Source organism: Amblyomma mixtum, chromosome 10, assembly GCF_055824585.1.
Source record: "Amblyomma mixtum isolate Tamu chromosome 10, ASM5582458v1, whole genome shotgun sequence".
NCBI lineage: Eukaryota > Metazoa > Arthropoda > Arachnida > Ixodida > Ixodidae > Amblyomma > Amblyomma mixtum.
Genome location: NC_143021.1, coordinates 176,218,017 through 176,696,778, shown reverse-complemented (window position 1 = coordinate 176,696,778; position 478,762 = coordinate 176,218,017). Strand labels below are relative to the sequence as shown.

General features: G+C 47.5%; 14 protein-coding genes, 1 long non-coding RNA gene, 1 other non-coding gene and 1 pseudogene across 25 annotated transcripts; 6 read left to right on the top strand and 11 right to left on the bottom strand.

The window, feature by feature from the left end:
* Window positions 1-1,809: 1,809 nt before the first annotated feature.
* Window positions 1,810-36,817, bottom strand: LOC149327835 (phosphatidylinositol-3,5-bisphosphate 3-phosphatase MTMR14-like). 2 transcript variants are annotated; one of them, XM_089562801.1, is made up of 20 exons: window positions 36,578-36,817; window positions 34,328-34,393; window positions 33,541-33,641; window positions 31,413-31,533; window positions 26,810-26,885; window positions 25,451-25,537; window positions 23,074-23,197; window positions 22,739-22,855; window positions 20,434-20,507; window positions 20,253-20,323; window positions 19,782-19,859; window positions 17,961-18,024; window positions 16,865-17,027; window positions 14,938-14,974; window positions 13,952-14,016; window positions 13,802-13,860; window positions 11,736-11,871; window positions 9,300-9,479; window positions 7,397-7,504; window positions 1,810-4,632 (listed from the first exon to the last, which is right to left on the bottom strand). In XM_089562801.1, exons 1-20 carry the CDS (start codon window positions 36,806-36,808, stop codon window positions 4,434-4,436), a joined length of 2,157 nt encoding a protein of 718 aa, XP_089418927.1. In that variant the 5' UTR covers window positions 36,809-36,817; the 3' UTR covers window positions 1,810-4,433. The 2 variants fall into 2 exon arrangements, with proteins under 2 accessions (XP_089418927.1, XP_089418928.1); XM_089562802.1 differs by lacking the exon at window positions 7,397-7,504.
* A 1,112-nt stretch (window positions 36,818-37,929) lies between these two features.
* On the top strand, window positions 37,930-63,620 carry LOC149327834 (uncharacterized). Its single transcript, XM_089563024.1, has 13 exons — window positions 37,930-38,286; window positions 38,416-38,535; window positions 38,740-38,817; window positions 38,908-38,989; window positions 39,782-39,874; window positions 39,974-40,004; window positions 42,160-42,217; window positions 42,859-43,178; window positions 44,936-45,114; window positions 47,072-47,157; window positions 59,024-59,688; window positions 60,848-60,900; window positions 63,508-63,620. Exons 2-13 carry the CDS (start codon window positions 38,416-38,418, stop codon window positions 63,555-63,557), a joined length of 1,815 nt encoding a protein of 604 aa, XP_089419150.1. The 5' UTR covers window positions 37,930-38,286; the 3' UTR covers window positions 63,558-63,620.
* Window positions 63,621-68,780: 5,160 nt separating this feature from the next.
* Abcd1 (ATP binding cassette subfamily D) lies at window positions 68,781-186,257 on the bottom strand. Its single transcript, XM_089564094.1, has 10 exons — window positions 184,901-186,257; window positions 123,101-123,290; window positions 76,662-76,780; window positions 75,993-76,164; window positions 75,531-75,625; window positions 75,239-75,384; window positions 74,056-74,201; window positions 73,275-73,359; window positions 72,945-73,070; window positions 68,781-71,533 (listed from the first exon to the last, which is right to left on the bottom strand). The coding sequence occupies exons 1-10, from the start codon at window positions 185,939-185,941 to the stop codon at window positions 71,281-71,283; spliced, it is 2,373 nt and encodes a 790-aa protein (XP_089420220.1). The 5' UTR covers window positions 185,942-186,257; the 3' UTR covers window positions 68,781-71,280.
* On the top strand, window positions 169,670-173,731 carry LOC149327833 (uncharacterized). Its single transcript, XR_016286362.1, has 4 exons — window positions 169,670-170,224; window positions 170,447-170,536; window positions 171,627-171,738; window positions 173,622-173,731. It is a non-coding gene; the product is annotated as an uncharacterized LOC149327833 (long non-coding RNA).
* LOC149327831 (uncharacterized) lies at window positions 183,595-194,156 on the top strand. 2 transcript variants are annotated; one of them, XM_089564093.1, is made up of 11 exons: window positions 183,595-184,316; window positions 186,487-186,618; window positions 186,683-186,812; window positions 186,926-186,977; window positions 187,089-187,145; window positions 187,239-187,394; window positions 188,044-188,131; window positions 188,625-188,751; window positions 190,371-191,407; window positions 191,500-191,539; window positions 192,604-194,156. In XM_089564093.1, exons 2-11 carry the CDS (start codon window positions 186,556-186,558, stop codon window positions 193,473-193,475), a joined length of 2,622 nt encoding a protein of 873 aa, XP_089420219.1. In that variant the 5' UTR covers window positions 183,595-184,316; window positions 186,487-186,555; the 3' UTR covers window positions 193,476-194,156. The 2 variants fall into 2 exon arrangements, with proteins under 2 accessions (XP_089420219.1, XP_089420218.1); XM_089564092.1 differs by having other exon boundaries at window positions 183,595-186,618.
* Window positions 193,903-225,761, bottom strand: LOC149327830 (proton myo-inositol cotransporter-like). Its single transcript, XM_089564095.1, has 9 exons — window positions 225,147-225,761; window positions 217,987-218,146; window positions 214,585-214,796; window positions 212,674-212,782; window positions 211,744-211,907; window positions 209,298-209,409; window positions 207,061-207,296; window positions 203,461-203,613; window positions 193,903-201,577 (listed from the first exon to the last, which is right to left on the bottom strand). Exons 1-9 carry the CDS (start codon window positions 225,553-225,555, stop codon window positions 201,345-201,347), a joined length of 1,788 nt encoding a protein of 595 aa, XP_089420221.1. The 5' UTR covers window positions 225,556-225,761; the 3' UTR covers window positions 193,903-201,344.
* A 3,586-nt stretch (window positions 225,762-229,347) lies between these two features.
* Window positions 229,348-245,997, bottom strand: LOC149327829 (uncharacterized). Its single transcript, XM_089562926.1, has 6 exons — window positions 245,591-245,997; window positions 243,464-243,723; window positions 240,911-240,973; window positions 234,046-234,201; window positions 230,941-230,998; window positions 229,348-230,852 (listed from the first exon to the last, which is right to left on the bottom strand). Exons 1-6 carry the CDS (start codon window positions 245,701-245,703, stop codon window positions 229,649-229,651), a joined length of 1,854 nt encoding a protein of 617 aa, XP_089419052.1. The 5' UTR covers window positions 245,704-245,997; the 3' UTR covers window positions 229,348-229,648.
* Window positions 245,998-247,819: 1,822 nt separating this feature from the next.
* LOC149327828 (E3 ubiquitin-protein ligase RNF123-like) lies at window positions 247,820-298,426 on the top strand. 3 transcript variants are annotated; one of them, XM_089563269.1, is made up of 32 exons: window positions 247,820-248,285; window positions 248,370-248,454; window positions 248,720-248,774; window positions 249,065-249,144; window positions 249,230-249,318; window positions 251,190-251,244; window positions 252,208-252,293; window positions 252,398-252,484; window positions 253,235-253,302; window positions 255,280-255,523; window positions 257,531-257,644; window positions 258,426-258,542; window positions 259,390-259,556; window positions 261,159-261,261; window positions 262,655-262,730; window positions 265,268-265,329; window positions 265,699-265,770; window positions 266,325-266,448; window positions 267,260-267,415; window positions 268,195-268,340; window positions 269,738-269,920; window positions 271,690-271,867; window positions 272,442-272,516; window positions 273,846-273,933; window positions 275,119-275,206; window positions 279,271-279,364; window positions 280,079-280,218; window positions 281,904-282,092; window positions 283,078-283,238; window positions 285,187-285,347; window positions 286,906-287,071; window positions 290,746-298,426. In XM_089563269.1, exons 2-32 carry the CDS (start codon window positions 248,400-248,402, stop codon window positions 290,843-290,845), a joined length of 3,579 nt encoding a protein of 1,192 aa, XP_089419395.1. In that variant the 5' UTR covers window positions 247,820-248,285; window positions 248,370-248,399; the 3' UTR covers window positions 290,846-298,426. The 3 variants fall into 3 exon arrangements, with proteins under 3 accessions (XP_089419395.1, XP_089419396.1, XP_089419394.1); XM_089563270.1 differs by having other exon boundaries at window positions 247,820-248,316; XM_089563268.1 differs by having other exon boundaries at window positions 247,820-248,454.
* Window positions 298,427-300,267: 1,841 nt separating this feature from the next.
* On the bottom strand, window positions 300,268-310,454 carry NP15.6 (NADH dehydrogenase [ubiquinone] 1 beta subcomplex subunit NP15.6). Its single transcript, XM_089565148.1, has 3 exons — window positions 310,266-310,454; window positions 304,865-304,998; window positions 300,268-300,485 (listed from the first exon to the last, which is right to left on the bottom strand). Exons 1-3 carry the CDS (start codon window positions 310,446-310,448, stop codon window positions 300,335-300,337), a joined length of 468 nt encoding a protein of 155 aa, XP_089421274.1. The 5' UTR covers window positions 310,449-310,454; the 3' UTR covers window positions 300,268-300,334.
* On the bottom strand, window positions 308,036-310,257 carry LOC149327827 (uncharacterized; annotated as a pseudogene).
* A 168-nt stretch (window positions 310,455-310,622) lies between the features above and the next one.
* On the top strand, window positions 310,623-322,851 carry LOC149327824 (uncharacterized). Of its 2 annotated transcripts, none has more exons than XM_089565063.1 (5): window positions 310,623-310,751; window positions 312,572-312,815; window positions 317,320-317,345; window positions 318,572-318,695; window positions 322,289-322,851. In XM_089565063.1, the coding sequence occupies exons 2-5, from the start codon at window positions 312,633-312,635 to the stop codon at window positions 322,337-322,339; spliced, it is 384 nt and encodes a 127-aa protein (XP_089421189.1). In that variant the 5' UTR covers window positions 310,623-310,751; window positions 312,572-312,632; the 3' UTR covers window positions 322,340-322,851. The 2 variants fall into 2 exon arrangements, with proteins under 2 accessions (XP_089421189.1, XP_089421191.1); XM_089565065.1 differs by having other exon boundaries at window positions 312,547-312,815.
* Window positions 321,401-321,474, top strand: TRNAT-GGU (transfer RNA threonine (anticodon GGU)). The gene has a single exon. It is a non-coding gene; the product is annotated as a tRNA-Thr (tRNA).
* A 1,998-nt stretch (window positions 322,852-324,849) lies between the features above and the next one.
* D1 (D1 chromosomal protein) lies at window positions 324,850-327,726 on the bottom strand. Its single transcript, XM_089562762.1, has 5 exons — window positions 327,475-327,726; window positions 326,829-326,925; window positions 325,905-325,979; window positions 325,157-325,300; window positions 324,850-325,069 (listed from the first exon to the last, which is right to left on the bottom strand). Exons 2-4 carry the CDS (start codon window positions 326,913-326,915, stop codon window positions 325,187-325,189), a joined length of 276 nt encoding a protein of 91 aa, XP_089418888.1. The 5' UTR covers window positions 326,916-326,925; window positions 327,475-327,726; the 3' UTR covers window positions 324,850-325,069; window positions 325,157-325,186.
* Window positions 327,727-328,580: 854 nt separating this feature from the next.
* LOC149327822 (activating signal cointegrator 1 complex subunit 1) lies at window positions 328,581-362,404 on the bottom strand. 5 transcript variants are annotated; one of them, XM_089562760.1, is made up of 9 exons: window positions 362,271-362,404; window positions 357,760-357,837; window positions 356,379-356,508; window positions 354,833-354,930; window positions 351,069-351,244; window positions 348,384-348,517; window positions 346,488-346,625; window positions 342,220-342,439; window positions 328,581-328,894 (listed from the first exon to the last, which is right to left on the bottom strand). In XM_089562760.1, exons 1-9 carry the CDS (start codon window positions 362,272-362,274, stop codon window positions 328,763-328,765), a joined length of 1,110 nt encoding a protein of 369 aa, XP_089418886.1. In that variant the 5' UTR covers window positions 362,275-362,404; the 3' UTR covers window positions 328,581-328,762. The 5 variants fall into 5 exon arrangements, with proteins under 5 accessions (XP_089418886.1, XP_089418885.1, XP_089418883.1 ...); XM_089562759.1 differs by lacking the exon at window positions 362,271-362,404 and adding an exon at window positions 358,696-358,732; XM_089562757.1 differs by lacking the exon at window positions 362,271-362,404 and adding an exon at window positions 358,111-358,683.
* A 14,625-nt stretch (window positions 362,405-377,029) lies between these two features.
* Window positions 377,030-383,438, bottom strand: LOC149327821 (uncharacterized). The gene is made up of 2 exons (XM_089562756.1): window positions 383,174-383,438; window positions 377,030-379,207 (listed from the first exon to the last, which is right to left on the bottom strand). The coding sequence occupies exon 2, from the start codon at window positions 379,191-379,193 to the stop codon at window positions 377,196-377,198; it is 1,998 nt and encodes a 665-aa protein (XP_089418882.1). The 5' UTR covers window positions 379,194-379,207; window positions 383,174-383,438; the 3' UTR covers window positions 377,030-377,195.
* Window positions 383,439-387,477: 4,039 nt separating this feature from the next.
* LOC149327820 (uncharacterized) lies at window positions 387,478-402,070 on the bottom strand. Its single transcript, XM_089564025.1, has 6 exons — window positions 401,746-402,070; window positions 398,213-398,389; window positions 393,276-393,423; window positions 391,707-391,840; window positions 390,063-390,183; window positions 387,478-388,276 (listed from the first exon to the last, which is right to left on the bottom strand). Exons 1-6 carry the CDS (start codon window positions 401,810-401,812, stop codon window positions 388,045-388,047), a joined length of 879 nt encoding a protein of 292 aa, XP_089420151.1. The 5' UTR covers window positions 401,813-402,070; the 3' UTR covers window positions 387,478-388,044.
* A 713-nt stretch (window positions 402,071-402,783) lies between these two features.
* LOC149327819 (uncharacterized) lies at window positions 402,784-422,483 on the bottom strand. The gene is made up of 5 exons (XM_089564026.1): window positions 422,257-422,483; window positions 419,806-419,950; window positions 414,824-414,954; window positions 407,476-407,587; window positions 402,784-404,656 (listed from the first exon to the last, which is right to left on the bottom strand). Exons 1-5 carry the CDS (start codon window positions 422,318-422,320, stop codon window positions 404,347-404,349), a joined length of 762 nt encoding a protein of 253 aa, XP_089420152.1. The 5' UTR covers window positions 422,321-422,483; the 3' UTR covers window positions 402,784-404,346.
* Window positions 422,484-478,762: the final 56,279 nt, after the last annotated feature.

Here is a 478,762-nt window from a genome sequence, read left to right as displayed (position 1 = left end):
GAGTAACGGGTATAACCGAGTTGGTTATATTAACTCTACCGATTAGGGTGCGCTATTTTCGAAATTTTCGATGTACAGATCAACGTTTTTAGATCTCTTGTACAGATAACGCTACCAACTGCCGTTTTCACGTATCTGGGGAAATGGGAGTTAACTACATTCAAGGATTAAAATCTATACAGGCTGCAGGTAGATGCTGAGTGTTTTAAATTTTAGGCTTCTCTTCACAGCATCAAATGAGTGCGGAGAACATGGAGGAACATGGAGTTCTTTCCTTCCTCCATGGCGGAGAAGCTCGGTGTGACGTCACGGAAGGCAAGCTTTCAAATTTCCGCTGCCGCCAACGACATACTTACCGTGCCTGGTTGAATACCAAACAGCGCTCAGAGGACTCTGCCTTCGGTGGCGTCGGTTTTTTTTTTTTTTTTATCCTTGAAAGAAAGCGTTTATGCATTGGAAATGTACTGGTACCTTCGATGACGTCACGATGCGCACCCCCACTTGGAGCTGTGCACTGCGGAGGAGCTTGATGGCCGTCTCGATTTCAATCAGCGATTACGTGACCATTTCAAGTGGTAGCTCGAAAGAACTTGATATGCTTTGCCTGCAAGTTTCACACATGCGACTACTTTAAGCTCGTCGATTTCTAGAACCTATACAGTTTCCTCTAAAGGGTCCCTGAAAAGTGTGTTTGAGGTTGGTTATATAATACGCTTGCATTATGTACGTATATAGGCCACAGAGCGTTCATGCCGCCTACAAGACCTGAAAAGCAAGTCGATCATTTACAGTATATATATATATATTTTTAAATTCGCACTTCTACTTCTCGGGGCGACCAGCAGTGCCGGGCTTCCGCATGAATCCGAGCGCAACGCGTCATGCAACGCTCGTTACTTCAGCAGCGGAGAGTTAGTTCGCCGTGCCCAACCCTTTGTCGTCACGCGGCTACCACAGCTGCCATGGCCGCGGCCGGAAGCTCCACCACCCGGGAACTGTAACCCGGGGAACTCCCGCGCACGTCAGCAGCCGGCGGAGGGGCCGAGTGAATGGGGTCGGTGGGGAAGCGCCGACATTTCGGCGTGCAAAGGCGACTAGAGGAGAGGAAAAGGCGCGAAAACCCAGGAATTCATATTTTAACTACTGATAACTCGGCTTCCACAAAACGCATTAAAAAAATTCTTGCTGGAGGATATTAGTGAAGCAACGTCCTTTAATATCCTCGGCACAACGCAACATTGAGAGCCCCTTCAAGTGCGCTATCGAAATGTACATACCTCAACGACTACCCAGCCAACTAGTGTTGAAAACGTCATGCGATGTACTGTACATCGAATGTGTGAGTTCATCCCAAAACATAAGGTGTTTCGGCCTGCAAATCTCCCATACACTTCATCTTGGATGTAGTCAGGTCAAAATGGACGAAATACATGAACCCTGCGCAATACGGTGGCTTGTGTTGCGTGGAGATGCTACATCACCATCGAAGCACCGTAACTTCGTACCGAAACTCTAGCTTCACCTAAGGTGCCTTGACCCAGCATTCCTTTGGTAGGGCGAGCGCACATTCTTACGAGCGCAGATGATGGGGCCACGGTTGTGATTTCGCAAGCACATGGGAGGTTTGTTTTCCTAAATTTTATTGCTGCGTCTTGCTTACATCTGGCGATTTTACTGTGGATCTCATTCGGTACTCGGCAGAATTCCCGATGGAGTCGGCAACCTGTTGAATTTTGTTAACAAGAGTTTGTTTGCCTGTAAAACCTGCCCAGAAACAACAAGGCAGGCAGGCAAGCAGGCACACTGGTGTCTTTTCTTTAGGAAAATGAGCTAGAGCTCAGGCACCTTTATTATACAAACATTCGTATATGTTAAAAAAAAAACAAAAACGGCTGACATGGATCTCTCCATTTTGCAAGAATGACAAGTCGGCCGACAAACATGCTGGTAAGAAAGTCATTTGCACGCGTGGTTATACAACGGAAACTGAATATTCACAGATGGAGTTTTTGGTCAATGCATGGTGTCCTGAAAGATGCTTGCCAACGAAACAAAAAATCATCTCCGAAGCACGGTTAAATGAGATGCCCACAGTACAGGTCAAGATGGGCTAGGCACATACGACACCCTTTGAGCACATACTAGTTGACCAAACCTGGTTGGCACTGGAGCACAGCGCAAGGGCTCGACACATTCTTCAAGTGACCGGCATGACAAACAGCACAGCTGGCAATCAACTCTGGTAGTACTAGACAGATGACTGTGTGGTCAGACTATCCACAACACCAAAATGGCAGTGTGCAGAAGTGTGCAATGCAAGTAATGAAATGATGGTTACAGAAGCACTAGAAAACTGCACCATGATGGCAGCATGAGAAACACGCACACGGTACAAATAATGTTGGCCACAACGATCTGGCACTGTGTGTATGCAAGAGGCCCTCCGTGGACAGGCCTTTAAATGTATCTCAAGGCAGCATGGTGACAAGTGATGTGTATCGCCAACAAGCCAGACACGAACAGGACACCTCTAATGATGCAAACAGCGAAATAAGGAACTCTTGATGATGGATTTGTGGCACAATTCATTTTCACATACAATGAGTTGTCAAAACACTTCACAAAAACAAACCAACCCCTCTTCGACAATTGAGTTCTTATTTTGCTGTTTGCAGTTAAACAGCCCTGTTCTTTTACCTGTCCATACGCTTCACTTGTTAAAACATGATTCCAGGAAGGCTCCAAGAAAGGAAAGTTTAAGAATGCTTGTGAATGTTCTCTTCCACAATTGCTTGCAACTTTGCCCTTTAACATGAAATCACTGCACGAGGAGGGCAGGTGGAACATGGTCGAAAAGTTGACCCGGTAGAATACAAGCAACTAAAGCTTTCCCCATCAGGAAATCCACGGAGTGCGCTCAAGGCTAAACCGCTCAGAAGTCACTACACAAGATCTTTTGGCACTCATCAACAGTCTCTGTAACAAACAAGAACAAGCAGCAACTGCATCTGCTTATGCTTACTGCGCAAAATAGCCTGGACCATCATGCTGAGGATGCGACACCGGTCAATGCTCATCGATGCACCAAAGAGCCTCGCTAATCGACTCGTCCCATCTTCCGCTCATCTGATGGCCACACACAGTAGCAGCCAAAAAAAAAGGCAGTCCAACTATTGAGTGCCATAAAAGCTACAAACATGATTTGTACATACATACAATATTCAGAAATCCTCCGGCACAATATACACAGCTGCATGCATAAATTTGTTCAGACTTCAAAACTGTCGACCCCACATGGCCAGTCCATGCTGGCAGCATATCACAAGCAGTGGAAAAGTAGGACCCCATTTGAGGTAATGCGTAATGTTCTGGCAGACAACCGAACCACACACCACAACCGGTGTCAGTAAGCATGCAACAAACTAGGGACACCTCAAGCATGCAAAACAAGGCTAGAAATGTGGACGCAGGAATTTCGAGGCTACACATACCAAAAGAAAATGTGAACTTTCAAAGCCATGTGGATTCCCAAGGGAGTGTGAATCACACCTTTCCCTAGTTAGCCAAACAGAATAAAAAGGTGAAGGAATGTCAATCCCTAATGTTCACCCAGAGCATTTCTTTGGCATCCAAGCCCAAATGTACAAAAGCTCTCTTGGATCTTGAACACAAACGTCCCTTTTGACAATGCAAATAGCCAGCACAAAACAGGGCCTAGCCAAAGAACACCAAGTTCCACTAAGAAGCAACACTGAAAGAACAAAAAAAAAAGGTGCCGAACGGACCTAGATGCACATGCAAGCGCAGTTTCTTGGAGCAGCATTTCTGTTCTATTAACAAGCTATACCAAACTAACTAACCACATACCAACAATCCTCTGCACTTCTAAATCTCAGTTTTCAACCACATCTCTGGGCCACTTTTTCTACCGAGGTGGTCTGTGCATTCACCGACTTAGCCCGCTTTCATTCAGCTTGCCAGGTGTTCCACAATTTGCTAGAAAGCCCCACCCACGTATTGCATTTCCACGTTTGTTACATCGTGTGTTACACCATGTGTTACACCATGTGTTACACCATGTATTACACTATGTTCCATGCTGCGTTCCACACCAAGCTCTGCTCCGCACTCCACAGCACACCTTCATTCGAAGGCTTTTCACTGGTTTTCATCCGAAAAAACGCTCACCTCACAATGAGGCCGGGTTGCAACAAGAGAGGCAGCTGTTTTCGCGAACCATGACGAAACGTTGCAGTTGTGGCATGCGCACTCCTCACTCGCGGCACTTTTGGCTCATTGTGCCTTCCTCAAGAGTCTACAAGTCCAAACTTCCACAAGAGTCTAAAGTCCAAACTAAGTTCCGCATTCTGTGCTCTGAAGCACATCTTCGTACAACACTAGGCACCGGTTAGCTGGTGCCCCGCAAGGTGACCCTAGGAGTAGAAGCTCTGTAGGACTCGGCTGATTCCGTCCACTCGGGGCGTGGCGAGCCTGTCTGCCACGATGCTCAGGTAGATGTTGCTCACTATGCGGCGCACCTCCTGCAATCGGTCGCGGCGACGCTGCAGGAACTTGCTGCGCGGCAGTGTCCGGTCCGGAAGGTCCACTGGAGTGTCCAAATGGCGACTGTTCCTGGAAGGAAGGAAAGGAGACACGCGGGAGAGTTTCTAGCACGCCGTCTCTTCTGATGAGCTCGCACAGATATTCCAGATCAGGCGTGCAACCACAGTTTGGTCACTTGCCAGCGTGCCAGACAGTAAGGGCAAGCAAGCCAGCATTGAAGGATTAAATTTCAAATGCTAATTGCCACCTGAAACTCAAAGTTTGTTCGCCTCTGATCCTAACATTTGAGTCAAGCTAAAGTTTACATGCTCATTAACTGTACTGCCGGATGCAGTACAGTAGTAAATCAGTACTTCGCATAGTTCAGGCCCCAGGTCAGTACAAGTGTGTCAGCCGCTATTAATGTACACAAGTGAGATAAGGTGTAACAATCTTTGTGCTGGACCTCCAGAATGCATTCAGCTAGCCAATGCTCGTACCTACTTGGGGCTAAAAGACAGGCTGTAAAGTTTCGCAGCACATCTATCTGAACAATGTTTTTCCAAGCCCTACCATAAAAAAGGCCACACATTTGTAATGCGGGAAGTCAAAAAGCGCTATTGTAATGGCCGGGAAAGGACAAGTGTAGCACATTGGTCCATGAAAAAGATGTTAAGTTCAGTTTTTCCTCAAACTCCGCAGCCAGACACAGCTGACAAAATAAACCGCGAAGCTGCGACGATCAACTGTTTCCATGTCATGCTTCTCAGCATCAATGTTTCGAAAAATTCGACAAAGCCTGTCCACTGAGACTGCCTTGGATAAAACATCCCTGTTGGCCCAGACAGGTCACGGCCAGCTCAGGGAGACTTGCAAGCAAACACTTCCAATGCCTCCTCTAGACGCAAGGCTTTTAAAACATACAAATGCAGTGGAAATGTAGAAATACTTTCGGATAGACTCCACGAGAAGTGTTACGCGAGAGGCACCCACAATGCATTAGGAAATATACTACAAACATGCTTGCTACATGGCGGAGGCAAGAGCTAGAAAATGATACAGAGGAGGACACAGAAAAGCCTTCGTAGTGCAATGACCGACACATCTGCATCGTCACAAGGCGACAGCAAAAAGGAATAAAGGATGGTCAAGTATACAGGTGCAGCAGGAGCATACAAGCAATGCGGCAAGCATGAAACTGAAGCACGAGTTGGAAAACAGCAAAGAGCAACTATGTCAATTCTTCAAACCCATCAACAAGGTGCCACCACTGACTAAATACAGTAAAACTGCGTTGATGCATGCTTCAAAAACACAGGAAAAAGAAACGCATTACCCAGGAAAACGTGCGATTCCGACTGCTTAATTTTAAATAAAGTAACTGTTGAAATAAGGTGCAGTTCTGAACTGACATTTTCACTTCACAAAATTGTCGATTAGGCTTTCTTGGTGCAAGACATGAGCAGCTCCTTTTTCTAGTGCTTCCAGAATTCAGCTCACTTCACAACAAATTCGATCTGCTGATGGCTATGGAGAGAGTAGCTAGGCGCTCTTCCACGATGAATTTTTTTTTTTTTAAAGCCTTTGCCTCCTTGAATTAGTGCACTGCAGGTAAGCCACCCTGGCAGACGACTATCACAGCGTTCTTGCTTTACATGCTGCGTTCCCCAGAGCTGGATTGCTAGTGTGTAAGCCACTGTAACCTCTTGGGCAACTGTGCCCAATCAGCTCATGCTGATTAATGCACTACGCCACAAAGCTTAGCTCAACCAATTTTTTTTTTTGTTGTTGAATGCTGCTCTCCTCTGTCCCTATGCGTTGCACAGAAACCACGACGGGAGACTTGACGCTGCATTTCACCCTTCCGTTCGGCCCACTAGAATGTTCGCACATGAGCGTTCGGGCGCTAAATGTATTATATGACCAGAATTTGTCGAAATTCCGAACGTAGCAGTTGGAATATCCGGAAATGTAATAATTGGAACAAAAGTAGCGCAACTCACTGGGACATTTTTACTGCCTGCGATTTTGGGCATGCAAACTGGGAAATCGTATCACTTGCGAACATATCAACAAAGTTTTTCTGTACTTCTTCTAGTTACGCGCGCAAGACATTTCAATAAAGCCGCTGAAAGTCTTAGCCTGGTTGAATTTGTTCTCTTTCATTTCAGCAATTTTGGGACGGTTTCTGAAATGTGATGATAACTGTAGACTGTGTATTCTGCATTGTGAACTTTTTTTTTTTTTTTCACATACACTGCAAGTTGCTCTTAAAGCCTGCGTATTTCATATCCCCACCGCTGCAACAGCCCCTCACAGGGCCGCAGTATGTACAAATAAATTAACCGCTCCTGGAGCCGGAACGGACAGACAGTAGGAGGAGAGCCGGAACAACCGAAATGCACGTAAGCATTCGTTCTAAAGCATGCGGCGAGTACAGTCGGCCCGCAGGAGTAGCCCACAGGGTGCAAGTGGGGAAGCACGCAAGCATCGGAGGACAGCCAACTACAGAGGGTAACGAAAAAAAAAAACAAATAGGCAAGAACGATCCAAACCAGCTACTCCGAAGTACGACAGCAACGAGCGGAACAACATCCCAAAGGATGGAAGGTGCAAGCGAGTGCGATGAGGCAAGAGCAAAGCTTTCGAAAGAAAGAACTGCATGGTGCAAACAAAACAAGGCAAGAACCGAAAGGCAACAAGTAGTTACAGTTGAGAGAGTAATTAAAATAATAATAGTAATCAAAGGAATGGTAGGGAGGGACCGCAGGTAGGTGCAAGGCAAAGAGAACGGCGGGCGGAGAGAGACAGCCAGCCGGAAGGAACGAGAGGAGGAGGAGTTGCGCTTTCTCACAGGCTGCTCCGGCTGCTTGAGGAATTCCGGTTCAGTTCCCAAGCTGTGGGAGAGTCCCGGGCAGAGGCTGAGCTGCGCACAGACCCCGTTCCGTTGATGATCTGCCAACTGGCGACCAGGCAGGGGAAGGGAGGGAGCGGACAAAAAGCAAACTGCTTCAGTCACAGTTCAGGTGGGCAGCGACGAAGGCCTAATACTTAAAAGGCCACCCGAATCCGAAGTGTTCCCAGCAGGTTAACAGTGACTCTGCTGGCCAAGGCAAGTGTGCAAAGTGGTGCCACCATGACCATTTACAACCAAGAGTCAAGCTGGCTGAGGTCCAAGCACTCCAAGCACTGGATGCGAAAGCGACGCTTCCACATCAATTCACAGGATGAGAGCTTTACTAATTTAGTTAGTTTAGTTTAGTTTATGGGGTTTAATGTCCCAAAGCGACTCAGGCTATGAGGGACGCCGTAGTGGAGGGCTCCGGAAATTTCGACCACCTGGGGATCTTTAACGTGCACTGACATCGCACAGTACACAGGCCTCTAGAATTTCGCCTCCATCAAAATTCGGCCACTGTGGCCGGGATAGAACCTGCTTCTTTTGGTAGAACAGTTTGGAAGTGTGTATCGACAACTTTCTATCATGAGTTTTTTCCTAAGAATCTTCGGTTGGTGCAATTCCTCAGTCATAAACTTGCAGCTTTTCATTTTAGTTCTCGGCACTCATGAAAGAAAAGAACCTGGAGGCAGTTCACTTTTAAATGTACTCAGCAACTACCTCAACACACTAAACAAGTGTTTCTTGTTATTACATTTTACCACTCCTCAACAAAAGTTCGCAATAAACAGCATTTCTGAAACACGGAAACCAGACGACCTATGCATAAATTTTGTTTAGCCTAATACTCTGCCTTCCTCAATGGGTATGAAACTCACACCTTGGGGCACCCTTGTGTATTTCGTCCCACACAGAAGTGTGCACATCATAACTGAAATTTAAACTGACATCCGTAAAAGTGCACAGCACGGCCCCATTGGCTACAGCTCTAGGCCAACATATTAAGAACCCCTACCCAGGCTCAGTAAAGTCGTTACCCACAAAACAACAAAAACAGCGCAAGCTTGACGTGACAAACCTGAGATAATGCAAACCGACATTAAGAAAGTTGGCAAGCCTTGCAAGTTGTACTCTGGGATACCGCCACTTCAGGAATGGTGACCTTTCGCCGTTCAAGAGCACGAGGATAAAATTTACGCAGCTCATAACTGGGGCCCAGAGCGATGACTTCTACGACATCCCTCTCAGTACACAAATTCCCACGCAGCAGCGCAGCTGAATGCGGAGAAGCGAATTTGTGGGCCAAGGACAATTCCTGCCAACATCTGTGTCATGTCACGCATTCACTCAGGACACTGACGTAAATCAAAACACCCCCACCATCCTCGGCGTGCCACCACAAGTGGAATGAGGCGACTGCGTCAGATGTGGTGCACCATGATTGAATGTGACAAGGGTGTCACAAAAGTGACTGCTCGTGACATGCAACTCCAGCACCGCTGCTTTCTTGGTGCTACATTGTTAGGTATAGTTTGGTTTATTGGGGTTTAATGTCCCAAAGCAATTAAGGCTGTGAGGGACACCGTAGTGAAGGGCTCCGGAAATTTCGACCACCTGGGGTTCTTTAGCGTGCACTGGCATCGCACAGTACACGGGCCTCTAGAATTTCGCCTCCATTGAAATTCGGCCGCCGCGGCCGGGATCAAACCTGCGTCTTTCGAGTCAGCAGCAGAGCGCCATAACCACTGAGCCACCGCGGCGGGGCAGTGCTACATTGTCCCAACCGTATCTCGCCACTCAATTTCTGTCGCATTTGCCCCTCGCTACACAGGCAGAGGAGTCACATTCAACGGCCAACCTTCCAGCGCTGACGGACGACGAGCTCTCCGACCGGTGACGCAGTGATGCTGGCACCGCCATGGGGCTGCTGGGCGGCATGGAGCCCTGCCCGTTGGTTATTGTGCTGGCCGCACTCTCGCTGCTGTTGGTCATCGTGGGCGGCGTGAGGGCCCCATTTCTGCAGGGAAACACGTAATTCCTGCGCAGAGCAAAAGACGGGCAAGTGGCAGCAAAACCAAAGAGACAGGGCTGTGTCACACAGCTTCCAGCCTTGAACACACTGGTTCCCGAGGGAGACAGCTGTGAACGTTAATTCATCATACAGTATTTACTCGCGTAATAGGTGCACTTTTTTCCCAGAAAATCCGTATCAAAGTTCGGGGTGCGCCTATTACGCGGGGTAAAATTTTCTGAAATTTTTCGACTTGCAAAATTGAACATACTGCATAAACACAATCGTGTACGGGCCGCACCCCGTTTTCCCGAAGAACATATTAAAAAAAAAAAGATCCGAGTAAGGGCCGCACCAAAACTTTCCACGACCCATGTGGGAATAGCCTTCGAAATGCACGAGCCGTGGTCTCTGCGATCAGCTCCGGCTGCGCGCAACGGGCTCGCTGAGGCCACACACGCGCACAGGAGCTTCCAGACGCTGCCAACGGAGGGCGCCCGAGGCCAAGCTCATCATCATCATCGTTTTCCTCCGCCGCTAGCTTTCGCTATCCATATCGCCATCAGCATCACCAGCTCAAGTTTTTTTGTGGCTGTCAAGTGCCGGGATCTGCAGTAGCGCGTTAGTTCGTCGTGGATGTGGCTTTGCCGCCGAGCGTTGCTGTTTTAGCTCGACAGGCAAGCACCTTAATAGCTACACGGCCGGGAGTTTGCTCTCGAACACGGCAAGCGTGCGGCAGGTCGGAAATTCGACGTGGCCGAGAAGTGCGGCAGTTGCCACTGCGCCGTGCCTAAATTTTCATACGCGACTCCAAGCGCCGAGGTTTTCGCGGGCCTAAGTAGGGAACATTTGGAGATGAAGCTTTCCAAACAGACGTTCAAAGTGAGCATCCCTGAAAACTATGTGCAGCTGTTCTACGCGATGTCGTTGTACGTGCTGTGGGTCCGCAGCAGCTGCGACGGCAGCAGCACTAGTGAGGACTAGTAGTCAGTTCAGCAAAAACTTTGTTAAAATAAAGATTGGGGGGTGGGGGGCGAGGCGTCGGCTTGCAATTGTGTAAATACAGTATTGATCACAGTGCCAAGTTCGGGGTGCGCCTATTATGCGAGTAAATACGGTATTATTTAGGCCTAGCAGCAACACCAGAGCCAACAGACCTTGTCCATTGAAACACGGCTTGCTAAGATGACAGTCACAATGGCCCAAGTCTCAACTACCAATGGCAGCAGGGCAAAACAATGATTTGGGAAGAGAACCATCACAAAATTTAGCCCCTGATGCCACCCCAAAGTTGCATTCACTGCGATCCCTTAAGCATTTTGATGTTGCATCCGCAGCACCGTCAGATCAAGTGCCTCTACTTGTTTCTAGGTGCTACTATGCGTCCACAAAGCTGTGGCGCCTTTATACATTTGAAAGACTTTCCAATGCTTAAGTGCCCTCAGTTCCTAGCTTACTTGAAAGGCACAGCAAGAATGTGAAAAATAACACTTCGTTAAAAATATTACATGGAAGAAGCCAGCAAGACAATCGGCTATTACAGCAAAATCAAGCCACAGTGAAAGTTCGGAACACTGCGATTGCCTAGCAGTAAAATGTCCACCTCGTGTAAGTGGGAGCTGCTGGTTTCGAACTCCAATACTAAAAGAGGTCAACCAGTTGCCTAATGGCTTCTAACATTCCCCGGTCTGGTGCTCAGCTTTTCCAGGGGTTGAACACTTGGCAAAAGGGCCATTTGACCTCTGACCCAAATAGAGCTAGAAACCTGTATTTCAAGTGATGCACATCAGTATGACTATGTTCCCACTTTTTGCCCCAAACAAAACAACGCCGGTCTTGTCAAAAACAAAGCCCAGGAACTTTGTATCAATGTTGCAACATTCATTTGTGCTGCGTCCAATTAAACATTGATTAAATATGCATACTTTTCTCGCAGCGAGATTACTGACTCAATTTTGTGGAAAAAAAAATAACGCTACCCAAGGTATGGAAATCGGAACGCACGAACCAGTATAGAGTTCACAAGAACAGCATTAGCTATCTCACGACCGTCAAGGGCACTGCAAAGCCAAACACATGTAACAGGTGGAGGCAGGCTAGTTGGTGGTTGACAATGGAGTGCGTATTGCAACCGCGCAAAACGATGATGGACAAAGAGAGAGACATCTGCATTTTGTCCTGTTCTGTCCTCTTTTCGTCCCTCATCGTTTTGCACGGTTGCAATAACACTCCAAAGCAAAACACCCCAGCCACTGAGCAACCAAAGAGCGGGTCTCGACTTGCCCGTTGCTAAGCACGCTCTCGTCCCCGGAGTCTGGTGGTACTGGGAAGTACATGGGTGGTGCATCCTGGCTCCAGCCACTCGTCGAGCTGCTGCAGCTGCTGTTGAGGCTCGTGTTGCTGCCACGCATCTCCTCCTCTGCACAACAACAACAAAACATTTTCCAGCAACTGCATTTTCCAACCATCCTGTTTTTGGGCAGTTACGTTCACCTCTGTAATATGCAGCATCTGCCTCGGAGTATCACCACCATGCAGCAAAGTGATTGCAAGCACGCTTCGTTGCAAAACTTTAGGGGATGCCGGCACACAAAAATAAAGTTTCAGCACCGCCGTGCAAGCCAGCCACCTGAAATGCCTAGTGTTCGCCTCATAGTTAAGCTGAGGACAGCGCAGTGAGCTATGAAAAGGAAAATGATGGTGGTAATGTTAGAAGATAGGAAGAAAGTCAGTTGGGTCGGGGAACAAACATGAGTTAGTGATACCCTAGCTGAACTCAAGAAGAAGAAATGGGCATGGGCAGGGCATCTTCAATAAATTTGCACCAAGACCACTGCACTACACTAGGACCCAAAGTAATGAAGCCATATTAATGAAGCCAGGTTCATGATTAAAAGGTGAGTGTGCTCCATCCACTGTTATCTTTACACACGGCGAATGGGTCACAGCGCAGAATCACAATGATACTTTTCCCGAGCACACATGCCCTGTAAAGTTTTGCTGCAAGAGGAAAGCTATGATAGAGATGTTGTTTGCTCTGTTGATGAAGCCAAAGTAGAGGCATTTGTGGCACATCAAAAGGCTGCTGTTTGCCTCTAGATCAAACAAAACCTAATGTGCGGTAGACTCATAAGTTTTCCGAGCCATCTGTGAGCTTGACAATTAGGTAATGTAAAGTTAGCATTAAAAGAGAAGAAGTGTCTACTTTGAGAGTTCTTTTACCATGTCCCCTAATGCAGCACCAGCCACTGGCTGAACACTGAAAGTTGTAACCTTGAAAATGCTTGTCCCAGAGTAATGGCTCCAGTAAAAGCCACATTGCAAGGAATGCTGATTGCCCAAGGTCAAATGGCATCAAAAGCAAGCCTAAAGCATCCTTTATCGAGCAAGCCAACATCCAAAAAGGCATCTCCATTCCTGTCCACAAGAAGAAACACTGGCCGACAGTCCCAAGGTGCAACCAAATGGCTGCTCAAATCCAATGCGCTGCCCTTTTCCACAACCCGTCAACAGAGAATTTGATTTTCCTTTTCCCTCTCTCCCTTCTTTTTCCAGGTAAAAGAGCTGGAAGCAGCCAAAACAATCCAATTTCACAGTGAATAGTATGTCCAAAGGAAGCGCCCAATCTAATCAACATTTCTCATAAAAATAGCCCATTGCATTTGTAAGGTATGCTATGGGCTATGCAGGACGCCGCAGTGAAGGGCTCTGAAATACTAGAGATCTTTAGCATGCACTGACGTTGCACAGCACACAGGCACCATTTTGCATTTCGCGTGCATTGCAACACAGCTGCCCCGGCTGGGATTGATCCCGCGTCCTCTGGCTCAGTAGCCAAGCACCACAACCACTGAACCACAGCAGCAGGTAACAAGCCTTTAGTGGTGAAAAATGAAGACATTACCTTCTCTCAACACACAGTATGCCATAAACAGAGAGAGGCACCACGGTGGATGAGTGGTCATGGTGCTCGGCTGCTGACTCGAAAGACACGGGTTCAATCCCAGCCGCGGCGGTCGCATTTCAATGGAGGCGAAATTCTAGAGGCCCATGTACTATTTGATGTCAGTGCATAAAGAACCCCAGGCGGTCGGTTTGGTTTGGTTTATTGGGGTTTAACGTCCCAAAGCGACTAAGGCTATGAGGGACGCTGTAGTGAAGGGCTCCGGAAATTTCGACCACCTGGGGTTCTTTAATGAAATTATCTGGAGTCCTTCACTACCGCATCTCTCGTAACCTGAGTCGCTCTGGGACAGTAAGCCCCTATAAACCTAAACCAAGCCACAAACAAAAAATGAGCACATGAGCATTAAGGGCCATGACTGCTTTAACTGGTTGTGAGTGCTCACCCAACAGGATGCCTTCCAGGTTGCTGTCCGATGTGTTCCTCCTCTCCCTTTGCATTTTCCTGCGGAATTCACACAGGCAGGATGAGCATGGGTGCAGAGTCACACATGAACAGGGGGCAGGACAGCCTTGGCACCCTGCTGGGCACTTACAGTGAGAGCACGGAGAACTCTTCCGTGTCGAGGTGCTTGAGCATGTTGAAGCAGAAATAGAAGATCTGAAAGGAAGCGGGGAATACGATGAGCACAAAAAGGGCGCATGCATGGACTGACGCGTCAGGACCAAAGAAGTGCACATTCAAGTTCAATTTTTTGCATCATTTGCCTCTTTTGCTTGTTTTTCCCCCTCCCCTCTCTAATGGACCATGACCCTGAGGGTAAAATGAACAAATAAATACTAAATCCACTTTTCAATCACTGCTGGAGTGACGTACAGGTAAGACAATAATAGCAGCTTGAATCATGCATCATTTCACTTGCACTCTATATGTAGTTATTTTTTTCTGCTTTTGAGACCAAACAAATATGCCCACAAGGGAGTAAAAAAGGGAGTACGCTGTCCTCCTACGCAAGGGAGTGCGCCAGATGACAGCTTACACCCTTTTTACTCCTTTCTGTTCAGAGCGTAGGTACAGGGTCCGTCAAAAGTTCCCAGGCCACATGTTCCGCTTTTCATCGGTATATCCTGGCACTTAAGATTCCGATAGAGCTATCGAGGTTCTCAGATGGTAGAACGATCCTTCTTCTATTCTCTACAGATATTTTGAGCTTCGAGGGCATCTCAACAGCCCGACTATGCTGCTCAAAAGCAAACCCTGTGGCCTTGGAACTTTTGACGGACCCTGTACATGCTCCTCTTCACATCGTCTTGGGCCAAGCAAGCACCAGTGAAGCATTTGCTAAGAAATCTATGCAGCAGACTGTTGGCCTTTTTCTGCTAAACAACCCACTCTCGCGCTACGAAGCAAGCTGCAGACTTATCCTCCAAAGCAACTTTGCATTCGTGGAAACACGTGCGCAAGGCGTCCTTGCCCCGAAATCCCAAAGTCGAACAGCATCATGCGAGTGACTTTCTCTGATCAGCAGCGGTTATATAAATGCCACAGAAGTGACCGGAATGAGTGTTCAGCAATACTCACCTCTTCTCCTTTGCTTAACCGGTCCCGCAAGTCATGGCTGCAGCACATGAAAAAGGAGGCGGAGGAGTAGGCACATGAAAGCGACCGCACATAATGAATTATGCACTGTACGTAGGAATAATAAACTAGTTTCTGTCTGGCTGTCGCTACATCTATTTCCCACCCCACCCCCAGACTGTGATCAACTATACTGAATGCTGCACTAAACTTTCATAAAATTCACAAGGAAAACATTGAACAGACAAGGAATGGGAAATGAGGGGCTTGTTATGACATACATACGAAGAAAGCCAACAGCCACCGAAACCATGGAGCGCAGAGGAATGTTTCTATTTCCTTTTTTTAACTGTGGTGTGATCAATAGCAAATTAAGAGTACAGCTACGACTATATTATCTTTCAGAGATTAAATAGTTACGCTACTAATTTACCAATGATCAATACCACAAATTAAAAACAAACATTCCCGTATGCTACATGGTTTCAGTGCCTGTTGGCATCCTTCGTATGCATGACAAAAATATGATACATGCAAAACCCTACCGAAAAAAGAAACTTAATCACAAGGTTCTGCCCAATGGTCTGTTGTCAGTAAACATTTTCAAAGTGCAACAAGTGATAACAGATCGTGTTAGCGTATGTAGAATCAAAGTGTCTGCCTTTGTTTTAAATACTGATGTAATCACAAAGATAAAGATCTCGTGCCAGGCAATCTGTTTTCCATTTGCTCACTGCATGCCTACTGTGTTATCACGTTTCATTTGGTGCAAATTATGCTGATGATATGTCACACTATTCTTTTGCTGCAATGCCTGCAGCAGTTGTTATGTTAAAGTAGCCACAGGTTTATCTCAAATATGCACTGCTGCCTTACAGACAATGGCCTCATCTAAGTCGCACCATTCAATCAGCTATAACCTTTTTGTGCCTGTCAGATATGCAGCCATAAAATATCTTTCTTTCCTTCACGAGCACAACCTGATAGTGAAACGTTTTGTTTCGCCATTTTTCTTCAAGGTTCCATCTGCATTCCGCACTGTACATGAATGCAAGAGGGGTGAAGCATCCGAAAACATCCGAGGAATAAATCCTGGCTGCCCTCCGTCAGCAGACTGAGTGAGCTTAGAAGTTTCTTCTGTACTAAGGCCAACGCAATGCGAACAGACAAGAGCAGACATTGTGCCAACAAATTCTAATCAACATTTTTACGAAGTGGAATTGCCAATAGATGGCTTTGTACCTCGTTCGACAGTTTAATTTTTAACTTCTCAACAAGATTAACGGCAAAGTCACTGAGCCACTGCAACTGGCATAAAGGCTATGTATGACAAAACAGTAGAGGGCTAGGAATCTGTTTCAGCCATCTGAAGTTCTCTAATGAACTCGCATAGCAGAATGCCACTATGTGACTATGCCCCTACCTGACCAAGCGGCATTCCGTCAAACCCGGGATTACCCACAAACTTCAGTTCATGGATGCTACACATAGCACACGCGCATCTAGAAACCACAGACAGGTACTGAACCGATGACGCTGTGCTCAGCAATAGAATTGTATTAGTACTGCGGCATTGTGGCAGGCGAATAGCGCAAGTTTCTTCATGATGAAAAATTCCAGTCCCACTGTGGTCCAATGCTCTTTGAAAAAGCAATTGCGAGATCTTTAGCATGGTTCCTGCTAGAAAAAAGTTGGTGTGTGTTTGAGAATCAGTCATTTCACTTCACTTCACTTCATTACCTTAAGTAAAGTGAAGATGAGACGATGAGAGACTGATCGAAAGACTGAGTGGTTTATAATGTCCGAGTAAGCAAGCGGCTAGAGCACGAGCGGACTGCGCTTTAAAGGCTCAGTAAGGGTTCAGCCAGATGACACTGCAGACACACTGCCTAATCAATAGAGTCAAAAGCAAGGGGGGGGCACCACCCACCAGAAGAGGAACCAGTCGTAGGCGACCGTGAGGTAGGCCATCTCGAGGGGCGACAGGTTCGGGTGGATCTTGTTGTCGGCCCACAACGACAGCCTCAGCAGCGATATGAACAGCGGCGTGCGATCCCAGCCAGAGATGCAGTGCACCAGCAGGCCGGACGTGCCTGCGCCCAGAAGAAAAAAAGAAGGGGGGGGGGGGGGGGGGGGGGGGGGCATGCAACTGGTCCGAAACAACACAACTTACACATCTAGGGTACAGGCAGCTTGAAGCTCTTGCATCGCGGCTAGGCGAGAAAAACCAATTCGAGCAAGCATGCCGAAGTCATGACAAACACAAGTGTTGCAGCAAGCTTACGTTTCAGCAAACTGAGTGGCTGTCGAGCAAAACTGCCCGCTTTAAAGACACCCATTCAGAGAGCTACCCACCCACGATACACACCAACTCCACGACATCAAATATAACTCCCAACTATGCATCATCATCATCATCAGCCTCACTTCACCCACTGCAGGGCAAAGGCCTCTCCCATGACTCTCCAATTAACCCTGTCCTTTGCCAGTTGCAGCCACCATATCCAAGCAAGCTTCTTAATCGTATCTGCCCACTTAACTTTCTGCCGCCCCCTGCTACGCTTGCAGTCTCTTGGAATCTTGCCTTTGCATTACATGCCCTGCCCATTTCTTCCTCTTGATTTCGAGCAGGATGTCATTAATCCGTATTTGTTCCCTCACCCACTCCGCCGCTTCCGCTCTCTTAACCTATCATTTTTCTTTCCACAGCTCGCTGCGTTGTCCTTAACTTAAGCTGAACCCTATTCGTTAGCCTCCACGTTTCTGCCCCATAGGTGAGTACCGGTAAGATGCAGCTGCTGTATACTTATCTCTTGAGGATATATTGGTAAACTGCCATTCATGATCTGAGAGAACCTGCCATATGTGCTCCACCCCATTCTTATCCTAGTTATTTCTACACATGGTCTTGCATAAAGAGCAACAAGTAATAACATGTTTAGCCTTGAAACTGTAGCACAATGAATTACTGCAACAAATAATGCGTAACACTGTCAGTATGTTTAAAATGTTAAAGGAAAGCTCACCATCAAAAATGTACTTCAGCAAAAGCTTCAAGTAATTTCTAGTTAGCACCACCACGTCCCATGTCTGAAAAATAGACAGGGGGGGGGGGGGGAGGAGAAAGGAATGACAAGACTGACAGATGAAAACACCATCATATAACAAAATGACATCCTCATAATACATGACAAGACACATGTCATCCTCATACATTACACTGATACAACGGAACTTTCAAAGGAAATTCACTTAGTAAAACACGTTGCGGGGCTAGTTGGTTATGCATTTTCTTTCGTTAAAATTTAAGCAGCGCTAACTTTTAGGACGAATACACAGAGGACATGACAGGAAGGGCGCTGACGACTTCACTAAAACACATATGGAGATATATGCCTCCATATGGAGATATGGAGGCAAGTGCGTTTGCTGCAAGACTGGCTAGACCTGGTGTGTTTTAGTGAAGTCGTCAGCGCCCGTCCTGTCATGTCCTCTGTGTATTCGTCCTAAAAGTTAGCGCTGCTTAAATTTCGAAGGGAAACCTGCATGCAAAAAGACATCCACATGCCGTACATTTGGCAGCCGTGTTTTTGCGTCATTTTTATTCAATTTAGTTCCTTCGATGCCCAGTGGGCAATTTTATACTGACAAAAAATAAAGAAATCCCTGTTGTGCATTTTTGCAAGTGCCTGGCAACTGAATGCCAAGTATTTCCAGCAGCCGACACTTGTCACAATAAAACAAATCAAGCAAGAAAAATGCTACGTCCCTAGGAGACTGCAAATTCCCTCAAGACAAGATTCATTCCATTTTGACAGGAGAATCAGCAATGTTTGACAGTTGCTTGAGCCTTCCCCATCTCATGAAGAATGTGCCATTAAGGGCAAACCAAAGTGCATAAACATAAACATATTTTTATACGCTTTCTTTGCCGCACGAAAGCAGGCAGTGGGGTTTGTTCTTCAGTCACATAGTGGGGTACTTATGGCATTCCTAGAGCTCAAAGCATTTTCAAGGCAGGGTTAACCCTTGTCCCTACCTTTCGAGACCTTTTTCTCTTTAGGAGTGCCATAAGAGCTGTACTGTATGGCAGATAAGCAAACCCCGCTGCCTGATTATCTTTGACAAAGGCAGCACAATCAAGCAGTGGAATTCACTACCAGGCACAATTTCTTTATTATCAAAAAAAAAAAAAAAACCTTTCAAAAGCCACTGCAAGGGACTCGCCACCCTTTTAAAGAATCAACCATATGTTACTACCACAAGTGTGTTGTTCACAACTTTTGTGTTTCGCACTTACACTTAACCGATTGCAAACTTGTCATATCGGCACATTTTGCTCAGTAGTCGTTTCTCACTTCTACAGCTGTTCAGTTGCAGTATGTGCGGGTAAATTAAAAAAAAATCAGGAAAAAAACTAAAAAGAAAAACTAACACCACAGTAAGCAATGCTCCCAAACAAAAATGTGGGAATCACAGGCCTTGTAGATGGGGCCAACACGAGAGAGCATTCATGGTCCACATAGTGAAAGCAGTCTAGAAATAAGCCGCTTTGAAAGAAACTTCAGAAACTTCTTGTTGTTTGCACTCAAACAAAACATATAAGCCCCAATTCCCTTGGCATGTCTGGTTTCATTGCTCTACTGTGATCAAAAGTGTTACGTCCCCAGGGGCATAGACATCCAAAAATATTCCTAATCCAGCCACACCTTCCACAAATAGTTAAGTTGGTTTTCCTGAACAAACAGTGTGATGCAAGAGAAACTGAAGCTAGCTAACATAATAATAATAACATAACAATAATAATAGCATGACAATAATAAAAGAAAAAGGAAAATGAAACTTGCCTTGTACAATGGCCACTCAATGTTGAGTTGAGAAGTGATGGCTTCATCGGGAATGTTCAGAGGAGCATTCACAAAGTGCTGCAAAACACAAGAATTGCTTTCAAAGAGCACAGCCCTTGAACGCCAGGAAGACTTGTGTCCAAGAGCTAAAGCTAGTAAATTTCACCTCCTGAACTCTTCCTTAAAATCTCTAGTCACAACAGAGCCTATTGGCAGCAGGCAGAAGTGCTCCCCTGCCAAAACTCACAACCAGGCTTCACACACAGAACGCTGAAGTCAACACCGATACTAACTTTGGTGAAGTCGCTCGCTTGGTCCAACTAAAATAAAAACTAGCACCTTAACAAAGACCGGTGCAACAGTTCCTAGTTAGTGAAAACCAGCTGAGGATAGACTAAAAGATGCCTGTGACTGTAAGCACTACATAATACCACTTAACCTCGCAAAAAGTGAAACCGACATTTCAAGTACCTGATCCCAGTCATAGATAAGGCCTTCCCCACAGTAGTCATTGTCTCGGTAGTGCTTGAAGAACTCACAACCTGTAAAAAGGCAGCCAAAATCAGCATTAGCAATTTGCCATTGCACATTCTCATGACTAGAAAATAAATCAAACCAATGGATAACTGGAGGTAAACACCGAGCACCACACCTGGGTAAGGAAGGTTGTAGATGGTGAACCCGTTGTACCTGTTCTCCTTGTCAACTTTTTCTGAAGAGGTTACCCTGTAGGCAACGCAAAGGGGAATGAATGCCAAAAGCAAATTAAATCACAGTCACAAATCTTGCAGTTGAATGGTTGCCTTCACAAAGCTATATCTTTGCTCTGCAAGGATTTTAATTCTGTTCACCTCTTTCGAACAAAAAAAGGACTGTGCTCAAAAAATACAGTAGGGTAGATTCTTGTAAAGACTAATTTTCAGCTAAGATGAACAACATGAGTCCATTTGGTTGGTTTCCCGTAGGATCCAAAGTAAAAAAAAAAATCCACTTCAGACTAACTGCTTCGTGTGTTCTTTGATTCAGAAAAACTTTTGCGGCGACCACAAACAATGGCAACTCTGAGCGACAGCACTCAGGAGGAATCTGCGCAGCACAGTCAAAGAAAAAAATAAGAATAAAACTCTTCCACGCAAGAAATCACACCTCCACAAGACAGTATCCGTGCAACTTCCCACAAAAGAGCAGGGAAGCCGTCTTACTAAGACCTGCTATCTTGTGGGGATGCTCTCTTGTCGCACGAAAAAAGCAGGGCACGTTGTGCCTGCCAGCACGCAGCCTGTGTGATCTGACATGGCCACATCCTGGCATCATGCACGCATTACGAGTCACTCGCCTCCGGAGGAGGAAAAGGCATGTAGATGCGGAGTGTCGCAGAGTGCATGCCACTAGCAAGTTTGAGACTTTGAACAGTTTGGAGACAAATTTTAAACTGACACAGCAATGCAACACGCATTAGAGCAGCACAGAGATAGACAGATACCAGCACCGCATGTCGTACATCGTCTGTGACAGACAGAGAGGTGTGCGATACCTGCTGGTAGAGTTGACAACAGCTATAGTGCAGAAGGAACGAGATATAAAAGAAGCACAGCTACTCAGCAGGGCCCTTTCTATGCACTCAGAGCTGAGGGAAAGTATTCGCCGTGGCATTTCAGTGGGTTTGGCATTCAGCTCCTGGTCCAAAGATTGCGGGATCAGGTTCCGTAGTGGAACTGGTTCCACTACGGCAATCTTCCTAACCCAAGTGTCGCTTTGAGACATTAAGCCCCACGATTCTTTCATTTTTTTCGAAGCAAAAGCAAAAATCAAAAGAAAAATCCCAGCAGCTGCTGCAGAAGACAGCGAAAAAAAAAAAAAAAGAGCTGGTGAAAAGAAAACTAGACCAACACGATTTTCAAGTAGGATAATGTAAGCTCATTTCATGTCCTCACTCTTCAGCCGAATTCACACCAAGTACAATAAATGCTCTTTTTGCACCGATCTTATCGCTGCAGGACCATCTTATTCATTGTTTTCGTGTAACAACGTGCATGTATTTGGACATACTCAGCATGCTCACATGCCTTTTATGTAAAGACGAACTTGTGATAAAGCAACCACGGCCCGCATGATGAGAGGAAAAGAGTGAATTACCGCTTGCACTTCCATGTACCACTACCATCGACTTGCTTGCCTACCTTCATACATTTTAATTTGCATGACATGCACTCAAAGCCATGCGTTTGCTCATTAGCTGTTATTTCCCCACATAGTCTGTTCACAATAAAAAAAGTCCTTGTATTTATGCCTGAGCATATTTCAGGCTTTTTAAGCTACTGCTTTAAGGCACTGAGGCATGTCTACTCAAAACTACTAAGATGAAAAAGAGCACTTCGGGTGTCTCCAAATGGATGTAATTTTGGATAGTGCAGTATATAATACTTTCTGAAAAAGTGTTGCCATCATCAATTTTGGGGGAAAGGGTTTATAATGCAGGAAAAAAAGCCCGCCTGCCCATCATCAACAAAAGGGCACGGTCGCCAAGTTTCGCCTCTGGGTCACCCACGTTCATGTCGCCAGCGTTTAGCATCAATCTTTTTCAAAAGATGTTTGCTGTATATTACGGCGCGATACAACAATCTTGTGATAGCTCGACGGCGCCATGCGGCGGGATAAAGCAAACATGCTAATGCTGGCCCTGAAGGCCAGGTGTGTGTTTATTACACGAGGTTAAAAAAAAAATAAGTAAATCGTAAACAAAAGTTGGCGGATGGGTTCATTACGAGAGTAAATACAGTGATAAGAGTCAGCCTGATGCAGGACAAATCGTGCAAAATGGCCAGGCTTTAAAAAAAAGAAAGCATAGAAAAGCAGCGGCTACAGTTTAAGGGCCTTTTCCAACCCAGTGGTTGCCGGCCATACGCTCTGCACGAGAAGTGCACAATAAGTGCTTCACACAGAGCCCCATCACTCACTTGAGGAAGAACTTGACCTTCTTGTTTTCGACCATGAAGTCGCAGATGTGGTCGACCGACAGTAACCTCAGAAGCCGGATGTCTTCCATTCGCAACGTGCTGAACAGCGGCCAGTGACTGATCAGCACAGGGGAAAAAAAAATACAGAAATTAAAAGAGGTCTCCAGGTCAATGGACACCAGAGAAAGACAACTGACGCTTAACACAAACTCTGTAGTACTAGCTCTGAACAGAAGGTCATTCGGGTCCTCACCAAGGTGCCGTTTTTTAACCAGACACAACGCACATAAGAATTTAAAGAAAGAGAACATTGTGTAGGCCTCTCTTTCACTCACCCCGCAGTGGCTGGGGGAGCATTGTCCTTTGCCAGATCGATGAAGTTTTCCTCTTCTACCAGGCTGTCAGCTGCTACAGCGACACTGGCGTTGGACTCCGTGTCGCTGTAATCCGAGGGCAGCCCTGCAGAAAGTCAGAGCGTAGAACGAAACAGTTGGCGTCACAACCACTTCTCTAATTAATTACGTAAACAAAGCATGATTCGCATGTGCAGATAATACAGCCTGCACAGCTGCGTCTGTTTGCACATAAATGTCCCCGCAGTACAGCTCACTGGCCCAATATTGGAGAAGCCAATCATTTTCGATATTGGACCAGTAATTCCTGCTGCTTGGGAGACATGATCACATTTACACAGAACAGTCGCTCTCAATTGTAGTCACTTAAAACCGCTATAAAAAAAAAATATCGGCGCCACTGAACACATCTCCTCTATGTCTCTTATTCAGTAAGGGAAATACAACGCATAAGGGCACATCTATGTTCCTCCCTTGTGGAATGTAGCCACGTGGGAAGTTTTCTCCCGAGTGCATCCCATTAATTTCCCGATCACTAGCCATTCATGTTCCTACTTAGTTGCACCCTTGATTCTTAACCCAGTCTGCTCCGAGAACATTTCTTCATCATTGGTATCTGATAGTGATGTTTACAAAAGAAGGAACTGCCACTCAGGTTGCCATCACATCTTCCCATTTCACAGCCCCACAACAAAGATCACATTTTGAAGTGACACTTCACAGCATTTCTCAATGGCATTTCTCAGTAACGCAACAGTTTCTAGCCCATAAAAATCAACTGAAATGTGAAAAAGACCATGAGTAACAGCTAACTGCCAAGGATGGGAGTGGCAAGCCAATCATTCTTAGAAATTAATTAAAAGCATTCACCAGCAATGTTATTCCCACACACTCCTACTACCCACTCCCTTCCCCTGAATCAATGTCGGAGCCAGCCACCGCAGTGGCTCAGGGGTTATGGCACTCAGCTGCTGAACCGAAAGATGCGGGTTCGATCCCAGCCACAGCGGTCGAATTTCGATGGAGGCAAAATTCTAGAGGCCCGTGTGCTGTGCGATGTCAGTGCACGTTAAATAACCCCAGGTGGTTGAAATTTCCAGAGCCCTTCACTACGGCGTCCCTTATAGCTTGAGTGGCTTTGGAACATTAAATCCCCTAAACCAAACCAAACGTACGAGGCAGTATCAACTATACAGGCAGCAAAAGCTCCCAAAAAAAAGTGAACGCATCTCTACATCCTCTCAAAAACCGCACTTCCTTGCCCAAATCTAAACGACAAACTTTTCTCATGAGTGAACGAGCTACTTGTGCGCTTTGCAAACACAGTGCATGAGTAGCCAACCCCTGCGCATTGCACAAAAGCTCTCACAGGTATCTCCAGACAGCGTAACTCGGGCTCCTTCACTATCTGCTCAGATAAGACAAACTAAAAACTTGCTTTCAGTCACGTGCAATATCTGTACACAAAGGAACGGAAGCACTCATTTCAAAGTTCAACCTCGTCGTATGCGCGGACAAACAGCCACTATGTGGTAGGAAAGTACACATGGAGGTCTCAAAGGAAGGCTGAGGACAAGTCAATCTTATTTTTACTCTCAGAAAAAATCAACAGCCTAGCTCTCTACAGCCATGTTGAGATTTGTTTGACCGCAAAAGACGCATTTTCTTCTGGGAAAATTGGAATTAGACGAAGCATATTTTCACCACCAAACGATTCAAACTGACATCTGTGACAGAAAGGACTTCTAATCACTAACTAGAACTGAATGGAGGTGTGGCACAGCCTCAGAGATCTACAACAACAACAAAAAGCATTCACGCCATCGTGAAAATAGCAACTGCTGGCAAAGCCCACATTTCACTTCTTGGCTTTACCTAACTCACAGAACCTCCATGTCTTCAGTGAGTGTAGTTCATTTGTCATCATATAACGCGGTAATCGTTTAAAGGGGTTTAATGTCAATTGGAAAGACATGGGAGAGGCCTTTGCCCTGCAGAGGGTGTAGTCAGGCGGATGATGATGATGATGAATGTCCCAAAGCGACTCAGGCTATGAGGGACGCCGTAGTGGAGGGCTCCGGAAATTTCGACCACCTGGGGTTCTTTAACGTGCACTGACATCGCACAGTACACGGGCCTCTAGAATTTTACCTCCATCAAGATTCGACCGCCGCGGCCGGGATCGAACCCGCGTCTTTCGGGTTAGCAGCTGAGAGTTATAACCACCAAGCCACCGTGGCAGCTATAACGTGGTAATCAATCGATAAAGGCAAACTTCAATTAGTCCACCGTGTCCCTTCCGTGCAGAGAGCATCGACACGGCGGCCTTTGACCCATAGGTTAGGTCGGGGCAGCTTACCTAAAGAGTGCGGCTGGAGAGACTCAGTGTTGACAGCCCTCGTGTTTCCATTGTCCACATTCCTCCTGTTCTCCGTCGACCGCTTATCTGGAAGAACGCACGTCAACGTTGCACCCAGACAACGCTCGAGACAGCTACCAACATGCGCGAGCGAGATTAGGACAATGGGGGCAAAGCTGCTAATGTTTTGCTTTCAGTCTTTCGTTGTGACTGCTGCAAACAGCCTTTTTCGCAAATTCAGTGCGCACTGTTGGAGATAACACTGGTCTCTATGCGCTTGATTATGCACAGCACAGGGCACGACAGTACAGCGAAAAGGAAACAACAAACAAGGTACAGCAATTCACGATTGCCTATCATTTGAAAAAGAGAAAAAAAAATAGATCTTGGGAGCCTGCCTGTGGCATAATCACGTGAATCTCGTCAAGTTCAGATTCCTACGCCAAAGTCACAAGACATATTCTGACAGCACTAGGTGCAAAAAGAACTTCAAAAACGACAGCTGGTGCAATCGCACAGCTACTCTCGTGACAAGTGATGCCAGTGGGAGCGCGCTTCTTCTATGTGACACTGCGGAAAGTCGGCTTGTCCTTTCTGCTAGTTCCACTTAACTACAAAAAGCTTGACCACGATTCACTACACACGCATGATGTAGCTGTCTCGGGTCACACTTTCAATAGTTTAGCAATCTGGCATGGCGAAAGCAGGACCACATTCGCCACTGTAGCAGCTACAATGACACTTACTCAAAATGCTAAAACTAACTAGTGAAAGCCTTTCGGGCAAGGACGGCATAAGGAAAGTCATGGCTAGACCGGCCAATCCTGTACCAAAAAATTACTGCGAGGACACTTTGGCAACTAAAGTGTTGAGAGGCGAAAGCCGCGGACACTATGCCGTGACGACTTCCGGTGGATGTGACGCCACACCATTCCCGTGGCGATATCGATGCCCAAATTACACATCTTTCGAGGATCTTAAGTGTTAACTACGCTTAATTACACATTTTCCCATCTAATCTGACACAAATCCGATGTTTTTCCGACCATCCTGTGACAATTGTCACTATGCCGTGACGACTTCCGGTGGATGTGACGTCACACCGTTCCCGTGGTTACATCGACGTCCGCGCTATTTCGACGCAATTTTGACATTTTTGCCTATAATTAACTAATTAATCTGCAGTCATCAAACTTGGCTTCTAGGTTCATTTTTCCTCCTCTACCTGAAGAAACCATTGGTTCTCTACTACCTTTTTTTTAGTTCCAGAGTTAAACGCGTGTGACACGCTTTGTTAACGGACGACAGTATGAGCCATTAAAGGCTCTCGCCTTAAAAAGACAATGCTGCAGCACGCACCAGAGAAAAGAAAGTCGAAACCAGAGCGGCTGTAGATCTCAGCTCCACCAGCGAGCGTCGCTGACCTGCAGATGTGCTGAAAACCGAAAAAAAATAATTAAAACTGCTGAAATGTACCGGTAAGAACATTTACAGATTCCAAATAGACTTTCATGGAAATGGCCTCGAAGATTAACAATATTCAATGTCTGCTGCATAAAACAGCAGTACATGGACACTGCAACAATACTTGTCAGGAAAGCTTTTATATCTCATCAGAGAAGCTACTGTGCCATGCTGAAGCTATGCTACACAAAAGCAGTCAATGACCTGGCTATAATGCTAGCATTTACGCAAGAAGAGTGTCACAATTACGAAGAAAGGCAAGGTGAAGAACTACGATATGGGAGGAAAAAAAAATCCTTTGCAACCATGTACGCAAATATGGGCACCCATAAAATTACTGCACTTCAACAAGTGACCAGTTTTCCCATGGCACCGAATACGAGAGAAAAACCAAGAAATATTTTCCCTTGGATCAGAGGTAAGTGGATGGTACGCCATACATGGAACAATAACTCGGGCCAAAGAGACAAGCTTTAAACTACTGAACAGGCTTTATAACATTAGCTGATCATTCAGTCATGTGTCAGAACTTTAGCAGGTTAACGAAACAAAGAAATGAAGGAAATCACCGTGAACGTCACAAGTGCTTGTATCTCAAGCTACATAATAAGTAGCATGCCATTATCACCACGCTAGAAGGGGTATGCTGGCTAAGAATGGTGGCCTGTGTTTCTACTGACGCCAACACCAAGTCAAACCAGAGTAACTAGGGGTGGGTGAATGTTTGAAATTTCCAATACGAACTGAATATGTTAGTTATCCGGTTCATATTCGATTCAAGAAATTGACATTTGAGAATTTCCAAACATTAGAAAAACTCAAAGTATTTGACAGTGTTTGAATACCGCATCAACTTCACAAATCTGACTGTGGCAAAATTGCAATATATGGGTAAATTATCCAAAGATAGAGTTAAAATACCAGGAACACAGTAAAAAGGCGTACTGTTCACTTTCTTCTCCGTCACTTATCAAACAAACCGAACACTTTCAGATGCTGCTACAGTCGGATACAAATCAAGAACGAAGCAACAGATGCCACTCAAAGGTACCCCTCTGTCCATAGGAATCGACAGATTCTTTCCCCTGGACCGATCCCTCTGGACCTGCTAGTGTGAAACTACAGGGGGTGACAGATGAAAGAGTAAAAACCATAGCTTAATCGAATTAATCGGCTCATTCGAACTGTCACTGACACTGCAAACGATCGCGCAAATATTCCGCCTATTGTACGCTACACATCTGACGTGCACATGACAGCAGGCAGGACAACGATAGAAGGGTCCTTGATGTGAGGCCAAAAAATAGCCTGGCCCTGTAGTTTCGCTTCCTGAGTTTTGCCGCCAATCCATGGCGACGGCGCCAACCGGCCGCGCATTCATCAACCATCTGAACCGAGCTGTGTGCCGCTTTCAGACACTGACTGGTGCATCACTGGTTAATTCCTTCACTTTTTGGAAGCAGTATCACTGTTCCAAAACCAATGCATCCCTGCAGTGTTCTCACAGCTCGCAGAAACTGCACGCTCATGATGGACTTTTCAATGTTGTGTGATAAAGCCTCTTCACAAGGCCTCACGGCATTTTCATCACTTTTTTTTCTTTTTCGGGCACACTTATAGGTTCCCCTCTGAATAATTCTGACAATTCTCATGGTCCCTTGAAGTCTGAATTAATGAGGTTTTACTAGGCATCATATTACCATAAGAAGTTTCCAGCCAAGTACCAATTCATGGTTTTCATTTTACTACCCATTTTGTGTAACCACAATGCAGATTGTATACAGATAAGGTGCTAATCAAGCAGCATACACTTTGCGCACGTCACGCTTCTCTTGTATGGTGCTGAGAGGGTAAAGTTCTATTTATTTCAGTTGCAAAGACCATACACAGTTTTGAAGAAAATAAAGACAATAACACTTGAATATTTATCTTTTCTTAACATTTTTATTATACTGAGCAGATATTGGAAGGCATTTTTTCTTCATTTTCGCACTCGATCTCTAGTCGAAAATTTCAATATTGGCACACCCCTACTTATAACACAATGCCACTGATTACATCATGATTTGTGTACAGACAAAATTTTCTTCAAAAACAAAAATTCTATCTGCGTATGAAGAGTAGCACATTCTAGTCACACTCAACTCCACTTCATAAAAAGAAAACAAAATAGACACTGTACCAAATTTTTTTCAATATCTCTTCAGTGTAGTGGAACAGCATTCTCACACAAGCTGCTGACACCAAAGGTCATAATTATAGTTACAGATTAGCTGAGCAATAGGTAGAGATATGATCAGCTACCATTGTATACAATTAGCAGTTATCTGTGTTAATGTGCTGCTGCTGCTGTTTTTCTTTCGTTGCATTTCTCTTTTAATGTTCCCTTTTAACGAGATATGATTAGATTCCTGATCAGCCTCTCTAGAAAAACCACATGATGGTGCGACACACACCACCCAGAGGCAACCGGCTACACTAACAAGCGGGATGAAAATGCACGCGGTTGCTTTCAGAGGTGCAAGTCAAAAGGAATTTCAGAGCCTCCACCCATATCTCATCACCAGAATACCTCAATATGCAGGCAATAAAAGCCACTAGAGATAACCGTATCGCTGCCGGGTGATAAGATGTTCAGCACATGACAGTACGGAAGGAGACTTGCGCACGCTCGCAGAAATGGTCCGATAGCAACTTGCACTCCTCGTACTCTTCTTCACTGAGCACTTGCGCACAATGTGTTCTCATCAGACACAACTTGAAGGTACAGATTGAGACTAGAAGAAAATGGTTTCTAAAGATCTTAAGCTGCACCAGCTTCATTCTTAACACAGTTATTTCTGCACTGTTGCCACAGTGACGCTTAATTATGGCCCCAGGTGGGATTGAACGTGCTTTCTCATGCACTGTCAAAGAAAAACTGTCTGCGTCTCTGTTCAGTTCTTTGAATGCGAAGAAAAGTTGAGGACAAGTGCAGGCTCCGTTGCAGCAGTTCACAAAACAGTGAAGCTGTGAAGGACTCCCTGATCTTCCCCCCCACTTCGGCAATTAGAAAAAGAGAGATGGCTGTATTGCACTGCACCTGTGTCATCACTATACTTCACTTACAATTATGTCTAACGTTCTGGGGCCTTGGACACAACCTTCCAGACAACGGAAAGCGGTGAATGCGTTCCTGAATTTCCTAAGGGACTCGGGGTTGCATTCCCGCCTATAATCTAAGTTTTCAGTGCGCGCCCTCTGTCCCTGTGACATGGTGGTCGCTGGTCACTTAGAAGACTCATTTCCTTGCCGCTCTTTTTCCTTTTTTCCCCTTTGTTCCCCTCCCCAAGTGTAGGGTAGCCAACTGGGCATCGCCTGGTTAACCTCCCTGCCTTTCCGTCCTTTTCTCTCTCTCCTGCACTGTTCTGCACAACCTAGCTATCAAGCTTTCTACGCCACCACTAAATCCCATTTTTACCCTAAATACGACGATACCAGGGGCAGACAAGACTGAGTTCTGCTGCTAAGTATGCCTCAGTTATTTAAGGGGGGGACAAAAATGACCGAAAATTTTGTTTTCAGAAAGTGACATTTGTGGAATCTCCAGCTACTATTTTCCAACTGTACCAATTTTTTTCCTTCAAGAAATCAGCATTTTGACCACAATATTAAACTCAGATCATCATGTGAGCTGAATGTATGCAGGAGCAGACAATTTAATGGGATGAAAATTTTGGACATCTGGCTGTCCTTAGTATGTCGACATCTCAACATCTAGGACAGATAGAGATGTCATTGTTTGCTAAGGGAAGCTGAAGGCACAATGTGAGCAATAATCAAAGCAGATTTGTTCAATCGCACTTCAAAAATTTATAATTTCGCAAAGTTTATCGATGCATTATATTCACGCCTTGAATATTGATATTTCAAGTGCTGTAAAATTACCAATAAGGGTAAAATGGAAAAACAGTTTTGATTATTGCACTCTTTACTCACCATACTATGTAGCCATGGATTAAAACTGGTTTTTTATTGAGTTCTTTTTGCACCGAGGTACTAATTAATGACTGATTAAAATTAATTACCTTGGGAACCGACTAATTTATGAGAAAGGTAATTTTATTGTTGAAATCAGTATTAAAAACTGAGCAAGGTGGTACAGTTTCATTAGGATTGGACTAAAAATAAAGAAAACAGGTCTAAGACCAGTTAAACAGCTGCCCTCAAAACTGGCAGAGGATGGTGCCACTAGGATTTCCGTGCTTTAAGAAAAGTACAGTAAAACACTTGGTGCGGAAAGTTGATGCATAGCTTCTAGAATTCAAGCGCAACAAAGACAGCCCCCGTCGTAGCGCACGTCCCGTCGTTCTCCTATTCTGTGAGCTGCCTTTGGTGAGCTTGAATTCTAGAAGAAAAGCACAACTGGGCCAGAAAACTTGTTCTTAAACCTCATCCCCAGCTACAGTTTCCTGCAAGACAACGCCTTGTTCCCAAAGAGACCGGCATCACGTCGTACCTTTCCTTCATATAGGATGACCGGAACAGGAAACCGCGTGCGACACCTTGCAATCCGAGCTTTCTGGATCTGCTCTCGCAGGTCTTGCACGTCGGGCAGGTACCCTGGCCCACCACCAGGCCTGCACAGTGCACAACACTGGTAAGACACCATTTATGCCCTGTGAAAATGTTAGCAAGAGGTCTGGGCTGTGCTTTGACAGCATGGCTATGGGTTCAACAGGTGCAGCACAGGTACTGTGCATGTGCAAGCACGCTAGTTTACAACTGGTTTCAGATGCAAGTGCCGACTATGATGCAGGTGCAGTGTGTTGTTAGCAAGAGCAGTTAAGGAGGGACCCTGGTCTTAAAAAAAAAAAAAATTCTTATTAATGAAGTCACAGTTATAAAATTTTCAGGCCACATGTATTTTTGTGCACTGATTCTAGATATATGTCGTTTAATTTCATGTAAAACAATTCCTTGAGCACTTGTGCAATTTTTATGCAAGTATTTTGGGAAAAGTTTTGCAGAAAATTTGCTGCAGGAAACTCGCTGAAATGCATGCCATTGGGTTCTCTTGACACCAAGGAATGCAATAAGGGTAAAATTATCATTCTGGCTATCATAGAACTTGAGTTATAGAGTTTCGAAGTTGTCGCTTCAGAAATGAGAAGAAAAGTGTGTATTCCTGTTTCTGAAGTGGCAGCTTCAGTACCCTATAACTCAAGTTCTATGATAGCCACGATGATAATTTTACCCTTATTGCATTCCTTAGTGTCAAGAGAACGCAATAGCATGCATTTCAGCAAGTTTCCTGCAGCAAATTTTCTGCAAAACTTTTCCCAAAATACTTTCATAAAAATTTCACAAGTACTCAAGGAATTGTTTTACACGAAATTAAATGACATATCTAAAATCAGCACACAAAAATACATGTGGCCTGAAAATTTCATAACTATGACTAAACTAATAAAATTTTCTTTTCAAGACCAGGGTCCCCCCTTAAAGGGTGGCCAGTTTGTCCAAACTAGTGTTTGGCGAACCCACTGCTAGCTACAATGAACAGAAGCCTGAACTCATTAGAATCTGTGTCACGTTGCTCAAGAGCCACTACACACTTGAGCTTCAACAGATTACATGCCCAGACATAGATGCAATAGCTACATGTTGTAGACAACTGATCCAAACCAAATCACGAGACAAAAACAGAATGGCACAAAAAAATCTACAAGTATAGGGTAACTGCAGTAGTCACCGCTCGTGGAGAAAATGTCACTTCAGCATTTCATGCAGTCATGACATGTTCAACCAATTTACTGAAATAAGCATTTCATTTACAAAAATGCGAGCCTGCAGCACATTAGCCACCCCAATAACTAGCCTATGCATTCAGCATTGTCCATGTCACTGCTATGGAAAGCATGGAGGCCTACCGCGAGTTTGTGCAACCGTTTTAAAGCCGAATGAATAATACACCCAAAAGCTCTTTGCAGTGAGTCCAACAGTGCACAGGTACAACACAAAAACAAAAGCCAAATACATACAGCATTACACAAGGTAAACAACGAAGTGCACAAAGCACTGTGTGCAGACAGGGCACATTTGACTGCATCTTTCATATTCAACCACTGCATTTTTTTTTTTTTTGTGCAGCTGTTAGCCAAGAGCAGGCAATGAATAGCCTGAAACCCTAACACTTGCTGCTCAGCTCAAAGTGTAAGCAAAAACTGGCATCCCTTGCTGAATTCTTACAGCGCAAATCTTCACAGTGACCAGTGCAGTTAAACCAAAAGTTTGAGATATGCAAAGCATAAAGCGCGATGACAACACCCTCTCACTAAAGAAGCGAGCTTGCCTGGTTCAGAAAGGGCATCCTATGATTGCAAAAACATCTTGAAAGCTGCAAGTAGTCTGTGTACCAGACAAAATTCAAGCCTATTTGGGCCAGTTAAACCCAATAGAAACCAGTTACATCCTGGGACACGAACAAGTTGACTCCTGCAATAACTGCACGGGAGAAACAGCTGGCTCAGGCCGACTGGGTTAATGACCCCATCAAGCAGCAAAGAATGCCAAACTGAAAAATAATAAGCGCGCATTGTTGTGAAGAGGTACTGTGCACCTACAGCAATGAGGAACTGACTTGCCTTGGAGAGGAATCACTGTTTTGGCCACTGATGGGATGCTCCAAGAGGAATATCTTGTTGGGATATGTGCTGCTCATAGAACCCTGCTCATTCTCAATGACCTGCGCAGGAAAAAACGCATCGCATGTTCAGAGAGTCACCCAAACACACATGCAATCATCCAATATACGTGCAACATTGGAACATCACCAAAAACCAGGCACATCTTTCAATCTTCACTTTTCAACGTGAAAAGTGAAGTCTACCTGACAAAGTGCTTCGAGGCAAGAATGCGGTAAGAGCTTTACACTGCACACAACTACATCAAGATGCCTATTCTAAGAATGATGACACCTCTACCCTTAACAACCATATCAAAATCCGATACTTGACATGAGGTCAATGTACCACTTTGTGTGCGCTACACACAGTAGAAGAAAACTTTCGTCAAAAGAATGTAGCACGACAGCGAATGACAAAGGCGTGCTCAAAAGAAGCACACTTCTCTTCAGCGTACCTTAGTCATTTGCTGTCATTAGCGCACTTCTTTTCAGCAATTCTGCACAAAAGAAGTGTGTTTCTCAGGTCATCAGTAATTGCGCTGGTGACCTAAGAAACATGCGGAGAAGGTTTTGTGTCGCAATGCTCAAAGTCACAGGTTTTAAGACAAGCAAAAACAAGCTTGGCACTGCTTTAAAGTAAGCAAAAAAAGAGACTATGTCCATTCTTTTCGAGTCCACAGGAAACAACACTGAAAACTCTTTGTATGACACTTTTTTTCTCACGAGAGAAACAAATCCTTGCTCACTTTGACCACGTAGTCCTTGGCGAAGAGGGCTTCGCACTTCTGCTGGATGTCAGCATTCCTTCGGGCCTTCAAGGGTGAAGAACAATGACTTCAGTCAAGACAAGAACGACGCAGCTACATCTGACAGGTCAAAGGCACGTAGCCCACTTTGTAACACATGCGTAGAATGACAGGGATGTTCAATCTCCACACAAGCACGGAGACTATTTGCGATCCCATTACTATCATTTGGGAACTTTGACATCAGAAATGCAAGGACTCCTTACCAAACTAAGTGAGTACTTCTCACTTGGAAGCAGTAAATGGGAGACTATAGAGACACTACTCGAAATCAATAAAATGTTAATAAAACACAACCAAAAGCCCCATACAATTAAACCTAGGAAGGTGCTCAACAGCATTAATCTATATAACTTCAACAAAGTATAGACAAATATGAAACCCTTGATGAAGGTATGATGAAGGCTCGCAGTAAACAATGTCTATTTCACCTCTCGAAATAATGCACCAAATTCTTTCAGTCAATTCACCAAGCGGAGTGTTAATAAAGAAATACAACAGAGACATGTTTTCACAATAAAAATTATGCTTCACAACATTGAAACAGGAAAACATGCGCTCCCGTGCAAGGGTTCCACTGACACACACATAATGATACCAGCAATACCACACCAATGGTGCATATGGAACGCTTTCCATTACTAGGAATGATGTATGAGCACCGGTTCAGTGGGAAGAATGCACCTAACAATCAGTTTCATCCTGTTCCAGCGATAAGAACTTAGATATTCGTTATCTGTCAGCACCTCAGCAACTCTACACAGAAACCCTTACAGGGTTCACAATGTTGCATTCAAAGGTTCATTATGTCACAGTAAATCGGCACCTCTGCACCAAACTAGCATCAACGTTCATTGCATTCATCTGTCATAACATAGTAATAGATATTTAATGCTTGAATCAAAAGATGTGCGACGAAAGCATTCAATAAAAAAAAAAAAACATTGCTCGCATAATAAAGCACCCATTTAATTCATTGCAGATTTTTCACAACAAAGTCCCATGCTACTTTTGTATGCAAGAGCGTAAAAATAGGCAATGCAGTAGTGCGCGGGACCGCACATACTGCCTGCAAACCCGTGAAATATGGCCTAAAGTCGGCATTCATTCAAATGCACTGAAACAACAGGATTGAAAAAAGTCTTTCTTTCTTGCGCTCGGGCAGATCAAGCGGGCTTTGAACTCCTCCGGCGCATATGAAAAAGGAACAGAAGAGTAAAGAAAAAAAAAAAACCAACAGATGGAAGGAAACAGGGGGGAGTGGCAGTCAAATGCTAAACAATAAGCCCAAACGCTTTCGCATGTGAACTCGTTTTGGTCTAAATTAAAACTCCCCTCCGCCGCTTGCCACTCCGATAACCTACATACGACAATGGACTTCGCGAGCATTCCGCGCGCTACTTCGGCAGGCAAGTGAAAAAGATTAAAAACAAGAAAAAGAAACGCACCAGGAAATGGGTGGACCAACTTGAGCGGGTTTACAGGGCTTTGGGCAGCAAGTATTCACTAAGTGGCGCTTAAGTATGAACTCGAAGGAAATGCACGATCACGGCAGCGAGATTTCGCGACTCCAAGCTGTTTTCGCCGTGACACGTGCAGCAAGATTTACAAGCACCCCGACATACCGACCGCTGATGATGCGTGTGCAACACGTTACATTGCGCAAACGCTTTCACTTTGCTTCTGCTTAGCTCGGGAAAATTGCAAACCGCTCCCTCCCCTCACACCTCCCCCACAACTTTGTTTTTTTTTCTTTTTTCTGAATACGTGTCATCGTACGCACGCCGCCAGCGGCCAAATGAGTTTGGCAGCCAACGTTTTGCAACTCACGGTGTGCCGACACCGACATCTCTGAATAGTTGTCGAAAACAACGGCTGACACGTGTTAGGATCAAACTGCGGCGCATGACTTGAGGTGTGCTGTCGACGCCTGATGACTTATCAAGCCGGACGAACTTAATTACACGGCCAAGACGGTCCTCTCTGGGAGACCACTGTGCAGAGCGAAACGACAGGCCGGACTTGAATCAGGACATCGAAAATACGCCCGATCGCTGTCAAGTGTTGGCACTGCCAATAGCAACGGCTTCCGCGGTGACTCGATGCGCTTGCAGGTCGCTCACCACCGCGCGAGAGCTCTGACCGAGCTCCAGAGCGGCAATATTTTGATAACGTGTCGCATTACTTTACCTGCTCGCCGTTGCTCGTCGTGGAGCTGAAGACGGTTTTCGTGCAAAACTCCAACAGGCTCTGGAGGTCGGACGTCGTGACAGCGTCCATTTGTGACGCCTGGCGCGGAGAACCCATTGTCCTTATGGTTGAACCGCCGGCGCGTTTGGAAAACATGCGGTTACGCTGGCACCACCGATACATACCACGCAACCAGCAGACGCCATGTTGACAATTTGTGACAAGGGTCATGTGACGCCATGGACGCCGCAGCAGCGGTGGCGCTGCCCACGCTTCTTGCAACTCATGGAGGAAGGAAAGAACTAAGGAGAGGCCCTGACGTCACTTTTTGTGAAGCCGCCCCGAAACCGGAAGTTGGCTCGGCTCTCCTCACTATCTTCTTTCTCCACCGAGCTACGGGGCGGGGATCGCGCGCGGCTCGCAAGCGCTTCGTAAAAGAAAGGTATAAAAAAAAACCGCGCTGCTCGCCGCTACACTCCTACACATCCCTCCCCGCAAACACGCACCTAGACACAGACCGGCGCACAGGTGCGGTGAACCTTTTCCGACGCCAGGCGAAGAAAGACGACATTGCGCGCCGCTTATAGCTCAGCTCGCCATCCTCCTCGGGCTACCGTACACCCGCCGTGTGGCCTTCGAAACGCAGCTCAGCATCGCCGAGAGCGGCTTCATGTTTCTGTGCTGTTTGGTGAGGTGCGAAAGTTCGTTGATCAAAACAATCAACGCTTCTTCGCGTGTCGAAGCGCGGTTCCGGAGTGCCACCTTTTCGCGAGATTCATTTCAATGCATCGATCGCTCCGCGTAACGACACCAAGTTTGACGAACAAAATATCAAATGAGCGGTTATTTGCTGCATTTAAAAGCAACCTTAGATGCGTGCGTAACGTCACGACGCCAGGCATGTAGACTTTAACACGCAAGGCCAAACACACCGTGCCGAAAGCCCGTCCACCGCCACCGAGGAACACTCGGGCCCCTAGCAACAACGACGCTAACGACGCCGTACGCCGTTGCTAGTGGCCCGAGTTTTCTTAGCAACAACGACAACGTTGCTAGTGGCCCGACTTTTTAAGCCTAAATTTTGACGTCACTTCCGCCACATTCTTGTCAATGCATTGGGAATACGAAGGGCCTCTCCTGAGTTTTCCTTCCTCCATGTTGCAACTTTACATATTTTGTTGGTTCAAAGGTGGCTGGTAGTGCGGAACTGCTAAGATCAGGTCATCTTAGTGTGCTTTACAATTTATTGTTTTATAAAACTTGTTATTATACATTATTAAGATTAAAAAGTCTTGAATACTAAATTAAGTTACGTGAAATTTGAACCCTATATATACTTCGGTGGCCAGGTCAGGCCAGGTGGCAGCAGCGACTTCCGAGAAATCAAAACTAATTCAACGTGCCGAGTACTCGAAGCCTGATTTCGTGATAGTGTTGTTTTGTGATTTATTTTGCGCTCGGGACTGCGCTGTCAGCGCATGAAATACTGTGTAATTACTGGCGTTCTTACTTTGGAGCCAACAAGTCCCACTGCGCCTAGCAAGTTTCTTTTCGTTGTAGAGATTGGCGGAGGGCTCCGTCGTCTGCGTGTTGATGTGCATCGTTACCCTACCACAAAGCCTGGCAGAGCTCCGTCCCGCGCTTTCCGTATCGCTACTGTGCGGACACGTTCATGAAAGTTTTGCAACGTCGTTTGGGCCGTAAGCACGGTGAGTTTATTGCACGACACTGAGAGTTCGTTTGATTGCCGTCTGTTTTCTTGTTTTCTCTTGCTCTTGTTTCCGAGACGCCGTAACCGCTTTGGTAAAGTTCCGTAATCTGTGCGTCATTATTTTCAGATGCGGTGGGTGAAGGTCGACACGTCTGTAAACGGCATTTTCAGCCGCGAAGTATGTCCTGAAGACAGCGAGTATCTGCAGGCACACATGGACACATTCAAATGCATGTGGCATGAACAGGTGGGCTTCTGTCTGGCGCATGTCTGCTTTGTGCATGTGGACTGCCGGATGTCTTTTGTCAAGACTTGTGACGGCAGTAGCGTGCCGCCTGATTCGAAACTTTCCTGTTATTGTGCACATATGTGGAGTTCTTGTAAAAGTGATGCACTTCGCAGCGTCTTTTATCTATGCTTCTAATTTTCTTTTCTTTTTTTTTGCTGTTAGACTCGCAACTACTGGGTACGGATGATCATAAGCTTAAGAGAATACGTCAGAAAACACATTTTCACGTATGAATCCCTGGTAAGTACCTAACCGTCGTTCTCATTCTCCCTGTTGCGTTAGTTGCAGCGCGCGCAAACATGATTTACGTCTTGTTTTATTCCGTTGTAGGAAAGACTTGGCGCTCCTGTACCCATCTTCGAAATGATAATAGAGTACGCTTACATAAACATCCTCAACAATTTTGCGGAAGGTAAGACAATCTTTCGTGTTATTGTATTCCGTTTTAGCGCAAATGTTTGTGTACCCAAGGCGAACGCTCGCTTGGTACTCGTCGAACACTGCTTTAGTTTGCGCTGCTTGCTGTAGCATTTTGTGATGTGAAGCATTTATTTTGAGTGTAGATACTGTTGGCATGCATGCAAACTAATTTGGCCAGAACCAGCAAGCATTGTTGCTGTCTGTACCCGTTATGTGGCTGCCATCGTAGGGCTTGGGAAAGCATTCCTTGCCTTCTAAAGTTTCATAGTGGCCTGCAGTCTGGTTACAAAGCCATTACTGGCATGTCATAAGTTACGTTTTATTAATGGGCAAACACATTCTGTAGGTTCTCTCTTCTCTCTCTAGTGTAATGTGGATGTGCATTCATAGGGCATGACTTGTCATTTTTGAGTGCAAATTGCAAGTAATTCCCAGATATCTCGTTTCAACCTGATTTTGGTACAGTCTTAATTGTTGTTAGTGGGAACATGGGAGCGCCTGGTCTTGTACTGTCTGGGCATTCTAACAGGGTCCCTAGGAACCAGCGTGTAATGCGAACGAGTGCAGTGGAGTGCATGTCAGGCATGCACTGTCCATATTCTGGCTTTTCATGCCTTTGTAGAATGCGTTGATTGTATTCAGGACCACATGTATGTCTTCCCACCGACATGATTAAGATCATCTTGTACGTGCACAGCTGCTGCAATTACTCCATGACTGCAGTCAGAGACTGCCTCGTTGCCTTGCCTGTTTCTAAGTCTTTTGTTGTTGTGTTCTTTTGCAGATAGTTTTGGAAAAGCCAGAGAATTCTTACGCGCCATCATAAGCGTTTGTGCGAACAAAGATATGATGTGTCAGATTGGAGCAAGGCCTTTATGTGAGTCTGCTGTGCAGCTTTCTGCATGTAGTTTCGTTGCTGGGTGGACACAAACACTCTGAACTAAACTGTGCCATGCTCTTCTTTTCCTTTGTGTAGCAAATGACCCATTCTACAATAAGTTCACAAGGTATGCGCTCTATTTTTCTTTTTTTTTTCTTATTCTGCACGCACATCTTTAATTTTGTCCTTTTGAAATAAAGGCTAGATTGCCGTTCCTTGCAGATTTGCAGTTTGGCATTTGATTTAAAGCTTTTTTATTGGTCGTCACATGCTGCTTGATGGGGAAAGGGGTTGGGGGATGAAAATTTGTCTTATGAGCTTGGTATATGAAAATTACGGAATTTGTGCAGTTGTTTCAGTACTAAACATCCTTTATTTTCGACTTGAATACCATTGATATAGCTAGTGCATTGACTTTCACTGGGAGGAGTAGGCTTTCATCCTCGGTCCTGGTGAGCAAATATCTTCAGATGACAATGTATATGACTGGTGCAGCCAGCAATGTGATGGCAATGCACCAAAGAAATTGGTACATTGCGTTAAGTGGTGCGCCCGTTGCGGTGGCTCAGTGGTTATGGCGCTTGGCTGCTGACCCAAAAGACGTTGGTTCGATCCCAGCCGCGGCTGTCGAATTTCGATGGTGGCGAAATTCTAGAGGCCCGCGTACTGTGCAATGTCAGTGCCCGTTAAAGAACCCCGGGTGGACGAAATTTCCGAAGCCCTTCACTACGGCATCCCTCATAGCCTGAGTTGCTTTGGGGCGTTAAACCCCATAAACCAAAACTATTTCCAGTTGAAGTGTGCCTGGGACAGCTTTTTGGTCACCGCTTCTTGCTACAGCTCCCACACAACTGCAGCTATGTTGTAGCTCTAACAAATGTACGACCGTTAGAAAAGTGGCATTCCTCCAAGATAGCAAGTTATTATGTCCAGCTTGTAGAATCAAAAAAGAGTGCAAGAATTCAGCAACAAGCGCTTCACGCATTGATGACTGGTCCGGGGCTGCTTCGGGGATCGGTCCTTGCAGGCATTTGAGAGTCTGGTCATGTTATCAGTACACCGCTTCCACAGTGCTTTTGTGTGGAACTAATCGAGTTATACCCCTGCCACATGGATAAGTTTAGTGACACTTTCACGAAGTGCACTTCTCCAGAACGAGTGACACTTTCGGGGCGTTGCTGCTACACGGAAAAATAAAGTGTCATTCGGAATTGATGGTGGTGACGATGGCTTTTCAAGTAAGGCACAAAAAATATTACTTCTCGCGCTTCAAAGCTTTAATGTACAGTTAATGTACAGTAGATTCCAAACTGCAAGCAATTTTTTATGATTATCAAGGAGCTTTGTGCAATATTGGCGATTACAAAAAAGGCTTCGCAAGACGAGACAAGCCAGGAGCAGTACTTCACTTTTTGAAGCATCATGGCGACCTACGACGATAACGTTTCTGCGCAGCTGACGCCTGCTCTCTTCTTGTATCAGCCGCTGCGCAGAACTCCATGTTGCACACACTCACTGCACTGACAAAGAACCTCGTTGAATTGCAAACACTGCACTGTTGCACCGTCACACCGAAACGGTTGCAGATGGTTGCTACGGTCGCCATGCTAGCCGCCATAGCCATACCGCTGCGGCTGCCTAAAAAATTATTGCAGCTGAAAACAAGAATGTCGGATTATGTGCAGTATATATATTTAATGGCAACGCAAATAAGTTTACACGAACAAGAGGGCAAAAAAAAATTAGCTGCGTTCAATAAAACGCCACTTTTATTGCCGACGTTGTATTCCAATTTCGAAACGCTGCTACCGAGGCTGTACACTTCGCCCCTCGGGAAAAGTGAAGTGAGTTCCCCAAACTCACTTCTTGCCGAGTGCGTTCAGCAGCGAGTGCCATTAAAGTTCATCGTGTGACACGATGCGAATGACACTACAGGCGAGTGTCACTCGTTGAAAATGACACTAAACTTGCTCGTCTGACAGGGGTATTACTTCTTTCCAGGGGATGAAAATTACTTGAACGTGTGATGTGCATTTTATAATCACATTTTGATAGTGGTGCTTTTTAAGTGCCGATTAAGGGGCATCTGCCATTTTGTTTTTGAGTTGTATCCGGCTCTATCGGAGTAAATAAATGGAAATACTATTTTTGGGTGTGGCATGGCAAAAAGAAAGTTGTAGGTGCAGTTGCAATGCTGCGAAGTGTATTTATGCAGCGGTTTGCTTACATTGCTAGCTGGCTATTTTTTTATACCAAAATTGATGGCTGTTTATCTTTTGCAGAGATTTTTATAGAACCGTGTTTGGCCAGCCTTCGTCCACGATCAAGTTACAGCTACAGGTGCTTTATGAAAGGCCATCTATTTTGATCCGGATTAGCATGCGATTTGCTCCGGGAGCGGCATGCAATTTTAAATTCACAACAAATTGCTCAACACACAAGACAGACACAAAAGACGAGGTTGACCTTTTGTGTTTGTGCAATTTGTTGTCAGTTTAAAACCATGAACCAACTTGCCTACTGAGAAGTACTTCTAAGTAATGGCATAGAAAAGTTGGTGTTTGTGCTCTCATTTTTGGAATATGTGAATCTCTTTGAGAGAGTGTAGCAGCGTATGGATCACAAGTGGTTATCTCGCTTGTATAGGCTTGTTTCGAGCTTTCTTTTGTTGCATTGTCAGTCAGTACAAAGTTTTCAAGTGCTGGTTCCTCGCTAGGTGTCAGTCATAAATGCGTTTTTCTTAACTGTTGCGTCCCTACACTTCGTTGTGGATTCCTGTCCTTTAATTATTCCTATCTTATCTAGCCTTCTCTAGTATAGTATTCATCCAAGTACTTTTTTCTTCTCCTGTGGTGCACTGTGGATCCCTAGGATTTATCCCTATTGTTTCGCTTCACGTTAAGGGTGGTGGGTGCTCTGGCAAATGTGTGACCGTGAGAAAGCATGTTTTTCTAACAATCTTTTTCTCTCCCCCCACACAGACCTACATAGCCATGCCACTGTATGCCCGCTTTGCTGCAGGCGTCGTGGCCCTCATAAAACAGTGGGTGCAGGCCACGGACTGCTCACTGAAGGACTTCTTCCAAAAATTCCACGCGCACCCCTACTGGACCTACCCCGACGACTATTGCCCACAGAAAGTTCTTTTCAAATACATTCAAGACAAATTTTATGGATGGGAGAGCCCCGACTGCCAGGAAGTGGAAGACGTCATGACACGGGCCCCCGACCGTGAAACATCTTTTGCGGAGGTCGTTGAATTACTGCCGGCAGACTTCGCCGACTACGGCGATGTTGAACTGTAAGTTGCACCGTGCGCGTTTCGCGTTGTGGCTGTGCAGATTCGGGGTTGCCTTACCGTGCCTTACCAGATCTTTGAGTAGAAAATTGATCATTGATGTTGGTTAAAAGGGGACACTGGTCTTAGACCTATTTTCCTTATTTTTAGTCCAATCATAATGAAACTGTACCACTTCGGTCAGTTTTTTACTGATTTCAGCAATGAAATTACTTTTCTTGTAAATTGGTTGGTTCCAAAGATAATTAATTTTAATTAGGCATTCATTAGTACCTCGGTGCAAAAAAAACTGCCCAATAAAAAATCATTTTTAATCCATGGCTGCATACTATGATGAGTAAAGAGTGCAATAATCAAAGCCATTTTTTACTTTTACCCTCATTAGTAATTTTACACCACTTGGAATATCAATGTTCAAGGTGTGAATGCAACGCATCGATAAACTTTGTGAAAATATAAATTTTTGAAGTGCTCATTGAACAAATCTGCTTCGATTATTGCACACATTGTGCCTTCAGTTTCCCTTAGCAAACAGTACATCTCTATCTGTCCTAGATGTTGAGATAATGGCATACTAAGGACAGCCAGATGTCCAAAATTTTCATCCCATTAAATTGTCAGCTCCTGCATAAATTCAGGCCACACAATGATCTGAATTTAATATTATGGTCAAAATGTTGATTTCTTGAAGGAAAAAATTAGTGCAGTTGGAAAATAATAGCTGTAGATTCCACAAATTTCATTTCTTGAAAATTGTTCTTTTGGTCATTTTTTGGTCTCAAAGGCCATTGTCCCTCCTTCGGGAAAGTCTGTCGTGCAGCATACATTTCAGCATTTTTCAAGCGCATTGTGTGCAGCTGTTGAAAACAAGGTGCTTTTCCAGTCTGTTATGCAAGCTGAACTAAGGAGTGAGGCCTTATTCTCTCTGTGCTCGGCCTTACCCCAGATATAACTGAGCTTGGTGGCCGATGTACTCTGCTTTAAACGAGTGATGGCTTTGACTTGCTTTCTTGTTGGTAGTTTGCTAGAATGACTCATGCTTTTTGGTTGCATTTACTCCGGGTATTCTTATGCAGGAAGAAAAGATGAGGCAAACGGCTATCGAAACGTGCGTCCATTTGTTTTAGCCATCAAATCGATATCGCAAAACTAATGCTGGGAGTAATGCTCGCGTACAGACATACCTTCTCCTTGTGATTGTTGCAGCACGTGGGTAGATTAAGTACTGAGCACTTGAGGTGCGAGTCTTCTTGCCGGTAATTTGTAAGACTGCCTTGTGATGTCAAGGATAAGAAGGAAATTGCAGCTGTGATTGTTAGGAATAGCTACAATGGCATAGTTGTTTGAGAAGAAAGTGAAATGATGCGACGCAGGAATGCTCAAAGGTGTGGTGGTACAGTTAAGCCTCGATGTAACGAACTTGTGTAACGAAATCCCCGATGTAGTCAAGTATTCCATTTTTCATAACTTTGAAGTACTTCAGTTTTCATACTTGCATAATGAATGCACGTTCTTGCCAAGAGGTGTCAATTTCGGAAGTGAATTTGTTGGGCGGAGTAAAGTTTGCGCTAATCAAGTATAAATGGTTCCCAAATTTTAACAACTAATGTACGGGGTGCGTTTATTGCGCGATTGTGTTCATTATGCGACTAAGGTATTCGGTATTCAAATTATGGCCAACACTTGCCAAGCCAGCAAAACTGATGAATCCTGCCTCCCTTTTTTTCTGCTTTTTTTTTTCCTTTTTGGTCTCCACACAGGAGTGACTGTAGTAGTGACGCCAGTGGGGATAGCTTTTGTCCGTACGGCATCAAGCAGTGGAGCGACATCATGTTTGGAGTGAGTGATCAGCTCATATTTGACGCACCCTTCCACGTCCAAGAACTGTGTTCCACCTGCATGACAGCGGCTTCAACTGACTACTCAAGTGAAGAGGAATGTGAGAAACAGTTGGTTTTCTTCCTTTCTTGGCGGCTAGGAGTGCGTACGTAGCCTGACTTGCAGCAGCATGTAGGTCATAGTATAAGAAAGACCGTGCAGACTTGACTGCAACTATCGTCAGGTTGTAGCATGCTAGAATACGTGGTTCTTGTCTTGCCATACCGTCGCGATGGCTCAGTGGTTATGGTGCTCGGCTGCTGACCCAAAAGGCACGGGTTCGATCCCGGCCGCGGCGGTGGAATTTCTTTGGAGGCGAAATTCTAGATGCCCGTGTACTGTGCGATGTCAGTGCACGTTAAAGAACCCCAGGTGGTTGAAATTTCCGGAGCCCTCCACTACGGCGTGTCCCTCATAGCCTGAGTTGCTTTGGGACGTTAAACCCCATAAACTAAACCAAACCATCTTGTCTTGCCATGTCGTGCGAGCTGTCATGAATCACCTTCGCTCTGCTACAATGGCATGCTGAGGCTAGGGCACTGGCAACTTAAGTGTGACTGCTTGTGGGGATCATGTCAAAAGGTGGTTTGCTCCTGGGAAAGCGGACATTCGGTCACAGAGGTGTTGAAAGCGGCTGTGCTACCTGCGTGGTGTACCATTTATGCGGCACTGCTGTCATGCAGGGCTGGCATTTGGTCCACCACCATCGGGTGCTGGCAGTGTCATGCAGGGAAGCCATCCTGACGGACATTTGCTCCTTTATCTTTCATAATTCCTGAAACTATCGTCGCAGTCTTCAAGGTGGTGCCAGACGCTCAGAAGAAGTGTTGCCCTACTTTCCCTAGTTTATGTCCCTTGGGTTACCATGTCTCGACTAACTTGCGCTGCCCTTGGACACGTTGGCAAAATTTTGTATTTTGCCCCGCCGCGGTGGCTCAGTGGTTACGGCGCTCGGCTGCTGACCCGAAAGACGCGGGTTCGATCCCGGCCGCGGCGGTTGAATTTCTTTGGAGGAGAAATTCTAGAGGCCCGTGTGCTGTGCGATGTCAGTGCACGTTAAAGAACCCCAGGTGGTTGAAATTTCTGGAGCCCTCCACTGCGGCGTCTCTCATAGCCTTAGTCGCTTTGGGACGTTAAACCCCATAAACCAAACCAAACCAAACCATTATCTGCTGGCTTGTATTGTGCGTTTCATAAATGATTTTCGAGTGCAGCTCTAAAGTGCCCCGGGCCGAGTGTCCTCGGCGTTGTAATTGGCAGAGCGAATGAGGAGCACAGCGGCGGATGAATGTTCAGCAATAGGGAAGAAAGGGGGTACGGCGGGAGCGTTAGTGCCGTGCTCCATCTGCGACAGCCGGTGTGAAACATGCCGCCTGAGCAGAGACTAAGCGCCACCATTGTTGGGCACCGTGTTTTTGCGGCCGCAGTCGCCTGTGGTCCAAATACCTCAACCGCTGCACTCAGATTTCGTGTTAGCAAATATCATAATCGTCGGCTAATTTTTAAAATGCAGCGGGACCTGCCACTCATCAGGGCTGCAGAAGTGGCTTTCCAGTTTTACAAATACTCCCAGGGTCCATTTACATGAGCCGTAACAAGGTACCCATGTGGGCTAGTTGGTGTGCATCAGACATAACTTCAACATCGAAAGAACGAGATACAGACATGGAAATTTGGTAACCGGAAGACCTAACATATAGAAAGTTGCCCACAGAAGAAGAAATGAACTGTAACAAGTTAACTGGTGACCTAGGTTGGCCGTTTCTCGATTAAACGTCAGTTGTTAGTCCAGCGTTGTCCTGTGTTCCTCTTCTCCTCGTGTCTCGTTCTTTCGCTGGTGGAGTTATGTCTTACATAAGCCCCTTGGGCGATTTCACCCCAAGCTTGTTTGTAAGCAAGGTACCTTTCTCATAAAATTTTGAGTACAGTGCGGAGAGTTTGTTCCTCGGCCAAGAATGTTGAAGTGCTCTTGCAAGAGCGTTGGCATCATTGACGAATTGAGTTGTCCTTCTTTGCAGCGGATGATTCAGACCTGCTCAAACCCGAGGGGGTGGAAGTCATCGACGGTATAAAGTACGACTACAAATTTTGGCGTCACCCCAAGGTGAGCGGTGGTCATCTGGTTGTTAGAACGGCAAAGTAAAAAAAAATTACTCCTTGCTTCTAGGGTTTAAAAAAATTGCAGCCGGTTTAGCTTACTTGGCCAAATGTGAAGTATTTGTGTTAGCGGATCGAATTTCATTTCGCTTTTGGTTCAAGGCTAGGGTTTCAAGGTTGGACTTCAGGCAGAATTCAGCGAAATCAGTGATTGGGGACCTTAGTGGTAGCCACACTATTGTATAAACTCACGTAAGAGCCGCACTTGTTTTTTCCAGATTCGAGGGCCAATTTTCAGGGTGCGCCCATACACGCGATGTGCGAAAAATGAGCAAGCGGCATTTATTCTATGTTTTAGTCGTCACTCACAAAGTCTTCCATCTCTGAGCTGGTGCTGTGCTCTGGTGCGTACCCATCCCACAGGAAGTCTTGCAGCATGTCCGCTGTCAACACGTAGCCATTGTTCCGCACTTCCATCACATAGCAGAGCAGCTCTTCTTTTTTCCAGTTCGGGAAACTTTCTTGGCTTGGCTCGGAAAGCGCACTTTTTGGTTGCACCATGACCGGATGCACTTCTCGGCCGCATCAAATTTCCTGCCCTCCGCACGTTTGCCGTGTTCGAGAGATAACTCCCAGCCGTGTAGCTATTAACCCTTTGAAGGTTTTTGCCGTATATGTACGACGGCAGTTTTCTGTCCCGCAAGGTCTTTACTGTACGGGTACGGTTTCGATCTTCCGTTTGAAATTTTGCGCCAAAAGAACAATGCGTCCTCACTGGGGGGTGCTGCCACCTCTTAGGACTTACAAGAAGTGTTTGAATTTTGTGCTGCCTTCTTACGGAGATAAGCAGAACTTATGTCTAGCTTTAGCGCGGCGGCACAGACTGCGGCAACACCCCTTTTGTAGTTTTGGTTTCGCCACGTGATCGCAACGGAGTCGCGCGAAATTTGAGTTTTCTTTTTGTCAGCACTATCTTGCAGAGGCGGCGGAAGTTGATTTCTATCTTTATTGGTGCTGCTCTTAGCTTGTTTATCACCGTCGCTCGTGAAATTCTATTGAACATTTTCCAGTTGTGAGTGTGATGCTGTCACCAAAGTACTGTTCCTAATTTTTTTTTACTATTCTCGATTATATACATTTTGTAGATTCAAGATCCGTAATAAAGTAATTTGACCACCTGGGAAAGTTTTCTTCAAAATAATTCGACCCTCAAAGGGTTAAGGTGCTTGCCCATTGTGCTAAAACTGCAATGCTCAGCGGCAGCACACAGAAGCCACAACTACGGTGAACTAACTCGCTGTCACAACTCCCGTTCCTTTGACAGCCACACAAGGCTGGAGCGGGTGATATTGATGACGACATGGATAGCGGGAGCTCGTGGCGGAGGTTAGTCGAGGAAAATGTTGACGATAATGAGCTGCGACCTCGGGTGATATTCGTGGGCGGCACCTGGAAGCTCCTGTGCGCGTGCGTGGCCTCCGCGATCAAACGCACTGGTGCTCGCAGCCAGAGTTGATCACAGAGGCCATGGCGCGTGCATTTAGAAGGCTATTCCCGCGTGGGTCATGGAAAGTTCGGGTGCGGCCCTTACGCAGTTCTTCTTATATTTTCTTCGGGAAAACCGGGTGTGGCCCTTACATGGGTTTATTCGGTATAAAATTTTGGTACCGCTTAACTCTTTCCTGTCCGCGGGGAAAATGGTGGTTTTCAGGTTGTGAGGACTACCATATTATAACTTCTCCGACGCCCCTTCGAGTGCACGAATGCGCGCCAGCCCCGCGCGCACCTTGGACTTGCTTTCTCTCGCTACGCGTCGACGGCATGCCGCGCCCCGCGCGCACCTTGGACTTGCTCTCTCTCGCTACGCGTCGACGGCATGACGCGCGCCAGCGCCTCACATTTAGTTCAGTCGAGAGTGGTACGCGCATATCGCGCATATCCCGAGGGAGGCCGCTGGCTTGCCAGCGCAGTTAGGCAGTCGGTTGAGTGCCACCGGGCTCGCCGGATGCCCATGGCCGTTCTCAAATAAACAGTTATACTTTTGCACCTGTGTCTTCGTCTGCCCGGACACCCATCCGCCTCACATTTGGCGCAGTCGATCTTGGACCATGCTGGGAACGTCGACAGCTGCCCGCCTGGTGAAGTAATCCGCCGAACTGTTTGCCCAGCTCGCTTCTCCGATGGTGCTGTACTTGTTCCCGCCATTTTGTCACTCTCCCGCCAAATGAAGCCATTCGCCCGCTTCGCCCGAACCAGCTCGCCTCTTTGCCTGTTTGCCTTGCTACGCCGACCTGTGTGATGCCTGCCTGCTTGATGAAGCACCTCGCCCGCCCTGCCTGAACTTTTTGTCCTGCTCGCCTTGCGTTTCTACGCCTGCCTGTGTGTTCGTGTTTCTTTACGTGCGCTGCCCCGTCGACTGCCATGCCCCTCGTAAACTGGAGCGAAGTTACTCCGGAGGACCTCGCCGGCTTTACAGCGGATTATCTCCGCGAAGAGCTCACTCGCCGAAACCTTGATGCTACCGGGTCGAAGGAAGAAATAATAAATCGCCTGCTCGCCGATATTGCCAAAAACCGCCCAACGACGCCACCTGGCCATTCCCCAGACTGTGTAGCATCCACCCAGCGCCCTCACCATGCACTGCCTTCGCCGAGTCTCGATACCACAGCGCTTCTTGCGGGCCTAGTGCAACAGCTCCTCCACGTGTCTCAACGCCCCGTAGCCCCAGTCCAGGTTACAACTCTGCCAGACCTATCCGCATCGCTTCCGACATTCAGCGCTGACGGCAGCATCTCAGCGGCCCACTGGATCGAAGAGCTCGAGCGAACTCGAGACCTGGCTTCGTGGGAGCCTTCGACTCTTCTCGCCGTCGCCCTTGGGAAACTGCGCGGAGCCGCGGCTGACTGGAAAGCCGTCATCGGCCGTCAGTGCCCAACATGGATAAGCTTCAGGCAAGCCTTTCTCGATCAGTTCAGCGACAAGCTCACCTTGTTGCAGTGGCAACAGTCAGTTACCTGTCGCGTTCAAGCCCACGGAGAGAGTCTCCTAAAATACTCGGTGGGTAAATTTAAGCTCATTTCTGGGTGCCCAGTCGACCTCAGCGACCCTCAGCGCATAGAGTACGCCCTTCAGGGAATTGCCGACGCGAATCTTGCCACCACCATTGCAGCCCAACGCCCAACAACAGTCGGCGCGTACATGGGTATTGTCACGCAACTGGACCAAACAATAAGTCATTCATCAATTCGACTCATGCGACCAGAGAGTTCGAGTGCCAAGTTCTCAGTGCCCAGAGTGCAAGCCCCACTACGGAGCCCAGATCGTACAAATCCCCAGATAGCTGCAACCAGAACAGATCGACCACAACGCATTTCAGCTCTTGCACCAGACCAGCGAGATGCTTGGTACAATACAATCTCCTCTAAGCACGGCGCCCCTGCCTACCGCCCTGGAGACGACCTTAGTAAGGCTATCTGTTTCAACTGTCGCCAACCAGGACACCTGTCTGCCAAGTGCACTGCGCCCAGAGCTCCACGCCAACAACGCCAACAACCTCCGGGCAACGCCAAACCCCGTACTACTGCCATGTCTTGCCTCGAGGGATCACTGGTTCAGTGTGCTGTGATAGAAGCTCATGTCGCAGGTGTCGGAAAAGTTGATGCGTTCCCCGACAGCGGCTCCAAGTTGACAATACTGTCCCAGGACCTTGTCACATCGTCTGCATTGTCGCCTTGGACGAAGCCACCCATCTCCGTCGTCGGTGGTGGTACGGTGACACCAGCAGGGATAATATCGACATGCATCTCCATTGGACCTATCTCCGCGGTGATAGATGTGACGGTACTCCCACGTAACCCGCTACCTCTGATCCTCGGTGAGGACTGGTTTGAAGCTGCCCATGCCGAACTCGTAGTGAAGCCACCCAAGCCAACAGAAGTCCACCAGCCGAGCACAAACACCATCCTGCTCTGTAATGAAAAAGTGTTCCCGAGAATGTCGAACGCTGTATTGCCACGCACAATGACCCAGTCCCCGTTTGCTCCAACTCACTTCGCCATTGGAGGCTTACAGCTCGAGCCCCTTACAGATGTGAACCAGCCACCGTGGCTTTCACTGGCATGCCACGAAATTGCACCTCAGGATAACGGTGTCGATGAAAAGACAGCCGACCCACCCAACTGTGCAGGCAGCTCATCATTGGAAGAAACGAGTCTTATCCTGCGTGAAGCACAGATAGGCAAACAGCTAGACAAAGAACAATCAGCCGTTGTCCGAGATGTTCTTCAGCAACATATAAAGCTTTTTGCCTCTGATGACAATGATTTGGGCCTCTATGAGGGGGCTGAGCACTCCATCGATCTTGCCCCTCGAGCCGTGCCATATAGCCGACAACCGTACCGTTATGCTGCTGATATAGAGCATTCATTGAGAAGCAAACTGACGAGCTCTTAAAAAAGAGGCATTATTGTGCCATCCACAAGCCCATGGGCCTTTCCGGCAGTTGTTGTTTCAAGAGGTACCAAAAAGCGGCTCTGTGTAAACTACATCCCTCTCAATAAGCAGACTGTCAGCATTGCCCAGCCCCTGCCCCGTTCCGAAGACATTATGGACGATATCGCTGGCTGCTCCCTCTTCGGAAGTGTAGACCTGAAATTCGCCGCGTACTGGCAAATTCGAGTACGAGAGGAAGATCAGCCTAAGACGTCATTCATAACTCATCATGGCACCTTTCAGTGGACTAGGATGCCATTTGGTCTTAAGAACGCCCCTGCAACTTTTCAGAAAGCCATGCAAAACATCTTTCGACAGCTGAGGCCGCGACATCCAAAGTGTGGTGTTCGAGTATATCTCGATGATGTCCTTCTCTTTGGCACCAACTTCGCCGAGTTCGTGGACCTGCTACAGGAGGTCCTTACACTACTGCTGAGAAGTGGCTTCAAAGTGACACTTGCCAAATGCCAGTTTGCAGTACCGTCGTTGACATTCTTGGGTTACGTTCTCTCCCAAGAGGGCAAACAGCCAAACCCTGCGAAAGTGGAAGCGATTCTGAACATGCCCAGGCCAATATATGCGAAGTCTGTCCTATCCTGGCTACAGACGGCAAATTTTTACAGACGGTTCATACCTAACTTTGCCAAAATTTCAGCACCCCTGCAGGCAATCGTCAGAACAGGAGTTTTCACTTGGACTGTAGCTTGCGACTCTGCATTCCAATCGCTTCGCCAAGCACTAACAACAGCCCCCGTACTTGCTCACTTTGACCCCGCCGCGCCAACTACCGTGACAACGGATGCCTCCGCTTTGGCACTCGGAGCTGTGCTGTCTCAACGCCAAGGTGCTAACGAAGTTGTCATCGAATATGCCAGCAGAGCTTTGTCAGCGCCAGAAAAGAACTTACACAGCAATGTTTGGGAGTGTCTGGCTGTTCACTGGGCGATTTGTTTGAAGTTTCGCCCCTACCTTCTCAACAGGAAGTTTTGCCTTCTGACGGATAACTGGACCGTGGCCTGCCTTACTAACAACATTAAGCCGTCACGTCGATTTACTAATATGCTCATGGACCTTGTCGAGTTTGACTTCACTGTTCAACACAAGCCGGGAAAACAGAATGTGGTTGCGGACATGCTTTCACGCCTTGCCTGTGCCACCATTGAGCCCATGACAACATTGCGTCAACTCCAGCGGGAAGATCAAGAATGCTCATCCATACGCCACAAGCTGGTGAATGACGGCGACGGGAGCGCAGACTTCCTCATCGTGGACGATATTCTGTATCGCAACACACATTCGGACTTGAACACAATTGTTGTGCCCGCCAAGCTGCGCCAATCTGTTCTTGAACTGACTCATGATAATGGCGGCCACATGGATTCAAAGCGTACACTTAGGAAAGTGCAAGACCGCTATTGGTGGCCACGAATGACCAGCACTGTGACTGAGTACGTTCAAGGCTGTCAGATTTGCCAGTCTCACAATCGTCCTGTCTCAAGAAATGTAGGAAAAATGTGTTTTATGCCCACAGCGGAAGTGCCATTTGCTGCTATTGCATTGGACCACATCACCATGCCTCCTAATGACAGCAACCATAAGTACATCCTCAACGTAATAGACTTTGCCACTCACTTCATTGTACCCGCTGCAGTGGTCACAACAAGCACCAAAGAAGTAATCCACCATCTGTACTCGGTGTTCTACCGTTATGGTGTCCCCAATGACTGTTTGTCAGATCACGGCCGCGCTTTCGACTCCCATGAGTTTAAACGTTTTCTGAGACTACATGGCATTGAACAACACTTTTCTGTCCCGTACCGTGCGTCCAGCAACGGTCTCGTAGAGCGCAGTAACGCAACTCTCGTCTCCATGCTCAAGAAGACATGCAGCGCTGAACCATTCAGTTGGGAAAGAAAGCTTAATGCGGTAGCCTTTGCCGTCAACACTGCCACAAACGCGAGCTTGGGATTTTCGCCCTTTGAACTTCTACATGGGTATGTTCCCAAACTGCCAACAGAGAAATTCCGCCGCGAAGCGACAACCAACTTTGAGACAAGGCTGATAGACCTCATCGAACATCGCTCAGAGGCACATGCAAATTCAATTCAAGCTCAACAAGAACGAAAAAAACGCTACGACCAAACACATCGCGATACCAACTTTCAAGTCGGTCAGTACGTGTGGCTTCAGCGCCAAGAGCCCATTACAGATGGCACATCCAAGCTTGCCGCCAAGTTCAAGGGTCTTTACAGAATAGTCGACCAAAAGACGCCTGTCACCTTCGTAGTTCGTCGCGCCACTGCCCATCCTGCCAGTACTTCATCAAGGGACGAAAAAACTGTTCATATGAGCCAGATCAAACGATTCCGGCCACCGTATATCGATCAAGTCTTGCTAGACCCACATCCAACGCCACTTCCATCATCAACCGAAAGTGCTGTGCACAGTGAAAATGGTGACATACCTGAACTCCCTCCCGAAACATCTGACTGTGTTTCTCAGAACACTGAGAACATTGCTCAGGCAGAGCAGCTCGCCCGTGTTTCCAGTCGCCCCCGGCGACATATTCGTCCGCCGAGGTGGCTGGAAGACTATGAGAAGTAAAGTAAGAAGATGGGAAATTTTTTAAAGAGGGGTGGGATGTGAGGACTACCATATTATAACTTCTCCGACGCCCCTTCGAGTGCACGAGTGCGCGCCAGCCCCGCGCGCACCTTGGACTTGCTCTCTCTCGCTACGCGTCGACGGCATGCCGCGCGCCAGCGCCTCACATTTAGTTCAGTCGAGAGTGGTACGCGCATATCGCGCATATCCCGAGGGAGGCCGCTGGCTTGCCAGCGCAGTTAGGCAGTCGGTTGAGTGCCACCGGGCTCGCCGGATGCCCATGGCCGTTCTCAAATAAACAGTTATACTTTTGCACCTGTGTCTTCGTCTGCCCGGACACCCATCCGCCTCACAAGGTCATATCATTAATATTTTTTTTTCTTTAACAAAACTTGCTTGGTACAGGAGTGTATGGTACCGAATTGTAGAGGAGGAAATTCTCTTCGCATTGTTATTAGTCACAGTCAACATGTTTATTGAGTAAGAGATGAAAAAAAAATTATCAGAAAGAAAATTGTAGTTACAAAGAAAAAAATAACAAAAACATCAAAGTTTCGTCACAAAAATAAAACAAAAAAATTTCAAAATATACATTTTTTACAACAGGGATCGGTGCAACATTGCAGCAAATTTTAGTTTGCTGCGAACAGTATTAGCTAGGCTAGGAAAGGAAACAGTAGTCCTAGTGACTATCGTGCCACCGCGCGAAACAGTTCCTTGTTGCCGTGAAGCAGAGGTTGGCCGCACATGTCTCACAGAAAACATTTGTTTTTTGTTCCACCTTTTTTTCTTCGTAGCACAATTTGCAGTTCCGGTACTTTGCATTTTCTGCGGCTTGTGCTGCAGCCCCTGAGGTGAATCACGAGGCGGAAACAGAGGGCGAACATTGGGGTCCTCAGGATGTGGCTCATCAAATCCGAGGAGTTGCTCGATCAATTCAAGTCTGAACGCGAACTGATCAAATCTTGATGTCCTCGACAATTCTGGCGCTTCGGGATGCTCCTGGCGATGCGCGTCAAAAAGTATGAAGCTGTTGATGACCGCACCGCAGAGCGCTGTGCGACACTCCGGCGCGCAACGGCGAGGTCGACCCCTGGCTGTCTTCGAGCCGAAAACACGACTCTCTGCGCTGCCGGCGGCAAGTAATCCCGCCCGAAAGACGTTGACACCCTGCAGATAAGAGTTATGACCTTCAGAACACTCTGATCATTTTCAATAAGCGCGCAGCAAAAGCGGAACATTTCGGGGGAGAAAGCGAAACTTACCGAGGCATGGCTGTTGATGTTCCGGGGTGGTCTGACGCAGTTTCGCTGTCGGTGCTGAAGTCTGAAGAGCCGAAGTCGTCTTCTGAATCCTCGCTGCTGCTGTTCTTGTCCAAAAACGAACTCTCAGGAGCATCAATTTCTGTGGAAACGCGCGGTTTCGGCGCAGCAGCAGCGCGCGACGTCGCCGCCATAGTGGAAACAAGGAGCGCCGGTCAGCTGACTCCGGAGGGGCTTCAAAAATCACCGCTTGGCGGAAAAAGTCCAACCAAAAGCGAAACTGAAAGAAGAGTTCCTTTATTTCACACTGGAAGGCGCTAGTTGTCCAGGAACGCTTCAAAAAGTGGGAAAATACGAACTTGAAACCATCGATAGCGGGCTATCGATGGGAATAGGCGCGGACAGGAAAGAGTTAACTCTCCTCAAGAGGGCACTGTGATAGCGGTGTATTCTGGATCCATTGTGCACGGATAGAAGTTGGTAAAGATGACAACGTGCAATGCAGAGCACAAGGGAGTAACAGTTAAGGGGGGATGTGGCGATCAGATCGCAAAAATCGCGAAAAAAGTCGATTTTTGAAAAGTACACTTTTTGGCATCTCCAACACTGTTTCTATGTTGTACCGAAATATTTCCCCCAAAAATAAACTTTAAGCACTCCAGATAAATATATTTGTCGGCATCTACACATAGATAGTGTGTGCTAGCTTAGAACTTTCAGGCCTGTTTTCTCGAAAGTTTGTTTTGAACTTCATACCTTGCTCGTGGAAAGCGTACAACAATGGGTGCATGAATTTTTACCCCATTTGTTTTGTTGTGATCACTGGAATGTGGTCTGCGTCAAGACAGTCTCAGATTTACCATTTAGGCTCGCATGTTTTTATTACATGGTAATTGGAGCATGACACATTCTAAATACAAAAGAAGGGGCATAATGTGTCCTTTAAAAAAAGAGCAGAGAAACTTAAAAATAAAATAAAGAGAGTCTTCATTTACACCACACTTTTTAGTAAATATTAAAAGCATTTACAGACCTGTAGCCTGTTTTTTTATCATGCTAGGCTTTCCACAAGTGAGCAACATGGGGACAACATGTAAACAATGATTAAAGGGAACCTACTGAAGCTGTCATTGTGAAACTTTATATCTGATTGTTTGATGCTGTTTCAAGCCAGTCGGCTAAATTTCATCACTCTAAGTTGAAAAACAGAAAAGTTGCCTTCGATCCCCTCATCCCCCCTTAAACACGAGGCACGATTGGTTGCAGTGATAGCACAGTGCTCTCGTGCAGTGTCCAAAAGCTAATCTGTTCGCACCGTTGCTGGTTCGAAACCCAGTCACGGCAGTATTTATTTTATTTCTGCAGGTCTAGCTGGCTTCAAACAAACGGACAGCAGGTTTTTTTTAGATTGGAACTGTTAGTGCTAGCTCACTGAGAAAGGAAAAGTAAGTCTGTAAGACCCAGGCCTAGTGGAAATTGGTTGTGGCTCTAACGAGAGTGTGCTGGGTGTGTTTCTTAGAATCGCTGCAGAATGAATGTGTGACATTAGTCACTGGTCTGTAGTGTTATGTAGCCTTCTCCAACCCTTGCTGGTGAAAACTTGCGATGGTTTGAAGCTCGGGTGTGAAATCCTTAATGCTGGCATTTTTTGTTTCACAAGAAAATAGTACCACACATAGCACTCACCGGAAAAGAGCGGGTTCGTTGCACAAGTAAATCCGGAACACAGTGATCCTAGAGTGGATTGTTGGCAGCAAGGGTCTCGGCAAGAACGTAGCCGCACAGGAGTGCTTGGAAAGTGCCACGACGGGGTCTTGGCACTTCTTTAAGAAATAATGTTTATTTAAAAGCACTCAAAATCAATCATTCTTCGCAGTAGCAAAAGAATTGCCACGTCTCTTTGGAAAATGCAGCTTTCTCCGAAATAGAGTTGAGCGCTCATTGACTAACATTGCTGTATATATAAAGAAAGATAGGGGCCAGTTAGCATGCTAACTGGCACCTCAGTTCACCAGCATCCTATGCGACTACCTCGGCGAAACTGGTCTCCACCCCTTCTTTTAACTTTCTGTCTCCTATATTCCACTCCCCCTTTCTCAGCTCACGCCTCATGGCACACTTCTCGAATAAAAAAAAAAGAAACTGGCACCTCATACTGTTTTTCGGATTAACAGCCGAGCTATCTTTCTCAGTTCTTAGTTTTCACTTCCCAACTGACAGCAAAAGGTCATTGGCAGCTTCAAACAGCCGCACTCGTTTGCATGGTGGTTGTTGGTGTTTCAGTCATTTCTCCAAATTAGAGTTGGTGCACTCATTGACTAACATTGCTATATATAGCAGGTAGCGTGCTAACTGGCACCTCGTACTGTTTACGGAGCAACAGCCGAGCTATCTTTTTCAATTCTTAGTTTTCACTTCCCAGCTGACAGCAAAAGGTCATTGGCAGCTTCAAACAGCCGCACTCGTTTGTCATGCTGGTTGTTGGTGTTTGTCATTTCTCCGAATTAGAGTTGGTGCACTCATTGACTAACATTGCTATATATAGCAGGTAGCGTGCTAACTGGCACCTTGTACTGTTTGCGGAGTAACAGCCGAGCTATCTTTCTCAGTTCTTAGTTTTCAGTTCGCAGCTGACAGCAAAAGGTCATTGGCAGCTTCAAACAGCCGCACTCGTTTGCATGGTGGTTGTTGGTGTTTCAGTCATTTCTCCAAATTAGAGTTGGTGCACTCATTGACTAACATTGCTATATATAGCATGTAGCGTGCTAACTGGCACCTCGTACTGTTTACGGAGCAACAGCCGAGCTATCTTTTTCAATTCTTAGTTTTCACTTCCCAGCTGACAGCAAAAGGTCATTGGCAGCTTCAAACAGCCGCACTCGTTTGCATGGTGGTTGTTGGTGTTTCAGTCATTTCTCCAAATTAGAGTTGGTGCACTCATTGACTAACATTGCTATATATAGCATGTAGCGTGCTAACTGGCACCTCGTACTGTTTACGGAGCAACAGCCGAGCTATCTTTTTCAATTCTTAGTTTTCACTTCCCAGCTGACAGCAAAAGGTCATTGGCAGCTTCAAACAGCCGCACTCGTTTGCATGGTGGTTGTTGGTGTTTCAGTCATTTCTCCAAATTAGAGTTGGTTCACTCATTGACTAACATTGCTATATATAAGAAGCAAATATATAGTAGCAGGTAGCATGCTAACTGGCACCTCGTACTGTTTGCGGAGTAACAGCCGAGCTATCTTTCTCAGTTCTTAGTTTTCAGTTCGCAGCTGACAGCAAACGAGCGCAGCTTTAAACAGCTGCGCTCGTTTGCATGGTGGTTGTTGGTGTTTCAGTCATACTTTGCCCTTGGATGCTGTCATGGCTGGACAGATAATGCAGCTTTGAGTTTGCTGAATAGTTTGTGTTGTATGGCCACTTTCTCTCACTTTCCCACTGTGTTGCAGTAGGTCTTCTAAGTTGATGTCAGTGCACCTAGTTGAGAGTCTTTTCGGTGTTTCCGAATTACAGGTGATAGCCTTGCTGGAAACAGCCGAGAAAAGGTACCGGGACAGGTTGTTGGAAAAGCTGACGGGCGGCGTGCTCGAGGAGGACAACTGCGGCAACAGCAAAGCGGCTCCTCCTCCCCCCCAGCGGAAAGGGAAAAAGTCTCGCAAGAAGCGCCGCGACACATTGTCCATCCCCATCAACCTGACAAAGGCGGCGGCGTCATCACAGCAGCCCGCCTTCATGAAGAACGGCGCCGTGCCACCGTCGCAGTCGCGGCCCGAGATGATTAATTTAGGGGATAACGACGACGCGAGATGCGCCCAGCTCAGTGCCGTTTTTGAACGACTCAAGACGAAAATAGAAAGCAAAGAAACGCCACCCACTGTTTCCTCCCAGCAAGCAGGAAATGCTTCGAATGCGCCACAGCCTCAGGAGGCAGCAAAAAAGCCCCAAAAGGTTTCGAAGTCGCAAGAGGCAGCGAAGACATCGGACAAGCAGCATTCGAAGCAGGCTGAAGACAACCGATTAGCCTCTGGTGATGCTGCGGTGTCGAAGGCGGTCGGCCCGTCAAAGAAAGGTGACAAGAAACCGTTGGTCAATGGCGATGCAGCTGTGTCGAAGGCAGTGGTGCGCAAGTGTGCCACCTGCGGCAAGAGTGAGGGTGTTAAGCTGAAGAAATGCTCACTGTGAGTACCTGCTTCCTTATTGGCTGATATTTTTTTTTGTGTGCGTACTGCTACATATTGAGCTATGACCAGAAATCTATAGGCTTACCTGAACCAACCTTCTGGGCATACCTTTATGAGGATTAAGGGGGGACGAGGGTCTTAAAACTGACCTTTCTATTTGTGGCTAGAATGTCATGAAAATTTGCACACAGATGCGTTTTTCTCTTCTGATTCCAAGTATGTATAATCATAATTGAGCTGGCGGTCTTAGATCAAAAGTTTTCTTAAATTCTGGAGGGTAATTAGGTAATTTCTTACGCACCTTCAATGAACTTTTTCATTGCATTTTGTTGCTTTTAATTACATGAATTGATAGCCAGCAAATTCCCTTACGCGATGACATTCTTACTTTTTTGGTTTAGGCCCCATATAAATAGCAATTTACAATTAGCTTAACGAGTTGCAGTGTAAAATACTGCGACCTCTTACTCTCAACATAGTATGTCAGGATGACATGCCTTTAGAGAAAAACGAATTTTACCGTGTATGGGAACTCTCTGGCTATCAGTTCATGTAAATAAAAGCAACAAAATGCAATGAGAAAGTTCATTAAAGCTGCGTAAGAAATGACCTAATTACACTCTAGACCAGCTCAATTATGATTACATATTTGGAATCAGAAGACAAAAACGCACCCGTGTGCAAAATTTCACGAGTTTCTAGCCATAAATAAAAGTTAGTTTTAAGACCCTCGTCCGCCCTTAAGGGAGATGCTTTCTTCGGTCCGATTTGCTTGGACGTGTTCAACTTTCATAGTTTAACAAAAATCATTTATAAAGTAAAATCTGTTAATTTGACCCATTGGCTAGAGAGCCTTCTTTGTGGGGCATTCACCGCTTTGTTCTTGCATTGTGTCCCACTAGAATAGTCGCATGCCACTGTCATGTATCTTATCTTCCGAAAAGGGGCTTCTTGTTACATGCCTTTATTCTTATGTAAAGAGCCTGTATGGTGTATTACGTACAGGAGATAGGAGAGTTTTTTCCACCTGTGCGCTGTTAGAGGCATGTGCCAACATAAGTGTTCATTGTCATTGCTGCAGTGCACTCCATATTATGGCTGTGACTGTATGTTCACGTCGGCAAGTATTATATGTTCATTCTCTGCCTGCCAACAGGTGTGTCCAGAAGAAGATGGAACCAGCATATTACTGCTCAAGAGAGTGCCAAAGTGAGTATCACTTCTTGGCTGCGAAGTGGCTGCAAATACTTATGAAAGATGTTTACACGCAAAGAAAAGAAAAAGTTTGTGACGTTACACAGCCTGTAGCTGATGTGCACTGATGAGTAGATACTGTACCTTCAGTTTTTGCATTTTTGCATTCCCTCCCTACTGTGAATGTTTTCCTTGCCATTGTACTTTAGTTGTTTTTTTTTATTAGCCGCGGTTCCTCAGTGGTTATGGCACTCGCCGACCCAAAAGACAGGGGTTCGATCCTGGCCGTGCGGCCGAATTTTGATGGAGGCAAAATTCTAGAGGCTCGTGTACTGTGTGATATGAGTGCATGTTAAAGAACCCCAGGTGGTCGAAATTTCCAGAGGCCTTCACTATGGCTTCTTTCATAGCCTGAGTCGCTTTGGGACGCTAAAGCCCCATAAACTATTAGTTATATGATGAGTACCGTATGTGCTATGTGGCACATACTTTGTGGTGTCTGTTGCTGGGCTTTGGAAAAAGAAGCATTAGAACTGCGTCAACGGCAGCAGTTTTTCTTTATACCACTGTTGCACAGTGAGAACGGCCTTTTGTGCGTAGTTTTCGATTACTGGTAGATACTCTTTGCTTACTGTCCTTGCTTGCAGGGCATCGGCAGAAAATTGCTGCATTTTGACGATTCTCTTTTTAGCTAACAAGAACTTGTGTGATAGAAAATCACTGATCACCACATTGAATGGCCCATCAAGCTGTCTGCAGTGTGCAAATAAAATCTCATACATTAGTTTTGTAAGACTGGGGCTACCTTCAGTGGCTTGGGCTATCTCTGAGCATTTCTGTTCTCTGCTCTAATTTTATGCGATGCAGTACAGCTGCTGATGGCTGTAGCACCAGTTTTAACTCCTGGTGCTGTCAAGAAATTGGGAAAACATCTGCAGCCAGTAGTAAAGCTTTGGTTTAGGTTTTCGACTGGGAAAACATTGGTATACATCGTAAGGGTTTGTATAGCATCCTGAACAGCAAGATTGGCATTCCAAGGTGGGCAGCCTATTTTCAGAGCAGTTAGGTTGTCTGAAGTGAATCACGTTGAGTCCTCTTGTGTAGTGCATGGCATATAGCATGAAAATATGCCACCTGGGGTTCTTTAATGTGCACTGACATCGCACCGTGCATCGACCTTTAGAATTTCACTTCCATCTAAATTCGGCCGCCGTGGCCATTTCTGGAGCTCTTCACTACAACGTCCCTCACAACCCGAGTCGCTTTGGGACGTGAAAACCCCGTATAGCCCGTAACCCAAACCCACAATATGCCATTTTGCTCAGACTAGTATGTAGTAATATTTTGTTTTTTCTGTACATCTATTTATCTGCTTGTGAGGTTGGCATCTCTAGAATTGGATGTATTTGACCCCCCTAGTGAATTTTGCTAAGCTGTGCTAGTGTTAAGCCAACAGACACACATACGCAGATGAGACAGCTGCAACAAGAAGTGTAGTTGCAGAGCGCCACTACCTTAGCGGAAGCTATGCATATGAATGTGCGTATGCACTGACTGCTGCAAAAGCAGCGTTGGAACAGTTAAAGGTGCACTGATAGCGCCACTACCTTGGCGGAAGCTACGCATATGAATGTGCGTATGCACTGACTGCTGCAAAAGCAGCGTTGGAACAGTTAAAGGTGCACTGAAGAGGATTCTGAACATGTCTTTTTGCCGCGGGAACTCGATCCACACGTTCCTAGCATTCTTAGAAACAGTGACTTATTGCCCTGTGCGGCCGATTTCCCTAATTAAATCGAATTAACGTCCGGATCCCGCCTTTTTTTAATTCTCCCTCGTACGGTGAGGGGAGTCGACCAACGCGTGGAGTGCCTTTCAGCCAACTCCGTGGAGGCTTTGCTTTCGCTTTATTTTGTTTTTTAGGTTTCCATGAATAAATAGTTTCATTCGCAGATAATATAGCCGCAAAATAAGCCCGAAGAAATAAAAATACGTACGGACTATTTGCTACTACAGATTACTCAGCCGATGGCAGAGCGGCAAGCCGCCACGGGACTGGGTGAAAGGCGCTCCAAGCGTTGGTCGACTCCGCCCACCGTACGTGGGAGAATTAAAAAAAATAAAGGCGGGAGGCAGACGTTAATTCGATTTAATTGGGGAAATCGGCCACACAGGGCAGTAAATCGCAGTTTCTAAGAAAGCTCTGAACGTGTAGATCGAGTTCCCGCGGCAAAAAGACAAGTTCAGATTCCTCTTCAGTGCACCTTTAACGAACAGATCTGCAGAAAAAAAGAAAAGCAAACGCGCCGTGCATACTGGCCCTTGTAGAGCAAGCGCAACCTGCGGCGCGCCGCCCGACGCCGCCCGTTGCATTGCTCAACCTTCAACCACAGTGCCGCAGTGGCAGGAATCTCAGAGGGCTGCCTGATCCCTAGAGGCGCAGCATGGAGATTATAAACTAAATATATTTAAAAGTGTTAGTAATATGTCTTGTGTTCGTATCTATGCAGGACAGACGGTTGCTTTTTTGTGTTGCCTACATATCTCATGTAGGAAAGGTGTTTCGTGCATTACTCTTTACGCCTTTGTGCAATTTTTTTTCATTTTTTTTTCCTTTTGCAGTGGAAGACTGGGATAGCCACCAGGCTGTTCATATGGATGACATTGATTGACCTCATGGACAGTATTAATGCATTAACATCAAAGGCTGTTAATAAATCAAAGTATTTCTTTTAGGCACAATTTCATTTTGATGACTGCAGGAGGCATTATTCGCCACTTCTTCCTGTCTGTAGTCTCTATTTGCTGTGTGCTTGCAGCATGCTGTCATTTTTAAACTCCCTGCGTATGTACCGTCACTTTTACCAATCCAGTACTGGTCGTCTTTTGTCGCAGGGTTTTTCATAAAATTTTCCTTAAAATATTAGGAAGGTTAAACAGAGATGCTGATGTCGCGATTACTACTGCTAAGATTTGTTAGGCATCAGTGCTTATTAGATAAGTTGATTATGGTCTGTCACCGTGAACAGGGCTTGCTCTAAGCATGCCAAATTGTGCACCCCGGGGACAACAAATGTGCTCAAGTGTGTACGAGAGCTCTGAACAGCTGAAGCAGTGGTTGTCAGTGGAAGGAAGCGTATTACTTAGCTCAGTAAAACCATGCCATGCTATGGAAATGATGCCAAGCAACAGCTCATGAGCAGAATTGAAAACTGCACAAGTCGGTGGCTAGCGAATGCTTTGTCTGTTGCACTGTGAACTAGCACAATGGCCCTGAGCAGTTGTGTACCATTCTCACACAAAACAAGGTTGGCGTGCTTGGCTGTTGGTTAATTGCTACAGGGCATTTCTTCACACAAGGCTGTAGTGGCAGTCAATGACAGTGGAGATTAATCAAGAAATGCTAGCTTCTGCTGGACATGGATTAAGGAGGACATGCTGACAAGGCCTCCTAGAGCGTTCATTACTGGAAGATTGTAGAGGCATGCGGAAGTAGATACTGCAATTGGATAGCATTTAAAGGGACACTGAGGAGAAATTGAAGTTGGCTTGTATCGACAGAATACCAGCTCCTGATTACAAAAACGCCACTCATACTGACAACAAAGCTCTTGTAACGTAGAAAAGAGCAAGAACCAAAATACAGGTATCGCCGCCACAGGCCAAACTCGCAAGTACAAGCGTCATGACGTCATATAACAAAACAGTGTTGCTAGAACCAATGGTTCTAGCAATGCTAGGACACGAGAAGCACAAATCACTGAGGCGCAGCCAAAGCATGCGCAAATCTCCTTGACGTCGCCAGATGGCGCCACGTGCCGGGCAGCTACGCGCTCGCCTGAAGCATCGGGACCAATCAGCGCCTGCTCGCCGGCGTTAGGCGGGCTCCCGGTATTCCGCTAGCGGTATCAAGGTACACGGTATGCTAAAGGTGTCTATTTGCGAGAACTTCGTTGACGACTTCGAGAACGAGATCCATCGTAACGCTCGCAAAACGCCGGTGCAAACGTAAGCGAAGCGACTGCAGCGACGGCCGCAATAGCCGATAGATGCCTTCAACGTGCGGCCGGCGGTAGCTTTCTTTTCGGCTGCTGCTAGGCCGCACTGCTGGCCGCCAGAAATCACGGAGTCTGCATCACGTCATGTCACGTCATGCTTCACGTCACTTAGTCCTCTGTCGTCATAGCCGAATCCTAAGTTTGAATCACAGCGGCGGGAAAAACCTTTTCAACTTCGAATCCAAATTTCTTAGAAATAAATGCATTTTTCGCTGCCGGCCAAGTGGCAACAAAGCCATGACATGCCGAACTATCGGATTTTGCTATAAAAAATATATTAATAGTGCTCTCCTCAGTGTCCCTTTAAGGTTATAGTTCGATACAATTCAACTCTGCAGTGAAGTATCTTCCACGTTCAGGACTGCCACAAACAATTCCTCTGCAATAAATAGTCTATTACAGCTTTTCTTGCTATCTGAACAATATAATTGCTGAACGAAATCAGCTCAAGAATTTTGATACTGTTGGCGTGGATAAGCAGAGAATACAGGGCTGCACGGACCATGGCCCCTTGTTACCAAATGTTCCTTGTTAAAGGGGCCCAGAAACACAATCTTAATTGACTGTTTTGCCTGTTGATCGCATACAGTGAGTTACAATGGTGCTATTAGCGTCGGTAATACCACGTATGTTCCGTTTTTTATTATTTTAATGTGCTCCCAAAAACAAATTCATGGCTCTGATGGTGTCCCCACACAGTGGCGGGTTTTTAGCAGCGGATATGACATCACCTGGCACGAGCTTGATGATCGGAGAAACAGTAAATATACTGCAACTTGTGTGAATAAATAGACACACATTTTCTCACCTGTCGGTGTTTTATATTAGATTAACAAAAACAACTTGTTCGTCTTAGATAAAAGCCCTGCAAGGTAAGTAAAATAAAAATACACCACCAGGGGTGCTCAGGCATGGAAGCGACGCTGCCAGTCTCAGCAAGAACAAGTTGCAGAGAGCAGGCAACCATGGAGTGCAAACTTCCGCGACGTGCTCTGGCAGGCTGTTTTGATTGGTTGCGCCAGGTGCCGTCATTGGGAGAGCGAAATAGGAGTGGGAAGCCCCGCCAAAATCGAGTTGAGGGCAGCGTTTTGTTTGCTTGTATTTTGAAATTTCTTCATTGAATAACTTCCGTTCCTGTGCATCGATTCCTGTAATTATTTTTAAGTCAGCATCTGTGTGACAAAGAATCCATCTGAAGTTTAGCCGGTATCCCCCCAAGCAGTGTTTCGCAGCCCCTTTAACTTTCATCTACCATAGCAACAACATTTTTCACAAGATGTGGTGCTCCTGGCGTAGCAAATCAAAATTTGTCTCCTGTACCGAAAATGGCAAATATATGTGGTCGCCGCTGTGCCTGCTACAGGAGCGGATGGCTTCCACGAGGCACGAACTGTGCACGCACAGTGGCAGGTGTGTGCTTCCACCTGTTGCCAACACGAACTGCATATGTGAACTACAAGCTGGCGATTTTCCAACCAGTACACCTCTGGAGAGGGCAGAGGAGGAGACACACATGTTCAGAGTGGCCAGGTAACAAAAAAAAAAAGATAGAGGCAGTGATAGAAATATCTAGCGTTAACACACCTAACATGGGTCACAGGCTCGAATCCCTGCTGTGAGCTAGACTAACTTAACTGGTAAATTTGTCCTACACGAAATCGTATGCCACTACCCCGAACACTGCTACAATGGTTGAGCCTCAATGTTCATATGAAGATTCGTAATGATGTGGAATTGGGGGTACAAAGGTCGCCAGTTTGAATCCCTACCGCGAGCTAGGCTCTAACTAGTGAGTTTATGCTGCACAAAATGCTGAATCATATGACACCATCCAGAACATTCTATGGCAAATGGTTGGCCCACAAATTTTACACAAATGTCGGGGCTAAGGGGACCAACTTTGATGCCTGCCAGACAGGGATATATATATATATATATATATATATATATATATATATATATATATATATATATATATATATATATATATATATATATATATATATATATACGCACACACACACACACACTGGATCAAGATAGTGTAGTTTCGAGTTGTGGTGCTCGGGCATTACGCTGCTGCCTGTTATTTTATTCAATTATGTAACCGCCTCGTTACCATGGTAACCACTGGGTTAGGATTTGTGTTATAACACATAATGTTGAGACTCGAAATGCAAGAAGTAGAGCTTAACACTCTAAAAAATGTTGGGGCGACACTTAAGCTCCGCCGTTAAGGGAGTGACGTGACAGCGATTCCTCTTGCCCACGCAGACACGTACACTGTTTTATCTTTCACAAACATTACTGAAATACCACATGTCGTGCATATTAAGGCCTGCTTTCACCAAGCCGTACGAATATGCCCGCATTGTGTAGCTGTAGTGTGTCAGACTCGTAGCCCAAGGGTCAGTAGTTCAATTCCTGTGTAGGCTACATAGGTGTGATTATTAGGAATACAGCGATGGGTGTGCTACACAGCAGTTTGAGAGGTCAACCTTGCTACATGAGTCATCTGCTCCGTGTTTATGTGAGGGTGTAATACCAGGGACAAGAACATAAGTAGAAACTGGAAGGTCAGTTGTTCCCTACCTTCCTAAACTACTGTTTGAGCTTAAGTTTTACTCACAGGCATTCAGTGTTGAACTTAGCACAGCTACTTGCCGCTTCATTCAAACCGGAATGGTACGTCATACTGATAACGGAACATAGCATAGACTATCACAGCCTAACAAAAAGAGTATCATCTGCGATAGAAACGCAAAACACCCCACTGCATTCACTGCATCTATTAAGACAAAAGCCTTTCATGCCTCATACTGTCGTGACCAAGACGTGTTAGCAAATTTGTCCGTGTTTCAAATGCATGCCTTATGTGGGCATATGCCAATCAATAGCCAATCGATACTTAATCGGGTGCAATCGAAAGACATCGGAACATGATATAAAGTAGTTTGATAATTATATCATTGTACTGAATGACTAGTGACTAACTGGTAATTAGTAGTAAAGAAGTGACATGTGGGACTGTGCCTGTACCTTAACTAACACTAATTAATCAAAGTGCTAGTTAAGGTCACATTAACTATCACTAACCATACATTAACTAGTATAACGAAATGTGCAAGTCACGCTTAACTATCAATAACCATCATTACTGGTTAGACGTTTCATATACATTGTGTCGAACATTCTAGAGAATTCCATCACTTGACAGGTGAGTGACAGGACATGATGGATGGCATTAGAACAATGATAAAGACCAATTAGCCTAATTAACCTTTCTAGTCAGACCAGAGAAATAAATAAAACCGAGTAGGAAATCGAACCAGGGTCACTGAGTGCGAGACCAGCATGCTAACCTCCGCAGAGCTCCTGTAGCTAATAGGGAGTCTTCATTCACTCCCATCTTCCTCCCTTCCCTTAAGGCAAGGTTCAGCTGTGCACGAGGATTTCCTTTCCTCAAAAACCAATTTACCATTGAGCAAGGCATAGAACGGGCGATGGCGTTCTGTGGACTCCCTGGCAGCGTTGCAAGATGCTGTGCATTCCACTCTTAGAGGCGAAGCTTAACATATTAACCGCACATCAGTGACACAAACAGCAACTCTGAGCTGAAGGCTTTCGCCTCCCCGCACTTTAGGTCAACAAAGTGCCTCCCTGGATTTTTTTTAATCTTGATTACCCTGAATAGTTACTTAAAAAGGTAATACAGACCCTGTTACCGACGTATCACATCTGCTCGATCAATGGATGCCAGCTAGCAGGCACAGGTGATTGCATTGGTCACGTGACAATGCACCAGTCAGAACATCCGTGGCATGTAAATTCCAGCTCTCTCCGGTAATTGAAGGAAGTTTTATTTTCAAATGCGCATCACATTATGCCGGTGTAAACGTGAAAAATGTCACACTTACAGAAATCGCAAATGTCGACCGATACTTGGGGTGCTTGTAACAATGGTCACTCTCTCGGGGCTCCAATGCAGCCGTAATTACCGTTTGATCAGTTTAATCAGCCCCATAGTTATATTTAGTATGACGTAGTAGTTGGAGTAATGGCGTATAGCGATGCGTAATTGAGCACGGGCACCTTTACTGTGTGACATTTAAAGGATCGGTGGGAAACCATAGAAAGGGTTGCGTTGTCTATATCCATCTTTTCACACTTGTTATGTACACTTTGAATAAAATGTGCCAAAGCTGTTAAACTTGACTACAGGAGGTAGTGGGGAAACTGATAACAATATCCTGCTCGATTCACAGTAGCACTTAAACAATCGATAATGTATTTCAATAAAGCTACACAGAAAAGAAAGCTTCACTGGGGAAGTCATACACATAAGATAAATAACTAGGATGAGTAAATTCTCTCTGCACACTCAGTTTCATGCAGGATGCTTTCTATGCTTATTCCAGAGAAGCATCCCAGTAAATCTCCAAGCAAACCAAAGTACCATCTCTTTGTTAAACCACTGGACATGGATCTAGTTCTTGCAAAAACAAGTCATGTTGGTTTAACATGCCGTTTCCAGGGAAATAATTGGGGCCACGTAACTTTTGATGCTGATGCTAAATTTTGCTCCAAACTGAATTTTCTCGAATCTGGCATTACAAAAATAACGCAACCACCACAGCCAGAGTTTACTATTTTGCTGCATTGTTTCAATGCAAACATCTTGCCGGCTTGTTAAGTGCATCTAGGTTACGAAGGCTCGTTAACCAAATCACACAAATGGCTTTGCCAGAAACTCGAACTCTGGTCCACGTAAACTAAGCACGAGCAAGTACCAACTTGAGCTTGGCAGACTCAATGTTGCCAGACAAGGATAAACTCCAAACATACGTTTAGTGCCATAAGTACAGCAAACATAAGAATATATTAGAAAACTAAGTACGCATCAGTAAAAATGATGAACCATACTCCACGCAGCACTAATGTGGCAAATAATAGCTGCATGGCCAAGTATATTAAAACAGGCCTGTTTTTTGTCAAATAACTCCAACAGAGTTGCACTGTAGGAAGAACGGTGAATAATCAAACTTACAGCATTTCGTATCTGCCACAATAGGACTGAGTAAAGTCTAAAGCTCCTTTTATTATTCGAGTACCAGCATACAATCAATACCCCCTGTCAAAACAAAGATTACAAGCATGTTATCTGCATATAAATCCAACATCACAATCCTATACACATCTCTTGCATGGTTTGCTTTGGTTTGATGGAGGCTCTGCCTAACTAGCAACGGTTTGCACCAGCAAAACTGCACCCTTGCTCGCATGGCAGAACCAACTTCCTCGCTTTGTAATCGTTACACACTCGCACAGGCACACAAACGGGCTTTTACCCAACATGGCCTACGCACAAAGTGTCAAAACACCGGAACGTCTACTCACATATCTCAGCTACACTAAGCCACAAAGCACCGCGGCTTAAAAGGCCCATCTGTGCTGCATAACTATTTAGTTCACACAGTGTGTAGACTTGCCCAGCTTTCTGCAAAAGCACACAATCCTTTGTATGTAGCAACATCGCACCGGAAGGCAACATTCATAAAGTTGTAGCGCTGTTCAGACCAGTCCTCCATGCGAGAAACAAAATCTTCCAAAGGCGGGTCAGTATCGCCACAACTTGACCATTCATGTCGTCTTTGATATAGCTCAAAGCCTCTGATGCCACTCGGGAAAGTTTTGCAAGTCATCGCTCCATGACACATGACAATGCTTAACAGCAGTGACGCTTCTGCACCAGTTCTGCTCTCAAAGACTGTGATATCCAACATTTCCTCAATTCAGTTGCAATGTTTTCCTCCTCAGATTGCCGATACTTCATGTGTGATCACTATGAACACCCGAAGTAGAAGACATCTTGCTTTCCTGAGTGCACTAACCATGCTGGCACATCGTGCCAACCACATGATTGAGGTGTTCTTGACTGTTCATAGCAACTTCCTTCTATCAATTCTACAGGGCTGACTGCCATTTATTTTTTTAGCAATCAACAGTTGCAGATGACTTGATTCAGTGTTACTTGGCTATCAGGAATCAGAAATCTTACAACTCCTTGCTTTTTGATGGCTGCAGTGATATCCCAAGCTGGTATTCTTGCACGTTGGCAGCAAACAAAACGTCCTCTTCATTTGAACAGTCGACGAAGTTAAGAACTCTCTGAAGCAGAGGAGTGTGTTCCAGCCACACCAACCTAGCGTGTCAGTGTCTTGGCGGCCAGCTTCTTCTGTGAGGTTCTTGTAGTGCCAGAACCCTTCCTTGAGATGTCCGGAAGCCAACCTGCGGGCGCATTGTGTGAGACGCCCCGGCTGCGAGCCAGCCCGTGGTGCTAGTCGGAGAGGTTCTCGGTGGCAAACTCGGACGGCGGCCGCTTGGCAGCGGAAGTGTTTTCCAGGATCAGCGACTCCTCGCCAAGCACAGAACAGAGTTCGCGGAGACGGGTCTCCATCTGTGGGACGCCCGCCAGTTGGGCCTCCAGGTTCTCTTTCTCCTCGCGCAGCGAGAGGCGGGTCGATGTGTCCAGCACCTCGAGCCGCCAACCGCCCTCACCGTCAAACTGGAGCAAGTGCGTGTGGAACTTCCTGCAAGGCAGCGAAAATCGAAAAGACTGTGCTCAGTGAACCTGAAGTTTGGTGACCTCTCTTGAGTGCAATATACTTGACTAATATGGCCACATAAAATATGACAAAAAGGAGAGGAGACACAGCATAAGTACTACTCGCAACTGGAAGTATAGTGTCCAAGCATGTGGTACAAGTACTATGATGGACACTCTTGAATTAGCTCACTTAATTCGAATTGGTGCTTTGGTCGTGTGGATATGATGTATTAAAAAACATACCTTAATTCAAATTTCAAATAAAACAAATTTTCAATCAATTTCAAGTTCAAATTGCCAAAATTTGACCAAACTGCTACTAAAAACAACAAAAAGTGAATTCACATGTCCAACCCGAATATATTGAACCCAAAGGGGATTGTGAAATACTTCTGTACATCCATAATTCGATACATAAAAGATGGAAATAGATAAGCTTATCTCTAGTCTAGATGCAAAAGTACAGTGCATCAACACTAGCGATGCGCTTCTTCCAGCGACGTGCAGCCCACCAGCGTGGTGGTAGAGCACCGCTCCTCAGGCATTGCTAGGCCTAACCTGCTTCGCATCGAAGCCACAGGGTACGGTGCTTTGGAACTAGCCACTGCCTATCATAGGATATCTAATCCTGTGTCCAGTACGCTATAATTCAAATAATCACTTTTTAACACAAAGGAACAGTTAGTTTCCGCAATACCTTTGGCAGCAAAGCATGCCACGCAAGAACCGCCGCTAGGCTTTGTTAGTTAGGTTGGCTTCACCACTTGACAGCAATGTGGCACGGAAAATGAAACCTCATCACGCAGATTCACAGCACTGGCAGCAGGTTCAAAAATCGGCACAGCCGAGCCGTCTCAAAAAATGGTCAAAGAGTGTCATTAAGACAAGCAGCACTTGCAGGGGTGTCGCGTGGTTCAACATATCAAAAGTCCAGCATGACTGGAGTTTGATATACTGCATGACTTTCCTATACTTTTACACATAATTTTCACGGGGGTAATCTGTGTGTTCAATACAGCCAATAATTCGAAACATCCGGGTTTGATATATCCATGGTCGACTATTACGAGCAAGATTCAAGTAGAGAGAATGGGAAAGGTGGTGCTTCTAGGGACAGAACGACATTGTTTTTTCACACTGCAGTACTGGTACACTTTCGCCACAAAAAACTAAAAGAAGGCACCCCTGGAAGCAAAAAATTTTTCAAGGCCACCTACAATTTGGCATCAATAAGAATATGGCGCGCTCCACACACACACACACAAAAACGGCTCTTTCAAGTTTTGAAAATTATGCCCAGGTGACATGAAACCATGACGAACATGACATGACTGATGTCTTTCATTGCAGTTAAAAAAGTATGCGAAAAAAATCCGCGTGAAATAGGAACCCACCACAGTGACGGCCTGTGAGTGATGGTGAGCAGCGAGATGCCGTAGTCCTTGGCAGCTTGGTAAATCTGGCTCTCCACATCAATGGAGACGGCACTGGTACACTCGTCGAGCAGGGCAAATTGAGGCCTGCACAGAGCGGAACCCACATGAGTACCTTTGGGCCCCGCTGCAAGGCGCTTATCACTTTTACGTCACAACAAAGAATCAAGTCTGCAAGAAGGGCGAAGTGACACTAGCACTATACTAATCCTAGTAAATACAATGAGAGATCAAATCCACTGCCCTTCCTTTGACTGTTAACAAGGCCCACTGTGATGTGAGTACACACACCTGTGGTAGAACAGGCGAGCCATGCCCATTCGCTGCTTCTCGCCTCCAGACAGGATGTCCTTCCAGTCTCCCACTGCATCCCAGCCTGCAAGATGACAGAAGTGCAGTAAACATATGGAGATAAACGGTGTAGATATTGTGAGCAAACCTAACATAGAATCCAGATGAGCATACTATCAACATATAGCTATTCCAAAATCACCATAGCCACATTCATTCATTCCTCACTTCTTCGGGATCCATTACTAGCTAGGCTGCACTTCTGGTTAATGGTGCTTGGCTGCTGACCCAAAAGACGTGGGTTTGATCCCGGCCGCGGCGGCTAGAATTTCTTAAGAGGAGAAATTCTAGAGGCCCGTGTACTGTGCGACGTCAGTGCAAGAACCCCAGGTGGTCGAAATTTCCGGAGCCCTCCACTACGGCGTCTCTCATAGCCTTAGTCGCTTTGGGACGTTAAACCCCCATAAACCAAACCAAACCAAACTTCTGGTCAAGCCCATGCACGGTCAATGCAGCAAAAGAGATCACATGACACAAGAGCAGCAGTGGTGTGTTAAAACTCACAGAACTTTGGCAAATGGCTCAAGTCAAACTAAAGGAGCTAAAGGCTGCTTTTAAGCACAGTGTAGATAAAATCAGACAAAACAGATACACAAAACAAAAAGGAATGCTGCACAGTAGTTCAAAACCAAAGTAATCACTGCAGCTCTGAACGAGAAAAGTATGCTTGATTCATGGAGCAAAGAAGCGTGTCACTTCTGAGCCAGGCAGATGTTCTCACCTCCCTCCCTCACAATGATGTGCTGCAGGTGCACAATCTTGAGGATGCCCTCGAGGTCAGTGTCGTTGAAGCCACGATTCCGCATGTCCTCCAACGTGTCAGGGTAGATGACCTGGTCCCGCAGAGTTCCCAGGGCCATGTAGGGCCTGTGTACAATATCAGAACACGCGTTACACACATCGTTTAGTGGGACGTTCAGCATAGATGATTTGTACTCTCGACTACAAGTCCTGGACCCCCACATCTCGGCAACACAGCACACATCCTTCCTCAGACAGCAGCGCACTTAGAGGCAAGACCCAAAAGGACGAGCACTACACGTAATTGTGCTGTGCTCGGTGTCACCAATGTCTCTGTCCAGCTCTCTGCAACTGCTACACTTTGCAACAACTGTGCCATGAACTGGATGGATGAGACAACTGCAACTGCCACTAGATACATGAAGCACCATGTGTTACATGTCTAAGCTGTTCAGCAAATTACAGTTGAAACACAGCCACAAATAAACTGCAAGAGAGACCCTGCTTAACCCTTATTCTGCCACTCCCGAGATAACTCGGGCTACCACATATGCACACCCCCTGCCTCTCCAGAGATAACTCGTTTTGGCTTTTTAACTCGGCCGCTCCCGTTAATACTCGTGTAAAAAAAACTATGCAATTATGCAGCGCCATCTATGGAGAGACTCTGTAAACTCATAGATCTCGTAGGGTAAATTTTAAACAACAGATGGCGCGCATGTTTCCACATCCGAGTCGCTTCGTTTTGGTCTGCGCACAGCAGCCATGAGGCTATGTGCCACACTCGTCCGCGCTTTGACGGACGAAGAAATTCAAAATTGCTTGTGAATTCGGAGTCCAATGATAATGAGAACGAGGAGGGAGCCCACTTAAGTGCCTTGTCGGGTGATGACAGCGATGAAGTCCCCCTGCCACCGAAAAATCCGCGTAAGAAGAGGAAATCCGACAGGCCAGATTGGTGCTGGAAAATTGATTCATTACAACTAATATCTATAAGATTATCCTGAATAAACATGTCTATATGTCCTGCAGAGAATTTTAGTGCGTTACTAGCAAAAAATTTCCAGGAAACTAACATGCAAAAAAAAACCGGCAGGGTGTGTGCAGCTCTGAGTAAAAAAACCTGGCAGTGAAAGGGTTAAAACCACACAGATAAAACTTGCCTCTGTGGGATGTAGAACAGGTGCTTGTTGGGTGGCCTCTGCAGTTGTCCACTGTACAGTGGCCAGAGGCCACTGAGGATCCGGAAGAGGGAGCTCTTGCCGCAGCCATTGGGGCCCGTAATTAGGAGGTGCATGTCCTGCGTCATCTGCAACGCGGTACACGGACAGGCCCTACAAATCAGTCAGCTGCCATACAATGCCACATTTCATAGAACAGTATGCGATGGATTCATCTCGGGAAGACACACTTCCTAGGCAAACAAGTGCCAAAAAAAAAAGAGAACAGCCTTACCGTGAAGGTGAGGCTGGGGACGACGATGTCACAGTTTGGTGTGACAATGGGCACACTCTCCAGGACAATGATGCCATTCCTCTCAATCACATTGCCTGCATGTATTGAGCAAGTGTCATTCGCACTGCGTGCAGACCTCGCAGTAGAACACTGTGTTAGCAGATTCTCCTCACACAATTCCACAAAAAAAAAAAGAAATCTATCACAGCACCGCTTGTCAGCAACATTTGCACATGGATGCCCTCTTGAGTTGGCACAGAGCGTGAGAATTTTCGTTCCTTACACGCTGCTGATTTCTGGCTACAATTCACTATCACTTCAGTACAAACAGCAGGCTCTTTCCTGGTCACTGACTGGGCTTTCCCTGAGTATACCGTGTACAATCCGCTTACTTGTTGCATGAGAAGAAATGCGAGAAGCGAAACTGAAACCGAGGCAAGCTTTGCCAAACGTTCCGCTCACCCTTGATTTCAGGCATGCCATCCTTGAAAGTGAGGGTCTTCATGCCAAAAGACCTCTTGGAGCAGCCGTCGTCCGAGACAGCCAAGGTGCGTTTGTACCGGCATTCACTCACATCCTCAAAAACGTTCAGCATCTTGGCGACGCGTCCCGTGTATCCTGCCAACTCAGTGATCTGAAGAAACGAGAGTAACAGTACAATTAAAACATGAAAAAACTAAGGAGTGAAATCTATACAGTAAAGATACTGTACTGAGCACAGTGCCACATGAGTCCATGCACTTCTATCTGAACATAAGCGACGAAATTTGAATTATGCAGGCATAATAAAACTATAAAAGCAGAGGGTTTACATAGCTGGAAGGTCTTGAGAGGGCTGTTTATGACTGGTACAGACCTTATTCACGCTCATATTTGGGGGGGCGGCAAGAAGCTTGCTCATGAGTCATGGCAACCCTGTACTTGCGACAGTCGGAAGTACCGCAGTCTTCAGCACTAGTTCAAGGTGGCATGCTACCTACCTAACCTCTCTCATCTATCAGCCTATCTCGACATTTCCTTCCAAGTATAGCAATTAATGCAAGTTTTCATTTTTCTTCATAGGTCCTGAATGCCCAACCGTAGTGGCGGGCTGGTTTCGGAACTACAATGCGTATTCAGTTGCGCCCTCACCTCCTTGTAAGAGGACATAAGCCTCTCGGTGGCGTCCCCACCAGCGATGAGGATGTTCTTGGCTGTCGTGATGAACTGCGTCCGCGTGCTCACACCGTCATCATTCTGGAAAGTCTCCTCTGCAAAGACAAATCAAAGCATATGCACCGCCTCAGTTCCACCGTTGCTCTGTACTGGTTTCCAAAGCAACATCACATCTTCATATTTAAGATGTTAACAATGGGTGTAATTCCCCCCCTCCCCTCCCCCCCCTTTTATCCCTGCAATAAAAATCTTGCTAAATTTTCCACAATGTATTAAGGAGAGACAGAAAGTAAACAACATTATTTTACGTCTAACTTAGACCTATATGGTATAGGTATTCTTCCGTAAGCAGGACCATGCATAGATGGTTAACTGGAGAGGGCCATTTATGCCAACTACACCAGCCAGTGGTGATTAGGGCTAGCGCGTCTTGAGGTCATGCACACTAACACAAACGCAATCCTCATAGACTATCAAATACAGTTTTGCATTCTGCAGCAAGCTGTACACTCCAGATGTACACTGGAAACTGGGAGAAGGTCCTAGAGCAAAAAACCTCAGCTTGGCTCATTATCACTATGGAAGCGATATGCTCAGATAAGGTTAAAAAAATGGTAGGGTTTTAACGTACATAGTTAAAACGAGGAGATGTGCGAAAGCATGTGTTTAGCCTGATTGGCTCATTGTTTTGCTTTGCTGGGTTGAACATCTGGTGACGATATTAGACTCAGGTAAAGCTCTGATCGAGGTTTAGATGATCTGATCTGTTTGCACCGCAGATGGAAGTCGATGAAGATGACGATGTGCAATGCACAGTGTAAGAGTGTGTAGCAATTTAACACGAGGCGTGAATGGCTGTGGCGATAGCATGGTGGTGCTCTCGTGCAGTGGCCAGCAAAGGTGATCTGTTCGCGCAGCTGCGGGTTCGAATTCCAGTCCTGCCAATATTTATTTATTCAAGGTCAAGGCTTCAGCGATGAATCAGCTTTGGTCGTAAAGTAGAGCTTTTGCTCTAAAACACACACAGCAATGAGCTACGAAAGAAGCCAGGAGGTAAGACAAAAAAAAAAAAAAGCTGCCACAAAGTGAGCACGGGACTGGCGATGCAGTTCTTCAACAACGGTGGCTGAAAAGTTTTCCTTGTTTTATCAGCTGCCGGGCTCCACTGGTTGAACAAGTCGTCCCTGTCACACAGTGACTCGCTCGAGGTGCAACCAGGAGGCATGGCTCGCATGTTTCGTCAGAAGGACACAAGGAAAAATACAAGGAAGAACCCAACAGCTTAAAGAGCAAACTGAGCGCCGCAGCCTGCTACTAGAAACCAGCGGCGCGGGCTGGGCACTTATTTTTCTTTCTTTTTCTTGCCCATTCTAACATATTTCTGCTACTAGAGAGATTTAGCATACCGAAGACGTATCAGCGGAAACGATTTATGTACACCTATAGTAGGATACAACTTAAAAAAACAGCAGTTGCTAACACTGGGCCGCGGTCCGCGGCATCCTGTATTACTCCGCTGGCCAATCGCAACTGTAAACGAAACCAGCTTTTTAATGCTCGACTGTATCAAACAATCCATGTATCAAAATTGTAAAGCTCATAATTTTTTTCTTGTGATAGGCTTCTTGTTTACGTAACAAGAAGCGTTTGAGCAGCGGACTACTTTTTCGTCGTGGAGGAGTTCTGTGCGCGAAGGCTGAATGTGGGCGGAGCTTCACTGCAGCGGCCAAACGCTTGCCACTGCGCATGCGCAGCTCCAGTGCGTGAAACCGGTAAACTTGTCCGGTATGTTTATGCTAGATCTCTTTGCTTTCTAAAACAATGCCAAACCCACGTGACACAGAGCAAAAAGGGGGGTCGCTATTGCAGCTGAGAACACCCATTCAAAACTGCATGCAAAGCAGCGATTTCTTTTATTTATTTTTGCTTTTCCACGCGCCCACCAACAGCTTGACAGCCTACATGGTGTGACTCGCGGGAGAAGAAACCCAGCACACAACATAAATCACGAGGGCATACATCAAAAAGAAAAAACGCAAACATTTCACATAGCATCGACTACACAAGAATGTGAATCATACGGTAGGCGGCGAAAAAACAGCGATAAATAATGTCTGGCACCCCCTGTGTCGTGTATAAAATCGCCTCCTCCCATTGATAACTGCATCTAATAACTATGCCTTGCGGTGGGAAATATACCTCCGATGCCAAGAGTAAGCATTCCGTATATTTAGTGATCAAAATCTAATCTAAAACTTGGGCACCATACCCTGTCCTTAAAAGGGAGTGCGCTACACTTTAAACACAAAGGAGCAAAAAGGGAGCTGGCAACGAAAACAGCAGTTGCTAACACTGGGCTGCGGTCCTCGGCGTCTTGTATTACTCCGCTGGCCAATCGCAACAGTAAACGAAATCAGCTTTTTAATGTTTGACTATATCAAACAATCCATGTATCAAAAATATAGAGCTCCTAATTTTTTTCTGGTGATAAGCTTCTTGTTTAGGTAACAAGAAACGTTTAAGCAGCGGACTACTTTTTCGCCGTGGAAGAATTCCGTGCGCCGAGGCTGAATGTGGGTGGAGCTTCACTGCAGACTTAAGTTGTATCCGACTATAGTGCACTCTTTTATAAAAGGGAGTGCGCTAGATGACAAGTTACTCCCTTTACTCCCATATAGCCGTATTCGTGATTAGATTATAGATGACAGTTTACTCCCATATACGCTTATTCACGCACAGAGTGCATAGAATCCTGACCGGCCATCTCTTAAACGGCAACGACGGGGAAAGTCATGGCCGGCGACGAAACACGCCGGAATCACCGAGAAGAGGAGATATGCAACAACGCTTATCGAGGTATCAATCGGGCAGCAGCCGCCAAGCCGATGCCCGGCAAGCTGCCACGTAATCTCCGATCGCTCTGCGCTGAAAAAGCAAAGGAAAAGCCCTCACCGCGCGTAGTGCTGACCTTCCAGAGAAAGAGAACTGCTTTTGCTTATCGTACGATCTGAGGCGACGAACGGTGCGCTAATCAAACGAAGGAGCTGTGACTCATTCACTGCAAAGCCGCGATCACTTTCGACAGTCGATTCGATGGAGATAAACGGTCACGCGGTGTTGCGGACAACTATAAACGCTAATGTATGCAGATATGGCCGCGCAAATGTCACGGCTAAGTGAAAGTACGTACGCGTAACACGCCTTTATCTGTACAACGTATTCCACCGTATACAGGGTGTTTCATGTTACTTAAACCAAGGCTTTTCTTTTTCATAAGTACACGGTACACCGTAGATGAGTGGAACGAACGGCATACTGTTCACCACTGTGCAGCGCAACTCCCACTATTCCTTAAATTCCGCGTTCAGTTAATTAGCGAATATTAATCACGCAATATCTGTAAAAAATACTTAAGGCCCAAGAGATTTCCGTTAAGTTTTAGAGGGGATTAAAGGAACCGAAAACTAATTAAAACGTGTCACAAAGTTATGGTGAATATGAAAAAATCTTGTTTCATATTGTCAGAATCGAGCACTGTAAACATGAAGAAACAAGAATTTGTAACGTTAAATTGGCGCCGAATATCGCAAAAAAGCAATCTGATGCGACGTCTTGCGGTGAAACCTTGCGTTTATTAAGGCCTCTAGTTTCCCGCGATTCCGTGACACCGCGAAAAAACGCCGATTTAAGCATTTTTCTCGGAATTGTGTTAGCAGCCACATTCTCTTCCTTGATGCTTGATGCTGTTGTTCTTGGACATCGTTTGGAGCGAAACAATGATCCAAAAATGAATAATTGCCTTATTTGCACGATCGTATTGCAAGGTGGAGTCGAAGAACTCATATACCTTTAAAAGAATTATTATTACGATTGCGATGTAATCTCAGGCAAACCATAGCCAATGCCCAACCCCTTCCTCCTAAAGAAAACAAAACAAAAACACAGAGGCACGCTAAAATGCAAAATCAGCGGACATGTTGACGTTATTCAAGAGGCAACACTTCAGATGTTCGTGCCGCAATCGAATGCTCGGTGCTTCGAAATCGGTGCTTCGAGCTGTCCAGTCCTGCGCCTGTTCGCGCTGTTTGATTTCCCTACTCCACTCAACTCTTTCAGTTCGTTCATTTTTTTTTTTTTTTTCAAAAAACTAGTAGACATATCCTTTGCACTTGCATGCCGCGCGCTTTGCCCCAAGGTAAACGGAAAGCTGGCTTCTCCTGGCAACTTCTAAGCCTGATGGCGAAGGTCACGTCAGCTGCCTTGACAAAAACAAAATCCCACTACACTCATACGTTGCTTTCGAACAGACCGGGAGGCGAATTCTAAACGTCATTCGCGCAGAAAGTTCGGCGAATTAGCCATTATAACGCGCGCGGCGACCATGCCGAAGTATAGCGGCCGACGCCGCTGTTAGGATCTGCCTGAAAATGCGCGCCAACAAATTCCCCCGGGGCATGGAATATGAGCGTGCCGCCGTCTCCAATAAGTGCCGCAGGCAAGCCACTAAGAGCCATAGAGACGGAGATATTATTCAGCTGTAGCACAAACAAAACAAGGGGAGGAGAAGAAAGCGGCGAAGTCGCGCAGTTCAAGGTACTCCGCTTTTCTTTCTTTCTTTTGTACGCCATTGTGCAAGCCGCCAAAGTGACCGTGGCAAGATCAGCGCGCACGCTTGGTTCGTTCAAAACAAGGTCGAGAGCGTTATACAAAACGGCAGCGCAAAAACAGTCACCTGAGTTCTCTTTCACACACACACACACACACACACACACACACACACACACACACACACACATATGCGCAATTGAGAAACGCTTCATTTAGATAAGCATTTATAGCGACTCGACGTTTCGGACAGGCTCTGTCCGAAGCGTCGACTCGCAATAAATGTTTACCTAAATGAAGCGTTTCTCAATCGCGCATTTTACCTCTAGCAACCAAGTACGTTCATCGTTTTGTGCTATATAATATATATTTCTCGCGCTTTCTTTAAATGCACAAAAAAAAAGGCATATACGGCAGGTGTCGCTGCTGCACCGCGGCGGAGCGGTGCAACAGACGGTAAACTCTATATACCTTTCCAACCTGGGCGCTGCCATAATGTTTCCGGCGGCGGAACCGGTTTCTAGCAGTCCAGAGAGGAGGCGTTTCGCCGCTTCCACCGTGCTAGCGGGAGGTACCCACTGCAGTCCAGGGAACAATATGGCAGCGCCCAGGGAGCCCTTTTTGGAAAGGTCTATACAGAAAGGAGTAAAAAGGGGGTATTCTATCGCACTCCCTTTCATGAAAGGGAGTGCACAGTAGAGGACGGACAGATTACTCCCTTTTTACTCCTCCAGCTCCGTTTACGTTGCTCTAATTGATCTTGCCCTCGACGAACAAGTGATGACGCCAACATTTCTTTTTGCGCTCGGGTGGTTGACAGTGTCAGGCTCTGCTGGCCGCATACGTCAAAGCACTCGTCTATGCAAAACAGGACAAGTAGGTGACGTTGCCAGACTATATATTTGTCTTGTTTTCTCAGCCTCCTCCCCCATCCCTCCGCTTCCCCTTAAATCCGATCTTCGTCTGACACCCGCGAGTGAAGGTTTTCAAACTGCTCACTTATCATGTGCCAATGCAGTCTGCCCTTCTTGAGCTGGCCGGGGGACGCAACTGTCATTCATCGGACACAGTCGGAGAATCAGTCTGCGGAGGCGCTAAACTGTCCGTGTAAATCAGTATACGAGAGCAAAACGACTCCTGCACACGTTTTCCTCGACAAACAGTTGCTTACCATATTTTACTGTATCTTGTACAGTACTGACTTTTCTAAAAAAAAAAAAAGCTACGTATATCAGAACCGCTTTACATCGCCCAGATAAACGTCGTCACATCTCCTGCCTTCTGACCTGCGCGAACCTTTCCAGCATTGCTAACTAAACGCATACCACGCACATCTTCAGCGCGGTGCTGATACGCAGTTGTGTCCGCTGTCTATTTCGGGTGTCATTTTAAACACTGCAAATAAATGAGATCATGAGATCCGGACACTCAGTTCGCGCGGTAGCCTACGTCGTGACACCAAGATTCCAGCGCAAAATAACACCCGCCATTCAACTCGCATCCAACAGCGCCACGACAGCAAGCCCCCCCCCCCCCCCCCCCCCCCCCCTTCCCTCACCGCATTGCGGTGTCAATTCGCCAGACTGCCGCTTTCTTCCGTCTACGATTGAAGTTCTCCTCTCCATGGTTTAGGATTCGCTCGAAAGCCCCTCCGTGCGCAATACGAACCGAAGCGACGCCGGCGCGCTCCCACGAAGGCTCCTAGCTCCTTTATCTATAACAGAGACAGGAGGGGGGGGGGGGGGGGGCGCCCTCACGGAAGCAAGTGCGAAGACGCCTCCACAAACGCGCACCGCGTTTCCCGCTCAGTGACAGCTATACACAGACAGGGTCGCGAAACACACACACACACACACGGGCCGCCGTCTTTCGGTGGTCGGCTCAAAGTCAACGCTACAGTCGCGCTGCTTCAGCAAGTTCGCAGCGGCAGGGAAAAGCGGATATGCGTCGAGGAAGAGAAGCACCGTCCTCTACGCAAACACAGCGGACTATCTTAAGAGAGAGAGAGGCTGAGAGAGAGAGACACAGAGCACGAAAACACGGGCGGTGAAACACGTGCGGAAGGGCGGTCAGCCACGCGCGAGACAGCAAAGAAGCAAGAAAGACGAAGATAGGAGGAACAACAGGATGAGGAGGAGGAGAAGGTATGCGGAGAGTGGCATCACCGCCGCCACTACTACCGCGGCATAGCGGGACCCAAAGGGGAGGGGGGGAGGGCGACTGCTGAACGGAGGAAGAAGCAGGGTCAGTCAACCGCCGCGTTCCGGCCCGGCGGGGGCCGTACACGTGCGGAGTACGGGCAGCCGCAAAAGTCGGCCAGACGGGGCCGACGCGGGGGATACCCCCTCCCACCGCGGCCGAAACAGCAACAAGCGATAGCAGCCTGAATGGAGAGACAGCAGCACGAGTCGTGGCTCTGAATTAAGACGAGCGGGGCGAAGTCAGTGGCGCCATCTGTCGGAACCGATTTGAATAAAAAGCACGTGGTGTGGTAGGGTATGGCGAATCAACCATATGATCGCATGTTCAGAGGGTACGCAAAATACATTCAAACCAGACATGGCCAACGAGAGGGTTCGTGCCGCCAAGTGCAGCTCAAAGCAAGCACATAACACGCCCCCCACCCCATAAACCCCATCCTACCAGAACAGTATAGTCTACACCGGCGCAGGTTCAGGCCCTTGCAATATGAAAGGGAACAACCAGTTTGCATAAAAATATGATTTTCTCGGTTACCTCTCAACTAAAGTTGAAAATGACTTTTCGGTATTGTATCATCATCATCATCAGCCTGACTACAGCCACTGCAGGGCAAAGGTCTCTCCCATGTCTCTCCAATTAACCCTGCACTTTGCCAGTTGCGGCCACTGTGTCCCCGCAAACTTCTTTATCTCATCCGCCCACCTAACTTTCTGCGGTCCCCTGCTACGTTTGCCTTCTCTTGGAATCCACTCCGTTACTCTTAAGGACCAGCGGTTATCTTGCCTTCGCATTACATGTCTTGCCCAAGAACACGTCTCCCTCTTGATTTCGACTAGGATGTCATTAACCCGCGTTTGTTCCCTCACCCACTCCGCCCTCTTCCGATCTCTTAACGCTACACCTATCATTTCACTTTCCATAGCTCGCTGCGTTGTCCTTAACTTAAGCTGAACCCTTTTCGTTAGCCTCCACGTTTCTGCCACATTATACAATACCGAAAAGCGTATACATTATATGCCGAGAGGAAAGCTAGTTAGCAAACAGGAAACAGTGTGCTTATCACAAATAATTATGGAGTAAACATTATTTCAATGCTCAAACTGTGTGCACTTTCAGAAAGACCAGAGGGATCAGAACCCACACGCAGGATTCGCACTGACCCCCGATATCACCATTATACTGATGTCCTCTCCCACACCCCTTCATTTGCCACGAGCAGGCCGCCCTATACCACATAAAAGTGCTCTATGCGAAACTACTGTTTTTGCTGACGGTTCTGCCATACTGTAAGCCATCGTATACAGTTGAACAGTACGGCTGCGCATGCGCGCTCTCTGCTAACTATAGTGCAAGTCCCATTTGACAAAAGCGTTCGCTATAGGAGCGTTTGTCAACAGCTTCCAGCTGCTCCTGCATGCCTCTAGTCTGTAGCGCTAATAGCTCTGCAGTTTGGGACTTATTATTTTGCAAGTTTCTTAATGGCAGCCCAAAACTCCCGGATGCCCCTGCCTCTCGAGTGAATGGCGGGAAGAAGCGGCGTTTATGCAGTTTCGCAGGTTTGAAAACCTCAGACGAGGCCAGCACAAGCAGCAGGTGATTTGAGGCGCGAGGAGCTAAGATTACAATCACAAATGAAGAGCTACAAACAGGAATTGCTTTCTACCGGGGCAACAGAAAGTCGGAGGGGGCGAGAGCGGACGACATCGGGCCAATTTTGGCGCAGAAATTTCGTTGACAATTGTGCCTGCGCTGCAGCGGCTACTCGTACTCGCAAACGCCGTGGAGATAACGCGTTCGTCAAGCCGACTGCGCCAATAACACTTCCAGGCCCCGCGAGAGCGAAGGGCCAAGCCTTGAGACGGCCTTCACTTCGCGCACAAACGGCTGCGGATTTTTCCCTCGCCGTATAACTTCGCCCTTCGCGCCGTTTAACATCCTCCCTCCTCCATCTTTTTCACCGACAAAGCTCGTAACCTCCTGGATGAAACTTCGCTCTCGAGCCCGCACTCTGCCGACAGAGCTAACACGGCCGCTCCAACTAACGTCTTGTCACATAGTTCAAGACTGCAGGACTACGCAAGGCTTCCAAGGCAAGACTTTCAACAGGCACAGAACGCGCTTCTTAACATTTGAAAGCCACACACCCGAGTGGCCGCCTATGGACGCCTTGGTTTTCTTTTTTTCAGTGTGTGTGCGTGGTCCCGGGTATTCACGACACACACCCGTGACCATCGCCATATCCTGTGGGCTCGACTTACTACCCCCCCCCCCCCCTCCCCATATGTAGGGCAGCGAGCCCGGAGTTTTGCCCGCTTAACAAATTGCTTTTCCTTCCCTTCGTCTCCCTCTCTGCATACATCTAGGCTACGAAGGTATACCAACACCTACCCGCCGCGGTGGCTCAGTGGTTACGGCGCTCGGATGCTGGCCCGATACACGCGGGTTCGATCCCGGCCGCGGCGGCTGAATTTCTTTGGAGGAGAAATTCTAGAGGAGCGAGTGCTGTGCGATGTCAGTGCACGTTAAAGGACCCCGTGTGGTCGAAATTTCCGGAGCCCTTCACTACGGCGTCCCTCATAGCCTCAGTTGCTTTGGGACGTTAAACCCCAATAAACCAAACTATACCAACACCTCATCTGTACAGGAGGTCTCCTGTACCGCGAAGTACAGCCTTTGTCAAAAGTTTGGAGCCCAGGGGGTTTTCTTTTGAGCCATACTGTATCGTTATTTATGGATCTCTAGCGCTCCAAATTTCCTAGACATGAGAAGATTCCTGGTACTGCCTCCTGCAATAGGTAGGACTTCCATGAATGCTCCTGGAGTCCCAATATAAAGCTTGGAAGTGAACCCCTTGGGCTCTAAACTTTTGACAAAGACTGTACCTTCTGCAGAAGGTACTGCAGAAGGTACTATGCAGTACCTTCTGCCCCTATAGGAGGCACACAAACTGGTCTCGCACTGCCGCCAATCAGCGAAGGACAAATGACTCGAAACAGGCGGCACTCGCAACGCTCGGCTGCTCGACCAAGACGCGCAGTCATACGCACCGCTCACGCGTCAGCGAGTGTACACGCACTCGAGTGCGGAATGACGGACGGAGCGATGTCCAAGGGCTGCCGGCCCGGACGGGGAAACGACGAGATCGACGCATGCAACCGACACATGGCTCACGAGACACACGTGGCTTCACGTGACTCAGGCTACACCGCGTGCCTCTACAGCTGCGCGCTGTTAAGGACGCAGAAGAGGAGAGAGATAGAGAGAGAGAGAGTAAGCGGACGCACACGCAAACCGCTGGATGCCTGCCACGTACTGCTGCAGAAATGCGCTCCCATCGACTGCCCATAGAAGCCCATGTATGAAGACCGTCCTGTCGTCCAGATATATTTAGTAAGAAAAAAAAACAACCAAAAACTGCCGGGCAAAGACCGTGGGACAAAGACTCAGCGAGACAATATAATGCCTGCACTATCGAATAGCTTTTTTTTTTCTGCGTGCATTACCTCTACCGAGTTCACACAGGCATGCCTTTAATTAATGGCTGTGTGGACGTATTTCCGTTTCTGTCCGCTGAATTGTGTGCGTCAGCTTTTATGTGCGCCGAAACGTGTCCGCACTTGAACCGAATCAAAACTAACTCAACAAGACGTCCGTTACTATAATGCACCGTGCGGCGGGGACGTCGAAGCAGTAATTAAGCAACTTTGTTCAGGACACAAATTAAGCGTCCACCAGGTCGAAGCAGTCGCAGACGTTACGCCAATGGAGGCGTACGCCGGCCGCAGATCCAGTCCAGAGAAGCCAACGACGCACTGCGACATTGTGACGATGATGTTCAATTTTGATGATGATGATGAATTTTTATGGCGCAAGGACACCTGTGGCCAAAGAGCGCCATGGCACAAGGTTTTTTTTTTTTTTACACAAGATGGGGTCAAATACCTATTTCACAAGCATTTATAACCCTATGAAGAAGCCGAGCACCCGACCAGGGGAAAATTTGTACCCACTGTATCACCGGTGGGTACCCGGCGTCACTGGGGATCGAACCCCATACCTCACGCATGCGACGTGCACATGCTCAAACGACTAGGCCACCGCTGCGGTGGCTCAGGCTTTGACATTCTGCAGCCGAGCACGCATACGCATGGGTTCCACCCCGGCTGCGGACGGCACTTTGGGGCAAGTAAAAAAAAAAGAAAAACGAAGGTGGTTTAAATCCATCTGGAACCCTCGGTGCCTCCCGTAGCTAAGCAGCGCACCTTTGGCTCGAACAAAAAGGCGCACTAAACATCGACCATGATCTGTTCGGTTCGTCCCATAGCGAAACATCGGTCATGAGAACACAAATGACAAATCGATTAGCATTTCTGCACCCCCGCGGATGGACGAAACGAGACCGACAAATCTGTATCGCGCACCACGTCACACCCTGCATATACGTAAAAGCACGCCATTCCAAGGCCCTCCTCAGCCAGTCAAGCCTCCCGACCGAAATTACGACCAATTACGACACAGGGACATTCTCGGGAGTGCCAGCTTTCCACGGGACATCGATGATCATGTCCATGGCCAGCAGGACAACACGGGAGTTCGGCAGCAGCAACACAGTACGACGCCCCCAACGCCAAAGCAAACTCACCCTGGTGGAAGTCCCGTACACGACGATAACCGCTGTAAAAAATGGAGGGGACGCTTAAGCTCCGCCCTAAGGGCATGACGCGATAACGTAATGGGTTAATTCCCATATACGCAGGAGGTCATTCTCTACTCTACATTCATAGATCCCTGGGAGTCCTCATAACCCTCCTCGCGCAGTGGTGCAGCGGTTAAGCGGTGCGCCACTGCCCTGCGATGGCAGGCGCTGCCAGCGGTGGGCCTTGTGCGACCCAGTTTGCTCTTCCCGAGCGACCAATCATTAATTTAACTGCCAAATGCCACAATGGGAAATTTGCTCACTATCCAATGGGGCAGCTGCAGGTTGCGATGACGCTGTGATTCTTCGCTCACAACGGTGACGCCGACAACGCCGACACCGGACTTTCTGAAGAACGTGGCCTATAAAGCTATCGCGTCAAAACGAAATAGACAGGCAGCGCGGGGGAGGCGGAAGATGAGAAAGGGGGAAAGAGAGGAAAAGGCCTTCTGTCTGGGATATGCGTGCACGGCAACTCGTGCAAAACACGGCCCGTGTAAACAACGGCGCACAGCCTTTTACTTCACTGCGGCAGCGGGGACTGGTATACCTGGACGCGCTCCGCATATTTATCGCACACAGCGCGTTCCAAGAAGGCTGCAGCGAAGGGCGGTCGTGCGCGGCGTGGGAGACACGTCGTAACGCGTGCGGCGCGAAGTCTTTACACATATCCACGATGCGAGGCGACGAAATGTAAACAACACAGCCACCAGCGAGATAACGCGGACAGCGCTCTCGGCTATTTCCAGAGGGGTCGAAGATCGGCGCTTAGAAAGCAAGCTGATGGGGAGGCAAACAGACTAATACCCCTGTCAAGCAAGTTAAGCGCACTTACCGGGAGTGCGCTTCGGCATCTCGAGTGACACTTTAAAGAGGCTACGCGGTGCTAAACGGGAATCGGGAAAGCGAAGTGCGCTCTAGTAAATGAGCGGAATTTCTGAAGAGGTCGATAGAAAAGAAAGAGAACTCATAAGAACTGATTGCTTAACGTGATAGCGCAAATAAAACGGGGTTCAACAGTTTTAACGATGAAAAAAAAAATAGAAATAGAAGAAAAGCCAAGACCAGCCAAGACTATCCAGAATTGTGACAACAAACAAGATGGCGGCGGGCAGCGATGTTGCATCTGATCTCTTTCCCTTTGTTTTGTTGCTTCGCTTGTAGTTATACCCAACGAACGAATTTTTTGCTAAAAACAGTGTTATAGCATGTAAAATAAACTGTAAGTAGTTTTTATGCGCTACACGTATTGTGCCTTTGATGTTGATGGTGGCGAGGCTACGCCATCCCTCAAAGTGTGTTCTGTGAACGCACTCCGACATGAGTGCGCACTTTGGCGAGTGCACTTATGTTACGCCGTTTAGCTGTGCTAGAGTGCACTTTAAGCGAGTGACGCTCTTCGTAAGTGCACATTATTTTGCATGCTGAAACAGCATGCGTCGCCTAAAAGCCTGCTGGACTCTGGTAAACGACCAGCACATTTTTTTTCTTCTTTTTTTCCCGACCACGTAAGCCCCCAAAAGTTATCTCCCAATATAAATAGGCGGTAACTAGCCCACACTGTTCCCACTTCGAGTTATTGATCAATTCGCTCTCGCCCTACCATAAGCTTACCGTCCCGGTTAGCTTAGTTTGTAGAGCGACTGCTCCGGTGAAGCGGTGGTCCCGAGTTCGAACTCCGGACAGGGAGGAATTTTTCTTTAACTACGAAGTTTCCCTGGAAGCTGTATAGCTTTCCTATGTAGCCGTATGGCTGCGCTTGGGTAGATGCTAGCGAGTAATTTGCTCCCCTATTACAAATCTACTCCACCTTGAGGGATTCCCCTAAACATTTGAGCAAGAACCTATAAAATTATCCTCGCAATAAAAAAGTAAAAACTACTCCACCTTGTGGGATTCCCCTAAGCATTTGAACAAGAACCCACAATATTATTCTCGCAATAAAAAAGTAAAAACTATGAGGGACGCTTAAGTTACCTTTAGAATGGAATGCGATAGTATTAGGTTTCACATATGTTGCAGCTTCTGTTGCAACTTGTGTCCATCAACCGCCGCATTCGCATTGCTAGCTGCAGTAGCAAGTGTCCGCTTTACGAAATCAGAAAAAATTTCTCTCTCTCTCTCTCACACACACACACACACACACACACACACACACACACGCACGCACGCACGCGCACACACGCACACGCGCACGCACACACACGCACGCGCACGCACGCACGCACGCACACACACACACACACACACACACACACACACACTCTCTCTCTCAAATAAAAAACGTGACGTGACACGTAACAGCCTCTCCGAAATTCTTTCCTTCCTCCATGGATGGGAGCCATCCTTCAGTTCACCGTCGTAGTACTACGAAATAGAAGAAGATGCGGCCAATGCGGGCCGAATGCCCATGTCCTCTAACACGTGGTCAGAATATTTCTCCCGTGTACATTAATGAAACATCCTGCAGTTTCAATTGCACTGCAGCTACACACGACAAGCATTTAGAACGCCTTTCGCCAGGTGCCGAAGAGAAGAGCCAGTGCCCCCCCCCCCCCCCCTTTTTTCCCCCTTGAAGATGATGCAACCAAGTGCTCACTACCTTCACACCTACAAAACCCTAAGGCGAAATGTGTACCTACGCGCACCAGAATAAACAAACGCTGGGGGAGAGGCGCGTTCGGCCACGCGCACCAACCGATCCGTCTCCGCCAGGGCCGCGCCAAGGCCTTTAAATGCAGCAGCGATCTGTGTAATCAGGCGGGTGAATCACGTCTCTCGCTTCACTGCAAACCCCCCGGGGTACAACAACAGCGCAAAGAGCTGGGTCCACTCCCTCCGGCCACGGCAACAGGCGTCTCCGACAGCTAAAGGAATCCATTCACTCGATCCAATGCTACGCAAGTCCTTGAGACTGTGAGTGCATACAAGCACGGCTGTTCGTATAGTATACATTCGTCAACTGGGAGGTTAAAAATAAATAAAAATCAATAAACGCCGCCATGCTCGCACAGAGGCTTGTAGTACACCTGGAGGAGGCCAGTGACCGGCTGCATGCACACATACAAACATGCTCCACCGAAGGACGCGCCTCAGTGATTCGTTGCGATCGACCTTCGGCAAGGACAAGGGAAAAAAAACTCGGCACCCGGTGACTATAGCATAGGAGGCTTCCAGCGTCGAACACCCACCCCATCAATGATTCATGTTATGCACACCATCGCCACTGCGGCGGGGGATGACCGGGGCCAACAAGTCGCCGGGCTGGCTGTTGCAATACCATCGCAAGCGGACAAAGGGCGAACGGTGCAACAGTAATGAGCAAAGATATCAGATTGGTTTAGTTTTATTCGGGTTTAACGTCCCAAAGCGACTCAGGCTAAGAGGGACGCCGTAGTGGAGGGCTCCGGAAATTTCGACCACCTGGGGTTCTTTAACGTGCACTGACATCGCACAGTACATGCATGACCTCTAGAATTTCGCCTCCATCGAAATTCGGCGGCCGCGGCCGGGATCGAACCCGTGTCCTTCGGGTCCTTTTTCCTTTCTTCTCCTGTGTGTGTGTGTGTGCGTATGGTTTGGCGCCTTTGAATTTAATTATGAATAACTACCAACTAGCCCAACAACAAGTTCTTCCTTCGGGTCAGCAGCCGAATGCCATAACCACTGAGCCACCACGGCGGCGCAAAGATATCGGAGGCATTATAACTAAAAAACTAAAATAACCGAACGGAACATAAAGGATATTTGCCAGCAGCAGCGGAAACTGCTGCTTTCTTCGTGGGACGCCCGATCTGCATGCCGGAGAAAATTAAGCGGCTAGCGATTGGCGACAGGTAGGTCGAAGTAAACACAGATGGGAAAGCCTGAGACGCAAGTAAACACAGATGGGAAAGCCTGAGACGCGGAGGGACCGCGCCTTAATATCGCTGTGAAGCCGCATATCGTCCGCTGCGGACAACTTACAGTCGAACCCCGTTATAACGAAACGGTTTATAACCAATAATGGATATAACGAAGGATTGGCGGTGCCCCTCGGAAGCTCGGTCAACACCGGCTATAACGAAGCTACGCCTATAACGAAGTAAACGCCGGGCTCCTTCAACTTCGTTATAACGAGGTTCAACTGAAGAGCCCCCTTATTATTTTCATAGTGATGGTTCAACAGCGCTTTGGTCTGTGTGTGTTTGCGCTGTTGAACCATCACTATGAATCTACACCAACTAGCCCAATCTGCAGCCCTTATTATTTCCCAACCCTTAACGGGTGAGCAGATGAGTGCAGGTGCGTTTGGAGCGATCCCGTCAAGTTGCTCTTATTTTTTTCATTCCTCACGATCTCTTGGAAACCGTCCTTCGTGCCTGGACCTAGCGGGTTTGACAGACCTGCAGGCGCGTATTTCGATCGCCAGCGCATCATCGCCGCCACACGCAAACGCACCATTGGCAGAGCTCCATGCGCGTGGCCTTGATGCACGCATAACGCATACGAGTGGTGTATACCGGGTGTCCCAGCTAACTTGAACCAAGGGTTTAAAAATGAAATATTGGGGTCAGGAGAGTGAAACTACCTGCATATTGGTGACAGGCATTTGGCGCACCACAGGAAATTTTTTGTATTGCAATTACTTAACTAGTAATTAAAATAATTTTTTTTAAATTTTTAATATTGACTTTAGACACTAAGTGTGATTCGCAAAGTTGGAGAGCACTTTCAGAAACCCCCATTCCATTATTCGCCATAAAGAAAACCTTACGTGTACCTCTTTTTTCGAGCTCGAAAGAAAGCCCGCGAAATACAAAAAAAACCACGTGACGAGCGCATTCGCGCGCCGCGATCGTGCTGCTCTCAACCGTGCTTTCAGTGAACGAAATCAGCTCCGGTATTCATTCGGCGGCCCCGTTTCAGAGGCAGGCCGATATCTTGGTGGTGGTTTCTTCGGCCGTGTCAGCCAGTTCGCGCGTGACGGTGTAAATTGCAGCGAGTGCGCTGCGCTTTGCAGTCGCGATAAAGACTGCCAAGCTCGAAGTTTTCAAATGAGAGGAGTTTTATTTGCCAGTTGCAAAGAAAATAAAAGTGGCGGTTTATGGCTTGGCTGTGCGGCGATGACAGCCGTGGCATGCGGTTGTCCTGACTCCATTTCATTTCGGTTTCTTACCAATTATAAAAAGTGCTCGAATAGGTCACCTTGTGCGACGATACAGCTATGGCATCTTGTAACCAAATCAGCCGTTGCATTTCGTATGACAGCCTCAGGCATGTTTAAACAGACTTCCGTTATTTTGTCTTTAAGGTCTTGCGGTGTGGAAGTTGGTGTGCTGTACACCTTGTCCTTGATATGACCCCACAAAAAGTAGTCCAGAGGTGTCATATCAGGAGACCTGGCTGGCCAGTTCACGGGACCTAGTCGTCCTATCCATTTCTGCGGGAACGCTGCGTCGAGCCAGGTCCGAGCCTTGGCGCTGCTGTGCGCGGGGGCGCCATCGTGTTGAAACCACACATTTGTGGCCCTGGCGAGCGGTAGATCCGAAAGGAAGTCGTCAACGGGTCCTCTGAGGATATCATTGGTGTAGCGATCTGCTGTCAGCGTCTGGTCGAAAAACACAGGCCCGATCAAACTACCGTCGAAAAGTCCACACCAAACACTAAATGACCACTGGTACTGGTGCTGCGTCTGTAAAACCCAGTAGGGATTTGAATCGCTCCAGTAATGAGCATTGTGCAGGTTCACCTGTGAATTGCGCGAAAAACTAGCTTCGTCACTCCATATCACTTTGTTCAAAAAATCCGGGTCGTCCTGCATCTTTATCAGAATCCAATTAGCAAAATCGGTCCTGTTTTGGAAGTCCCGTGGCAACAGATTTTGATGAAGCTGTACGTGGTACGGATGCAGGCGGTGTTTGCGCAGTATTCGCCAAACTGATGACCTGGAGACTCCGGTATCCTCGCTCACGCTGCGCACGCTTGCTTGGGGTTCCAGAGCGAACAGCGATAAAATATGCGTCTCGAAGTCCTCGTCAAAAACAGGTGCTCTGTGTCGTGTGGACGTAAAACTGCCCATCCGTCGCAGCGTCTCGAAGGCACGCAGGATCGTTACTGAACTTGGCCGCCTGCCTGGGTGCCATTGTTGCATAAGGTCTGCAGCGCGCCTTCTGTTCCCATGACATGCACCTAGAGCCAGAACCATGTCTGCTTTCTCTTCATTTGTAAACGGCATGTCTGCAGTGCTAGTAATCACTACACCAAAGATTCAGTCTCGCATGAGAGTGGCATAAGAAGAGCACACGACAAACTGTGCTTCACCGCTGCTTCCAGCTTTCAAAATCCTCATTAGGAAACTGCAACACACAGCCGCCAACACCTCGCGGCGAAACATTATTCCCTGTATTTCTCTTTTGCTTCTGAGTGACAAAGCAGACTCGCCATCTCAGTATCTTATCAGATTGGGACTAAGTCGTCGTCGCCGGGTGCCAACTAGCTGACGCGGACGAAAAACCCCCGCCAAGATATCGGCCTGCCGCTGCAACGGGGCCGTCGAATAAAGGCCGGAGCTGATTTCGTTCACTGAAAGCACGGTTGAGAGCAGCACGATCGCGACGCGCAAATGTGCTCGTCACGTGATTTTTTTTGTATTTCGCGGGCTTTCTTTCGAGCTCGGAAAAAGAGGTACACGTAAGGTTTTCTTTATGGCGAATAATGGAATGCGGGTTTCTGAAAGTGCTCTCCAACTTTGCGAATCACATTTAGTGTCTAAAGTCAATATTAAAAAATTTAAAAAAATTATCTTAATTACTAGTTAAGTAATTGCGATACAAAAAATTTCCCGTGGTGCGCCAAATGCCTATCACCAATATGCAGGTAGTTTCACTCTCCTGACTCCAATATTTCATTTTTAAACCCTTGGTTCAAGTTAGCTGGGACACCCGGTATACACTGCTTAGCCGAGACACGGCCGTAACTGCGAGGCGAACAAGAACGAAGTTAATCAAATGCGCAAAACACGGCTTGCGCGATCCACCCATTATGTCCGACGGTAATGGGTGCGCAATGTTGTTGGGGCTACCGATTGCCAGAGGCGAGCTCCGCGGTGGATACCAGGACGCAGGCAGATGCGGTTATAAAAGCATCGATCAACGTATACAGAGGGATACATCTGCCGTTGTTGCCACTCTGTACCTAACGACGGGCAACCTATAGAGTATCCATAACCTAATGGCGGGCCCGGGAGTTATTAGGTTAGGTTAGGGGGTCCCGTACAAGTATTCGCACGAAGCCTGCATGCAGCCGCTGAAGAGAGAGTTTGGGAAAATGTGTGCGTTAGAGCGCAACCCAAGACGGCAGTAATGGAACAGAAGTGATCAGATCACTTGCCACATCGCTTTTTTCTGGGAACGCAGAGAGCTCGTGCAGAAAAGGGAGGAAGATGGGAGTGAACGAAGACACCGTATTCACTAGACGCGCATATATCTTCATTCAAAACCATCGAGCTGGCATGGCGGAGTGGTTAGCGTGCTCGTATCGCGCTCCGGAGACCCGGGTTCGATTCGCCAAATCGACCAATTTCCGACTCGGCTTTATTTATTTATCTGGCCTGACTATAAAGGTTAATTAGGCTAATTGGTTAATTAATCAGTTAACTAAACTCAGTCCAACTTGAAGCATCACTGTACGATCCCTTTAATTGGTGGCATGGTTACTAGCCGAAGTACAATTGGCCCCGTTTGAAATTCGCGCACTGTGACGTCACGACCATTTCGACCTAATGAAAAGCGTGACATTTCTGTCGACAACTCCTGCTTACAACGATGAGGCATTAAAGGCTTCCGCCTTAATAAACGATGCAAGTGCTAAAAGAACCAGCAGCTCGAACGCCCATCCCTTCATTCAAAGGGAATGCACCTATAAGTCGGATACAACTTATGTCTGCAGTGAAGCTCCGCCCACATTCAGCCACCGCGCACAGAATTCCTTCACGACGAAAAAGTAGTCCGCTGCTTAAACGTTTCTTGTCACCTAAACAAGAAACTTAGCGCAAGAAAAAAATTATGAGCTGCCGAAATTTGATGATTTTGATACGTGGATTTTTTAATATAGTTAAACATGAAAAAAAGAACGATTTCATTTACTGTTGCGATTGACCAGCGGAGTATAGTACAGGATGCCGCGCACCGCGGCCCAGTGTTACAAACTGCTGCATTTTTTTTAAAGTTGTATCCTATACTATAGTCACACGGCCAACACAAGACGGACCAGACGGCCTTCTGCTCGCGCCGCGAACAGCGGCGGGGGTTGTGTCACGTCAGCAGAACAGCCGAGCAGACGACGCTGCAACTGGCAAACCATCTGTGCGCCTGCGCGCACTGTCGTCTGCTTCGCCACTGCGGTCCTGCACGGGACGGTGAACGACCGTCTGCTCGACGCTGCCGCGACAGTATACCGAAAAACCGGAGAGATGTACACATCCGACAGTATCTGCGAGAAGATCGCGCTGTACGGAGAACGAACGACAGCTTATCTAACCCGCACAGCAGCGAAGCACCACCGGCAATGGAAACCGTATATGCAATCAGCGCAGGTATCTCGGTGGGTAATGCAACGCACAAAAGGGAATGCCTGGGAGGACAGACGAGAGTGCCGACAGGAAGGCACTATGCAGTCTCGACAAGAAAGCAAGCTCAGTATACAGATAACTCTCTCACTCTCGGCGGGTTTGTCAGAAGCGATAGAGGAAAGGAATGACAGCGTCGGCACAAAAGAAGCTAACGACGGCGCGCGTGGAGTTCGACCGTGACCGCGGAGGGAGCGACGCACTCTCGTGTATGATGACTCAAAACTTGAGGAGGAGGAGGACTGCATGCGCTGGTTGCAACGCAAAGGCGGGGACGATGCAGATCACGACCAACGCACGGCGCGGCTCCATTTGCGCGAAGGAATCCTCGGAAGATCGGAGCCAGCAAGAGAAACAATAGCTCCCTTTTCACTCCTTTATGTTTAGAGTGTTCGTTTATATCGGTGGCTCTTTCGTCTGTTTTTTAGGGTGTGCACCAGAAGACAACTTTACTCTTTTTTATTCCTTTCTGTCTAGAGTGCAGAGGCAGAGCGCGGATCCTCGACAGGCAGCGGTCTGAGCATCCGCCTCGTACGCTGGAGGTGCTGGGTTCGATCCCCAACTCCGCCAGGTACACCGAGCTTTTTCCCCGGACCTGTGCTCGACTTTCTCCGGGTCGTTGACCCCAACTCGTTCAGACCATACAACGCGATAGCCATGCCACCGCTTGCCCACGCTGTCCTTGCGCATTCACGATCTAATCACCATCTTCATCGAAACCGCTACGAGCCACTGCCAAGGGGGTCGATGCCTCCGGCCTCTGCTTATACCAGTTATTGGCCGTGCATGCCAACGCGGAAAGCGCCACTGCACAGCTCCGTGCAGGAAGTGAAGGCGGCTATATGCGTCCCGGGCCGGACGGTCGCGACAACTTCGTCGATAGCACGACCAAATAAAAAAAATACAAAAAATACCGGCGAGAAATTTTTCTTCGCAATGGCATACATCAGCTGAACACCGGACGACAGTGGGCGCCACTTCTGTCATCCACGACAGAAGTGGCTGGACGCAGAGTGAGGGACAACGAGGAAACGACAGGTCCTCAGAACGAACGAGGCAGAGGTGGAACAGTGACGGCTTGCAGTGGGTCAAGAGTGAGGTCAAGTATACGCGCGACAAAGTCAGAGGCGAGAACACTCCCTCGTCCCGTCAACCGAAGACAACGACGCCCCCAAACGTCCATCAGACAACGCCATCTGTACGACGAAGTGCCACTCTCGTCTGCAGATGCGGACGACGTTCTGGCAATAGCAACGCCGCGCGTGCCACGCCTGCGCCGGACAGTGAAGGAGCGCAGGCAGATTGGAAAGACGCGCCCTGATAATTGAAGCTGTATAGGAAGACACCTCGCACTCAATCTGTGGCGCCGAGCTGACTTGGAGAGCAGAGGTGTCAGCCACACCTTTCAGGAATATTAAGTACAAAAAAGGAAGAAAGAGAGAGCGAAGGCGGGTATAAGTTAGAGCAAGAACAGAAAGTATACCAATACTGGTTTATTTCAGAAAGGAAAGGTGGTTTTATATCGACATCAAGACCATCACGCCGTCAAACCATGCGCTATAGCAAAGCGTATCAGCCAGATATGCGAGCTCTTTTGCCAGCAATGAAACAGAGGGGGTACTAACAAAATCATCTTTCAAAAGTGCACGATATCCATTCTGTGATATCCATTACGGCGTGATGGTCTTGATGTCGATATAAAACCACCTTTCCTTTCTGAAATAAACCAGTGTTGGAAGTTAGCGCCGTGTGTTGTCTGTCTTTCTGTGTCCTTGGTTCTTTGCGCTACGTTTTTACCTTTCAAATATGAACTAACAAGCCCAAGCATACAACCTTCTATACCAATACGTTTAGTTGACTTAGTGGTGGTTTCTGTTGTCCGCCTTCTCCTTGGCGCTGCTTTTAATGCCTGAAACACCAATTTGTGCCTGCACTCTTCAAAGGTATAGTAATAAAAATAATAGAAATAAAAAGATAGTAAGCAGTTACTAACTCCTACTGCCTATTACTCGCGTGCCAGAACGGAGCGTGCCAGAACGGTGCGTCGGCATTACACCGGCGTCTGGGTCGATCGCGTAGACTGCAGCTAAATTACGATTGGCCGGCGGCTGGGGAGACGGTCCACTCGTACGCACGTCTCCCGAGATTCGGGCCTTGATTGGCTAAAGCCTATAGGGCTGCTTTAGAGCTCCCACAGCGCTGCGCGGTCCACAAGGAGGCCAAGTGGTTCACTGATGCAGAAATGGCCGTCATGCGGGCAAAAGAGCGCAGAAAAAAAAAAAAATCCCCGCATCGCCCGCCATCTTGCGTTCCGTATACACACGCCGTCTTCAATTCCGCCTCCGGTGAAATAGAAATGCATTCTTCCGAAAAGCGGCGACAAAACCTCGCATGCCAAACTAATCTAACCAGTCACAACAGCCACTTTTTCACCCGTCGCCTGCGCGCAGTGCATGTATACATATACGGGCTATGAACGGCAGAAGCTGCGACCATCGGAGACCCCCGGACCGAAAGGAGCTCGCGCCACTGTAGACGTGACAACAACCAGACCGAGACCTTGTGAGGAGACGAGAAACCGTAATAGGGTGCATTCTTTTTATTACTTATTTACTTCAGAGACTCGAAGAGACCACCGTTACATGAGCGACTCCTGGCCCTTGCCGCGATACCCACGGCCGCATATATGCTGGTCACGTACTGCAGCCCCTGCTGTCGTCTGCTCAGCCGTGCAGACGACGACAGCGGGGGGTCAGTCGTCTGCGCCGAAAGAGGACAGACGCGCCGTCCCTAGAAGGCGCTACTTCATGTCCTCAGTATAACGTTGCGGCGATGCTGAAGCTATTAGGGTAGGGTTATAGCAAGCGTTTCGTGCAAAGAATGCTAGAAAGATATACTACCGCGCTGCGGTTGGCAAGCACCGCCATTATGGTGATTCATCCATCGTGGGGATCGTGGGATCCAAGTACCGTAATTCCGGGCATATACTTTGCGCCCTGTGTATAAGTCTGCTCTGCTCAACTCTCGAGTCGCGCATACCGTGCTGTATTGGGCGATATTGAGAAAGAAACAGTGCACAGTCTGCGCATAACACAGTTCGCAAAGCACGAAAGTTTAACATTCAAACGCCTATAGGCCGCGGGCTGCACACCGTGTTTACGGAACACGGCTACTAACGGACTTGGCTCAGAACGTCTTGGTCATTTCTTATAACTTAGGATCTTAATTCTGCCAGAAAGGCCTATACTTTTACAGAAAATTTAACTTACACAGGTCAACCTGAGAGGTGACATACTTCCTCTGGAAAAAAAAAAGAGGGGGGGGGGAGGGGAGGGCAGCTCCCATGGTTACTGGTAATGTTAAAACACTGCCCAAGCACAGCGACATATGCGCAGGCTGACAATTCACTTCCACAAACATGTGAAGCAGATAAACTGCGCGGAAAGGTTAATTATACTTAGGTGTAAAAGAAGACTAACTGCGCTAGCATTTCGCAATGCGACGGCAGGTCGACATACACTAATCCGTTGTGTTTTGAGATGGCAACCAAATCGACTAGAAACAAAATTTCGAGACATAAGGAGGTTCCCAAACTGACTGTCAAGCATCCAGTTGATGATGATGATGGTGTACTTCCGCGATGCAAGGGCAGCTTCGCGCCGACTTGACTCCCAGCATAAGGGCGGAATTCACCTGACTGCCACGCGACTCAATGTCCACCTCCCATACGTGTCCCACATAAAGCCCGACTCAGCGCCCGACTCAGCGCCCGACTCAACGCCCAGCTCGTCTGCCGAGCTGTTGCGTCCAACTCTCATGTCGATAAGCCCTGCCTCTATGCCCGAAGTAAGACATGATGTTGAGCTAGTCGGTTCATGGTTACAGCAAAACAGAACTGCGCGAAGACGACGGAACAAAAGAAGGCACGAATACGGCACGAAGGCAAAGGCACATTGCGCTTTGTGTGCGTGTATTCGTGCCTTCTTTTGTCCAGTCGTCTTCGCGCAGTTCTGTTTTGCTCTATGTCCGACTGCACACGTCCGACACCTTACGGCCGACTCCATATGTCCAACTCCATATATATAAAACTCCATACAATTTACGACTCCGCATGTACGACTTCATACGTCCGACTCTGTCCGGCTTACTACATCACAAATTCAGCCGACTTCGCGGCCAGCAACACGTACGCTACTACTGTGCGCCGCGACATTGTCTGCGACTCTACGCCCGACTTACGCCCGACTTACGCCCCGTACTACACAGTTACGACCTCGCCGCCTTCCCAGCGCTACGGGGCAAAGCAAACAATGGCAGCAGTAACAAGGGGACATCAAGCGCCACGCCTTGCACGTCCCAGCAGGCGACGCCGCACCGTCGCTGCACGCGTCTGCTCCGATGTCCCCAGATGCAGGTTCCGCAAGACATAGGCTGGCCGCGCATGCTTTTCCCGAGAGCAAACCCCAGCAGCGCAGTTAATCCGCACAATATTGGAAATGCATTGACAAAGGCCGGTACTATATATACAAAGGACCAGGGTGAAACCATCAATTTCCAATATTGGGCCGATTCGGCCCAATATTGGTTATGTATTCGCAAAGGTTAGTCCTACAAAGAGCCATATTCAAAATTCCGAAAGTGCGCTTTCCCACATAACTATGTTGCCCCAAACAAGATGGCCGACTTTGCTACAAAGGAACTACGTGGGCTACAGGACAGGCGCTAAAGGTGTGGATAGAATGTAAGAAACGTATTTTGGAAGAATCAAACAAACAAAAAAAACAGACTTTCTTGCTTTGTTTCAGCAGGAAACACATGGTCAGCCATCTTGTTTGGGACAACATTGTTATGCGGGAAAGCGCACTTGCGGAATTTTGAATATATCGGGCCGATATTTCCAATATTGCTGCTTGGGTAAGTTTATCGGCATAAAGAAAAAAAAAGCCAGACAGAGCAGGACCCGAGGCCACAGGAACACAATTAGGGACACGGGGCGCCGACGCGCCCGAGGGGCGTTCAAGTATATACCCCGCACTGCGCAGTCCGCACGTCCGTCGCGTGTTGCTCGCGTGCTGCGTGGAAATGCACCGCGCGGATAAAAAAAAAAAAAAAAACGTCTGGAGCCTAAAGGCACGATGGCGCGTGCCCGCCTCGAGGCATCCCTGGAAAAAAATAATACCCGCCATCGAACGTGCAGCAAAGCGCAGTTAATTATCAGGCCTCTTTTAAAGGTAGGGGTACAGTAAGCAAAAAAAAAAAAAAAAAGACCCTCTGTTGTGAAAGACCGCTTGGCAGAGGCCGTGCATCGCAATTTTCAAGACAGTGTACGCATGTAAACAAGCAAGCATTCTGAAAAGCCTCGAAGGAATGCCGCGGCTGGCGATTTCAGAATTCCACGTACCGCGCGCATAGCTTCACGCGTGTGAACCTGCTGGGCAACACTGACTTGATGGCACGCGGGAGAGCTCGAGAGATACCATCACAATCCGAATCCGAAACGAGCGATGCACTCAAGACGCGCGACCGCGCGAACAGTTGCGGCGGAGGACAGGGTTAATTGGAGAGACATGGGAGAGGCCTTTGCCCTGCAGTGGGCGTAGTCAGGCTGATGATGATGATGATGATGAACCCGTCCAAGCAGCATGGTTATCTGGAACGCATTTCCATACAATAAAGTTCCGAATACAGCCGGAACGGCGTCCCGCATATGCGTATGTCGAACTGCCCGTCATAATCGTTTTCTTATTTTAACTGCAACTTCGTTCCACATATTTTTTTTTTAATTTCTGTATCTGCAACACGGTTTCATTTGTTCCAGTTGCCAAAGTAGAACATATATGGGGGACCAGATTACCAGTATACGATCGCGTTCGACCATCGCAGGAACGTCGAGAAGGGTGAACTTCCTGCCAGCTTGGCTAAAGACGCGGGTTCGATCCCGGTCGCGGCGCTCGAATTTCGATGGAGGCGAAATTCTAGAGGCCCGTGTACTGTGCGATGTCAGTGCCCCTTAAAGAACCCCAGTCCGAAATCTCCGGAGCCCTTCACTGCGGCGTTCCTCATAGCCTGAGTCGCTCTGGAACGTTATAAACCCCCATAAACCAAGACTATACTGCGCTTGGTCGAAAACGGTGAATTCAGCTGGAAGAAATGAGTCTCACGAAAAACACGCCCTCAACCAGGGGTACAGAAATTGTATTATTTTTTTTTTATTTCTGCAAAGAGAGTGCGATATAACCCAGCCTTCCTCCAGCAGGAGGCGATCACCTTCTCCCTTGTACTGGCGCCACAGGAATTACATTAATACATAAAGTAACCCTTTCCACGTGTGTACAAAGTCAAAGAGAAAAGAAAAATAGGAGGAAAATAAAAGACCTCCTCCCGCACTGCCTAAGGCGCGACGGCCTTCACGCGTATACACTGGGACCTCGGACCAATTAAACGCGCCTCACGCAACTAAACGCAGACCCGCAACGCAATTAATGCCGTCGAAAGAAACCGCGTATGCACGTTACTCAAGAGCCGGACAGTATACTGTGTATACTCGCGAAGCCGTCGTAATAGCAATAGGCTAATAGCGCGAAATTACCCGCTCCGCCAGACCGAGATCTAACCAGCGCGGAGCACTTACCTGGAACCGCTGCCGCAGCCTGCGCGAAGTATTACGAGGAAGCGGCACGCGATAACTTAAAACAGCGAGCCCTTTAAATGAAAACCGCAGAATACTATCTCAAGAACAGTCTCTATAAGGAAAAGCATCCGGCATTTCTAAATGCGTTTTTTTTTTATGTCTTCTTATAGATGTGAATCGCACGCTCTCCTCTAGCAGGCTGAATAACAGCGGCCACAAAATAAAGGCGATGATTACAAGCTGCGGTGTCCTTCCCGAAGTCCTTCGAAATCAACGTGTACAGGCAGGCTACGCATGCTCTTCCTTCCGGCAGAAGAAAAAGAAAAAAAAAAAGCCTTCTAAAGTACAACGACGAAATTAGCAAAGCAGCACAAATAGAGGAACTATAGGGTGGTGCGCTATTCGCGTTCCACAGCTATACACAGTTCGCACCGATGTCATGGCGGCCGCCATTTTCGGGTCCAAAAAACAGCGGGGAAAGCCCGCGGCGTTTTCCTAGTCCGCTTATTGGCATCAGGTCCTCGGCGTGCACTGCGGGAACTAGAACATGCGCCCATAGATGGCGCCCTTAACGTCACGTGAGAACTCAAGAGAGCCACCCCACCATTTTTTTTTCTTCTGGACATCGTTGCCTTGGCAACGATATGACGTTGAAAATTGGTTTCTGAGGAAAGGAAATGGCGCAGTATCTGTCTCGCACATCTCGGCGGACACCTGAACCGCGCCGCAAGGGAAGGGAAGAGGGTGGGAGTGAGAGAAGAAAGAGAGGAAGAGGTGCCGTAGTGGAGGTCTCCGGAATAATTGCGACCACCTGAGGATCTTTGACGTGCACTGACATCGCACAGCACACGGGCAGCTTTTGCGTTTCGCCACCGTCGAAACGCTGCCACCGCGGTCGGGTTCGAACCCGGGTACTTCGGTTCAGCAGCCGAGCGCACTGACCACTGAGCCACAGCGCACGGTTACACGTTCAGTTCTCTTTCTTCCGGCCGCTATTGGAGGAATTGGCACAGAAGTTCCCTACCCCTGAGAAAGCGTTGTCGATGCACAGCTGACCGGAAATGTTGCCTCGGATGATTTTCGTCGGTGTCGACAACTCGCAGAGACGTGCTCTGACGAAGCCAATGCATGCACGCTAAGTAAGAGCACTCCCTTATAACGTCAAGAACCTGATAAAATTGGCCAATCCGAAGCGTCCAGCTGCCGTGGACGCTTCAATCACGACCAGTTATAAATTCGTCTCTTATAATGACCACCTCAGCGGACTTTTGGCTGTAATACGGAGAGTCAACTTACAACGAACATCGGATACAACGAACGCAATCCGCGTGACCGTCAGGTTCGTTATAAGTGGTCTCGTTTGCACTTGCCGCCTATTTGTCAGAGCGCTACTTACACAGCGCACCGTTAACAGTCGAGCTATGCGTTCCATAAGAGTGGAAGGAAATTATTCCCCACGCTCGCGTTCCAACGAACTTTTGACAGCAGGCGTATACAACACCGCAATCTCAGTGTACACGGGCTTTCCGAGTATTTCGCCTCCACTGGAATGCGCCGACGAACGGGATCGAACCCTCAACCTCGTCGTGCTCGGGAACAATAAGAGCAACCAGCTATTGAGCCACTGCGGCGGGTAGGCGAAGCAGAACGTAATAAAAAAAAACGTTTAAATCAGCTTGGAGTTCATTCAATATCATTTACACTTATGCAGACGTGCACCCGTAAAATACGCATCTGGACGCCCCGGAGTTAGAATGCTGCCTGCAGGAACTCATTCATTACGCAGAGCCAGCGGTGTAAACGCATGCCCAACATTCAGTAAAACACGAGTTACGCAATAAATAAAAAAGAGCGATGAAGAAACTTGTACGAACTGACCAGCGATTTCCGGCCCAATATTGGAAATAGATGGTTTCACTCTGGTCTTTTGTATACGATCGACATTTGCCAATATATTTCAAAAGTTTGGGTCGATTAGTGGCGCTGATCGAATAGTCTGCTGCGAGCAAACGCGCGCGCACACACGCGCGCAAACGCGCAACGCAAGGGGTTGAAAGCGGCTGGCGTAGAGCCAGTGTGCACGAGGTTACACAGAGTTGCTCAACCGGCACCCCTATAGCTGAAATTTAGCCTCCAGCCTATACGCAGCGCAAAGACAGAAAAGGTCCATTATCGTATACCGTCGCATGGCGCACCTGGGCTTACAACGACAGGCAAGTGTCCGCAAAGCGGCCGTTTCTTTTTTTTTATCGATAGAACCATTAAGCAGACACGACATCGGCTGCACTTTATCAGCCGGTCTTGCCGCAGACGACCACGTGCATAACAATTACTCGCACTTGAGCCGAGCGTGAGGCAGCAGTTGCTTCGAGCACGGGAAAACGCATCCACCACGCCGCTCATTGAATCGAATTCCACAAAACTTCTCCCCCGATTGCGCCAGGGCATCGTGAAGGAAAGAACTATAGTTTAACGATGCTAGGAGACGATACAGTCTGTATACAGTCGCCCCTGCCAGCCAAATAAAGAAAGAAGCGTCGAGACACAAGTTCGACGCTTTCGTTGTGCGCGTTTGGGCGCGTTGAAAACAAGCGCAGGTAATAGCTCAGACTTCCGCTGAGTGTCACGTTTGTGTCCATGAAGTCACCCTTTCTTCTATCCCAATGATGTTCGGCCCAGTAGACGCAGCACTGCTACGAGGACACTTAAGTGCATGGCCCCTTAGTAACTCCAGGCGGTGAACATAAGGAGACCTTGGCACTCCAAACGGCGTACAAAAGGGACTTTGGGTACTCAAGACTGCATATAAAGGGGACCTTGGCACTCCAGACGGTTTAAAAAGGAGACCTTAGGCCCTCCAGGCAGGGTACAAAAAAGACTTCAGGTAGTCTGGGCGGCGTACAAAGGAGACCTTAGGCACTCCAAGCGGAGTACAAAAGGGACTTTGGTACTCCTTGCGGCATACAAATGAGACCTTAGGCATTCTAGGCGGCGTAGAAAATGCATTTAGGTACTCCAGGCAGCATACAAAGGGGACCTTAGGCACGCCAGGCGGCGTACAAAGGAGACCTTAGGCAATCCAAGCGACATACAAAAGGGAATCTAGGTACTGTAGGCGGTATACAAAGGCGACCAGTCCAAGCGGCGTACTAAAAGCACATAAGGCAGCCTGGGCGACGTGCAAAGGGGACCTTAGGTTCTCTGGGCGAGGTACCAAGACGGCCATGGGTACTCTATGCGCCGTACCACAAAAGAGACCTTCGCCGCTCCATGTGGGGAGTACAAAGCGCTCTACCAGATGGTTGCGAAGAAGCTTCACGGCCATGCCCTGCATCAAAAGACCCTGTACGGCCACAGTCACCGGGTGCAGAATAAATTTATTAATCCAGAGAGAGAGAGCGCCGCACTTTCAACGCAGCGAGAAGTACTACGTACGCCTCCGTGGTTAACGAGCTCGTTACCATGAATACGTAACAACTAGCCCAACTTCTCAGGTTAACGCGATATATACGCCTCGCCGCGTGGCGTCGATCTTGACGACACTGCGCGCAAGCGGGTTCCTCTGCAGCGCGGCGCGATCGCTCGAAACGGCAGCGTCACGAGCCTGCATGATCGCGCCGCACAATTCGCGCGCCGTCACCGTCCTTGGGCGGCTCGTTCCACCCCTCGCCCGAACGCTTAGGACGGCGGGATGGAAGGTCAATCATGCATGCTAGCGCAAGGGCAGCGCGAGTTGTTTTCTTTTTTTCTATTTTGCACCGGGGCTCCTGTGCAACCGGTTCAAGAAACGCTACACAGAGCTTCGGCTTCGGGCATACGCGAGAGTGGAGTGTACTCACTCGGCTGAGTGATCCGAAATTATGAACACAAGGTCACCTATGTCCCAGAGGTTGAATGTATACAGTTGGGGCCACAAGCCTCTGGAACGCGTGTTCCATCAATGAAGCCGATAGCTGTGTTATTAGCCGCCGGCTGACGACCACACTGCTGATTTATGAGGGTTTAACGTCCCAAAGCGACTCAAGCTATGAGGGACGCCGTAGTGGATGGCTCCGGAAATTTCGACCACCTAGAGTTCTCTAACGTGCACTGACGTCGCACAGCACACGGGCCTCTGGAATATCGCCTCCATCGAAATTCGATCGCAGCGGCCGGGGTCGAACCAGCGTATTTCGGGTCAGCAGCCGAGCGCCGTAACCATTGAGCCACCGCGGCGGTTAGTGAAGGTGAAAGAAAGGGATTTTTGGCTTTCACCTTCAGAAGTGTGGTGCTCAGCCGCCGGTTTACAAGAGAACCATCGCCATCGTTTATTTAACAAGCGGGCCAGAAACTTTTCCCCCCGACTGTATACACGAAAGGTGTACCTTGCCAACAGCTAGCTCCCTGAAGTTTAGCCTCGACACTTCACGATGAAAAAATAACCACGCATGCGTCTAGCGCAGTACAGCCCGAGTTGACGATTCGCCATTAAACCCTAAGTACCAATACTATACTACACCCTAAACAGAAAGGTGAAAAAAGAGAGTGAGATGTCCTTTAGCCACTCCCTTTTAAAACAAAGTGTGTTAGAGGACATCTCACTTCCTTTCCACTCCCAAATAGGTGTATTTATGTTTAGGGTGTTTAGCCAATACACTCCTCTAGTGTCTAGGACTCGAACGCCAACAGAAGGAATACACCTGGGGTTACGAACAGTGCGGAGAGCGATATAAGGGAAAACAATAGGTTTAACATTATGGGACACGAAGAGAGCTGCGCACATGGGAAAGCGAAAGGCAGTCGAAGGCATTTATGTTTAAAAGAAAAAAAAAACTAAACGGGCATGTGAGGCGCGCTTCTAAAGCGCGAAACTGATAACAGGTCTTCATTATGCGGATTGTCAGAGAGAGTACCAAGAAACGAAAAATGAGCAAAGAGAACTTGCTGGAATAGGGACCGGGCGCGGCCAGCGAATGACAGGGTTAGCTGGAGGGATATGGGGGAGGAATTTCATTTTGAAGTGGACGTATCTGGGCTGCTGCTGATGATGATGAGCAATCGCATATGACACTGCTCGGAACGTGCACGACGAACGGTTGCGCCACAACTTTGGCAGGAATATTGTCGGGAAAACATAGGATTGTCTGAAGTGGCGGTGCTCGGCTCGTTTTGTGCGTTATAGGGCAGCCTGACGACGTCACCCCATCTTTTTGCCATCGCTGGGATTTTTTCTGTGCCATATGGCTTTTCTCATAATGGGTCTAGTGTATTATACACAGGTGTACTATACCTTGAACCGTACTCTCGGAAGACAATACTGAGCAGCAGCTTTTGCCATTACGCAGGCAATGCGTCTTTCGTCCCGCTCCAACGTTATGGGCTGATCGACGCAGGCGGAGTGGGCTCTTTTGATAGATTTCAGACACTTGGATCTCTTTGAAGTACACAGTAGACTAGTAAAATACGAGCTTTTTTTTGCCACTTCGTACGAATCGAAACGCTGCCAGGCCGTACCCGGGAATCGAACCCACGACCTCGTGCATGATCTGAAGCGCATCATAGCCACTGAGCCAAAGCGGCGCAAGTACGCGCAGCTCTTATTTTATTCCGCTCCGTTTTTTAGCCCACTTACCAAACCATCCCGATATACTATACTCGTTTAATACATAGCAGGCAACGCTGTCAAAGCTAGCGCGCCTGTTCGCGTAGGCTAAGTCCGCACGCAAAAAGTAGTTCGCCATACAACCAAAGCGAACACAAACATATTTCGCAGCGACAAATCTTAAGTGCCGTGACTGGCACCTCCTGGTACCGTTTTACTTTTTGCCACATTTTCGTGCTGCGACTCGTCGAGATTTCGAGAAGCAAAAGGTACACGTGGCGGTATGATACGCGGTTGGTAGGGCGAATCGCTTCTACTAAATCCGCGCCCAAATAGTAGTTCACACGCCGTGAAAATTATGGCCAGAGAGCCCGAACACTGAGCGCCTCACAGCTTCGACCACGATTTCATATGTTCCTACATCGTTTTATACCGCTCTTTGTATTCGTCCAAACAATGATCGGAGTTTCGAGAACGAATGATACGTGGCGAAGTAATATAGTTTCACGGACGCACTACTTCAGCAACCTCCGCAGCGTTGCCTGCTATGTATGAAACTGAGTACAGAGCGCGCAGCCGCCGCGGTGGCTCAGTGGTTATGGCTCTCGGCTCTGCGGGTCGGCTGCTGACCCGAAAGACGCGGCTTCGATCCCGGCCGCGGCGGTCCAATTTCGATGGAGGCGAAATTCCAGAGGCCCGTGTACTGTGCGACGCCAGTGCACGTTAAAGAACCCCAGGTGGTCGAAATTTCCGGAGCCCTCCACTACAGCGTCCCCAATAGCCTGAGTCGATTTGGGACGTTACAACCCCATCAACCGACCAACTAAACCAGGCCTGCCACGGAACTTCCTGTGTGCGTGCAAGGCGCGGTTTCCATTCCTCAAACCAGGAACTTCTCGGCGAAAGGGTGAACGCCTCGATGCAGCGATGAGATGCTTCGAGCCGATCTGTGATTCACACGTACACGTGCAACCGGAAGTAACTACCGGAAGTAACTGTGAGAGAGAGGGAAAAAAAAGCGCTGCAGAATACGCGGCCTCACGCACACCTTCCGTGGTTTCCCTGCATCTATGTATGTCGTACCCCTGAGGCCCATTTCGCATGCAAGCGATTTCAGCAGGCTTGCGATGGGGTTTCCGTACGGCTGGAATTCAATCGCAGCGTCGGTGTGTTCGCTCTGCGACGACCAATGGGGAGCGCAGAGACGGCGTGTGACGTAGGGGTCACGTGAGAGCTGTTGTCGCGGCGGAAGCAAAACCGTTTGAATGTAATAAAAAACTTACGAAATATTGCCTACAGCATCTAAAAGTGCGCTGGTTATTACATCATCAACGCATTTTGTGCAGCGTTCCTGTCGCGTTTAATCGTGGGTTGCCCATGCGAACTTCAAGCAACCTTGCCTGTCCCTCCGACCGAATTCGCTGGGCACGCGTGGCATGGGAAAGCCCTGACCGCAAATCGCTGTGCGGCGTCACCGACTACGGCGAATATTTTCGTTCTGGTCGCAGCATGTGAAAGGGGCCAAACGAACCCAACCGGCCGCACCACGGCGAGGGAGTGTGACGGTACGACGTCAACCACGGACGGCAAAAATAAATTTGAGGCCTATAGAGTTTTTAAAACAAAATCGGCCCCACGTGATCATGCCACGTGACCCCTCGCGGTGGGTTGATTGGCCAGGGTCGAGTGATGGCAGTCATGTGGGGGGACCAACTTGCACTTCTACGAAGAGAGAAAGAGGGAAAGGGAGCGGCTTCAAGAGTACAGCTGGCGAATAAGCGTTTTAGCGTGACGTCATTCTCCGTGCGTAGTTTTTTTTTCTCCCTCTCCTCCATGCAACCGCACTAGCAAGAGACCTCAAACATCATCCCCGGTCGTCCACGACGCCCCGTAACGTCCTGCACAAAGGCGTCAAACATTTGGTGACATTTCCTGACACGTTTGTGCGTGCGTGCGTGTGTGCTTTCTGCAAGAGTATGCTTATAGGGCTAGTTCGACCACGCAAATGTTCGCTGCCTCTAACGTCGTGTTCGCCTTTCTCGGCGAGCGCCGAACATCGAGCGACAGCCTGAACCGATGCAATGGACAACAGATGGGTGCCACCAACAGCCCATGGGTGCAGCGTACTGGTACGGCCTATGCGCACAATCCATGGGCACACGCTATCGGTACGACCTGTGGGTACAGCATACCTTCGTATCGCCTATGAGTTCTCACGTGAGCTATAAAACGCGCGAGGCCGTCCTCCCAAACGCCAAAAAAAAAAAAAAAATACTTAGACGTCGTAACAGGCATGGACGTCGATATAGCACTTGGACGTCGGAATAGCCACGGCGTCGATATAGTATGCGGACGTTTTGTTGTCACACTGCTCCTATGCGGGTCGCCGGAGTGATTTGAAAACAAAAATAAAATAAGTTAAAAAAAAATGGGAGAAAAAAATGACAGGGAAAGGCTCTCGCACCTCCGCTCTTCAGCAGACTCAAGTGCAATCCAGTAATTTTTATCGAACATCTCTCTCTCTCTTTTTTTTTCCCCCAGACTCTGCTAGAGCCCCAGGCAGCTCTCCCTTTCTGCGCGAAGCGGAACAACACGTATGCCCCACGACTGCTGCAATCAGAGCACACCTAACATTACTCGTGACACGCGCGCCAGAGAACGCGGTCTCGCCGCCAGCGGCATCGGGTTACGAGGACGCCTCAGCGTATCAGTCCGATACGAACGCCCCCCGTCCCGGAACCCCGCGAGCGACAAAAGCGCCCGACGCGGCGAAACTGCGCATGCCCTCCGGAGCGGCTGTTGTCAGGCGCATCACTCGGCGTCCGCGGAAGCAGGAGGCAAGTAGGGGTGTGACGCAATACGTGCGGAAGTATACAACGTTTCACCCCCCGACCATGAGAGCTTTCGGCTCAGCCGTGACGCAACGCTGCATTCGTATACCGGCCGCTCGGTGTTGCATCTATAGTATTGTTGAGGATTTGTGGGGTCGCAGCGGAGCACCAGAGCAAGATGACCAGCGTGGCAGGCTTCTAGTTCCGAACAGCCCGTGCCGGGCGTGCGCTCCGAGCACGCGCTGTCCATCTTTATTTTTTTCTAGCGCGCGCTGTAACGCTGATATCAGCGCCGGCGCTTTATAGCGTCGCCGGGCGCTATAGTATAAACAACCGGCCAGCCTTCAGGCGCCGAGGCGCCGAGCCAGTATCATCTGACGCTTTACGGGCTGTCTGCAAATACACCTTACGGTTTGAGGGCGCGGCCGTCGGCCGTCAACTCAGGAATGCTGCGCCGAATGCCCCACAAAGGGGCATCTAGCCAATGGCGTCGACCGGTTCTCGTGATGTCGCGGTTACCCGCTTCACAAGCTGCGAATCTCGCCGCCCAACGCTGCGAATTCGTTCGGTTTACGAATAAATTCCTACCGGACGGAAATCGTTCGCAAGCCCTCCGCTCCGCGGCTATAGACCGACGGCAAAAAAATTTTTGAGCAAGCGGATTTGAACTGCTTTCCTCAAAAACTGCAGCGCTATTAATAACATTGCGGCACAGAACCAATGGGAAGATTGAAGCGCTTAAAACTGCCTCCAGGTCGCGCTACTTAATCGAAAGTTCGGCGAGGCTTACTATGGCGTCGAGACAACAGAATCCTACGTCCTGCGTGCTGGATCGCGTCGCCACACAGTGCATATTATTGAAAACGCTATGAAACATTGTTATGCCCGGAATGCCCTCTTGCCTACGTGGATTAAAAAAAATACTGACAGTGGCTAAGCTTGGCTAAGCCAGGATATACGTAGCGAAAGCGAGCGTAACGACGAGGCAAGCGGTGTGACGTCATGCCAGATGGCGCGGCAAGCGCGCGGCGTACGCCAGCTGCGGCGGTTGCTAGGCAACGGCTCAAGGTCGCTGTCTGTGTGCCTCCTCGGAGCACCGCCACAGCGAAATCGCAAGTTCGTGGCCAATGTAGCGTTCGCTACAAGACGAGGACTGTCGTCCGGCGCAGCCACGGCGGCGTTGACAGCAAGCCCACTGTGGGAACAGCGCATGACGAACACAGCTCTCGAGGCCTGCCGTAATTTTCCCAGAGGCGGTCAGGGCAGCTGGGTCCGGCCACCTGCAGACCTCGTAACCCCGTCTCCGATCGTCCTCGTCCATTCTCCAGACCGACCACGCTGCTCCATCCCAACAACATTTACCCACCGCGGTGGCTCAGTAATTAGTGCGCTCCGCTAATGAAACAGAGTTCCCGAGTCCGAACCCTGCCGCGGCGGACGAGTGGGGGCGAAATGCAAAAGGCGCCGGTGTGCTGTGCGATGTCAGTGCACGTTAAAGATCCCCAGGTGGTCGAAATTATTCCGGAGACGTCCACTTCGGCACCTCTTTCTTCTTTCACTCCCACCTTCCTCCCTTACCTTAAGGCGCGGTTCAGATGTCCGCCCAGATATGTGAAACAGATACTGCGCCATTTCCCTTCAAAAACCAATTTTCAACATCGGAAGGGGTGGGTTGGGGGGCGGGGGGGGGGGGGGGGGGGAGTTTTTGCGCATGCCTCAAGGTCGGCTCAATTTTATTTTTATTTTTTCATCACGCTAGGGGACCGCGACACTAAGTACAGTACAAGCAGCTCTGAGGCTTGGGCGCACGGTGACCGGCAGCGGAAGGAAGCCACGCAGGCCTGCAGGCGACGGCACCCAGCGCGGCAACTGGCCTTCTTCCGTCGCTCTATTTGCGTGCACAAACGGTGCCGAGCGAAGCGATAACCCAGAACGAACACGCAGCACTTTCTCCCAATAGCCCCCTCTCACAGCCAGCGCAGTTGGAGCAGTGCCGAACGCCGCACCGATTATCTCGGCGACGGCCGGCTGGCCGCGCTCGCAGCTATAGCGTTCCCTTTCGAAAACACCGCCCCTTCTGTTGGCAGGCAGCAGCACCAGCTGTGTAGAGGATGAGGGGGGGGGGGGGGGGTGGGGGGGGTTCTCAGAAGCTGGAGGAGTCTGTGCAGTGCTTAAGTGTACGTCGTAGCCGTCGCTGCCTAGAACTATACGGTGTTCACTTGAAAAATTTCTTCCAACACCCACTGTCAGCCTACCGATAGACTATAGACGAACTGAATATCAGAAATTGGTTTTTGAGGAAAGGAAATGGCGCAGTATCTCTCTCGAGTCTCGGTGGACACCTGAACTACGCCGTAAGGGAAGGGATAAAGGATGGAATGAGAGAAGAAAGGTGCCGTAGTGGAGAGCTCCGGAATACTTTCGACCCCCTGAGACTATAGAATACTACCTATTGCAATATTTGTAAGATACAGCTGTTTTACATAACCCGCTTCTCCACCTTACCTGCCTCCTCCGCTGCTTCTCCCATCTTGCAGCTTCCAAAGCAATCCCACTGTGCATTTCTGGTTGGTTTGGTTTGGTATATGCAGTTTAACATCCCGAAGCAGCTAGGGCTATGAGAGACGCCGTAGGGAGGGCTCCGGAAATTTTGACCACCTGGGGTTCTTTAACGCGCTCTGACATCGCACAGTACACGGGCCTCTAGAATTTCGCCTCCATCGAAATTCGACCGAATCGAACCCGCGCCTTTCGGGTCAGCAGCCGAGCACCATAACCACTGAGCCACCGCGGCGGCAAAACTGTGCATATCTGTCGAGCTTCTATTGACTGCGTGTTGATCATCGGTAAAACTGCAGTGCCACAATATGTACCGAATGTCAACGGGAGTTTTTGCGCCGGACAATAAGGCCTACAGAACTTTTTACAGAGGTTAAATGATCGAAAGAACACCGAGACACAGAGAAAAGGAAGTCCGCAAACGCGGTGGCAAATGTTCGCGAAGTTGGTCCACTTTCTTCGCCCAATTCCAACAGGTACAGACACTACCAACTCACGTTCGTCCTCTCATTTATCGCCACCGGCTCCCTTTCGATCAACCAACGCTTCTTTTTTTCTTTCTTTCTTTCACCGCCCCACGCACGCCGTCCTTGATCTCAATTCGAGCCCTTTTCGTTAGCCTCCAAGCCTCTCTACCCCGCAAGTGACCGCCATTTGCGCAAGGTTGGGCGCAACTGTTACACATACTTCCATCTCCAGGGATGCTGCCGAGGTGCTATAAAACGACCCGAAAAGCGTATCTGCCAAACGCACTACCCCACCCATTCGTATTCTACCCGTTCGTTATTTCACTCTCGAAATCCGGACCTGCGCCGAATCGGCATCGCGTTGCACAGAGCGACGCTATACCCGCGCAATCGCATCCCCAATACATATCACGGGAGACCATCAGAATGCGCGACGAGGCGCAAAAAAAACGAAGCAACCACCCATCAAAACCAGAGTTGCGAAAGCCCATTGCAACTGCTCGCCACGTATGAACAAACACCCAACACTCCCGTATACAATTATCCCCCGCCCCGGAGCAACTATTCGCATTGTGCCCCCGGGCAAAGGCGGCTGCGTTCTATTCTTTTCTTTTTTTAGTTTCTTTTCGCTCCGACGTGCGCCCGGGATGAATCGCCGCGCGCCCCCTTCGATGGAAGCCTCGCGAAACGTTGCGCAAACTTGACAGCGAGTATGTTGGCACCCGGTCGGCACCAGTCCCGCCGCTGGACACCACGTGATTCCCTCCCGATCGTTCGGCAGCGACAAGCAAAACCGACGACCAACACGGACCGCCTTCGGCAGAGGTTGCCGCAAGAGTTAGGGCGTGAGTCAAGCCGTATATACGCGATGCGCCGCGTTGGTAAAAAGGTGGTGGTCGTGATGATCACGTGCGCTGCCCGGAGCCATGTAACCTCGTGCTTCGTGCAAGGTTGCGTACTCGCGCGGTTCAATAATGCGACCCCCACCGCCGCAGTGCTCGCTCCTGTTGCGCTGTCTTGGCAGGTGCGGCATACACTTTCTTTTTTCTTTGTTTATCTCGCGGCGCGGTCACGTGGTTAGATCGTGCTTCACTGCGCCGGCGCCTTAGAGGCGACAAACGGCCATCGAGGAACGTTTATTCCAATATGGCGGGGAGTTGCGGATGGAAATGAAAGGAGCGCGTCTCATTTGCGCTCAAATCGACGACCACCCCAGCAAACCAAAAAACCTCTCAGAGACGTCTAGCAAAAACCTCTCAGAGACGTCTAGCTAGACGTCTCTGAGAGGTTTTTGCCAGACGTCTCTGAGAGGTTTTTGGTTGGCTGGGACGGCTTGAGTTTTGGAAGTCTGCAGCGACGGCCGGTTAGCGTTCGTATACTGCGGAGATTCGTGTTCCGCGCATCCGAACCACGTGACCCCACCTGTGGTCCGGCGGTAACGGTAAGACAAAGCGCGAATCGATACCGAGGATAGCATCACCCGATTCTAAGAATAAAAGAACAGAAAGACACTTTGGCAATCGAAGTGTTGAGAGGCGAAAGCCGAGGCCACTATGCCATGACGACTTCCGGTGGATGTGGACGTCACACCGTTCCCGTGGCTATATATCGATACCCAAATTGTACATCTTTCGGGGATCTTAAGTGTTAATTACACTTAATTACGCATTTCTCTAGCTAATTTGAAACGAATCCGACGTTTTCCCGAACACTCTGTGACAATTTTCACTATGACGTGACGACTTCCGGTGGATGCGACGTCAGTCCGTTCCCGAGGCTATAACGACGTCCGCGCTATTTTGACGCAAGTTCAACATTTTTGTCTACAATTAATGAATTGATTAACCTACAGTCAGCAAACTTGGTTTCTAGGTTCATTTCTTTCACCTATATCTGAAGCAAACGTTGGTTTTCTTCTTTCTTAGTTCCCGAGTTAAACTCGGGTGACACGCTTTGTTAACGGACGAGCCATTAAAGGCTGCTGCGGGTCTATTCCGAGTCTGCCGACGTGTGTTCGGCAGCTAAATATGCTTTCATCGCTGAGAAGACGTAAAAAACTGAAGTTGAGATATCTGCTTCCCGCGACTCTGACTGATACTTTGAGCCGCCGCTGTGGCCTCAGTAGTTGTGGTGCTCCGCTGGCGAGCCGAAAGACGCGGGTTCGATCACGGCCGCAGCGGTTGCATTTCGACAGAAGCGAAATGCTAAAGTGCGAAGCGTGCAAGTAAATGTGCGAAGTAAGTGCACGTTGAAGAACCCCAGGTGGTCGAAATTTCCGGAGCCCTCCACTACGGCGTCCCTCATAGCCCGAGTCGCTCTTGGGTACGTTGAACCCTAAGAACCTATAAACTATTTGATCGACACTTCGGTGACGATGACGAAAGTCGATTTGCTTTGTTTTCACTTTCCGCCTTTCTTTTAATGTGATAGAATTCAAGTTGTCGTCATGAAAGAAACCATCGGGTTTTTTCCGTGACGAAATTCCCTGATTGGTCGATCGAGAGGGTCGTCACGTCATGGGCAACGCCAAATTTGAAAATCTGGAGAATGTTCGAGTACCTTCCGACGGTTTATCATATAAAACTATACCAACCAAATCTACTAACCCATTTCAATTCACCTTAATCCATCCACTCATCCCCACGAATCCACTTTAATTCATCCACTGATCGCAACTAATGCACCTTTTCTTCTTTTTTCTCTTCGTATACTGCGAGAAAAAAAAAAGAGCAGCAGCGGTAGCGATATTAACGCTCACACGCGTAATACTTCCCTCTCAATTCTCCGCCGAAAAAAAATCTGTCTGCGGAAAAATGGATAAGCGCGGACAACTAGCTGACAGAAAATTACATATCCAACAGCAAAGAATGCTTAGAATAGTATATAATGTATCGCACGACCCCCCATCTAAACAACTCTGATAAAGGAGGCATAATGCCAATAAATGACCTGCATGCACACCGCTTGATTTCCAAATGCAAAACCGAAAATAAAAACAACGCTTCTTTTCTTGCAAAACTGGCTTCATTGCGCAAAAGAAACACACCTTACACAACAAGGAGCCCCCATACTTGGCATATTCATTCATACGGAACCGGTTTAGGAAAACAGGTGCTTACACACAGCCTTCCGCATTTTCTTAACCTTTGCCAAAGTCACAACATGATTGTTGAACGCCTACAACAAAAAGAACTGCGACATTCTGTTTCAGTTTTATGTAACCGGGTATAATTTTTCATGGTTTTTGTTGATTTTTTTATGTGTTACGAAGAGTTGCATTTGTGTTAAAATTGGATTTTTGTTCATGCATTACTATATATTCCTTTCGTTGCCTTGCCGGTGCTTCTTCCTATGTGCTTACGTGCTGATACTGTGTGCCTTTCTTTTATGCGAAGCATACTACTTTAGCTACCACTTCAGCCCTTCACCGTGGTTATGCGCCTCCAAATCACGTGATACATGACATCACACCACGTGACACGATGACGTCACGACAGTGGAGAAACGGGGGCCCACCTCGCGCCGTCGCTGTGGTTGTGCGCCTCCAAATCACATGACACATGACGTCACACCACGTCACACGATGACGTCACGACAGTGGAGAAACGGGGGTCCACCTCGCGCCGTCGCTGTGGTTGTGCGCCTCCAAATAACGTGATACATGACGTCACACCACGTGACACGATGACGTCACGACAGTGGAGAAACGGGGGCCCACCGCGCGCCGTCGCTGTGGTTGTGCGCCTCCAAATTACGCGACACGATGATGCTTCGCATTCTCAAGGCTTAACCAAGTTAAGCCTCAGCCGTTCTTTCTTTTGCAAATTATGTACCTTTTGTAAGGAGGCGAGAGCGCGTCAAGCTACAACCCTAGCTTTTTCTCTCTGCCTCCCTCATCCTTGTGATGAAAAATAAAGGCAATATTATTATTATTATTGCAAATGGATAATAAATGGACAATCTGCGGATAAATGGATAAATGCAAGTGCATTTCTTACTTGCGACACACTGCCAGCTCTTTCACTGACGGAACAGCTGTGAAAGGAGCAACAACTTCACGACGACAAAATTTCCGATAGGAAAGAAAGGAAAAGTGACCGCCGATGCAGCCAGTCTTTGAGCCGAAGACGCTACGCTAGCGGGTGAAATTTCACGATGTGTTGGAGCCCCTGTCTGCGTACGGCGTGTCTAAAGTAGCAGAGCAATGCTTCTAACCTATACAACTTGCACTACTTCGTCCAACGATCCGGTTGTCTCATTGCGCTCTCCTGACTTCCAAATTTCGTTATTTCTTTGCCGTGACCGTTCGTAACAGTGCTCCATAGCCAGCAAGCAGTGGTGTACATCTCAAGAGTACCGATCTTTTTCGGTTAAAACCGAATTAAAAAAAAAAAAAAACTTAATGCGACGTACACGTTTGTTTGTTGTTTTTTTTCGCTTTAAACCGGACCTATAAGTTGTAGCGCAGTAACCCTGCAAGTTAACGCTATTTGGCGTTAACTTGCTCAACTATTCTTTGGCGTTAACACTCCAATACAGCGTTCTAGCACACAGTCACCGCACGCCGCATCGCCAGCTCCGACAACGCATGCGCAGTTGCCAGCTTGCGAAGAGGTATACGGATACAGCCTAACCTCATTATAAAGAAGTTAAAGGGGTCGGGCGATTACTTCGTCATAAACATAGCTTCGTCAGAGCCCGTGTTGACCGCGAGCTTCTAAGGGGATCATCATTCCTTCGTTACATCCATCATTTCGTAACAAACCGTTTCGTTATAACGAGTTTCGACTGTAGCTGTTGAAAGGTAACAATATCCCAACGCCCTCCAATTAACGCCCAGCGCAAAGGGCGCGCGGAAGCGTTCAAACCCGTACGCGCGCAAGAGCGATAGACAGAAGAGGGAGGAAAAAGCCTTAATGGCGGGAAAATGCGCAGCCTCTGGGCGGCCGGCTGTCCGTGTAACTATAGTAATGAGCGACCGTGAGAAGAAAGCCACCGCTCGTGGCGCGGCACGCGCATTGCCGGGCGGCAGGCAGGCACGCTCCCGACCGGCTGCCGACGGAGCGGCGGCGAGTCTGCAGCGCCCTTGACCAAGAAAGGTGCTGCTGCCTCGTCGCGGAGGAGCAACCTCGCGCGATTGTTCACGCCGGACACGCGCTGCAGCAAAGACGACGATCGGGCGAACACTTAATTTCTCTCCCCCGAGTAACAATCTACCTCCCTTTCTCCACTGTACGCTCTGCCTGCTGAACACGTTCACTGAGGCGCTGCTCGGAAACCCCAACCTCACCAACTCTCTCTACTACGGGACTCTCCGGTACGGACTTCAATCAAGCTCCCCTACAGTTGGCACGTACCGTCCTAGCCAAAAGTAACCGGGCAACGGTGGTTTGTTCGTTAGCCCCGTAGCGAAGCGCTTACGGCAGCCCTGAAGCTATGAATATGTGTAGAGTAAGGTGAACCCTTGTCCTCACGTTCTGACTACTTTTTGGTCTTTAGGGGCGCTGTCAAGGCTTCGTTATACGGTAAAGAAGCAAAAACCTGCTGCTATATGTAAATAGATTTATTGACAGTGTACCCCTTCCCCTGTCCTTTCTACTATCCCCTCACCCCTTTCCTTTCACTTCTACACACTGCCTGCTATCCTTTATTTCCGCTGGCCCAGCTCAGGTGCTTCCAGCGGCGATAGCAGATGCCGAGGTAAAAAAAAAATATTTTACCTTCCATATGAAATGTAATAATAAAGCCAATACTACTACTTTTGGCAAATAGGGTAAGTTGAAAGACGGGGAATCAGCGTGTGCAAGTGCAATCACACATTTCTCTCCGGGCGATGATGACAGGGCGTGGGAGCTAATTTATTCAGTTGTAGCAGTACTGACAATTCAAAAGGCGATTAATACAGGCACGACACACAAGCACAAAAAATAAAGCAAATGGTTAGGGTAATTAAGAGACTTCCTCAAACTAGGGTTAGGGTAACTAGGTTAGGGTAATTAAGAGACTTCCTACCCACCCCTGAACAGTTCCACCAAATACCGGCAGATAATGCAATCGCTCCCAGCTCTACAGGCATAGATTTGGAGCCGCGCAGTCTGCCGCCTTTCCTGGCATATGGATCGCAGGTTCGCTGCGTGTACACGCGTGTCCCGACAAGCACATCTAATCGGCCCATTATTGGAAATGAACTGACAAAGGCCGGTCTTACAAACGACCACAGTGAGACCATCCATTTCTAAATATTGCTGGGACACTTTGGCAACTAAAGTGTTGAGAGGCGAACGCCGAGGACACTATGCCGTGACGAATTCCGGTGGATGTGAAGTCACACCGTTCTCGTGACTATATCGATACCCAAATTATACATCTTTCGGGGATCTTAAGTGTTGATTACGCTTAATTACACATTTTTCCGTCTAATTTGACACAAACCCAACGTTTTTCCGACCATTCTGTAATAATTTTCACTATGCCGTGACGACTTCCGGTAGATGTGACGTCACACCATTCCGGTGGCTGTATCGACGTACGTGCTATATAGACGCAATTTCGACATTTTTGCCTATAGTTAATTAACTAATTAGCCTACAGTCATAAAACTTGGCTTCTAGGTTTATATTTTCCTCCTCTATCTGAAGCGACCATTCGTTTTCTCCCAACCTTTTTAGTTCCCGAGTTGACACGAGTTAACACGCTGCCAAAGGTGTGACACCCTCTCCTAACGGACGACAGTATGAACCATTAAGGGCTTTCGCCTTAATACTGGGCCGATTACCTGTACCGCTTGGGGTGCCAGTGTTCCCCGACAAAACTTTACGAAAGCTACAGTACGACCACGACGCTGTAACTTGCTTAACAAGCCCCGCGGAGTTGGCAACCAGGAGAACCAGTTTATTTTTTTCTTCCTCCGCCGTGAAAGACGGGGGATGCGTCCATATCAAACCAGCGAGCCGCAACTAACAGTTTTCCCCATGGATAGATCACGAGATTATGGGAAAACATCCAGTACGTTTCGACCAGGCGCGATCTTATCTTAACCGCCGACTACACAGCTCTTGACAAGAACAGCCAGAGATACATTAGTGCTCGTATCTCGAGAGAGTTACGCATACAGGAAGCTCATAAGCCCGTGCCATCCACGTGCGGACGCCATCGAAGCGAGCGAGCGAGCGCGCAGGGTACATCATCGTGGCCGGCAGCCGAAAATAAGAGGCGCGTGTGCCCATCTGGCTCACACGAGGAAGAAGACTCCAGCCGACATAAACAGTGGCGCACACATCGAGGCTCATCCAGGCTCATTACAGCTACTCTCGCATACGCTCGGCCTTCAACACGACGCAGTAGACAAAGGGCAAGAACAAAGGAGGATGTATATTCGAGGCCGTTAGGAGGGGGTCACAAAAACAAAGCAAAGAGAATGAGACCGCATTAGTCTGCGCGACGCTTCTCGCCACAGGTAGTACCGGTCAGTCCTGCACGATCACCTTATCACAAAACAACTGCTGACGCAGGAGCTTTGTCCCCGCGTATAGATACATAAAGGTGATCGATTCGACACGGAGGAATTGCGTGTATTCAAATGCCTTTCGCAAGGGCAGCTATACGAGGCCCCTCTTCTAAAATGGTACCATTGTAGCAATGCGTCGTGCCTCAAAAACCACCGCGTCTACTGAAAGCCAACGGTGTCTAAGTGGGTCTGGGTCATGAGGCAGATGCAATCGAGACTGAATATAGAGTGAGGTCAGAAGGCTTAGCCCTTCACTGCTGCGTCCCTCAGCCTGAGTCACTTTGGGACGTTAAACACCCATAAACCTAAACCTTCTAACCACTCTACGTTCAGTACAAACCTATCCCTGTACAAAGGACTAAGAAGTGGGTGCTTTCCGAAATATACTGGACCACATATAACCTCCTGGGGGTTCTACAGAGAGCCACACGACCAGAATCCCAGACGCACGGTCACAAACCAGGCGCACCAGCAATGCCCACATGACCTGGACCATGACCTGGTCCCAAACGAGTGGTCCCCCCTTCTCTAGGCACGCATCCTTTTTTCCTTACAACCTTGTGAAATGCTGCCCATTGCGGGCGCAGCGCCTATGGCGCACCTGTCCCGAAAGCATCGCCTAAACGGCATATCCAAAGTCGCATTCAATTCTCTCTCCCCGTAGGCCCCGCAGGTGGGCATCAGCGGCTGGAAGAAAGAGAAAGAGAGAGAAGGGAAGGGAACAGTACCGTCGTCGTCCTCGACGCGTGGCGTGATGCCGGTCATGATGGGCAGCGAGATCATGACCATGCCCGTGGCGCTCCACATGTACTTCATGAGGAACTGCTCCAGCATGATGTACCACAGCCGCTGGTTGAAGATCAGGTTCATCTGGCGCGCCAGCGCGCGGTAGCTCTTCTGCAGCAGGCCCAGCTCGACCTGCGGAGAGCACGGGAGAAGACGCCATTTGTCACACCACGTACCACCCGGCCGGTCCAGAAACTGGAGCCCCTACATGACCACGTTCAATAGCATTTCCATGTCTCCGCGTTTTAGACGGGATTCCTTAATTCAAAATTGTCTTTTAGAGGTAAGAAAACGATGCAGTATCTGTCTCGCATATCTCGGTGGACACCTGAACCGCGCCGTAAGGGAAGGGATAAAGGAGGGAGCGAAACAAGACAGGAAGAAATAGGTGCTGTAGTGGAGATTTGGTTGGTTTCGTTTGGTTTTTGAGGAAAGGAAATGGCGCAGTGTGTGTCTCAATTATCTCGGTGGTCACCTGAACCACGCCGTAAGGGAAGGGACATAGGAGGGACTGGCAGAAGAAAGGAAGCAAGAGGTGCCGTAGCGGAGAGCTCCGGAATAATTTTGACCACCGTAGTGGAGTGGAGGTAAATTGGTTTTTGAGGAAAGGAAATGGCTCAATATTTGTCTCACATATCTCGGTGGACACCTGAGCCGCGCCGTAGTGGCGACCACCTGAGGATCTTAATATATTTTTCTTTCACCGACAAAAAAGCGCGCTGAGTATGGTCGTACTTCCTATTGGGCCCTTCAGTCAGCTATTTATGGCGACCTATAGCATACCACTTGTCTTGCTCTCAGTAATCGTGTTTCGGAAAACGCCGAAGAATTCATCTGAAACCCGCAAGCGGCGGCGCGACAGTCAGCCAACCTCCGATCAATTGAAACGAATCAAAGTGCTGCAGTCTTCCGACACGCGACAGGACCCTGCTAAGGGATGAAGGTCTCGCAAGTATAGCGTGATCAAAGCTCTGGTATCGACCACCGCACACAACGGCCCCAAGTGGATCCCGACAAGTTCTCCCGCTCGCCACGGACATATCAAAGGAAGCCGGACGCGATCGAACGGGCAGGGACACCGACGTGCCATTTCAGCACATTTCTCGAACCATTTCCCCTTTTTATATGTACACTTGGCCTTCCATTCGAAAAGCGGCAGCAGCGGATCGTCGAAAAAAAAACAAAAAAAAAACAGACAGCATCTTCGTGCCCAGATCGTCTGCAACGAATTACACTTTTCTTCCTACTCCCAGTGCGCGTCGGAAGGAGCGTGCTGCAACGGGGTAGAGCTTTCTTTTTTCGGTACCCAACCTATTTACCTGCTCGGTGCGCGCAGCCATGTCAAAAAAGAAAAAAACAAACACAGCGAAGACGTGTACATGGTCCTCCCGTGGTCGGTCCTTTAATGGCGTTCAGCGAGGCAGACATTGATTAAACGCACACAGAGCGATCAAGCCAAACAGGGAAAGGCTTCTACCAGTGCTCTGATTGCCTCTAGCCCGATAGAGCCCCGACTGCTGTCCAAACGACGGTGCCGTGCTCGCCGCAGTAAAACTGTCTGCAGTGGATGCGTGCACGACATGAGCGGTATGTCAGTGGATATGAGCATTTCAATTTCGAATGGGCTTTCTTTTTTCGATTCGATTAGCCGTACCGGGCCGGTTTAACCAGGCTATAGTAGTATTCATAACGCTATTGACAGATAGCGGCGATAATTTACCGGTAGTTTATGGTTTATGGCGCTTAACGTCCCAAAGCGACTCAGGCTAGGAGGAACGCCGTAGTGGAGGGCTCCGGAAATTTCGACCACCTGGGCTTCTTTAACGTGCACTGACATCGCGCAGTACACGGGCCTCTCTAGAATTTCGCCTCCATCAATTTCGCCAGGGGGCCCAGATAAACCCCTGAAGCTTGCACTCTAACAGCTCAAAAGACGATAGAGAACTGAACGAGGGGAAACAGTGCTGTCTCCGCCGTTCTTCCGTAACGTCCTTTGCGCTGTTTGCCCGACACCATGCATTACCAACTCGCCACACTGACCTTGCTGCTCGGTTCACACCGAAGAGACTCCCGAGCGCTAACACAGAATCGGACCAGAACGCTACAGCTCAGTTTTGAAGCTCCTGCGATGCAAAACAGGCCATGCTACTAGGCCCAGAAAGAACCCAAGCAGCACGGGTAAGTGGGCCAATATTGGAAACGTATTGGTGAAGGCCGGTGCTACAAAGGACCATAGTGAAATCACCCAATTGCGATATTGGGCCGATTAAATGGGCTGCCCAGTTCCACTCTGGTCCCTTGTAGGAACGGCATTTGCCAATACGTTACCAATATTGGGCCGGTTAACCTGCTACCCAGGTAATCGGCCCAATATTGGTAACGTATCGGCAAAGTCAGGTTCGACAAAGAACCAGAATGGAACCATCCATTTGGAGTATTGGGCCAATTACCTGCACTGCTTGGGTGCTTATGAAGCCTAGTAGCCTAGCTGTGCACATGTGACGAAGGCTGCCCCTCCCCCGGGCACGGACACACACGGCTTCTCTACAGCTCCCAGCGGCAAAGAAGGGCGATCGATTTCCAAACCCGGCACGCGGAAGGCCACGGTATGCATGCAGCACAGACCAGCGCTGACTGTACGTTAACGAGCGGGAGCCCATTACGCGCCCCGGTTCCGCCAAGGAAGATCAGGTCGAGGAGGGAGCTCGCCTTTCGACCTGCTGCAGAGCCCACTCGTATAGCTGTACACGCAAAGCAGAGCGCGCGGTTATTTCAGTCCCCCCCCCCCCCCTCCCCCCCCCCCCCCGCCCTTTTTGCCACAACCTCGGCAGCCCGGCAGCTCCGCGGGAGAAGCGGGAGCTGTCCCTTTTTTTTTCGGCGTCCCCCCTGTCTCCGCCCCTCTATTCCCATAACGAACATCGTGATCAATAACGGCGCGTCCGCCACCGTCCTCCTCCAAGAAACTTCCGCAGAGCCCCCGACCTGCGCGCGGCGGTGGTGCAACGAAGAGGCTTTATTCATCGCAGCTCTCACCCACGGGACCAGTAAATTATTTCACTTTTTTTTTTCGTGGGGGGGAAAGGAGAGATGATGAGGACCAGCTTCCCCCATCCCCTTGCACAAGCACGCGGACCTGTAGAAATTAGAAGCGCAATAAAAATGACCACGCCCTATACACACTTCCCCTCCGCTATATATGCGCTCTATTTGCGCAATTAAAAAGAAAATGCCCAGGAACACCAACTCGCCGACCCCTCTCCAATGAGGGTTTCCCAGGTGCCGCCATATTGCTCGCTGGGCTGTTGTATATGCACCTGGGGTGGTATTCTCCCGGTGTCGCCTTTTGCGACATGTCGCATTCGCCCTTCGCTGATTGGCTCGAGCCGCGGTGACGGCGGCGTGATGACACGGATCCGCCTTCCTGCTACGTCACCGTGACGTCGCCTCAATTTACTACGCTTAGTCGAACAACGGAATGCGCTGAAGCGATTCGCGCGGGCGACGGGCTACGAAATTGATACTAGAAGCCATGGATCCCACTCTCCATGCCTGGTTTTTGAGTTGCGAAGAAGAGTGGCTTGTCCGCGGACATCGCGACCAGTTTGCCTTGGCCGACGAATCTGTCGAAGAGCAGCACTGTGGCTACCGTCTGCTGAGCCGGACTGCCACTCGCCATGCGAATAGCGTTAGCGTACGAAGGCAATCGGCAGTTGCGGCTTTTGCGCCCTTAGCGTGAAAACATGGCGGCGTCCTTCCAAGCGAGAGCCGCCCGCTTCAGCCAATTCAGCAGTCCTTGCGATTCCGGTCGGCATGTTTACTGGCAACTGCTGGTGTTGTTGCTTTTCGCTATGACTCACCTTGCTTCGACGATAAAGTTTAAGCTGCAATTCAGCCTTGTTTTTTAGATACGCTCTCGATTCTGGAGCGCGCAAGCCTAATGGGATCTCCAGCTACACTGCTACCGTCTGCAACTGCCCGAAACGCAGCCGACACCTAGCACCACCGTCCGGAACGAAACAAAAATAGATTTGAAGCTTTTTCGCGGTGTTTTATAGACTTAAATGAAGTAAAGCGAGTTTATATTAAATTTGAAAATGTTTTTTTGAACATTAGACGTCATGTGATGGCAAATATTCTTGCTATAAAAGATACGAAACTACTGCTGCTAGTGAATCAGCAGTGGTAAATTGTCGCTTCTCGGAGTGAATGAATGCACCGCAGACCATAGAGTTTCTTACTATTACCTAGAGGGAAAGCTGGCAAGCCGTCTATGGGAGTTTGCATGGAGACCCCACGTGACCACCTCAGCCACCATGGGCGCTCAAAGCATCATGGGGCGGTGAGCTACTTGTTGCGGAACTGCAACTTTTGGCCAATAAATAATAGAAAAATTAAGGTGTTTGATAACTACAAACGTCCTAACATTCAATATCTTGTCTAATGATTGCAACAAACGAGCAGAAAAGTATTTAAAGGGACACTGAGGAGAAATTGAAGTTGGCTTGTATCGACAAAATACCAGCTCCTGATTACAAAAACGCCACTCATACTGACAACAAAGCTCTTGTAACGTAGAAAAGAGCAAGAACCAAAATACAGGTATCGCCGCCACAGGCCAAACTCGCAAGTACAAGCGTGATGAGATCATAGAACAAAACAGTGTTGCTAGAACAAATGGTTCTAGCAACACCAGGAACCGAGAAACCATGCATCACTGAGGCGCAGCCAATGCATGCGCAAATCTCCTTGATGTCGCCAGATGGCGCCACGTGCCCGGCTGCTACGCGCGCTCCTGAAGCATCGGGACAAATCAGCGCCTGTTTTCAGGCGGTAGGCGGGCTCCCGGTATTCCGCTAGCGGTAACAAGGTACACGGTATGCTAAAGGTGTCTATTTGCGAGAACTTCGTTGACGACTTCGAGAACGAGATCCATCGTAACGCTGGCAAAACGCCAGTGCAAACGTAATCGAAGCGACTGTAGCGACGGCCGCAATAGCCGATAGATGCCTTCAACGTGCGGCCGGCGGTAGCTTTCTTTTCGGCTGCTGCTAGGCCGCACTGCTGGCAGCCAGAAATCACGGAGTCTGCGTTACGTCATGTTCACGTCATGTTTCACGTCTCTTAGTCCTCTGTCGTCATAGACGAATCCCAAGTTTGAATCAGAGCGGCGGGAAAAACTTTTTCAACTTCGAATCCAAATTTCTTAGAGATAAATGCATCTTTCGCTGCCGGCCAAGCGGCAACAAAGCCATGACATGCCGAACTATCGGATTGTACTATAAAAAAAATATTAATAGTGCTCTCCTCAGTGTCCCTTTAAGTGCAAAGTTTGCCTAAAATAAGAGATGACTAGCTTTCCTATTGGCCAAGTGATGAACACTAAAAAAACTAATATTTCGTAGTTAACAGGCGCACTTTTAAAAGTAAATATGTTTTCAAAAAAGATGTTGTTGTTTAGATACTTTAAGAGGTTTTTTAATGGCATTTCGGAAGAGTAAGACCTTTTATTGGCGTCGTGTGTCGTCGAGTTTTCACTACTATGGCTTTTGCACACTGCGCTCGCGCGAAAGTCGTCTGCGCACACACAAACAGCGTTTTCGGAATGAAACATCTCAGTAAAGCCACTCCGTGTTCCCAAAAAAAATACAACTGTTCCGCAACAAGTAGCTCACCGCCCCATGATGCTTTGGGCGTCCATGGTGGCTGAAGTGCAGCGCCGCCAGCTTTCCCTCTAGGTAATAGTAAGAAACTCTATGCCGCAGACGAAAGTGCCGGCGGCTTTTTCCGTTGCTTCGAGCATCTGTAAGCACTTTTTTAGGCCCCGCCCATATGCGACATGTCGCAAAAGGCGACACCGGCAGAATACCACCCCTGGCGGTGTAGGCCGGTGGAAGCGGCAGCGGTACACCGGTTTCCAACAGCCCAGAGAGGGTGTTTCGGCATCTCCCTCCCCCGAAGGAAAGGTCTTATGAGGGATTGCTTCCCGTTTGCCTTTTTTCATGCACAGCAAAGAGCGAATGCTCGGGGCGTTTTCAAGCCGGGGAGAGCGAACTAACGAACACTTACAAGAAACATTCTGTCGATCCATCCTCTCCGCTTCCCTCTCCTAGTTTATTCGGAGGAGGAGAGACAGCGACAGCTGCCTCCACCACTCCTGCGCCCACTTCGAATAAACAATCAAATAAAATCACTTTATTTGCCACCAATAAATTTCCAAATGGAAGGGAGCAGCAAGAAAAAGCTGCCCGTGGACAGCTGACTGGTCCGCAGATGTGCACATTCTCGGCAGTGCCCGATACACACGTCCTTCATGGCTCATATCCACGCGTATATACAACAATGTATACCGCCAGCAGATAAACCTGCAGAAGTTTTCAATCGCGACATACTGCGACGGCGATGCCATCAAACAAAATGTCCCTTTACGGAGCTATAGCCGCAAAAAGACACCTTGCGTCTCTGTGAAGCTTGCTAGTATACCTCGCTGGGCCTGCAGTCACCACGATACGACGGCGGCACTCCGCAAGGTACGACAGCGAGCTAGAGAGAAAAAAAATAGTCACGTCACAGGTATAGAATGCAGTTACTCTGTGGGAACCTGGCACTGAGGCATCAACATTATACAGCGCTACTGTAGACGCATCGTTCAATCCTCGCCTGCGCCGCTCCGTTCTCGAGTTGATGGCGGCGACGCGTTCACTTCAAAAGAAACGGCCAAGCCCGCAGCAAACGCAATCCAACTAGACGATGACCACGAAACCGACAGAGCAACGCTAACGGCGAAAATCTCACAGCACGCTCAGAACTTGCGCACAGCGATACCAGTCCTCGCGCGTATGGACGGACTCACAACGAACGTATACTGGTCCTCGGCAAGGCTTGTTTGAAGACAATTCAGACAACAGCCTTCTGAGTGTACAGGGCTGTCAGGGACAATGGGCACAGCGAGCCAAACACCGCACAGTGACCAAAGAATTATCTCAAGAATCCAGCTAGGTTGGTCCACGTGGAAGAGCCCAAAGAGTTGTCAGTGCCTTCACCAAAGACACTGTCCTGTCAGTATGGAAGGACGACCACAGAGTCCCCTGTGGGCAGACTATCGGGGGGCCAAGAACTTTGTGGAATCCCTGCACACAGTGAAGACGGTATACTCGTTGGCTGAAGGCCAGTCTGACCAGTTCTGCGACGGCACTGTGAGAAGGAGACACGATGAGAAGATGGGCCTTCCGCAACGCCATCGGCGCTCTATATATAAGGCTATAGGACACCAACGTAGAAGCTGGCGCCGGCTCGTCTTCGGCGGCTCGTTCTGCCGTCACGGGTGAACTGGTCCGGGTAGGCCGCAAAGAAGAGGAACGCATCGCGTGTGTCACGATCTGGGAGATGCTGCAGCCGCGAGGCGCCTATGTCCCTGTCGCACGCCAGACCAGCGTGTCCAGGACAGCGCGGACGAACAATGATTGGCTGGCCAACCGGTTCCCCCGACGCTCACGCAACGCTACGAAACGCTGTATGCGACATGCCACGCCAAGCGCGCTCCCTGCTATTACAGACTAGATATAGTCGCGTGCCCCACAGCTATGCAGCCCGCCACGGATGGTGGCAGACACGGAACGGAGGACAAGTCGCCCCCGCTATAGCCTGGTCCTCTTCTCGCGCTAAAACTCCTTTCTCGTTCGAGGAAAAGCATGAAGTGGCGACACGCAGCACTCCAGAGTTACACCATCCGCGATCGCCCAGATGTGAGAGTAGCTGTCGGAATGGAGCTCACTGGTGCGTTTCGGGCCCTTCTGAACGAGGAAAGGAGTGGCACATAGCAAGCTCGACATCTCGCAATCAGCGGATGAGCGGGAGGTCTACACGTGACTCGATTGCCAATCACTGTGGTAGCGGATGGGGGGAACAAATATCAGGCATTTCAACTTTCCCCAAACAAAGGGACGGCGTCTGAGACGCGGCACCATGCCTGCACGCCACATAAGGCAAGAGACGACTGCGAGGAAGCCGCGCGACGAATACGCGATGTCCCGCGGTGTCCCGCGGAGCTGCGGCTTTGTGTCGCATCGATGCGGTTCGGCAGTCGCGAAGCACCGAAAGGCCTTCGCTGCTTTATCGAATTTGCTACACACAGGTGACATCATCTCCTTTGCTTGCACAGTAGGAATTATCGGTCCGCTCTCGAAGCCTGGTGCGCGGCTTCGTTCCAGCTTGAAATCGAAGCCACGCGGGAGAAATAATAAAGACTATATATATATATATATATATATATATATATATCAATGTTACTTTTGCTTCCTTTATTTTTATATTTTTATGTACAAATGTTTTTCCCCTTCCCTGGCCTTCGCAAACCTCACGATCTTCCCCCTAAATGGAATGGAGCACTTGCGTCTTATACTGACTTTGGGTCCCTTTCCTCTAACGGGAGAGAGAGAGTGGTTTCACCTCTCCCTTTGCGTACGGTGCCTATAAAATGAGAAATTGTGTTCATTCGTGTGTATACCCTGAGGAAGGACGGTCCTCCGTTCGAAACTGTTGGTATTAAATGAAGATAATCGCAAAGTTGTGACCCCTTCTTCTATATAGTATATATGCTGCAGACCCTAATCAGGGCCCAAAGCGATCTTCTGGTTAAGCAAAGAATAAAGTAAGGACGGTGTTTTTCTCTGCGTTTTAAGTGTATATATAATGTGCAAGAAGCCAGCAGCCGGAGAAACTAAGGAACACAGGTGATTTTTTTTAAATATGTATTTTTATGGAGTTGATCAAAGGGGAATATTACTGAATATGTTATCGTTTAAAGATAACTGATTAGAAAAGCAGAAGAAAAAACAATCACATGCCGCCGGTTGGAACCGCACCCACGACCTCCGAAATATATATACAAGTGTGTTCGTGTATGTGCATGTGTGTGCGTGTGTGTGCGTATTACTCGCATGTCGCTACAGCTTCTGTTTTCCCTTCGATCGTGACCAGCGATGGTCGGTGCACGGCGTCACACTACAGCCATAACGGGCGACACAAAGAGGCGTATACGCGTAGGTGCTATCCCCGAAAATACCACATCCGCAACAACCACCGTGACGCTGACAAACGAAGGTGGCGTTCAGTCTTTCCCACGCACCAGGAAGTGCACGCGCACGCAATAAAGGCACCGGCTTTCAGAACAAAAGCTGGGAGAAGAATGGGGCAAGGCCGGGTTGAGGGGGAGCGATAGAGCGGTGGCATCCGCGCGAGCACGGTCAAAAAGAGAGTCCATTGTTTCCTGAGGGACGACCGCGAGTGTCCGGCAACCATAAACAGCGACCGCAAAAGAACGCGCCACACATGCAGATTTGATAAAGAGCTACACACGTGCATCACCTTGAAGATATACGGGTGTCCGGTACATTTCATCCAAGAGAAAAAAAAAAGAGCACCACAGGGAGTTTGGTTTGGTTTGGTTTGGTTTATTGGGGTTTAGGTTTTAGGTTTGGTTTTATGGGGTGTAACGTCCCGAAGCGACTAAGGCTATGAGAGACGCCGTAGTGGAGGGCTCCGGAAATTTCGACCACCTGGGGTTCTTTAACGTGCACTCACATCGCACAGTACACGGGCCTCTAAATTTCTCCTCCAAAGAAATTCAACCGCCGCGGCCGGGATCCAACCCGCGTCTTTCGGGTCAGCAGCCGAGCACCATAACCACTGAGCCACCGCGTCCCAAAGCAACAGAGACTATGAGATACGCCGTAGTGAAGGGCTCCGGAAATTTCGACCGCCTGGGGTTCTTTAACGAGCACTGACAGTACACAGGCCTCTAGAATTTCGCCCCCATCGAAATTCGGCCGCCGCGGTCGGGATCGAACCCGCGTCTTTTGGGCCAGCAGCCGAGCACCATAACCACTGAGCCACAGAGGCGGTAATTAGCTTTTTAACTAAAATAGCAAGGCGCTTAGCTGCAATTAGAGGTTTGTAGCCGGTCGTTACTAATAGCCACATCAGTTTTTTTAATTTCGAAAACGCGATTAGCCTTGGCGTTGTGGCTCGATAAAATTTGGCTTTTCCTAGTTGCGTACACTGGAGGGGTTTCTTTGCCTGCATCCTTTCGAATGCCCATGTATTTTCATACGATGCAGCCATATATTGTCCAGCCACAGCGGCAAGAGTAATCGCGTTTTCGAAATTCTAATAACTTATATGGCTATTACTAACGAAGAAGTACTGAAGTTTGGGCTAGTTGGTGTTGATACATAATACAAAAATCTGTCGCGGCACGAACGAAACGGGGACAAGAGAGAACAAACACGACAGGACGAGCGCTGCACTTTCAACTGATAGTTGGAAGTGCAACTGATTACAACGACCGGCTACTAATCTCCAATTACAACTAGGCCCCTAACTCTACTAGTTAAAATGTTAATTATTAAAAATTAGTTAACCAGCTTACTAATTAATACGATTAAAAATTTTTATGGTGTACGCTAACACTAGGAAAACGTAAAACTATGCCGCAAGAGATATATATTTTACCCCAAAAAGCCTATTTTTGAAAATTTTTGAGTTCTCGCAGAAACTCCCGGTATATATATATATATATATATATATATATATATATATATACGATGCAGCTGTCAGCTTGCATGAGTAGCATCAAAAAGTAGCCTAGGTGGCTTTGGTAGCATGCGATGAACAGATGCACAAGTCAGTGACCCCGTTCCTCAGCGACCCAGCCGAAGCACGATTAAACGGCCGGCAGGGACAACAGTGTTATTACTACGAAAGCATTATATACGGCTCATCGACAAAGAAGCGCGGCCTCGTTGACCGCAAAAGTGGCCAAGAAAAATCCTGTATGAAATCAACGCGGTATATCGAAGAAAAATAAATTTTCTTCCCAACCTGGGACTTTCAGATTTCGAGGCGAGGCACGCAACCAATAGGCCCCAATACCCCGCTGCTGCTTTGCGAACAAGGGTGAAACGATAGCATCAGCGCTTACTACTGTATGCTAATCAGTAGTTGTGTCAAAAAGGGGAAGAAAAAAGTTAGAAAAAAAAGCAAATACAATGAACAAGCAATGCTTTCGCGTTCAAGGCAAGTAAGTATTCCTAAGTGCCTTCCGTAATTCTATCACGTCCGCAAAAGCCGAGAACACAATGCCGTGACGACTTCCGGTGGATGTGACGTCACACCGTTCCCGTGGCTACATCGATACCCAAATTATACATCTTTCGGGGATCTTAAGTGTTAATTGCGCTTAATACACATTTTTACATCTAATTTGGCACAAATCCGACGTTTTTCTGACCACTCTGTGACAATTTTCACTATGCTGTGACGACTTCCTGTGGATGTGACGACACACCGTTCCCGTGGCTATATCGACGTCCACGCTATTTCGACGCAATTCGACATTTTTGCCTATAATTAATTAACTAATAAATGTACAGTCATTAAACTTTGCTTCTAGGTTCATTTTTTCCTCCTCTATCTGAAGCAACCATTGGTTTTCTTTTATATTTTTTAGCTCCCGGGCTAAACACGTGTAACACGCTTTGTTAACAGACGACAGTATGAGCCATTAAATGCATTCGCTTTAAAATGATTGCACTGCGCTGCAGCGCCCAACGCGAGGACCTGAACGTTAGGCCTCGGTTCTCAATGCGTCTCCGCCTCGCCTTAGAAACACACTGAGGACAAATTGAGGTTGGCCTGCATCGGTGCACTTTACAGCGTTCTAATAACGAATAGACTTCCTTCACAGAAAACGGAGCCCGTATACATAATCTACGGAAAAGCGCAGAAAATTATACACACGTGTGACCATCCCGAGCCGCTTTCGCGAGCAAACTCAGCCGACGTCGCCGCTTTTTAGCGTGTTAGCGCTTAAGCCAGCACTCAGCGATTTCACCCCTGTCTGTCTATAGGAGGCAGGTAAACCACCTAGGTCACGTGACCTTGTGACGTTGTCACAACCTGCCCGCCGGATTGTGAGCGAACTGCGCACCCTGGCAGATGACAGTTAAAGTAACGACTGGTCGCGAGAGGTTGGCCGGTGAGAGCAACCTGCAGGTCGCATAAGGCCCACCGATAGCAGCACCTGCCATCGCATGGCAGTGGCGCATCGCTTAGCCGCTCCTTTGAATGCTAACGTCTCTGAATGTCCTTCGAATTTCCTATGTCAATTAGTTTGGCCGTAATGGACGTTTGAAGTTTCGAGAAGTCATGGTTTGGGGAACCAAAGGTCGTCGGCGCGAATCTTTATGACGCGCTATGCTTTCATTCGACAAGCAGTCTTATGCCCTGTAACGCGCTGAATCCTTTGATACCACTCCGAACATTCTACGCCAGTTGGGTGGTCCACAATCTGTGCGCCAATGGTACCGCCCACTGGTCCCCCTTGAAAGACCTCGTGTTTCATGCTAACGCGACCTTGAGTAATTCGAGTATTCGAGCTGACGCTCGAAAACTTCCGGAGTCTCACACTATCGCATGCTCAGTCACGCGGAATGGCGTCAGCTGGATAAAAAAAAAAAAAGAAATCCCACCACACTCGAGCAAAAAAAGCACCAGCGACATATCCGGCCAAGATTTCGAACCGCTGTGGCACTAAAGCTCCGCCCACACACAAAAAACCGCCGGGTCACGGAATGGCCCACGAATTTTGCTTAATCGCAGTACGACAGGCATACCGCGCGAAAATGGACTTCCACGAATACTCGTGTGTCATGCAACGTAAGTGGAAACTGAACGCAGATTAGCAACAGAACCACGTCAAAGCGGTCTACTCATACATGGCCAAGGAAGGGATCCGTTCCTTGGTCTACCATTCACGTCGTTTCGCCGAAGACGACGGAAAACTAGTCAGTCTAATAGTACCATACTCTGAGGCACATCGGGCGAGGAGACAGCAGTGCATGCCGGATCAACAACTTAACGCGAGCTTCGGTGACATTTTTTTTTATGCGAAGCATATTGCTAGAGCTACCACTCACGCCGTCGGCGTGGGACCCTTAGACGTCACACCACGTGACACCGTGACGTCACACCACGTGACACCGTGACGTCACACCACGTGACATCGGATGAGAGAGGCGGCCTCCACCTCGCGCCGTCGCCGTGGGACCCCTAGCTACAGTACCCTAGCCGTCACGACACGTGACACCGTGACGTCGTCGTGACGATGCCATCGCACAGACGCCGGAATGTCCTCGAGCAACCTCCCGCGCATTTCGAACGCGCGTTCACACTCGGTGTACACCGTGGGTGAAACGCTCGCTCCGCCGGGCAGGCAGACGCGGCTTCCGTGGCAATCCAGGCGCTCACCCAACGCGCGTCTCGGGGTTAGTCGGCGTTCCGCTGTAGCCATGCCGTTGTCTTCCCCCACGACGAAGGCTTCTAGTGGTTGTATTAAAATGACCAAGTATGCAACCAAGGAAAGCCATGTATTACCAAGCCTAGCCACCAATATGCTTCGCATCTGACTAGGCTTAACCTTAGCTAAGCCTCAGCCATAATTTCTCTAATCTAGTCTCTACCAATGTGCGTCAGAAGGGCGACAAAGTGCGTCAAACAGCGGAGCGAAAAGAAAACAAAAAACTAAAGTATATAGCACACTCCAATACGAATACTTCAAGTAACACTTAGCGCGGGCCCGAACAAGTGCCACCGCAGATTTCCAAGCCAACGTTAACATCGCATGCAGATGGTAAGGCGCGCATATTAACCGGTTTCAGCATTCGCGCTGGCTTCAATCCGTGACTAATTAAGTGGGCCCTGCACGGACGTAATACGGGCACAAAGCCAACCCGAGGATTCGCGCAACACATTATACAACTTCTGAGTATACACGGGGGAGAACGAGAGCCTATCCGGAAATGAAATAATTACACCGGAGCGGCAACGAACAGACCACTTTTATGTGTATAATATATTGGCACAGTCGGCTCTACACATCTTGTGCGTCAGGCAAAAAACAAAAGAATGAAATGGGAGGATATCACGCAATTCCCTGACGTACATATGCACGCATATGTAATGATCTTAGCTACTGAGTCCTGGACTCAGAACCCCACCCACAATCCGGTCCCGTCTCCTTTTACACAATAAACGTTTATTCTTTCTCTCTAAAATTGGCAAATTGGTTTTTGAGGAAAGTAAATGGCGCAGTATCTGTCACACATATCTCGGCGGACACCTGAACCGCGCCGTAAGGGAAGGGAGGAAGGTAGGAGTGAAAGAAGAAAGCATATCTCATGTACCGCGCCGGAAACCGGTAGTCCCAACTTTTTCCCCTATAGGATCAGTTCGAAGTATTACACGGCTTCTCTCGTGCCGTATCATCGGCTGGAATTGTTATACATGAAGAAAAATGCGCATCGCTGCCGATACAGAGACCCCGCAGTTTATTGGCCGCGGACTAGAGGTCGCGCGCGTAGTGCCCACTGTCTTTCTGCAGGTGTCATCGACCACAGAAATACAGTAGCTGAAGGTTAGCAGTATACGGCGCCGACTGACGCCATAACGAAGTCAAACAATAGTTGCCGCTAACTGCGCAAACCTCAAGTTCGCGAGTTTGATGTTGCGATGAGCCCGGCACCAATGTCGCCAATGTGCGAGAAGTACTCCCTTTACGTTTTGATTAAGTTGCGCGTGGCTCTTAATAAGCACCTCTGGGTCCCCAGTGCGTCGTCAACTGGGCTCCCACCTCACCGTGTTGCACGTCCTACGGAGCGTGACTGCATGCGTACCGTCAACCTTGACAGAGGTCCCATGTTTGGCTCATGAATAGCTCACGCGTGGTAAGCCAATTAATAATCAAGGAAGCACAGGAAGCACCACGGATGCACCATCATTCGATCAACCGGCACGCGATCGAACGCGAGCTCAGCACTTTTGATTACTGCGGAAACCACGCTTCATGATTTCTCTTTTAACAGCTCCTCCCGCGGACGAACCGTTGCAGCCACGGGACGAAAAGTTAAACCCGCTACTGTTAGTCCCGAAAAGGACGAACGGTTGCGCCAAACCATTTCATTCCCCCAAAATAGCGTCTTTTCCGGACTATAGACCGCTCCCTGTGTAATATACTGTGTATATACTCCGTTGGGGCAAATTGGTTTGGTTTGGTTTCTGGGGTTTAACGTCCCAAAGCGACTAAGGCTATGAGAGACGCCGTAGTGGAGGGCTCCGGAAATTTGGACCACCTGGGGTTCTTTAACGTGCACTGACATCGCACAGTACACGGGCCTCTAGAATTTCTCCTCCAAAGAAATTCTAGCCGCCGCGGCCGGGATCGAACCCGCGTCTTTCGGGACAGCAGCCGAGCACCGTAACCGCTGAGCCACCGCGGCGGCGGGGCAAATTGCAGTTTGAAATGAAATCTTTCTGCTTGCATAAGTCCGCAGGGACGAATTCCAGCTGAAAATTAATTTTTAGATTGTGCGCAAGCAGTATACAATCGGTAGCAGTTTTTCCACTGTCATTCTTCCTGCTCACTCTGACCCATTGTCGAACGCTGTCGAACACCCGGACGATTCCTTTTCATAAGCCTGGCGCACCACGCAACACCCCTTCTGAATTCCAGGAAACTTTCTTCAGAAGCCACAGTACGAGCAACTCGCGGACCCGCGGGAAGTCTTTACTTCCTCCGTCAACATTCCACACTTCCTGTGGCTGTCCTACACAAGCTGCAAGCTTTTCTTCCAGGTATCGCCAAGTTGGTGTCCTCACCTCCGCCCTTTCTTCCGCGCAGGCATTTATTGCCCTGAGAAGTTTCACGGAAACGGCCTTCATCCGTGCACATTTTTCCACTGACGTAAATGGTCAATGTCTTTTGTCGCTGTTCGACTACACCAGCTTGAATCCGTGAAGGTTGTTCGTCCTTTTTGAGGCCATCGCCACCGTTCTTCAAGAAGGACTGCGCCGTCCCTGTCGTTATTCATCGAGGTTTTGCGCATGTGCTTAACAAATCGAAGCTATCGTCGCCGATTTTGCTACCCGATTTAGCGCGGTAAAATGACGCAGGCAAAGCCGGGCTATCTTTTTTTTTTTTTTACTTTGAAAGCCATACATGCTAGGCCTCTTAGTATCTGACAAACGATCTCAAAAAATTTAAATGCATAGCCCGCATACCCGATAGTCCGTGCAACCTAAAATGTTTCACGCAAATACGTAATAATAACCACACACGCCATTCTGTTACGGCTTCGCGTACTCGTTCAAGGTTCTTTGTTCTAGAGCACGCGCGCCTTAATTCCGTCATGCGACACATAATAAACGAACGTCACGATAAAGTATACTCCGCTGGGCTCACACACAACTATACGAACATGCGCCGTCGTCACAGCGATTTATTTCTCGACGTATAACGTCAAAAGCCCTGTGGGAAACATTTTGTAAGTGATGTCGAAATAGCCCACAACGTGACGTCACGATCCCCCCACAGCGTGACTGAAAGAGAGACAAAGAGCACGAGCTGTGACGTGCACAAGAGCGGGATTTCACAGATCCACGTAGAGGAAGGTGGATATGACCTCGCGCGTATTTTTTTTTTATCCTTTGCAAACGAGGAAGTACAGGAGAGTTGCATTAGAGAAATGTTTAAACAGCCGCCGCCTCCAAAGCAGCGCTTTCCTATCTTTCGTTCATTTATTTTTTTTATTTTTCAGCAGGGAAAAAAAAGTGCGAGGCGCGCATAGCAACCGCTCGTGGTGACTGCATATTGTTCGGCATCGCGCCACTTATGCGCATGTAGGCAGCCTTAGTCCTCAGACAACGCCCCTTGCATCGCGCCCAGGGTGGCGCGATATATGCCCTCTCGTCTGGGAGAGGAGACCGGCCAAAAGCGTTGCTATGCAAGGCGCATACCGCCCGTACTGTTTAACCTGAGACAGCACTTCCCTATGTGCTTGCTTTTGTTGCGAAAGCAACACTACGCGAGTCGCCGAGCCATTTCGCGGAGCTGACGAAAGGCCATACTGCGCATGCGCGAGGAGCAGTGAGGTCACGCGGCGCACAGCTGACGCGCCGCCGCCGTCGCTGCGCGGGTGACTCAGAGGTGGCGCCGCCGCCCTCGCCAGTTGCGCATGCGCAGTAGCGGCGCATAGCTAGCGTGCCGGGGCCGCCGGCGCTGCCGCGCGCTCTCCATCGCCTCTATCCCCTCGCTGCTTTCGCAATCCTGCAGGTTTAACCGGAGCTAAGCCACTCAATTTTTTTTTTATTGCGAAAGCAATACTACTCGCACTTTCAAGACTTCGCGTAACCCGGCCGCAATTACGTTTGACCTTTAGAGGAGTGAATATGGGCGACCAACTCGCTCCTTCATATAGCCCGGATGCAGTTACGCCGCGCACCTGTGGCGTTACTGCCGCTGTGACGTCATACCAGCTGCAGATTATGGGCGACCAACTCGCTTCTTCACAGAGTTACGGTGTGTGTTTGACGCGCTACTGCCGCTGTGACGTCATACCAGCTGTAGATTATGTTTTCTTTCTCTCAGTCGCAACAACATCAAAAACAAAATATAAAAAAAATTACCGAAGACGCTTTGAGTCGTCGCGCAGCGGCGGCCGGCAGCCACGCGTGACCTGTAGACGCGGCGCACTGCGTTCCTTCAGTTGGAGGCGCTGCGCTTTAGCTTTCGCAACCTACCAGGCTTAACCAAAGCTAAGCCCCCGCCAATTTTTTTTTCTGCGCGAAGCAGGAGACGTCCCCGACGTGAGAAACTTTGTTTCAATTCACGCGCAGATATGCGCGGCGCAGCTCTTGGCCTTGTTCTCGCGTCAAGAACTTGCCACAGGCGTATACGCTGTGACAGCCCGAACCCGCGCGTTCCAAAGCGTTGCGTACACACACTTTGCCTGCGTACGTGCGCAAGAATGGGAACGGGCTGAAGTGCATTTGGCGGGCTCTCTCCGGCCGTCACCAACGGCACCTTCCCAAGAGGAAAGTGCGTAATGAACGTATCCCTCCAAACTTATACATATATATATATTGTGGGTTTCTACGTGGACAAGGCCACCACCCACCGCGGGTTCGAGCTTCGCGCGAGCCAAGGGCCCCGATCAGCCGTCACCACACACACCCTGGGACACCGATGCAGCGCACTCAACCTCCGCTGGGAGGAGAGCGATTCGCCGCAAAGAAATAGGCCTCCAAGTTCACAAAGGAGACGTTTATTCACATCGTCCTCCAGCTGATACACACACACTCAATAGTCACCCCGTCCCGGGGGCGCGCGAGGAGCAAGGCTCCGCTGCGCGCACGAAGCGACTCGAGTAATGCGCACCGCTAGCACGCCGCTGCAGGAGAATGTCCCCGCGGCAGTGCTGTGATCTCTCTCTCGTGTCGACCGTTGGGCCGGTTGCGAGAGAGAGTGGGCATTCAACGCAAGGTACGCCTGTCAGAGGTCGCTGGACCCCGCTGGACAGGCTCGAGCCGCTGCAGGTCAGAGGACACGTGCGGGCGAGCTCGAGTAAGCACTGGTCCGAACGGCAAAGGCCGGCACGGACAAACAGTAACGTACGCACCTTACGCTGTCTCGGAGGGATCTCTCTCTCTCTGGGCCCCGCTCGGACGGTCGCGGGATGCGCGGCCGCCAAAACGGGTCCCGGATTCCCGCCAAAAGGCGCCAATGGCAAAGGCCCTTGGGGAGCCGGGGCGGAGCTGTGGCTAAATGACAGTGATTAGTCACCCAGCCGCCTCTCCACCGCCTGAGGCGGGAGCAAGGGAAAGAGGAGAAACGACGCGGTAGGCCGGCACAGCCGCGCAAAGGCGACGGCGGAAAGCCAGATTCCCACATCCCCCTCTCCTTAAATGCCCTCCTACCCATCGGCAAAGCACGCGGCCAAAATAAAGGAATGAATACACACACAAAAAAACTAGCTACACTTCAGTTCCAGCCAGAACAACGTAAGAAAACAAAGGGAAAGCAAGGCAAACAACACTTGCATACGCTTCAGTAAATCAAAACAGCTTGCAGATAATATACACGGTACCCAAGAAGATGTGAATACAACTGTACAACTATGTTACAGGTGGATGCCAGCCTCAAAGTTCGGTGGCGCGGCCCAGTGGGCCTGTCGGCGACTCACCGCTCGCAGACTTCAAGTTGAACAGGTTGGGAGGGCCGACGACTGATGGCGGTCTTCTTTCCGTTGATGTAGGGTGCGTTGATGACGACGGGGCCGCAGCAGAGCACTGACCTCGCGCCCTTGGACACGACATCACGTTCGGGCACAAGAAAGTTAGTGCACCCCTTTCACGCCGGCTGAAACGGGCGAGGACGTTCGGCGGCGTCCAGATGTGTAACCTTGTCCACAGCGAGGGGTCCTTCTCATCCTCGCGCTCACGCAGAAGGACACAACGGCACAACTCACAGGCGTCGCCTTGGCTCATGGTTACGCGCGCACACAGCCACAGCCATAAACACGCATACACCGGCACGTGCGCGGACGCTGGTCGGCGACAACGACCCCCCCATCAGAAGCGTCCAGAGGCGCCGCGGCGAGGGTCAAAGGGTGCACTTTCCGCCCCCCCCATCGCCCCAAACGCCCCGCCAACTTCCCCTCCAACGGGCCGCACAAAACTCGCACCGCGACACACGGCTCCTTAACGAGCCAAGCACCCACAGTCGGGCCGGAAATGAGAAAAGGCGCGCTGTACAAACGACACCTAATCCAATCTATTCCTTCTAGAAGATAAGAGCAAGCACAAGCGGGCTGAAGTTTGCCTATGTACATCTCGTTACGTTAGAACGAAAACAGACGAACAAGCGGGAAACTAAAGTGGTTAGAAACTGACTCAAACAAAACAAATAAATAAATAGATAAACACACAAGGCTGGAACTGAGCATGCTGCAAAAACAAACAAAAAAATAACACACCGTGCTTCGCCTAGGTAGGGCCTGACGAGAAAGCTCGCCAGCTAGCTGAGGCTGCGTGCCTTCGGTTGCGGAAAAGTCCGCCGTCCGGCATTAATCACACCGGTGACCGTCGCCTCAGATTGTACCGGTGCTCCGTACGCTTGCGTTCCGCAGCACCAGTTGTGCCTTTGCGCTTGCCTTTGATACCAATGGGTATCGGCGCAAGCTCGTCAGACCGTGACGCGTAGGCCTTCAGGTCTGCGAACCCCTGCTTGCTCCTGGGGAAAGGCCCCATCAAATCGCAGGTGGCCATCTGCCACGGACGCACACTGTCAATCGGTTTCATCATTCCAGGCGGCTTGCCGCCCCGTGACTTCACCGCTTGACAGACATGGCAGGAACGGCAATAGCGGAAAATGTCACGCTTCATGCCAGGCCACGTCACCGAATGACTCAGTTTTGCAAAAACTTTGGAGCCACTCAGATGACCGGCCAGTGGTTCGTCATGAGAGAATCGCAAAAGTGCGCCTCTCAGACTTTTGGGGATAACCACCTTGAACGGGTCGATGGACTCGTCATCGGTGGCTATGTACTTCAGCACGAGCCCGTCATGGTCCAGCAAATATGACTCCCCGGGGTTCGCCGCGACACACGCTGGCTTCTGCCCCCCTGCGCCCGCTACAATACAAGTAGCGTCACGGCGCTCCGTCTCCCTGAGACCGTCGCTCACCTCGCGACAAAACGGGTCATTTTGCTGGGCTTTCAGTAGCTCTTTAGGGCTGAAAACGATTCCAGTCATCCCAGAGGGGAGCCTGGTCTCGTCCCCACTCAGGTTTGCAGCCAAAATTTCCGTTCGCGTCGGCACCTCCGAGGCGCTCACGAAGAGCTTTGCCTCTCGTCCGCTTTGCGAAGCGCTGCTCGCCTGGTTAGCGGAATGGGTTAACCCGTTTGCGGGTTCCCCCTCCTTGCCGCCCGGCGGCTCGTCCGCTGTTTCGCCCCCTCCGCCTACAGGTGTCAAGGCGCCGCTGGCGAGTGGGGCACGGGATAGCGCGTCAGCTACCACGTTTGTGCTCCCCTTTCGACACTGCACGGAAAAGTCGTAATGCTGTATCAGGAGAGCCCAGCGCGCCAGCCGACCCGCAGGCTCGCGGAGCCGCATCAGCCAACTGAGCGCACTGCACCCCTGCCTCAGTGGAGGCTTGGGCGGGCTACACGAACGAGGGAGGCAAGGCTCCTAGTTCGATGAGCGGCGTGGTTTCCACAGGGAACCGGGCCAGCGCCTCGCCGTTCCCAGAGCAGAATTGACTGCTCGCGGGGCACGGCTGCTGCTGTTCGAAACTGCCGGTTGCGGCAGCGTGACACGAACTGCTTTCGCACTGGGCGGAAAGCTTGCACAGCTGAGGCATGCGACCAGCGGATGCACCGCAGGGTGCTTCCGATACAGCTCCAATGGGAGCCGCGTGGTCGACATTTTGGGTTGTCTCGCCGTGAACCCCACTGGGGGCCGCGGCCAACCACGGTGTCTAGCTATTCGAAGGAACAGCAGCCAGCGGATCAAACGACGCTACAACTCCGTAGGGAGCCGACATGTAGCTGCCGAGTGCCCCGCTGGGGGTGTTAGACACGGTGCGCAAGCGTGATCGTCAAGGCGACCTGCTCGGCTAATGTGCCGTCAAAGGCGTAAGCGCCAGTGACTTAGCACGTTGGGCGCCAGTTGTGGGTTTCTACGTGGACACAGGCCACCACCCACCGCGGGTTCGAGCTTCGCGCGAGCCAAGGGCCCCGATCAGCCGTCACCACACACACCCTGGGACACCGATGCAGCGCACTCAACCTCCGCTGGGAGGAGAGCGATTCGCCGCAAAGAAATAGGCCTCCAAGTTCACAAAGGAGACGTTTATTCACATCGTCCTCCAGCTGATACACACACACTCAATAGTCACCCCGTCCCGGGGGCGCGCGAGGAGCAAGGCTCCGCTGCGCGCACGAAGCGACTCGAGTAATGCGCACCGCTAGCACGCCGCTGCAGGAGAATGTCCCCGCGGCAGTGCTGTGATCTCTCTCTCGTGTCGACCGTTGGGCCGGTTGCGAGAGAGAGTGGGCATTCAACGCAAGGTACGCCTGTCAGAGGTCGCTGGACCCCGCTGGACAGGCTCGAGCCGCTGCAGGTCAGAGGACACGTGCGGGCGAGCTCGAGTAAGCACTGGTCCGAACGGCAAAGGCCGGCACGGACAAACAGTAACGTACGCACCTTACGCTGTCTCGGAGGGATCTCTCTCTCTCTGGGCCCCGCTCGGACGGTCGCGGGATGCGCGGCCGCCAAAACGGGTCCCGGATTCCCGCCAAAAGGCGCCAATGGCAAAGGCCCTTGGGGAGCCGGGGCGGAGCTGTGGCTAAATGACAGTGATTAGTCACCCAGCCGCCTCTCCACCGCCTGAGGCGGGAGCAAGGGAAAGAGGAGAAACGACGCGGTAGGCCGGCACAGCCGCGCAAAGGCGACGGCGGAAAGCCAGATTCCCACAATATATATATATATATATATATATATATATATATAGGAGTCGAAACGCTGACGTTTACGAAACGTCTTTAAAGTCAATTCAGTACCGCGCAGCGAGCCGTGAAGAGGAAAATGACAGGCGTAACCTTAAGATTGGTTTGGTTTGGTTTATGGGGTTTGCCGTCCCAAAGCGACTAAGAGACGCCGTAGTGGAGGGCTACGGAAATTTCGACCACCTGGGGTTCTTTAGCGTGCACTCACATCGCACAGTACACGGGCCTCTAGAATTTCTCCTCCAAAGAAATTCAGCCGCCGCGGCCGGGATCGAACCCGCGTCTTTCGGGTCAGCAGCCGAGCACCATAACCACTGAGCCACCGCGGCGGCGTAACCTTAAGATTAAGAGACCGCAAGAGACCATGGAGAGCGGGTCAGGGGAGAAAAGCGAGTGAATGACATTCTAAAGTCGCAGTCAAGAGCAAGAAACAGGCGTGCGCAGAGCGTGCAATGCGAATGCAAGAAGACAATCGACGGTCCTTAAGGGTAACGGAGTAAATTCCAAGAGTAGGCTTAAAGGATTTAACCACAGCACCGCGAACGTCCGAAGACGACGGTGACGATGGTCGCGGTCCTGGCCACGATTGGTAACGAGCCTCAAAAGACTCCCCCCCCCCCCAGGAGGACCCGCTGGAGCCTTTTGTGGCTCCACTATAGGTATACTAGCCCCACCGCGGTGGCTCAGTGGTTACGGCGCTCGGCTGCTGGCCCGAAAGACGCGGGTTCGATCCCGGCTGCCGCGGCTGAATTTCGATGGAGGCGAAATTCTAGAGGCCCATGCACCGTGCGATGTCAGCGCATGTAGAAGAACCCCCCTTCACTGCGGCGTCCCTCATAGCCTGAGTCGCTTTGGGACGTTAAACCCTAATAACCAAGCTACAGGGTACTGAGTCCTGTAAAGGTTACCTCCTATACAGGATTCCATACAGCACTCCTATGCGCGTCCCGCATACAACCACGTATAGGGCTCCTGTATAAACTGATCCAAACGTAGCTCAGTGAGCCCCGTACCAGACTCGTACCGGTGACTACGTTCTCCTCGGCACTGCAATGTGTTGACTCGCAACGCGCCTTCGCCCAAAGTTTTAGACTTTTTGTGCACCGTTACAACGCAGTGTGCCAGGCCTTCTTGAAGCCGCGGCGTGAAGACACAACGTGAGGGAATTGACAAAATGAAATTCTAGACAGTGGCTCGGCAGACTCCACATTTCCTGGATTACACCCACGCATAAGTGAAAACTTTCTTTTTTACTTTTTTTTCCCTGGACAGTACGTGGCTGGGACAGTGCCCCCGACTGCGGATATCCGCACACGTAAACTTGCGCACGCTAAGCACCCGTCACAGTGTATATACGTATACAGAGCTCAGAGCACGTCCTCAGTTTATACACCTGAGTGCTGCAGAGTCGACGCAACACCTGCGCGCGCAAGGGGGTGAACGAAGAAGGAAATAATGACGGTCCGGTCGGAAAGACTATCACGTGACCTGCGGACAAGAACAAAGCGCGACTTAATCCAGGACGCGTCCAGGGGGCAGGCGACAGCTGTTGCTGCAACGGAGCATGTCAACGTCGCATACAGGCAACGTGAGACACGTGAGCAATATAGAAGGTTGTACACAAAGGCTAAGCTGTCAGGAAAGAGAAATGTGTGTGTCGGAGGGGCACTCGAGACACTATTGCGAGCATTTCCCTATTCCGCATAGAATAGCGAAAGGACAAGCAGCGAGTTTAGTTTCAAGGAAACAGCCTTGTGTACGTAGTTCGCGGCGGACTCGATTCCCATGGCGGGCGGTCACGTGGACGACGCCGTGACCTCGCGACGAGCATGAAAAAAAAAAAAAGAGACATGAAGCTTTTAACGACTGTGTTTGCTCTTCATGTTTAAATGTCAGTTTTTTCGCGCACGTCGTTACATATTCGGCGACCTCAAGTCCTCTGGTACGTCCGTCACAATTAATGCTTTAAAAAAGAATGCCATAGATTTTAGGTTGTGGTCACGCACGCTTTGGTTTCTCCGTAACGAAATTCCTCGATTAGTCAATGGGGTCGCGTGACCCTGATGACGTCGCCAGCGTCACGTGATCCCACCTGACCAATCAGAGAGCACCGCCAAATCTGCAATTCGGAACGATTGGTCGAGACAGGTCACGTGACCCTGCGACGACATCGCAACAGCCCGGCCACCACGGCACGCACAACCTGCCCACCGGGTTGTGAGCTTGCCCCACGTGGCATGTGGCAATCAAATTAATTCAAATAAATTCAATGCAATTGCCACCTGTACGCCGTGGAACAGAGCATGAGCCTTTTATGGGAGTTCACCGCATCGCTGGCTGTGGTTGAACAGCCACATGCCCAGGCATGTGAGGTATACATGGGCGTCCGGAGGGGGGGCAAGGGGGGGCGGCTGCACCCCCCTGGAAAATCACTCACTCGAACCGTGAGTGATGGCCGCACGCCAGGGGCGGTGGTGCGCTCAGCCAAAAGGGTAAAAGCAGCCCCGCTTCCACGCTTTGGGTCACATCTGCGAAATGCCGCGTCCGGGCGCGCGTCTTTACGCCGTTTTCAAACCACACCATCGTTAGCTCTGTTGAAGGGCGACCTGTTGCAGACATACAGCGGCACCGGCGAGCATGTGTTTCGAGCCGCCTTGAGATGGGTGTCTGTTTCTTTGATCTCTAGACAGATAGCGACACGGTGGCAGACAGTGCACAGGGCATCTTGTTTTTGCCTTCGTTACGCCGGCCACCGATGACCTCTTCAGGAGGGAAGGACAAATCAGCCGTGTCCACCCCGCTTTGTCGGGCTGCTCAGGGGCAAGCGGGCGATGAGTTGGCGCCGCCGCTCGCTGTCTCCTCCGATCCACGGGAGAGCGCAGTTCGGTAGAAGCGCCGCTTTCAGAATCTTCGGCAAAGGGGATTAGCTGCTTTTGTTCACGGCGACGCAGTCTCTAGAGGCGCCCCCACACCAGCGTTCCTTGCGTCTTCTCCGAAAACCAGCGCCTTTGGTCAACGCAGCCCGATGGCGCCTGCCTGGCTCGCCTGTCACCTCTGGCTGGGCCTCAAATCACAACAGCGCCCATGTACTTTGCGATGTCAGTGCATGGTAAAGAGACCCAGGTGGTCAACATTATCCGGAACTCTGTACTACTCCGTCCCTCATAGCCTGAGTCGTTTTGGGGCTCTGAACCCCATAAAAACACACAAAACAATTTTTCCGACCGGAGTGGCGAGTGTTCCTTCCCCTCGGAAGTCGCGCGGAAGTAAGCCCTTGCACGTGTGCGCGCCGCTGTGTTTGTGCTTCGGTGTTTTTAGTGGCCGGTTGTCAACGAAGCTGAAAACAACCGAGACAGCGGACGAGAAAACGACGAGCGGCGAGCAGTGTGTGTGTGCGGTTGCTCGACTGTGCGGATGCGCGAGCAAGATGGAGCGAGGTGTATGAAGCTGCGAGCGTGCACTTTTCTTGTAAATAAGTTTTCGTTGTATATATAGTCATCTTTTGTTTTCAACGTACGCGTTCAACCGTTTTTCCAATCAATGTGTATGATGAGTGTGCACCGAGAGCGTGTAATGAAGCACAGAAATGAATTTATCACCCGCGTAATCACGCAATTCGCCCAGAAAAATCCGAGGCGCCTACAGTTGCTGTTCAAGGAAGACTGACTGAGTGACTGTAGTTGCGTGTTTGTGACCATATTGTGCTGTGTGCTGGTCATCAATCCGGGTGAGTCGAGAACCCGTATGCAGCAAGACTGAGCACTCTTCTCCACGAAGTGACAGTATCTTTTTGCATTTTTTATTAATTTCGATTGTTTCTTCGTTGATAAACTCCAATGTATCTCTCCTAGCCACGCTTTAATTTTGTAATTTTTCTTTCATGTGTGTATTTAACTTATTTTTTATTTATATATAAATAAATAAATTTACTCCGCAAATAGTGCCTTTTTGCTACGAACATACCCCCTCCCCCCCCCCCCTCCGGCGCCAACAACCAATGGGGCCCCCCCCTGCAAAAAATTCTGCGGACGCCCTTGGAGGTATATCTTAACCGGTGCTCTGACTTCGAGGAATCTTTCGGTAATTAAGTTGGTGAACTCCACCAAAAACGTCACTCACAGAACGTCACCCTCACAAGATTAACAAGAGGCAAAGTAGCAGAACGAATGAGTGCGACAAAGGGAAAGAGAGCACATGCGCTGACTGATGAACCTGATGCACCAACTCGTACGAATTGCCACTCTACAACACGACGCCTCGTGCCTCGCTAAATACAAGCTTTGCCGAAGCTACGGCTGCCATCGGCGGCTGATCAGGCCGCAGAGTTCATGAAGCACGTCCAAAGAGACTGCTCGCCGGTCGCGGTTAGCCGGCACATCCGCGTTGAGCAATGACGCCGATAAGGCCACAACAGCAAGGCGTAGGTCGGTGACGATTGAGCGATCCTCGCGTCGTTCGCGAATGCGTCTGTGTGACTTAGGCAATGACGCGGGCCTACGGTTCCGCAAACATTGCAAAACCCGAAGGCCACTAGCTGCTCATCCCGACGCCGTTTCGCTTGGTTATACACTGAACCGGATCAAACATGCACACCAACATCATAACTCAACAGTTTTTTTTTTTCTGGACGTAAATGGGTCTCCCGGTTTAGGCAATCAGCCCACGGCCTCTAGAGAGTGACAGATGTGGGTATACCGGTACGGCATGTGCGATTTACCATCCCAAAGCTGCCTATTAGAGAGATGACGTAATGAAGGGATCCGGAATGATTTCAACCACCCGGAGTCCGTTAACGTATGCAGCGTCACCGCACAGCAGCACACGGACGCCTTCGGCATGTCGTCTCCATCGAAATGAGGCCGCTGCGGCCGGAATTCGAACCCGCGGCCCTTGGTCTCAAGCAGCCCAACAACAAAGCTAATAAGCCACTACGGCGGGTCACAGATTGGATACCACGCGAAGGAATGTAACAATGCAAATCGAATTGCATTAAGTAGAACATGTTTGGTTTGGTTAATGAGGTTTATGCGGACGACATCACAGTGTGGACGACAAAAGGATCGACGGGAAACAAGCAAGAAATACTGCAAAGAGCGGCGGATGAGATCGGTCAATTTGCTTTATTTAGCGGGATGCAGTGCTCCCCAGAAAAATCAGAATTTATTAGATTTCACAAAAATAAAGAGGACAGGGGGACGATAGAATTTGTGGGAATCCTGGCTTTCCGCCGTCGCCTTTGCGCGGCTGTGCCGGCCTCCCGCGTTGTTTCTCCTCTTTCCCTTGCTCCTGCCTCAGGCGGTGGAGAGGCGGCTGGGTGACTAATCACTGTCATTTAGCCACAGCTCCGCCCCGGCTCCCCAAGGGCATTTGCCATTGGCGCCTTTTGGCGGGAATACGGGACCCGCTTTGGGCGGCCGCGCACCGCGCGACCGTCCGAGCGGGGCCCAGAGAGAGATCCCTCCGAGACAGCGTAAGGTGCGTACGTTACTGTGTTTGTCCGTGCCGGCCTCTGCCGTTCGGACCAGTGCATACTCGAGCTCGCCCGCACGTGTCCTCTGACCTGCAGCGGCTCGAGCCTGTCTAGCGGGGTCCAGCGACCTCCGACAGGCGTACCTTGCGTTGTTTGCCCACTCTCTCTCGCAACCGGCCCAACGGCCGACACAAGAGAGAGAGCACAGCACTGCCGCGGGGACATTCTCCTGCAGCGGCGTGCTAGCGGCGCGCATTGCTCGAGTCGCTTCGTGCGCGCAGCGGAGCCTTGCTCCTCGCGCGCCCCCGGGACGGGGTGACGATTGAGTGCGTGTGTACCTGCTGAAGGACGACGTGAATAAACGTCTCCTTTGTGAACTTGGAGGCCTATTTCTTTGCGGCGAATCGCTCTCCTCCCAGCGGAGGTTGAGTGCACCGCATCGGTGTCCTAGTGGTGTGTGGTGACGGCTGATCGGGGCCCTTGGCTCGCGCGAAGCTCGAACCCGCGGTGGTTGGTGGCCTCTGTGTCCACGTAGAAACCCACAAATTAGAGATAGATGGACAACCCGTAAGAAGGACAAATAAGCTTCGCATCTTGGGAATGTGGCTGCAGGAGAAAGGCAAACGGGACCATACCATCCAGCTCTTGGAACACTCCACGAAACAGATATGCAGGATGTTAAGCCGGATTACGAACAAGAGAAAAGGGGTGAAGGAGCGAGATGCGTTACGGATCACTTCTGCGCTCATCATACCGAGGATGACGTACGCGCTTCCGTACCTACAACCTAACAAAGGGGAAAAGAACAAAATGGAAACATGCATCAGAAGGGCGTATAAGCAAGCCTTAGGCGTCATGACCTGCGCCTCGACAGAGAAGCTGATGAACATGGGTGTGTACGGCACCTATGAGGAGCACAGCGAAACCATGCTCAGATTTCAAATGGAAAGACTTAAAAGAACAGCCGCTGGCCGCGCACTACTGGTCAAGCTAGGATACCCGGCAGAAGACGAGGGCGAAGACAAGACAGACATTGACAGCCAAATTAGGAGCACTTTCTTGGTTAAACCAGTGCCCAGAAACATGGACCCGAAGAACCACGAAGGAAGACGGGCGGCGAGATCATTGGAGTTGAACAGGTTCCTAAAGAAGAAACAGATGGTTCTGTATGTTGACGCGTCCAAGTACAGAACGAAGGAAAACGCTAGGGCGGTAGCAGTAGTGAACGCGAATGGGAATATAGTTACTGGTGCATCAGTGCGCACAAGGACAACACAAGCAGCGGAAGAGATCGCCATAGCTCTAGCCCTGACTGAAGCCAAACGGCAGGGACTGAGTTACTGGATAGCCACGGATTCTCAGGCTGCAGCAAGGGCATACAGAGATGGAAGGATCGGCCGAAAAGCCGCGAGTATTCTCTTCCAACAAAAACAACACAGACATGGATCAAACAATACAAACATTCAACACACCATCATTTGGGTCCCTGACACTGGGGTTGAGGGAAATCTCATGGCAGACACCGTTGTCCGAGGGATCACGAACCGGAGGGCGGGTTTGCCTGTCGAACCCTTCAGCACGCCAGAATCTTACGGGGAGGCAATGAAGGCGTTGTTGGGAGCGCGCAATAAGTACTCGGCTCCGGCGGATATCCTCGACAGAGAGCAGGCCACCACGCTCAGACGACTACAAACAGACACATACCCAAGCAGAGCCATGTATCACAAAATGTGGCCGAACAGATACGCGAAAGAGTGCGTGTGGTGTGGGGGCTACGCCACAACGTACCACGCCACCTGCGGCTGCGAAAAAAGCCCTTTACTACCAAAGGTAAATAGCCCTAGTCTAGAGCAGTGGGAGGCCCTCCTGGCTGACTCCGACCCGAGCACACAGCTTATGCTGGTGACGAGGGCCAAGGCAGCGGCGGAGGCCAACGGGATCCTGGACTAGGGAAGACCGACCACTGAAGCTCCACATCTATCTATCCCCATCCCCCTACTCCCTAACTCTTCCTTCTGAAAAAAAAAAAAATAAATGTTTTCACTACTACTACTACTTAACGTCCCAAAGCGACTAAGGCTATGAGAGACGCCGTAGTGTAGGGCTCCGGAAATTTCGACCACCTGGGGTTCTTTAACGTTCACTGACATCGCACAGTACGCGGGCCTCTAGAATTTCGCCTCCATCGAAATTCAACCGCCGCGGCCGGGATCGAACCCGCGTCTTTCGGGCCAGCAGCCGAGCGCCATAACCACTGAGCCACCGCGGCGGGGTACCATGCAAATGAATATAACAATGCAAATCGAATTGCATTACATAAGTAGAAAGTGTCCGCACGAATTCCGTATTCCTTCCACATCTGTCCGTACGCAACGCCTCCCTCACGGGGGTCCCTGAGGCATGCAAAAAAAAAAGAAGTACAGAGGGCAAAACACATGCCTAGAACAACCAAACTGTGTGTTCCACAGCTCCCAATGCTGCTGCGACCAAGAAGGCAAAAAATGACGATGAAATTCTATGCGTTTAACTGCACATGTTTACATCCAGACCATTTTTAACCAAATCTTATCGCTATCGCGTGTTAAGCACGAAACACGCTCAGAACGTGTTCTAGACATGCGTTTTGCCCTCTGTACGTAGACGAAGGTGGCAGAGCAACGAACGATGTTTACTGAGGAGTAGAAGAACGAGAGGCTGGAGGGACGAGGTCAGTAAATTCGCGCGGAAATACGCTTTAAAGACGAATAAGCATATATGGGAGTAAATAAGGGAGTAAGCGGTCTTCTAGCGTGTTCCCTTTTTAGGGGCGGAGGATCCTGCCCAAGTTCCGGAGTAGATATCGATAGCGCTTATTCTTGTCAACAGAGGTACCGTCTTTGTCAAAAGCAACCAGGCTCCATGGTTTGCTTCTCATTCATAGAACAGAGCCCTCACGGCTTCCCTAAAGGTCAAAAAGTTCTTTGAAGGTGAGAACAGGGCTTCTTCTTACCATACAGAGAGTTAGATTGGTTTAGGTTTATTAGGGTTTAACATCCCGAAGCAACTCAGGCTATGAGGGACGCCGTAAATAAGGGCTCCGGAAATTTCGACCACCTGGGGTTCTCTAACGTGCACTGACATTGCACAGCACACTAGCCTCTAGAATTTCGCCTTCATCGAAATTCGGCCGCCGCGGCCTGGACCGAACCCGCGTCTTTCGGGTCAGCAGCCGAGCGCCGTAACCACTGAGCCACCGTGGTGGGGCATACAGAGATTTAGAGCTTGAGGGCTGGCATAATAGCTTTAATATACGTCTAAGAAGAAAAACGTGCAGCCTGGTTACTTTTGACAAAGAGTGTACATTCCCACTGCTTGGCATAGTGAATTGGTGCACTTAGCAACGGGAGAAGGCTTTTAAACGGAGGAGAGCCGGATTTCAAGGTTAGCAAATAGACGAGGTTGAAACCTCGGTTAAAAATATTCGTCTCTTAGAACTTCGCGTGTTTTGAAGAGGGAATTGGTTTCCGTCGCCAACCGTAAGTATTCCGTATATTCAGTGATGGAAATCTATCCCGGGGGCTTAGGCAGAATGACCTGCCCCGTAAAGGGAGTGCACTACCCATATAAAAGTGGTCTATTGACAGTCTATAGACTTCTTATAGACTCTACTGCCTTCATATAGATATTTCTTTTTGTATATTCATAGTTTACAGACAGAAGTCTACTAAAAGTGTATGGCCATAAATCTGTACATTGTCTATACACTGTCTATAGCATTTGTATTTCCTATAGACTGTTCTCCAGGGTTTGTCTATAGCGAGTCTATAGACTTTATAGCCAGAAGTCTATTGAGAGCGCCACCGCGGTGGCTCAGTGGTTATGGCGCTCGGCTGCTGACCAGAAAGACGCGGGTTCGATACCGACAGCAGCGGTTGAATTTCGATGGAGGCAAAATTCTAGAGGCCCGTGTATACTGTGCGACGTCAGTGCAAGTTAAAGAACCCCAGGCGGTCGAAATTTCCGGAGCCCTCCACTACGGCCTCCCTCATAGCCTGAGTTGCTTTCCCCATAAACCAACCAAACCAACCAGACTGTCTAAAAAAATGTTTGTAAGGGTAGAGGCCAGCTCACTAACTTTTTACTCCGTTCGCGTTTAGCGTGTAGCAATGGTAACTTACAGGGCAGGCGATCGTAAGAAGAAAGTGAAATGCTGGTCACTACAGAGAAAGACGGTAGTTCACGCCGCGGACTAAGTGGTCGTTACGCTATCAAATTCTGCCAGTAAACGGCTTAGCCCGAAGGGGCATCTCAGCTCTGTGATCCCGCAGCGTCGCATTCAAGTCCCGCAGAAATCGTCTGCCGACGGCAGCGGTTCAAGCGCGTCCCACAATGGCGTCATAAGCGCCCGACTATGCATCTGTCTAGACTGGAAGTGCATCTCTCCTGTGCAACGGCGCAGGCAATGCAGGGGTCGGGCCGGCCTTGGCACTGACGATACCCATTTGGATGCACACCGCCACTTATTCCGGCGCCCAAGCGAAAAACGGAAAGGAGAACAACAATACCCACTACTCCGCGCAATTTACTCAAAGCACACGTTTCACAGCGACGCAACTGCACGAATGTGGGATTATGATATCAAGCCAAATTACACCAAGCGTCCCTTTTATCCCGTCCTCGCACATCGCACGCGGGAATGTTAATAAACACTGCATGCAACGGCACCAGTTTTACGAAAGCAACAATTCACGCAACGAGTACGAAAAGAGAGAGAGAGAGAAACGATGCATCAGCCCCCTAGAGACAACGCCCTCCGTAGTCTCCGTTTCCTTCTAAAAAAAAAAAAAAAATAGGAGCACAATTAGAGCGAGGAAGTAGCGACTTAAGCCCCCCTATTGTCGCGGACGCTAACACTATATGGAGGGGCTTTTGTACTGACAGTCGAGGCTCTGGCCAAAGCCACCTGGTCTGGCCAGCGTCGGCTCCAGGGACAGTCGAGTCTCTCCGAGGACAGGGAATAAAAGAGAAGAGGAACCGCGAGGGCCGCCGTCGCAAAACACGCTAGTCCCATCATATACACTCCCTCCGAGCCCCTCCACACCGGCGTCCCGCTTCTCTCTCTTCTACAGACTGCCGGGAGGCGAGAAATAAATGACACACCGGTTATTCAGGGCGTCCCCGCCGCCCTAGCTGGGACACACCCGGAGATCAGTGTGCGTGCGTGTGCGTCGCCCACCGGTCGCGCGACAGGTAGGTGCACGAAAGCACAAGGGGAGGGGAACACAGGAGGAAGAGGGCTGGCAAGACCCATTGTTCTCCCGTACTTACTACGCCTAGGCCGCATCCCCAACATCGGTCTTTCGCCCGCGTCGCGAGCCGCCGCCTTTGTTCAGCAAAGGATGAGAGGAGGAGGACGGGGGATAAGAAAAACACCTTAATCCGGTGGAAAGATTGAAAGGCAGGGCTGAGTGGAAAGAAGGATAGAGATCGCGCTCTTGGCTTGCACCATCTAACCCCTACAAAAAAAGTTTTAGACAGTCTATGGAGTGTCTATAGACTTCTGTCTATAAAGTCTATAGACTGTCTATAGACAAAAGTCTATAGGCAGTACAAATGCCATAGACAGCCTATAGACAATATATAGATTTATGGCCGTATACTTTTAGTAGACTTTTGTCTATAGACTATGAATAGACAAAAAGCAATATCTATAGGAAGTCAATAGAGTCAATAAGAAGTCTATAGACCATTTTTATAAGGGTTAAGCGCGCTGATTACCACACTTGAGCAGATCTACCAGCCATAAGCCGCCGCAGCGTTGGCCTATAGTGGCTTGAGCATCCGCTCCGTGAGCGGGAGGTGCGGGATTCGATCCCCACCGTCGCCGACTGCCCGCCGGTTTCCAATGGGTGCTGGCTTTACCCTGGCCTGGAGTTCGGCTTCTCTAGGGTGAAGTACTTGGAAAATGGGCGTTCGACCCCAACTTGGGGGACAAGAAAAAAAAATTAGTCGTGGGCGCTCTTTGGCTCCGTTGATCCAATAAAATCAAATCATATGGTTAGGGCCATAGGCCTGGACAAAGAAGGTGACGAAGTATGGTGCTTGTGTGTGGTTGACGAGGAGGACGAAGCGTTTTCAGGCGCTGGCCCTTACTATATGGCTCCTTGGCTGTATCTTGCTGTATATATCTGCAATCCGCTTTTGTAAATATATATATATATATATATATATATATACCTGCGGTACTCAGGACGTTCCACGTCCGCCGTTTATGAACGCGGGTGGCGCTGATGAACACTCTCAAGGTTAGATTACTTGTAAACATAAATACCCCCGAAAGCAGAAGGTTTGACAGCCGTCGCTGTAGCTCAGTGGTAGAGCACCGGACGCGTAATTCGGAGGTCGTGGGTTCGGATCCCACCGGCGGCATGTGGTTGTTTTTTTCTTCTGCTTTTCTAATCAATTAGCTTTAAGCAATAACATATTCAGTAATATTCTAAATTAATCAACACCACAAAATAAATAAATTAATTAAAAAAAATCCCCTGTGCCTCTTGGTTTCAGTGGCTGTTGGCTTCTGTCATATATATATATATATATATATATATATATATATATATATATATATATATATATATATATATATATATATATATATATATATATATATATATATATTATTGGTGGAGGTGCTGCAATATGCAATGTCATCATCAACTGAATGAGGACTCAAGTCGAACAATCACCCGGTAAAAGTAAGCAAACAGCAAGGAGGAGCTAGAAGACAGCGCCAGGTTTGTTCGGGACTGCACTTTCAAGAGACTGAGGCATTACGAACGCGTCGAATTCTCGTGTCCAGGCCAGAAAGCTAATCTAATGACTCGGCAGTGAAAGGGCCGGCCGCTCACACTAAGGCATACCCTCTCCGCCTTCTTCCCAATCATGTTCGCAGCCATTTTCGAAAAACGCCTCTTCATATTCCACCACTGCTCTGCGGAACAAATACAGGGCACACACTAAATCTGTCACGCGGTTCTAACAGCGGTATCTGCCACGGTGGCCACTAAACGAAATGAATTTCTGCAAAGCTTTCAAAGATCGGGATGTTCGAAAGTATTTCTCCGCGAACAGATTTAAACGCAGTGAACAGTTCACCTGGTGTCCTTTCTTTCCGCGCAAGGACGCACGTCAGTATCGAGATTGCTAGGCAGAGGGTTACGGCACAATTTGGCGCCCGGTTGTACCCGTGCGCCACCGAGATCTACACAAACAGCTGTAACTGCGGCCTGTAACAAGTCCAACAATACGGCAAAAGCCAACCTCGAATCCTAAAAAACGAAGGAAATAGCTTTTCCTTTCCTCACATGATGGACATTAATTATGACATGCGTGGCACGGGAATGAACAGTAGGATTCCCGCTCGAAATGGAATGCTGAAGAGTACATCGGACTCATTCCACGAGGAATGTCACTGGATACTAAAGGGCATAAAACACAATTCCACGTGTAATGTGTTTCGATCAGCACTGAACATTCGATTACGACAGGGACGTCGCCCTCCTCTCGGCTGTCGGCGCGGCAGACGTCACCGCTCGTTCCACGGTTGTGACAGCTGTCACAGGTGGTGATAAGGTCGACCTTTCTGACGGGAGTCAGGACGAAGCGCGAGCGAAACAAGCGTTGCTCGCGGGGCCGGCAGCACATTCCATGGACGCGTGACGGTGGATCCGTGCTTACTAATAATAAAACAACAAGAACAACCACCGCAAGCAGCCACTAGCGTTGATGGTGGTGACGACTACTGTTCATGGAGGACAAGGTGATTATGAAGGACGACTCATTGCCAAAATGGGTCTCGAGAAACGTATTTTCCCTACTACAACCTCATCCCAATTGGCCCGTCAGAATAATTAAACCAAGCGCCGCCGTGGTGGCTCAGTGGCTATGGTGCTCGGCTGCTGACCCGAAAGACGCGGGTTCGATCCCGGCCGCGGCGGCTAGAATTTCTTTGGAGGAGAAATTCTAGAGGCCCGTGTACTGTGCGACGTCAGTGCACGTTAAAGAACCCCAGGTGGTCGAAATTTCCGGAGCCCTTCACTACAGCGTCTCTCATAGCCTCAGTCGCTTTGGGACGTTAAACGCCACAAAACCAAACCAAACCTAATTAAACCAAGCAAAACTACAGAGACTTACAAGTTACATATTCAGGCGGCGGCAAGATTGAGCTTTACGGAGACAGCTAATCCAACCTTTAAGACGCATTCATTTTGTCTTTCGTGAGGATACGAGGCACGGAAACGCTTTGAAAATGGTCCGCTCGATAACCGTGGAAACCCTCGGGGAGTAGCCTTCATACATGAATTCTATAAAGAAATTTTCCTGCCGGCATGCCTTTAAGGCACAGTGCAGTAAGGTTGCGAGCGGAAATTACTGGAACAGCAAGGATTCCCTGAACATGAGACAGGGTGCGGGCGCTGTAGATGATGACGGCCGTAACGTCAAGGGCGATGCATGATGATGACGATGGATGGCGCACTGCTACCGCAGTGCCCATCGTAGCAGGTCGTGATAAACAGATATGATAAACACGCAGCCTTCTGTCAGGGTCCCGGTCCACTAAAACGGCAGCAGCTATGGCGTCCACGAAAACTACACAGAGCGCTTCAAAGGCGCACTGGCCTGCACCTAAAAGCCCGTTACACCTGGTGACACGGGCTGGAACACTTTCATTTTTCATTATGCTATCCGTCCCAACACAGTATTCGTCCCGCAAACTTCCACGTTCTATAGAGGCAACGCTTGCGCGACTGCTGAACACAATAATCTATACAGGCCAGGGGAGTATACGCTGCCTCAACACTCGCAGCCTAATTTCGCTTTTTGAAGACTGCTGTCCACTCTGCTCGAGCACTCTGCACAAATGTGACGCCCAGCGTACCGCCACCCGCAGGCTCGGGTGCGTGGCTTGCAACAACGCAGACTGATGGGCGAGTAATTGGCATGATATAACAAGGCTAAACCAGCGCGAATGCACAAGGGCGCTGTGTGCTGTCTCATCTTCCCTCGTCCTTGCGCAGGTGCGCATCTGGTTTAGCCTCGTTATGCGTGGTTTGGTCTCCCGTTATCGCCGCTGGGTCCGGACCACGCTGCACGGTGAGCCTGAGGCGGCTGACAACAGCGAGTAGGTACCCTGCAGCAATGTCAAACCTAGCGGCGCTCGCTTCAGTCCAAGCCACGCGCTCGAGCGTTCCCGCTAACTCTGCTGGCGGCGGTACACCTAAGGTGGCAATTCGTACGCGTCGGCGCTGCTAAAACAATCAGCCCAACCACGTTCACCGCAGGTCAAACGCCGCTCCCATATCTGTGCCAGCCACCGCCACCTTACCCCGCAAACTTCCTCATCCCACCCGCCCACATCGCTCATTATCGCACCCCTAAACTGTTCCCGTCTTCTCCTGGAATGCACTCCGTTACCCTAATGGGTCCATCAGTTATCTTGCCCTCGCATTGCCCCACCCACACCCATTTCCTCGTTTCAGACTCTCTCCAGTAGCCGAAATCTTTTCCGGTGGCCAGCGTCCTTATTGCGTTTCGACGCCAGTGAAACTGGAGGCTAGACCAAGAGCGCCGGTGGCGACGACCAGACAGCGGCGGCGTCGAGAACGGACGCGTCGTTCCATTGTGTCCCCTCCACCACCGCCGCCACGTGACACGCACGCACGGGCGCAATGTCAAGGTCGGCGCCGACCGCGGAACGCGCGACCTCGCACCAAGAGGAGAATGAGGAGCGCCTCCCCCACCACCACCAACGGCGCTCACGCAACGTCGCGCCACACACACACGGGCGAGCGCGTGCGTGCGTGTGTCGAGTAGCTGGGACACTTCCTCCTACCGAAGAGGAGGCTCCGACGGAGCGCAGCTAGAGAGGTCCCGCTTCTACCGCGGCGGGTCGCCGTATTTTTACCCGCGGCGGAGGGCCAGGCCGCGATCCCGGCTTCTGCCGCCGTACAAGAGACGAACTGGGCGCGATCCGCCTACGGGCCGTGCGGCCTCCACAGCTATTAGCCTCCGCGTTATGTCAGGCAGCGTAAGAGAGAGAGAGAGATGCAAAGGGACGAAGAGAGAGAGAGACGCACATCCACTGCACTGATGCACATCTTCTGTACCCCCCCCCCCCCCCTTCCTCTCAATTCCTCCGAGTGTTTCCTCTGACGCCGGCTGCGCTTCGAGCGTTCCGCCCACAGCCGAGGAAGAAGAGCTCGGTCAAGGATGCCGAAATGAGCGGCGGCTGCAGAGTAGCGGGACGGCGCAAGGAGCGCACGAGACGAGGAGCCAGCGGCAGCAAGGAAAACAAGAAAGACCAACGAAACTAAAAAAGAACGAAAGAAAGCAGAGAGTACGCGGAGTGAAGCGGACGGTGCCATCATCGCAACGCACCGTCCCCCCGCCATTCCCCTTTGCCGAGAAGCGGCAGCGGCGAAGTCGACGAACCGAAGAATCCGCGAGGCTAGCGGCGTCGCGGTGGTGGGCTCTGAGACGGCGCGTCGGATGAGCGGAGATGACCTCCTGCGGGCCAGCACGGACGGCATCTGTAGGGAAGACGCGCTTCAGGCACAACCACCTAGCTCCGTCTCACGCGAGGGCCCGATAGTTCGAACGCCTTCTGGACCCTGGGGCGCTAGCTCGAACAGATCACGGTGGAAGCAGTCTCACACCGCTATTCGAATACGGCTCAGTCACACCCTCAGTCGGACTGCTCATCTCCTGTTAAAGGGACACTGAGGAGAAAGTGAAGTTGACTTGCATCGACAGAATACCAGCTCCTGATTACAAAAACGCCATTCATACTGACAACAAAGCTCCTGTAACATAGAAAAGAGCAAGAACCAAAATACAGGTATCGCCGCCACAGGCCAAACTCGCAAGTACAAGCTTCATGGCGTCATAGCACAAAACAGTGTTGCTAGAACCAATAGTTCTAGCAACACTAGGACACGAGAAGCTACGAATCACTGAGGCGCAGCAAATGCATGCGCAAATCTCCTTGACGTCGCCAGATGGCGCCACGTACCCAATAGCTACGCGCGCTCCTGCAGCGCCGGGACCAATCAGCGCTTGCTCTCAGCGGTATGGGGGCTCCCGGTATTCCGCTAACGGTAACAAGGTACACGTACGGTATGCTAAAGGCGTCTATTTGCGAGAACTTCGTTGACGACTTCGAGAACGGGATCCATTGTAACGCTGGCAAAACGCCGGTGGAAATGTAAACGAAGCGACGGCCGCAATAGCCGATAGATGCCTTCAACGTGCGGCCGGCGGTAGCTTTCTTTTCGGCTGCTGCTGGGCCGCACTGCTGGCCGCCAGAAATCACGGAGTCTGCGTTACGTCATGTGAATGTCATGTTTCACGTCACTTAGTTCTGTGTCGTCATAGCAGAATCCCAAGTTTGAATCAGAGCGGCGGGAAAAACTATTTCAACTTCGAATCCAAATTTCTTAGAAATAAATGCATCTTTCGCTGCCGGCCAAGTGGCAACAAAGCCATGAAATGCCGAACTATCGGATTTTGCTATAAAAAAAATATTAATAGAGCTCTCCTCAGTGTCCCTTTAAGGCGAAAGCCTTTAATGGCTCATACTGTCGTCTGCTATAGTAGAGGGTGTCATACCTTTGGCAGCGTTTGACTCGTCTTAACTCGGGGACTGAAAAAGGTAGGAGAACGAATGGTTCCTTCGGATAGAGGAGGAAAAAATGAAGCTGGAAGCCAAGTTGGATGACTGTAGATTAATTAATTAATTAATTAATTCTAGGCAATAATGGCGAAATTGCGTCGAAATAGCGCGGACGTCGATACAGCGACGGGGACGGTGTGACGTCACATCCACCGGAGGTCGTCACGGCGTAGTGAAAATTGTCACAGAACGATCGGAAAAACGCCGGATTTGAGTGAAATTAGATGAAGAAATGTGTAATTTGGCGTAATTAACACTTAAGATCACCGAAAGATGTATAATTTGGGTATCGATATAGCCACGGGAACGGTGTGGCGTCACATCCACCGGAAGTCGTCACGGCGTAGTCTCCTCGGCTTTCGCCTCTCAGCACTTCAGCTGCCAAAGTGTCCTCGCAATTTTGCAGCCCAATGGCGGAGCACCGGGCCAGAGACACGCCTTCCCAAGCCGAGCTCTCTAACCAGTCAAGACTACGAAATGGTTAGCCTACGCTTGCTTTTCATGCCGCTGGTGCTACACACTCTTAAGCACGAATACGCCTATATGGGAGTAAAAAGGGGGGTAAGCTGTACTCTAGCTAAAAGGGAGCTCGCTATGGAGGATAGCATACTGTCTCATTACTCCTTTGTTTTGAGTGTAGGTGGCCTGCGGCTCTGCCTGCTGTGTTCATATATAAACCACTATTCGTAAACATACATCGTTCCTAGTCTGGAGGTCCTAGGCGCGTATAGATACGAGGAAGCAGGGCAGCGAGCTCCTGTACACTTCGCAAGGGAGGGACCGATAACAAGCGAGAGAGCAACCACCGCAAGCTGTTATGCAACAAGCAGCGGTGGATTTTAATTTTTTTCCAGCGCGCAACAAATGCCGTAGTTATGCGAATCGTCGTGGCCCTAAGAGAATAAACATCCCGCATAACTGAATGAAAAAAGAAAGTAACTAATTACTCCCCTTCTTCTGTTTCTTTCCCGCGGTGCTGCGAAGGCAGAAAGACATTAAAGCAGCTAGGGGGAAGCGGGGAACGATTGTGCTTGGCGCAAGATGGCCTCAGCTGCCTATGCGCCATTAAACCCAACACAACAACAACGATTAAGAAGAAACAAGGCACTGACGCACAACGCGTTCGTGAAATGCGTCGCTTACGTTTTCAGCAGCGTTAAATAGCCCTCACCGGAATTACTGCCGGACAGCTGGCAAAAATATGGCTGAGAAAACGAGACCACGGCGCGAAAGGATGAAAGAATCAAACAAAACAAAAATTAAAACGTCTCGGAAGCGCTGCCCGTCGTCGGCGAAATTTGCGTAGCGATTACCAACAGTAGCAAGCGCCATTACATTGTCTATACGTCTCTCCACTCCCCCTTTTCACCAGACCGTTCGTTTTAACGATTAGAGTACGCTCTAAATGCGAATACGCCTATTTGGGAGTAAGAAAGGAAAGCCGTTCTTTAGCGCAATCCCTTTTATATACAGGGTGTCCCACCTAACTTGGACCAAGACTTAAAAAAAAAAAAAAAACAGCGTTCTTCAGAACTGAAATCGCGGGGATTTTGTTAGGGTTTATCTGAAGTTACAGCACCATTTCTTAGCTCCTACTATTTGAATAATAAGTCGATATAAACAAATTAACTTTTTAAATATAGCTTGAACCATTCAGGCGTCAATAGGAAAGCTGTGGAGCTCCACAAATATTGTCCAACCCAGCCGCTTCCTACGAGACAGACTTAGCGTGGCCGTTTTTATTCGGGAAAAACGAAAGCCCGCGGAGTTTAAAAAATATACCACGTGACAGCGTGCTCCGTGCGCCCGGATGCGCCGCGATTACAGCGCTCTTATCCGTAAAAAAGATCACCCGCTTCGCGCCTTTCGTGCTGCCCAAGGCAGGGCTTCGCGTTGCGCTTGGTTCCAAGATAAGCGCCAGTGGGGACGGGCGGCAGTTGAAAGAAAACGCGGCTCCCGTTTCTGGGGCGATAATTGAGCTCTCACGTTAGCAGAATGCATGCAGAGGAACGATGACAAACTCATGAGTTCGAATTTGGGAGCAAGATCCCAACAAGCAAAGACGCATGTAACAAGCCTGATAAGGTCGTGTGAATTGCGCTGAAAAACACGAGCCGCGCTTCCTTTTAACTACCGCCCGAACCCACCGGCGCCCATCTTGGAACCAAACACAACGCGAAGTCCTGTCTTGGGCAGCACGAAAGGCGCGAAGCGAGTGATGTTTTTTTTAAGGATGAGAGCGCTGTAATCGCGGCGCACCCGGGCGCACGGAGCGCGCTGTCACGTGGTATCTTTTTAAACTCCGCGGGCTTTCGTTTTTCCCGAATAAAAACGGCCACGCTAAGTCTATCTCGTTGGAAGTGACTGGGTTGGACAATACTTGTGGAGCTCCACAACTTTCCTATTGACGCCTGAATGGTTCAAGCTATATTTAAAAAGTTAATTTATTTATCTCGACTAATTAATCAAATAGCAGGAGCTAAAAAAATGGTACTGAAACTTTAGATAAACCCTAACAAGATCCACGCGATTTCAGTCCTGAAGAACGTTTAGTTTTTTTATAAATCTTGGTTCAAGTTAGCTGGGACACCCTGTATAAGGGAGTGCGCTAGAGAACAGCTTACTCCCTCCCTTTTGGGGTGGAAGAAAACCTGAAGCCGGTGGGATCCGGTGGGTATATGCATACCGTAACGAGCTCCTCATTTGCCTTCCCTTGCCTATCTGTCAACTATGCAGTTTAACATAAGAGTTGTTGACATCAGTCTTCCATGCTTGTAATATCTCCCTCATCACTGTTATTTCGGAATAACACCCAAAGGCATATCTTACAGATAAACACGTTCTACGCCCATTAAAAAAAAAAAAATTCTGGGTACAGAATGGGTGTTTCCCTACTCGCGAACACACTTACGCATTAATTACCAGTGAGAAAATTACATTAAAAAACCTTCCCGCCACTCCACTGGAACTCGCGACGTTCCTACCGAAAAGGACGAACTGCCACCGTTTTGCAGTGAATGGGGGTTCCGCGTATTCTTTGCACTCTAAACACAAATACGCCTATATGGAAGTGAAATGGGAGTAAACTGCCTCCAGCGCTCTTTTGCGCTGAAGTACAGCTTACTCCCTTTTTAGTCCTTTTTGTTTACAGTGTGCAATTCATCCCAAAAAATCGGTGTCGACGCAAGCATTTTACTTGCGAAATCGGCCGCTGATGGCGAAACCTGGATTTCGTTTTGATTTTGGTGTTTTTTGCTTACAAAAGCTCCGTTTTCACTGACAGTGGTATCTCTGTTACCAGAACGCGGTAAACGCAGTACAGGCCAACTTATATTTATACTCAGCGCCCGTTCAAAGGTGTACAGACTGGTTTACGGCGAATCTAAGTCAGCCCTGCAACTCGCCGCACACTCGCTCAGCTTCAAACGGGAATCTTCCTCTACTTCGAAACCTCTTTAGAAACACGTCGCGTGAAGCCAAAAACGAACGCGGGGCCGCCGACCACGCCAGCGCTCCCACTTTCTAGGCGGGCCCCGAATTTTCCGCATTTGCGGGAATGCATATATCTCTGCCACAGGCTCCATTCGAAGGCGTGTCGTCGACCCAGTCCAAAGTGCCCCTGGCGGGTCGACCTGCCACGCAACGCTGACGTGAAATGCAGATTGCACCGGCCCACGTACCGACGACGAGCCGACCCGGTTCTGAGGCACACGCATACATGCGCCCGTCGGGTTCGCGTAAAAACAGCCACTTTTAGGCAAAGCAGTAACTTCGCGCAAGATCCGCACCCCCTTAGCTCGATTAAACGCCCGTAACCAAGCAGCACGTAAAACGGCCCAATTTTGGAAACGACTAGTTTCCCTTTCGTCATATATATTGCCACGTATCATTGTACACTCTAAGAAAAAAAGGTGTAAGAAGGGTGCATCTTCACGACTTATGCTATCTGAAGGCGCATGGACTAACGATGCACTTTGCAGAGTGCATCGTTACACCCGTGTGGAGGTGGCGGAGGCCGTTAGTCTCTTTCAGAAAACTTACCCCCTTTTTTACTCTTCAAACCAGCTGTGTTCCCTCTGCGCGAAGACGCTGTACAGCAAAGTATGCAGCCCTCACCGCCTCCCCTCCCTCTCGAAGATGGCCCTCTCCCGAAAGCGGGGCGGCGGGGTTATTTTGAGGACAATAGTTAAAAGCTATGCTGACTCACGCTCCCCACTGCATAGACCCTTTCATCCGCGCTGGCAATACTGACCGCGCCTCCTCGCTTCTTCAAGGGACCAGAAGCTATTTCTTGGAAGAACACGTACAGCGATCTTCTGCCCATCTCCGCCTGGAGGCGGCTTGGCGGATGCACAGAACGTTCAGAGCGATCAGCCACGACAACCATCACGCATGCTAACATGCTCTTGGTTGCTAAAGACCAAAATAATCACTAATATTCGGTGCATGTGCTTTCATACTCATGATTGGATATCATTTTAAAAAGAAGTAAGTCAGCAAAGACAGACGGCATGATCTGTGCTGTGTTACTCCTCTGACCAATCGCAGCTCTGAACGAAATCAACAGTTTAGCGCTTCAACACACCAGAGGCATGAAAATTATTGCGCTTATAATTTCGGCTTGTGGTTACGCTTTTATTAAAGCGGTAATAAAAGCTTTAAAAGGAACAGTTTTGCTTCACAGCCAGCGTAAGCTCTATTAGTCAGCGCTGTTCTTCATTTTCTAATAGCGTACAATAAATACCAGGGCGGTTAATTCCCTCCGTACAATTTCGAATAACGTGCACCGCTTTTCGAATAACCCCTCGTTGTGGCACATGTTCCTGAGCAAATAACAGACGAATAACAGAAAGGGTTCAGGTTAACATGCATACAAGTTAATAAATCAAAATCAGACGAACGAGCGAGATTGTTGACGCAGTAATTTTATTTTAGCTGAAGATGCAATGTAACGCAAATCCCGAATAAATTGCACTCTCATATTTCTGCTCCATTTCAACAACAAAAAAGAGCCCTACTCGCTGATAACCACGTGATCTTCACCACTAATACTGACAACGCTGAAAAACAAAAATGCAAGAAACTAGGGAAGGAATAATTCTGCATCTGAACTGAGTTGTGAACGTGGCCTGACCATTCCTTATATATAGGTACTTTTTTGTTTAGAGCACTTTTACCAAGACACGAGCCAGGCCTCAGAGTCGCATTTTTGCTGGTCTACTATGAGATCACCAGCATTTGTACATCTGCTCGGAAACTCCTCAACGCAGCGTAAAAGACATTTCTACGTTTCCTTTCCAACAAGTGTACGGATCCTTTCTCTCGGCACAAGATAGCGAAGCCCATAGTAATCAGTTTTCGAGATAGCTGCATTTCCTGACCATGTTTGGCGCATACAAGTGTTTCACATAGAAGCAATTCAATTTCAGCTTATTTTAAATTGATAAACAGGGAGCGAGGCGACCAAAGCGAGTTAAGTCTATTCCAACTTCTCTTGCATATGAAATTGTGCTGCACGCCTACAAGAGCAGAAATTAGCTTAAACTCAGTGTACGTGTACGTGTACGTAACTTTTAGCTTTTAGGTTGTTCCGCGCAGCTTTAATGCAGTCAAGTAGTACTGATAGTCAGAAATGAAGCTGACTGCCTCCATTTTTTTTTTCGAACTGTAGCGCTATGGAAGCATCGAATTCCGCAACAAACCGGGAGCCAGAGGAAACAGTAATCAAGGCGCTTATATTGCGGCAGTGCATTGTGAATTCTTATGGAATGGTTTATGCGTCAGGAAATAACTCTTTCTTTTAGAGGCTAATGATAAGGACTAAACAGTACATTGCACTAGATAGACGCAGCCCGAAGACCCAAGCTCGAAAATAAATGAAACTACGGCGTATAAACCGGCAGGTTTTCCTTCATCATCGTAAGTTGCTTCGGATGACTGAGATTTTTGTCTTGTACGCACAAATAAAACTGAGCTAAAGGACACATTGTATCGCACTGACGAACCAATCTTTAACAAAAGCATAAATTCAGCGGTGGCAACTGCCTATATAGAATAAAATGAAAGCGCGTAAATAGACGGAATCGCCCGAATAACCAGTCGGTTGAAGCGTCTCAACGGATGCTTGCTGGCATAGCGCTGGCAGTGCTCCATTTCTGCTCTGTTGACCCATTTTGAAAATATTTTGAGAACTTCGCGAACACTGGAACGATGAGAGGTGAGAACTGCTGCATCAGCAGCGGTCGACCGTCGTTTGAAGCCCTCTTCTGCGCCATCTTCCTCAAATGTTCAAATGTTGTGAATCCCCTTTGTTTGCCTGACGCTTCTGATCTCTCGATGCGGCTTTATTAAATCCATATCTCTACAGCTGTATCTATTTCGATTGAGTTAAACTATTTTTGAACAGAGCGGTTTTTTTGCTTTCTTCGGATTCTCCTCACACTTGCAGCCCCATAAGCACAAAAGAAAGTTGAAATTTCTTGCAGCAATATCACGCGGCAATATCAGTATTTAAAACTGTTACTGTACCTGACATTGAATCAATAATGCTGCAGCATTTACATCGCTTTTTTAGCCGGTTCTGTGAATGATTTAGAAGTACAGGAAGGGCAGTTTATTGATATATATTTCGCAGTGCCTCCTGTACGCGGTAGTAAATGAGAGCTGACGAGAACTTCCGAATGATGCTCGTAACTTTAAGCTGCAGCTGCTCTGAAAACTATTCTGTTGCATACGCCACACATTTACGGCAGCATCTGCGTAATTCATACTGCGTAATAGCTGGCTGCATTAAAAGCTTCAAAGGGATACTGCAAGGACTGACAAGACGAGTCACGCCGCGCTCGTTGTCTCCGATAACGGAAGAGTTGTGCGCACGCCGAAAGCGCGGAAAAATACGTGCCACAAGGGCAGAGGGGCGCATGCAAAAATAATAAGCTACCAGCACATTGCAAGGACCAAAGGTCGTCGCCCCGCACGCGGGCAGCTTGACCTTGGGACACTACTGGGAACGCAGACGTTCTTTCAGTCAGCGGAGAAAAGGAAAAGAGGGGAAGCGCGGGGTCCGGCGGAACGAAAGAAAGGCACGAAGCATGGAGGAAGGAAAACCTCCTCTGTAATTCCTCTAAGCAAGCTTTGGAAGCGATGGCTGGCGATGGGTTGTAGTTTCTCCTTTCTCCCTCTTCAGGTCACGTGCCTGTCTATTTGGATTGGCCGCTCGCGTAGAGTCGAAGACGAAGCCGCTGTTTACCGCGCCTGGGTGCCGTGCGTGCAAGTCGCGACGCGCATTCCTCTTTTATTTTGTAGTACGGGCCTGTGTGCGTTTAGGTTCTGTTCAGCGATCACTTCATCGTGCAAGCTTCATCGATGTGTGACGCTGCAGTGGGCGACATCTTCGCGAAAGAGTCAACGTCTGAAAGAAACAGCGCACGCCAGATCGTCGCGGTGCCCTCATCGTACGGATTCTTTGCGCCCAATTTCAACCGTACAAGTAAGTGACATTTTCGTTTGGCCATACGGGTTGTTTCCTGCCGTCAAGTTATGGTGTGTTCAATACAGATTTTTTATCATGGATTGTGTGCGCGAGCTGCTGCTTGTTGCTATTTCTTGTTTTGAGCCGGTCGCGTGCGGCCGGAGGGAGCCTATCGTGTACAACACACGATCGCAGCGGCGCAATCTGCAGGCGTCTTTCTCATGCTTTCTTTCGCTGCAGGCTCTGATCCTTCGTCTGCCGTGCGAAAGAACATTGCCGGTCGTCTCTTCAACGCCAAGTATTTGTCCCTGCTCACGACCATTCAGTAAGGTAAGTCCAAACCGCAGTCTCCGTTCAGAAAGGGGCGAGTAATTTAGTGTGCGCGCTTCTGTGGCACGTACTGCGTGCAGTGCTCACATCTACTACAGCACTGTATGTGATTCTTATTGGACAATAATCCCTTTATAATTTTAGCGCTGCAAGGCAACTCCTTCTGCCAGGCCGCTTTTTTTTTTTTTTGCGAATGGACGGCGTCAATTTTTTTTTTCTTTACCACGGAGTAGCAAGCAAACGATAAAACAGTAAACGTGAAATTTATTTATTCATAGGCAAGAAATTAGCAGCTCATTTGTGCTCTGCGCTTCCAGGCATGCGGCCGTTTTCGCTTACACTTTGCAATATTTTTGCTAACCCAGAATGTGACTTATCATGCCAGCAGTTTTACTGCATTCGAATGGCAAGATGCGCTTGCTAATGGTGTTAAGTTGATATGTAACTGGCTCTTCACTCAGGCTGAGAACTAATAGAGAAAAGTGAACTTGTTTAGTTCTTTTTACTAGTGAAAAAGTCGGGGCTAGTTGGTGGCCAAACATTAGCTCACAAAAGCGTACAGTCTATGTCACCTCTTTTAGTGCTCTTGTATTCTCTTATGAAAGAGTGAGACTTTAGGTTTGATGTCGCTCTAAGAGGTTGAATAGAAGAATACGCTAGTATCTAAGCTTTTCTGTTTAGAACAATAAGGATTTTGGTTGCACTGCGGTAATCTGTCAACGAAAAAAAATTCTGTAATGAATACTGTCAATCTCGTAAGCAGTAACAGTATAGTTCTTTCTTTTTTCTGCAGTGGCTGTTAGAAGATATGTTAATTATGTTAGGCACTTAGTGACAATTCACTGGTAATAGGCCATTGTGCTGTAGAAGTTTGCCTAGGCTTATTATGCCAGTGCACTGCGTCAATTATGCCTGTTATAAATATGTGGCAAGTGCTGTAATGGATAAAATTTGGAATAAAAAGTTGTTTCTCGTTTTCAAACTATTCCTGTCGTTTTTTGAGCATGTGTGCTGGCATTACGTGGTTTAATTAACATATAAGTTATCACTAACCATTACACTAACGCTATAAATGACACCTCTATTGCAGTGCACCTGGGAGAAGGAGGGATGCAAAGGTGCACAACCATTGTCACTCCTAGCACCGAAGTTCAGCCTGGATTCTTCAAAACCGTACGAGTGGCCGGGACTAGATGTGTGTGGTATGTATGTTTTTATGTAATTGGGACATTGTTGCAAGTTCATCATCACTTGATGTCGATCTGTGAACATAGTATGCTATGTTGCGCAGCTGCAGCTATTCTATTACAGAGATTTTAGAGCTTTTCAATGTTTTCGAGGACTTAGTTCTGAAACAATTTCTGAATAATGGTTTGAATAATTGTGACCACTTTTTATGGCATGAAGTATAAATGCAGTTTTTTTTCTGCAAAAGTAGGCTGGACTTCAGCAAAGATTTCATATTGAATTAGTTTGAGAGGCGGTGCCTACAATCCATGTTGCTGGCGTCAGAAAAAAATGGCACACAGTTATGGTAATGCTTGGAAGGGTGGCATGCTACCAAGCTAATATGACTAGCACCGTTTATGCATGTGAAGCTTAATGTGATATGCAGCTATGTGAGGCTGTTAATCTTCTTTGCACTGTTCACACTTTCTTTTTGAGCAGGAAGGTGCTGTTCACTGATGTGAATAATTTCCAATAACTCACATGAATCCATATTAGTTTTATTTAACATCGGAGTGAACTTAAAATTTAATTAAGCTCACGTGCCCTGCATGTGACAGCAGATATGGACGGCAACTGGTTTAATAGCCATTCTTGCATGCTGTCAGTCAGTGTTTACAATTTCATTATGCTAAGCATCTGAAAAGATGTGTAAAGGTAACACAACATTCTGTTGTGCCTGCAAAATATAATTCATGAGGATTACTGCTGCTGCATATGCTGCAAGCATTAGATGAAGCAGCACTGTCTAAATAAAAAGACGAGATTTGTAATTTCCTCAAGCAAAAATAGTGCTTTACAAGGAGACTGTTCTATGCTGCTTGTGTAGTTAATGTAGTCTGTCAGTGAAGGCCAGTCCATAGCCAAAGCTTTTTGCACAGGCATAATGTAGAGGTGTAGTATGAAACAGGTTATGAATGTGAATAAAAAGTATCTTTATTATAATGTGGTCCAAATAATTTTTTTGGTATGACGTTACCTCATGCATGGAGACAACTCTTTAGATGTGTAATTTGCCCTTGCTATTATTTCACGTTTAGCCGAAAGCTTTTCCTTGTTTTCCAGGAGTGGTAGACTAAGATTTATAGTGCATAGCCTTTGTGCATAGGCCTTTCACCAGGTATTTAAACTGTATCGAAAGGCTGTGACAATGGAATGCACCCAGAAATGCCATCACAGGCACAAGCTTCCTGCTGTTTGCTAATCTGAAATGAATTCACAGGTAATATATGCAGGGAAAATTACAGTTGGAAGTATCACTCATTGATGCTCAGATAATCACCTACACTTCCCTTTTAGGAAGAAAATTCACTGTATGGGCAACAAAACATATAATGGCATCAGAGACCAGAGACATATTGTTAGCAAGGGCTGCATGAAACCTTAACCACTCTAGATACAGAGAAATAAAAACACGAGAATGGAGGGAAGGGTTTGTTAAACGGCATTTCATTTTATCACCTTTTAGTAGCTTCCATTTCATGCACATGTTTTTCTGTTTCTTGATATGACCCTCTTCTTAGTCTGGCATCCAGGATGCCTACAGCCTGACCGTGCAGCTGGGCACAGTATTCTGGATTTTTCCTGAGAAGCCAGTGTGCTTGTGATAATGTCAGCATATGTGAGTGATTAAGTAGCTGCCATTTAGGACATGTTTTGTTTTTCCTGCATATCTTTTCTGATTTTGGTTCTCATTAATAAACAGAAGCCTGCACTTGTGGCATTGTTTTCATGCATCGCCCTTTATCCCTGCCTTTTATGTGGTTTACACTTTTAGACCTGAATTAACTAAGCCCATGGTCACGTCATCTGAGCTTTGTGGTTGCAAAATTCATTATACGTTTTCTTCTCTGTGCAGGTCAAATACATGGTACATACTGCCTCCACCTGTATGAAGAAGACTGCCAGGGTCATTGCTGTAATATGGTGTAGCATGTGACAAAATAAATATGACGGTATGTTTCTTTTTCCGATTCGTTTATGAATTCTTTGTGTACATTCTGCAGTAGTACTTGCACCTGAACACACAATGACACAGACCATCTCACATGAAAGATTCGTCGCAACATTTTGACACTGCCTGCACTTCCAGAAAGACTCGGGCTTCTACCATATGGGTCAACTTTAGTTCTGCATTCAATGGGCAGGTTTACGCTACAGAAGGGTAATAATGCTCTCGTGTGGACAGTATAAATACACCACCGAGTAGTGCATAGATACCCTTTGCAGTAGGGCATTACTTTGTACCACCAGAAGGGTAACTTTATCCATCATGTAAGGGTATAAGCATGCACCACAGGGGTGCAAACTTTGCTCTGTTTATGACAGCATAAGTTTAGTCTTTGACAAAGTAACTTTGCACTTCTATACATAGCATAAATTTACCTGCTAAAGGTGCAAACTTGCACCTTGCATGCTAGGATATGTTTATGCTTTCCTCAGGCTAACATTTACCCCTTTTAGAAAGGCGTAATGTTATATCTAACTGGTTTAAAGTTACTCTTCTTATGTGAGTGCAAGTTTAGGCTATTAGAGCGTAACATTACTCTACGTGCGAGAGCATAAATACTTAGTCTCCAAGAAACAGCGTAACCTTACCCCCAAAAAGGTGTCAGCTCAGCGACAAGTGTTTTACCCCCCAAAAAGACTAAGATCACACCTTTTTTTCTTAGAGTGTACTGTCCGTTCGTTCGCTCAAGGCAGCAGGAAAGGGGTGTTATCATTTTTGTTCGTGACGCGAGAAGCGACCGGACTTATCTCGATTGATCACAACCATGAAGAGCTGCATCTACGTGTTTCCAGATTAGTCTAGATGATCTCGACCTGTTATCTCGAAGTTTCCTTGCCGGCTTTAAATTGAACGATGCCGCGAGCAGCGGGCATTCGTAGTTCGACGATTGACGAGCCCGATTGTTGCTTACGCCGCCACCGAGTGATTCAGTTCTTTTGCGGGCGCAAGTCAGCCCAATAAAGAGCTTCGTTTCCAAGACTGGTTGGTGTCTTCCTGACCGCTGGACTGCCGTCACTACAACGTGACAATATGACCGGCTTTGCCAATACTGTCCAATATTGGGCACATACCCACACAGGTAATCGGTCCTAACCTAACCTAATCTAACTTAACCTAACCTAACCAAACCTAGCCTAGCCTAGTCTCGCTCCGGTCATTTGCATAACCGGCATTTGCCTAGGCATTTCCAATATTGGGGCCTATTAGCTCTGCTGCTGGGGTATATACGGACGTCGAAGAAGCGAGGAAATGCTACACGCTCTTTCGCTAATGCCTGTGTAACAGACACCATATTACTGGTGGGAAATGAACCCCCCGAGGAGCGTTCATCCAGAGGGTAATGACAACTATTCTTGCGAACGGAATTACAGGTAATATAGCCGACGACAGACGCTCGGGTATGGCACAGTTTTAAAAGGCCTGCCCGATATTAAACGCGATTCGGCGATAATTTATGCATCATGACGTGCAAAGTGCGCGCGAGGCAACTACAGCGGGACACAACTCTGCAGTGAAGCTCCGCCCACATTCATGGCCGCGCCGCACAGAATTCCTCCGCGAGGAAAAAAATAGTCCGTTGTTAAAACTATTTTAGCTTACTAAACAAGAAGCTAATCGGAAGAAAAGAATTACAAGCTCTACAATTTTGATGCCTAGCTTGGTATAGTAAAGTCCAACGTTAAAACAGACTGATTTCGTTTACTGTTTGATTGGCTAGTGGAGTAATACAGGACGCCGCGGACCATGACCCAGTATTAACAACTGCTGTTTTCTAAGGTTGTAACTGACAGTGCGGAATCTGAGACAACGGGTATTCGAGATTACGAATTTATAGCTGCAACTCCATGAGCGGTCGCAGATGGAGATGGGAGATTGATGGCCTATTGTCCTGCAATGATAGCCTAACCTGGGTGATGATAATAATGGTTTTCGTGCAGACCCCATTAGTCGCGTTACGTTGAGCACGGAGCCAGAAGTGGGGTGAAAGCGTGGCGACCCCATTCGCATACTCACACCCTCTCCACATTCATCTCTCACCCTTAACCATCGCGTTTAGGGCAGGCGCTGTGGTGACGGTGCGTCTGTACAGCGGACCAAATCCATGACAAGCAGTACTACGCACGCAGCACGTGGAGGCTGCCCTAGTCTGGCGACAGCAGTGCCTTCCGTGTCACGTGATTCGGACTCGCATACACAATGATGGCCCAAAATAGCAAGGCAGTGAAACACGTCACGGAAGCCTAATGTCATCTGTCGCGCGCCAGCGTCGCAGGCCAGTAGCCGACATTGCCGAAGGCCAGGGCTAAATGGAGATCAACAGGGAGAGGCCCTTTGGCTAGAGTGGAAGAAGCAAAGACCCTGATGATGATGATAATGACACGGTCATTACCCCTTCGTAATGGAGGATCACAGACGGTTCACTGAGTTTGCCTCAGAGAGGAGTGGCCAGTTGTAAGTGGAAAGAGGAATACACAGGCTTTCTCCTAATCAGATTAATCCTCCCGCTCGCTTAGCGGCCGGTCTTAAATTTTTTATGCGAAGCATACTGCTAGAGCTACCACTCACGCCGTCGCCGTTGGACCCCTAGCCGTGAAACCACGTGACACCGTGACGTCACACCACGTGACATTATGGCGTCATATTGGAGTATATAAGAGGAGGCGGTTGCGCTCCCCCTCAGTAGATACACGACGCCTCCGAAGAAGGATGCAGTCGAGCGGTGGAATCAAAATCACAGCAAGATTCAGTCAAGAGTGTATTCATTGGTTTGCAAAAAATAAACGATGATGAATGACATTCTGGTGTTGTCGTGGATTAATCTAGCTACAACATAACCAAGGTAAACCAAGCTAAGCCCTAATCCCTAATATGCTTCGCATTCCCAAGCTGAGCCCCAGCAATTTTTTTTTTGTATGCTCGTCTATACTCAGTTTCATACATAGCAGGCAACACTGACAAAGCTAGCATGCCTGTTCGCGCAGGTTAAGTCAGCGCCCAAAAAAGTAGTTCGTCATACAAATAAAGTGAACATTAGCATATTTCGCTGAGGCAAAACCTTCAGTGCCGTGACTGGCGTTTTACCTCTCGCCACACTTTCGTCCTGCGACTCATCCAGACTTTGAGAAGCAAGAATCACATGTGGCTGTATGATAGCCGGTTTGGTAGGGCGAATCGCTCCAACTCAATCCGCGGCCAAAAAGTAGTTCGCACTCAGGGAAAACCACAGCCAGAGGGCCCGAACACCGACCGCCTCACAGCTTCGACCATGATTTCAAATGCTACCACATCGTTTTATACTGCTCTTTGTTTTCGTGCAAACACTCAGTGGAGTTTCGAGAACGAATGATACGTGGCGGAGTAATATGGTTTCGCGGACGCACTACTTCCTCAGCCTCCGCAGCGTTGCCTGCTGTGTATGAAACGGAGTACAGAAACTCCCACTAGGCAAAGTGGACCGCATAGCAACCAACTAACCAAGCATAACGCGCGCAGTAGAGGACTCGCGTAAACATGTGCCGGCCTCGGCGCGCGGACGAATCGTTTCGACAAGACCGCTTTTCCGGGGACACAATTCGGCACTGATTGCGGGGAGTCGGTATAATTCAACGCGACTCGTTTCACGGGAAACGTGAATCGCGCTCGAAAACTGAGAAGCACGGACTAAGACCCGCGGAAAAAAGGGCTTGTCATCTAGCCTGTCCCTATTCATTTGTCGCTCTGCAGCTATTGTAATACTCCTCGTAGTTCTCTTATTCGCGCGTTTGTTTGAATGCGGATATAGGATGTAAACTTTGCCTTTTTTCTTCTTTACTTTGTACACTTCCCTATTGTCCTTCCTAGCGTCACTTTTTTGTATTTTGCTGTGTTTTCTTTATTTTTACCCTCGCCTATTCCGCTACATTATCCCTTTTATTTCCGCCAGGCTTCTCGTGAACATCGGACTTTTTTTTCCCCTTTCATTTTATTGTTTTCAAAAGACCGCAATAAACCACACGTTTCTTACAGGTGCACACCGCTGTTCCGGACACCGAATAGCAAAAAAAAGTACCTCAATTACCCGACTGTACAGCACGATCACGACTGAAACGCGAGGGTCCATTTTAACTGATGGTGGGTAACTGAGAAAAAAAAAATTTAAGTATTAACTAAGGTCGATTCAGTTATTGTAACAAAAGCTTCGCTTCTACAGTCAGTACGGAAAACTGGCTTTATAAAGAGAGATTCAGCATACCGGACAACTACTAGTGGATACGTATACCGGCTTTACGTACGCCTATTGCGCACGCGCGGTGGTCCCATCCGGCCTCACTCTTTCCATTGGAAAAAACAGCAGTTGCTAACATTGGGCCACGGTCCGCGGCGTCCTGTATTACTCCGCTGGTCAATCGCAACTGTAAACGAAATGAGTTTTTTAACGTTTTACTGTATCAAACAATCCACGCATCAAAATTCTAGAGCTCCAAATTTTTTTTCTCGCGATTAGCTTCTTGATTACGCAACAAGAAACGTTTAAGCAGCGAACTACTTTTCCGTCGTGGAGGAATTCTGTGCGTGGAGGCTGAATGTAGGCGGAGCTTAACTGGAGACTTAAGTTGTACCCGACTATAGTACGTCTACGTCTACATCCGAGTGAATACAGGAAGTTTTAACCCACGACGCACGCTTACGAAGCTTAGAGACACGTCGACTTTCAACACGGACTCATGGACAGGGAAAAAGGGAGAAGGGGGGGGGGGTTCTGCACTGATTTCGGCAGAGACTGTCGGCCCTGCGAGCACTACAACCGGACCGTCGGGTAACGGCTAGAGAGCCGATAAACATGCATAGACGCACCCGTAGTGTTGACAACAAGCCGATGATTACTCTGAAACTTGGCAATTTTAACTCGCGAGAAACTTGGGCGAAGAGCCCCGAGGGGGCGACAAACAAGAGAAGGAGGCGGAGAGAGAAGAGGATAGCGTCGCTCGCACATGGTGACATTTAGCGCAGAACAGCAGCCAAGGGATCGCTCATGACCTAGAATGATTTACGCCTCCTGCAAAACGTTTTAAACTAGAGAGACAAAAAAACAAAAAAAAATGTGCGCAGGTCGTGCCCTCTGATCACTTCAATCGAAGCACATTCGATCCCTGATCCAACTGCACCGCTACGATGGATCAATTTCCGGCTGACTTAACGCGAGGCTAACCCCGCCTCTAGGCAACAACCTCAACTCACCTTCGACGTGTCGAACATTTAGCACAGGAATGAAATTATTGTAGCGAAAGCTACATTGGCCACGAAATTGCGATTTCGCTGTGGCGGTGCTCCGGGGAGGCACAGAGACCGACCTTGAGCCGTTGCCTAGCAACCGCCGCAGCTGGCATAACGTCCCGCCGCGCGCCTCACCGCCGTTTGGTATGACATCACACCGCTTGCCTCGTCCTTGCGCTCGCTTTCGCTACGTATATCCCGGCATAGCCGAACTGAGCCACTGACAATTTTTTCTTGTCCTTTGATTCGACTATTCGATCGCCCGGCATTTTGCAAGTGTTAATTCCATTTCGACCGAATGTTAGCGCGTGGAACGCGGCGTATTAATCCCGATCTTTTTCCTTTACCTTCTCTCTGAACGAGGCTCATCATTCCCAAGCAGCGAAGGTATATCGGCCCAATATTGGAAATGTATCGGCAAAGGCAGATCCTACAAAAGGACCGGTGTAAAACAATTTCCAATATTGAGCCGATTACTTGCAGAGCTGCTTGCTCGGGTTCGTGCGTCACTCATTTCATATGCTCGCTTACAAAATACCAAAAAAAAAAGAATTTGCCCGCCTACAGAGGGCGCTGGGCATTCTCCCAGACGCTCTCACGACGCTGTTGCGGCCGCAGGGCGGTGAGCGCACCCGTGAGCGAACAATGTTGAGCCTCTGCGCATTTCTCGAACAGGCGGGCTTGACGTCCCGCCTGTTTTCCGCCAGGTAGAGACGCGCAGAGACCGAACGCTCCGCGTGTGCTACCTTGGACGACGACCAGCTGGACGCCCTATACTCCCGCTGTACTGCGCACTGTGCAAACGGTGTTTTTATACCCCAAAAGGCAAAAAACAAATTAAATACACACATGCACTTTTCACAAACAAAACTGTGACGACACCAATACAATTTCTGTTTATTTTTAATTGCGCATCTCGGAGGCTAGATTATTTCGTGCGGATCTCGGAGGCTAGATTATTTTTTCACTGCGGATCTCGGAGGCTAGACTACATCGCCGTCCACTTCCGATCAGTGATTACGGGATCGGTGCCATAAAAAGCGAAACGATGGAATTTTGCTAAGAACAAAAAAAAAATCATCGGATATAGAGTTAACTCTCCTCGGTATCCTACATGTTAGCCCGACTTTCACAGCGAAATGATCATCGTTCTGGCCCGGTCCCCGAGCACGGTGTCCCCGAGTGAACCTACAGGGCCAAAGGTCTCTCTGCCTTATCGAAGGCTACGCGTGACAAGCCCCGCAGCGCGTTTGCGAGACACGACAGAGGAGACCGACCTAAGCGCGTAGTACGTATCTGATAAAAGGAACGCCCCCTCTGACGAGGAACAACTCGCCGCATCCCGACTGATACGCAGGCCGCGCAAAAACAAAATGTATCCCCGCGAGACGCCGAAAGCAAAACAGGACGAATCACTTGCGGCGTCATCAAGAGTACATACATATCCCGGAGACCGCGATATACGCGCTGAAAAACAAGGAACGGGAGAAAGTGAACGTGCCCATTTTGAACAGGGCCAAATTCCAGATCGTGCCTTCCAAATTTTACACAGATGTGAGTACCGGGATTTCCAACCCGGCGCACCATCATCTGGGTCCCAGCACACGCGGGGATAGGGGGAAATAAGGCAGCGGACGCTACCGCCCGCGCGCTTAACCACCGGGCATCGCCTCTCTAGCCGCCTGATCCGGTTACTGATTTCAATCCGGCTATTACTTTTCGGGAGATCTCTCTCCTGTATCAAACCGCTCACGGCCGATACCCACCCCCCTGTAAAGGCCTCAAGAAGGCAGAGGAGCGTTGGCTTCTTCGCCTCTGCACCAACACAGTACTGCGCCCGGCAGTGCTCAAACATTTCAATTCGGCCTTTTCGGGCGAGTGTCCCCACTGCGGGGAAGTGTTTGCGGACACGTATCACATGGTGTGGGCATGCCCGGCGAATCCTGCTTTCCCACCCCACCCGAGAGGACTGGGAGGCTGCCCTGCTCCGCTGCTCAACTCTCCAGGACCAACGAGCCCTGGTGACAAGAGCCCGGGCCGCCGCGGAGGCCACAGGGGTCCCGGACTAGGGATCCCTCCTAGTGATTGTGAGGGCCGGGCCCTTCAGGCACGGTCCGAGCAATACATCTCTTGTATATAGTATAAATAAATGTTTTACACCACCACCCTAGAAAAGTCCATGCGAAACGCAAAGGGCGCCCGTGTGCTGTGCGATGTCAGCGCGCGTTAATGAACCTCGGGTGGTCCTAATTAATCCGGAGCTTTCCACTATACGGCGTCCCTAATAGCCTGTGTGTGACGCTTCCGAAATTTTTTAACGCGAAAGCGTTGAAAGACCCGTTCACCAGAAAATCCGGTGTTTTGGCGCTGTGAGCGAAAAATCGCGAACATGGCTCCGGCAGGTGGTCCCCAGAGAGCAACCTAGGAGGCAGGTGGGCCACCTGGGTCAGGTGACCTGGCGGCGTCATCGCAGCTTGCCCCATTGGATAGTGAGCAAACTGCCCACTGTGGCCATAGAGTTTCTTACTATTACCTAGAGGGAAAGCTGGCGGCGCTGCACTTCAGCCACCATGGACGCCCAAGGCATCATGGGGCGGTGAGCTACTTGTTGCGGCACAGTCGTAATTTTTCGGAAACACGGAGTGGCACTACTGAGATATTTCATTCCGAAAACGCTGTTTGTGTGTGCGCAGACGACTTTCGCGCGCACTCAGTGTGCAAAACCCATAGTAGTGAAAACGCGACGACACACGACGCCAATAAAAGGTTTCACTTTTCTGAAATGCCACTAAAAACCTCTTATAGTGTTTAAGCAACATCTTTTTTTGAAAACATATTTACTTTTAAAAGTGCTCCTGTTAATTACGCAATATTAGTTTTTATAGTGTTCTTTACTTGGCCAATAGGAGAGCGAGTCGTCTCTTATTTTGGGCAAACTTTGCACTTAAATGCTTTTCTGCTCGTTTGTTGCAATCGTTAGACCAGATATTGAATGTTAGGACGTTTGTAGTTATCAAACAGCTTTATTTTTCTCTTATTTTTCGGCCAAAAGTTGCAGTTCCGCAACAAGTAGCTCACCGCCCCATGATGCTTTGAGCGCCCATGGTGGCTGAAGTGGTCTCGAGGAGCCTCCATGCAAACTCCCATAGACGGGCTGCCAGCTTTCCCTCTAGGTAATAGTAAGAAACTCTATGACTGTGGCAGTCAAATTAATGATTGGTCGCTCGGGAAGAGCAACCTGGGCCGCACAAGGCCCACCGCGGTGCAGCGGCGCATCGCTTAACCGCTGCACCAGCAGGGGTATGAGAAATTACAGAGATCTATGAATGAAAAGTAGGGGATGACCTCCTGCATATATAAGAATTAACATAATACGCGATACTCTTACGGCACAGCTTAAGTGTCCACTCCGTTTTTTTTTGTTTGTTTTTTTTTCAGAAAGGTGACGCCTAGTCGCACTCACGAAAGCGAGTAAGACTTTCATCACTTCGTGCGCTTTTATAATTAAGCATTATAAGGTTCCTAATTAACCTGAACCGGCTGTTGCTGACCACCTGGTGATCAGAACTAGCTACGTACAGTTATTCTTGCGGCGCACATGCAAAACCGTATTCAAGCGCCAAACACAGGCTAAAAGAATCATTAAGCAGTAGTAGTTTCGCTCCTTCGACCACCGGCTATCGTAAACAACTCCGGTGAGAAAACTTCGACGATCACGCCACTTCCCGCAAGACACAAGTCCCCTGAAGAAACAACGCCGCCGCGCTACTTGCGCCAGCGTGCCGGCACTGCCGTTAGACGCTGGAGAAATCGTACAAGTAATCGAAGGGGGCCAGCAGCGGCGCGTTACGCGACCCACAAAAACAGCCCGGACAGAGGTCACCCGTTTCCCCCATTTACCTCCCCCCCCCCCCCCCCCCCCCCTTCTTTTAACCCGGTAGCTCCACGCAGATATAATCGCCCATGGAAAATTTACGCAGTGCGCCCTTCCTGATCGCGCGACGTCCGGCGCACGTTTCTCCCCGAAGAGTTCTCTACCCATCATCACGAGCGACGATTCAAACTGCGTCTACAAACACGCTGGGCAAGTCCGAAACTTCGATCAAAAACACCCGCTCTTTCATTGCACATCAGTTTCAAACTCCACGCCCAACTCTCTGCGCCTGGTTTTTAAGTGTGGACAGCAGACGCGTACCAGCCGCCTTTCCGGGCCGACGTTAACGACTATTGTCACTCTACGAGTACTTGTGAAGCTTTATGCAGTTAATTTGACTACCCACAGGTGACGCGACTGTTCTTAGGACCCCAAATTGACGGCCGAGTGAAGTACCGGTATCTCGCCGGGGATTCCACCAAAAACACTTAACTGTATCCAACCCGACATATGAGCAGTGGGAGGTGGCCCTGACCAGCGAAACCCTGGATCAGCAACTTAAGTTGGTTCAGCAAGTCCGTCAGTAAGCTAAAGCCAGTGGCGCCTTGGACTAGGGGTGCCACCCAAGTTGCTCGAGCAACCTTTCTCATTTTAAATAAAAGTTTTCTTTCTCTCTCTCACGGGGAGTTTCTCAAATGCCACGCTTTAAAGAGCCGTAGCTGAGCTCTCGAAGCGAAGGCAGCTGCCATGCAGGGCAAACATAGCCCGGTTCAACCTCGCTAAAAAATCCCCAGTTCTGTTTGAACTCTGCGAGGAAAAATAAAGCGTGTTCAGCAGCAGCTGTCTCCATAAGAGCCGCGCGTCAAGGCAGCTGGCTCAACGTTTGCCCAGCGCAAACTCCGTCAACGACCGACAGCAGAAGCGCGAGCGTACTACGTAGCTCTGTTGAAATCAACCGACCAAGGTTGCGCGCATCAAGAGACGGTGGGTCGACATACGAAGCGCCGTCTGCGACCAAGGATGATTTCGAATGCCGAAGGTGCAAGTTACATCCCCGCCGGCGATCACTATCTGCGCGGCGAATCATGCCAAGGTGGTGGAGAGAAAGAGAGCGGGTGCGACGGGTACGCGCGCGTAAGGAAAAAAAATAAAGAAGAAAAATGACCAACGCGATATACGAAGCAGGAAGTCGAGTGGACGTTGCACCCGCGCGTGATAGGAAACCGCTATGCCGCGTTACGCGCGTATCGTTCGGGATTTTAGCATAAGTCAGCGCAGCCACGATAACTGTTCACACTCGGTTCGCTCAAAACATGCGAAAGACCATGAACTTGTGGAAAACGAGATCTAACAGCACGGAGTAGACTTCCCGTTGCCTTGCGCGGACGGCCCAATCGCAGTCTCCAATTTCACAGGTGCGCTCAATCAACTTTTGCAGGCAGATAACTTTCAAAACTGATACAAATATACAACTGACGTTATGCGCTTTTTTTTTTTTTTCATTGTTCTTTTTTTCCATTGACACAAGCGCGATCGGCGTCAGTTTCGCAGCTGCTCCGATTTCAGAGGTGCACTCGATCAACTTTTGCAGGCAGAGAACTTGCAAAAACCGCTACAAATATACAACTGACGTTATGTGCTTTTTTTTTCATTGTTCTTTTTTTTTTTTCTACTGACACAAGCCCGATCGGAGTGTTTCGACGCGGAGTTGAGACAGAACGTCTCGCTTTCACTGAAACAATTCAGCCAGACTAACACACAAATTCTCACTTTCAGCAAGCAAAAGGTCAACACGAGACAGCTGTGATGTGTAAACAAACCCAACTGTCGCACTCAGGGGCGCCCGGCCTTTACGAGCGCTTCCGGCGAGGTTGATACCGTTTCAAGAGCAAACCTGTCGCTTCCTCCGCGCTCTAGTTCTCTCGATAACACACCACCTTGCAACAAAATGTTAGGTCGTGTGATCAAACCTTGTATTTCGACGGGGGCGCAGACTCACCTTGTGACCGCCGTAGAAGGCGATTTCCTCGGCGTTTGCAATCAGCCTCGAGTGCACGAATCGCAGGTAGCCTTTGCGGCGAGCCTCTTCGGCGACCATCTTGCCGAAGCGGGGCGTCATCTTGCGCAGGATGAGAGCCGTCACGCAGACCGCGCAGAAGGCGACGGCCGGAGCCGGCACCCCGTACGCGCCCATCTCGTGCGCCATGCGGAACAGCGTGAACGTGATCACTACGACGTCGAGCAGCGGCTTGGTGATGTGCGAGTAGAGGTGCGCCACGGACTGGCTGAACGTGGTGATGTCCTCGGTCAGGCAGTGGTCGGCGTTCTCGAGACGACCGTCGAGGTTGCTCACGCGGTAGTAGGTCTGGTTCTTGAAGTACAGCCCGTACGCGTAGCGCACCAGCCGAGTGCGGAACGCCAGAGCCAGCTGGCTCTCGAGGAAGCGGATCAGGCTGTTCACGAAAGTGGCCGGGATCGCAACCAGCAGCCACTTGGACAGCTGCAGAGCGAACCGGGTCATGTCCTTGCGCACGATGAACTTGACCACTTGGCCCTCGAGACGCGCGACGTAGATGGAGAGGAACGTCCGCGACACGAGCGACAGCGTGTGAAGCAGCAGCAGCGCTCCTTCGATAGTCCGCACGCCGGGGATCATGATGCGCAGCAGCTTGAAGAGCTGGAGCAGAAACGTCTTGTTGAAGGCAGGGAAGGCGCGGAGCGCGGCTAGCGTACTCGCGGCCGCCCTGCCGTTGGGTTCGCTGCCCACCGTGTCGGGCGTGACAGCGGCCAGCGCGAGGTCCGTCACGCTGTCCAGGCCGACATCGAGCCGCGTCTTCTCCGGGCTCGTCGTCGAGATGCGGTCCTGCGCGGCCCGGGCCCTCTTCTTGAGCGACTCGGCCACGCTCGAGACGACCGGGTAGCCCACACGGATGACATAAGCGGCGAAGATGCCGGCCGCGATGCCCCGAGTGATGCGCTCCCTAGGTACGCCATGGGTTTCGGAGAACTTCTCGATCAACTTGGACAAGGCGTTGGTCATAGTGGCGCGGGCTACGCGTACTAAAACGCTGCTGCGGGCTCCACGATGCGCCTTCTCCCTGTGTGCACTTACGAGCGCGTGCCCTCCTTTGAAACGGAGACTGGCAACGCCATTTCCTCGAAGAGCGGCGCGCGATCACTCGGTCAGCCTCTCCGCAGTAGCGCCGCGGCTGCTCACCTCACGGTCACCAGCTCACACACACACACACTCGCACTCGCCAGACGAAGCAGCCACGGCAGACTGACTGGAATGCAGAGCAGCGGAAAGATAGATCCCTCACCTAGCCAACCCGACAACTTTGGAAGCGCCGAGCCGCTTTGCTCACTGGCGGGGGCGCTGAGGAGCCATCATTAGGCAACCTCCCTACGAGCAAAGAAATAGTCTTCACGCAGCATTGCAAACATTTCAGTTAATTTACAACTACGTTTTTACAATTTCATGTCTACGCTAAGTTATAACTTTTAAAAATTGTTAAAGACTCCGAAAATCACAAGAATTTTTTTTCTTTAACGTAGTCTTACACCGCTGTCTCTATTCTGTCACAGCGCTCGCGTAGTACTACGCCACGTGAGCGGTGGCGCTCTCGCGCTTAGCAGACGACGCATAACCCCGCTATGAACTGGACCGGTGGCGCGCGATCACGAGTACAGAAGAAACTAAAACAGAGATCACAACAGGTTAGAATTGTTAAATTTTGCTTTACCCGTGTTCCAAAGTCACCGTAGTTTGATTTCCACGCAGGAGTTCTTCAAAAAACACCGTCTACAGAGTACGTTAGAGGCACACAAAATGCACTGGCCCGAAGTCGAAGGCGGACAAGACGTGCAGAGGTTGAAAATGTTTGCCAAACATATCGCATCCTCTTCGACCGGTCAGTTCATTGTAGAATTTTACACATCCCCGCTAGTGAGGTTGCGCATGAGTGTATTTCATATAAAAAAAAAAAAAAACGCTTACACATCAGATGCATTTTTTCGTCTTCAGAACAGGACGATAAAGCTCCCGCCTTGATGACTCCGGGGTACTCAGGAAACGGGTACGCTTTGCATTTCTTATTATAGCATTCTGACCTTAAATTGCACTAAGTAGTACTTTGAAGTGAATTCAACTGTTTTTGTATGCATATATCAATGTTTGTGTTGAACAGAAACGAAGATCCTCTGCCCGCTACCGACGAGCCCAGGAGCCAAGGAACCTACTACAAGTGGGCATATAGTCCTACCTTTTCTGTGAAGATAAGTGCCTGTATAACATCTCTGCAAAGTACACCACTGTAATGCAAATTTACCTCTTTCAGTCCCGAGTGGCTTCAAGTCACTTGTGAAGAGGACCAGGGCTCCGTCACCCTTCCACATTACGACAACGATGGACTCATCCCAGGGGTTGACTTCTCTGAAGATGAACATTCGATGTCTCCTCAACAGTGTCAATCGAATTTCCCAGCTACAACATGGTAATAACCAGTTTGACGAGTGTTTTGAAAAAGATTCTATGGTGAAGAAGGCTTGTGACACGGGAACAGTCATAATTAGCCAGCATTTTCCTGTGTGTGGCTGCAGGCCCACGCAATAGCTACACAACTTTGGTTTGTAGCCATATACTGATGCATTCATTGATGTTAACCTTAATTATTTCCTCAGCATGGGCAATTAAATATTATCAAGTGATTTTGGTGCATCTTGGAGAGCACCGAGACAATGCCATTTAACTGGGCATAGTTGTGAAAACTATCCAACAGACTTGTAACCTTTTAGTTCACTTTGACAACAATTGTGAAAGCATAAATAGTATAAATTTCGTTTACTTAATTCGAAAGGAAAAACTATGTGGAAAAGGTGAGAAACATATACACATAAGAGGCAATTCTTAAATGCAAATTGAATGCAGATTGACAGTGGTACATAAAATTTACAAATGATCCGGGCAGCATGACTGATTGTGTGTGCACTTTCACATTCAGTTAAATGGAATGGCAGAAACGTTTGTTTAAAGCTAATACTTATGCACATTTAAAACTATATGTAACACTAACAGCATGTTTATAATAAGCTTGCACTCACCCGATTCTGCACCATAATCCCGTATTTTGTTTTCCTTTTCAGCTACAACCAGCAAAGCACATCAGACCACATGTTCCCTTGGCCAACGGTTCAATCTGATGAGCGCCCATTATCTAAATCTCCACTTGATGTACGTAAGGGACACATCACGCAAAAGTCACTAGTTCTCTTTTCTGGTGTGACCTGTCTAGAGGCTAATTGAGTGAGCAGAATGATCTCTACATCGAGATGAAGGCTTCACAAGAGAAGCTTTCCCAAAATTAAAGCTAAGCATGATGCTAAAGAGACATTTTTAGCACGAGAGATCCTGAACCTGCAACAAACCAGCAGTAACGAAACCATTCACAGTGCCACTTTTGTATCGACAGAATAACTTCGGCCTAATAAGCCAGTATTGGTAGCCACTTAGCTTAGATGTAACTGCATGCGATTAACTTTTCGCCACTTAATTTTACGGCTGGCCAAACTGGCGGCAGAAGTTTCACTGAAAGATAAACGCTAAAAGCAATGCGGCTCAGACATTCAATAAGAGATGGCATGATGGGTTAGTGAAGAAAGGCATGCTATGATTATAGCTTTTTCTTTATTTTTCATTAATCTTTTTCACAATGTTGTTTGTTTAGCAACCCGAGACACCATCAGTTCGGTGGGCATCAAGGCAGCACCCACAAGGCAGGCCATCTTGGAGTCTACAAAGCAGCGGTACCCCTTCTTCATCTTTCACGCCATGCACTTTAACATCCTATAGAGGTATGTACAGAAAGACGCAAACACTGTTTGCAGTTTTTGTATTTTAGGACCCCTTGTTCTACACTCTGTCTGCGTAATTTGATTTTGATAAAACTATCAACAAATTACTTTCAAAGTCAGGTACAAGAAGGAACTTATATGATTGCTAAAAAATTCAGGGAGGCACTTTGTTGACCTAAAGTGCAGTGAGGTGGAAGCTTTAAGTGCGGTGTTGCTGCTTGTGTCACTGATATGTGGCTAAGATGTTAATTAGTAAGTACACAATTGTTTGTGAATCTTAAATGCTGGAGACACTGGAGGGCGTCTGGGAGGCATCCGTCTGATTCGACGCCTTTCTGCAATCACTCTCCAGCGTCCTAGACGAGGAGAACTACATGTGCATTGGCAGGAAGTAGTGTAGCCATTAGCACGCTCAGCTGTGGAACAGAAGGATGGTGGTTCGAATCCCATCGTGCGCAGAGAATTTTTTCTGGTCTGGCTAGAACAAGCGTGACACCTCTGCTGACAACCTTCTGTCGACAATGATGAGGCATTAAAGGCTTTGGCCTTAAAAGAAGTGGGCATGCAGAATGTACTATCGCGATCAAAACTTTGCAGGACGCATGTTCTCGAAAAAAGGTTTATCGTATCTTTGCCTTGTGACCCAGTCATGTGGTATTGTTAGCAGTGGCTAGCAGTGGTATTGTTAGCAGTGGAATGCACGTCTCCTCATACCTTGACTCATTTCAGGAGACTGGATTGCACTACTGTGTTGAAATAAATTTTTTTCCACCTACTTGTAACCCTATAGCTCAGCTGTCAAAAAGTAAAATTGAGTAAGCTTGCATGGAAAAACTGCGTTACTCCACCCAAGACACCGATATGATGAACAACAAAAGTATAGCACCGGTCACCCGAATGTGCCACATGCGCTCTCACTGTATGCATGCATGTCTGCAGCTGCAGTGCACCGCAATGCAGTTTCTCCATTGCCCACGTGCTTCGTTACATTTTTTGAGCACTTGTACATCTCTCAGACCAGTCTGTACCCTTAGATTTGTCACAAGCTAGTTTTCTTGAAGGTGCATAACACAGTAAAAATTGGGATTTAACCATGTGTGGTCTGAATTGAAAATACCAGTTCATACTAACTAGTCTTTTAGCCTGTTTCCAATTAGGAGTTCACATTTGCTTGTTCCTGTTCATCGTAAAGGGTTGTCAGTATGCATGAGCTAATGATTAAGCCAAAAGTGTACCCTAGCTCCACGTTTTCACCTCACATAGTAATAGACCATATCATTCCAAAGAACACAAGAAACCTAAGAAAACTGCCATGGCAAGGCACTTTTAAAAACGGGTTTTTGGATATTAAATATAACATATGGCACCACAAAAATAACAAAATGTAAACTGCAGAAAGACGAAAATATTTCGCAGGCTTGATGTACCAGCCACAGTTAGGAGGTGCTCTAACTGTCTGCACTTAGTCTAAACTCTAACTTGCATACCTAAGCTGCAAGAATTGTTTTCTGCTCTGCAACCTCAGCGTAGCGAAAACTACAGTAGTTGCGTCACGGAAGTCAGTTGCCAACTGCAGCCTGACAGTTCACAACAGGGTTGACTATTCTCTTCCCATACAGGGTCACCACAAAGCGGCAGCTCTGCAGTCATGACAGCGCCAATTCACCGTCCACAGACACCGGCCAGTACAAGAGAGCTGCCACACAGCCTACAGCGAATCGCGATACGCGGCAGGAGTACTCCACAGCCTGGCCTACAGCTTAACACAGGCATACCAAACACTCCGGTCAACACCGCTTCATCACTGGCACGCCGATGTTTCACCCCACAAACACCAGCACCCATGAGAAGACCAACCAGCGTCCGACAAATCAGCGTGCAAGGAACTAGAACTCCATACTTAGGCCTTCAGCACACAAGATGTGTTCCAGAATCGCCAATGGCCAGATCCACATCCCTGGCAGGCCAGTTGTGCCCCAAGGATATCCGAGAGAACAAGGTGAACTTCGAGCACACAAGCGTACAAGATACCAGAACTTCTCAGTCAGGCCATCAAACTCCACACTTGGGTCTTCAGCAAACAAGATGTGTTCCAGAATCGCCAATGACCAGATCCACATCCCTGGCAGGCCAGATGGGGCACAAGGATGTCCGAGAGAAGAACAGGGAAAAGGAACAGGTGAACTTCCAGCACATAAGCGTGCGAGACAGCAGAACTTCTCCGTCAGGCCATCAAGAAAAAAGAGGTGCTTTCGACACTCTGTGTAGCAATTCTTCACCACTACAGGGCCAAAGTTGCCCCAGAATTGATGTGACGAACAGGACGGAAGAACCTAGAGACAAGGGAGTTAACGTACAAGAAGTTAAAGGTCCCCAACACAGCCTTCAGCACAAGAAACATGTTCAAGGACCATCAAAACCCCATGCTGCATTAGTAACAGCTCAGGACCATCAAAAGGACTTGCAAAAATGTAGGAGCAAAACAGTTCACGTCCAGCACAGTGCCGAGAACAATACCAGGACTCCAACTTCTGCCCTTCGACACAGAAAAACTGTGCCCGAAATCAACGCGCCACCAGCTGACCCAAAACAAGAAGCAGCCTCGGAAGCTCCAATGCACTCTTATAAAGACAAGTCCCCTGTTGGAGGCGCACAGGTAAGGGCTTTTCGGTTTGGCCTTGGTACTAATAGAAGTAGGCAACCTAACAGCACAACTTTAACAAATTAAAATTTCACCCCACATTTCAGGTAGGACCAAAGCCGGCAGACATGGCAGTGGAATATCCAAGTAAGCATTGCTGTTCTTGAGCGTGCCCAAATCTGTAACCAATCTTCAGATTACAAAAGCGAAACATTGAGATCAGAGTCAATTTACAGCACGCTTAAAGGGACACTGAGGAGAGCTCTATTAATATTTTTTTTATAGTAAAATCCGATAGTTCGGCATTTCATGGCTTTGTTGCCACTTGGCCGGCAGCGAAAGATGCATTTATTTCTAAGAAATTTGGATTAGAAGTTGAAAAAGTTTTTCCCGCGGCCCTGATTCAAACTTGGGATTCTCCTATGACGACACAGGACTAAGTGACGTGAAACATGACGTGAACATGACGTGATGCAGACTCCGTGATTTCTGGCGGCCAGCAGTACAGCCCAGCAGCAGCCGAAAAGAAAGCTACCGCCGGCCGCACGTTGAAGGCATCTATCGGCTATTGCGGCCGTCGCTTCATTTACGTTTGCACCGGTGTTTTGCCAGCGTTACAATGGATCCCGTTCTCGAAGTCGTCAACGAAGTTCTCGCAAATAGACACCTTTAGCAAACCGTGTACCTTGTTACCGTTAGCGAAATACCGGGAGCCCGCATACTGCTGTGAGCAGGCGCTGATTGGTCCCGGCGCTGCAGGAGCGCGCGTAGCTGTCGGGTACGTGGCGCCATCTGGCGACGTCAAGGAGATTTGGGCATGCATTTGCTGCGCCTCAGTGATTCGTGGCTTCTCGTGTCCTAGTGTTGCTAGAACTATTGGTTCTAGCAACACTGTTTTGTCCTATGACGTCATGAAGCTTGTACTTGCGAGTTTGGCCTGTGGCGGTGATACCTGTATTTTGGTTCTTGCTCTTTTCTACGTTACAAGAGCTATGTTGTCAGTATGAATGGCATTTTTGTAATCAGGAGCTGGTATTCTGTCGATGCAAGTCAACTTCAATTTCTCCTCAGTGTCCCTTTAATACTTACACGATATAAGTTTCTTGCCTTGCGGATAGAAAGCTTTTTCTCCATCATGCAATAACTTGAGCAATTGGCAGATGAAAACCAACATATTTGTAATTTTAAAATGTCACAACTTCTTCATGCAGGCGTATCAGAGATGCGGAACATGGACAGCTTCTATAAAAGCGCCTGGGTTCTAGGACTGCAACGCAGGCACCAAGAGCTGCTGATGGAGGAGATCAAAGCGCAGATCGCGTACAAGCCTGCCGACCACTTTTCCATCATGTCTGTTTTCGAAGACAATGACGACCCTTTCATGGGACACAAGTCTCGCACCCTGCCACTGCCATATCGCACACTCGACGAAGAGCTACACGTTTCCATTGGCTCATCCAGCAGCTCACCCGCCAGCCAGGACATAGCCAGACACACCGGGAGAAGGCCCAGCACAAGGAGACAGAGTTGCAAGGGAAACACCGGCAGCAAGAATTCTTCGCAACGCAGCAATTCAAAGACCGGGCCTGCCGTGGAACGACACAGAGAGCCAAACTCAAGCCAGAGCTTGCACCAGCACATTGTTTCAGCTGAATACCCGAGACATGTTAAGCAGGAAGAAGTGGGACCAGTTTCTTCAGAAGAAGTGAGAGAAACACCCACTTTCAAACCACTCCTGTTCAAAGAAGAAATCAGCAAGCAGAAACTAAGTCAAGAAAATGTGAGCCCCAACTCGGACACGGGAAACATGCCCAGCCTTCGTACATCTCATGCCAGCGCGATTGAAAGTGGCTTACAGCAGGGGAACAGAGGGGAACAGTGTACCTTGCTAACTTCCACTGCTGACTCTGCACGTGTCCAACATAGCAACATTCTGCAGAAGGTATGTGCAAACGAGTTCAAGAGTGCGGCCATTTTGTGTAAGCCAAGTCCGAAGCACTGTCGATGCAGCGAGCTTAAGATCGACAAAGCTTGCCAGGCTCAGCCAGATGTCTCCACTGTGAGCACATCGTACGATGCATGAGTGGTGCCAAAAGATTGTTTTCAGCTGGCCGGTATACTTCCGCAAAATTCAGTTCTATACGCCTAACCCCACGGCTGACTGCAAGGACAGTGGGATACAGGCTTTCGTTGTTTCATGTGCTAAGCACAAAAACACAGTCACAGCTCATTGTAAATGTATTCACATGTCACCAATCTACATAAATACCAGGCATGACAATTGTGTTCTATGGGTTCTCAAGCGACAAGCAAGCCTGATTCTTGAGAGCCTAGTAGTTAGGACAATACTAAGGCCAGGAATTGCAGCCTTTGTATTGCTGTTTAGATGAGAATGCGAAGGCTCAAGGCTGGGCTCAGGCCTTCTCCAACGGTATTCCCACCAAAATGCCTCTAATTGAATGCTAGAGAAAAAGCGCTTCTGCGATCAAAAGAGCGGAGACGGAGAGAAGTGCATTTGCAGTGCTTTAATGCCATGCAATATGCAGGTATACACAAAAAGAGTGTACAAAGCTGTGATGTACCGAGAGAGAAAAACAAGTGCACGGTAAATATATTGCTGCTGCATTAGACACAGACACCTCGGGTCAATGCATCCGGTTGTCGGCCCTGTGCTAAACAAACGCGGGTGTACAACCTGTCACTTGAAAGTATCACTTCAAAGCAGCTCGCCTCACGGTCGGCAATAAACCTGCTTTGAGCTTCTCCCGAGCCTTTGTTCGCCGACGCGCCTATGTAGCGTCTACTACACGCGCACACAAGCAGCAGACAGACCTGATTTCCAGACACAAACAAATGCAGGCTGCAATGGATATTCAAAATTCTGCAAGTGCGCTTTCCTGCATAACAATGTTGCCCCCAACAAGATGGCGGAACATGTGTTTCCAGCTGAAACAAAGCAAGAAAGACTGGTTTTTTGTTTGATTATTCCAAAATACGTTTCTTACATTCTATCCACACCTTTAGCGCCTGTCCTGAAGCCCTTGTAGTTCCTTTATAGCGAAGTCGGCCATCTTGTTAGGGGCAACATTGTTATGCGAGAAAGCGCACTTGCGGAATTTTGAATATCCCATATTGCATCGCCGCCATCTCTCTCAAAGAAGCTGCAGCAACGATGCCACACGTGCAGCTTGCCTTTGCACATGCGGTCAGAAAACTCTCTCCATGCATGGCGTCCCCCTCCTTATTTCCTTGCTCTCAACAGCTTTGTAACAGGTGAGACATACCTGGCACTGTGCTTAGCCTGAAACTGCGTGCAAACAGGAAGGTGTACAAACACGAGCCTTTGAAACGGGCAAATAGACTCTGCAACCACATCACAACAAGACCTCTAGACATATTGTTATACAAAGTGCTATAGATTCTCTCTGCGCAGTGTAGTACTATTGGGGGTAGTAGTAGCAACACGTCATTCCAACATCACTGCCACAAAAATCAATTAACTATGTGGAACGTTCCAGTTTATCTTAAAGGTCTATGTGAAACATTGTTCCACACACTTGTATCTGGAACAAGCTTATGGGGTGTGCAGTTAGAAAGAACAAACATCACTGCCACGGGGCTCGGGTTTCAAAGAGTACACTATGTGATGTGCGATCAGAATGGTAAAAGAAAATAAAAATATAAACACCTCAGATGCTGCACATCACACTCTCGCATCACAAACTGACAATATGGAGGAGCATTTTGCATGAAATGCCAAAAGCACCAGTACAGTTCACAAAAAACTAATTCGTCTCGACTGAGCACCCTACCGAGTAATGCACGTGTGCACATGGTTGCAGGAAAGTAGCCACCATCTCAGCACGTGTAAAGAAAACATTGTGATGGCTGAACGCTGGTCATGTTTACACCCTCCCTAGATAAGGAAAGGAGGTTGTAGTCGGATTTATGAACAACATGGCACTGTCTGACGAATGGAATGCGAAAAGGAAAAAAGAAATGAGAAAGTAGAAGGCCTTTTACTTTGTATACTTTGTAGGAAAGCTGCAGCTCAAAGCACAAGATACAACCTAAGTCACTGACGCGAGTTTCTGCAACATTTCCATCCAGAAGCACTACTTTACCCAAAAGTTGGCTCAACAATACCCAGAAACTCTCGCACATGACAACTTCCAGCACATCCTAGCAGTGCTCAGCTTTGGTGGTCAGTATTGGCTGAAGCAACAGTGCTGGCCTCAGCACAAATAAGGAAAAGAAAAAATAACACCGAGCCTCTTTTCAAAAGTGCAATTACTACTGACTCTAGGCCATGCAGAAGGCATTCCTATCTACCACACAAGTGTCCTCTAAAAATAAATTACTAGTCATGCTGGTGCATTCATGTAGTCTCTCTGGACAAAAGATCGTGCAAAGTAACATTCAGAACTGCTAAGAGGGCGTAGTACGCCACGGCGATCATCGCTGCTATCATTATGAAAGATAGGCAACAACAGAACAGTTATTAAGAGAACTTTGCTTGGGGGTGTGATCTGTCTTGCATTCAGGAATGGGGACTTTGTAAATAGTGCATACTTTCCTGTCTCTCAAGCTGTCACTACTACTTCAGGCAGAAGCAAAAATACATTCTAGAGGAGCACGCACAACAGCGCAAGTTTGTAACTGCCTCGTGAAAGCTGCCACAAAGGCGTGGGTATTTCATTATTGCTGCTGGTCATATAGCTCGTGACTGGGATGTGCATGCGATGTCCCGAGGACATCCGAATGCGTGCTAGGGGAAAATAGTAGCTGCTTTACGAGCAAGCTTGGTAGCAACAGCATCTAAGCTATTTACAAGGGACAAAGGAACACGTGTAGCTATTATGCACACCAACAGTTTTTCAAAATGATAAGGTACAAAACAGTTGCATGAGACAACAAACAAACAACACAAATGTTGGGCCACTTAGGAGTATGTATCACAAGAAAGAAAGTCGAAAAAAAAAAATCAGAAGATAGGAAATTCTGGTCTTTCGCTACACGTCGATACACGATGAAAGCAAAATTAAGCAGCAATGCAGAGAAGTTAGGCTCAGAAAGTTTCTGAAAGCACTTACACTCGCGTCAAACAAATCAAATAAGATGTATGACATCTAGTGTATGCCCTGCATATACATGAAACAGTTGCATGGTTCCCAGAACTGTCTCGTGCAGCTGTTTAAACCTCATGGTCCTCGTTGCATGCAACATTCTAGATTTCTTCTTTGTCTGTTTTACACAGCAAAAGCAGCAAGCGGTGTCACACCTTTGTTGTACGATCAAGAAGAGATGGAACTTATATGTTATAGCCTTTGGCATTTGTACAGCATCTTTCCCTGGTATTCTTTTTGTCTCCTTTGATTGTGGCGCGCATTTCCAATACACTTTTGGGAGTATCAAATCACTCCAATTGCCAACATTGGCTCCTGCTGCACTAATATTAAATGGCCAACATTGGCTCACACTATGTTAATGTCCAATGATCAACACTGGCTCCCATTGCATTAATATTAATATTGGCTCAGATTGCACCGATATTCAAGAGCTAATGTTGGCTCACACTACACTAATATTCAATGGCCAACATTGGCTCCCAGTGCACCAATATTCAAAATAAGGCAAAAGATAAGAGAAATACAAGCAAAACCCTTGTTATGCATGACATTCGGGAAGTGAATTTACGAGTTTTGGAGAATTCCTAATAGTGGAATAGTTTTCAAACAAGGTATTAATTGTACTGCTCACATCTAGCTGGTCACAGCCATGCGATTTCAGGGAAAAACCGATGCAGTGTTCTGTTCCTGTAGTCAAGAAAATTTGTCCTGGACCGCAGCTGTACACCCGCACAGCTTTCTTTTGCAGCCATAAGGCTGTGCCAAGGTGGAAGTGATCATTCCCTTATTCAGAACAGAAGTGAACGGTGTAACAAACTTTCCCTGCAAGCGAGTTGAGATGATGGAAATATGGCACTGTGATTGCCACCAGTCACCAGATGGTGTACAAACTGCACCGATGATTGTGTAGCCGATAAGTTCCAGCAAGCATTTGCTGACGTGGGCCATCCACACTATTTCCCATTCTACTGGACATATGTGGAACTCCAAGCAAACAACAGCCAGCATCCAAGCCAAGCAATGTGAAAAGCTAAGCCAAGTCACTCATGCTTACACTTTGCTTATACATTACCCCTATGGGTCAAGCAACGATTTCACTCCAGCATCGATATCAAAGTGACATCAATGTGAGCACACAGCATGTGTATGCTACCAACACATGTCTAAACTTTAATGCTTGGTGAAGATACCGCACAGGCACCTATGCAAACCTCACACAACTTCTGCACAGGTCACTACAAAACGTGCTTGATGGTGTAACAATATTAGCTGATCTCTGTTCATTCTCCTACATTCTATCCATTACCCTGAATTCCATGACTTTTCTAACAGTACTTTTGAACATATTTTTTTTCCTTTTCAATCGAGCATTCCAAACTCTTCACGACTCTTCACCAGGGTGCTGATTTTTGTGCCCACATTTGACACCCGCTACATGGCTATCACAACGTATGATTGCGAATGGTGCAAAACCAGTTATTTGTTCTTGCAAACTTTGCTTGGTACAATGGACATCGGACATTTCTGTGCAGTGAAACAGGTTTCTAATGGTAACGATTCCCGGCGTGACTAGCGTTCACCTGGCCTGAGTTGGCCTGTTTGCAAGACTAGCAATAAGAAAGACTTATCTCATGATGAGTCAATACATAATTACTTCTCAATGCCAGTGAATGAAATCATCTACGATGCACTGCGTAAGCTGATAAATGTGCAGTCAGACTTTATGATAAGTGTCAAAATGAGGTTCTAAGCTTTTGTGAGTGCATTAAATATCGTTGAAAAAACAGCATGCAGATGGTGCTGTAAAAGACCTAGCACATCGGCAACCGCTGCTACAGCATTTATCACAAAATAATTTTGTTCTTTCAAAACGTTTGGTAACCAGCCTTAAGACCAGGATTAAAAGCGCAAGTTCTAAGATCAGCACACTGGTGCTGAACTAAAGATCACATGCAGTTGAAAGGCTGGATGGTCCTCCGTTAATTAAGAACCTCAAACCTAACCACTGAAATGTCAAGATTTATGAATCACACTCACAAAACAAAAACTATGACAATGATTATCCGCACCTACAATTCATAGACACAGGAGTCAAATCAAACCCGTGTTGTGAATCAGCTGGTCACAGAAGAAATCCGCAAAATCCTAAACATAATTATGAGCGCTGTTTGGCCTGTCGGAAAATACGAGCATGCTGCATGCATGCTCGTAGTGAACCACCTGATTAGATGCAGTCAAATTTACAAACAACCATCCAAACTGGCAGCACGACATTCAAAAGAAAAGAAACAAAAATACCAGCATGCCGTGCTGCCCAACAAAGCATAAAAACAGTCCGGAAAAGCCACTCCAACATTCTTCAGACGACAACAAGCAAGAGAGCGTGACACAGCCAGTCAAAACACAAAGCCATAACAGTACGCCCCCAGATCTAGCGTGACTAGTACCACTTGTAGTCTGCTTCTTCCATTTCTCCGCCGCACGGGACAAAAAAAGAAGCCCTATTCCCAAAATATTTTCCGCACAAACAGTAACCGTAGTACTGAGGCGACCGGCCCTGGGTCCCAGCCTTTGCCAGCAAAGCACTGGTTGTGAAAGTTGGTCGCTTGAAAAACAACAACAACAATAAAAAAAAAGAGCTGTAAACTCCAACGGGACAATACTAATGGCAGCTTGGAGCTGTTCGCATGAAAGAAAGATACAAACCAACAAGAAATAGCATGTGTATATGTTACCAGTTCTCCGCGCAAACTGGATTCCCTTCCTCCCCTACTCACGCGATGAATACACACCACAAGTGCACGAAAGAAAAAAATTTGAATATGAAAAAAAAGAGACAAAAACAACAACACGTACCTCGGATTGCGCATCAACTGCGCCCACACCACGACCGAGATTTCAGTATTTTCAACCGCAGTTTGGAATGGAGTGCGGCAAAATGCCAGGCCGTCGCACCGCGAAAAAAGAAACTTGCTGCACAGCTCCGGTCCGTGAATCCTGATAACACAGCCACAAACTAAACAGGTTCTTTTTCAGCCGATAGTACGTGAATGTGATGGACCACAGACCAGAGCCACTGGAAGCAGCAAAAGTGGAACGCAACACAATCAGCCCACAAACAGGCTGATATTACCACATTTGGCCAAGGAATGACAACTGCAACTCATTCAGAACACAGAAAATAACAGCAGGTCAGCAGCGTCCGTGCCCGGCAAGTCGCTGAGTTTATGTGGTCCGACACAACAACAGCCCAAGCTATCGCAAAGCATCACCTAGCCTGCAGACTGGCATGTGGCACTGTATGGGACTAAAGAAACCTTCAGGGTATCACTAGTGAGCCTGGACTGATCGACTGCCTATTGAAGACGTCAAAAATGTAGATTTCACCCAAGACCGGACGGTGGTAGGACCGAGAAAGGCATAAATGTCAGGCGCCTATGCTGACTAACCATGCACTTTCCAATTACAATTACCAATTACAGTTTAACCTCGTTATAATGAAGCTGAAGGGGCCTGGCAATTAATTTGTTACACCCACAGCTCCGTTATAGCCTGTGTTGACTGAGCTTCCAACAGGAATCGTCATTTCTTCGTTACACACATTATTTTGTTATAAACTGTTTTGTTACAACGAGGCTCTTCTGTATAAGACAAAAAAATTCACTGGCTGAGCCTTGAAAATTGTTTTCGAGTAATCAGGATGTCATCAATAGAGCTAGTTTATGTCTCGTTGTATAAAGGTCGGTCTGTTTTAAATTTCAGGAAAAAAAAAAAAGAGATAAAAGTATGTCGGACTAAATTTTCTAAATTTAGTTTTAACCAAAAAAGGTCACTATCCTTGACATGCATGCCGCAGCTGTAGCTGACTACCGATCAGGACTATTGACCCATAGAGATTATTATTCAGCCGCCGCAGTGGCTCAGTGGTTATGGTGTTCAGCTGCTGACCCAAAAGACCTGGATTTGATCCCGGACGCGGCAGTCGCATTTCGATGGAGGCGAAATTCTAGAGGCCCGTGTACTGTGCGATGTCAGTGCGTGTTGAAGAACCTCAGGTGGTCGAAATTTCCGGAGCCCTCCACCACCACGGAGTCTCGCATGGCCTGAGTCACTTTGGGACGTGAAACCCCATAAAGCCAAACCAAGAAAATATTATTCGAATATTATTCGGTGGGGGGAAGGGAGGGGGGGGACAAAAAAAAAAAAAAAACTGTGTTTTGAAATAAAGAATGAAAATGTCTAAAAAATTTTAAAAGCATCGAAACCGACTCCAACCTCCTATGTACAAATACATAAGTGCAAGGCACAAGAACATTGAAAATAAAAGAAGTAGTGATGTCACCGACAAAATCACGGTGCACATGGTTACACCGACCCCCATGGCCCAAATGCGAGCTTGCTTGTTCAGTCATGAATTCCTTGACTAAAAAAGACCGCCTTTCAAAACCAAACGGGGAAACAACTGCAATGGGTCTTGCACATTCGGCTATGCTAAAGAGGCAAGATCCATAAGAGTTGAGTCAATAGTCTCCTCCATATGTACAATATGTCTCCTAAAGAAACAGAATCTCGGACAGCAACTTCTACCTCAGTCTAAGACCAGCTCCCAGAATACTGTCAGCAACGTATGCGCACAGTTACTAACGCATGCACAGAGGTCAATGTCCCCAGAACCAACACACACACGGGTAGCCCGAGACATGCCAGCCTGCAGGCTAGAAGACAGCTGCGCGACGACACTGTGTGCTCTACAGACCTGCCCAGCAATGCATCGGCTGCTGACCGGAATGTTGTCGGCTCACAATGAGCCACCAATGGTCAGTCTAGCGGTCTTCCTCTCCGGAGTCTCCGTCGTCGGTGGTGTAGGCCTGGTTGATGCCCCGAATGTGGACGTACTGGACCGTCTTCTTATTGTCGCGCGTCGTCGAGTCGCTCCACCAGGGGTGCGCAAAGAGGTCGCTCACTTCTTCCAGGGATTTGCCCTTTGTCTCCGGCAGGAAGAAGAAGAAGAACACCCAGCCCAGTAGCGAGAGGCCGGCGTAGAGCCAGAAAGTGCCTGCAGTAAAATAAAATATTCAAAAAGTGAATAAAAATTTTCGCAAACACTTGAAAAGCTGAGTGCAACTGTTTCCGTATTCTGCGGAGGACGCCTCCTCCTCATTCTTCTTCTTGCTTTTCATCCGCGAAACAGACGGAAAAGTGGGTGAGAATCCAGTGTACAGTGCAGTCCACTTAAAACGATACCACATATAACGATACCACATAGTACTATAATGACATATCAGTTATAACGATAAGTTGACTTAAGAGTATCAAATTATGCATTGATGCCACAGAAAAAAAACAACATATATAACGACGTGTTCGTGACCGAATATCGGATAAAACGAGCAGAATTTTGCCTTCTGGACATCGTTTTCCATGCTGAGTGTGACATTCACGGTGCAAAGTTCCCTTGAACGATGTCGAGATGGGGCGAAAACATCGGATAAGCGAGTTCGCCGTGCCTGCCGCCATTTTTCCCGTGCACGCCGATTACGAAAGCCACGGAGAGCGAGCGTCGTGAGTTGGCGTAAGCACCGCAAGACGCTGTGCAAGATCGAATCTCTCATCAACTTTATGCACGCGAAAGGGTTGCCGCCAGTGTACGCACAGCAGCTGGATGCAATGCACACTGCAGTAGTGAAACTGCAACTGCCACGCAAGCAAGTGCCCATCTCAAATTACTTTAGAGCACTTAATGCCTGAGGTGCTTGTTAAACGTCACAAATAAACACGTTGTTTCTCAAATCGTAGGTCCTGCAATTACTGTTCTTCAGCGCAAGTGTAAAACTTGAGTCAGGAGCTACAAAGGTACGTTTGGCAGCCATTTTTATGGCACTCCAGATATAGCGATGATCGGCTATAACGACCATCTTTTCCGAATTTCTCGATATCGTTGTAAGTGGACTACGCTGTACAAGCGCTAGAGAATGTATTCTTGCTTTAAAGGGACAGGCTCCTCTGAATGTGCTGAAGGAAACAAACACAGAATGCACTACATTTGGCAGAATAAGCTGCCAAACTCCCTCACTCCGGAAGCACAGTATATTCTCTCCACGTCACTCTTGCTCTAAAGTCTAAAGCTCATTTACATTTGTCGCCTGGCAATGCCTCCTATGTGGGAGATTAAAAAAAATTCAGGGGGGCACTCTGTTGAGCTAAAGTGCGGTGAGGCGAAAGTCTTAAGCGCGGTGTTGCTGCTTGTGTCACTGAAGTGTGGTTAAGGTGTTAATAAGCTTTGCCTCTAAGAGTGGAACACGACGCTGTCTTGCAACGACGATGTCTTGCAACGACGCTGTCTTGAAACGACGCTGTCTTGCAACGCTGCCAGGGAGTCCACAGAACGCCATCGCCTCTTGGGCTCTATGCCTTGCTCCTGGGTAAATTGGTTTTTGAGGAAAGGAAATGTATCTGTCTCCCATATCTGGGTGGACACCTGAACCTCCCTGTAAGGAACCCAAGGGAGAAAGATGGGAGTGAGGAAGATGGGAGCGAGGAAGATGGGAGTGAGGAAGATGGGAGTGAGGAAGATGGGAGTGACCGAATATTCATTCCAAACCAGGGGGCGTGCTCGTTTCCCACTCCAGAGACGCTGGTTCGATTCCCCAATTCGACCAATTCCCTACTCGGTTTTATTTATTTACCTGGTCTGACTAGAATTGTTAATTAGGCTAATTGGGTAATTAAGCAATTAACGAAACTCAGTCCAACTTACTTGGAGCACCACTACACGATCCCTTTAACTGGTTGCAAAGTACAATTGGCCCTGTTTGAAATTCGTGCACTGTGACGTCACGACCATTTCGACCAATCGAAACAAGGTCAGCATAGCTCCACCCGAGGTCTCGCTTTGGCTGTCGGAGTGTTGCTTTCCCAACAAAAAAGCAAGGCACTGACCGTATTTTGTGAGTGCCTCCGTGAGGGTGAGGAAAGTCATGGACACCAGCAGGTTGAAGGCCCAGTTGAAAGATGTCGCCACCGAGAAACAGGTGGAGCGTGCCCACAGCGGATAGATCTCGGAGTTGATGGTCCACGGCATGGCTCCCAGACCTGCCAGTGGTGCGCGAAGGACAAAAAAAGAAAAAGAAAAGGTGAGACACTCTAGCCATGCATGCTGGTTCAAATCCAAAGGTACTCTTCCCTTTGTGTGCTTTCCACAAGTGTAATGGTAATGTAGACAACACATGGGTAAGGAGAAGGCAAAAATAGTATATTCCAAAGTGAAACAGAAGCACTCTGACTCCGAAGTGTGCATTTTTTTCAAACATGCAAGTGTAACCTGTGGCATTAGTTGGCATGAATGTATGTATATATGTAAAAGTGCTCAATAGTAAGCCGTCCAGAACAGAAAGAATCTTTACTATATCAGTGTCATTACTACTGTATAATCTCATGTGAGGGCCACACCCCCGTTTCGAACTAGATGATTAAAAAAAAAATATGGTTATTCATTTTCTTTTTTTTTAATTCGTGTATAGGCAACACTTTTAAAATTCACAAGCAAATTTTTTTTTTAAATGTGCAGCCTTCCCGCAAGTGTGTACAGTACATCAGTTGTAGGAGATGACATGGCTGCGAGGATGGATACTGTCAGGTAATTTGGTTACTCACTAAACACAGTACTGATTAAGGAAGAAAACACTGCAAAATATCTTCCTTTCTGCTTTACTAATCCCATTATGAGCTAACGAACCATCTTCAGCAATCCACTTTTATTCTGTCACGTTTTCTATTTTGTGCAAGTCTTGCGGAAGTACCTTATTTACACAAATATAGGGGAAGAGTTTGTGTCCAAAAATGTTAGCTTTGTGTGAACGCAGCGTAGTCATCCAAGGGCCTCAGTGTCATTCAAAAATAATAGTAGGGGTGTGCGAATATCAAATTTTTCGAATACGAATCGAATACGAATACTTGGTTCCGAATATCGAATAATCAAGGACAGACGCATTTAACCACTACCAAACATTATTTGAGCACCCAAGAACATTACAGTTCAACTATCAGTGATGAAATAAACACAAAAGGTTGGTGTGGCTGCACAAAAAAGTATCAAAGTCTCGAACATTATTCTTAGAACAGTGGAAATATCAGAGGAGATGGCTAGTACAGAGCATTGATTAAGGCTAGCTTGTCATAAGAACAAAAGCGCGTTGTTGGGATGAACATAAAAGGTTGTCGTGAAGGAAAACCAGCTGCTTAGCATGGTCACGCAGGAGTAGTTCCCTTCTAGCTGAAACAGCTTCTCCAGCCCCAGAAAATGCCCTCTCACTCGACACTGAACTGGCACGTATTGCGAGGCATTTCGTGCACAGCTCTGACTATACCACCAGCGCAGTCAGCTACTGCATGGCCCAACGTTACGCATTGCTTTGGGCGCCGCCATGTTGCTATGTTTCTGTCGATAGAACTTGCGGACCGAAATGAACGCAATAAAATATTCGGCTAGATACGAATATTCGCGTAGAGTCGAATATTCGCAACAACACGAATACTTGGATTTCGAATCGAATACGAATATTAAAAATATAATATTCGAATTATATTCGAAAATTTCGAATATTCGCACACCCCTAAATAATAGTTCAGAAATGCATGCCACACGAATGAGCGTGGCAAAACCTGCCATGCAGTGTCGCCCCTACTACGCTCTTCAGATTGCCCAATGCTATGAGCATTTGCCACTTTTTTCCCCTTCCCTACTTCTCACTGCTCTTCTTTACTGCCTTTCCTTTCTCAGCGGTCCTCGCTGCTTTTTTCTCACATCCATAGCCACACTCAATTTTTTTTTTTTCGTGTGCGCCGCTTCACAGTCCAGACTTCAAAAAGATGGCTTCCTCTCGCAACTCACAAGCCTAGCGTTTACGCCATCTGACAGAGCACCGTTTCATCGTCCTCGATATCCATTAGCCTCCGCCAACTATTGGCCTCGTGACTACGCCACCACGTCACGTGTCTGCCGCTCTCAGATGTCCCAGACTGCCTGCGTGCCATGATGCCCTCACTCCGTGGGAAGTACATTGCCATGGCCAAACGCTCTCTATATAACCATATATGCCTATATAACCTATATATGCCCTATATATACTATATAACCAATTCATTATGCCATTGGTATAAACAAGAAGAAAAAGAGAGAGAGAAACTGTACTTCTGATACTGTGATGGTGCAATGTGTAAGTTGCAATACCTTGATGGTACAACTAGTAACACTTGTCAAACAGCACTGCCTGATACACAATAGGCAATAAGTGGCCTAACTATACTCCATCTTACAAACTGTTGGCGCCAAACTGGAAGCTCATGCCACAAAGATTGGCTCGTGCCAAGTGTTAGAAGCTCGCTTCATGTGAGTGTAGTTTGTGACTGGAATGCACCACTTAGCCAGCCTTGACAGTCTGGCATGCAACAGTAAAAACTGCAGCTAGCCACACGTTGCTTTAATGAACTCAAACAGATTCTAGAAATCATCTTCTAATTTGATTGTGCCAGCTGTAGCTCTACAAGGGTAGAGCATTTTGTGATCTATGATAGCTTAAGTTGAGCATCCAACACATGTGAACAGAACAGCCTTCGATAGGAAACAGTGTAACCAGAGGTACAGTGGTGAGCAGCCTTGTCTAGAGCGCTTGAGCAGTGCGCACTTGGTAACAAAAACCGAAATTAGAGAGCAGCCCCTCATTACAGGGCAAAGTTTTCGTGCCTGCTTTGTTTACGAGGCTATCTGGCGCTACTTCCGTGCAAGCGTTGCAGCTGGACCCTAGAGGCTGCCACAAAATCTCGATTTGTTTGCAAGGAAGTGCACCGCCCGAGCGCTCTAGACAAGGCTGCTCACCACTGTACTGCCTTTGCCACAACTAACCAGGCTGCATGGTTTGCATCTCAGTCGTAAAGTGGGGCCCTTACACCACCTCTCAAGCTCCAAATCTCTGTAAGATAAGGACGGCCCTTGCCGCGCCTGTGTTTCAAACATGCGGCGACGCGAACAGATCAGCTTCACTGGCCACTGCACGAGACCACTATGCTATCACCGCAGCTTGATCTCGCCTCGTGTTCAACTGCTGCTCTCTTATACTGTGCGTTGCATGTCATTGTCCTCATTAACTTCCGTCCATGCACAATGGATACAGAACACACCACTATCGTAGTGCCCTCTTAAGTTGCATTAAGTGGCCCCAAAATTTTATAGTGCGCTACCACTAAGGTACCGATTACTGATTTCACCATTTTATGTCTGAAGCCTGACCTTGTAACCCTAGCCTCGAACCAAAAGCAAAATGAAATGCGACATGCTTATCGTACGTACTTTGCATTTGGCCAAGTAAGCTAAATCAGCTGTAATTTTTTTCATAACATTTCCAGTTTTACAGAAGCCGTGAGGGCGCCACTGTACAAGTGAGAAGCAAATCGTGCAGCCTGGTTACTTTAGGCAAAAACTGTACTTGCTATACCGTAACCAGTGACACCAGTAGAGAACGCGGACAGCCACTGCGTGCGTACCGGGGGCAAAGAAGAACAGGTAGAGGAGCAGGCCCAGGATAGTCATCCAGGAGTAGCGGCTGGGGCACCAGTTGTAGGCCCACACGTACGGGGTGCCCGCTGTGTGCTGGCAGCTGCCGACCAGCGACACATCCAGGTCACTGGGGTTGACCGGCAGGCAGGTGGAGTTGGCCGTTGGGACGTCCGGGATGTAGCAGTAGCCGCACTCAGAGGTCCCAGTACAGGCAGAGCACGAGCTGAGATGCAGGAAGCACAACAAGCTCGCATCAGGCAGTCACAATTACACACAGCTGCATAGCTATGCGAGGCCAGGCAGCTAGACAAGGCAAAGAACAAACCAATGCACCTTCCTCGCAACCGTCTCGCATGAGCACTTATCAGCTTTGGCAGCTGTTTTCAAACTGGAAGCCGAAAACTTTTTAGGATTCGTGAAGACATTCCTAGGGTCCTTGAAGATTGTGCTCTGTAGTCAAACCACTTTTTTTGAATAGCAATACTCTTCAGGGTGACGTGTAGTTATCTAAGTACATATGCAAACTCAGCCAGGCACATTCAGGGTGTTGTAAAATAGTTCAGAGACTGCTGCATAGAATGTCCAGCACTGCAAGCAAGTGTAACACATGCACTAAATAGCAATATGAACAGGCAGGGTTCTCCATGAAATGCTCAGGTTTGTGCACATCCATAAAGCAAGTCTAAATTATCGGCGTGACTAGATGCATAACCTGTCTCTTGTCATATTTACTTCTATGCCTCCCAGGCATCCTTACACATCTCCAGTGTAGACTAAGGGTTCCCCATCACAAGGCGGCGGTAGGTGAGAACCCCTATAAGTCGCAAATCATTCAACAATGCAAGTGGTATTCTCTGTTAAGACCGCTCTGCAGTGCTACACTTCAGTATTTCTGCATTTTGCGCATTTACGCAACCAGTACCAGTAAATTACCCTCTGCACAGTTCAAGCTCGACAACAATTTAAAACCATCCTACTATGATACAATTTCTTCCACCAAATCACAGGAGGAAGCCCACAAAAATAGAAAAGGCAGATTACATAATTACGAAAATTATGACTTCAGTGTAGCAGACAGCACCTTTCCGCAACATATGTAAGCTGTCTTCTAGAGTTGACATTGGAACTTCACACTGCATAGAAAATCGATGAACAGGTGGTGCAAAAATGCATGAAAGCTTGTCACCAGATGATCCAACCTCAATGCTATATAGTCTGCTACCAATACAACAAGATGAAAAACACTCAAGATTCAGAGTGACCTAGGCAAAAATTCGTGCCCACTACAGAAAAAAGTAACATACAGCCAGAGTAGTCATAAATTACACAAGTTTTTCTACTTGTTAGTAGACCAATTTAGTGCATATGCCAAGTAATAATGTTGCAAACATGCAAAGACTCAATCAAACTTGTGGACGATCACAAAAAATCATTTACTTGTATTCAATGAACAAAAAGAACACGCACTAAGGAAAAAGCTGCCATGCTTGCTTTGAGAGCTCTTCGCTTCGGATTTGTTTTCAGCATGGTCAATGACATAGTTGGCAACAAAAAGTATCTACTCTCCTCTTTTTCTGAGGGAAAAGAACAGATTACAAATTCCTAATTAAACTGCAACAGTAGAGCAGTATGGAGCTGCTGGTTATCCCAATGAGTGCAAGTACTACTACTTCTACAATTCGCATCTCTCCTAAAGGTTTACGATAAAAAGTCGAATCTAGTTGCATAAGCAGAAAGCAGATAATGAAAAACCGAGCTTTACAAATAGGCACTAGTATTTTCCATTCTCCACTAAAAAAAAAAAAAAAAAACCTGAAACCCACAGACAAAGGTTGGAAATGAAGAGCTCATTACGAAACACATATTAAGGAAGCCAAGAGTCGTCAAAACCAAGGAAAGCATAGGAGGATGACTTTATTTTTCTAATTTTTAGTGTTAATTAATGGGAAACTATTAGTGCAAGCATCTTATAGCTGAAAATTAATTGTTAAGAAAGTAGAAGAAAAACAACCACATGCCGCCATCCAATCTTCCACATCCAATCAGGCTGTCCAATCTACATTCGGGGATATTTATGTTGCGTGCAAACTAACCTTGAGAGTGTTCACCAGTGCCACCCTCGTACGACACACAGACTCCAGAACCATAGACACGATGTATAATCAACAGCTGGACGCTGATAAAAGACCATCGTAACAGCCCACAGGATGTCGTAACTTATTACCTGTAATTGCCACAAACACCAGCTGACTGGACAGCGCCAGGTCCCACCGAAGGAGACTCCATGTCAGCCAACTGAAAGCCCACTGCAAGCACTGAAAGGCTTGCTATCACACCTGCAAAACGAAAACAACACAGCTTGCCCATCTACTCCAGACTGGCATGGGGGAGAGTACAGTCAGTGCCCCTATCAGCTCTTCGTGCAGGCAAGATGGAAAGGGGGTCAACTTCGCAGCATCTTGCAGATTAGTTACTATGGGGAGTATTCCGGGTCATGCTGGGATTGTAGACAATGAGCTGACAGATCAGCTTCTGCACACAACTTTACATCACTCACTTGTGAATCCTTGACCATACCTGTTATCCAGACAGGAGACTCTTCAATATACTGAAAGCACATTAATATATATGACGACAACGTTCGAGAAAATAAGCAGGCCATTCCATCACCCCACCCCAAACTCTCCACCTCATCCATTCGCTTCCTAGGAAAAATTCAGTTTAACATCCTCTATACACTGGCTAGAACCAATCCACACTGTCAGCAGGCCATGCCTTCATGTCCCAACTGGCCAGAACACTATGCCAACCTCTCCCACTGTCTCTCTTTGAAGGCCCGTTTGCCCTACAATCACCTAATTACCTCTACCCACCCCCTCTTCAGGGAGCGCTTGCCTCACCTTGGACCAGCTGCAAGACCAGGTGGCCCTCGTACGGCAAGCCCGCTACCCACTCAGGGGCTAACCCTCAACCTGCTCAATAAAGTGTACTCTCTTAAAGCTGGCTTTAGTCCAAGTAGCACATGTTGTTACTCATAGCATTACTTGCAACGTGTGCCACCAAAATCTCAAAAACCGATGCACTTGTCACTCTCTCTCCATGCTGACAAAAATCACTCTGAACACCCAAGCACATATTTGAGGCTAGTGAATTGCAAGACATCTCCCGACTCAACAGCCCAATTGACAGGCAGACAAAAGCACTCGTGCTTAGCTAGTTCACTTCATTCTATTTACCAAGAGGAGAGTCTCCTAAACATGCTGAGAATTCATGATGCATTCTACTGGATGACGAGGCTCAATGGAGACGTGTGTACTCATTCATGTCTAACATAAGAATAAAGTCCATGGTAGAGAGAGGGTGTGGTAGATGGTCCTTGGCGATCACAATATGAACAAGGGAGGGGAAAACCTCAGGTTGCTAGAGCCAACGTTTCAACAAGGGGACTTGTCTTCGTCTGGGCAAAGCCATTGGCAGGGATTAAATAGGGCCTTCGCTCCGAGGAGGAAGGCCCCGGGGGTGGGGAAGGAAAGTGGTGTGAGAGGGGATGCGTGTCAGGAAGGGGAGGGAGGTGAATCTTGATTCGTTAAGCTGCAATAGTGGAAAAACTTATATCCCGAGGGTGTGTAATTAACAGAGGCTTTGAAGGGGCTGCGACGGGGGGGAGGCGCTGGGTGGACCTGGAAAACTCAGATAAGAGGATTAGTCAGCGTGGTACAGGGAAATGAGAAGAAGGCAAACAAAATAGTCAAAATAGGTTTGCCTTGTTCTCATTTCCCTGTACCACGCTGACTAATCCTCTTATCTGAGTTTTTCAGGTCCTACAGCGCCTCCCCCCCGTTGCAGCCCCTTCAAAGCCTTTGTTCATTACACACCCCGTGGATATAAGTTTTTCCACTATTGCAGCTTAACGAATCAAGATTCACCTCCCTCCCCTTCCTGACACGCATCCCCTCTCACACCACTTTCCTTCCCCACCCCCGGGGCCTTCCTCCTCGGAGCGAAGGCCCTATTTAATCCCTGCCAATGGCTTTGCCCAGACGAAGACAAGTCCTCTTGTCGAAACGTTGGCTCAAGCAACCTGAGGTTTTCCCCTCCCTTGTTCATTATAAGAATAAAGTGTTATAGTAAGCTATGCGGGGTTCAACATCTTGAAACTTCACATAGGCTGTGCGAGGTGCAGCAGTGGGCAGCTCAAGATTAGTTTCAAACACTCTTTAACGTGCACTCACATTGCACAGCATACGGGTGTCTTGGATTTTGTCTCCGCCTTAACATGACTGCTGTGGCTGGCATTTGACCCTACAACCTTGGGGCTGGCAGCCAAAGCCCATAATCACTGATCTACCATGACAGGTCAACCCCAATGCATAACAAGATGCTTGATTTTATGCTGGCTGATCTAGGCCAAAAGCACTTTGCCAAGAGTGAAGATCAATTGCCCTACCATAATTAGTGCCAGTTTAGAAGAGAGGAACCTAGGAGCCAGCTATGCTCATGTTTTCCGTTCAGCCACCTTATGCAAATAAACTTTGGTAGAGTGCTTTCATCTCCGATATGGTTAAGCCTAATGTGGCCACCTCCACACTTATTCCACCTGCATGGCACCACACTCAAGCAGTGGTTTCCCTTTCTTTACACCCCCTCTCCCTCTCTGAGAGGGCCCTCACCTGCAAGGCTGAGTAGGGTGAGGAGACGACGGCCAATCCTCTCCACCAGGCCCATGCCGACAAAGGAGCAGGCAAAGTTGACAAAGGACGTTGCGGCAGCCAGCCAGATCGCCTTGGACGCGTCGTGCACTCCCGACATTTGGATGATTGTAGCGCCATAATACCTGCGGGAAACCGCGCAGCAGTGGCACATGCAGCCATGCTGTCTATGTGTATAGCATACCACTAACTTGAGGCAGGCCATCACATCGGGCACGCCACTGACCCTAGCGGACTCCCTGAAAGCCTGCACACTGCAAGGAATTATAATTCTGCACAGTGGGTTGCAAGAAAATTCTTGATAGATGGTCGGCCACCGCCACCTACCGTCCATCACAATTAAGGTAGAATGTTTATACTGCAAGCATTAGCCCACCCTCTGTCTGGTTTGGTTTATGAGGGTTGAATGTCCCAAAGCGACTTGGGCTATGAGGGATGCAATAGTAAAGGGCTCCGGATAATTTCAACCACCTGGGATTTTTTAACGCGCATTGGCACTGCACAGTACACGGGCCCCTAGAATTTCGCCTCCATTGAAATTCGGCTGCTGCGGCCGGGGTCGAACCCGTGTCTTGCGGGTCAGCAGCCAAGCGCCATAACCACTGAGCCACCGCGGCAGCTTCTTGACACTCTCTGCAGGCCTTTCTGAGCAACTGGCATGCAATGTATAACCACAAGACTAACCTGCAACTCAGCCTAGAAGCCATTCACATGCTTTAATGCAGTGATCCAGAAAAATTTGAGCTGCTTGGCTTAGCACTACTGCAACAACCTAATGGAATAGTGAAAGGCAACTGAGATGCCCTAATGAAAACCCCATGCAAGAATATCTGACATGCCAACAGAAGTCGGTAAGCACTTTGGGTAAAGTGTGCGAACACTTCTACTCACATGACAGTATTAATGCCTGCAATCTGTTGAAACATCATCAGAGCACATCCCACGATGAGCGCTAGGCGAAGCGAACCGTTGCGCAACACTTGAATCAACACAGGCCCAGCTATGTGAGAGAGGGAAGAAAATGAGTAAAAAACACGAACACTTCTCTAGGCTTCACAAGCTTCTACAAACTGATCACTCTATGAGAGAATACAAAAGATTTATATTGACTTAAGATCAACTATTTAAGCTTCTCTAGCTTCATCACATGGAAGGTGACGGCAATGCATGTGCTTTTTTCGGCTTTGCTTAATTTGAACTTTCCAGCTAACCTAACCAAGGCCATTTGTGACCAATTTGATCAACTGTACAAATCCCATGAGCGTCTATAATCTGACAGGTGCGCTGCTTCCATTGCAACGAAATCAAACGTTAATATGACATTTTGATAGCTCATCAAGAAACATCACCCCTGCCTGTTCTTAGATGCCTTGGTTGTCCTTTCAGTAAGTGCCAGAGCTTAAGCTCTGCACAAGCTGTGCCTTTCACATGAGGGACCTCGTAACAAAAAGACGATGGTAGACAGGGAAAGGCACAAGTGGTTCTCCTTCACCACGTCTTCTACTGCCTTTGTCATCACAAGCATAAAATCAAAAGCCCTCAGCTCACTACAGGCTTCAGTGCATGCACATTTTTTTTCCTCACAACTGATCCCCTCAAAGGTAAAAAAAAAAACATGGCCCAACATCACTATCGCTGGCAGCCTTTGGTGTGCCCAGTAATCGCTGTCACCACCACCAGGTTAAATTAATCAGGACAAAGACCTCTCCCAGCCTTCACAGATAGCTCTGTCCAATACCAGCCATTAGATATCACAGCAAACCTCCTAATCTGATCCCCATCTAAGAATCTGCTGCCCTTAGCTATACTCTTCCATGGTTCATTAAGAGATGCCTCTATAAGGGATCAGCAGTTATCTGTTATGCGCATTACACACCAAGCGCACATCCGCTCCCTTACCTTCATTTCAGCTAGGACGTCAAGCTCTGTAATCCGCATTACTGCCTTCCTCTCTCCTCATTTGTACACCTTCCATTCTCCTTCCCACCAATCGATGCTGCCCTGTCCTTAGTCTACCTTTTGCGTGTCACGCACAAATCCCATCAGCAGACCGGCCACATCCCAGCCCACAAAACTACTGCTGTACTGCTGTTGTAGCCGAATCCTGATACCTTGATCTATTTATTTATTTTGTAAGGATAAAGAAGAAGATGCGTCTGATGATTTGAAAAGACGAAGACGAGGTGACAGTGTTCTCGAGAGTTTTTGCCAGCGCAACGCTTGTGTGTCTTTTGCTGACCTGATCCCAGACTGCTGCCGCTGCCGTTCCCGTCGCCCCAGTACCTCGTAACAAACCCCCCGTTACAATTTATTTATTTATTTTTTATTTTTATTTTTTATATATTTATACATTTACGTCTATTCTAAAAGTGTTATGTAATTAAAAAGTGTGTATTGAAATCATTTCATCCTCTTCTCGTGTGTTGTACCCTTGTGATGCTTTGTAGATACTTACCAGCTATTTTCCCCTAGCTTTTTGTGATGCCTTAATTCTTGTGTAAGTTCTACGCGTTTTCTTTGATCTGTAAGTTTTTAGTTTATACAATCTGCAATATATGTGTTTCTTTTGTCAATGCTCTTACAAGTGTTGAGAGTGATGTATAGCCTTCTTTATACTAACTTACTGTCCTTATTTTGGTATACTGTTGCCTGCATGCTTGTATACCTTTTTCTATTGGACCCATGACTAGCCGTTGGCTATGGGTCCGAGCAGTGTTTGCGTACATTTGTAAAGCAACAAAGGCCAATGAATGAATGAATGAATGAATGAATGAATGAATGAATGAAACGAGGGGTGCTCACAGTGTTCCTCGTCCTGCTCCACATCGAGGCAGGTGGCCTTGAGGGCATCGAACTCGGGCTCAATGTTGGCGGTGGGGCCGCGGAACCGACGCAGCACCTCAATGGCTTCCTGGTAAGCACCCTTACTAGCAAGCCAGCGGGGGGACTCGGGCATCCCCAGAAAGCCCACCAGCTGGATCAGGGACGGCACCCCGGCCAGGGCCAGCATGTACCTGCGGAGGGCCAACAACATCATCATCATCATCAGCCGGACTACGACCACTGCAGGGCAGAGGCCTCTCCCATGTCTCTCCAATTAGCCCTGTCCTTTGCCAGCTGCGGCCACCGTATCCCCGGAAACTTCTTAATCTCATCCGCCCACCTAACTCTCTGCCGCCCCCTGCCAGGCTTGCCTTCTCTTGGAATCTACTTACCCTTAAAGGTGCACTGAAGAGGAATCTGAACTCGTCTTTTTGCCGTGGGAACTCGATCTACCCGTTCCGAGCATTCTTAGAAACTTCGACTTATTGCCCTGTGTGGCCGATTTCTCTAAATAAATCGAATTAACGTCCGGTTCCCGTCTTTATTTTTTTAATTCTCCCCGTACGGTGGGTGGAGTCGACCAACGCGTGGAATGCCTTTCAGCAAGCTCCGTGGAGACTTTGCTTTCGCTTTTTTTGTTTTTAGGTTTCCATGAATAAATAGTTTCAGATAATATAGCCGCAAAATAAGCCCACAGAAATAAAAATACACGCGGACTATTTGCTACTACGGACTACTACGTATTACTCTGCCAATGGCAGAGCGGCAGGCCGCCACGGGACTGGGTGAAAGGCATTCCACGCGTTGGTCGACTCCGCCCACCGTACGCGGGAGAACTTTTTTAAAAAAGGCGGGAGCCGGACGTTAATTCCATTTAATTAGGTAAATAGGCCACACAGGGCAATAAATCGAAGTTTCTAAGAATGCTCGGAATGTGTAGACTGATTTCCCGCGGCAAAAAGACAAGTTCAGATTCCTCTTCACTACACCTTTAAGGACCAGCAGTTATCTTGCCTTCGCATTACATGCCCTGCCCAAGCCCATTTACGCGCTATGACCAGTTAACAAGGCACACCATGGTGGAGTGCTCCAGATTAAATTAAATTAAGACCAGAGGCAGTTCTTCAATGTGCACAGCAATCTAGGTACAGCAGAGTTATTCCACTTCAGCTCCCCTGAAATCCAACTGTCGCAGCCAAGACTACACTTGTGATAATGCACTCAGGGACAGAATGCCATAGCCAATGAGCCACTATAGCAATAATGGAAGCACAAAGTGGGAAATTGTTGGCTTGCATTCAGGAATAAGGTTTTTGCTCCAGAAATTTTATAGAGTGCTTCTAGAGTTTCCGTCTCACCCTGCTTTAATGCTTTACAGGTACAGTCTACTGACACTTGTCGCATATATTTTTTTGTGCCAATTGAAAGCTCCTTGCCCAAATAAACAGACACAGGACTGTGGTGTTGAAAAACAGAGCAGAACAATTTTAAACCTACGGTAGCTTTGCTTTGCCAATGCTAGATGGAGTCTGCAAATCCTGACATTGGGGACACTACGTGGAGTTAGTATAGTATTTCCAAGCAACTCTACGGACACAACAGTCGCTCTGCCTACAGTACTTGCAACGGTAATAATGATCATGACATTAACAAAGATGTATAGAATTTGTCAAGACTACAGTTGAGAGCACTAAGGTGGTTTTAAATGATTATCAATAAAATAACACTGGTGATACCAAACCAAAGATACCAGCAACTGCTTTTTTCCAGGAACAGCGCTACCAACAGCAGCATAGCGGCAGCCTGCCTTCTTGAAAACATGATGAGAAAGAAGAAAAAAGCCACGCAAGAAATGACGACAAGTTGCAAGAGAAAAAAGTTAAGTCATCTGAAGTTTCTTCCAACAAAAATAACAAAAATAAGGCTAGTTGTTCGGTTCAGCCCTATTCATAAAGTGCAGGATATGAATTCCAGGTGACGCAGCCAGATTATTTGGAGAGCTGAGAAGTTCTAACACAGCACGGTGCAACTATTGGGTGCGGCCTGAGTTTATTTGTCAATTTAAAATACAAATTCCTGCCAAAACCTCAAGCTGTGCCTCTGTTATTGTCATCACAGGGAACGATCCACAAGAATATGCCAATATTGTCACGTGCTACGTGTGAGCCCTGAAGGAACAACGAAGAAGTGCGCACACAGAAAAAGAGGAAGTTCGGTATCCTGCCGCTAACGGACCAGGCTCAGGTCAACCTGCCTATGTAAATAGCTTTTGTAAATAGAACCTGTAACAATATGATTATACTCATCCCTGACAGCAAACTGCCTTTTTAAGGTTTTAAGTTACAGCTTTATGACTAGTTATGTCTCTCAGTTATTGCCACAATCCTTACCATCCTGATGGCAGGCAACTGCTATTGTGTCTAAAACATCGGAGTTTAAAGATACTGCCCACCAAACAGGAAGGAATGTTCCCACGTTGAAAAATTACACCTCAAAATATTCTGCCACACAATCACCAATTTCGCACCACACCTTGCAGCAGGTTAATTTGGTGAAAGCGTTACAGTGTTGCAAGAAAAAAACGCTGGCATTCATTACACTTATCCTTCCAACGCTGCAACCAAATTGCAAAAATTGATAGGGGCTTAACGTAGTTGAAGCGAGTAGACCTGCGAAAGCAGGTGTTCATTCTTCAATTGTAGGGGGCACTTAAACTCCGTCTTAGGGGTGGGGCATGATATCTTCAGTGGGTTAATGCCCGTGTATGCTGAATTGGTAATTCCTACTCAAGATTTATAGATGCCGGCGAGTCCTCATATACCACTACCAGCGCAGAGGAGCAGCGGTTAAGCGATGCGCCACTGCACTGGCAGGTGGCTGTTTCTGTCCCAGCCACCCGTCGGGATTTTGTGACCCATGTTGCTCTTCCCGAGCAACCTCTCGCGCAGATGGCACGACGCTCGTCTGAATTTACCCGAGCTTACCCGAGTTACTACCCGAGTAACTCGTGTAAGCTCGGGTAGTAACTAGAGTTGCTATGCAATGGCACAAGATCGTACGTGCCATTTTTTCCAATACGCTTATGGTGTTAGCTTATGGTTAAGCGTTTGGTTTAGCTCGTGCCAGCTCCCTGGCCAGCACAACGCTGTCACGAGCTGTGAAACCCAGCGCCTGTGCGAGGGTGGTGCCCCGTGGGTGTGTAGGCGACAGGCGGCAGTGGCGCGGCGCCATCTGTTGGAGCGCAGCCGAAGCGGTTGCTAGGCAACAGCGACTCAAGGTCGTTTGGCAGCCGCACCGCCACGAGCATACGCGACGAGCCGAGCTGGGCTCCAGTAGCGTTACTTTCACAACAACAAGTAAAAAAAAAAGAGAGGGACTCACCTCCAGCCGTTTTCAGTGTCGTGGCTGAACAAGCCGTCGGACACACTGGCCACAAACTGCCCTCCTGTGATGAACACCTGGTTGATGGTGACCAAGAGCCCCCGCAGCTCGGCTGGAGCCACCTCAGCTATGTAGACTGGCACCGTCATGGACGCCAAGCCTGTCAGGTTAGACAAACACCGCATCTCTCAGGGCAAACACGCCGCATACAAGTAACGAATGTTGAGCCAATTATGTGGTGCCACTGCTCACTCAAAAGCGAGAAGAATGACTGAAATGGTGTGCGCACCATCGCCCATAAAATTTTTACCCACTCCCAAAATCTTATTCCTAAACTTAAGCAAGGACAGTAATCTTGCACTGATTCCTGTTCACTTCTTTAATTACATTGTTTGGCTGATACAAACATGAGTAGAAGGAAGTGGACAAGATTAACACGTCTGATATTACTGACAATGAGTACCTGCCGCTGAGTACGATTCAGGAAACTAGGAAGAGTGATGTGTGTTTTTTACATAGTTACCAGATCCTAGTAAAAAGAAATAAAACACAAAAATTTGTCAGGACCTGCATTCAGGATGCACAGAACAGCCTGGTGTGTACAGTAAAGCATAATGTGACACGTCGGAATGACCAGATCACATTTGAAAGGCAAAAAGAGTCTTTATTTCGACACCGAACCTGAAAAAAGTGTTAATGAGGGCAATCCTTTCATTCTTTAGAGGATGCAAGGTAAACCGCTACAAGATTAATTTGCCACTCCTGTGCCTGAGGGCACGGTTTTAAGGCAATAGAATACAGAGCAGGTGACCCAGCTAGCTTAGTGTGGAATTCACTCTAACTGTATGCGTTACTTTTGTCTGATGGCCAGCATGGCCCGGGACTAAGTTATCACGTCAACAGTGATAAGTAGGCCTTGAGCTCCACTTTGGAGTAACTACCGGTTGAACACTAAAGATGTGCTCTTTGGTATCAAGTTGCAGTGTGGAAAGCCAAGGTCCAACATATGTATGCCTGAAGTCCTAAAGACCAATGCAGCCCACACTCATTTGAACGCTTCCTCTCTTGCATATTGCCACATGCAAGGCCTTCTTTTGGTTCACCACAATTGCACAATGTTATCATACTTCTTTTCCCAGATATAATGCCTAGCTATCATTATCAGATAGCTCACTGATCATGCTGTGATTGGCACTGCTTAGATATCTGCAAAGTCACTGGCATGTGGGAAGATGCGTTCAAGAAAATAGCACCTCATCAAAAGGCCTAGCTGGCACTTGTATTGCAATTGAGTATTTTATTATCTTTTTTTCGTAAGTAAAAGTGTGTTCGACAATCAATTTTCTTTTCACTTCTTGATTTGTCAGTCTGCATGCTGTCACCCTGGCAGTGTGCTGGAGTGCGTACAACAGAAGCGAAGGAATGCTGGGTCGCGCAAGAAACGCCCTGCAAAAGGACCCGTTCTGAGCAGAACATAAGTTTAAAACTTTAGGTTTGGTTTGGTTTATGGGGTTTAACGTCCCAAAGCGACTAAGGCTATGAGAGACGCCGTAGTGAAGGGCTCCGGAAATTTCGACCACCTGGGGTTCTTTAACGTGCACTGACATCGCACAGTACACGGGCCTCTAGAATTTCTCCTCCAAAGAAATTCCAGCCGCCGCGGCCGGGATCGAACCCGCGTCTTTCGGGTCAGCAGCCGAGCAAGTTTAAAACTTTAGGATAGTGAATACGAGAACTGCTGTGTCTTAGAATAAAATAGTTGCTACTTAGCTTTTAGTTTGCATTATTTGCTTTATTTTACAGTTACATTATTTCTTTTATTTCACATAGCCTTTTATTTTACAGTATTATTCCTTTTTATTTTATTTTATAGTTAGAGCATTACTAGTGGTATTATATTTTGTAGTAATATTATGAAATGTTTTATTTTCCCTTAATTTTCCCTTAAATGTCCCTTGACGTGTACCCGTTCTTTCACGCCCATTCTCCTTCAACCTAGGTGTCAGCCTCCGAGGCCAGGTTTCCAACCCATGCTTTCTTCTCAACGCAGTTGCAGCCCCATAGCTACTGCGCAACCACGCATGGGGTGCCCTAAACTTAGCCTACAATATAACGCACCTAATAGCATCGCAAATAATTCCCAAGTAAATCCTGCACCAAAGCACCCTGTCCATTACTACGCATAGCTGCTCACAGGGAAGGGACTGCCTTTTTCTATTTGTCAAAACAAAAATAATTTGATACCTCTGAGACAATTCGCGTAACTATTACGAAGTGCACACCATAATTTGCCCAAGCAAAAAGTGACAAATTATGTAAACATTCGGCCTTCTTTTACTAACGGATTGCACGTCCTTCTTTTAACTTTGAAAACCAAGTCTAGAATCGCCTTACTTCAGGTCTGAAAGTACAAACTACTAAAATACAACTCCTAAAAGATGAGTCAGGTCACTGCACAGGAAGGATCTTTTACGCTGCACAAAGAGAACATCTGCACTGTAGCTAGCCTTAGAATATGCACAGTGAGCCAAGTTTTGTTGTTCTTTTTCTATCCCCTCTCTTTTCTGTGTTTCCCCCTCCCTTCTAGTCCTGCGGTTTCCACTGGTGAGAAGCAAGCATGCACAAGGGCCTGAATCACTCGAAACAACTGTCCTGCTGAGAGCTAGGCCTAACCCCATTGCCGTCCACCATTATTCCTAGCGCCAGTTTGTGCCGTTTCCATATCACAAGCTTTGCAGCTGGATGCATGCTGCAGCCAATTTCGCAACACTCTGCACACGGGGTGACTCACATAACAATGACGAGAAGGCCCCCATCATGGAAGACAAGGGTAAATGACAGCATGTACATGCAGTAAAGAGGTGTTTTATTTCTTTTGTATACTGAAATTTTTTAGCGAGCAGGTGCTCAGAATCAATTGACGGCCCTCCATTGTGTCATGCCTCATAGCTAGGGCTTGGGCTTTTGAGCTCTCACTTTTTTAATAATTCGGTGAACTGTTCTCACACTTTCTTTTAGTGGGGGGGGGGGATATAATGTGGTATTCCTGTGCGGCCAAAAGTCACTTGGAATTTATCTATGATATGATATGAAACACTTTATTTTCTTTCAACTGAAAGTGGAAGACAAGGCAAAAGGCATGGAGCCTGACAAGGCCTCGTCTCCCGTCTGAAATTCGCAGTGGGCAGCTTCAATACATATACAGGTTTTCCTCCTGTTGAAACGGTACACATAATGACAGAAGAATATAAAATACATATAAACACAGAATGATGGTTATAGGTTAAACAAACTTCCGCGGTGAAACAACACAAAAACTTAGGTTTCGCGACAACACATTTTAGTGAAGACATGAATTAGCGTTTGTGATGGATGACACTGGCAGAAAACCGGGGCAAATTTACAGAAACCAAAGGTTTGCATACGCCTCACGGGTACCTATATGTATAAATTATCTTCAGTGATCTGTACAAATTCTTTATAAGTTGATTTGAATGACTTACATGCTAGCGTAAAATCAATGTAGCGTCCATGGCGGTTAAGTATCTTTATTACTTGATAATCAATATCCTGTTTACCATAATTAGTTATAATTCTTTTAGTTGTATGTGTATAAGTTCGAAAGCTGTAGTGTGGCGACCTACCTGAAAGTCTAGTGTAAAGCTTTTCTTTGTGGACTAATTGCATCAGCTTAGAGGAGTATACTTTATTGGCCGGTAACATATTGTGTCTTAAGAATAGTGGCTGGGTTGATAAGTCACTTATTCTGCCTTTATAATTTTCAAAAAGACGTAGAACGCATTTTTGCAGCACGAGCAACCTATCATAATTTCCTTTCGTCGTAGTGCCCCACACTAATATTGCATAGAGTAGACGTGAGTAAAATAAAGTGTAGTATAGAGCTTTTTTCAGCCAAAGAGGGATAAGTGGAGCTATACGGCTCATACAGCCCACAGCGCGAGAGAGATCGGTTAATAGGTGATTAATATGTGGGGTCCAAGATAAATCCTCACTAAACCAGACACCTAAAAATTTCTGTGCTGGTAGCTGATCAATGCGTTCCAGTCTGAAATTAAGTGTAATGCTTTCTTTAGTAGGTTTGTTAATGGGCTTGAAAAGTATAAACTTCGTTTTGTGCGTGTTCAGTTGCAGACAGATCTATGCCGGTCTGTCTACCCGAGCATTTGATTTACCAGTATTTAATGCACTAATGGTCATTAATTACCTACTGTTGAAGGAAATATTTTCGAAAATGGAATACTAAAAGAAGTTGTGCGACAGAACTGCTGAACACGAACGCAGGTTGAAGTTGATTTCTAAAAGATTTGCCATGTCATCACCACGCTGTAGCACAAGAGCGTGGGAAACAGTGTGATCTATGTATTGAAAACAGTGATGGAACTGCCGCTGAATCCTCGTGGCAGCCAGAACGTGACGTCCTTTCGAGATGCTTGTGCATCGTTTCGAGCATCCTTACATGCAAAGGAGAAACGTGCTCACTTAACCAAGAGACTGCCCTAAGCAGGTCATGACAGTGAACAGCGCTACGCTAACCGACAAAGTTTGGCGATAAGGTGGAGCCTTCCAGTCTGCAGACATGAAAGGCAGCGGAACGATATGTCTAAATGCACAACCGCGCTGCTTAATCAAACGGAAGTCCATTCCATCACATCCTTGGCTTCTATGAGTTACTATTCCTCTTCTTTGAGTGTAACTTCTTCTTGAGAGCCAGTTAGCTGCGACGCTCATGTCAAGAATACTGACCTCTTTCATTTAATAAAACCGCATTTCAAAAATTGAATTCAGCATACGTTTATTGTTTTTTGTCTGTTTGTTTAAATCGAAAAAAGTCCAACACATACTCATAGCCACTGAGCCGCAGTGGCTCAGTCCGCGGCGGCTGAATTTCTTGAAGGCGAAATTCTAGAGGCCCGTGTGCTGTGCGATGTCAGTGCACGTTAAAGAACCCCAGGTGGTCGAAATTTCCGGAGCCCTTCACTACGGCGTCTCTCATAGCCTCAGCCGCTTTGGGACGTTAAACCCCAATAAACCAATAAACCAAAGTATAGTTTTAGCATCTGAAAGCTTGTAGTCACAACTGAGTTGACTGTAGTGTACTGGGATATAGCACATATGTGCACCAGCGCACAAAACGCCCTTAACAGTAATAAAAAGTGATAATATATTCATAGGCAACTAAACAATAAACAGTATATGACCTGCTGCGGTGGCTCAGTAGTTACTACGCTCAGCTGCTGACTAAAAAAATGTGTGTTCAATCCCGGCTGCCACGGCCAAATTTCGATGCAGGCTTGGCTTGGTTTATGGAGGTTTAACGTCCCACAGCGACTCAGACTATGAGGGACGCCGTAGTGAAGGGCTCCGGAAATTTCGACCACCTGGGGTTCTTTAACGTGCTGCACTGACATCGCACAGCACACGGGCCCCTAGAATTTCGCCTCCACCGATATTCGACCATTGCAGCCAGGATCGAACCTGTGTCATCTGGGTCAGCAGCCGAGCACCATAACCACTGAGTCATGCGGCGGCTATTGGAATGCATTGTACCAGTAGTGCTTTTGTAGGCGGTTGAGGAGGAACCTGGCTTTTATGAAAGGATGACTTTATCTCATGGAGTCTCAGCCTGTTCAGCTATCCTCCATCTTCATGCATTGTTCTTTAGATTCACAATCTGTTGGAGGCGTAACTCGTTGAGCAACAGGAATTCCACACAGTTGGCACTGGAAGTTACCCGAATTTAAGGTTGTGAAGGAGTCATTTCCTGTGAAATTTTGTGACTAAACGTATCTGATGGTTAGAGACAGTTCTCATGTGGTTAGTAGACGATCTCTTGATTAGACAAGTGTTCTTGACATTTTTGCTGGTTTCCCCTTAAACTGACACACAATATTTGCATGTAATGGGCTAAACTCCTTGGAATTTTTCAGTCCACTCAGACAAATGAAGTCTTATTCTAGTACAGTAAGAGTAAGTGCTCGAAACTGATATGCCCACAAAAGATTCACTTCCTACACAATCCCGAGTTGGACGTTAGGAAACCTTTATCAAAAATGGCAGGTAACATTTTTCTTCCTTGGCACCTGTCCAGCACAGTTATCTATCAAAAGCTTCCACCAGCTGAGTTCCAGTAATCAGCGGATGTCGCGAATCAAAAGCCGCATGAATGCAAAGATAGCTACCGACGGGTCGAAGACAATAGCGCGGCAGGTATAGTGCAGCCTTGCAACGCCCGCTAGAATGCGCGAAGCTCTTAAACTGGGTCACGAGGTTTATTTTTCAGAGAAATCACGGAGATAAACTAAAGATATAAGCGCCCGAAGGTTTCCGCCTGCAGCGAAAGGGGGGTTTCCATTGTCTCCGCAGTTTTGCGCCATGATCTCGGCACGCGCCACAGGAATTCGCGATAAGTCGCGCGATGGAATCACGACGCTCGCTTGCTTGTTCGCATGCAGCGTATCATCTTGCACGGCAGGGACGGATCGCTCGCTCGACAACCACGACCCCGATGGGGTGATGTTTCAGCGCGCTGGCAGTGCCGACAGGTGCGGCGCACGGAAATGGCAAGGTCATAATGCAAGCGTTTTAGTGGCGAATGGAAACTGAAATGCAGCTGCGCGGTAGGAAGCGCGATCGCGATTACTCGCCGACAGCAGTAGCTGCAAGTAGATCACAGCATGGGAGAAAAGATATGTGACTCAAAAGTTCCTGACAGCGGTTGCCGCGGTACTTTTCCAATCGCCGTTACCAATTGGTGTTACTTTCCAATCATTCGCGCCCGCGTGGGCAGTTCGCAATGTCGAACTCGTATATGCTAACCCACGCACCCCGCCGCGTCCGAAAGCATCAGCAAAATGCGGGATAGCGTAGCACAGTCTCGGGGGTGTTCCCATACAAAGCGCCTTGGGTGCGCAGCTGATTCAATTAGAGGGGGAACCGACGCGCGCATGGAAGCTGACAGGCGTAAACCCCGTTTTATGTTTCCGGTCTCGAACGATCACGAGTGCGGAAAGACAGCTTGAAGACGAGAGACGCGTCTGACTCAGCGTCACACAATACGCAGATTCGCGAAATTAAGCGCGCGCACGCAGCTGGAAACGCGCGTGTAAGTATAGCGAGCGCGTGCAAGAAGTGAAACCTACCTATGCCAGCTCCGACGATCAGGCGTCCGCCCAAGAGCATACCCTTGTTGAAGGCTACTCCCATCAGCACGGCTCCGACGGTGAACACGAAGCTTGCGACGAGTATGACGGGCTTGCGTCCGAACGCGTCCGTCGCCATGCCAGCGACGATCGCGAACGCCCAGGCGCCCGCGATCGTGACGGAAACCACGAGCTCCTGCCACAGGTAGTTGAGCTGGAAGTGGCTCCGCAGCTGTATCATGGCACCGGACACGACGCCCGTGTCGTAGCCGAAGAGGAAGCCCCCGACGGCCGAAAGCACGGTGGTGCATATTAGCAGGCGGGTGACGGGCACTTTGGGGGGCTTTGACGGGCCGTCGGCTATGATGCTTCGGCGCTCTTCGTCTTCCTCGTTGTGGAAGCCATTCATGTCGTACTTGGTCTCGCGCGCCAGCTTGAATAGTGCTTCCTCCTGTCCTTCGTTTCGATCGTAGCCAGGTTAGCGTCTCTTTTCCCCGACTGAAGGATTGCGGTAATTAAGCGATACCACTCCACCGCCACCCGACTGCCGCCGCTTGCAGGGCTCCCCGCAAGGTTCGACTGCTTCTGTCAGGAGGGGCGCAGATGGAAAGCGCCGCTAGGGGGCTAGTGCGCGTCAGCGGCGCGTGCTCGCTGCGTGGCGCCACCGTCGGCCCAGACTGGGTTCTGTGTGCGGCCGCAAAGTCGATGTGATTAATCCGAACGATGAAAAGCTCTGAAAAATAACATTAAATAACGGAAGCTCACTGCCATATCAAGACACAAGAGAACGAAGGAGTTGCCAGAAGGGTCACATTTTAATTACGGCGCACCACACTCGCGGGTGCAACACCTGAAATCAAAAGTGCAGCTTTTCCACAAAGCGAGTTAAATTGCGGGAAAGCCCGCACTACAAAGTTGTTCCTTTATTTCAGTTCAAAGTGGAAAGTGTCATCGCGTGCGCACAGCATGTAGTAGGGGGCGCGAGTGAAGACTTCCAGATTCTAAAACCAAGAGAGTGAAAGAGGGAATTGAGCCTTTTCCTATACTCTGCCAAAGCCGTGCGTTAGTTGCAGCAGAGCTATATGTACGCAGCCCACCTTCGTCCTCCATTTAAAATGTCCGCCAATTTGTGTACGTTCACTAAAGAGAAAAATTTAAAGATACTTTGAAGATATATGAATTATATATCCAGCCACGGAAGTTGAAACAAACTATACAGCCCATATTAGTTAATTAGCCGTAATAACAACTAAATTTTAGGCCTTCATACGCTTCGTATATCACAGCCGTTGAGCGTGCAGTTCGTGCAAACGACTTGAAGTTTTGTTGCTGTTGCTTTGAATTTCGATGTGGATTTCCAAGCCAGACACATACAGTCAGCGTCTTTCAGCGAAACCAGCCAGTAATATCAAAAAGTAGTTTTTATTGGTTCGGAAGATTATTTTTGAGGCAGTAATACTTGTGGAGGCGGACGTCACAAAACAGGTGATTCTTTTAAACTGTCATGATGGTTTACCGAATCATACTTAACACCTGTAATATTTTACTCTTGCATTTAGAACTGTAGTTCTCAGTTTTACAGCTGGCGATTGGTAATACACATACCAATTGTTGGGATCCCGAAAACGCAATTGTAATCTACGCTATGGCGCAATGAGTTTTGGTCATCTCGGTGCGCCAACCCAAACCACGCAGCTGTGGTGCGGGCGCAGCCTCACACAACTGCACACCTGCACACGCCACCAACACTGCCATGGATCCGAAATAAATGGGTGCCTCCTCTTCCAGCCAGATCGCTGTTTGATAACATTACAGTTACGAAACTCTTCGTGGGGCCATGTATCGAATTCCGGGTATCTGATGGGGCCAAGATCTTCAAGTTAGCGGATTGTCACGCCGTTTATAATAGCGGAATTCCGAAGAATTGCTTAAACCTGATCAAAATATATACAGTGGAACCTCGTTACATCGAAGTTGAAGGGGTCCTGCGATTACTTCGTTATAGTCGTAGCTTCGTTACAGCCCGCGTTGACCGGGCATCCAAGGGGAATCGCCATTATTTCGTTATATCCCTTATTTCGTTATAAACCGTTCGCTATAACGAGGTTCGACTTGCAGAGTGCCTCCAGCTGGTTAAGCTTGTATAGGAGCCGCCACGATCTGCTAATCTCCAGAAAATAGCCGCAGATTGTGGCCGGATTTTGATTTGAAATTTTATAACTGCACGATATGTGCCACCCACCATGCCTTGTGAAATCCAGTTGCATGATCAAAAGCAGGATGCAAAGCATAAGACTTGGCAGTTTCGTCGGCCCTTTCTTAATCTATTATCTGCTGTTGCGCCAAATTTTCCTCGCTTCCTCTCAAAACCACTTCGAAGTCCAAGTTTTAGCAACTCGTTTTTTTTTTTTATGCTGGCAAAGTTTGACCTTTTTAATCACTGTGTAGGGGGTGCGCCCTCAAGCCGCAGTGGTCGCTATTTTTTCGTCCATGCAGCACGTACGGCGAAAGGATGAAGCGCATGTCTAATCGGCTTATGTCCTCCTCCTCTGGCCTGCACCGCTAAAGTTGGGCGTTGGACACCAAAATGGCGCCCATGACGCCATGTGAATACCTTCCTAGTTGCCATCCTCCCATTATTAATGGAACGCTGTGGACAAACTGAAGTTGGCCTGGGCCGCCGCGGTGGCTCAGCGGTTATGGTGCTCGGCTGCTGACCCGAAAGACGCGGGTTCGATCCCGGGCGCGGCGGTTGAATTTCTTTGGAGGAGAAATTCTAGAGGCCCGTGTACTGTGCGATGTCAACCCCAGGTGGTCGAAATTTCCGGAGCCCTTCACTACGGCGTCCCTCGTAGCCTTAGTCGCTTTGGGACGTTAAACCCCATAAACCAAACCTGAAGTTGGCCTGTATCGATATAAGGTGTACCGCGTTCTAATCACAAGGAGTCCACTCGCACGAAAAGCTGAACTTTTAAAAGCTAGAAAAGAACGAGAAACGAAATACAGGTGTCGCCATCATCGGTTGATTCCGCAAGTAAAATGGACGCGGCGACACCAGTTTTTAATTTCGGATCCTAGAGGCTAGGCTACATCGACATTCACTTCAAAATGGTGGAAACCAGTCCTTTTCGGCAGGATGACAGGAGTTCGGATAAACTGGCGGGAGTTTTTTTTTATATATTCAATTTTCTACGCCGTGATAAATATATGTTTTATGCTGCCGGAAAAAAAAAAAAAAAGGCAACATGTCCACAAAGAGCCAGAAAATCAAATTATTGCTGATAACGATATATGCGTAGAGGTCTCCTGTAAGTTAGGAAGGATGTGGTGAAGAGCAAATGATGACTCGGGAGAATTCAGGCTGGGGCACCCATTTCAGCTGGAGAAGCACCTTTTCTCCTGAATTTCCAGCTAGGGTGACATTTCCCAGTTAGAAGTGAAAGAAAATCCAACTGGAGCTACTTCAGCTGAAAATTTTCCAGCTGGAGCTAACTGGGAGTAAATTTTCCAGCTGCACACCATTTCTGGTTCAGTAATCCAGTTTGAAAAAAATGTCATTTCAGGCACTGTTTATAAACGATCGTTCCAGCTGGAAAGGCATGGAGGAAGGAAAATCGTGGAAAGGCATGGAGGAAGGAAAATTGTGGAAAGGCATGGTTTCCAGCTGGATATGTATCGACACCAGTTCAATAATCCAGGTGTTTTTTTTTTTTTTTACCTGGGGGAGGAAAGGTTCATGCTGCGCTAAAGTTGCTCATACACGAACATATGAAGTGTGTATAACGTGCGTAATAATCCCAGGTAGCATCGGAACGTTACAACAATGTTACTTTTTTGTTTTTGTTCCAACGTTAATACATTGTTGTTAATGTCTTTTTTTCCTAGCGTTTCAGAAACATTACAAATGAACTTCGGAATAACATTTTTCTTCACGCGGCTTTCTCCATGAGAAAAGCAACATACAAGTTGATGCCACTCGGTTCGAATGACAAAAATATATGTATATATGCTTGCCCCTGGAGAACACCCACAGCTAAGCAGTCTAAGAAGCTTACCAAGTCATCAAGCCAAGTGGCTTACGTCATATTCCTGCTTTAACTAAAAAGAAACTAAAGCCGCATACATTTCTTTTTTGTTTTGTTTAATCGCGTGAAGGCCGCATCAATTTGCTGGCAGGTCAAGACTTCATAACGGGCCGGAGCAAAAGATAGGACAATTTATTGAATTTATTAAATACTAGATAAGCGCACCGACAGCCACGTCCATGAACGGATTACGAAGCAGTTAAGTCATCGGGAACCCGGACGACTCCTGCGCAAAGCTGCATGCCCAATTTTGTACGAAGTACTCTGCTGCTCGAGAGATGACTTGCCCGTTTTAGCAGCCAGATTAACCTGTCATCGACGGCTCCTTCACATGAAAGCTCAGAAGAGCATTGCCTGAGGGGTCAAAAAATGCTTTCTTTCCCCTAGGTCCGAAACGACTTCCATGCATTAGTTCCTCTATTTTCTATATGTTGCACCTTTACCCTTGGAGCTTACGTACGACGAAACAGCTGTTTCCCGTGTATTTGCTCTCTTCGAACGGCTATCATCTGAGAGATCGTCCGTCAATACGGCAGTCGTGTCGCACTCTGCATTCCCACGTCTGCGACTGATTACTGGTACTGGTGCTTTGTCGTGATTTTGCGGCCTCTGCAACTGTGTTCCTTTTGTGGCCAAGTCTTCGCCGCCACGTGCTTTTTGGGAGTAAGAGAGTGCGGACACGTGTTCATCGGTGGCGCCATAGCTCGCTGGTTTTCGCCCGTGCCTTAACTGATCATCCGGCCTGAGACGAAACTTCCAGGGTCCGGAGAAGCGGACATCGTCCACCGAAGAATTTCCTCGCGTCGGCACAGCTCTAGAATGCGGCGGGAGCATTATGGAACTTCCATCGAATGCTGTGTCGTCGCGACTCGTCGCAGTTCTACTGGAACTCCCGATGGTTCTGCTAACTTTTGAACCCGCGCGGCCACTACTTTTGTCCTGCAATGAGCGCGACGCATCGCTGGTGTCCGGCTCGTCATTCGACCACCGTCCTATAAAGAGGTCGTACGTCGCCTGCCGCTCGTCTGGCAACGAGGAGTCGTCCTGTCCTTCCGACGCCTCGGAACGACCGGCGACGCAATGGTAACGCGAGATCCACTGTCGCCTGCCGGTTGCGATCCAGTCTGTCTCAGGACTTCCGGCAAACGCGACCTCGGAGATGCTCGTTTCAGTTCCCTCGGGTGAAGAAGTGCTTTGTTCGTCATACGACCTCAATTCTGGACTGACGAAAGTGTCTTCGAGCGACGCTTCTCCTGATGCGATGTCGTCAGGAGATGCCGGTGTTGGAGAAGACGGGGACACGGTCTCCGGAACGACGTCTTCTCTATCTGGCAACGCGGTGTCACTGTCGTGCGCAGCGACCTCTGAATCTTCCAACCGACCGTTGGACTTCGATTCAGGGAGGAGTGGGACATCTTCTTCAGAGTCTTCTCGTAATTTCCGTTCCTTGAGACGAACTATCAACCTCGAGATGCCGTCGAAGACATTGTCAGGCATGCCGTTGTCCAAGACATCGTCAGAGCCAGTTCCCGGTCTTGCCTTTGCGGCACTGGCTTCTTTGTCGACGTACTCGCACAGGGAGTCGAGGACCACTGGCCCGGTGAATTTGAAGAGCGCATACCTGAAACACAGAGCAGTGTAAATAGTTAATTGTTTTACACTATTTGCTTCTGCGGTTGTGAACTGCGTAAATGTAAAAAGGTCATTACAGGTTTATGGAGAGGCAAGCGAGAACCGTCAGGCCGATCAAAAAGTCGTGCAAGACACCTGAAAAGCAGAAAAATTCAGACGAAGAACTCAGAAATAAAAGAAAGCGGCGCAGTTTGTTGCTTGCAAGTGTCGTAGCTAGGATTACAGGTTCAAACTAAAGCTTCTGTGAAAAATCCGCTTTTTGCGCTTAGCCGGCCACGGATTCAATACACCTGTAGGTTCCTTAGCTGTGTTGCACTCTAAAAACGAAAACGCCTATGTGATAATAAAAAGGGTGTGCACTAGAGGGCAGATTACTCCCTTTTTACTCCCTTCTGTTTAGGGTGCAACGTTTCAGTCCGATGCCGTAATACAACCCAGCAAACCAAAAACCTCTCAGAGACGTCTAGCTAGACGTCTAGCTAGACGTCTAGCTAGACGTCTCTGAGAGGTTTTTGGTTTTCTGGGACTCAAGGGCTGAGTGGAGAGATGTTCGTAACAAGCTTACAGTACGTGATCAACACTCACAACGTTATGTCTAGGTGAAAAATAGTGAACAGTGAGCGAAGCCGCGCAGATGATGCAGTTCAGACATGACGTCACCGGCGCCATGATGATACACATGCACCACGCGTAGCCTTTGCGTGCATGCCGGAGTAGGTGGCCCTACGGGAATTAGACAAACACGCACGTTTTCGCCGTGCTCCAGTCTCGAACATAATGGCCAATATGGTGTCAGTGCAAACAGTCTATAAGAGAAGGGCAGTTTCCGATTGATTGGGAAGGCACAGAAAACCATCCGGCGAGATGTGTAAGCTTCATGCTTAGGCACGTGAGATAACTAACCGAGAATTTATATCAGATGCAGTACTTTTTAACTACTGAGGCAAAATAATGAACTGCGTAACTCGATCGCTGACCCGGCTGTCACAAAATCCGGCGCATTTTTGAAACAAACAAACAAAATCAGCGCCGCACGGACGCGTCTCGCCGGCGCGGTCGTAAACGGGGGAGAACGGAAGGGAACCCCTGCTGGGCGACTAGCCTGCTGAGCGTTGCTGCCCCGCCACCAGCGCTCACCGACACGGCGTGCGGGGAGGGAATGAGTCATCCATGCCGAAGATTTCTCTCGAACATCCGAGTCGCTTCTACTGCTGAAAAACAATGCAACTCGTGCAAAGTTAAACTCGAGAGAGAATACAATACAAAGGCAATATTGCACCTAAAGTGCACTAACACAAGAGAGAGGCAAACAAACAAAACACAATGTGTTCACCGGGCACTGCGACAGTCCGTAGCCTTGCGTGCGCTAAGACATGTCCCCCTCCTCTGCACTCGGACATCGGCGACGACGCCACGCCAGAACCAGCCCGAACCTTCGAGAAGCGGCCCCCGACCTCTGACCAATGGGGACGCGCGGCCGGCGAGAAAAAGGAAGGGAGACTGCTCGGCCGACACTACGTGTATGTGCGCGCCTACTTTGGCGCGTAGAACAAACAGACGCGTACCAAGCCTATATAAGAGGGGCGTTGACCTCTGTCAGATCAGTCCAAGCCGCCGTTATGCTTCGGAGAAGCGCGCCCGCTTGACTCCCGAGACCACACCACTCGCCCAGCCACGGACCAACAGGCAACGTTCGCCAGTCTGCGGGACAGCATCGTCGTGGGCCTCTGGTCGTCGGACTGTCGCAGTGCCCGGTGAACAAATTGTGTTTTGTTTGTTTGCCTCTCTCTTGTGTTAGTGCACTTTAGGTGCAATATTGCCTTTGTATTGTATTCTCTCTCGAGTTTAACTTTGCACGAGTTGCATTGTTTTGCTAATCACTTTGTATGAGTTTGTACTAGTGATTCTGAAATCCTCTGTATCACCTCATTGCTGTATAAACTTTGATTTGTTTGTGAACCTTTGGCTCCGCCCAATTCTCTGGCTTGCGACCGGCGAAAGCTGGACACCAAAAGACCAAAAACCTCTTGTCACTTGGTAGCCTTGTCTCCGCTGAGTTTGCCACGCTGAGTCGAGGGCATCTCCTTGAGTCCGAGACAGCTACCCCCACACTCTCTAAGGATGTCTGGGAACTCCCCGCTTAAAAGTGCGGGAGGTTGGGTGACACCGGCCACATATGTTTCGTCCTCACACACATTTCTAAAAACACATCACATTCGATTCTTTACATGCATGGCCACATTCTGATACGTCCGCACTCCAGTAGACTTTAAAGATGGCTTCTCGGAGGCGTATACACGCCAGAAGTGTTAGGAACGACAGCAGAGAGCGCTACCAGCCCTTCAGCTCAACATCCGTTGAAGCAGTTTTGTTCTCCCCTCTCACCGTAGAACTATACGTCCCTGTACTCTGTACAGAAAGGAGTAAAAAGAGAGTAGGCTCTCCTCTAGTGCACTCTCTTTTATAAAATGGAGTGCGCAATAGACAGTCTACTCCTTTTTTACTCCCATAGAGGCGTATTCGTGTTCAATGTGTGGCCTGTCCGCTTGGACGCCACTCGTTTTATTTTCATTATCACAAATTAAGACTTCCGTGAGCGAGCACCTGTGAGGGACTGTCTGGGCAGAGTTATTTGTAGGTTTCAAGACCATCACGTGGCGCTTTCTCCTGTCTCCAAAAGGCTCAAAGGCGTAGATTCGCAGGTGCAGTTTCACGGAAACCAGTGCCGGCGCCGTACACAGGCAAAATTGGGACGCACGCTCGACATGAGAAAGAAAACCGCGGAAGCTAGGGTAAGCCTCATAGCAATAGTAGAGACGCTTTACCCAGGCAGCCATCCGCAAAACGTCGGACCAGTACGTCCAGATAAAGGGTTTTGGCCCACGCATAGGGTGACAAGTGAGCATGCGCAGTGGCTAGGCAGGGACGCGGATCTGCCTTTGCGCATGTGCGCGTGCGCAGCTGAAGCCTTCTAAGACGTCTGAGGTTTTTTTTCTTTTTCATCCATGTTAACAGGGTTCCCGCTTTCTTGTAACCAGTCCAGACTCACTACCACCTGCTCGGAGACAACACATACGCATGCCCAGATACACCAAAGCGCTACGCGCATGCGCGTGTGGTGTAATAATTGCCGTAACGTGCGCGACTCTACGCTATAAACCTCAAAAGTAGACGGGACGCACCGGAGCACTCATGCCTAGACTTGGCTCCGCGTCCCCAGGTGAGGTAGAGGTAGGGACAGCGCTGGCAGCAGAGGGCAGCGTGGTGCTCGTTGAAACTGCCGATGGGGCACGGATGGCAGGTGCCACCCTTCCCGTACTGACCCGGGCTGCATGCTACTGCTTGTTCCCAGGGTGGCGAAGGTCAGAGGTCAGTCCAAAGGCGTCGCATGAAGGAAGCCCACGAAGGACATGGACGGAAACGAGAGAGATAGAAAGATAGTGTAGTCACCCTCGATTCTGCTTTCCATCAACTACAAAACCGCAGCGCTGTACTTGCTGCACCGACGGCATCGACTTTTCCCGGATCCCGGAGGCTACGCTATACCGCCATTCACTTCAAACAACCCGTCCATGTCGATAATGGCGTTACAAACGAAGAGCTGAAAGTTCGCGCACGTTACCTGTCTCGTCTTGCTGTTCTTTGTTTAAGCCCTTGTGTGTAAGTACAGCGCGCCAACATCTGTAAGATAAATCCATGTAGCTAGCAGACAACGTCTTCAAAACGTCAGTTCGGGGAATATATGGCATAAAGTGGATTCCCTGGCGAATTAAGCGTTTCCACCAGGAAAGGTATCTTTATTGGACCGTTAAAATTTGTCCATTTTAGAAGACACGTTTTATATGCGCCTTCCTGAAGCCCTGTTGCAGACGTTTTATTGCTATTTGGATGGGAAATAATTTGCTATTTGGCGGCGTATGCGCGACCTGTGCTGGGTCAGTGGCTGGGTGTATGCACATGAGCAACTCTGCGCATGCGCGGGACGTGCTAAATACCCCATGCCAGAATCAGCGAGGTGTCCAAGAGAATTAATTGGCGAAAAGATCTCTTGCTGTCAAGTTATAAATGCCCTACGGCTGTGGTACGACTCGAGTTGCTTCTGTTGTCATTTTCTCTTGTTGGCTCCCCAGCGTCTATGTAGTCTTCTCGTCTTGCAGACACAACAATGAGGCCTTGAAATTCCGGCTGCACTGCCTTACGGCAGCCGTCTCCGTAATGGCATCCCACGCATCTGATTCAAAACATTTTGACATATTTACGAGCACCCTTTTCCCTTTACTGCTATGCGTTCCAGGCGGCAAGGACTTGCGGTTTAGAAAGGATCTACCGCGGGAAGAAGTAATCATCGGTTCGTCGGGCGCTGCGCAAGGAGGTGAAAAAATATATTCATTCATTTTACCTCGCGAGGTTGAAGACAGCCATGCAGAGGCGAGGCAGAAATATATTTCGGGGGTGTTATACGCCATTGGTAAAAAAAAAAAAAAAAAACAGAAAGACAGCCTGCACTCAAGCAATATCTTAGTCATTTTTCTGCTTTAATAAACCCGAAGAATTAGTTTTGTTTCGTTCACTGTAATCTACATAAAAATACGAGTGCACGAAGGACGCCGAGGACTTAATTCGTACAGAACACCTACTTTCTCACAACAAGCACTCGCACGAAAAATTGCAGCCATTTAGAATATTTTCACCTAATATAGAACAACACAGAAGCTCTTTGCTCTACAAAAAAGTCAGCAGCTGTAAACAAATGGCATACGTCATAACTTCTGCCCCATTCATAAAAACCTGCGCCCGGCCACAGAGGCGCTTTTTTTTTTAAAGACACTTTTTATTTTCGCGATAGTTGATCGTTTGAGGACAATGAAAAGAATGAAAAAGTAGGCTGACGCGAAAAAGTATGTTTAACTGCATGAACTGTGCCTATAACTGAAAGGAGTGTCATACGCCCTGCGACAGCGAAGAAGAGTGGCTCTTTTCTGCAATAACTTCTGCTTCCTGTCATAGAGCCACCACAACGTACGTATATCTTTTCGAGAATAAACCGACACACTTGTTATTTCCGTTTTTACATTTTAAAATATCGCTGCGGTGTGTGTAAAAAGCATGGGCGAAGAAAAAGCCGAAAGGAGGAGGGATGCAGGGAATTTCGGGGGATGTTCCGACACCGAACCCCCCGTGTGGCGCCCCCGCAGCCATGCGTGTGTTTTTATACGCGTTTTGAATAAAGGTATAGCGCGTACAAAGGAGGTTACGAATGGTGTTTCTAGTTGTTTGTCTCGTAATGTATATTGCGTTGGGTTCTTCCTAGTTGGGCGGTCAAACTCACTAATATGCACCGCAGACGCCATTTCACTTGTTCCCAGCTCTGCCAGCAAGACGACCAAGAACGTAAGTTGGGGACGTTTCACTTTAATGCATCGCTTTTTATTCCGTTTTCTTTCTTGTATTTTTTATAAAAAAAGTATTTGAAGCTGTTATATTATCGCTTGCGCAGTACAGTGCTGCATATTATTGTGAAGCTTTTCAAGACACCTTTTATACGTCCCCGAGTACAAATTAAAAATTTCCACATTGACACAGGGTATACACTGACATGGGGTATACCGGTCAATGAATGAGCGAGGTGCCCCGCCGCGGTGGCTCAGTGGTTACGGCGCTCGGCTGCTGACCCGAAAGACGTGGGTTCGATCCCAGCCGTGGCGGCTGAATTTCTTGAAGGCGAAATTCTAGAGGCCCGTGTGCTGTGCGATGTCAGTGCACGTTAAAGGGCCCCTGCCCACCCCATAATCCCAAACACTCTCTACCTCACTTTGAGCGAGCCTCCTCTCCTTCCATTCCCTCCTCGAAATTTTTCTCTCCCGCTCCTCGTCGAGTAGGCTCGGCAAGGCAAAATCACCCCTTCCTTCTCCGGTGTAAGGCGGAGGCGTGGTGTCTGTGGAGTGCGTCACAGGGCGACGTCATGGCCCCGCCTTCAATAGAATTCTTTTCTTGGTGTTTGCATTTTCTCCGCACACTGAACGATCGAGAGGCGCGATCGGCTCGACCACCTAGACTTGTTAGCGAGCGCATCCTTTCATACATCTGTTTGTCATTCCCAGTTAACGAGCCACCTTTTCATTTTCTTTTAGGCCTCCCCACCGTTTCACGAGCGGAGGGGCGGAAGTCGGTTGTGTTCGAAACACACGGCGAAGCGCGGACCCGGCAACCGCCCGTTTGCTTTTCTCCATGCGTGTTTGTGTTCTGTGTGTTTGTGTCTTTTCTCCGCTCCAAAGCATATGTCATTCATTGGAGTCAAGGCGTACGCAAGATGCACGAAAGATAAGCGGTGTGTGTGCGGAGCGGTCAAGTGGGCGAGCGAGGGAAAGGCTCTGCTGCACTATTAATTAAAACCTTGTTTTGGAGGGCTTGCATAGAAGAAAAAAATCTGAGAAGGGAGCGCGTACGCAGAGCGTCTCGTGAGGTGATCACGGCGGGGGGAGGGGGGGGGGGGCGAACCAACTCCCTCAGTTTTACTATTTTTTACTTTTTATGGCTAGGGTTCAAGGCTGTCGCCGCACGCTCCCTCCGCAGTTTTTTTTTTTTTGTTCCTTCATGCGGGTTTGTAGGCATGAGCCAGAACAGAAGGCGCTACGGAAAGCCTTGTGCAGACGACGCGACGCCAAGGCTACGCCCAACCTTCTCCCGTCAGTCAGAACGATGCACCAATGGAGTGTCTTTAGCGAAAGTAGCCCCCCTTGACGTCAGCGGGGTTCAGAGTAGTGGGCCGGGCCCGTTTTTGTTGAAGGAAAGAACGAGCGGGCTTTGATTTGAATTTCCGCAGCTTTTCGGGGCGCGCATGGCTCTAGTATTTTGCAGAGGTTATCTTCGATGCCTCATCTATGCAGTGGGCTTGTTTTTCAAAAATGTCCGGACCCTGGGCAGTGGCCCTTTAAAGAACCCCAGGTGGTCGAAATTTCCGGAGCCCTTCACTACGGCGTCTCTCATAGCCTCAGTCACTTTGGGACGTTAAACCCCAATAAACCAAACGAATGAGCGAGGCGCCCAAAGCATACGTGTGTATACCACTGCATGACGCTTCTTGAGCGCACTCTCACTACACATTTTAGGCCGTACACCAAAGCAACAACGCTTTTTCACGTAAAGGTTACACCAAAAGGCCAAGCGGTAGCATTATCACGTTTCATTCATTTGTGACTGTACACACAGTCAGGTCGGAATGAATTGCGAACAGCACCTGCGAACAAAATAATTTCCCTATATGTTTTCAGCTGCGGTGTACAACTAGCCTGGTTCATGTTTCAAGGTAAAATTTTGTCTACCAAGGCACGTATTCACGAATCGGTTGTAAATGAACACCTTGCTGCAAAGTAGGAAAGTACGGCGCATGCGTGTTCGCGTTTCATTCCGGCCTCACTCTACATGTTGCGCAATGCAGCACGAATGCTCTTTCACGGGCATACCGGCACTCTGGACGGTATGCCGTAGCGGCTGCATTCCACTGTGATTTTTCAGCACAAGTGCGCATTCCAAAAAGATAAGTTCAGCGGATTCTACTTATAAAGCAGTATATCTCAAGGGCGGTCCCTGTAAGCACGCCCGTGTGGGGTGCGGCACGATAGTCCGCATTGTCTGTTACTAAAAGCCAGCTAAAAATTTTAAATTGCGACTAGGCGCCTAAAAGTAATAGTCTAAAAGTTAAAGGGCTACAGAGACCTAACTAACGCGACAGCGTTAAGTAGCCCGTGTAGCAGAAAAGGCGGCGTCGTCGTCTGTTGTCGGCGTCGTTGACAGCGAGCTAAAAGTCCCCGAAAAGTCGACGCGCAGTTTTCGCAACTAACTAGGCGGACGTCAATTTTTTTTTCGTTGCGTATCTCTGAGGCCACTGTCACACAATTGGCAGCGTTTATGTTTTTTTGATGGCTTGTTTAATTAAACATATGTAGGCGGTTCGTGCGGTTAAGAATATTATGTACCTTAAGCTTTGGGTAGTGTACGCGTACGAACACACGTGGTATTAGCTGCATGCACATGGTTCCTCTGGTCAACCACAGGAGACGGGGCGAGGCTAGTGGCGAGGCTGACCCCAACAACGACTAGCTGTAATGTGCTGTGATGGAAAGCCAAGCAGTGGCAAAGTGCGTGTGAATGTACGCGAGCTTTGCGGAGTGATGTGATTGGTGAAACGCCGGGGACTCTCGAGGCTTTGTGTGTGTATATATATATATATATATATATATATATATATATATATATATATATATATATATATATATATATATATATATATATATCTAGCCCCGTGAGACCAACTGAGGGTTGTTGGTCGCGTGTCCTAGTCTGCGGTATTTTTTTATTGTGCAAACGTAATTAATTAGCAGAGACTGATTAGCTAACTTTTTAATTATTGCCTTTAGGAAGAAAGTGTCAATGCAGGAATTGTAGATCCCATAGAAAAATAACCGATTGCGGTGTTTCCAACCAAGTACCACTGATACAGCTTCTTTTATTTGCCTTAAAAGAAAGCCCGCGAAATACAAAAAGAACCACGTGATAAGGAATATAAGGAAGTAGTTTCAGCGCTCCCAAACGACCGGTCAAGCAACGACATCTGCTTATGTTTGCAACGCTGCCCCGAACAGGGTTCGGCGTTTTGAGGTGGTGGCGAGATATTCGTCATGAAAAGTAAGCGGGCGCTGCTTTTCAAGGAAGTGAAGCGCGGCTCGCATGGAGCGCTTTTTCACGCGAAACCTCGCCTCGAGTGATAAGCATGTGGCAGTGCCGCCGAACTTGCACCGCCACGCGCTGAAGGAGCGGTCGCCCTAGCGCCCATGCGAGAGTTGCTGGCGTATATCTCGCAACCATCGCAAAACGCCGAACCCCGTTCGGGACAGCGTTGCAAAGATAAGCGAATGTCGTTGTTTGATCGGTCGTCTGGGAGCGCTGAAATTGCTTCGCTATCACGTGGTTCTTTTTGTATTTCGCGGGCTTTCTTTCAAGGCAAATAAAAGAAGCTGTATCAGTGGTACTTGGTTGGAAACACCGCAACCGGTTATTTTTCTATGGGATCTGCAATTCCTGCATTGACACTTTCTTCCTAAAAAAAATAATTAAAAAGCTAGCTAATCAGTCTCTGCTAATTAATTACGTTTGCACAATAAAAAAATACCGCAGACTAGGACACGCGACTGGCAACAACCCTCAGTTGGTCTCACGGGGCTAGGACACTTCGTCTTTTTTAAAAGCTTGGTTACTTTTAGCTGGGACACCCTGTATATATATATATATGTGTGTGTGTGTGTGTTTGTGTTTCGTGGGTCAGTGGTAAGGCGCTCGTCTACCGAGCCGGAGTACCCGGGTTCGAACCCGACCGCGGCGGCCGCGTTTCGATGTAGGCAAAACTGAGTCCGTGTGCTGTGCGATGTCAGTGCACGTTAAAGAACCAACTTGTCTCAATCACAACGCTGAACATAAACGGGCTAAGGATGGGCATCAACTGTACGCCCACTTATGCCCCGGTTCGCGAAAGTGCCTCGCATTTCTCCCGAGCCGTGACAAATCCTGGCGTCCGCGACAGGACCTTGATGGAATAAGTAAGCGTTGTGGGACGAGCCTTAAAACATGCGGGGATCGCGAAGGTTGTGTTTTGGGGCATTTCGTAGAAATATTATGCACTGCCGGTAGCTAAAAGTTTCCGAACAAACATATCCAAAAAGAACGGATTTTTGACTGAGGCCGAAAATTGGACGGTGTAGTCCTCGGCGTCGCTCAGGTGCCGGCTGCTTAATGAGACGTATCCCAGGGAAGCGCAACCGAGAAACTGCTGCCCTGGCTGAAACATCCACCTGAAATGTACAACTGGCCACGCACGCGAATAGCCCGGTGTTCCCGGTTCCACGAAAGAAAAGAACAGAATAAAAGGAAAATAGTGCACTGTCTCGTACATAGACCTCCCTGTCTGACACGCGCACTGGTTCGGAGAGTTGATATATGTGGATATGCATAGGCTTCGAAAAGCATAGTAAATGGACACGCGGACAAACTCACAGCATATGTTCGCCACCAGTTCGCATCCACACTCGCACTGTCCGTCCACGGGGGCTTCGTACACTGAAAGATTAGAGAAAAAAAAACAATATTTCAAGCGAAGCTCGATGGCAGATCGCCGCTTGTATAGTTTACATTAATGGCATGCTGCCTGCTGCATTCGTTAATAGGAAGTATCTTCGCGTAAGTTAAAAATTCTGACGTGAGCCCAGAAGACATATTCATGACATTGGCCACAGGGTACCGCGTTCTAATCACAAAGAGACCATTCTTAACGAAAACAGAGCTTTTATAACAAGTCAGAAAATACAAAAAATATCCCCCCCCCCCCTTATAAAAAATATATATACAGGTGTCGCCAACAGCGGTTGATTTCGCAAGTAAAACGTGTGCGTCGACGCCGATTTTACGCGGATCAATTGACCACTTCTTCGGAAAACTTTTATAAGCTTGCAAAGGCACAAAAAAAAAACGAATACAGCTATCGCAATCCCCGGACGCCTCCGCAAGGTAAGTGCGTTGGCGTCGAAAGAAAAAAAATATCGCGGATCCTTTTTGATACCTCGATTTATTTCCAAATGATGATCACTGTGTCGTTTTTCGTCTGGGTTGCACGAGTTTGAGTCCTGTGGCGGGAAAGTTTTTAAACTCACAGGAAATGGGCCCTAGGTGAGGCTCCAGCAAGAACAGGTAACATGCAAGTTAAAAAGGTCTGAATGGCCGGTTGGTCTGATCGTATGCTGGGCACTTCACGTCTTCGTCCACTCGTCCGGCGACACGTTGCCGATTGGGGCAGCCACTCCGAACTTCTTGAGAAGCAAAAAACCAATTTATTGAAGACTGGAGCAAAATACAACACTTAGAGAAAAGGCGGCTTAAAGAAGGCTGTTAAAAAAGGGCTGCAGAAAAGCGGCCGAGACTGAGACTCGGCGCGCTCCTGCATGCTCTTTGTTCGCAGCGGGTTTTAACACCTTCGATAATTGGGCGGAGCTTTATCAAATCTGTTCTCGCCCAGTATCGTTCAATACCGCTGCAAATGCTCTGTACATACAAGTGGGCGGAGCCCAGTGCTCGCCAGAGCCCGACTCTGGGGGACCGCGCACTTTTCCTGAAACATTCGCACTTTCCGAGGCGACAGCAAAGTCGACTGTCGGGTGGTTTTAGAAGGCGCCGACCTTATTGTCCCCCATCCCCACTTGACAGCTCAGCTCCCTTCAATGGGAAACGGTCGCCGACCCCTTGGTCCCCGTTTCCCGCGGCCTTGGAGAGCGTCCAAAGCGCGCGACGCGGTGTCACCAATGTCAACCCCTCCCGACTTCAGACGGACACGGTAAGGGGGGAATTAGCTACTGGCGCCGTAGGCTTCTACCTTAACAATGCAGGTACAGATTGGGCGCTTCACACACAAAGACAAGCAACGCACACCTCACACGCGCGCCTTTGTGTACCACCACGTGCCTGGTGTGTGACTGGTGGTAAGACGCGAAGTCAAATGGTAGGGTCTCGCTGGCAGTGAATGTTTCGCGCGCATCTTTGATCGGAGCCGCCTAATACCGCATCAAAGGGCCCCGTTCTACCCGCAGGCAGGCTATTTCCGTTTCCTGACAAACACAATAGAAACTCTCAAATGATCCTTCACATAGCCAGACCCTTCCCTTCAGCTTGTATACCCTTACATAATAAATTATGATTGGTTATCAGGAAATTAAAGGCGTGGTAACTGTCTCAGTTCCCGCGGGACACCTCAACCTCGCCGTGAGGGAACGGAGGAACGTGGAAGTGATCACGGCACAAGATCACAAGATCACGGCACGCTCTATTAACCGCCCCACTACGAACGTCCTCCCGGCTCAGTCACGGTAACACGATAGCACGCATCAGTGGCCACACGTCTGCTTACAACAACTCATTTTTTCCCAACGCAATAGCACTCTGGAATTCACTGCCTAACGACATCGCTGCATGCACTGATCACAAAACATTCCGCGAGAAAATAAAAATTCACCTCATATTGATCTTGATCGCTTCTGTGCTCTTTGTAGCGAATATTGTCTGATACATCTTTAATGAGTGATGTATCACCTGCTGGGGAACCCTGACATGGTTACCCCCCCCCCCCCCTGTTATGTTTGTTTGTTTTTTATTGTTATGCATGTTCCCATCATTTTCGCCGTTGTAAACCAATATGTCCCCCCCCCCCCCCCCTTATGGCCACGTTCACATCCAACAAGCTTGTAATAAACATTAGACAGGTGTTTATCATGACGCAGCAGCAGCTCATCAGTGCTATTGGCCAGTGCTGAATTTCCGAATCACCTTCGGACCTTTAAGGAAACAATAAATGAAATGATATGAAATATGAAAGAGAGAAGGAGGTGCCGTAGTGGAGGGCTCCGGAATCATTTCCGAAGCTTCCTCCACCGCCTGGACGGTATATGGCTCACCCTCCAGGCGGTGGACCTACATAGGGTCTCTATCTCCCAGCCTAATGATGTAATTCCCGCATACACACAAATACAGGTATCCCACAGATATGCAGCTGCGCTGACGTACCTTGCACGATATGCCTGGATTCCCGAACTTCAGTGAGTGCCTCGCCGTCGGCGTAGCGGGCGCTGCAGACGTACTCCCCGGCGTCGGCGAAGTCCACGGTGCCCAGCGAGAGGTCTCCGCCGAAGGCGTCCACCCAGGGGTCGCCCCGGAGCTCGGCGGAGTCCTGGTCCTCGCCTCCGCCGACCAGCGTCCCTCCCCTGGGGTCTGTCCACACGGCGTCGAACACTGTCAGCGCGCTCGTCTCGTCCGCAGTCTCGACGCTGCGCCGTCGTGCGAACGTCGGTCGTCTATAGTGTAGGCGTGGCAGTGGTTGTTATGGAGATCGCGACTATAATCCGACCCCTTATATAAAACGTCCTTTGGTAAACTGATAAAATGCTTTGGTAAACTGCTATTCATGATCTGAGAGAACCCGCCATATGCGCTCCACCCCATTCTTATTCTTATAGTTATTTCCCTCTCATGACCCGGATCAGCGGCCACTATACCTGCCCTAAGTAGAAGTATTCCCGTATTCACTTCCAGCACCTCGCTACCACTTGTGAACTGCTGTTCCCTTGCAAGACTGATGGTTTTCTGCATGTTAATTTTAATACCGTTCTGCTCTGCGCACGAAGACCAGCTCAGGGTGGCTGTCGTCTGCCAGGCTGTTTCTGGAGCTGCGCGCCGCCCCCGACCCTTTCCTTCGCTTAGAGAACTGCCTGGCATTTTAGAGCGCAGCTCTTTGGCGTCCGTTCCTGGGTTTCGCGTTGTCGTCGGCCTCGTAACCAGCTCCGCCCCCCTTTCATCCCCCCAGCGCTAGCAACGACCGACTGATACCGCTGGATGCCGCTGACGCCGCTAGAGTCAAGATAACGTGACTGCATAGAACACCGTCGCCGCCATGCAGAAAGAGGAGGAAAGGGTCCCCCCCCCCCCCCCCTGTTCTTGTGTGGCGGATAGGGTGCTCTTCAGTTGCCGACGCGCCGGCTATTTCACGTTAGGCCCCGGCACGTCGACGAATACGTGACCACCTTCCCACGGCTAGACCTGGTTCTTAGCGCTGCGGAAGCGAGGGTATCATATTGTTTGTGTCGGCATCGGCGGCGTTGTCCCTGAAACCAACTCCGCAGCTGGGGTTGACTCACTATCGAAAAGGTGAAACAGCTTATTTGCTGCGCTCAAATTTCGCATTAGGAATTAAGTAACGTAATCGTCGGTAATTTTTTTTTATCTCCCGCTTATCATTCGTGGACCACAGCCATAACCGCATAGAACTGCAAACAAAACAAGAGCAAATGAAAGATGGACCGCAAGGTTCGTTCGAGAAACGCTGAGTAACGCTGTTTGCAGCTGGGCGACACGTGGCTCCTCCTGAATATCAGCGTCGGGTATGCCAGCAGTATTACGATCGAAGGAAAGGCTCGGGGGCTGCGAGCAACTCCTGGAACAGCCTAGCAGACGACGCCCATCGTGAGCTCGTCTTCGTGCACATGCATAGCGGAGACGTCGGAGATTTATACCGCTTTACCGGACGCCGGGTGCTCACGCGCAGGCTCCTCCTGACACCACCCATGCCACTGCGCATGCGCAAGCAGAGTCCGGTAAACCAGTATCTATTTAAGTTAATACTTTTCCGCCATGCTAAATCTCTCCACTGTCTAATTCCAAACCGGTGTGACGTCACCAGACAGGAATAGACGTCACTGTAATTATGTGTTCCTGAGTATTTTTGTTGCGAAAGCAAAACTACGCGAGTCGCCGAGCCATTTCGCAGAGCTGACGAAAGGCCATACTGCGCATGCGCGAGGAGCAGTGACGTCACACGGCGCACAGCTGGCGCGCCGCCGTCGCTGCGCGGGTGACTCAGAGGTGCCGCCGCCGCGCTCGCAAGTTGCGCATGCGCAGTAGCGGCGCATAGCTAGCGCGCCGGGGCCGCTGCCGCGCGCTCTCCATCGCCTCTCTCCTCTCCTCGTTGTTTCCGAAATCCTCCAGGTTTAACGAGAGCTAAACCACTGCCATTTTTTTTCTTTTTCCATAGATTGTGCGGCTTGCATCTGCTTCATGGCGGTATCTTTACTGCTTTTTATTTTTCATTTCAACAGTTTTAGCAGGCACGCCGCTTCCGTATTTCGGAACACAACTCACTTCTCGTCGCAGGGCAACGTGACCTGTGTGCCGTATTCGGCCACAAACAGGCGCGAAGCCGACGACGCGCCGCTCAAGGTGATGAGGATGAGGTGCAACGATGCGGGACCCATGTCAGTCCTCCAAGAATCAATATGGCGGCGCCGCGCAGAGCCTGATCCAGCGCTAGGCGTGCTGACCGAGGCTACCGAAGCAGCCCATAAATAACTTCTCCGATAGCTCGTTCACCTCCATCACCATCATCAGCTGCGATGTAAAAAACGACGCGGTGCATGTAAGCTGTCACGGTGAAATTCAAGTCACTTATAAGAACCACACTGTTCGTTGCCAGTTAAAGGCCGTTCCAACAAACCATCCACGAGAGCTTGTGGCCTCGAGTGCAATCAGCGCATTCCAACTGGGCTAAAAAGGGAATAATTACTCATTGGCATCCGTCCAAGCGCAGACAAGGAAAGCTAACAACTTTCTGAACGAAAAATTGTCCTGGTCCGGGGTTCGAACCCAGACCAACAGTGTTCAAACACTGTTGCTCCCACTCGAAGTGGGAACAGTGTTGATTTTGACCAACACTGCTCCCACTTTGAGTTACTGATCAATTGGCTCTCGCCCTACCATAAGCTTGCCATCCCGGTTAGCTCAGTGGTGGTCCCGGGTTCGAACCCTGGACCCGGACGAATTTTACTTTAACTACGAAGTTTCTGAGAAAGCTGTTAGCTATCCTTTGTAGCCGTATTGCTGTGCTTGGGTGGATGTCAATGAGTAATTACTCCCTTATTACAAATCTACTCCACCTTGGGGGATTCCAACTGGGTTGCGAGGAATCAGCGTATATGTGCATTAATTTACGTGTCTGGTTAAGATGTAGTACTACCAACGTATCTATAAACGTTGGTTAGAACTGGAACCATTTGGGAATTGCCCCGTAAACAAGTTGGACTAGCGAATATTCTGACCAGGCTGCAGGTATCGACGCAAGAGTTATGCGCACAAGGTGAATAAGGGACAGAGTACCGTCTGGGTAAGCATACATAGTCCTCAAGCAAAACTTTCTCGAAATACTGATGTTACGGGACTAGACACAGAGACGACGTCAGACACTTGTAGTTCGAGTCCCTCGTTTACAGAGGTATAGGGCAAGGAAAATATTTCGCGCAGGCGCGCAAGCCACCAGCATTTTCTCCATGCTTCAGGCCCGAACTTTCGGCAGTGAGTGGAATATGGCAACAGTTTAAAGTATTATAGCCCGCATGCTGCCTGATCTTGACAGTAACCAGCAGAGCCATAGCTTGACGCATGCATGCCCCTATATCCTTGTCTGCAACAAAAACAGTGTACACCTTCTTTAAAAGTGATCCCCCTGGCAATGGACAAGTTTGGGAAACGCAACGCTCACCATGCAAACGGCCAAGGCGATGTAGTTTATAGCTTCCGTGAAGCCAGATATGTGATGCCAGAGGGGCCAGTCTTCAACTTCTACAGACAATGCATAAAGAGGAAGCAAAGAAGAGAGAAAAGCAGTTCGTTTTGAGAAACGCTCGACTCGGTAGCTGACGGAATCCACTTACCTTCAAAGCCAGTGATTGACACTGTGAGTCTGTAAAGGTTCATTAAAATTACCGTGACCCCCATGATGCCAGTAAGGACCTCGGTGGTTTCCATTTGGTTACTGGGGAAAAACGCTGACATTGCGGTCATTCGTATCGCGTTGCCACGCTAAAATTTTGATCTGATTATTCACGGGCTGGCTATGCAGAATTTTGGTGGCATGTCGACGCGACTGTATGCGTTAAAAGCCAATCAAGCCTACAGTGAGCACGTGAACACACGGCGCGAGCCTATTGTGATGCCCCGGTTTTCCATTCCCCAGGAGAACACAATTTTAAAACTTCAGCCCGTAATAAATTTAACGTAAATTGAAAGCAAAACATACTATGTTCTTGAACAAATTCACTTCACAAAAGAAACATAACCGGGAAGGCTTAAGTTTCGGTTTCGTTGCCACTGAAACAAGCGCCTTCGCGCGTTTTTCTTTTATTTCTTTTTAATACTTGAAAACGAGATTGCCTCGACCCCGCACACGTTACGTTAAAGTATGGGCTTTATCTCAACACAGTCGGCTGGCTGATATCTTTGAGGACAATTAGCTTTCAGCCCTGTCATTCTTTTGTCCATTCAAGCACTTTCAAATATCCCGCTCGTCTACCGCAAGCAAAAATGGAACGAGAAAGGCAAAACCTGCGTCGGTAGGGTGGCGCTTGTCCGCTTGTCTTGTTTCCGTTTGCGGTGCTTGTGGGTTTTGCTCTTCGCATCGGGAAAAGGATGTGCAAGTGAGCTACAGCCATGGCCAGCGAGGACGACCCGTATTCGTGAAATAAGATCTCGCAAGGCCGGTGATAAAAACTGGCGAAGGATTGTGCATGACGGTAGCACGGCGATCCGACGCGCCTGCTGGGAACTCCAGACTCCGGGAATTCGGCCCGTGGGTTCCCGAACCGCAGCTTTCACTTAGTGGCCGAAGCCCGACGGTGTTTCGAAGGAAACGAAGCTTGTGCAGTGCGGGTATGACGCAGATTGTGTGCGTGTTACGACGGATTTGAGTGCTTCGTCACATGTGCCTAGCCTTGCCGTTATCCGTGCGTTCGAGTGTGTGCGTGCCCGAGGAATTCTTCGCTTGCAGTGCGGTCATGACAGTGTTGTGAGTGTGTGCGCCTTCGTCGTTTTGAACGGTGAGACTTCCTGAGGGGAAAGGTTGGCGCTGATTTCCCGGGTTTGTTTCCAGGGGACCTCTCTTCGTTGAAGCCTCCGAGGAATGGAAGTTTGGCCCCAGAACTTTGCCACAGTAGGTCGTAGAAACGCTTGGCTAGGTGGGTGCCGAAATTGCGTCGTAGCATGTGATGTTGGTGGTTTCAAGTGTGAACTGCGTTTGACCGGAGTTTGTGACCATTTGCTGGGTAGTTTGATGATGTGACTGCAGGTATGGCGAGTTTGCCTGCAAATTATTTAGAGCAGTATAAAGTGACGTTGCGAGGACAAGTTAACTTTTTTCAGCTTTCCTATAGTATTTCAAGTTTTTTTTTAGTGAAAGCACTTTGGCTCACCGATGACTGAAACGTTTCCCATTTTTAACAGAAGCAATGCTGGAGTACGTGTTTAAAAGGCCCGTGTCTTCAGAAGCACAAGAAAAGTACGTATTGCATCCCTGTTTATAATTTATTCTGCAATGTTGATCAGCTGCTTCTAGGTTGGTCTACTATCGATTCAGGTTGTGCTACTATGTTTGGAGTGTCGCGTGTCTGGTTCACGTTTTATTTTATTTTAGTTAGATTATGTTGTATCGCTTATAACTGGCCTAGTTTAATCTGTGCCTTCAGATAATCAATGCACATGATATGAGTCTGAAGTTGCAGCTGCAGGGTCATGTATGTTTGTTGCTTCTAAATTATTGGTGACTTTAATCCTTTCCTTATATTGCAGAGCTACTCTGAAGTTGGAAGATCTAGATGACTTTATTGACTGCGAGCTTGAGAATCTGTCAAAAGGACAGGCTGCAGAGAGTACGTTCTCATCAAATTTTCGTGAACATAAGCTAGCATTGCCATTTCTTCAGAGCTACATTGGGATTTCGTCGTATTTTTTCAGACGATTACGGCCGTCTAGGACCGAATCATGTTACCTTTGACATATGCTCCAATGTTGGGACATTCATCGTTAACCAGGAGAGGCTTGGGGTGAGTTAGAACACATTTATTACTCGTCAGTAATCTCAGCTTCATTGTCAGTAGCTCAGGTTTCGTCTAAGTCGCCTAATCTTCTTTCTTAAGTATACGTAAAGTTGTGTTACACGGAGAGATGTGTGCTCTTCCAGGCTAGACCACTGTGCATTCATGTGCAGATTTCACGTAGGGGGATATTTGACGATGGGTTTCTGATTAACACACTGGAATGCTTTGGTCTCGTGCTTGTTTGTTTTGTGCAAAATAAATTTCACTATATATGTCTTTTGAGTAAAGTATGACTCATTTGAGCTGAACTGGTAAAACATGTCATAGTGAAGGAATGATAATGCTATTTCTTGCTTAAGATGCACAACTAGAAAGCAGATGCCATCATTGATTTTTGCTTTCTTCGAGATATTTTGCAAAGAACTGGTAAACGTCACACTAAGGCCGGAAAGTCTTTAAAAGCTAAAATAGAGCTTTTAACTTATCACACCTTGACATCACTGTTTCTAAGTGCTAACCGCATGAGGAGGTAATCCGAGGTGAGGAAAGTAGCTTCATGTGGTTACTGTTTTATCATGTTATTTGCTGGTCCTCCGCTTCTAAAGGGTGACTCCGGAGGATTTTCGAATGTTTTGAGTTGACTATTGGGCTATATTCCTTGGGCCTTCCCAACTTAGTTGTGATGAAGTTTTTCAAAATAATGAAAACAGTAATAAAGCAGTAGAAACTAGGAAACCAAAACTCGCTTCTGGCCACAGCATGATCTCTCGTTAGACCAACAAATGACGTCATGAAACCCTCTCACATACGTCTTGAATGACTGGACTGGCGACTTTAAGTGATAGCTTTGATCATTATTTGTATGAAATGACCAGAATAAAGCGTGAAATTTTTCCCTTAAGGAAATGCAGCTTGGATTAATACTGACCGGTTTGCAGTTCATGACATTACGCACCCAAGGTTGCCCATAGAAATCTCTAAACCATAGAAACATCTAACTGACATCACTGCATCAAATGTCCCCCACACTAACGGCATCCTGTAACAAGACTCTTTTGTGTTTAAAGCGGTTGCATTTTATGTTGAATGAATGTCGCAGTGTACAAATGAAGACAGGTTGGTGTTTCCCGGACACAGAAGTGCTGCACAGCAGATGATGATAATGTACATAGTGAAATATTTAAAGTAAGTGAGAAGTAAAGAAATATTTGATTTAATAGGTGTTTTGCAGTGCAACCTGCAATTTCTGTGTCATTTACAATAACAGTGTGAAAAAAATAGGGCATTTCATGTCCCGTACAAAAGCGCGCACTTATAAAAAAATTGTCTTGTGCCACAAAATGTGGCACCTTAAAACCCGAATTGTGGAACCTTTTCTGAACAACCCGAATTGTACATCAACTTCAGCTCGCAAAATATCACCCAATTTTTTACCCCCTGAATTCTGGAAAAAATATAACCGAAAAATGAAAGATAGTAAGTATAATGCATGGATGTGAAAAAATGCTCTGGAGTTGCCTTTTAAGGGATGAACAGAGTGTTTCACCGGGTAAAGACAAAACAGTTGTGATTCAAATGTTTTCTCATCCTTGATTTCATGAGTGCGCCAAAAGATTAAAAAGAAAACGTTTGGGCCTGGGCAGGCATTTTTAAATTGCATACATAATGAGGTCTTCTGATATTTTATGCTTACAGCCACGATGTTTCCTTCCGACATTTGCTACTTAGTTGTGACATTTTAGAAGTCTGCCATGATTCCTTTGTCAGCCAGGCGGTGCCACAAATACGCATTGTCCAGTATTTTATTGCAGATATTATCCTTTACCTGCCGTAATACCACAGGTTTTGGATGACTGTCTTTTCTAAAATGTGCGCAGGTGTCCAGTCAGAGTAACTTCAACACGATACGAGCCACCTGCTGTGTGTTCAAAGGTGAGCTTTTGCTTCGAAGGGGTTCTGGGGACAAATCGAAATTTGCCTGTGTCGATGGACTACTGCTTTTTAATGACAAAGAGGCTCGTTTTGATGAAAACTGAGCCTTTACCAGCTAGGAGAGACCTGATGAATAAATGCAAACACTGCTAACACCAACCATCGTCACAAGCAAATCACTTCAATATTTTTTTTTTTTGCTTCTAAATCTATAGGCTAGGCCATACGGCCTTTCACTTCTTAAAATTGATCATGAAGTCCTTTTCATCATTGATGTTATGAGCATGAATCGAATGGCGAAAACATTTTTTTTCCTCTTTAAATTTGATTCTGTCAGCAATAAATGCGTTTTTTGCTGCTGGTCGAAGGTCAGCATAGCCACAAGAAACCGACCAATCAATTTTTATCAAGAATGAAAATTGCATTGAACTGTCTGCATTGACCCTGTAAGCTTCTTTGTATCCTTCTCTACAGAACAAGTCTTTTCGGACTAATGTAAACACATTGTACGTATGATGTCTGTTCACAATCTACAAGCATCCGGTTTCTAAGGCCGTCTTTGGTGCTGGCCTCATGCTGACACTGCTTGTATACGAGTACGTGCCCAAAACAAGTTCGTGGGACGAAAATTAAGTTAAGCAGGTTTGGATAAAATAGGCACTAAAGTAGGTAGGTTACAGTCACGCTTATTGCCAGAAACTTCCGTTACAAGTGTCTGTCACGTTATCATGACTGCATGTTTTACAGGACATGTGTGCACTTGGTAAGTGCAGAAACCAGTTCACAGTGACTCTATATTTCTACTTTGTGCATACACGTTGCACATTTTGGTGATTGCGTGTTGTCATGCCACTTAATTCCTTGAGTGGAATGAGCTTAACAACCTTTGCGGTGTTCTCTGAAATTTGTTTTCTTGCTGTTTTTGCGTGCTATCAACGCGGCTCTTTCTTTTATTCTATTCAGGCAAGTGGCAGTATGAACTGATGCTTGGCTCCAAGGGTGTTATGCAGGTTGGCTGGGTCACAAGCGGTTGCAAGTTTTCACAAGAGGTAAGTCTTCACGACTTACACTTGCTAATTATGACCCACGTATCAGGTTGCTGAGTGCCTTATTATAGAAATCATGATTTCTGACATCTGTACTCTTTACACAGAAAGGCGTGGGGGACACGCCAGACTCGTACGCCTTCGACGGAAACAGGGTGCGGAAATGGAATGTCGCTACATACAAGTACGGAGAGGTATGTAAATGCCGACAACGAGAATCGTAGAAATTGTAAAGAAAAAACAGTCATGGATGATTGACATTACTGTGCTTAGTGGTATAGCAGGCTTGAAGACATTTTGAAAAAAAAAAAAAAAAAGTGAAGTGTAAGGATCTCAAAAATTGTAGTACAGGTAATCTGGCTCAAGCTGACAGCTATGGTGCCACTAGTAATTAGTGCTAACCCGAGAAACCTGGAACAACACTTGGAGCAAATCAGTGTGGAAAAAGTTCGTCAACCACAAAGGGCCACACTGCTAGGACCTATGCATGTTCATCGGTACATAGCGATATATGAGGTTTTTGGGAAGAACACAATATTTTATGATTACTGAATGTGACGAAAGATTTGTTTGACGTGCTCTTAGTGTAAGCTGTAATAATAAAGTTCAAGCAGTGTTTGGCCCCAGAAGCAAATGGGCACGCCAGTTCCTTAAGTGGGCTTGTGTGGCATAGTTGAGCAGTTTAGTCATTTACTAGGAATGAAAAATAACAGAAGTACAGTGTATTGCTACCCATGGCCAACTACTAACAACACATAAAAAGTGGACATTGCTTAGAAAGTGCCGAAAATATTGCACTGCACTGCTCTTCTTCTTTGCAACTTGTGTCCACTTCTCGGCATGTGTTTGATTTACAGTGCGTGCAGACTTGCAAGCTGCTGGTGGTGTCGTTAAAGATTTTTCAGGAAAGCCTTTTTTTTTTTTTCATTCCTAAATTTCTGCAGGCCTGGTTGGCGGGTGACGTCATTGGCTGTTGTATCGACCTTGACAAAGGCACCGTGAGCTTTTACAGGTGAGATCGTAAAAATTTGTAGGAGGCAATTTTTTGTTGACGGTTGCCATTGCTGGATGTGATTTGCATTTGCTTCATTAAGCTGCTCATTGACGGTACCTTTTTCTGTCTGAGTAGAGCACTGAGCAACTATTTGAGGTATCTTGTTGCCTGTGAAAGGGTGTAGCATTGTTTGATCATTCTTGTTCCATGTGCTGGACAGTAGTTTGGATGGAACTTCTTTGATATAAACTACTTTAACAGAATGAATTCATAGTATTTGATGGATTTGGGATTCTTAAAATGCGCTCACAGATACAATTGATGAAATGAATCCTGTTCTGTTCTGCTGTTTGCTTTCATTCTTTGTGAAAAATAAAAATCACTTTATTGTTAGCATAATATTGAGCACTCATTATATTATCAATAATAAGCAAGCCAGTGGGTTCTCATTGGCTTGTCAAATGATTTCAGTTGCAAAGTAGTTTTCTGGCAGGCTGTAACCAAGGCATATTCTGTCTGAATTAAATGCCCAGACTAGTATGGTTTTCAAATTTTTTAATTTTTTTTTTGCCAGCTTTGAGAGCTGAGTTGTTCGCTGTGTAACGATATCTTAATTTCTCTCTATTTCAAGGATGAACAGACCATAACATGGCCAGAAAGTCAGTAGGATTTCATAACCACGTTCAGGCGTAATAAACACAATTGCAGTCAGTGTTCCACTGGCCAAGCAATAATGCTCCCCGTTCTGCCCCACTGTTAGAAATGCCGGGTGTAGCTGATGCTGTACATTGAACAGAAGCCACTGAGTTTAATAATGATCATCAGTCAGCCTAACTAATGTCAACCGCAGGACAAAGGCCTTCCCTATTGATCTTGCATCAGCACTGTCCTGTAGTGGTCACCCTGTACCCTAATAATCTCATCTACCCACCTCTCTCTCTACCAGCCCGGTGCTGTGCCTCCTCTTGGAACCCACCCTGTTACCCTAAGAAACCATCGGTTGTCTCTTCTACTAATTACATGCCCTACACATATCCATTGCCTGTTCTTGATTTCATCCGTGACATCATTAACTCACGCTCCTTCCCTAACCCGTCTCTCAAAGTTTCCTCTGCCATTTTCCTCTCCATAGCTAGAAAGATGCTGTAAACATGGGGAAAACTGCAGCGGAAGTGAAGGCATGGCTCCCTTGGTTCCTTATTCTCTTGTGGGAAACTGGAAAAACTAAGGAAAAAGTACTTCACTCGATTTTATGATGAATACATCCCTTGTCATCCTACACTGCTTTTAGGAGATGATGCAATTGTTGATATATTATGTGTTTATAGCTTTCATAAAGAAACAGGATTTCTTATGAGATTCTTAATTGGCATCCACCCGAGCGCAGCCATACGGCTACAAAGGAAAGCTATTCAGCTTTCTCAGAAACTTCGTAGTTAAAGCGGTGGTCCGGGGTTCGAACCCCGGACCAGGACGAATTTTTCTTTAACTACGAAGTTTCTGAGAAAGCTGTATAGCTTTCCTTTGTAGCCGTATGGCTGCGCTCGGGTGGATGCCAATGAGTAATTACTCCCTTATTACAAATCTACTCCACCTTGGGGGATTCCTCAAAACATTTGACCGAGATTCTTAATTTTTTACCCACTGGTCTGTTTGAATTTTGATACACCTCAGCCACTTTCTCACGCCCTAGAAGAAGGCTGAGGTTTTTATTTTGGTTGGTTGGGAGTCTCTCTATCCTTGTCCAGCAAAGGATAGCTGCTGAGATTTCCCAGCCCCTTTTAACGCTTTTACTAGTCGCCATTTCTAAAATTTGTGTATGTGTTCACTAGGTAGTATTAACGTTTGAGGGCCTCTACACCAGACATGATTTTTTACATTTCTATAATATTCAACAAAAAACTTTTCCGATACCTTGTGCTTGGTGTATGATGGCCTCAGTTGCCTATGGGCCATTAAACCCAACACAACCCAACACAACTCCCTTGGTTCCAGGAATGGCCGCAGCATGGGTGAGGCGTTTGACAATGTTCGGCTGGGCCCTGGCATGGCCTACTTCCCGGCCGTCAGCCTGGCCTTTGGCGAGAACCTGGTGGCCAACTTTGGGGCCACTCCCCTGCGCCACCCGGTCGAGGGGTACCGGCCCCTGGAGAAGACTTCCCTGCGGGACGCCGAGCGGGCTCGCCTCCTGCTGCTGTGGACGAAGCGGCTACTCCCCGTCTACGAGGAAGTGCACAAGGTGTGTTCCGGTTGTCGTGTCTATTCATTTGTTGTTGCGAAAGCAACACTATGCCAGCCAGCTCGGCTCGTCGCGTGGTCACACTTCAGCCGTATGCCGTGGCCCACGAACGACCTTGAGCCGCTGTTGCCTAGCAACGCCGCAGCCACGCTCCAACAGATGGCGCCGCCGCCGACACCGCTCGCTCCACCAGATGTGCTCCGCTGGGGTAGAGGGAGAAGAGGTGTCGCCGTGTGGGGGGGTATATATATATATAGTTGCAGCAGGTCTTGTCGTTCAGTGGGCCAGGAATACTTGTAGAAGAAGGGGTCACAACTTTGCAATTATCTTCATTTAATACCGACAGTTTCGAACTGAGGACCGTCCTTCCTCAGGGTATACATATGTATATATATATATATATATATATATGTGCGCTTCTCCTCAGTGTATTTTAGTCCTTGTGGAGAGCGTGAAAGAGAAGCAACAACGAAAGAACGAAGCGAGGAAGAGACAACGCGCTAAGTTGCTTTTGCAATTCAACTAGATTTAACCAGGGCTAAACCGCAGCCGATTTTTTGTTATTTGACATTTGATCATTCATTTGGTTGTTTATTATTTTTGTTTCTCTTGTCTATCTATTCAAATAATGGTGAGGGCATGGTTTTGATAGGTGACACATTGCATCGCTAGCATTGGAGAGGTGAACAGCTCGTGAGGCGGACGAGTGAAAGAGGACAACAGTTGCTGGTACCATGGGGAGTGCAAGAGAATTGGATTGTTTCGAGTAGAGTTTTTTATCTTCTGTTCTTTTGGTAGAGAACTATACTTGCTACGGTGCTGTAGCACGTAAAATGTTCTGCTGATGAGTGTGTGTGGTCATAAGCCTATGTGCTGCAGGATGCCAGTGCATAGTGAAAAACCCTCAGGTGGTTGAAATTTACTTGGATCTTTTCATTACAGTATCTCTGATATCCTTTGTGCAGCTTTGACACATTAAGCCCCCATGTAACACACTGTACCAATCAGCAGAGGACTGCACTCATTATGTACTTGTGTTGTTTTTCCTTACCTGTGGCATGCTGTGTGTGTTCTTCTCTGCTCCTAGTTTAACTATGCTCTTGAAGGTATTAGCTTTAATGTACTGCCAGGGGCAATGAAATTAGTGCCCCCACCACTTATCCTTTTGATGACAGGTGAGTCATGTTTGCTTCTTTTATCGAGGCATACCACCATCTGAGGTTTTATCTAAAACAAATTGATAGATTGCAATAGTCAGTAATGCGAGAATTGAGCACAGCTCTTCACATGCCACCTGCCACAGCTGGAAGGTGGCGTGTTACGCTGCTAGCCACCCTCCAGGTCTTCCTGTGGCAGACACCTTCCGGTTGTCCGTTCCTCCACTCTCGCCGTGGCAGGTGGCGTTTTGCTCTGCTACTACCTGTCACGATTGTCAGGTGGCGTGTTATGCCGACTATGCCGCCGCTGTTGACTGCAATGCGGAATCCACGGAAGGGTGCCTTAGAGCTGCACTGTAAAATGAATGGTGAACAATGGAGTGCATATTGCAACCGCGCAAAAACGACGCAGGACGAAGAGAGGAAAGCGCAGGACAAGACGCGGAACTTCAACTAAGGTTTACTACAGGAAAACCACATTTATACAGGAATCGTAATCACACCTGATGAACAGCCGATACCATCAAATAACACAGGCCTGTGTTATTTGATAGTATCGGCTGTTCATCAGGTGTGATTACGATTCCTGTATAAATGTGGTTTTCCTGTAGTAAACCTTAGTTGAAGTTCCGCGTCTTGTCCTGCGCTTTCCTCTCTTCGTCCCTATTCGTTTTGCGCGGTTGCAATATGCACTCCATTGTCAACCACCAACTAGCCCGCCTTCACTTGTTAAATAGTGAACTATTTTATCCATTCCTCGTGGTGCTTTGTTCACCTTGTAAATTCCAGCAGGTTCTTGGGACTTGAGAAGTGCGTGCCTGCAATCGTTTCTTGTCGCAAACGCTTGCAGGGTGCGTCCCAGTCGGCCTACCTCACTGACGGCCTGGACGTGTTCCGGCAGGGGACGAAAGCACAGGCCCTCCTCATAGCGGCACCAGTGCTCAGGCGCCTGGGCCCACTCCTGGTCAGTGAGGCTGTGGTGGCAGCCGGCCACGGTTGATTTCATTTCGCTGCTTAATTGATTTGATTGAGGAAATGCTCAAGTGCTCTGTAGCATGCATTAAATCACTCAGCACCCCTCTCACTTCAGGAGCATCCGTTACATCCGTGCTTTTATGCTTTTCGCACTTCTATATGCGTGCTAGTTGCCTGCATGGTAAATAGAATCGGTGCACTTTTGCTCTATTTTTGTGAGAGCTCAAACAGTGTACAGTTGAGTGATGGGGGTTTGGGGTGACTCTAGGCTGCGTGCCTGGACTTCTCAGTTCATTTTGCACTATTACCAAACAAATGAATGAAGACATCAACCTATAAATGTTTAGTCTTTTTGCTGAGACACTTGTGAATCTACTTAGCGGTACTGCTTCACTTCGTTGAAGTTTGGTGTCCAGCATGATGTCACTTCACAGTGGACAGCATATGGCATGTTATTCATGCGCTCATAGAAAGCAGTAATGTCTTGCGGTATATTTCCCTGAGCTCTTGAAGACACACAAAAGTGTTCATCCTTGCCAGCTGCGTGCATGAATGCATTGATGAACAATGGTGTCAAACTTCACTAATTTTGAAGCTGTGCCATTACAGTCTCTTTTGGTCAGATAATTTAGGAAACTGAAACTGCACTGCCTACGAGCATGCACCTTTGAACTGATATTTGCTTGTGTTAGTAGTCTGTCTATTGTGATGATTGTACACACAGATTTTTGCTGTCTCTGTTGCCGTTGACATGTCTTTTTGTCATGCAGGCATCTAGTCATGTGACAGAGGTCTCTTTCCTGCCGTTCCTGTTCCAAGTGTTTGAAGAGAGCCCAGATGGGAGACGGATATGCACCTTACTCGAGCTGTTCTGGGCATTGTTGGAAGTGAGTTTCTTTTCTAATAACCTTTTCTGTTCAACTTGTGAACGTTACTATTAGTCATTGAGCAGGAAATAGGAACTCAGTAATGTGTCCTCAAAATGAACAGCAGTACTGCACAAGGATTTGTCTTGGAGTACATATCCAAGACATTGTATGTGTGCTTTTTTTTGCTTTTCTTCTATTATCAAATTTTTTTAAAAGTGTGCCAGCAGAAGTGCTCTCGAAAGAATAATATGGTACTGTTCAAATTTCTGTCAACTTTACTTGCTTCCAGAGCTTGCCAGTAGAAATTGCCATTGAGCTTGCCATGTAGAAATTTGTATGACATACTAAATCAGGGCTTTTAAACATCACCACCATGACCACCAGCCTGAGTATGTCCACTGCAGGGCAAAGGCCTCTCCCATGTCTCTCCAATTAACCCTGTTCTTTGCCAGTTGTTGGCTCAGTGGTTATGGTGCTCGGCTGCTGACCCGAAAGACGCGGATTCGATCCCGGCCGCGGCGGATGAGTTTCTTTGGAGGAGAAATTCTAGAGGCCCGTGTACTGTGCGATGTCAGTGCACGTTAAAGAACCCCAGGTGGTCGAAATTTCCGGAGCCCTCGACTACGGCGTCTCTCATAGCCTGAGTCGCTTTGGGACGTTAAACCCCATAAACCAACCAACCTTTGCCAGTTGTGGCCACCGTAACTGCAAATCCAGTGCCTTAAGTTTGGTCTAAACCACTCAAAATCACTGAATCTTGAGGAGTGTCTGTTGGGTCTACTTCTATAAGTGCATTCAATGACTGTGTGACAAGTGGAATTGTGGCAGTTATGATTTTTGTTTTGGCCTTCTCCGCCTGTTTCAGCCGCCGGAGATCAAGAAGTGCCTGGAAAATGTGGCCGTGGCATTGCTGTCCGGCTTCCGTTTCTCCCCGTGCACCCCCGACTTCCTCCACCAGAAGCGCCACCTCTACCTGCTGCTGAGCATCCTGCAGCACGACTCATCACGTCGCTACCTCCTCGAGAGCGTCTTATATCCTTTATGCCTCTCCTTAAAGGTGCACTGAAGAGGAATCTGAACTCGTCTTTTTGCCGAGGGAACTCGATCTACACATTCCGAGCATTCTTAGAAACTTCGACTTATTGCCCTGTGTGGCCGATTTCCCTAATTAAATCGGATTGACGTCCGGCTCCCGCCTTTTTTTTTATTTGAATTCACCCGTATGGTGGGCGGAGTCGACCAACGCGCGGAGTGCCTTTCAGCCAGCTCCGTGGAGGCTTTGCTTTCGCTTTATTTTGTTTTTTAGGTTTCCGTGAGTAAATAGTTTCATTCGCAGATAATACAGCCGCAAAATAAGTCCGCAGAAATAAAAATACGCGCGGACTATTTGCTTCTATGGACTACTACGTATTACTCCGCCGATGGCAGAGCGGCAAGCCGCCACGGGACAGGGTGAAAGGCACTCCACGCGTTGCTGGACTCCGCCCACCGTACGGGGAGAATTCAAAACAAAAAAAAAGGCGGGAGCCGGACGTCAATTCAGTTTAATTAGGGTAATCGGCCACACAGGGCAATAATTCGAAGTTTCTAAGAATGCTCGGAACGTGTAGATTGAGTTCCCACGGCAAAAAAGACGAGTTCAGATTCCTCTTGACTGCACCTTTAATGCTCAGGTCTTTCCTGATTCCCCCATCCTTTTCACACTTCCCTGTCATCGTGGATTCCCCATTGATGCAGGACCTCACTGTTGTGGGATGCCTAGGTGCTGAGCGCTACAATGTAGATGCAGTTTGGCATAGCAAGATTTGATGGTGAAGAAAGGAACAGAGAAGAAACATGTGGTGCACCTCGTTGCTTAATATTTTGTCTTATTTGTGGCAGTTTATTTTGTGGTATTTTCTCGTCTCAGGTTGGGTTAGGTTATGAGGAAAGGACAAACACAGTAATGGTCTCCCTCTGGTTGGACGAGACATTTCAGCTGCACCCTGAGGGAACAACGTTAATTGTGGGGAGACAGAAACAAGTGCGGGTATGTGCAATGCATTACATGCGAAATGCTTGTTCTGAAATAGACACGGTGCGACAGTTCCAAGCATAGCTCACCAGTGAACTATTTTATTAATGTATTTGGCTCTTTTTGGATGGTTTTCTGGAGTGAGTCATGAGAAATTTTATTCATTTTTGTCTTTTTCTTTTAATGGTGAGGCAAAGCTGTTCAGAATGTCATAGACAAACATAATTGATGTGATGCATTCTGTGTCAGTGTAATAGCACCGTCAGTTCTTCAGTCTTCAAGAAAGACGTGCTTTCAAAAATAGCACTAAATTTGTAGTGTGTTTGTATGGTGCTCGGCTGCTGACCCGAAAGACACGGGTTCGATCCCGGCCGTGGCGGTTGAATTTCTTTGGAGGAGAAATTCTAGAGGCCCGTGTACTGTGCGATGTCAGTGCACGTTAAAGAACCCCAGGTGGTGGAAATTTCCACAGCCCTCCACTACGGCCTCCCTCATAGCCTGAGTCACTTTGGGACGTTAAACCCCATAAACTAAACTAAACTTTGTACTAGTCGCTGTAGATGCTGGCAGCCCCTTTTTCCCCGGACCTGTGAACGCTATTGTCCTTGACAGCCATGAACGTTTGACAAGATCAAGTTTGCCATGTTCATGGAGGTGAAACCACCGGACAACGAAACTCTAGCCACCCTCATTCCGGATGTCTGGTTCGAGCTCATGGAAGAGGTGAGGCTACTTTTACTGGTTTAGAAATCGGAATTTCTGACCGCAATAGCAAATCACTGTGCAAGTTGGGTTCATTTTTTGAAAAGTGAGATTTAGATTCAATTTCATGCAAACTGTGGATGCATAGACAAGTGCCACATGGGTGACTCTTGTGTGTATCAGATTGAAGATTTTTGGCTGCATGCTTTAAGGCAAGAGCCTTTAATGCCTCGTCGTTGTCGACAGAAGGTTGTCAGCGGAGGTGTCGCGCTTTTCGGTTGGTCGAAATGGTTATGACGTCAGAGCGCGCGGATTCACAGGAATGAGGTCACCCATGGATGCCTGACGCCCCCTTTCGGAGCAGACGACAACTAATAAAATAGTTGTCGTCCGCTCCGACAGGGGGCGTAAGACATCCGTGGGTGACCACATTGCATACCTCATCACTGCGAACAGAGCCATGGATACAACCGAACTCATCGAAGCATAGAGAGAGTCGTGCTAAAGAAGCAGTCAGAGTGTGTAGTTGTAATGTGTAGTCAAAGTGTGTTGTCAAATAAAGCAACAATTCAGCACAAACAGTCTCGCAGTCAATGCCAAACAGTGCGCCAGGAAACGCTTTCGTCTTGCAGCACTTTAGAGCGCCAAAGTGCCCCCTGAATTTTTTTTTTTTTCTTTGTTCCTGCGTGTGTTCATTCTCTGCTTGTTGTGATTGCGATGATCTTCCAACGGTTTGTTGATGGTCATTTTTAGAGGCGCTTTGGAGCCAGGGGCTGGAGTGTACCAATGCTGTGCATTGATTTCTAGCTTTTTCAGGCACTGTCTTTATTTGTTTCCCTTGGCAGTGCATTCTGCTATTCAGCAGCTTTAATAGCTACATGGTTATTGGTTGAGGCTGAGTTGCCTTTCTCTTGGTCCTTAGCGGACTAACAAATTAGTGGTAGACACCGAGTGTTGAAGATAAATGGCCATGTACAGACCTCGAGAAAGGGGGTCCTTAGGATCAGGCAGATAAGGTACAGTCAGCACCTAAAGTTTATGGTACGTCAGTGTGCAGAAAAAAAAAATTATTTCACCAGATTTAAGCAAGTCAACCGTTTGTCTAGAGTGCTTGCCTGCTTCATATGTGTTGCATTTGCTTGTGTCAATATACCTGGCCACTGGGCAGCGCTGGAGTAAATTTGTTGCCAACCTCCCACGTCCCGCAAACTTTTGTTGCCGGCTGTTTGTTCATTTGCTGCTTATGCATAGTGAGTCACAAAATGTGTTTGGCTGTTGCCTTTGAAATGAACCAGTGGTTGCCTAAAGAACATTAAATAGTGCTGCATGCGATCAGCAGAGCTTCAGATGTTGTTTTGGTGTTGGTGTAAAAAGCCATGTGGCCTCATTGGTGATTTCGTGCCATCTTTGACAGGTACATCCAACTGAGGAGGCGTACAGGAAAAATTTATATGCTGCTGCAAAACAGAGGTTGAAGGTCATGATCACCGGTGAGCGACCTTTAAATCCTAATGGCTTTCTGCTCCTTGTTTTTGTGGACTCCTGAGACTAGGCCACTCTGTCATTCACTTGCAGCTATGATCACAGACTTCTTTTCATCATTTATGTCAGAAGTTTTCGTTGAGAAGGGAGAAAAAAAATTTTAATTTTTTAAGTCCAAAAATTTCTCGGCAACAAGTACATCTTTTGCTGCCAAAGAAACATCGACATGGCCACGGAGAGCCTGAGAATCAACTTTGTAAACTATTATAAAGTCCACTGAATGCTTAAATACACAAAATTTCACTGAAATATCCTTAGTAATTTTGACATAAATTTTTATGTGCTTCATTGCTATACCAAACTTGCAGAAAGCCTGACATGACGACAAAACGCTGTAGCAGTCTGCAGTCACTTTCAAGTTTTACCCAAAGGAATGGTCGATGCAGTGACATTGTCTAGATATTTTTAGCGGCTTGACGTTTTTCTACACAGAATGTTAAATTCCACGCTCGCATAATGCACTCATTAGTGTCATGAAATCATGACAAATTAGTGGCGGATTTTAAAAATGAGAAACTAATTAAAAAATACAGGAGCGTCACTGCATAAAGAATTTATAAAGGAACATGATGCAACAAACCACATGAAAATCTGCGAAGCCATTGTCGTGCTATGCTTTTTGCTAGCAGAGTAGTCAGGTCAAAATGCACTTTTGGTAAAACTGGTACTGATGTTGTACAAGCAGTTCATGTTCATCAAAATGCCTTAGGATAGTAATGTTTAATGCATTTAGCTGTGGTGGCCTTGTAGATGCGTGATTCTGACGGGGTTAGGATCGTGGTGAAACCGGTTGCCCGGTGACCGCAATCTTGCCGAGAGCGGTAGCGCAAAGCCCGAGATATCGTGCCTAAAAATCGGCCATTTTTGCTGATATCTCGGTCATTTTCTGCTGCCTACGGTCGCAGAAATATTTTCCAAAGTCGCTTCTGGGCTGTTTTCGAGGAAAGTTTTTCGGGATGCGATTACCTTATAGATTTTTTTCGAGATTCTCATGATTTGAAAGCCGTGTCCCCTCTTAAAGGTGCACTGAAGAGGATTCTGAACTTGTCTTTTTGCCGCGGGAACTCGATCTACACGTTCCTAGCATTCTTAGAAATCGCGACTTATTGCCCTGTGTGGCCGATTTCTCTAATTAAATCGAATTAACGTCCGGCTCCCGCCTTTATTTTTTTAATTCTCTCTCGTACAGTGGGCGGAGTCGACCAACGCGTGAAGTGCCTTTCAGCCAGCTCCGTGGAGGCTTTGCTTTCATTTTCTTTTTTAGGTTTCCATGAATAACTAGTTTCATTTGCAGATAATATAACCGCAAAATAAGCCCGCAGAAATAAAAATCGGCGCGGACTATTTCCTACTACGGACTACTACGTATTACTCCGCCGATGGCAGAGCGGCAAGCCGCCACGGGACTGGGTGAAAGGCACTCCACGCGTTGGTCGACTCCGCCCATCGTACGAGGCAGAATTAAAAAAAAAAGGCGGGAGCAGGACGTTAATTCGATTGAATTAGGAAAATCGGCCACACAGAGCAATAAATCAATGTTTCTAAGAAAGCTCGGAACGTGTAGATCGAGTTCCCGCGGCAAAAAGACAAGTTCAGATTCCTCTTCAGTGCACCTTTAAGGACATCGTAAACTACATATGCTTGAAGGCTGGGCCACTGTTTTCAGAGCATGGCGTTGAAGATTCACGCCAGAGGGAAACAACGAAGGAGGTACCGTGAGGAGCATGAGGGAGGGAACTGCAGCCATTGAAGCTAGAATTAATGAGTCTCTTCTGTGCTCATTCAAGATTCAAGGTTTTTTTATTGCAGACACGTATATCCTATAGCTGAGGAGAACAGAAAAAAAGCCGCATTGTAGCAACTTGGCACTGCTCCCTTCCCCTGAGCTACATCGGTGGCGCAGATAACAAAGAGCTGTTCGATTAAAAAAAAATTACATAATTCATCATTAGAACAAATGAATAATAGCATAGACGACCGTTATATATAAAAAGAGTACATACACTGTCATAGAAACATGCAGGTTACATACACAGTCATAGTCACTCACAAAAATAAAGCTTTTATTTGTTTGTGTGAGGGCAAATAATCCAAATAATTGGGTAGGCTGAACGGTTAAGCAGCATAGGCAAAGCATAATTTAATGTTTGAAATCTGTGCGAGGACATCGTACATACCATAGTTCATGATGACGAGTCAGGTGGCAACGTGTGTTTTTACACAGGTCAAAGGTTTCTTCTAGGAATCGTGCTTGACATTCAGAAAAAGATTTGAAGATGGTTGAAAAGCTCTCTCTATACTTCACACTGTAGGAGACATAATAAACTTTCATTCATCATTTCTGCCTATCCATAGTGACTCATCTGGTGGCTATGTTTCGCCTTTCAGGACAGGCTGTAGTTTCATGTTGAGCTTTTTTTTAAACTGCTGTTTCGTTCTGACCACATAACTGTTGTGTAAGCGAATTTTTGTTGTGTCAAACCAGATATTGAAAATATCCAGCTGAGAATCTTGGAACAGCTCACCGTGGACAACGATGCCCCACAGGTAGGCTTGCTAGTCCTTCTCGTGTGTACTTGCAGTCATGTAGGTATTGTAAAAAATATGATTTTTATTGATAGATTTCCTACTGAAAGTATAGCCTGGCATGAAATGATAGTAATGAAAAAAAAGTGTAACTTTAATAAATGATAGCATTTCCCTTTTCGCCTTGGCAAATCTGGGTCCATTTGTTCTAGGGAAGTGTGTCTTCAGGTGAAATGGGAATCAATAACATGGCACGTGTGCGTTACCACCTTTAAAGTTGTTTTTGATCACGCTGTTGTAGATCCAGGTTATCAAAGCCAAAGAATTGTCTGTTTTACATGCGTTTGTATGTTAATTTGTGTGCTCGTCTGTTTTCTTCGCCTGTCATAGGGCCAGACGAGCCGGGACCTGTTTCTTGCTAAATTCGAAGCGTTCGTCAAGGAAAATACCCCAGGGAGCAGGGTACGTGACGCTACTCTCTACAGTGTTGTCAGAATTTGTTGTAGGCTGTTGATTTTCTTCCCCTCACTGGATATACAGCTGCATTGAAGACGTAAGCATAAATGAATTATCACAATTTTTTGTTAGCTTGCCACTGTGATGGTTCGTTATTTTCACAGTTGTCAGGAAGCACCTAAACACTGGGCATTGTGTGGTCTGTTGACTGAGTATGTTATTTATATCTACTAATATTTAGGACTTCTGTAAGGCAGTTATATTGTACAGTGGGGGACAAAAGTCTCTGGACCACGTGTTCCTCAAACGAAGCCGATAGCTGCGCAGTAAGCCGGCGACTGGAGGCCACACTTGTGGACGGGAAAGTCAAAATTGTGTCGCTTCATCTCCACGAGTGTGGTCTCCAGTTGCCGTCTAAATGCAGAACTATCGGCTTCGTTTGAGGAACACGTGGTCCAGAGACTTTTGTCCCCAACTGTACTAAATTTTATGTTTAAAAAAATATTTCTTCCCTTTCAGTAGTGGCTAATTCCGATTCCTTCCTTCCTTTTCCTTGGCAGACAGTGACCCTGGACCTGTGCCCACACGCGGTTGCCCTGTCTTTCTTCCACCGACTGTTGGCACTGGTGCGCCGTTGCCTTCCCGTCTTCCACACCAGCAGCGGCCAGCTGCTTCAGGAGCACAGTACGCCCCCCCTTTTGCGCCTTTTGTCCCGCTCTACTAGCCCTTCACGCACTTGACTGTAGCAAAGGAAGTCTAAAATAATGTGTGCACTCTTTCAAACGGCAGAAAGCTCGGCAGAGTTATGATGTCTGCATGCAACAGAGCAGTGACCTGTAAATCATGTATCTCAGCATGTATTGCATCAACTTGCATCTCTGCAGGCCTACATCTGTAACTTTACTGGTGCCTAAACATCACTAAGTAATGAACTTTACTGGTAGCGCATACTCTTGATTATGCGAATACCACATGGTCTTGAGAAGTATTCGCATCACCTGAAATTGATGTCACCAAAGAAGGAGCAAAACCTGCATGCTGAAGCATAAGAAATGCATTATGCGAAGGATTTGTTCTCGGCTTACGGGATCGATTCATGGCTGCATGCCGGTGCATGGTGCTTGTGGTGCATACTTGACGACTGGCGACTGTCGTGTCGGCCGTGTGCGAGTGCCTGTGGTGCATACTGCACGACCGGTGAGGGCAATGTTGAGTGCTCGAGGGTGTGGTCACGGCTCCTCTATCTGTATCATTCATAGCAGTGTGGGCGAGTGCTTCAAACTTTCAAACTTCTGCACATTGCACAGCCAGAGAAGTTTACGAATTCATATCATGCTGAAATTCATATCAACTACGATCATATCTTTGAGATTCTACTGTAGTTGCGCTGCTCTATTGACCATAGCATCACAATGGGTGTGTTTCAGTAGCACAGACCTGCAGCAAAGGTGCGGCAGCATTGAAGTTTAACTGTGGAGCCTTTGTTCCCCCACAGATCTGTACATTCCGGCTATCCTGTTCATGTCCAAAATCGGAATGGGTTCCGAAGTTTCACGTGTCGGAGACACACCGGACCAGCGGATCGTGGCATCGGAGATACCGACATCAACGTCCAACCGGATAGCGAGGTCGTTGCAGCAAAGCGTAGCAAGTGAGGAGCGGTTTGCGGGTCCCCATCAGTGTTCTTGCATTGATATTTTTTGGACGCATAAATGAATGCTTTGCTCCCTTTCTGTTCGACTCCTAGAGTAGTTTCAAAGTTATCTGGAGTGTGTGTTAGTTGAAGCCATGAATTGTAACAGCTGTGAAAAGTTATAAACAAACTGATGTTAGCTGGGGGTGAACTTGACAGAGTCTTTCTGCAATTCTGTGATGTTTTGTTGGGGCTTCTAGGGAACGCTGAGGACCCATTGAAGTTGGCCTGTTCAATTGATTACTGCGTTCTGACGACAAAGGGGCTACGCTCATTGAAGATGGAACTCTATTAAGCCAGAAAAGGCCATAACATAAAATGCAAATAGCGCCGCTGCCGGTTGTGTCACATGTAAACTGCAGTGACATTCAAGACTGATTTGTGTGCACGGATCTCTGAGGATAAGCTACAGGACCATTGACATCCAGACCAGAATCACGGAGCCCCTTTGGGTTGGGACGTCATGAATTTGAACTAAGAGGTAGTAAAAAAAAAGTTCTGTTGTCGAATCCAAACTTCTCTACAATAAATTCATCTGTTGCTGCTGAACGAGCATGAACATAGCCGCAAACAACTGTACAGTCAGTTTTTACTAACAACAAAAATTTTGTGGGATTGTCCTCAGTGATTCATTGATGACATTCAAGGTGTTTCATGCATTGAGGCTCATGCACTGAAACACTCCGTTGACGTTCCAGCATGAAATTTTGAGGCTATTGGCCTGTGGCCGTTTGCAGGTGGCAACGCTGGCGTCCACATGGAAAGCGAACCGTCGGCAACAGCACAGGAAGCCAAGGAAGACGACAAGAGTGTGAAGGTTTTGCAGCTTCTTGATGGAATCGTGCGGCTCTACTATCTCTGCGGGCACGCCCAGTTTGTCAAGGCAAGTTTTCTCCCACAGATCTGCCTGTAAACTCGCTGGGTCAGACCCAAGACACTATGGGTGTACAGTCGTGAGCAGCCTTGTCTAGAGCGCTCGAGCACTGCGCACTTGGTAACAAAAACCGAAATTAGAGAGCAGCCCCTCATTACAGGGCAAAGTTTTCGTGCCTGCTTTGTTTACGAGGCTATCTGGCGCTACTTCCGTGCAAGCGTTGCAGCTGGACCCTAGAGGCTGCCACAAAATCTGGATTTGTTTGCAAGGAAGTGCACCGCCCGAGCGCTCTAGACAAGGCTGCTCACCACTGTACACAGCCACTGTTGGAAGGCTATGAACCATGCAGCCTCTTATAAAGGCATGTGGAGTCTGCTTTAATTTTGGAACACTACAATGAACCTGTTATTTTTAGGCTAGATGCCAGAGCCTTGAGAGGATTTTGGTTTTTCTTGGCTTGCCTTATGAAATTTTTTGACACCAAATAAATCTATGTAGAATCCGTATTGTGATGGTAAAAGTGATTATAGGACTTCAGATATATTGGGATTCATTCCAAAGTTCACTGGCCAGATCTCTTTTCCAAAGGGAATGTGAAGGATCATGCACACTGAAGAGACATTTACAGCAGAGCTTGTGTGTATGTTCAGCTGAACATTGATTGGCTGAAGGGAAGTCCAGTCGTCAGTGAGGAAGTGGTCACGTGGTGTTGTGTTGTCAGGTGACTCAGAACTCTTGCATGCCTACGAAATGCACCTCACACAAGCGTTGTCAGAAACAGGGCATCCATTGTGTTAATCTGATTGCGAATTTAAATGTTTTGAGTGGTATTTAAGCTATCCAAGGCAGCATTGAAATTGAAGCCTTGCGAGATGGACACTAGGACATATTCAAATCGGCCTGTGCCAACAGATTGCTGCATTCTAATGATAAAGACGCTGTTTACAATGTTAGCTGAGCTTTTATTAGCTATAAACGGCCGAAAGTAAAGGACAGGTGTCAGTACCAGTCGCTGTTTTTGCAGCCAAGACTGCAGTATGCCGAGACCGATTTTGCACGCGGCTCCCTGTAGCTAGGCCACACTGCGAGTCACTTCCAAATGGTGATCACCGAGTCGATTTCTGTCTTGGCTTTGCGAGGTTCAATTCAGCGACGGGAAAATTTTTAAATGCAATCTTGTCAGGAATATACTTGAGTCTTTTGCCGTGGCCAGACGAACATCAACTTACCCAGAAAGAGCCATAGAATCATTTTTGCCAAGAACTAAAGTTGAATGGAGTTTGGTTGCTAGTTGGGTTTCTGTTGTTTTCTGGAGCTTTGTGTTATGCTGCAATGCAAGTGGTGTCATAGCTACTACTGACAGGTGCAAATTTCCCCCCTGCTCTGTGTCTCTGGTGTGCACGCAGATGAATGCTGTGAAGGACAGCATGCGGGACTACCTCCGGGCGGTGCAGGAAGTGAGGAGGAACAGTGCCTGGGGTGAGAAAGACGTCACCGAGGCGCTCAGCAAAGTGGAGCAGGTCTTTGGCGACACCTTGGCGGAACAGGCTCGCCACGTTGCCTGGCTCTCGGTCGTCGTCTTCTCAAGGGTGAGTGTGTGTGGGAAATCTTGAATGTGTGCGTCTACATGGTGTCTAGAATGGGTGGGCTGGGCTATGGCAGGTTTTCAGTTTGCTTCATCACTGCAAGGTATACATCCACTCCATGTTTGTTATGCATTGTTCTCTGAAGCAAGAAATGGTGCCTTCTAACCAGGTTATGCTTTGATACGTAGTTGTAGATTTCTGTTATGCTTTGATCGCTAGTTGTAGGTTTCTGTCAAATTATATGTATTAAAACAGTTCAGTGGGTTAGGTTAGTCACTCCTGTGACTATCAGTTGAGAAAGTTGACTGAATGAGGTTAGGTTAGGTTAGGTTAGGCCGCCCTGGCGAGTGTTGCGGTGGCGGCGCAATCACGCACACTGTCCACTAGTCACTAGCCACTAGCCCGGCCGTGGTGTATTGTCCACTCTCCCCACCGCATTAAAGGGACAGTGAGGAGAGCTCCATTAATATTTTTTTTTTAAAGCAAAATCCGATAGTTCGGCATTTCATGGCTTTGTTGCCACTTGGCTGGATTCGAAGTTGAAAAAGTTTTTCCCGCCACTCTGATTCAAACCTGGGATTCTCTTATGATGACACAGGACTAAGTGATGTGAAACATGACGTGCACATGACGTAACGCAGACTCCGTGATTTCTGACGGCCAGCAGTGCGGCCTAGCATCAGCCGAAAAGAAAGCTACCGCTGGCCGCACGTTGAAGGCATCTATCGGCTTTTGCGGCCGTCACTACCGTCGCTTTGTTTACGTTTGCACCGGCGTTTTGCCAGCATTACGATAGATCCCGTTCTCGAAGTCGTCAATGAAGTTCTCGCGAATAGACACCTTTAGCATACCGTGTACCTTGTTACCGTCGGCGGAATACCGGGAGCCCGCCTACCGGCCGTGAGCAGGCGCTGATTGGTCCCGATGCTGCAGGCGCGCGCGTAGCTGTCGGGGACATGGCGCCATCTGGCGACGTCAAGGAGATTTGCGCATGCATTTGCTGCGCCTCAGTGATTCATGGCTTCTAGTGTCCTAGTGTTGCTAGAACCATTGGTTCTAGCAACACTGTTTTGTCCTATGACGTCATCATGCTTGTACTTGCGAGTTTGGCCCGTGGTGGCGATACCTGTATTTTGGTTCTTGCTCTTTTCTATGTTACAGGAGCTTTGTTGTCAGTATGAGTGGCGTTTTTGTAATCAGGAGCTGGTATTCTGTCGATACAAGCCAGCTTCAATTTCTCCTCAGTGTCCCTTCAATAGTGGCATTGTGCAAGCCACAGTGGAGGTGGTGGCAGCTGCTGCCACAGTTGCGTCATCAGTGCGATTAGAAAACGTTTCTCCACGTTTTTGACTCTGAGGGGGAAGAGGGGGAGGTTTGCTACAAATATTGTCAAGGTGATTTCACCTGCACTTGTTTCTTCTTTTGGTTCCCATTCTGCACTATCCTTTTGAGTCTTCCTGTGAAAATTTCATGCTACAAAGACCTGGATGTAACTAGAAATCGCGGACTTTTCTCAATTTCGTTATGTCCAGGTTTAACTTTAGCAAAATTCGAAGATCTCGCAGGGAGCTGTGCACAGGTAGAGTACTCTAAATTCAAGACCGTAATTCCTGAAGTACGTTGCTACTAAATTTAGTCACTCAGCTAGCTGATGTTCAAAGCAGAGCAGACAGTTTTCGAGTTTACCATATTTTTGCAACAATGCTTTCCTGTTCGTGGTGCGTGCAACGCGGAATGCAGTGGTAGCAAATGTCGGCCGTTGTTGTGCGCAGGAGAAGCAAAACGACATCTACTGGTTGCTGGGTGTTGTGTTGAAGACGCTGGAGGAAGCCTCGACTGCTGGCGTAGAGTTCTGCTTCGTCCCAGAATACCAGATCGAGGCTTGCATCAAGCTGCTGACAACACTGAGCTTCCACTTTCCACCTGCTTGCCTGCTAAGCGACATCCCAGGTAAACTCTACTGTTGGCGAGATGCCGTCCTGCCAGTCAGAATTTTCTGAGAAATTTTTGATATTTCAAAGTGTTTTGTGGCTTCTGCTATGATGACTTTTGATACTATGATGAATGATGTCTTTTGTTGCATCGTTGAGTATAAGGCACAGGCATCGGCCGGTCCTCCATGCAAAGGTGGTGATGAAGTGTGCATTTGCAAGTGCTTTGTGAAGTAAGGAAGTTTGGTCAGGCATCAAGGAAGCAGTAGCATCAAAATGGGTGTCTGAAGGCCTATAGTGCAGGGTTGCCTGTTTTGTTTCATTCATTCTGCAACTGAATATTAGAAAGGAAATTAACGGTGATGATTTCTGTAGCATGTGACAAATTTGTTACCAGAAGGTTTCATAAGTAAGGTACGTTGCCAAGATTTGGTTTTTTATGCTAATTTTTAGACAGGGCACTACATGAACAACACAAAAGAGAGGGTGACGAGCACTGATATTTGTGCTGATAATTTGCAAGGTGGTGCTGGTGATGAAGATGTTAGTGCTTATTTTGTCTTGATTTTTTCTTTTTTCTTTTTGTCAAATAGGTCACTACCATGTCTTGGTGCGGTATAGCACGTTCCTGGCCGAGCACTTTGCTGATCGCCGGGTTGTCAATCCAGGTGAGTAGAAGCAGAGAATGCAGCTAAATGTTGCTCTGTACTTTTTATGTTCCCTTATTTTAAAAGGTGTACTGACGATGAATATTTGAGACTTGTTTTTCTGCAATAAGGAATAGCTGCAGTGGGATTGACACGTGGTTCCAAAGGCTCCTTTACATCGGGATCAGTCATATCAATCATGTCTTCATCTGTTACCGCCAGCTTTGGCTTTGATCACAAAGTGCACCAAGCACACTTTGATGTTGTTGGGTGATTGGACAATCATGGCGTCGTCCCGTCATCCCCCAGTGTGCCAGAAATGCCGACATCCCGAACTAACGACTAGGAGCGAGCAAAGCTCTGTTGTCACGATACTTCAGTGAGTGGTGCACAGGCTTACAGGAGTTGCTTTGTTAGTGACTAAATTTCTTTTTGCAAATTCCTGTCTAGATCACGAGAGAGAGGTAGACACTATTATTCTGTGTGTGCGTCTGGAAATGAAGCCACAGAGATATTTTGACTGAAATTTTGTCTAGTGCGCTTATTAAGGGGGGAGCCTGGTCTTGAAAAAAAAAAAATTTATTAATGAAGTCACAGTGAAGAAATCTTCAGGCAATATGTATTTTTGTGTGCCGATTCTAAATATGTCATTTAATTTCATGTAAAACAATTCCTTGAGCACTTATGTAATATTTATGCATATATTTTGTGAAGAGCTTTTAAAAAAATTTCGTGTGCAAAACTTGCTGAAATGTATGCGATTGGGTTCTCTTGACACCAAAGAATGCAATAAGGGGTAAAATTGTCTTCTTGCCTATCATAGAACTTAAGTTATAAGTTGTCGCTTCAGAAATGAGAAGAAAAATGCGTATTCATGTTTCTTTAGTGGCAGCTTCAGTACCCTATTACTCAAGTTCTATGAGAGCCAGGATGACAATTTTACCCTTATTGCATTCCTTGGTGTCAAGAGAACCCAGTGGCATACATTTCAGCGAGTTTCTCGCAGAAAATTTTCTTCAAAACTCTTCGCAAAATACTTGCACAAAAATCGCATACGTGCTCAAGGAATTGTTAAATGACAATATTTAGAATCGGCACACAAAAATACATATTCCCTGAAGATTTCTTCACTGTAAGTTAATAAAATTTTCTTTTCAAGACCAGGCTCCCCCCTTAACATGCTGTGCGAGTTCATAACATTTGGCGTTGTCACTCTCTTCGTACTCTGTGCACAAAAACTCACCCTCTTTGTGTGTGTGTGTGTGTTTGGTTTGTCCCCTTTTTACTCTGTGCACAAAAACTCACCCTCTATGTGTGTGTGTGTTTGGTTTGTCCCCTGTGCACCCAAAGACGTGAAGGATGCCCTGCTTCGAGCCCTGGCTGCCCACGTCTGCCCTCCATCCACCGTGAGGGCGCTGGAGTGCATGCCAACCAAGAGGCAAGTGGTGTTGGCTGTGCCAACAAGAACTGTTGCCGCTTTCTACCTTTCTGTATCCTTGGATTTGGACCGTAAATCGAGAGCCTACAGCAGTGGGAATTCCCTCTTGGTGTGATTCTCCCTAGTTGGAGTGATCAAGAGTATATAGACTGTGAATATTGTGCTGACTCTCACATCCTAAGTGTTCAGCTTGCTTTGATGTGATGAAATGGACTTGACGTGGTTCATCGTAAAAGTGCAAAAAAGACTAGAACTAACAGGAGGCTGGCTGCTTATCTGATATTGCTGACACATTTATGAGAATCTTATTAGTGGCTCACTTGCCACATAGCGCTAAAAAGAACACGGACACAAGGGAGACACACAGGACGGGCGCTAACTTACAACTGAAGTGTACTGCATGAGACCAGGCAATATAACAGCGAAGAGGAGATAAAAACATTTGAAATAAGGAAGCACTCAAACAGCGTTATCGTCAAACAGGATTTACAGATTAGCAGACATGAAAAGCATTTCCTTGTCGGATAGAAACACTGAGGCAGCACTGACGCACATATCTTACGCATATACGCATATCTTGACGCATATATGTGGCAAGTGAACCATCACCAACTCGCTTAAGCTTCCACTCTGGCAAATTTTATTAGTGGCATCGAGGAAGGAAATTAGCCGAAGTGGCACAGGCATGATTTAAACCTGTAAAAAGCCTTCAGCAGGTTGCTGCAGGCACTTCTGTACTGCTGCTTCCTCGCATCCTGCAATACATAGTTGCACACTATCTCTTTCTTGTTGCTGGATTTGTGTAGGGTTGGTTTCTTCGTGCTTTGCATTTAGTCTTGGTATTCATTACTCTGGTCATTAGTAGTTAATTCCCTGCTGTTTAACTTTTCAGTTTCTACTGTGTGTACTGACCTTCCTGAGTTAGTTCTCTGAATGCCATGTTTGGTCTACACGGTGTTTTTTTTTTTTGTGATTTCTGTGCATTTTGTCATTGCTGCCTGTGTAGTCAGTGCTTTGCTTTCACGTCTAACAACTCGGGAAACCAGTGCAGTTGCCTACTATTGGGGGGGTGCTTTTATTATATATCACTCTGTTATGACCACATCAGGAAGGAAATTTAAACAGTCCATACTCTTTGAACGTGAGAACTGAGCTTTAGCTCAAATTGTTGTCCCGTGCTTGCAGCTCCCTGGCACTGATCCAGGCCTTGCTACAGCCTTACCGGAACCGGCCATGGGCTCAGACAAACTGGATACTCATGAGGCTGTGGAAGGTATGGTGTTCCCACTGCTGCTTTAGTGCACGCTACTTTTGTTTTATACACAGTAAACAGAATCCAAAGCTGACGGCTAGTTGTGGACCCAAAATGAAAACCCGAAAAGGAGGCAACAGTTCAGTGCAGTGCTATTCTGTGGCGCAGTAAAAGTTATCCCTTCTGAAGGATGTTTCTAAACGCAGCACTGCAACCACCACTTCCAGACAGCAAAAGCTTAGTAGGGTGCTGACTGCAAAGCAGTTTTTATGGGCTACTTCATATGCGATATGCCGCCACGGTGGCTCAGTGGTTATGGTGCTCGGCTGCTGATCCGAAAGACGTGGGTTCGATCCCGGCCGTGGCGGTTGAATTTCTTTGGAGGAGAAATTCTAGAGGCCCATGTACTGTGCGTTGTCAGTGCACGTAAAAGAACCCCAGGTGGTCGAAATTTCCGGAGCCCTCCACTACGGCGTCTCTCATAGCCTTAGTCGCTTTGGGACGTTAAACCCCATAAACCAACCAACCAATCATATGCGATATGATGGATAAGTATCCTGGAGACCTTTGTGAACTGAAGACGTGACTATATGAAGAAAGCAAACAGTCACAGAAACCGAGGAATGCGTAGGGAAATGTTTCGTTTTTATATTGTGGCGTTGATCAGTTGGAAATTGGTAGTATAACTTTTTTTTTTTTTTTTATCTGAAAGATAATTGATTAGAAAGTAGAGGAAACAGCAACCACGTGATGCCGGTGGGATCTGCACCCACAACGTCTGTACGTCGTGCGCGATGCTGTACCAACTAATCTACCATGGCAGTTGTCCAATACTCTAACAAGGTAGCCATGTGGGCTAGTTGGTGTACATCAGACATAACTTCACCAGCGAAAGAACGAGACACGAGGAGGAGGAGAACACAGGACAACGCTGGACTAACAACTGAAGTTTACTCGACAAACGGCCAACCTAGGTCACCAGAAGACGCATGCGTATCAGACACACCAAACAAAACAAACAGATACATAAGTGGCAGATCACCGAGGAGTAGATACACGCTCCAACAATGGCAAACAACAAAATACAGATAATATGTCTATCAATCTTGCACGCGCACACTACTGCTTAGGAAATTAACTTCCTTGCTAGTGAGATGCAAGGACGGTGCACTGACGCATGTGTCACTGCCTTGCAGCCTAATATGGTAGGCCTCAAGGATTTCCCTCTCCTCCCTGTTTTTCCCTTTTCCGATAACAGAAATGCTGTTGAAACCTGAAACACATTCTTTACAACTCCTGCAGTGACGTGGGAGAGTATTCGGATCTGACGAATTTTTCAAGGAATTATTATGTTCGCCTGCCCGGTCATTCACACATCTGCCAGTTTGGCCCGTGTACACTCTACCACATGACAGGGGTATCTTGTAAACGACCCGAGTCGAACAAGCAACGAACTTGTTAGCATGCTTAACAGTGCAGCTCTTGGGCTTCTTCCCCTCACTGGCCTTCGCAATTCGTGCACATAAACCAGACATCTTACAAGGTGCCGAGAACACTACCGTCATGCCGTGCCGTAGTGCCACTTTCTTCAGGTTATGCGACACACCGTGAAGATAGGGTACCACTTCAACTTTCCTCCCATTCAGTCTAGCACTTCCGGAGCCCCGTGCGTTCTGGTTTTTAATCTTCTGCAGCATCAACTCACCAACTGTAGTCAACACATCATCCGGATAACCCGCATCGCTAAGGCGACGGACTTGCTGATGAAAGCTCTCATTCACTGTATGTGGGCAGCTCTTCTGCAAGGCATTCCCTAGGCAAAGGTTAGCTATGGCTCTTTTAATCAACTTGGAGTGCAATGAAACATAAGGCAAAAGCGCTTTCTGAGTTCTGGGTGAGTAGCTCCAGCAGATGTGGGCTTCGTTAAAGGTTAGCAATAAGTCTAGGAACCGAATGGCATTGTCACTAAGCATTTCGTGCGTAAAATTCAGTGCATTGGCACAGTCACGAAAAACACTGAGCACATTGCTGACAACGGTTGGGAGCGAGTCACCAGGTGCAAGCTTAAGAATTATTAAAAAATCGTCAACATATCTGAACACACGTAGAACGTGGTCGTCACTTAGGCTGCGTCGAAGAGAGTTGTCAAACCTAGCCAAAAAAATTTCGCACAACACCGGAGCTACACTGGCACCAATACAAATACCATTCTTTTGTACATACTTTTTGCCTTGAAATTCAACAATAGTGGACGACAGGTAAAACACCAAGAGCTCAATGAAAGAGTCCACACTCAGACCACTCGTATTCTGAAAGGCAATGCCACCACACTGTTCGATGAGCTCGCGCACCGTACACAAGAGTTCAGCATGGGGTATGGAATAGAATAAGTCTTCTATGTCGATTGAAAACGCCGAGTTGGCTCCAGGAAAGCCTTCCTTCAGTTCATCAACTACGCTTGCGGAGTTCCGAACGACATAAGGGTCATCCACTGGCAGCGTGTTCAACTGGCGCTGCAGAAATTTACCCACCAGCTTCTGCCAGGATCCTTCCTCGGTTACGATGGCCCGGAACGAGTAATCGAGCTTGTGAGTTTTGACTGAGAAGAACACCTCAAGCTTATCTCGCTCCGCTTTGTTGACCGCCTTCTCCAACCAAGGCAGGTTGAAATCCTTGAGCAGTTCCGACGCTTTTCGTCTCAGGCGTAGAAATCTTTCCTTCATTGGGTTATCCGGATGATGTGTTGACTACAGTTGGTGAGTAGATGCTGCAGAAGATTAAAAACCAGAACGCACGGGGCTCCAGAAGTGCTAGACTGAATGGGAGGAAAGTTGAAGTGGTACCCTATCTTCACGGTGTGTCGCATAACCTGAAGAAAGTGGCACAACGGCACGGCGTGACGGTAGTGTTCTCGGCACCTTGTAAGATGTCTGGTTTATGTGCACGAATTGCGAAGGCCAGTGAGGGGAAGAAGCCCAAGAGCTGCACTGTTAAGCATGCTAACAAGTTCGTTGCTTGTTCGACTCGGGTCGTTCACAAGATACCCCTGTCATGTGGTAGAGTGTACACGGGCCAAACTGGCAGATGTGTGAATGACCGGGCACGCGAACATAATAATTCTCTGAAAAATTCGTCAGATCAAAAATACTCTCCCACGTCACTGCAGGAGTTGTAAAGAATGTGCTCCAGGTTTTAACAACATTTCTGTTATCGGAAAAGGGAAAAACGGGGAGGAGAGGGAAATCCTTGAGGCCTACCATATTAGGCTGCAAGGCAGTGACACATGCATCAGTGCACCGTCCTTGCAACTCACTAGCAAGGAAGTTAATTTCCTTAGCAGAAGTGTGCGCATGCAAGATCGATAGACATATTATCTGTATTTTGTTGTTTGCCATTGTTGGAGCGTGTATCTACTCCTCGGTGATCTGCCACTTATGTATCTGTTTGTTTTGTTTGGTGTGTCTGATACGCATGCGTCTTCTGGTGACCTAGGTTGGCCGTTTGTCGAGTAAACTTCCGTTGTTAGTCCAGCGTTGTCCTGTGTTCTTCTTCCCCTCGTGTCTCGTTCTTTCGCTGGTGAAGTTATCTCCAATACTCTACTTTCGAGGGTATTTATGCCATGACATGGCTGTGACTTTTGCTGTCGTGTACATGAGGTGGATCCAGTGATGGCCTGAATCAATTTTTCAGTCTGCAGACTGGGTGCTGCATGATGAAGGGACATTTTTTTTCTGGAGGTTCACGCAGAGTGCAATTCAGTGCCGTGAGTCACATGGCACCTGGTCTGTGGCGTCTGGTCTGTGCACAGAAATAGGGATTCAGTTGTCCATCAAGTAGATCCTTGTTGAGCCATCTTTCAGGGATTGTTGGAACACATTCTATGCTTGCCCTTGCCCGTATCATGGCTCATTTACTGAATCCGACTTGTCAGTTGCTTCATTTATCCTGCCTTTTTCTTTCAGATATCCCTGACAAGTTAAATGAACTGGCTTCGTATATTGTGCTGTTTTTGCAAGTAGGCTAGGTACAGGGAAGAGTGAGTGTGATTTCTTTCTTTTTTTTTCTCTGTTCTTGTGTCACTCTAGGGCTGTGGATATGCCTTCCGTTACACAGTGGCTCCTCACCTGGTTGAAAGAATGGCCTCCAGGCCCGTAGAGTCAACGTTGCCCAACCACCCTGGTGAGGCACCAACTGACGTGCACATGCACACATGTGTAATTGTGTTTGTTTAGTTTCTTCTCAAGAATTTAAAAGGATGCATTTTCAGGCATGTTTGTTATATGCATGACTGTAGAGGTGGATGAAATATGCTGCGTTTACTGCTCTCATGCTGACATACCAGCAGTAGAGTGAGGCTGCATTGTTATGCTGGCTTCCAGGAAATTGCTTTGATCTCTGGAATGAAGCACTGACCTGGAAATGTACTGTGGTGTTGCTTTTGGGGCTCTTAAAGTTTCAAGCTCTGTCGTCTACATCGCACATCATGAACAGCATTTCTGGCAGCGTTCTTCACACACCCCTCAGAACAAAATGCAGCCTTCAGGCAGTTAACTTGCTGCCAGGTGTTCTGTTTGAGCACTGTAACATGTGAGAAAAACTGATCTGCCATGCTGTGGGAACGCACTGACTATTCTTGTAGTTGTGGCAGTCTTTGCTAAGTGAAAGAAAGCGAATTTCTCACCGAGGAAGAGTAGGCTTAACTTTTTAGGCTTAACTAGGCTTAACATAACTTTAACGCTTTGTCCATGATACTCGCTCAGACACGCCGTATATAGTCACAGCATCACTGAGGTCTAACTGGGACCACGTTGTAGTAGATGTGGTTGTATGCGGTTGAGTTGAGTGTGGTTAGTGTGGCTTTCTGATTCTTCTGTCTCTGCGCTGGGGGGCCAGCCCCCTGTCCGAGCGTGTTCTTCCAGAACCACATCGGACGTTGGCTGGAGGACCACCCAGAGCCGGCGTCAGCTTTCCTGGGCAGCGTACTGACTCAGCTCAACTGGTCCTTTTCGCAGTTCATCAGCATGCTTCAGGAGGTGAGCACTTCTCTCAGGTTGTGCACGCACACTGTGCACATCCAAAATTGAAGTGTGCGAAATTTTTCAGAACCACTTGCTCCACGCAAATTGTCATTGGTGAGAGCTTGGTCTTGTCAGCATAAAGCGTATTATAGAAAAATAAAAAAGGCTTCCCTTAACTCTGCATAATTTGAACAAATTTTCATTCCTTTGAGTTTTAACTATTGAGAGTCAACTATAACTTGTTTGTCTGCTATGTCTAAGCTCCTGTGGTCAGAAGTGGTTGCTTTTTTATGGTATGTCCCTCCACCTTCTGTAGGCTTTCGCTGTTGCTGGTGCAGTTTCATGCTGGAGTTTCATGTTATCGTTAGGTTTAAGCATGAAAATAAACTACGGCTGCTTGAAAAGCAAAACCAAGCATGCACGCTTTCTTGTACATTTCCAAAATGTTTTTAAACATCATAGACTGTTTATTTTTTTCGCTGTAATTGCCTCTTGTCTAGGGCTAGCTTTTTCAGCATCAAGGGGCTCAGATGATGACTTTCACCAAAGCTTCATACACTTTTCACCAAAATGATCTCAGTTTCAAAGGCCTTGGAGCGCACATTTGAAAGGGGATAGAAATGCCGTAAAGTTCTGAACTAGAGCAGGGATGCATTGCACTGTTGCACTGTTAAAGGGATCATGTCAGCAGGATTGTTAGGCAGAGTGGAGCGCTGAGCAAAGAAATGCAGTTGTTGGGCTCATGGTGGAGGCAGTGTCGTAATGTGGGCTGTACCGAGCTTTGTTTGCATGCAAAGCATATAGGAAAGCTGGCTGCTGGGTTCCTTCTATTTTTGCTACACTTGGCACCAGCCTTTCTTGGCCATGAAGGCATGGCTATTGGTAAGGAGCCTCTGTAGTTGTCTGATTCCGCCAGATAGTTCATCCGCACAACAGTGCGCTTGGCCGCCTGGTGCGATGCTCTCCCTGCGGTAACTACATTTCACTATAGGAGCTGGCGTCATTTATTGAAGCTTCTCTCTAGCCATCTCTAGTAAATTCACTGTAATCAAGAAAACTTTTTTCTTTGACTTTTAAGGTTGAAGTTTGGCAATTGTGTTTGAAATATGCCTTAAATAATGAATACTGACGATATACTATGTTTTAAGCGAAAACTGATAGCTGTAAGTGGGGACTGTTATGCACTGCATAAGAAGAGAGGGGGCGTGTTTCAGCTCCGTAGCTTACATTCCATTGACGGAAAAAGTTGCCGCAGAGAATAGGCACTTGCATGGACCAAGAAGCATGGATGACAGTTCTTTTAGTATTGGGAAAGTTTGTGCCAAGCTACAAATCTTTGACTAAGAAGTAAACAACAGGAGGAAGGAAAAGCTTGCAGAAGCAGTGTGGTTCATCACTTTTTAGCCTGTCAGCATCAGGCAGTACCACAAAGGCAACTGGGTCCCATCACACAGGGGAGTGGAGAGACGGGTGTTGGCAGGAACATGCCCTCGTGACGTTACACGTGGTTGAATTCTAGTGGGATATCCTCTCATCATGGCTGTCTCCAGCTGCCAAGAAAAGTATAGGCATGCTAGGCTACATGCCTCAGATGTTTCTATCAGTGGTGATGACGTGACTTATGTGTTGACAGTCATGCCCAGCGCGTGCTTTAGCTAGAAGCGTTGGTTTGCCTTTTTCTTTTCTGCCTTCCCGCACAGATTCAGAATGCTCAGAGCCGACCCGAGCGGGTGTTCATCAACTCGCAGCAGCTGAAGATCTGCGCCACCTGCTTTGACCTGTCGCTGGGCCTGCTCCGTGTTCTCGAGATGGTCGTCAATGTCGCGCCGAGCCTCGTCACAAATCCAGCTAGGCCCCACTCTGAACTTCTGCTGGCCCGCATCTTCCAGGTATGAGAAACCGGCTGTCACGTACGTGGCATTGTCGCTTAATGCTTTGGAATTGCTTCAGATTTTGTGTGCTTTACTAAAAATGGAACGTCTCAAAAGAGTAAGGCCTCTAGGGTTTGTTTCTTTTCCTGTTTTTATGACTTGCTGTGGGAGATTAGTGCCTGTGAAGCCTTTCATTAGGTTTTATTGAAGGTTTAAAATGCACAGGTGCCGTCAGAAGTAAATGGAAGGCAATATTAACAAAAAAATTTAATCATTGCCCCCCCCCCTTGCTTAATTCATGCATCCTTGAATACATATGTGCAGCCTAACTGTGATTGTGTGAATTGCACTGCGCACCAACAAGCATGGGCTGTTATGGTTTAGATTTAAAGAAGTTAAATTTTTTTGACAGAGTCGCCTTCCCATTTACTTTTCACGGCGAGTGAACATGTGTTGTTGTGATGGTATGATAATGAAAATTCTGCATCATTGACCTAGTGGATCTTCGAATCTGTCAAGAAGAGAAAAAAAAAAAGGTACGGAGGGCACTTCAGACTACTTCCATGCTTTGAATGCAAAAAGCATTCTTTTTAGTATTTATTTTTATTTTTTCCCCTTCCTTTCTAACTACGTACACATACTACGTCCACCCTTGTTCGCCAAGAAGCAATCCGTTTTTGTGCCCTATGGGCTGCGTGCTCGTCTCATAATCTAAATGTCCTGGGTTCGATTCCCCACACCTTGGGAAAAAAATTCTACTTTTCTTTGCACACACATGCGCATAGCAGTGCATGATGACTTAGCCTGTTGTCTGTTTCGTATGTTTTTCTTCGTAAACAAGGACGGCGGGTTTCACTTCTGGCTGAAATTAGGCTTATGCTTGTTCAGAGAGTCACTGAGGCTTAGGTGGCACTGCATGAATTATCGAGCGCGCCTTAAGTATGCAAAACCTCGCCCAATGGACGAACATCTCTTGATTCTCCTGTCGGTTCTGTCCACACAGGTGTTGAGCCACATCCTGAACCGAGTCACTTCCCGGTGCGGCTGTTTTGACCTGGTGGTGGGCATGGACGTGGCAGGTCTGGAAGCCATTGACCACTTCCCCATCGTCGCTGCTGTGACGGGCATCTTGGTAGCTCTCCTGCTCAAGGGGTCTGTAGAGAGGTGAGGCTGCTGTTGCCTTCTGTGGTGTACGCAGTGTAGCCTCTCATCATTTCAAACTCACTTTTGTGGCACCGCATCCGAGCAGCACTACCTTTGGTCCGGTGGAAAGCTTGTTTTTTTCCTCTTCAAAGCTGGGGCCGCAGCTCAAGCCCGTGCGCAGAACCAAATGCACAAAAAAAGTAAAAGCTTCAAGGTCTCGTCGCATGACTTCCTGTGTTGGCATTGGCCTCCTCCGCGGTTGCCGCCCAGCAGATGCAGAGCCGATGATGCAGCATCCACTCCTGCGCTCAACTAGCTACACTTGCTCGTAGCACATTATACTATTTTGGGTTCGGACTTCAATGATCATGGAACAACACTTGTTCGAAAAGTACAAAACAGCACCTTGTTATGGCAGCCACAAGCGAAAGACGTGTCATGAATGGTGAGAAAACCACTCTACGGGGGGTGCTGCATGTGAACTTATCATGGAGGGTGTTCTGGACACGTAACCGAACACTTCAGGCTCCGCTGGTAGCACGTCTGTGGAAAATGGCTTTATCAGTGTTGGAAACTGTGCAATGGGAGTCATGGAAGGGTACCATTGCTACCCCCAAAAAATTTACTGCAAGCATTTGAAAAGTATGCCATGCAGTAAAAGGAGTCATCAGAAGTGCACCAGACGAAAAACTAGATAGCCAAGCAATGTTTCATTCGAAACCACACCAAGGGCTACACCCTTGGTGTTCTTTGGAAAAGCAAACATGGTGCTTGACTTTAAAGGTGCACTGAAGAGGATTCTGAACTTGTCCTTTTGCCGCGGGAACTCGATCTACACGTTCCCAGCATTCTTAGAAACTTCGACTTATTGCCCTGTGTGGCCGATTTCCCTAATTAAATCGAATTAACGTCCGGCTCCCGCCCTTTTTTTTTAATTCTCCCTCGTACGGTGGGCGGAGTCGACCAACGCGTGGAGTGCCTTGCAGCCGGCTCCGTGGAGGCTTTGCTTTCGCTTTATTTTGTTTTTTAGGTTTCCGTGAATAAATAGTTTCATTCGCAGATAATATAGCCGCAAAATAATCCCGCAGAAATAAAAATAAAAATACGCGCGGACTATTTCCTACTACGGACTACTACGTATTACTCCGCCGATGGCAGAGCGGCAAGCCGCCACGGGACTGGGTGAAAGGCACTCCACGCGTTGGTCGACTCCGCCCACCGTACGAGGCAGAATTAAAAAAAAAAGGGCGGGAGCCGGCCGTTAATTCGATTTAATTTGGGAAATCGGCCATACAGGGCAATAAGTCGCAGTTTCTAAGAATACTAGGAACGTGTAGATTGAGTTCCCGTGGCAAAAAGACAAGTTCAGATTCCTCTTCAGTGCACCTTTAATGCTTTTTTGTCAATATTGTACTGCTTTTTCTGGGCTGTTGCTCGCCTTGTGGAGCTGATATCTTTAGGACTGTTTTGTTGAACTCCCAGATCTGCTTTAAGTGTTTAGTTTATGAGTTTGAAGAATTGTAAATTCTTTGTGTGATATTTTGTTTGCAGTCTACACAGGTCTACGACAACTGCACCGCAAAAAATTACTGCTAAAAATTTGTGTTGGGGAAAAAAAACATCTAGGACTGTCATTGCACCTATTATACATTAAAGAGTCCAGTGAAGGTTTAACCAGTCTTCTATCACACTTTATTGAGTCAGCAGCCTTTTCACAAGGTGTAGAAGAAAAATTGTAGAAAAAAGTTCTTGAGATATAGTGGTAAAATTTTTTTTGCACTTAGTTTTGGGAGTGTTACTAACATGCAAAAAAAATAATAAAAAATCTGAGTCCATTGAAAAGTATGAAAGTTTGTGCTGAAAGCTACTTTGAGTGTTCATAGTGTAGAAAAAAAATTGCATCGGTATGGCATTGCGTAGGTGCGTACTACCGTTGGTATTTAACGGAGTTGACTGATGCGATTTGCAGCCGTGAAACGGCCCTTCTTGGGTTGCTTGCCGAGCCATGCTTTCAGCTGTCATCCCTGGAGTTCCTGCTCGGTGGTGGGCCCACGTCGCTAGTGATGCAGGAAGGTGCTGCGGAGGAGCCGGAGCCTGTCGACAGCACGCCAGTCTTCTCACTCGCCAATTGTGAGTCAAAACGATGCACTTTTCGTTGGCATGCAGCTACGTTCAACTGCTACAGACACTTGCACAGATGTACATGGTGCACTTCTGGTAGTCCTATGGAAGATGCAGAGGCTATGAAAAGGAACCATCAGCAGTTTTGGGGAGAAGGCTGATTTCAATGACGTGCACTTGGGGCTGACACTTGGCAACCTAAGCCCTGCATGCACCGAAGATTAAGCTGTGCTCAAAGCACTGTGGCATTAAATGTGACAGCCTCTGCATTCTTTTGTACTGCAGGTGGTATGCTTTTACTAGTGGGTTACTGTGCCTACAGCCGGAGTGAATTGGCTGAGGGCACAGTGAAGATGGCAGTACCGAATGCACGCCTGTGCGTGTGTGTGTACAGATAGCAGCGCCACTTTCTAAGACTGTTAGAAATTAATCTGAGTTCAGTTTTTGGTCTAGTTTCATGGAGAGGAAGAATTTGGTAGTTGGTTTTCCATGATAATAGTGTACATGTTTGGCTGTGGTCCCCGCTTATATATCCTAAGTTAGTACTGTGTCCTCTGTGGTGATGTGATGGCAATGAAAGCAGAACTCCCCAGCACGTGTTCCACTGCTGTGTTTACAATTGGTGCCACTGCCCTTTTCACAACAGATTCTGCTTTCTTGGTTGGGCATTTATTTATTTATTTATTTATTAATACCTCAAAGGCCCACTAGGGGCATTACATGAGGGGTGGGCATACATATCATTGAAAAAAATCAGTGATGAATGATTTGAAGTATTCCAGGCCAGGATGGATGAAAGCTTCAGCGGGGAGGTCGTTCCAATCTCTTGCGGTCTGGGCGAAGAATCATTTTAGGTGCGCAGAAGTAGATGCTCGAGGTGTAGCGGATAGTGCCATCATTCAGCTTATTGTGGACAAAACAGGCTGCTAGTATACTAGCACTCCACTGCCAGACATGGAGTGCTCGGCTGCTGACCCGAAAGACGCGGGTTCGATCCCGGCCGCGGCGGCTAGAATTTCGATGGAGGCGAGATTCTAGAGGCCCGTGTACTGTGCGATGTCAGTGCACGTGAAAGAACCCCAGGTGGTCGAAGTTTCCGGATCCCTTCACTACGGCGTCCCTCATAGCCTTAGTCGCTTTGGGACGTAAACGCTTTGGGACGTAACCCCATAAACCAAACCAAACCACAAATCCAATGAGTACCTGCCACCTTTGTTATGGACCTTGTTGATAGGGAAGCAAGATACAAGAGAAGCAGACCAAAAGCAAAAGACAACCAGCAAGAAGAGTGTAGGAAAGGATGTAATCGGAACACCTAGGATTTCATTATCAGGACACCGATGTACAACTTGATCTAGAAAGCAGAACCGGTTTTTCTGAAATTCTGGTTGACGTAGTTGGCACCCTATTTTCTGGCATAGAATACTTTAAAAGCAGGGAGACACGCAGTCATCTTGTCTATTGATGTGCTTTTGTGTGCGTGTTTGATAGCACTTCTGCTAAGTGCCACTATAGAAGGTGCGTCAGATTCATCGCAGTTGTGCGATGCTGTGTCGCATGTGCCCAGACTCGGAGGTGAAGGAGGAAGAGGTGGAGCAGGCGAGGCAGCTGGTGCAGCTGGTGCAGAGCCGGCAGCCGCCACCGGTCACCTTCGACGAGGACCACATCTGCACCATCTGCTACGCGCAGGGGAACTCGGTGCGCTTCGTGCCCTGCGGACACCAGTCCTGTCAGTGAGTGCACATCCGACACCACTTCTTGGTCTTGCTGCTCTTCTCTTGCTCTGGCAGGCAGTGCTGTGAAGCGTACTATTTCAAGCTGTGAATTCTAATGTCTGTAGTCTTTCTGTCTTACCGTAGTGTCTTCAACGTTTTACGCTGGCCTTTCTCTGTAGCGCGAGGGTCCGCAAACTCGGTCCTATGGAGTTTTTTTCAGGTTCCCTGAGCACCTTTTCATTTCATTTCATTTTTATTTTATTTACCCTGAAGGCCCTAGTCAGGGCATTACATTAGGGAGGGGGGGGGGGGGGTGGCAGACAAGATTAGAAACTACAGGATTGCATTAAAGTCTGCTTAAAAGCCGAACTGCGAAAGCCTTTCCCTTTCCTCTTTCTCCCTCCATTAGTCCTTTCCCTTTCCTCTCTTTCTCCCTCCATTTGTCTTTTTTTTTACGTTTTATGTTTTATTTATTTATTGTTTTTCTTTATTCCATTACATATATCTTGCTTATCAAGTGTTGCTTAATCAGCTTTTACATTTTATTTTAATTACCTACAACTTATGATTGACAGTTCATGTGGACAACTTCTGTCTACAATTTCTGTCCATGCCACACTCATGAGCCAAGCAAAGCTTACACCTTAAAAAATGTGCAAGGATAACTTATTACATTAAAATACATTTACAGCAAATGTAAACCGGTTGTAAGAAATATTACAGTGTACATGTAAAGTAGGTACAGCAAACTGCTACAAGCAAAATATGATGGTAGACAACAGTGTCGGTTTCATGAAAACATAAAGTTACTGAAGTATAAAACAAATGATAACAAACATCAGTTGTAATCAAAGAACAAACAACAACGATTTCAAAAACATTTCAATCTCAGAATACGAATTAACAATGTATTTACAATAAATACTTTCTAGGGCATTAATGAAAGTTTGTTTGTTTGTTGGGGTTTAACGTCCCAAAGCGACTAAGGCTATGAGAGACGCCGTAGTGGAGGGCTCCGGAAATTTCGACCACCTGGGGTTCTTTAACGTGCACTGACATCGCACAGTACACGGGCCTCGAATTTCTCCTCCAAAGAAATTCAACCGCCGCGGCCGGGATCGAACCCGCGTCTTTCGGGCCAGCAGCCGAGCACCATAGCCACTGAGCCACCGCGGCGGCAATATTAATGAAAGTGGTGTGGCCAGTAATACTTGTGATGGATTTCCGGAGGCAATTCCATTTGTTAATAGCCAAATGCAAAAGTCAGTACATGCAAATGGAGGTTCAACTCTGTAATTATGGTCATTTCGTGGAAATATGTATATTACAGGTTTTATAAGTTCAAGGCGTGCTGTTCTCCTTCCAGGCTCTAATGAAATGAGGCCGATATCTTGCTTGATTCCCAATACACTTTCATAAGTTGACTATTTACCTGAAATAAATCTAGTGCATAGCCTTGTTTTGCAGGGATTCTAGGTTGTTATGTGGATAAGATTGGTGAGGACTCCAAATGAAAGACGCATATTCTATCTTGGACCGTACTATGGAAGTATAAGCCAGTAATTCAATGTTCTTGCTAGCATGACGAAGTGAGTGATGGATAAAACTTGTGTCCGTAAGTGCCTCAACGCTCACTTTTCCATTACCCGCTTTTTTTTGCGTTTAGTTAATGTAATTGGTTATAGCAGACTGCATGACTATATGACTATACAGCCACTCATTAATAACTAGATTCGGGTCATTGCATTTTGGGGTGGGGGCCTGTATGCATGCACAGTGCTTTGCAGCACCTTTTGAAAGCTGTTGGGCTTCCTTGAACCTAAAAAGAATGAGAGCTTCTGCTGTAGTACAGCAGTTAGTGCATCTCTAGTGCTACTTTTCTCATCTGTTGCATACCTATATGCTAGTTGAGCTGTGCTGTTTTATTTTTCACTCTTGGGTTTCTTACTCACTTGGATATTTTATGAGATCATTATACTATCCTGTACTCATTTAATTATGTGACTAGCAGTTCATTTGACCCATTCAGTTTTTATTTCTGCTATTTGGCATCATTCTTTCTGCAGTTGCTTGTGTAGACATGCGAAGCTCATGAACTTGCTTTAAGGAGCAGTAAAACAAACTGTTAATATTATCTTTGTATTCAGGTAGGAACTAGCAATACAGTGTGCAGAAGGACATGACTAAACTGCAGTTGTTAAAATACTAGGGGAGATTGGGGAGGTGATTAAAATCATTTGCTGCTTAAATTGTTCTTGACTCATCATCATCATTGTCAGCCTGACTACGCCCACTGCAGGGCAAAGGCCTCTCCCATGTCTCTGCAATTAACCCTGTCCTTTGCCAGCTGTGGCCGCTATATCCCCGCAAACTCCTTAATCTCATCCGCCCACCTAACTTTCTGCTGCCCCCTGCTACGCTTGCCTTCTCTCAGAATCCACTGCGTTACTCTTAAGGACCAGCTGTTATCTATTGTCTTCGCATCACATGCCCTGCCCAAGCCCATTTCTTTCCTTTGATTTCGACTAGGATGTCATTAACCCATGTTTGTTCTCTCACTCATTCCACCCTCTTCCGATCTCTAAACGTTGTTACACCTATCATTTTTCTTTCCATAGCTCGCTGCGTTGTTCTTAACTTAAGCTGAACCCTTTTCGTTAGCCTCCACGTTTCTTCCCCATGGGTGAGTACCGGTAAGATACAACTGTTGTATACTTTTCTCTTGAGGGATATTGGCAAACTGTCATTCATGATCTGAGAGAACCTGCCATATGCGCTCCACCCCATTCTTATCCTTCTAGTTATTTCCCTCTCATGATCCGGATCTGCGGTCACTACATGCCCCAAGTAGACATGTTCCGTTACACAGTGCTGAAACAGATCAACATTTTTAAGGCGGAAGCCTTTAATGCCTCATCGTTGTAAGCAGAAGTTGTCGACAGAAAATGTCACGCTTTTCAATTGGTCGAAACGGTCGTGACGTCACAGTGCGCGAATTTCAAACGGGGCCAATTGTACTTTGGCTACTAACCATGCAACCAATTAAAGGGATTGTATAGTGATTCTCCAAGTTAGTGGGACTTACTTAACCAATTAGCCTAATTAACCTTCCTAGTCAGACCACAGAAATAAATAGAACCGAGTAGGAAATTGGCCGAGCTCGGGAATCGAACCCCGGTCTCTGGAGTGCGAGACGAGCACGCTACCACTCTGCCATGCCAGCTTGATGGCTTGGAATGAACAAAGGCGCGTCTAGTGAATATGGTGTCTTCGTTCACTCCCATCTTCCTCCCTTCCCGTTACGGCAAGGTTTAAGTGACCACCGAGATATGACACACTGATACATTTGCTTTCCTAAAAAACCAATTTACCGATGAGCAAGGTGTACAACCTTTCCTCAAAAAGCGTTGCATTCAAAGGGCAACGCATTGCGCCAAACGGGTGGTGGCGTTCCGTGGACCGCCTGACAGCGCTGCAACAGGCTGTCGCGTTCCACTTCTAAAGGCGAAGCTAAAGCGTCATTAATTGGCAGTTAATTAATGCACCAACAGAATGTGAAGTGAACAATCGCGTAGCAGAATGCAGCATTCAGGCTTTCGCCTTTCACCACTTTAGCCGGTAAAGTTCTTCGTAATTTTTTTTAAATGCTGTGTACTTCATTGTTGTTCACACATCCGTTTCTGACGTTGCAGTGTCTGCATCCTGACCCACCTGGCAAACAGCAAGGAGTGCTTCTTCTGCAAGGCTGTCGTGGAGAAGCTCGACCCTTGCAGGACACTGCCCCCACAGTGAGCGTGGCAACGTTGGACCCCAAACTCCGCAAACGCGTCCATTCGCTGCCTAGCAGAATTGAGTCGCCTAGGGTTATTCACCTTGTGAACTACTGTACAGTAGGAGGAGAAGAAGCTGGTGATTGTAAAGACTGTTGTATTTAAGTACGGGGATATCTCGGTGTGCGAGGGACATTCTGCTTGTGCAGGACCTCTGCTGTTGGTGTTTTTTGAATGAGGCACAACCCTCATTTTTGTTGTGTGCTTATTTGAGTTGTTTCCTTGCTTGGCAAGTTTTTTTTGCCAGTTCTGGTCATAGTACTGTGTGATGTGTACCGCAGCATACCACATACATGAGGTGTCCTTCTACGTGACTTGTGACTGGCTTTTCAAAAAAGCGCCGTATCATTTAGGTTTCAAAGCGACACAGTGTTGTTGGTGGCTGCTTTGTGCTGGTTGAACCATGACTAACCAACTGATTGGTTAAGGGGGGACGAGGGTCTTAAAACTAACTTTTCCATTTATGGCTAGAATCTCATGAAATTCTGCACACAGATGCGTTTTTCTCTTCTGGTTCCAAATATGTAATCATAATTGAGCTGTTGGTCTTGGATCTTACAAAGTCTAGAATGTGATTAGGTAACTTCTTACGCAGCTTTAATGAACTTTCTCGTTGCATTTTGTTGCTCTTATTTACATGAATTGATAGCAAGAGAGTTCCCGTACCCGGTGACATTCTTCGTTTTTCTCTAAAGGCATGTCATCCTGATGTACTATGTCGAGAGCAAAAGGTTGCAGTATTTTACACTGCAACTCGTTAAGCTAATTGTAAATTGCTATTTATACGTGGCCTAAACAAAAAAAAAAGTAAGAATGTCATCAGGTATGGGAATCTGCTGGCTATCAATTCATGCAACAAAATGCAATGAGAAAGTTTATTAAAGCTGTGTAAGAAATTGCCCAATTACACTCTAGAATTTAAGATAACTTTTGATCTAAGACCACGAGCTCAATTATGGCTACATATTTGGAATCAGAAGAGAAAAACACATCTGTGTTCAAAATTTCATAAGATTTTAGCCACAAATAAAAAGGTCAGTTTTAAGACCAGTGTCCCCCCTTAAGTAAGTAGCTCCTACAACTGTTGGAGGACAAGTACAGAGTTGTAGAAAGCCATGAGGAACTGAAAAAGAAAGGGCGGGGTGATTCGATGGCTCCTGGCTCCTTTGTTTACGGAAAGAAAGAGTAATAAAGCAGTTTTCTTTGCAGACATTTTTAATTTCATACAAAATCCATAATTTCTGTGCTGTGCATTGTTATGAGCATTCTGAGACTGGCAGGTTTGCAACAAAGGTTTGACGACTGCACTTGCCGTAGGCATGTGAGAACAGCTGCAATTCGGCACTCCTACAAGCCTCCTCCCTATGCTGTTGTGCAAGAAAAACCAGATGTGGTAGAGGCCTACCCAGGTAAATACTCTGATTGGTCAGAAGGTAAATGCAGAAGTTTCTTCACTTATGACTTGCTATAATGCCAAATGAGTCACTTAATCTATCAACCACGATAACAGGTCTCTTGTGCAGCTAGAACTGTGATAAAAAAATAAATAAATTTCAGGACAAGTCCAATTTTTCGGGAAATGTTCCGTTTTGGACTCCTTTTGACTTTCCAGAACTTTTCAGCTGAAGTTTCTTTCCGATATCGTGCAATTCAAAAGTTGTTCAATCCTAAATTATTAGTTGCTAGTAGTTAATGGAGTGCACGCTTTTGGGCAAGTTGGTCAGACATGCTTCAGCAACAACTGATGCAGCAGGAGGCGACGCTTGTGTGTGTGTGTTGTTTTCGCGTACTTGTTGTTTCTCGCTACGCCGGTTGTAGCTGAAGCTAGCTGATGACACTTAAAGGTGCCTCCTGTGTGCAATAGGCAACTGCCAGCAATATTGTCTCGCTTGTTATTCTTGCATAACGTACCATTTTTAAAAAACTTTTTTTTTTTTCAGACTTTAAAGGCACAATGAGGACAATTAGAAGTTGGCCTGAGTTGATATGGGGACAGCATTCTAATTACAAAGAGACCACTCCCACCGAAAAGAGAGGCTCTATAAGCCAGGAAAGACCACAAAGAAACAAAACATAGGTGTTGATATCACCGCCCGATTTGGCGAGTGCAAGACGTGAGTTGTCACCAATTTTAGGGTGCAAATCCGAGTGGCTAGGCTGCATCGCTATTGGGTTCAAAAGGTGGCTACCGGTCCTTTTCGATAAGGATATCACGAGTTTGAATCAACTGGCGGGGAGATTTTAAAATCCAATTTCATCGCCAATAAACGCGTCTTTTGTTGCCGGGCAAACGTCCACACAGCCAGAGATTCAAGTTTTGCTGAGAACAGTACCTGGATGGAGTCAAGTCATGCAGCGACACATTATCATGTGAACAAAGCGGTGCATTGGCACTATATGTGGTTACAACCGACAGCAAACTTTAAGGGCTTGGCGCAAGTTCACAGCGAACATTGTTGTCAGTGCTGAAGATTCTCTACTGCTTTGCATTTGTGCATTTGGTGTAGTGCCGCAGTATAGTCAAACCTCTACGAGAAGCATTTAATTCGTACGCTGTAGTAGCAGTAAGACTATTTTTTTTTTTTTGATTCGAGAAGGACGGCTAGATGCAATCTCAGTTTAGCTTTTGAATGAGTTGCTCAGTTTTAGCTCAGTTTATTTGAACCACTTCTATTCAACAAAAATCTCTACTGCTTTGATATCTGTTAAAACTGAGGTTCAAGTGTGCATCTTTGAAAGTCTAGGCTACAAAACTGCTTCGGTGTCGCGTGTTCTTGAATGTTGCGTGTTGTGGCACTTTGTTCTTGAGTCATTCTACTAATACTCAAGCCAAGCGAGCAAAGTAAATGGCATTGAGTGGCAAGGACTTCAGTTTAAATGTCATTCAGGTAACGCTCTAGTCGAGCAGCTGGGAGCTGAGAGTTGTGTTTGAAAGTCGTAAACTCGTTAACTTTGTTCGAAGAAACAAAGTCTTGATGAAGTTCCGGCACACAGATCTTCATGGAGGGAACATATAAGCACTGGGTCGATGAAAGCTGAATATATCTGTGCTGCAGGAGCATGGTTCTCCTGAAGTGTCTGGAGTTGCATCAACACTGGTAACCCATTTAACGACAATCCACATCGGAGGAGAGTGCTTTCAGTTAGCACACAGGATGCAGTGTCCATGGGCCTGGCCTCACTATCTCACCATTTGCAGTTTCATTTATGTCCACAGTTGAAAGCACTTGTCTTCGTTCTGTTGAATACAGCGGGGCATGAAAGTGATTGGCCACTGAGGGATGATCGGGCAGGTCACCTGTCAGTGCAGTTTCCTTGCACTAGCAGCCGCCGCGGTGGCTCAGTGGCTATGGTGCTCGGCTGCTGACCCAAAAGACGCGGGTTCGATCCCGGCCGCGGCGGCTAGAATTTCTTTGGAGGAGAAATTCTAGAGGCCCGTGTACTGTGCGATGTCAGTGCACGTTAAAGAACCCCAGGTGGTCGAAATTTCCGGAGCCCTCTACTACGGCGTCTCTCATAGCCTTAGTCGCTTTGGGACGTTAAACCCCATAAACCAACCAACCAGCCTTGCACTAGCCGCCAGCTGTGTTTTAAAAAGAATACGAAAGTGCAATCACTTGAAGGATTGCATGCAGTGTGTGGAGCTACTTTGCTCAGTCATACTGCGAGCAATTCTGAACATTTTTCATTAGAAATGGATGTAAAATGAAGTTACGATTGTTGATGAATTGTGATGTAGCACATTTGTGAGTTAATTTGCGCGGAGAAGCTCGCTAGGGTTCGTAGTCTTGTGCCAGTGAACAAATGTGCTCGAAATAGTTTTAGGCAGTTCACGTCGAAGCTAATTTTGAATTCATTTTTCCAGATCTTATGCTGCTGCTAGCATGGTTAAGGAAATAATGGCATTGTATTGTTCATTCTAAAACTGCAGCTGCAAATTACCAGTGCAAAATTTTGGAAGTCTTATGGTTTAGTCAGTATGGACTCAGTGGTCAAGCTCAAGCAATTAATCGGATAAACAGCCTGTATTTTGTCTTTTAATGGGAAAAAAAAGAGACAAAAGGAAACTAGAAAAATCTGCTATATTTGCTTTATTCCACGTTGCATGACATGCACTTAAACACTGCTTTTGTTAAGCACTTGTGTAAGTCAACTTGTTTTTTTCCTTCCCATAAAAAGCTGGTGCTTTCCGATTGCACTGTGAATAGCTAAGGCACAGGTAGCCTGCTACAGTCTAAAGTTTGGCTAACTAATTGGACTGGTTGCCAAGAAAACAGTGTTAGTTGGTAGTCACTGCTTTTATTGCATCTTCTCTCTGTCCTTGTAGTCATGCTGTTTCTATTATGCAAGTAGCATCGTGACCTAATATCTCAGCCAGTGAAATATATAAGCAAGAAGCATTCTGTAGCGTTCTAAAGCATTCTGTTGCTGTTTTTAGAGGCTTTTTAGAGAGCTGACTGCAGCTGCTGCATTCACTCTTCTCTGCGTGAAATTCGGCAATCAAGCGCAACAGCCCGAGCTTCAAGTGACGCTAGCATGAGACACATGGAGATGGGGTGTCCTTTTCCGACGCCTGATGCAATATGGCACTGGACACATGGTGCATATGCCTAGCAGGCGTCCATGGAGTCGCCGCATAAAAGCAAAAGCTGCGAAACGTTGCAATTAAAAGCAGCCGTCGAAGGTCCCACAGATAGGTCTCGCACCCCACAAATACATTGGCACTGCACCTAGGTCGACTGACTCCCCAAATTTCCGATGGAAATTTTTGCTGAAAGTCGACACAGCTCCAGTGAGCTTGACAAAGCTTCAATGCGCTCTCTCTTTTTTTCGCTGTAGTGGCCTTGTGTGATAGAATACATGATTTTAAGGCGGAAGCCTTTAATGCCTCATCGTTGTAAGCAGGAGTTGTCGACAGAAATGTCACGCTTTTCAATTGGTCGAAATGGTCGTGACGTCACAGTGCGCGAATTTCAAACGGGGCCAATTGTACTTTGGCTAGTAACCATGCAACCAATTAAAGGGATCGTGTAGTGATGCTCCAAGTAAGTGGGAGTGAATTTAGTTAATTGCTTAATTACCCAATTAGCCAAATGAACCCTTCTAGTCGGGCCATATAAATAAATAAAAACGAGTAGAAAATTGGTCGAGTTTGGGAATCGAACCCCGGTCTCCGGAGTGCGTGACGAACATGCTAACCACTCCGCCATGCCAGCTCGATCGATGGTTTGGAATGAACACAGGCGCGTCTAGTGAATAAGGTGTCTTCGTTCACTCCCATCTTCCTCCCTTCCCTTATAGTGAGGTTCAGGTGTTCACCGAGATATGGGAGACAGATACATTTCCTTTCCTCAAAAACCAATTTACCGACAAGCAAGGCGTCCAGCCGAATGGGCGATGGCGTTCTGTGGACTCCTTGGCAGCGTTGCAAGATGCTGTCGCGTTCCACTCTTGGAGGTGAAGCTTAGCATCTTAACCACACATCAGTGACACAAGCAGCAACACTGCGCTTAAGGCTTTCGCCTCACCGCACTTTAGGTCAACAAAGTGCCCCCGAATTTTTGATAGTGCTTATTGTGCCATTCAGCCTTTGCTTTTGTGCCAGAAGGATGCGAAATATTCGCTTCGAATTCGTTTTGAATAAAAAAAAAAAAACATATGCACAAGCCTACGATTTAGTTGTGTGGTTCTGGGTGCGACAGGCATAGTATCAACTTTTTCCGTTCCATGCCTCTAAGAACGTTGCTTGCCCACTAACGATAGATGAGACCGTCAACTGTTTCCCATGGTAGTGAAAGAGTTAAGATGGTCCAGGTTTTGCCACTTAATGCCATTCACCTAGCTTTTGCAGCATTGGTCTACATCATAACTGATCAGGCCTGTGAACGTAAAAGGGCCCCACATCTTCAGCCATGCTAGCATTATCTGCTTCACTCAGACACGGCAGCGGCATCTCGACCAACAATTGTATGTGATGCCTTTAACATGTGCAGTGCCTCCACATTCTACACAGGCCATGTGAAGAATGTTCATTGGATGGTAAATAGTTGCTCGCAGAAAAAGGTATAATACATAAAACCAGCAGCTTGCTGTGTATTTTGAAAGCAGAAAATATATACGAGAAAGCTCGCTTTATGAAAGCAACGCAAAATGAGAGCTTGTTATGAGACATTTCATTGGTATAATCGTAGAGTGTGCGCAGTCTCGAGCACAACACATCTGAAATATTGTCACCGCACCCATTGTTGCCAAACTGCTCCACTGTGAACACAAGTGGTGTATACAGGACTAGCAGTGTTATGAAGTTTAGAAAGCTATGCGAAGCATAGAGTTTCTTACTGTTACCTAGAGGGAAAGCTGGCGGCGCTGCACTTCAGCCACCATGGACGCCCAAAGCATCATGGGGCGGTGAGCTACTTGTTGCGGCACAGTCGTAATTTTTCGGAAACATGGAGTGGCACTACTAAGACGTTTCATTCCGAAAACTCTGTTCGTGTGTGCGCAGACGGCTTTCACGCGAACGCAGTGTGCAAAACCCACAGTAGTGAAAACGCGACGACACACGACTCCAATAAAAGGTTTCACTTTTCCGAAATGCCTTTAAAAAACCTCTTATAGTATTTAAGCAACAACATCTTTTTTGAAAACATATTTACTTTTAAAAGTGCGCCTGTTAATTACGAAATATTAGTTGTTATAGTGTTCATTACTTGGCCAATAGGAGAGCAAGTTGTCTCTTATTTTGGGCAAACTTTGCACTTAAATGCTTTTCTGCTCGTTTGTTGCAATCATTAGACCAGATATTGAATGTTAGGACATTTGTAGTTATCAAACAGCTTTATTTTTCTATTATTTTTGGGCCAAAAGTTGCAGTTCCGCAACAAGTAGCTCACCGCCCCATGATGCTTTGGGCGCCCATGGTGGCTGAAGTGGTCTCGAGGGGTCGCCATGCAAACTCCCATAGACGGGCTGCCAGCTTTCCCTCTAGGTAATAGTAAGAAACTCTATTATGCGCAGTATATGTTCAGTATAGACTGCAGACTATAGTTTTTGGTAGAATGCACAATAGACAGATCTCTTCAAGCACACTGCGTGTGTGTTCCATCTCTGCAGTGACCATGATTGCATGAGGCAACCATGTGACAAAAGTCGGCCTAGGCACCTTGAAGTTCATACCAGTGGGCTCAGCCAATTGGTATTGTTGTTGGCCAATGCCCTATAGCACATTTCGAAGATTGTGCTGCATTAAATATTAAGCACACAACTCACAGGCATTTGCTGCAACAAAGTATGCTAAGCTCTTAGACACAACTTCTGCCAACTTAAAAAAGTTTAAAAAACTGTGTCGCTTATCAAGCCAATTAGCACCTCTGACATCCGTGGTACCAGCCACAGTCGCCACTCAGTGTTCTGTGCGGCAGCGGCGACTTGCTGAAAGTCGTGGCGGAATCAGTCATTTCACTTCAGCAACACAGCTGTGATGTTGTAGTGTGCTGTCATTTGAGTGCTGTTTGTGATCACAATAAAAAGTATTCTCAAACTATTTCCGTGAGGTGTCATTTTTGTCGCGCCACTAACTTATAGCACCTATTACATGCAGTACAACCTCGTTAATTCAACCCCCGTTTGGTTGGGAGATTTGTACTGTTGCCAGAGTCTCGCCATACACTCAGGTAAGTCCATGGCGTTGGAGGCTCGTTTATTTGAACGCCGGGGGGGCTGGCGTCGGGAAATTCGAATGGACTCCCAACCTGCTCAACAAACGACCGTACATGTACTCATCCATGTGCCTGAATTGCATATTTTATTGTTTACTACACCCATCTGACATTTTTACATGTGTGCAACGGTGAGCCCTTCGTTGACAGTCCAACCGCATAGTTTCGTTTTCGGAGTTTCACCGCCAGCCTGCGGCGGTGACATCTATTGGCAGCACATATATCGGCCATCAGGCCATTTGGAATGATGATTGCCTTGTTACCAATATTTTTTTTCAAAGACGTCTTGTTGCCCTGGCACCAAAGCGCATTTCCTCGCTTTCGTCGGTGTGGTATTTCAGTCACGTTATTCCAGCGCTTCGAAACATCGCTTGTCACGTGCTGTTCGTGCGGTGAAGCCTCCTCTTACGTGACGCCATATGCGAAGGAGCGCTAGCACTACTGCATTGAACACTAAAAAAATCTTGCAGAGACCTTTACCATTATGGAGCAGCTCTGCTTCCAGCATCCCCAATAGTGTGCACAGATGAGAGAATTTAACAGAACTCCGAAAGTTGGTCGCCACGCAGTTTTTAGCATGGTTTGCACCGTAATATCTTACTTTCACCCAAACGACTTTTATCACTTATGGAGGGGCCATTTGATAATTCAACATTCGAATAATTGGGACGTTTTTCCCACTCCCTTGAACTCCGAATTAAAGAGGTTTTACTGTAGAGAGTTTCCACCAGGAAGCTGCAGCATGCAGTTTTGGCAGTGCAGTTGTGTGCACAACCCATTCACGGTGCGGTGTCTTCTGGTAGAAGGTTTGAATGACACATCAAGGGATGTGTACCGGTTTTTTTGTACACGGACTTCTACTTGTACACGGAAGTGTACAAGTACTTGCTTTACATGAAATCAAACATAATTAGAATCACCACACAAAAATACATGTTGCCTAAAAAATTCCAGAATTTTGAGTTCATTAAAATTTTTTTTCTAAGACCAGCTGCCCCTCTTAAATGAACCTAACACACTTTTAAGGCGAAAGCCTTTAATGCCTCATGCTTTGGTTAGCAATCTGTGTCTTTAATGCCTCATGCTGTGGTTAGCAATCAGCAGCTGTGTTTTGACGGGTGTCCACCGGGATATGTGAGACAGTTACTGCATAATTTCCTTTCCTCAAATTCAATTTTCAGTGTCTTCATTAGGCCGCTCTTTCTTCATGACTGGGAATTACAGCAGGGAATTACAGCGCCATTTCCTTTTCTCAAAAAGCGTTGACTTCAAAGGACAAGGTGTCGCAAGGAACGGATGGTGGCATTCTGTTCCGTGGACTCCCGGCAGCACTACGACACGCTGTCGCGTTCCACTCCTAAAGGCGAAGCTTAAGCGCCATTAATTAGCAGTCAATTAGTGCTTGGTGATTAATCGGTAATTAGACATTAATTAGTAATTTGCCATCAATTATGTGTGACGTCATCCAGTGGTCACGTCACCAGTGTCACATAGGCAAAGTGGTGCGGAAAACGCTTTCGCCTCTACGCACTTTAGACAGTCAAAGTGCCCCCTGAATTTTTCCTGAGAGCAGCAGTGGTGATATGCACATACAACCGGCCAAGATGTGTCTGCTGTTTTCATGAGGACTGGCGAAGGTTCAGCTATCAAGACACACCAGCAAGAGTGAGTGTGAACAAGAAGGGGCTAACTTTAATAAACAAAGCTGATGACTTCTACATGGAGGGATCTGCTTAGAGTATGATCTCGAAGCCTTCAAGCTCCTCCTCCGATGGCAGGTTGATGCGTCTGGGGTCGACCAGGTTGGGGTCGACAAGTGGCAGGCCCAACTTTTCACGCCTCTCAAGCTCGAGGTAGGCTTCTCTCTCAATCCAGTCAGCGTCGCTGCAACAATGAGTTGGAAAAGAATTAACAGCTCTGCTGCACTCCTCTGTAAGAAGAGTCAATGTGCCTACAACAGACTGCTGCAAAGGAGCAGACAGCTTGTATTTGGTGCACTATGCCACAGTCCACTCGTTCAAAAAAAGAGGAAATGGAACATGCAGGGTGCAAATACAATGCTCCAGAACGTACAGAGTGGAATCTCGTTGATTTCAAACGATGCCCTAGTCCTGTTCACATTAAAGGTGCACTGAAGAGGAATCTGAACTCGTCTTTTTGCCACGGCAACTCGATCTACACGTTCCAAGCATTCTTAGAAACTTCGATTTATTTACCTGTGTGGCCGATTTCCCTAATTAAATTGGATTAACGTCTGGCTCCTGCCTTTTTTTTTTTAATTCTCCCCGTACGGAGGGAGGAGTCGACCAACCTTTCACCCAGTCCCGTGGTGGCTTGCCACTCTGCCATTGGTGGAGTAATACGTAGTAATCCATGGTAGTAAATAGTCCACGCGCATTTTTATTTCTGCGGGCTTACTTTGCGGCTATATTATCTGCGAATGAAACTATTTACTCATGGAAACCTAAAAAACAAAATAAAGCGAAAGCAAAGCCTCCACGCAGCTGGCTGAAAGGCACTCCACACGTTGGTCGACTCCACCCACCGTACGGGGAGAATTAAAGAAACAAAGGCGGGAGCCGGACGTTAATCCGATTTAATTAGGGAAATCGGCCACACAGGGCAATAAGTCGAAGTTTCTAAGAATGCTCGGAACGTGTAGATTGAGTTCCCGTGGCAAAAAAGACGAGTTCAGATTCCTCTTCACCGCACCTTTAAGTGTATTAAAAAGATGATGCTATCACACTGAATATGTGGCGGGCAAAGCATCCAGAATGTTGAATTTCTTCCGGCGTAATTTCCATAAAGCCCCAACAAATATAAAAGAATTGTTGTACTTCACACACGTCAGACCTATTCATGAGTATGCTAGTGTGGTGTGGGATCCATGTATGATTACATTATCAGATTAGCTAGAACGCGTAAAGTACCGTGCAGCCCATTTTTGTCACTAATGATTACGGCTTTCGACACAGCGTTTCAGCAATAAAGGAAACTCTTGGCTGGGAACTTCTCAGTAATAGGCGCATGCACAGTAAACTCGAAATGTTCTATCGCATCTACTTAAGCAAAACCGGGACTGACAAAACTCTGCATGTTCAGCAGCCACATTTTGTATCTGCATGTTGTGATCGTGCTTTTAAGGCGCGTGAAACCAAATATTGAACAAACGTTTATCAGAACTCTTTCTTTCCGCATGTCATATCAGTTTGGAATTAACTCCCCAAAAACGTTGACTGCACATCTGTTTTACCCGCCGCGGTGGCTCAGTGGTAAGGTGCTCGTCTACCGAGCCGGAGTACCCGGGTTCGAACCCGACCGCAGCGGCCATGTTTCGATGGAGGCGAAACAAAGATCCCCAGGTGGTCGAAATTATTCCAGAGACCTCCACTACGGCACCTCTTTCTCTCTTTCTTCTTTCACTTCCACCTTCCTCCCTTCCCTTAAGGCGCGGTTCAGGTGTCCACCGAGATATGTGAGACAGATACTGCGCCATTTCCTTTCCTCAAAAACCAATTCACATCTGTTGAAGCATTTCGTGCTTTTATTTGTGCTTTTATTCACTGAATCAATCTTAACTTTGTATCATTAACGTACGCGCGTGTGTGCCTGATTTTGCTGTATTTTATGGCTGTTCCGTGTGTTCCTTGAATGTCTCATCACCTGACTATAGCACTTATAGTGCTTGATTTCGTTGTACGCCCCCCTGCAATAATGCCTTCGGGCGCTGCAGGTATCTATGAACAAATAAAAACAAATAAATGGCAAAAGTGCCCCTTGGCCCGAAAGAACTCCGTGACTAGCATGTTTTTGGTCTGCTCGAGGTGGGGTCAAGGACCCAATTCGTCGTAGAGAAGCCAAGCAATCGGGCGAGGGGAACTGAAAACTAATGGAAACTGGAAACTAATGGATACCCAATGGCACCAAGGAACGGACCCCATGCCTCGCGGAATGCAAGGCAGATGTTCAAAACATTCTGTGTTAAAGGAGTCCCCTTTGAATTTTAATTACTGAGAGTACACTATGTGAACAATCGAGGCCGTCGTAATGCACTAAACCTCTTAAATTATAGTGTGCCGTGTTCCAAAGCACTGAACACAAAGCAGCTCAGTTTAGTTAGAAAAAGAAACCAAAATGGCATGGTTTTAGAACAACCTTATGCTAATAAGGGAGTAACTACTCATTTACATCACCTGAGCGCAGCCATACGGCTACAAAAGAAAGCTACACAGCTTTCTCAGAAACTTCGTAGTTAAAGAAAAATTCGTCCTGGTCCGGGGTTCGAACCCGGGACCACCGCTTCACCGGAGCAGTCGCTCTACCAATTGAGCTAACCTGGATGGCAAGCTCTTGGTAGGGCGAGAGCGAATTGATCAATAACTCGAAGTGGGAACAGCTGTTCCCAGCTCAATTGGTAGAGCGACAGCTCTGGTGAAGTGGTGGTCCTGAGTTTGAACCCCGGACCAGGACGAATTTTTCTTTAACTACGAAGTTTCTGAGAAAGGTGTATAGCTTTCCTTTGTAGCCGTATGGCTGCGCTCAGGTGGATGTAAATGAATAATTACTCCCTTATTACAAATCTACTCCACCTTGGGGGATTCCCCTAAACTTCTGACCAACCTTATGCTACTTTAAGAATTCCAATGTAACACACAACTTTCAGCAGACCCCAGCAAATGGTCTCCACTTCCTTTAATACAAAGGATGCTAAGGAATACTGCGTCCATTTTCTGTTCTTACTACAAATAAATTCGAAGGATCTTTCTTGTCTACGTTCATGTTTGTTCGGCCATAAAAGACTCATTTATTGCTAATAAAATTGGATTTACAAATGGAACGTTTTTTTCCCCCTCCACTCGATACGAACTAGTGATGACAGTAACCAGAGTGACTCTGTGGTCACCGTACGGAAGTGAATGGTAGTGTTAACACAGCCCCAGAAATTGGCAACTAAAAAAAAAATAAGTACTGACTTCATTGCGGTCAGTTTGTGAAAATGCTGCATGATGGCAACACCCGTACTTAATTTCTTGACCTTCATTTCTTTTTTTCTAGCATACAAAAGCTCCATTTTCAGCGAAAGTAATGCAGTAATCGATCGATACAGGCCAACTTCAATTTGCCCTTAGCATCCCTTTGAACCTTTTTTTATTATTATTACTGAATGTTTTGCACCCCTTTTAGTTAGGATCTGTTCTACATTACTCTGTTCAGTTCGGCATGCTGGGCACACCTTCTGTGCTGCTGTTTTACCTTGATATTTCCATTTTTTTTTTCCGTTAAATACAGGCACCGCGTGCATCATTTTCCTGCGCATCCTACGCTGAAATTTCAGTCATGTATAACCTCATTTCTCTATTTCTTCCATCTCTCTCGGCTCAACACCACCTGTGCGAATGCCAGAGCTGTGGAGGGAGTTCCACTATATTTAATGTTCATATTCATGACGAAAATATCGCGCTCAAATGAAAACAAGATGACAAACAACAGACAAGCATTAACTTTCAACTGATGGTTCACTGCATGACAGTTTCAATGATAAAATAAACTGAACTCTCGGCGTAGACGGAAAGTGCTACTATCATTATCTGTGTCCATCATATTAAAAACCACCACTTACGAACACAGACTGAGGGACAGAGGACGAGACGAGACAAACTGAAGGCTTTCAAACTGAAGGCCTTCAACCTGAAGGCCTTGAGCCTTCAGTTTGTCTCGTCTCGTCCTCCGTCCCTCTGTCTGTGTTCGTAAGTGCTGGTTTTTAATACAACGGATCACCGCCAACTCGCCCAATCCTCAGTTCTTCTACGGATTATCTGTGCGTACCTGACATTCCTTTGCAGACATCAGATGGGGATATATATGCTCCTGACCGTGCAATGAACCATCGGTTGAAAGTTGGTGCACGTCCTGCGGCTCTCGTACCACTTTTGTTTGCGTGCTACGCTTGAACATGAAAATTCATCACCAACTTGCCCAAAGTTGTTCCCTTACGCAGCACCACCAGTCAGTGACATCATGCACGTCTCACTCCGGCAGGCCACCGCTCCTTTACCAAGCCCCTCCTTTACCCTCCTTAGTGCTCCTTTACCGAGCACTAAGATTGCAGCACACGGGTGCTTCCGCATCCCCTGCCTCCAACGAAGTGTGGCCACCGAATGCCACAGAAATCGAACCACCACAGGGGGGGGTTCCCGACATGCTCTGCATATGACATGCTCAATGCTCCTGCTGCAAAGCTTCCCTATTTTTGCGTTACTCACTTGGTGTCGGGCGCATACATGGCGATGAAAGTGCAGCCGCAAAGCACCAATGTGATGCTTGTGAACATGATCACGTGGTGGTAATCGTTGTCCATGTTGTAATCTTCCTCCGAGTAGCCATAGGATATCCAGTACTGGAAGGCAAACAATGGTACAGCCGGAGTCTTGGTACGAGGCATCGAGCATTCCACGATAGGCAACACAACAAACAGGAAAGTCGTTCTTTCATTTACTTTGTACCTTTATTTATCTTTCCCCTACGCTATAAGGTGCACACAGATAGAGCATTTGCAAGACATTGAAGCATTCCTATTTGGCCACAAATTGCTCGGTGTGATTTACTATGTACTAACGACAGCTATCTTGTAAAGTAGAGCCACTTGAGCTTCTGGCTGCCTGCGCCACACGTAAGCACATCAGTGCTCTTAAGTGGCACAGAATATCATGCTCTGCATAAATGCTGAAAATAAACTGCCATTTATGGCTACTATTACTAAAGCAAGGTGGCGACCGGTAGAAAAGACTTCCAACAATGAAATGAGCAAATCCGGACTGATGAGCGGATGATGACAAGACCACAAGGAATGCAAAAAGAAAAAATTGCTGAGGCTCAGCTTGGCTAAGCCTGGGGAATGCGAAGCATATTAGTGGCTAGGCTTGGTAATACATGGCTTTCCTTGGTTGCATACTTGGTCATTTTAATACAACCACTAGAAGCCTTCGTCGTGGGGGAAGACAACGGCATGGCTACAGCGGAACGCCGACTAACCCCGAGACGCGCGTTGGGTGAGCGCCTGGATTGCCACGGAAGCCGCGTCCGCCTGCCCGGTGGAGCGAGCGTTTCACCTACACCGAGTGTGAACGCGCATTCGAAATGCGCGGGTGTGACGGCTAGGAGTCCCACGGCGACGGCACGAGGTGGAGGCCGGCTCTCTCATCCGATGTCACGTGGCGTGACGGCTAGGGGTCCCACGGCGACGGCGCGAGGTGGAGGCCGGCTCTCTCATCCGATGTCACGTGGTGTGACGTCACGGTGTCACGTGAGGGTCCCATGGCGACGGCGTGAGTGGTAGCTCTAGCAATATGCTTTGCATAAAAAGGAGCGCTGCTAACAACAGTGGCCGAGAGCCGGGCCATCTTCAAGAGGGAGAAATCGGCAGCGGCTGTCACTTGCAAATCAATCAATGCTGGCTGTTTTAATGTGCAAAGAAAACAGAAAAAAAGCCTGCAAAACGCTCTCCTCCTCACAACGGAAAAAAAAAAATGTGACAACGAGGTTGGCACAACTGTTCTGAGAAGGCGACGGCATGCAGTGAATTGGGCTCCAAGCAAGAAAATGTGGTGAGGCTCAATACGTGCACTGGACTCCACATACAGTCTTTGCCAAAAGTAACCGAGCAGCCGTGCGGCAATGGTGTGGCTTCCAGCGCTGGCCACTGCTCCTTCCTTGGATGAACAGTAAGTGGGTAGCATTTGAGACCAGCTATTTCACGCCTTCGAAGCACTGTCGTACTGAGCGAGGGCGCAGGCTTATGTCAGCCAGTTTACGTTCGCAGTCGGGGAGCAGTGGTCAGGATGAATGGATGGACAGATAAGGCTGAACCCTTTGAATCGGGCTCTGGCTCACGCCACCTAACCATGGCTCGTGAAATTTTACTTGGTCTTCATTTTAGCCACCAATCAGATAACCTTCGTTTGGTTAATTCTACCCGCTTAAAATCTATCTTTCTTTCACTGTCCTTAAACCCCAATGCTTTGAATAAATCGGCGCCATGCTTTCAACAGTAGGGTGAAGCCCTTTATAGAAAAGTATCAAGTGTTCAGCCGTTTCATCCTCCTCTCCACACGCACCGCAAAACGTGTCTATCTTGTGCCACCTGACTCGATATATCTTAGTCCACAATACTCCTGTCCTGGCCTCAAACAACAAAGAGCTTCCCTTAGAATTATCGTAGATATTTTAAAGCAAAAGCCTTTAATGCCTCATCGTTGTCGACAGAAGGTTGTCAGCAGAGGTGTCACGCTTTTTATAGTCAGACCAGAAAAAAAAAAATCTTTGTGCACGATGGGATTCGAACCACCATCCTTCCATTCTGCAGCCGAGCGTGCTAATGCCTGCGCTACTCCCTGCCAACGCATACCTAGTTCTCCTTGTCTAGGACACTGGAGAGTGTTTGCAGATAGGTGTCGAATCAGACAGATGCCTCCCAAACGCCCTCCAGTGTCTCCAGCATTTAAGATTCACAAACAATTGTGTACTTAAAGGGACACTGAGGAGAACACTATTAATATTTTTTTTATAGTAAAATCCGATAGTTCGGCATGTCATGGCTTTGTTGCCACTTGGCCGGCAGCGAAAGATGCATTTACTTCTAAGAAATTTGGATTCGAAGTTGAAAAAGTTTTTCCCGCCGCTCTGATTCAAACTTGGGATTCTCCTATGACGACACAGGACTAAGTGACGTGAAACATGACGTGAACATGACATACCGCAGACTCCGTGATTTCTGGCGGCCAGCAGTGCGGCCTAGCAGCAGCCAAAAATAAAGCTACCACCGGCCGCATGTTGAAGGCATCTATCGGCTATTGCGGCCGTCGCTACAGTCGCTTCGATTACGTTTGCACTGGCGTTTTGCCAGCGTTACGATGGATCTCGTTCTCGAAGTCGTCAACGAAGTTCTCGCAAATAGACACCTTTAGCATACCGTGTACCTTGTTACCGCTAGCGGAATACCGGGAGCCCGCCTACCGCCGGAAAACGCGCTGATTGGTCCCGATGCTTCAGGAACGCGCATTGCTGCCGGGCAAGTGGCGCCATCTGGCGGCGCCAAGGACATTTGCGCATGCATTGGCTGCGCCTCAGGGATTTGTGGCTTCTCGGGTCCCAGTGTTGCTACAACCATTGGTTCTAGCAACACCGTTTTGTCCTATGACGTCATGAAGCTTGTACTTGCGAGTTTGGCCTGTGGCGGCGATACCTGTATTTTGGTTCTTGCTCTTTTCTACGTTACAAGAGCTTTGTTGTCAGTATGAGTGGCGTTTTTGTAATCAGGAGCTGGTATTCTGTCGATACAAGCCAACTTCAATTTCTCCTCAGTGTCCCTTTAACTAACATCTTAACCACACATCAGTGACGCAAGCAGCAACACTGCGCTTTCACCTCACCGCACTTTAGGTCAACAAAGTTCCCCCTTGAATTTTTTCTTCTGCAATTTCCTGCTTAAACATTCTGATGTTGTATGTTCGCAGTGCAGACTTCGTCAGCATCTGTTTCTTTAACCTTTATCTTAACCGGTAATTCCTGACTTGCCCCCCAACTGCTGTCCAGGTATTTGCCTGTCGGTTTTCTAGTTTGCATTCTCCATTTTGTGTCAACATTCCTCATGTACGAGTAACAGACAACTTTCCTAGCCCACTGCTTTTCTCACATTTCATTCAATCGCTCCTGAAATTCTATCTTACTGCTAGCTTCTCTGCTCTCGAATGACGCCCATCCCATATCACCTTGTACCACTTGATTTAGTGCAGTGCCATGTGCTCTCAAAACAAGCTTACCTACCCCGCGTTGTTTGATTTCTAACTTTGCTTGAACCTCTGGTTTCATGTACAGGACCGCATTGCCGAAAGTTTGACTAGGAACCACCACCTCTTTCCAGATCCCTCTTACTGCTTCGTAGCTATTGCGATTCCACAACGTCCCGTATTTCATGACAGCTGCATTCTTACACCTTTAGTCATTACATATTTCTCATGTTCCATGAGATACTCAGCACCCCATTCCAAGATACTTGTACTTGTCCACTACCTCTAGCGTGATCTGCCGCATACTATGCTCGCCGCCCTCATCATTAAACACCACGACTGCAGATTTTTCCTTACTAAACTTGAAACCTAATCTATCTCCCTCATACCGTAGATGCCCATCAACCTCTGCAAATGTTCCTTGTTGTCAGCCATTAGCATTATATCACCCGCATACATTAGTCCTGGTAATGACTGTTCAATCCATTCTCCTTGCTTTAAAAAAAAAAAGGTTTGAAGCCTAGTCCGCTGCTCTCTAGTTTGGTCTCTAAGCCTTGTAGGTATAACACCAACAACAAAGGTGACAGAGGACATCCTTGCCTGAGCCTCCGCTGTATTTCTATAGGTTCTGATACATTTTTTTCCCATTTTATAAGCACTTTGTTACTTTTATAGATGTCTTTTCAAAATATTAGTTACTCCATCTTCCACATCCAATGTGCCCAGTATGTCCCATAAATCCTCTTGAATGACGCTGTCGTAGGCTCCCTTGATATCCAGAAATGCCAGCCACAGTGGCCCATGTTCCTTTTCAGCACTTTCGATACACTCCGCCAACAAAAACAGACTGTCCTCTAACCTCCTTTGTTTCCGGGACCCATTTTGTAGCTCCCCTAGCATCCCCTCGTTCTCTACTCATGCCTGCAATCTGTCCTCTATAATCTGTATCACCACCCTGTAAGCCACTGACATCACTGCTATGGAATGGTAGTTGTTTATGTCGGCTTTGTTTCCCTTATATATCATGTTCATCGTGCTTAGTCGCCATCCATCGGGGGCTATCCCATCCATTATTACTTTGCTCACTACCTCTCTTGATGTTTGCTTAGATTTTTGTCCCAACTTCTTTATTAACACATCTGAATACCATCTGGTCCTGTATATGTACTACTAGGAACCTTCTTTTCTGCCCTTTCCCACTCTTTGTCTAAGCAAAACAACTTCGGTGACCGGTCTATCCTCCTTCGATAAATTATGTGTGCAACGTTTCTTTGTTTTCTAAATTTCTCTATCATCCTCATTGCTATATGTTCCACTGACTCATCCCCTTGTAGCTATACATCTTTGCTCTGGCCTAGTCTTACCACTCATGGAGTTCAGATGTTTCCAAAATTTCTTAGCTGCTTTCCTATACTTTTTATTTACTTTTGACATTCGGAGACCACCACAACGCCGCCGCTCGGTTACTTTTGGCAAAAACGGTACGCGCCGAGATTCCCCCATGTTCTCGCGCTCTACAGCAGTTCGCGGCAATATCGATCACAGTGCATGCGTCTGTGTGTTCTTCTCCTCCGTCCCGTTTGTTAGCGCTGTTCAGTTGTTTCCATCAACATATAACCAGCCCGACTAAGCCCTCTTCTTGAATCTCGATCAGCTGGCCCATTCAGTTCACGTTTGCTCAGAGCACGCACGCTGACACCAACTCGACCGCTAGAAGCCAGAATAGAGCAGAAATTCTGAAAATAAAGCACTGGACGCTGTGGTGCTTCTATACAATCAAATTAAAATTCCGCAAGCCGTCTAAACCACTCCGATAAAGCGTGGTGAGCCCGCAAGCAAGTTTCGGGAGCGGAGAGGCGACACGGATGACCTTACGTACCCGTGGCTTGGTGTCCGCGAAGTCAGCCGCGGTCACCGGAGGCTTGCCGATGACATTCGGCACCGTTGCTGTCGGTGCCTCTTTGTTGTTTTTTGAGGTTGTTATAGAAGCGATACAAGGGCGCGTCACTTTTTGAAGATTCACCAGCCTGGGCAGAAGGTTTCGCCGTAAGAGGAGCGCCATGTTTACGGTATCACAGACCGCACAAAATTATGAAATCATAAGCTTGAATTATCTCATGTCTATTGTGCCCATAAAAATAAAACTTTGTTTTAAAAGCAATTTAATTTTTCAAATTTATTTATACTTTTTATAAGTTTGTCATTTTTAGAGCTAGTTCAGAAGTGCGGTTCTGCTTTGTTTTCTTGCAAAATGGCGGCCGCCTGTCGTAGTCGTCTGCTATATGATTTTTAGCCGCTGCCGAGTCATCATTTCGACGGAAATTCGTCGCTCTCGCTGACCGTTCGGCGTGGAAACGGACACGTAGTAAGTGAAATTAGCCACGAAACACACTTTCGTGAACGCAGCTGATTTCCAACCCCCGCTTTTTGCTGTCCATGTGCGCTCATGACAGTTGCTCCTCTTCGAAAGAAAGGGCAACGCGCATGAGTCATCCGCGCTACTTGTGTCATAGTAAGCGCTCTGTCAGCGTTCATTTCTAAAACGCGCAACCAGCCGACGTTTCTCGTTTGGTGTTCTCCAAATTCTTTGTGATAAGTTGGAGTCAAGCGCTCTTTTAGGACCGCCCATGGAGCGCGCCTACGCCGCAGTTGTCAACTCATTCCTCTGACGTTGAGCAGCTCTCTTGTGTTTCTTTTTTCATTTTCGGAGAACAGTGAGAAAGCTATGCGTTGTTTTCACGTGTCAAGGGCTGGCTCGGTGCGCTTGCTTTCCGGTGGTGCTACAGAGCGTAGCGTGGCTTAGCGCTGGGTGACAGAAAGAACGCGCGTATGAAGTACTCATAATACACTCGCGTCGCCGATCGGACCGCAAGACGAGCTGGCGACTGTCGCAGTTTCTGCAAGCGCCTCGTTTGTACAAAACGGTCGAGTGGTTGTTAATGTGCTCGCCTTGCCGCGCCTTTAGGGGACGGGAAATGTGTACGCTACTTAGGCTTTGAGCGAGACAATCCTTCAGCAGACCTTGTGTGACAGTTTCCCGCGGATGTTGGCTCGGTTGCGCGCACGCGTTTTGTAGAATTTTCGCGTGATATCCAAGCTGAGAGTTTCGGTTATTCAGACTCTTCGTTGCTGGGCTTTTATAAGGTCGATGTGAGCCACATTCGTGTCCGAGCTTTGCTGCGTTGTCCGGCTATAAACTGCTGGCCCTATAAAAGGCTAGCAGTGTGCTGAACAGTGGGCTGGCCGGGTGGATGTAGGTTGTTTGGCCTGGCAGCTATCCGTATTCGTGGAACTGCATTCTACGTATGGATGGAAGTTCGGCCAGGTGTATTAATTGCACAGGGGCTGAACACAACCGTGGGCCAGTAAATGACTTTTAGACATAAGCAGCACTGATCTGCTCAGCCTACTGCACATTAATCTGCTGCGCATTAAGCAAATGCTGAGATTTACGTGGCCATGAGGCGTACTCTTGTATGTATCTGTACTACATGACTTGTGTGTCTGGAGCTGGCTGTTCAGTTTTCCGTCAATAAAATGTTTTGAAATTATGGTCACCATTCTTTTGCGTGACCATCAAGTGCTGTGTCCTTGCATACATAGTTCGTAATTGTGGCTATGCATATTACTTAGCACAAAAGGGGTCCATTTGGTATTCTAAAAGCTTCAGCTGTAGTGTGAAATGCCCAGGCTTAGTCTGAATGCGTGCTTTCTCCAACCAAGGAACGCTTAAGCAGTGCTGAGTTATATACTGCTATCTTTGCACAGCAGATATACAATGTTTCTCTGCTTGTCAAATAAAAATGCACTTGCAGTGGTCAGACTCTTGTGGTAGGTGGCGTGGTGTGGTATGCTGTCTCGCTTCATGCATGAAAGGCTTATTAATAGCACTTTGCAGGTGTTTAAGAGCAGTTTTAACAAAGTCGGCGCAAACTCTGCAGCAAAGCTGTCCTTGTGGCCACTGAAGTTGTCTTTTGAAAAAATAGTCGGAGAACCTTGCTGGATAAAACACTTTAGCAATGGAAGTGTCCGCATATGGCAACTCTAATAAGTGCACAACACTAGTGTCAGAAAGCTACGTTTTGTTGCCTTTTTGCGAGTGGTGCCGAAACTGCTCAGTTTTGTTTTTTTCTTCGGGGCGACTTTGGTTATGAGAGTAGGCGTGCACTCTTTTCCACCTTACAGATGGGGCAGACAAGGCGCAGGCCTATATAGGAGTTTTCACCAAGCGAAGGGCACCGCCGACATGCTGCTGTTGTCAAGCGGAGGCAACAGCACGGAACCATCGTTTGTCGAGGCTCCAGCTAACATCACCACCCAGGAGGTTCCCGTGCTCGAGGCGTCATCATCAGGCTGGGACTCGACGAGCCTCGCATATGTGTTTGTGCCACTCAGCCTTGTTATCTGCTTGGGCCTTGCCACGGCTCTTGTGAGTCAATCGACCCTTTGAGCCTTGAAAGAAGGATGTGTCTTTAATTAGAACTTTTTACTGGGCTTGTTGGTCCATTCTGACATGAGTAAAGCAGCGCGAATCAAGGTGGCAGAAGAACTTTTGTGCTAGGCTAGTTGGTCGATCTGCGCCAATGAAGGTACCTGAAGGTGGGACAGGAAACAACACTGAATCAGTCAACGCTCTTTCCTGTCCCATCTTCATTTCGCCTTCGGACACCTTCGTTTGCGCTGATTTACTTATGTCAGATTGTCTTTTTAACACCGGTGTGCCCGATACTGGCTGAAAATATGCTGTTATTTTTCATTTTTTTCTTGCAAAATGGTGTCAAGCCTTCACGGTGGACTTGGAAAATGCCACTGCATTTGCAAAGTTTTTTTTTTTTTTTGCATAGCTTCGGCACTGTCAGCTTCTGGAGATGCAAAAGGAATGCTGTAGGATCACTCGCTGCATAAACGCACCTCTGTGACGGAGCAACCAGAAATTCAATAAGCGTATTCCTATATCAACATGTGGTGGAACAATGTCATAGTCTGCTATTTACTTATTGTATGCGCAGTTTTGAAGTTTTAATTGCACAGTCGTGATACTTGCAGGCTCTAAATCTGCCAGCTTTCTACATTTTTGCATTGCGTGGACCAATGACAACAAAATGCTGGAAGCTCAGAAGCTTCATCCAACGTTTTCATTGCTCACGCATCAAAACAAACTATGTTTTAAAAGTTTTAAAATACTCAACGTACAGTACGGTCCATTGTTAAAGGGAACATACGCTCGCATGGCCTCCGCACTTCGCAAAACCATGTTGCCTAGATGCCGCGAGAATGGGCGGCATCAGGCATATGCGCGAAAAGACCAGCCGCCATGCTTACTGTGCATGCACCTTGTGCCGTCAATTCTCGCACGTTCTGGGCGGCAGCGCTTCCCGAAGCGCAGAAGCCACGCGATCGCACGTTCCCTTTAACAGTGGACCGTACTGTACCTTGGAAATCAGTTTTTGAAAATTGTTTTTTTGAGGAACGGAAATGGCGCAGTAAATTGCCTCGTATTTCAGTAGGCACCCGAACTGCACCGTAAGAGAAGGGAGGAAGGTGGGAGTGATAGAAGAAAGAGAGAAATTGGTGCCGTATTGGAGGTGTCCGGAATAATTTGGACCACCTGGGGATCTTTAACGTGCACTCACATCGCACAGCACATAGGCGCCTTTCGTGTTCCACCTTCATCGAAACGCTGCCGCCGAAAGTCTTGGGCGCATAAAGAAGCACCAAAAAGTAAACATTCCATGAGTTGTCCTTGGGCAGTTGTTTTTTTATTTCGCAGTGCCCTAAACTGGCAGTATAGTAAGTAGAAAACCAGCAGAAAGGACGCATTCACAAGGAGGAGAAGTACACAGGACAACGCTGGAAACACAACTGAAAATTCTTTACTTGGTGGATCGCCAACATCAGAACAGGGCGCACTTTGCTGCAGCCAGGCAACACAGCAAATCTGCCAAGACATTGCAACCACTGCAAAGACTGCACCCCTCTTTTCCATAATGTCAAAATCATCGGCCGCGGCAAAACACAGATAGAACGAGAAATCTTAGAAGCCTTTAAAAATCAAGCAGTTAGGAACTGAATGCATCAGCGACAGCTCTGTCAGGTTCACGGCAAAAGAGTACAGTTTCATGAATGGGACATAGGTTGCCACATGCAATCTTCGGTTGCTTAATCAATTTTGTGTTTGTTGTTTTGATAGCGTTTGTGGTGCTCTTGCGCATGTGCGCCCTGTTCTGATGTTTCGAGCTGATGTTTCGGTTTCGAGTTGGAATTTGGGACAAGGTCGGGGCAAGGGTGCTTTTCAGTGTCAGGTCAGTCCTGGAATGTGCGGGTGCTACCAACGTAGCCCTGCAGGAAGTCTTATCTGATCAGGAGCTCAGGAGAATCAGCATGAATATGTTTGCCACGTGAGGGCAATGTTTCCGCCAAGGTTTAGTTTCGGTTGTGTGCCTCCTGGTCACATTGCACCAGTCGAGCCCATTGCATGAGTCGAGCCCCATGGCAATAGTGTGGACTTTAAAGGGGCTTATTGTGTATGTCTAATGGCATGTGAAACAGCGACATAGTGCAGCATGTTTAAATTCTGTATTATTTTAGTAGTACACTACCTGTCCCCAAGGGTGTTACCACCAAAGTGAAAACACTTGTAACATACAAGTGTGTTAAGTATACAGGGTGTCCAGGCTAACTTTCATCAAGGGTTAAAAAATAAAATATTTGAGGTAGGTAAGGGAAACCACTTACATACACCTACCAACCAGCTTGCACATCATAGGCAATTTATTGTTTTGCAAATAATTAATTAGCAATTAAAATAATTTTCCTAAATGCGTAAATATTGATTTCAGACAGCAGATGTGAATAGCAAAGTTGGAGAGCACCTTCAGAAACCCCCATTTCATATATTTGCGGTAAAGAACACCTCACGTGTATCTTTTTTCTGAGCTCCAAAGAATGCCCTCAGAATACAAAAAAAAATCACGTAACTAGTGCATTCGCGCGCCACGACTGTGCTGCTCTCAACCCTGGCTTGAGCGAACGAAATCAGCTGCTGGCAAGGCGCGACGACCACATTGCTCCGGCAGGCAGAAAAGTCGACGGTGGTTGTGCCGTCACACTTGCAGACTGGCTTGCGCGGGCGTTGCAACCACCGTCACCGTCGACATATCGGCATATCAGTGTCATCACAACCTGCCCACCGGGTAGACGGCAAACTGCCCCACCGTGGCAGGTGGCAGTTAAATTAATGATTGGTCGCTCGGGAGGAGCAACCTGTGCCATACAAGGCCCACCGCTGGGAGCACTTGCATCGCAGGGCAGTGACGCATCGCTTAACCGCTGCACCACTGCGCCAGGAGGGGTATGAGGACTCCCAGGGATCTGTGAATGTAAACTAGAGAATGACCCTCTGCATATATGGGCATAAACCCATACGCTATCGCGTCACAACGCGGTTATGCCTGTGGGGAGTAAAAAGGGAGTAAGCTGTCCACTAGCGCCCTCCTGTTTCGGAAGAGGACAACTTTACTCCCTTTTCACTCCTTTCTGTTTACAGTGAAGGCGCAAAAATGAAACTATGCCTGTACGAGATGCGGTTCGCGCGCGTTGTCTCCAAGTCTTTTGTTTCCGCCATTCGCTTTGTTGCTCGGAGCCTAAAAGATCCAGTTTCTAGACTACGATAGACTAGAAGTGTGTAGGGTTAAAGCTGCCAGTCGAGCACAAGCGTACGCATGCCGCAACTTCCCATGCCGCACGCGTGCTCCCTCCCATTCGCCGGCAGCTGTTCAGATCGACGGAAAGACATCGTGGAATGTTTAGGACATTCTACACGTGCGGAACGGCCTTGTGGCAAGCCGTGCATATTCCAGAATAGTGCATTGCGCTTTGAAAAGTTTAAAAAAAAAAAGGGATGCGGCAGGTAATGATGCACACTTTTTTTCATGCGCTGTGTTGGGTTACCACGTTTCCCACCTGGTGTGCCTCTTTTTTTTTATCTCATTTTCGTGAAAAACGACATAACAGCGGAGCTCAACTGTTTTAGTTCTGAAAATAACTTCTGCTTTTGCTCACCCTTTGTGCGTTCTTTTCAAGTGATGCAAAAAAATAACTTGCCCTTTGCTTAGGATAGGTTACAGACCATTGAGCACGTGTGTACAGCTGCACAAGCTTATGATGCATGTGACACGAGTCATTCTGTATAGGCTGTGAAAAGTGGGTTATGGAGACTTACTTTTGCCGTACCGACTCTGAAAAAGAAGGCGTTCCACTTACCTCACTGCTTTTACTGGGAAAAGAGCTGCCAGCTTTGTGTGATCAAAATTGAGTACCTTAACAACACTGGTGTCCTGAGAGTAGTTTAGCCATGTTTTGGACAGAATTATATAGCAGCCATTGAACTTGTTCCTGCATTCATTGACTGGAGACTGTTGACTGGCCTAGAGACTGTTTCCCTTTGCAGTTTTAGGTGTTGATCTGGCGTAATATTTTCTTTTCCTAATTTTGTACGATTTTAACTTTTTGTAGTTTTTTTCTAGGTCATATGTTTTTCCAGTTTTCGACTGGTGTAGTATTTCTAGCCATTATTTTTCTTCTCGTTCTTTTTTTTTGGCATTTGTGTGTAACAGTTATTTTCTTATGTGCATTATCCTCTACTGTAGCCAGTGTATCTTTTCTGCTTTCCTCTGTAATGCTCTGTGGGCCATGAAGGTACTACATCGCCTTGCGATTTGTGCATTACAGTGTCAGTTGACACTGTGCCACTGAATTGCGGCTACTATTCCTGGAACTCACTTGGTCCATGAGAAAACCACATTGTTCCACAGTACAGTTTCATGTCTTCACGTGAATTAACAGTGCATAGCCGCTGCTTGAAGACTGAAATTACAACAGCCTCTTTTTATGCAAACGCTACTTATCACCATTTTTTGCCTGTTGCTTTCCAGGTCGTGTTCCTCGTTAGAAAGAGCAGGTATGTATCGTTCCATTTCCTGAATAGCTGTGGGTGTTCTCACACAACAGCTGGCAACATTGTGTAAGAGTGACAGACACGCTGCAGACGTTGCATTTATCTTTTGTGTTTATGCAAGATTAATTATTTGAGGGGAAAAAAAAAGCAAACTTGTGACTCCAATTTCCAGCCCTGTGTGTCATGTTTTTAATACTGACAAAATGTCAGCCTGGTTAACTGCAATAAAGCTAGCTGAGTTGAGTTCAGGGTTAGCCGCATACTTCATAGTTTTTGTATGCAACCTGTTGGCCAGGATATCTGGGAAACAAATTGAATGGCATGAAAATAGACTAGTAGTGTATATTGGACAATGTCTTAGTCCTTGAGCATAGTTTTTCTGGATACACAATACCATAACCTTATTTCAAAGAGGGTGCAGTGTTTCCATATTTGAGTTTCAGCTGAAATTTTTCTCGAGATACATTGCAATCACTACAGCAAAACTTTGTTTGATAATTGCCCTGTGTTGTTACGGGACATTGCATCAGCAAGTTCAGTCTTAAAAAAAAAAAAGAAGCATTTGTTAGAGTTACATGTCTGCTCTGATGACAACCGATTTCTCTGTGCAACAGTTTGCAAATAAAAGATTGGACAGGAGTTTTGTCCTAGCCTGGTAACTCCTGATGCTGGCAACATGATCAGATTATGTGGACAATTAGTGTGGCAGATTTATACAACCATTGTTGTTGCTGAATACTAGGTATTAGAATTTCACTTGCACATTTTTGAACAAGATGAAGATGGTTCCCACTGTAGCTCATTTTTCATTGCACAACAGTTGTTTTGCCTTTTTTATCATCCCGGAAACAAACAGGCTGTCATATTCTAAACCTCTTCAAGAATAGTCGTTATAGATTCAAAGCAAGTCAAGAATTAGTCTACTCAATGCATCTTGAGTCCTGGAGCCAAACGAGGCTCCTGCATAGACAAGCCCTAACCAGCACTAGTTATGCAAGTCTTATCGCTCAGTGCTAGCGCCAGTGAGTTCCCCTTTCGTTAGCTACTGTAACTGTTTTGGGAAGGACATCTGGAAAGAGAAGAAGAATTGGTGAGACATGTTGTGCACCGTGTTTTTCACCAATGTGCGAGGTCTCTATGAGAATGACTCGTTACTGTAATAAGAGTGTGTAGGAGACGTGTCTTATAGGTGCATTGAGCACTTTGGTTGCCACCTTGTTGCCTCGTAGGCTGGACAGATTGCGGCACCACCTGATGCCCTTCTACAGCTTCGATCCTCAGGATGAAGGCGAGGATTGGGAGGCAGAACTCCTTGAAGAGGGTCTCACACATAGGCCTAACCCTGCAAACAAGGTGTGTGTGTGTGTGTGTGTGTGTGTGTGTGTGTGTGTGTGTGTGTGTGTGTGTGTGTGTGTGTGTGTGTGTGTGTGTGTGTGTGTGTGTGTGTGTGTGTGTGTGTGTGTGTGTGTGTGTGTGTGTGTGTGTGTGTGTGTGTGTGTGTGTGTGTGTGTGTGTGTGTGTGTGTGTGTGTGTGTGTGTGTGTGTGTGTGTGTGTGTGTGTGTGTGTGTGTGTGTGTGTGTGTGTGTGTGTGTGTGTGTGTGTGTGTGTGTGTGTGTGTGTGTGTGTGTGTGTGTGTGTGTGTGTGTGTGTGTGTGTGTGTGTGTGTGTGTGTGTGTGTGTGTGTGTGTGTGTGTGTGTGTGTGTGTGTGTGTGTGTGTGTGTGTGTGTGTGTGTGTGTGTGTGTGTGTGTGTGTGTGTGTGTGTGTGTGTGTGTGTGTGTGTGTGTGTGTGTGTGTGTGTGTGTGTGTGTGTGTGTGTGTGTGTGTGTGTGTGTGTGTGTGTGTGTGTGTGTGTGTGCGCACCAGTATGGTGCAATAGAATAACTGGAATGGGTATGCTATGGAAAGAAAACGTAACGTTAAGAGATCTGAAGCGAGCGGAGTGGGTGAGGGAATGAACGTGGGTTAATGACATCCTGGTTGAAATCAGGAGGAAGAAGTGGGCCTGGGCAGGGCATGTAATGCAAAGGAAAGATAACCGCTGGTCCTTAAGGGTAACGGAGTGGATTCCAAGAGAAGGCAAGCGTAGCAGGGGGTGCCAGAAAGTTAGGTGGGCAGATGAGATTAAGATGTTTGCGGGAATACGGCGGCCGCAACTGGCGAAGGACAGGGTTAATTGGAGAGACATGGGAGAGGCCTTTGCCCTGCAGTGGGCGTAGTCAGGCTGATGATGATGATGATGATGCAAAGAAAGGTAGGTTTACCTGTAGTAGTTGCTTTAGGAGCAAAGGGGGCTGCAAGTGCTTCTCTTATATCCCGTGCTTTGTTCAGTTCGGAACATTGGCCATCACCAACTGGCCCGGTGTTTGCACACTCCCGAAATGCACTGTTTTGTTCAAGCAGGTACGATGTACAGAAAATAGGTGAGCTCGAGAGGAGGAGGGCGCCCCGCTCCACATAAGTACCATGGGTGTGTAGTGAAACCTCATTAATTTTACCCCGTTAATTCGGATAATTCGACCCTCGTTAATTCGGACTGCTGCCGGAGTCCTGCCAAACGCCCATGTCAGGCTATCGCGTCGGAAACTCCTTTATTTGGACACGCTCCTAAGGTGACGCTGTGTCAAGGTGTAACTAGCTGCTCGAAGAGCGATCGTCCCAATATTCGTCATCAGGCCAGAGTGAATATTGGGTACATTATTTTCTGCACCCCTCTGAGGTGCACGCAACGGCAGGTGTGTTGACGATCGACGGACTCCCGTCGATAGGCCGGAGAGTCCTGCCGCTTAGTTTCGTTTTCGGAGCTTCGCCGAAATCAGCCAGCCAGCCGAGCTGCACGCCGTTTAGAACAGTTGTCGTTTTTTAGCACAAAAAACTACTCTCCGCATGCAAAGCTCAAGGTGAAAACCGCTTGACAATGACCTTCAACTGTGAGGAGGGGCGGAGATGTGGCTGTCAGGTCGCGTGCCTCGCTCACCAAATCACGTGCTCAGAGTGGAGGGGGATCAAATAAAAAGTGGCTGTCTCTCAAAGCCTCGCTAGACGACGTCATGGCCGAGCAGCGTGTTGGGCCCTCGCGGCAAACGATTTACAATCAAAGGCAAGCAGGGTTGGATCATCCGGCTGATGTAGCTTGGAGACAAGGTGTGTTACAGTTTTTTGTTTTTTTTTGCGAAGCCGTCTGCCGCTCCGGCGCCAACACGTGCGTCCCTCGCATCAGTCCACGTAGTATGCTTTCAGCGCGCCGAAATTTCGCGCTTTTCATGTGCTGTTCCCCGTTGCTGTGGTTAAGGCTGCTCACTTGTGATGCCACATGCGAAGGAGCTCTAGCACTGTCATATTGCAGACTGAAAGCCGCAGAGACCCCCTGCCATTATGCAGCAGTACTGCTTACGACACTCCCGATGGCATGCACGAATTAAAGCATTCGACAAAACTGTGAGGTGTCGCTGTTGTCGCGAAGTTTTCATCTTAAAAAGGGATGAGCATTGTCCGGGTTCTCACAAAATAAATTTTAGCTTCACACGAACGGTTTTTGTCAGCTGTGGGTGGATGCCATTCGGTAACTCGACATTCGAATAATTCAGGCGTTCTCTCCACTCCTTTGAAATCTGAATTAACGGTGTTTAACTGTAATGTGCATAGTCACAGAGGCAGGAGGATTACAGCGTGTACCATGGCACCAAGCCTGAAGAAGGCAAAGGCAGTAGGTAATTCACGTTAGCAGTAGGTCATTCTGCGTTTGCCACAAGGTGCAGTATCATGACTAGCTTGCATATCTAAGGGTCATTCTTTGCTCGCCAAGCTGTGCAGTATCATGACTGGCTTGCATGTCTTCATCAGACCCTGCATACATTATAATAAGTGGGTAATAAGGGAGTAATTACTCATAGGCATCCACCCGAGCGCAGGCATACGGCTACAAAGGAAAGCTATACAGCTTTACTCCCTTATTACAAATCTACTCCACCTTGGGGGATTCCCCTAAACATGTGACCAACACAGTTCCCACTTCGAGTTATTGATCAATTCGCTCTCGCCCTACCATAAGCTTGCCGTCCTGGTTAGCTCAGTTGGTAGAGCGACTGTTCCGGTGAAGCGGTGGTCCTGGGTTCGATCCCCGGACCAGGATGAATTTTTCTTTAACTACGAAGTTTCTGAGAAAGCTGCATAGCTTTCCTTTGTAGCCGTATGGCTGTGCTCGGGTGGATGCCAATGAGTCATTACTCCCTTATTACAAATCTACTCCACCTTGGGGGATTCCCCTAAACATTTGACCATAATAAGTGGGTTTTGGTTTCCAGAATACACGCCACTCCTGGAGCATAAATGTGGTTAGAAGTCATGGGGTACTTGCCGCACTCACACTTGGCTACCTTTTAAAAATGCATAGCTAAAGAGCAGCTCTGAATAGTCCTTCAAGATTATTACTGTGTCTTCACTTAGCAGTGTGCTTGAAGTGGTCACGCAAGTGGGAATTTTCCTATGCTTTACAGCAAGGTTTTGTAACTTTTTAATCAGGTGCGTATTCTGCTGCATACGTATTAAGTACATACATTCGAGAGACTGCGCAGGCCTAGAGCAAGGTACTTTTGCTTGAGTCTGACAAAAATGTATTGATAGCATTTCTCATTCTGGATGAAACCCACTGCAAATGTAACCAAGTGCAGCATTAGAAAGCAAAATTCAACCTCTTCAGCACATATATGCAAGTGATCGAGGCAGGAAATGCATACACAGCTCATTACTAGCTGCAATGCAGCAGTCGTAACACCTACGTATTGAATGCACTTGTGTCTTTTCCTTCAGGCCGTTTTAAGTTTTGGCATTTTGAAGAGGCCTCTGAATGGCAGTTCTGACTTGCATTGTGCTTTTGCATGCATTTTTTCCATTGTCTGATCTGTACTGTACTCTCTCTCTCTCTCATGCCATCCCCCTGTCCCCAGAATCCAGAGTTCCACGAGCCGCCAAAGCTGGCATTCCGGTCAGTCTTGTAAAGTTCTGCTTCTCCTGCCCAAAGGTCCCCAAAGGTTGCGTAGGATCTCGGGAGATCTAGCACGTGTACATTGATGCTCCGTGCCCATGTGTGTGCTTGTCGCTAACGTTTACTGTACATTCATGATCCATTCCCACTATTTATTGATAGCCAAGCTACATTGCTGAGCTCTTGTTGTGTAAGCATAGTGCATATATGCTCTAGTCTCGTTTGTCGCTCCTGTTTTGCCTCTGAATAACTTTTGTTTTCGCGCATTGTTAGTGGCATTTTTTTGTGCGTTTTTGTTTTGCATTGAATGGCAGTGACTGCTATAACTGAGATTCTTCGAGAACAAAGGTTTACATGCAAGCTGTAATACTCGCGCATTCAGTATCTTTTGACCGAATCTCATTGTGATCTCCGTTATTTAATGTAGAGGTTGTGAATAACGATAAGCCTGGTGCTTGTTTAATCTCGGGGTTGTATGACCCAACTCGAGTGGCAGCTGTGAATAAAAGCCAATTACAAACAAGGCCACTGTCTTTGTTGTGTGGGTCTGTACTAGCCCACCCACTTGGACTGGGTGGGCTAGTCTGCAACACCGTGGAAATGGTAAGTTGCAGCCGATGACCTCGCTCGAACAAGTATGTAATTGCTGTTTCAGAGCCCATATGGGTTCTTAATAACATTAGATGAGTGCTAATCATCTATTTAAGTGTACAAGGTGTGGTGCAGGAACTCTGCATAGATGCATGGCATGCTACCAACTGCCCTACGGGTAGTACATGCTGTCATTTCGACTGGGAACTACAGGAATTGAAAAAAATTCATCACTGATCTGCTTTTTTTTTTCATATTCAATATGATTCCTGACCTGATAAAATTTTATTGAACTCTTGGCTGTGCTGCATCACATTTGCACATGACTGTGAAAAATTGATGCAGGAGGCTTAAGGTCCACAGGTACGTACAAACACCACATTCGGAAATTCACAAAAACATTAAGAGCATGAATTTTACCAACCCAGTTGCAGCAGCGCATGGAATGGGGCTTGGGCAAGGGTTGAGATGTGTCATGGAACAAATAAAGTGTTTAGTAAAGCAGGCATAGGACAGGGTCAGTTGGAGATGGGAGAAGCCTTTCTTTGCAGTGGGCATACTAAGGCTGATGATGATGATAGAGGGAAAAGGGCCATTCTGGCTTTCGCTTTGGTCATTATCATCATCAGCCCGACTAATCCCACTGCAGGGCAAAGGCCTGTCCCATGTTTCTCCAATTAACACCGTCCTTTGTCAGCTACAGCCACCCTATCCCCCACCTAACTTTCTGGCGCCCCCTGCTACGCTTGCCTTCTCTTGGAATCCACTCCGTTACCCTTAAGGACCGGCGGTTATCTTGCATTCGCGTTCATGCGCTGCCCAAGCCCATTTCTTCCTTTTGGTTTCGACTAGTATGTCATTAACCAGCGTTTACTCCCTCACCCTCTCCGCCCGCTTCCGATCTCTAAACGTTGTTACATCTATCATTTTTCTTTGCATAGCTCGATGCGTTGTCCTTAACTTAAGCTGAACCCTGTTCGTTAACCTCCACGTTTCTGCCCCGTATGCGAGCACCGGTGATGAGGGATATTTGGTCCGAGTGTCAGGCCCATTCATCCCTCTAGCGGCCTGATGCAACCACTTCAAGGCACAACAGGTGATATCGGACTGCACTCGGACTCGAATCACCCTCGTCCAAACCCCGCTTGGAATCGCCCTTATCTCGGAACGCTACCTGGCATACCCACCCAGCAACACCCAACCGTTTCTGCATCAGTTGTGCCGACCACCGCATCGTTCGGCTGCGGAGTACAAGGGATCGAATTTCGACGCAGGCCACCGAGACCCTGTACTACAGCGCCCACCGATCAAGGTTTGCTGTCCTGTGCATAATACACGGTCAGCCCGACGCCATGCACTATCATTCTTTCATTGCAGGGGGCAATCAAACTTTCCCCACACACTGCTGCCGACCCGCCAACTGCCATCACCGCCACGTCGGGTTCTTGGAACCGAAGGCCGATCAAATATGGTTTATGGGGGTTCAACGTCCCAAAGCGACTGAGGCTACGAGGGACGCCGTAGTGAGGGTATACGTAAATTCCGGCCACCTGGGGTTCTTTCACGTGCACCGACATAGCACAGTACACGGGCGTCTAGAATTGAGCCTCCATCGAAATTCGACCGCCGCAGGCGGGATCGAACCCGCGTCTTTCAGGCCAGCAGCCGACCGCCACAACCACCGAGCCACCGCGACGGGTAGGTCGATCGGACGACTGCCGGCAAACCAGTTGCCATGACTAACGGCAGCATACATGCGATACGTTTCAAACCCAGTTGGTTGGTCTGAACACTGCACAATTTGCTTACTCTGAAAGTATTCACTGGAGCAGCAACTAATCTACAGTGCCGGATGCACTGCATATCACGAAAATGGGATGCCACACACAGCACGACGCAGAGGTAGTCCCGCACACGACGAAGACACACGCATACATGAAAAAAATGTTTTATTCGACTGCAATTTATGAGAACAAAAAAAAAACGATGGGAATAATGGGGGCAGGGTCACGTGTCTGTATACGGATGGGATCTTTCGTCCGTGCAGCTGGTACAAATATGCTGGGCTAAAAACCTAAATAAAAAACCCTGAAATGTGAGATGAGTTCATTTTACCGGGCTTGCTTACGCCCCTCCCGCACGAATGAGCGACCTGCGAACAACGAAGGAAAAAAAGATGACATAAGTGTCAGCAAGCAACTATACAGCACGTGCACGCTTCAATTCGGGCGTAACCCACCTACGATGACGGGTGAAGAATGCCGGCAGCCTAGTCTGACTGCTCTCCGGCCTCATCGCTGCCAGTGTCCTTGTCTGCTTCAGCCTTCCGGGGCCTTCCGCGTCCAGCGCCCTTCTTGGCGCCGCCGGCCGCCTTGGTGGCAGTCTGCGAAGTAAAAAAAAAATAACAAAAAGGTTGTTGGGTAAAGGAAATGGCGCAGTCGCACATCGCGGTGGACACCTCAACCGCGCCTTGAGAAAACTCATCAGTTCGACCACTTCGGGATCTTTTAACGTGCACTGACATCTCGCCGCACACAAGCGCCTTTAGTGTTTCGCTATCGAAACGCGGCCGGGTTCGAACCCGGGTACTTTAGCTCAGTAGCCGAGCGCCCTAACCACAGAGCTACCGCGGATGTTAATCGCTGCCCACAGAATCTGCCAGCCCACCAGAGCCATTCATCACGCATCAAGCAGTGCTAACTGGCAGGTTGGTTCATACGAACAGAGAATAAGTTGCTTACAGTAAACAGATTCTTGCAAGAGAAAAATAGGGGCGCACTGGTGTCAAGAACGAACACAAGAATTGGCAGAAATTAAAATTGGCGTGCGCATTAAAAACCAGCCCGCAAATAAGGTGCAGACTTCGCTGCTTTTTTTAAGAACGTCATCGATGAACTACGCCCTCCAACTGCTCGGAGGGACTAACTTAATACGCAAGAATAAATGTATACAGTAGCGTTACGAAACACAATGCGTTACGTAATTACCTTCTTTCCTTTTTTGCTGCTACCCTTAGGGCGACCCCTGCCGCGCTTCGCCTTGGGCGCATCAGCAGAAGCATCCTGCAGGAAAGAGGGGTAAAAAAAATATGAAACAAACGCATTGATCCCTTACGAGCTTTAACACGTGCTTTATTTTTTCGCGACGTTTCGACCTTGGCGGCTTCAACGAACGCGAAGCGGGAAGACGAAGCCATGCACGCACCTACAAAAGCGGAGCGGCCGTTGTTAAGCCTCTCACAATTGATCTTCGCGCCACACGAAGCGCCGCCATGTCTGGAACGCCACCTGGCAAGCGCGCAACGCCCGATTTTTTAAATTTTGTTGCTAATACCGACATGTCGCGGCTGCTTAAAAACAAATAAAACCTTGCTAACTACACTTAACCAGGTTATCTTTAATCAACGTTCGCCGAAAGCGGCTTCCGAGGATCCGTTGAAAAACGGGGGCAAGCGGACGCCATTAGCAAGCGCAGCTACATTTGCGTACTAAAATAGCTACGCGGGTCAACGCCGCAGACGACCGCACATCAACAGCAGCACTTAGGCGTCGCGAAAACAGCAATTAATTAGATTGCGACTAATTAAATATAGACAAAGAGGGCGCGCGCGACAGCGTCATGAACTCCACAAAAACGGCAGTCGGTCGGGGAGCCAATGAGCGTCGCGCATATCGATTTCATTTTGCCGCCAAAGTGAAAAGTCCAATATGGCGAAGGCAATAAAAGAGGGATGCAACACAAAACAAGCGTCCGCGCCGGGCCGGCATTTGACAGCCCGCGCTCCGAAGGCGTTCTCCTCGACAAGCCCGCGACGACTCCACGGCGCTTTCCCGCCGCTCTCGGAGCTAAGAAACGCGCGTAAGCGATCGTATTTCGAGACGCGTTAACAAAATAATATAGAAGGGACGTGCCTCCTTGGCTGGTCTCTTTTCGGCCGCCCCTTCAGACTTCTTGGGGCGTCCTCGCTTCTTCTCGACGGCGGTATCGTTGTCAGCCATTGTACGAAATCTGCGAACAAAGAACGCGGGTCCAAGTCAGCAGAGGAACCGCGGCCCACAAAGCCCCGATGTCGCACCGATCACCGCGGACAAAATAAAACGAGCGCGCGAACGCCAGGCAGCTCGAGCATACCCATGTCCGGCCTCCCTCCGTGCCGTTACCGGGGTAGCCAGCTTGGCCAATTTCTGGCGAATCGCACGATTTTTTTCCAAAAACGACCGCCGGCACTAAAATCGTTCAGGGTCTGGACGAATTTTTCAGCGTTAAAACTCGGTCGAACACCAACCGCAAACAGAGAAAATAAATTTTCACTTCGAGGCGGCTCCATGGCGGCCTATTTACGCCGCAACAGTATTAGGCCTAGAGAGCCGGAGCCGGGCAACCGCGCACCGGTCGCAGGCCGGCAGTCGGCCGCCAGCAGCTCGCGGGAAAAATCTGCGTGAAATTCGCGTTACCGGAGGCTCGAATACGCGATAAGGACGCGCAACGAACAAAAGAAAAAAATGCGGGCGCACCGAAGTACGCCCGCGAGCAGCGATAAAGGAAAGAGCATCGTACCGGGCGGGCGGCGAACGGGCCTTGTGCACTGCTCCGAGGCGCAAGATGAACTGGGATGTGGTGTGGGGGGCTGTGGGGGGTTGCTCACCGATTTGATGCGTCGTTCGCTCTGAAGGGGGCGACCGACGTGTTTTCAACGGTCGTGAGAGCTTTTTTCCGGCTCACCGAGAGTGCTGGCTATTTTTAAAATTTTGCTGGGCTCAAATTATTTGGCCAAAAAATTTTTCCGGGGCCCGCCGGCCAGTGCGAAAAATGCGCTATCGTTAAAACAGCGCGCCAAAAATGCTTGTTGACGAGAGTAGTGCGGTTCGGCCCCGCGCTTTTCTCTACCACTGTAAAGGGGGAGAGTGGCCTTTTTTTTTTGTTGTTTACAAGCAACGGCCGCTATGAGGTTTAAATTTAAAACCTGCGCCTGTCCCTACGGGCTTGCGTGGTGCCTACTCGTTCGCAGTGCACAGCAATTTCACAGCTCGATAGTGTTGGACGTTGTTTTCAAGCGGTCTCCGCGTTCATTCGCGCGCACATTTAGTGTAACACTTCCGCTTAATGCGACACGCATACAAAGATCGGGTGAACGAACCTATCGGGCACGTACGTGATAAGACTGCCGATAAAATGGCGTACACTTTCGAGCTCGCAATCGGACGTGACGAAAGCGGCTGGTGCGCGCTTGTTGCATAATAATGTTTTGGCGTAGCGGCGTTTTATGCAAGAGGCCGGCGATGATGGAGGAAAAAAGGCAGCGTTACAATAAAAATGGCGGGAATTCGCTCCTTCCTTGGGTGCTGCGCAGTCTGTGCTCGGCGTGACGCCTTCGATTAAAAGAACACGAATGCTGGCCACGAAAGGGTTATTACTTTTTTTTTTTTTTTGGTCCTACCGCTTCGCGGATACCGCGCAAATACTGAGAGATCACACTGTTGGAACTCGAGTGATTCTCTAGTTTACCTTTTGAAAACAGTATAAACAGCGGTCATATCTTATCAGTTAGCTCAGTGGCAGGTTTTAGAACGAATAAATATTCGTGCTAAAGCCTCGAACATGCGATATATTTCTCAAACGTGCAACCACAACCGCAATAATTGAAGAACATCAGAGGCACACAGTTGAGTAAAAACACAGGAAAGTCTTTATTTCAGTAACATTAACCAGAGATAGTGACTGACCTCTCTGTCCATGAAAGACAACATATGCTTTTGTTACGCCTGCTCAGCACTAATTTGTACTATTCAGGCAAAATGCTTAAAATTATTGCACCAGTACTTCAAAGGCCACTCCACTGGGGCTATTACGAATGCTGCTGCTTAGGCAGATAAAGCGTGGCAATCCTCTTGTAGAAACCATCGCTGTCACAGTTGTGGGGGTCAACCACATTGATGCTTGGAATGTGGATCCTCCCAAAGGCGAAATCACGGTTGCGCTGCACAAACACAAAAACACAAAGCAAACATGAATCACCGCGGGAATGTGTAGAGCAAATTTAACATGCCTCCATCGTGACCAATGTGACAAGTTTTGATCTCCCTCCATGTGTGAAAACAAGGAACAGTACAACAAACTGCACCACGGCTTTTATTCAAGTTTATGTTATGTAACTTGTGTAGTGCGAAATAATAAGAGGCGTATCTTTATATAATGGGTATAGGCCGAGAAGCTTTAGAATCCCTAAATGGGGTAGAGATCAGGACTAGAGATACACCCTTATCTACCACATTTCTACTGCCAGCTAACAGCACATGAAAGCTGTTCAGAGGAAACCTTGAGCTAGGATAGCAAAAAGGCTAGAACAGGGCAACGAGTGATGGAAAAGAAAATGACTATGCAACGTCCACAGAAAGAAGGCAGCGCAAACAGAAGAGTAGACACGAGTTGAGGATACTCTAGCTGAATCGGAAAGAAGGAATGCAAATGGGGAGGGTGCAAAATGAACAAATATCAACAGGCAGCCTGTTAACAGTGCCAGGAGAAGAAAGCACCCAGAGAGCGGAACACAATCTGGGGTGACTGAGAGTCAGATATTATAACGACCCGGGGAAATTTGCTTGAATGACATGGCTATGAGTGGCGCAAGGCAGGAACAAAAGGAGGTCACTGAGACAGGCCTCTCTCCAACAGTGTACTCAACTCGCAATGACAATGATGAAAACCATGCCATCAATCAGGAAAGCAACAGGTACTATCAGCAAGCAGTCTGTACACAAAATGAAAAATAGTTTCTTTTAATCATGCTGTACTGAAGTTGAACAGCTTGTTACTTTGGAAAACTACTTACAGGAAAAAAAAGATGTGCCACACTGAACACATGACATAGAATGAAGCACAATGGTGGGCTTCAAGCGCTATTGCGACTTATTCCAGCAGCTTGCTTACCGTTGCTCAGTAGTTTTGTTTACCAGTGCTATTTTGAAAAGTCGGCAAAAGGGCAATGAGTGACACCACCAGCCAAACCCAAATGAGATTTTTTTTTTTTTTCAGTGTTGATTACTACTGCATCACAGAGCAACAGCATTACAAAGCAACGGTGGCCATGGGTGTACACAGTTGGCAACCCCAGCTAACTGTTGACAGCTTTCGACATTGTCCAGGCATGCTACGACTCCATGAAAGGCCTTGTTAGTGTATCATCGTCAGTGTCAGTCACTTGAGCATCACCAGAGTGATGCTGCGGTTTATGGAACTTTTTCCTCAGAGTGCTGCATCTTCTGTTTTGTCGACACATGTGACAGGGCATATACAACCTAGCTGTTACACTAACTTGTGACACTCTTCTTTCATGGGGCCAATCTTTCGGCAGCAGCAATGAATAAGTGTTCGTAAGGTCAAGTTAAAAGAACATTGCTAGCTCAACAAAAGGACTCAATCAATCAATCAACCAGGTTTTGCGGGCTACATGAACACCATGCTTCCCCTGTATCCTTCAAACCTGCTCTATATATGACCCTCTGGACAAAAGGCACAGTGACAATAACACGCAGCACGATGTGATGGAGGCTGATGCTGATAGAGCTATGTTTCTTGGGATCTGAAAAACCAGCGTTTTTCTCTCGTTTCCTTCAACAGCTAGAATGGAATACCCCAACCACTTTAAGTTTTACCTAGCGAGGAAGTCTTCCTCCAAAGACTACACTTTTAAACACAGGTGCTTAAACAGCTGCAACTAGGCAACAAGAACTAGTCATATATCTCACGTAATTTCTTGTATACATATGTCTGAGGTCATTACAGGTTCAGGTAATCAAAGAAGTGCATGAAAAAAAAAAATGCCAGGACAAAGGGCAAAGCAGAGACGAGGACAGTCACTTCACAGTTGAAAACTATGTAGACTTTGAGGTGCTCCACAGGTTTAAACACACTATATCATAGCTAATTTTGAACAGTTTTGTACCCACAAAGACAACCCTAGAGCTCTGCAGCTGTGACGATCGGAAGAGTGGGGGGGGGGGGGGGGGGGGGGAGGCGGGATGCCGCAAGCATGAGAAAGAAGTGTTGCAACAGGTTAAATTTGAAATGCTACCACTTCTTCTCTTCTGCTGCTCCTACATTTTTGTCGCAGATTATATGGAGTGGACAATGAAACTGCATAGACTTTGTTGACCAATGGGGAGTTCCAGAGCTTATTGCTACATGAACGGCCATGTGTGCACCACAACAGTGCACACAAAAAAATGAGCTTTTATGCAGATGCATGGTCTCCTCGAAAAATGCCAATTGCAGTTAATAATGACTGGCTGTACAGGGAAACAGCCTGCTTGGGAGTTGTTATTTTATTTGCGCAGTATCACGCACATACATTCGTGGCCCGCTTAAGCACTTATGCCCCTCATGTAATGCCTCAATAGAGGCCCTTAAGGGTAAAATAAATGATGATGATGATGTAGCCCATGCAGCCAGTCAATGAACAGCTCAATCATCACGTTTGCCGAACTGGACATCAATCCTGCGCACTTCACGGTACATCAACTGATCTAAACAATGCAACAGTCTGGCTCAATACTGCATTCACGCACACATAACGTTGGCTCACAACACATGAACTGAGGAGAGAGGGAAAGTGAAGGCAGACAGGTACAAATACATCACTGTTTCGCACATTCCATTGTGGTATAAAAAAGGTGACTATTCACTTAGAGTTATTAGTGTACAAATATTTAATAACAAACACGCTACAAACCACAATGACAAGTAATTATTCGGGAACAAATGCAGGTTAATGGCATCCTAGTCAAAATCAAGAAGAAGAAATGGGCTTGGGCTGATCATGTAACGCGAAGACAAGCTAACCGATGGTCGTTAAGGGTAATGGACTAGATTCCAAGGGAAGGGAATCGCAACAGGGGGTGGCAGAAAGTTAGGTGGGCGGAGGAGATTAAAAAGTTTGCGGGGATGGATGAGGTGGCCACGGCTGGCAGAAGATAGGGTTAATTGATCTTTTTCCAGCGCATGCACCAAGCCTCCTCGTCCGCCATTTTTGCCGACTATAGCAGGTGAAAATGGGGGAGCAGTTTTCTGCACGTGTTCAACCATGAATGAAGTTTCTTTACTCAACATGCGATGAACAGTGGGATAATAGTTAGGTGCAGTGCTGGCTTCTTCTAGGCCCTCACAGAAGTACGCATGGTCTCTGCATGCACCGGCTCCAATAAAGACGACACGGTCATGCTGACCGGTCTCCTTTAGTCGCTGATTTAACAGGTCAAGTGGAGCTCAGAAGGCGTGTCTACAATGACTTACCCCTACCTGCTCTTGCTAGGCGTAGCCAGTATTGCTCTTAACTACTGCTCGCAAAATAAGCTCACCACACCAATGTACAAAGGAATTTTCGCAGAAATGATGGGAGGGAGCTTTGGAGACCAGGCTTGGCAAACATACTTCACCTGGTGGCATGAGGGGCACCCCGGGGCTCTAAGGTTTAGAAATAACAATCATCATGTGAATGAATCATTGGCAGAAGTTAGCAAATATTGATTGGATGATTGGCAGCTCAAAGGCAGAGAGGTGACATAAGATTAAGAGTACAGGAATAAAATCGCATTTAAAGACAGTGGTGAATTTATAGACTGATTTATTACACCGTTAAAGAAATATCAAGAAAAAAAAGGGGAGCATGGTGGCAACTGCCACCACACCATTTCAAAGAGGACACTCCCATCTTCCATCCATCTATCGATTCGGTCCTATAGAGATATAAGTGAGGCCTTAGTCCCACAGTGCGTGTACTCAGGCTGCTGCTGCCGATAATGATTGCTAACCATCGCTAAACTCACGGCTAGACATGGTGAAATTTCCAAATGGTAGCGACTTGCACCTCTCACGAGTTAACTTGCTCCTTTCTCACAGAATCACCTGCCAGCATGCAGCAAAAGACCATACGCGGTAATACTAAGCCTTGCATAAAATGAATACGCCGACGGCCAGCAAGAGCAACCACGGTGCGAACGCGGCAGGCTTGTGGGTTGGAAAACTGAACGCATCACCACTGGAAAATTGAATGCATCACCACATGGCACGTCACTGTGTCGTGCCATGATGTAGTTGACAGCTGGCTGTGAACCTCACTGGCACCATCTCATTGTTTCAGATCCCTATTATAATATACACGGCATGCGCGGAAGTGGTTTAGTTTGTGAAGGAAAGGTGGAGATTGGAGAAACCAAAGAAGAAATGGCGATCACTCTCAATTTTCATCGTTGGACTCTAGAAGCTGTGTACCTTAGGCCACAGCAACAAAAAAAAAATTTTAAAACTCCAAACCAACCCTAAGGGAGTCTTATGCGATAGTGTTAGAAGTCACTTAGCCTTCCTCCACAACTCCACAAGCACCATTATGGAATGCCTGCATCCGTCTTGGAGCCTCTTTCTTTTTGAGAAGTGCTCCTTCGTCGCTCCTGAACCCCCACAGCCAAGTCAGGCACCTTGTCACATGACTCGACGCGCCGACCACAGAGCAGTGGAAACTTTCCACGTGCTCTGACTGCTCTGCAGCTGGCACCTCACCAATGAAGTCATTTTACTCGCCAACCCCTGGACTCCCCGTGTCTGATGCCATACCATACCACTGGCAAAGCCGGGGACCAATGTGCCAGCACCCCTACTATTTTACTGACTGACAAAGAATACGGTTTCCTCAAACATTGTTAACTTTGGCACAGCTTTTGCTTTCCTCGACTTTGCCTTTCCGTTATTCCTTGAGCCGGCGGCATTCGCTCGCCTTCGCAACTGCGTTGAACAACGTGATTCAACGCTCAGCTCGCAGTTACGCTGAACCACGTGACTCGCCGTTCATCTGATAAGAAAAAGCGTGAAGTGTTGCTTGACGTTCACAGATAGCCACAGAGGAGTTGCGCACTGGAGAGAGAGAGAGAGAAAGAAAAACTTTATTGAGGCAAGTGTGTTTAGACCCCTCTTGGGTCCCTGGACCACCGCATGGTCCCACTCTATGTCGAAACGTTCATTTGACGTTTGTTCACGACGTCGGCACCCCGAAGCACCGCAGCAAGCTGTGATGTTGGGTCCAGAGACGAGAGCACGGCCTCCCAGTCCTCCCAACTTGATAACGCAAGTTGGAACCAGTGCTTCAGCTGTGCATTGTAGACGACTGATTGAATCTGATGATTCTTATGATCAAGAACGTTGACAGGGCCTGTTGGCAAAGGATAGAGCGAGCAAAAGTGCTGAGATTGAAGCAGAAACCGAAGAATGAGAAGCTCGTCTGGAGAAGCAGCGGCGGCAGCGGTGTGAACGACGACAGAGGAAGCTGGTAGCGGACGCTGCCATTGCCTCCGCTTCGAGCTTCCGCTCTGCAAACTAGGTTCAGCCAGGTTGAATCCCAGCCAATTTTTTTTAGCTCTTTTTGGAGTTCATAGCTGCGCCAGACCACCAGTGTACATGTGGGTGCGAAGGCAAGCTTGTGAAATTGGGAGGATCGGCATGGGCACATTGCTGTGTGCAGCTACAAAAGGCGTGAGTGGCGAGGGGACGCACTGCGTGGTGTTGACACAAATCACTAGTGCTGGCGGTTGCTTTCCCGGACGAACAGCTGCGAGAGCGAGCTTACAGTAACCTCCAGCAAATGCCAGAATCTGAAACTACGGAACCGTTTGCTGTTCTGTTTGCCACTAGCCGGCCGGGCCCCAAACAACGGTGCTGTTTTATCGCCTTTTATTTCCATTTGCCTGTGACTACTGCCTTTACAATTGTATTGCTGCGTGTTTACAGCTTTGAGCTGTGCACACACCCTCATGCATCCCGCAGGGAACTATGCAACGGTGTAATGGGGGGGCAGGGTCTGTGGTGGTATGAGTCTTGTATTTTGAGTCAATTTTTTTTTCTGGCCAGCAAAACGTCTGAATTTCGGGTCGATGTACAGGCAGCAACATGCAGCATATAACACGCATTATGACCTTTGAAGAGTTTTTTAAGGATTTGTTCGCAAAATTTCTGTGTAATTTGCACCCCCCCTCCCCTCCTTTGAAAATTTGCCCCCCCCCCCCCCCCCCCCTTTGAAGCCTCAAATTAAAAAAAAAAAAAACAGTGCACGAATTACGTGAGTAAATACGGTATACACAAGATTTTGGACAGGAATGTCTGGAGACAAGTGACGGTGGGTTCAAAACAACAGTGCACTGATGTGCTGAGGTTTAACTATGGGAAAGCACGTGAGTGCCTGCAAGGTATTCCGGAAACAGTGGCTGGATGACCCGAGGCTGAAAACAAGGATGCCTTCCAAATCTGAAATGTGAATAACATATTTGCTGTAGCTTTCAAGAGGTGACATGTTGCACACACTATAAATACCCCATGCGTCTCTGTTAATTGTGTTCCAGTTCGGGTCGCATCTGTTCAAGGCAATGACATCGACAAGATGCAAGCTCTGCAACTGTGAAACAAGAGCCCATTACATCAATGTCGCAAAATATGCCGAGACAGGGTAGCACCTAACAGGGTAGGTCCCAAGTTACCAGCAGAGGCTGCAGGAGGCTACTGCACCAACTCTGATGTTCAGTGCAGATAAAAAAAGGTGTGCTCTCAAGATTGCTACAGTATTCTCCGCTTGCCACATGCCCATCAGTTGTGTGGATGAGCTTACCAAACTTCTCGCAGGTGAGCTGCAATGTAACCTCGTAATGGAAAGAACCAAATGCGCTGCACTGATAACAAAGCTTAACACACCACACTTTTCTGGCATACTGAAGGACAACAGATGCAGGGAAGCCATAAATTGGTTTTTGAGGAAAGGAAATGGCGCAGTATCTGTCTTGCATATCTGGGCGGACACCTGAACTGTGCCTTAAGGGAAGAGAGGAAGGTGGGAGTGAAAGAAGAAAGAGAGAAAGAGAATTTCGACCACCTGGGCATCTTTAACGTGCACTGACATCGCACAGCACACGGGCGCCTCTTGCGTTTTGCCTCCATCGAAATGCGGCCGCCGCGGTCGGGTTCGAACCCGGGTACTCCGGCTCGGTAGACAACCGCCTTACCACTGAGCTACCGCGGCAGGTCAAGCCATACCCACTGCTTTTGGTTGATGAGTTAATCGATGTTTCAAGGAAGAAAGTTGTGGGTGTTTCAGTTCCCATTTTACAACAATAATGCGAGCAGGATAACTATCACTTTTCTTGATTTGAAGGGGGCAAAGGATGAAAAAGCGGATACCATATCTGGTGCAGTGCAAGCGGTCCTTTGCGAGAGTTCACTTAAGGGGAGACACTTTTTGAGCTTTTTTTCTTATTTCTTAAGTTATGAAGTAGACATTTTTACGCCTGATGTAGTTTCTTCTGCTGATAACAAATTTGCAACTAGATTTTACCTGGCTTATATAGATGTCAAGATATTTCAAGTGTCATGTTGGGTCTTCTGACCCAAAATTATGGCAACTTGCAGCGGAAATACTGGCCTGTATTTTACATGGGCATGCTCTAGAACAGGGGTTCTCAAACTTTTTTGCTTGGAGGAACCCCAAAAGCCTTCAATAAGTTCCAGGGAACCCCCCCACCCCCACCCCCGCTTTCACTTACCAGCAATGTTGTCGAGTGCATTTTTGCAAAGGTAAAGTTGCAGAGGTTAAATGTTTATTGCACAGATTAATACAAATACTAATGTGATGGGTGGTACTGCTTCCCTTTTAAGAGCAAGTCAAAGCGTGGCTGAGTAGCACTCAGAGCCAGTCTCATATCAGCTGCCGGGTCAGGGCCGGTGAGGGTTCTCGCGGAACACAAGAAGACAGCCCGAAGAACCCCTGTGTTCCACGGAACCCAGTTTGAGAACCCCTGCTCTAGAAGGACCAGGGAATGCAACCATAGCACAGGTATAATTTTAGATCAATCACTAGAAAAGTTACAGCCTTTAGAAATTTCCAGTCTGAAAATGCAATTTTCTAGATCGTGGTGGAGCAGCGCAAAGGACGGGACACAAGAAACAAGGAAGGACGTACACAGGCGCTTGTTTCCTTGTTTCTTGTGTCCCGTCCTTTGCGCTGCTCCAGCACGATGCAACAGCACCAACTAGCCCAGCAACTTGCTCTTCTGAATTTTCTAGAACCAGATAAATTGATTGTAATTTATATTTATGCACAGAAATATGTATATGTTTTAGTATGGTTGCTCAAAGCATCTCATAAGCTTTCAAATGCAAAAAAAATCATGCAAATTGGACTAGTAGATCTCAAGATATCATGGGCAAGGGTTGCCAGTGTAGCGAAAAAATCCATTTTGAGAAATCAAGAAAAGAAGTTTGAGAACCCAGTAACACTTTATTATGGCCAATAACAGCCATGAATCTGCAAGGGTTCATCCTTAGAATGCACCAGGCATGTACTAATCAGAGTCTCTTTCAGTTGTGCGCTTTCTTTTCATAGCGCTGCGGAACCTTTCTGCTTGTAGATGCTTTGCATCGGATGTTGCAAGCCGGCGCCGATCCTTCTCGGCTGACCTTTCAATAGCTGCAGTGCCATGATTTACGCTCAGCTGCTGCAGAATAGCTTTGGTGGCATACTCCTTGCCGGCATTGAATCTTGTTACTGCTTCGGCAACAGCTGACTGCACTGCAAACAAAGAGGCGTGCGCGCTGTTCTCTGGGCCTTGTCGTATCAAAGGCAATGGAGGCAATGCCTGCAAGCCTCGACTTTGCTGTAAAGGAGATCTCCAGCAACTAATTTGCTCACAGCAGCATGAGGCAAAGCATCTACAGGAGTGTTCTTACTGTAAGAGCAGTGCAGCCCTAGAAAGGACACAACCCCTGAAGATCCTTTCCCCATTTGCTGCCACAAGCCATCTGGTGCCCTACAGGCACAAGACGGCTCCTGGCAGGAGATTGCAATGAATGCGTACTATCGCAGTACGGCCCTCTCGACACACTTCCTAAGTGTTTCAGAAAAAAACGTACAGTGTTTGCCTTGTTAAGGAAATGAAAATGTACAGTGACGAGAGAAACTATGTGCACTTTCTGTTTCTGAAACTGATCCTTGCTGATATAAGAAGAGTAAATAAGCTCTTTCAAGGGGAGGATGTTGATACACTGGGAATCTTCAAAAGAGCTGCATAAACTTTTCAAGTGGCTTCTGTCCAGGATCCTGAAGCCATGTGTGCTATGAGAGCATGGCAGCTCTAGCCTTTCCAATCTGGATCTAGAAAACAGCGAATCTGGGCCTTGACAACGCTGATTTAGGCAGCAGTGTTCTAGACTACATTTGTAGAATAAACCTCAGCACTGAAGAACAACAGTCCTTGACACAGCAATGCTTTGCTTTCATTAAAGCTTTCTCGTACGACTTGCAGGAAGTGCTTCCCGAACTCTATGTTGCTGCTGTGCAAACTGCGAGTTACTAGTTCACTGTCAATTCTACGCCCGCATGACATGCAGGGATTGAAAACTTTACCATGCAGTATATTCCCTTGCCTAGAGCACCAGATTGAGGAGCAAGTGAGCTACTTGCGGCAGGTTGAAAGTGAAAACGCAAACATGCCTACCATCAAGTCAGAATCCGATGAAAGACATAGTGGAAGGTGATATGGAACCGCTCGTCTTGCCCCTGTCCAACGCAGAGGCAAAACGAGCCTTTCAGCAGCGACACTGACCAAGAGTGACTTACGAGACAGAATGTGCAATGAACAGCTTGTTGCGACCCTGAAGAGATATGTTAGAAAGGGATTTAAAAAGAAAGAAAAATAAAAGTGAGCCTGAAGACAATAAATTGCGCCTGAGAGGTGCCGCCAGCTCTATGTTTGAAGTGCTGTGTGAAATGGTGTAAAAAGTTAACAGTAAAACCTGTGTGCAAGTTACCAATGCTGACGTGGTGTTTGCATTTGTTTTAGTTCACCTGTGTGTTCTATATATTGTGCTTTGTGATGTTTTACCTGGTCAAGACTTCTTACCTAGTCATTTTACACCCGCAAAAAGAATGAATTAAAAATGGGATTCTGTAGTGCAACACTTCAACACCCGAACCCACAAGGAGACGGGACAGGTGATAAGCCCACTGTAGAAGAAAGGGTTTGGGGCTTAGTTGGTTCATGATTTAAAAACTGTTTTTAAATCATGAGCCCACTAAGCCTCAAACACTGCTGAAAAGGGTGAACTAGTCATTTTGATAAATCTTTCCACAAAAACATGTGATAACATCCTTTTCTTTATCCTTCATTTGTCCACAGTACGTATATATGGGCGAAAAATAAACAACCTTTGGCCCGTTCCTTCTTTTTACATAAAAACTCCCAGATTTTTCATCTTCCTGGGGGCAAAGAGGTGACAGCGTGAGCTGCGCTGTGCAACGCATCCCTTCCTCCCCATCCATCCTTCACGCTATCTACATCATAGCACGCACCTGATGCCTCTTCACTGCCAGACCGGCTATGCGTTTGGCAGTGCGCGAAGGTAGGAGTTTTGAATAATTCAGTCCGAGGACACCCTGTCACAACTCCCTGAATCACCTTGGCCACAGTAGGCACATACAAGAGAATGGAGGTGCTTTCAGCAACGATCATCGAGAATGAGCATTGTTTTTCCTTACGGTCGCTCGAAATCACAGTGTTTTTAGTTATGATAGCCCTGAATAGCGGTGCTTTCAGTTATGACAAACAAAGACATCGTTTTCTCTGGAGAAGGTCTTTAATGCAGGCATCACTGTAAATAAAAACTGTCGTTTTCTTGTACCATGGCGATTCTTTTGCTACTAAATGACATGTTAGTCCCTGTTGGCAACTTTTTCGGTTACTACTCAGGAATTTTTGGCGCTTCTCTGAGGACTTGGCAACCCTGGCTCTAACGCTGTTGCATTGAAAGGTGCATGGCAGAAACATTGGGCCCGATGCCAGCCTGCACAACCACGTCGCGTACAGCGCTGCTCGAGCGTTGGAGCATCTAACGGTGTGGTTTCGTTTTTCCGCCTTCAGTTCTCAAAAGCATTTGGGCCCCAACTCGAGACGTACAGTCCGGTGCAACCTATGTGCGAGGGCTATGGGGGCTATGAGTCGTGGACGCCATGCTTGGGGTGGCATTCCACAACTGACGCTTTATCTTCAGGCATTGCAAGGGAGCATAGAAGGGATGGTACCGCTCCCACTGCAGCTCAGGTTACTGCCCTTATGTCAGTTCCGTGAGTCGTCTTGCGTTTTGCCAGCAATCCCTTGCCCTTCCAATAACCAAACGCTGATGTGTCACTGCTCTGTGAAGGAATTACAATGCATTACATTACATTTACAATGCAATGAAGGTATTACATTTTACAATGGTTCATGACAGCATTCAGTAAGCTCCTTTGTCAAGCAAGCATTAGGTCAAAATGCGATATCACTTTATTCTGGCTGAATGCAATAGTTATCCAAAGAATTGTAAACGAGGCATTAGTCTACAAAATAAAGTTTATTACTACTGCTACTACATCATTCCCCTTCATTTATTTAGTGCCTGGTGAGCTTTACAGGTATAGTCAATTATGATAATGATGAGTGAATTTTTGTTTGCAATCTCTCCGTTTCATTTCATAGCTGCATTCTGTGGAAAAGTGTTTATCTTTAGTTTGAACCACCTGTACTTATTCGAAATGTACAATTCGGTCCGCGCCCAATTTTTATTGTTCGTACTTGCTTCGCAACGAAAAATTGATATCTGTACACCTCTGGTAATTGCTGCACGATTAGTTCCAGAATAAAGTGGGAAAAGGAAAGGTGCATATTGAGGCTTGTGTGAATATGTGTGCTTCGGGAACCAAAAAAGCACTCCAAGAACTCAAGGGTTCCATGGAACCCAGTCTGAGAACTTCCAATGCAAGATGTGCAGTTCCATTTTGCCAGCAACAACAATTGGACACTGGCCTGTATAATTACTTCAAATCTGTTAGAGTAGTTGGCGAAGATTGGGTGACCCTATTGGACTAACATTTAGAGTCCTACAAATTGTTGCATTAACAACAGCAGCCAAATTGCTCAGAGCAGCTCGAAGGTAAATGCCCGCAGTTGATGCAGAAGCCCCAAGGTGGGGTTCCGTGGAAGCCAGTCTGAGAACCTTAACGTTCCATTTATCCGGTAGCATAATGACATACGGTGTGTTATTGTCAATGGTAAAGGTAGGCTAACACAGGCTGGTCTAACATTTACAGCCCTACAATCGTTGCATCACCCACAGCAGCCAAACAAACTTCTCAGAGCAGCTCGAAAGGTTAACGCCTAGAGTTGATAGAGAAGCCCCTTGGTGACACTTATGACTGTGCGAAATTCTGAAAGTCGGCCACAGGAGATAGATATATACAGAAGAATTTCTGCACCTTGTGCAGTTAAACAACTGCACAGCAACCCCAACCTTACTGGCACTGCCAGTGGCAGCGGAGTGCAATTCAGCCAACACTGCCTTTTCATTGCTTCCTAAATGGTCTCGCAGACATGAATCACTACAAGGCAGGCTATGGTGTAGACCTACCATTCTGAAATTGTTCCTTGGAGTACTTTTTGTGTTCCTGTAGCTCTATTTCTGGACTAATCACAACATAATTTCCCACAGCCAACTTTCACTAACAGCCAGTCATTACTCACTGAATTTGCGCATTTTTTGAAGGGCAGTGCATTTGCATGCTCTTATGTGGATGACCCTCAACCCTTTCAGGCACTTTGTACACAACTGTGTAAGCGGCAAACTTACAGCTTTTTCGGAGAAACTGGAGCACTGAACAGCGATTTCATTATTTCAGTCAAATTGAGCACCCTTCTTGTTGCAAATAAGTTGCTTTTTTGTACCATGCAGCGAATGCAGTAAATAATATTTCACACAAGAGTGAGCTAGGTAGCATTTTGTCCGCCGTTTTTGTGCAGACAGATTTTGCCGCGAGTGAAAACATTGTTTTTGCTCAATTTCGAGCGTAATGTGAATCTTCGAAACAAAGTGATTCCACGATCCCTAGGGTGTTTATCTGACACACAACAAGGTTGAGATGCTATTATTTCTAACAAATCTGACACTTTGTACGGAATTCTCCACATCGTTGTAAAAACTTACCTGCTGGTGTTTTACGTTCGAAAACTAACAAATTCCCTTTCTTGAGGCCTCAATATTATACTTAGGTGAAAAAATAATTGAATTCAGCCAAAACAAAAAATGGTGCCTGAAAGGGTTAAGCAAGAAGGGACTGACGCCAAGACACAAGGGGGGGTTCCACAGCACCTACTGAAAGCCGCCGGGGTTCCCCGAAGCTAGAAAGACTAGAAACTGCTGACGTGTAGACAGAGGACGAACACTGCATGGTGGGATGGGCAGGCTTACCTTCATGACGGCTGTGGCGTCGAACGAGTTGCGTGGCTTGCGGGCTGGCGGCAGGGACGTGTTCTCGGTGGCGAAGCGCTGCTCCCGCAGCCGGGTGTTCATGAGCGTCATGTGCAGCTTGACATGCTCGGGGCCCCGGCCTCGCTCCTGCTGACGCAGCATCAGCCCCGAGTCCAGGAAGCGCTGGGCCACACCGTCAGCCAGCTGCTGCAGCTTGCACCTGGACACACACGCACGCGCGACACAAAGGCGGTGTCGGAGTAAGCCGTGCGTTCGCTTGTGCCAGCAGGCCGCCGGAGAAATGTCAGGACTGAGAACAGCACATGCGCTGTTTAGCACCCTAGTCTCCCGCTGCCGTGGTGACTCAGTGGTTATGGCGCTCGGCTGCTGACCCGAAAGACGCGCGTTCGATCTCGGCCGCAGCGGTCGGATTTCGATGGAGGTGAAATTTAAGAGGCCCGTGTACTGTGTGATGTCATTGCATGTTAAAGAACCCCAGGTGGTCTAAATTTCCGGAGCCCTTCACTACGGCGTCCCTCATAGCCTGAGTCGCTTTGGGGCATTGAACTCCATAAACCATAATCTCCCCTAAAACATGAAGGACACTGCAGTAGAGTGGCACCGAATTAACATCTACCACGTGGGAATCATTAACAAGCACTAGCGATGCTCAGCACAACAGTGTGCTTTGCGTCTTGTCTCCAACAAAAGGCGGCCGCCGTGGCCAAGATTTCGTCCGACAACCTTAGGGTCACTGGTCAAACACTGCGACTAATGAGCCACCACAGTGGGTACCAGGGCTGGGAACACTGTACCTGAGCAAAAGGGATGTGCTTTCATCCCCGATAAGAGTGATTTAAAAACACAAATGCTAGTGTGAAAGCCTCCTTGAGAAAGAATAGTGTGCACAGGTGAACAACGATGGAAGCACACAGCAGCAGTGCTTACATTTCATTTGTTCCTCATCTGTGCATGGTTGTTTTTCACAAGATGACAAACCAGCCAGCCTAATTAGCTATTTTCATGCAGTAACATGAACACTTTCAGAAAAAGAAACAGGGTGTGGCCACTCACAAACAACTACGTCAACATGATTGAAAGCACAATCATCAATGGCTGAAATGCAATATACTATGAGCTCGAGGCCTTGCGTGCGTTTGATGCCTGGTGATGCCTTTGAAGGCCTTCAACGATACAAAGGCACTTTCACCTAGAAGCTAGACTTAGAACCTTCTACCTAGACGTCTGCTAGTTGCACGTTTTTGAGTGCCTCTCAAGAACACGCACTCATATAATCGTACTTCATTCCCTGATGACTGTACTAGTACACATAAAGATGATTAAACAGACTCTCATTTGTATCTGACAAAGAGATGAAGTAGTGCTAACTGACCTACTTTCGAAGCCAATCTCTCGGACCCATCTCTGAGAATGACTAAACAATTTGTTGCAACTGTGAGAACAATGCTGACTCCAGCAATACATGGATGACACAAGTAGTAGCTTTTCCTAAAACTAGTGACAATACGAACTCAAATTTTTCATGCACACTGATAAAAGTATTTACAAAAAGACCTATATTAGGTGTTTCAACTAACGCTAGCCATTGATTAAAAACATGCTGAGGCAAGACACGTGCAGGCAACTTCAACCACGTTGTTCATCATTGTGTGCAGTTACCCAGAGTATTTTTTCATTTTGTTCAATTGAATATCTAATTAAACTGAAAAATTAACTTTTGAGCTATTCTGTTTCCAGTGAAAATTCAATGCCAAAATTGTAGAGCGGCCCAAGAAACATCTAGTCCATCAGTTTTTATTCTGACGTGCACTGTGCGCAAAGAAATCCCATGTGACCACGCGCTTGCGTGACGCGACAGCAGCGCTTTAAAACACAGCATACGATGGTGCCACGAATGTAACCAGGCTAGAACAATGAAGTGGCCACTGGCGGTAAAAATGAAAGTAACGCTTGTGACCTGGCCACATTCAGTGCGGAAAGCACTAAGCACACCAAAATAAAGTTGAAATAACGCAGCATTTTTAGTCATCGGTCAGGAGTTTCGTTTTTAGCCCAGCAAAAAAAAAAGTCGCCAATTTCAAAAGGAAATCGCAGCATCGTCGAAGCAAAGATGTCACATGCGAGATGCCAGATGCGTAACACTGTCTGCCAACTAGGAACGAAGCTTAGTGCTACAGCCTGCTTAGAGCTACAGGAAACTGTCGTGCCCGGTGTCTTTTCCGAACTGAACGCAGCCAGGTCATGGGTGTTACTTTCAATTCTGCCACTAGTGCCCGCTTCAGTGCTAAGGCCCCCAGTTCCCCTGATTCCATGAAAACCATAGATTTTAGCATTTTTTTGTGGAACTGTGTGTAAGCAGTCACACTCAATAAAACCATATACAACAGTTGTATCTTACCGGTACTCACATACAGGGCAGAAACGTGGAGGCTAACAAAGAGGGTTAAGATTAAGTTAAGAACAATGCAGCGAGCTATGGAAAGAAAAATGATAGGTGTAACGTTAAGAGATCGGAAACGGGCTGAGTGGGTAAGAGAAGAAACGTGGGTTAATGACATCCTAGTCGAAATTGAGAGGAAAAAAATGGGCTTGGGCCGGACAGGTAATGCGAAGGCATGATAAGCACTGGTCTTTAACTCTTTCCCTACCGCGCCCATTGAGCATCGTTAGCCCACTAACGATGATTTCATGCTCCAATTTCAGAACCTTCTGCGTTGCTAATCACAACACTGCAGATACAGCTTGTAGGCAAGGATTCAAAGTTTTGTTTCCGATGTAGTTTTCTTTTGTCCCACGATGGGGCACTTTCTAACTCGCCGCGAAGAAATGAGGACGCTGATCTGCGCTCATTGCCCGCCATGTTGCCCGCAGATGACACCTTCGCCACTCGACTTCGGAGCCTTCCGCGCTGCTTACAGGCACGATGCGAATCTGGCTTGTAGCCGGAGAACTGACGTTTTGTTTCCGATATAGTTTTTTTCCCCCCTATAAAACGGCATTTTTTGAACGCGCTCCGAAGATTCGGTACCATCAAAGTCACTTGGCAGCCTCCGCACGCGTGCCACGCGCACTAAAAGATAGCAAATCTCAGGACTCCGTTTAGTCTGCGCGTGATTTAATCGACGACCTGTGCAACAACGAGCCTGAAAATGGTGCAAGGCGCGGAAGATGATTCAGTTTTCACATCGGTGATAATGGAAACCAGCTTGAAACACAGGCGGCCGCGTTGCGATGCACAACTGTAGGGTTTCCAGTTATTGTTTTGTAGCATGAATACTATTCAAGATAGAAATGATTTTTTTTTTTGCAGATAGTGGCCAATAGAGTAACGAACATTTTGCATATTTCAGAAAATTTTTAACATTTTTTTATTTTTAAATACAAGCGTGTCTTTGCAAGTTTTGTTCAATTTTTTCCTAAAATCTCGTTTTTAGCAAAAAAAAAATTTTGTTGCAACATGCAATTTGTTGTTTAAACTTGTATGAATAGAAAGCACCTTTATTCAGCTCTGTTTTTGGGTATCGCAATAAATATTGAATGCAAAAGTTTTAGCAGAAAAAAAAATGTACTGAAACCTTCAGAAAATGGCCATTTCCCCCATGGTAGGGAAAGAGTTAAGAGAGTTGATTCCAAGAGAAGGCAACCGTAGCACGGGGCGGCAGAAAGTTAGGTGGACGGATGAGGTCAAGAAGTTTGCGGGGATACGGTGGCCGCAACTGGCGAAGAACAGGTTTAATTGCAGAGAAATGGGAGAGGCCTTTGCCCTGCAGTCAGGCTGATGACGATGATGTGTTTGTGGATGTCAGTAGGAGTAACAGAATGATGGGAATGCAATTAATTTTGCGGGCAAGATGTCAGTGAAAAAGTTAGGCTGTCAACATCGAAGGCAGACAAAGAAGACAAGTGTCGCTCGCACAACAGACTATCAGCTCGGCTTGGCCAAAAAAGTCAGTCATAGCTCTGATTTCCGACAACCACCAGTGGCAATAAACCCCACTTTATAACTTAGGTAGTTGAAACCAGCAGACTCTTTCGATCCCGGCTACAGCAGCCACATTTCAATGAAGGTGAAACGGTAGGTCGTGGAAATTAATCAAGAGCCCTCCATTACAGCATCCCTCGTAACACACGTCATTCTGAGACATTAAACCCCATGTACCATACCACGCGCTCCTCGTACGCTTGCAATGCCAGCAGAAAACAAACCACACCGACTTGTCCGACTCTGTACTCCACTGCAGACTCACTTCTCAGGAGACCGCGAAGGCCCTTCCTTGTTGTAGGACGAAACCTTGGCATACAGCACGTCAACCTCGCTGGGGTCGTCGTTCATTATCTCCAGGCCGTGCACGCGAACCATCAGTGCTGCATCCTCCAAGATGTTCCTGTTTAGTAATGAGAATCAGAAGTAGAGGTTAAAAACAAGAAGACGAAATAGCCACACTTCGTAACCATTCACCTCTGTTAACACGCTGCACTGAAAGCAATTCGTCCCTGCCAGACTGGGTACGTCCACTGCAGGGCAATGACCCCTCTCGCTGATCATTAGTTACCCCTGCCCTACATCAGCTGCAAATCTTCTACTAATAGCACTCCTCTACCCCACACTACCATCCTTGGATATGACGTCCTTAAAGGTGCATTGAAGAGGACTCTGAACTCGTCTTTTTGCCACGGGAACTCAATCTGCACGTTCCGAGCATTCTTAGAAACTTCGATTGATTGCCCTGTGTGGCTGATTTTCCTTATTAAATCGAATCAACGTCCGGCTCCCACCTTTTCTTTTTAATTCTCCCTCGTACTGTGGGCGCAGACGACCAACGCGGGGAGTGCCTTTCAGCCAGTCCCGCGGCGGCTTGCCGCTCTGCCATCGGCGGAGTAATACGTAGTAGTCCATAGAAGCAAATAGTCCGCACGTATTTTCATTTCTGCGGGCTTATTTTGCGGCTATATTATCTGCGAATGAAACTATTTATTCACGGAAACCTAAAAAACAAAATAAAGCGAAAGCAAAGCCTCCACGGAGCTGGCTGCAAGGCACTCCACGCGTTGGTCGACTCCGCCCACCGTACGAGGGAGAATTAAAAAAAAAAGGCGGGAGCCACACGTTAATTCGATTTAATTAGGAAAATCAGCCACACAGGGCAATAAATCGAAGTTTCTAAGAATACTCAGAACGTGTAGATTGAGTTCCCGCGGCGAAAAGACGAGTTCAGATTCTTCTTCAGTGCACCTTTAAGGAGGGAAGCTGGTCTTAGAAAAAAAAATTTGTTAAAGAAGTCACAATAATGGAATCGTCAAGAAACATCTATTTTTGCTTGCTGATTTCAAATATGTAATTTGATTTTATGTAAAACAAGTCCTTGTGCACTTATATAATATGTTATGTAACTTTTTGCCAAGAACCTTCAATAAATTTTGCTGGAGGAAACTTGCTAGGATGCATGTCACTGGCTTGTCTCAACATCGAACTATGCAATAAGGACAAAATTATTATCCTGCCTACCATACAAGTTGAGTTACAGGGTTTTGAATTTGCCGCTCCACAAACGGGAAGAAATTGATGATTTCAAAATCTTATAACTTACCTTCTATAACAGGCAGGATGATGATTTTACCCTTATTGCATGGCCTGATGTCAAGAGAAACCAATGGCATACAATCGAACAAGTTCCCTGCAGCAGAATTTCTTTCAAACTCTCGGCAAAAGTTACCTAACATATTGCACAAGTGCACAAGAACTTGTACATAAAATTAAATTACATATGTGGAATCGGCACACAAAAATGCATGTCTTCTAGAGATTTCATAGTTGTGACTTCATCATTAAAAATTTATTTCTAAGACCCTCTTCCCCCCTTAATGTAATTGGGTGTCCTACCAGTCTGTCCACTACTTGTTCTCCACACTAACACATGTCCCGTTTAAGCCCTTCCTCTTGATTTCAGCTGGAATGTCATTAACTTGAGCTTGTTCTCCGCCTTACACTCCTTTGTTTCTGCGTTACGTGCTCAACACGACAGTGTTAACAGCACACAATCTCCACACCCTGCATGCCTTGTTCGCGTCGTGCGCGCAAGTTCTCTTGCCACTTCCTGCAGCCTACGCGCGTCTGTGGTGTCTGCCAACAGAGGTGCACTCACGTGATGAGGTCCTTGCAGCTGTCCAGCACCTTCTGCGCGATGCTCAGCTCCTTGGGGTCGAGCAGCACCAGCATGCCGATGGTGAGGTGCAGCTTCTGCTTGGAGGCAAACAGGCTGGCCTCCAGGCCTCGGCCCTGCACGTGGTGCAGCCACACAAAACAGGCACCACTCAAGCTGAACAGCATCCCACAACACTGGTTCGGTTTGATTTGGTTTACGGGGTTTAACGTCCCAAAGCGACTGAGGCTATGAGAGACGCCGTAGTGGAGTGCTCCGGAAATTTCGACCACCTGGGGTTCTTTTAACGTGCACTGACATCGCACAGTACACGGGCCTCTAGAATTTCTCCCCCAAAGAAATTCTAGCCGCCGCGGCCGGGATCGAACCCGCGTCTTTTGGGTCAGCAGCCGAGCACCATAACCACTGAGCCGTGCCCAGGCTTAGCAGGGCCAGCTGCTGCACAAAGGTGGTGCATGAGCAGGTGCTGCTAGGCATCATCATCATCAGCCTGACTATGCCCACTACAGGGCGAAGGCCTCTGCCATGTATCTCCCATTAACCCTGTCCTTCGCCAGCTGCGCCCACCGTAAGTTGCACTGTACTTATATTCATTTTCATACTTTCGACGCCCGGAGGTATTCCAGAGAGGAGTGCGGAAACAGATAAAATTAGTAACAGTGCCTTTTAGTTAAATACAGTCAGAGATAAGAGTGAAGGAGGCCAGGAGGCAGTTCACCGCAGCCTAAAAGACGCGAGTTTGATCCCGGCCGCGGTGGTCGCATTTCGACAGAGGCGAAATGCTAGGGGCCCGTGTACTGTGCAATGTGCACGTTAAAGAACCTCAGGTGGTCGAAATTTCCGGAGCCCTCCACTACGGCATCTCTCATAGCCCGAGTCACTTTAGAATGGTAAACCCCAGTAAACTAACCTAACCAACAGAATATGAAGACCAACTTTTCACTGAACATGATTTCAAGGCTACTTCTACCACTCTTCACACAAACCCACATTATAAATCACGTACTAGATTACTACTTTGCTGCTTTTTTGAGAAGTCATCTTCACGAAAACTGCCTTGAATCTTCCTGTCATCCAACACTGCAGACTGCAGAGACTAGTTATTTAGCATGACCTCATTCCTTTTCCTATTTTGAAAAAAAAAAAAAAAGAAAGAAAAAGCATAAACCAATGCGTGTAACCACATGACAACTGTACATGGGCTTTCAACCATCCCAGAAAGAAGAACATGCAGGCTAACTTTTTTCTCTGCCCAAGTTGTAAGGCTGAGACGTGCATTTCTGATCCACAACACCTGTCGTGGATATGTTAGGGAGAGTGCTTCAATGCCGGCACGCTACATGAGGGAAGATGGCCTTTGGTGAAACTGCGCATCTGATTTCGATATGTGGACACACTGCAACCATTACGTGGATTCTCTCTGCAGCCAAAGTGGACGTTTGGGCGAGTTGGTATGACATCGTTGAAATAGCACAGAGACACGGACGAGCAAGGAGGAAGCACACAGACAGGCCACTAAGTTTTTTTTTTCTTTACTGAGGCACTGCCATAACTTATATTCTGTTGGCATACACGGTGCGGCAATGACTGAATAGGGAACAGTCGTAAGTTCAGTACCAGGCCTGTGTGCTCGTCCGTGTCCCTCCACTGTTCCGATAATCTCTTTGCAGGTTTCTTCGTTAAAGAGCACCACACTCCTTCTTATAACTTTATGCCCCACATCCCCATCCCAAGTTCTGAAGTTACGGTCCATGGCACTCTCCAAGAAAAAAAAAAAAAATTCAGAGGGCACCTTGACTGTCTAAAGTGCGTAGAGGCGAAAGCGTTTTCCACACCACTTTGCCTATGTGACACTGGTGACGTCACCACTGGATGACGTCACACATAATTGATGACGAAGTAATGACAAATTACTAATTAATGACAAATTACTGATTAATCACTCAGCACTAATTGACGGCTAATTAATGGTGCTTAAGCTTCGCCTTTAGGAGTAGAACGCGACAGCGTGTTGTAGCGTTGCCAGGCAGTCCATGGAACGCAATAATCCGTTCCGCGCGATGCAAGGATGCCTTGCCCTTTGAACGCAACGCTTTTTGAAGAAGGGAAATGGCGCTGTAATTCTCAGTCATCACCTTAACCGCACCGTACAGGAAGGGAGGAAGTGGCAGTGAAAGAAGAAAGAGGGGCAGTAATGAAGAAAATGAAAACTGGTTTGGTTTGGTTTATGGGGTTTAACGTCCCAAAGCGACTGAGGCTATGAGAGACGCCGTAGTGAAGGGCTCCGGAAATTTCGACCACCTGGGGTTCTTTAACGTGCACTGACATCGCACAGCCCACGGGCCTCTAGAATTTCTCCTCCAAAGAAATTCCAGCCGCCGCGGCCGGGATCGAACCCGCGTCTTTTGGGACAGCAGCCGAGCACCATAGCCACTGAGCCACCGCGGCGGCAGAAAATGAAAACTGTATTTGAGGAAAGGAAATTACGCAGTAACTGTCTTCACATATCTCGGTGGACACCCGTCAAAACCCAGACACATCTGTCTACACGGCTGACACAGACATGGACAGATTGCTAATGAGAGCATGAGGCATTAAAGGCTTTCGCCTTAAAAAAAAAGCCCTTCAACTGCTCTATGTTAGCGATCATGCAAGCTAACCTCTTACCGAACACGACTTCGTGACGATCTCCTTGAACTCTTCCACCGTGGAGCCCAGCTTCGGGTGGTTCAGAGGAAAGCACACAAAGTGCGTGTAATGCTCGTGCTGACGCATGGCGTTCACAGTGGCCGATATTCGCAGGTGGGCCGATTCCACATCCTCCTCGCTACCACCCGTGATGACTGGGGAGAGGAAGAGAAAAGAATATACGAGTTTACCAAGCCTGCAAACAAGAATCCCCGGCCAGGACATGCGAAATGGCAATTATGCTGTTAGGAAAAAAATTACGAGACACTCTAGCGGCTAAATTAGTGAGAGGCGAAAGCCTGAGTGCTGCATTCCGCTACGCGATCGTTCACTTCACATTCAGTAGGTGCATTAATTAACTGCCAATTAATGACACTTAATTTTTGCCCTTAGGAGTAGAACACGACAGTGTGTTGTAGCGCTGCCAGGGAGTCCACGGAACACCACCACCTGTACTACGGCGGGATGCCTTGCCCTTTGAATGCAATGCTTTTTGAGGAAAGGAAATGGCTCTGTAATTCTCTGTCATCTTGGTGAACACCTGAACCGCACTGTACAGGGAGGGAGGAAGTGGAGTGAAAGAAAAAAGAGAAAGAGGGGCCTTAATGAAGAAAATGAAAACTGTATTCGAGCAGTGGACACCAGTCAAAATTGTATTCGAAGAAAGGAAATTGCCCAGTAACTGTCTCACATATTTCGGTGGACACCCGTCAAAATTCAGGAAGTCACGACCATTTCGATCAATCTAAAACCCAGAAAAATTTGCTAACACGTCTTGGTCACAACAGTATGAGCATTAAAGGCTTTCGCCTTAAAAAAACGAAGTTGAATGCAAGCCGACATATTTCCCACTCTGCTAAACACCTACGAACTCCTTTCTGAAGGTGAAGGACTGGAGATGAAAACACGTGACCATAAATTTGGTCAGAATGAAATGATGCAAGAAGAAATATAATGCAAGACTCCAGGATGCATTCCCAAAATGACAGACACGTTTCAATCACTGTGCACATACACATGAGAACTCTGAAGGTGAGGGACCATCACTCAGCAAAAGCTGGGAATTTGTAGAAAGAGACTGAGCCAGCTTTGAGAACGTTTTTTTAAATCCAACATTGCTTAATAACGGCACTGCGATGGGCATGTTGGTTCATGATGGAAAGGAACAGTGCGAAGACAGGACAATGAACCTTTCGAGCTTGCATTTCTTAGACCCATGAAAAATGATGCGAGGCTATGGGAGCAAAATGTTGCACACGTGAGCAGGATATGCAAAATGAGCGCCAAATACCCTCTCCTCTACAATTCTTCTCACTGAAGACTGTCCCACTGCCCTTTTCTCGTTGTCACCCCCTGCTCTTATTTTTTTCAGGCAGCAACTCCAGGTGTTATGCAACCGAGATGAAATTGTGCTGATCCCTATTGGCAGTGACACAAGACTGTGTCATTTCCTGCTCGCGGTGGAATGTTCCCTTTTAGCGCAATGTAATAAGGAAGCATAGGCTGAAAAAGCTTTAGTAGTGGAGCAGACATGGAAAGGGTACAAGGTTAGGATCCTAACCTTGAATCCTTCCCATATCTGCTGGAAATAAGCCCCTCGATCAAAAAAAAGAAAAAACTGTCTCCTTTCTTTCTTTTCAGCTCACTCTCACATCATCAGAAGAGGACTGACCATCTCTACTGTGAACAGCTCTCTATTCAGGTCCTGCTTGCAACAAACGGAAGCAAGCTTCCAATCTAAGGTCTCCAAAAATCTGGTTCTCTCTCTTTTCTATCTCGAGTGCTGCAGAGGCCCTCTTAAAGGAAATTCGAAAAGATTCCAAAAGAAATCTCCAAAACCGCATCTGTTCCCCACTTTCTCGATCATTCCAATCAGCTCAAGAAAACCACAAGGCGTCCAGACGTTACTGTGGTGTTTTTGGCCCGGAAACTCTTCGCAAGTCTATGCAAGAAGGTAAATTCTGATCGGCAATCACTGAGCCAATGCAGCACGAGACATTGGAACCGTTTCACAAACTATTGGCCCAGTGTGGTGTACTAAATTCCCCTATGCTGCGGCAGAATCTATACTGAGGAAGCCAGCAGGCACTTCAGAAAGGCCTAAAATTCAACGTGTTCAATAATTTGGGCATATCCCTCTGTTCCAGAATGCCTCAATCCACAGGGGCTGCAGAGACCACATGGCGAGGCTAATTCTGGCGGCATTCATAATGAAACAAAAACAGGGCCTGTGTGTTAGCGTCTCTCTATCAACTTCCTTCAAAGTGAGTTTGGATATATCTCGGAGGCTAGTTTTTCCCCTCCAAGGTTGCGGTGCAAAGCTCCCTCTCTTCCCTGTTTTGTGTTTTCGTTGCTCTGGTTTCTCTTTTATTGCGAAAGTAATACTATGCTCATGAACGGCCTTTCGCGTAGCCACGTTTGACCTTTAGAACGACCTCTGACGTCATACCAGGGTGAGAGATGGGCTACCAAGTCGAGCCATCGCGCCGGTAGCCACGCGTGACCTGTAGACGCGGCGCACTGCATTCCTTCTTTAGACGCGGTGCGCCGCGTTCCTTCCGTTAGAGGCGCTGTGCTCGCTTTCGCAACCTACCAGGCTTAACCAAAGCTAAGCCCCCGCCAATTTTTTACTCCCCCGGCTACATTCCCTCTTTCCATCCGTTTCCATCCGGAGTGGCGTTCACAAACGCCTATTCGCATCTCATCGCAATGGCAGACTCTATAGCGTGTGACCAGTGCGGTTGTGATGAAACAATCGGACGCCTCCTCTGTGACTGCCCTCGTTTTGAGCAAGAGCGCGGTTTTCTGATTGCTACTCTGTACCACTTGGACCCGCGTCCTTTAACAGAGTCCAACGTTCTGGGGCCTTGGACACAACCTTCCTCACAAAGGAAAGCGGTGAAAGCGCTCCTGAGATTCTTACGGGACTCGGGGTTGTATTCCCGTCTATAATCTTTAAGTTTTCAGTGCGCGCCCTCTGTCTCTGTGACATAGTGGTCGCTGGACACTTAGACAACTCATTTCCTTGCCGCTCTTTTTCCTTTTTTCCCCTTTGTTCCCCTCCCCAAGTGTAGGGTAGCCAACTGGGCATCGCCTGGTTAACCTCCCTGCCTCTCCGTTTTTTTCTCTCTCTCTCTCTTCCATCCGCTGGCGTTCCTTGTAAAGGTAAGCTGAAGTGCCTCTCTCCACTGCACCACAAATCCGACCCCCCCTTTCGAAGCCCTTAGGCTCTCCTTTCTATCCCCCACCTCCCTCCCATCTCGCTTTTATTTTCATGCCGCGTTTGACAAGTTTAAAGTCACTGTTCTTAATTAGCCATCCTTCTGCAGCTCCTCCGTCTCTCCCTTATGCACTTTCTGCCTTTGCTGTCTTCTAAAAATCAGCTACCAATCATCACAGTTTGGGTCCGCTGGCCGCTTGTGCCACTGAACGCAGTCTCTTTTTTTCTCTAATTTTTTCCTTTTTTCCCCTCCTCACCCACCTTACATCTCAGATTTCGCTGTTTGCCAAATAAATGTTCAGTCGTCAGTCAGCACTCTGAGCGTGTCATCTATTACTCGTCCCGTCTACGCACGCTGTTTTTTGCCATGCTCACTGTTCACCAACTAGCCAGACACCAAGCTGTTATCGAGAACGCGCCCTAATTACAGCACAGCCAACAGCCACGCTACCCACTGATACCAAGCTTTACCACCGGTGACAGGTTTCGCGTGTCATGCACGAGGCAAAATGAATTCACTCACTGATGTCGTCACACGTGTCCGGGGGAGGCACCTTAATAGATGTGCTCGTATCACATTCAATCTGCTTCCTCACAGCATGCTTCTTTCCACACAGGCGTCTTTGTGGGAAAAGGAAAAGACAAAAAAAAATTATGAGCACAAGGCACTGAGATATAAGGGCCGACAAAAGGATTCAATGAGTCCAAATGCAGAGACGCCAAAGCCGGGATTGCATCGTAGAGCACTTCACAACAAAACTGAAAATGCATCATACTCGTGAGACTGTCACCAACTCGTCACAACTTTCATGCCTTCTACGTTTCAACTAATAATACGCTGTATGTGTAAAAGAAGAAAACCACGATTATAAAACGAGCACTATCATAAGTGATTGGTTTGGTTTGTTAAGGTCCCACAGCGACTCAGGCTATGAGAGACGCCGTAGTGAAGGGCTCCGGAAATTTCGACCACCTGGGGTTCTTTAACGTGCACTGACATCGCACAGTACACTATCATAAGTGAAATGAAATGCTAACAGACAGTACACATGTTTATGGACGCACGGTTACGCTACTAAAAGTAACCACAAGGACTGGATAGATTATGAAGGCTATGTTAACAGGCCAATGAAAATGAATACTTCTTGTTCAATTTGATGATAAAATTGAATAACAACAGCTGACGGTTGCAAAATGTTTAATACTTTGCAAATAATTCGCGAAGAGCTACAAACCCATGTCAAATACATGTGTGGGATGTCAGACTACACAGAAGTTCAACCGTCATTGCACGACAATGCAATTTCAAAAATAGAAAGCCCACTGGAAGCCAGGAGGTTGTTTTTAGCTGAGTTAGAATCGCCAATTTTGGGCCATTAAAAAGGAGAGCACAGGTATATATGGATTACTGTGAGAGCTTGCTATCAAGTGCTCACAGTAATGAAACGTAAGCTTTCAGTCTGTGTGCAAAAAGGACATTAGGAGTAATGCCCCTTTTTCCATATGAACTGAAGGAGACATTTCAGAGTACCAAATGAGCTTTTCCACCTGCTGTTTACTGAATACAACACGGTATTTACATCAAAGTTCCGCACTGCTCATCTGCTTCCTTTTTTCGCTAATTTTTTTACTCTTGCGGACTTTGATATTTGTTTCCATGCTTTTTAATCTTGAACCCTCCGACTTTCACTAATCCACTGGTTGTAATCTAAAGACACTAATTTGCACGATACTGAATTGATGCCACATGTGCAGTCATCCACACACCTGTCTAGAACGCTTGAACAGTGCACCGGGGAGTACACTTGCGTCATTTATGAGTGACATAGGGCTCGAAACAAGACCTTATCACGCATGCATATTACCATAGATTGCGTTTAAATCCCGATGTCTTTAAAAGCTTTAGCAAGCCCGCTAGGCGGCAGAAATCGTCATAAATCCACAACAGATCGCATCGGTCGAGCGCTCTAGACAAGTTTGCGGACGTCTGTACTCTGGTTTAGAGACCATTAAGGCCGTACCTTTGGTGAGAGAACAAAAATATAAATAAGATCCCGCGTTTAACTTACGGAAGGAATTTCTGAGGCACATAATGCGTACGCCGAAAGAATGCATTCTGCATCGAGCTGCTATCATCGTAAGTCTGCCGTGCCGTGGCCTTTGGACCCGAGCAGGTGGGCTCATCATCATAGGAGTTCACTGGACAAGGAAAAAAGCCAACAAGACCAATGAAACATGTGCAAAGGACAGAACTACTGATCACGTGACCTTCAACTGTCCTAGAAATACAACCACTCTGCTGGCAAGGACTTAATATATGTTAAGCAGGCATATTTTGTCATGCTTTTTACTGTACATATAGACAGTTCACAAGCGACATCATGAGCATCACAACAGTACACCACATGGGGTTTTTCTGCTTACATAGAGTCTTATTAGTCGCAATAGTCTTATTAGTTGTGTCTTATTGCTTGTAATATTTCCCCATGTACGCCTATGAATAGTAAGCTTGATTGTGTCCAATTAGAATGCCTACAAGATATGTATAAGTGATCTCTGCTTTTAATCCAGACATCTAAAGTTGTTTCAATGAAAAGCTGTATGTTACCGCCCTTCAACCTGCCAAATATAGGGGCAGCAACCTTTGTCAAGCTGCTAATCAGCAGCTTTTTGTTGCTTGCCCTCGCATTTTTGTACTTTTGTAAAAAAAAAATGTGAAATAAATTGAATTGAAAAAGTAACGAGAAGTGGATAGTGCAAATGTGTGAATTTCTGCCGTCCTCCTGGTTCACCAACTAACCACTGTGACATCAATGCAAGCCATCTATGTAGTCTAAAAGCTAACAAAGGTGGATGTCTACAAGCATACACAGGCCTTTCTAAAAGGGGGGGACCAAAGTTTACGGTAGCATCTGTACGTGTCGTCCGAGTAGGAAAGAACAGTAGGGGACAAATTTTCACCCCCATTCACAATGCCTATTAGGGGGCCCCCCTCTGTAAAGTGAAAGCATTTCAACGAGACACCCTACCTGTCTTCTTCTTGCAACTTTCATCTCGTTTTTTGCCACGACAGATAGATGCAACACTGTCAAAGCACTGTAATCAGTGCAACTCTCTCATTAATTTCTTGTTCTCATGAAACCCATGTACCAACTCTGGAGAGCCAGTTTTCACTACATCAGCATGTTTGCTTGGATAGGTAGAATATGCACACTTTTGAATCCAGCAATACAGTTGGAAAAAAAAAAAAAAAGAATGTTGTAAGGAGTCCTGTGCTGTACAGAAGAGGAGAGAGGCACCTTGTAAGCAAGTTTAAGCAATGTTCAGCGGGGTGCAAAAAAAAGCACTTATGCAGGCACTTTTAAAGTAACAAAAAGAGCTATAAAGAACCTTTCCGATTTACACCATCAGTTCCTCACAACTCGACACAAATGGTTTGCTGTTTCTCACTTCCAAGTCCTATAGTGGTGACTTCCTGAAATGACAGCCGACTGACACCAGTGGCCCGGCGCGTACCGGATCGGGTGGCTGCGAGAATCCAACAGTACAAGTATCAGGACACTGACCCTCTTTCCTTCACGGGTTGAGCCAGCCAGGCCGTTGAACACCATGCAGAAAAAACAGGCGATCACACACACCGCAAAGATTCCACGTGCAAAGAAAGAAATAAGTGAGGAAATCAGAGGATAGCGTAACAGGGCGCGACGGTGATTCGACCGGCTCTTTGGAAGCTTCCGCCGTGTGACTGGGTTTTCATTTTAACGTGTTCTTCGAACCAACTGCGCGATGGACACTGCTTACCGTCGGCACTGCAGCCACGATCGCTGAACTTGTCGTCGAAGTCCACGTCCCCGTCCTCGGACGGCGAAAATCGGTTAATCGGCGAAAGTTTGCGGTAGCAGGATCCGTCAATCCAAAGCAGCTCGCAGTTCAAGACATCCATGCTGGCAGCACGGGCAGCACTTCAAGCAGCGCACAGTTCAAACCACGACCTACTGTAGTTCAAACGCGTTAAAACTTTTTTCAGGTGAGCCACGGCACAAGCTGTCCTCGAAAAGACATGTGGATATTCGCGTTCGCACGCACAACACCACACGCGGAGCAGTGAAAACGAAGAAAACTGCGACCTACGGCGTACTACGGGCGGTAAGGCTAGCGCGAAGTAGCGCGAAGCACTGAACACGACTGCTACTCGTTACCGTGAACGTGACTGCAATTACTGCACACTGCAATACTGGCGTAGCCGGCGCTCAGAACGTAACACAAAGGTGCGGTAATTGGTTAATTTGTGGCACTAACAGTAATAACAGCCCACACAGAGCGCACCATGGACTACGTCAAGCTTTGCCGGCATTCGATGAAAACAAAAAAAAAAGGTAACATTACCACAAGCCGACGGTTGCGACATCTATGGTCGAAAGGATCAACTGTTCTTGATGTTGACTGACTGAATCGACTGAATTGGGCTGGAATCAGCTGAAACACTGACCTTGTTTTCACACAAGGAAAGGGGTGCACCACGGAGGAAGGAGGAGGAGGAGAAACTTTATTTTCATCAACAAATGTATCTGACGGTGTGGGGCTACAGCCCCATCAAGTGGCCATAAGCCCGTGGCGTACGGCGACTTCTAGGGCTCTTGTCACAACCCCGGAGGAAGGAAAATGGTATACACGAAGTAATACAGCCGGTCGTGCTCTGTACACAAACTCTGTGGGGTACACAGCCATGAAGGGCACAGCTAAGCACAGCTTTCCTTTGTCATGTGACCTGGCGGCCTGCGTGCTTGATTTGAACACCGCTTCGCCGTAACTGCACTCAGTATGTCTTTCAAACTTTGCATCCCCTAAATGTGTGACTCGTTCAAAAGCAGACAATGGCCTGATGGTGTTACGATCATCAGTCGAATTTTATCCCACCTGCACTGGCTTCTTTCTGGAAGCCTCGTGGATTAAAGAAGGCCACCACCCCTGCCTCAAGCGAGGATTTTTGTGTGGTAAATTGGTTTCTGAGGAAAGGAAATGGCTGGTAAATTGGTTTTTGAGGAAAGGAAATGGCGCAGTATCCTTTTTTTTTTTTTTTGACGCAAGCTCAAGAAATGAACTGTGCAACAAGGATCACTGTCTTTTCCCTCTCACCCTCCAGAAAAGAGAGCCTCAAAAATTTATAGGATGGCTTCCAGTGGGCAACTAGAGGTTTAGTATTAGCAGTGGCGAATATAGTATTGCTTTATTCGTAATATTTGCCTTCTCTTGTAGAACGGGCGTGACGTTCCCCTAATGTCAGTCGTGAAGTCACTGCGTTCGGAACACAGCGTGGCACGCTGCAATGACGTCATGTGTGACATCACTGCATGCTGACCAATCAGCGCAACGCGATGTGGGGGAGTGTTGCAGAAGCGGTAGACATAACAGCTGTCGGTGTAAAATCACCCCTAGCTAACTGGATTTCACCTTGTTCCTTAGCATAAATGTAAGTTAACTGCTGCGCACTGTACTTCTAAATACAGAAGAAGAACGGCAGATTGGGCAAGTTGGTGGTTACTCGTAATTTAAAAACAGCGCTACCTGATATTGGACATAGCAGAAAAGACGTGTAGTGTGTGTCTTTTCCACTTTTTCCACTGTCCAGTAGCGCTGCTTTTAAATAATTCTGAATACATCTCCCTTGTAGGGTTAGAGAACGAACGAAAAAGTGCCAGGCGAACACAATCTGTGTGCGCCTGGTTGTTGTTCGTCCTAGATAAAAAACCAGACTCCGTTCAGGAATTATGAGCCGGCAAGCTCAATTATACTGAATATAGCTGTCCACAGTCCACCCTCCCCATTTTCAGCCCAGCTATTCCTACATTAATGTCCCTAAAACATACGTAACGAGCCAATACTTTACTGTTGAGATGGGTCTATAATAATTTTACTTCATGCGTATAGTGTTTTTTCGAGTATCTATCTCATCGTCAGGCACTTCCCACAGCAGGAATTGCGTACGACAATTTTGACGCACTGTCACATTATCTGTTCTTGATTTTTCCTTCGAATATTAGACAGCTGCGGACTTAAAAATTGACCGCTGTGAATAACTGTCGGAGATCATCGATACTTCTAAATTAAGTGGTCGTGGGATCGAATACCGTCCACGGCGGCCACTTTTGGTGGAGGCGAACTATGAAAACACCGTGCGCTGTGCGATGACAGTGCACGTTAAAGAATCCCAGGTGGTCGAAATTAATCCTCCACTACGGCGTCTCCCACAGTCCCCGTGTAGATTTGGGACGTTAAACCCCACAGACCATAACGCCATAATCGGTTGCGAGCAGCCATTTTTTAAAACATGTCGAATACTCGAATACTCCAAAAGACCACCTCGACAGATCTGTTGCTTTGGAATATGGCCATCGAAACCATTTCAGGGTCTCTCTAATTGAGCTAGCTAGCTGGCTAAGAATTTCCGAACGGGGTTAGATAAACTTTTTTTATTAACGAGGGCGAACGACAACCGGGAACACGCGATCTTGTGTGCGCTTAGTTGTTTTTCATCCTTGCTAAAAGGTTTAGGTGACCCAGCAAGAGAGCTGCGCTCAGAAGAACAGTAAACTAAAATTAACAGACTGTGAGACTAAGAGCAGTAAACTGCCAGGTCTAGTGAGAAGGCAAGAAGCTAGTGCGGACATGATGAAAATCGACTGAAGTAGCTCCAGCAGGCAATGAACTGCTTTAAAAAGAGTAGTTCGTTTCGAAGGCGCACAGTTCTGCCAGAGACACCATCAAGTGCACCAACGAGTGCAAACAGCTTCGAAAACGCAGTTGTACCTGAAGCTAAGATTTAGTATCTTCTACTACCCAGTTTCGCACTCGCCACACGTGGACCTGCCAGCGTCGTTCAAATTTGGCGCGTCGGCTGCCATGTCACATGGTAAAAAAAACTCTCTCCTCCTCCTTGTAGAAATTTTGCGTGAAAACATTTTGCCTGCTACGGATTCATGCAGTCCCTACATTCCAGCACAGGAATCGCAGATCCCTTCTCAGTACAGGTGGGAGGTCTGAGACAACCTCGAAACTCCCGTCAAATCCCAGCCGCGGTGACCGCGTTTCGATGGAGGCGAAATTAACTAGAAGCTGTGCACAACGGTACCTATTTCTCCATTCCTTCTTTAAACTGCCTCTTTCATTGCTTGCCTTGCGGAGTTTCCCACTCATTCTTTTCAGCTGAGGCGTGAAGGGGCAGCCTAAAAAGGCAGCCTAAAAAGCAACGTACGTCATTCTCCAGCTCCGGAATCGACAGCAGGGTTGACCAATCAATCACAATTAGGAAGAAAAGTAATGACTATCGAGATGAAGTGTGACAAAATACGTTCCCGGGTCTCAGGAGTAAGTTACGGAATGAAACAAAAAATTCAGGGGGCACTTTGGCTCTTTAAAGTGCTGCAAGGCGAAAGCGTTTCCTGGCGCAGTTCTTTAGTTATTGTTTATTTTTCATATTTTATTTTTCTTATTTTTCTTTTTATTTCTGTTTCTTTTCTTGTTTATTTTTATATTTATTTTCCATATTTTATTTTTACTTTATTTTTGTTTCTTTTCATTTTTGTTTTTATTTTTTTTTATTGAAGTATCAGTGAAAGAAGAAAGAGGGGCCTTAATGAAGAAACTGACAATTGTATTTGAGGAAAGGAAATTACGCAGTAACTGTCTCACATATCTCGGTGGACACCCGTCAAAACGCGGACACATCTCTCGACACGGCTGCCAACACGGACGCAGACACGGCTGCCGACACGGATTGCTAACGACAGCATGAGGCATTAAAGGCCTCCGCCTTAAGCCGAAGCATGAGCAAAAGATCGCAAGTAACCGCACACGACGTGCCATCAGGTCGTGAGAAGCCATCACGCTCCATTTTAGCAACACCGAGGCACTGACAGATGTCGCAAATGATGCAATGTAAAATAAACTTCGGATACACTCACACATCACACACGTCGTTAGATTTACTTCCGTGCACGTTGCTCCGAGAGTCGTCCCTGCTGTCGATCTGCGTTGCCCATAAAGTGTAGACACCGATGGTTGCAGCGCAGTCGGCGTAGCGCGCACGGCTTCCGTTGGGTCCGAGGCCCTTTCCACACAACACCATGGGAGAAAAATGTGGAGGAAATCACGTGGTTTTTTTCGCGATCGGGAGGCCACCTAGTCCGGGCAGCTTAGCAACGGCGTCGTAGTTGCTGCTTGCAAGCCGGGCGGTAGCAGACGACCGCGGCGTAGCAGTTGCGGTGCGGCGTACTTTTCTCAACTGCTCGAGTTTGTTTTTGATCGTGCTCACAAGCTTACGTTGGCGCCGTTCACTCATATCTCAGGCGGAATTCGCTGCAAAACTCTCGTTGTTGCGTGCATTGATTTCAACGTGCTCGACCACGATCGCACGGGCATTTCGTCAACTGCGTCACTGCTCGGAGCCGTCGGGAGACCGCCGCTGCTTACTGAGGAGCACTCGCGCTGTTCGTTTACCAGTGATTCAATACGCCGTGTGCTAGAGAGGTCGTCGGCGTATTGCGCGGACGTTTCGCGTCCTGTGCGTGCAGTGTGCGTGTGCCATTCGCGCTCCCGTTTCCATCGGCAGTGAAACCTCGTTGCTATTAGGCGTGCTCTTGCAACGCTCTAGTGATCGTCACTGGTGTTAGTGTAACTATTTTCGTTTTTCGCGATTGCGCTTGTGTGAGCAGCGGGGGCCATGACATCGGTGGAGGGCGATATTTTAAAGGAAGCCGCTGCGCTCGCTTTGCATGCTTGCACGCCCCTGTTATACGCCGCCGGTAAAAATGAAAAGAAAGAGACCCTGCGCTTAAACAATACCTTAGAGATTTTTTTTCTTTAATAAAGGCAAAGGGTTAGTTTTGTTCACTGCAATATCTACATAAAGATACGAATGCACACAGGATGCCGAGAACTTCATTTGTAAAAAAACATTTATTTTCTCACAAAAAACAACTCGCACGAAAAAACGTGGCTATTTACAATATCTTCACATCATATACAACAACACAAAAGCTTCTGCTCTATAACAAAGTCATCAACTGCAAACAAATGACATTTGTCAAAACTTCAACCCCATACGCAAACCTGCGCTCGGCTGCAGGTCCTTTTAAAAAAAAAAACACTTTTTATTTTCGCGATACCTTCATTTGAGGAGAATGCAAAGGATTAAAAAGTAAACTGACGTAAAAAGGTCTGTTAATAATGGGGTGAACTGTGCCTAGAATTAAAAGGAGTGCCATACGCCGTGCGACGATGAAGAATAAATGGGCACTCTTATTTTCGTTTCCACATTTCGTTTCCAGATTTATTTTCGTTTCCAATAAATAAATAAAACATGTGCCCCCCTCGAACAAAATTTCTGGCTACACCACTGCTCGTGTGGAATTCGCGCGGCTAGGGGCCCGCGTTTCTCGCGTGTGCTTAGTTGTCCTTCGCCCACCGCAGTAATTGAAAGCGACGGTCACTTCCCGTGCTTACAAGAGTTGAGGAACAGGGAGGAGATTTTCGATACCGGACGAATGCCCTTCCCGGGCATCGGTGGCCGTCGTGTGGTTTCGCGCGACGAGGGGCCCACATTTCTCGCGTGTCCTTCACCTCACCCGGTGAAGACTAATTTCGAGCGCTGAGCTAAACAAGCAAGTATACTAGTTTCATCGAATGCAGCCTTCAACTTCAGAGTCCCAGGGACGGGCGTTGCCAAAGGGGGGCCACCGCAGTAATTGAAAGCGAAGGTCACTTCCCGCGCTTGCAAGAGCTGAGATAAGTATTTTTCTCGGCTGCTACTAATTGTGACCAGGGCCAAGCAGTTGGAGACGGCGCGGAGACGACGCAGTACGAAGCAGTAACTGAAAGTAGCCGCCTGTCTCACACGGGTATTTCCGCTTTATTAACTTTTCCGCTGACGAACACCGGCATAGGGCGCCCTAAACCGGCCGGTAAGCAGCCAAGCGCCACCAGCGCGGGGATCTGTGCCCCTGCGGTAGCACGCTCCTTCGTTGGCTTTGAAACGCGCGCGCAGTAATCGAGGGCGGGACTTATGCGATGACGTCAGCCCGGACAAGATGACGCCGAGCTGGTTTCCGGCTTCACAAAATGTCACGTGACGGCCTCTCCTCTCTTTTTCCTTCCTCCATGGTCCACTAGGTCCACGATGCCCACGACAGAACTGCGCTGATTTGTTAACAGATGTCGCCACCTCAGAAACTTACTTCTAAAGACATAAAGAAAGCCTAAAGCCCTTGAAACTGGACAAGGCAGCGAATTAACTCCATGAGGAGGTAAACTTTATTAAAGAAGAGGTCTTAAGCGCGGATTGGGGTGATGTTCCCCTCCCCGCGACGCAACGCCGCCATTTGAAGAACGCTTCCCTCCCGCTCTTCCGCTGCCACCGCAGCCTTCCTCGTCCCCATTGGCCGATCGCGGCCACGCGGAGTAAACAAGCTGGCGTGATGTTTTTCTGTGTTTATATGGTTTATTTCCCTTTGGTCATTTGTTGGCTTTTCAGCTGTTTTCCTAAAGCTCCCGGGAATAGTTTGTAATGCATCTGCGTCCGTACGTGTGCGTTTGTGTACGAACCTGTTTGAAACTTTCAGTTGTCTTAATTTGGAGCGCCTGGACGACGGAACATGCTCGAAACGCGACTCGACGGAAGACATCACCGTATCGAGGAGCGCAGTTGAAACCGACCGCAACGGCTATTCTGTGGAACGTACTGCCTCTAAGCAGCTTGGTCGTTGTCATACAGCACTACGTATAGTAATACGTGTGTAACCGTATAGGTGCAGTCTGTGTTTGTGTTTTCAGGCGCAGCTTTTTGCCTGGTGTAAACCCAATACCGCGTAGAAGTCGGCTACTGTACATGTGCTCTGCATTTTGCGGAAGGCACTCGGAAGGAGTAACTCAATCTTTCATCATTTCCACTGTTGACAGCAATCCTTATATTTTAGCGTTGGGCGAAAAGCCCCAGTGGACGCCGTATTGTTGTGGTTGTTGTTAGCGGCTATTTATTAGCAATAAAAATAAAAATAAAAATGGAAGGAACAGATGTTGCTAGCCGCTGCATCTGCCATCGAAATCAGAAGCAGCTGAGCTGCGGATCGCGGGAATAAAAGGACAGGGAGAAGGAAAGAAAGGGGAGGGCGATAGAAGAAAGGACCGGGTCGGGCGGCAATATACACTGGGCTTCTTCGATTATCCGCCTCTGGCAGCCCGCGGGTTGCTTGCGGGCACTTGCGGGCTGCCCGAGCGCGCTCGATTTTCTCGGGTTGCTCCGCCCACTTCCGGTGGCTGCCCGGAACGCGTTCGTTTTTCTCTGGCTGGGCGGTTTCGGGCTGCCAGCCGGCGGCCAGACTCGCCAGGACGATTTTGTGCTGGCAGCGCTCGGGCAGCTAGCAGACGACAGAGAGGTGTATGGTAGCCGGAAGGTCGCGCGGCCATTTCTATAAGGACTAGAAGGACCGCGGTTCTTCATGCGATGTTTTGCGCGATGCAGGCGCTTGTTTCGACTAGGCCACGGTGCATATCGACTGTGTCGCCTGCAATGACACCTTTTGCGGTAGTTCTCGCTGTTTATTGATATGTTTTGCGTGCGTATGCGCGATCATATTTCAATCGTCTCACCACCTCGCTCGCTTCTATTACGATCACATACTTCTGATTCACAAAATATTTCGGCTGTTAATTTCGTGCGCCCGGCGGATATTGCGATGGTGTTCGAGGCCTTTCACGAGAGCAGCCGGATTCCAGTTCCGAGTACGCGTTCAGAGGCGCGCATATATGCATGTGCTGAACGTGTTTTACGAAGTGTAGGTTGAGCGCGATACGGGAGCGTATGGTCTTCATTGCGTATGGCGCAGTGCAAAAGCGGATATGCTTTGAAAAACGCTTGACTGAAACATGTCCTCTATTAAAAGCCCTCACGAGCACATTGCTCGAGACATCTCTGCTGGCATATGTGTGGCCACACAGAATAATTGTCGCGCCGACCAAGTGCTGCTTCTGTCGTCGCCAACTGTTGTACAGCTTCATGCTCGGGCCTTCTGCCACATATGCTCAAAATATCTGAGAAGTACCGCAGGCATGCACCTCCTCGCGTTTGGCTCATTTAAAAAAAAGATAAATATGAGCTCTAGCGCTGATCGTCATGCAAACACACGCGGAACGTGAGGCGCCGACACGCAAGGCTTTAATTCCAGTGCCAGTTCTCTGCTATATAAAGCTGTATTATTACAGAAACGATACGCAGCTAAATTTATACAGTGCACCCGCTTGTTCTAGGTGGACGTTCAACAAGCTATGCGCTTTTGCCGATATTATGCGTTCCTTGCCCGCAGCAAAAGCCGGCGGCCGAAAGACTACAGTTGAACGAACGTATCCCGATTCTTTTCTGCTTACAGCTTACAGGAAGCAGGTTACGAGCGTAGAAATTGCAACGACCACAGCAGAGCCCACCAGGGTCGAACGTCGGCGGTCATACCAGTCATATATACTTACTGCGTAGTAAGCAAACACGCAATAATCCGAGAGTACGGCTTGTCGTTTGATAAACAACGCACGGGCAACTTTTCCGTCCTATGCGGTGTCGACTGAAACACGTTAGATTGCGATTGCTCACTGCATGCTTTTGAGGATTTCTTGACGCTTACACACAATGCACCGAAGGCACACGCTCGCGTTGTCGTTGCCGATGTATACGAGTGCGAGCTTGATCAGCTGCATGTTCTGCAGTCTGCGGCACGCAGCCCTCAATAACTGCAAGTCGTTGTTTTTGATACCAAGCTGCCTATTTCTACCGTACGCGTGCGTAGACGCAGAACGCGAAGCTAGAGAGAGCATTTGCCCTCCGTGATCCGCGACTTGCTTGCCACCGTGATTGCCGAAAGGCTGGTTCCGGTGGCCGCCAGCCCACGTGACCATAATACGTTTTTCTTCCTCCATGCGTTTTCCTGTCAGAGACGAACTTGCGGGCAGCCAGCGGGCTGCCCGAGCGAGGTAAATCGAAGATGCCCACTATGTACAAATACAAGATATTTAAATAGAAATAAATGTTGGTTGCTGCGCCGCGCAAGGTTGTCGAGAGTACACGGTACGCGGGCTTGCAAATTGCGTGGTGGAGAGGGAGCGGCCGATACCTGGCGCGGAACAGACGGGAAGGACGTCAAGCACGTCTGTTCGAAGTACAGAGGCTCACCAGAGTTCGTTCACGGGTGCGCGCACCTTGATCGAAATATACGGCCGCCGCGGGCGGTATCGAACCCGTGACCTGGTTAGCAGCCGAACGGCAAAACCACCGCTTACGTCCCTGGATGCGCACGTCAGTTGATTGTGAAAAATGAAATTTTGTTTTGAGGACATGACAGGTGCTGTAACTGTCTCACATCTCGATAAACACCTGCGCTATGTTGTAACTCTCTTCTGCGGTTCGTTCTTTACCGGCTTGTCAGCACTCCGTCCTTTCAGATATTCTGCGTGCTCATTGGCCATAGTTAGCACAGTGCCCCATGGCTGCCGCATGTAATTACTTCTTGAAGCATACGCTAGAGCGCCGAAGCATTGCAGCTGGGGGGACGACTGCCAAAGTGTATATACTGCACAATATCCCGACTGTAATTAAGCAGAGATGTACAAAAGATCGCATCCACATACGCCTCGTTACAAGACATCCAAAGGTTCAGAATATGGTGTCTACACCACAGTGCTAAAGCAGTGAATGTAGTGGTCACGATTCAGGCTTAACGGAGAGGTGCGTCCTGGATTGTGTGATGGTTCAACAGCGCAAACACACACAGACCAAGAAGGAGACAAGACACACAGCGCTGCGTGTGTCTTGTCTCCTTCTTGGTCTGTGTGTGTTTGCGCTGTTGAACCATCACTATGAATCTACACCAACTAGCCCAATCTGCAGTTCTTCTACTGGATTGTGTCATTGTTGCCTGTAAATCGGAGGGCGATAGAAGGGGAACGCCGCGAATGTACAATAATGAACAAGTTAGTGCGGGTGACACGCACAGCGTTTCTTTCTTTTTTTATTGTGCAGGACGTTTACGCTGTTGGGCTATTAATTTCTAGGCATATTCACCAACAGCAGCCATGGATTACTTATGCCGCCAAGCTAACGTGCTACACGAAGTAAACCGTTAACCTCCAGGGGGTTATTTGGAGCCACCCTTAGCGGGAATCTTTTTTTTTGTTGGCATAAATTCCTTGTGTGTGCAATAAACTAACAATTTAGAACGCTGACCTATTTGTTATTCCTGTAATTACCCTAATGCATTTGTATTAACTGAGCGATCCCCTACAAAAATTCTTTTAGACAGTTTATAGACTGTCTATAGACTTCTGTCTATAATGTCTACATGCTGTCTATAGACAAATCGTAGAGAACAGTCTATAGGCAATATGAATGCTATAGACAGGCTAGATTTATGGCCGTACACTTTTAGTAGACCTTTATCTATAGACATCAATAGACTATGAATAGACGAAAAGTAATATATATAGGGAGGCAATAGAGTCTATAAAAAATCTATAGACTGTCATAGACCACTTTTATAAGGGGATGTGGTCGGGTTTGCCGCTACTGACATGGATAAGCTTTTTCGAAAACACAAACCATCCCACGATCATATTTTGTTGTTGAAAGTTTTTTAGAGGAGATATGGTCGGGGCCTCTATTCCAAGATTCCGTTGGCGAAGGTTGCATGATCGCATGGTCAGTCTCGAGGTCAGAGCTGGACAGGGATGCCTCCCACCCCTCCTGTGTAGGCCGATTTCGAGTGTCGAGTTCCTGGTTTTTCTGGTTTACCGTGTAGTATAGGTCTACTTTCTCCCAGAAAAAAAAAGTGCCTGCATGGTGCCTGGAATCATTCCGGGTCGATCGAATGCATTTTGGCAGGGCTGCGTGAGTGGAGTTAGATGTTTTCACCGAGGCGCAGTTTACCATCGACCCTGAAGGCGTTGAGACCACAATAGTCATGACTCCATTCTTTGGTCCTGCTGCGTCTACGTAAAGGGTGTTAGTCTGCTTGTCCCATTTCTTCTGCAGGGCTTCCCCTCTTGCTTTCCTCATCGCGATGTTATATGCGGGATGCATAACTCCTCGGAGGTGCAGTGGGAGGCTATTCTGCTCAGCGATGGTCCTGACCGTCAGCACTGGCTGGTGGGGAGGGCCAGCGCAGCAGCAGCAGCCAGTGGACTACCGGACTAGGCGGCCCACCCACATGTTCTGAGAACATTGAAGAAATAAAGATGTTTTTAATCCATCAATCATGGCAGGGCTGTTGAATGTGAGCGTCTGCAGTCTTCTAAGATGTATTCTTCTGTTTTTTTTTTTTTGCTGACTCTTGGCGGAAGCTGAGCATGCCTGCAGTGTGTCGAGAACGAGGTGGTGTAATATATCTGCGTATATATACGCTGTAAGCGGGGTAAGGTGTACTGGTTCGTCCATTGGGCCCATTGGGATACCGGGGGAGAAAATCTCGGGCTGAGGTATGGGCTCACTGTCTCCTTTATACCTTGTTGGCCTCGCACCCAGATTAGTTAATCACAGTCAGCGTTCGCTTTTGAGTTTTCGAGAATTCTGACGGCCGGCGGCGCGATCCTACCTTTAATGAAGCGCCGCCGCGGTGGCTCACGAGCACCATGGCCACTGAGCCACCGCGGCGGCGCTTCATTAAAGGTAGGATCGCGCCGCCGGCCATCACCACTGAGCCACCGCGGCGGCGCTTCATTAAAGGTAGGATCGCGCCGCCGGCCATCACCACTGAGCCACCGCGGCGGCGCTTCATTAAAGGTAGGATCGCGCCGCCGGCCATCACCACTGAGCCACCGCGGCGGCGCTTCATTAAAGGTAGGATCGCGCCGCCGGCCATCACCACTGAGCCACCGCGGCGGCGCTTCATTAAAGGTAGGATCGCGCCGCCGGCCATCACCACTGAGCCACCGCGGCGGCGCTTCATTAAAGGTAGGATCGCGCCGCCGGCCATCACCACTGAGCCACCGCGGCGGCGCTTCATTAAAGGTAGGATCGCGCCGCCGGCCGTCAGAATTCGAGAATTCTGGTGGCCGGCGGCGCGATCCTACCTTTAATGAAGCGCCGCCGCGGTGGCTCAGTGGCCATGGTGCTCGGCTGCTGACCCAAAAGACGCGGGTTCGATCCCGGCCGCGGCGGCTAGAGTTTCTTTGGAGGAGAAATTCTAGAGGCCCGTATGCTGTGCGATGTCAGTGCACATTAAAGAACCCCAGGTGGTCGAAATTTCCGGAGCCCTTCACTACGGCGTCTCTCATAGCCTCAGTCGCTTTGGGACGTTAAACCCCACAAAACCAAACCAAACTTTAATGAAGCTTCCGAACGCGGTTTGGGTCTCTCACTCTAAACAGCGAAGAGCTAAAAGGGAGTAAACTCTCTTCCCTCCCTAGCGCATTTTACTCCCTTTTTACCCACAAGTAGGCGCATTTGTGTTTAGATTGCTGTAAGGATATATTTTAAGGACTTTGTGTTGAAGGTAAAGCGATATAGCTACCCCAAATTTTATCGTTTAAATAGTGCGTTCAGAACTTGCACTCTGCGTTTGGTGCTCCACACTGTCGGTATGGATTGGTAGTGTGAAAGAGCAATTGGAACCTTTAAACTTTTGAAATTGAGTGTGAGTACGTGGGAGGGTGAACCTTTTTTTTCACGAGGCGAGGGTCGAAGTATACTACGAAGTGAGGCTGTAGTGTGCCGGAGTGACATCAGATTTAGCGATTGAAGATGAGTATTAAAGAAGGACACTGTTTTAAAGGTTAACGCGAGGGAGGCGAAAAAACAAGACAAAAATAAGGAGTTAATTAACCCTCCTCTGATCGCTATGCGGCTGTACACTGTTTTTCCTAATGGGCAGAAATATAGCTCTAGAAGCCGTCAATGTGTTGGCCACGGTTGGTGACATTGTAACTACGTCCGATATACGCCGGGTCTGGTTCATACGAGGGACATACGACGAATTCCCTCGTTTTAGCTTGGTTGGTTTGGTTTATTGGTTTTTAACGTCCCGAAGCAACTCATGCTATGAGGGACGCCACAGTGAAGGGCTCCGGAAATTTCGACCACCTGGGGTTATTAACGTGCACTTACATCGCACAGCACACGGGCCTCTAGAATTTCGCCTTCATCGAAATTTAGCCGCCGCGGCCGGGATCGAACGCGCCTCTTTCGGGTCAGCAGACGAGCGCCGTAACCACTGAGCCACCGCGGCGGGGCATGTCGCATCACTTGCGACAGCGGTAAATCCTTTTAATTAATTTGATCATGTTCTTTCCTGAATAACGCAAATCGCCAAAAGCACATATTAAACATTGTAACTGAACCGAGCAAGCTCTTCTTTTTGTTGTTTATTGATTTTGTCGAAAGTCTTTGTTCATTGTTGTTGTCTAGTGGTATAATTGCACGCTGCATCACATCTGCGCTGCAACGCAAGGGACTAACGCTCCATCTAAAAACGGCGCACAGAAAAAACACGCAGAACACAAGGAGAACGGACAGGACAAGAGCGCACTAGCAACTAAAGCTTGGTCGAAAAACACTTCTCACTCGGTAAGCATGCGCCAGGAAATTCAGCACGTGTGAACAAGATAAAAACCCAAATAAAATCATGACGTTGCTGTACAAACGGACTAAACAAAGATAATTTTTTAAAAAATACATAAGGCAAGAAAAAAGACAAGAACCTAAACCCCCCGGGATGACCGAAGCACCTAAACAGCACATGCGAAAGGCGAAACCTGTATGAAGACGCTGCCACTCCTGCTAACAGATACCGAGAAACTTGCGCTCTTTTTCCAGCAAAAACACCGACGTAGAACTAACACAGAAGTCGTCACCTGCGGCGATTATGTTCGAGGCCTCCAGTATTTCTCTATCCACTCTTTTTCTACCGCGCCCAATGATACTTGTCGCACCCAAGTTGGGCACACAGACGCCCTCGCAGTCCTTGCATTTTTTGCAGTGCAGGGGAAGGTTCGAGCCATGACCCGTCCTTAGCGACGCTGCGTGTTCGCGCAACCTTTCATTCACACATTTCCCCGTTTGGCCCACGTAAATTCGGCCGCAGCTAAGGGGAATGCGATACACGACACCTGTCGCACAAGGAACAAACTTGGTCTGGTGGTTGACCCCACAGGTAGTTTTCTTTGTGCGCCCTTCGGCAACAAGCCTGCACAGCTTGGAAAGCTTATGCGGTGCGGTAAACACGAGGCGAACACCAGCCTTCTGGGCTACCTTCTTAAGATTATGTGACACCCCGTGCATGTAAGGTATCACCTCGAAGGCCTGTTTGGAGGGATTCACTTCTTGAGCACCCAGTTCACTCTCCGGTTTCTTTTTCTTTCGGTGGAGCTTTAGTAACGACTCAGACACCGCACTGATTAGGTCCAACGGGAAACCCGACTCCTTCAACCTACTAACTTGTAAGTCAAAACTTTCATCAACCTTGTGTAGACACGACTTAGACAAGGCGGACCGAAGACATGACGACGCCAAGCTCCTTTTGACAACTTGGAATGAGAGGACGCGAAAGGTAGAATCGCCTTCTTCGACCTCGGCATGTAGGCCCAACAGAAGTGGTCGACTCCCCGAAGGCACAACTGCAGGTCCAGAAACTGAATGCACTCACTTTTCGGAAGTTCAACAGTGAATCTCAGGGAGTTAGAGCAATTCATGAACAGCCCCACCACCGCATCTGCAACAGAGTCCAGGGCTTCTTCAACGGGTACATTTAGGAAAACCAGAAAGTCGTCATATCTGTAAACTTTCACCACCCCCCGATCCGCAGAGCTTAGTTCCTGCTCCAGCCTTCTATCAAATTGGGCCAGGAAAATTTCAGCTAGAACTGGAGCCACACAGGACCCAATGCAAGTACCTCGCTTTTGAACATACAGGTTGTTGTCGTAAGTAACCACGGTGGATTCCAAATAGCATTTAAGCAACTCCAAAAAGGAATCCACGGACACACCACAGGCGTTCTGAAAACTAATGAGCCCCGTACTCTCTATCAACTCTCGTACAGCAGAAAACAACTCATCATGGGGTATGGAATAAAACAGTTCGTCCACGTCCACAGAAATCGCGCTGTTGGCCGCTGAAATTCCTTCCTCCAAGGCAGCCACAACCACTCCCGAGTAAGCGACCTTGTAGGGGTCTTCCGGGGCGAGGCTATTAAGATGGCGCTGTAGGAACCTGCTGACCAGCTCTTGCCAGCTCCCCCGTTCCGTGACTATCGCTCTGAAAGGGCACAGCTCCTTGTGGGTTTTTGCAGAAAAAAACATCCGCAAGGCGTTTGCTTTGCAGTCTTTCACATCATGCGCCAACTTGTCCAGCTTCAAGCCCGACAGTAGAGCCACCGCCCTGGACTTGGCCTTGACCGGTTTAAGCTTGGAAATCTTGAAGTTCGAGTGACAAGCGAGGTGCGATAGCGTATAAGACCGTTTTCCGCGCGTCATAATGTACAGGTAGAAGCAATATGAAAGGGAACACGGGAGCGCGTGGCCTCCGTACTTCGTGAAGCACTGCCTCCGAGAGCCGGGCCCCTAGCGCCGTCCATTCTCATAGGACCTTGGCGGCAGTGCTTCACAAATCGCGGAGGCGCGTGCACGCACTCCCGTGTTCCCTTTCATATTATTTCTATCTGTACGAACACGCATTTACAGCTGTTGAAAATGAACGGCATTAAGAAGCTTTGACAATACTTGAAGCAAGGCTCTGTAGCTTGAGGAGTACTGTGAATTCACGATTAATTCTCTTTTTTTTCTTTCTTTTAGGAATGTTTCGCCTCCGACCACTTCGAGCACCGCATTCCACGCCTATGCAGACAAAGAAAAAAAAAGAAGAACGAATTACCGGTTCCTTGCTGGTGTTGGTAAAAAACTTTTATTTCATTAAAAGAAAGGGTGGCTGCATGGGGGACCGGTTCTCGTGGGCGGAGTCCCCAGCCCAGGAATCCGATAGCGTCTGCTATCCTGCCTGCCTACGCGATCAGCTGTTGCTGGTTTGTTGGTTTATGTGATTTAACGTCCCAAAGCGACTCAGGCTATGAGAGACGCCGTAGTGGAGGGCTCCGGAAATTTCGACCACCTGGGGTTCTTTAAAGGGGCTGCGAAACACTACCTGGAGGAATACCGGCTATACTTCAGGTGGGTTCTTTATGTCACACAGATGCTGACTTAAAAAGAATTACAGGAATCGATGCACAGGAACGGGAGTTATTCAGTGAAGAAATTTTAAAATACAAGCAAACAAAACGCTGCCCTCAACTCGATTTTGGCGGGGCTTCCCACTCCTATTCCGCTCTCCCAATGACGGCACCTGGCGCAACCAATCAAAACAGCCAGCCAGAGCACGTCGCGGAAGTTTGTACTCCATGGTTGCCTGCTCTCTGTGAGACTGGCAGCGTTGTTTCCATGCCAGAGCGCCCCTGGTGGTGTATTTTTATTTTACTTGCTTTGCAGGGCTTTTATCTAAGACAAACTAATTGCTTTTGTTGATCTAATATAAAACGCAGACAGGTGACAAAATGTGTCTCTATTTATTCACACAATTTGCAGTATATTTACTGTTTGTCCAGTCATCAAGCTCACGCCAGGTGATGTCATATCCGCTGCTAAAAATCCGCCACTGTGTGGGGACACCATCAGAGCCATGAAGTTGTTTTTGGGAGGACATTAAAATATTAAAAAACGGAATGTACGCGGTGTTACCGACGCTAATAGCACCATTATAACTCACTGTATGCAATCAACAGGCAAAACAGTTAACTAAGATTGTGTTTCTGGGCCCCTTTAACGTGCACTGACATCGCGCAGTACACGGGTCTCTAGAATTTCTCCTCCAAAGAAATTCGACCGGGATCGAACCGGCGTCTTTCGGGTCAGCAGCCGAGCACGCTAACCACTGAGCCACCGCAGCGGGACAGCTGTTGCTGATCGCTCAGGCTAGAGCTGGACAGAACAGCTTCCCACGAGGAGGTACTGGTGGTCGCCGGAAGGGAGTTTGGGCACTCCTACGTGCAGTGGTACTGAGTGGGTGGAGCACTGTTGAGATGTTGCACGACGCGCAGTGCTGTATTATGAGGGGAAGAACATGTGCTTGCGCACTCTAAACACAAAGCAGTACAAAGGGAGTAAACCTGTCCTCTAGCGTAAACCTTGTTATATAAGGGAGTGTTCTGGAGGACAGCTTACCCCCCTTTTTACTCCCATATAGGCGTATTCGTGCTTAAAGCGCATGGTAGAGGTTCGGGAAGGAGTTCGTCTGGCGTCCCCCCTTGATAGCGATGGTACCCTAGCGATGGGTGGGGTGGTGGAAGTGTTCTTCATTGGTGTCTGTAGTATAGCGGCTGCACGGCCACCATAGCCTTACGTAAAGACAGTAATAAAATCCAGAGAAAGGAAGGGTGTTAGTTACGGAGACACGATCTCTGCAGTGCTGTTCGCCGGTTTTAAGGCGGAAGCCTTTAATGCCTCATAGTTGTAAGCAGGAGTTGTCGACAGAAGTGTCACGCTTTTCAATTGGCCTAAATGGACGTGACGTCACAGTGCGCGAATTTCAAACGGGACCAATTGCACTTTGGCTAGCAACCATGCAACCAATTAAAGGGACGGTATAGTGATGCTCCAAGTAAAATAAATAGATAAAGAAATAAATACAACGGAGTTGGAAATTGGTCGAGTTGAGGAATCTAACCAGAGTCTCCGGAGTGCGAGACGAGCACGCTAATCACTCCGCCGTGCCAGCTCGATGGTTTGGAATGAACAAAGGCGCGTCTAGTGAATACGTTGTCTTCGTTCACTCACATCTTCCTCCCTTCCGTGGCGGAAAATAAAAAACACCAACAAAAAATTTAGAAAAAATAGAAAATGAAAACAAGAAAAACAAAAGGAAGACAGAAAAAAATGAATAATAAAAACACACAAAAAATAAAAAAAGACAAACCAGTGCGCAAGGAAAAGCTTTCGCCTTGCAGCACTTTAGAGAGCCAAAGTTCCCCCTGAATTTGCTCGAAGCGGATAAGCAGAGGTTTGATTGACTGAGGTTTGTTTTTTTACAGGAGGTATTCAGAGACACGGGGATAAGAGTTAATGGAGAATACCTTAGTAATCTGCGATTCACTGATGACCTGGCCTCGATAAGTAACTCAGGGGACACATTTCCAAGTATGATCAATGGCCCAGAAAAGGAAAAGGAAAGGGTCTAAAAGTAGTACGCAGAAAACTAATGTTCAACAGTCTTGGAACGGAACAAAAGTTTACGACAGGTAGCGAGGCGCTTGAAGTGGTATAGGAATACATTTACTTAATTAAGGCAGGCAGTAGGTGCGGATAGCGAGAGTGAAATAACTAAAAGAATAAGAATAGGATGGGGCGCGTTTCGATGTATTCGAAATGCTGGAGGCCCGAGTACTGCGCAATTTCAGAGCGCGTTAAAGAACCCCAGGAGGCCCCATCAATCCGGAGCCCTCCACTACGGCGTCCCTCATTGCTTGAGTCGGTTTGGGGCGTTAAGCCTTAAAACCAAAATGAAACCAAACAATCTGTCCATTATAAATCTCTTTGGTATCGTTTCAAGTGAAAACTTTTAGTAACGGCGATCTCTTTAGGTTTCAACTTTCGTACATTTTAACTTTCAAAGCCATGGACATCGCAAAAAGTACCCGTGCACACGCAATTACTGCTCTGAACATGATTTGTTTATTATCACAAAGACGTAAAAAAGATAACTGTCGGGATCGACAGTGAAACTACCAGTGACCGAGGCATAGAAACTGCTGGCGCTAGAATAGTCACAGCTACGAAGAAATTATTTTACAGTTGCACCGGCGTCGCTCCAGAGTTCATGAACCAAGAAGCTTTCCCGCTGCCTCAGCAATGGCTTCCTTCGCTAGTTCCTCATTTTTCCCGGACATCTCAGCCACTTTCTCGATGAGCGCATGGCTCCTGCGCGTGACCTTGAAAGCCTCCACCGATTCCGGACTGCACTCTGAACCATTGACGCACAGGGCGGCCAGAGACACCAGGGCTTTGTTCCTCGCCAGGAGCTGCCATATCTCCGGAAGGCCATCCACAATCTGCGGTTCCCAAGCAACGTGAATGTCTACAAGAGTCATGTTCTCCCGAAGGCCTTCCGCGATCAAGCTCATTGCTTCCTCATTAAGCTTGTAGACGTCGCGCAGGCAGAGCGAAAGAATGTTCAGTGTAGCGTTCGCCTTGAGGAGATCCCTGACCACACGGGCGATCCCAGGGGTGACCTCTGCAGTGGAGGCATCGTAGCGCCACACAGCGGTATTCTCCTTCAGGGCTTCCAGGATTTCCAGGATTAACTCTTCCGAATTGACATCAAGCCGTATTTCCAGGCATCCAACTGATGTGTTTGTCTTCAAGAAGCTCGCAAGCCGGCTTGATAAAGCAGGAAACAGCTCAGACTCCGAATAGAAGTTCAGAGTCGTCACGGTAGTGTTAACAGAAAGTGCGTCGAACAAGGCGTCCAGATCAGACAGGGACACGTTGTCGTCAATCTCCACCGACAGAAACGCATGGTGGTCGTTGGCCCGCACAATGCTGGCGAGCTCTTTCAAGCGAGCCTGCTGCCAAAAAATGCTGGCCCGCTTAAACAGCCCTGGAAAGCGGTCGGCCTCAAACAGCTGATTGCTCCTCTCATCAGAAAGATCTATTTCAGATATGTTGAGCTCCCTCAAGGTTTTATTCACATTCAAGGCTTCGGCGAAAGCGAGGAAAGAACCTGAACTGAGCTCGTTTCCTGAAAGACTTAGCAGTTCCAGAGTCGTGTTGTCTTTTAAAGCCGCGGCTAGCGCCAACGCCCCCTCCTCGCCTATGCTGTTCGAGGACAGGTCGACCTCTTTCAGTGAAGTGTTTTGTGTCAGGTATTTCGCCACGTTAACAGCCCCATCATCCTTGATTTCGTTGCAGCTGAGCTTGAGTACGCGAAGGCTACTGAGTATGCCGGTAAAGTTCAAAGGCAAGCTGTCGTGGACATCGCTGTCGTATTCGGTGCCAAATATGTGTAGCTCCTCCAGTGCACAGCCTTCCATGGCACCTGAAATAACCTTGGAGATCGACTCCTCCTTAATGAATTCAAACTTAAGCTTCTTCAGGCTTGAAGTTTTCCGCAAGAGATTTTGCAACGCACAGGCATCGTCGCAGGAAAGAGTCTCGATTTCCAGGGACAGCGACTCCAACTTGGCGCACCCCGAAAGCGCCTCAAATATTTTTCTAAAACTTCCGGCCGGAAAATCGTTTTGACGGAACTCAAGGTTTTTCAGGGAGGTCTTCTCGTGCAAAGCGCTAGCTAGGTCGTCTATGATGTCTCCATTATCTTGCGCCTCGTCGACCCTAATGGACTCCAGCATTTTACCCCCTTTTACCGCCTTCACGACTGATTTCGCAGGGACGCTAGACACATCTAGGCGCCGAACTCCAGGAAGCTCCCAACACGCCGTACCCGGCCTTCTTAGCCTCAACTCGTGAATGCATAAATGGTGAGTCAGAAGCCAGTCCTTCAGGAACTCCGCGATTGCACAGTCTTCCTTCTTGGGAAACAGCCCGAAAGCGGGAGTGATCGCTAGTCCGGCCGCACCGTGCAACGACATCTCCATGGCGGCTTTGGTGAAGACTTCGTTGAGGGCCCAAAGGTGGGCGCGTAGCCAGCAAGGTTCATCGTCGCCACCCGAACAAGGCTTAAGGACGTCGACACCCGCCTTCTCCAGGACAGCCCTTCGTTCCAGAATGCGGGCCTTCTCCGTTCGATGTGGTGAGTTTTCTAGGAACGAAACGAAGCTGTCGGCAGCACAAGTTTCTTCACCGGAGCCTGCCATTGCTGCTCGTCCACCTGGATGAAAGTAAACAAAAAAATTCAGGGGGGCACTTTGTTGACCCAAAGTGCGGTTAGGCGAAAGCCTTAAGCGCGGTGTTGCTGCTTGTGTCACTGATGCGTGGTTAAGATATTAATTGAGTACACAATTGTTTGTGAATCTTAAATGCTGGAGACACTGGAGCGCGTTTGGGAGGCATCCGTCTGATTCGACCCCTTTCTGCAAACACTCTCCAGTGTCCTAGACAAGGAGAACAAGATACGCGTTGGCAGGAAGTAGCGTAGCCCTTAGCACGCTGGGTTGCGGAACGGAAGGATGGTGGTTCAAATCCCATCGTACACAATGACTTTTTTTTCTGGTCTGACTAGAAAAAGTGTGACACCTTTGCTGACAACCTTCTGTCGACAACGATGAGGCATTAAACGCTTTTGACCTGAAAAATATAGACATAGCAAGTTAACGGATACCTACTGTTCTCACCGCACCAGTTGTGGGCGAAACGTCGGAACAGTTTACAAAATCTAATAGTGTCTTGCATTGAAATTTTACAGTTGATCTTTTGCAGGCCCATGTAAAATACTGCTGCGAAGCGTTGTAATATTTATTTGCTGGTGTTTAATGCCGCCGGCACGTGGCTTCATCACTTTATTTGTGATGCAAGACGCGACCAGGTTTGCCTCGAAGGATCGCAGCCAGGCTGAAGTGATGGTTATTTTTACGCCGATCTCGAAAGTTCGTTGTCATCTTTAAATTGCGCACTGCCGAGAGCGGCGGGCATTTTGTTCGACGACCGCCGAGCACGGTTGTTGGTACGCCGCCGCCGAGTCTTTCAGTCCTTCGCGGGCGCAAGTCCGCCCAAATAACGAGTTTAGTTCAGAAGCCATTTTCGCTGTCGTCCAGTTCGCCGGACTGCAGTCACCACTAAGTGACCGCGCAGCTGAACGACATGCACCGAAAAACTCCGAGTTACTGTCACCGGGAGCGAAGCTAATATGTCCGCCATGACAGCCGCTCTATGGTGAGACGAGCGCGAACGGCAAGTTACTGCAGGTTGTTCAGTGTTTTATGCATGCTCTCTTACCACGCCTTAGTATATAGATGTTACAATCTGCAGGTTTTCACTCGAGCTGGTAGCTGCTTGTATTGACAGCAGCCCCACTGCAGTTCAGGCGACGTAATATCAAGCAGGGATCAAAAGCGAGCAACGCTTGTCAAGAAAAGGTAGGCGCCATCTACTTCTCCCTTTCTTCTTTCATGGTACGATTGGTTTGGTTTACTGGGGTTTAACGTCCCAAAGCGACTCAGGCTATGAGGGACGCCGTAGTGAAAGGCTCCGGAAGTTTCGACCACATGGGGTTCTTTAACGTCCACTGACATCGGACAGCACACGGGCCTCTAGAATTTCGCCTCCATCGAAATTCGACCGCAGCGGCCGAGATCGAACCCGCGTCTTTCGGGTCAGCAGCCGAGCACCATAACCACTAAGCCACCTTGGCGGATTTCATGGCACTATATACTGTTTCTTGTTTTGTACGCCAGAGGCTGCCGCGACTGACGTTCCTACATTAGAAATCAGAAACACAGACGTATATCGGGTCCCGCCATAGCAGCGGCAGTAGTCAAATAAATTTGCGAGGACACTTCAGCAACTAAAGCTTTGAGGCGAAAGCCGAGGACACTATGCCGTGACGACTTTCGGTGCATGTGACGTCACACCATACCCGTGGCTATATCGATACCCAAATTGTACATCTGTCGGGGATCTTAAGTGTTAGTTACGCTTAAATACACATCTTTCTATCTAATTTGACAAAAATTCGTCGTTTTTCCGACCATTCTGTGATAATTTTCACTATGCCGTGACGACTTCTGGTGGATATGAAGTCACATCGTTCCCGTGGCTATACCGACGTCCGCGCTATTTCGACACAATTTCGACATTTTTGCCTATAATTAATTAATTAATCTACAGTTAACAAACTTGGCTTTTAGGTTAATTTTTTCCTCCTCTATCTGAAGCAACCATTGGTTTTCTTCTATCTATTTTAGTTCCCGAGTTAAACACGCGTGACAAGCTTTGTTAACGGACGACAGTATGAGCCATTAAAGGCTTTCGCTTCAAACGCACAACCGAGCGCGCTTTATAGACAGGTGTGTGGACGGCTGTACTACGTGATGGCATCTGCTATTCTACACAATCTATGGGCTCTCCAGTATAGGATAACCGTGGACAGATGTTACTGAGAAGTTTCGGTTATCTCTTCCTGGTATTCTTCGTACTATCACCGTCAGCAAGTGGCCTTATCATTTTCTCTTCCTCCAGATATAACTTGCTACACGGGGCGTGCTATAAGACTAAACTGAGTCGAATTCCGACGCCAACACTTTTATGCTCATTACGCAAGCGTATATCGCAGCATGCATGCCTAACAGTCGGGGTTGTCCGAATATTCGGAACTTCGAATGCGATAGAATTTTTTAGTTTTGCCAACACAATGATGGCGCTGCAACCTGGAACATTACGTGTTTTTCCGTTCGCCGTAAGGGTCATTGCGAGTCGGACAAAACTGACCTTTTATTCTAGCAAACAGGGCTATGATGCTGCAATCTGCGGTCTTAATGTATGGAAACATGCTTTCAGCGTCATGGCTAGCTGGCCCATTGGTCGACAATGTTCAATGCCCTAACATGCGACATTAAAGATGCCATAACGTCTAAATGCATGTGCTCACATTATTCAGCATGTCAGATGATGAGACAACCTCGTACTAAGTTTTGTACTTTGCATGCTAAGCCATGAAAGCAAGCGCAATTGTTTGCCATTCGAGAAGCCACCCCAGAACCACCCGTTACAAAAACTCTCCCTTTCTTGAGGAATTTTTTTTTTGCAGTAGTAATATTTTTAGTTTTTTTTTTCCCGCAAGCAGTGCGCCACTGCAGGAAGCCACTGTACGCCTCAACTGTAACTTTTAGGGCTTGCAGAGCTGACTATGTATTGCCACCGAACTGATTAAATTTTGTTAAAGCGTGGGTGATATGTGCTTTCTCTTGTTTAAACGTTATGTATAACTGGTAGAGGGGGGGGGGGGGGGGTAGGTCTGTGTCAAAACTGTGCCGGTCTCTGCGGTCAGTCACTGGGGCAAACCTTTTGTCCCAGAAAGCTTTGACAGGGGAGGGAGAAAGGAAATACTGGCCAGAGTTTCCAATTGAGCGGCCCGAGATTACTTGGGCAAGTTGTCATTATGCGTACTTCGACCACAGGCAGATTTGATGATTGTCATGCGACGATTTAACTTCATCATCATAAAAAAAACGTGCTGCTTTCTTGGGCCTCCTGAGCACGTACACATACTGACATCCACAGAGTTAATATCGTGCTGTCCCGTCGGTTCCTTTTGTCGCTGTCCTTGTGCTTTCCACGCTAGTTGCAATGTCGCAGTCACTAACGTATATAAACTACGACCACCAGCAGCCAGCTTCAGTGGGCGCGGCGGCACGGTAGAGGCAATGCGTCTAAACCTACGGCTGTTGCTTCTAGAGCAGGCTGACCACCCTTCATGCAGCCCTCGTGCCCTCGTTAGTAGCTGTTCCAGTATGCAGCGCCCTCTGCAGACATCAACGCGCAGCTGGTTCTTATACGATGGGCCAATGGCTTATCTCTGCTTTTGCAGCACGAAAATCATGGAGTGACGAAAACTGTCTGCTAGCGCCCGGTTTTTCAGCGCCCGACCCGCCCCTTGATGTCGTCAAGATGCATTACCCCCTTGGGATTTTTAAATGTAGAACACAATACACGAACCGAAAAGCGGCAACAAACAGCTTTAACAGGAAGGAAGGATGCGAGTAGTAGAGGTTTATTTTAAAATAAAATAGTAATGCAACGAAGACAGCAGTGAAGAACGCTACATCTTGTTCACCCGCGGTCAGGCAACAGGGGAGGAGTGGGGGGTTAAATCTCGACATAATCTAAATGCCAACCTTACCTGACCACACAGCCTACACTGAGCACGGCACGGGCGGCAGTGTCTTCTTGCGTGTCGCACGTGAGCACTCGGCGTGTGGCTGCCGAAGCCGATGCGGACCCCCGCGTAACCACCTCGATAGAGAAAGAAGACAGTACGTATCAACGAGGTATCTGTTATGTTGTAATCAGTTGCTGATAACGATGACGCACCATCACCCAGGTAAAAGCCACAATCGCGCCAACTAAAGCGGCGCCGCCCTCCGCGGGTGTTTACACACCGACACTAAGAAATGATAGTTGGCGCACTTGAGAAGCTCGCCATCAGGAGCGTTCTGAGCAATATAACCGCTTTACGTAAGAGAGCGCTGACGTCGTCAGTGATGCTTAAAAACTAAATCGGCGCCGATTTCGATGGAAGCGAAACGCAAAGGCGCCCGTTAACGGTGCGATGTCAGTGCTCGAAATGCGAGACAATTACTGCGCCATTTCCTTGCCTAAAAAAACTGGTTAATTTTTTCTGATCATTGTTGTGGCGTACTGTTGCGCGCAGTATGACATGCAACACGCATCAGGTGGTACAAGCTGATGTCACGAAGCAATGCGAGTCGGGCGTTGCTGCAGTGCTCTGTATTTAGCTGCCGAGCAGCGTGCCCGCATGCCTGGTACTGCAGTGCAGCACAGTGTATTCATTTTCTAACAAACCTAAACGAGCAGAAGGCGACCGCTAAAGCGTTGCAGGTCATTCTGACCGCGACTGTGCATGCAGAAGTCTGTATTCTCCCCAGGAAATCTTAAAAAATAAATATGCAAATAAATAAATAACCAAATAAATAAATAAATGCTTGTTGAAGCGCCCAAGTGTGCGACAAGAGGCAAGCGGCAACAATATGTAATAATTTGTAAACCGCCGCCGCGGTGGCTCAGTGGCTATGGTGCTCGGCTGCTGGCCCGAAAGACGCGGGTTCGATCCCGGCCGCGGCGGCTGAATTTCTTTGGAGGAGAAATTCGAGGCCCGTGTACTGTGCGATGTCGGTGCACGTTAAAGAACCCCAGGTGGTCGAAATTTCCGGAGCCTTCCACTACGGCGTCTCTCATAGCCTTAGTCGCTTTGGGACGTTAAACCACATAAACCAAACCAAACCAAACCAATAATTTGTAAACCTGCCTGGTAGTTAAGTCAGGCCGTCAGAGAATTGGGACAGACAAGTGTGCAGTGAGATAGAGAAAATCGCAAGTGAAAAAAAAATTGGATCAGGGTAGGTTGGGAAAAATTAGGAGAGCACTTAAGACTACTTACGTGCTGTGCAGGCGAAAGCTTTGTCATTGTGCGGTTCTAGCTAACTATATTTGATTGCTAGTTAGTACTAGTTCGTAATGAGTGCTTATGTCTCAAAGACCTTTCTGGTTAAGGTTCGGAGGTCGAATACATTTACTGCACTACATATGCGTACATTTAAGCGGCGCTTTAACCAAGCCACCACGTAACTTCTGGCTTAGCTGACGCCGCACTGAATTTCGCCTTATAAGGCGTAATTGAATGTAATGCGTTACTATTAGTGACGCACACCCCGTAATTCCCGCTTGCGTTTTTAACTAGACGGCGCTGCTGCTCATTTGTTTTGCATCGACGCGACTCAATCACTGGCGGTCTAGTCCAGGCCTTGTGTCTACGCGGCTCCCGCTCTCTGGACCGCAGTTTTTCTTAGCCTATGTGCAAAATGTCTGTGAAAAGTACAGCCAGCCCGCCGCGGTGGCTCAGTGGTTACGGCGCTCGGCTGCTGGCCCGATAGACGCGGGCTCGATCCCGGCCGCGGCGGCTGAATTTCGATGAAGGCGAAATCCCAGAGGCCAGTGTACCGTGAGATGTCAGTGCACGTTAAAGAACCCCAGGTGGTGGAAATTTCCGGAGCCCTCCACTACGGCGTCCCTCATAGCCTGAGTCGTTTTGGGACGTGAAACTCCAATAAACCAATAAACAAAACCAAAAGTACAGCCGCTACTCTGACCACATCGATTAGTTGAGACCTTTCGAGCAAAAACATACCTTATCATTGATCAACCAAACCGCAAAAAGATGGGCCTGCCCCTGCTGGTATATATGGGCTCACGCATTCAGTATGGGCACATGACACTTAGCGCGCCAATCGTTCGTTGGACTACACGGGAGATTCCATAACATGAAATAAAGGTATCGCAACTGAGTCACTCTGAAGACATTGGTACAAAAGGTGGAGGCTGTATATCAGCCAACAGCTCCATCGCAATCTTTTTCTGAAGAGCATTGCACTGATAAGGCGCCCAGCTCTCTTGAATGAAGCAACTTCGACTGTCTTTTCCCCCTATTGACAAGTCAGCGAGGAGGGCAATCCGTTGGCAACTTAGACGCCAGCAAGAGGAGGGTCTCTAGTTTTCCACCCTATATGACGTCGCCAAAGTGAAAAAAGAGGGGCCTCTGTGATAAAGTATTGTGATAATCCTAGTATAACTTCTCGCAAGGCGAACTATTAGTTCCACGCAAACAAGTTCCGAAGGGCTTCGCCTGACTGCGGCGTTCGTTACGCTATTGGCTTATTGAGCGCACATGTGACAAACGTCCAAACGTCTTTTACAGGATTTTTCGCACCTCACAGCGACATCTAGAAACGTGGCGCTGATGTTCGTAGCGTTACCAACCATGGTTGCCAATCTATTGTATTGAAAAGTACGTATTGTATGTACGTATTACGTATTGTACGTATTGTATTTTGCGCAGGAAATGTTTCTTCGTTTTGTTTTTGTTTACCGTTAGCTGGATAGCTATTGAGTTTAAAACGTATTTGGTCAAGAAATAACTAAGTTTAGAGATACTTTGAGAAGTTGGTCCATGAGAATTGGGCGGTTTCAGCACCTGGCAATTTCTTGAATCTCTAAAAAAGTAGCGAAAATTTTGTAGATGCAGCTGGATCCTAGAGTTGCGAGGACAGATTGCTCACTGCACTTCGTGAGTATTAATATATTTCTTCCACCTAACTTGTGGCTATATGTATGGCATGGTACAGCTGTTCTAGAAAAGAGATATCGGAGCCAAGCCACTTCAGAAAATTGTTTTAGCTCTTCCCTCACTGCGCTTATTCAAATCGTTCAGTGTGAACGATGGCGGGAAATGGCCCATTCTGCGAGATCCAGGCCGCTTCTCGACAAGTAACATCCTACAGTATGTTGTAAAAGAACTGTACTTATGTTCTGAATTCTTTTTTTTTGGTTAGCCTTATGATGGAGTATTTTTAAACTTCCCTTGAAAACTGTTGATGCGGAGCATTGAAAGGTTTCATGCAGTTTATTCTGGTACAGTTTAGCGCGATTTGGAAGTTCTCGCGTTCTTTCTGGCTTAAATGGACCGACAAATTTTTCCTAGCGTGACGATCACTTCGAGATGGTTCTTCGAGATGGAGGCTTCGAGATGGTTCGAGCACTGTCAAGAACACAGGGCGAGGGAGACATACAGCTTACCGCGTGCTGTGGCTCCTACTCCCTTTCTCAGCGCCGCCGCTCGCTTCTGGAAGTTTGGGGCCTGTTTACATACGAGTGTGTTGCGTAGGTTTACGCGGTTCTTGGAGAGGCTTAGACTAGAGAAGTAGGCAGGCCCCGGCTTTCCGGAAGTCGTGATGTGGGAGCAGTGAGCGCGAGTGATAGTTATTAAGGCGAAAGCCTGTAATGCCTCATCGTTGTCGACGGAAGGTTGTCGACGGAAGGTTGTTGACGGAAGGTTGTCGACGGAAGGTTGTCGACAGAAGGTTGTCAGCAGATGGTTGTCAGCAGAGGTGTCACGCTTTCTTTAGTCGGACCATAAAACCACCATCCTTCCGTTCCGCAGCCGAGCGTGCTAATGGCTACGCTACTCCCTGCCAAAGCATATTTAGTTCTCCTTGTCTAGGACCCTGGAGAGTGTTTGCAGAAATTCTTCGAATCATACGGATGCCTCCCAAACGCCCTCCAGGGCCTCCAGCATTTAAGATTCACAAACAATTGTGTACTTAATTAACATCTTAACCATGCATCAGTGACACATGTAGCAACACTGCGCTAAAGGCTTTCGTTTCACCGCACTTTAGGTCAACAAAGTGCCCCCCTGAATTTTTTGTGTCAGCTTCGGTAGCTGAGCATAAAGTATTGAGTAAGCTTTGGTAGCTGAGTGCGAAGCTTCGGCTACTTCTGTATGTATCTGTTTTTGTATCTCTGTTGAAGTTTTATACAGTCGAGTTCCGCTGTTTCTCTGTGTCCGCTACACGTCCTCCGCCAAATCACGTGCACCTCGAAGAAGCGAGATGGAAGAAAAGAACCGACTTTACTTTTTAGTTATTTTTTATTTGGTTTTATAACGTCGTACGCGAAAAATTCTAGACTTGTGCGAAGGGAGAAGCCGTGTCGTAGAGATTCAAGACAGCGAAAATAATGGAATAAGTCAGTGACTATTAGTGGGATATCGAGTGGGCGCACATAGGTTTTAGATATAAATTAAATCCGGTACCGATCGTTTAAAATGACGCAAAAAAGGGACCCAATTAGCGCTTACAACATTTATCGTATTCTGGTTAACAGGTGCTGATAAGAAATCGATTGTCAGCATGGAAGAAAAAAAAATATGCTGAGGGTTCTCATTTTCTACAAATGAAACATTAAAGTTACAAAATTTAGAATTTGAATAGCGAATATCTGCTTGCAGATAGTATAGCCTAGTCCAAGCAAAAACTGCAATCGTTTTTTGGCTGCTTCAAGATCGTATTATAATTTCCAAAGGGCACAAGCCGGGTGCTGCCACAGTGAGCGTCTTATATATCTGCCCACTGCTCGTAAATGGTTGGTGTGCATGAATGTAATCCAGCGCCGACATCTTGAGCAAACGCGGACGACTCAGTCCCTTGTGAAGTCGACTTCGGTGAGTGAGCCGAGGGCGACGATGCACAGCGCGGTAGCGACCAGCCATCTGCACGTTCTCGCAACAGGGGCAGATGACCTGTCCGGTTGAGAAGTGATGCAGCCGCCGAACCGGGCGTCGTTCTCACGTACTTCTTTGTGCAGGCTGACGTCGCCACTGGTGCAGTTCGATGGTAGATTGGCGCACTCTAAGCGCGACAGGGCCAAGCTGCGAAGAGTACATATATTTAGAGAACGGTATACTCAACTGTTTGTATACCTTTGTGCAGGCTGACATCACCACTGGTGCAGTTCGATGGTAGACTGGCGCACTCTAAGCGCCAATCTATAAACGAGCTATTCGTATGATAACTTATTCAAATAGTACATACCCCAGCAGGCCACTCTTTCAGCAGCTTCGTATCTTACCCCTATCAATGGCATATAAACTGAGGATAGCTGAAATAGTAAACAATGTAATAAAATCTAACAACCCCCTGCCCCTTAGTTTATTTAGATTACCGATGAAACAAACAAGCACTGCAACTAACAATCAATTAAATTTGCCACCTTGTTACAATATGTACGGCCGGAGACTCCTAGAATACAGCGGAGCCCATTTGTGGAATGAAATCCCAAATGAAGTTAAAGAAAAAAATAACTTTTCGCATCTTTAAAACACTATTTAATTTCCATGTAAATGTAGGAATGAATTCACTTGTGTGTGTTAATCTTGAAGTTTTTTATTTACACGGTCTGGAGTAATATTGTGCTTGTTTTGTATTTGTACCCCTCACTAGCCGTAAAGGCTATGGGTCCAACCAACTCTTTGTGTAATGTTTCTTAGAATAAATAAAGAAAAAAAACATGCTGACTGACATTAAAACAATGTCAACTAGACGTTCTACAAAGGTATTGAGAATCCTATTTTTTACCCTAACAGCTTAGTTCTCTACAGATAAGCCCAACTATAGTCGGATACAACTCCAGAGTGAAGCGGCTTTCCCCCGTCAGAGGACCCTCTTCGAGCCAATGGCGTCAGCCGATTATCACGAGCTTGCTACAGCGCGACAATGCAAGGAGTGGTCCACGAAAGGTGATAGTCCCCTGTTTGCACAGTCGGGAATAGTCCCGTCCCTGCATTGTTACTCTGGCAGGCTCATGAGAATCGGCCGACGCCACTGGCTGGAAGGGAATCCTTTACAGGAAAAAGCCGCTCCGTTCTCGATTTGTATCGCACTATAGAGCACCTTGTACGATGCAAAAGTCGGTACTGGAAGCACAGATGAAGATTATATAGCCCGCTAAAGGACTGAGTTGTAACTAGAGGTTGTACTTCATAGGTTAATCCGAAAAAAACAGATAAAAGTACACGGAATTCAGTTTTCGAAATTCAGTTTTAGCCGAAAAAAGTCAGTATTCTTGGCATGGAAGGCATAGCTGCCTGGCTTCTGAGTAAGGGTTGCATTCTGTAAAAATTGAAAATTAGCTAAATAGGGATGCCACGGGCGTGACGCGACGGTGCTATTGTTGGATATGTAGCGCAGTTGTACGATCTGAGGTATTTCGCCGCGACCTTACACGCCTCTACAGACCGGAAAGCACCACTTCCTCGCCGCCGGCTAGCTAACGAATCATCACCCACTTAGAACAGTTAACTGGTTAAGTAGGTTTATCAGCTGCGCGTAGGACAGTGACACGAAATGATGCATGGGTTTCGCGAAAAAGTATGTTCTGACTACCGCGAGAATTTAGCGGCAGTTCCATCTCTGCCGTACAGACGAGCGCTCAGGAAATCGGTAATCTTTCGACACCATCGCTGCCGTGTCCACTCCTACAAAAAACTGCGCAAGAGCGAGTTAACACTCCAAGCCGGCTAGCAGTAGAAATGGTAACAGTGTTGGCACGCTGTAACGGCGTGCTAAACATTCTAGAGTCCCTCACTCCTAACATAGCCCATGATGTGGCGAAGCTTTGAGGTGCTTTCGCAATTGACAGAGGGTCGTTATACTCACGAACAGAGGGACGAGTCATTAGAGTTAAGTCCGTCGCCAGCACTGCTGTTCATCGCAGTTTGACGCAGGCAGGTGGCTTGCCGCTCATCTTGTTCGAGACATTTGTACTCCGTCAGGTACTCTGCGAAGACAAAGAGTCACTGCGAGACTGTTACCCGCAGAACAAGGACAGCGCTGAACGTAGCCCCCGACGGAAATTTCAGTGAGAACATATGCCGCTCGCCGCCCCTGCTGAAAAAAGTTGTATGATGCAATAAACTCATACAGTTTGTCGTACAAATATCATAGACTTGTCATACAAATCACAGAAAATTATCACGCAAATGTCCTACATTTCTGCGAAATCATACAGTAATCATAGAGATGTCATAGAATATCATACAAACTGTATGATATATCATACAAATTGTATAATATTCTTTGATGAAGCCTCTAGGAGGTTATTGCATCATAGGACTTTTTTTCAGCAGGGGGAACAGTTCAAATATTAAAGATCTGCAGGTAAATTACCTGTAAACGACCTTAAGACTAGAGGCTAGGCTAGTCGTTGAAACAGTTCAGCTTCAAGTTGACAAAAACACTGAAAAAATGTAAACGCGCTTAGCAGCGCATCAGAGAAGTGCGAACTCGAGGGGTTGTGTTTTGTGGTTTTACCACAATGAAGTCAGTACTGTAGCGAAAGCCACACTCAAGGCGAAGCATTTTAGGGAAAGAAACTGATCTTTCACTCTGCACTATTTTCCAGTTTCAAGGGACTGAGCAATATACCATAAACAATGCAGACTAACTTTCACTGCCAAGGATGTTTGGGTGAAAAACTCACAAGCCTTTTCGTTAAAGCTGAATTTGGGAATAATCATCTCTACTGCCCTGTGAGGGAGTAAGGAGTTATTAGGCTATCTGAACATTTGTTTTCAAAGCGTGCCCAGAAAGCGCTGCGAATTTGTGGGATCTCTCTGATAAGGGAGGTTTACATATATTCATAAGTTGATGTGAGGGCTTGTATATATCAACTTTGAGGAGGCAGTGGAGGAAAAAAAAAAGTAAACACCACCATTCAATTACAAAATAGTTATATAAGAATGCAAGGAAGGGCAGATAATTACATTAATTAGAAGTAGGCAAAAAGAACGGTGCAAAATATTCGCATGAGCAAAAAATAAAAAACTGCGGTAGCATTCGAAAAACGCACCCAAAATATTCTTAGCTACATTTGCAAAGAAGTGAGCTCTCTAGGCGATGTTACGAATAAAATCCTCGTCAAGCTGCTTAGAGAATATGTCGTCGTTGCAAAGTAAGCCAATTCATTCAGCAAGACTGGCCCACAGAGTGGTGCCAAGGATTCCACGAAATAGGTATGGAAGGATAAAGTAAAGCGCTCGCTTAACGTTTGCAGGGAAAATTCTAGAAGGTAATTCTTAGTTTTGACACGAAACCACTTACATTGTTTTGAATTTTCTTCTAAGCTGTTATTATGTAATTTTGATGCGGTGACCAGTACGAAGAACCACCATCTGGAGCCAGCATCGTGAATCTAAATTTCTACGCATACGCGGGCGGCACAGGTACTGAAATATTGCCTTGTAGTCTGTCATCATATTTAATACGATGTGTTGCACGGTGTTAAAAAAAAAACGTACTCACCCTTGAGTTTCTTCTGGTTACAAAAGATGTTTCGCTGAGAACGGTAGGCCAGTTCTGTGTAGTGATACTTGCTCACGTCTGCCACGCAGTTTTCATAGAGATCCGCCTTGCAGGACGATATCACCCAGTCAGGCCTGGACAAGAAAGATATGAGCAAGTATGAAAATCCACTCCGTGAAATGGGGTCAGCATTACAAAAAAATTGTAGGCGATGAATGATACTGACGCGCCTCCTCTTGTGCGTCTTGCCTCGCGCCATTCCTCTTCTCTGCGGACACCATGCTACTACGCCGCGAAACCCGGTGATGTGGTACTAACAGCTATCGCTGTAGAAGCATTCACGTAATTACCGCTATCACTTCCAGCAAATATAGACATCTTCCAGATGATGTAATCTGACGCTGTCAAGTAGCGACCACTTGGTAAATCAATCTATCAATGATTACTAGGGGTTAATTAAATTTATCGGTTCACTGCGTCCGGAGGAGCCGCTGCCGTTGATGGGATCAGTACATATGAGCAGCTAGAGTGACCCAGCCGGTCAGTTATCGTGTGAAACGCTGTCATCATCATCATCATTATCATCAGCCTGACTACGCCCAGAGCAGGGCAAAGGCCTCTCCCATGTGTCTCCAATTAACCCTGTCCTTAGCCAGTTGCGGCCACCGTATTCTAGCAAACTTCTTAATCTGATCTGCCCACCTAACTTTCTGCCGCTCCCTGGTATGCTTGCCTTCTCTTGGAATCCCCTGTGTTACCCTTCAGGACCAGAAGTTATTTTTCCGTCGTACTGCATGCCCTGCCCAAGCCAGCGGGCCTTTCTTCATTCACCCTCTCCTCTTGTGCGTCTTGCCTCGTGCCATTCCTCCTCTGTGCGGACGCCATAATACTACGCCACAAAAACAGGTGATGTGGCACTAACAGCTATCGCTGCAAAGCATTCACGTAGTTAAAGCTGTCACTTCGAGAAAATATAGACATCTGCCCGATGATGTAATCTGACGCTGTCAAGATGTACTGAAGCCCGATTACTAGGGGTTAATTAAATTTATCGGTTTATTCGTGTTTCTAAATGCAAGCTTTATTTTGTTTTTCAGGCTTGGTATGTGAAACCTGCGCAGGGCGTTCACTGGCTTACTAAAGCTCTTGGAGCGGTTCGCTGTATGTGCATCGCGGGGAAGCCCATAGTGGAACATGAAAAAAAAAAAGAAACTTGAACTCATAGTTCGTCCGTAAACGAAATTTCCAGACGTCGAATGGGCGCGAACAGCCAATCGCAGCGTATTTAGCAGCTACAAGGCGGATGATGCGGGTTTTGCAGTTTTAAAAAACATCGAATCCTTGTACATTTTTTTTCTTTTCTTATTGGCATTGGCTGGTGTTCCAGTCCTACATTATCTTCCCGCAACCATTAAGGAATGACTGTCTACCAGCGGTCTTTTTAAACGCCTTTTTGAAGTGTGCGATGACATTTTGCGTTTCTTATTTGTTTGTGTGTGCTTTCTGTTGCCACCAACTTCAAAGGTGATTAGGGGCCTGGGTTTAAAAGCTAATACTTTGTGGTTTTACCTGCACATCTCGAACTTTGGCAGTGCGGAGGAATTCGAAATGTACGAGTCGGTGTCGAGCAGTTCAGTAAGCCTTTCCGAAGTGAACTGCTGGTAACACTCGAAGACTTCCGTGGCGTTGCAAGTGGCACGCGGTTGAATGCAGGGGCCTGCGAGAGAAAACATTCTTTTTTTTTTAATGGAGCGGTGTTGTGGTCATAAAGAGCAAACTCATGCATAAAGTTTACTCACAGCGCCAGCTAATGATTGGCCATGCGGAAAATGCCACTTCTCCACATTAAACCCGCAAAAATGACGCCGTACCATTGGGAAAAACGGTGTCCCGCCTGGTTCAAGCGGCAGCAAGAAACTACATAATATAAGAGTAGCGCCAAACCAGGACGACGGACAAAAGGGGAGAGAACACACACCCACAACACAGGCACTATGTTGTGGGTGCGTTGTGGGTGTTTGTTCTCTCCCCTTTTGTACATCGTCCTGGTTCTGCGCTACTCTTATGTTATGGATCAGTACCGACTTGCCCAAATTTCCACCCTGGTGAACAAGAAACTTGTAGGATGTATTCATCGAGTTTATATATCACGGCAACGTGCATGTTCGTTCGGAGGGAGGAAGGCCCTCGTCAGGCACCATGCCTTTTGGCCTCCTTCCTGAAGTGCTTGTAGAGACACTTCAAATAAAATAAATACTTTTCAAGTCAGTGTAACTTGTTCAGTTTCACATAATAGTCTACAGAGTGTTCTTTAATTTCCATTTAGTTTTTAAGCAAAAATCTCGGCGTTATATATTTTACAAATATTTTAAACAAGCATTGAAATAGGTAGAAGTGATATGAGATTAAAACTTTAAAATCCAATACTTTTTTAGTTTTTGCTGTTACTAGCTAATGTATATAGCCACCCTTTATTCATGACCCGCCGCAGTGCCTTAGTGGCGATTTGTTGAACTACTGTGCCCAAGGACGCGAGATCGAATCCCCCACCATGGCGGCCGCGTTTCGATGGAGGTGAAAGCAAAAAAAATCCTTGCGTCTTGCGACGTTACGGCATGTTATGAACCCCAGGCGGTCTAAACTAATCCGGTACATTCCAGTACGGCGTGTATCATAACCCATGTATACTTTTGGGACGATAAACCCCCCATACGATAGCGTGCCAAACCTTTTCTCCATGACTGTGCTTTTTGAGAACATGCCTGCAACGACTTCTTTGACCCCTATTTTCACCTTCAATAAAATGCATAGTGTGCTGCATGATTTGTAGAAGACAAATGATCTTGAATAAGATGCCATGGCGCGAATAATACTCTCGAATACGCCACGCGTATCACCTGTAACGAATACTATTTCGGTTGGCATTACCACAATGAACCAGTACGGATAAAAGGCGTACTAGCATAACAACAAAGCAAAACATCGCAAATTTCCGATTATGGCATCATTTCCATGCCAATTTTTATGAACTGCTGACACCTTTGCCTGTAACCATGATACAGGCTACATGAGGTGACTGCTTTAACGCTGGTCTGAGTGAAGCAATGTGGAATGTCTTGAAAAAGTCTGCAAGTGCTCTTTTGCATGACGTCATCGACTCACAGTGTTTAAGAAGAGGTGTAAAGACTGCCAGTACCGAATATTTATTTCAGTAACTTAAAGCACGTATTCACACTGACCTCCTCTAGCCCCTCAGAGGTTCGGCTGGCACAAAAAAGGCTATTAGACTGGTTGCTGTGCTTTGAGGCGGAGTGAATGGGACTTTTGTACAAACAAATTACCCACACAAACTGTTGTCACAAAGTGTTCTCGGTAATGCAGATCGCACATCGCAAGGCTGCTCATCTGTGACATCACTTTGCTTTTTGGGCAGTTTATAACCAGCTGAGCAAATGCGTCTGCTTTATTTCACACGGGCAAAAAGCTTATGAGTTGTTTGTGGAATTGTTTATCTTCTCTTCTGAATTTTGCACGCTGTTAACTTTAGAACAAATTTAGAAGAGTCAGCCAAACTAGACGCCTTGCCAATAGTGTCTTCTTGCCATAAAGCCGACAGGTGGGGTTAGCAGACTCGACATTGCAATACATGGAATCGCACTCACATTTATTTGAGGACTAAACAATTATAAAAAAAAATTGGCTGTGGTTTAGCTCTGGTTAACCCTAGTTGAATTGCGAAAGCAATTGAGCGCGTCATCTCTTCCTCGCTTCGTTCTTTCGTTGTTGCCTCTCTTTCGAGCTCTCCATAACGACTAGAATCCACTAAGGCGATATATATATATATATATATATATATATACACACACACCTCCTGACCCTTTACCCCAGCGGAGCACATCTGGTGGAGCGAGCGGTGACGGCAGCGGCGTCGACGGCGGCGCCATCTGTTGGAGCGCGGCTGCGGCGTTGCTAGGTAACGGCGGCTAAAGGTTGTTCATGGGCCACGGCATACGGCTGAAGTGTGACCACGCGACGAGCCGAGCTGGCTGGCGTAGTCTTGCTTTTGCAACAAAATATTTGTTGCCAAAAGTTGCGAGAAATATCCCAAGACAGTAACATGACCACCAAGTAAGTTCGTAATGCCGGAATGGTTGGTTACAAAGAGCATTCAGAGACCGTTCGGATGGTGTTGATTTCCACGGCAGGTTCAGAATAAGAGCAAACCTTCACTGCTTGATGCAGGACACAAGATGGTCTTGTGGAGCCCTGTACTAGAGGGCTCAGTCTTAAGCCAACTTGGTTTCGACTTATCGGCAAAGCCCTGTTAGCTGAATGCAAGAACTGACAGCACTCTCACAACTGTATTACTTTCGTGCTTTAATACGAGAAGATACTGTACAGGTCCAGCTTAAGCAGGAACCTTAAAGCGAGAGAACCTTCGTCTGCAGTAGCATTCGAGCCAAGACTTACACCTTTCATGTAGGACGATAGCGCGTGATATTATACGGGAAACGCGCCCTACGCTTTGTCAAGACATAGGTTAATACTGCTCCGACAGTTTTTATTTCATGGACACTTCTGGGTGAGGAGCCCTAGCAATTCTTCGAATAACCCCTGAAATTTTTCTATAGGACAGGGCTGGTGGTGGGATCCTAACGCCCTCTACATTCGCTTTAGTAAAAGCAAAGAGAGTTCACTGAGGCAGTCGCATTAGTCGCATGCTTGAAGAGGCAACATGTGTGCTGTAGTGGTTACTTTTTCTGCCGCTGGGGGTCATCATGTTACGTAAATTACTAAAGATACGTTACAGTAAACATTTTTTAAGCATAATAATAATTTCTTAAGATACACTGGCACAAATCTTTTGAGTTTAAACAAGAGGCGTGCTACTGAATTAAGTTTTTTAGCAGACATGCCATAAGTGGAGTTGCCAGGATAAGCTCAAAAAATCCACCAAGATATATTTTAGCCATTCCACACATTCAATAGGCGGCCATTTAAAGGAAACATATTTACAGTCTGAATTATGTAACTAAAAAGGCAGTTACAGTTGCCTTTAGCGGAGAGCGAGAACAGACAAGTTGCGTCTACAATTTCATAATGGGTGAACGAACGCATTGCATTGAACACATCCTTTTGCAACGTACAAGTGGCCGTTTTATAAGAAACAGAATTTGCCAGTAAAACAGTGTAGTCTACATATTGGAACACTGAATTTTTGAAAATTGCCAAAAGAAGACATGAACAAAAATGTTAAAAATGCCGATGGTAAAATTTACCCTTCAGGAAGTCCAGCATTCAGCAGCACCTTAGAACTGGAAAATGCCTTTGTGATCTGTAGCGGCTACACGAAATCTACTGCTCAGGCAGTTCTCGACTATTTCACAAAAACGCCCACAGAATTCCAAGAAATGCAGTTTGCTTAACGAGATTTGACGGTTCAGAGTGTCAAACGCTTTCGTTGCCTCTAAGAACGAGTATACGTGGAAAGTTTTTGGTCATAGGCTGAGAACAGTTCACACGAATATTCCTCATGTAGTGAAATCATACCACGCCGAGAAACAAAGCTAAGTTTACAATCAGTTAAGGTATAAAATTGATTAATAAACGAAGAAAGTTCTCCAAGACGTGAGCAATACTAACAACAGAACTTCCCGGAGGCACAAATTAAAAAGAAAACACATTCCTTATGGCCCTTGGTTTCTGTGGCTGTTGGCTTCTTGCATATGTATGACGAGCTTCTCATTCTCCTTCCCTTGCCTGCTTATTTGCGTAACGAGGGCCTCGGTTCTGGCAGCCTTGATTCCTTAGGAAGCACAAGAGGGTTCTCACACAGCTTCCACCCTCGCCGTTCGATGACGTTCCACGTCACACCAGCGGTAACTCAGAACGTACTACGTCTGCCGCTTATGAACGAGGGCGGCGCTGGTGAGCATTGTCAAGGTTAGGTCACACATAAACATAAATAGCCCCGAAAGCAGATTTCACAGCCGTCGCCGTAGCTCAGTTGGTAGAGCACCGGACGCGTAATTTGGAGGTCGTGGGTTCGAATCCTACCGGCGGCATATGGTTGTTTTTTCTTCTGCTTTTAGAGATCTCCCATTGACGAAAACCACTAATTAAAAAAAAACACATCTCTTATATGCTGCTTGGTTTCTGTTGGTTTTGGCTTCTTTCGGAGGTACAAAATTTACGCGCGTATGAAACGAAAACATGGCAATTCTATTGCGATTTTGTTCCAATTATATTGAAATTATGCTCTAATTACATTCCGATTCTATTCTATTCCTTTGTATTTTACTGGTTAACATTTCGTATTTTGCCACCTTCGATGACGTCACACCATTTCGGCCAATCAATCGCGAGTTTAGTAACGTCGCCACTGTTTGGGCGACGCAGTGCTTTCGTGTCAATGAGCATCTAATGCTTTCGCATTAGTAAACATAGCTGTCATGTAAGATGCTTCGTTACAAATTAAATTGAGCACTAATTGCATAACTTAATACCTTGAAGGCCTGGTCGGCAAGTTGGCAGGCGGGCAGGGCCGGGCATCTTGATTTTGGATAAGTGCGAGAGGTTTCCTCCAGGGGGCTGATGCCCCGCCGAGAACGCAGGTGACTTTTGAGCAGTAGCGGAGGCCTCTGTGTTCACATGCAATGAACTAGACTGTTGAGACGTCATACCTGCAAGAAACGAAGCTTTGCTACAGTCAAAGAAAGTTGGTGGCCTTTTTATAACGCATATTTTCAGAGAGGAAAAGCACAGGAAGTGCAAAGGGAAGAAAGGGAAGAACTAGAAAGCGCAAGCAATAGATTAAACTGGATGTTTGGTTTAGTTTGGTTTATGGGGTTTAACTTCCCGAAGCGAATCAGGCTATGAGGGACGCCGTAGTGAAGGGCTCCGGAAACTGGATGCATATTCAGCGCCAATTTGATTATCGGATGAAACGGTCATTCGTTTGACAGTTTTTAGGTGTAGTGACCGTGCGACCCAGCCGTCGTATGTACAGAGGGCAAAACGCATGTCTAGAACACGCTCTGAGCGTGTTTCGGGCGTAACACGCGATAACTGGCGATAAGATTTGGTTAGAAATGGTCTGGATGTAAACATGTGCAGTTAAACTCATAGAATTTCATCGTCATTTTTTGCCTTCCTGGTCGCAGCGGCTTTGGGAGCTCCGGAACACACAGTTTGGTTGTTCTAGGCATGGGTTTTGCCCTCTGTACACATTACTCTTAACCTGCATTTGAAAAGCGATTGAGGAAAGGTCAGAAGAAAGAAACAGATGGACGAAGATTTAGTGGGATGCATACCCAGGAATTCTGGAGAAGAGCATTTTTCAACCAAATGTTGTGTACAAATGCATTTTTTCTATATATCGTATTTGTTTTCTACGGCAGTCTTAGCCATTCGATGCCAGCGATAGACAAACTTTATAAGCAAGGTTTTCTGCGCATCGCAAGAATAGAGCATTACTTTCGATATTTACATAGCAGTCTAGAAGAATGCGGTGAGGTGCTAGTTGGTACGACATTATGAAAACAGGGACTGCGCAAAAAAAAAGGACGGCACTGCATGCGCTCGTCCCGTGTGCTTCTTCTCTCTAGTCCAGTACTTTTTTTTTTGCGCATTTCTTATTTTTATATTTACATAACAGCGCCTTGCAATATTCCTCAGTTGCCTCACAATTAAAATTCATGTCAAAGAATCCTAGACTTTGTGCGGAGATGATCGAGGAAGCACTTATGCTACACTAATTGGGGAAAGGTGGTTAGCGTCTCAAAGCTTCACCAGAACTATAAGAGACACCTAGTGCATGGCTTTTGATTTAATTTCCAGCAATCGTGGTTCTTTACGTGCATTGATATTGCACAGTGCACTGGAATCTTATGCATTTCGCATCCATCGAAACGGGGCCTCTGCCTCGGGATTTGTGCTCGCGTACTGAGGTTCAACAGCCCAAAGTCATTACGACTCAGCCACAGTAGCGGACGCGAGAAAGCCCCAATGAAACGCTTAAAGCTGAGACCCCATTGGTCGAAATGATGCATTGTTTGAAACAACACGTACGTGTCGCCTAAGAAGTGTATGGAATGAACATGCGCACCGGCAGACGAAGTCGAAACGCGAGTATGTAGTAGGATGGCGCACTGATTTGGCGCTAGGATGCTTGCCTTAGGCTCGAGATCTTTATTAAATCTCGTGACGCCAAAAGTCAGGGCACTTTAGCATGATTTGTGTGTTCATTTCACTTTTCACCCCAGTTTTACGCAGTAAGGCTCCAAGAAGGCAGTGGTTTTAACAGCTGAGTTTAATTAGAATAGTGGTTTGAGTAGTAGTTGGAGTAGCTGAGCAATTTCACATTGATCTGATTTGTAAAGCACCCAGTGAAATAAGGGAGATAATTACAAATACACTAAAGCACAGTTTTTGACATTAGAAGGAGGATAAAAGCTCCAAAAGCAATGAACAATGTAAATTACAAGGTAAGCATTGAGTGACTGCTTACGAGCTGAAAAATGAAAAAGGTATTTTGCTCTTAATGCTGGCAACGTCGTATACGGTGTTCTGATGCCTACTGGTTGGTTTGGTTGGTTTATGGGGTTTAACGTCCCCAAGCGACTAAGGCTATGAGAGACGCCGTAGTGGAGGGCTCCGGAAATTTCGACCACCTGGGGTTCTTTAACGTGCATTGACATCGCACAGTACACGGGCCTCTAGAATTTCTCCCCCAAAGAAATTCAACCACCGCGGCCGGGATCGAACCCGCGTCTTTCGGGACAGCAGCCGAGCACCTAACCACTGAGCCACCGCGGCGGCCTCATGCCTACTGATGCAGCAGTCATACAAGAATGTGAACACAGTTCCTTCGTTCTATTTCTCTCTCTAGTGTTTTATTTTGCGGCCAGTTCAAAAATAGCCGCATCCCAACAAGCCCATCCTTGTACTCCTGTGCTGACGTAAAAGAAATGCAGCAAGTGAGGTGCGTTCTTCGGATGCCACTCTGGTTTTATTTGCAGATCATGATCAGTGAGAAAGGCTGATAAAGAATTCTGACAGAACTCCGTGGAGTGGTATCTGGCTTATTTTTATCAGCTAAAGGTCTTCGCTAAACATTGGACCTTGGTCTGCGAAACAAATAAGATACACTACACAGCCTGCTGAAGCACTTCGCGACAATGATAACAACAACAACAGAAGTGTTTTCATGAGAGGGTAAGCAGATAACGCTGGAGCTGTACTGGTGCAACACGCCACGCGCAAAGAAGATATAGATAAAGATATACTGCAAATTTGAGCGCAAGGAAAAACGATGAGAGTGAGAAGGGCTGTAAAAACGACGTATTGCCAGACGGCCGGCTGAATGCTTTGCTTGACGTTTGCTTAACCAAGTCTTAGCGCGATCGTTTCGATACGGGATGTGAGTTTATGTTGGAGATGTTGGAACGGTATTGATATCTTTGCGGCATCCTCTGACCGAAAACACCTTGATCAGTGCTACAATGGGCCGCAGACTTCAGCAGCCATTGCGGAGGGTGGCTGATAATAAATAGCGCATCTAAAGCAGAGTAGCGTAGGAAAAACCTTTGGGAACGCAATCTGCCAAGTATCTAATCTTCATTTCTAACCATGGTATTAGTTATGTATTCACGGTGCTTTTGAAGCATTCACTGCCGTCTAACTACCCTTCGAAGATGCTTAAGTACGACAGAGCGATTTATGACTCTGCTTATTCGACTGATCCTTCGAATGATTGATTGTTTCTGAATAAATAGCTTTATTAGCACGAACTGTTAGCCTTACAAATGAAAACATAGCTTCTTCACTCAAAACATTTATAAATGTAAAATTCAGGAAGAAAGTTTTGCGAAGACAAAATGATGACTAAATTTCAGCCTGGAAGAAGAAAAAGCCAATAATGCATCCAAGTGTACTACTGACGCATGTATTTAAAATATACGCGGGTCCCTGTGTGTATATGGCCACTGTAAACATCGAAAGTAAGTCAGACATCAAGAAGCGTGGGGAGGGAAATTACTTGCGTGCGTTGATCCGACGAAGACGATTGCACACGTGATGATCAATGCTGCCGCACTGGACTCCATGCTGAGCCGTGGAGGTTAACAATGTATAAGTGCCCAGAGGACCGCAGAACGCTTATACCCGTCTTTGCGACTCTTCGTGGAAAAAATTGATCAACTGACTACTCAGCCCACGTTATAATCACGCTCAGAAGATACGTAAGCCAAGAATAAGAAAAGAAATCTCAAATGCATTGACCCTTCCCACTAGTAGACGGGGTTTCACCGCACTGACACAAAGCAGCCTCTTATTTCGGAGGCCACTGCGCTGTGTGGGAGGTGTGGCGAGTTCTCCGGATTCCTGGGCAGCATATCTCAGCTTTATCTACACCCTGATAGATAAACGTATTTTCGGTGTTGAGTAAAGACTGTGCGTCATGGGCGCTATTGTTCGAGATAAAGAAAGCAGTGGAAAATGCGATGTCACAAGGAGAGGAGCATGTGTTGATCAACCCTTTGCATCAAAGGGGACGGCCGACACAAACAGGCTTGCGCACAAAGGCAGGAACTCGGGGGCGCGTTTTGTAGCGAAACTTTCCGCTTTAGATACTTTGGCCTCTTTCGATGTCGCCCTCTGATACCAACGCTCGCGGCTGGCACCGCCTACTAGCCTCCCGCTTTGGCGCCACAAAATCAGCTGCAGATAACACAGGGGCGAAACTCAAGTTGGGGAAAAGAACCATCACAGTGCCATACGACGGATGATACCCGAAGAGCATGCATGGCGCTTTGATATAATCTCAAGCATCTCCTTGAGGTAATTGCCGAATTAATAACTGATTGATTTGCTTATTGTTAATAAGTCACTATGAAAATGTATGGAGACAGAGCACTAGCGCGACACGATTGCAATGCACAATAGAGTACCAACTATCTCTTCAGCTCATTCTCGCGGTATGCGATATCTTGCGCGGTTAACCTCTTCGTGGGTGCTTTACATGTGTGCTGAAAACAATATCGCGTGATATAAACTGAGGCCGATAACCTCCTCCGAGCACCTGTACATTTATCCTTTATTGAGTTATGCACAGTGGGGAGAATATACAAACAATAGAACTCTGTTCCACGTTTGGGAGCCACAAAACAAAACGGTACAAAGAGCAAGCTATACACCCCGCTGCACTCGAAATAAAAAAAAAGGTGTACATGAAAGAAGCAAAAATAAATTAATCAAAAACATTGTTTCAGAGTCCGAACTAAGCATAATGTTATACACGGAGTAGCAAAAGCTAGCCCAGGGTTCGTGGTTACCGTCGCAGAAAACGCCGCTTTAACCACAACGTTGCCTATAGGTATACTACCTCTATGCCAAACTAACCTATGTTCCGGTATTGAGTCTGTGGAGCCTTTCAACTGGTAACGGTGAGCACCACTGCAGTCCAGACGCAGGTGGACCCATTGAAAAGAGGATTAGGTCGCGGTACATCTGTTTCAATCCCTCCTTTGTCCAAAGGAAAGTATAGTACTAAGTCTGAGAGGTTTTTCGTACTCGGCTCAGTTCTTTTTGTGTGTGAAGGTAGGTCCATTTTAGCCACAACATGGACACCTTTCTGCTTTTACTTTCGCGCTGGACGACCGCAGTATAAACTGAAAGTATTCCAAACATCAAGGAACTAAATATTTCAATTTCTGCTAACAAACTAGCGAATTCCTGTGAGCCGTTTTTGTTTCTCGCGGCCTTCATCTTGGAGTCTCGACGTTCCCACAATGTGGATTATACGGGATAACATGATCAGCCATAGTGTGCAAAGCATTAGGGTGCTTTACAATGTGCAGTGCAGCAGGTCTCCTTTGAATGCGCTAAAGTGGACAGTTTACTGCTAGTTCTGAGTAAGCGGATCGGGAGCTAGGGGTCTCGTTCCTCGCAGATCGCGGTTCGTAAAACAAGTTTTTATGGCATGCCTTTGAAAATATTGCCTTTCCACCATGGGCGCCACACGCAGGTTCCGGAGAATCTCCTCAGACTGCAACGTCTACAGCACCACATACTTCTGTCAAACCTATGCTTGACTAATATGCTCGATACCTGATGCGTGGTATCGAACATATCGAAACATATCGAAACAGCTATCGAGAATCATGTCGCGCATAATAACGATTGTGCAGTAAAAGCACCAGGACGGAAGACGACGGGCAAGGTAAGAGTTGGCTGTCAACTCGGATCCTCACTGAGAAAAGAACATCAACAAATAAGTGCATGTTTTTCAACCAATACGTCAGCAAATCAACAAACTCAATAAATGCGTGCAGAGCCAATTTGTCGAAAGAAAGGTGCAACTTGCAGATAACCACTCGCACTAGACTCTAAACATTAATACACCTATACGAGAGTAAAAAGGGAGTAAACTGTCCTTTAGCGCACTTCCTTTTTAAAGGGTGTGCAGTAGAGGACAACTTTATTCCTTTTGTACTCCTTTTTGTTTAGACTGTACGGCGCTATCGCCCTCCGTCGTCGTGTGTTCCATTCCTTTGCTTCTTACCGTGACTTTTAAATTTCGCGGATGTCAGCATTTCCGGCGTATAAGCAGCTTGTTCAAGCTCGCTCTGTTGGAACTGAGTTAACCAGCTATTACGCTGTTGGTGACTTTCCTGCAGAGAATGAGGGCACCAAACGCAAACAGACTAACTGCTGTGGCCTGGCCAGACGTAACCACCTCATTTGCACCCGCAGTGACATGCGGCGAAATCATGACATTAGAGTCAGGCATGTCCATTTCCGGCGCTGAAGTTCCTGCAGGTTGTGGCATCGATGCGGCGCAGCCTGCCAGCACTTGCGAATTCACGTAGGTCCTCCGTAGGACGCCAGTCTTGAAATTGGAGCACATGGGAATGTGCAGGTCCAAACACTCCAGGCGCTTTCCTCCGGCCCTGTCAATGACATGTACGCGTGGTTGGCACGTACAAAACAAGCAGAGCGAAATGCAATAGACGAGAGATGGATGCACATTGAGAGCGCCTCTAGTAAATTGTAAATTGGTTTTATTGCGAAAGCAACACTACGCTCATGAGCGGCCTTTCGCGTAGCGGTGGCCGGTAGCCACTTTTGACCTTTAGAATGACCTCTGACGTCATACCAGCGTGAGAGATGGGCTACCAAGTCGAGTCGTCGCGCAGCGGCGGCCGGTAGCCACGCGTGACAGCAGACGCGGCGCACTGCGTTCTTTCTTTAGACGCGGCGCGCCGCGTTTCTCCCGTTAGAGGCGCTGCGCTCGCTTTCGCAACCTACCAGGCTTAACCAAAGCTGAGTTCCCGCGAATTTTTTTGAGTAAACGAACTGGCGCACTATCTGGCTCACATATCTCGGAGGACACCTGAACCGCATAATCCTGAAATTGATGCGATGATGGTATTTACGTGTTTGCATTCCGCTGTTCTCATTTATTTATTTATTGATACCGTCAAGGACAGTGACATTTCAGAGAGGAGTGGATGAGATGAGATAAGTGAAACGAAATTAAAATACAAAAATAGATGCGCCGTGTCCCTGGCCATAACATTCTGTCTCAGCATAAATTTCTACTGACAAGTCAGAACAACAAACAAAGGTATCAGAGAGACGTTAACTCACAAGTTGTGAGCCCTAGTATACAATGTTAACAGAGCTGTTGCGGGAATGCAGGTTGTCTGCATTGCTGGCTGTTATCCAGGAAGGTTATGGTTTATGGTTTATGGGGTTTAACGTCCCAAAGCGACTCAGGCTATGAGGGACGCCGTAGTGAAGGGCTCCGGAAATTTCGACCACCTGGGGTTTTTTAATGTGCACTCACATCGCACAGTACACGGACCCCTAGAATTTCGCCTCCATCGAAATTCAACCGCCGCGGCCGGGATCGAACCCGCGTCTTTCGGGTCAGCAGCCGAGCTTATCCGGGAAGGTGTTCCACGTCTACAGACGCACAAGGAATAATGGGGTGCGAACAAGGTTATGCCTGGCGTCAAGTTGTGCCCACTTTGTGAGCGTGATCAAGCCGTGATAATTTTAAGGATGGAGGAAGTTTGATTTCATCACTTAGGGTTGGGAAATAATAAAAAAATTCTGAAATAAACATAACTACGAGAATTTTTCAACGGGAACCTACGGATCGTAGGTTAAGCGCGTGTTTCACGTGACACTTGCAGTACTGATGTGGTTAAAGAGAATAAAAGGGGAGTTATTTTGCACGAGCTTGAGAGAATTTGCTTATCAGAGCTAGGGCTCCAAATTGTTGATGGCGATTATAGTTTGCTGTATAACATCAGCTTTAGAGAGGCAGGGGCACTGGAAAATTTTCGGCTTACTTAGCCTAACATGCTATTAGCATTGTTAATTATCGTATTCATATAGAACCACCAAGTGAGCAAAAGAAGACATTCGAACACTGGGGTACCGATATGATGTCCTGGCCTCGAGTATATGTTTTATTAAGATATGTGATTGGGGGAATGATGCGTGAAATCCCATGAGCAAAATCTTTCGCTTGCTCGCCGGAAGCACGAAGCATCGCAGCATCAGAAAGGGCTCACTGCATTAACTGACCTATGAGGTGCTGCATTTATTGAGAAATACTATATTAGGAAGTCAAATTAAGACCCGAAAAGATGCTAGGAATCTTTACGTGCCAACGGAACACTCTGAGCCGCAGTGGAAACCTTAGAATTGAAAACTGGTTACAAGTTACAAGGAGAAGCGTAGTATTGTTCTCACTCTCAGTGAACACTTGAAACGCACCTTTAGTGCACGCTAAAGAACCCCAGGTTTTTCGAAATTATACTGCAGTCCTCCACTACGGCACCTATTTCTCCCTTTGTTCTTTCCCTCCTATCATTTGTCCCCTCCCTACTGTACCTCTTTCTCCCTTTATTCTTTCACTCCAACCTTCCTCCCTTCCTTTAAAGCACGGTTCGTGTGTCCACCGAGATGTGAGACAATTACTGCATCATTTCCTTTGCTCAAGGATCAAATTTTCTATTTTTTTTGTTCTCTTACAGCGTGGTTCAGGTGTCCATCGAGATGAGAGACAAATCCGCAGAGGTGGCTCGGTGTTTAGGGCGCTCGGCTAATGAGCCAGAGCCCCCGGATTCGAACCTGACCCGGGTACCCCGACAACTCATACGCGCCTCAAGAGAAAGAGGGAATGTGGGAGTGAAAGAATAAAGAACGAAAGACGTACCGACGTACCGTAGTGGAGGGCTCCGGAATAATTTCGGCCACCTCGGAATCTTTAACGTGCACTGTCATCGCACAGCACACGGGCGCCTTTTGCGTTTTGCCTTCATTGAAACGCGGCCGCCGCGGTCGGGCTCGAGCCCGGGTACTCTTCAACTCTCTTAGATCAGTGCATTACGTCCTCATGGCAACAGGATCGACTTACCACCCTACGCAGCAAGACCTGATTCCGACTGCCGGCCTCACTACATACCAGATCTGCACCAGCTCTCGCGTTATTTTGCTTTATACGCCCGCAATCTTTGTGGAATTTTTTTGGCCTGGGGCAGGGAAGAAAATTACCTTAAAGAAGCAGCAGAACGTGGTAGTCTCCTAAAACGAGTTGCTGGGCGAGTTGGTATTTCATGCTCACACTCAGACAGCGTGACGACGAACAACGACAATAGGGAAACTTTCCTTTTTATGATTATCATGATTATAGCTACGGCGTCAGAAGGATATTCATACTGTGGCAAGCGAAATTTCACATCCGGCAACTTACGTGCAGTCGTAACGACTCGGTGCCATGCTGTCCTTCGGTGTCTTGGATATATTCTGAATGCAGTCCTTGAAGCCAGGTTGCTGGGCTATGCAGATGGCTGCTTGTGCGTACGCTGCAAAAATGAAACTGATCATTATCATGGTAATCATGAGATTGGTTTTGGCTACTCTTGGCCTAAGAGCTCCTTCAGTGCAATTGATAGTCACCGAGAAGTAGTCGCCCCCTTTTCGGACGTGCATGGCAAGAAACATTGATATGACAAGGCATGAACCTTCATCATGAGAAAATTTGGGTTCATTTGAAAGAGAGTGATTGATAATGTGTCAGCATACTGTGATGAGCGGACTGAATCTAGATTTAGAAGCTTATACGCAGCGATAAAATCTGCCCCGAAAAAAGAGGCTTTTAACTGCATTGCTGTTGAGAGGTAGCCTGGGTGTGAGTTTGCAGTTGTGTTATCATCGTATTACAATAATTACAGCTAACTGTCAGCGCTGGTGTACGTTTTTATAACCTGTAATTTGCCTTTAATTCACTGCTTTGTAACCGTCATGGATTTAAAACTAGCCGAAAAAGCTTTGTTACCAGGCGCTGAGCTTTCGCACATAAATAAGACTCACAGCGAGGTTAGCCCTGCAAAACGAGAGGTTCGTCAAAAGTCGTGGAGGTATTTCCATTTCGAGATATACTCTAGATAGTATTCATTTATTGATTACGTCATAATTATGTGTTACAAGCACAGCGGGTTCTGTTTTCTAACTAGATTTCCTTCTGGCGTATAAATTCAGAAAATAATTCTCAAATTTAGGGCAAAATAACCAGAAAATTCGCAACTTTCTACGAAAGCTTTTTTCCCTCTCATGTTGCCCACGGCTGTACATTCATTTGTAAACTGCTGTTTTTCTTGAATTAGACATTATCACTCTTGAAATATTGTCACGTTGTAGTGACGGCAGTCCAGCGGTCAGGAAGACACCAGAAAGACTTTCAAACGAAGCTCTTTATTTGGGCTGACTTGCGCCCGCAAAAGAACTGAATCACTCGGTGGCGGCGTAAGCAACAAGCGTGCTCGTCAATCGTCGAACTACGAATGTCCGCCGCTCGCGGCATCGCTCAATTTAAAGCCGGCAAGGAAACTTCCAGATAGGAGGACAAGATCATCTACAGTAATCTGGAAAAACCTAGATGCTGCGATCAATCGAGATTAGACTGGTCGCTTCTCGCGTCACGAAACAAAAATGATAACAGCCCTTTCCTGCAGCCTTGAGCGTGAACGAACAAACACTACAATGATACGTGGCACTATCACTTGTTTTTCAGTCCTTGGTAGTCACGAAGAAAGCCTTGTGATCCGAGAAGTTGTAGGAGGTGATAGTGACATCATGAGTCCCGCCAGTGAAACCCACCTGCTTCTCATTCTTCGGTAACCGAGTGGTTACCGTAGGTACCACGTTCCGAACATGCCGCCTGCTACAACTACTACAACTAGGATGACGTCGCTCAACACAGGAAGCGGCCCTTTACCAGCTATTGCTGCAAAACTTGCCAATCGCTTCAGTAAAGATATGCGTCTAAACGGAACGAAATATTATGATGACGACAGAAGGCGGATCGAGCGTACCTGGCAGCCTCACCACCTAGGTAGCGCTGCCCTCGCAGGTGATGTTAAGAGTGCGTTTGACAAGCGCGCACAAGCGCTTTCTGCCCGATCGTCACCTCGATTTCCAAACCGTTTCAACGCGAGCTAGGCAATTTCTTGCCGGTAGAACAAGAACAAGAACAAGAGAACGGTCTAGACACTGTCGTTACTGCTATCACCATTGTAATTTTTTCTTGCTTGAGATGTATTCACAGACACTTCAGTACATTGCAGGTGAAACCTATCGTACCTTTCTAACTGGATCTGCGGTTCACTGCAGTTCGCGTAATTCAGACTCATAAGTTCGTGGTATGCAAGAAAAGAATTGAAGCCGAAGATTGGTGCGGCCAGAATATTTGCATAAAGTCAAAGGTAGAGATCATTTTACCCACTATGTCTGGCGATTATATACCTATATAAGTTCACTTGCCCAGCGATTTATATCATAACCATTCCAAACGAAAAGTAACTAACACGAATGTTATACGTAACATGGGAACTGCGCATAAAAATTCACTAGTACCTAATAGCAATATAATAGTGGAAGTATGCATCAATTTTTATGACCTTTTTATGAACTCCTGAAAAAAATTCATGATTGGTAAGCTTTGTTCGCAACTTTCAGAGTAACGTTGCGTGCCACAAATAAGATGGCGACTCGCACGAGCTCACGTGATGTCACACCCCTTGAAGCCATTATCCAGCGCGGTGGTTATCCGCGTCACAGGAGGCTGCCCTTTAAACCGCCACCTTTGTATTTCTGGAAAGTGTACGCGACTTCTTATAACAGTCGGCCTCTCTAAGGGACCTCGATATTGAGCTTCGTCGTTTAGCGTAATGAAAAATAAGCCATCTTGTGTCGCAGCCTATACATTTCGTGTCGTCGTTTCAGTATTCGGAAAGGCTACAAATTTTGCTGTCCGGTCCAAGAGGTCACTTAATTCAGTTAGACGTTTTATGTCCGTGCCACGTGTCTATTCAATTTGTAAAACTCAATGGCATCTTCCCACCACCGTTTAGAGTAGTGAGAACAGTGGTTCTCACTGCACTAAACGATGGAGCTGTCAAGGAGGCCTCCTAGGCCCCACTGGCGGCCTTTGAGCGCATGTCATCTGATGATGATGATGCCGAATGAGCAGCGCGTCGTTGCGGCTCGTGACCAACGTAGTACGCAAGTACCGGCTCTTGCAGCGTAGTGGAGAGGTAAGCAGTGTGTCTCTGGAAAAATTTGTTAGCGACAACAATTTAAGGGCGTATAAAATCTTCAGCGTGGGGTACAAGGGCACGCTGGTCGTGCAAGCGGTCCGACCCGAGCCAAGCCGCCCAAGTGTGTAGGGAAGAATAAGGGATATGAGAGGTTTGAACAGACACTATACACTGGAAAACGCATTGTTCAAGTTTGGCCAACGAACTGGAGCAGTTTGGACAGGAGGGATCTGAGCGGAGGCGATAAAATGGCTACTCGGTTCAACGCGGTGGTGCAACACCATGTAGTCTCGTCATCCCAGCACCACCTAGAAGGTGCCTGGCGCCAGAAACTTTATTGCTACCCAGCACCACCTAGGAGGTCGGTTGTGTTCTTCGGCATTGTGCTGGATTGGTGCAGTCGTTTTCAATCCGAGGAAGCATTAGCTATGTAAGTAAAACAGCGGAACAACACAGCATAAGGCGCTAGCATGAGCTATGTATGTAAAACAGCGGAACAACACAGCATAAGGCGCTAGCACATAGCGCCTTGTGCTGTGTTGTTCTTCCTTTGTCCCGTGTCTAGCGCTGTTTTACTTACATATGATGTACCAACTTGCCCAAGCCTCCGCCTTAACAAAGCATTAGCTAACTAGTCTTAATGCGTGGCAGCGGGACTGGTTAGGTGCACTCGGTTAAATTCGAACGAAAGCTAATTTTTCTTAAGCTTGCAGCCAGTAGAAAGTTGCCGGAAATCTGAAGCTCCACTGCCTTCCTCGGCCTCTTCCAAGAAATTCGGTACTATACCGTTACCGACACTACCATCTGCCGTTTTCGACATAATGTACAAGAAGACTCGGAACGTTCTGCCAAAGCGTCTAGGTCACTCAGTACTTCAACATGATACGGGTAAACCGGCTTGGTGCTTATTGTGTTCTGTGCGCTGACCATCCTGTCGAACACTTTCTCCCCTCTCAAATACGACACTGTAAGGCGAAAGCGAAACGAAAAGCACGGGTACTTGCACAGGCTAAGCGCGGATGTTTTAATGCGGCTATATATTTAACGCTCACATTCTCTGTTTTCGGCATCCGTCACATTCGCGGTTCTCTGTCCGAGAACAATATTTTGAAGACGCAGGTTCCTGTGCTAGAAAGCAGGCAGAGTGAGTTAAGACTTGTTTATGTATAAGGGTCTACAAAATACATGACCACGTCAAGCATGAACTTAGATCCCTTGGTTTTTAAGGCGAAACCCTTTCATGCCTCATACTGTCGTTAGCAGCCGTGTCGACAGACGCATCGGTAGCCGTGTCGGCAGATTTGTCCGCCTTTCGGCGTCACTACTTAAAAAAAAAACTGCGCCGAGGGTGGCAACCGAAACACGATCTTTGGCATTTCAAGCGGAGACGCTACCATAACGCCACGAAGGCTGAAAGCTCGAGCATGAATAAAGGCGAATCTAGTGAATGCATGGGTTTCATAAATAAAATAAAAGGAATAAAAAATACAATCAAGAAAATAAAAATAAAAAATACAATCAAGAAAATAAAAATAAAAAAGTACAATAAGAAAATAAACCAAAATAAGAATAAAATAAAAATAAGATATGAAAATAAAATAAAAAACAATAAACATAAGAAAAGGAGCAAAAAAAAGAAAAAAAGAACAAAATATGAAAAATAAAGAAGTAAATAAAAACAAAGAGTGCGCCAGAAAACGCTTTCGCCTTGCAGCGCGTTAGAGAGCCAAAGTGCCCCCTGAATTTTTTTCCTTAAGGTCTTTAAAACGGGCCTTATAAATTTTACTTACACCGAATTGCTGTCCAGAAAGGCGTCGTAATGGGCAGTTTGTGAACAAAGCCGGAGGCACCACACGTAAACTAACGGATGTCTCGTACTTTTTAGGGAGCGCAGTTTTCAGCTAGTTGATGATTTTGTGCCTCTCTTAAAGCGCTTCCAGACATTGTTTTAATCGATCGATAAGATCCAAAAGTACGTTTTGAAATTGAGGAGCCAAAACACAGATACTGACGACATGGTTTATGTGCATCATTGTATAAAGCGCTACCCACTCTGCTGATAACGCACTGTTCCAAGGCTGTTGAGCCTCTCATATGTCCGCTATGTTGCTGAATGTATTTGCGATGTGTAAAGGCAAACAGGCAGGCATCTCTAGCAGAAACTTGGAAGGGGTGCGCGCGAGGACGGTTGCCATCATCATCATCATCAGCCTGACTACGCCCACTGCAGGGCAAAGGACTTTCCCATGTCACTCCAATTACCCCTGTCCTTTGCCAGCTGCGGCCGCCGTATCCTCGCAAACTTCTTAATCTCATACGCCAACCTAGCTTTCTGCCGTCCCCTGCTACGCTTGCCTTCTATTGAAATCCTCTCCGTTACCATTACGTACGAGCGGTTATCCTGCCTTCGCATTACATGCCCAGCCCAAGCCCATTTGCTGAATTTCAATGAAGGCGAAATTCCAGAGGCCCGTGTACTGTGCGATGTCAGTGCACGTTAAAGATCCCCAGGTGGTCAAAATTTCCGGAGCCCTTTACTACGGCGTCCCTCATAGCCTGAGTTGCTTTGGGGCGTTAAACCCCAATAAACCAACAAAAACATTTCCTCATTATCTTGATTTCGACTAGGTTGTCATTAACCCGCGTTTGTTCGCTCGCCAACTATGCCCTCTTTCGGTTTCTTAGCGTTACACTTATCAATTTCCTTTCCATGGCTCGCTGCGTTGTTCTTAACTTAAGCTGAACCCTTTTCGTTAGTCTCCACGTTTCTGCCCCATAGGTGAGTGCCGGTGAGATGCAGCTGTTGTAAACTTTTTTCTTGAGGGATATTGGTAAACTGCCATTCATGACGTGAGAGAATCTGCCATATGCGCTCCACCCCATTCTAATTCGTCTGGTTATTCCCCTCTCATGATCCGGGTCAGCGATCACTACCTGCCCCAAGTAGACGTATTCTCTTAACAGTTCCAGCACCTCGCTACCAATTGTGAACTGCTGTTCCCTTGCTAGGTTGTTGAACATTACTCTGGTTTTCTGCATGTTAATTTTTAGCCCCACCGTTCTGCTCTGCCTGTCTAACTCATTGATCATGCTTTGTAGTTCTTGTCCTGAGTGGCTTAACAAGGCAATCCTCCACTACGGTGTCCCCCATAGTCCCAGTGTAGATTTGGGACGTTAAACCCCAGAAACCATAACATACTTCTGAATTCGGCAGCAAATTTTTACTCGGCCGAAAAGCCGTTGAACATTACGTTCTGTTGAACATTACGTTCTGTACGTCACCAAATAGGCGTAATCCCACAAAATGAAAAGCAAAATACATCGTGTTGAGAGCATTTTTGGGGTTCAAGCTAGTATTTGCATACTGCTCATGACAATAATGACCGCAAATAGGCCATTTTATGTCCCGAACAACAACGTGATCCAAAGGTACCTTATTTTACTGATAAGGTAACCAGAAAAAAAACGCGATTTATGTGAACTTTGGTAGAAAAATCTCACTTCTACTCGCATCTGAATTCATAAAATTGTGCCCAATTCCCCCCTCCCACCCAGCACGCACTAAGGAAGAAAGTGAAACCAGAAAACTAAGATCCAGACTTATATTGACGAAACTGCCGCGTACGTGGGATACAATGTCCAAGTTATTTGTGTGTGCTTGGAAGGAGAGGAAGCGGTATACGAAAAACAAGAGCTTCAATCGAGTACATGAGATCTTTCAGAAACTCCCATCAGAAGAGGAGAATTTTAGTGGTCTTTGAGGAAAGGAAATGGCGCAGTAACTGTCTCACATATCTCTGTGGACACCTGAACCACGCCGTTAGGGAAGGGAGGAAGGTGGGAGTGAAGGAAGAAAGAGAGAAAAAGGTGCAGTAGTGGAGGGTTCCGGAATAATCTCGACCAAGTTAGTACAGGGTCGTCCACTCTTAGTTAGAACCCGCTAGCGCAGGCCGCACTCTTCAGAAGGTCACCGCGTGCGACACAGTCGCTCATCGCAGCAAAGTGGCGCAGGAGAAGGTGTACCTGGACGTGGTGCTTCGCGTCATCTGCCGCTTCGCTTCGATGCGCAGCCGTTTCGGACGCAGTGACCCTCCAAAGAGCACGGCCAGGCGTTAGCGCATTCTAACTAAGAGTGGACGACCCTGTACCTTTAGTGTGCACTAACATCGCACAGCACAAGGGTGCTGTGCGACGGACGGCGCCGTCAGGTTCGAACCCGGCTACTCCGGCTAAGCACTCGGGTTCGAACCGGAGCGCTATGGCCGCAGATGACAGGCGCGGTAACTGTAGCAAGGAGGTTGTCATGAGAGGAAAGGCTCGGTAAGTGTTGTGCGAAGTACAGACTGCGCACACGAACACTCAAGCACATTGGTCCTGGGAGCTGCGAGGAGGAGGTTAGGAGGAGAGGGAAAGCATTCATCCAGCAGTGCTGTCGAGTATTCACGAGCATTATTGCAAAATTTTGATGCTTTTTTTCTGATAGATGATTCGTGTTCGGCTCACCTTGAAGATTCTCTGCTCTGCAGAAGATGTCACGCTGAGCGACATACGCCTCCTCTCTCTGCTGATAACTGGTGTCATTTGTCGAGCAGTCGTCCCGCTGTTGCCAGCACATCGAAGTCGGCGACAGAGTGCTGCACACAGTCGTTCCAAAAAAAATTGCGGGCACACTTTGGCAACTAAAGCGTTGAGAGGCGAAAGCCGAGGCCACTATGCCGTGACGACTTCCGGTGGATGGGACGTCACACCGTTCCCATGGCTATATCGATAGCGAAATTATACATCTTTCGGGGATCTTAAGTGCTAATTACGCGTAAATACACATTTTTCCATCTAATTTGACACAAATCCGACGTTTTTCTGACCATTCTGTGACAATTTTCACTATACCATGACGACTTCCGGTGGATGTGACGCCACAACATTCCATGGCTCTATCGACGTCCGCGCTATTTCGATGCAATTTCGACATTTTTTGCCTATAATTAATAAACTAATTAATCTGCTATGTTCCTTTTGACTATTTACAAATATTCAAGACTACCGATACAGGGGCGCCCCTCCTTTCTCCTTTTCCCATGACCTCAACCTCGGACCTTGCCCCATTCAGATGAACGCCAACATTTTTTTCATTTCATTTAACTTCTCGGTGGATCATACACAAGCGGGAAAACCGCCTGTGCATCGCATCAACGTCAGTGAGATGATTAGGTGAAATCAGTAAAATTCTGCTTGGCGGAAGGAACCCCGCCCGTCAGTTTGGACTAGCGTCGTCGGGGAAATAAAGTTTTTCGGGTGTGCAGTGCTGCTGCTAGTTTATTGGGTTTGATAGCAAAAGCAAGAAAATTTTGAGCTCATTTTGATGCCCGATGCCTATAAAGCACTCTGGCAGGTAAAAGGACGCCTTTAAGTTCATCCTTTACAACTGAATCACAGCGAACAAAAAGTCGTTGCACGACCAGTATCGAACTGTCTATGACGACAAAACATCGTCACGAGAATGTTGTGATGTGTGGACAGCGATGGGATGTGTGTTATGCACAATGAGCGGTTCCAGTAATAGAGTGGCAGGCCACCAGGCTGTCCGTAAGCATGATTAGAGAACGTTTGTTTCTGGTAGGGCATACACTGCATTGACTTGAATATGCTGCTAATGTTTGCTGCGGCAAGCGTCAGTTGAACATTAAGATAACAGACCTAGATCAAGAAATATTCGTGCATAATTCCGTCATCGTCTAAAAATTGCCCCAGTACTTGCTCCAATTTCATCCCGAATCACTCGCCGGTATTTTTGTTTCTTAGAGGCTGACCCACCGCTTCTAAGTCTTTTGTGCGCAGACAGCTTGAAATTAAGCACATGTGTTCGAAGCTCTGTGACTGAATTCAGTTTCAGGTTTGCCTGAGAGTTACTCGGGAGAGCAGACCCCTTTTTATTCCTGCTTCACTCAGCGTGAATGCGCGCATTAGGCAAAAGATCCAGGGCCTGCATTAAATTACACTTAAGCCTCCTCCATCAATGATGTTATATTTGGAATACATATTAGTCTGCATCACTTTCTTTAATAAGTTAATCTTTATTTGCATTCTTGATTTGTACCCTTTATTACCAAAACTTCCTTTCAACTTTTCCCTCCATTACCCTTGGTAAAATGTACTAACACTTTAGTGGCTTCGTTTCTTTAGTTCATTTCTGTTATTGTTCATCAGTACATTTCGACATTTTTGCTCGTGCTTCCTTTTGATTTTAACAACTTGATGGACTCCGCTAGATGCGCTTACTTGAAACTTCGGCGTTTTATTGGGGGCGTACGCTTCTGTTTTGATTCATCTGTTTATTTCGCTTCAGCGAGGATGCTTGCCATTGTCCATTTCTTTTTCATTTATTGCCTGCGCAGCAGTACATATTAACCTATTAAGTCTCACTGGTCATATAAAGTATAATCGTAAAATGATTTATTTCTAAATCTGATTAAATTTTAAGCCTTTACACGATTACGTGCGCAATCTCTAACGACGTTGAGCTCAGGAAGGGGCACAAAGAATACAATGTGCTACTCTAAAAATTCAAAGTAAAGCTGCGCCGGTTTTTGAGAATCCAATGAAATTTAAGAATTCGCATATATGACGCTCGCAGGTAGAACAAGGAAAGTTTTATTGCGTTAGCACGCAAATGGTGACGTCATCGCCAATTGAAGCCGCACTGATGTTTAAGCTTGTTTTCACAGCTCTAGAGTAGTGCGGCAAAGCCTAATAATGACGTCATGGACGATGACATTTTAGATTACCGCGTCGTCGGATCCCGCCAAAGAATTCTGCGGTGGGTTTACCTTCAGTGGCGCTCCTTTTCTTCCTTCGAGGAAGCCTGCGTGCGTTGGTAATGCACCTCTGCGGTAGATGGCGACATCTACCGCCTTTTCAGTGCGCTTAAAACCCTAAAATTGCCTGCGTTAATAAACCACCCCGTACTGTCAACTTACAGAAGACATGCAAAAAATAATGCCGTTCTGAGCTCTCTCGCTAATCTAAAAAAAAAACAAAAAAACGCGCAGCCCCTTACACAACTCATTCTCCCGAGACTTGGTGTTTTTCACCTACGTACTAATTATGGTCAGCAAATGCAACGCCACAGGCAGACCCGTTTCCTGAATGATCTTTTTACATGTAATATCGATGTGCTCACTTGTTCCGCAAGAAATCTGCATGAAGTGTTTTTGCGCTCATGACTGTACGGTTGTACTTGTACCTTTTGTTGCGAAAGCAACACTACGCGAGTCACCGAGCCATTTCGCGGAGCTGAAGCAAGGCCATACTGCGCATGCGCGAGCAGCAGTGACGTCACACGGCGCACAGCTGGCGCGTCGCCGCTGTCGCTGCGCGGGTGACTCAGAGGTGCCGCCGCCGCGCTCCCCAGTTGCGCATGCGCAGTAGCGGCGCATAGCTAGCGTGCCGGGGCCACCGCCGCTGTCGCCCGCTCTACATCGCCTCTCTCTCCTCGTTGCTTTCGCAATCCTCCAGGTTTAACCAGAGCTAAACCACTGCCAATTTTTTACATGCATTTTTTTGCATATTTGAAAATTGTTATATGAATTTGTCTTTGGCCTCTTGTTCTTCATTTTCGTTTTTGCTTAACAAGTTTGCCTCCGGCCTTGTTGCTGACTCCTTTGCAGCTTTTTCACTTTGTTTTCCGCCACAACCTTGTACCTCCTTGTTTGTGGAAATAAATTAAATCTAATCAAATCAAATCTTGCGGATCCGAGCCGGTGTTGTAGTTGTGCGCTGCGGAGAAACTTGAATGTCGTTGCGGTTTTATTCAATGATTACGTCACCATTTCTAACGCTAGGTCAAAAAGACTTTTTTATGCTTCAAATGCTATTTTGGTATATTGAATTTTTTAAGAGCGTTAGCTCTTATTCAACACGTTTCTCGATTTCTTGGGGTCTGCTACCACCTCCCTTCGGCGTGAAATTTTCCAAGTCCGAGGAATTCAAGATGGCGGCCCCCATAGTAAATCGATATAGCAACCCAAATGGGGATTGACTGGTGACGTCATTAGTAAATTGAATGGGTGATTGGTGACGTCAATGATTTTGTGACGTCATAACTAACTAGTCACATGACTGTTTAATCGCTTTTAACTCAGTAGTTAATGAGGCATCATAAAACTAATTAAATATTTGGAATCCTGTATATGAGATAACAGGTTAGACACCAAAATTTAATAATGAAGTAAATATTTAGTTATGGTTATGCTTATATTTAATTGCTTACAATTAACTAACCGATAACGTCATGATTTAACTAATGAACATTCGTAACGGGCTCGATGAGTAGAACATGTTAGACGCCAGTATTGTCTAATTAGGTTAGTATTCACTTATGGTTAGGCTTAACATGGCGGCCGTGTCGTCAGCACTCGGCAGCTCACAATTCCATACCTCATGGCGACTGGGCACCTACCGCCTTGAGGTAAGGAAGAATGGCCCTCCAAAGAGTCGAAAAACTTTTTTCGGTGCAAATTGGTCAAAAATATCCGACCTCAAGGCGGTAGGCGCCCGCTCGCCGTAAGGTATGGGAAAGTAGCCTAAACACGTGGTAATACACCACATGGACGATAGATGGCGTTACCGAACAACTAACGCTCCTTACTTCAACGTCTTCCAGACGGTGGTAGCATTTTTTTAGTCGGTTGGTTCCTAAGGCGCCTTCAGTGGTCATTTAAGCGGCAGCTGTACTCAACATAACATATCCCATTTAGCTCCAAGGTTTCAGAAGAGTAATTATAGCAGTATTCAGCAGTGGTTCATGGATCGCACAGGAATAATTTATGCCAGCAATCGCTCAGAACTGAGAAGCACAACCTACAAGGCATGACAGTTAACTTATTCGCCGAATTATACGTTGTTGTCTTAAGGAAGTACTAAGATTATTTTCCGGAGTCTACACTCTGTAAAGTGTAGCTTCGATGTTTATTGTTAATTCACCTCTTCAATTCAGAGGATGCAGAAAGGAAAGAGCTATAAAAAAAGTGTTTGCCGAGATTACCAACATCTCTTGGATGTCCCTAACGAGGTGTGAAATAATTTAACGCAGGCAGTTGATGCATGAGGCTTTTTGTTGTGTCACGAGACCGCAGCACTAAATCGTCGTTTACTTTAAACCCAAAGAAGATCTAGGTGATTGAAAAGGCTGTTTTCAATTCAGCCGGTCTTAATGCACGCGAAAAACCCCCAAAGTGTTGCTTCGTCTGAACGCCCTGGAACTACGAAGCTTCTTGCATACGTGCGTACCAAACTAGTCTGTATGCGGACCTCTATATTATATACGCCTCAGCAGTAAAGCCTGCAAGCGCGAACGCAGTGATCTTTCGGGGCCATTAGGTGAAGTTCCATCACAACAGGCAATGGGGCGTCATGTGCTCATTATTTCAGCGGTGTTGCTTTTAAAATAGATGAGAATATACGCGTGCTGCGGAAAGATATTTTACCTGCACAATTCGTCGCTGATATTACCAGACTGTGAATAAGTCTGTAGATCTGGACCCAGAGCCGCATGGAGTATTTCCTGTGTGTAGTTCAGGTAGCAGCTTATGTCTTCATCCGGAACGCATGGAACGCCGTCTTGGCTCGAAACTGTAAGGAGCAAAACAGCACCATGTCACTGAATTCCGCGCCGGATGCTTGTTTTCCAGTTTCATGCGAGTTTCTAGCAGGGTTTCGGTATCTGTGTTTTAAGGCGAGGGTCTTTAGTGCCTCATCGTTGTCGACAGAAGGTAGTCAGCAGAGGTGTCACGCTTTTCGGTTGGTCGAAATGGTTATGACGTCAGAGTGTGCGGATTCACAGTAATGAGGTCACCCACGGATGCCTGACGCCCCCTTTTGGAGCACACGACAACTTATAAAATGGTTGTCGTCCGCTCCGACAGGGGGCGTAAGGCGTCCATGGGTGACCACATTACATACCTCATTACTGCGATCAGAGCCACGGATTCAACCGAACTCATCGAAGCAGAGAGAGAGTCGTGCTAAAGAAGCAGTCAGGGTGTGTAGTTGTAATGTGTAGTCAAATAAAGCACTAGTACAGCACAAACAGTCTCGCAGTCGATGCCAAACAGTGCGCCAGGGAACGCTTTCGCCTTGCAGCAGTTTAGAGAGCCAAAGTGCCCCCTGAATTTTTTCAATTGTCCAAACGCAATGTTTGTTCGCTTGGTCACTGCTCCAGAATGATTTAAGTGAATGCATGGTTTCAAGCTATGTGGAGCTTCACTTCCTGAATTTGCATTTGGGATATGAGAGACGTTGTACTGAAAGAACCCGGGATAAATTAGGCCTCCCGGGGTTCGTTACCGCGCAGTGACATTGCACTGCACACGGAGGAGTTTATCCTTTCCCCCTCCAGCGATAGGCGGCCGTCGTTCGATCCCGCGTAAGCGGCCGAACGCCACAGTTCTTAACTAGGGCGATGGGTGACTCACTAACTCAAAGTATCCCACCCCAATTGGCGGTCATGTGCCGACAGAGACAGCAAGCGTTAAGGTAAGCGCACATATTTTGTTTCGAAAAAGTTGCGATCGTGATCGAGAAAGACACGTAAAATTAGGTTCAATGGCAAATCAGAGCGTATTAATGGTCGTTCTTGAGATTGCGACCCCCGTTGAAAATTTTCAGGTTGCAGACTAATCCGGGTGAACTCAACGGCTCCGTGTAACGGTGTTCCACATAAAGAACCTCTCCACGAGTGCAGGATAGGCTCACACGACACCCACTGCAGGATTAGGAAATGCAAAAATTAAACTTGAGTTGAGTGATTAAGACTGCTAACCCATGGCCTGGTGTCCCAGCACGAATTTAACTTAGGACGACAGTTGTTAGAGTCGAGAGAACCCAGACGGTCGCGCGCAAAAGCATGCGTTCAATGTAAAAAGCGTGATGGTAGCTTTGTGCTTGCCTTGAAAAGCAAGTACTTTAAGCCTGCTTAGTTAGCCGTGCTTCAAGGCTGGATGAAGGCTCCCTACTAAGGGATGGCGGCCTTAATAAGCGGTCCTCGATGATGTAAGCTGCACGTATTTAGAAGAAAGGCAAAATCGCGACAAATGTAAAATAATGGCATTAAAATCATATATATGGACTCAGAATAAATCCCATGATAAAAGCGGAAGTTCTCTGGTATAAATAAACAGAACAGAACATTTTTTTTTATTTCACACAAAAAGTGAAAAGGGAGGGTGGAGAAAAAGCTGTTTGAATACAGCGTGACAGCGCTCCATCCTCACAAAGGCAACCGTAACAGCTTGCACATTTCACGTTACAGGATTACAGAGAAAGCCTATAGATTAAAAAAAAGTTAAATACTGCATACAAGACTAGAAGCTTCAAAATCTCGAAGTAAAAAAGGTACAAGGCAAATAGTTATCTAGGGTTTATTGCGACAAAAAAAATTATATGAGAGAAAAAGAGCGGCAAGCCTCGGGTTATGGCTGCAAAACTTAGCAGCGACCTCTAGCAACATTTCTTTCAGATATATCTGTAACCCCATTACAGCAGCTTTTACTCCATTACAGCAGCTCAGCAGCTCATGCTGCTGTATATTACTCGCATACTCTGACGTTTTCTTCGGCTTCTGTAACACTTGCTAGTCTGAATGTGTCTGATCATACTTTAGTGAAAGATTCTTAAGGTCAGTAAATGGGTCTCTTCAGACTAGACCAATGTTTATATTATAGCGCTACTTATTTCAGTGCATCTTGTTGCAGCCTTCCAGGTTTCTTATTCCTAATTGCTTACTGATTCGTTTACGAACTGCGCTTCCTTTTTCAATCTCTTGGGTCGTTCCGATTCATAAAGGCGCGAATAATCGTGTATTGTATATTGACTGACATGTCAGCGCACAATGGTGCTTTCAGGCCAAACAGCGCGTGCTCCAACACAACATTACTGACCTTTACCGCTGAACCAGATGCAAAGGACACCACCTACGTAAAATGCCGTAAACCTAAATGCCATGGCTTCTGGCTGGCCGACTTTCTCAATTCTTAAAATAACCTACTTCAGAGAGCACACTCCCATGTGGAGATCTCGAACTGGCGGTTGTGCAGACGACTGCTCCTTTGTGCTGTTCAGTCTGCCTAGAGCTGATAGAGGCGGGGGCTAGCGGATGCGAATCAGGACATCGGAAACACAGATGTTAAGCCCTCAGAGATATGGCCACCAGTCCGTATTACGCCCCGACTGTTTGTTTCCTCCGTTCGTGACTCACCGTGGCAGCAGACACTCTTGGCTGGCAGCCGTTCTTCCGCCGCCATAGTTCCTTGTTTTTTATTGCAACTTTGTTCTTTCTTCTCCGTCCGGAAGTTCGTGTCGCGACGCGGTTTGCTAATGCGTGTTCTCTTTCAACTCTTACACATGACGCGCCTTGGGGACGAGCTCTCGACGGCTAGCTGTCAAGGATAGAAGTTCTCGCTCAGCTGCTGGTGCTTGCAATGACCATTGCAATGCGTTCTTGGCTTTGGCGAGGCAGTTAATTCGCACCAAGAGCGCTGTAGATTACTTTGATTAAGCTGGAGCAAAATGATCTTATTACTTAGGATGGTTAATAAAGTTCGAACTCGATGGCGAAAGGGAGGAAGGAACTAATTACAATTAAGGTTATCCATCTATCACTGTTTACATGAACACGATAGAGTCTAGTCGAGTTTGCTTGTCGGGTAAAAAACCAGTCGTCGGGTAAATGTAAACGCTGTCGGATCGAGTAGAATAAGCCGCAGAGCGAGTCGAGTTAACTTGCCTGCAGTGGGTAGGTTAACTCGCTTGACCCGGTTTTCTAAAAAGCAAAGAGTCGGTTTATGGGGAGGGGAGAGGATAAATGCGAACCTGTTTTTCGCCTACGCCGTCGCGCCTCCGTGACAATCATTTCACTCGGCGTTGCATGTCGGAAGTACAGGGTCTGTTCTGAAAGTAGTAGGACTCATTTTTTTAAATAAAATTTATTCATGAGATTAGTACAAAAGATTAGAATTCTTCAAAGTAGCACCCTGCCGCATCTACACGCTGCTGCCAATGAGTTTTCCAGTTTTCGTACGCCTCCAGGAACACCTGGACCGGAATGCTGTTTAGCTCCCTCGTCACGGCCTGTTGAAGCGCCTCTACCGATCCGCGATGTTTCCCCTTGAAAGTCTATTTTATTCTCGGGAATAGAAAAAAGTCTGGCGGGGCCAAGTCGGGGCTTTAGGGGTGCTGAGGGAGCGTTGCCGCCTTGTGCTGGGCAAAAAATCGGGGTCCTCATTCACATTATGAAGGAGATCCTCGCAAGTCGCTTTCCGGTTGGCCTTTTGCTCCTCTGACAACACTCCCGGAACCAACTTCGCGCACACTTTTCTCATGGCTAAGTTTTCTGTCACGATCTCAAAAACTTGGATTTGAGGAATGCTCAAGTCATCAGCAATCATTCTGATACTCATCCTACGATCACTGTTCAGTGAATGTTTCACTTGCTGCACATTTTTCTTGGTCTTGCTGGTTGAAGGGCGCCCGGAGCGGTCGTTGTCTTCCACTCTTTCCTTACTTTCTCGGAACAGCTTGTGCCAAACAAAAAACAACTGATCTACCTATGGCAGCATCATCGTAGTCCTCCTTAATCATGTCGTGAGTATCTTTACCCGTTTTACCGAAATTTACACAAAATTTGATCGCTTATCGCTGATCTAGTAAACGCTCCATGATTCTGCGTGACGAGACGTTTCGACAGGGGTTCACAGTACAAGCGACCTGCTCTCTTCAACGGCTGAGAGCCGACTGCCGATTTTCCTCAGCATTCCCAATATCCCCCTTCAACGATCCTGCACTCGCAGACCGCCTCTGGTCCGCCCGTTCGCCCAGGAAAAACCAGTCCTACTACTTTCAGAACAGACCCTGTATAAGCCATATGTTCCATAGCGCCGCAAGAAGTTCTTGCTGCGCTATGGAACATAACGCATACCCACTAGCCCGGACCATCACCTTCTTAAGCATAAGCCATCAAGTCAACCTACCGTAAGCGCAATATTCACCTTCAGATGCCTCAGATACTCTACTCAGATGCCACGGAGGCGTGGCAGCAGACAAGAAGAAATGCAAGGGCGAGAGCTCTTGTTGTTCTTTTCTTGTAGGTTAATGCAGCCACGGCTCTTCGGACGTCCCAGCTGTCGAGAGAAGTTGAGGCTGCCTCAACATAGCATAAATGTACTTCAGTGGACCTTTGCAGCTAGTGCACTCATCATTATTACTTACATTTGCTCAAGGGTGAGCGCCTTTATTAGGGTCTGTATTTTTATTGGCCCAGTTGGTCGCTTCGGAATTTTTCAGCGTAGCGAAGGCACAGTGTGTGGAGGGTAAAGAGATTCGACTGCCGATAAATGCTCCACATTTAGAATTTCAAGGCTTATTGTGGCAATAACGAATAATAGGCCGTCGTTATATCCTCGTCAAACTCCACGCGCATTATAACGCAAATTTGTGTAAGGGGGAAGTAAAAAAAAAACGCATGACTTTTGTGGCTCAAAAGCTATTGTTGTTGTTGTTCACCTCGTAGAATGGCGCATACCCACACGGGGGGATCGGCCAAGAAGAGGGGTGCATAGAGAGTTTTCGTGATGATTTTTTCTTTGGAAACATAAATAAATAAATATATTAATAAGGATAAAATAAGGCTTGTGAAGAGAAAAGTCGACAGAAAGCAAAAATACCAAAAAGAAACGGGAAATGCATAACGCACGCAGAAGTTAAACTCTGAGATTTGTAGTAGAGGGATTCATAAAGTATACTCGCTGCTCTTCTACTTCATGAACTTTCAAGAACTGTGTAGCAATAGGGGAGCTCGGAGCAGCCTTGGTAACTTTGTCGAAGTCACATTTATGCTCTTAGTCGCGAAATAGCGGCCATGTTTCTAGTCCTTTGCAATATGAATATATGTAATTGTGATTTGAATTCGATTCTGCTGCGAATTTATTTAACTGAACATACGTCGTAATGTGAAGGGCTGTGTACGGGAGGCCTAGGCATGGCACAAAAGAACTCTCTCCATCGACGAACACCAGAGACACTGTGTCTTTCTCAAAATTATCGCCCTGCTCCGTCAGCGAAGGCGGTTGTGTAGAATGCAGCGGGCGCAACACAAAGACGTGCGAAATAGCCAGAGGGCAAAAGAGGAGAGGCCGCGCGCGGAGCCCTGCGCGACCACACGCATCCCTGCGGCCCGTTTTGCAGCGCGTCCCCAACTCCCCCCCCCCCCTTTGGCACAGAGACAGGCACGTTTGTGCGTTTGTGTGTGCGCGCATGCACGCCTGCAGACGGCCTTGTTGCGAGGGACGGTCTGTGGACTCGGAGGAGGCTGGGAGTTGGGTCTTTATTAAGGGAAGTTAACCCAAAAGAAAAGAGGGCCCCATGCCCTTGGAAAACAGACTGTCTCCCCGGGCAGCTGCTCTCTTCCGCTACTGAAGGAGGACTCCCTTTGTCCGTTGACGGCCAAGTTTTCGAATGCCCTGATCACGTGTCCAAGCCGCGGTTCTTGGAAGAGACCACCCCGGGTTCCGATGCGAGAAGAGAGAGGACAGCCGTGACCCTCATAAATATGTCAACTTCGAGAGGAGTGCGTCTTCGGCTGAGCAATGAGCCCCGCGTTCGCGAAGAGGCCGGCACCCTGCGGCGCCGAGGGTAGGCCGGGACGCTCGCGGCACAAACAGCTTCCCGGAGTTCGCGGGCCCACAGGCCAGCAGTGTCTTGAAACGCAACGGCCTTACTAATGGCTCGAGGTGGCGAGGGAGGCCGGCAAGTTAGCACCAAGAGGGCTCCCAGCAGAGGAGGCGAGGAGGACACCGAAGAAAAAAGAAAGAGAGTCCTCAGAGAGACGCGTTGGGGACAGAAGGGAGAGGAGAGAACGAGAGAACGGGCAGAGACGGCGAGGTGGACGGAAGCAGATCGTGCTGGTCTGTAGTCGGTGAGGCCGGACCCGAGGGCATCCGTTGCAAACTGACCGCCAGCCGAGACGCCCAAGAAGCCGGACGCCACAACCCGTCAGAGTACCGCCAGCCGAGACGCCCAAGAAGCCTGACGCCACAACCCGTCACAGTCACCGAAACGTGGGACCGCCACCAGGCTGAGCGCCACCCCCGCCAGAGCAGCCGAGAGTGAGGCAGCGGTGACAGCGATGAGCGGAAGACAGCGGTGAGCGGAACTCCCAGTTTCACCTTCAGGCAGAGTGAGAATAAATTAGGTTGATTCGGAGGCGTTGTGTGTTGGCTCATTTCTCCTCGCTTCAGCAGAACCCGTAGATAGCAACAAACAACTGTGTTGCATTGTGACTGACCCCCGACAGGCGGGAACGTCACAAGTGGTGGCAGCGGTGGGATTTTGCTGAAGTTTTGGTGCGAGACCATTAACCCTCGTACCCGAGGAGAAAGGGGCCAACATGTCGCTACCGCAATCGCAGAATTCTCAGGACGGAACGTTGGGAGCTAGTGCGCTAATGTTGGGCGGTATGATTCCGACGTTCACGGGGGACGACACGGGTCCCAAAATCAGGGACTTCCTGCAAATTTTAGAACAGGTGGCCAACATGGGAGGATGGCAGGAAAAACAAACGATTGGGATGGCGCGGTGCAAAATGGTCGCGGCGGCTCAGGATTTCGCCTGGAGGGATGAAGAGGTGGCTAGCGCTGCCACATACAAATCTTTCAAAGCGCTCGCATTAAGGTGTTTCGACAACGAACCGGCGAGCACAAAAGTTGAAAAATTCTTAAATGCGCGCCAAAACGTTAGTGAGGATGCACGCTCTTTCGCGAGCCGTTTGAAGAGACTCGGGGCGGAGACCTTGAGGGACATTGATGGCGAGGACACGTCGAAGAAAAGTGTAAGACATGAGATACTAAATGAGCAGCTTCTCTCCCAGTTTCTTAACGGCCTTCGTGACCCAGTCCGGCGGTTCGCTTTGTCGCGAGACCCCAAAACCTTTTCCGACGCGGTGGAAGTGGCAGCCAGGGAGGAGGAAATTGAGAAGACTTTGCGTACACGCGCTGCGACTGTCAGGCAGCTTGAAAACTTTGAGGAGAAGGACGCACTCGGAATGCGGTTGGAACGCCTAGAGAGACTCCTAGAGGAAAGCCTCCGAATGCGCAACCAGACTGAACCGAATGGGGAGCCCCGCCAGCGCGGTAACTTGGGCGTTTGCTTTTCATGCGGCAGGCCGGGACATTTCGCTCGCTTCTGTCGGGCGCGTCAGACGCCCCGCTGGTCCAGGCCAGGGTCAGGAACCCACTTTAATAAGCGTCGCGACGAGGACGAGACCACCGCAAAGGTGCAGGGAAACTGAGTACGGCCTCCGTCGTCAACCGGGACGAACGGGGGCAGTGCGAGGCAGTAGTGAACCTATGCCGGGAGACGAGCCCGATAATCGAGTGCAAGGTGGCAGGCAGACCCGTGAAGTGTCTCGTGGACACAGGTTCCAAGGTCAGCCTATTAAAGCGCAGCGCACTGACAGGTATAGACTCGAACTGGGAGAATGTGTTCGAAAGGTGCGAGAGCCAGATAACTCTTATCGGCATCACTGGAGACCGCATAGGCACGTTCGGAGTCTATCGTATACCTTTGGCCCTTGGCAGCCACACGTTCATTAGTAAATTTTTCGTGTGCGACGACAGTGTCATGCTTCCTGTAGCCGGCATCATCGGACAAGACATATTAAGAGACCAACGGATGGACATGTTGTTCAGCCAGGGCATGATTCGGGTAGGCGGAGCTTATATCCCGATTGATAACTGGGCGCGCGATAGGCCGGCGATACAGGAATATAGTTTTGAGGTCCTTCATCGCCCGGGGAAGACAAATCAGAACGCTGATGCGCTCAGTCGCTCTGCCGTAACCCGCGTAACCCAGTTTTTGCCCTCTGTGGAGTGGTCCCATCTACACGACGAGCAGAGGAGGGACCCATCAATTAGGAAAATTGTAAACAAGTGTGAGAACGCGGGGGGAAAGGAAGCTGGCCGATATTTTTTGGATCGGCAAGGTATTCTAAAGTTCAGGGAGAAGGAGCATGACCCGGGTCGGAGCGTTGTTCCATCGTCTATGAGAGGGGAAATCCTGCGGCTGCATCACGACATACCGAGCGCGGGCCACCTAGGTTTCCGAAAAACCCGTCAGAGGGTCAGCAAAGGGTACTTCTGGCCTGGCATGAGGAAGGACATCGCTCAGTACTGTAGGAACTGCGAATCCTGCATGCTTCGAAAAACCCCGAAAGGAAGGAAGCCCGCTCCACTGCAGGTTTTCCAGGACGTAAACGGACCGTTCGAAAGGACTGCCATGGATATCGTAGGGCCTTTGCCGAGTACGACGTCCGGCAAGCGCTACATTCTCGTGTTTGTGGATCACCTGACGCGGTATGCCGAAACGTTCGCTCTGGAAAACCAAAAGGCTGAGACTGTTGCGAGGGCATTTGTCGAAGGGGTTGTATTGCGTCACGGAGTTCCTTCACAGCTACTCACCGACCAAGGAGCTAATTTCACTGGAAAGTTGATGCAGAGTGTTTACCGCTTCCTGGGTGTCAAAAAGCTCCAGACGACAGCCTACCACCCTGAATGCAACGGGGCCGTGGAGAGGTTGAACCAAACGCTGATTAAGATCCTTTCGCACTATGTACACAAAGATCAGCGCGACTGGGATCTTTGGCTGCCGTTCGCTACATCAGCGTACAATTCTGCCGTCCACGAAGGAACTCAGGAAAGCCCCTTCTTTCTACTTTACGGAAGGCAACCAGTGCTCCCCGGGGCAGCATATGAAGAACCGAAAGGCCACTATGGCACCCTAGACAACTACCAGGCTGAGCTTGCGCAAAGGCTGAGTGACGCGCACAAGACGGCAAGAGAGGCCCTCCGGTCGGCCGCAGAGTCACGAGTAAGGCGTCTAGAAAATGCTAGCAGGGAGGCAGATTTCAAGGTAGACGATAGAGTGTATCTGCACGCTGAGGTCCCATCAAAGGGACTTGCGAGAAAGCTGTCGCCACAGTGGGTCGGCCCGTACCGAATAGTGGAGGGCCTGTCTAACGTGACCGTTCGCATCCGCCACACGCAGTCTGCACAAGAAAAGATAGTCCATGTTAATAGGTTGCGTCATGCCGGAGGTGCCGAGGCCTTCTCCAGCACTCTAGGAAGTTCGGCGCGACCACGCCTGACGGAGAGTTCCGGGTCTCCCCCGACCGATGTCGCCGAAAATGGCTTGCAGAGCGTCCCACCGGAGGTATTGTTTGAGCTCGCCAATCAAGATGAGACTCGCGCTTCGGGGATACCCCTGCCAACACATAACTACGCTCTAAGAAGCCGCGGGCCGCCTATATACCCTTCATAATCACATATAACCTTTGTAATACATTTCGGAATCTAAGATGATCCTACGAGCTGCTGCGATCATTTGTTTTGTATGCTAATAGCCTGGACTTAAGAAAAAAAACGAGAGAGAATGGGGAAAATAGTCTACTTTTAACTGTACTCATGACTTTTCTGCGGTTGCGTGTTTTACTTAGAAGGCGGAATTGTCCGCCGTGTGAAATTTACTCCTCTGCCTGGGGGGACTGAGGGCCCGCCCACATTGTGCCGTGTTGTGAAACCAGTGCTTGTGCGCGAGGACGATGTTTAGCAGCTTTGACATACTCGAAATATGACTACTGCCATAAGATTGAGTTGCGAACTTTGCGACGTACTGTTGGTTGTGAAAGTGCGGTGATCACAAAATTTTCATAGAAAATTTCTTTATAAGAAGAGGGGGTTGTGAAGGGCTGTGTACGGGAGGCCTAGGCATGGCACAAAAGAACTCTCTCCATCGACGAACACCAGAGACACTGTGTCTTTCTCAAAATTATCGCCCTGCTCCGTCAGCGAAGGCGGTTGTGTAGAATGCAGCGGGCGCAACACAAAGACGTGCGAAATAGCCAGAGGGCAAAAGAGGAGAGGCCGCGCGCGGAGCCCTGCGCGACCACACGCATCCCTGCGGCCCGTTTTGCAGCGCGTCCCCAACTCCCCCCCCCCCCCTTTGGCACAGAGACAGGCACGTTTGTGCGTTTGTGTGTGCGCGCATGCACGCCTGCAGACGGCCTTGTTGCGAGGGACGGTCTGTGGACTCGGAGGAGGCTGGGAGTTGGGTCTTTATTAAGGGAAGTTAACCCAAAAGAAAAGAGGGCCCCATGCCCTTGGAAAACAGACTGTCTCCCCGGGCAGCTGCTCTCTTCCGCTACTGAAGGAGGACTCCCTTTGTCCGTTGACGGCCAAGTTTTCGAATGCCCTGATCACGTGTCCAAGCCGCGGTTCTTGGAAGAGACCACCCCGGGTTCCGATGCGAGAAGAGAGAGGACAGCCGTGACCCTCATAAATATGTCAACTTCGAGAGGAGTGCGTCTTCGGCTGAGCAATGAGCCCCGCGTTCGCGAAGAGGCCGGCACCCTGCGGCGCCGAGGGTAGGCCGGGACGCTCGCGGCACAAACAGCTTCCCGGAGTTCGCGGGCCCACAGGCCAGCAGTGTCTTGAAACGCAACGGCCTTACTAATGGCTCGAGGTGGCGAGGGAGGCCGGCAAGTTAGCACCAAGAGGGCTCCCAGCAGAGGAGGCGAGGAGGACACCGAAGAAAAAAGAAAGAGAGTCCTCAGAGAGACGCGTTGGGGACAGAAGGGAGAGGAGAGAACGAGAGAACGGGCAGAGACGGCGAGGTGGACGGAAGCAGATCGTGCTGGTCTGTAGTCGGTGAGGCCGGACCCGAGGGCATCCGTTGCAAACTGACCGCCAGCCGAGACGCCCAAGAAGCCGGACGCCACAACCCGTCAGAGTACCGCCAGCCGAGACGCCCAAGAAGCCTGACGCCACAACCCGTCACAGTCACCGAAACGTGGGACCGCCACCAGGCTGAGCGCCACCCCCGCCAGAGCAGCCGAGAGTGAGGCAGCGGTGACAGCGATGAGCGGAAGACAGCGGTGAGCGGAACTCCCAGTTTCACCTTCAGGCAGAGTGAGAATAAATTAGGTTGATTCGGAGGCGTTGTGTGTTGGCTCATTTCTCCTCGCTTCAGCAGAACCCGTAGATAGCAACAAACAACTGTGTTGCATTGTGACTGACCCCCGACAGGCGGGAACGTCACAGTAAGACGCGGTTGCATGCTCCTGCACTGTATAGGTACAGAGAACCGCAGCGGGGACCATGTAGAAATTTTTTTTTCTCTTTACTTCGTGGTCAAGTGGACAGCACGTCTGGCATGAAGCTGGCGAGCCTGTCGAAAACACCTAAAGGGAGAACTGTCAGACCTACGACTGCAAAATGTTTGGACACATTCATGGAAACACACGCACTAAAGAAATCTATGAAACCGCAGCTGCTAGGCGCCCGTTCCTTCGAGCTTCGGTGGCGATGTTGTAGCCTTTTGTAAAATCGTGAGAAGGAAAGCGAAGGAGAAGGATAAGGCGAGAGTGATGCCACTCTCGTCTTATTCTAATCCCCCGCTGCTATGACGCGTGGCTAGCGCCCGCAAACTGTCGAAGACGATGAAGTTTCAGGACACAAAATACGCCAATCAATGCGGCTAATCGTCCTCGTAAGTATGTGCCAGTTTCCAAGCTCACAACATGTGTGTTTGGCGGCGCAAACCTCGGTGGTGTTTGAAAGTGCGTTCTAGCGTATAGCACAGTCGATAGAAGGCGACATTGGCCTGGACAGTATAAAGCTAGAGACTTGAAGCGCAAGTTCTTTGGCAACACCAGGGCTGAGTCGAGTCGAAGGACGAGGAGGTTTTCCAGAAAAAGTACAAAAGGTTGGTTGGTTTATGGGGTTTAACGTCCCAAAGCGCCTAAGGCTATGAGAGACGCCGTAGTGGAGGGCTCCGGAAATTTCGACCACCTGGGGTTCTTTAACGTGTACTGACATCGCACAGTACACGGGCCTCTAGAATTTCTCCTGCAAAGAAATTCAACCACCGCGGCCGGGATCGAACCCACGTCTTTTGGGTCAGCAGCCGAGCACCATAACCACTGAGCCACCGCGGCGGCAAAGTACAAAAGTGATGACCCTAAGAACCGAATATTGATATCCTGCTCCTTACATACGAACCGGTGTTTTTTTTTCTGCATCTTTGGCGACAACAATTTTTGTTGCATTTGAGCGACAAATAGGTTTTCGATAAAGTATTACATCACTTTCGAAGAGTCATTGCCATTGAGCCTGGCAGGGATGCGAATGAACCCATAATTCATCGACGAAGGATCGAGCAGAACACTCGTGGTATCACGCTTCATATGTATCAATTATTTTGTAGGGAATGCTATACTACTACAACTGCGACGCATTTCGCCGTGAGCCTCAGAATGACTTTGAAACGACCTTTAAATAAGTCATGGCTAGTGTTGCTATGCACATATAGCTAGCCATGTGTGGTATACTTAGTGAACCACCACTGACTCTAAACTTTTACCTTCAACGGTGCTCTTGAGCTTTGACAAACGACACACAATTCACCGTGAGCCTCCGAACGACCTTGAAACGACCTTGAGATAAGTAGTGGTTGCACATCTGCCTTACCATGTGTGGTCAGTCTAGGTGCTGCACTATTTGACCTTTTATGTTTCAAGTTGTCTGTACAGGGCGGTAAGAAGCCATGTGGTAATCACGTGGTGTCACGTGATTCAATTTACAGTTGTGACGTCAGGGTATGGGGCATATAAACCGGAGCTGTGCGCTCAGCTCTACCCCCCCGCCCCACCCCTCCCTAGATAACACGCAACACTCTGGCGCAGACTACAGACACACACTCTCCCCTCACCCCTTAAACTAGCCCACTATCATCCATCCTTTCCCACTCCCGCATATGCCCTATGCCCAGAACCCTTCGCCTCTTCCCTCCACATCCTTTCCCTCTGCCCGGCGGACCCTCCCCCGCGGGACCTAGAGAACCTCAAGACCTGGGAGGACTGGAAGACCCTGCTGCGCTCGGAGGGCCCGGCCGTGCAGGCCATGCCAGGGCTGCCAGTGTTATGGACCTTAGGAACATAAACACTTGAGTGCAGTGGGGTCGTGCGGGAACCCTGGGGCGTGCCCCGAATTCCTGTCGAAATATTTTTTTTCTCTCTCTCTCTCTCTAAGCGCATCACGAAAACGTTGTCCACGCAAGATTAATTTAATAGTGATAAAAAACTCTCAGCTGCATTGCAAAGAACATCTCGCGTTCTAGTAAGCGACGGCGGACAGTAAAAAACGCTTGAACCCTAGTGCGCTAGCCGATGGACCGCATTAGCGGTGCTAACAATGCGACGTCATTACCAGAATAAGTTATCTAGGAGCTGACAGACTCGTTGCTTATTATTGCGAAAGCAATACTAATCGCACTTTCAAGCCTTCGCGTGACCCAGCCACAGTTACGTTTGACCTTTAGCGGAGTGATTATGGGCGACCAGCTCGCTCCTTCAGAAAGCCCGGCTGTATAGTAACGCCGCGCCGCGCACCTCTGGCGCTACTGCCGCTGTGACGTCATACCAGCTGTAGATTATGGGCGACCAACTCGCTCCTTGTTGCTGCGACGCGTGTCTTTCCTTTTTCTCTTTCCTGTGATCTTTTAACTCTCCTCTATCTGCACGTGGCAGCGGTGGTGGCTCGGCTGGAGCCAGTAGGCAGGCCCGTGCAATTTCCTTTTCATCCTTCTCTCAGTCGCAACAACTCCTTCTGAGAGCCCGGCTGCAGTTACGGCGCGTGTTTGTCGCGCTGCGCACCTGTGGCGCTACTGCCGCTGTGCCGTCATACCAGCTGTACATTATGTTTTCTTTCTCTCAGTCGCAACAACATCAAAAATAAAATATAAAAGAATTACCGAAGACGCTTTGAGTCGTCGCGCAGCGGCGGCCGGTAGCCACGCGTGACCTGTAGATGCGGCGCACTGCGTTCCAAGACGCTTTCAGTGATCGCGCAGCGGCGGCCGGTAGCGACGCGTGACCTGTAGACGCGGCGCACTGCGTTCCAAAACGCTTTCAGTCGTCGCGCAGCGGCGGCCGGTAGCGACGCGTGACCTGTAGACGCGGCGCACTGCGTTCCAAGACGCTTGCAGTCGTCGCGCAGCGGCGGCCGGTAGCCACGCGTGACCTGTAGATGCGGCGCACTGCGTTCAAAGACGCTTTCAGTCGTCGCGCAGCGGCGGCCAGTAGCCACGCGTGACCTGTAGACGCGGCGCACTGCGTTCCAAGACGCATTGAGTCGTCGCGCAGCGGCGGCCGGTAGCCACGCGTGACCTGTAGACGCGGCGCACTGCGTTCCAAAACGCTTTCAGTCGTCGCGCAGCGGCGGCCGGTAGCCACGCGTGAACTGTAGATGCGGCGCACTGCGTTCCAAGACGCTTTCAGTCGTCGCGCAGCGGCGGCCGGTAGCGACGCGTGACCTGTAGACGCGGCGCACTGCGTTCCAAGACGCTTTCAGTCGTCGCGCAGCGGCGGCCGGTAGCCACGCGTGACCTGTAGACGCGACGCACTGCGTTCCAAGACGCTTTCAGTCGTCGCGCAGCGGCGGCCGGTAGCCACGCGTGACCTGTAGATGCGGCGCACTGCGTTCCAAGACGCTTTGAGTCGTCGCGCAGCGGCGGCCGGTAGCGACGCGTGACCTGTAGACGCGGCGCACTGCGTTCCAAGACGCTTTCAGTCGTTGCGCAGCGGCGGCCGGTAGCCACGCGTGACCTGTAGACGCGGCGGACTGCGTTCCAAGACGCTTTCAGTCGTCGCGCAGCGGCGGCCGGTAGCCACGCGCGGCCTGTAGACGCGGCGCACTGCGTTCCTTCAGTTGGAAGCGCTGCGCTGTTGCTTTCGCAACCTACCAGGCTTAACCAAAGCTAAGCCCCCGCCATTTTTTTTTACAGGGCAAGCTGCAAGCATTCCCCTATCCGGTTTAGTATATACTTAGAGAAGATCGCGCTAGTTCTTTACTTTGCTCTTCTATGGCAGCTAACTCTTTTATTTAATTAAGAACTTGGTATAATATATTGAGCAAAGATTCACTGAACGCTCGCATGAACCTCTTTATTTATAGCTTGTGGGTGTCTTAGGTAAATATTCATTTCATTCGTCACCTCTTTATCCGTTCAATTTTATATCTTATGGTAACCCAGCAGCTGTGGAGGGGGGGTTGGTATCAGTGCAGAGCGATGGTGGTGAAGGCTATTTTTTTAGATGTGTCAGCCCTGGAGCACACGGCACCAAATCCAAAATGATTGGCGATTGGTGAGCAAATTCAGTCCAGCTCTCGCTTAGTCCTAATGATGATGATGAAAACTTTATTTGGAACAAGGGAGTTTTGGACTCGTCGGTCCTTGGGCCCCCGCACGGCCCCACTGCACTCAAACGTTCATGTCCCGGAGGCTCATGACGCTGGCAGCCCGGCCGGTGGCGATGGCTTGCTTGGCCGGGTCCTCGGAGCGCAGTAGGGTCTCCCGAGCCTCCCAAGTGGTAAGGTGCTTAGCAGTGGCTTAGCTCCGCTATGCCAGGTTATACATAGTGAGAGGTGCGGGGTAGCCCTGGTTACATCTGGTTGTTTTGCTTATCGTCATGGTTGGTGTTGGGCATTAAAAAATGGCTGAGGCTTAGCTTAGGTTAAGCCTAGTCAGATGCGAAGCATATTGTCGCCGAGTTGCATATCGAGCACGCCGCTTGGCTAGACGTTCTTCACGCTCTTCATCAGTCTCTGTAGCACGCCGCAACTTTTGCTTCTCATTCCAACGAGCAGCCCTGTCTCCAGGAGGCATCTCTATCCCGTGTACGCCTAGCAGAGGCAGGCGCACCCCTTTGTATACCGCCGCTCCAGCATCACGTGTTCACTACAGCGCACCTAGCGGCAGAATCAGGAAACACATTGGTCGCGACGCCTTGCGCGACGGCGCGAGCTGGGGCCCCATTTCTCCTATGTCGTTAGGTCACGCATCACCACGTCCTCCTTGGTCACGACGCCTCGCGCGACGGCGCGAGTTGGGCCCCCGTTTTTCATCTGCTGTGACATCACGCATCACGTGGTATGACATGGAGGTCACGAAAGGTCAATGGTAACGACACCGCCGCGCTCGAGGAGCTGGATTGGGCTATTTTAGTATGCTTCGCATAAAAGACGACACATGTGGTGAAGGCGGCTCCGTGGTCGGCGCGCCGCGCCGGCAGCTGTGCAACTCTGACGCCACTCGGCTCTCCTCGGTCGGAGGCGAGCGGCATCTGCTCCGCGGTCGGCGCGCGGCGCAGCAGCTGCGCGGCTGTGACGTCACTCGGCTCCTCGCGCATGAGCACAAGTGGCGCCGAAGGCACACAGCGAAACGGCGAGACTGCAGGTAATGTCGCTCTCGCTACAAAAGTACCCATGGGCCACTGGACCCCAAGTGCACCAAAGGAATTATGTTAATTGAAGTCGGACCCGTTAGAGGTGCCCGCGCTTAATAGTAAAGAAGGGGAGCTACATGACTATCGCAAGAGGAATGTCAGCGCAAGTAACACAATAAAATAAAGAACACGACACATGCCCGCATACCAACTGTTTATTTCTCTTTTGCATCTGCACCAACTCGTCCAATCCATTATTATGAAGTAAAATGAATATTGGTACAGGCCAGCGCATAAATAGAAAACAAAAATTCAGGGGGCACTTTGGCTCCATAATGTACTGCAAGGCGAAAGCGTTTCCTGGCCACTATTTGTTTTTATTTACTTTTTATTTTTCATATTTTGTTTTGTTTTTTGATCCTTTTCTTAATTTTATCGCTTTTATTCTTATTTCCACATCTTATTTTTATTTTGGTTTTATTTTTGTTTATTTTCTTATTTTTATTTTTGATTCTCCTTTTCTTGACTTTACTCCTTCTATTTCATTTATGAAGCCCATGCATTCACTAGATGCGCCTTTTAAGCAGTGACTCCGAAAGGCGGACGAATCTGCCGACGCGTCTGTCGACACTCCTGCCGACGCGAAAAACCCGACTGATCGCCAGGGGGCCAACGGGAGCGGACGCTCGCCGAATGGGCTCCGTGTTTTACACGGTTTTAAGCATGAAATGCTTTTAGCTCCCGTTGTCGGCAGTGTGGTGACGTCACGCCGAGACCGAGATCCACTCATCCGGGCACTGAAATCCACTCATCCGGGCACTGAATTCCAGTTATCCGGGCACTGAATTCCAGTTATCCGGGCACTGAAATCCACTCATCCGGGCACTGAATTCCAGTCATCCGGGCACTGAATTCCAGTTATCCGGGCACTGAAATCCACTCATCCGGGCACTGAAATCCACTCATCCGGGCACTGAATTCCAGTCATCCGGGCTCTGAAACGAGAACATCCGGGCACCGTACGAGACTTAACGAGATTTAACGAGACTCTCTAAGCCCTCCTACGCGACCGGCATGCAAGCGCCGGTTGGTCTCCAAACGAGACAAAAAATAACTGCTGCCAGTGCCTTCTCAATGTTTATCAAGATATCAGTGGAGCTGTGGGTTTGATAATGCACGGAATTATAATTTCCGATTTCTAATAACGCGTGCAAAAAGCACATAAATGCCACGTTACACTTCGTTGTCATACGTGATCCGGGGGAGAAGCGCTGCGTTCAAAGGGCAAGGCATCGCGCCGAACGGGTGGTGGCGTTCCTCCCTTCCATTACGGCGCGGTTCGGGTGTCCACCGAGATGGCAGAGAATTACTGCGCCATTTCCTTTCCTCAAAAAACCTTGCGTTCAAATGGCAAGGCATCGCGCTGAACGGGTGGTGGCGTTCCTCCCTTCCTGTACGGTGCGGTTCGGGTGTCCACCGAGATGACATTAGGCCCGTAAACATTTCATGCTTACTCTACTCTCGGTTACGGGAGAGGCAGAGAATTTTAAGCATGAAATGCTTTTAGCTCCCGTTGTCGGCAGTGTGGTGACGTCACGCCGAGACCGAGATCCACTCATCCGGGCACTGAAATCCACTCATCCGGGCACTGAATTCCAGTTATCCGGGCACTGAATTCCAGTTATCCGGGCACTGAAATCCACTCATCCGGGCACTGAATTCCAGTCATCCGGGCACTGAATTCCAGTTATCCGGGCACTGAAATCCACTCATCCGGGCACTGAAATCCACTCATCCGGGCACTGAATTCCAGTCATCCGGGCTCTGAAACGAGAACATCCGGGCACCGTACGAGACTTGACGAGATTTAACGAGACTCTCTAAGCCCTCCTAGGCGACCGGCATGCAAGCGCCGGTTGGTCTCCAAACGAGACAAAAAATAACTGCTGCCAGTGCCTTCTCAATGTTTATCAAGATATCAGTGGAGCTGTGGGTTTGATAATGCACGGAATTATAATTTCCGATTTCTAATAACGCGTGCAAAAAGCACATAAATGCCACGTTACACTTCGTTGTAATACGTGATCCGGGGGAGAAGCGCTGCGTTCAAAGGGCAAGGCATCGCGCCGAATGGGTGGTGGCGTTCCTCCCTTCCTTTACGATGCGGTTCGGGTGTCCACCGAGATGGTAGAGAATTACTGCGCCATTTCCTTTCCTCAAAAAACCTTGCGTTCAAATGGCAAGGCATCGCGCTGAACGGGTGGTGGCGTTCCTCCCTTCCTGTACGGTGCGGTTCGGGTGTCCACCGAGATGACATTAGGCCCGTAAACATTTCATGCTTACTCTACTCTCGTTTACGGGAGAGGCAGAGATTTTTTAAGCATGAAATGCTTTTAGCTCCCGTTGTCGGCAGTGTGGTGACGTCACGCCGAGACCCATCATCCGGGCACTGAAATCCACTTATCCGGGCACTGAATTCCAGTCATCCGGGCACTGAATTCCAGTCATCCGGGCACTGAATTCCAGTCATCCGGGCTCTGAAACGAGAACATCCGGGCACCGTACGAGACTTAACGAGATTTAACGAGACTCTCTAAGCCCTCCTACGCGACCGGCATGCAAGCGCCGGTTGGTCTCCAAATGAGACAGAAAATAACTGCTGCCAGTGCCTTCTCAATGTTTATCAAGATATCAGTGGAGCTGTGGGTTTGATAATGCACGGAATTATAATTTCCGATTTCTAATAACGCGTGCAAAAAGCACATAAATGCCACGTTACACTTCGTTGTCATACGTGATCCGGGGGAGAAGCGCTGCGTTCAAAGGGCAAGGCATCGCGCCGAACGGGTGGTGGCGTTCCTCCCTTCCTTTACGGTGCGGTTCGGGTGTCCACCGAGATGGCAGAGAATTACTGCGCCATTTCCTTTCCTCAAAAAACCTTGCGTTCAAATGGCAAGGCATCGCGCTGAACGGGTGGTGGCGTTCCTCCCTTCCTGTACGGTGCGGTTCGGGTGTCCACCGAGATGACATTAGGCCCGTAAACATTTCATGCTTACTATACTCGCGGTTACGGGAGGCGCAGAGATTTTTTTTGAGAACGTTTTGCCGCTTACATCGCACTCCAGCCCCACGAGACTTACAGAAGATTGTTCCGCATCGTTGGACACCGTATTTGTCACCTTCACCATCATTTCGGCAAGTTCGAGACCCAACGTGGCCGGCGGCCGGCGGCCGCGTTCAGCCGAACGCCGCAGCAACAGCGGCGGCTTGGCTCGCATCTGCCACATCTCTCGCCATGGAGTACACCGTGCAAGGTGAGCCCATTTCACCGCACGAGGTTCAAACTCCCGACTGGAAGCATGTCCTCGCCGTGCGAGATCGACATTCTCGAAAAGAAAATGAAGCCCACATAGCGCATTCAACTCAAGCAGCCAACGCAGAGACGCCAACATCCCAAACCGGAGACGCGGCATGTGGTTCAGCTAAAAAACAAGACAAATTGCCTCCCGCTTCACCTCGCTACAAAAATTCACTCCCTTGCCGCGCGACGACTACAAGATTGTCTTTAGGCCAACGGGCGGCGGTTTTGATGTCACAGCGTTCGCAGAGCGTGAGCTTCGAGCAGCCATACTGAACGGCAGCGCGGTACCAGTCGCGGCTGCTGAAGAGGACCTAGTGCGCAATAACCCAGTCAAAAACATTCTCACAATGGCGACACCCAGCAAGGAACGCGCTCTTCAGTACGTCAAACTAAAATCCATCACTGTGCAGGGACTCAAGGCGGCAGTGTCGGCCTACATTGCCCCCCCTGACACTGCAATCCAGGGAATCATATACAAGGCCTACGGGAATGAGTCTCCAACGGAAATCTTTGATGAACTGAGAAGAGCAAATCCACTCCTTCCCATAGTGCAGGCACGTTCTCTAGGAAAGACGTCAACATCCCTTCTAATCCACTTCCCGGCGGAGAGGCTACCCCAATCCATCAGGTACTTCGGAGTCCTGCATGCGGTTTACCCCTTCTGTCCGAAAGTAGAATCATGCACGAACTGTCGCACAGTTGGACACAGGCGTGACGTGTGCCCAATGCCAGTACAAGATCACTGTCAATTGTGCGGTGTTCAGCATCCGTCAGAGCAAGTCTGCACCCCAGTCTGCATCATATGTGGAGGCGACCACAGAACGGGAGACGCAAGATGCAGGCATCGCTTCGAACGCACGGCCAAAAAAGCATCGGGATCCTCGTGGGCCAAGGACCGACCTTCAAGACCAAGCTCCAAGGGCAGCGACTCGACCACACGCTCCAGGTCCAACTCATTCCCCAGGCTGAAGGGTTCCAGATCCTCCAGCAAAAGTCCAACAAGAAGCGGAGACTCCAGCGCCTCGTCCAGGGCCGGAACATCCAAACAGGTGAGCTGGGTGGACAGGGCCTCCCATCTTTCGCATGATCGATCAGAGTCTCAAAAATCCCAAGAGCAAAAAATCATACAGAACCTAATGGAAGAGAATCGAATCCTTAAACAGCAGATGGCGCAGATTCTCGCTCGATTAAATACCCTTACGAGTCCCACCGCCCCCTCCACAACCCACAATTCACCTCCTCCTAAGACAGACGAATCCAACCCTACAGATAACTCTCAGCAATTGGAGCAAACCTCTTTTCACCAGTCAGACCTCACTCCTCGTAAAAAACGTCCGCTGGTTGATGAGGGAACGCAAGTAGTAACAATCCAACAACTTCGGGAGATCGAGGAAAAAGCCAACAACACTGAAAAAAAAGTCGAGTTGGGCTTCACTCAGATCGCTGAACGATTTACTCACCAGGAGCAAGTACTTGATGATATTGTTAAGAAACTTAGCAGCCCCCCGTCTAACCCTTCCTCCCAACCAGCATAGAAATGGCTACCTCTTCCACGCCAACCCCCCGTCAAAATCCTTCCCTCCATATTTGGCAATGGAACTGCAGAGGCCTTAAAAAGAAAAAAGATAATCTTCTTCTTCATATTCAGCAAGCCTCTCAAATCCCAGACATTATAGCAATCCAGGAACCTAACAATACGTATAAGTTACCAGGCTATCAAGCTATCCACCCCTCTGATGCATCACACCAATGTGTCACTACATTCGTGCATCGCAATATCACCTACATCATTCATGACATGACAGACGTGCTCCATGACTGCCAGTACATTGAAATCCTCCCCCGCAAATCAGGTCAACCTGCATACTTTGTCCTGAATATCTACAGCCACCCGAAGGATAAACATTCACAGCTTTTCAGGGCCTTACGAAAAGCCCTTTCTGTTGCGGCGCACTCACCACTAATTGTTGTCGGGGATTTTAACGCCTCGCACACGGACTGGGGATATAAATATACTCAACCCAAAGGGAAACATCTCTGGGAATTCATCCACCAAAATCACATGACTCTCTATACAGATCCCAATCAGGCAACTAGAATAGGCAACAGTGTAAGCAGAAATACCTGCCCAGACCTCACCCTTGGCAAACATCTAAAGCATGTTACTTGGACAAATACAGGCCAAAACCTCGGAAGTGATCACTTTATTCTTTCACTCACGTGTTACGCAAAAAACCTCACCCTGCCAGTCAAGATTAAACGCATAGTGGACTGGGACCTTTTCAGGAAAAGGCGAGAGTCCACTGCCACTCAAAAAATAGAGGACTACTCCTCTTGGGTTACCCAATTAAACAAAGAAATTGAAGCTTCTACCAAGGAAGCAGCAACTACTCTGGAGTCGAATCAAGTAGATAGCCGACTACAACATCTGTGGCAAGCCTATCAAGGGGTAGAAAAGCGATGGTTGCGGCAAAAACATAATCGCAAACTTAAACGTACCTTGGCCAAAATTCTAGAGCAAATTACGGAACACGCTGCCTGGTTAACCACTCAGCAATGGTCTCAGATATGTAATAGACTGGACGGCAATCTCAAATTTAAGAACACATGGCATTTCCTCAGATTTCTATTAGATCCCAGCTCACCTAGATCAGAGACCTCCAAAGCAATTATACGCTTAGTTCATTCCGCACAACAACAAGGTCAGGACATTATTAAAATACTTAGAGATAAATACTTCCCAGACACCCCTCAACTAACCCCTGTACAATATGAGGGATCTTGTAACTCTCTACTCGATGCCCCTATAGCCGAAGCAGAGGTTTGGGCAGCTTTACAGCAGCTCAGGACCACTTCAGCACCAGGTGCAGATCAAGTCACCAATAAGGCTCTGAGAAATCTGGATGGCAAAACTGTCGCGGCCTTCACAGAATTTATGAATCAGCATTGGGAAGCTGGCACGCTCCCAGAACAGTGGAAGCATGCCAGAATTACCTTTATACCTAAACCAGGCAAACCGCTAGACCTGCAAAATCTTCGGCCCATATCTCTAACTTCATGTGCGGGCAAGCTCATGGAGCATGTTGTCCTAAACCGTCTCATCCGACACATGGAAGAGAACAACATCTACCCCCATACCATGTTCGGTTTCAGATCCCACCTTTCAACACAGGATGTCATGCTACAGATCAAGGAAGACATACTTGATCCTTCGATTCCTCACCTCACCAAAGCACTTCTTGCTTTAGATTTAACCAAAGCATTCGATAATGTGCAACATTCAGCCATTTTACAAGCTTTGAGCTCCCTGCACGTGGAAGAACGCACATATGCATATGTGAGAGCTTTCCTTACGGGCAGGACAGCGGAGTTCCAAATCGGATCAGTCACATCTCCTACCTTCCCACTAGGCAGCCGTGGTACGCCACAAGGTGCAGTTCTCTCACCATTTTTGTTCAACATCACGCTCATCCCTCTTGCTCAAATCTTGTCTAAAATTCCCCACCTCTATCACTCCATCTATGCGGATGATATCACCGTATGGACGAGCGCAGGAAACTGCGGTGAAATAGAGGAAACTTTACAAAATGCAACAAACGCGGTCCAACAATATGCACAAAGTATAGGCCTGGCATGTTCCCCTGCCAAATCAGAACTCCTTCTAATCAGACCCCGATACCCGGATCCTGATCCGCCACAAATTGTTATCAAACTTGAAGACATTCCAATTCCAATTAAACCCGTCATTAGGGTTTTGGGTATGCTCATCACGAATGACGGCTTCAACACGACCGCCATTAAATCACTCCGCCACACTGTACAGAATACGACTGCGATAATTCGTAGAATTAATAATAAACACCGAGGCATGAGGGAGGCAGACACGCGACGTCTCGTTCAAGCCTTCTGTATCAGCAAACTCATTTATACTCTCCCCTATCTGTATCTCACTCGGACAGAGCAGGAGCAGATAGATAGAATGATCAGGGGTATATATAAGGCTGCCCTTCACCTCCCGAATTCAACCCCCACCAGCAAATTCCTCAAACTAGGCGTGCATAACACCCTGGCAGAACTAATTGAAGCCCACCTCACGGGGCAATACTATCGCCTATCTCGAACACCTACCGGACAGAATCTTCTGAAAAGACTCAAAATCACCCTCGACGACCAAATTTCGGATCACCATAACATTTCTCTAGACCTTGCAAAAAATCTTTATATTCCACCTCTGCCTAGAAACACTCATCCTGAGCATGACAAAGATCGTCGCACAGCTCGGGCAACAGCCCTACATAAGCACTACGCTAGGGATCGAGCAGTCACATACGTAGATGCTGCAGAATATTCTACCACCTCAGCCTATGCAATCACGGTACTTAACTGCAATCATAATCCTTGCTCATCCCTTACTCTCAATCGCGTTCAACATCCCGTCGAGGCTGAAGAAGCAGCTATAGCCCTGGCCATTACTCAAACAAATGCGAAATACATATTCTCGGATTCTAAATCAGCCATACGAAATTTCGCCAAACAACGGGTTCACACGCCAGCACATCGCATTCTGAACAGTGGTGTACCACCGAGTCGGCTCATCACACACATCTGGGTTCCTGCGCATTGCGGACACCCGGGGAATACGGCCGCACACAATCACGCCCGAGGACTCGTCAACCGGGCGGTGGACGGCCTCCCCTGCTTCCGCAGTGCTAGGGAACGCATGATGACGTACCATGAAGTCACGCTTCACTACCGGGGTTCCCGACTAGTTTACTCCCCTCCCCATAAATCGCTAAATAAGGCCGAGGAAGTCGTTTGGCGACGGATTCAGACAGACACTTTTCCGAACCCTTACCTGTATTCCCTCATGCACCCAGGGGACTACCATCCGTCCTACAAATTATGCCAACACCCTAAGGCGGATGTTCATCACATACTTAGGGCTTGCCCTAATACTCCAACTCCCCCTTTTCTGAGACTCGACGACCAGGAGAGATGGGAGGCCGTGCTGCACAGCTCACAGCCGGAGGTTCAGCTCCGGATGGTGACCTGGGCCACAGAGGTCGCCAGGGCCCATGGGCTCCTGGCCACCTAGCGCGACCGCGAGGGCCCACCTGTTCCTGCAAACCCCTTATCCTTATCCCCACCCTCACTGGCTTCCTTTTAAGGGTTGCTTAATAAAAGTTTTTCCTCCTCCTCCTCCTGCCGACGCGTCTATCGACACGGCTGCCGACGCGTCTGTCGACACTTCTGCAGACGCGTCTGTCGACACGGCTGCCGACGCGTCTGTCGACACTTCTGCAGACGCTTCTGTCGACACGGCTGCCGACGCGTCTGTCGACGCGGCTGCCGACGCGCCTGTCGACACGGCTGCCGACGCGTCTGTCGACACGGCTGCCGACGCGCCTGCTAACGACAGTATGAGGCATTAAAGGCTTTCTCCTTAAAAAATTGGAGGACGCTTAAGCTTCACTTTTAGGAGTGCAACCCTACACGGAGTTGCAGCGCTGCCAGGGAGTCCACGGAACGCCATCGCCCGTTCGGCGCGACGCCTTGCCCGTTGGAAACAGCTTTGAACGCAACACATTTTAAGCATGAAATGCTTTTAGCCCCCGTTGTCGGCAGTGTGGTGACGTCACGCCGAGACCGAGAGCCATCATCCGGGCACTGAAATCCACTCATCCGGGCACTGAAATCCACTCATCCGGGCTCTGAATAAGAGGGAAGTTTATTCAACAGTGCCAACAAACAAAACATTGGAAACACACTCATGACTGAGGGCAAAACAAATGTATACAAAGTGGGTGGCCACCCAGAAACACCATGACCTTATTATAACACACCGTACATATCACAAATTACAGCCTATAGTGCATAGAACGAACACTGGACAAAGAAGAATCAGCCTCCCGTAGCAACGACGCACTGGGGGGGGGGGGGGGGGGGGGGCAAGGATCTTTCTCAGGGTGATTGGCCCTTTCAAAACGAGAACATCCGGGCACCGTACGAGACTTCACGAGATTTAACGAGACTCTGTAAGCCCTCCTACGCGACCGGCATGCAAGCGCCGGTTGGTCTCCAAAGGAGTCACAAAAAATAACTGCTGCCAGTGCCTTCTCAATGTTTATCAAGATATCAGTCGCTGTGCGTTTGATAATGCACGGAATTATAATTTCCGATTTCTAATAACGCGTGCAAAACGCACATAAATGCCACGATACACTTCGTTGTCATACGTGATCTCTTAGGGGCTTCGCGCATCGAAGCAAAGCCGCGCAGGCGCACAGGGGCCCGGCGGAGAAGCGCTGCGTTCAAAGGGCAAGGCATCGCGCCGAACGGGTGGTGGCGTTCCTCCCTTCCATTACGGTGTGGTTCGGGTGTCCACCGAGATGGCAGAGAATTACTGCGCCATTTCCTTTCCTCAAAAAACCTTGCGTTCAAATGGCAAGGCATCGCGCTGAACGGGTGGTGGCGTTCCTCCCTTCCTGTACGGTGCGGTTCGGGTGTCCACAGAGATGACATTAGGCCCGTAAACATTTCATGCTTACTCTACTCTCGGTTACGGGAGAGGCAGAGATTTTTTGTTGTTGAATGGGGCGCGCTTTATTTTTTGTTTTCCTTTGTTTTAAAGCGTAGGTCTTCGTCGTGAGGAGGTCAGCGGAGTTTGCGTGGCGGCCATGCACTGTACAGGTCAACTTGTTTGGTAAACGTTTCGCTTTCTCCGATACGCGCGAGTAGCGCGCGGCTCTCCCGTTACGCTACCTCGCGGTTAAGATTTTTATAGAAATTATCAAACGCAGTCGCGTGCAGTGCGCCAGTGTTTCGCGCAAGGACGGCGGCGTAAATATATCGGCGTCCAGTGCGCACAAATAACCCGAGCGCACGGAAGCACTGTACACGTATATTGGCGGCACGGTGGCCCAGTCGGGTCTACGAGCGGACGCGTAGGTCGCCTCCCGGGGCAATATAATATGGGGCATGAATTTGGTGATGAGCGGCCGGCAAACCAGCTGGCTGGCGTGACGCGCCACAATCACACAGACGCGTCACGCGAGAGCCAATGAGAAGGCCCACGGGACAGCCCCGGGTCGATCAGTCTAATGGCCACCAATCACACGCGCCATAGCGGGCTCGTTTGCAGCATGTCGTGAGTACTGTTTGCCGGGCGAATTTCCTCCTTTTGTTTTGAGGAAAGGATTTGCGAATTGTCTCACATCTCGGTGGACACCCGAACCGCACTGTAAAAGAACGGAGGAAGGTGGGAGGGAAAGAAGAGAGAAAGAGGTGCCGTAATGGAAATGAAAATTGGGTTTAAGGAAAGAAATGACGCAGTAATTGTCTCGTATTCTAGGGGGACACCCGTGGCCCTGATTATAGGCCGCCGGTTCGAATTCGTGCCGCAAGCTGGGCTCTAACTTAACTAGTACGTTTGCTGCACGAAACGCTGAATCGTATGACACCATCTGGAACATTCTGCGGCAAACGGTTGGCATAATACGATTTTATTGCCTAAGCAATACTGCTTGCACTTTCAGCCTGTCGCGTAGCGAGGCCGCAGCTACCAAGCGCGGCCTAACTCCTGCTCCTGCCACGCGCGGCGCGCTTAGCGGTCTGACGTCACAGCTGCAAGAGCGGGGCTCCAACTTGCGCCGTCGCGTAGCGAGGCCGCAGCTACCAAGCGCGGCCTAACTCCCGCTCCTGCCGCGCGCGGCGCGCTTAGCGGTCCGTTCGGGTGTCCACCGCGATGAGAGAGAATTACTGCGCCATTTTCTTTCCTCAAAAAGCGATGCGTTCGAAGGGCAATGCATGCCGCAGTAATTTTCTGTCATCTCGGTGGACACCCGAACCACAGGAAGGGAGGAACGCCACCACCCGTACGGCGCGATGCCTTGCCCTTTGAACGCAACGCTTTTTGAGGAAAGGAAATTCTCTGTCATCTCGGTGGACACCCGAACCGCACCGTACAGGAAGGGAGGAAGTGGAGTGAAAGGAGAGAGAAGCTTCTAGACAATCATCTGTTAGCGTCAGCCGCTCGTTTTGCCGACCGAGGCACGCATAAATCTCCCAGCACGTTAGGGCCCTCGTGTGGTGAGTATGCCATGTAAAACAAATGGGCAAAACTTTCATAAATAAGCTTTACTAAGAGCACTACCAAGACACACCACCAGGCAAACCAGGCGCAGCCAGGGCTATTGCTTTCGCAACTTACCGGGCTTAACCAAGCTAAGCCTTTGCCAAATTTTTTTTCCGACGCGTGGTGCCGAGAACTACAACTACTACTACTGCTACGACGCCGACGGCTTTTCCACCGAACGAGCGATATACGCTGTCGAGTAATAAAAATTGGCGGGGGCTTAGCTTTGGTTAAGCCTGGTAGGTTGTGAAAGCAAGAACGCAGCGCCTCCAACTGAAGGAACGCAGTGCGCCGCGTCTACAGGTCACGCATGGCTATCGGCCGCCGCTGCGCGGACTGAAAGCGTCTTGGAATGCAGTGCGCCGCGTCTACAGGTCACGCGTGGCTACCGGCCGCCGCTGCGCGACAACTCAAAGCGTCTTGGAACGCAGTGCGCCGCGTCTACAGGTCACGCGTGGCTACCGGCCGCCGCTGCGCGGAGACAAAGCGTCTTGGACATGTAGGGGTATTCGAGTATAGAGTGTAGGAGTTAAATTTTGTGAAACGCATCTAATGCCAGTTAGATTAATGCTTTCTTATCGCCGCACCTTCATTTCAAAGTTCTTCTTCGCAGCTAAATAAATGAATCAACCCAAAGAATATGTTTCAAGAGTAAACAGTTTCCTGAGACGTTTCAGGCTCACTCACACAAACATGACTCGCGGTGTTTGCACTCGCCATCCATCCAAAGAAAGCTTGGAACAAGAGCACAGAACAATGGCCACCCCTCCCACCACTGAGGAAGGAAAACCCAGTGGCCACCACGGGTGCCCAGACACCTTTGGAGCAGACCATAGAGACCGAGACCTCAGAACCGTCGGACAACCAAGATAGCAAAGAGCACACGGAAAAGCGCAGTGTGGACACCGTGAACGCCGGATATAAAACTTCACAACGCGATTTCGCACAACTTCAACCCCTTCGGGTGCCCAGTGGTACCGAGACAGACGCCACCGAGCCACGGGCCTGTACCTCGAAAGCCAGTGATTGCGCATCCCACATCCAGGAGACCCAGGAGACGCAGTCACTCCGGAACGCTACATCCGAGAAAGAAGCCGGCTCTGCTAAAAGCGGTGAGTTGTCCGTCCAAGCAGCCTCCACTCCCACCTCTTTTCGAAACCCTGACTCCCCTATTACACCTCAAGAGGCGGTTAAACAGTACATACGTTCCGCTGAATTTCACTCGGAAATCACTACCATAATAAATACTATATTAGTTGCTGAACAACACGGAGCGATGCAGCGACAGCTCATACTAGCCCAGGCACAGTTGATACAGTCCATGGCTGACAGGATAGAAGCTACGATTAACCCACGCTTGGAAAAACATGAAGCCTGCATCAACAAGCTTTTCGAACTTGTACCGCATCAGGGATTGCCTCGCAAGCAGCGCGCAGTTGAACCCGCTGCCTGTCCTCATCCACTCTATCCAGACCAGCAACATGGCGCAGAACAATAACACGCGAAAACGTCGGCGGCGACACCAGTCCAACACACCAGCAGAAACAATTATATGGCAATGGAACTGTTGCAGCATACGCCGAAAACAAGCACAACTAGCCGCATATATAGCAAACTCCCCTAATCCCCCCCATGTCATCGCTCTGCAAGAGACGGAAACAAATCGCATTCATATCCGCGGTTATCACACGGCAGCCCTTACACCACGTACGGCAATCCTGACACTCGCATCCATGCCGGTACTAGACCGCACACCGACAAACACGCCCGACAGCAAGGGCACTCAATATACCGCGATAGAGCTAAGCTCACCAGGACACACAAATGGCCTCACTATTATTAACATATACAGCAATCCTAAAGATATAGGCAGAGGTATTCCGGATATCCTGGGCTCCTTCCGTTCCTCTAACCTTCTTGTGGTGGGTGATTTTAATACACGTCACACGCACTGGGGATACAACTCGGATACCCCCAAAGGTAACCTGATTTCTACCGCAATGGCTGATTACAACCTTAGCCTGATCACAAACCCCACCGTACCCACTCGCATTGGCACAAGCGTCACCCGTGACACCACACCCGATCTCACATGGGCCACACCGAACATAATCGTTAAATCTCACACGGTGCTCCAGGATAGCCTTGGAAGTGACCATTTTCCAGTCTCCACTATTATATCTTATGAATCCAAGATTTTCAACCCTCGTTCGCAGCTTCTCACTGACTGGGATAAATTGCGCTCATATTTGGCAACTGATTCGACAGAACCCCGTACTGTCACTGACTGGGCAGACCGTCTGGTGAAGGCCATCCAGGCGAACAGCAAAAGCATTAAAAATACCCCTAAGGCACCGCAGGTTGATCCGCATCTGGCTCATCTATGGGAGGCCCGACAGGGACTTCTCAAGCGCTGGCGTCACCAGCAACACAATCGTAAATTGAGACTCCGCATAGCCGCTCTCACTCGCGAGGCAGAAGAATACGCGAACACGCTAGCCCGCGCAAACTGGGCAACCTTTTGTAACGACCTGAAGGGTACATTAAGCACTAAACGCACGTGGTCCCTCCTACGCGCTCTCTTGGATCCAACAACCACTAAATCTCAGACACAAGTAAACACACAACGTCTGATACAACTAGAGCTCCAAAAGGGCACCGACGTAATTGGCCAACTACGGGACACTTATATACCCACATCTCTTCAGTCGGCAGATCCACCCAATCTACCTCCACCTAACCCAGAACTTGATGCCGACATCACCTTAAACGAAGTCCGCCGAGCACTCTTAGTATTCGCCGCTCTACGGCGCCGGGGCCGGATGGCATAACGTACAAGGCACTACTCAATCTGGACGATGTCTCCCTCCAGGAACTCACGGAGCTCTTTAATAACCACTGGCAAGCTGGGACGCTCCCCTCAGCCTGGACCCATGCCAGCATGCGATTTATACCCAAACCGGGCAAAGCCCTCACTCTTCAACATTTGCGCCCCATCTCCTTAACGAGCTGTGTCGGCAAGCTCTTCGAGCATGTCATTCTGAATCGCCTGCAACCATTCCTAGAAACAACAGGCTTTATCTCAAACGTTCAATTCGGCTTCCGCCCAAACATCTCGGCGCAAGACGTACTTCTCGCGTTTAAAGAGTCCCTCTTTTGCACTAAGCGTCGTACAGCCTCTACGCGAGCCATACTGGCCCTGGATATCCATAAGGCTTTCGACACAATAAGCCATGACCATATCCTCACGACATTAGCCACCACGGGGTGTGGGACCCGCATATGGCAATATATTCGGCCCTTCCTTCAGGGGCGCACGGAAGACCTCCACCTTGGGGATATTGCGTCATCGACTCGTCACTGTGTCATCGAATTGTCGTCACAAATACAAGAATCAACAATGCCCGATATTGAGCTCACTTATGAAGGCGTGTTATCTCTTGTACTAAATATAAACGTAAAAAGTCTGTTGGACCGGACAGCATACCAAACACCTTTCTACGCAGGTATGCGGAATGGGTAACCCATTATCTGATTATTATATTCAAAACCTCACTCGAACAGAAACAGATCCCAAATGACTGGCTTACCGCTAAAGTGATCCAAGTACACAAAACTGGGAACCGGCAGACAGTTGAAAATTACAGGCCAATCTCTTTAACTTGCGTTTGTTGCAAACTTCTAGAGCACATAATATCAAAGGCAATCTATACACATCTTGAATCAACAAAAGCTTTTTTTTCAAATCAGCATGGTTTTCGGCAACAGTTGTCTACTGTAACACAACTAGTAGAGACCGTTAATGACTTCGCGAAGGCTCTGAACGACAAGCAACAAATCGATGCAATATGCCTTGACCTTTCGAAGGCTTTTGACAGGGTCCAACACAGTGATTTAATTATTACTATTAATGGGTATTAATCATAAATTCGTGCACTGGATATCAGCTTATCTAAGCGGAAGAACTCAATTTGTCGAAATCAATGGTAGTAAATCAGAATTATTAAACGTAACCTCCGGTGTACCTCAGGGGTCCGTCTTGGGTCCCGTTTTATTTTTAATCTATATTAACGACATTGTTTCCCATATTGATAAAGATGTAACAGTGAGACTTTTCGCTGACGACTGCCTGCTCTACTGTTGTATAAATAATACAGATAATCAAAAAGCGCTTAATGATGCTCTCGTAGCTGTCGAAAAATGGTGCCAATGCTGGAAAATGAAAATCAACGAAGAGAAAACAGTAGTTTTACGCGTCACGAACAGGACCAAACATGTACATGAGTACTGTTATACGCTAGGATCTACCGCACTTACCACAGTGGAAACACTTAAATACCTGGGAGTCCTCATTTCTAGAGATCTAAGCTGGAAAAATCATGTACTAAAAATCTGTTCAGCCGCTGAAAAGAAACTCTGGTTTCTGCGCCGAAGATTGAAACTGGCCTCACAGTCTGCCAAGCTAGCTGCCTATTTAACTTATGTACGACCAACATTAGAATATGCCTGCATTATATGGGATCCTGTAGAAAGTGGCTTGATAAAAAAACTTGAAAGTGTGCAAAGAAGAGCAGCTCGATTCATACTGTCCAGATATGCACGTACTGATTCTGTAACAGAGATGTTGTGTGTTCTCAATTTACCACCTCTAGCCGAACGTCGCCGAGTAACCAGACTAAAATTTTTATTTCAGCTCTCAAGAAATTCCTTCAATATCAATAGCTCCCATTACTTGGTCCCAAAACAACTTACACATCTCAGAGCAAGCAATGAATACTGTTACCAAACCCCGAACCCACGCATTAATGTGTATGCTAATTCTTATTTTCCGAAGACGATGGCAGAATGGAATAATTTACCAGCATCTCTCTTACAGTCCAGTACATTAACAACTTTCGAAAAAGCTATCTCAACTTCGCACTAAAAAGTTTTTTTTCTTTTTTTTTTTTTGTGTGTGTGTGTCATACGCCTAATCAACTCACCTAAGGTGAAGGCCGGGAATGTAGAAATTTTTGTTGTTATTTTTTTCCTTTTCTTTGTGAAATAACTGTTTTTCAAGTTAATATTTATTAACACTGCTTCTGTATAAAAAGTGAAACATTACGCGGTAAGAAATGATTGTATATTTGAAGATTCACTTTGTATTTTTGTATAATCGTCGAAACCTTTTTGCTTTCCAAGTGTCACGCCCCACCACTGTAACGGCCTCACGGCCAAGAGTATTTTCAAATAATAATAATAATAATTGCCTCCCAGCCTTTCCCCCTGCCTAACCGGGGAACCCCACAAGGGGCGGTTTTATCACGTTTACTCTTTAACATTGCCCTAGCGCCACTGGCAAAGGCCCTTGCTGCTATCCCAGGGCTCCACACAGCCATATACGCAGATGATATAACCCTCTGGACAACGGGAGGATCCCTTGGAACGGCCCAGGATATCCTGCAATCTGCCATAGACATCACCACCACTCATTTAGCAAACACAGGCCTCCGTTGCCTCCTGCAGCTGAAACCCCTCCCCAGTGACCCCCCAATTGAACTGCACATGTACGGGAATCCAGTGCCCATTGTGCCTCAGGTGAAGATTCTCGGCCTTCTAATTAACAACACGCTCGATGCAACCGCCACCCTTCAGCTCTAGCAGAGACAGACCAAACAGGTCGCTGCACTTATCAGGCGGATGGCAGCACGCAGTCATGGGCTGTCTGAACGCGAGACCCTCAATATGACAAATGCACTAATCATTAGCCGCATTATATACCACCTCCCATACCACATACTCACTCAGCGGCAAAGCCAACAGGCAGACATCCTAATACGCACGGCTGTCACCTCTGCCTTACGTCTTCCACGGACGGTTAGCACGAAACGTCTCCTGGCCACTGGTACCCACAATACAGTGATCGAATTAATAGAGGCTCAACGCACCAACCAATTAGTCCGCCTGAGTCGCACGGAAACAGGACAATGCCTTCTGCGACAGCTACGTCTCAATCCACCAATTCCCACCCCAACAAGTCCTACACCTTACATGATTTCTCTGCGCACGCAGGATCAGATATATCAGAAGCCCCTACCGCGCAATATGAGTGCTAGTCTCCATCACGGTAGGCGGCAGGCACGAGCGAGCTATTACACCAAAACATACAGCAACCGCTCCGATATCCTTTATGTCGACGCGGCACAAAATTCTAAACCAGGATATTTCACGGCAGTCGCAGCCTATGAAGACGGCACAGTCGGGGCCGCCGCCACTATTCGAACTAATTCGCCTGCAGAGGCGGAAGGAGCCGCCATCGCACTTGCTCTGGCCCACTCCATCATTGACAAAAACATAACAGAAATTTGCACAGATTCACAGGCCGCGTACCGCCACTACCTAAAGGGCGTGGCGACTCCGGCAACACACCGTATTCTTACCACGGCCACCTCTCTCGACCGAACGGTTACTCTGTCGTGGGTCCCTGGGCATGCCTCAATCCCCGGTAATGAGCGCGTTCATGCTCTGGCCCGAGAACTCTCCTCCCGGACCGCGGAGGATCAGGCACCCAACCCTGCGCAAGAAGCCCCTTCGGTCCTCTCTACATATCACCAAATTACCACATTTTACAAATTCAGCCGCATGACACTGCCACCACCCCACAGTACCTTGTCGCCCTTATCCAGCGCCACATGGCGGCAATTACGGACAGGCTGCTTTATTTCACCCCACCGCCTCTCATGCTTTCATCCCACCTTTCCTCCTGATTGTAACACCTGTGGCGTGCCCAAATCCACACTTTTCCATTACCTTTGGGAATGTCCTTCCCCAAAGGCAGTATCCCCCATCCCCAATCCCACCCATTCTTCCTGGGAGGCTGCTTTACGGACCGCTCAGCCCGCCGGCCAGAAATGGCTAGTGGATCGGGCTTTACGTGAAGCACTAGCCCGTGGACTCCTGGACCAGTAGGGGACCACCCTGGAAGATTTTTTTTTTGTGTGTGTGTAATAAAGTTGTTTCCATCCATCCATCCACTCGTAGGTTATTAAGGCGGAAGCCTTTAATGCCTCGGCGTTGTAAGCAGGAGTTGTCGGCAGAAATGTCACGCTTTTCAATTGGTCCAAATGGTCGTGACGTCACAGTGCACGAATTTCAAACGGGCCAATTGTACTTTGGCTAGTAACTATGCAACCAATTAAAGGGATCGGATAGTGGTGCTCTAAGTAAGTGGGACTGAGTTTAGTTCATTGCTTAATTAACCAGTCAGCCTAATTAACCTTTCTAGTAAGACCAGATAAATAAATGAAACCGAGTAGGAAATTGGTCGAGTTGAAGAATCGAGCCAGGGTCTCCGGAGTGCGAGACGAGCCCACTACCACTCCGCCATGCCAGTTCGTTGGTTTGGAATGAACAAAAGCGCGCCTAGTGAATACGGTGTCTTCGTTCACTCCCAACTTCCTCCCTTCACTTACGGCTAGGTTCAGGTGTCCACCGAGATATGCGAGACAGATACATTTCGTTTCTACAGAAACCAGTTTACCGACGAGCAAGGCGTAGAGCCGAACGGGCGATGGCGTTCTGTGGACTCCCTAGCAGCGTTGCAAGACGCTGTCGCGTTCCACTCTTAGAGGTGAAGCTTAACATCTTGACCACACATCAGTGACACAAGCAGCAACAAAGCGCTTAAGGCTTTCGCGTCACCGCACTTTACGTCAACAAAGCGCCCCCTGATTTTTTTTTGCTTAACACAGAGAACTGCTCCGTTTCAAGTCAGTTGGTGTTTTTGTTTCAAGTTCATAATTTTTGCTGATATCACTGAGCTTGGCAATATAGAATACGACTTTGCTGCGTGATAACATTAAGTTCCGTTACATTTACTTTTTTTATTTCGTGGCACTGAAAGCGCGAACTATGCTTTCAGATGGGCTGAGACAAAACTGGAGGAGACACGTAAGCTTCGTGTTAAGGGTATGTCGGTATGACGTTAGACGGTTAATGCCCATATATGCGGAATTGATCACTCTCTACTTCACATTCATAGACCCCTGGGAGTCCTCCTAACCCTCCTGGCGCAGTGGTGCAGCGTTTAAGCTATGCGCCACTGTCCTGCGATGGCAGGTGCTGTCCCAGGTAGGGCTTGTGAGGCCCAGGTTGCCCTTCCCTAACGACCTATTGGTTTATTGGTTTATTGGGGTTTAGCGTCCCAAAGCGACCCAGGCTATGAGGGACGCCGTAGTGAAGGGCTCCGGAAATTTCGACCCCCTGGGGTTCTTTAACGTGCACTGACATCGCACGTAGAGTACACGGGCCTCTAGAATTTCGCCTTCATCGAAATTCAGCCGCCGCGGCCGGGATCGAACCCGCGTCTTTCGGGTCAGCAGCGCTCGGCTGCTGACCCGAGCCACCACGGCGGGGCCCAAGCAACCTATAGCGGCCAGTAATTAAAACAACTGCCACCTGCCACGATGATCAGTTTTCTCACAATCCGTTGGCCAGGTAGTGATGACGTCACGTGACTAAGGTGGCCTACCTTCCCCCTAAGTTCATCCTCTGGGATTATGTCGTCACCGACAACGATGCCGAAAACTTTGCCTTTTCTGCAATACTGGCCTCTTAACGCCATCGCTTTAGAACAATTCACTGGTCACAAATAATAACTATACAATCGCCGTTTTGCACTTCCAAACGTACGAAGCTTCAGGAATGGATACTAGCGCCGAGCCAAAATAGTTCTAGCAGATATGTAATTTAATTCGGCTTTCCAGCACCGTTTATGGCGAGGCAAGTGAAGTTGAGATCGGAAGACAAATGCACGCAAAACAAAGTGACTTTTTTGGCTTCGTGATGAGCTGACCATTCATCATGAAGGCAAGCGCAGCCGAGAGCGGCGGAAAGTTAGGTGGGCGGATGAGATTAAGAAGTTTGCGGGGATACGGTGGCCGCAGCTGGCAAAGGACAGGGTAAATTGGAGAGACATGGGAGAGGCCTTTGACCTGCAGTGGGCGTAGTCAGCCTGATGATTATGATGATGAGATTTGCAGATGACCGACTTGGAGCAGAATTGTTGGACGAATAATATTGAACCAAAGGGTATCATGGTTGACGAAAATATATAGATCTGTGCGACAGGTAAGATTTCCACTTGTTCACCAGCGTTTAACGTCAAAACATTGAGAACCTAGGCCAAGTTCCCCGGAGAGTATTTCAAACCGTATTTGTGAACTTACCCTCCAGATCTAGACATTAAAAAAAATGGAAAGCTGTAAAGAATACGCTAAACACATTAGTGCTCGGATTCGAGTCTCACAAATCAGTTTTTGTGAAACATAATTTGGTTCGGTTTAGTGTTACAGGGTTTAACGTCCCAAAGCACTACTCAGATTATGAGGGACGCCGTAGTGAAGGGCTCCAGAAATTTCGACCACCTGGCGTTCTTTAACGTGCACTGACATCGCACAGTGCACGGGTCTCCGGAATTTCGCCTCCATTGAAATTCGACCACCGCGACCGGAATCGAACCCACGTTTTTCGGGTCAGCAGCCGAGCTCCATAACCACTGAGCCACCCGGCGGCAGTCAGTACTTCTATTGAAAAATATAGCTGTCTTAGGAGATATAATACAGGCCAAATGTGAAGAAAATTGAAATTGCGCATGGGCTCACGACGCATGAGTGGAACAGCCAAGGCAGTTTCTCGAGCGCCTCTCGGAGCAGAAGGCAATGTTTTCCAAGGCAAGACTGAAGCAGAAATGCGACCATTTTTGAATACTAATATCATCGTTTTCTAGCAGCCTTAGAAAATAAATATAGATAACTATCGTTGCCGCAAACTGGCACACCTCAAAATATCGGCTAAGAGGAAAGTCTTTCATGACACACTATGAACTGCAATATGTACCATGCGGTTGTCACCGCCTAGTGACAAAAAATGTGCTGCTCAGTGGTTTCGCTGCTCGATTGCTGACTCAAAGACGTGGGTACAATCCAAGCCGCGGTGGCCGCATTTCGATGGAGGCGGAATTCTAGATGCCCGTGTACTGTGCGATGTCAGTGCAAGCTAAAGCACCCACGGAGCCGGAGCCCTCCATTACATCATCCGGAGCCCTCCATTACATCGTCCCTCGTAGCCTGAGTTGCTTTGGGACGTTAAAGTCCATAAGACCACATAAGCCAAGTGAAGTCTATGTCGGAAGGCACGCTTGACGAAACTCCGGTATCTGAAAACCGGGCTGGCAAAAATGTAGGGGAAAAAATCTAACTTTACGGTTACTACATGGAACACGAATTTCAGTGACAGCGGCGGCAGGACGCACGGGTGAATCTTTGCGCCTGCGTCGATTTGCCTCGTTGACGGCGGCACCCAAACTGGGATCTTGCCTTCGCACTCACACTCACACAAATATCACACCGAGCATATTTTGAATCGTATTACTTTTGAAATTCATATGTTCTCGGTCAAATGTTTAGGGGAATCCCCCAAGGTGGAGTAGATTTGTAATAAGGGAGTAATTACTCATTGGCATCCACCCGAGCGCAGCCATACGGCTACAAAGGAAAGCTGCACAGCTTTCTCAGAAACTTCGTAGTTAAAGAAAAATTCGTCCTGGTCCGGGGTTCGAACCCAGGACCACCGCTACACCGGAGCAGTCGCTCTACCAATTGAGCTAACCAGGACGGCAAGCTTATGGTAGGACGAGAGCGAATTGATCTATAACTCGAAGTGGGAAGCCGTATGTTTGTAGCCGTATGGCTGCGCTCGGGTGGATGCCAATGAGTAATTACTCCCTTATTACAAATCTACTCCACCTTGTGGGATTCCCCTAAACATTTGACCAACACAGTTCCCACTTCGAGTTATTGATCAATTCGCTCTCGTCCTACCATAAGCTTGCCGTCCTGGTTAGCTGAATTGGTAGAGCGACTGCTCCGGTGTAGCGGTGGTCCTAGGTTCGAACCCCGGACCAGGACGAATTTTTCTTTAACTACGAAGTTTCTGAGAAAGCTGTACAGCTTTCCTTTGTAGCCGTATGGCTGCGCTTGGGTGGATGCCAATGAGTAATTACTCCCTTATTTCATATGTTCTCAAAGCAAGGGTGTAATATTTCTCGGCATAACACGATTCTAGAAATCAATTTTGAAACATAATTTACGAGATTGACTGCTACAGAATATTGAGTTTGTATTCTCATTTCGCTTTTCCTGTTCCAGAAGAAAGTTTTACCGGTGCTTTGGCAGCGCGGGTACAGTCCCTTGCCCGGAACTACCACCAGGCCCAGCTAAATGGTAATCGCCATATTATGGGTCTTGTCCTCCGCCCTGACTCTTAACCTCATGGCTTGCGTTGTAGAGCCCTTATCAGATACACTGCGGACTCCACAGCACTCGTTGACCACCTCTGCGATTCTTCCATAGGCCAAAAGGCCGCCCTCCGGTCCCTCCGGTCTTCGACGGGGACGGGCGAGCAGTCTCTTCACACCTTCGTCACACTTTAGCGTAACTGTCCTAATATGATTAATTTATACGCCCCCAAAGCCGAAACCTTGGGGAGCAATTTCAAATTCGCCCAATGTCTCCTTGAAGTCTTCCGCTGGGCATGACCATGCTCTCACGTCCGCATGCGTAAACACTGCGTTCGAAACTAAACGTTCTGAAGGCCGAATGGGAAAATAACACGATACTCATCTTCCGATGGAGTAGAAACCCTGTTACCGTGGCCAGAAACGACCGATGATACCGCTCCGACGGAGCGCATTCCACACGCGTCCGCTTGATATCGGAATCGAAGAATCTCTGTACTGCACCGCACAACCTAACATAAAGAAGCACTGCTAACTAGGCTGTTATTCGTTCTCACAAACATACTCCTGTTTTCTTCGGCTGATGCACGCATCGTCGGCGTGAGGTATGCAAAACGCTACCTCTCACTTTCGTTTCCCCCTCACGCTCTTAGATTACTACATCGCCACGGACGCTTAAACCAGGCACTGAAGCCAAATAGCTGTATTGTAAAAGCTAGCCTCTTTTCGCACCACTTCTGCAGAGCAGGATGCTTAGTGTTACATTTATTTTTTCATCATGTAAGACCGAGTTGGCTGATAGAACGCCTTCAAGCAGCTATTGGTATCTAGGAGACCGTACTTTGACTGAATAGTCAATACTTGTAGGCGCGTCGTCATACCAGGTATGCGCCGTTCAGTTTCTAACAATGGACCGCCCTGCCGTTTAAGGCATGCCTCTTTGTGTTTCAGGAGAGCAATATTCCGGTTTATTATTGCAGTCAGCGTGGTTTCTTTAGCGATAATTGAACAGGAGTCAAAAGAGTGTGCAATACTTTTACCCGCACAGCAACATAACAGCCATCACTAAAATTATAGGTGCGATTCTTGCGCAACAAGCACTTGATTACAGAAAACCAGTAGTGACAGAGTGCTGCGAAGACATTTTCAAGCAAGTAACGGTGACGACACTGGAACCTCGGGGACCTTAGGGGAATATACGAGTATGCAATGGCTGTTCCATAGTTCAGACAAAACAACAACTAATATGTACATAATAGCAACCTGCCTCGCAGAAAGTTGCGCGGCAGTTCCCATTTACTCAGTTCTAAAAGCCTGAATAGAAGTGTGCCAAAGTTCGAGTAAATGTAATACACAGAGAAAAACGGACTTCCATCGCAGCTGGAATGAAAAGAGCGTTTCCTGCCACAAACATATAAGCAACGCTCAAGGGCGACGGAGAATGGGAGAAGCCTCTTCACGTGAAAGCAGCTCACATACCTTCGCAGATCACCCGTGCTTAAATGTACATAATCTTTACACAGTGCAATATCCTAAATGTGTTGCCAAGTATTTCGCTTATTTGCGTGGTTTGTACCAGTACGCCTTGTTAGAATATCGAGTACATTTGCCGACTTCGACAGAAATGCTCGTGAAGCCACTCAAACAATTTGCACCAAAGTAAGGAATAATTTTCTCCTTCGTGCCCTTGGAACATGTTAGAAACGTCAGAATATCCCAAACTTATTGGAAGTCACTCTGAGAAGTGACTTCCAATACACACAGCTTTAACAATTTACTGTGGACACACGCCAGTACTAATCATTTGGCCTCGCTGTTACACAACCTTCTCTTCACCACGTCAAAAGTGCTCTCGTAAAGGGTCCTGGCGCGCTCTGGTAAGCTACTCAGAAATAGTGACCCTAAGAGAACGCAGTAAACCTCTTGACAAAAAGGGGTCAGCAGCAATTGTAGAGAATAGTCCTTCTTTGAAAGCACATGCTGCAAGAACAGCAAAAGGACACATGATGTACTTAGCAGCACTCCCGAAATAACAATCTGCACGCGTCTTCCTGAAAAAGCCAACATTATTAGGGCATATACGAAGCCTAATAATACCACTCCAGCCAGGCAAAAATTCATAAAAACTTGAACAAGGTTCGTCCAGGCTGCGTACAGTGCATGAATTGCGAAAATACAGCAGAGCACCCAAATTCCAAACTGCAGTAAAATTCCTATCAGCCATGTAATTAAGAACTGGACAAGAAATACCAAAGGTAACATATCGCACCTTAAATATGGTGAGTGTACAAGCAAAATCGTTCCTAAGACACTGTAGTACCGGACATACTGTGTTTCTAGAAACGGAACATCAAAAGACCACCTCACACCTAGAATCCAGAGTAGAAGTAGTACAGTGTAGTGTACCGCTGCTCCCATTAGACAAGCAGACAAAAGAGCCAGCATTGTGTTTCCAAGAACATCCGTCAACTTGGCTACAACGCAGTCAACAATGCGCATCAAGAACTTCTCTACCAACTGATACGGAAGGTGTTGCTGACGTTTTTCGGCGTACTTTTTTCGCTCAGCCAAAGACACACGCACAATCTGGCTGATGTGTTTGAATGGCCGTGCGTTAGAACGCAAAGTTCTTGTCCATGACCGCATTGCAGCGGCCGGTGAAGAGCTCGCTCTTTCATCGTCTGTTTCTGAACCCATTTGCGGAAGAACTGCAGGGTGCTCCGCAGACTGAATAGTTTTACTCCCGGATGCTGTTTGGTTTACATGAAAACATGTATCCATACTTGGCTAGCTTAATAGCTATAATGGAGCTTTTTATTGTGCTCTCCTGCGTTGTCGAAGCAACGGTGCTTTCTTTTCCTGTCTGTTCTGGCTTCTTCTATGAGTCAGTTTGAATTATTTAGTGGACAAAGCTCTCAATACAAAAACGCCTTTTTCAGAGGCACTGCACGGGCCGTAGGTAGGTTTGAACAACACACTGCACACTTTTTTTCCTTTATATTATTTGCGGTGGAAATTTAAAGGTGTTTAGGCATTGCGTTTGCGTGGAAGATCTAAATGCGTTGCTGATTAGAACATTTTTCAAATGCTCAAATGAATACTGTGGCGTTAAACCTCTGGAAGATTTGAAGGTATTCTAACGTTTGAACACTTTTTCTTCCCTGCGTGTGGAAGGGTTTGCGCCAGGGAACATAATGTGCGGTGCCCTCGTGAAAACACTAGCTTGCAAGAAAACAGCCAGGTATCTTCAAGCTTCTCGATGCCAGAGTTCCTGCTTCATTTCTTCCTACAACTGCTGGAGGTAGGCCGAGAGACGCCTGCGAAAAGGGAATATTCATAAGGTTATGTTTATCAGAAGTAACTGACAACAGCCTAAATTTGAAACTTGGTTCCGCGCACATAAATGGTTTATGGGGTTCAACTTCCGAAGTATTTATTTCTCTACACAACTCCCGGGGGGAGTGCACACACCCTCTTGTTTTTCTGAAGGGACCTCATTAACTCGAACGAGTTTTTTTTTTATATACGCGACGGGAATTTTATTTAACGCTACCCGAAGAAGGGCATGTACATGAAGAAACACATCGCCCACAGCCGGCTTATGGTGGAGGAAACCACGACTTTCATACGAACTTACTCATGTTATACAGCGTTTTCGACGTCTTTGCTCCGCGACTGGTGCCAAACAGCTAGTTTTTTTTATAAGGATCGCAGTTAGTAGTCTGAAATCGCGCCTAGTTTCTCGGGACAGGCCCGTGTTCGGTGCGATGTCAGTGCACGTTAAAGAACCCCAGGTGGTCGAAATTTCCGGAGCCCTCCACTACGGCGTCCCTCGTAGCATGAGTCGCTTTGGCACGTTAAACCTCAATAAACCAAACCATGTTATGTAGTCTTTGTTCTTTAGTTTTGTCGGTTTCTAAATACAAGTTTATTCCTTGAAGAAGTTTTTTCAGCACTACAAAAACGAGGACATCCTTCACCAACTAGTCGCACAACGTGTTTTGTTAAGACAACTTTATTCCTTGTGTAAAGTGAAGTAATTTTCGGACATAGTGTTGAAGGCATAAACGTTGCTAGTCCTACACAGAAAATCAGCGATACAATAAAAATTTCAAATGACTACCGCTTCGAGAGTTAAATATTGTATCCCTGACCTCTTTATGCGGCAGTACATTGTTAAAATGTTATCAGACGTTATCCAAACAAAATGAAACATTTCTTCAGTATATTTCAGGTCCAAGCACAAACGAATAGGGCAGTCACTTTCAGGTGAATGTCAATTAGCAGGTTACAAGAGTGCGCCTAAAATGCGGGAACCAACTGCTGTTCTATAACCTGCCTGAACTGTTAAATTATATACCGTATAGTCACCATCATCATTATTCCAAACTACGTTCACTGCAGTACAAAGGCCTCTACTACATCCCTTCAATTAACACTGCAAATACTGTATTAGTGGCTTGGAATTTTTCCAATATTTTTACACGATAAATATTAGTATACGTAAACGCTTGCTATTGGTCGTCTGCAATGATTTTTTCAGTGTATACCCTCTGTGAGCTGTAATCACCCAGTAATGAATTTGTTAGCGTGTATGCTTTTTAAGAGAGCGCTTCCACGCCACGACAAGTTGTTATGCTGTCTGCATTTTCTCAGTATTTCCAATAGTGAAATAAAATTTTATTTCATTTAATTGACAACCCAAATGTACAGCTTAGGTTCGTTTCTGTACAAAAGTCGGATCCGTGCGCTTACAGTAGATCTCCCAACTGTTATCTAAGTGGCTTCTAAAAGGCTCTCTGATGTCCGTTATTACATTACAGAGGCCTCACTGCATAAGCAGCTAGTCAGTCACACTTTCAACAAATTGCATGAACAAATTTACAAGCACTACGCTCAGTATTTACATTTTAGATTTTAGATATGTTTATTTGAGTGTGCCTCAACAGCCAAGTGGCCTAAACGAGCGCACACTAGGCAAGATACATCAGAATGACAACTTAAAACATTTAAAACCAGGCATGAACACAACAATTAGGCAAATATGTGCGTGTCAATAAATGTTTTGTTTCACAGGATTTGTAAGCGAGTCATTGGACAGATGGCGTGCAAATCGGGATAAAATGTGTCGAAACATTTTGCGGCTTTTGCATGCGGCACTCGAAAATTCAGCGAAATCAGTAAGGTCCCACAGTTAATGAAACCGCGCACTACTTTTTGCAGAAACTGCATGTCACGTATGCGTCGCCTGTCGCCAAGGGCACACATATTGTGGTCTGCCAAGAGAGAATCATAGTCGTAGAAACGACGGAGGAAAATAAAATTGGCTTGGGTTTAGTCAAACAGTATATTCTTTTTATACCGGAGAATAAGAACTCTTTTAGGTACGGAAACGAATAAAGGAATCAACCCATGGCATGTAGTTTACGTTTTGTGGACCAGGTATAAACTAAGCAAAACTAATGCTCATGTCTACTAGCGCTTTCTTTTAAGCTGTAAGATTACTTCAGTAACGTTTGTTACTGGGCAAGTTGGGTATGCATGTTACACTTCCAGAAATAAGGCGCTACAAAACAAACGAGACAAAACAGCTGCCTCCATTGTCGTTCTGTCTCGTCTCGTGTTTTTGTGTTTTGTAGCGCCTTATTTCTTTAAGGTTACTTCGGTGGCAGACAATGTATAAGCACAAATAATCCGCTATGATAGTAAAATTAAATTGGTTTTTGAGGAAAGGAAATGGCGCAGTATCTGTCACACATATCTCGGCGGACGCCTGAACGGCGCCGTAAGAGAAGGGAGGAAGGTGGGAGTGAAAGAAGAAAGAGAGAAAGAGGTGCGGTAGTGGAGGGCTCCGGAATAATTTCGACCACCTTTAACGTGCACTGACATCGCACAGCACACGGGCGCCTCTTGCATTTCGCCTCCATCGAAACGCGGCCGCCGTGGTCGGGTTCGAACCCGGGTACTCTGGCTCGGTAGACGAGCGCCTTAGCACTCAGCCACTGCGGCGGGTATATGATAATTCACCTTCGACGTTTTACGGCAGCACAACACAGGCGTGACACGCAGTTGCGTCTCCGGTGAGTTCTCTGTTTTCTGATTATGGAGAAACGGGAGATTCAAAGTTTATAAACGCGTTTTATTTGTACTAGTCCCATAAATTACATTCTTTTCAGTGAGCTCGGCTGCATAAAAGTTTTATTTTGTTGCACGATAATATTGTGCTTCGTTGTATTCATTTAATACCCTACCGACAGTGATAGTAAAATCTGTGATTTCATTTCACACCCCAAGACAAATGCCCCCAGATGTATTCGCTCTTTCAAAAAATATGAAGTAGAGGTATCGATCCTAGTGTGAAAAGAAACCCCGCTAAAGTTGATTAAATAATTGTTGTCAACTTCCAGTAGCCCTTCCCACGAAGGCTGAAATGAAATCAGAGAACGAATGCTGGCATAAAAGGTAACTTTAAGCCTCCAGGATGAGCGATTGATTCGTGGCTGTTTGGCGTCAAATACATGATGCAGTTCAAACATGATTGCCTATTTAGCTCAAAAAGGTTTCTCGATTTTATAGAACTGCAAAAAAAGCTTGCCGTGTGTTCTTTAAACTTTTTTTTTCACCTACTTCACGCCATGTTTGTTCCAAGTAGTTCTACCGGTGGTGTTCATTTGTTCCATTGATTTTGTAGCCTCATTTCTGCTATTAACATGTTTTCGCCGGGTTCGCCATCCTAACCACTGGCAGGTGGATCTTCCTCTCTATATACTATCCACAATCGATAACAGTCTTGGAGCCTTAAGCCAACGAGCAGGAGCCAAATGTTGCTCCTCTGAGCTCCCGGGGTTATCTAGAATGGCGGCCGTTCTCTTCGCCACGGTCAGCGGGCACGCTCCGTTTGCTCGAAACGCCGTTGAGAGCGCTGCAATTTGGTAGCGCACGAGCGTAGTAACGTGGTATTTTGTCATATTTGGCGGGCTTTCTTTAGATGCCGGAAAAAAGGACCCCGTAGGAGATGCGATGCTACAATAAACCGGATCAGTTGTTTATAAACCTGCTCTGCAACCTAAAGTAACGGTCTTGGCACTAAGATGAATATTTGAGAATTTGCATAATTAATCTTAGTTAATTAACTAAATAAGCGCAATAAACAAAATGTTCTGAGGAGCGCCACATGATGGCAAACAATGTATCGTTGGTTTCAGCGGGCTGCGGTTTACCGTTTTTTATATCCTTCATTCAAGTTACGTGAAACGCCTTGTAGAGCACGAGTTTGAAACAGTCTCAAGAGAGAATTGACAAGGCGCTCAAGAAGCCCGCTGAGATAACGGAATCTTTGGTTTAAGTAGTGCAGTTGTGTTTATAACGTAAAGCCCTTTTTGCTTGCAGACTGCACCCACCTTATTAGAGCAGTTACTTTTTTAAAACGCAGTTTTCTTCATTGCATTTAAGACATTATCAAGCAACGATTATAGCCGTAGCTAACCACAGTCAACGCACAACCACGCAGAAGCGTCTCAAATAAGTGTGATGTTCTTTTGTTCCGTGATGGTTCAGCGGCACTGCCATCGGTACCGCCATCATGCGGACTACTAATCTGAGGCTCTCTCTCTCTCTCTCTGTATCCTTATGGATTTATTCTGAGGTCATTTGTTTTGTTTCCTATCCAAATTTATTTATTCGGCACCACATTCACGGTGCTAAGAGCGCGGCAAAAAAGAAACAAAATCGTCGGCTTGACGGGAACCGCACCCCATTACAAACACCAGTGGCGGCGGCAGTAGTGCCGCAGACGGTGACACTGAAGAGAAGCTCAGCAATTCAAGAAAATGATCAAAATAATAAGTTCAAGGCATACATAGTGAGCGAGGAAACTGAGAGTGTAGCCATACAGACTATATAGGCATTCACTTTTCGAACACTCGTTTTCTAACAGACTTTTTTTCATATAAAACGATTTGCAAAAGTACAAAATGCAAGAAGAAACTTGAAAGGGGTACGTATTTGCGCACGAACCAACTCGCCCAGATTAGAGTTTTAAGAAAGAACTGACATCACAAAAAATACAAAAAGGTAAGAAAATGCCCAACAAATGCATGGGAGATATTTTCGATCAAAGTACAATGAGCAAACATCACAGTTTACATTTCTTCGCTCTAGGGAGTGGGGATGAATGTTTGAAGAATGAGTTTGTTCAGAATGTGCGATAGCTGATGTTCGATCACTTGCTGTCCATAATTAGTACGTCTGGCCGGATTGTACCAGGGCGGGATGTGGCGGAGTAGTCTTGTTTTTGAATTAGGTCCTATGTTTGCAATACCTCGCAATATTTTATACTAAATAAAGTGTGTATTAAAAACGGTATGCTTAATTTGACCTCCTCGTAATTCGAACAAGTATTCTGTCTCCTTGGAGTTCGAATTTTTCTCTTATGTTTTCAATGATTTCAGACGATTGGCTTCTTCATCTTTATGTAATTACATTCGAACATGCCTCTCATACCACCTGTTCTTGTTTGTTTGTCCATTATCAAATGCACTCCTGCTCCACTCAAGGACTGCGAATGGTCGGTAGCGTACGCATCGTATACCAAGATGGTAAAATAGCTTGTGAGGGTGAATCGGAAACACAAAACGCATTTCCAGCACGAAATGCTGTACCACTTTTTTTGTCCCTTTCGCTCGCGATAAAAGGTTTAGGTTTAGGTTTATGAGGGTTTACCGTCACGAAGCGACTTCGTCTATGGGGGACGCCGTAGTGAAGGACTCCGCAAATTTGGACCACCTGGGGTTCCTCAACGTGCACTGACATCGCACAGTACACGGGCGGCAAGTACATATAAACAGCGCTAAACAACAGGACGAGATAGAGGAGTAGTAGATAGAGGAGTTGTCTACTCCTCTATCTCGTCCTGTTGTTTAGCGCTGTTTATATGTACTTGCCGCCATGGAACACCAACTCGCCCAAGTCGGAAAACTGCGCTTTGGAACTTGACTGGTCCCAGTAGCAACTACGCGGCTTAGCAGATAGTGGCGCCATCTGGAAGCAGCCAATTAAAGCTGTGCACCATTTGTCGTCGTTATCTTCCGAACAGCTAGTGAGAATGTTTTGTTGCTTTGGCTTTCAAATTACCTGTCGGTCAACATTCTTCTTGGAGTTTGTTACAGACCACCAGATAGCCCGCAATCATTGGTCTCCGATTTGCATGATAACCTAGCTGAAACAAAAGCTAAATTTCCAAAATCAAGCATTTGCCTACTTGGTGACTTCAACTTTCCTGAAATTGACTGGCCGAGCTTAAGTTCGAGAACACGTGATGGCACAAATTTTGTTCAACTAACTCTCGATTTCTCTTTGGTCCAACTAGTTGAAAAACTTACCCGAGGAAACAACAAGCTTGACCTCGTCTTCTCGTCAGACCCAGACAATATAAGCCCTATCTCTTATTCTGATGGCTTTAGTGATCATGCACTGCTTAACTTCACGATTTCCACGCCTTCATGCGCACATGCACAAACACATAATCGTATTTTTGATTATAACCGCTCTGACTGCAATGCCATTAATCTCGGGTTACAATCTTTTTGTGACACATATCGTCCGACTTTTTCTCAGCATTCGGCCAAGGATAACTGGGTTTTGTTTAAAAATAGTTTACTGGAATTAGTACACCGTCATATACCACTGCGCACTCTCCGCACGAACGCGTCTAAACCATGGTTCAACAGGATGTTACATGCATTAAAGAACAACAAAAAGAGACTTTTCAAAGCTGCCAAACGCCTTGGTACACCGGCTTCGTGGCAAAAACAGGAAACCGCCGAAAAAGCATATTGTAGTGCCATCCGCAAAGCAAAGCTTAAATATCATTTCCATGACCTTCAATCTCTTATGACACACAACCATAAAAAGTTTTGGAAAACAATATCACCTATTGACACTCCGGTTCTTGTTTCATTGTTGGATGACACAGGTGCTCCAGTTATAGAAGAAGAAGGCCCGCTTATATTCAATAATTACTTTTCTTCAGTGTTCACACAGGAAGACCATTTCACTACTCCGCCATTAGTAGATGCCGGTTGCCAATACGTGAGTCCTATAGAAATAAATATCACCGGTATTGCAGCATTAAAAAACAATCTCAAGATTTGAACTTCTGCTGGCATTGATAACATTAATGCAAAAATTCTCACAAACAGTGATCCATTCAAGCAATATTCTCTTTCATATCTGTCATCAGCCGCTATCAAATGGTGAAATTTCAAGAGATTGGAAAATTGGTAAAATGATCCCCATCTTCTAATCAGGTGATAAAACGAACGCGTAAAATTATCACCCCATATCTTTGACATCTGTCCCAAGTACGAGCTGCTACACAATATGGACGAGAATTTCCAAACAGACTGGTTTGGTTTGGTTTATGGGGTTTAACGTCCCAAAGCAACTAAGGCTATGAGAGACGCCGTAGTGGAGGGCTCCGGAAATTTCGACCACCTGGGGTTCTTTAACGTGCACTGACAACGCACAGTACACGGGCCTCTAGAATTTCTCCTCCAAAGAAATTCTAGCCGCCGCGGCCGGGATCGAACCCGCGTCTTTCGGGTTAGCAGCCGAGCACCATAACCGCTTAGCCACCGCGGCGGCTTCCAAACAGACTGCATATTCATAGATTTTTCAAAAGCATTCTACTGCGTTGCGCATTCACGTTTAACAGGTAAAATTACTTCCCTAAACCTAGTCACACTAACAACCTCATGGCTATGGAATTTCTTATCTTTTCGCAAACAGTTTACAGTTGTTAACGGTCACTCATCTCCGTTTAGCGATGTTCTATCTGGTGTTCCTCAAGGAAGCGTCCTGGGCCCGTTGCTATTCCTGATTTGCATTAACGATCTACCATCCAACATTACATCAGCCATTCGCTTGTTCGCAGACGACTGCATAATTTACCGCAAAATGCCAGCACCTGCAGATCATCTTGCACTTCAAAGGGACCTCGATCATGTAACCGCTTGGTGTTCATCACGGCAAATTTTACTTAACACCGAAAAATTCCAGTTAATGACATTCAACCGCAAAAAATCTAGCTATTCGTTCAATTGCGTACTGAATAACAGCTAACAATTACGTACTGAATAACAGTCTCTCAGGTGTCTTCTTACATATACCTCGGTGTTCATTTTTCAAGTAGCTTGTCTTGGTCTACTCATATACAGAAAATAACAGCTAAAGCATCCCGGACCTTAGGATACCTAAAACGAAATCTTCATGTAACTCCGGCTACTACCCGTAAGCTCGCCTATCAAACATTTGTTCGTCCGCAACTAGAGTATGCATCATCCATTCGATCACCTCACCAGGCTTATTGAATTTATTCCCTTGAATCAATTCAAAATCGTGCTGCGCGTTTCATCTCCAGAAACTATGACCGTCACTCAAGCATCACAAACATTAAATTATTGCTCTGTCTTTGTACCTTGCAATCACGAAGATTAATTGCCCTAGTCTGCTCATTTCAGAAGATAGTCTATACTCATTCGACTCTCCCTCTTGCACAACCTCACCGCACCTCGCGTCGTTTAAACAAAAATTTCAGCTTCCAACGCCTTTCAGGTAAAACCGTTGCATTCAATACATCCGCTTTGCCGCAGGCTATTGTTCACTGGAATGGTCTTCCGGAACACATCGTCAGTATTCGTGATCCAGCTTCTTTTAGGACCGAAATAACAGCCATTTTTTCCAATTACTGACGCGTCTATAACTATTGTATAATGATGTTCTTATTGTTTTATGATGAGTACGAACAGTAAGTTAGCATTGTGCAATGACGTTCTTACTGTTTAATGAGTACTAACAGTCAATCAGCATTGTATAATCATGTCATTCATGCTCCTGTTATTACCCCTATTTATGTAATCCCCCCCCCCCCCCCCCCTCCGCACACACACAATACTCCAACGCTTGGAGCCTGTGAGGCAACCTGAATAAACCTGAATTCTATCCTGGAATTTTTGTTATTACGTCTGCTTCATTGATTTTGTTGCCAGGGCCTGTTTGTCTCTCAGCCATCTCGAAGTTTGCATCTTGAACACAGTGCATGTTACTGCCCATAGGCGTCGAGACAGTCTGCTAACCTCCCTGCTTCCGCCCAAACAAGCTTCCGGATTTCAAAACACGGGCCTGAGGGAAGTCTCGCGACCGATGTGATCAAAGACCTCAAGTTGCACTCGCGTGGCTCTTTACTGGCCCTGACCACAACACGCGTGGTAAAATCCAGCACTTTTTAAGTGAAAGGAAAAACTTTGCTCACGTGATTACGGGCACTGCCGCGACGCAACTTCCCTGCATTCAAGCTTTCTTCAAGAGCCGAGTGAACTTATATGAATGAACGAGCAACTGTTCCAACATTTACGGATTTCCTAAGTTGCATTCGACTTCAATTTTTTCGGGGCACTTTAGGAAACCACTATGCATGTGATGGTGATTTTTCGCTGATGCCCTGGGGGGGGGTTTCGCAGTACTTCATCCCAGAAACGTGTTTAACCGCATGCGTTTCCACATCCAAATCTATGCTCTGCAGCCCACCAACCAGCCTGTCCCACCTACCAGAGTTTACAACGGCATCCGTAGGCACCACGGGGAAATCTTGCTCCAGCGTCTGTCACAGGCTCACTGACTTCGTTTGGTTGGAGAACAATTTTCCGGTAATAAGCAACGGTGCGCACTGCCCCGGAAGCGTTGTTCGGTGTCCATCCACAATGACACACTGCCCGTTAGAGGAGCAACACAAACGCGAATTCCGTGCCGGACACGGCAGGCCTAGTGGTCAAAGCATCCGTCGCTGCGCAAGTCCGATTCTCTTCAACGGAGGGCGCTTCGCTGCAAGCGCCGAGGCGACCTATCGTTCAGAAAGGGTATCTACGCTGCGCAGATATTTGCGGCGCTCTGTAGCACGGTTCGACACAATGGGCTAGGGATATCTTTATCAATATCTTTCTGCCAGGGCGATAACCATTTTCACTTATCAGGTCATTCCCACCCCCATTCATGCAATGAAGAATGTTGTCTGACGGGTCGAAGTGGCCGGCACTAGGGGCCCACTTTGCCCGGCTCTGGCATGTCGCCACGGCGTCCAGAAATAGATGCGCGCGCCGAACGCCGCGCCTCTGAAGGCCGGCGGTGCATTCATTTTCTCCAGCACGTTGTACCTTAAAAACAATCAAAAATAAAGGAACGCTTAAGGCAGATTGGCGGCATGCTAAGGAGCCCTTTGAAAACAATATAGCAGGAGACTGAAAAAACTGCTGAGTTAGGAAGGAGATTAAGAAGAGAAGAGATTAGTGATACTGCTGGGTTTGAAGCAATCAGGAGCCAACATTCTTTTTTTTTTCGCTAGACACGTCTTCTGTTCTGGGTTGGTGAAAAATCTCGCCAGCGTACTAACACGTGTTAGCACCTTCAACAAAATTTTCAGTTAACATTAAAATGCCTTTCAATGATGTAAAAAAAGAGATATTGTTCTTTCGGATCAGTAGTGTCAGCTGCGGTGGACGTCAGCATAAAGGCAAGTTGTATAATTAGATAACGGGTTGACTCAAATTTAAGAAATATTTTTTGGCTGGTACAGCTAGCTTCATTATTGTACTTTGTAGATACGAATGTGGTATCAGTTTTCAGATTGTCAATATCGCGATTATTTTTCATTCTGTGGTGAATAGAATTCTGGTTCACTGGAGCATGAAACTGGACCTTAGCGGCCGAAGACCACAGTGGCCTTGCAATTGCGACTTCGTGTACTGTTACCCTCTAAACACGAATGGAGTAAAAAGAGGGCTGTCCTCTAGCAGACTACCTTTTAGGGGCAGGTATGTTGCCCAAGCCCTGAGGTAGATTCTATCACTAAATATATGGAATGCTTATGTTGGGAACGGCAACAAATTATCTCTTCAAAACATCCGAAGTTCTAGTAGCTGCGAAGATTTTAACCGAGGCTTCAATCCCCTCTATTCGCTAAACTCAAGAACTCTGGTGACGCTTATAAACGCGTCCTTCTATTGCTAACAGCGTCAAGTTACCATGCTTTGCATTTGGAAATGGTTTGGTTTGGTTTATGGGGTTTAACGTCCCAAAGCGACTAAGGCTATGAGAGACGCCGTAGTGGAGGGCTCCGGAAATTTCGACCACCTGGGGTTCTTTAACGTGCACTGACATCGCACAGTACACGGGCCTCCAGAATTTCTCCTCCAAAGAAATTCAACCGCCGCGGCCGGGATCGAACCCGCGTCTTTCGGGTCAGCAGCCGAGCACCATAACCACTGAGCCACAGCAGCGACTCGCATTTGGAATTGACCTCCGTTGCCATGAGTACGCATTCGATATATGCAGTGATGGAAATCTACTCCGGGGCTCTGGCAGCATACCTTGCCCCTAAATAGGAGTGCGCTGGAGGACTACTTACTCCCTTTTTACACCCACATGGGCGTGTTCGTGTTTAAAGTGTACGGTGCCTACAAATACATCGCTTTTATTGTTCGAGCATAATGCGCATCCGAAAAACAAATAAAGTTTTTGTTTTGAAAATAAACACATTAATTGTGAACGTGCCACTAGTTCTCTATCAGGAGAACGTTCGCACCTCTCAATTATGAGCATGGTAAAGCACGCGCATTTATTGTTTCTCTAGCAAAATTATGCTAATGTGTTCTTGGGTATTAAGGCGAAAGCATTTAATGCCTAATCGTTGTCGACAGAAGGTTTTCAGCAGAGGTGTCACGCCATTTGGTTAGTCGAAATGGTTTTGGCGTCAGAGTGCGCGGATTCGCAGTAATGAGGTCACCCACGGGTGTCTGACGCCCCCTTTTGGAGCAGTTGACAACTAATAGTTGTTGTCCGCTCCGACAGGGGGCGTAAGGCGTCCGCGGGTGAACACATTACATACCTCATTACTGCGAATAGAGCCATGGATACAACCGAACTCATCGAAGCAGAGAGAGAGAGTCGTGCTAAAGAAGCAGTCAAAGTGTGTAGTTGTAATATGTAGTCAAAGTTACAGTACAAACAGTCTCGCAGTCGATGCCAAACAGTGCGCCAGGAAAGGCTTTCGCTTTGCAGCACTTTAGAGAGCCAAAGTGCCCCCTGAATTTTTTAAAGGAATAATTTAGGCAATGACTCAGGAATGCTTTTCTGGGGAACAAGTATTGTTAATACATATGGAGCCCCCCGAAAATGCGTTTCAGTGGTGATTTTCGAAACACTTTATTGCTGTAGGTGATTACGAACTCACGTCTGTGGGCTCTCGGTGACTTCCCTGCTCCCTTATCTTTAAGGGAGCGTCGACTACGGCGACATGATATCACGGGAGCAATGAAACTTGTTCTTTCCAGCAGGAATGACAGAACATGAACGTGCAACAGTTCCACTCAATAAACTGTGTGATTTTCTTGCTCAAATAAAAACACAATTGAGTCGCATCACACAGATGTTTTTGCCGCTTTTATTTTGGAGTATTTTCCCGCAAGCTTCGGACAAAAGAACACTATTAAAAGCACCCTGCTGCGTACTTTTCAGTGGCTTAAAGAGGCAAGGAGGACAACTGCATCCAATTTTTGTTAAAAGTGAAAATCGATTCTACGTTGTTTTCTTTCTGGCTGCATTGTTGTTTTTCTGGTAGCGACAGACGTATTTATAATCGTGAAAATTACGCTTCAAAGCTTTTCTGGCACTCGATTCAAGCCCGTGAAGTCTGCACCGAAAGAGACTCCATGATCACCACTTTGAAGCCAATGCCCGAGTAGCTTAGGCTCCGGGATTCTTCCTACAGAAACTGTGTCGACGCACGCACTTTACTTTCCAAATCGATAGCAGATGGCGACACCCATATTTCACGCCTCTTTGTGTTTACTAGCTGATAAAAGCTCTGTTTTAAGTGAATGTATTGCCTTTGTTGTTATAAGGCCTTAATATATCGATACAGGCCAAATTAGATTTGACCTCAGTGTCCCTTAAAAAGTTCTGCAAAAACAAAAGTTATGTGATAGTGTAATTTGGTTACGTTTATCTGCGAACAAGGCAATATTGTAGCTGCTTGAGTAGCACTGGTTTAAGTGCTGGAACGCTAATATCATTCCGCCTTGGCAGAGGCGATATTCCACCTATCGGGCGGCGATCAATTCATGTATAGCTTCAAAGACTTCAAAAACAAAAAACATTTCAACTTAAAAAATTAACAAAAGTTATACGTGCCTCTTCATAAGCCAAAAATTTTTCGCGCAAAGTAGCAAATTTCATCACATATGAAAAGTTGAAATTTTTACCCCTTGCAGACTAACACTGAGATCAGTTGCTCTCCGCCATGGTACGCTGAGGACCCACGTGGGTCAGTAAAGCAGACGGAAGACTCCGCACAAGGGGAAGCAGGGGTGCCATGTTATAAGACTGTAGCAAACAAGGCAATTGATTACAAGCTATAGCGGGTACTCCGGCTTAGTAGATGGGCGCCTTACTGATCCGGAGTACCCGGGTTCGAACCCGACCGCGGCGGCCGCGTTTCGATGGAGGCGAAACGCAACAGGCGCCCGCGTGCTGTGCGATGTTAGTGCACGTTAACGATCCCCATACGGTCTAAATTATTCCGGACACCTCGACTACGGAAGCTTCCTATTTTCTCGCAGGCTGGCATGTGGTCGCGGCCGCTGGGGAACGGGAGCGTCGGCCTCCGAAAAACGGTGGCACTCTACATAACGCTTGCGCTGCATAGCATGTTACGTAGGAAATGATTTTGATATGGTGGTTATGGTTTATGGGGTTTAACGTCCCAAAGCGACTAAGGCTATGAGAAACGCCGTAGTGGAGGGCACCGGAAATTTCGACCACCTGGGGTTCTTTAACGTGCACTGACATCGCACAGCACACGGGCCTCTAGAATTTCTCCTCCAAAGAAATTCAACCGCCGCGGCCGGGATCGAACCAGCGTCTTTCGGGTCAGCAGCCGAGCACCATAACCACTGAGCCACCGCGGCGGCTAGGCTAAAGGCATTACCTTCAGTGACAAATGGGTAGTCCGGTTCGATGAACTGCTTTCTCGAAGTAGCTTGGTTTTGGTTTGGATTTTAGGAGGTTTTAACGTCCCAAAGTGATTCTGGCTATGAGGAACGCCGTAGCGGAGGGCTCAGGATAATTTCGACCACCTGCGGTTCTTTAACGTGCACTGACATCGCACAGCACACGGACCTCTAGAATTTCACCTCCATCGAAACTGGACCGCCGCGGCCGGGATCGAACCCGCGCCTTTCGGGTCAGCAGCCAAGTGCCATAACCACTGAGCCACCTCGGCGGCTTCCGGGCAGAAGGAGGAATGCAGTATACCTTCTTGTTTGCCCAATGGTGGTCGACTTTCACTTCCTAAACAATTCGAAACACCGTAGCTCAACAGCAATGGAAAATTAGATTACTTCATCACCAATTTTAGCCGCCTATGAGGTTCTTTTTTTCGTTTTTACCGTAAAGCACTGGGCCTGTTGCGAACTGCTCTTAGCGGACGCAAAGAGACGAAAAAAATTCGAGGGGGAGGGGGGGCACGCTGTTGTTACTCAAGTGCGATGAGGCAAAAGCCTCTTTCGCCTCTGCTGCTGTCCCTGTTACTATGGCGATGACGTCATATGTGACGGCACGCGCATACGCCGGCAGCTGCCATGGGGGGAGTCGGAATGGCAGTCGGCGCTCCATATACAGATTGTGATGGTGACATCATAGGTGACGCCATGCGTATGCGCAGTACATTTCCGGTTACGGCATACTACGCAATTTAATGACGTTCTTAATTTGTTAGTTTTTGGTTTGGTTTTGGTTTTGTGGGGTTTAATGTCCCAAAGCGACTAAGGCTATGAGAGACGCCGTAGTGAAGGGCTCCGGAAATTTCGACCACCTGGCATTCTTTAACGTGCACTGACATCGCACAGCACACGGGCCTCTAGAATTTCTCCTCCAAAATTAGTTTTTGTTTTTATTATTTACGATTTTTAGTTACTTTCTTTTTATTTGTTCATATATCTTTTTATTTGTTACTTATCTTTAATTTCTATTTAATTTTATTTGATTATCTTATATTTCATTATTGGTTTTATTTTAATCCCACTATTCTTATGTTAATTTTTGTTCCATTTTGTTATTTTTATTTTACGATGATTTCAATGATTTTTTGTTACGGCGTATTACACCACTGATGAAGTCATCAGGACGATTCACAGCTATATTTTCGCGGACAGATGGACAACGATGAGCCATTAAAGGCTGTTCGCCTTAAAAATTAGCTGCTGTCTTGTACCTTTAGAGTTTCATTGCCAAACAGTCGATACCAGCCTCAGCCGTCGTGTCTAGCTCGTGTCAACACACAAAAACGGGCAGTGACTTAGCTCAGCTATGTCAGGATATACGTAATGAGAGGTACGGTATATCCCTGGTTACGTATAGTTGTTTTGATTATCGTCATGGCTACGTGTTAGACATTAAAGACAAGACGTGTGGTGAAGGCGGCACATCTTATTCAAGTTGACTGCCAGAAAGACTGTTTCTTCCGTCCCCTACGCCGCACAGCGTCGTCCTCGCTTTCCTTGGCCGCCATGACAGTGTGTTTTTGTAGCGAAAGCTACATTTGCCACGAACTTGCGACTTCGCTGTGGCGGTGCTCCGAGGAGGCACAGAGACCGACCTTGAGCCGTTGCCTAGCAACCGCCGCGTGCTCGCCGCGCCATCTAGCACGACGTCACACCGCGGAGCCGCCGCCACTGTTTGGTATGACGTCACACCGCTTGCCAGGATACGTCAACCGAGCAGACTCAGCACTTTGCACCACAGGCACCTTTGACCTAGTTACCCCCACGTATTCAGATATACTCGATCATTACAGGGGTCAGCGGAAACGCTACCCAGCCCCACACAAAAGGCTCACCAAAGAGGAGGCGGTAGACTGGCGCAGACTACAAACCGGTACCTACCCACACCTGCACAAACTACACAAGATTTTCCCTACACAATATGCAGACGAATGTCCGTGGTGTCAGGGTAAACCCACACTAGAACATATCACATGGACCTGCCCTAAGGCAGACTTAGAGCCAAGAATAAACCCGAGTGTGATGCAGTGGGAGCACTTGCTGGCCAGCGAGGACGAGGAAGCGCAACTATTCCTTGTGCGCCGAGCCACGATGGCAGCAGTCAAGCGCGGCATCCTGGACCAAGGATCGACCACGGCGCCCAGTAACCAGTAAGGGTCAAAAACACCAATTTGTTGACAATAAAGTTTTTTCCATCCATCCATCGTCGTTGAGCTCGCCTCCGCTCGCTTCGCC

Excerpts from the sequence above, each read along its gene's own strand:
- LOC149327820 (XM_089564025.1), bottom strand. The coding sequence starts at position 401,812 with ATGGAGTCCAGTGCGGCAGCATTGATCATCACGTGTGCAATCGTCTTC. Across the intron at positions 398,390-401,745 it reads CGTCGGATCAACGCACGCAA|GTATGACGTCTCAACAGTCT; the intron begins GTAATTTCCCTC and ends CGTTTCTTGCAG. Across the intron at positions 388,277-390,062 it reads AATGACTCGTCCCTCTGTTC|CTTGGCCCTGTCGCGCTTAG; the intron begins GTGAGTATAACG and ends TACTCTTCGCAG.
- LOC149327835 (XM_089562801.1), bottom strand. The coding sequence starts at position 36,808 with ATGACCCTTGTCACAAATTGTCAACATGGCGTCTGCTGGTTGCGTGGT. Across the intron at positions 34,394-36,577 it reads CGACGAGCAACGGCGAGCAG|GCCCGAAGGAATGCTGACAT; the intron begins GTAAAGTAATGC and ends TCACCCTTGAAG. Across the intron at positions 19,860-20,252 it reads TTATCTATGACTGGGATCAG|CACTTTGTGAATGCTCCTCT; the intron begins GTACTTGAAATG and ends TGTGTTTTGCAG.
- LOC149327828 (XM_089563269.1), top strand. The coding sequence starts at position 248,400 with ATGGAAGTTTGGCCCCAGAACTTTGCCACAGTAGGTCGTAGAAACGCT. Across the intron at positions 261,262-262,654 it reads GGTTCGAGCTCATGGAAGAG|GTACATCCAACTGAGGAGGC; the intron begins GTGAGGCTACTT and ends CATCTTTGACAG. Across the intron at positions 268,341-269,737 it reads GGCACGCCCAGTTTGTCAAG|ATGAATGCTGTGAAGGACAG; the intron begins GCAAGTTTTCTC and ends GTGTGCACGCAG.
- LOC149327831 (XM_089564093.1), top strand. The coding sequence starts at position 186,556 with ATGAACTGGACCGGTGGCGCGCGATCACGAGTACAGAAGAAACTAAAA. Across the intron at positions 186,813-186,925 it reads TATCGCATCCTCTTCGACCG|AACAGGACGATAAAGCTCCC; the intron begins GTCAGTTCATTG and ends TTTCGTCTTCAG. Across the intron at positions 188,752-190,370 it reads CACTTTAACATCCTATAGAG|GGTCACCACAAAGCGGCAGC; the intron begins GTATGTACAGAA and ends CTTCCCATACAG.
- LOC149327824 (XM_089565063.1), top strand. The coding sequence starts at position 312,633 with ATGCTGCTGTTGTCAAGCGGAGGCAACAGCACGGAACCATCGTTTGTC. Across the intron at positions 317,346-318,571 it reads TTCCTCGTTAGAAAGAGCAG|GCTGGACAGATTGCGGCACC; the intron begins GTATGTATCGTT and ends GTTGCCTCGTAG. Across the intron at positions 318,696-322,288 it reads GGCCTAACCCTGCAAACAAG|AATCCAGAGTTCCACGAGCC; the intron begins GTGTGTGTGTGT and ends CCCTGTCCCCAG.
- LOC149327834 (XM_089563024.1), top strand. The coding sequence starts at position 38,416 with ATGCGGTGGGTGAAGGTCGACACGTCTGTAAACGGCATTTTCAGCCGC. Across the intron at positions 38,536-38,739 it reads AATGCATGTGGCATGAACAG|ACTCGCAACTACTGGGTACG; the intron begins GTGGGCTTCTGT and ends TTTTGCTGTTAG. Across the intron at positions 45,115-47,071 it reads CTACTCAAGTGAAGAGGAAT|CGGATGATTCAGACCTGCTC; the intron begins GTGAGAAACAGT and ends CCTTCTTTGCAG.
- LOC149327830 (XM_089564095.1), bottom strand. The coding sequence starts at position 225,555 with ATGAATGGCTTCCACAACGAGGAAGACGAAGAGCGCCGAAGCATCATA. Across the intron at positions 212,783-214,584 it reads GGAGCAGGACGAGGAACACT|CTGGGCCTGTGTTGATTCAA; the intron begins GTGAGCACCCCT and ends TCTCTCACATAG. Across the intron at positions 207,297-209,297 it reads GGTGTTTGTGGCAATTACAG|CTCGTGCTCTGCCTGTACTG; the intron begins GTAATAAGTTAC and ends CCTGCATCTCAG.
- D1 (XM_089562762.1), bottom strand. The coding sequence starts at position 326,915 with ATGGCTGACAACGATACCGCCGTCGAGAAGAAGCGAGGACGCCCCAAG. Across the intron at positions 325,980-326,828 it reads AAAAGAGACCAGCCAAGGAG|GATGCTTCTGCTGATGCGCC; the intron begins GCACGTCCCTTC and ends TCTTTCCTGCAG. Across the intron at positions 325,301-325,904 it reads GCAGCAAAAAAGGAAAGAAG|ACTGCCACCAAGGCGGCCGG; the intron begins GTAATTACGTAA and ends TTTACTTCGCAG.
- LOC149327822 (XM_089562757.1), bottom strand. The coding sequence starts at position 358,252 with ATGGATGTCTTGAACTGCGAGCTGCTTTGGATTGACGGATCCTGCTAC. Across the intron at positions 354,931-356,378 it reads GTGCCTCAGAAATTCCTTCC|ACGCCTGTGTGGAAAGAAGC; the intron begins GTAAGTTAAACG and ends TTTCCCACAAAG. Across the intron at positions 346,626-348,383 it reads AGCTGCAAGGACCTCATCAC|GAACATCTTGGAGGATGCAG; the intron begins GTGAGTGCACCT and ends ATTACTAAACAG.
- Abcd1 (XM_089564094.1), bottom strand. The coding sequence starts at position 185,941 with ATGACCAACGCCTTGTCCAAGTTGATCGAGAAGTTCTCCGAAACCCAT. Across the intron at positions 74,202-75,238 it reads CTGTTCTACATCCCACAGAG|GCCCTACATGGCCCTGGGAA; the intron begins GCAAGTTTTATC and ends TATTGTACACAG. Across the intron at positions 73,071-73,274 it reads GCTCGCCTGTTCTACCACAG|GCCTCAATTTGCCCTGCTCG; the intron begins GTGTGTGTACTC and ends CGCTCTGTGCAG.
- NP15.6 (XM_089565148.1), bottom strand. The coding sequence starts at position 310,448 with ATGGCGCTCCTCTTACGGCGAAACCTTCTGCCCAGGCTGGTGAATCTT. Across the intron at positions 304,999-310,265 it reads TCGCGGACACCAAGCCACGG|TACTGGATATCCTATGGCTA; the intron begins GTACGTAAGGTC and ends TTTGCCTTCCAG. Across the intron at positions 300,486-304,864 it reads ATGTATGCGCCCGACACCAA|CGACGCTGACTGGATTGAGA; the intron begins GTGAGTAACGCA and ends TCATTGTTGCAG.
- LOC149327819 (XM_089564026.1), bottom strand. The coding sequence starts at position 422,320 with ATGGCATTTAGGTTTACGGCATTTTACGTAGGTGGTGTCCTTTGCATC. Across the intron at positions 407,588-414,823 it reads CAGAGCAGAGAATCTTCAAG|CGTACGCACAAGCAGCCATC; the intron begins GTGAGCCGAACA and ends TCATTTTTGCAG. Across the intron at positions 404,657-407,475 it reads CCGAGTCGTTACGACTGCAC|GGCCGGAGGAAAGCGCCTGG; the intron begins GTAAGTTGCCGG and ends TGTCATTGACAG.
- LOC149327821 (XM_089562756.1), bottom strand. The coding sequence starts at position 379,193 with ATGGCAGGCTCCGGTGAAGAAACTTGTGCTGCCGACAGCTTCGTTTCG.
- LOC149327829 (XM_089562926.1), bottom strand. The coding sequence starts at position 245,703 with ATGGGTCCCGCATCGTTGCACCTCATCCTCATCACCTTGAGCGGCGCG. Across the intron at positions 243,724-245,590 it reads ACGTTGCCCTGCGACGAGAA|CGTCGAGACTGCGGACGAGA; the intron begins GTGAGTTGTGTT and ends ACGACGGCGCAG. Across the intron at positions 230,853-230,940 it reads GCTTGCCTCTCCATAAACCT|GTATGCGCTCTTCAAATTCA; the intron begins GTAATGACCTTT and ends TCTGTGTTTCAG.